Here is a 528,415-nt window from a genome sequence, read left to right on the forward strand (position 1 = left end):
CTGAATTTGCATGAGTAACGGATACCAATAACGATGTTCATCCCAATACGCCAAGGGGCGAGTCCTCCAGGCCTTAAAATTCGAAATGTTCCCATGAAATGTAAAAACGCACCATATGGCAATCTGTACGAATTATGAATAAAATATATACTGTATTGGCATTTTTGGCATTTTGATTTCTATCGGATAAAGGTTGCGCCGAAATGACAAAAGCAGCGCCGCGTGGCCTGCACGCAGGTATTTACGATGCTGCACTAGTGAGAACGTACCTAAGCTTTCTCTCATCAATATCCCCCTATCGGTGGGGGCGGTAGAATAATACCCACAGTATCCCCTGCCTGTCGTAAGAGGCGACTAAAAAGGGGCCACACGGGCTCTCAACCTGGGAACGTGGTTTGGCGACCACAGGGTCCTTAGCTGAGTCCTGTAATTGCTTCAACTTACTTGTGCCATGCTCCTCACTTTCATCTGTGCAATCCGACCTCCCTTGGTCAACTCTTGTTCTTTTCCGATCCCGGCGCTATTAGAGCATTCGAGGGCTAGAGTGTCTTTCATTTTCACGCCCTTCGCGGCCCTCGTCGTTTTTTGGCCGATATCTTCATTTTTCTAAGTGTCGGACTTCTTTCTTTTTCTCTGATTAGTGTTATATAGAGGATGGTTGCCTAGTTGTACTTCCTTATAAAACAATAATCACCACCACCACCACTCTCCTAAAAATATATACCATTACGCAACACACTTCTCTGACAACTAGATTTGCAACCCTCCCAGTCTGGCGGCGAGCAACTGCCACTGCAGAAAAGAATATTTTTTCAGGAAAATTGCTGTAAAAAGAAAATACATATTATGGAATTAAAACTTACTCTATTTTAATTGGACTAACAGTTCAAGCAGCAAATTTAATTTTTAAGTGTCCAGAAAGAATAATTCCTCCACTTTTTAAGTTGCCCGATTACCAGATAAGCTGCATACTTTATATATAGCCTATTTTTTTAGTTTATGAAATACTTCCTCATATGCAGTGGCTGCCTTGCGACAAAGTATACCTTTATATTCATTTTTACTGTAGAAGAGAAATAGATATACTTGAGAAATTTAGACGGTAACCCAATTGTAACAATGATTTCTTAGAATTATTAATGAACCCTTTAAGGCTATGATGGCAATTTCCCCCTAACGTTGTAACTGGCAGATACATCTGGAAATAAGCTTTTTAATCGTGAAAGAAGATCTAAAATACGTTGAGTGGTAAACACATAAAAACAAACTTTATCCTTTTCTTATAAGAGTAGACAAGACGGAATGTAGTATGAAATCAATTTTTAATTTTATTCCTACCTCACGAAATGCACGAGTAAATGAAAGGCAAATTATGTGACCCAATTTAATCTTTTTTTTTTTTGTTAGGGGCTTTACGTCGCACCGACACAGATAGGTCTTATGGCGACGATGGGATAGGAATGGCCTAGGAGTTGGAAGGAAGCGGCCGTGGCCTTAATTAAGGTACAGCCCCAGCATTTGCCTGGTGTGAAAATGGGAAACCACGGAAAACCATCTTCAGGGCTGCCGACAGTGGGATTCGAACCCCCTATCTCCCGGATGCAAGCTCACAGCCGCGCGCCTCTACGCGCACGGCCAACTCGCCCGGTAATTTAATCCTTAGCCAGTAAGTCGCTCTAGCTGGAACTAATTTAAAGCAGCAAATGAAATTACGGTATCGCCTTACATAGTCCCACACCTGAATACAGAATATTATTGTAACGTTCCCTGTAAGGTCAGAACAATACTAAAATACTGTACAATTCTGAACTGATTAAAGCATCTGCAAACTCGTGAAACAGACAACCTTCATCCCTTATTCAAAAGGCATATCTTAGAAAGTTATACATAAGTCGCAGAAGCTGATATCATTTGCGTCCTAAGAAAAAAGTGAAAAAATAAAATAAATGATCAGCGCCCGACATCTACTCGACTGGAGCGGAAAATTGAAGACTAGCTTGATTTTTATTTGAACGCTTCTGGCCCTAAAAATATCTCGCAGTTAATAAACGCAGGAATTACAATTTCAAACTGCGAGAGTCGCTAGGCCGCTAAATTGATACACAGTGTTATCCGGTAACTAGCTCCAGCCTATCGACCGTCAGAGGCTCAAAAATTACAGCATGGCTCACAGTTGAGTTTTAGAGACTTCATTCCCAAGGTAATTACGTGCATGTTTACGGCAAGTTACGCTGCGTGTTCCAAAAATTACAGTATACTACGGTAACCAGTCAAAGACCGCTCACACAAACTGCCAGTAAACAAAAGTCAGGAACATTCGAGCTGCAAACAAAACGATTTTTGTTCGTCGAATCTTGTTGAAGTCGATTCCATTTTTTTTTTTTTTTTTTATTTTTTTTTTTTTTACGGGACATCAGGTATGAAGATAAAATACCGCATAGAGAATGCTCGTAATGCTTTCATGAAATTCAAGGAAGTATTCACAGAACTGGATGTCACTCTTAGAGTAAGATTTGTAAAATGTTACATTTAGTCTATATTTCTGCATGGTGTTGAGGGATGGACGCTAAAAATGGCTACAGCGAATCAATAGAAATAGCCTTCGAAATGGGAACCTGTCACAGGATACTTAAAATACCGTGGAGAGCAAGAGTAACTAAGGAAGATGTCGTGAAATGTATGAATGGAAATTGAGAACTAGTAGTTATAGTTCAGAAAAGACTGCATACCCAGGACAGGAAAAAGGTGAGGAGGGATGTCCTGAAATACGATATTATTTATAAATGTTAGGTTTCTCAGTCTTCCAAAACTAATTTTGAATAAATACATTTACAAACTACCTGAAAAAGAAATGTAACAGAAATTATACCCGAAAATAAACAAAATTAAATTAATTCAGGTATAAGACTGTTACCATGTTTTCTTTTTCAGATAGTTTTCAAATCAGTTTCGGCAGACTAAAGTACCTTGAAAATCCACAGCCTGTTTCCAGTCATTTGACCGGTTCAGGAATGAAATGAATGAAGCCCCCTTCTAGCGGCGAGGATGGGAATTGTGCCGGCTGCCGAAGCCAGTCGCACTCCTCTGGGGCAATGATTAATGAATGGTTAATGAAATGAAATGATATTGGAGAGTGTTGCTGGAATGAAAGATGACAGGAAAAACCGGAGTACCCGGAGAAAAACCTGTCCCGCCTCCGCTTTGTCCAGCACAAATCTCACATGGAGTAACCGGGATTTGAACCATGGAACCCAGCGGTGAGAGGCTGGCGCGCTGCCGCCTGGGCCACGGAGGCTCTACTAAACTACCTTACAGTTATAAATTAACTGACTCGAAAGTGAAAAGAGATAGCTTCAGATATCACACAATATACACTATCCAGTAATGGATAGGGCTACTTACTGTCGAGAATCTTCTACACACAGCAAGTTTACGGGCAGAAATACAACAGGTGGTCGCTAACACCCATTATACGAATGATAATTGTACCGGGCGGTACACCTCCACTCCGCTAATTTAAAATGTGCGCCAGTTGAAACTCCTCTGCTGGAGGAAGTCTGAACTTTATCTACGCTATTAATTCTTTACCTTCTCAGAAGATGTCACCACGTGGAAAATTTTGAGTTTTTGAACTGTGTCATTTTTGATGGGTTTTTGTTTCGCTTGAAGTAAGAAGTGTGAACTTTCTCTTCTAGAGGACACTACTGAAGATCAACAATAGTGCACCCTAGTGCGGAGTCAAAGAACTATTTTGTTGGAGAAATTTTTATTTCAAATGTTTGTTTCTTGCTAAATTTCTTTCTGTTATTGTTTAAGTTGGCTGTATACCCCTCTTTTCCCCCTTGTTTTAGATTTATCCAATCCCGAAATTCTTTTAGTAATTTCCGACCAATCCAATGTATCTTCCCCCAACTCGGATATGTTTCTGTACCCTAGCCAATAAAGTAATTGTGGGAGGGTGTTTCCATTCCCCTAACGCCTAGAAACTTCCGCGAGAGTATTTAAACTGCTGATTTTAGGGTCTCCGGGCCACTTCTGTTCCATCTTTCAGTGTATAAAGTACATAGCAGGAGGCGGGAAGCGCCTCTTTCCTCGGCAGCGGTCATCAATAAGGTAATGGCCGATTAATAAATTCTTTCTTTGCTAGCTCAGCAGTTTAACTCTCGGGGCGGGTGCGAAGCGTTCCTCCATGTAACCTTTTCCTAAAATGTAACGATCTTTTCTTCTATTCTCTTTTAAGCTGCATATTGGGATAGAGAGTGCTTAACCCTCTCGAGCTCCCACTCACATTGTCTTGAGGTGAACTTATTTTCTCAACCTATTCTTCGTTAAGGTAAAACAAATTGCTCTTTTCTAAAGTCACCTCGGTAGTATGGGATTAGCCCTTGCATTAGTGGCCTAGAGCCAGATTAGGGTTTTAAAAACAAGTGTATTAGGAGTGCAAGATCGCCTCCTCTCAAATTGTTATTTTAGAGGTCATGTAATTGCCCATTTTTATTTAATAGACCTCAGTAGGTTGGGTATTTTACCCCTGTGTCTATGTCCAGTGAGGACAACTTGAAGGTGGAGTTTGGTGTGGCCTGGGAGAGGCTTAAATTTTGAGAGCGAGTGGCTCTTTTGAAAATTGAGTGTTGTATGCCTCGTGGAGGCTTTTCTGTGTAATTTGGAGCAAGGGCTCCTAGGTATGAATGGGGTTTTCTGCCCCTCTGTTAAAACTCGTGTTTGGGGTAAAACTGAGCTGATTGCCCAAGCAGTGTAAAATCAGGGCGCGAAGCCCAATTCCTGTAAATATTGTAACTACCCTTTTTGATTTGCTACTTTGTACCTGCCATGCTTGTTATTTCTTTGTTTTTGAAAAGAAAATATAACCTTGTTAAATTTTAAATTAATTTTGCTTTCGTAGCTGGAGACCTATTCACACCCGCACCTTCTTTCACCTCTACCTACCACGGAAAAACTCCGTAACAATAATAATAATAATAATAATAATAATAATAATAATAATAATAATAATAATAATACAGGAAAAATTAACTTCAGGTGGCCTTCCAACTAACAAAAGATACATAAAACAAAAAATCTCTTTCATGGGTTCCAAAATTAAACGTTATGAAACATTGATTAAACCAGAAGCACTACACGCAGCAGAAACACTAAACATGTAAGAAAGGAACATTTTAAGAAAGATCATAGGACCAAAATTTCAGGATAATAAAATAATATACATCAAGAATGAAACGCTTTACAAGAAAACTGAAAAACTCTCTCAGATACGATGCGGAAGAGAAGGATAAACATTTACGGTCATCTTCTCAGAATGAACTCTAATACAGTAGATCAACCAAACAAATCTCGGACTTCTTCCTCAACCGCAAAACAAAACGTAACTGCTTTACAGGAACTGAAAAAGACCTAGTAGAATTAAAAATTACAGAAAATTCACTATTCGATCGAACAGCTCAAGTAATAACTAAAGACGAAAATATAAGGTTCAAGACAAATCTACGTTGAAAGCCAAACCTATTATCTCGGAAGACGACAGGAAACGAAGATCAGAAAGAATGAAGAAATACTGGGCACTAACAAAAGAACAACATACAGAGAAATGATTGATTCAATGTATCCCAAAGAGGGTGAAACGAAATAATAATAATAATAATAATAATAATAATAATAATAATAATAATAAGTCTTTGGTCATCAGCGTTATAAACTTCAGAGCTTAGTAACAACCTCTAGGCCTCAGTTATTGCTGGCTCTGTGGAAGTTAAGTGTAAATGAAATTAAGACGTGACTTCAACATCATTGGCTTCTCACTAAGGTATCCACTGTTCAAAATTTTGAAATATAAACTTTCCTGTGGTTCAAATCCCATATTGAACTGGAGGTCCTGTGGCTATGATCTAGACAGCAGTAGTCGCATAAAACCGGAAGCTTGTTTATTTTTCTGTGGTCAGCCATCTCCGTACATGTCATGAAGGCCCTTGAAGGAGTGGAGGTAAAAGCTTCTACTATCCGTAAACTTGGCACTAAGTGGGATAGAGTGGTTAGCTCTATGAGGAATTAACCTGGTACTCATTTTCGGTGTAGGCTAGGTGAACCTCAGAGCCATGTGCCTATCCGGTTGTGCCGTTCCTAAATTTTTCGACTTCCTACCGGAAAATCGAACCAGTGTCCTTCCGGGTGAACCAAGCACATCTTTGATTTTCTGTAAGTGAAATTATTTGAATCTAGGCTGGTGAAAGACAATCCTAAACTTGAATAATGCTATTCTCCTAGCATTTTCCCAGAGTTAGGTGGTGGTGGTAGTAGTGGTAACTCTTTTAAGGGGAAAGTACAACAAGGCAACCGTTTTTTCTTTTAAGTAAAAAATAGGAATGGTCCGTTCCACTGAAAAAATAAAGGGAATGTACAAGAGGGGCGTAAAAATGAAAGACTCCCTAGGACACACATATCTAATACCGTCAAAGTCGGAAGAGAACAAGAGTTGAGCAAGGGATAACGAAAAGGAGGAGTCCGGCACAAGCTAGTAGAAGCAGCAGCATACTCGGCTAGAGGGCCCATGGTCGCTACCCCACGCTGCCAAATTGCTTATAAGGGGCTTGGGGCATCGCGGTCCAGGTTCTCATATGGAGTACCCGGTGTCTGCGTGTTAACGCTGCTTAAGGCCAAGAACATGTTGTGAGTTGTTCATCTCGCCGCGCACCTCGCCGTTCACCAGGAATCAAATCGGTTTGATATTTCAGGATGCAGGTGCCTGGAACTCGCGTTGTGATTGGTTGCCACAAAGTCACGTCATCGTCCCCCCTATGCGATGACGCATTGCTGTCATAGTAATGGTCATGCAGTGTCGTAACACTGTACCCGTGGGTCAGAGGCGATTAATACGCGATACTTTCCGCGAAAGTCACAATTCGTACCATAACAGATGCGTTCAAGGTAAATGTTGAAAAGAGATTGTAGCCAACTCTAGTGCCACAGGTAACAATGATGAATAGTTCTCAATGTTGGCTAGCATTTATTTCGTTCTGTTCACTCATGCACGCAATTAAGGAAAAAATGAAATTTAATGAAATTTAATTATCAGCTGTAACGGTATAACCTTACACCCTGTAATTTCTACAATAGATACATCAAGCTTTTCCAAAATAATAGAATAATTGATTATTAAGTATTTGGTCTCAGTGATAATGCCAAACACAGAAACATTTAACTGTCTGCGAAAGTACTGTGCATTAGAACTTCATGAAAATGGCACCAGATTATTATCGCTTTTACTAAACAGGAAAAAAAAAATTAATGAACTGAAACATTCGAACTCGGACATCACTCTGGAGGATGGGATCTGTGCAATATCATGTGTTTATTCTCTGTCAATTACTGTATTATGGAGACATAAAATATAACTTTTGCAGTTCCAGGTCGTTTCTGTTGCTTTGTGAAATATTCCAAAGTTGTATTCTACCTTTCTTCGCGCCACCGACAGTTTCTTATTAAATACCGTCACTTCCTTCTCTTCATCTAGGTGTTTGGGAGAATATGGTTTCAACAAATTCTCATATTCGAACACGGGAGCAATTCTTCAGCAGGAGTATTTAGTGCGAGGTTTTCCATTAATTTGTAAATTGCTGAGCTCCACAAAGTTCTACCAAAACTCTGTTTTGTATATGGTCCAATTCCCTATTTAGCTGTCTGACTAAATATTATTACTCAATGTATTAAGCGGCGGGAAGTGTGGCGAAGAGAAATGCTTCAGTATGCTGTGCATGAGGCGAGGTGTGAGGTGCGAGGTGCATGGCGAGATGAACAACTCCAACAGGTTTTTGGCCTAATGTCTGCGATTCTGTAGTGCAGTTATGACTAGCTCAAATGCCACCAGAATTCATACAGTGCAAGCGTGAAAGCGTGAAAGTACAAGACAGATGACACAACAATAATACGTTCAGTGGGTAGAGACAAAGCACATCAGTGCGGTAGTTACCGGTACGATGTATAGTCCTCTCCGTGTAAGGACGTACCCTAAGGGTGCAACCTTACCCTTTCTCCCCTGTAATATTAAGGTATCGATTTATAGTTACTTTTCTTGCTGTTGGGTATTTTGCAGGTCTTTTTCAGTGTCGGTAACCATACAGTTTAGGGACCCTACTTGCCGATACGACGTCTTACATTAACCGTGAATCTGGCACGTTGGCAACGTTCAATCACTGTTCTAGCATGAATTGCGTGTTGCCACCGCATCGCCGTTAAAGTCACTAGTGATACATTTGCGAGAATATTTAAAGCATATTTTCTTTTTCTGTGGGATTGTAAATCTATTTGGCTAATACCAAGTAAGTAGAATTGTGGCATGTTCGGATAATGCATTAACATTGTTTGCGTGAAATGATTCAAGTGCTCAAGTACGTCAGTCTCATGTCTACATCTACCGGTACACGAAATAACTCTTGCGGGACGAAATTTTGGCAGTAGAACTTATAACATTATTATTTTCAAATCCGCAGTGAACTTGAAACCTGACCTAATTTCCGTTCACGGAGCTTGGCACATTAGTATTCCTATATGTTTCCTGATAAGCTTGAAGATATAACCAGCCTGCAGGCTGAAAATATGCCCAATAATTTCTCTCCTTACTGGTTACCGGTGTTGAAGAGAGAAGGAAATGTTCGCGCAAAAGAAAGGGAAGTCATTGGATGTCTGGAACTTTCTAAAATCACACTGCAAAGACTTATTAAATAAACTGCATCGTTTAACACGCCCCTCTTGTCAAGAATATGGTTATAGTACGCCTAGTGTATATCAAAATAAAGACGGATAATTTGAGTGAGAAAGTGTGTTTATTTCCTTAATTCCTCATTGAGCGTGGAAATCGACGAGATATTTAATTATCTTCATTTATTTGATCTTATCTTTTATCATTTACTAGGGTAGGGAAACATTGATTATCGGTGTTTCCTACATTGAGGTTAGTTTGTTATGGTTATGTCTGGTGATTTTAGTATGTAACCAGGCAGGTTGGCAGCAGTGATCAGCCATTACAAAAAAGAGAAAAGAAGAGCATCGGGTGGCGATATTTACTTTCTGGGGTGTTTCCTTACGTGGAAATTACTATATGTTAGCGACCACATGTCCGAATGTGAAACTTTACTTCCTTCCAAATGCGATTATTCAATAAATGCAATCATAGGATAACGAGATAAAGAACAGAAGCCAGTATTTCACATAATTAAGCATACCGGTATACTAAATAATTATTTATTACGGTATACTATACTGAAATAATAATAATAATAATAATAATAATAATAATAATAAAAAGAAGAAAAAGAAGAAAATCGCATCCTCTGTTGCGCGTGAAAATGAAACACTGAAATAAATGTTATGTTATCTCTGTTTTATAATTACAATTATTATTATTATTATTATTATTATTATTATTATTATTCTTATTATTATTATTATTATTATTATTATTATACAAAGCAAATCACATTCTACGACATATCATATTGAAAGCATGGCTTCTAACCAATCCGTAAAAGAGCCAGACATTAGCACGTAGATAATGTCCGTTTTTTTATAAGATGTATTTAAACGCTCAGCAAAATATATTGCTACATTTTGAAAAACATAATACAAACGAATACAACTACATTTGGATATTGCTTGAGGGAGATCAGTCCCAGCGAATCCCTCATAGAGTAGATATCACTTCGAGTGCAATTTATAACGTATTATTGATTAGTATTAAGCCAAATTATTATTACTGATGTTTTCAGTTGCTAAGACACTAATAAAATCTTTGAGTATGTAAATTTACCATGTTTCCACTGATTTTCTTTATATATATAAAACAAAGCACTATAACGGCTTTTTTTAGATCGCCGTTGCACTGAAACTAAGGCAGAGGCATTGTTAACCCTTAATTCATCCTTGTTCATCCTCCGAATTAGTTGCCGGTAGACCGGGCGAGATGGCCGTGCGGTTAGAGGCGCGCGGCTGTGAGCTTGCATCCGGGAGATCCTATCCCACCGTCGCCATAAGACCTATCTGTGTCGGTGCGACGTAAAGCCCCTGGCAAAATAAAAAGTTGCTGGTAGAAGAGGTTTCAGTCGATGAATCTGACTGTTTCTAACATACCATGGAGCGTTCAAAGAAACACACAATACCTTATTCTGGAACAGCATGAGGTAGAGTTTGGATGGAGATGCTCCTCCCCAGATCTGGCAGGCTTACATGAGCAGTGGACGTAAAACTAAGGAATAGATTAGGAGAATGTGGTTCGTCGGTAGTTGAATTCCTGTGGATTATTGGATATCATTTCCTAAGTCTAGCATAAGTTTCGTTGACGTGTGTGTGTTCCACGTAAGTCTGCGATCAAAGTGTAATGCTAGGTACTTGACTGCATTGTCATGTGTAGCCATGTTTCTAGTGTTCCGAGTAGTCTTATGGAAGTAGGTTCCGTAGGTCGACGCACAGTAAAGATCTTCATCTGGCTCTTATAAAGGATGAATTCTGAATCCCAGGATAATTACTAAATAAATATATGTAGGGGAGAACAGATACTATCTGTATACAGAGTAATCTGTTTATCTTGACCACCCACAATAATTCCGTACCGAAGCTCCATGTGAAAAAAGATTCCATACAAAAGTTGTATAACTGAAAGAGGGTAATAATACTGTAAGGGGATCAGCCTTACAGCACTATTATTAATCAGGTATGAGTACTAACATTTTTAATAGTACTACGTATTTACATATTTACAGTGAAACTCGTAAGGACCTATTCAAAAATGTGTCAAAATGAATAAATTTCATAATATGAGAATAAATACGACAAAGATAGTGGGATCTCAACTGCCCATCTGTAGTACTATCCATATGGATACTGTGAGGGGCACAACGTTCACATTAGATGGTCAAAGTGGCGACCATTGGTAGCGATGCTCAAGTTCAGTCGCTGGATGAATGACAACACTGATTCTCCTAGCGTACAAGCACGCATAATACATTCCTGCTTGTTTTCTGGAGTTGTTGGAATATCTCGGTAAACACCGCCTTTCAGGTATCCCCACAGAAAGAAGTCTACAGTGTTAAGAAGCGAGCAGGCCACTTAACTGGTCCTCCACGACCAGTCCTTCCACCAGAATATTTTCGTTCCAGAACACGACGAGCACGTATGCTGGTTTAATCCACCACAGTTCCACCAACGGCTGTCATAGATAGCCTAGGCGTCACTGAAGAGGCATACTAGGGAAATGAGGAGTGAGATAGTTTCCTGTTGTTGTCCTTACTGAGCCAGAAGTTTCTATTACATACCAGTCTGCCAAGCCCACTGAAATGCATGCACCAATTGACCCTATGAGTGATATTTTCACACCATTCATAACAGGGACTGGCTGCAGAAGGAATGGTATTACTTGCATCACTCATACCTCGGTCACTTTCATATTGTCATTAACTTATGTGCCAGGCATTCATCCTGCTGGTACCACATTATCATTCTGTTTCTTGGAGGCATCTCTTCCAGAAGACTAGAAAACATTCTCTGTACGAAGGTGGAATACTCTCCCTACCGTTTCGGTTACCATTCACGAAATATGACCCTATAACCTTATTCCAATCATCTCACACAAGACGTTAACTCTCCATTGACGATGATGGTCCATTTGTCATAGCCATCGTGAATTCTCGACGGCCCAATAACGCATGTTTTTCGTATTCACTTGGTCTGAGTTTGAGAACGAAGATTCATCGGTAAAAATAACATCTGAAAGAAAGATCGGGATGGCGCCAATCTGATGCTGGTATGAAAATGGGAAACCACGGAAAATCATCTTCAGGGCTGCCGACAGAACTATAAACGATCCCAGAAATCATTCCCGTGTAAGTGTGCATGATAGGGATAGAATGTACGACGCTTAAAAATAAGCTGTGCACTCATTTCCGGAATGCCAATTAGGACTTCAAGTTGGCGCGTGCCGGGCTGAGTGGCTCAGATGGTTTTCGGAGACGCCGAGGTGCCGGAATTTAGCTCCGCAGGAGTTACTTCACGTGCCAGTAAATCTACCAACACGAGGCTGACGTATTTGAGCACCTGCAAATACCTCCGGACTGAGCCAGGATTGAACCTGCAAAGTTGGAATCAGAAGGCCAGCGTCTCAACCGTCTGAGCCATACACCCCGACAGACTTTTTTCATAAGTGAAAAGAAAATTATGAACTACGTACAGAAACACATTTGGCCTGTTAAACAGGGACTGATATACAGTACTTTGTATCTTGCCATCCAGTGATGTGTCAATAAGGAACATGGCCACCACGGACGTCCAGCAGGGCTGTTACTCCTCGTGGCATACCACAGCTCAAGTTGTCCAGGTCCTCTTGAGGCAGGCGATCCCATTCTTCGACGGTGGCCTCCATGATATCTTGGCGGGTTATGGGAGGGCGTGGACACTGAGCAATAGCACGCTTCAGCTTATGCCAGGCATGTTCGATACAGTTCATGTCCGGCGATATCGCATGCCATTCCATTCGTGCAATGGCGGACTCCTGGAGGAAGTTTTGTACCACCTCCGCTCGATGTGGTCTTGCATTGTCGTCCACAAGAATTTCTTCACGGAATGGACGCACAATTGGTCACAGCATCTCACGAATATAACGCTCTCCAGTCATTACACCGTCAACAGACATGAGCGGCGTCCGCCGTCCCAGCATGATCCCGGCCCAAAACATGACCGACCCTCCGCGCATTCGTGGACATGCTGAAGCCTGACACGAGATCCCTGACGCCTCCACATCCTTGTGCGATCCTAAGTTCGTCAGTGAAGGGCACAATACGCCACTCTGCACGCCCCCATTCACGGTGTGCTTGGGGCCACCTCCGACGGGTAGTTCCGTGGCGGTCAAGGAGCGGGACACGACGTAAGGGCTTCCTTTCGTGTAGGCCTCTCGCATGCAAACATTTTCTGATGGTCTGGGTTGAAACCTGTTCCCCTGAAGCCCGTCGCAAGTCAGAACGGAGCTCTGTGGTGTTAACCACCGGTCGGCTTGTAGTTCTTATCACAACAAAACTGTCTTGAGCGGCTATTGTGGAGCGAGGACGACATGTCCGCGGACGATTAGACAGGAAATGTGCCCGCTGATACCTTCTGCATACTCGCGACACGTCACTTTGGTTCACTCCAAGACGGTTTGCCACAGCTGTCTGAGTGAGGCCTTGTTGGATCAGTGCGACGATAGTGTCCAGCTGAACAGAGTGATGGATCTAGGCATATTGATATGACTAGCAAAATGCACTGAATGCGTACAGGCCGTGGCAAGAGCTGCCTACTCTTCATCTGTAGACAGCAGGAAGCGGGGCAAGCCATTGGTCTCGAAACAGCACGATCACGCGGATGTTTCAAAACGACACACTTTACAAGATCATGAATGCCATTGTAGAAGCCAACACATAAGGCTAAATGTTAATTTTCCATACTATTATGTATTAGGCAAAACTTTTTTTTCATGTGTATAATACGAAGACATTCATCAGCTAACTTACATTATCCATATGTGAGCAGCATTTCTACCTTCTCTTTTCATGGAGTACGTTTACGTTAAGACAACTCTCAGGTTGTGGTTTACTGTGCTATATCAGACTGCACACGGATGACTGAATAACCTTCACGTTCGTTTTGTCTAAGGCTTCGATCACATTGGAGGCACGCTTGTGCAAGTAATTTGGTGGCACGCGCGTGCGCAAGCGTGCACATATAAACAAAATCTGCAGGAAAGCGACCGAAACAAGTGGTGACTTGTCCATCGCTGCTCACACTGCCCGCCACAAGCAAGTGCACGCTTGCGCAAGCTTAATCCGACTCCACTTCGAAACAAAAATATTTGTTTTGTAGTTGCAAGCGTGCGTGATCTCAGTTGATTTCTGACCATCGAAGCTTCTCTACAGGTGATACACACTTTCGGAAATGAGATTGCTTCCTTATTCTAGGTGTGATTTTGTCCAGTGTATAGTAGAAAGTGTCCGGTATCATTCTGAAGTATTCAAAAAACTTATTAGGCTGTCTAAGCAAATCGTTGAATATTCGTGCATACTCTCCATCTTCCTCTCTGTCCAAAAAATACTCGTTCACCCACTCTTCCCTGATTTCCTGCTCATCCAAAAATAAAAACTTTAAAACATTTTCCAAAACAATGTCCTCAACGTCTGACATCTCCATTTCGACTGACCTGTTTATAATAATTAACTTGCACCTGCTTGCATTTAGTGTGAGCACATTGCTGTTCACGCCAGCTTGCGCACGCGCGCGCCACCAAATTACTTGCACAAGCGTGCCTCCAATGTGATCGAAGCCTAAGGGTAACCTGCGTGGAACAGGGCACTCAACTTCGGGTACCTACAATGTTTACATTACCTCTATATCAAATGCACAGCGTCAGCGCCATACCGTATTGTAACATGCAACGCAAACGTGCCGCAAAGTATCAAATAACGGACTCCATAAACAATTCTGAGTCCTGATTTCTGTATCAGTTTTTAACAATCTGTTTATTAGAATTTATTTTGTGATATATTTTTGAACAGGTCTTGAACTTGATTCGGTTCGCCCGGAAGGACGTGGGTTCGAACGACCGTCAGGAAGTGGTCAAATTTAAGATACAAGATTTCCACATCCAGAGGTGCACATGGCCCTGAGGTTCACTCAGGCTACACCAAAACTGAGCACCAGGTTAATTCCTGGGGCCAAAGGCGACCGGGCGTAAAGCTAACCACTCTACCCCATGAAGTGCCGAGGTTACGGATAATGGAAGCCTTTACCTTCCACCTCTCCAATGGCTTTCATGGCCTGTACGGAGATGACTTTGCTTTGCTTGAACTTGTTTGAACTTTTGACTATCAAATACACAGTTCGATGTTAGTACTCATACCTCATTAATAAATAACGCTGTAAGGCTTTCTCTTCAGGAATATTGTTACCCCATTTTAATAACGCCATAAGGCTTACTTCCAACGAATACTGTTTCCCCCTTTTGTATGAAACACTTGTTCATTTTGAACTCCGGGATGAAGTTAATGAGAGTGGTCAAGATGAAAGGGACACCCTACTTACCTTTAAAAAACTAATAGTAGGAAAGTTGGTGTACACCTAAGCAAGTGTTATGAATCTCGTCTGCGTCCAATATCAATAATTATTCTTGGACACTAACTAAATGACCTCTTGCAGTTACCCTCTGATTACTGACATATTATACAAGAAAACGGAATATCGAGAAGGTGCAGTTAGTGCATACAGACTAACGCGTGCTCACCTTGGAAAGAGAGTCGCAACACGCGACTGAATGAAGCCTTGACCTAAAGGGCATAACAGGTCAGTGGGTTTAAATTCATGCAACAGTAAGACAGATTTCACTCACAGATTACCACACCTCATGAAATGTTCACACCTACCAGGAACTCCTCTCGTACAGTTACATGTGGATTCAATGCACAACTTCCTGACCACTGATTCGACCGGACTTCTTATCAACTCAGAAACCCACAGAGCGAAAATATTTACTTTCAACGAATGACACTGATTTCATTAAATTACAGATGCCCTAATCCCTTGCTTTGTGAATGTGTGGGGGCAGGTATATTTTTAAGATCATATTTTAAAATCAAAGTAGATGTTGGCCTTTCGAATTCTGTCTTATTCGTCATCATCAGCAGTAGCAGCAGCACCACCATCACCATCATCACAAGTGTATATTCTTCACTGTTTCCGTGCCATTGTACCTCTTTACAACTTTTTTTTCCTTTACGTCGCACCGATACAGATAGGTCTTATGGCGACGATGGGATAGGAATGGCCTAAGACTGGGAAAGAAGCGCCCGTGACCTTAATTAAGGTACAGCCCCAGCATTTGCCTGGTGTGAAAATGGGAAACGTCGGGCTGAGTGGCTGAGACGGTTGAGGCGCTGGCCTTCTGAACTCCAACGTGGCAGGTTCGATCCTGGCTGAGTCCGGTGGTATTTGGAGGTGCTCAAATACGCTAGCCTCGTGTCGATAGATTTACTAGCACGCAAAAGAACTCCTATGGGACTAAAATCCGGCACCTCGGCGTCTCCGAAAACCGTAAAAGAGTAGTTAGTGGGACGTAAAGCAAATAGCATTATTATTATTATTATTATTATTATTATTATTATTATTATTATTATTAAAATGGGAAACAACGGAAAACCATCTTCAGGGCTGCCGACAGAGGGGTTCGAACTTTTACAATTTTTGACACTGTAGACTGGGGTATGTTTTTCTTTCGATTCACCTGATTTAATAAATCACACGCTTCTTGCTGAGTCGTCTGCCATAACCAACCACTGTTGAGATTCGCCATGATAACTAATATTTCACGCAAAAATGCATTGGAAGGAAAATAAATAAATCCGTTGTTGTCCAGGTGCTTAATCAACAGAATTCATGGCCTGTGTGTGATCTCCAAACAACTTACAATTTAATTTTCAAGTCCATTTACAATCTTTGACTAATATTATTCTCTTCAATAACATTTGAAAAATTTTACTGCACTCGGCTGAATAGGAAATAAACAAGTATTTGGATGTAAATACACAGAATTAAGAGCAGAATCCAAAAATTAAAAAATGATTACCAGTCGCCCATTTTACCCATTCAGACCCTCTGCCTTTTTTGTGAAGAAAATCTGGCCCATATTCGTCGATCGAAGTAGGACGTCGGTGGATGCAAAGTGGGTCTCGGCCCACAAGTAGCCACGGCTGGTCCGTGGTCCGATAGTTCTGCACTCCGACCAGCCAAACGAGCAGAGGAGGGGTGGTCACAGCTCTACCATGACTCTACACCTCTGTATTCGGGAGACGGAGAGGGGCTAGTCCCAACCGTCGGCTGTCCTGAGAATGCAAATCTTCTGGACTGAGAGACGGCGTCACCAGCTAGGAGGCCTGCCTCCCCCTTCAGGGGAGAATGAAACATTTAGTAGTAGTCGAAATAGTATTTTTCCTTATCTAACGCCTGACTCCACCCAGCCGTTACTGCTTATGCCTATGGCTGGCTTGAAGTAAATCCGGAAGAGTGGGCATTTAATGAAATTTGATACGACTGGAGAAAATATATTACTAGAGGTAGAGCTAGACCAATGTAATATGATTTAGAGACTCGACCATGTAGAGGGAAAGAAGAGTATTGATAAACACAGGTCGCCGCAACGACTCAAAAAAAAAAAAAAACTATCTTGTCTCGTAATTCGGGAATATCCCTAGGTGGATCATCTAACCGGAAAGCAGATTATTTTAGCATGCCTCATGCATGAACTATTGGGGGCTTGAGGTCCGGGAAGAGAGAAGGGTACGAGAATTCCGTTCCACAGGAATTTAAGCGACTTCCTAAGTGTTGTTGCAGTACAGCAAGTGACCCCCACCCAGGCGGTGTGGGCTGTAGTTCCATCTATTGCACACTAGTGTTGGCTACTGAATGCAAGATTCGAAGCAGTGTATCGATTCATTCAAGTGTCCGAGTGAATCGATTCACAGGAACGGCGAGCTCACGGCACACGATTCAGCTTACTCGCAGCGGACAGTGCTGAGTGGCGCACTCACTGGACGTTGACGGGGAGCCGAGCTTCCGCTGCAGCGAGACTGTGAATCATGGCACATCGAAAGAATCGTGAACGAGCGCGGCTCAGTGAGACACAAGATACACGGCTCCTTATCGGCTCACTGGACACGCGGAGAGCCGAGCTTCCGCTGCAGCGAGACATACAGTGAGCCATCGCACACCGAAAGAAACGTGAACGAGCATGGCTCAGTGAGACACAAGATACACGGCTCCTTATCGGCACACTGGACAGCTGGACACTGGCGGAGAGCCGAGCTTCCGCTGCAGCGAGACATACAGTGAACCATGGTACAGTACACTGAAAGAATCCTATGCTATAATGGATTCTCGAGCTCAGCTCATTTGAAAATAATACCCATTTGCATTCACTGTCCTCTTCTTACAGGGAGGTTTAAATAATGATGGTTTTATTTGCAGCGTTAAAAAGGTAGTCAAAACATAATTCTGAAGTAGCTAGTAAGTAGGTAGGCTATTAGGTTATACTATTTATTAGTTTAATGAATCTTAGTATTATAACCTAGTTGACATTCGACAATTAAACTCTACTCTAGCCTGCCCTATGACTATGAGTCATGCTAATGACCACTCAAAAGTATCTGTTTTATATTGGAAAGAACGGCTCAGTATTCTCTCAGTTCATATGTCACATCGTTACACAAGACTTCAATCATATGTGGACAGAAGCAATAACTTAACCAACAGTATGCTGAATCAGAAAACCAGCGGGCTACTATACATCTCGGGTAGCCTATACAAAATATGACGATTTAAAAAATCCTTAGCTGATAGAAAAATGCATATTTTCAAAAATGACTGAGCGAGTTGTCGTGCGGTTAGTATCGCGTAGCTATGCGCTTGCGTTCGGGGGATGGTGGGTTTGAATCCCACCGTCGGCAGCCGTTAAGATGGTTTTTCGTAGTTTCCCCATTTTCACACCAGGAAATGCTGGGACTGTACCTCAATTCAGGCCACGGCTGCTACCTTCCTAATCCTAACCTTTCCCACCCTGCGTCGCCGGAAACCTTCGATGTATTAGAGTGACAAGCATTTTATTCTAAGAAAGAAGTTCATAGTATGAAGACCAGATGGCAGCTGCGAGGACTGAATGGTGTTGCTGCTGTCTTACCAGCACATACTACGCAGATGCAGTAGGAGCGGTGACTAATGTGCCGTGAATCGGATCACTGTATCGATTCAGTAACGTGAATGGAATCAAACGAATCGATTCAGTAAAATGAATCGAATGTCCCATCACTATTGCACACAAAGTTTTCGATTTTTTGAGATAATTAATATCTTCAATGTCATAAAACACACCCTCATTTTAAACATTTCCTAAGATGAATATTTCGATCCGTGGGGAAAATACAGGCCTGAAATGGTTAAGGAAACTATGTTTTCTGTCACGCCCTGTACACGTGAAGGTATATTTCCCAAAATTGCGTGCATAATATCATGAAAAATATCCATAATAAGTTCTATATTTAGCATGTTAAAATACATCACATAGTTCAAAAATTATACGTGATATCGCGTACTTATTGTTCACCCTGTATTATCTATTCTGTCTACTGTAGAAATGACCATCGTACAGACGTATTTAAGGGGTGGCATTCATTGCAGGAGGGGAAAGAATGTGTCAAGTGTTTAAATCCACATTTCCTGTTGGTTTCTAATGAGAACGGATAGTGTACTCCTCGTTCGATTGCTAGTCCTAATTTGAAATAAGATCTGCCGCCTGGTCATATGATTGACTCAACTCACTGGAGTGAAATTTGAGTTGTGCTCGTTACCACTGATGGAGTGGCTGTCAAATTAGGCGACCTTCCTCCGTAATTTGGTTTGGACGTACTCCCGTGAGGAAAAGAGCTGCTGCGGCTGAAGCACTCTATCCACACCACTGACACGTTAACATGGAACACTGAATAAAACTGAATATTATTTTCCTTACTGTACATCAGATGTGTAATTATGTTTGATATCTCGAGGAAAAATAAAAAGAAGAGATAGCTTCTGAGAGGTACACACTAGCCCATTCGGCTGCGAATGAACTGAAACAGGCTCTCCTTGATAGGCGAATATCTTGCATAGCACTCTACAAAGAAAGCAGGTTGTTTTAATCTGAATATCACATTTTAAACAACAATGCACTAAAATCATTCATACAGATACTACAAAGTACGCTGTCAAAATAAACGTATTTACAATGGAGCGATGGCAACATTATTGAACATCTGTCGAAATCAAATAAGTTTCATACTGTACATTAACATTTCATGACCGCGCTCAGCTACCGGGCTGAAGCTGCAGGTTAACTCCGCTACCACGACTGCACATGGAAAGGTCATCATTCTATTATCAACGCACAACTATAGTTAATAATAATAATATTTTTACCAGGGGTACACCTTCCCCGGCTACTTGAACTGCACGCCTTCTCTATGGTCATCTACGTCAGTCAACACGAACTTTTAAAAACTTTCAAACCGGGCGAGTTGGCTGTGCGCGTAGAGGCGCGCGGCTGTGAGCTTGCATCCGGGAGATAGTAGGTTCGAATCCCACTATCGGCAGCCCTGAAGATGGTTTTCCGTGGTTTCCCATTTTCACACCAGGCAAATGCTGGGGTTGTACCTTAATTAAGGCCACGGCCGCTTCCTTCCAACTCCTAGCCCTTTCCTATCCCATCGTCGCCATAAGACCTATCTGTGTCGGTGCGACGTAAAGCCCCTAGCAAAAAAAAAACTTTCAAAAACCTTCTTCTCCGGCGGTTAGATGGCTCTTACATCTATTTTCTACCGACCCCTTATGGTTAAATATAAAGTAATTGCTAAAGATATTTTTCTTGTCGTAGTTGGTAAACTTATTTTCTGATGATTGTTTCTTTGTGTACGGAAATTGTCAACACTTCACCTGGTTTCTCCTCGAATGTAATCTGCCTATCATATGCGTGTGACTATATTCTCTAGCCAATCAAACCCGGGGGTGTATATTGAAATTTAGCCTATCAGTGCTTTGTATTTTAATTTAATCTGGAACCCTCTCCTATGTAATGTTATTAAGTGACAAATTTAATTATTGGAAATTAAACTCTCTCCTATAAAGTGTTGTATTCTAAATTATGTGTCACCGAGCTCGATAGCTGCAGTCGCTTAAGTGCGGCCAGTATCCAGTAATCGGGAGATAGCGGGTTCGAGCCCCACTGTCGGCAGCCCTGAAGATGGTTTTCCGTGGTTTCCCATTTTCACACCAGGCAAATGCCGGGGCTGTATCTTAATTAAGGCCACGGCCGCTTCCTTCCACTTCCTAGGCCTTTCCTATCCCATCGTCGCCATAAGACTTATCTGTGTCGGTGCGACGTTAAACAAATAGCAAAAAAAAAAAAAAAAAATATATGTGTCTGGGCGGCGCATATAAGTTGAATTTCCAAAAAAAGATTGAACATTGTCTACATTTTCTTCCGCTCATTAAAATATGACTACGCCTCTTCGTCACATGCTTAGTGTGAAAGAATTATTCGTAGCGGCATGTATCTCCTGTCGGGAATTGTTGTGGTCTCTGACGCCATTTGCCAATGAATTGACTTACTCGTCTCGTGTACGAACTACCCCGCCAGAGTGCACGTAAATTCGCCCGATGCAAACGCTCGCACGGTGGCTTACTGAAAGAGGGCGGTCTGCTATTGAACTTGTGTGCGAACGCATCAAGACATGTCTAAGCCATCTTCTAAGATGATACTCAAACCGACTGGGGTCGGATAGTGTCTTACATTTATATCCCTATAAGGGATACTGATCGTTACACATATCATACAGTGCTTTAACTATGTAAATTAATTTTTTCTGTCCATTTTGGCCGATGATTACTAGTGCATAGGTCAGCATGGGTAAGTCTCCATGGAATACCTCCCCACTCTTGTACGTACTTATTTTTACTACTTTATTGGGTCATGTAATTTGTCTTGTTATACGTCATTTAAAATTATTGTTCTGGAATTGTAGTGTGATTTTTGGGTTTTGAGTTCTCTTTTTATTACGCCGCTGGTGCACCATTTAGTTGATATTCTAAAACGACTTTTACATTGTTTGAGCCGGTAACTTCAAATTTATTCCGCTTATCCAATTTTTTTTATTTTCCCTCTCTTATTATTATTTCGGTTGGTTTATTGTGATTTCTTGTGTCATTTCGTGTGGTGCGTGTGTTATTTCTATTATTTTCCTTGTGTTTTGGTGGAGATGGTATTCCTAACCCTCTTTCTTTTGGGATTTTATTTTGTCCTTCCGTTGTGGTTTGTTAGTTAATTGTGTTATGTTTGATTCTGTAAATTGCCTCATGTTGACCTCATACGCTGCGTAAATCACCATTTCGTTCCTTTTTTCTTCTTAAGTTTTAATATTTATTATTATTAGTTAAATTGGTATAAACCCTTCACGTTTATTCAACCTAGCTATTTGTCCCATACTTAAATTTACAAATACGAGAAAGTTAAAAAACGAAACGGTTAAATTATATTGGTACAAACTTACTTATTGTTAATTTAGTAATTTATTTTAAACCAACTATATTTTATTGCTAAAGTATCATTATTTTACAGAAATATTCTTATATTTTCCCAAATTAATTGATTTATTTTTTCTTTGGGTGTAATCTGTTCCTAAGATTTCATTTAGAAATCATCCTTACATTATCCTGAGAATCCTATTCCTTTTTATGGGGTGAGTTTACAGCTTGCTTCCTTAAATGTCTGCTTGTTTCTGGGTAAGTTCTTTTCTGGATTTGATTCACGTTGGTAAATTCTTGCTTGTTCTTCCTTCCTTTCTCTCCGTCTCTCGTAACCCCTATGGCGTTTGTTGGGCGTAACGTCATTGCTGATTATCTTGGGGTTACGTTGCACTTACGGAGCTATTTAAGGAGAGCACTTCAGGGCCGTCTTGTCTGATTTGCTCCGGTTATTGAGAGTGCGACTTGACGAAGGTTAGAGAGGATAGGAGGCAGGGTGCGGCCAGATAAAGGAAGATCCAGCGCTATCAGGTAATGGCAGAATTTACCTAAACATGTAATTGTTCCTGTGAGTATTTCGAGAGAAAGGTTGCAGAAGATTTTTTAAATGTCTGATATGTAATATTTTCTTTTGGGTTGAAATTTAGGGCCTTCTACCAGTCTTCGGACTCTATATTCCCTACTGGGAAAATATTTAATGTAAGGGAGCACGAGTGGTGACCCTCGGATCTCTCCCCTTCAACTTTTAAGCTGGGTGACTAAAGCTTTCAACCTCTAAATTTTGGAAATCTTGTCTCGGTTATTAAATTTTCTCCCCTTTAGTCACCCTTTTTAGTATGGGATTAGCCTCGGCATCATGGGTCCTTAAACCCACTTAGGTTCTCGTCACTTCCGGAATGTTTGTTAGGGAGTGCTGGTGTTTTGCCTCCTTGCCTTTTTGTTTATGGCCTGTTTTCTGTAACCTTTCCTTTTTACTCTTAAGACCTTGTAGTATGGGTAATTATGCCCTTTTATATTCTTTATGGTTCTTCGGGTAACCGTGTCTACATTTAAGTTCCCTTTTGGAACAGTTCTTAAACTAATTGTGGAACTTTGTAATGGATAAGACCACCATGGTGTACAATCATATGAAAACTATGAAGTGGGATCACTCTAGAGGTTACCGAGTGTAACTGAGATTGTATTGAGGCTAGTCTGTCTTGAATCTTCGAGCTGAGACTCCTAAAATATAGTACCTGTTCGGGCAATTATGCTCTTTCACATGTAAGCTAACGATTGGGAGTTCTCCAAATTCATTTTGTACCTGATTAAGGACTTCTAAGTCCAATGCATTGTTGGAGTTGACGAGCTCTCTGTTAATGTAAATAGGCCCAAGTTATATTTCAACTGTTTTTTGTTATGTCGTAATACTCTCTGAATTTAAAAAAAGGAAAGAAATTAAATTTCCCATTTTTTCAAATGTAAATGGTTACTCTAAATAATCCCCTGTCCAGCCATTCAATCCAGGCGCTTCCTAGTCCTCTGCCAGCCATGGAATTGCGGTAATAATAATAATAATAATAATAATAATAATAATAATAATAATAATAATAATAATAATAATAATAATAATAATAATGGTGAAATGGATTGGCGAAATCAAAACCGATTTGAAACAAGCAGGAATTACACCATCAGATGTCCAAAACAGGGTAATCTTCAGATCAAAAATTCACAAATGGCAAGTCGACCAAGAGGAAAGACCAAAGAAGAAGACTGGAACAACCTGATCTGAGAACAGAAAGGAAGCCCACAGTATAGAAATGAAAGAAATATAGGCAAAAAGGAAGGCAAATGCACGCCTCTGAGTACTTTGCTTAGTCTTAATGGGCTTGATAATGAAATTCCACAGCCTGTTTCCAGTCATTCGACCGGGTCAGAAATGGAATGAATGAAGCCCCTATCTAGCGGCGAGGATAGGAATTGTGCCGGCTGCCGAAGCCTATCGCACTCCTCTGGGGCAATGATTAACGAATGACAGATGGAATGAAATTATATTGGAAAATGTTGCTGGAATGAAAGATGATAGGGAAAACCGGAGTACCCGGAGAAAATCCTGTCCCGCCTCCGCTTTGTCCAGCACAACTCTCACATGGAGTGACCGGGATTTGAACCACGGAACTCAGCGGTGAGAGGCCGGTGGGCTGCCGCATACATAGGGACTTATTCGCATACATACATACATATAAATAATGCTATTTATTTAAAGTTCCACGAACTACTTTTACAGTTTTCGGAGACCCCGAGGTTCCGGAATTTTGTCCCGCAGGAGTCTTTTTACGTGTCAGTAAATCTACCGACATGGGGTTGAAGTATTTGGGCACCTCCAAACACCACCGGACTGATCCAGGATCGAAACTGCCAAGTTTGGGTCAGAAGGCGCAACTATAGAATAAAGACCCTGTATATAACGTATTTCACTCTCTCAGGAGTCTAGAAATAGCTCCTCGGTGGATCAGAGTTGCATAAATAAACCTAGCGTGTCTTCTTCACAGCTAAAGATTATTTTCGATAAGGACAGAATAAAATGCTTAGAGAGTAGTAGTACTGGCCTGCATCAATGATGGGAATGGAATTATTGTCATGCTGTAATCAGGGAGTAGTTCATAAGTCTTAGCACCGGTTATATCGCTCACCGGGACTGAGTGTTTGAGACGAGAGATTCCAAGTTGGCGGATTCGATCCCGGCTGTCCCGTGGTATTTGAAGATGCTTAGATACGACAGCCTCATATCGATCGATGGATTTACCGGCACAATATTCCGGCACCTCGGTGTCTCCAAAATCGCATTTTTCTTTGGAATGTAAAATCAGTAGTAGAGAAATGATCAGAAACTTTTAGTATATTACTAATGGTAGTTAAGATTGTTCTTTTTCAGTTGAACATCTCAATAACACAGCTAGGTTTTGATGATCCTGGACAGGAAATGACAAGAATTGGAAAAATAGCGGCTTTGCGACGGTGGTCTTCGTAAGCATAGCCGCACTTCTCCTGTATGTAAATAAATAAGAAGACGGAAGACCATCTTGAAAGCTGCCGACGGTACGGCTCAAACCGACAATCTGCCTAAAGCATCCTTTTAGAAACACATCCCTACCGTGTAAAAAACTCGCTCGATAGTGATTGTGATTCTTCCCTTCGGGGTAAAACTAAGGGATCATAAGCTCCTCTTACCGTCAATCATACGAGAAAAAGGACGAGGTCTGGTCCTTCTACGAAGCGAAGTGTCGGCAGAAGAAAGGCAAGCACCATCAAAGGTAGGGCTCTCTAAAGACTAGGTATGCTCGCCCGCCATTTTGGTTCATTCCTGTACTACGTTGGTAAGTAAGTTGACCGCCCCAGCCTTGTATATCCCTATTTTTTACTGTTCTCCACGCTACAAAATAATGCTAAAGTAACATACCTGCTATAAAAATACTCACTCTCAGTATTACTCAAACGGTTATTCAACAAAAATATTAGTACATTTCGTATATCATTGTGTAATTTTTACTCGGGACGGTGATTGTAAAAGCAAGGTCGTTGATAATTTGCCTTTTAACAAACAAACAAACAAACAAACAAACAAGCTAGGCATGTACTCTCACTTCAGAAATGTTAGAAAAATTAGGTTACTAATACATCGGTTTATTATTATTATTATTATTATTATAAGTAGAATAGGATGTTCGTAAGCTATGCGCCGCGGTAGTGACAAATGAACTTAGGGACATTGTGGTATTGATATAGGCTAGTGTCATTCTTAAATCGTGGAATTTGACGTGGTAATAGGTCAGTGTCGAAGATATATAAATTGTGAAAGAAGATTTTGATACCATATGATCTCAGTCGGTATATCATACTTGCGTGAAATTGATTCAGCGCTATTTTCCATATTGTAAGAAAAATATTCTTCGAACAAAAATAACGCGCTAATGTGATGTACAAGGACGAACACACCCAGGTAACTGGGATTCTTTAAGTTTATATCTTTCTTCTAAAATGTAGTCCCTTTCCTTATTTACTAGTATTTAAAAAAAATACATTCTACGTGAAAAATAAACATAATTTTTGGTGAGTGCTATGAATCTCATCAGGCTATGCGGTTGTAATGAACAGATGGATTTAGTTTATTCAACCGAACATTCATGAAACAAATGTTGTTATAAATTACATTCAGGAAGAAAATAGGAATAGAGTAACTATATCCATAGCTGAATCTTCTCTCCCAACCTGAAGTACTGCACTGATAATCAGTTACCAGTCACTTGTAAGGGGAGTGAGCCACGAGCTGTAGAGAATATTGAAAATTTTTGACTTCGGTAAAGTCAACAGTACATTTTCCTTTTTTTTTTTTTATATATACAGAGATTCCTGTGGTTTGCGTAGAAGTAGTATGATTTCTCAACACGACTCACCTTCTTATACTTCAAATTGTTGCAACATTGGTCAACTTGCTCAGACAGCACATTTAAAAATATATTATTTTTAAGTAATATTTTACAAATGTACTCTCTCCTTTTACTACAGTATTTACAAAACAGTAACATTCCATTCCTTGTTTATATTTTGCTCTTATTTTTCGAAGCAGTCCCATACATTTTACCTTGTTTCCGTACATTCTTGTAAAAGTCCACAACAGCATAGGATCGAATTTTGAAGAAGTGTCTAAAAACTTTTTCTTTTAAATTACAGCACTTTGGATCATTTACTGATACATTTTTCATTCAAAATTTTCTCCATTACAAGATTTGCACCATTTTTCATTATATAATGCTTATAGTCCCTATAGAAGACTTCACAGTTAGAAATTAATTTCATAACTTCAAAATTTGGTTTCTTTGATCACCCAAATTTTAAAAAAACACGAATTTTTCAGAGCTTCAGTCAGAAAGCTCATAGTTTAAAACCTGTTTGCATATAGGCCTACCACGGGTCTTGATTTTCAATAAGGCATTTGCTGTACTACCACCAATGTTAAACAAATTATGTTTGTCATTGAAGTTAGTTTTGACAAATATTGTAACTGTGGAGTTTGGATATTGAACTCGTGTTGCTGAACTTTGGGGACAGAACTGAATACTGTATTGAATGATCAATGTGACTGAAGTAAGGGGTGCAGTAATGTCAGTGGGAGCTGGATGCAGTTTTAAATCAGCAGTTGAAATAGAAGGTGTAGCAGAGGCAGTGGAGGCATAATGCAGTTCAGAAGGGAATCTAAACCACTTGTATCCCGCAGTAGAGACTTTACTACAATTAGGCGCAGAACACCCACCATTATGTAATATATATCCACACAAATATAGCCATTGATATAATAAAGACGAATTACTTACTTACTTACTATTTTGTCCCTGCACGCGGTGATTAAAGCAATACGTTCAATGTGACGAAGCGAGCGCTGGTAGGAGAAACTAGAGTTTGATCACATTGCCCATTGCGCATGTATGAACCAAAATGGTGGCTAAGCATACCCATCTTATAGAGCCTTAATCAAAGGCATACGTGGGAAAGACTCCTTACACACCAAAAGCTAACAATGTTGGGATTAGAAGAAACCAAGAATTTATCAAGGGAGGCCCTTTCAAGGACAAGAAAGACGTTACTGTGGAGACTAAAAGTGCGCATAAAATAGAACTTACAGGACATTTTCGAGTTAAGAGCATCTGTAACTTAAGTTTCATTAATCATTCCAGAGTCCTTTCTCAGAGAAATGATTTTCTCTCATCGTTAAGTATTAAATCGACCACTTCATGAATGTCTTAGCAAATCAGAAGCTGAACAGGTATGAAATGAGTGGAGGAAGGGTATTCCACTACTAATTTCTAACCTGAGTGAAAGTAAGGACCAGTACACTGTATTCCGCTTATTGTCTTGGATGCATGGGGTATTGGTTGCCTAAACGCTCGAATTGCTTGTACATCATTGTTCGAGAGCAAATCCTTCTACCAGTTAGCCTGTTTCTACAAGTGTTAGAACGAGGTATCTTTCACAATCTAGACAGCAAATTTTTTACATGCTATTCAGTAGCCATAAGAAGGTAACTCTTGGGCCCGGTTTGAATATGCAGCACCAACTGGCGTTGTTAACTGATAAACAACTGACAAAACCAATGATTGGCAGATGCCTACTTTTACATGATGGGTGTACAAAAGAGTCATATAAAGATTAACATGTTTCCACAAATTTGGGAACGGAGGGATCAATTTTTTTAATTTGCCCATTATACCTCCATAAGCCTTTTTTAATAACTTATTTCATATTTTACCATTTTAAGACTGAAAGTAATTACCTGGTTTGCCAGTATGATATTTTATTTCAAATTTTTCAGATCATGTTGCTTTTGCTCACCTTGTCACAAAATGGCAATGATGGCCACCGTACGCACCACAACTATCTTTCCAGATATTGTAAATTTAATGTACGACTTTCTATGCTGCGTTCCATTATCACCTCGCGGACGCTCTCATTCCTTGCAGTATTACTCGGCTAAGAGCGGTACTGTGAACTGGCATCCTTCAAGGGTGAAAATCTCAGTAAGCCTCACAGAAACGAGAGGTATAATAAATAAATTATACTACAGTAATTGGTCTGAATTTCGTAACGTTATGCATTATTGAATGGAGGTCGCTTGTCAACACCCCTACTTCTTGTCAGTTTCTGTCTTAAAAATAGCCATTCCTTCAGAGGTTCTCGATTTTTCGCGCAAAATATTACAGTAGAGAGTAGTCATAACGAACCCATCATCTCTCGAATCCTAGACCACAGCTACGCGACCCAAACCGCGCAGGCAACTCACTCGGTGACAATATAAGTTCACAGAAAGACGGGAAAATTTACCATGTTGTGAAAAGTGATAACTTACATTGCTTCAATTAGAACACGCTCCCAAAACATCAGCTGATGTAAAACGATCTCCTGCAATGAAATCGAGTCTATATGATGGAAGGCAGAGTTGAAGCTATGAGAATTCGAGGAAACACCTCGCAGTGATGTTCAATAATCTAAACCGATACAAACCAAACCAAACCCCATGGCACTACAGCCCTTGAAGGGCCTTGGCCTGCCAAGCGACCGCTGCTCAGCGCGAAGGCCTGCAGATTACGAGGTGTCGTGTGGTCAGCACGACGAATCCTCTCGGCCGTTATTCTTGGCTTTCTAGACCGGGGCCGCTATCTCACCGTCAGATAGCTCCTCAATTCTAATCACGTAGGCTGAGTGGACCTCGAACCAGCCCTCAGGTCCAGGTAAAAATCCCTGACCTGGCCGGGAATCGAACCCGGGGCCTCCGGGTAAGAGGCAGGCACGCTACCCCTACACCGCGGGGCCGGCTTCTAAACCGATACAATCTATCAGAAAAGAGTAGGTATTTGAGAACTAATACTGTACTTTAAATAAACATTTCTTGGTAACGTCAAATGTGTATAAGTTTTATAAATGATATATTTTAAGTAGTCCTTTTCAATTTAGAACGCTTATTTTTCATGTCAGCCTTTTTGCCTGACCATTTTAACAATGTTTAAAAACTCCAGTTATCACTAATCGCTCTGGACGTCGTTAAGAATACCTTTTACCGGGCGAGTTGGCCGTGCGTGTAGAGGCGCGCGGCTGTGAGCTTGCATCCGGGAGATAGTAGGTTCGAATCCCACTATCGGCAGCCCTGAAAATGGTTTTCCGTGGTTTCCCATTTTCACACCAGGCAAATGCTGGGGCTGTACCTTAATTAAGGCCACGGCCGCTTCCTTCCAACTCCTAGGCCTTTCCTATCCCATCGTCGCCATAAGACCTATCTGTGTCGGTGCGACGTAAAGCCCCTAGAAAAAAAAACCCTTTTACTCACTTACTCAATTAAGTAAGCACGGACGAATAAAATACTGCAACTAACACAAATCTAGGCGGACATTTATAGCTCGTTAAGAGTCTTGGCTGTCAAAACTGCAGGCCAACAAGAAAGACTATGGGCCTAGATATTGGAGTGTCACGTGATCAGCGTGACAACCGCAAATAGTACTGCTTGGATTTCTTGACCAAAATTTACAGCCTTTAACACCGGACAGCTCTTCTGTTGTTCTGAAATTAAAATCCTTGAACGAGCCAGGAATCGAACCCAGACCGCATGGCTGGTCTCTCGTATAACAGGCTCTTTAATACCCATCACCACTTAACCTAACCGCAAGGCGCTACAGCCCTGACGTGCCTTGACTGGCTAAACGAACACTGCTCAGCCCAGAGGCATGCAGATTACAAGATGACATGTGACCAGCGCGCCGAATCCTCTCTACCGTTACTCCTGGCTTTCCAGACCGGGACCGCTATCTCTCAGTTAGATAGCTCCTCAATACTGTTCTCATGCAGGCTGTGTGGACCTCGAACCAGCCCTCTGATCATAATAAAAATCCCTAACATAGCCGGAAACCGAACCTGGGGCATACAGGTAAAAGAGAAAGAAATAGGTTCGCTATCCCTATACACGTACCGTATCACAAACTACACAAATAAAATCACAATTCTGACTATACACCAAATTTTTGTCTTGTATTTTGTTTTGATCTCAGACGAGGTATACAAAAGTCGAAAGCAGGTTCATTCACGAGTGTTTATTTGTTTGTTTGTTTGTTACGACATCATAGGAAAATAGCTAAACACAATTTCTCAAAACTTAATATTGAGTTAGGCGGGTTATGAATTCGGCTATTTATGATTTGATTATCACACAGTGGCGTACCAGTATCAGGGGACCCAAAACGGACAATGTTCCCGCTAATAGTAGCAATGCAAAATATAATTCAAAATATTTTATGTCTCATGCGTTTTTACCGTATGATTAATTATAAAAGGAGTATTCGCGATTATTGCATTTTTCACGAACTACCACATATCTCCGGAAATATTAGTTCTATCTGAAAAGCGCACACAAGAAAGTTGATAGAAAATCAAATTTCCAATATTTTATATCAGATTTTCTTTTTACAGCGCGAGAGCTATAATAATGGAGATATTCACTGATTCAGATTAGTTTTATGTTAAACATATCATTTGGGCACACAACAAGGGGTTTCTTATGAAAAGTGAATAATAATTTAGTTCCACCAATTGCGAATATTACAAGGGCTTTCTTGTCAACGGGGTGATGTCCGACTAGCTTCTCCTGGTAATTCTATGTCTGCGAGATTATTTTATGCTAAATATACCATTAGCGTACATGGCAATGGCTTTCTTATTAACAATTAAGTTCTCAAAAGTGAATCATAATTTAATTTCACTTATCGCAAATATTAGGCTCCTATACAAGGGCTTTCTTGTCAACAGAGTGGTGGTAGTGGTGGTGGTGATTATTGTTCTAGGAGAAAGTACAACTGGGCAACGATCCTCTATTAACACTAATAAGAAAAATGGAAGAGGTCCGACACTTCCAAAAATGAAGATATCCGCCAAACAAAAACAAGGGCCACGAAGGGCGTGGATGTGAAAGACTCCCTAGACCTCGGAACCTAATAGCGTCGGGGTCGGAAAAGAACAAGAGTTGGCCAAGGGAGGTCAGATAGGATAGATGAAAGCGAGAAGCCTGGCACAAGTGCATGCAATACGAAGACTCAGCTGAGGGCCCCGTGGTCGCCAAAACACGCTCCCAAGTTAAGGGCCCCTTTCAGTCGCTTCTTACGACAGGCAACGCATACCGTGCCCTATGTTTGTGAAATGTTCAATATCTGATCGGACTCGCTTCTCCTGGTAACTATGTTTGTGACATGTTCAGTATCCCATCATCGACAGGCAGTATTGCTAGTTACACATAGAAAACATTTTGAGAAATGGGGCATGGTGAAACATTTATCGTGAGAATTTCGCTTGCAAGACAAAATTACAATACACTGTTAACGAATGGTGGAAATTTCAAAAACTACGCTGCTAAATTCAATAGAACTCCTCGCTGTCCGGCAGACCTAAACGAAACGTCAACGAGTTCTGAATTTCAAGATTGTAAGAGGACCTTTACTTTGTCACGAAAGTTCCTATAAAATGTCTTCTTTACTACTAACAACGTTTCCACACTGATGTTAACTATGCGGAACAAATGAGCAGAGTGAAGTACACTATTACGAATAAGGACGCTCCTTAAAACGCTTTAACGAGTTCAAGACTGTTGATAATTACCATTAGCATACCATTAAGAAGAACAAGTCTCTGTCTTAAATCAGAAACACTGTCTCATTTAAAGCGTAGCGCGACAAACGAATATATTAATCTTCTCACAAATGGTCATCTTAACAGTTTTTGTTTAGCGCTAAATGGGTTTACGTGTCAGTGAGCTTCAAAATAATAATAATAATAATAACAATAATAATAATAATAATAATAATAATAATAATAATAATAATAATAATAATTGTACCGGGCGGTACACCTCCACGCCGCTAATTTAAAAGTTGCGCCAGTTGAAACTCCTCTGCTGGAGGAAGTCTGAACTTTATTGACGGTATTAATTTTCAAGTTTCTCAGAAGATGTCACTACCTGGAAATTTTAGAGTTTTTGAACTGTGTCATTTTCTACGTATTTTTGTTTTGCTTGTAGTAAGAAGTGTGAACTTTCTCTTCTAGAGGACACTACTGAAGATCAACAATAGTGCACCCTAGTGCGGAGTGAAAGAACTGTTTTTTTTTTTTTTGGAGAAATTTTTATTTCAAAAGTTTGTTTCTTGTTAAATTTCTTTCTGTTACTGTTTAAGTTGGCTGTATACCCCTCTCCTTCCCCTTGTTTTGTACTTAACCAATCCCGAATTTCTTTTATTAATTTCTGACCAATCCGAGGTATCTTCCCCCAACTTGAATATGTTGCTGTATCCTACCCAATAAAGAGTTTGTGGGAGGGTGTTTTCATTCCCCTAACGCCTCGAACCTTCCGCGAGAGGATATAAACTGCTGATTTTAGGGTCTCCGGGCCACTTCTGTTCCATCTTTCAGTGTGTAAAGTACATAGCAGGGGGCGGGAAGCGCCTCTTTCTTCGGCGACAGTCAACAACCAGGTAATGGCCGATTAATTACTTCTTTTCTTGCTTGCTCAGCAGTTTAACTCTCGGGGCGGGTCCGAAGTTTTTCCATTATGTAACCTTCCCTAAAATGTAAAGGAACTTGTATCTATTCCATCTTTTAAACTGCATATCGGGATAGAGAGTGCTTGACCCTCTCGAGTTCCCAATCATATTGTTTTGAGGTGAACTTATTTTTCTCAACCTATTCGTAGTTAACATAAGATAAATTGTTCTTTTCTAAAGTCACCTCTGTAGTATGGGATTAGCCCTTGCATTAGTGGCCTAGAGCCAGATTAGGTTTTAAAAACAAAGTGTATTAGGAGTGCAGATCGCCTCCTCTCAAATTGTTATTTTGGAGGTCATGTAATTACCCCTTTTCATTTAATAGACCTCAGTAGGTTGGGTATTTTACCCCTGTGTCTATGTCCAGTGAGGACAACTTGAAGGTGGAGTTTGGTGTGGCCTTTGAGAGGCTTAAAGTTGAGAGCGAGTGGCTCTTTTCCGGAAATTGAGTGTTGTATGCCTCGTGGAGGCTTTTCGGTGTAATTTGGAGCAAGTGCTCCTGAGCATGAATGGGGTTTTCTGCCCCTCTGTTAATACTTATTTTGAAGTAAGGTTGGGCTGTTTGCCCAAGCATTGTGAAATTGGGGCGCGAAGCCCAAATCTTGTAAATATTGTAACTACCTTTTTTTGACTCGCTACTCTGTACCCGCAATGCTTGTTTCTTCATTTTAAAAAGAAAATATAACCTTGCTAAATTTTACATTAACTTTGATTCCGTAGTTTGAGACCCATTCACGCCCGCACCTTCTTTCTCCTCTACCTACCACTAAAACGCGGTAGTAATAATAATAATAACTGTTACACGTTGCTTTACGTCGCACCGACACAGATAGGTCTTATGGCGACGATGGGATAGGAAAGGGCCTTTATTAAGGTACATCCCCAGGATTTGCCTGGTGTGAAAATGGGAAACCACGGAAAACCATCTTCAGGGCTGCCGACAGTGGGATTCGAACCTACTATCTCCCGGATGCAAACTCAAAGCCGCGCGCCCCTAACCGCACTGCCAACTCGCCCGGTACGTGTGTATAAAGGCCAGTTCTATGACTAAATGCCTTTCCTGACGCCAACCCTATGTGAAAGAATGCATTCATTATTGCGTGTTTCCTGTGTTGGTAATGTGAAGTACACTTCGACGGTTCAGAGAAATAATATCGTAACTAGCATTTTTCACATCTTATATTAAAGCAAATGAAATGAAATGGCGTGTGGCCTCCGGAGAGGCATGATGTAGGTCTTTTGATCTGACCCCCGTAGGCGATCTGCACGCATACACCCAGTCCCTGTGTCAGGTAGCAGACCTGTCTTGTTCATAGACGAGTACAGATTTCCCCTGACACAGCGTGATCGACGTCAACGTGTATGGAGACGCCGTGGTGAGCAGTACATGCCAATTATGGTTAAAATTCCCGACCCTGCCGGGAATCGAACCCGGGACCCCTGTGACCACAGGCCAGCATTCTAACCATTTAGCCATGGAGCCGGATATTAAACCAAATTAAAAAGTTCGTATGTACCAGAAACAATGTTGCCATGTGCTTCCGTGTGTCGTTGTGAGGTACACAGACTACTGCGGTCATTTCAGCACGTTGTACGTAAACCAGCACATCCCATGAGACATCTTAACGAGGTTCAAGTCGCAAGGGCCGTCACTTTGATCTAGGAAGGGTGGACTTTTCGTCGAGTTGCTGTGGAATCGCTAGAGTGAGACAGGCCAGTTCACAAAGAGGGTTGGACAAGGTCGTGGACATATGACAACCCCACAGGATGACCGATATCTGACCATCTGTGCGTTGCGGCGTCGTTCTGCAATTGCCAGAGAACTGCAACAAGACCTCAGGAGGGTCACTGGAGTCACGGTGTCTGACAAGACAGTAAGGAACAGGTTAAGAGAAGTGTCCTTACGACCCAGACATCCTGTTCGTGTGCTCCGTTTAACGCATCAACATCGCGCAGCTCGCCTTCTTTTTGCCCGTCAACTGGCAACTTCGCTAATGGAGACCTGTGGTGTTCATAGACGAGTCCAGATTTCCCCTGACAGCGTGATGGACGTCAACGTGTATGGAGACGCCGTGGTGAGCAGTACATGCCAAATGTTGTCCAGGAAGGTGACCGATTCGGACAAGGTTCTGTGATGGTGTGGGTTGGCATGAGTATTGATGGCCGTACGAATCTTGTCGTCGTCCGTGGTAATTCTACCGCTGCGGGGTACATCGAGAAGATAATGCCACAGCATGTGTTGGTTGCTGCATACGGTGTTGATCCTGAATTCGTACTCTTGCATGACAATGCCAGGGCTCATGTAGTGCATCACCAGAGCTGTCGTGCGAGAACTGGACATTCAAGAGATGGAATGGCCAGCAGTGAGTCCCGATCTTAATCCCATCGAGCATGCGTGGGATAGGCTAGACAGAAGTGTTTGTGGGCGTCCTGTTCCACCACGGACTCTCCAAGACCTTGAACAGGCTCTCATTGAAGAATGGGATCTGATACCGCAACGTGACCTCCGTCGACTTATACGGAGCATGCCACGTAGGTGCCAAGCTGTGATAAATGCTCGTGGAGGACATACACCATACTGAAGCTCCCCAACTGCGATAAAAATCTAACCTGGAGGACTGTTATCACTTCGTTTTCGCCCCTATTTGGACATTTCCGTTTGTGTTCTGAAAATGCACGCGAATCTTTTGTATACTTCACCGGCAAGGAATAAAGGTTTAGTTGATAATATAATAAACCCTGGAGATCATTCTCGTAGGCTTTACTGACAGAAATCACTCACCATCTTTCGCAGAGCAGATTGTTTCTTCATATTTATTCTGTCAATTCATCTGTTGAATTTCTCGCACTTAAATTCTGCTTTATTGTAATTGGAATTCACTTAATGGAGCTAGGAAGCTCCACACTCCCTTAGGAACTTCCTTGTTCATAAAAAGGACTTTATTAGTAGCCTACCAATGTAACAACGGACTAATATAACGAGCAAGTGTGGCAAGCACTTCTCGCCGGCACAGTTGGTTTATTCCATCGCACGCCACCCTGTCACTTGTGAGTCTCTCAAACTAGAGACGTCTCACCACTCCATTCTACAATTAATTATCACTAGGCCAGGGCTGTCTAAACGTTTTGTTGAAACATTACTAACACCTTGCACCCTACTACAAATAATTTCCAAGCAGAATAGACAAGAAAAAATTCAGCAGCTTAAATAATATACTACAGCTTTACCCAATCGAAGGAATTTAGTAACAGATGGTAACAACGTCGCTGGCTTCTCACCAGTCCGGACATGGTTCAAATACCAGCCAATGCATATATGATTTTTGGAATACCGGTCATCATCATATTCTAAAGGCTAAGCCTTGTCTATCTTGAGCCAGTCTTTTCAACTCAGCGTAGGTCTTACACTTCAGCCTCAGAAGCAGGTTCTTGAAATAAGATACTCTGGGTCGTCCTCATCCTCTTTTTCCAGCAATTCTTCCTTCAATGATGTTATAAAGGAACTCCTCATGCCGCAGAATGTGATCAATAAATTTTATTTTCCGTTTTTCAATTTCAGTTATCAGATTCCGTTCTTCTCCTATCTCTCTAAGGACTTCGGTATTGCTCTTCATTTCAGTCCAATTTATCCTCTGCAATCTTCTCCAGATCCGGTACAAAAATAAAATCCCAGTGCTTCGGATACCAAGTAAAGCCGGAGGTCCCGGGGCTACGAATACGATATCAACAGTCACATGTTTGTTTGTTTGGATGGTTGGTTGGTTGGTTGGTTGGTTGGTTGGTTGGTTGGTTGGTTGGTTGGTTGGTTGGTTGGTTGGTTGTTTTACTTGCTTCGATTCAGTATCTTCAAAGTAAAATTCTCATCATTACAGCCATACGTATTAAGATATAATATACTTGCAGAGTGCTACCTACAGAAGGATTTACAATTTTTGTAGAATTATTTGAAATTTCGGTGCTTTACCCACCAATAGAGTTGAGAAATTTACCAATAAGTGCACTGTGTTTTATGAACACTGGGTTTATCAGAATTGGTGGCACAAGCCGAAACAGTGGAACGTACACTGTTCGAGAATTAAAACCGTCACAGCGAACATGGGGTCGCATTCAATCAGTTGGCGAGGTAATGGCAGGCATATGTTGACATTCTGCCACTGACATGATTGCTTATACACATGGACACACCATGTGCCAAACACGTTTGTACACCTGGTGCCGGCGTCTTCATTAATACCAAATATCTGAAACATACCCGTGCACCTCGTTAACAATAATTTTTATTGAACACAATGTCTGCTCTGAAGCTTTGAACAAGGACTCTATTACAAGGTACAACATTCTGAGCATCTCCTGTAACAAATACAGGTGTACAAAACTAGATTCTACGATGCAAACATTACGAACAATCTTAATGGAGGTTTCACGGAAGAGATGGGTCTAAGTTTATTCACTTTTATAAATTCCACTCTGATTTGCCCTGCTACTCGTTGTAATCAACGTGCCAGGAGGTTACACTGACAAGAGAAGGAGAAAACACCCTAAGCGTACGCTTGGCAGGGGCCATGTATGAAGTTACATCCATCAAGGCTATTAGCACCTCATCTTCACTAGGGTTTAAAATGTTTACACCACTATTCACAAAATGAGCTATTGAGTGCTTTGTCAGTTTTAGTCAACTGATTGGTGCAGATTAAATGAGCACTGGAAGGAGCATCGGAATTAAACTTGCAGAAAAGAGCTATTTCAGACTGTTGAAATTCTACACAAGAAAGCATTAAAAGTACTTTTTAAGCTACTTTCATGGACGCCAATAGCTTATCTCTACAAACATTGTAATATGCTTCCACTTGAGGCTTTAGATCAGAAAGCTTCAGCTGTGATGGTCTATGAATTGGGATATAATTTGGTTCACTCCAATACTTTATGTACGAAAAATTCTGATGCTCATACAATACAAGAGGTATCATTAAAATTCACATTGAATTAATTAACTCAACAGAATATGGCAACAAATCTGTATGGTACTACTCTGCACATGTGTAACTTACTTCCTGAACATATTCGACACGCTGGTTCATTTTCTGTATTAAAGCACAAACTTGTAAAATATTTACATAAAATGCTATGAACATTCGAGTTATCTTAATAATGCAACTTGCATACGTTAAATGTATCACACCCACCTCTTTAATGAGTTTAACTCACTTTCTGTTTATCCTCATGTAAAACATCAGTTATCTCCAGATTCTGCTACGTGTACGAGTATATCAGATATGTATTGCAGCTGTATGAGCCACGGCTCAGGTGCCCTTTGCGGAAAAATAAAATAATAAAAAAATAAAAAAAACATTCAAGTCGGCTACATAATGTCCAAGGCTGTCAGCTGTTTCGCCGCCAGAGATCAATAAATAAGAATCCCCCAGATCTTCTTGATCCTGGACATAGCTCCTTCGTAGGCAGGTTCCGTAAGTCTTACGAAGCGACGGCTCGGATGATATTAACTAGCGGCAGTACTTTTGCAGAGAATTTCAAAAATGAGTGTAATGTAAATTTTAAAACGGAACGTTTGTTGCTATAACGGCACGACGTAAATCAACTTTAAATTCCCTATCTTACTAGGAGAAGCCACGGAAGTCTACATCAATAGCATCTACTTCATTGTACAAATATGTTTCCTGCCTACATTTGCTTCATGAGCAGCACCTCATGAACGTTGCATGAACTGGTTCTTTCTACCACCAGACACATGAAAAGAATAAATGTTTTAAATAACGGTACCGTATCTGCGAAATATTATCGTTTTAGAAATGTAATGTCATATTTTTGTCATATTCCATAGCATTCTTCTTACCGGTTCTTTAGTTTCTGCAGCAAACTTTGATATATCACAACTGCAACAGGCAAGTAGTTTCTTTCTGTGGAATCCATATTTCTCAGCTTCAGTCTATTTTAAATACGTAGCAGTAAAAACATGGACAAAGGAGGATCGGAAATTCCTAATGAGCTCAACCTTGACAGTGAAAAGCAGTATTTTCAATGAGTTAGCTTGGCTTGGGACGACTTAATCTCACTCTTATTTGAATTGTCACGTTGCCAGGATTTGTGTTTTCTGGGAAAGCGAGGGCAACTGAACTAACCCCCATCCACCAGTCCTTGGTTTGAGATCGCAACTTCAGACTTTTAGTGTGATTTCAACATGTCTAAAGGTAAGTATTTAGAGAGTGCGAAACTGAGGTAATTCGTTCAAGAATTTGGGAGACATATTTTTAGTAGTGATGGTGTTATTTTATAGTGTAAACTCTGTAAATCGGCTCAAAAGCGTTTTTATGTGCAACAACACTGTGATACCACTAAGTATCAAACAAAGGAGTTCAACAAAAATTCCCACCGCAGAGGACAGGCAGCGACTGCTTTTTTATTTATTTTTTTAAGGAAGATTCTTCAAATACGGTCCTGTCAGATAACATTTCGGAATTTTGTACTGCACGATTATGGTTACTTCCAATTTCCTTACTTAAAAAAGTACAGAAAGTAGTGCCAGCTTCAGATTCTTCTTGGACAATTACATCAGTCAGCCAATTCCTAATGAATCAACACCTTAAGCAAAACCCTCTTGCTATGAAGATGTGTTGAAGAAGATAAGATCTACAGTTCTCAACAATAAGATACGGAATGGGTTTCGTGGGCGAAACAATCGATGTAGATGGGAGATACGTAGATAGTGTTACTATTGGTGTAACCGGGCGAGTTGGCCGTGAGCGTAGAGGCGCGCGGCGGTGAGCTTGCATCCGGGAGATAGTAGGTTCGAATCCCACTATCGGCAGCCCTGAAGATGGTTTTCCGTGGTTTCCCATTTTCACACCAGGCAAATGCTGGGGCTGTACCTTAATTAAGGCCACGGCCGCTTCCTTCCAACTCCTAGGCCTTTCCCATCCCATCGTCGCCATAAGACCTATCTGTGTCGGTGCGACGTAAAGCCCCTAACAAAAAAAAAAACTATTGGTGTAATCGGTCTGGCGAAATGTTTTTTCCAACATGTGACGTTCTGGAGAAAGTAATCACTCCACCATTACGGTGCTGTTTGATGATGCTATGGTGTTAAGAGGGAAATCATTCTACTGTTTGTAACCGATGCCGCCCCCATGAAAGCTCCACTTTGATTACAGAATATGAAAGAAACAGCTCTTGCTCTACCTCAACCTATCGTTACTCGCTGGGGAGCATGGAGTGATGCTACTCAATATTATTGCAGGAATTATGATTCCTCTGAGAGGGTATTTCACGAGTTTTATCCTTCTGATTCGTCATGTATTAACATTGTGAAAGAGTTGATTTCTTCTAAGAGCTGGGTCAAAACTTGGCAAAAATAACATCAAATTTCGGCACAATACCAAGATTAATCACTCGTCTTGAAACTGCAGGGCCTCCACTTTGTGATGCACTGAAAATTGTAAAACGAACTGAGGATGATCTAAAGCGAACAAAAGGTGAAGTGGCTGATACAATTAGTGCAAAACTGGAAAGGGTGCAGTTATCTAACGTAGGTTATTCTACGCATCGCACGGTAAGCGACATTCTTTGTGGACACGAAACAAACTTTGAGTAATCTAAACCAGAATTTTCCCCGGATGAAATACCTTTATTCAAATTTGCTTCCATAACATCAAGTGATGTCGACGGGAGCTACTCCAGGTATACAACATCCTGACAACCAAAGAGGCTTCCAGTTTGCCAACTTAAAAATTCACGTGATTACCCAGTCCAATTTCAATGACAGTGGGAACTCAATGCAAGAGCGAATATTTTATTCTCATTTTATATGTAATTTTCTAATTAGACACTACCAAAGTGTCACCGATTGTTGTATATATTTTTATTTTTATTATGTTTTTACTTTGCAGGCATGTGACTTGCTATAGCTGAAGGCGAAGTGGAACAAAGAACTTGCTGACAGATGACAGAAATAATATATAGCCAGTAATGATTATGGGAAGTTGTTATTAATTATTTTACGCCCACATTGGAGCACTGTAATCAATTCATATACATTTAAGTCTTAAGAACATTAACTACAAATTTGGCTTATGTTTCTTCTCATGCTCCTAGAACTTTTTCATTCTTTCTGACCTGGCTGCCCTTTCTTCGTCAGTTACGGTGTACCATTTGCGTGTAAACGTTTTTAGTTTAAGTCTCAAGTCTCTGTTTCTCAGGATCCTCTTCTCTTCTCGGTCTTCAATTTGCTGCATTTTCAAGCCTAATACATCTAAATCATCCTGGACTTCTTTGAACCAATTTTTCTTGGTTTTACTTTTCCAAAAGTAGTTGAAAAGACATTTCAGTACCCTGGTTTCTTATAGTCTTGATATGTGGCAGAAAAATGCAACCCTCATTTTACGCATTGTATCTATTATTGACTCAGTTTCCTGGTATACAACTTCATTCGGTAATAATCGCCATTATCCATCTACTTGGTGTTTTTTGGTTATGATTGTTCTCAGGATTCTTCTTTCTGCCTTCTGTAATTTATCTGTTGTTCATTTAGGCCTAGTGTTCAAATTGAATAGTGTTTCACTACATATCTTTATTTCCAACCATAGTACACCACCATCGGTATCTGGCAATATAGAGATTGAGCAACTACTATCCCCCTAAATCTATAGCTAACTATCTACTACATCTACTTTGTAGCATCCCACACATGCGTGGATAGCCAGCACCACATGCAAGATGCTACCTCTACAACTATCTACACTAACCACTTCCTTATTCTAACTAAGTTTATAAAAAAACTGACTGGTCGCGGCATCCCCCTGGTAAGGAAACATGCCATCCAACCCGCTGATACCGCCACCAGCCCTGCCTCGTGAGGCCGGATACCGAACCTCACAGATCCCTTGCTGACGATGTGTTCCTCACGTAACAGGCCGCATGTGGCGGAAGACGGTCCAACACTCGGCCTGTCACACTCTTACCTCCTGACTAGCCGGATCTTCTCACACGGCCCGACTTCCCTGTCACATTGACAGCGAAATCCCACTCCACCCTCTCCACGTGCAGACGTACTTAACATTTCCTTGGGATCGGTCAGATCCACCCCACTCTCTCTCCTCTTACGTCATGCACTCAGCCATTTCGCTTATTGCAACCTGATCCTACTCACACTACAGAGATATAAACAACCCATTCTTCTACATAGTCTACCACTCCAGACACACAACAGTTCATCGTTCCAAACTCTCATTTAACACTATACCTTAATTCTCTTACTGTTTATTCACTATATTCTACATACTCTTACACTGCATCCCTAACAACAGTTCCTTATTCAATTCTCTAAACAATACATCAATCTACATCGCCTACCCCTACAGACATACAACAGTTTATCCTTCCAAACTCTACTTTGTTCATTTCTTCCCACAGTTCTTCTCACGCTGTATATCTCTCCATTACACTATACCTTAATCCTCTTACTACTAATTCACTATCTTCTACATAAACGTACACATCAGTCATACAAACAGTTCCTTCCTTATTCTTTCTTATGACATATTACAATCTATAATTTCCCAAACTCTCCTCTTAACACCTAAACATAATATATAGTGTATACAACCTCCTTATAACTACTTCCCTACTCAAAGTATTATAAAACATCTCGCTCAGGGCGGATTACCATTCCCATGCTTAAGATGTTACCCCTCATGTAATTAAACCACCTACTCAGGCCGGCACATCCAAATTACCCAACCTTCCTCATCCTGTCTAATACTGCTTATTAGAAACTCTCTTCACAATCACATCAGTTCTAGTATTACATGCTCGTCTCTTAATACATTTAATTTTACACAAACCTCCTCTTAATACATACACCTTAACATATAAAACAATACTCTTATACTACTTTTTTACACAACCCACTTAACAGCACCTTGCTCAGGGTGGATAACCATTCCTCTGGGCAGGATGCGCTCCCTCATTTACCAAAACCTTCCTTCACTACTGCCTTTATCTTAATCCTACTTCTTACAATATTTCGTTGTATTACACCGCTTTTGCCTATCTCTGTCCACTTTTAACTCCCTTCACTCTTCCTATTATTCCCTCAATTTCTTTAAAAATCTTGCTCTAGCTACATTTTAAAATTTCGATATATTTGCTCCTCTCTCCCACTCTCTAGACAGCTATGATATCATGTTACAACCTTTATCTAACTTTTCCAAATCATCCTTATTTAGCAATTTCCTTTTTATCTCATCCAAAGCTCTGCAGTGGTTGAATATATGCAAGTCTGACCAACCCTCCGCACACAAAGTACATCTATCCTTATCTTCTCTTCCTACCCACCCCCTATTTCTCGGAACGCCGAACACCCACCATTACAATCCTCTCTTAGCTCTTCTACCCTCAAACTCCGTTTTCGGGTTAGTTACTTTCGCCAATTTATTTAATACTGATAGAGAATCACTATCCTTACATTCCCTTATTAAATTCTGCTTTTCTATATATAATATTCTCCCCTTTATCATTTTCCATATCCGTTCTTTCCTCTCCCCCCACATAACACTCCCATACTCCCCCAGACCTATTTTTGAACTTCTTTTTACACTTATTTACCCAATATCCTTCATTCTCCATACTTTTCTGAAATCGGTACGCTTCCTGTAATAATTTTCCTCCCTTCTCTTCTTCCTGTCTTATCCAATACTTTATCACCCACTTCGCTATTTCAACCTCCATAGATTCTTTGTACACTAATCTAGCCCCCGAATTTGCAGTGGAGTTTGGTAGCCCATCATGATCTTGCTAAATTTCGCAACAACCTGGTTTAATTCTATCCTATCCTTTTTCAATCCCCATACATCCACTCCAAATAACATTTTGCTCTTAACCAGTGATTGAAACACCAGTTTCTGAGTTTTATATCTGGGAATTTATTTTCTAATACCCCTACTGCTGCAAGCGCTCCTCTTCTCTTTAAGTTAGCCCTTCTGCACTGTTCTTTCCACGTACCCTTATTACTGATTATTACTGCTAAACATTCTATTTTTTCCACTGGTAATAATTATCTCCTGATCTACCTTCCGGACTTTCTTTTTCTTCTTTACTCTCCTTTTTCTACCTATCATAATCTGTGTCTTCCTTACATTTACCCTGAGAAACCATCTCCTAGTATAATGAACTACCTCATCTAACCCTCTTTGCAACCCTCTTGCCTTCAATGTGAAAATCAATAGATCGTCTGCAAATAGCAGCCCCGGTACCTCACTCAACCCTACCCATGGACATTGCCATCTCTCTCCGCCATGTCTCTCTAAAATATTATTTGCAAATAATATAAATAATATCGGGGATAGCTTACATCCTTGCGTCACTCCACTCTTCGACTCCATACACTCATTCATCCCTCCACCCTGTAATTTAATCATCACAAATACCTTCTCATATATTATTTCAATTCCCCCCATTTTTCTTCAACAACCCTACCTCTCTTAATCTCGTGAATAACGCCTCCCTGCTCATCGTATCAAAAGCTTTTTCTAAATCAATTGCTGATAGATATAATTTGAGCCATATTATCTTCACATAGTTCGTAATCAAAGTGTCCAAAATTCACACATTATCAACCATGTTCCTTTCCTAAATCCATTCTGAAATTCCGATATCCTCCCATACGGCTCCACCCAATTCTTTATCCTATTCGCCAAGATCCCTGTCTACACCCTCGACAAAGCGCCTAGGAGTATTATCCCTCTATAATTATTTGGATCGCTTCTAGCCCCTTTATTCTTATAAACTGGGCATAATATCCCCTTCCTCCATTCACTCGGAAATTTCGCAGTTTCGAACAACCTGTTAAAGAATTTAACCACCCCCTCAACATCTGTTCATTGGCACCTAATTCCCTCCACACACTGTTAGTAATACTGTTCACACACACCCCCTACCTTGGGTCTTGCATTACTTAATACCCTAATTGCTTCCTGCCTTGTTATCTCTTTAGCTAGTATCTGATTCCCTACTTCTAATTTCCCACTATATGTCTTGTCCATTTCCGTATACCAGTTTTCTTCCCCTTCTAAAAGCCTTTTGAAGTATCCCACCCACTCATTTTCCCTTATTTTTGTCTCCTTCCCCATTGGTCTCACTCTCCTTGTCTTATAGAATCCCAAATCATCTATAATCTATTTTTTCTACTATATCCATTTATTCTTTCTGCTTCCGCCTCCTTCCACCCTCTTTTCTTCTCACTCAATACCCCCTTGTATTCTATTTTTAATTTACAATATTCCTTTCCTCTTCTCTTGTTCCCCCTCCCTTCCTAAACTGCGCTAGGGCTCTCATTACAAGCACTTCTTTCCCCCTACAGTCTTTATCAAACCACCTAGTCACTTTGTTTTTATTTTCACCTTCCCTTCTCTTCACTTTACTCCCCAAACTCCATATTGGGAGTTCTAAAATTCTAACATCCATGTCATTTCCTTCCAATGCCCTTTGAATTCCCACCCTTAATATTTCTCCCGTCTCCTTAAGCTCTAATGTCAGTTTTTCTCTCGTAAAATCATTCCACACATACGTCCACACCTCAGACTTATATCCCTCGCTTATTTTCCCCCACATCTCCCATCTCTTCCTCTCTCTCGCTTCTCAATTTTATCTTAACAGGGATATGTTCTGTTACCCCACACCTTAACACCTCAAAACTTATCATTCTATTTAAAAATATCTCCGAACGTATTCCTACATCCACTACGCTCCCTCCATTCGTTGTAATGTATGCCAGTTCTCCCTTACTATCTCCCTTCATCCACCCATTAAAAATATATACATTTTCTATTGACACTCTAACAGCCTTTCCCCATAACTATTTACCCACTTAACTTTACTCCGTCTTCGGTACCCCCTCACTTCTGTGCCCTCTCTCCCATAATCCGGTACTCTATTGCTCACTCGTGCATTCCAATCTCCCACTAAAGTCATTCCGTCTTCATACAACCCTTTAATCGTGTTCATTTCTTCAACCAATTCCTCAAAGAAATATTTATTTGCATATACTGAGTCTTTTGGATGATTATATAGTAGGGCTAGACAAATTGTCTCCTGCGACCCTATTCCCATCTTTATTCTAAACCATACTACCCCGTCTACCCCACTCTGTATCCTGTCCACTCTCCCGGCTACGTCATTTCTTATTAAAACTAATATTCCCCCTGGGTTTCTCCCCATCTTCCCTATTTTCTTCCTTATCACATTTACTACTCTATATCCGTCCCATTCAATTTCTACCCCTTTCCCCAACCACAACTCCACTAGGGCAATTATCTCAAAATCTTTTACTAATTCCATAATTTCTCTGTTCCCCAGCTTCCCCATCAACCCCTCAATATTCAACACTCCTATCGACATATCTAGTTATATATTTTCTCCCTTCCCCCTCTCTACTCATGTATTTCTCCGCTCCCACCCTTACTTCTCGTCATTCTTCCTTGTGAGCCCCCCCCCGATCTCTCTCCACTTCCTTATCTTTCTTATCACCCCTTCCTTCCCTTTCTCCGTGCCGGAACCTTTTCTCCCTCCCCATAAATCTTTCACACTTATCGATCTTCCCTTATTCAATGCCTGTCTCCTCTCCACATTCCTCTCTGTATTCCCCTTTCTCGCGGAGGCTGACTTCCCTGTCTCCTATTGTCTCTACTCTCCCCTTCACCTCCTGAACTCACTTCACTCTGGTCCACTAGTGTCTCGTTCATTTACACCTGCGCTGCTTTGACTCACCAAGGTCGCTGCATTGCCCACCAGCAGACTGCTGACACTGCTGCCACTTCACTCTTCATTCTCTCCACTGGTGACGTCTTGCGCTCGTATCCTGCAACTCGCTTCCTACTCACTTTTTTCCATCCTCAGCAGTTCCTCCGGGGTCCAAGATAGTGTCCATTTTCTGTCTGATGTGACCAAACACCTCCCTACTATCTTGGCTCGTAGTCCCTGCGCTCTTGCCCTCCACATGTGCCGCTTTAAAATTTCCATCTGCTTCCTCTCCTCTTCTTCTGTCCCTGCCTTCAAATATATGTTTGATTCTTTAAAATTCCCGGGACTTCTTAAAATTATATCTGCCATCAAGGTTGATATCAATCTCATTTTCACCGGCCTATTCCCATTGTTCCTTCCAACTCTGTTTGTCATCAATATCACTTCCGAGAAGTTCATTTTCATCTTATTTGAAATTATATCCACCATTTTCAGCACTAACTCCACTTTCGATTCTTTTCTATCCTCAGGTACTCCGTAAACAAACACATTCTTCCTTGATGATTCCTGTATTCCAACACCATCTTGTTCCATGCCAATACCCTATTCTTATCCTGTGTTGTTGCAGCGTTATTCCCATCAATCACTCGTTTCCGCTAACACGTCTGCACTGATGATTATGATGATGCTTATTGTTTTAAGGGGCCTAACATCGAAGGTCATCGGCCCCTAATGGTACGAAATGAAAGAACAAAAATTTCAAAGGCATCCACTGATCAAAATAAAAATAAAATATGTCATGAAGAATGAATGGATGGACAGGAACCCAACAAAACACAAAACAAACAAACAAAAACCAGTGGATCGAACTCAATAGAGATCGAAAATAACATTATTACCGACCGAGGAATCACTTATAAAGCACAATGATGCTTGGTGTCTAAAGGGGGTGCAAAATCCAAGTCTAAGGCCCCACAGAATGGTACATTTCGCGAGTAAAATAGAACCATAGTATATGTCATGTTGGGGTATTAATCAGAAGTAGCGAAGACTCACGGTGTTCCACAAAAGATGGCACTACTCACAAGTATTGTACTTCGTACAGGTAACGCAGACCTATGGTGTTTCGCACACAATGGCGCCACTTACAGCCAACGCAAACCGATGAGTTTCCTCACCTAGGTGTACTAGTCACGGGTGCCGGTCCCAAGGGCCCCGTGGTGTTCCTCACATAGTGAGTACTAATCACAGACAACGCAGACCCACGGTGTCGCTCATATAGTGGTACAACTCACAGGCTACGCCCAGACCCGCGGTGTTGCCCACATGGGTATAACGCACGGGTACTGGAATCCACCCGGCCAGGCTTTTTACTGCAACGAATCACAAACCTATTTCGTACTACTCGCAAGTACATGCAACCCATGGTGTTCCCCGCATGATGGTACGAATCAAGAGTAGTTTCATGGTTCTAATTCATTCATCCCTTGGTCGCCCCTTTCAGTCGCCTCTTACGACAGGCAGGGGATACCGTGGGTGAATTCTTCGTCTGCCTCCCCCACCCACAGGGGGTGTGTGTTTGGTCCGCGAGAGGTATTTTATTTCCCTCAAGTCCGCCGGCAAGTCGGTTAGGACCCCCCTATCCGCCACCTGGGACGCGCCACCTGGGAGAATCACCTCTCCCCCTGCTACGCCTGCGCAGCAGGTTCGTGGCACGTCTGCACTGTACGCTGCCTCGCACGCAACTGTTTCACCAGTGTAGGTAGCTTCAGGTTTAATAAAGGAGTTGTCGTGTTTGAATTTTGCATTTATCGAGAGATTTTTTCTTGTAGATTGGCCACATGATACTTTGTGCTTGTTTCAATTTAGTTGTTCTATTTTCTACTGATACTTTCTCGTTTAAGTTCCAAGTAATAAACTCCCCGAGATACTTGAATCTATTTACAATCTTAATTTGTTTGTTGTTATCCTGTGTGATAGTTGGTGTCTTTGTTTGTTGCCCGTCTTTTCAAACGAGATTTGTAGTCCGACTTTTACTACTTTTTCGAGTTCTTCAATTTGGTGTTTACCCTCTTCCACACTAACTGCGAGCAGCGCGAGGTCATCTGCGAATGCCAGGCAACTGAGTTTGATATTTTTGCCAATCTTGATGTTTGGTTGGCATTTTTTAGTCCACTCTCGCATGATTTCCTCCCGTGTGCAATTAAATAGTAATGGTGAGAGACCGTCACCCTGTCGAAGTCCAGTCCGGATTTCCAATGATTCAGACAACTCCCCCCTGAATTTAATTTTGATTTAGCGTTCTTAATGGTAATTCCACTAAGGTTGATAAGTTTCTGGAGTAATCCAAATTCCTAGAGGATTTTAAGTAATGACACACGATGAACGCTGTCATACGCTTTCTTGAAATCAACTAAAGTGATGAATAACTTTTGTTTCCCACTCTTTGATGTTTCATGATCCACTTAAGATTGATGATTTGATCTGGGCAACTTCTTCCAGGTCGAAATCCTCCCTGATATTCTCGAAGTTCTTGGTCAAGTTGTTCTTGAATTCGTGTTAAGTGTAACGAGCTCGTCACTTCACCGGCATCTACAGCAACGAAATTCCCCATGTACTTCTAATATGTACTCACCCTCATCTTGATAATACACCGTATTTACTCTGCAACTGGGACTCAAATACCTGTGAATATATGTATTTGGACATCACATACTTTGCACGGACTTCAGCTCTATCCATCTCTCCTATCCGCTATCAACTGACTACCTTCTTGCCTGCTGACGTCATACGACACTGTTTGGTTTGTTGCGCATGCTCCCGTAACATCTGGATTCTTCCAGACGTATTTCTAGTCATTATTTCCCCTCTACTCTACCGTATATAAACCTGGCCTTTCTCCGGATTATCTGAGATGGACTTTAGCTTGTGTGGAGGCTGGAACACCAAACGTCGTCTCCGTCCTTAGGGACTTGTGCCCATGAGTATCCATTTTGTGGCAGTACTACGAATATCAAGATGAGGTATGACAAACTATTAATTTATTTTTTGTAGAATTTCGAGCTTCACCAGAAACTATTTTCCTTTTAAATTTTAATAGGGAGCATGGTACTTCCAGACCAAGATTTCACCCTCTTTCAAACTATTTAATCTTTCCATTGAACAACTTAGTTGCAACTCTCTTTCGAGCTTTGCATGTGTGGTATCTGGAACTCCGCGAGTCCTATACGCGCTCATGCGTAAACAGTGCTTCGCCATTCATGTTTACAGTTGGTTAGCTTTGAATGTGACTGTCTTGGAACAGCTTTATCGAATAATATTGTGATTTCGGCCTGCATAATAAGTTGTGCGGTGACTGACTGGTAACTGATGGTAACTGATGCAGTTCTGATTTATATATTTGGACTTTACTTTACTTTGCTGTTGTATCCTGATTTTAAAATTGTGTATATCTTTTTTTTATATTTCTTGTAACTCTTGGTTTCTCAACAGATAGGCGTATTTTTCCTTTTTCCTGCTTGTTCCTTTCCGTTCCTGATTTGTTCTTCCTCATTTGCTCTCTTTCCTTTTGGTAGATTTTGTATAAAAATCCGAATTTTAGTATTACTGGTTGGGAAAGTACCACATTTGTACATTCTTCTTTTTGTGAAAATTTGTAAGACGTTTGGTTTGTTTGCTTCAATACATATGTCTTCAAAATTTATTATGCTTTCTTATCTATTCTTCACCCGTCATGCTCCTAATTTCACTCGACACTACCGGTTTTTTCTAATGCTCTTACGCACGGTTTCTACTGCGCTATTTGTTAGTTCGTCGTGAATACAATTATCTTGGTACTAGGAAATCACCATTATTACCACGGCCTCTATTTTTAATCTGGCATAACTGGATGGCGTGAATATCTTAACCTACCGATCCGGAAACTACTCGGTGTTGTCGATATATTGGGATCTTGCCTTAGCACAATTATTATTATTATCACTTCTTGTATGTGTGTATACCCTATTGGGTTACAGCATGGTAGCAGAGTACAAAATCGTAGCAAATATAAGAATTGTGTAGTCTATAACCACTCTAACTCTCCACCTTGTTATTGCCGTAGTTGCCCTATTTCTTTCTTGTGTGATTTAGTACTTCACCTCGCTAGACTTTGCTTTTTTCTTTGTCATCTCTTCCAACATGGCTTATTTTTCTGACAATTTTTCTCCCTACACTTCTGAGACTTCTGACATTTCGTCTGATCCTCATTTTAACTTTTCTGATCCAAGTCCTCTTACTAATATGTCTTACAATCCCTTTGTTACTTGTAATTATGATCTTACTTCTACATCCAGTACTCTTACTACTATTGTCTCTTCCAGTGCGCGCTCTGAACCTTTACCACTGTAACTGTTCCACCTCGTCAAAACACTTGGGGAGATGAAAGTTATTATCTTGGGACACATGAATATTAAATAAACTATTTGTGGCTTGCCCGCAAATTGCCACGCAAATAGAAACAATTAACATTCCATGGTTCCCCATTTCTCTATGTAATGTTTGGGCGCCATGGTTACAGTTTTAAACAAAACTGTAAACCAAAATTTATATTTACTAGCATAGAGACTTATACTTAGATCACAGGGGTAGGATTTTAAATAATTAACCATTAAGTATCGCTTAAGAAAGAAAATTAACGCAATATAAAATACAAATGAATTTATTATACAAACAAAATGAGATGAATCGGAAAAGTTTCCTTAAAGCGTGGAGGAATTTATAATTTACTGAATTCACTATTGCTTGCTTTATCTAATTGAAGCTCACCAATTGCAGCTTCCGTTGAAGTCATCTGGTTTCCGTGGTTACTCGTTCTCTTCTTCTCGATGTAGACTTTGCTCCATGGACATCCTTCCTTCCTTCTATGATATGGTACGGGCTATCTGGACTAACACTCCCTACATGCCTAGTCTTTAAATTTGACATTGGCCCTATACTTGTAAAAACTGATCAGCTTTGATCGTAAGAGGAGAAAATGCAGAGATATGAATTTTTCCATATTAGTAGAAATCTCAATCCAACTGAGCTATACTATTTATACGGTACAGACTTGTACCAAAATTCCGTAGACTTGAACTAAACATAGTTCTTCGTCCAGAATATTTACTGAAAATAACACAAGCCATAAGCTTGTTTCGTCTCACGCAGATCAGATAACATTACCGCAACTAAGTACTGTATCGAAACGATAACACATTGTACAAAAATAACTATGTCGCGGAGCGACCACACACTGTATCAAATATCAAATCACGTCGTTCAAAGTAGATGTTCACAGTAGAAGTAGTAGTGATGGAGTATCTCGTTAGGATGTTAGCTTCACAGCAGAAGTTGTACTTAGTTAGGAGCCGTTCTCGTGTTGAGAATCAGTATATATCCGGGCTCACCCCCACTCTTGGTAACAGTTCAATCTCAAAACTCATATACAACGAAGTATCTGATTCGATAGATCGAAGCATCAACTCCCCTTCTCTTCCTCGACAAGTCCAGAAGGCATGGCGAAGATATAGCTGACCAGCATGCAAGCCTCGCGCACGGGTCACTGTTTACTAGCCTTGGTCATAAAATAAACCCATGAGTAACGCAAAATCCCAAGCTTCAAGAATAACCCTCCGTATACACAAACATGAGATGAAATGAAAACAACTATGTCTCAACATATTGACCGTATTTACAACATAATGAATTCTTATCCTACATAATATAATAATTTAAATAATAAAACGATGTTATCATATATACAATATGATTCCAAAAAGCCTTGATTACAAATGATTGACGTTGAATAAATATGTTATTACAAATAATTGCCGACGGCGGATAAACTTGATATCAAATGATATCGCGTAAAATGATATTATATTAAATTAGTAGGGCTGAAGAAGCCTGGACGGTTACACCACCTCCACTTCAATCTAACACCCCTCTCTATCCCAATCTTTCTCTTATTACTGCTGAATCTAAACTTCCACTTAATCAGGCGCCTCCGCCTTCTGTCGATAAAACTCAATCAGCACAGCACTACACTCCCGATTTGCGAACTCCAGCACCATCAACTTCTCAGCAATATTTTTATGAATCCCCATTTCATCACAAACCTCCTTCACATCAACCACTTAATTTCCATATTCTAACTAAATGTCTCGACCAGGTACTTCTCATTCAGTCTACTGATCCTGATACTTTGACACAATGGTTCTTCTTGGTTCGCAAATTTCTACAGACTGATTTAGCTCCATTTTCCCAATTGCTTTCATTGCTTTATCCAAAAACATCTGGTCATCTTAGTAATTTTTGGCTCCATTATATGAAGTCTTCTCATGATTGGGCTCATTTTCGCTCAGTTTTACCTTATGACATTCGACAACAACTGAGTAACAAGTATATCAGACGTCACCAACGTCCGGATGAATCGGCTTATGATTATCTTGACTCCATTATCGGCTATTCTGACGTGTTGGCTATTGCTCAACATCCACAGAAAATTATTTCTCTTATTCGATTTTATGCTTCTCCAGCTTTCTGTCAAATAATGAATCCTTTACGCCACCCACCACTATCTCTCAGCTTTACAATATCGTTCAACTAGATATTCTAAATACCCACAGTAACCTTTCTTATTATTCCTCCACTCCACCTCCCCCGTTTAACACTTCAACAACTCACACCCCTCCTACCACTCGTTCAGCTTCTCATGGTAATATTTCTCGTCTCCGCTGTTATCGATGTCAGGCTACGGGGCACTTTGCACGAAATTGTACCAATTCTAATTTGGGAAACTTCAATTCCCGTCGTCAGTAGGCAGCTCACGACCTCATGGGCAAAATCTGCCTCATGCTTCATAAACACTCTATTCTGGTACTAAATCACAGTCATATACTCTTATACAGTTACATGACTCTCCTTCCCTAGCCTTATTATATTCAGGTTCTGTAATTTCTCTAATAACTTTCCCTTTTTTTCAACAACTTTTACAAACACAGTTACGTCCTTCTATCCATATCTATCCATATCTCAACACTCTCTTGAAATCGTGGGTCAACTAAACCTTAATGTTCAAATTTCCAAATTTTTTTGGCCATTTGAATTTCAGGGTGTTAATAATTGCTCACTTCCTGTCATATTGGGTTATGATTTTTTTGCTCACACTGGCCTTATTTATAATATTGTCATGGCCTCTCCTTTTTCTCAATCCACACGTTCAAATTCCTTTGGTAGATCCCCTAGATTTTCGAATGAACCACGTTTTCAGTCATCAGCATATTTATGCCACTGCTTCCCAACAAAATGCCACTGAGGTCTTGAAATCTGTATTTTCCGATGTTATCACAGATAAGCTAGGCTCTGCTGTTAATTATCAGGCTCACGTTGATTTACTTGATGAAACTCCTGTCCGTTCGCCTCCTTACCATCTTAGCCCTCCTCCGATGGCCAAAATGGATGACATTATTCAGAAAATGCTCAGGATGGTACCATAGTTCCGTCTTCTTCCAATTATGCATCCCCTGCATTTTTTGTCGACAAGTCTGATGGTTCTTCGCGCCTTGTCATTGACTATAGAAAATTGAACTCCAATATTCTCTCTGATTCTTACCCTATTCCTAAAATGCAAAATGCCTTTCACTTCTTTTCTAAAGCTAAATATTTTTCTCTCTTGGATCTAACCTCCGCTTACTGCTAAATCACCTTGGACGCTCTCAGAAGCAGGCTTACTGCCTTTATCACCCCAAATGGCCTTTTTTAGTTCACGAAAGTTCCTTTTGGATCGAATTTGGGGTCGCAAATTATGCAAAGATTGGTGGATTCTCTATGTTCAGATATTAAGTATAAATTTCTCTATCCTTACATAAATGATCTTTTAATATTCATCCCGGATTTTGAGTCTCATATGTCATACCTACACCAAGTTCTCTCTAGATTACGTTCAATTGGTCTTACTGTTAACCCTTCTAAAATCTCCATAGCTCAAACCTCTATAAGGTTCTTAGGTCACATCGTGTCATCTCATGGACTAGTTGTAGATCCCGAACGTACTTCTGGTATTTCTAACATCCCACCTCCCAAAAATCTTAAGCAAATGCGCACATTTTTAGGCATGGTTTCTTTCTATCACCGGTTCATTCCTAATTTTTCTCAAATTGCTGAGCCTATCAATTATCTGAAACGTAAAAATATTCCCTTTAACTGGACTCAATCTCAACAAGATGCCCTTCTTCAGCTTAAATCTCTTTTGATGCATGCCCGCCATTCTTCAATTTCCTGATATCTACCTACGTTTTGAAATACATACTGATGCTTCTAATCTTGCTGTTGCTGGTGTTCTAACTCAGGTTGTTAATGATGTTCCTCTACCTATCGCATATTTCAGTCGACTTCTTTCTACAACTGAGAGGAAATATTCAATCTTTGGGCGTGAAGCCCTGGCCTTATTAAATACTATTGAACACTTTGCTGAATATCTGGAGCATAAAGAATTCCTTGTAAAGACAGATAATCAGGTCCTTTCATGGTTGTTACACAATGCACCTAAGATTGGTAGAACTGGCCGATGACTTATGCGATTGTCCAGTGGAATTACCATTAAGGACGCTAAATCAAAAGTTAAATTCAGAGGGGAGTTGTCTGAGTCATTGAAAATCCGGACTGGATTTCGACAGGGTGACGGTATCTCACCATTACTATTTAATTGCACACTGGAGAAAATAATCTAGAGAAAATAGTTCTAGACAAGATCTTATATGTGACGTCCAGTAAAGAAATCCCCCGGTAATTATTTGGATCCAATGTATCGCCCTTTTCGTGTATTGGATTAATTATAGGTGTGTTCCATTCTTCAGGCAGTTGTTCAGAATTCCAGATGTCTATGAAGTGTTTGTGAAGGTATTGAAGTGTTTGTTTATTTGCATTCTTCTACAGCTCTGCAACCACTTGATTTTCTCCTGCTGCCTTGTAGTTCTTGCACCAACCAATCGCTTTGATTACCTCACTGAAATCTGATGGTATAACCTTTTCTACACTTGTTTTATATTTTGGATAAGGATCAAAGTCTAAGTATTCTTTTGGTTCCTCAACGTTTAGTAATTCTTTGAAGTGATCGGCTAGAATTTTGGTATTCTCTTCATTATTGTGTGCTAGCTTCCCTTGTTTATTTTTCATCATGAATGTTGGTGGAGTATACTTTGATTGGTATTGTATTGTATTGTATTTATTGAACTGAACATAACAGGCTTTCGCCAAGTTACAATGTTCCAATGCAATAGCTAAGCACTAACTACTTACTACTTAACTACCTCTAAATCTACTATGTAGCATCCTGCACATGAGCGGATCGCCAGCTCCACATGCAACACACCACCTCTACTTATAACTAAACTAACTACTTTACTACATTAAATATATACTAACTCTATCCTAAATCTGTCTGGCCGCGACATCGCCCCTGGTGAGGAACTCCTACCACCCTTCCCTGGGATGTCACGACCAGACATGTCTCATGAGGCTCGGAAACCGATACCTCATAGACCCCTTAAGTTGTCAATGTTATTTCCTCACCACTCCTTCATGTAACAGCCCACATGTGTGCGGATTGCCTAGCTCTACATGTAGGCTGTCACGCCTGTATTCCACTGCCGAGACGGAATCCATAACTCGGCTCATCTTTCACTGTCTCATTGACAACTTACTTCCTCTCACCTAACACTATTCACTACCATACTCTACACGTGCAGACGTACAGAATCAACACTTTAGCTTGAGATAGGTCAGGCCTATCTCCACCTCTTCGAACTCTACTGTGCGTCAGCAGCCAAAACAAACCAACTAACAAAACCAAAGTAAAATAAAACAGGCAGACAAACAACAAACAACCTCATTAGAAGTAATACAGTACGGCTTACATATCAATGAACTGAATCTACTAATTAGAAATATACAATACCTAAGGAACAAGGGAACAAAATTGAACAGATACAAAAACGAAAATAATACTAAACTTATAATTATTGTCGCCCTTACTTATTAGTGAGTTAAACTCTATAATGTTCCATATTTGTGAATCAAAGTTGTTTTATGAACATACATGGTTACAAAACTTCGTTATTATTAACCCATACAGAGATGATACTTCAGAGATAACTACTTTCCGTATGTTTTCTTCTACTGACTATAATCAATTTTAAACTTCTTATTCAGTGTACGGGTAACTGATCGATTTGGAGTCTCCCTCTTCCAACTTCGGTCGTCCGAGGTAGGAGAGCCGAGACTTGGTTCATCCTGAAATACTAGCATGCATTCCTGTATGTGTAGTTTAAGTGTCCCATAATATCCTTTTAACCATGTGTAGTCGTGCTGATTTCGCTGTTTCATTTTTTAGCAGCATGTGCCCCTTCCCTCATTCACCAATTTCACTTTTTTCTCCCACAACCTTTTTATAATTGTGAATAATTTTGATAGTTTCCCTGGCCTTCTCCATTCCCTGTTTATTAATTTGACAATATAATACTCAGATTCTCTTTCCATTTTATCTCTTCCGCTTCCAAGTATTTAACCCGTAATGCTCTTGTACTTTCACACTGTCTCAAGAAATGTGCATTTCCTAACTCCTTTTCACACAATAAACATGTATTTGCAACTTCTGTAAATGCCTTATTTTTATAAACTCCCATCAACCACCATATCATTCCCCTGTATTCACTTTTGGTTAATTTATCATGTATTATTTTCATACCTGGGTATACTTTGATTGGTATTGTCTAAATGTAGTGTAATAGTCCCTTGTCTTGTGTTATTTGAATGACTCATCTATGAAGTTCAGGTTTTCTTTTTGATGGCCTCGCTTGATTCTTCTAATTTCTTTGGCCGCTTGTCTTCTAGTAATGGTTAGTTCTTCTCGAGATCTTCGGTTTTCTTTTGTTGGTCATTTAGCCTTGCTTTGTGCCTTTTCTGCATTGCCATATCACATTTTCATTCCATCAGGCGTATTTCTTTCTCCTTCTAATAGGAGCAATTTCTTTGTCAATGTTTGTCAGTTTATCAATAATCGTTTCCAGTTTGTCGCTTGGATTTGTTTTGGATCTCTCTGAATACAATGCAGTATTTATTAAGTAGCTGGGGCCATATTTCCTCCTCCTAGACTCCTAGAGGATTTCGGTGGCTTGTATTTCTTTCTTGGGGTTAACTTGATTTTTATCTTTGAAATATAGGAGTCTGAATCGATGTCCACCCCACGAAGGATTTTGGTATTGAAGATTTCTTTGTGGTACTTTTTATCCATTGCTGCATGGCCTATATGAAACTCACCCATTCTAACATTAGGGCATTTCCAGGTCATTAACTCGTGCGGTTCTCTCTTAAATCTTGGGGTGTCAAGAATAAGCCCACGGTCTATGCGAAGTTCAATTAATCTTTGACCATTCTTGTTTGTCAGTTTATGAGCTGGCCATTTACCTACCACTGTGCGATACTTTCCTTCTTGTCAACATTCCCGTTGAAATCTCCAAGCATTATTTTAACATGGTTGTCAGGGATATTTGATATCAGTTGGTCAAGCTCTTCCCAAAATATTTCGGTTTCTTCTTTATTTTTCATGTTTTTGTCATTTGTTGGGGCATGGACATTCATCAATGCGTACATTTTGTTATCTACTTTAATCGTTAAGTCGCCGTTCTTGGGGAGTTTGATGAGAAGTCCTCCACTGAGTCTAATATGCTGGTATGGATCAGGAATCACATTCCAAATTGGAGGGCATTCTTCATTACTCTTTTTCCTAGAGGTGCATTGTACAGACGATATCCTCCAGATTCAAGTGGGATCTGATCTGTGTTCCGAAGTTCCTGAGGGCTGTTATTAGAATCCTGTGTTGATCCATTACATCCGTTAAGTGTTTCAACTTTCCAATTTGCATTATCGAGTTTATGTTTAATGTTGCAAAGAAAGAGAATTCCTCTGGTTTACTTAATTTAAGTCTGTGTCTGCAGTTAGTATGTTGGGCTTCCAGGCCCTCCAATTCGCCATGATCTTCTAAGCCACACCCCACCGTATCCGAGTGGTGTCCTTTCTTGAGCCTACGATATTGTATGTCCAAGCTGGTGGATTCTTTCATTAGAAGACTCTCCATGTTTGATTGATAGTCTGATCATTGATCAAAGTTCTGACCATGGTCAAGATTTATAATTCCAGATGTGATCTGGAAAGGTGATTAATGAACTATGGTATGATGATGAATGAAATTGCGGAGTGTGTTTGGTCCACGAGAGCTACTTTATTTCGCTCAAGTCCGCTGGTAAACCGGTGAGGACCCCCCTATCCGTCACCTGGGACACGCCACGTCGGAGTTAATCATATGTGAATTAATTAAACTGAAAGTTCACATATTTATACATAAATTAATGATCATTTTTGTCTTTTCTGGGTCATATTTGAATGCTTCTCTAGGTCATATTTGCTTGCATAGTTTTAGGTCATTAAAATCCACCCCCTAATACTAATACCCTTCGTTCCTTAGTCAGTAGACATAACTCAATATAACCAGTTATATTTCAGAAGATGCCATCTATCCCGCCGATACATCAATGTAAAGCAGGCGATGTTAAGCTTCATAAAATGATATTGTCGGATGATGCTTTTGCCCCATCCCGAGGTACCAACATTATTAGCCTATGAGACTTGCCCCCATTAAATATGCAATTAGTCAGCGACAGCGTCGTTTGGAAACTGGGGAACTCATAACGCACCGCGTGAACTACAGCTAGTGGATCATTATAAAGCAGCAATAAAAGGGGTATACTATTGCCCACAGAATTCATTAAGCACAAACTCATTACGAGTGGAACTTTCGTTAAAGTTTTTCATGAAACAGCAATGTGTTTCATAAACTTGAGTACAAATCTATACAAGAGCCTCAACTACCGACTGGCAAACGATCTGCTCTGTAGGCACGTGTCAACATGCACCACTTGGCACAGCAAAGAGCACGAACACCATTAAAATAAAATGTATTTATTTCTATCCTTTTCTTCTCTCGAATACGTCAACAAACGGACCTACTTCATGAATGACGACCTATTTCTCCACTTCAGTGTAATGAATCTACCTATATAGTTGTTTTAAGGGACCTAACATCGAGGACATCGGCCTCTATCTATACGAAACGTTTCAAAAGTCGTTTTACAATCTTGTTGATCAGGGGACTGTAGATAATGCTTTGAATAGAATTTACAGTACTGTATGTCCGGAAACACATCGAGCTACACGTGAAATAAAATCAAATGCTCATACCAATGAAAATGATTTCTCTACGGGGGCAAGGAGAGATGACATCTGTGTTTACAAAAGAGATGCGACAATTTTATTCGTATGCTAGACAGCCCACTCGGAAGCGGGATAGCAGATTTTACGGTATCGGTCAGAAGTTATATACAATAATTAATACTATAATTTCTAATAAATAAATAAATAAATAAATAAATAAATAAATAAATAAATAAATAAATAAATAAAGTGATCTCGTTAAGAAAGCACGACAATGGTTCAATCTTGGTGCGCTCTGGCCTTATTACTGACATCATTCTACTTGGTAAATTGTGTTATTAATACATAATATATTCATATTTTACTGTTTTGTTATCTCTCGATGAGACTCCATGAACCCGGCAATGATTGAGAATGGTCACCCAGTTGTACTTCTTCTTAAAACAATAATCACCATCACCAGCACTGATCTGACACAGTACTTTGACCACGTCCACCCTTTCACCCCAATTCCCCCAAAAGAACACACAACGAACTTATAGGCTATATTTCTTGTTATGTACTGTTGACAACCGACTAATCTCGAGGCCAAGTCCAATGCTACAGAAAACAGTTTTGTACTACCTTTAGGGTAAACTTAAAAGTACCTAGGAGTGGGAAGGAAGTGGCCGTGGCCTTAATTAAGGCACAGCCCCAGCATTTGCCTACAGGAACTCTTCACCAAAGCCCTGAAATAAAAATAAAAGCCCTAAGAAAAACCAGTAAAGCATTATTATTTTTCTTTCATAGAATACCTCATCTAATTCAATATCTAAGTAAATAGCATGGTGTCAATGCTTGCAACGACTTGCGGCATAAAATACCACATTACTTCTCTACAAGTGGCGATATTTTTGAGTGGTTTTCTATTATTCAGAATACGTGACCAAACTCGGCGAAATCCACGAAATATAAGCAATTACAGTAGATACACGTGTTCAGAGAAAAATTTACCGAGTATCTAGGGAAGAGGTTTAAGTTCTAGGCGACAATGCATAGTATTAGAAGTGTAATTCACTTACAATCGAGCCTGATTTGAATATGGATGAATATAGCGTTTGCAGTATGCTGATCTGATGTTAATTCACGTCGAAGTCACTATTACTGAAGCATAAACATATGCTTTGGATCGAAGCTAGTGTTCATCTCATTAGATCACAAGCATGCGTTTTCCACATGACGTACCATTCATTCACAAGTAGATCACCGCTGCTGGAAACGGATATATTCAGACAGTAGGGACAATTGGAGTACTCCAAAGAGGCATCGCACCCCCGACTTTGAAGCTGAAAAGGCCCCGTCGACGAATATCCGATCCACTGGACATGTCCGACTCGTTGGCTGAACGGTCAGCATACTGGCCTTTGATTCAGAGGGTCCCGGGTTCGATTCCCGGCCGGGTCGGGGATTTTAACCTTAATTGGTTAATTCCAATGGCACGGGGGCCGTGTGTGTGTGTGTTTTCTTCATCATCATTTCATCCTCATCACGACGCGCAGGTCGCCTATGGGCGTCAAATAGAACTGCACCTGGCGAGCCGAACCCGTCCTGGGATATCCCGGCACTAAAAGCCATACGACATTTCATTTTTCACTGGACATGTCACAGATGTGCTCACAACAATATGCTATTTTTTCGCTACTATATAAGTTTATAGCATGTATGCCTCTTCTTTACTTAGAAATGTATATATAGTTTAAAAATTCAGAACTTTTTTTTTCAATTTTACACTTCAACTATACATGTCTTCATACGGCGTACGTTGCTGATGTTGATGCTGTCATCTGAGACCTTCCTTACTCGCCGTCATTCTTTTAAAAGACATTAATCGGAATTAAAATGAAAAATATGAAAATTAATATTCATTAAATAAAATACTCAATCTTCGGACCTTGTACTCACATTTAGTTCTTACCTGATTACTTACACATGCGTTATTTGATGGGCGCCAGCTACAATTAAATGCAGCAATAAGAGAAATAAATTCTTGAATATCCCTAGGGTGGGGGAGCTTACTTTTGACAACATACCATATAGGTTCTGGGAAAATGAGATTGCCGTTTTGTTTCTCCATTAAATTTGAGGTTATCTAAGTCTACCATTGAAATAAAACGATAAATTAATTTGATAGAAAAAAATATATTCTTGAAATAATTTCAATAAAAATAGTAAGAACTGCTGCGATTAAACAGATGAGAATATAAAAGTATGGCATTACAACTGAAAGAACCTAGGCATTAATTTGAATTCCGCTTGAACGGACATTTAACAATTATGCACGAAATTTATCCCTCACTGATTCACTTGACTGTACCTTCAACACTTTGAGTGTAATTACGACGTATTCCTTTGAGGTGTGTTTGCTGTAGATGTATCAAGCCTAATTTGGTGATGTATTCTTTTTTTTTTACTGACGACTAAGTACCCATGTGACTGCTTCTTCTCCATCCAGATGACTGACTACTATCATCTCAGTACAACACCTCTTCGCAAGTGTCTCCATCCATATGACTTGTTGGCAAGTCTATTCTTCTATGACTTCATGGCAAGCCTTTTCGTCCGTATCTTCAACTAACTGACCGACTGAAGTCTCTCCTTCCAATTGACTCACTCACTGTTTACCATCCATCTGACTCACCGACCAACTGTGGCCTCACTCTCCCCATGACTAATGACTGACGCTACAATATACAGCCAGCTTATATAGACATTAGTTGACACACCTACGCAATATCCAGAAATAACTATGATATACTCCCACCCTGCTCCAAATGTTGCATACAATGGTGAAATTGCCTGGGGCACTCAGTAGGTATCTCCACAAAGTGAGCTCACCGCTAAATGCACACAATGACATAGCGATGACTCGACAGTTACGCTAGCAGAATGTCAAAACTTATTACAAAGTATATCCATATCTGATATACAGCAACTCTTACTGTAAATGCCTTTAGTGTTAAACTACACACACATATATATACGTAACAATTTGACTACAATCACGCAATGCCGGGCTGAGTGGCTCAGACGGTTGAGGCGCTGGCCTTCCGACCCCAACTTGGCAGCTTCGATCCTGGCTCAGTCCGGTGGTATTTGAAGGTGCTCAAATACGTCAGCCTCGTGTCGGTAGATTTACTGGCACGTAAAAGAACTCATGCGGGACAAAATTCCGGCACCTCGGCGTCTCCGAAAACCGTAAAAGTAGTTAGTGGGACGTTAAGCAATTATTATTATTATTATTATTATTATTATTATTATTATTATTATTATTATTATTATTATTATTATTACAATCACACAAGCGACAATCATTGCAGAATTGAATTGAACAATAATAGTAATCTTACAGATAAAATAATAATAATACGGACATAATAATAATAATAATAATAATAATAATTGTACCGGGCGGTACACCTTCACTCCGCTAATTTAAAATGTGCGCCTGTTGAAACTCCTCTGCTGGAGGAAGTCTGAACTTTATTGACAGTATTAATTTTCTACCTTCTCAGAAGATGTCACCACGTGGAAAATTTTGAGTTTTTGAACTGTGTCATTTTTGATGTGTTTTTGTTTCGCTTGAAGTAAGAAGTGTGAACCTTCTCTTCTAGAGGACACTACTGAAGATCTACAATAGTGCAACCTAGTGCGGAGTCAAAGAACTATTTTTTTTGGAGAAAATTTAATTTCAAGAGTTTGTTCTTTGTTAAATTTCTTTCTGTCATTGTTTAAGTTGGCAATATTTACCCCTTTCTTCCCCTTGTTATGAATGTATCCAATCCCGAATTTCTTCAATTAATTTCTATCCAATCAGATGTATCTTCCCCCAACTTGAATCTGTTGCGGGGTCCTATCCAATAAAGAGTTTGTGGGAGGGTGTTTTCTTTCCCCTAACGCCTAGAAACTTCCGCGAGAGTATTTAAACTGCTGATTTTTGGGTCTCTCGGCCACTTCTGTTCCATCTTTCAGTGTGTTAAGTACATAGCAGGGGGCGGGAAGCGCCTCTTTCTTCTCCAGCCGTTCAACACAAGGTAATGGCCGATTAATAACTTCTTTCTTTGCTAGCTCAGCAGTTTAACTTTCGGGGCGGGTTCTAAGCGTTCAGCCATGTAACCTTTTCCTAAAATGTAACTACTCCTTTCATATATTCTCTTTTAAAACGACATATTGGGATAGAGAGTGCTAACCCTCTCGAGCTCCCACTCACATTGTCTTGAGGTGAACTTATTTTCTCAACCTATTTTTCGTTAATGTAAAACAAATTGTTCTTTTCTTAAGTCACCTCTGTAGCATGGGATTAGCCCTTGTATTAACGGCCTAGTGCCAAGTAGGTCTTAATCAAAATGTATTAGGAGTGCAAGTTCGCCTCCTCTCAAATTGTTATTTTAGAGGTCATTTAATTAACCTGCTTTTCTTTTAATAGACCTCAGTAGATTGAGTATTTTACCCCTGTGTTTATGTCCGTTGAGGACAACTTGAAGGTGGAGTTTGGTGTGGCCTGGGAGAGGCTTAAATTTTGAGAGCGAGTGGCTCTTTTGAAAATTCTGGGTTGTATGCCTCATGGAGGTTTTTCAGTGTAATTTGGAGCAAGGGCTCCTAGGTATAAATGGGGTTTTCTCCCCCTCTGTTAAAACTTGTGTTTGAGGTAAAACTGAGCGGATTGCCCAAGCATTGTGAAGTCAGGGCGCGAAGCCCAAATTCTGTAAATATTGTAACTAACCCCTTTTGAATTGCTACTTTGTACCTGCCATGCTTGTTATTTCTTTGTTTTCGAAAAGAAAATATAACCTTGTTAACTTTTAAATTAATTTTACATTGCACTATAATTTCGTAGCTTGAAACCCATTCACACCCGCACCTTCTTTCACCTCTACCTACCACGGAAAAGTCCGTAACAATAATAATAATAATAATAATAATAATAATAATAATAATAATAATAATAATAATAATAATAATATCACAGATGAAATAATAATGATAATAAAAATACAGATATATCTTGTAACGAGATTTGAACCGTTACACATCGTCTTCGTCATATTTCCTAATATTTAACTTGCTGCATATTTCGCTCTAGACAGGATCTGGTCCAGAAATTTTGAGCAGGCTCAACCCGAGTAATGAATTTAAACTCAATTCCGGGTTGGATTCTTTCCTGATACGGCAAATTGTTGGGCATTCACAATCATTTCACTGTCTCTCATATCAGAAATAGTCAAATGTACTGACCAGACCGAGCGAATCTCATTACATGCTTCGCACCAAGATCAACAAATAAGGGCATTTTTTAAATCTATAATGAAAATAATGAAAAACTCCATGGAGTTAGTCAAAAATAACAGATTTTCTTGTATTTTCCACTTGTGTTTCATCAGGCTTACTTATTGATAATTTTCGCAGATTCCATCGGCACACCGTGGCATCAACGAAGAGGTATTCCGCCGTGCCAAGAAAACGTGAAATCCTAACCGTCGCAAAATGCAGGAAAGCAACCAATTTCGGCCATTTCTTCCGAAATGACAAATACAACTGATCATAAAAGGCAAGACAGAAAAGAAACGTCCGGCCCTTTGGCTAAACGGTCGACGTACTGGCCTTAGGTTCGGAAAGTCCCGTGTTCGATTTCCAGCCAAACCGAATATTTAATCGCGTCTGGTTGATTTCTAGCTCGGGGGTTGGGTTTTTGTGCTCGTCTTAATATACATCTCCAAATAGACACAACACATCACAGACAAACCACCACAGGAATACGCAATAGTGAATACATCCCTCCGCATAGTTCTAACGTCAAGAAAGGCATCCGGACGTAAAACTAGGCCCACATCCATTCAAGAGTCAACTCCACGTAACTGGAATAATAAGAAGAAAAGGGGACATATGGACGTGGGCTGAAGAGACTTTTCCATGCACGGAATCTCTAACAGTGGTTCAGCATCGACCATACGGCAACCCTGATACGGGAAGCACAATCTAGAAATAATGACTCCAAGATAGACGCCAACTTCTGTGAGGATAGGGCACTAGAAGAAGAAGACAGAAATTAGTTGTACAACAGGCAACGACTGGGATATCTATGTCAAAAATATATACTGCATTACTAGGTAAAGTAACCGCTCTCTGTTAAGTCATCAGCCCAGAGGCTGGTTGGATCCTCGAACAGCACCACCAAAAGGTATGTGCTTATAGGGAAACCACAAAAACAGAAAGCGCCGCTAAAATGAAGCGTACTAAGCAAGACTGACACTGAGGAAGTTTACATTGCTTTCCTCAAAGCAAGGATTAAAGCTGTTAAATTAAGGTGGCCCACAAATATATGTGCGTCTTACTACACACTATATTTACGACCTTCTCATTTGGGACCTAAATATATAGGTAATATCCACTCAACACTCGAATAATTAAACAACTTGAAGGAGAAAGAAAGAAGGTACGAATCTTTGAGAAATGAAGGTATCGATAAAGAAAAGGGAAGAGCCGTGAAAGGCGGGAACATGAAACCCCCTTTAGACCTGGAATATTCTCATACCGTAGGGGTCGGAAAAGGAAGAATCAGAGTGTGAAGTGGCGTATGGCTTTTAGTGCCGGGAGTGTCCGAGGACAAGTTCGGCTTGCCCGATGCAGGTCTTTTGAATTGACTCCCGAGGGCGACCTGCGCGTCGTAATGAGGATGAAATGATGATGAAGACGACAAATACAACCAGACCCCATGCCAGCGGAATTAACCAATTATGGCTAAAATTCCTGATCCTGCCGGAAATCGAACCCGATACCCCTGTGACCAAAAGCCAGCACGCTAACCATTTAGCCCTGGAGCCAAGCAGAATTACAGTAGGAGCCTGGCACAAGTATATGGCACCAATTCCGGACTCAACTCTGGGCCCGTGATCGTCACATTACGTCTCACAATAAAATGTTAGAAAAGATCAGACAATAAAAACGGGAGGCTGTAAAGAATATATATCTACACACGATGTAAAATCCCTATTCTGCCTTTCAAAGCGATACTGAGAAAAGGACACCGTTTCAGCAGCCGAAATTGGCACCAGATATACATTGTTACCTACCATTTACATTTAAAATACAATTTACCTGTCAGATGCAGATTTTTGTACATTTTAGAAGAAAAATAGGCCGGCGTTTCTTTCAGAAAATTGATTGTGTCATATTCTCCATGTTGACGCGCACAGTTCAATCCACCGGCATTAGTTCAAATTACGCCCAAATGTGAGTTCTTTATCTATGATAGAAAACGAAAGCGTCTGGAAGGCTGAAACTGGCACAGGGTATGTCCTACCTACATAAAATTGCCATCGTATTATATTTATATTCCATGTTTCTACCTTTTAATAATGTGTAGATTTAGGACTTATATTTAGTACGAGGAGATTTCACATTTCTTTCTGCGTAATCTTAGAATTCACATCTCTTATTCAGTCTCCCTTTACTTTCACTCCTATAAAATCCCCCACTAGTCGAAACTGTGAAATATATCAAAATCAAAAGTATCCTTAGAGTGATTCGGGATTACCAAAATTCAGCTCAATCAGTCCGGTAGTTTTCGAGCCCCTCCGGAACAGACAGACACCAACTCAGTTTCATTAACAATAGAGATAGAAGGTAAATAAACATATTGTAGCACGACTGAAGCATATCATTTTTAACCAGGTGCGCGGAGAGCAATTTCTTAATGTTACGATATGCTACAGGAAGAATCTAAGGTTAAAAATCCAGGGATAAGCAGTGTAACGGTTCAAATCGCGTTACAAGATCATATCTGTATTATTATTATTATTAAGTAATAGGGAAAACGACGAAACTCTATAACAACCAAAAAGGCATCATAAACATAAATGGTGAAGTATGGGAGGCTTATATAAAGAAAGGAGTACGACAGGGATGTAATTTGTCACTAGTGCTGTTCAACCTGTATATTGAGAAAGGCATTGAGGAATGTAAAGAGGATATGGAAGGGATAAAGATAAATGGAGTAGAAATAAAAATGATAAGATTTGCTGATGACATAGTTGTCATAAAAGAGAACGAAGAGAAACTACAAAGTGCATTAATAAGAATGAATAAGATATTGAGAGATAAGTATAACATGAAAATTAATACAAAAAAGACCGAAATTATGGTATGCAACCGGCAACATATTGCAGTCGACATCAGAATTAATGATATACAACTAAGGCAAGTAAATGTCTTTACCTACTTACGAAGTAAAATCACTCCAGATGGCAAAAGTTCACTCGACATAAAGAGGAGAATTTCCCGAGCAAAGATTGCTTTTTACAAGAAAAGGATACTACTTACATGAAGGAATTTAAATGTCGAGACCAAGAAGAGATTTATTAAGTGCTTTGCCCGGAGTGTGGCCTTGTATGGTTCAGAAACGTGGACTATTAGTGCAGGTGATAAGAAACGTCTGGAAGCATTTGAGATGTGGCGCTGGAGGAGGATGGAAAAGATCTCGTGGACAGCAAAACTCATAATGAAGAAGTTCTTAGACGAATAGGTGAAAAAAGATCCTTTTTAGCAACAATAAGAAAGAGAAGAGACCAATTATTGGCCACCTTTATAGGCACAATGGTTTCATAGTTAATGTCATGGAAGGAATGATTCAAGGTAAAAGAGGAAGAGGAAGACCTAAACTGCAATATTCAAGACAGATCAGAGATGACGTAGGAACAGGCTCATATGTGGAAATGAAGAGATTCGCGGATTACAGAGAAGAGTGGAGAAGACGAATTGCTGCCAACCAATCTTAGGATTGAGAATTGAGAAGAAGATTATTATTATTATTATTATTATTATTATTATTATTATTATTATTGTTGTTGTATCTGTATTATTAATTCAATTCTGTAATCTGATTTCGCTATGTAGTAAGTCACCATATGGAATTATGGATTAAATGTTCAGAGTGTGTTTCATATATCTGTTCGGTGGAGCTTTTGTGTAAGTGTGGTGACAGCTGAAGATTGAGTCGTCGTAATTCAGACTAACAGTTATCAGTGAATTACTTGTAAAGTTGATTGCCAAGTGTGAATCTAATTTCAAGCCATGCAATATCTCGTCAGTGAAACAAAAAGGATACATCACACAAATTAAGCTTGAGATACCTACAGATGACACCAACTCAAAGGAATACGTCGTAATTAAACTCGAAGTGTTGAAGGTACTGTTATGTGAACCAGTGAGGGATAAATTTCTTGTACAACTTTTAAATGTCCGGTCAAGAGGAATTCAAATTTAATGCCTAGTTTCTTTCAGTTGGAATGTCATAATTTTATATTCTCATCTGTTTTATCGTCTTACTATTTATTTAATGGGGAAACAAAACAACAATCTCATTTTCCTGGAACATACATGGTATGCTGTCTAAGTAAGCTTATTACCTCACACCCTAGAGATATTCAAGACTCTCATTCTATTATTGCTGCATTGAGTTGTGGCTGGCGCCCATCAAATATTGCATGTGTAAGTAATCAGTTAAGAACTAAGTGTGAGTACATAGTCCGACGATTGGGTATTTTATTTCATGACTATCTTAATATTTTTCATGATAATTAAATCTTAATATTTTTGTTAAATAGTATGTGGAGTAGTCGCAGCAGGGAATCAAACCCTCTGGCGTAGTAATAGGATGCAGAACAAGATATAAAAGACAGGAAGAAGATAACAAAACCTTCAATTAATGTTACACATATCACTCCTAGTTAATTCCCATACGGGATATATTACTAACAAACTTCTGTTCTGCCCCCAATTATTATTATTATTATTATTATTATTATTATTATTATTATTATTATTATTATTATTATTATTATTTATTATTATTATTATTATTATTAATTGGTCAGTGGTACAGTGTGGGCCTACAGATCCCGAGATCACGGGTTCAAATCAGCAAAAGTAGTCGGACTTTTGGAAGATTCTGCCACATGTCACCCATCAGGGTAACAATTTCTGTATCAACGGGTAAAGCATAATGGAAAGTCGAAACTGACACGCAGGTTGGCCAAACGGCGTTGAATAAAAATGCCAGCACACGGTAGTCGAGGCCGGCCATAAGTATCGAATCAATACAGCTCTTGTTTTCAGAAAGGCGTTCATGTTCTTACTGCTAGCGGCGTTCACTCTTGGGTGGCTGTTTTTATTTGCCACGGAGGGGTTCTTTTACGAGCCGATAAATGGACAAAAGCTGAGCTCTCGCATTCAAGTGCAGTTAAATGCCATAAAAAATGCCCACAGACTTACAAGGCAAGTGCCTAACCAACTCAGCCTCAGAGATGAACCATTAAACATGGGAGAAAAGACACCGATATAATGAAGTTTTTAAAATCCCACCCCAGAAAAAAACATCCGATGTATTTTAGAAAGTAGCCCGGGACCATACTGCTGTAATCTTCAGTCAATATTTCTGAATAAGATTCGTGTATAAACTGAAGCTTATTATGCAAAACATATGCGAGTTCGCCATAATCTGCGGATTCTGCCACGCACACTAGTTCGAATACCGTGAGTGAATGGCTCTTTAAACCACCTCTATAAACTGGAAAAAGAAATAAAACGAGCATGGTGTCTCATGTCATGCACAATCAGTGCAAGCGAAACACGAACGGAAGACGGGCAGTCTCTGTTCGAATTCTAGACATTCAAATTGATCGAAACAAGGGAATATTTAAATCACGCGGAAAGTTTGAAATAAATTATGTTTTAAAAGATGTTTTACGTCACACCGACACAGATACGTCTTATGGCCACGGTAGGACAGGAAAGGGCTAGGAGTGGGAAGGAAGCGGCCGTAGCCTTAATAAGGTACAGCCCCCAGCATTTGCTTGGTGTGAAAATGGGAAACCACGGAAACCCACCTTCAGGGCTGCCGACAGTGGGGTTCGAACCCACTATATTCCAAATGCAGGACGCACTTAAGCGACTGCAGCTATCGAGCTCGGTACTTACTTGAAAAGAAAGTACATAGTTTCAAAATATTCACCAGAAGCTATCTATGTTGATTTGTTTTCGTGCTATCCGTGGTGCAAGTTCTTTGATATTGTGGAAAGTGAACTGGACAGTGACACAAGTGAACTAAATGCGCAACCTGCCCATCCTACTGTAAGTGTTTATCTGCATGTAATAGTCTCTTAAAATGTTAATATTTCGGATACTGAGTAACACAGGACTGAACATTTCTGTGGTGACCAACAACGAACTGGGTTGTTAATATACCGTATGAATAAAAGTTACACGTTCCACGTTTTATGCCGCATTCGAATGGAATCAGAACAGGTATTGTACAGTAGTATTTCCTTACAAACAACAGTGAGTGCAGTTTAGCTCGGAGTTGTACTTTGTGACATCTATGGATTTGCGTACTCTTAGAAAAGCTGCATACAACTATCCAAAACACTGGAGTGGGGAGATTTATCTCAACTTCAATGTTTATGCTGGAGACATTTCATTGTGACAGAGATGGCTATATTTAGAGGAGATTGCCTCCATTTAAGAACAATGGTATACCCGCATTCACAGGTTCTAAATCTATTCTTCGTATAAAACACATTCTTCCTGAAGCGGAATTCGTCTGAACTTCTGCATTAATTATATTTTTGTCTACCTTCCGTAAATTCAATCTCGTTCCATTGCACAGACCATTCATTAACATTATGGAGTCAATGATAATGTACGTTCTTTGATCACCTATCAAACTATTCAGAACCTATCGGTTGATGATGTTAACCTAATCGTTTCTTAGACAAAATAATTGCTACTTTGGAAAATATTGTAGTCTGACTTGGACAAAAAGAAATACCAAGTGGATAGATAGATAGATAGATAGATAGATAGATAGATAGATAGATAGATAGATATGAGCACTGCGGAGGGGTCTGGAACTTAATTCAGGCTTTTCGAAGGCAATCTAGTGATTAGAAATTGTATACCACCACCTCCCTTGTATCACCACCTAACATTCTGATGGTAAATTTTTTCAACCAATGGAATTCGAACCGGACAACCACGGTGTCAGACCATGAATTTAACGCCATAACGACTGTTTGTAGTCGTGCTTATCGATGGAGATAATGTGTTTTCATGCCCCAGAATAGAAGAAGGTGATACATTTACTTTACTGAAAAATAAGCATTTTTCACTAAACAGTAGGAAGGTCAACATCGCATTATTCCTATAAGGCGTACCTGGTACCAGTTGGAAGGCAACAGAAGTTAGGATGTACGTAGTTCCAACTCATGCTTATAGATATAGCTTACGTCATCATGGCAATGAGACAAAACTTTGCTGACAGAAACAATTTTTTCTTTTAAAAAATACAAAAGTCTGGTCGTGAGAGGTTCATAGTATTTTTTTTTTTTTTTTTGTGTGTAAAGAAGACATAGAAGTCTATAACTGGTACCAATTTCAGTTGTTGAAACCTTCTCATTTTCTCAATATTGCTGTGAATGACAGACAGAATTAAGCATATTTAATATACTGTACATAGAAGATAGATGGCTAGCTGTTATCTGATAATAATTTGCGTTATGAAAATTACCGCCACAAAATGTGGCGGAAGTGTAACCTAGCAACCGTGCAGGCTATGTCTTATGACTCTTGGTCATCTGAAATTAACAGCCATTGATGGATGGCCATACAGGAGAGGACATAATTATGATCATTTGATTTTCGCAAAGGGAAAAGGGGTTTATTATTTTTCTTTCTCTACTCTGGTCTGGTGGTGTAATCTTGTGGACTCTGGTAGAAGTCCCATATTATCGAACGAGAGTTACCATCACAGCGAAGAGTTTGATGCGCTTGGCTAAAAGTGAAACAAATTACTGTCTTCTTGGGTATGAAGGAGTAAATTGGAATCCACTCATAAGTTAGATAAAGTTATTTTTCTAGTTTGATTTCTCATCAAGACAGCTACTTATCAAATTGTGATCAATGTTTGTGATCCCATTCAACGTAGCACTGGGGGTCTCTAATCAAGCTCCCTGTGGTTGGTGGCGGTAGAATAACACTCACTGCATCCCCTGCCTATCATAATAGTGTTGGCTACTGAATGCATGATTCGAAGCAGTGTATCAATTCATTCAAGTGTCCGAGTGAATCGATTCACAGGAACGGTGAGCTCACGGCACACCATTCAGGTTACTCCCAACGGACAGTGCTGAGTGGCGCATCACTGGACGTTGACGGGGAGCCGAGCTTCCACTGCAGCGAGACAGTGAATCATGGCATATCGAAAGAATCGTGAACGAGCGCGGCTCAGTGAGACACAAGATACACACGGCTCTTTATCGGCACACTGGACACTGGCGGAGAGCCGAGCTTCCGATGCAGCGAGACATACAGTGAGCCATAGCACACTGAAAGAAGCGTATGCTATAATGGACTCTCGGGCTCAGCTCATTTGAAAATAATACCCATTTGCATTCACTGTCCTCTTCTTACAGGGAGGTTTAAATAATAGATGGATTTATTTGCAGTGTTCAAAAGGTAGTCAAAACATAAGTAGGTAGGCTATTAGGTTAAAATATTTATTAGTTTAATGAATGTTAGTATTATATCTTAGTTGACATTTGACAATTAAACTCGACTCTAGCCTGCCCTATGACTGAGTCATGCTCATGACCGCTCAAAAGTACCTGTTTTATATTGGGAAGAACGGCTCAGTATTCTCTCAGTTCATATGTCACATCGTTGCACAAGACTTCAATCATATGTGAACAGTAAGTGAACCAACTGACGCAATAACTTAACCAACAGTATGTTGAATCAAAAAACCAGCGGGCTACTGTACATCTCGGGTAGTCTATACAAAATATGCCGATTTAAATCTTCAGCTGACAGAAAAATACATATTTTCAGAAATAACTGAGCGAGTTGGACGTGCGGTTAGTATCGCGTAGCTATGCACTTGCATTCGGGGGATGGTGGGTTCGAATCCCACCGCCGGCAGCCATTAAGATGGTTTTCCGTAGTTCCCCCATCTTCACACCAGGAAATGCTGGGACTGTACCTTAATTAAGGCCATGGCTGCTACCTTCCTAATCCTAGACCTTTCCCATTCTGCGTCGCCGGAAACGTTCGATGTATTAGAGTGACTAGCATTCTTTTCTAAGAGAGGAGTTCATAGTATGAAGACCAGATGACAGCTGCGAGCACTGAATGCTGCTGCTGTCTTACCAGTACATATTACACAGATGCCGTAGAAGCGGTGACTAATGTGCCGTGAATCGGATCACTGTATCGATTCAGTAACGTGAACGGAATCAAATGAATCGATTCAGTAAAATGAATCGAATGTCCCATCACTATATCGTAAGAGGCTGTTAAAGGGGGCCCCAGGGGCTCTTAATTAGGAAGCGTGTGTTGGCGATCACGGGGCCCTTAGCTGAGTCCTGGCATTGCTTCCACTCACTTGTGCCAGGCTCCTCACTTTCATCTGTCCTACTTGACCTCCCTTGGTCAATGCTTGATCTTTTCCGACCCCGAAACTATTAGGTTCCGAGGGCTAGGGAGTCTTCGATTTTCACGCCCTTTGGGATCCTTGTCTTTCTTTGGTTAATATCTTAATTTTTCGAAGTACCGGATCCCTTCCACTTTCTCTGATTAGTGCTAATAGAGGATGGTTGCCCAGCTGTACTTCCTCTTGAAAAAACTAATCACCACCACCACCACCACCACCACCACCACCACCACCACCACCTTTCATGATCAAGAAGTCAATAGTCACGAAAATCTACGTACAAAATTGCTTGAGTAAGCTACAGCAGTTCCAGGGTTACTCTAGGCCGCATTTTGGTTTCGTAAGAAGGCTTGCATACATAGGAGTATTAAGAGTCCTCAAATCATATTTATAGCAGCGCTGCTCACACAGTGCCAAAAGGTGTACCAATGAAGAATGTACATCTGTTTCAGAATGAAACAATATGATTATCTTTGTCACAGGGCTATTTGCAAGAACCTATGACAAAGAACTAAAATCCAAACAGACAAATATGTCACCATTCTTTCTTAAAATGAGGCAATAGTTAATTAACTCTTATAGAGGGGTAAACCGTCTTTCAGCTTCGGTTACCGTTTATAGTAGGAAGTAGCGGCTCGTGGCTCAAATGGCAGGTGGGGCTAATGTGGGTCTTATTATTATTATTAATGTAGTTTTTGTTTCTTCTGCTGTTGTATATACGCCCATAATAAACCTTGTCATTACATTCTTATTGGCAGTATCAGTACAGATAGGCAAATTAGTAATAAAATACTTTAAATGTGAGGGCCTACCTCATTTATAAAGGAACTGCGCTGGTCGATTCTTCTGCAGAGCAAACTATTCACTATTTTAAATGCACTGTTGAACAAAAAATATCCAGAACTTATGCTCTCCAATTCGCAACTACTAAAAGCGAACTGTAAACTACAATTCGAAACGTCGAAAGCTCCACTCTGTGAATGGTCACCAGAATATGTTACATGAGGTTAGAATAGGGCCTCTCGGAGTGCATGCAATGTGCACGGTGCAAAAGACGACTTCCCTTGGTTGACCAGAGTGCAGACCCCCACTCCTCGATTTGGAGCAATAGCGCTGTCTCTCTCTTTCCGCACGCCTGTCTCGCTCGCTCTGCCTGTCCTCCACTTCCTCACTTGCTCCGTAGCGCTCCACATCCGAGCCGAGTTGAGCCGAGCTTAGCCGAATAGCCCAGAGACGACGCGTTGGTCCGACCCGAGCCGAATGGCACCGGTGCACTGTGCACAGGAACTCTGCACCTCAATTTGCACGCGTGAGATTTTGGGCGTTTGAGAAGCCCTGGGTTAGAACAATATAAGTGAGTTTTCAATAACATCGCCGTAACACCCGCCGCTACAGCTTCGTCTATGTTGTTCTTTTTTATTGCGGACTTGTCAAAGCCAGCCCCTAACTTGGCATTTTAAAATGCATTGAAACTTTCACTCCCTCAAAGGTTCACTGACCTTCAAAACAATTACCAATACTCACTGTGATGGCTGAGAGCGAATTAGCCCCAGTGTCAGGATAAACGTAGAAAACATGTAACTATCATACTTTCATTTTCTCATATCATTAGTTACTTCAGAACAGTAGCACTCAGATATTAATTTGGTCTCATTAAATTAATTATCTAAAATATAAATAATATAACATTTCTAAACTCCTTATGCCCAAAAATCTGGTGGGGCTGAGCCCCTTTTAGCCCTTAATAACGCACCGCCCCTGCTAGGCATTTTAATACTTACCTTACAGCATTCCTGGTAACGCAACATTTTCTCTTGCTGTAACCATAATATATCGTGCCGAATCAGACATATCACTTTCAGGTTCCCACTCAGAGCATTTCCGGGATAGTCGACAATCTTCTGATATTATAAACGATGGCTATTCAGTGGCTGCAATAATTGGGCAATAAAGTTCAGTTCTCGTCTTCTTTTAATTATCCTTTTTTTTCTTTTTTGTATTATCCTTTCCATTTCTGTATATATATAAAATACATTTCAGTACAATTGCTTTTCTTTGATTGTTTATTCTGTATTGTACATGTACTTTACAGAATGTGTTATTTATTATGGCCTCTTCTTTTCGAAATATGTGCGCAGGTTAACATGTTCAATAACCTACATAAATAGCCATGAGTGCTGAGTATTTAGCGTGTATATCGTCAGGTTTATTACCCAATTTTCTAGGTACTAAGGATTAATAAGTAAATTACGTCCTCATATCATCAAGGTCAATGTCCAAGAACTGAACTTTACAGTTTATAGGAGGGTTCCGAACAAGTAATCCACGTAAAAAATAAATTTAACATACTCGGTTACGGTCCTATGTTATTCAGAAGTTCAGATATCGGCAACTCACTTCTGAATCCCAGGTTCATATCGATACTTTCATATGGAATCAACTCTAGAGATAAAGTATCAGGTTTTCTAGTTTTTAACGATCTCCAATTTACCACATAAGATTAATTCCAGTCCGGCTCTATATTAACCTAGAGTCAAAAGCACATTATAAATTTAACTGTATGATCGTAGGCTGTAATTAATCTTAACAAGTCCTTCATTAACCGATAAACACACAAGAACTAAACTAAATAAATTATTCTCTGCAAATACACTTGAAGTAATTGTAAATGATCAAATCGAAGTTATAAACAATTTTCTCTCTTTGAACAGAGAAAGGATGAATGAACTTCCTCTAGACGCTATTCTCAGCGCTAAAACAAGACAAGTTTTCTTTGAAGTTGGGTAGATTTCCAGAGGGAATAGAATCAAAGGAACAAATTCACGCCCAACCAACACAGCCTGATCATTAATTAGGCTATAAAAACTCCAATGAAGAACAAAGCACGGTAACAAGAAAAAGAAAGGAAATTTCTGTTGGGACAATACAATGACCAGTATCCAGCAAATCAGGCTGTCTCCCGTCATTCCCGGGATTCCAAAACACTAACTTAGAGAAGATTTTACTGGATACTCGCTATATTCAAGTTTTAAAGAAATTCATTTATAAGCACAAGATTACAAACATGAAGCTAATACAGAGGATTCCATATATGCAAGCTCACTCTGTAGTTTGTGGGTTCAAATCCGGCAGAGGCAGTCGGAATTATAAATTTTGTATATTTTAAATTGATATTCCTTCATGCACTTTAAATATATGTAAATTAAGTGCCTGTAGATTGTCTGTATGATTATTATTTACAATGGGAAGATAAGTTCCATGAACGTATGACTCTACTGTATTCTGTTCCAATGTATCATATATGATGCATGCTGTATCTGGTATCGATTTCGTTAAAACATTTAAAAAAAAAAATGAAATGGTGTTTCTTTGACTCTAAGTTGTCTCGTCCGTACCTAATATGTGAAAGTTGTTCATAATCTATGCTCAGGACCGAAGCGGTTACGGACGTAAGGAAGTCCAGTAAGCAGTCCGCATCGTATGATGTCTGCATGTTTGGTGTTTACCCGACAAAAATGAAACTCAACCAGAAGTCGCCCAGTGAACCCCAGTTTCTCTGTCATCAGGCAATAAAAGAGAACATAAGAAACCGGGCGAGTTGGCCGTGCGGGGGCGCGCAGCTGTGAGCTTACATCCGGGAGATATTGGGTTCGAACCCCACTGTCGGCAGCCCTGAAGATGGTTTTCCGTGGTTTCCCATTTTCACACCCGGCAAATGCTAGGCTGTACCTTAATTAAGGCCACGGCCGCATCTTCCCCACTCCTAGGCATTTTCTATCACATCATCGCCGTAAGACCTATCTGTGTCGGTGCGACGTAAAACGAATTGAAAAAAAAAAAACATCAAAACTGAACGCACTCACCCTATTTGGTATCAAAATGTCTGCAACACAGAAGGTGACGACATTGCCATGCCTTTCAGCGTTCAATCTGAAAATCTCTGTGAATGAACTCAGTGTCTCCACGAACCCCTATATGCGACTAGCAGCTTGATATTTTCTAGATCTAGACCCCGTCTCCGAAATCATTAAAAACCTAGTCTTAACCATCGTTACTGTTTAAGAGGAAGTTTAACGAGACAATCATTCTCTACTAACACTAACCAGAAGGAAAATGGAATAAGTCCAATCCTGCAAAAAATGAAGGAATCGGCGTGAAAGTGAATGACTCCCTAGGCCTCGTAAACTTAATATCGGCAGGGTCGGAAGAGAACACGAGTTGGCCAAGGAAGAACGGGAAGGAAATATTAAAGTGAGGAGACTGGCATACGTGGAAACAATGCCAGGCTCAGCTGGGACCCCGTGGTTGCCACCCACGCTCCCAAGTTGAGAGCTCTGGTTGTGGTGGTGGTGATTGCTTTAAGAGGAAGTGCAGACAGTTCTGGTGTCCCCTTCAGTGCCTCTTACGACAGGCAGAGGATACCGTGGGTGTATTTTACCCACGGGGTGGCCTCTGAAGAGACCTGTGCATGTCTTTCGAGTAGACGCCTTATAGGCAATCTGGCGTCAGTAAGGATGGGGTCCTACCGAATACTGAAGACGGTACCATCACGCAGCCTCCGAGCCATCTCAATTAAATGAAGGTTAAAATTCCCGATCCGGACGGCAATCAAATCCGAGACTCCCTGGAACAAACGCCAGCATGCTAACCATTTAGCCATGGAGCCGGACGACGAAGAGCTGAAAAATACGGTGATTCACGCAGCTTGTCTCTCGAGTGCGCTTGAAATATTGCACATCATCCAATCCTTGCAGGGGCTGTCCGAACCAGCTGATACAACTGATACTTCTTACCCTCCACTTTTCCGCATATTCTGATGTCAATTTCGGAAACTTTCAGTAAACATCCGCAGCTAATTGTTTAGTAAATGGCCATTTCATGTACGTAGATGATATCAGATAAGTTGCGATGTGATCTCACTGAAACTTCCATTGTTAAAACACTACCATCTTCGGAGAACATACGTCTTAAGAACTTGAAATGATCCACCTGTTCCAGTTTCATATTACCTATATAACTTACAATCACTTTTGAAGAACACGTATTATGTGAACTTTTACGATTAGTGCCATAACTTCATCTGTGTTTTCTGTTCATAGTGCAAGTTCAAGGTCTGCTCGGACCATTTTGTGAATTCTGAAGACAACCACTTAGTGAAACGTACCTCCTTTCTGCTGAAGATCATAGGGGCATTCATCTTCATGTAAAATAACTGAGAAGTGTAATGCCAGACTCAACCAGTTCACACACTGTAGTACAGACCCCTTGGGAGGTTCCTTCACAGGGAATGAAAAACAGCCTGCGTGTGGGATTAAATTATAGTCATCAAAGACCATCGATCTTTGACATAAATCAAGTGACTCACACATTCTAGATCATAACAAAAACGAAACACCACGACTGCACGAGCCAGCTGCGTGACACTCCGTTAAGGAGGATGAAAGTACAGAGAAATATAACGCGATGTCGAAGTCCGGCTCTCTGGCTGAACGGTCACTGTACCGGCTTTTGGTTCAGAGGAGCGCAGGTCTTAATCGGGTCCGATTAATAAATACAGCTCGTGAACTGGGTGTTTTGTGTGTGTCTTAATAAACATCTAAATGTACATACAACACATTACACTAAAAACCACCACTGAAGCACGACATAGGGTTGGCGTCTGAAAAGGTATCCGGCGTAAAACTTGACTTAATTTACATGTAATGTAATACCGACCCCAAGCAGAGGGGAAAAGGCCATGAAAAGGAATAAGAATAAGAATGTATATTATTTCAGTCTAACACCCTTTAATTACGGTTTTGGACACATCATCAAGATAACGGAATTTTGTCCTACAGTTCTCTTACGCGCCAGAAAATTTACAGACAGAAGCACAACCCTGAATTCATATCTCTCAGATCATAACTTTGGGTGAATCGACGTCGGGTCTCTACACCACGACAGCGGAGTTTGCAGCTTCCTCTCATGCTACGGTAACTAAAACGAACTGCTGTGCATGTCCGTCACTTTATGGACACCTTTTCCTACCCACATTCTCTAAACCCAATAGACAAGGTTCATTCTCTTAATTATTTCGCGTAGTATGCCTGTAACGGGGATTTTAACACTCGAACATCTGGTGAGAAGAAATTAGTTTAAATTGAAATTACTAAAGCCACCGTCAGAATACCTACCACCGCTGAAACATTCAACATCCAGCAGGATGTACATGCATACAACGTATACAATCTTCATTACAGAGTTATGCTTTTTAGCGTTCAGTCACAGGCTTTTCTGAATTAACTATGCGTCCCCACAACCCTCTATATTGGGCCTCATTGCCCATGCCCATACCCATTCCAAACCCCATGGCGCAACAGCCCCGAAGGGCCATGGCCTACCAAGCGACCGCTGCTCAGCCCGAAGGCGTGCAGATTACGAGGTTTCGGGTGGTCAGCACGACGGACCTCTCGGCTGTTATTCTTGGCTTTCATGACCGGGGCCGCCATCTCGCCGTCAGATAGCTCCTCAATTGTAATCAAGTAAGCTGAGTGGACCTCGAACCAGCCCTCAGATGCAGGTAAAAATCCCTAACCTGGCCGGGAATCGAATCAGGGGCCTCCGGGTAAGAGGCGGGCTCGCTCCCCCTACACCGCGAGGCCGGACCCACGCCCATTACGTTTAGGCAATTAAAACGTCCGTCTAACCGTCGTTGTCTTGGTCGTAATTTGCTCCTTATCCTTCACAGCCGAGTCCATTATTCTCCCAGGTATCGTACCCTTCTCCATTCGCCTCACAGGAACCCACCACCAAAGCCAGATTCCTTTTTAAAATCATCAGAATAAGGATTAATTAAAAAGCAATATTTATTTTACGAAAAAGAAATGTCCAAGTCTGAGAATGTTCTAGCACGGAGTTACAGAAAAGGGAAAGGAATAAAATATGCTCCAGAACTCCAGAGTTTTAACTCTGGGAGTGCTGACGAGGGATATATCGCTCCTAGATCTATATTCGTTAAAGTACCATGAGCGAACTGATGCAGTCCCATATTTACTTTACTTATTAGTTTTTTACAAGTTGCTTTACGTCGCACCGACACAGATAGGTCTTATGGCGACGATGGGACAGGAAAGGCCCAGGAGTGGAAAAGAAGCGGCCGTGGACTTAAAAACCCATCTTCAAGGCTACCGACAGTGGGGTTCGAACCCACTAACTTCCGAATACAGGACGCACTTAAGCGACTGCAGCTATCGAGCTCGGTACTTACTTACTTGAAAAGAAAGTACATAGTTTCAAAATATTAACCAGAAGCCATCTATGTTGATTTGTTTTCGTGCTATCCGTGGTGCAAGTTCTTTGATATTGTGGAAAGTGAACTGGATATCAAAATATGTAGAATTCAAGCGAGTGCACTCGGTATGATGTATAATTTTGAATAACGATATTATTATTTTCCGCCACTTTTACCACACCCTGATGGGCTAGCGGACACGAACTGCGTTGCAGACTTGACTCTGATTTACGGGAGAGTGCTCTTCCTGACCTGAAACCTATGTGGAGAGACGTATTAATTATCGGGTGTTTCTGCGGTGGTTAGTGATATGTGTGTTTTGTGTATATGTCCAGAAATGTATTAAGACAAACACAACACCCGGTTCCCGAGTCAGAGGAATCAACCAGACGCAGCTAAAAACCCTGACCCGGCCAGGAATCGAACCCGGAACCTTCTGAACCGAAGGCCTCAACGATGATCATCCAGCCAAGGAGTCTGACAGTGTATGGTAGAATTAATGTCTTAAAATTTGTAACTGGTCATGTTGTTCTTTCTTTACTTGTTACATAAAATAATGTTTTATTAACTGCCCACGAAATAGCTTAAAATCTGATAAAGTTGACCTTGTTTCTCTCGGGTTGATTTCTATTGGCATTTTTAGTACAAGCATAGAGTCAGATGCTGGCTCTACGAAGGTTAATCTAACAAGTGCTTAGAGAAATATTAGACTTGACGAAATTCTATTCTTCTTTATTTTTAATTAGCGCGATTCATTTATAAAACAAACTGAAACAGAGCAAGCAGTATTGGTCCAGATAGAGAAAAAAAAATAAAGAAAGAAAGAAACATAGGAGAGGTTGAAGAGTAGTAAAGAGGATGGTGTATCTCTCGATTTGAGTAACTTTGCAGCACAAGGCTGGAGCTGGTTTAACAAGAGACGGCGAGTCTAGAGCATAGGTCTTAAGAGCCTTGGCAGTGCAACTAGGAATATTAATATTAAATGTGTGAGATGCAGCAAGAAGTAAAGGAGCCGTAAGATGGTTAAGGGAAACGGTGAGAAAAAAGGACTGGTTGTTCTAAGGGAATTAACACAGAAGTGAACGGGTTTAAATTACTCGACAAGAGAGTCCATTTGCAAAATGTGAAATATCAGTGGTTCACTTGTTAACCTCCATACGGGATGACCTTGATTTCTTTCTCGAGTATGGTGATGGAGGTGGTTATTTGCAAGGAAAATTATCTCTAAACTCTGATCTTCGAACAATGAAGGGATCGTCGTGAGAAAAAAAAACCGGGCTACGGCAGACACGAAAATTAAAAACTCCAAAACATGGAACGAACTTGTTTAAGCGAATGCTGATACCATAATCATAACCACAAAACCTCCTGTTCTACTTGGAATCCGAAACATATGGACATGACTTTTCATGTCAAATATCCCACATGCATTGGCCGAGATTTCTGGTGATCTGGTTAATTCCTCTAAGTTGGAGAGTGGATGTTAGTATTTGTCTTAATTAACCTGTACATTTACAAAAAAAACACATTTCCGGTCACTGAAGAAATACATAATAATTAAATATATCATCATTTCATGTAGAATTGCCGTAAGGACGGACATATGGCCGCAAAATTAGGCTAAAGTCCACAAGCACTACTGACCCCAAATAATTGAGAGTGCCTGATTCAAAGGCAGAAACGAAAAAAAAAAATTATGTCCGATGAATTATGTTGTTGCATCAAAGATACTACACACTGAACTCGCATGATTTTGATGATTAGTTGGCTGACGGCACGAGAAATAGTCTTTGGCCGTACCATACTATAAGTGTGTCATTACGTTCTAAATTATTGTTATATAATGCAATAAATTAGGTTATTATCATGTATTTCCTTATTGTATTTTTGAAGAAAGGATTATATTTTCTGTCGGCATAACATATGCCTAACATACCTTGCCATGCAGTAGTGTTCCACAGTGTACTTTTTAAAAAAGGAAATTGGCAGTGTACATTATGACTTTCGTTTATCTCGGAAAAATGGGAAGCTACAGGACCGAAATGAACTTTGTAAAGTCAAGTAGGAAAGCTTGGAGAGTCTTGAATGGATTAACTGGGAAACATCACCCCAAAAATTCGTATCCTAAGCTGAGTCCTGATGTTATTGCCAACAGAATTGTAGACCTCACAAGTGCAAAGAGAGACAAGAACCATACCAGATATGTAAAACATAACCTCACTAAGCTCAAGTGCAATGCTTCGAGAAACGATTCACTGTCTAGACCCTTTTCTACTGGAGAAATATAAAATGCAATTAAGCAATTGAATATTGGTAAGGCAGCTGATCGTGATAAAATCTATAGTGAATTTATAAAGAATATGGGTCCATACTATATAAGCTGGCTAACCATGCTCTTCACTCACGTACTCAAAGAGAACAAAATGCATAAACAATTTAAACTGTCAAAAGTTATAAACATTCTCAAACCTGGCAAATCCGAAAACAGTCCTAATAGCATTGCTGAGTTGTATAGTCAAACTTCTGGAACGAGTCCTCCTAATTAGAATAGCTCCGTATATCGAGGCTGTCACCCCCTCTGAACAAGCTGGTTTTAGATATGGACGCAGTTGCACCGATCAAGTTCTTGCCCTAGCTACACATATTGAAGCAGGCTTTCAAGGCCATCTGAAATATACAGGCGTCTTTATCGACCTCACAGCTGTTTGGAGACGGGAGCTGATCTACAAACTGCTGCAAGTTATACCGAGCCGTGAAATTGTGGACCTAATATCTTACAACATGTTCAGTGAAAGACAACTTGAAGTGTTCTTGGACGATTCTAAAAGTCACAAAAGAAAATTAAGTGATTGAGTTCCACACGAATTTGTTTTAGCTCCACTCCTGTTCAATTTATACATCCATGACCTGCCTACCACAAAATCAACCAAGTACATCTATCGTGATGATATCGCACTGGTTGCACAAAGTAATAACTTCGAAGACTGTGAACGCATTCTGACGGAATATTTGGAGAAACTGTCAGCAGTTTTGAAGACCTGGAGATTAATCCCAAGCACAAAAAACTGAAGTCTCTTGTTTCCACTTAGAACATCGTGTTGCGAACTATAAACCAAGAATGTTACTTAACCCTCAAGCACACGCGCCAAATTTTAGGACGCAGACACACGCGTGGGGGTGCTTTCCACCCCACATATCACTGTATTGTAAAATATGAATTACTGTATTATTTGGAGATTTTAAGATAGATTATATAAGAATGACTCTGTCTGCGGTGATCCAGCCAGAAAGATATAAGAGCGGGGAGAGCACAGGAGAGTTATTTGTCCATTTCACTAGGAAATAAAATGACCTGGGGTGGATTCCACCCCATACGCGTGTGTTTCAGGGTTAACGGTCAAATGCTGAGATACAATCCTTACACAAAATATCTCGAAGTCGCTTAAAACAGAACCCTGAATTATAAAGAACACCAGTCTAACCTAGTCAGCGTTCGGGGACGGACGTATTGTGTGGAGGTGCCAGGAGAGTCAGCGTGGAATGTGAACGGTGTGTGGTATAGTAATTCGAGTGGGAAGAGGAAGATGATTGGAGTGGAGTAATATCGTGCAGCTATTGGGAGATGGCAGAGGAAAGAGGGAAAGGAGATAGCTAGAAATAAAGGAGGTATAATGGAAGCAAGAATGATGGACGAGATGATATTAGCGGCAGCGGTGATATTGGTACTACTAACTATGGGAGGTGTAGAGGTAAACCCTGGCCCGACTTCTAGTGGCAACATGAACTGGGAAGACGTGGAGGTCATAAAAAAGTGGTGAAAGAAGTGGTGGAAGAAGTATGCTCGTTTGAGCAGATTAAGAATATTATGAAGGAGCAAATGAAGGAATTTGAGCATATACGACGGTGGATACAGGGAAAAACAGACGAGATAATGAGCAAAGTGGAATCCAACGAGAGAGAGATTATAACACTCAAGACAAGAATAAGGGAGATGGAAGGAGAGGTGGTGAAGCTGCGATCGGAAATTGAAGACTGTAACCGAGAACGGAGGAAGAAACACCTATTTATATATGGAGTATCGGAAGATAAAGCAGAAGATAAAGTACTGACAACATACAAAGTAGTGGAGATTATCCAGAAAATGATGAGAATTAACTTTAGCGAAGTTGACATTGATGATGTGGAAAGGATAGGCAAAAAAAGGGGTGACAGACCGATAAAACTGAAGCTGTTTTCCACCTTGATGGCGGAAGCAGTGTTAAAAGGTGCAGACAACATACGTAGCACAAAAATTTGGATCAAAGAAGACATTGGCAGAGAAGGGGTAAAGAACATTAACACACTGAAGAAACATTTGGCCAGGGCTAAATTACAAGGGTTGAGAGCCTATATTAAGGGTCAAAAATTAGTTGTGACTAACGGTATATGGACCAGAGTGTGGACTGCGAAGAAATTACGAGAGATGGAAAATGACAGCAAAGACGAAATGGTAGTGGGGAAAAGTGTGGAAGTAAGACAGACCAGAGACAGTAAAGTGGGCGAAGACGGACATGGAGGTAAAGAAAGAACCAAGGACAATAAAGCACCGGATCCAAGCTCGCAGCAAGAAAGAAAGAAAGAAAGAAAGGGATGGATGCGATAGCTGAAGTATTCGAAGTAGCGAACAGGGAGGTATTAGCAGAGATGAGGAGGGAAATAAGGGAGACCAGGGCAATATTGAAGGAGTCCAGAACGGAGGCCAGTGGGAAAGAAGAAAGAAGAAAACAGGGAGCGATTGTGGGAGTAGAAACGCAGGATGTAACAAGAGCACGCAAACGAAGCGAAAATACGACTGGGAGTCAGGAAGAAGAAGCAAGAGGTGCCCTAGTGAAAGGGAGAAGTTTGAGCCTAAGAGAGATATGGGGCAAAAAGAACAGAGAAGACGAAGGCATAGTGACAAGAAGTAAAAAAGGTAATCTGTAGTTGGAAGTAAATTGCTGCGTTCTGGAGAATAGTGGAGTGTGTGCATGTTATACATAGCCATGACAAGAGCGGTTAAATGACAAGTGGGTCTGAAGAGGCATGATACCAGATGGTGAAGTGTGTAGTGAATGAGGAAGAGAGTGTGTGTAACTAGGACAGGTGCTAAGGAGAAAGTGAATATATGGAGATGGTTGGAATATGAGCTGGGGCTCTAGTAGCCTAGTGATATGTGAGTTAATATGGTTTCATCTTAGTTGACGAATTGCTTGGGCTTTAAAGGTAACTAATATAGTGAAATACTAGATGCTGAATTGTGATTACCAGTAGAGAATCTTAAGGTGTAGTAAATGGCACTCAGGCATTACAGTGGAGGTAACACGTAGTCAGGTGTGCAACATAAGTAGAATATAAGAAAGGTCAGTGTTCAAGAGAGAATGCGCTGAATGAGATCCCGGCCGGAAGCGATATACTCTGTGGCCTAAGTGCTGATTCAGCCCGACACAGCATTGTACTCTGCCCAGTTATATGTTGCCAGTTTTAGTTTCCCATTACTAGTATTGCCATATTGTCAAATAGATGGAATTACCTTATAGCAGTAGTTATATTAGTTTTCGTTTTATCCCTTTTTATCAATAGCAATATTGAGATCGTTGATATCTGAAAAGACATCAGTGAAGCATTGACATTTGATTATTATTATTTTCAATACTATCAGTTTTCGTTTTATCCCTGTTCTTAACAGCAATATTGAGATTTTTAGAGACACAGTTACTTATGACAATTGATTATTCAATTGCACATAACATTTCGACTTATTGACATTGATTATTATCATTTCAGTACTTTTCTTGTGTAGTTTTTTACTATACGAGCTTTATGATATGTGTACAGCAACTTAAGCAGACTAGGCTAGGCATTATTATTTTTCTTCCGTAAAGGATCAATAAGGCTTCATTGCTGTAGATCTGGTAGAAAAATAAAGATTACGATTACGATTATAAAGAACACCTCACCAAGCTCTATCATAAAATTGCAGCAAGAAAACAACATAGCCTACTGCATAAGCTCAGTAATATCACCTGGGGAGCCCCTGCTGACCGTCTACGTTTAACTGGCATTAATTTTGCATACTCGGCTGCCGAGTACTGTGCACCTGTTTGGTTAGAAATTATAAATGCACAGAAAATAGACAAAAAACTAAATGACACAATGCGTTGCATCACTGGGACTGTGAAATTAACTGCATGTCACTGGTTACCTGTGTTACGTCGCATCCCTCCACCACACCTAAGGCGGAAACAAACTCTTCTGAGGGAGGCTAAGAAAATCTCAGCATCGCCTTCGTTACCACTGCATCAGTAATTCTGCCATCCGCCACAGCAACGATTGCAATCAAGAAGACTACAAGTTTTATCGCATGGAAACTTATTTCGGATATATTTGATTTGAATGGTAGTTGGAAGAAAGAGAGGTCATTAAAAACATTGGGAACAAAAGCCCACCGTCTTGATCCAACTAAGAAGCCAAAAGGTTTCGACCTAACAAGGTACCTCTGGTGTCGTCTCAACAGACTAAGGACTGAACATGGCTGCTGTAACCACTTTCTGTAGAAATGGGGTTGGATCAGCTCACCAATGTGCGAGTGCAGTTTAGAAGAACAGACGATTGAACATCTCGTCCAACGCTGGATACTCTGGATTTCCTGATGACTAGTTCAGTCGTATGTCAATTGTATATAGTTTGTAATCACCATCCGACTAAATAAATCTCAGCGGTCACTTTTCAAATATCTGTGAAACTATGCGCAACATGGAAAAATAGTTTATTCAATAGCTGTTACGCCGTTTACGAGGAATAAAAACGGAACAAAAGTTACAAGTTTGCCTTAAATAAAATACCCACTGACTTTCAAATTACCTCTTCTAACAAAACATACAGAATTAACTTCGTTTTCCCCGTGCTGTCAATTGGTTTGTATTGAAACAATGTATTTCTCACACGCGTCGATACTTCGTATTATAGAATTAAATGTCTAGATTATTTGGTCAATTTTATACAGTATTTCTCCGTTGTAATGTGATAGACCTTGCAACATGTTTGTCCTATCCATGTACTATTTTGTTATAGTCGTTTGCTAACGTTTAGACTGTTTATACTACATAGAATTGAAGTTACTTTTACTAGTGCGCTTTCTAATATTTATATGTAGGCTATGCAAAAATTCTGTAATTGGAATCTCAGCTATGATGGAGATACAGTCGAATAAATAAAACAAAATAAAATAACATTTTGAAGAAAGTTTTGAGTTTAACATTTTTACACAGCTAGGTAGGCCTACCCAAGCCAGTACCTCCTAACCAACAATATGTTACTGTAACTACCAGAGCAAGGAAGTAGCAGTGAGCAGTAAATGGCAGGCCGGATTGTCCTAATGCCCCATGGCAGTCCAGATGTTGCTAGGCCGAACGACGGACATGACAAGCAATTGTCGGGCGAAATACAAATCACACCCGCCTAGGCAAGATTAATGGCTGCCTTTGACATCGTGATGATTATATTACACGTTCATCAATCCTCTACTGCTCTCGACAGTTATGAGAAAACATCCTAACATACAGCTCACAAAATAACAGGAAAAAACGCATTCGGTCCAAAATGAATTAGCACAGAGCATCACAAGACTTTCGTTAGTAAAAGGAATCTCATCCCTATCTCATCTCTTCACTGTAATCATTATGATGTTAAACATGCCTAAAATAATATACAGAGATTACACGGCATATACAGAAGATGAATTGCTATTGCTGGCTTACGATACAAATCAGTTTCATAATTACGGGTGAGAGATTTAAATAATTTTTTACAGATATGGAGGAAGCCAAAAACTGCCTCCGTAGAAAAATTGTATGGACCGTCCTTCGAGAGGAGAAAGTCCCTGAGATTTATGTGAAGTTCGTTCAGGACATGCATCATCGTCCGATGATGATGATTATGATGATGATGCTTGTTGTTTTAAGGGGCCTAACATCTAGGTCATCGGCCCCTAATGGTACGAAATGAGACGAGATGAAATGACAAATTAACAGCCCAAAAACACCCACTGACCACAATTCAAAACGTGAGGACGAAGAATGATGGATGGATATGAATTTAAAACGATCAGTGGAACCGACCCACAGTGCCTCACATGCACAGAAGCTGGCGTAGAACAATAGTATTACTGACCAAGGGACTGCTTCTATAGTACAATACTGAATCGATGATACTTGTAGTCGAAAGGGGTCCGAAACCCAAGTCAGCGGCCCCTCACAATGGTACTTATCGCTAGGAAAGTAGAACCATGTTATTTGTCATCTTGCGGTACTAATCAAGAGTAGCGTAGACTCGCGGTATTCCACACATTATGGTACTACTCCCAGGTAATGAAATTCGCACATGTATTACAGACCTACGCTGTTTCGCACATTGCGGCGCCATTTACAGGCAACGCAAACCTATGGTTTTCATAACATAAGGGTACTAACCACAGGGACTCGTACTATCCCGTGGTATTCCTCATATAGTGGGCACTAATCACAGACAAGCCAGAACCATGGGTTGGCTCATCCCATGGTATCGCTCATATAGTGCTACTATTCACAGGTACTGTAAAAGCCGTCGCGCTCTCGTTTGCTACTAATTACAAACCTATTTGGTACCCAACATAGTGGTACTATGCGCGAGTAAAAGCGACCCATGGTGTTCCCCGCGTGGTGGTACTAATCACAAGTAGTTTCATGATTCTAATTTGATCATTCCTTGGTCGCCCCTTTTAGTCACCTCTCACGACAGGCAGGGGATACCGTGGGTGAATTCTTCGTCTGTGTCCTCCACCCACAGGGGGTTGTGTGTTTGGTCCGCGCGAGGTATTTTATTTCCCTCAAGTCCGCCGGCAAGCCGGTTGCGACACCCCTATCCGCCACCTGGGACGCACCATGTGGGAGTATCACCTCGCCCCCTGCTACGCCAGCGTAGTACGTTCGTGGATCATCGTCAGCCCCCTGCTACGCCAGCGTAGTAGGTTCGTGGATCATCGTCCGAACTAGAGTTCGAAATTGACCTGGAACCTCAGAAAGCTTCCCTATTGAAATAGGTGTGCATCAGGGATCGGGGTTCAGCCCACTATTGTTCACATTCCTTCAACTGACATAGATTTTAAGAGAGCCCGAGTATCAGAATGTTGTTCCGTAGTAGCAATTTAACATGGAGTGGTCGGCTTTAAATACCCTCACATGCTACCGAGTTCATTGGAAAATCCGCTACCTTTGGAACATAGAGACGACGACAGACTTCCCCAATGGGGTCGGCTATAAATTATAAGAGATTTCTCGACAATGTCTACAATCACCTATACAGCCTACTATTTTGATTAAAACAATTACTCTTATGAAAATTGTAACGATTGCAAATATTACTAAACAATTTATGATAATGTTCGCCTCGGTGGATCCGAGATAGTCTGAACAGCCGTAATCTCAAAATCACTCGCTCCATCCCTGCCAAGGCTGTCGATATCTGAAGGGCAAACCAATTATCTTGGCAACGCACGTCATAACTGTTGGTATTTTAAAGACATCAGAGCCCACTCGATAAAACTGACTACCCAGCCTACAAGGCCTTCAAGCAAAGTTTCACTTATGCTAGATGTGACCGTAACGTCGACACTGGTGTGCAGGTCACTTTAAAGGTTCCAGCAACGAGTTGAACAGGCCTTGATATGTAGACATATCGCAGAATCCCACGGGTAGACCACGTCACCAATGCTGGATAAATCGTGCGAAGTCTTAACCCTCGCAAAATGCAGGAAAGCAGCCTCTTTTGGTAACATCTTCAGAAATGACAAATACCGCCTGATACAAATGACTATAGATGTCAAGATAAAAGAGAAACGTGGAAAATTATCTTGGGAGCGAAACCTCCGACAGAGATTCAAAATCCATGATACGAGATATGCAAAATAGGACATATTACTAATCACCAACCTTGTGTGAGGAACAACACCATAAGAAGAAGAAGAAGAAGAAGAAGAAGAAGAAGAAGAAGAAGAACTGAGTATTAGAGCTGAGTAATATACAGCACTTCTGGCTAATTTCTTTAAAGTAGCAGCCATTTAATACAAATACCTGAACACACTTTGAAGCATTCGTTTCAAGAACGTCGAGTTCGCAGTGGGAATAAAAATAAATAAAAAAAATAAATAAATACATAAAGTACGGTAATTGATTGTATTAAAATACAACATGATCCAGCTTCTCCGCTAAGTTGTCAGTGTTGTGCCCATCCGTTCAGAAGATGCCAGGTTCACGTTACTGGTCGGGTCAGCGACTTTAATCGCATCTGGCTAATTCCTCTGACTTGGGGTTTGGGTGTTTGTCTCAATACACATACTGTACACACCTCACGTAGTAGTTTAACTTTGCACTAACACACTGATAGTTTTCGGCGATGCTAGAATGGGAAAGGGCTAGGATTGCAAATATAGCGACCGTGACCTTAATTAAGGTAGAGTCCCAGCAATGGCTGGTGTGAAAACGGGAAACCATTTTCAGGTCTGCCGACGGTGGGATTCAAACTCATCACCTCCCGAGTGCAAGCTCGTAGCTACGCGACCCTAATCGCATGGCTAACTCGCTCTTCACAAAGCCTATATAAAACAAACCACCACAACCGGGCGGTTAGGGGCGCGCAGCTGTAAGCGTGCATCCGAGAGATAGTGGGCTCGAACCCCACTGTCGGCGGCCCTGAATATGGTTTTCCGTAGTTTCCCATTTTCACAACAGGCAAATGCTGAGGCTGTATCTTAAGTAAGGCTACGGCCGCTTTTTGCCAACTCCTAAGCCGTTCCATCCCATCGTTGCCGTAAGAACTATCTGTGTCGGTGCGACGTTAAAAAAAAAAAAAAAGACACCCAACAGTGAAACAAGCAAGATTTTAGCTTTACGTGACTTGTTATCGTGAGCATAGCAACGGGGCGCAATAGTGAATAAATCCCGCTATATAGGGTCGTGGTCACGTACGACAACCGGCAGTAAAACAGGGTCAAATTCACATGTGCAACACCGTTCGCAACCACGATCACACCAACGTGTGGGAAATGCGACGGAAGAAGATGATAGACAACATACGATTTCTATGTTATTACCCTGAATGACCAAAATTTAGCACCCAGAAGGGGAGGAGGAAACGAAATGAACTTCACGTGTTGAGAGGGTATGTGATGTTACTTCAATGATTACAAAATCGAGCCAAATTTACAAAGAACTTGGCAGTTTGAGCCCACTTATCAGTATAACGTTGCACCCCGTCTGGCCTGGATACATACACTGATTCTGTTGAGAAGGGTGCCACAAAGCCGTTGTATCTTGCCCTGTGACAAGCTGGTTCACTATTGTAACTGGCCCTTGATATCCTGTAAACTGGCAATGGGACGGAGTTGACATCCCAGCTGGTCCCATACACGTTCTATTGAGGACAGATGTGAGAATCTTGATGGCCACGGGAGTATCTCAACATAACGCAGGCGGTTCATAGACACACGTGCCGTGTGTGGATGAGCATTGTCCTGTTGAAAAACGGCATCACGACACTGTCGCATGAGAGGTAACACAGGAGGACGCAGGATGTTCATGACGTACCGTTGTACCGTCATATTTCTCTCAATAACTACCAACCGTGATCTGAAGTCATACCCGACGGCTCCCCCACGCCATGACCCCAGGAGTAACACCAATGTGCCTCTCCAAAACATTGGAAAAATGATATCTTTCCCCAGGTTGCCGCCATACTTGCAGACGATGGTTTCTGGGGAAGTGCAGAACCGCGATTCATCGTTAAACACAATGCGACGCCATTCAACAGCAGCCCATGCTTCCCGGCCACAGCATCACTCCAAAACGCAGCCGTTTATGTCGTGGAGTTAACGGCAGCCTACGCATGGGACGTTAATTCACGAGTCCAGCTGCTGCTAGTCTCCGACGAATGGTGCGGGATGACACAGAATGTTGCAGGAGGTTACTCGAATGGCAGGCGCAGATGTGAAGGTGTTACGATGTGCTTGATGCACAATACGGCTATCCTCCCTTGTGGTGGTCAGACGTGGTCGGCCAGAACCTTGACGACGAATATGAATGCCCTCACGTTCCCATGCAGTCCAACATCGGGCCACTGTCACATTCAAATACCCCACAAATCTGGATAATGCACGATTCGAGCAGCCGGCCAAATGGAGACCCACAACGAGGCCCTTTTAAACTCTTGTCAGATGCTGATAACGCTGTCTCACGAGTACGTGGTATCTCCATGTCCTTCACAGTGATCACTCAATATCGGACACTGTTCACGCCCCTTATATATAGAGCCCTGCACGGATGCGGATATCCGTGGATTTATCCGCAAATATCCGCGAAGTTAGTGTCCTGGCGGATAATTTTTCTAATAATTTTTAAATAATGACTTATTGATTTTCACTCAGTTATACTCTTGTTTTTACTTGTGCTTAAGCGACCTTTGACAATACGAACTCTTGAGACTATCAAGCATTCTGTGTCATCTGACCTAAGCCTAACTGGGTCCTGTCCGCAATTAATGCAAGGAAGGAACAAAGGTCAGTACGTTGGTAGTTGTCGCAAATGAAAATCCCTCATAAACCTGTGACTACAGGGGTTGTGGTGCCAGGTGTCAGGCCTATTGTATTATGTTAACAGATCTATCCGTTTCAATACCTTGGGCGTAATATACTGTAGTTACATATTTACAATATTCGCGGATAACCATTTTGCGGATGCGGAAAACCATTCGCGGATGCGGATGAAGGAAGTGCGGATGCGGATATTATTTTGGAAATCCTCGCAGGGTTCTACAGTAGGGTTGGGCACTATGTCCCTGTTTCGGCACAAGGTGCCGGTGCACAGTTATGTTCCGCTGATCCAGAACACCGAGTGTCAATTGTTCCGAAACATTCTCCAAGCGAGCCGGAGACACTGACTCGTTGTCCCATCAGAAGCGCCACTATGCACTGCCCTTCGCCTACTAGCTGAACTGTGCAGCGGGCGCACTGGACGCGGGACTGTAACTGCGCAGTGTAGATAGAACTTCGGGAGGCAACATTACATGCTCCGCACCAGTGGGAACTGGGAGTGTGCCTGTACGGAACGTGCTGTGTGGTGTGTGCCTGTGTGTAGATATGGCCATGGTCCAGCATAAAGTTGCAGGAAACGTGAACGAATAGTCGGAACACTGAAATTCGCGCCCAATAAACACGTTAAAGGCTGCTTTTAGGTTAAGATGTTTCCAGTCAATATAAAATACACATAACACGGTTACAGTGGCAGTGCACGTGTTTAAAAGTAACCAATTCAAGAATATTTTCACCAGTTGAATGTATTGGCCTGTATTGTGAGTAATTAGTGAGTAATTAATATCTCGAAAATTTCCCTCAACACTTTCTCGGGGATTGACGTTAAACATTAATTTGGACTTTAAGGAAACTTTTAAGCCCAAGAAAAATATGGGTCGTCGCTTTGGAATTAAAAATATAACTGGATGAATACATTGTTGTACTTTCGTGCTGTTAGGCCGGGCGCACATTGAGAAGCAGTTGGCCGCAGAGCAGAACAGCGCGAAGCTTACGAAATTGCGAAGTGGACGTGAGCGCACATTGCCACGCGGGGTCTCGTCGGTTTTCAGAAATAACATGTTTTCTTTAGACTCTGTGATACTGGGGCATCCAGTATAAAGAGGCTCTTTTTTTTTTCTTCAAACATTCGCAATTTTTCTCATTTTGTTAGTCATCTTCACAATTTCCCTTGTGCTGATGGCAACGCGGTTATTCAGCTTAAGACAATCGCAATAAAAACAACCACCTTCGCCAGTTTACAAGACTGAACAATATTTCTATGTTACCGATGTTCGGCGTTCATATGGACTAAGCAAAGAATTTAATTCATGATTATTTTTTATATTTTTTACGTCGCACCGACACAGATAGGTCTTATGGCAACGGTGGAATAGGAAAGGGATAAGAATGGGAAGGAAGCGAGCGAGGCCTTAATTAAGGTACAGCCCCCCAGCATTAGCCTGGTGTGAAAATGGGATACCACGGAAAACCATCTTCACGGTTGCCGACAGTGGGGTTCGAACCCCTTATCTCCCGAATGCAAGCTCATAGCAAGGCGATCCTAACCGCACGACCAACTTGCATGGTAAATTCATTAATAGGATCACAGTGGGGGAGAGGGAAAAATATGTATTTACAAATGTACTGCTAGATTTTCATCTAGTTGTCACAAGACACAAGATACCAAAATCAATCAACATTGACAATCTGTTGTGAACGCGTTTGCATTTATATTTGACAAGACATGATAAATGATTTTCCGTATTTATCTCTTCACATAAATGTGATGATGGATGACGGCGACGGAGTCGGCGATGATGCTCTCCATAATCAGCATTAGATCTTTGTCTTAAATTCTATATGTTGCGAGAACTTGGGTCACGGATTGTTTCATAGATATATGAGGATTACATTCTTTTGTTTGCTGTTTGTTTAACGTCGCACTAACATATCGAAGGTTTTCGGCGACGGAAGAAGGGTGGAAGATTGGGAAGGTAGCGGGCGTGGCCTTAATTAAGGTACAGCCCCAGCATTTGCCTAATGTGAAAATAGGAAACCACGGAAAACCATCTTCAGGGCTGCCGACAATGGGGTTCGAACCCACTATCTCCCGAATGCAAGCTCACAGAGGCGCGACCCTAACCGCACGGCCACTTGCTCGGTGGATTACATTTTAGGCCTTTCTCTAAACTACCCTGTTACGCAGCGTGAATAAAATGATTTATAGCCTAGACTGTAGTGCCTTATTCCCCGAATTTACATACCGATTTTCATTAAATTCTGTTCAGCAATTTTCTCACGAACATACATACATACATACATACATACATACATACATACATACATACATACTGCACTGCAGTCCACATGATTCACATAGTACCTACAAAACATGGTGAGACTGAATGGCTTTGGTAATTTTCTCCTCCATTCCTTAACTAACTGCGTGACACGTGCGCAGGAAACTGTATTTCGAAGACTGCGCGTGGTAGGCGGAAGTAGGTGCAGAACCGGCCTGCTCTGCTCTGTCCTGTCCTGCCCTGTCTGTCAACTTGCGATGGTGCAATGATTTGTGTGGATTACAAAAATCTGCTCTGCGCTGCACTGCTTTAGCTGCTGCTTCTACGTCCCAATGTGCGCCCCGCCTTATGCTCTCTGCACTTCGAATTCCTTCCCTCTCAACTTCCATTTACTTTCTTCAATATCTCGAAAATTTCCCTCAACACTTTCTCGGGGATTGACGTTAAAAATTAATTTGGACTTTAAGGAAACTTTTAAGCCTAAGAAAAATATGGGTCATCGCTTTGGAATTAAAAATATAACTGGATGAAAACATTGATGTACTTTGGTGCTGTTATGCTCTCTGCACTTCGAATTCCTTCCCTCTCAACTTCCATTTACTTTCTTCAATATCTCGAAAATTTCCCTCAACACTTTCTCGGGGATTGACGTTAAAAATTAATTTGGACTTTAAGGAAACTTTTAAGCCTAAGAAAAATATGGGTCGTCGCTTTGGAATTAAAAATATAACTGGATGAAAACATTGATGTACTTTGGTGCTGTTATGCTCTCTGCACTTCGAATTCCTTCCCTCTTAACTTCCATTTACTTTCTACAATATCTGGAAAATTTCCCTCAACACTTTCTCGGGGATTGATGTTAAAAATTAATTTGGGCTTTAAGGAAACTTTTAAGCCCAAGAAATATACGGGCCATCGCTTTGGAATTAAAGATATAACTGGATGAAAAAATGTTGACACTCCAACACAGGGCGGCACACAGCCGGTATCGACAGGCAGACAGCCAAGGCCAACTAATCTATCTAGTGCGGCCTTGGCACAGCACGTTCGGTTCAGGCACATTCCAGCTGAAGCGGAGCATGTCCTGTTGCCTCTCGAAGTTCTCTCTAGGACGCAGTTACAGTCCTGTGTCCCGTGTCCCGTGTCTCGGCACTCTGTACCGAAACACTCCGCCTCAAGTTCCTAATGTTGCGGAACAAGTGAATGTTCCGGTCTGCCCAACCCTGTATTTCGAAGACTGCGCGTGGTAGGCGGAAGTAGGTGCAGAAACGGCCTGCTCTGCTCTGTCCTGTCCTGTCCTGCCCTGTCTGTCAACTTGCGATGGTGCAATGATTTGTGTGGATTACAAAAATCTGCTCTGCGCTGCACTGCTTTAGCTGCTTCTTCTGCGTCCCAATGTGCGCCCCGCCTTATGCTCTCTGCACTTCGAATTCCTTCCCTCTCAACTTCCATTTACTTTCTTCAATATCTCGAAAATTTCCCTCAACACTTTCTCGGGGATTGACCTTAGTAGCACTTATATATCCTACAAGGCCTGGTAACAACACTAAACACCAACAACGCTAATGCACTCGAATGGCCCTTCTACCTGTCACAGTGAATTGCAACTCTAATCAAAGCATTTACAACCCGCCGATGGTGTATACGTGTGCGACGTTACATTGACATGTGACCATTTCTTGTGGGTGTTTCAATTTTTTGTCGGGCAGTGTAAATTATTCAATCATCACTCTCTCTCTTCTCTTTAAAAATGTTCGAGCCCTTATAAATGGGAACTGATATACCCTACCTCATATTATGTTACAATGTCCTTACATCTCTGAAATCTCCTCAGCTACAATTTGGAAATATTTAGATCTGTTTTACGCATCTGTTTAAGTTCACTGAACCAGAAAGAAGTAACTTAAGTTACATACAGCAATTTCATTTTAATTAAAGCGGTTTTTGAAAGCAACAAAGAGTACGTAAGAGTGGTTAATGCAGGCAGTGGTGAAGTCTTTGCTATGATTTTAGTTCAGTGGATTCCTTGAATAGTTTAAAAGACTTTGGTAGAAAATTTGAATAGTCACAGTTCTGTTGTTCGAGAAATATAGGTATGTATCATATTAAGATACCAAATGCTAAAAATTGCCACCAAGGTAATGGCAGGAATGAATGATAAACCAAGCACCTCATTGTAGGACGCCATATTTTTATGGCAACACTATCAATGTAAATAATGAAGCTGTTTCTAAAAACACTTGGAAACCAGAGCCTTCTCTGCTACTTTGCTTGGAAAAGTGGAGATGTCAGGAAAATTTTGGGAAAAATGGAGTCATTTTAACTGTAACACAACAAAAATGAAAACGTCCTTAATCAATGTTTTCCCTCTTTTGCTCACGCCACTTCCACAGCCTGGTGGGGCCACGGATGCGAGTTGGATAGTAAATTTAGACGAAGCTCTGTTTTACAGCCGGATGCCTTTCCTGACGCCAACCCTATGTAGATGCCCGCATTCACTATTGCATGTTTCTGTGGTGGTTCGCAGTATCGCGTACTGAGTATATGAGAAGGTGATTATTGTTATAAACACAAGCTGAAGTCCCCGAGACAGAGGAATTAACCAAATAGGCTAAAATTACCTTCCCGTCCGGGAATACAACCGGGATCCTTTGATATCCTCGACGTTGATCACTCAGTTAAGGAGCCGGACATTCTCTTAATAAACTATACCCCGATTTAATAAGGAAAATGCGCCTAGCTCATTGGTCTTCGGTTCTCGGGGCGCCGGATTCGATTCCCCGCCTAGTTGAAGGCCTTTAATCATAAACGGTTACTACAATTGGCTCGGCACTTGGTGTCTGTACTGACAGCAGCGTCCTGAAATTCACACAACACTATTCTCCACCACAAAAAACACACAGTTTCCTGTAAAAGGCAGATGATCTGCCTTACAAACGCTGCACCATGCTAGCAATAGCCACATGCAATCATCATCATCATTATTATTATTATTATTATTATTATTATTATTATTATTAATAATGTTACCGTGTTTTAGCGGTAGTTATGCGTAAAAGAAGGTGCGGGTGTGAATGGGTTTCAAGCTACGAAATTATAGTGCATGTAAAATTAATTTAAAATTTAACAAGGTTATATTTTCTTTTCAAAAAACAAAGCAATAACAGACATGGCAGGTACAATGTAGCAAAACAAGGGGAGTTACAATATTTACAGGTTTTGGGCTTCACGCCCTGACTTCAGCGATCAGCTCAGTTTTACCACAAACACAAGTTTTAACAGAGGGGCAGAAAACCCCATTCATCCCTAGGAGCCCCTGGCTCCGAATTACACAGAAAAGCCTCCACGAGGCATATGACACTCTATTTCAAAAGAGCGATCCGCTCTCAAAATTTAAGCCTCTCAAAGGCCACACCAAACTCTACCTTCAAGCTGTCCTCTAAGGACGTATTCACAGGGGTAAAATACCCAACCTACTGAGGTCTATTACATGAAAAGGAGGTTGATTACATGACCTCTAAGATAACAATTTGAGAGGAGGCTAACCGCACTCCTGATACACTTTGATTTTTTAAAACCTACTTTGGCACTAGGCCGTTATTACAAGGGCTAATCCCATAGTACAGAGGTGACTTAATAGCAATTTACATTACTGTTGTATGTCCGGCGCTCCCTTTCTCGCTCCGCCAGCCAGCTGCACGCGCGCCTGTGTATCATTCTGCTAGCTTCGACGCGCAGCCCTCAGTGCGCGTGCCTGACCATCGAGTGTACTATAAATAGGAGCTCCCTGCCTGCTCACTTGCCCACTTGCCCCGGTGTCCAGCTCCAGAATACACCCTACGTCGAGCACGGAGGCTACTCCTCTTGAAAATGTGCTTCGACCAGGTGGACTGAATTTCTGGCAGTACGAGGTTTCACCTCCGGTCACCGCTCCCTTACCTGTTTCCGCTGCCTATGTTCCGTAATTCTTTTACAAGCCATTTTCATTCCCTAAATTATGCAAGCTCCCTTAGTTTCGCTAGGTGGAATTTCTTCAATCAATTGAACTTGCTTTTTAGGAATTCAGGCACTTCAACAAACAAGGACTCTCATGAACATTTATGTTAGTGTGCCAGATAGTTCTCGACTATCAACGTGTCAATTCAGAAAGACTATCTTTTCAAGATAGAAGTGTATATAAAGACTGCAAACCTGTACATATTGTATAAAGACAGACTTTTCTCAAGATTCAATATTCCTTTTTGCTTCAAAATAAATTTCAGTTATTTGTGTAAATATCATAAAGTGAAGCAAATAAAGTTGTGTTCTGTAAACTTCAACCTTGGTTACAACACAACTCTATGGCGACGAGGTAAAAAAGCGACACTCCAATTCATCGGCCCCAGTCGCCAACTCTATGGCGACGAGGTAAACAAGCAACAAACTACAATTCTTCGGTCCCAGTTGCCAACTCTATAGCGACGAGGTACACACGAAGCCAACACTACAATTCAACGGGCCCAGTTGTCAACTCTACGGCGACGTGCTAAACTACAACGACACTCCCACCAGTTCTGACACACAGCTTACCTTACTCTTTCTTGCACGCATCTCGCAATGGCTACTGCGGAACAACTCGCTACGATCTTCCAAGCCTTACAGCAGCAACAACAGCAGTTTATGCAACAACAACAGGCAGCATTACTTCAGGCTATTCAAGCTATTTCTGTCTCTACACAGCCATCAGCTATTCCTCCGTTCTCTGCTTTTGATCCGGCTAAGGAAGAATGGTCAGTTTATTTAGCCCGCTTGCAACAGCATTTCATCTGCCATTCTGTCACAGATGATCAACGCCGCCGCGCACTATTTCTTAGTTCGGTTGGCAATGCTACGTGTGAATTACTACGTAAATTAAGTCCAGAAGAACACTTATCTGAGGTACCCTTCACGCAGCTCTTAGCCCGTCTCACGGAACACTATGCCAAAGCTCCTCACATAGTGGCTGCTCGCTATAAATTTTTTCAGAGCAGAAAGCAACCCCATCAGACACATACTGAATGGATAACTGAATTGCGTGGTCTAGCTAAACCCTGCCAGTTCATCTGCTCCAAGGACGGTTGTGGTTCACCCTACACTGATTCTCTCATTCGGGACATGATAATTTTACATACTCCTGAAGACAAAATACGTTTTGACGCTGTCAAGCAGAGTAACCCTTCTTTAGAAGACGTCCAGCGTATTGCTACGGTTTATGAGCTTACTACCAAGACTGCCGCAGCCATAGCTTCTCCACACGAAGTTGCACAAGTCTCTCCTCAGGCCCGCAAGTCCTCTGCTACAGTGAACCGTACGGATAAGGCGCTCTCCACCAAGCATTCTCGCCAGGTTCCCTCTCGTAATGCTACACGGAAGCCCAATTCTAAACACACCTCGAAACTCCTGCCTTCCTGCCGAGGTTGTTTCAAGCATCATGAACGTCGTGACTGTCGTTTTTTCAAAGCTACTTGTCAACGATGTAATAAACTTGGACACATTCAGACTGTCTGTCAAAGTTCGCTCCGCCCTGCTAAGACTACTGCAGCGCGCCGGAAGCATATACAGCCCCGCCAAGACATGGAAGTTGATCAGATCAATCTTATTCTTCCCACAAAGGATTCTCACAAAATCATCATTCCTCTCTCATTCTCTGATCGATCTGTCGATTTTCAATTAGACACTGGATCACCTGTCTCTATTATTAACCTGACTACCTACCACGACTTAGGTTCACCTTCATGCTCTCCAGCTGACATCCAGCTCGTGACATTTAACAAGAAGAAAATTGACATCAAAGGTCAAATTAAGCTTCAGGCTAGTTATAAAGGAATTCAGAAGGCCATTCCTCTTCTCGTAGTTAACAACTACACTGCATCAAACATTATGGGCATGGATCTATTTAACTTATTTGGTTTCCAGATACATGACAACATTAACGTCGTATCTACATTGCATCCTACTTCTGACGTTACCGCTCTCCTAGCGCAGTTTCCTGAAGTCTTCGACTCTCAGCTCGGAACAGCAAAAGATTATACAGCTCACATACAGCTGAAATCCGGAGCTAAGCCTCGCTTCCTCAAAGCACGGCCAGTACCCCTAGCACTTCAAGACCAGGTCACGAAAGAATTAGAAAGATGGATACAAACTGGAATTGTAGTACCAGTTACTTCTAGTCAATGGGCTACTCCACTCGTGGTAATCAAGAAACCTGATGGTAATGTTCGACTTTGTGGCGATTTTCGATCTACAGTCAACGCACAACTCGAAACCGATATCTTTCCTATTCCACGTCCAGAAGACTTATTCCGTCGTCTCTCTGGTGGACAATTCTTCTCTCGAGTTGATCTTAAAGAAGCATATCTCCAGCTACTTTTAGACGAAGAATCTAAGAAATTTCTCACACTCGACACTCCTCTCGGACTGCTCCAGCTCCAGCGGCTCCCATTCGGTGTTTCATCCTCAGCGGCTATTTTTCAGCGCTATTTGGCTCAACTCACCGCCTCAATTCCCGCTTGTGCTAACTACCTGGATGATATTATTGTTACTGGAAAAGATCATCAGGAACATCTAACCAATCTCCGCCTTCTTCTCCAGAAATTGAAAGACAATGGCCTACGAGCGAATCTCGCTAAATGTACCTTCTTTCAGCCTCAAGTTCACTACCTCGGACATATACTTGATAAGAATGGAATTCGTCCCAGTCTACAGAATGTCTCCGCGATAGTACACATGCCAGCACCTCAGAACCTCAAGCAGCTTCAGTCCTTCATAGGCAAAGCGAACTATTATAATAAGTTCATTCCACACTTCGCTACAATGGCAGCTCCATTAAACGCTCTACGTAAAAAAGGTGTTAAGTTTCAGTGGACTCCGCAATGCCAACAGGCATGGAAAACAATCAACAACGCCTTGATTCAAGCTATACAACTCACTCATTTTCAGCCCGACAAGATCATCACGCTAGCTACTGACGCTTCAGACTACGGTGTCGGTGCCGTTCTCTCCCAGAAGGATCGTCATGGACAAGAACGCCCCATCGCCTTCGCTTCGAAAACACTTAATGACCATCAACGTCGATACTCACAGATAGAGAAAGAAGCTTTAGCCATCATCTTTGGTATTCGCCGTTTCAATGAATATCTTTATGGCAACCATTTCCTGATCATTACCGATCATAAGCCTCTCGTACACTTATTCCATCCTGGTAATAAGATCCCAGAGAATTCCCTCAGAAAGCTTCAAAGATGGTCCATGTTCCTTTCTGATTATTCCTATCAGATTGTATATCGAGCCACATCCCAGCATTGTAATGCTGATGCCCTCTCCCGCTTACCCGTTGGTCCTGATACTGCCTTCGATTCTCAAGAATCTGAATGTCTTCAGTTGGACATCGAACTTGAAGATACTGTATCCAGTTTTCCTATTGATGCTACCTGCATAGCTAAAGCTACGGATAAGGACAGTACACTTGCTACTGTACGTACTTACATCCGCAACGGTTGGCCTCTTCAGAGCACACTTCCTGCCCACCTGGCACCTTATCATCGTATGCAGCATCGTCTCACGACTCGTGCCGGAGTTGTACTACTAGAAGCAGGCACCATCTTCCGAGTGGTTATCCCACTTAGCCTACAGAAACAAGTTCTCGAGTTATTACACCAAAGCCATTGGGGTATCTCCAGAACAAAGCAACTCGCCCGTCAACACTGCTACTGGCCCGGTATTGATGCCGCCATCGAAAAGCTAATACGTCATTGTGAGCAATGTCAAACGAATCAGAACGCCCCGTCTTCTGATCTTGCTTCATGGCCTCCTGCTACTACTCCATGGGAACGAGTTCACATCGATTTCGCAGGTCCTTTCCTCAATTCCATGTGGTTCATAGTCATCGATTCACTGTCAAACTTTCCATATGTAGTGGATATGCATTCGACTACTACAACCGAAGCTACCATTCGTGCTCTCCAGAAAATCTTTACTACAGAAGGTTTACCGCAAGTACTCATTTCGGACAACGGACCTCAATTTACAGCTACTGCTTTTCAGAACTTTTGTACACATAATGGCATTCGTCATATCCTAGCACCACCTTTTCACCCTCAATCTAATGGTGAAGCTGAACGCTTCGTACAAACATTTAAAAGAAGTATGAAGAAAGCTGTCTCTTCAGGCTTAACTAAAGACCAAGCCTTGCTCCAACTCTTAAACAACTACAGAACTCTACCCGGCGCTGATAATATCACTCCTGCACAGAAGCTCCATGGACGACCTCACAGAACTTTACTTTCTCTGTTACAGCCTCTTCCGGCCCAGCATAAGACCTCACCAACGAAGTTCTCCCTCAACGACAAGGTCTACACCAGGACATTCAAATCCAACCCACTCTGGATACCTGGAGTCATCTGCAGATCTTTGGGTCATCGTCTCTACGAGATACAGACTACGGAGAAACGTATCTGCCGCCATCAAGATCAGATACGTCTGCGCTACCGCCCCTGTCCAGCTATTGATGCTATTGCTAAACCTGATAAATCTATTGCTGACCGAGCCTTAGATCATTTAATAACAATGGGTTCCTTTCAGGACGAGACAGCGCCACTCCGCCCAGTTCCAGCTCCGGACAATACAACAGAGATATCAGCAGCTCCGCCCCAGCATCGCAGTCGCCGCCAGCGCCGCCGCCGTTTCACGCCGTACCGGCGCATTTAGGAGGGGAGGGTGTTGTATGTCCGGCGCTCCCTTTCTCGCTCCGCCAGCCAGCTGCACGCGCGCCTGTGTATCATTCTGCTAGCTTCGACGCGCAGCCCTCAGTGCGCGTGCCTGACCATCGAGTGTACTATAAATAGGAGCTCCCTGCCTGCTCACTTGCCCACTTGTTTCCGCTGTCTGAGGTGGGGCCACCGTCAAGTTAGCTGTGGACTCCAAGTGAAGTGCAACCGCTGTGGTGGTGATCACCACTACACGGCCTGCGCAACACTTAAGGAGGCGCCGGTGTGCGCCAATTGCGCGGGGGGCCACCCGGCCTCCCACCGCAGTTGCCCAGTCTACAGGGCCATGGCGCGGGCAGAGAGGAGGGAGGCCCGGCGCCATGACCCACCCCATTCCAGGAGGCCCCCGCCCCGGCGGGCTTGGCCTCATTCTCCGGGATCGGAGACTGGGTACGAGGTACCCCAAGGAGGTGGAGTCGTGCGACAGGCCCTAGTGGTACTTGACGCATGGCTCCGCAGCCGGCAAGGACCGTGCTAGTCCCAGCAGTGCCCAGACGGACTGATCCCCAGGCGCTGGAATGGCGAGGAATTGGTTTATGTTTTTGTGCATGTTACCTGTTCCTAACTAACACAACCTCTGGTCTTTTTCCAGCCCACATCCTTGCATGTGCTATCACAAGATGTCAGGTTTTACATGTAGGCTCTTTCTTCTTTCTGCCTATGTGGTTTTTCCCTGACCCTTCAATACCATACCTTAACACTATCCAACCAACACAAACTTTGCCGTGGTAGCGAGTCTGACTCGGAAACCGGCAGATACTCCTTGTATCACTTCCCACTCTTCCCTGCTATCTCTTTCTTCTTCTTAGAAATAATAGCATGTCGGAGGCCATGTAGATTGAGTCGTTGGTCACGCGGGGGGAGCGGGCTTCGGGGGCCCCCCCGAAGGGAAAAAAAAAAAAAAAAAAAATGCTCACTTGCCCACTTGCCCCGGTGTCCAGCTCCAGAATACACCCTACGTCGAGCACGGAGGCTACTCCTCTTGAAAATGTGCTTCGACCAGGTGGACTGAATTTCTGGCAGTACGAGGTTTCACCTCCGGTCACCGCTCCCTTACCTGTTTCCGCTGCCTATGTTCCGTAATTCTTTTACAAGCCATTTTCATTCCCTAAATTATGCAAGCTCCCTTAGTTTCGCTAGGTGGAATTTCTTCAATCAATTGAACTTGCTTTTTAGGAATTCAGGCACTTCAACAAACAAGGACTCTCATGAACATTTATGTTAGTGTGCCAGATAGTTCTCGACTATCAACGTGTCAATTCAGAAAGACTATCTTTTCAAGATAGAAGTGTATATAAAGACTGCAAACCTGTACATATTGTATAAAGACAGACTTTTCTCAAGATTCAATATTCCTTTTTGCTTCAAAATAAATTTCAGTTATTTGTGTAAATATCATAAAGTGAAGCAAATAAAGTTGTGTTCTGTAAACTTCAACCTTGGTTACAACAATTACATTACGGAAGAATTGGTTGAGAAAATAAGTTCACCTTAAGACGATGTGAGTGGGAGCTCGAGAGGGTTAAGCACTCTCTATCCCGATATGTCGTTTTTAAAATAGAATAGCTACCGGTTGTTTTACATTTTAGGAAAAGGTTACATGGTTGAACGCTTAGAACCCGCCCCGAAAGTTAAACTGCTGAGCAAGAAAAGAAAGAATTTATTAATCGGCCATTACCTTATTGTTGACCGCCGCCGAGGAAAGAGGCGCTCCCCACCTCCTGCTATGTACTTAATACACTGAAAGATGGAACAGAAGTGGCCCGGAGACCCCAAAATCAGCAGTTTATATCCTCTCACGGAAGATTCTAGGCGTTAGGGGAAAGAAAACACCCTCCCACAAAATTTTATTGGCTAGGGAAAAGAAACCCCTACATAGAGGAAGAAGAAACACATTATTGGTGGAAAATTAATTAAAGAAATTCGGGATTGGCTAGATCCAAAATAAGGGGAAAAAGAGGGGTATACAGCCAACTTAAACAATGACAGAAAGAAATTTAACCAAGAACAAACTCTTGAAATAAAAATTTCTCCAACAAAATAGTTCTTTGATTTCGCACTAGGTTGCACTATTGTAATTCTTCAGTAGTGTCCTCTAGAAGAGAAAGTTCACACTTCTTACTTCAAGCGAGACAAAAACACATCAAAAATGACACAGTTCACAAACTCAAAAATTTCCAGGTAGTGACATCTTCTGAGAAATTAGTAGATTAATAGTGTAGATAAAGTTCAGACTTCCTCCAGAAGAGGAGTTTCAACTGGCGCAACTTTTAAATAAACAGAGTAGAGGTGTACCGCCCGGTACAAATAATATAGGCAACAAATAGGAATTTTCTTTGCGAGATGAAAATCTAAACATTTCCAAATCGGCCATAATAATAATGTAAAACTGTCATCTAAACATTTCCAAATCAGCATAATAATAATAATAATGTAAAACTGTCATACTTCAAATTTGTTCGCCAAATGCCACAGCCAACAATGGACTATATGATAAACGGCCCTGCCTTATAAAAGCTGAGTTATATTCGGGAAGTTCCTCGCTACCGTGAACTCTTGCTTCTCGAGGTAGTAATCTTCAGCCATTAGACTTCGACTCGCTGTAATGAAAGAAGAAAAGCTTGTTTATTGAATGCGATGATTTATGTGGTGAAAACGACCTCCCTGGGGGTCCATTAATCTTTAGAGTGACCGAAGAACAGAACCAGATCAATATTTACTACGAAGCTTTATCCGTGGAGCAGCTTATTTTTCACTGGCATAAAGGAACCCAAGAGGATGATTTGACGAGGTAGAGAAGTTGGTAAATTACAGTTAAAATATGAAATTAGGTCATTCAATTACTTTCAATTTTTTTAATGCATCTATATCCTTAGTTCATGCCTTTGCTGACAAGATGTAGTTTTTACAGTGCGCTATGTCTTCTGGTATGGGCTAGAATAAAATTGTTACTTTCATTGACCTGTCTCAGTCTCATCCTTGACTTTGACAATATGAAAGTGGCTGAGGTATGAGTGACGCTAGTAATGCCATTCCTTATGCAGCCAGTCCCTGCTCTGAATGGTGTGAAAATGTCGCTCTTAGGGTCGGTTGGTGCAGGCATTTCAGTGGGCTTGGCAGACTGATGTGCAATAGCAACTTCTGGCTCAGTGAGGAAAGCAACGGTAAACTACCTCACTCCTCATTTCCCTAGTACGCCTCTTCAGTGACACCAAGGCCATCTACAGCTAATGGTGAACCTGTTGAGGATCCAACCAGCCTTCGGGCTGAATACCCAACATACACACATACATCCTTAGTTCATGCACCTAATTTAAAAACTCTTTTTAACCTAAAATTGGCTGAACGTAATACAGTCTAACATCCATATATAACAATATTTTCGAGCCATTGCTGATTAGTGATCATATTGTTGTATCAGTGTTATTGTTATATCCAGAGAATAAGAAAATGTATGCAGAATAGGCCTGGTATTATCTACAGGATAATTCAAGTAACATTCAACGAGGCTAAAAATAAATATGATACTTTAAAAATGTACTTTCATACTGTAGCTTTTACCAGGGGCGGTCGTACCGTATGTGCTGAAGTGCTGCAGCACGTTGCCTATTTGAAAAATAAATTACTTTTAAAATATTATCTACAATCAAATACAGTCCATTGAAAAAGACGTCAGCTAACGAATAGGAAATTATTCAACTCCCCTCACAACCAGGTAACTAGTCGTGCGCTCCACGCCGGGTGGCTGTGCGATCACAGCTCAGCGAAAATGTCTAAGCTTTTAGCCAGAAACCAGGAACTCTGCCCTTTGCGCATACGTGCCCAACTTTTCCGATAGGCTGTGATAACAACAGCCAAGATCGCCAAGACATCACTTCACAGCGATTCTTCGTTCGACCACAGAGAGGCAGCGCTAGTCACACTTGCATTACCAAGGTCTGACCTTGGCATTACGATCGATATGAGAAGGTGGCAGGTGGGCACCATCTTGACTCAGCGGTAGTATTTAAGAGGGGATCGCTCAAAGCAAACGGGAAAACAAAATACTGTAGAGCTGTTCCCGCCAGGTCTTTTAATACCAAAGAGGATAGAATACTACCTACTTGCTTATTCCATAGCCACATTTGTAAATCGATTAACTACAAAAATTGTATTTTATGTTGTCAAAATAAGGACATGATATTGTGATTTTTTTAAATTACAATGTCTAGTTTATAAATGTCACTATAAAATATAACATGCAATTTTGCATTACGACGTTGCTGGTTTTATTTCAATGATATTGGTAACATCGGGAAGTTCTGTTTTTGCTCGCTCACACCAAGTGTTTGAGTTCGTGAATATTTTGCCATTGCAGGTGTTACTGTGTGTTTAATTATACAGTTTTTTATGAGGAATGTGTATACGTATTGGGGATGTTTACGAGTTTGTTCAGTGTGGAAACCTCAGTGGAGAACCTCTTGAAAACCACATACCGGTACGTTTCTAAATATTTTTACTTTTTGGAGAGAGGATGGGTTACAGCACACAACTGATTTTCTGCACCAGCCGCCACTGGCTTTTACCTAATTCATTCAAACAGTAAAAATTTTTACACAATGGCATTACCGACATCATCTAAAACTGCCGGCTTTAATCCCTTTCACGCAGGGTGGAATTCTCCACTCCTAACATTTTCTTCTATACTGCCGGAAAAAAAAACATGCAACATCTTCAAGGACTGTGTTCAGTGGCACCGGGATATAATATGTGCATACTAAGGGATGGTTGTGTAAGTGATTCATTTGTCACGGACATCGGCGACCAAATGGCGCTCAGGAGGCCTATCCGTGCGCACTCTGCTTTGACTCTGAAGGCAGTAAGTGTGCTGAGGTTAGAGGTGAACAGTATTTGCAACAATCATTCTAGGGTAAAATCATGCACCGCCAATGAGTACGTGCTCCTGCTGAACAACTGCAGCCATTTGAACGGGGCGCACTGTAGGCCTGCGGGACGGATCGACGGATAGGTACACATGTTGGGCACAATGTATCAGTGGTGTGTCACTGCTTTCAGCAGTGGTCTGTGGAACATTCACACACCAGTAGACCAGGTTCCAGATCTCCGCGTAGTACAGACATGCGTCGAGATCGACGCATTGTGCGAGCTGCGGTGGCCTCTGGCCAGGCTACCACTAACACCACGACACCGCCAAGCACGGCTACTCTGGTGTCCTGAAAGAGTCGACTGGAGAGGGGAATGGCGCTCTGTTGTCTTCAGTGACGAGAGTAGGTTCTGTCTGTATACAAGTAATGGACGTACAAATGTAAGACATAGACCTGGTGAGCGGCCTATTCCACAGTGCATTCGCCCACGACACCCAGGTCCCACCCCAGGCTCCATGGTGCAGGAGGTGGGGGGCATCAGTTACAACTCGCAGTCGCAGTTGGTGTTTATGCAGGGTAACGTAACTAGTGTCCGCTACATTGCACAGGTTGTTGTCCCCGTGCTACTGCCATTTCTTCGACAGAAAGGCAATGCGCTTTTTCACCAGAACAATGCACGTCCACATGCAGCTGCTGCAATGCAACGTTCTGTACGTGGTGTACAACAACAGCCCTGGCCAGCAAGCTCACCGGATCTCTCGCCAACTGAACAAGTATGGGACATGATGAAGCGGGATCTTACGCGTTCTCCAGAGCCTGCAAGAAACATTGCTGAACTGCATCAAAAGGTGCAAGGTGCTTGGGACAATATATCGCAGGATGCCATTCGGCACCTCTATGATCATTTGCATGAGCGAATACACGCCTGCATTTCCGCCAGAGGGAGGGGGTTACACTGTGTATTAGTGTTGGCTACTGAATTCATGATTCGAAGCAGTGTATCGATTCATTCAAGTGTCCGAGTGAATCGATTCACAGGAACGGCGAGCTCACGGCACACGATTCAGCTTACTCCCAGCGGACAGTGCTGAGCGGCGCACTCACTGGACGCTGACGGGGAGCCGAGCTTCCGCTGCAGCGAGACAGTGAATCATGGCACATCGAAAGAATCGTGAACGAGCGCGGCTCAGTGAGACACAAGATACATACGGCTCCTTATCGGCTCACTGGACACGCGGAGAGCCGAGCTTCCGCTGCAGCGAGACATACAGCGAGCCATGGTTCACTGAAAGAATCGTGGACGATAATGGACTCTCAAGCTCGGCTCATTTAAAAAAATACCCATTTTCATTCACTGTCCTCTTCTTTAAATAAATAATAGATAGATTTATTTGCAGTGTTAAAAAGGTAGTCAAAACATAATTCTGAAGTAGCTAGTAAGTAGGTAGGCTTTTAGTTTATACTATTCATTAGTTTAATGAATCTTAGTATTATAACTTAGTTGACATTTGACAATTAAACTCAACTCTGGACCGCCCTATGACTATGAGTCATGCTCATGACCACTCAAAAGTACCTGTTTTATATTGGGAAGAACGGCTCAGTATTTTCTCAGTTCATATGTCACATCGTTGCACAAGACTTCAATCATATGTGGACAGACGCAATAACAGTATGTTGAATCAGGAAACCAGCGGGCTACTGTACATCGCGGGTAGCCTATACAAAATATGACGATTTAAAAAATCCTCAGCTGATAGAAAAATGCATATTTTCAAAAATGACTGAGCGAGTTGTCGTGCGGTTAGTATCGCGTAGCTGTGCGCTTGCATTCGGGGGATGGTGGGTTCGAATCCCACCGTTGGCAGCCGTTAAGATGGTTTTCCATAGTTTCCCCATTTTCACACCAAGAAATGTTGGGACTGTACCTTAATTCAGGCCATGGCTGCTACCTTCCTAATCCTAACCTTTCCCACCCTGCGTCGCCGGAAACCTTCGATGTATTAGAGTGACTAGCATTTTTTTCTAAGAAAGGATTTCATAGTATGAAGACCAGATGGCAGCTGCGAGCACTGAATGCTCTTGCTGCTGTCTTACCAGCACATACTACACAGATGCAGTAGGAGCGGTGACTAATGTGCCGTGAATCGGATCACTGTATCGATTCAGTAGCGTGAACGGAATCAAATGAATCGAATGTCCCATCACTACTGTGTATTGATGCGACTGTTTGGACACCCTTCACTGTAACATGTGTGGTTCATTTGGTCTGAATTTGTAAGAATCATATAATCTTGCAATAATCAACTACCTCTCACATCGCTTGTGAGTAAAATGACTTGTCCTTGAAGATGTTACATGTTTCCTTTCCGGCAGTGCATTTCTTTTTCTAAAAGATGTTGCAAACGTAAATGCAAAAATTCGTATTTCGTTACAACTGATGCCTGTTTCATTCCATCTTCCAAATCTTTAAACACTGTTAATTTTGTTTCGAAACTTTCTGACGTGTTGGTCAGTGTCCATACAATCTTTGATCCACGCCCTAGAAAATAACTGAGAAGACAGGCTTTTTTTTTTTTTTACAGGTTGTGTATTTCACGCTTCCATGAATTCACAGAAATTCCTATCCTCGGATCATTAGCCATACCTGCTTGGCTGAGTAACTTAGACGGTAGAGAGCTCGCCTTTTGAGCTGAAGTTGGCGGATTCGATCCAGGCTCAATCTGGCGGTATTTGAAGGTCCTCAAATACGTCAGCCAAATTTCGGTAGATTTACTAGCACGTAAAAGAACTCCTTTGGGACAAAAATCCGTAGTAACAAGAAACAGATGTGGTGCAGTATCAACTGGGAAATGGTTCAACACGTGCTTGCAACAAGAACTCTTAACACGTGCAATATCGTGTTGACATAGTCATCTTTCCCACAATAGAAGATACTGTGTTGTCCTTAATTCGACGTCGAAGTGTAAATGTGGAGTTTCAATGAAGTGATTAAAACACAGCGGAATGGAACAGTATGCACACTTAACGAGGGCAACATATAGACATACTACATTATTTACAATGTTCCCGCATTGCAATAGTCCAAACTCAAGTGCCACGGTGATCACATTATCAAACGAAGCAACAGGAACATCCACATCATAACCTGCTCTTAGCCATGCGTATGTTAACATATGTCTGTATCTCGGTGCACATAGTTGGTTGTAGATGACGGAGTAAAGACGGATGATGAAGTATCGATCATGTAACGTGGCCTGCGTGGTATCTATTTGCAAACGTACAAAATCAATAAGACGTCTGACATAGAGCTTGTATTGCCTAAAAAAATATACATCCAAAGGTTGGCAGTATTTGGTTGTCTTTGGTGGCAATATCTTTATTTGGAAAACATTCTTCAATGACGCTGTAGTCTTTGTGTCCTGACCAAGAATCGCAAGGTAATAGGCCTCTCTCACCAACATGTTCAGCGAGGACCGAATTAAAGAAATTCGTCGTATGTGCTTTAGTCATTTTTCCACTTTTACTCGCTTCAGCATGGATGTTCCGTGGACACGTTCCTGTCAGTTTCTTTGCAACCTGCGGACCAAAGCTTCCATCCTGAAGACAAATATAAAGCTTGTTCGCTTATTTGCCATTAATGGACACAGCCACATCAATTGTGTAACTATGCGTAGAACTATGCACAGACCGTAACAGAGCAACTGTTGATTTTCCCCTCTGTTTGAAAGTGTTGCAGAAGACGTTAGTTCATTAAAAAAATTGGCTCGGATCACTATTCCACATGCATTCCTTCATTATATTCCCGTCTTGAATAAACATGTTCACGTCTGCCACAAATGTTTCTGCTGTTTGTATAATAACATGCTCTTCTTCTATCTCTTTGAGAGCCATGAACATAATGATATGTCTGGACGAAATATTATATTCGTCTTTGAAGGCCCTGACAAAATGCAACGAAGCTTTAAAATTGTCCGGAGAAACTGCTCTAGCGGCCTCCAGAGTCCACATTTGAATGTGCCAGTAGTGGACCACTGATCCATTATCTCTAGCTCTGTCAAATTGTGCTTTTACAGACTCTTTTAAAGCCTTCAATTTTAATGTTTTGTCTCCCTTGAACAGACCTGGGTCTTGCCTTTTGCGCGTCACATAATCTAAAATTTCCTTGCAGTCTGATTTCGACCTAATGCGTCTATAACGCTTCATTAGTTTAATTGTAACCGCGATTATAATAATCCTCATAAATGTTGTCCAATGTTCGGTCATCAATACTCCGTATCACACTTGTTCGTACACGCTTTGGGGGTGAAGGAGCTAAATCACTGTCACGTGTACTTCATTCCGTTACTGGATTGTCGGTACGGTTGGAACCCTCATACTCATGTGCTGTTTCTTCTACGCCGTCCGCCTCACAGTCACCATTACTCTCCAATGTGTCGGTATGCAGTTCTGTTACAGATCCATTGTATTTCTGCGTTATGATATCATATAACATGCATGCAAATGGTCCATCCTCAACTCCACTTACATCTTCACTATCCAGTGTGTAGCGTCGGCGTACCTTTTCGCGCAGCAACTTCACAACATTCACAGGGTTGATTGGCTTCCACCTACTCATGTCGGACGTTTATGTGTGTGCACTATACCACGATACACTACAACTGACTAACAGGCATTTCGTGTACAGCTCCAATGCAGCGCGGCCTGTGCGCTGACTTTCAGATGGCGCTGGCGACCGAACACGTACTTTTACAGATGAATGGCCTTGATAGCTATTAACATAGGTATAACTGTATACTTTAAGCCCCACTATCTGTCAGTTTTAGCCGTTCGAGCCGGAGTACTTCCCTCGTAAGAAAAATGGGGCTAACAGGTAGTTGTGGTGGTGGTGATCACTGTGTTAAGGTAAAGTTTAACTTGGCAGCCATCCCCTTTTAACTATAATCAGAAGGACAAAAGTATAAGATAAGTGGTCAGACACTTCAAAGAAAAGAGCCTACGCCTGCTTGTTCTTGAGTCGGTTCCTCTGCGCATTGCCTGCATCATCGGGCCGAAAGTGGGTGTTACACGCTACTACCGTCGAACCTGGCCTCAGAAGGCCAGCAATATACCGTCTGAAATAATCAACACGGCAGTTAGGAAAGACGAAAAAGAGATACGTGGCAGAGATGACGGAATCAGCCGGAGTCCTGTGGTTGCAGTATCTGCAATTTGTGATCCGCTGGGGAAAGGGGAGTAAAAACAGCTTCCCTGCTCCCATAATGCACGAAATTACATACTTGGGGACAAAACATGACGGCCTCAGGTCCTAGAAGCGAGCTCGAAGACAGCCGTCAATCACACCCTGCTGAATTAACGAGTTCCAAGGCATCCTCGTTTGGTGTGGAGAGGTTGCCAAACCACTTTCTTGCACACTCTCTTCAGTCTTTACCCTTTCTTTGTGTCGAGTGCTGTAGACGATTTGGCAACTCCGGCTACAGTAAACGTAGTACATTTTATAAAAGCCGCTAATAGATACCGGGCTGCTGCTGGAGGGTTCTGGTGTGAGGTGAGGTAGTCATGTTTTGTCCCCAAGTATAGCAAAATTCCTTCTTTAGTTTATCCCATTTACTGCATTTCTGGCGTCGCCTGAACCTTCCCAAGTCATTTTGGATCTTACCAAGAGTTTAAGAACGAACATCCTTCCTGACGCCACGTGAATCTAGGAGAAAACTCCACTGCAGTGTAGAGAGCGATTCTTATTTTGGCTTTCCGAGTGGAACGCCAGCAGCTAAGCCATTATTTTACTCACGTTCCCCACCCTCAATAGATAATTACCTCGCATAGGTACACAATTTCGGAAGTGCGTGACGACGACAGGACTCCAGCTAAGTCTGGTATTGCTACCGCATACCTTTGTTAGACTACTCCTGTTATCTTTCCTGTCAAACCTCCCTAGTGAACTGTTGTTCTCCAATCACGAAGATATTTGCGAGACACATTTTATTTTCAGTTTTTTCATAGCCCCTTCTCTTTCTTCGGCTACCATTATTATCCGGATTTTTTATTATGGACACTCTAGTTTGGGCTTTGATTACAAACGAACCGATAGGCCTATTGCGAAGTGGGCTATACCAAATTTTTCCTTGTTTAAATCTGCATTAGAGTATATAAAACACACTGCTTTTGAACTTCATTAATTATTTTTTTGTTGCGGTTTAAATATTGTCCAGGTTTTGGCTTGTTCTTAGGAAGCACTCACTTAGGAATATATACAGGGAAAACTACTTGACTGATTGTAATGAAATTTTTATATGTTATAACCATTAGTGTTTGTAGTGTAATACTCAAGTTACAACTTCAACCTCCCCCCCTCCCCAAAAAGTTCTTATTTTTCTAAAGCAACTCTTTCTCAGCCCAGGATAAACGTACAGCAGGAAACTTGGGCTTGTTTTGAAGCACTCAGTCATGGTTATCAGAAACTATAACCAATGCAACCGTACAGTATCGTACTAAATTTATGTAGTAATATTGAAGGGAGGTTTTGTGTACGCCGGTCCGTGCGATTAACAACAGACGGGGTGGAGAAATCGGGCGCAGTGTTGCCGTGTACACTCGCCTCGAGCAGTTGTGAAACGGAATGCCCGTGACCTTGGTTTGCTTGCAAGCTATTTTCAGTCGTCCTATATTCTGCATGTTGGCCACGTCACTTCAAGATGCCTCCGATACCGCCGTTATCAGGGGGTGAACTTGCAATGATTTTGAGTACTATTTGTGTCTTTGAAAGTGATTTGGGGGGTGGGGGGAGAGTAGGGGACAAGAGGTTCCCTGTGTACCAGAAAGTGGCAGATTGTTTTGGATTATCGCTGTCGTCAGTGAAGAGAGTAGGAGCCCCTTCAAAGGAGAGTGATGGAACATCCAGGTCAAGAAACAAGCAGTGTGTGAGACCGGGGCGTCCGAAAACCCAACTCAATGGTTTTACTTTGAGCACAATACGAAGAAATATATATTATTTTTATATGGATAAGGTATTCTCCACAATTAAAAGCCTCCGCATGAAACTGTTAGAAAACATGGCGGATTTTCCTGATATGTCAATTTCTACGCTTTTGAAAGTAGTTAAAAACTTGGAATTCCGGTTCAAAAAACTAAACAGAAAACCAGTGCTAAGGGAATCTGTGACAGCTGCTGCATTCCAACATACCTACCTTAGACGAATTAGAGACTTAAGAGCATAGGGCTACGTCACCTTTACAGACGAGACCTGGTGCGGAGAGAACCATACGATGAAATATGGGTGGGAAGAAAACGTGGTTGATGCTTTAGAAAACAACTTTGACAACTATAAATAGTACAGAGGGTATATTCAGCAAATTTATGGATGGCGTGGGGGGGGGGGGGGTTCAAAACACCTTCTGGAGCTGGGAAACGCATCATAATTTTGCACATCGGAAGTGAACAATGATTTCTTGATGGTGCAGAATTTTGTTTTATTTACCAGAAAGGGAGCGGTGATTACCGCAATGAGATGAACTCGACTCATTATGAAGAATGGTTCACAAAAATCCTTGTGTTTATTGTCTCAAAGGTCGGCTGTCGTTACAGATGGTCGATCCTTCAACTAAAAACCCGAATATGTCAAGGCTGAAACCTGAAATTATATCTTGGATAACGTCAAAGAATATTTCATTACCGCCTGGAATTGACGATTATAACACATTAACTACATCAGAGCTGATTGTCCTTGCCAGGCATTGTTTTCAAACATCGGTAAAGAAGCTGGAAGTACTCACTGAACGACTTCGACCAGATGTACAGCTTGTTTGGTCACCAGCCAGTGGCCCACTGCGAACTTAATCCAATCCAGCTCATTTGGGCTTATGAAAAATGGATTTTTTTTAATGGTTAACACATTAGAAAATGGTAGAGGTATGGAAGCAATTAACGTTTATGCCGAAAAGCCTTACGTACCAGACCCTGAATTCGGAAAAAAAATGTATTAGACATGTTAAGAAAATTGAAGACCACTACTGCGAGAAAGATGGACTGTCTGAAAATGCCCCTTATTTCGAGTCACTCATAATTAACAGCAGCACCGATTCATCGGAACACTGATTTTTCAGACGAAGAAAATTGACAGAATTAAATATTGTAAATAATAAACGTAAATAACCCTTGTAAAAATTGTGCAGTGTGATATAACTGATATATCTAAATTAGGAAGCCAACCATTTTTAAACCTGCAATTGAAAGTCCAAAGCCCTTACGAGAAAAGTTGATGGGAAGTGGAATTTATAAGAGGGAATAAAATTAAAGGTCGAAAGTAAACGAAAAGCTGTGTTCGTTGCGTGCGATTGCTACTGAACGCGGCAACACTGCGCCCTATTTCATCACCACGCCTGCTGTTAATAGCACGGTCCGGCTTACACAAAAAATCGCCTTGAGTTGAGAGGTGAAGAGAAGGATTAGTAAGAAGGAAAAGAAGAAGAAGAAGATCTGTGAAAGGAAGAGGGAAATGATGATGAAGAGGCGGTAGGAGTAGGTGTTTTCAGGTCATAATTTGATGATTCATGTATGTTTACCTAGTATTTCGACACAGGCATGTTTAAAAGCTAAGCTGCTGGACATGCTTCTGACGTCCACTGGTAAGAGATTCCATTGTCGGGCTGCGGTAACGGTGAATGATTTCGTGTAGATTGCTGTTCTGTGTACAGGAAGGGATAAACACATGGTTCTGCAGGATCGGGTATTTTTGTTATGGTCTGTGGAGAGTAGCTTCATTCGATCACGGAGATAGGCTGGTTGAGAACTTTTAAGAATAGTATGCAAGAAGCAAAGAGTATGAAGTGTGCGTCGTTCTTGCAGGCGAAGCCACCCGAGCCGCGTGTACGACGGTGTGACGTGGTCAGCGTAACGAAGTCCACAGATAAATCTTACACCAGCGTTCTGAGCACATTGTAATTTCCTTCCCCAGTCTACTCCTAGGTTGTTGTAAACTATATCGCAATAATCAAAATGAGGTAGTGCGAGTGATTCAACAAGAATTTTCTGTAGTTTAAAAGGGAAAGTGAATTTGAATTTACTGAGACAGCGTAGCGTTCCGTATATTTTTCTACACACAGATATAGTTTGGGCAGACCAGGACAAATGTTCGTCAAATATTATACCAAGATTTCTTACATTTTGGCTATACTGTATCGGAGTACCACTTATGGACAACTGTGGTAACGCTGTTCGATTTAGTTTGCAAAGTAATTTCGGGTAACCAATAATTATTGCCTGGGATTTTCATGGGTTTAGTTTTAATCCGTGATTTCTGGCCCATATATCTATGGTCATCAAGTCTTCATTCAGGTGACGTGTTTCTGAGTGTAGGTTTTCGGGTTTGCTGTGTATATACTGTATATCTGTAGGTCATCAGCGTATAAGTGGTATTTACAGTGTTTTAATCCGGAAGATATGCCATTTATATACAAAGAGAAAAATAGGAGGCCCAGTACAGATCCTTGTTGTATTCCTACGTCGACCGTACGCCAATTTGAATATTCATTGTTGTTATTAAGTACACACTGCCGGCGACCGGTGAGATAGGATCTGATCCACTGGCGTGCACTCGCGGAGAAATTTAAACTATTTAATTTGGATATAAGTATGTCCCTGTCAACAGTGTCGGATTACCAAAGTCCAATAACGCTAGAACTGTCAGTTGTTTGTTGTCCATAGCTTGCCTTATGTCATCAGTCACATGTGTTAATGCACTGCAGGTGCTGTGTCTCGGTCTAAAGCCGGACTGGTGGATATCAAGAAGATTGTTTTGAGAGTCGGTAATCTGCTTGTGAACTATGAATTCTAAAGCTTTTGACAATATGCATAAGATGCTAATCGGCCGATAGTCACCAACGTCCTTCGCCAGTTTTATTTTCGGAAGCGGGCGAACTATGGCCATTTTCCATATTTCTGGATAAGTCCCTTGTTGCAGTGAGTAATTAAAAATATTCACCAATGGATAAATGATGTGGTGGAGAATTTTCATGAGCATTTCATGGCCTATATTATCTACGCCCCTAGCCCTGGTCTTGATGCGTTTTATTGAGTCAATCACTTCTTGCGGTGTGACGTGACTGAAGTAAAATTGATCTCTTTGCGGAGATGGCGTATAATCATATGTATTAATAGTTTTCTCCTTTATGACCGGATTAATTCCCGTTGGCGAAATGAAATGGTCGTTTAATTCATCTACGTTAACATTTAGTTCATCGTTAGATTTCTGGTTATTGATGCCAAAATATTTCATAGATTTCCACATCGTCACAGGGCGTACGTCAGGTCTAATCAAGTTGTGGGCGTAACGTAGTCTAGCGCTTCGAATTTTAGAGGTCGTTTTATTACGCAGTGTTTTATAAGTCTGGTGGTTCACTTCCGTTGGGTAGTGCTTGTATCGTCTATGAGCAGCGTCTCGTTTAGCCATTAAGTGGCGAATTTCGTCATCTATCCACGGTTTAGGAGCTCTGGAACCTTTTCCCATACGCACTGGAGCGTGCCGATCGTAGAGTTGCGTTACTAGGTTATTAAATGTTGAGACCATTTCCTGTAGATTATTGGCGCGATTTATCTCAATCCACGGCATGAAAAGAGCATCTTCTTCTAATTTATCTGCGTCAATTCGTCTGAGGTCCCTGAATGATAATACTTTCGACCTTGGTTTCGGAGTTTGTAATTGGTAGGACAGGTAGATTATGTCATGTCCAGATAGCCCCGGGGCTGATGTCGGTCCATGTTGCAGGACTTTCGCTGAATTGTTTGTTATTATTAGATCGAGAAGGGTGTGACTGCTATTAGTGTGGTGGGTTGGTCCGAGAGGTAAAATTGTCATGTTACATGCTTCGAAAATGTTACGAAACTGTCGAGTTGAAGCTGCAGTACTGTCTAACAAATTTGTGTTGAAGTCGCCCATTACAATAACATGTTCATTGTCTGGCAGAAGGTTTAGTATTTCAGTCTCAAGGTCGGTCAAATACCCTACTTTCGGAGGCTTGTAAACCACTCCTAGCAAGCATTTCGTTCTAGACAGTGTTATCTCTACGAACAAAAACTCTGGTTTACGTTCATACTGTGAAGGTGAATGGCTAATTACTTGAGGGTTAAAGTCTCTGGCAACATAAGCAGCCACCCCCCACCGCCTTTCCCCTCGCGGTAATTTCGTAGAAGGACGTACCCGTCTATGTCAACAGCTGAACTGGGGCATTTGCTGCTCAGCCACGTTTCAGACATAAGGATTGCATGGAACTGGCGCGAAGAAAACAGGTTATGCATTTCATCCATGCGCGTTTGGGAGAGCAGAGACTGCACATTACAGTGACAAACATTAAGAGCTCTTGGAAATTGTTCCACGGTTTCCTTCAAGATAGTAGCGGCTGAAATAGGACATGGGTTTGCTGTAGCACCCTATGAGTGAAGGGAGCGGTTAACGGAACAGGGGGGCAAGGGGATAGAATTACAGGAATGCACTTAGGCCTGCTGTCGTCAGAAGCATGTCCTTGTTGTGTTAAAAGGTATGCCAACTTCGGAACAGAAAATTAAAACTAAAACAGTACTAACGAGAGTACTACGGTTAAATACAGTTCAAGCAATACTGATTACTGGAGAAATAAAAAACAGTGCAAAGCTAATAACAATGACAGAACACACTACAAACAGATTATACAAGGTAAACACAAATGAATCTAATTTTAAATTAGAGGGTTCTAATTAGCGATGCTATACTTGGAAAACAGATACCTGAGTAAAAGATGTGATAGGAAGTGTGTTATGGGAGATTGAATGAATGGGAGGGAGGAAGGGGGAGAGAGAGAGAAAGAGAGAGAGAGGCGAAAGAGAAAGTAAAAGTTAACTGTAGTGAATTCCTACTATGAAAGCAAGGGAAGACAATATTTCGGTACTCACATTAAAAGCGAATGTAGTTCTGTATTGATGTGGTGATGTTTGCAGATTACAATCTAGGAATATCACACATGCGGTTGATACGACGCCTTGTACCATCTGCCAACTTAATTATGATATCCCCGTGATCAGTCCAAGTGTTCCTTAGCCCATGAACAGTGATGGCTGCCTTCAGAATTGCTAGACGAGTTGCAGTCAAGTCTTCTCGTATTGTGGTAGGTGTTCCTTTCAGTTGGCGCTTTCGTGTGAAAACCCCTTGCCTGGAGCGGAAGGATGTGAACTTCACAACGATGGGCCGAGGTTTTCCAGGTAACTTCCGTCCTACTCTGTGGCTCCTGTCAATGTCAGTTTTTGTTACCTTGGCGTCCAGTTTATTGCAGAGGCTCACAACAATGTCGTCTGTGTTCTCACCCTCACTTTCATCAATACCAAACAGACGTAAACTTGACCTCTGGTACTGTTCCAGGGAGTAGCACTTCGCCTCAACTTCTTCTTTGAGATGTTTTATTTCTCTTTCGCGGCACTCGAGTTTTTTTTGTTTAGGTCATTCACCAATTCGGCATTGAACTGGAGATTACGCTCAAGTTCTTTCACCACAATTTCCGTCACCTGTCTCGACACTGCACTTACAATAATTTCCACGAAGCGTTCGGAGAGCACGGCCTCGCCCAGTAAATTTGTCAGCGCCTGTTCGATTTCGTTGGCACTACTGCTGGCACTACCGCTGCTAGCTTTATTAGGATGACGACCCATTTTTAATATTATGCTGATATACACAACGATATCGATTAAAAACTGGTCTCAACTTGAACCCTGGCACAAGTTCCACAGATCTGCACTTTTCCACACCACACACTGCTTCTGTTCACCTACAAAATTCGCTTAAACGGAGAGCCGATTTACTTGCGTGCTTCCATGAGCAGGTTGCAGTCGGTAGTAGTAGTTGTTGCTTTAGAAAAATGAAAATAACTTTTTTGGGGGCGGTTAAAAAGTGTAACTTGAGTTCTAAATTTCTTAGAACTCAGAAATTTAGAACTCAAGTTACAAATGTTTATGTTACACTACAGATACATGTTGTTATAACATGTAAAAATTCCATTACCATCAGCCATGTAGTTTTCCCTATATATATATTCCTAAGTGAGCGTTTCCTGGAGAAGAAGTCAAAAACCCGGACAATATTTACTACAACAGCAAATAAAAAATCATTAATGAACTTCAAAAACTATATGAGTTTTATACACCCTAATGCCAAATTAAACAAGGAATATATTGGTAAAACTCACTTCGTAGTAGGCCTATGGTTCTTTTATAATTAAAGCCTAAACTAGAGTGTACATAATAAAAAATCCGACAGTAAGCAACCATACTCTATTAACATTAATCAGAGGGAAAATATGGAAAGAGTCCGCAAGGTAACGGCCAAAAAAAGACAAGGGTTACGAAGGGCGTGAAAATGAAAGAAACCCTAGACCTCGATACCTAATATCGTCGGAGTCGGAAAAGAAACAGCAACATTATTAAATACAAAATACTGTACTTACCTCGTACCATCAACCTTATTCGTCCTTAGAGCCACTTTCTCTATAAACAAAATGAGAATTTACATTTTTAAATTTCAGCTCATTTGCGTACTCCAAAAGGTTAATGTTTCCTGAGTCACTCATACGATGATACTTTGTAGAGGTCTTACACCCTAATTTATTTAGCACTTTCTATGCTGCAAGACATGAAGGGGTGAGTTCTACCTCATTTTTTTAAATGTTCACACGATTATCACTCAGGCATGCTTATTTTCAAATCGACAGTATTTCAATTTTCTGGTAATCATCAAGTAAAGAAACATAACTGGATGAAATGTGCATACATACGGTATCTTGAAAAGGTGAGAGGCCCCGGAACTCAAGACACAAATCCCTCTGTTGTGTACCAGGCGCGAGTAATTTTACTAAAAGATAGTGAATATTCGAGTTCGACACCTGAAGGCGTCTATATTTTAAACTCATTCCCGTATAGAAACCATTAGTTAAAGAGAGGCTACCCACGAAAGCCACCAGTCAGCGCTGCAATTACCTAGCCAAGTATATTTTGAATTGAAACTGTGGTTCGTAAGGCCAAGTTTATAACCAGCATTAAAAAAATATCTGAGTAAGAAGCTAAAGACTATAAGATATTCAGCGACTAAGACTGCAACGAGTCAATTTTCAACTAGATTTACAGGGTTTCCATAAAAGAACTCCGGGGTTTTAAAAATTCATATCTTAATAACTATAGAAGATAGCAAAATGTAGTTAATTTCTCTGAAACGAGTAGCTCATCAAGTTTTACTCATACCAATTGGGAATGTTTTCATCAACAGTTGGCAGCGCTGCGGAGCGTTGACCTTGAAACAACGTAGTGGCAGTCAGTGCTGTCTGGATTGCCGCGCTATGGCGACGCCGCAACAAAAGGCTCAATGTGTTATTTGGCTAACAGAAACTCATTCTGTTGTTACGATATAAAGAAACTTTCGACGTATTTATGGTGTTGTCCCGCCTACGGATAAAACCATTCGCGAATGATTAAGTGCTTTGAAACAAACAGGAAGTGTTTTAAAACAAAAGACGCCGGGTATGCCGCGTGTGTCACAAGAGAATGTGAACAGAATCCGAGCTTCATGCCTTCGAAGCCCTAAGAAATCATTGACAAGACGCAGTCCGGAGTTGGGGTTACAAAGATCAACAGTTCATACGGTAGTTCATAAAAGACTTCGTTTAACTGCTTACAAACTTCAACTGTTACACCACATTAAACCGACAGACAAGATTAAGAGATTTGACTTTTATGTTTCTATGCTAAACGAAATCGATGAAAATATCGATTTTTTAAAAATCGATATTTTTAGTGATGAAGCGACTTTTTGTGTGAACGGGTCTGTAAACAGACATAATTGCAGAATTTGGGGATCAGAGCCGTCCCGTGAGTTCGTAGAGTATGAACGTGACACGCCAAAAGTGAATGTTTGGTGTGGTCTTATGCATGATAGAGTAACAGGTCCCTTCATTTTTGTTGAAAGAAATATCAATGGTGATGTCTATTGTGACATGTTAGAGGAATAGGTTTTTCCTCGGTCAGATGACTTTGAGGCGGAGAAGGGTTTAGTCTACTTCTAACAAGATGGGGCACCGCCACACTTCAGTTTGCGTGTGCGTGAGGCTCACGACGCTCGACTCGGCAACAGATGGATTGCAAGGTAAGGACCTATTCCATGGCCTCCAAAGAGCCCTGATATGACTCCGTTGGACTTTTTCTTCTGCGGGCATATCAAGAATCTTGTGTATGCGGAGAAAATTCGTGATGTTGGTCATCTCAGGGAACGAATAATCAATTGTGTGGCAACCGTCTCCCCAGACATCCTGACCAGGACATGGGAAGAGGTGGATTACCGTTACGACGTGTGCCGTGCTACTAAAGCGGCTCATATTGAACTTTATTAAATTGTTTTTAAAAAAACTTGAAAATGCAACCTTTCCAACGTTGTATTAAACGTTAATATAAGTTTTTACTTCATTACAATATTTTGCCTCAAAACTACAATACTTTCCACTGAAATTATAACATGTACGGCATCGCATTATATATCTTCGCTCCTATTTTGGGGAATGATATGTTCATCTTATCGTTCTTGCATCATTCTCGTACAAGAAATTTTCTCGACTGTGTTTACCAAATACTAATACGGTCCGCAGCTGCTGTATTGTAGTTCTTTAGCATAAGGTTATGTAAATGTGTCATGAAATATGCATAAAGGAAAAGCAAGCATCTAACACCGAAAGCTATCAAGGGCATAATACATATACATCGATATCAGAGACTACTTATATTAATACCCACCACAGTTAACCTATGATGCAGGCATGAAAACAGAGTACTAGCCGAACTACCCTTGTCGATGTTCGTTAAGAATTAAATTTTGTGCAGCAAATACTGCGAAAATACCAGCAAATGGGCGCAGTACGAAGCATGATATACAAGACGAGTAACTTGTACCCATCTTATCTGACACTTTAGCTGAGTGTGTTGCGGCATGGCCAGTTTTGGTTGCTAGCTCTGAACTCGGGAGACAGGTAGGTTTGAATCCCCCGTCGGACATCATCGACATGGTTTTACATTTAAACGCCAGTCAAACGCCGGGAAAGTAGGGACCTTTATCAAGGCCACGACCGCTTCCTTCTCATTTCTAGATCGAATAATTACACCTAAACCCACAGACAACACCCTCACACAGCGGTGCATGTAGCTCACCCCAATGAGGCGTAGTGGCAAAAATAGCTACAGTACTGGCGAGCCGAATATGTCCTCGAGGAACTACAGGCACTTTTTTTTTTTTTTTTGCTACTTGCTTCACGTCGCAACAACACAGATAGGTCTTATGGCAACGTTGGGATAGGAAAGCCCTAGGAGTGGGAATGAAGCGGCCGTGGCCTGAATTAAGGTACAGCTCCAGCATTTGCCTGGTGTGAAAATGGAACACCACGGAAAACCATCTTCAAGGCTGCCGACAGCGGGGTTCGAACCCATTATCTCCCAGATGCAAGCTCATAGCTGCGCGCCCTCAACCGCACGGCCAACTCGCTCGCCCCGCCCGGTCTACTTGACGGGAACTTTCTGCACAAACAGCACGAGTAGCGGGTCTTTCTATCTCTACAGTATGCACAACGTTCTCTTTTATTTTCTGTGTTTTCACGTCCTGCTTCTTCCGTAACTCCAGATATCCTGCTTGCAGTATCGCGAATGCTTTTTGAAAGCTATCTTGAGACAGCTTTTTCTCTTATTTGTTCTTCAGTTAGAAGAAACAAGAGTTTCATTTTTTAAAATCTCCTGTTCCTTGCGTCTGGAGAGTTAGGGTTGTTGGCTCTGAATATTAAATATGTGTTAAAGCCTGCAATATTGAACAATGCATAGAAAACCACCATTGTCCAGCGTCTGTTTCGAGTCACGTCATAGAACACCGTTCTCTCATCTACGCAGTCTACACCACCCTTAGTTGAATGATAGAATGTGACTATTTCAGGCTTCCTCTTTTCTCCTGTACTTTCGTTAATTTTATAATCGTGTGCATCAACAACAGGAAAACAACAGTTCTTCCTTTCTTTGGAACATAGGAAACCAACGGAATGTCCTCTTGAGAGCCAAATAAACTGCTGTGAGGTTTTCGTTTTGCAGCTATAACAAAGCTTGTGGGCAACTCTTATTTTTTCGAACAGTACCGATCATGGTAATATTATGTTAATGTTTCATTTTTTTTAACAATAGGGTACGAGGTAAACCAGTTGTCAACTGTCAAATTACGTCCACTTCCAGACACAGGGATGCACATTCTCTCTACAACATCCGCAGGTCTGAAACTTATATCTTGATACGGGCTTTCAGATTGCTTACCACATTAAATTTCTAAATTGTGTGTATAAAACATCTTTGCATCAACTAGAGCGAATACTCTAATTCCGTATTTACCTGGTTTCGTGGGAATGTACATCCTAAAACTGCACCGTCCCCGGAAAGACCACAGCATCTCATCTAATGCCATGAATTCCCCAAGGTAGTAGGCTTTCTTACAGTTTCCAATGAATGTTTCCATCATTTCTCTTACAGCTACCAATTTATCACCTTCTCCTCTGTGCTACTTGGTCCCCACATCATCAAAGCGAATACATTTCAGAAGAAATCTGAAACATCTGAAAGCCAGTCGCTGGAAAGCGTTCAGTTCCCAAGCCATCAGTAGACCAGAAATCTTAAATATTAACTCTTCCACCGTGAAGGAAACCCATACCATACGGAAGTCCTATAAGTGCTGTAATTTCTGAAACTGTCGTAGGTTTACAATAGCTCGGATCTTCATATCTGGAAGAAATTTCCACAATGAAGATATTCGTTTACGCAACAATACTTTGGAACATACCATTGTGGAAAAACAAATTCGAGCATTCTGTAACTTCTTTTGCTCCTTGGAACTACTCCTACCACTACACTTACTATTAATTTCCTTTAAACAATATACTATAAATTGGTTGAGCGCAAGTTGCTGTAATAAACAACAAAATTTGGAGAGCATGCCTCTTATCTCAATTATTCTCGAGGCGTGAGGCGATAAACTCACACATCTGGCAATATACAGGAATATGGATCAGGACAATTGTAGATTACGGTTGCATTTCCACAATTGAGAATTGTACTTGGAAATATAATCAATTATTATTATTATTATTATTGAAATAAAACTGAATTTTGAATATAGTTTACGTCACAATGAACTAGCATTTTCGTACTTTAATTTAATACTATAAAAATTTGTTGTTACATGTTACAGAAAATGTGATCTAAATAAAGAAAGCTATTGGCATGATCTTAAACTGAACTATGAGATCGCCGCTGATTAAATTCTTCATGTTATTTATGCATAACAAGTCTGATGCTGTAATTACCTTATGTCTGCACACACCGCTGTGGAACTTGAAATTCCTGGAAAAACCATTGAGTTGAAGTCGGAAGCCGTCTTATCATCTTACGTAACAGGAAGTTGACCTACATTCCCGGTCAAAGTGTAGTAAGCTCCAATGCGGTTACGTCCACTCGATATTTGTAGTTAGAAATGGGAAAACTTTACTGAAACACCGGTAATATCCAGGCATACTATCTAGTTTCATACGCCTGATAGCAAATATAGAGATTGTTGAAATAAATACGACAGATGCATCTACGTTAGATTCAATTCTCGAACAAAGTTCGCGAATTACATAGTAGGACACAATAAAGAATTCGAAGTACCATGAAGACCGTTAACTTCATATATCGGTTAAATTCGATATATATACATTGACTTAGCAAATGTCATGGGAGAGTCACCTAATAGCGCGTGGAGCCTACTCTGGCCCTGCGAACTGCAGTGAGACGCCGCGGAAGTGAGTCGACAAGTCCCTGGTAGTCCTCTGGACGCAACTGACACCAAATCGTTTGCAGAGCGGCCACCAATACTGATCTGTTAGTGGGTGCAGATCCATGGCACGGAGTCTGCGATACAGGACATCCCAGATATGCTCGATAGGGTTCATATCGGGGCTCCTGCGTGGCCATGGCAGTCGTTGGACCTCCGCTGCATGCTCCTGGAACCATTCCCGGGCGACGTGGGAGCGATGTGACGGCGCGTTATCATCTTGAAACACCGCAGAACCGTCTGGACGCTGGAAGGCCAAAAATGGGTGGAGATGGTCTCCGAGCAGCTCAACATAGCGCGTACCATTCGAAGTCTCTTCCAGAACAACTAGGGGGCCCATTCCATACCAGGAAAACGCACCGCAGACCATAACAGACACCAGCGCCCTGGACCAGACCTTCGAGGCAGGCGGGATCCATCGCTACATGTGGTCTGCGCCATACACTGTGCCTCCCATCGGCATGGTGCAGTTGAAATAGTGATTCGTCCGACCATATCACGTCACGCCATTGTTCCAGTGTCCATCCATGGTGACTGGCGACAAATACGCGTCGTTGACCCGATGACGTTGGGTTAACAGTGGCACCCGTGTGCGGCGCCGGCTCCCATACCCCATAGAACCCATGTTCCTACGGATTGTCCACTGGGAGATGTGTCTAGCACGGCCTGTGTTGAAGTGAGCCGTGATTTGTTGCACGGTTTCCCGTCTGTCACCATTGTAAATCCGTCTCAGATGTCGCCGGTCACGGTCTTCGAGGGTGGCTGGACGGTCGGTCGTTCGTCTGTTGTGGACGGTGACATCCGAATTCAACCATTCACGATACACCCTGGACACGGTTGATCGTGTGAAAACGAATTCTTGCACCGCTTCCGAAATCGCACTTCCCATCCGTCGGGCAACGACCACCGTACCCCGGTCGAACGGTGTCAAGCTCACGGCGACGTTCCATGTTGCACCTGTCACATGCACAGCCACTGCTCACAAGGTCTCCTATACAACTGCCGCAGGCACAGGGGGCGTGTGGTGCGCAGACAACACACCTGCGCATCAGTGCTCCGCTATCCCATGACATTTGCTCAGTCAGTGTATATTTCATATACCTCTGTAGACCACGGCACTAAATCTATGGTGAATCTACTGAAATAAACTTACACTGCAAAGTTCTACCTCGCAATTAGATGCTGCATCTTCCCTATCAGCCCCGTACAAGTCACTACTCCGATCAGATCACTCCTGTTAGACTTCCTCGACGTGAACACCACTCTTAAGACCACCTGTTAGACAGCACAAATATCCTTGCAACAACTTATATAAACTCGTGATGACCACTCATCTCCCTACTATCTGGCCATCCCTTCCACATCGACACACAGTAGCTAGCGAATACAGATACTCGACCGAAACCACGTGGCCACGCACTTTACAAAAGTAGCCATGTGTCTTAATAGCTTCCCCACGGGTACTAACGATGTCTACTTAGGTGTGTAAGCGGAAAACTGACTTGCCTAATACAGCCTCGATTAAACAAAGCCTCGGTTGCAAAATATCATGCCAGCTAATCTGACCACAGTTTCAATTTAAAGGATGAGTATTTTAAATAAACAAATCGCACTTATTTATGTACAGAATAATTACAAACAAAATTCCCTTATCATATGATTAAATGACATAATATGCGTGATACCTACTTATATTACAGTCCAAATGATGAAAATCACAATATAAAATCTAATGAATCGGGTCAATTAATGATAATAATAAATGCTGAATGAAATCTGTAAGCCTGTTGTACGGTTGCATCCTTTAGCAGCCCCTATTACCCCGGGCAGTCTATGCACAATATTGTGCCTTCTTGTACGGACATTTGCGGTGGGTCTCATTTTCTTCCATTTTGTAGTTTGATCTCTACCCATGAAATGATTGTTGGATTCAGACTGGTTAATTCTTGAATCATTTCCTTCTACCTCTTGTTCTTCTTGTACGCCCGCGTCAGTCTCCAAGTCTGTATTATGGTCACTTGTAATGAAAAACTCAGGTTCTGCATCAGAATCAGCGATATCGGATATATCATCACCTGATAATGGTTCCTCTAATAATGCGGCAACTCATTCAATACCACGTGGATTGCTGACGTCGTAACACTCCTTTTTCTTAGACCTACGAAGAAACGAACTCATTAGCCCAGTTCAACCCATTTTCAGTCTCGCCTCTGAACTAAAAACCCAAGGGACTATGGTGAAAGACAGCCAGGCTAGCTAACCACTACACCACGGAATTGGACAAGACGCTACAATATAACCACAGTATAAACCAGGGCAATCCAAACAGCGCTCCCTGAGCGCTTCTGAGGGAAGGTAGTTGCGGTAGTGGTGGGAGGAGCTTGGCTGGCTGAACGAGCGGTCTGCCCGCTGCGCCCAAGCGAGCACCCGATCCATCAGTCGCTAGTCTAGTCCAACGCGCTTTGTTGAAAGCGTGTAACTACATCAGTTTCGCAGTTGTCATGACTGAACATCATACAAAAAAAAAGGAGTGGTGAAGCAGCAGCCTTTAAAGAAGAATGGGAAAATTTCATTTTTCGGTACAACTTATAAGGGACATGACAAATGTTTAGTGTGCACCGAGATTTAATGTGTTTAAAAAACACAATTTGGAACGGCACTACAAAGCACACCACAAGGATGATTACGGTGATTTGACAGACGCCAGTCGCCAATCGAAGTTGGAAGAATTATTGAAAGAAAATTTCTAGAAGCACTGTTCTGTATTATTGTTTTAATTCTAAAATGCTTGTTTACAAACGGGAATGAAGAAATGATTGTGGCTTGCCGTATTTTTGTCTGACAGGAGATTTAGGAGAGTGAGTTTGGTGGAGCCATTTTACGAGTAAGCTACAAATGTTCGCTGCGAACTTCCAAAGCTGCGAAACCCTTCACGGAAGGGAATTTAATCAAGGAGTGCCTAATGGACGCGGCGGCATGTATTTGTCCTATTGAGCTAGTTGAGAAATATGACAAAATCTCTCTTTCTCCTCAAACTGTGGCTAGCAGAATAGACTATATGGTCGTTGACATGGAACAGCAATTAATGGAGAAGGCAGCTAATTTTGTATACTTTTCCATCGCCCTCGACGAATCAACCGACATTGCAGACAAATCTCAGCTCGTTATTATTATTCGAGGGGTAGATGACGATCTTCGGGTCACCGAGGATTTCCTAGACTTGGTAGCTCTCAAAGACACCACTAACGGTTTAGATATTTTCCAAGCTGTGGAGGGTATTTCTGAGTCAATGGGATTAAAATGAGAGCGGTTGACGAGTGTAACGATGGATGGAGCTCCTGCTTTACGTGGTCTACGCACGGGGTTCCTCAGCTATGTAAAATTAAGAATGGCTGAGAGCGGTAGTACCCTAATGGCGGCGATCCATTGCTTGATACACCAGGAGGATTTGTGCAAAAGCCGCCAAGCTTAATGAAGTAATGGGAACAGTTGTGCGAATAGTAAATTTTCTTCGCTCCCGTGGACTCACGCACCGTCAATTCAAAGAGTTCTTGGATGACATCGAAGCGGAGCATCCGGATATTTCGTACCATGCAGAAGTAAGATGGCTAACCAAGGCGAAGGTGCTTCATCGTGTTTTACACTGTGCCTCCCATCGGCATGGTGCAGTTGAAATAGTGATTCGTCCGACCATATCACGTCACGCCATTGTTCCAGTGTCCATCCATGGTGACTGGCGACAAATACGCGTCGTTGACCCGATGACGTTGGGTTAACAGTGGCACCCGTGTGCGGCGCCGGCTCCCATACCCCATAGAACCCATGTTCCTACGGATTGTCCACTGGGAGATGTGTCTAGCACGGCCTGTGTTGAAGTGAGCCGTGATTTGTTGCACGGTTTCCCGTCTGTCACCATTGTAAATCCGTCTCAGATGTCGCCGGTCACGGTCTTCGAGGGTGGCTGGACGGTCGGTCGTTCGTCTGTTGTGGACGGTGACATCCGAATTCAACCATTCACGATACACCCTGGACACGGTTGATCGTGTGAAAACGAATTCTTGCACCGCTTCCGAAATCGCACTTCCCATCCGTCGGGCAACGACCACCGTACCCCGGTCGAACGGTGTCAAGCTCACGGCGACGTTCCATGTTGCACCTGTCACATGCACAGCCACTGCTCACAAGGTCTCCTATACAACTGCCGCAGGCACAGGGGGCGTGTGGTGCGCAGACAACACACCTGCGCATCAGTGCTCCGCTATCCCATGACATTTGCTCAGTCAGTGTATATTTCATATACCTCTGTAGACCACGGCACTAAATCTATGGTGAATCTACTGAAATAAACTTACACTGCAAAGTTCTACCTCGCAATTAGATGCTGCATCTTCCCTATCAGCCCCGTACAAGTCACTACTCCGATCAGATCACTCCTGTTAGACTTCCTCGACGTGAACACCACTCTTAAGACCACCTGTTAGACAGCACAAATATCCTTGCAACAACTTATATAAACTCGTGATGACCACTCATCTCCCTACTATCTGGCCATCCCTTCCACATCGACACACAGTAGCTAGCGAATACAGATACTCGACCGAAACCACGTGGCCACGCACTTTACAAAAGTAGCCATGTGTCTTAATAGCTTCCCCACGGGTACTAACGATGTCTACTTAGGTGTGTAAGCGGAAAACTGACTTGCCTAATACAGCCTCGATTAAACAAAGCCTCGGTTGCAAAATATCATGCCAGCTAATCTGACCACAGTTTCAATTTAAAGGATGAGTATTTTAAATAAACAAATCGCACTTATTTATGTACAGAATAATTACAAACAAAATTCCCTTATCATATGATTAAATGACATAATATGCGTGATACCTACTTATATTACAGTCCAAATGATGAAAATCACAATATAAAATCTAATGAATCGGGTCAATTAATGATAATAATAAATGCTGAATGAAATCTGTAAGCCTGTTGTACGGTTGCATCCTTTAGCAGCCCCTATTACCCCGGGCAGTCTATGCACAATATTGTGCCTTCTTGTACGGACATTTGCGGTGGGTCTCATTTTCTTCCATTTTGTAGTTTGATCTCTACCCATGAAATGATTGTTGGATTCAGACTGGTTAATTCTTGAATCATTTCCTTCTACCTCTTGTTCTTCTTGTACGCCCGCGTCAGTCTCCAAGTCTGTATTATGGTCACTTGTAATGAAAAACTCAGGTTCTGCATCAGAATCAGCGATATCGGATATATCATCACCTGATAATGGTTCCTCTAATAATGCGGCAACTCATTCAATACCACGTGGATTGCTGACGTCGTAACACTCCTTTTTCTTAGACCTACGAAGAAACGAACTCATTAGCCCAGTTCAACCCATTTTCAGTCTCGCCTCTGAACTAAAAACCCAAGGGACTATGGTGAAAGACAGCCAGGCTAGCTAACCACTACACCACGGAATTGGACAAGACGCTACAATATAACCACAGTATAAACCAGGGCAATCCAAACAGCGCTCCCTGAGCGCTTCTGAGGGAAGGTAGTTGCGGTAGTGGTGGGAGGAGCTTGGCTGGCTGAACGAGCGGTCTGCCCGCTGCGCCCAAGCGAGCACCCGATCCATCAGTCGCTAGTCTAGTCCAACGCGCTTTGTTGAAAGCGTGTAACTACATCAGTTTCGCAGTTGTCATGACTGAACATCATACAAAAAAAAGGAGTGGTGAAGCAGCAGCCTTTAAAGAAGAATGGGAAAATTTCATTTTTCGGTACAACTTATAAGGGACATGACAAATGTTTAGTGTGCACCGAGATTTAATGTGTTTAAAAAACACAATTTGGAACGGCACTACAAAGCACACCACAAGGATGATTACGGTGATTTGACAGACGCCAGTCGCCAATCGAAGTTGGAAGAATTATTGAAAGAAAATTTCTAGAAGCACTGTTCTGTATTATTGTTTTAATTCTAAAATGCTTGTTTACAAACGGGAATGAAGAAATGATTGTGGCTTGCCGTATTTTTGTCTGACAGGAGATTTAGGAGAGTGAGTTTGGTGGAGCCATTTTACGAGTAAGCTACAAATGTTCGCTGCGAACTTCCAAAGCTGCGAAACCCTTCACGGAAGGGAATTTAATCAAGGAGTGCCTAATGGACGCGGCGGCATGTATTTGTCCTATTGAGCTAGTTGAGAAATATGACAAAATCTCTCTTTCTCCTCAAACTGTGGCTAGCAGAATAGACTATATGGTCGTTGACATGGAACAGCAATTAATGGAGAAGGCAGCTAATTTTGTATACTTTTCCATCGCCCTCGACGAATCAACCGACATTGCAGACAAATCTCAGCTCGTTATTATTATTCGAGGGGTAGATGACGATCTTCGGGTCACCGAGGATTTCCTAGACTTGGTAGCTCTCAAAGACACCACTAACGGTTTAGATATTTTCCAAGCTGTGGAGGGTATTTCTGAGTCAATGGGATTAAAATGAGAGCGGTTGACGAGTGTAACGATGGATGGAGCTCCTGCTTTACGTGGTCTACGCACGGGGTTCCTCAGCTATGTAAAATTAAGAATGGCTGAGAGCGGTAGTACCCTAATGGCGGCGATCCATTGCTTGATACACCAGGAGGATTTGTGCAAAAGCCGCCAAGCTTAATGAAGTAATGGGAACAGTTGTGCGAATAGTAAATTTTCTTCGCTCCCGTGGACTCACGCACCGTCAATTCAAAGAGTTCTTGGATGACATCGAAGCGGAGCATCCGGATATTTCGTACCATGCAGAAGTAAGATGGCTAACCAAGGCGAAGGTGCTTCATCGTGTTTTTTGCTTGCGGAACGCAATATATACCTTTTGTAACATGAAAGGGCGGCACGAAGTTCTTTTGTGTGGGTGGCGGGCTTCGCATTATAAAGTGACATTACTGCCCGTCTGAATACGTTGAACAATTCGCTCCAGGACAAAGAGAACAATATCTGCGATTTGGTGAAAAAAATTCAAGCGTTCAAAAGAAAATTGATTTTGTGGGAAAACCAGATGTGTGCAAGGAACACGGGACATTTTCCATAGCTTGATACAGTGAAAGGTGGTGTCGACTTTGATGAGTACTTGCAGGTAATTCGTCAATTACAAGAAGAGTTTGAAAAGAGATTTTCAGAATTATCAGAACTCCAAGCGGTGTTAGATGTTGTAACTACTCCAACCACTACTCTTACAATTATTTTCCTTCACCCAATGTATTTTAAATTTGTTCTGCGTCAGTTGCTGTAAAAAGCAACAAAATTCGGAAAGCATGCATCTTATCTCAATTATCTGAAGGCGTGAGGTGATAAACTTACACATCTGGCAATATACAGGAATATGGATCAGGACAATATTAGATCACGGTTGCATTTCAACAATTCAGGAATGCACTTGGAAAAAGAATAAAGAAAACAGAATTTATGACTATACTTTACGTCACAATGAACTGGCACTGCCGTAATTTAATTTAACACAAAAAAATATATTCAGTGAGATTTGTTGTTACAGGTGCAGAAAATATGATCTAAATAAAGAAAGAAAGCTATTGGCATGAACTTGAAGTGAAATATGATATCGCCGCTGATTACATTCTTCTTCATGTTATTAATGCATAACATGCCTGATGCTGTAATCACCTGATGTCTGCACACGCCGCTGTGTAACTTGAAATTACTGGAAAAACCTTTGGAAGCCGTCTGCTGTTCTTATCTTCTTATGTAACATGGAGTTGACCTTAATTTCCTTTCCGAGTGTAGTGACCTCCAATGCGGTTACGTGCACTCAATAGATTGCAAGAAATTGGAAAATTTTATTGAAACACCTGTGATATTCAGGCATACTATCTAGTTTCACACGTCCTGATTTCTAATATAGAGCCTGTTGAAATAAATACAACAGTTCTATGCGATGTTCGATGTATCTACGTTAAATTCCATTATCGAACAAAGTTCGCGAATATTATAATAGAATTCAGTAAAGAATTCGAACTACCATGACGACAATTAACTGCACATATCGGTAAAATTCCATATATATATATATCCTATGCTTCTGCAAACCACGGCACTAAATCTATGACGAATTTACTTAAATAAACCTACATTGTGAAGTCCCTCCTCACAAGTAGATGATGTTTCACTATCAGCCCAGTACCAGTCTCTACTCAGATAAAACCACCACTCGTAGACCTCTTCGACGATTCTTAGACCTATTCAAACACCTCTTAGCTCTGACCACCACTCTTAGACAGGACAAATATTCTTACTTCTACTTTTATAAACTTGCAATGACCACTCATCTCCCTACTACCTGCTCATCCCTTCCACATAAACACACGGTAGCTAGCGAATACAGACACTCGGTCGAAACCACATGACCACGCACTTTACAGTCACGTGTCTTAAAGCTTGCTAACGCGTACATACGATGACTATATAGCATGTGCCAGCGGAAAATTTACTTGCCTAATACATCCTCGGTTGCACAATATTATGCCAGCTCACCTGGCCACAGTTATGAGTTACAGAATGACTATTTCAAACAAGCAAATCTCACTTATTAGTATACACAATAATTACAAACAAAATTCCCTTATCCAATGATTAAATGACATAATATGCATGATACCTAATTATATTACGGTCTAAATGATGAAAATCAGAATGTAAAATCTACTGAAACGGGCCTATTAATAATAACAATAATAATTGTTACGAAGTTATCCGTGAAAGGCAGAGGTGAAAGAAGGAGCGGAGCTGGAATGGGTCTAACTACAATTTCGAAAGATGAATTAAAATTTCATCAAAGATTATATTTTCAAAACTTAACAATGGTGACATAGAATTTGAAAACTTAACAAGTCAACAACAAGCCAAAATCAGACACAAAGAAATTACAAGTGTTAGGGGATTATTACAAGGTCTGGGCTTCGAGCCCCACAATCACAATCCTTGAGCTATAAGCCCAACTTTACCAAGGTACAAAATTGAACAAAGGGGCAGAAAACCCCATCATGCCAAGGAGCACTTGCTCCTAATTACAATGTTAAGCCTCCTAGAGGCACACAGACATCAAGTTTAGGAAAGAGCAGACCCGCTCTCAAAGTTCAAGCCTATCAGGAGGCCATAAGCAGACTTCACACTAACTGCCCTCAAGGCACACATATAATGGTACAACGGGTACCTCGTACCCAATCTACTGGGCCTTCTCAGGAAGGAAAACAAAACGAGTTAAATAAATGGCCCAAAATACAAAATTGAATGGAGGCGATTACTTGCACTCCTACACTAAAGTTTTTTTAAAACCTATGTGGCGCTACGCCGATAATACAGGGGCTAATCCCAAGCCAGGGAGGTGACTCGTATGAGAAAACTTTAATACATTAAGGAAGAGAAGAAACGGTTATGAAAACGTAGTCACCTCAATTTCAAAATGAAGGGGAGCTCGAGAGGGTAAAGCACTCTCTATCCCCGCTTTACAGTAAAAGATTTGTAGATTTTACATAGACAGAAAAGGAATTTACATTTTAAAAGGATGGGTTACATATTAAAGGATTCGAACCCTCCCCGAGAGTTAGACTGCTGAGCTAGCAGGAAATAAAGATGTTAAAAGGCCATTACCTTGTAGAAGAACTGCTGCTTGAAGAAAGAGGCGCTTCCCGCCCCCCTGCAACATATCCACACACTGAGTTACATGTTATACTAGTGGCCCGGAGACAAGAAAATCAGCAGTTTTTATACCCTCGTGGAAAATTCGAGACCTTTCAAGAATGAGTAGACACACCCCCTCAACTTTATTGTTTAGCTTAGAGCTACATATCCATATCGAAGAAGACATACATGATTGGCTGAGAATTAATTAAAGAAATTCGGGATTGGCTAAGCTGAAACCTGGCGGAAGGAAGAATTAATATTGCCAACCCAAAAATAAAATAACACAATTTAGTAAAGACAACAACTTTTGATTACAAAATTTCTTCAAGAAGGTTCATTCCTTTGCACCAGAGTGCATGATTATAATTTTTTGTAGAGACATCTGGTAGAGAACGTCCACACTTCTTGATCAATGACAAACACACACACACATCAAAATTCACACAGAGCCATCTTCGGAGAAACTGTTCATTTAATACAGTTTTTCAAGGTTCAGGCTTTCTCCTGTAGAGGAGTTTCAATTGGCGCAATGTTTGAAGAAGCCGCGTGGAGGTGTACCGCCCGGTATAATAATAATAATAATAATAATAATAATAATAATAATAATAATAATAATACATGCTGAATGAAATCTGTAACCCTGTTGTATGGTTACAATGTATGTGTTCGACCATTTTCGCTTAGTGCAGACAGTGCTCCACAGCTATTTCAATTAAGAGTTGATTGAACTGCAGTGCAATGTTCGTCTTAAAGGCCGCTTTCTAATGTTACGAAGTTTAGAAGAATTTTCCGCAAGAAAAATACCTCCTCTAGTATCAACATGCATGTAAAGTTCTGTCAATGTTCGGCTCAACGTACATTTGTGAGCGTTTCTTTTCGGTTCTTAAGCTTACCAAAAGTAAACATCTTGCAACGATGATCGATAGAAACTTTTGCAATTAAGAAAAGCCGTGTCCAGAAATACTGTACCAAATTTGGAGAAGATTATTTGCTCCAAAACTAAAAGCTCGTAAGAGCGACTGAGCAAAAGTCACTCAAGGTCTGTACTATCTGTTCATGCTTGTAAATGAATGAAAATCCACAGCCTGTTTCCAGTCATTCGAGCGGGTCAGGAATGGAATGAATGAAGCCCCTATCTAGCGGCAAGGATAGGAATTGTGCCGACTGCCGAAGCCTGTCGCACTCCTCCGGGGGAATGATTAATGAGTGACAGATGAAATGAAACGATATTGGAGAGTGTTGCTGGAATGATATATGAAAGGGAAACTCGGAGTACCCGGAAAAAACCTGTCCGCCTCCGCTTTGTCCAGCACAAATCTTGATTTGAACCACGGAACTGTGAGAGGCCGGCACGCTGCCGCCTAAGCCACGGAGGCTAGTCATATTTGTAAAATTTTGTTGAATTTTCCACTCAAATATGTTCAAATTTCAGTTTTGAATAAATCACATTATTCTTTACTTAACACTCTTTTCGTTTCCTGCATATTTCATAATCTGAGTACCTTTCGATTTATATATGCGGTATATTTGTTGTGCAAAACAGCTCCCTCAATATGATGTCAACAAACTCACAAAAGTCCTCCTCTAGTGTATTATTTACTAACTCTATGAATCCACGTTAAGAAAACAGTATTGCTCTTACGGACCTACAACGACTGAACACACCCCCTCTGAGACACCCATAATTCTTCGTGATTAAGAGATATTATACTGTACTTTGTAATGTATTATGAACGCTAGATAAAAAGGATGAGGCATTTTTGCCCGTGAGTTATGAAAATAACTATATAACATTTTATTTATCATAAATACATTCGTAGGGAGGATGTACAATGGCGGGAACAGCCATCGCTTCGTTACCTCGCTTCATTTGCCTTCTATGTTGCTCTGATACAAGCATCTGTGAACCGCGGGAGCTCACTTCAGTAGTGAAGTCACGTACAATGTTTCTTTATTGCATGTATGTTTTTAGGCTGTGAATCAGTACGTACTCGTCTTCTGTTATCATCTTCTGTTGAGTGAGACCATAAAGTTGTCTAATGGCAGATATTTTACTTTGGTTGTATATTGCATAGTATGTGTGTGCTGTATTATTTTCGTACTGTTCAGAAGTTGTTACTGAAAATTTTGATGCTGTGGTGTGCAGCGATAAGTCATGGTATAATTTGTACTGATACAAAAATTTGTTTGTGCTTGGTTTTGTTATTTAGCTGTACTTTCTTAAGCGTATTTTAATTACCGCTGTTTTCTTTAAGACCGCATTTAATATTTACTATTGTCTTTTGTAAAGCGATACGACAGCGCAGTAGTACTCCACGTTACCTGGTGAATAATAATAATAATAATAATAATAATAATAATTAGTTTTTCGTCCCATTAACTACTTTTACGGATTTGGGAGACGCCGAGGTGCCGGAATTTTGTCCCGCAGGAGTTTTTGCGTGCCAGTAAATCTACCGACACGAGGCTGAAGTATTTGAGCGCCTTTATATAGCACCGGACTGAGCCAGGATCGAACCTGCCAAGTTGGAGTCGGAAGGCCAGCGCATCAACAGTCTGAGCCCCTCAGCCCGTCTGGGGAAATTTATTATATGCATCTTTCACCCTTCGAGCTCATAAAAATATTATTTGTCTATTTTCTCCGTCGATTTACCATACACTTCAATGCTGAGGTTTTTCATGTGCCGTAGTTCACCTCTGATTCTGTACAAGCCAAAAATAGCCCCTGTAAACTCCCCGTCCCCTTTAGTTCATATAAATTATTTGCAGCTTAGTTTATTCCGCTTGTTATCTTGAAGTTAAATATTGAATTTCACTGATTTATGTGCCGCCGTTTCCCCGTGATTGTGTTGTGCAGAGCCGTTCGATATGGCAACCCTGTTGTCATAAGAGCAATACCGTTTTCTTAACGTGGAATGAACCATAGGCGATGTGCTAAGTCTCTTCGCTGCCACTTCTCTCCCCTGGACAGCATTACAGTAGCAATTACAAAACTACTCCATCAATATCGGGTCCACAGGAGCTAGTATTAGTGTAAATAAACATGTTTAGATTCACGACTGTGCATTAAATTGATAAAACAAGAGGACATGGGACCGTTTGTAGTACAATTTTCACATTCCATTCAAAGTGGAAATATATTTTGTTTAGTAGAGGTATAGTGATTGTGGTCAACAGAATAAAGTTCTGAGCGTAATAATTCTAAAGACACACGAGAACTTGATCATCTTTGAAACTGCATTCTATACTTTACCTACTGCAACACCAGACTAATGCTAGGATAGTATCTTTCTAAAAAATGGAATGATCAAAATAAAACATAAAAGGAATAAACAAAAAGAAAAAAGGAAAATTAAAATGAGAACTTACCTGCTGACAAAATATCCACTGGTTCACTTTCCAATTTACGAAGTTACCCTTACCTTCATCCTTCCGTTTACATACTTCTGGAGCTGTTCAGTTATGGAAATAGTTGTGAAAAATTATGGCCCTGCCGCGGAAAAGACAGGAAAGTGCTAACTTTTATTATTCCTCCAGCAGCGATGTGTTTCTTATAATTTAAAAATTGTGGAAACCACACAAAATCGTGTCATTCATGAGCATGGTGGAATTCTCTTGAAACAAGTACAGATCTGAGATAGCAATCTTTTCGAACGACTTCGAGTCTATAAAGCAGGTAACAAGTATTTACTAGTGATGGGACATTCGATTCATTTTACTGAATCGATTCATTTGATTCCGTTCACGTTACTGAATCGATACAGTGATCCGATTCACGGCTCATTGGTCACCGCTCCTACTGCATCTGTGTAGTATGTGCTGGTAAGACAGCAGCAACAGCATTCAGTGCTCGCAGCTGCCATCTGGTCTTCATACTATGAACTCCTTTCTTAGAAAAAAATGCTAGTTACTCTAACACATCGAAGGTTTCCGGCGACGCAGGGTGGGAAAGGTTAGGATTAGGAAGGTAGCAGCCATGACCTGAATTAAGGTACAGTCCCAGCATTTCCTGGTGTGAAAATGGGGAAACTACGGAAAAACCATCTTAACGGCTGCCGACGGTGGGATTCGAACCCACCATCCCCCGAATGCAAGCGCATAGCCACGCGATATTAACAGCACGACAACTCGCTCAGTCATTTAAAAAAGTATTTTTCTATCAGCTGAAGATTTTTTTAATAGTCATATTTTGTATAGGCTACCCGCGATGTACAGTAGCCCGCTGGTTTCCTGATTCAACATACTGTTATTGCGTCTGTCCACATATGATTGAAGTCTTGTGCAACGATGCGACATATGAACTGAGAGAATACTGAGCCGATCTTCCCAATATAAAACAGGTACTTTTGAGTGGTCATGAGCATGACTCATAGTCATAGGGCAGGCTAGAGTCGAGTTTAATTGTCAAATGTCAACTAAGTTATAATACTAAGATTCATTAAACTAATAAATAGTATAACCTAATAGCCTACCCACTTACCAGCTACTTCAGAATTATGTTGTGACTACCTTTTTAACATTGCAAATAAATCCATCCATTATTTAAACCTCCCTGTAAGAAGAGGACAGTGAATGCAAATGGGTATTATTTTCAAATGAGCTGAGCTCGAGAGTCCATTATAGCATACGATTATTTCAGTGTAGCATGGCTCACTGTATGTCTCGCTGCAGTGAGGAGCCGATAAGGAGCCGTGTGTATCTTGTGTCTCACTGAGCCGCGCTCGTTCACGATTCTTTCGATGTGCCATGGCTCACTGTATGTCTCGCTGCAGCGGAAGCTCGGCTCTCCGCGTGTCCAGTGAGCCGAAAAGGAGCCGTGTGTATCATGTGTCTCACTGAGCCGCGCTCGTTCACGATTCTTTCGATGTGCCATGATTCACTGTCTCGCTGCAGCGGAAGCTAGGCTCCCCGTCAACGTCCAGTGAGTGCGCCACTCAGCACTGTCCGCTGAGAGTAAGTTGAATCGTGTGCCGTGAGCTCGCCGTTCCTGTGAATCGATTCACTCGGACACTTGAATGAATCGATATACTGCTTCGAATCATACATTCAGTAGCCAACACTAGTATTTACAGCAGCAAAATAGAGTGCAGACATGATGAAAGAGGAAACACACGGTAGATAATGTTTTTTTAATCACAGCCTGTGAATCTTAATAGTCAGTGACTGTCGGCTGTAACTAGTGACGGTGGCTTTTACTAGGACTTGAAATGAAAGTTGAATACCTATCTTCTGTCTATATAAATAAAACAATGCCGTCGGTCTGTTCTTTTGATATTTTTTTGCGCCAAATTCACGCTTTTATGCGTTTCAGACCTTCTGAAATGTAATGTCTAAAATAATTGTTTCATGTCGGTATGTAGCCTATGTATGTATGTATGTATGTATGTATGTATGTATGTATGTATGTATGTATGTACGTACGTACGTACGTACGTACGTACGGAGTGTCCCATCCAACTCTGCGACCCCAAATATCTCCGAAATGAAACAAAATATGAAAATTCCAATTGGCCAGGAACGTACCCATGTCAGGGGCTCACACAATGAGAAGGCACGCACAATCCACAAAGGCAAACAAATAACACCCTCAACACCAAGTTGCGCTTTTTTAAATGCAACATGTATGTTTATTCTAGCAAAATGACAACTAGAGCTACAACTAGTGATAACACACTTGGTTCCGCTTTTCTGAACACATTTACTAGTGGCTTATAGCCCTCAGAAACTTCATTGTTGTGCAGTACATCTGGCATGGAAAATGCACCTACAAATCACCAGTAGCGTCTTGTGATGAAACCGTGTCACTCAAACAGATGTTTGAAGTGTCCACCGTTTGCATCAATACACTTTTGGAATATGGTAACAAGAGAGTGTTTCACGGATTGCAGTGTTTCTACAGATATTGCCGCACACGCCGCAGTAATACGATGTTGCATATCCTCTACTGTCGTTGGCGGTTCTTGATACACTTTATCTTTCACTGTGCCCCAGAGAAAGAAGTCCAATGGCGTCAAGTCTGGGGACCGAGGTGGCCATAGCAGAGGATCTCCCCGTCCTATCCCCCTATTTGAAAACATCGCATCCACAACGTCTCTGGAAACGCGTGCAGAATGTGCGGGACATCCATCATGCTGGAACCACATTAATAGACACGTTTCCAATCCCACATCCTCCATGAGGAGGGGTAGAGTGTGTTGCAGAAATGATGAATGTCGCTGTCCGTTTAATGTTCCCTGATAAAAATAGGGACCTAAAATACGGTTACCAATGATACCGCACCAAACATTGACACTCCACTGTCGTTGATGAGCAACATGGCGAATCCAGTGGGGATTTTGCTCGGACCAGTAGTGCATGTTCCGCAGATTCACATGACCATTATTTGTAAATGAAGCTTCGTCCGTAAACAACTTATTACGTAGGAATGCTGGAGTACCTTGCAACTGCTGAAGTGCAAAAGGACAGAATACAATGCGGGATTCAAAGTCCGTCCCGTACAGTTCCTGGTGCAGTGAGATATGGAACGGATGAAACCGATGCCTTTGCAAAACTCTGCTCACACTACTGCGGCTTATTCCAGAACGTCGTGCAATCTGTCGGACACTCACCTGAGGATTGTGCGCTACAACAGCTAGAACAGCTATTTCGTTTCCAGTGCCAGTCGCTGTCTTTGTACGTTGTCGCTTTGTGGGAGCCCAGCTTCCTGTTTGCATGAGTTTCGTGCAGATGTTGGCAATGGTACGAGGCGAAGGACACCATCGATCGGGGTAGCGTTCAGCGTACAATGCCACAGCTGCGGTTGCATTTTTGCGACATTCGCCGTAAATTAAAATAATATCCAGGTATTCTTCGTTACTGAAGGCCGGCATATCGATTAGATGACGGCAATTGTTACACGCCACACGAAAACACGGTTTAATGTGTCAATATGGAAAGCAATATCCGAAACGTACGTGAATTACGGAACAGTATGACAGCAGACCAGATCATTAGACACTAGTACACTGAAGCTAGAACGTGCCGAGCTGATTTCGGTTTGTTTACAGCAGGCTACAGGCCAGTGCAAGCAACTCCTGCTCTGCGCACTGAAGTACATGCGTTGCATTACGTCAGAAACGCTGGCGCCATTGCCATTCTCTAACAGCCACGAATTTCAGAACGTATGAGGTTTAGAAACGTGAAACCAAGTGTGTTATCACCAATTGCAGCTCTAGTTTTCATTTTGCTAGAACAAGCATACATGTCCCATTTAAAAAACAGCAACTTGGCGTTGGAAATGCTACTTGTTCATCTTTATGGATTGTGCACACCTTCTAATTGTGTGAGCCTCTGACATGGGTACGTTCCTGGCCAATTGGAATAACTGAAAATAAGTTACGGAAATTGTAAGAGGACATAGTGTTCTGAAACAAAAATCGATCTGTGGCGATTTTTATTTCCTCTTAGCGAAAGCTCACCAGAAAATCGACAAAGAAATCAATCGTGAGCAACTTCTGTGTCAGCCTATGCAGAGTGTAGCCGGCCAAGTTCTCTTGCTCGATAACGTTGGGCGGTGTGCTACCGTAGTATACTGACGTGCCGCTTGCTCACATGCAATCTTGCTAGTACTGGCGGTGTATCACTGAGCAACATCTTATCATCATACCCGGATAAGGCAGCGTCTTTATTCTCATTAGTATTATCATGAGCTAAGGCATCCTGAACCGACTGGCGTACAAAACTGGAATACTAGTAGTAAAACTCCTGCCAGTTTTGGGTGAGCACAGTGCACTGGTTTCATGAAGCATATCGGTAAACACAGTACATTTCGTGCATGTCAAAGTTCGCTACACTACAAAATAAATACTGAAATGACATACTCATGTAACATAACATATGTAAAAAAAAAAAAGTAAACATTTCAAGCACGTCCTGTGGTATTGGCAGGTATTAAAGGCTGTTTAGAACAGAGTATCCTAGGACATAAGCTAATAAAACTAAGTCCAAAGTGGTTCCGTACGTTATTATTGTGTTTCGATAGGTGTTGATCAGAAATGTTTACCACCATTAATGCCAAATAGCTTTTCGTTATTTAGATTACCTGACGTAACAGGCCAGGCCTTCGCAGCTCGACTTTTGAGTACTTAGGACATTGAGGAAATATGTTTAGTGATAATTGAATTATGTTAATTGTTTATGTATCGTACATACTGTGAACATTAATTCTTTATATTTCATTTTTGTAGTGCGTTCCACGCGGCGCAGGGCACAAAAACAAAAACTTGCAGGATATTATGCTTTAAATTTATCTTCCCCGATGCCCCGCTTGTTCACTCCCCTCCCCTACAATGGTTGAGTCACGCAACGCACATTATTGCATTGCTTACCAACTGCACAGCACACGTAAACAGCTGATATCGTGCGTTCCTTAGCCACGCACTCATGTCTGTACCCCGTTCGTTAAAACAGATTCTGATCATTTCTGCGTACTCCACTCTTGGGAATGTTGAATGTTAATATTAATACTCTTCACCGCTAACGTTTTGTTGCGAATTCAGTGCACTACGTCGCAGGACATACGAGATATGAACCAGTTACCTCACGATTAACTGAAGGGTTTAGGAAAACATGGATGACGGATCGTCTCTTATTATTGGGTTTATTATGCCCAAAAAATTTCCGTAACTTATTTTCAGACATCCTGTACATTGTGACCTTTCGTATGCGAGGAATGGTCAAGGTTGTCATTCAAAGCAAATCATAATTGGAGGAAAAGCATCGTGAGGCAGAGGCGAAGCAGATATAATATTCATTGGAGCTGAAGTAAACAAGAATACACCTATATAACATTAAACTCAAAGAATTTTGGCATGTGTGTAGGATAATTTGGAATTAAATAACACGCAAAATTTATGAAGTGAATTGCCGGTACTGGAAAGATACACGGGTCTAATTTCGAAATGAAATGGCGTATGGCTTTTAGTGCCGGGAGTGTCCGAGAACATGTAATGAGAATGAAATGATTATGACGACACAGCCAGCGAAATTAACCAACGATGGTTAAAATTCCAGACTCTGCCGGGAATCGAACCCGGGACCTCTGTGGCCAAAGGCCAGCAAGCTAACCATTTAGCCATGCAGCCGGGCATAATTTCGAAGATTAGTTATTAAGAAAGAGCTGAAAACCACTCGTGACGTGCTAATGGTAGACTGGCATTGTTTGAGACAAATTAAATCATTCCGAATATAATTTTAACGTTAATGAAGACCATCTTGAACAATTTCTGAATTATAACTAAGTATAGAGTGCACTAAATGTTTCTGTAATCCAGAAGTCAAGCAGCTGGAAGCTAATTATAATGATTCGCCGTGACGTAGAAGAGGGCATGCTGAGGATGGAGTACTTCTCAAATGTGAAACGGAGTGGAGCTCGTCTTGTGATGGTCAGGGCTAATGGTTTTATCGGCTGACAAGCTGATGTACCCGTGCTTCGCTACGGGATTTTCAGAAAGACTGACTTTGTGGTTTTCCTAACTGAAATCAACATAGGTCATTACAAAAACGTAAGTATGAATGTAGCGATTTAAAGCAATGCTATCATATAAAATACTCGATCAAATGGAAAGCCGCACGTTTTATCACTTTAAAAGAACAGTGCTGCGGTTAGATTGCGGTGCCAATCTAATAGTCCTAAGTTCCAGAGCTGGGATGACTCAGGCCGCAGATTGCCATGAATACTCATCTGTCATTATACCGCTAAATATGCACACTGTTCATTCCAATCAGTACCTCAGAGTAGGAATTGAATAGCCCGAATGCTATGATGATCCAGTGTGTTACGTACCAGTAGTATCAGAAAATTTATAAACCATGGGAATGGCATGCTAAAGAAGAAAGTTATCTAACTCACCAGCTACTTCCCATCAATATTCAGGCAGGCTGTTATACTCTGTCCGACTGGGCGAGTTGACCGTGTGGTTAGCGGTGCGCAGCTGTGAGCTTGCATCCGAGAGACAGTGGATTCGAACCCCATTGTCGGCAGCGCTGAAGATGGTATTCCGTGGTTTCCCACTTTCACACCAGTCAAATGTTGGGCCTGTACCTTAATTAAGGCCTAAGTCACTCCTAGCCCTTTCCTATCCCATCGTCGCTATAAAACCTATCTATGTCGGTGCGACGGAAATCAAATAAAAAATACTCTGTACGCAGCAGTAATCCCATCTACCGGAAATGAGGGGCAACAGAAGACACAAAGCACATCACGACAAACAATGGTCAATGTAATGTTATTGTTGATCAGTGTTATGAGCTTTCTATATTGTAGGCCTACACATTTACTTTTCTTTCGACTCTGTGATTTGTAAAATATTTTATACCATAAACTGTAGTTTCTTATTTTCCGACTCTACATACCGATTTTCATTAAATACTGTTTACCCATTTTCTCGTTACTCGGCGCTGATATGGACTTAGTAACAAAAATTCAAATTCATGAATATCTTGGTGATCATAGCCAGTACGGTAACAATGTATAAGACATGAATAATAGGAAATTTAATACTATATAACCTTAGTTATCTAGTATTCATCGACTAAACTTCTAATAAGAAATATTTGAGAATTACATTTTAGGCCTTCCCCTAAACTACCATTTCACTCAGCGTGAATAAAATAATTTACAGTCTAGACTATGGCGACTTATTTCCTGACTTTGCATACCGATTTTCGTCAAGATAGGACTACTAATAACAACAATATTTGAGAATTAAATTTGAGGCCTTCCCCTAAACTACCATTTCTCTCAGCGTGAATACAATTATTGACAGCCTAGATTGTAGAAATTTATTCCCCAACTTTGCATACCCATTTTCTTTAAAATACGATCACTAATAACACAAATAGTTGAGAATTCAATTTTTGGCCTTCCCCTAAACTACCATTTCACTCAGCGTGAATAAAATGATTTATAGCCTAGATTGTAGAGGCTCATCCCCCGACTTCACATACCGATTTTCATTAAATTCTCTTCAACCGTTTTCTCGTGATGCGTGTACATACATACATACATACATACATACATACATACATACATACATACATACATACATACATACATACATACAGACAGACAGACAGACAGACAGAAATTACGGAAAAGTAAAAAGTGCATTTTATTGTTACTATGGACATGACCGATACAGAAATACCATTATTTACAAATTCTGAGCAATGTACTGACAAAACTCTTATTTTATATACCGGTATATAGATGTCGCCGAGCTCATGAAACCAACAACAGGATTTATTGGAAGTTACATTTTGTATGACAACGCAGCGTACTTTCGTCGCTCAAATGCCAGACTCTAACTCTCGTGGGCCAAACTACGTATAGACTGTAGATAAGTGTTTGAATGAGTGGATCGTCAAAACTGTTCCGAGATAAGGTGATCTTAAAGTACTCACTCATCATAATAGGGGAGTGAATCTGTAATATAATTCAGCGCTAAAAAGTAGAGTTCAACGCCAAAGGCTGAAGACATGATGTGATTTAGATGGAATAATTATAGATACTCTATTAAATTGTGGGTTACTGTAGTCACGTCCTAGTTCGTGAACCATGGGCAACGGCTGAGTGGCCTAGTAAGTGTTCCTGAGAGTCGGGATACCAGTTGCTATGGAATGGGAGTGGGCATCTCGGACATATTCTGAGTCGTGGCCCTCCTTGTGCTCAGGCGGCTAGGACTATACAATTCACCGGTGGTCAATAACCCGTTAGAGGAGAGATCCCCACTTGGACTATGTGCAAGTAGGGAGCATCCTGCTTCATGAATTTACCGAGCTCAGAACACTTTAAGCAAGCCTCGGACCTATGGGAGTAATGCAGTCCCACTCCCATTTGACAGGCGAGGGACTCCTTGGAAACAACTTGGCGAACGAAATGGATTTCGATGGGGAGCTATCAATATTAATGGGGCTTATGGAAGAAAGAAGGTAGAACTGGCTGAGTCAGCAAAGAGGATGCATCTGGATGTGCCAGGAGTAAGTGATATTCGGGTAAGGGGAGATAATGAGGAAGAGATAAGAGATTATAAAGTGTACTTGACGGGTGTTAGAAAGGGAAGGGTAGAGTCTGGAGTAGGGCTCTTTATCAGGAATACCATTGCACGCAACATAGTTTCTGTTAGGCACGTAAATGAGCGAATGATGTGGGCAGATTTGTCAGTGGGACGAATTAGGACAAGAATTGTGTCCGTGTATTCACCATGTGAGGGTGCAGATGAGGATGAAGTTGACAAGTTTTATGAAGCATTGAGTGACATCGTGGTCAGGGTCAACAGCAAGGATAGAATAGTGCTAATGGGCGATTTCAATGCGAGAGTTGGGAATAGAACTGAAGGATACGAAAGGGTGATTGGTAAATGTGGGGAAGATATGGAAGCTAATGGGAATGGGAAGCGTTTGCTGGACTTCTGTGCTAGTATGGGTTTAGCTATTAAGAATACATTCTTCAAGCATAAGGCTGTTCACCGCTATACATGGGAGGCTAGGGGTACCAGATCCATAATAGACTATATCTTAACCGACTTTGAATTCAGGAAATTTGTTAGGAATGAACGAGTTTTTCGCGGATTTTTCGATGATACAGACCACTATCTGATCTGTAGTGAACTAAGTATCTCTAGGCCTAGGGTAGAGAAAGTTAAATCTGTCTTCAAACGAATAAGGCTAGAAAATCTCCAGGACGAGGAAATTAGACAGAAGTACATGGATATTATTAATGAGAAGTTTCGAACAGTAGACAGCAAGCAGGTTCAGGATATAGAAAGTGAATGGGTGGCATACAAGGATGCCGTAGTAGAAACAGCAAGGAAATGCCTAGGAACAACTGTGTGTAAAGATGGGAAAAGGCGAACATCTAGGTGGAATGATGAAGTGAGAGCAGCTTGTAAACTTAAAAAGAAAGCTTTTCAGAAATGGCTCCAAACAAGGGCTGGGGCAGATAGGGATTGGTACGTAGATGAAAGAAACAGAGCGAAACAATTAGTTGTTGAATCCAAAAAGAAGTCATGGGAAGATTTTGGTAATAACCTGGAAAGGCTAGGTCAAGCAGCAGGGAAACCTTTCTGGACAGTAATAAAGAATCTTAGGAAGGGAGGGAAAAAGGAAATGAACAGTGTTTTGAGTAATTCAGGTGAACTCATAATAGATCCCAAGGAATCACTGGAGAGGTGGAGGGAATATTTTGAACATCTTCACAATGTAAAAGGAAATCATCATGGTGGTGATGCAAACAGCCAAGCTCATGGGGAGGAGGAAAACGATGTTGGTGAAATTATGCTTGAGGAAGTGGAAAGGAAAGGAAATAAACTCCATTGTCATAAGGTAGCAGGAATAGATGAAATTAGACCTGAAATGGTGAAGTATAGTGGGAAGGCAGGGATGAAATGGCTTCATAGAGTAGTAAAATTAGCGTGGAGTGTTGGTAAGGTACCTTCTGATTGGACAAAAGCAGTAATTGCACCTATCTATAAGCAAGGGAACACGAAGAATTGCAACAACTATCGAGGTATCTCATTGTTTAGTATACCAGGCAAAGTAATGACTGGCATCTTGGAAGGGAGGGTGCGATCAGTCGTTGAGAGGAAGTTGGATGAAAACCAGTGTGGTTTCAGACCACAGAGAGGCTGTCAGGATCAGATTTTCAGTATGCGCCAGGTAACTGAAAAATGCTACGAGAGGAATAGGCAGTTGTGTTTATGTTTCGTAGATCTAGAGAAAGCATATGACAGGGTACCGAGGGAAAAGATGTTCGCCATACTGGGGGACTATGGAATTAAAGGTAGATTATTAAAATCAATCAAAGGCATTTATGTTGACAATTGGGCTTCAGGGAGAATTGATGGTAGAATGAGTTCTTGGTTCAGGGTACTTACAGAAGTTAGACAAGGCTGTAATCTTTTCACCTTTGCTGTTCGTAGTTTACATGGATCATCTGCTGAAAGGTATAAAATGGCAGGAAGGGATTCAGTTAGGTGGAAATGTAGTAAGCAGTTTGGCCTATGCTGACGACTTGGTCTTAATGGCAGACTGTGCCGAAAGCCTGCAGTCTAATATCTTGGAACTTGAAAATAGGTGCAATGAATATGGTATGAAAATTAGCCTCTCGAAGACTAAATTGATGTCAGTAGGTAAGAAATTCAACAGAACTGAATGTCAGATCGGTGATACAAAGCTAGAACAGGTCGATAATTTCAAGTATTTAGGTTGTGTGTTCTCCCAGGATGGTAATATAGTAAGTGAGATTGAATCAAAGTGTAGTAAAGCTAATGCAGTGAGCTCCCAGTTGCGATCAGCAGGATTCTGTAAGAAGGAAGTCAGCTCCCAGACGAAACTATCTTTACATCGGTCTGTTTTCAGACCAACTTTGCTTTATGGGAGCGAAAGCTGGATGGACTCAGGATATCTTATTCATAAGTTAGAAGTAACAGACATGAAAGTAGCAAGAATGATTGTTGGTACAAACATGTGGGAACAATGGCAGGAGGGTACTCGGAATGAGGAGATAAAGGCTAATTTAAGAATGAACTCGATGGATGAAGCTGTACGCATAAACCGGCTTCGGTGGTGGAGTCATGTGAGGCGAATGGAGGAGGATAGGTTACCTAGGAGAATACTGGACTCTGTTATGGAGGGTAAGAGAAGTAGAGGGAGACCAAGACGACGATGGTTAGACTCGGTTTCTAACGATTTAAAGATAAGAGGTATAGAACTAAATGAGGCCACAACACTAGTTGCAAAAGAGGATTGTGGCGACGTTTAGTAAATTCTCAGAGGCTTGCAGACTGAAAACAATCTATAATGATAATGTATGTATGTATGTATGTATGTATGTATGTATGTATGTATTAAAACAGTAAATGGTGGCGTGATCTTCATATCATGCAGGACGGTGATCCATAGATGTATACATGAAGGGGCAGCATTGAGAATAATATAAAATTCGGAACAATTCAGAGATTTGATTTATTCGACGATGATGGAGTCAGACTGTCAGATTTAGATGAGTAGGAATTCATGTCTAGATAGAATGTTGATGGACATAGAGAATAGCGGCTTCGACATGAAACTGCGAGTGATGTAAGAAGGCTTCGTAAAGGGTCAGTGGAAATATAAACTCATACGGAAACCTCTGAGTGAATGACGTGTTGTATCTTGAGTTAAATATATGTAGGAAACATCTGATGCACGCCGGTACAAGGTTTGTGCATCAGGAAATGTGTGTACGTCATATAATGTCTTCATAATACAACAGCGAAGTTCTGTGTAGAAACATTTCATCTACTGCAAGAGCACGTCATAGCGGAGGAATGTAGATCATTTGGAGCAATTAAATCAGTTCTGAAATCAAGTTTAACAGGTAATATGTAAGTTTAGGAAAGAATCTTCCAAAGTAATGCATGGTTGAAATGCATGTACCGTAGTTTGTCGTCATATGATTTGTAGCACTTCCCATGTCTTTATTTAGGAGTTGCCGAGATCCTATATATAAATGGTCAATTTTGTTGTTCTTATTTGGTGTCCAAGGGTTCAAGACAACGTTAATTTGTTTATATTTGTATGCGTCCATTGCTAATGTTTCGGAATCTGTTTACGTTTTCGGGTGAACTTTTCCCCACAAAAAGCATCACACTTATTTTGAAGTCTAAAAACAGGCTCGCGCTTCGCTTCACTCGTTTCTTTTCTCTTGCGGCCCACATAGCCGCCATTATATCTCATACACACGCAGCTACAGTCGATTTTTGACTGAACTACAGCTCGTCGAACGAGCCCTCACCGTATAAAAACGGTGCTAGGGTCACTGATAACGGAGAGCTTTCATGTCCGTACAAATACTTTTGACTCATGAGATTTCTGTAGTGTTGCTTGTTTATTTCGTTAGACTTCAGAGAGTTGTGAACAAATACAGAAAAACGAAACAGAGTAAGAAATGTACTGTCTTAAGACGTTTGTCCCTAATCTAATCTAATCTTGTCATTGATGCTTTCACGGCCCGTACTTATAGACATTATACTGTATAGGCTCTTGGGCTTATGCCGTGTCAAGAAAATAAGGTGAAATTCTTTACGTTTCACAGAGAATTGTGCTCTGCGTCATCAGAAGAAAATCTCGACTGTCCATGAGAAAGGTTTCTTAAACCTAAATATGAATTATCATGACTAACATATTCAGCTTATGAGACACGTGTTCTCATAAAAGAAATTCAACTCGGGCACTTTCTTTAAATTTTAGGATTTAATTGCTTGAGGAATTTCTTTGGTAGATTTCTTTATTGTAACGGTGAGCGATAGTTTATGAACACTTTTGTAAATTTAGAGTTATTGTTGTGTGTTTAATTTCAAGTTTTAGTTGAATTATAATTTAGCGTTAAATCATTTCCTTGCGGCAGCGCAGATTGTCAGAGAAGTAGCTGATCTGTTCAAACAAATAATAAAAGTAAGTTGTAACTGTATGATATAGATATGATGTACACTATTCCAACTCTCACTGGGACTATTGTTATCAGGCGAGTGACCCCGAAAACTGTGGGTTCAACACAAATACCGGTGATTTCGGACATCTTCTCTTTCACCCCTTCCCAAACTCCATGCCGACGGTGGATGAACTTGGACTTAATCGACATCCATTGTGTCACTATTCATCTCAGCGACCCCGAAAACTATGGACTACGCACTAATATTGGGAGTTTTCCATTATTTTTATATTTCACTCCTGACCCCCGCCCCTAAGGCTAGTGGTGGCTTACCCCAACAGTATTTTTCTTCAGATAGTGAGTCATCTGTGTACTACGTTTGGTTGCGAGGTATGCTGCAAAAAAAAAAAAAAAAAAAAAAAAAAAAAAAAAAAAAAAAAATCCATCCATCCATCCATCCATCCATCCATCCATCCATCCATCCATCATTTTGGATAGTCGCTTGCAACACTTCTCAACCTCCAATTCGACTGGGACAGAACTATGACTTAAAAAGCATTCAGAGTGTCACAGTTCATTTCAGCGGCCCCGAAAGCTATGGATTCGATACTGATATTGGTCGTTTTCGATTATTTTTATATTTCACTCCCTTCGTCACCGCTAGAGGTGTCTTACCCCCACAGAATGTTTCCATACAGTAAGCCATATGTGTTCTAAGTTTGGTTCAGAACTATGCTGGAACATACACACATTCATCCGGGGCTCCTGTGTGGCCACGGCAGTCTTGGACCTCCGCTGCATATTCCTGGAACCATTCCCGGGCGACGTGGGAGCGATGTGGCGGCCCGTTATCATCTTGAAACACCGCAGAACCGTCTGGGCGCTGGAAGGCCAAAAATGGGTGGAGATGGTCTCCGAGCAGCTCAACATACCGCATACCATTCAAAGTCTCTTCCAGAATAACTAGGGGGCCCATTCCATACCAGAAAAATGCACCCCAGACCATAACAGAGACACCAGCGCCCTGGACCACACCTTCGAGGCAGGCGGGATCCATTGCTTCCTGAGGTCTGCGCCATATACGGCGCCTCCCATCGGCATGGTGCAGTTGAAATAGTGATTCGTCCGACCATATCACGTCACGCCATTGTTCCAGTGTCCATCCCTGGTGATTGGCGACAAATGCGCGTCGTTTTGCTCGATGGCGTTGGGTTAACAGTGGCACCCGTGTGCGGTGCCGGCTCCCATACTCCATAGAACCCATGTTCCTACGGATTGTCCACTGGGAGACGTGTCTAGCACGACCTGTGTTGAATTGAGCCGTGATGTGTTGCACGGTTGCCCGTCTGTCACTATTGACAATCCGTTTCAGACGTCGCCGGTCACGGTCATCGAGGGTGGCTGGACGGCCGGTCGTTCGTCTGTTGTGGACGGTGACGCCCGCATTCAACCATTCACGATACACCCTGGACATGGTTGATCGTGTGAAGCCGAATTCCCGCACCACTTCCGAAATCGCACTTCCCATCTGTCGGACACCGACCACCATGCCCCGTTCGAACGGTGTCAGCTCACGACGACGTTCCATGTTACACCTGTCACATGCACAGCCACTGCTCACAAGGTCTCCTATACAACTGCCGCTGGCACAGGGGGCGTGTGGTGCTCAGACAACACACCTGCACATCAGTGCTCCGCTATCCCATGACATTTGCTCAGTCAGTGTACCGTTTTAATGATCACCAACGCGTGTTATATTTAAAAGCGTATTTGTTTGCCTAAACTGATTGTCAAAAGTGTTTGGTAATAAATTTCTAACAATAAAGAAGTCAATTTTGTATAGAGTAGATCGGGGGAAGATGCCCAACTTAGTGTTTTGAGGACAAAAATTTTCATGAAAATTGAGAGTTTGAGTTAGACATAAAACAAGTATATTTTGCTGAGTGTTTTCTCTATATAGACCAGTTAGCAATGCCAATCATTAGTCATTTTACGTTTTAGACATTTATTTCTAAAGACATATATTTGGTCATCTGGGTAAGATGACAATTATATCGAGATGAGTTTCGACTACCAGTTTTATGTCATTCAGGGGACAAATCATCTACATACAATTCATAAAGCATATTTATTATGATTATCAAAAAATAAACACATAAAATCTTATTGTAACCGCATGAAATCAGCTGTATGAATGACTCTAGTATCAGAGTTGTCTAGCACAGTTATTGCACATGTGTTCTAAATCTTTACAGGTTTCATGTAACCATTTATCACAAACGATGCACCGAATCCAGTCTACCTGTGGTCCATTTTTGTCGTAATAATTGAGGGCACACTCAGCACAAAAGTCACTGTCATTCTCTGACCTGTTTAGTTTAACAGATTGACTCGTAGTGGATTTCTTGATATTACTTTTCTCTCGTCGAGCTCTTGAATCGTCTATTCGATGCTTTTATGTGAGAACTGCAGCTGACTTCTTTCTGCGGTTAGGTAACGGATCCAAGATATGTATAGGAGAAATTGCTTCAAAGGATGTTCCTGGCTTTGTCTCATTTGCAATCGCTGATTCAGCTGGATCTTCAAGTCTGTTGTTGCCTTTCTCTGAGGGAGGAACACATACTCTGCTATCTGAATAATCTCTTTCATTCCTGTCATGGTTTGATTTCCTGATATATGTTCTTGGGGTGTTCCTACGAAAAGAAAATATATCTAAAGAATCAAATTCGGCACCTTACCCCGAAGAGAAAGTGGCACTTTACACCGACCCTTGGTAGAGATGCCACTTTCCGCAACGTGCAAACTACGGCAGCTTCCGAGCAAATGAATTTAACAACTTACACTGTAAAGTATACACCATACCCAACACATAATAATATTTGCATATACTACTTATTATATAGGCTGATAAGCACTTTAAAACAACTGTGCGTTTTTAAGAAGGCATCGCCTTAAATTCTTACCTTGCATTTCTTGATAACAGAGCAGGAAAACAGTTCACACAGCGTCATACGCATTGGACTCAATGGCCAACTGAGGCCAACAAGCACGAGACAAGTTGGCGTAACGATCTGGTGGTACCCGACAGAACTAAGAAAATATAGGCATCTCCCCCCGATCCACTCTAATCTATGTGTATGTGGAGTACTCAGCCCGAAAGCTGGCTGGATCCTCAACAGTTCTGCCATCAGCTGTCATAGATGGCCTAGGTTACACTGAAGAGATTTACCCATATCAATTGTAAAGTATTGGCCTGGATTGTTTCCCCCCCTCCCTTTTTTTATAGGTCTTCTTCAATATACTACATATCTATTAATAACTAGACTGCTAAGGATATCTGAAATAAAAAGTAACTCGCCACCAGTAAATAAATACCAATTTGGACTTTATGATCTTCATTCATTTTTCAGTGATGCATGCAAAAGTGATGAGCAGACTTCATATACAGACCAGGAATAGATAAGTTTCATATTAAAGTGAACATAATAGCATCAGATCTAGATCTGCAGAAAGAGTCTTGGACATGTTTCCAAAGTCAATACATATGCAACAAATGACCATGTACATATTATTCAATCATTCCCTAAAAAGAGAAAGAAGTTTTAATAGATCATCTCACAGTTTTTTGTTCTGATAATTTTCATAACTGTCTGGAAGAAAAGCTCTTAAGCTCCACTTAAGACTGGCAGCCCATCTCCTCCAAACAGTTGCCTGACATAGCTCAGCCTACATCTGACTTCATAATTTCTTCCGTTTACGGAACCCTCCAAGATCTTGGCCTGTAGACTTCCATGCCCGATTATGTGTCCAGTCCAGATGCTCCTTTTCCTCATGTACTGTGTCAAGAATTTCATCTCTCCTGTTCTCTTCAGTACTTCCTGGTTGCTAACTCTGTCCGTCCAGGATATCTTCAGCATCCTTCTGCAACACTATAACCCAAATGCTTCAAACTCTTCTTCTGTCAAGTCTAGTGTCCAGGTCTCACTTCCATAGAGGAACTGCAAGTAATCAACTGCATGATCCATATAGATGTGTAGCACAATTTAACAAATTATTGTTCCACCTTATTGATATAAAAAAAAAAAAAAAAAAAAAAAGTCCATATAGCAATACATTCCCCTCATATGTTTTAACCAGTTGTATTCTTAGTCTCAAGCTGATCTTGGTAGATGTGAAGAACTTTATTTTCTTATTGAAGGCTGTCTTTATTTTGTTAATTGTGCTAATCAGATCTCTATTACTGCTACTATCAGCTGTTATTTACCTTTCTAAGTATGTATGTCTTGTTTGCATTAATTTTCTTGTCCGACTCGTTGGCTGAATGGTCAGCGTACTGGCCTTCGGTACAGAGGGTCCCGGGGTCGATTCCCGGCCGGGTCGGAGATTTTAACCTTCATTGGTTAATTCCAATGGCCCGGGGGCTGGGTGTTTGTGCTGTCTCCAACATCCCTGCAACTCACACACCACACATAACACTATCCTCCACCACAATAACACGCAGTTACCTACACATGGCAGATGCCGCCCACCCTCGTCGGAGGGTCTGCCTTACAAGGGCTGCACTCGGCTAGAAATAGCCACACGAAATTATTATTATTAATTTTCATGTTGTACCCAGTTAGAAAGTTACTGTCCAGTATTTCCAAAATTGTCTTCACCTCCCATTCCCTTCTGAAACAAGAATTTCCTAATTCACAATTATATTAATTACAGAAATCAAATATCTATACTGTATTGTATACTAGCCCTGTGCTTACCCTTGTAAGTTAGTTAAATCAAGAAAGGAAACATTCTAGTCCTAAACATGATAATTTATCAGCTGATTTAGTGATCTTCTATATTATTTTCTTAAGTCTACGCTATAATGGTCCTGTTCAGAGAATTCTTTATGACAAAAATTTTCATACCTCAAACAATAACAATTTAGACTGTGTAGCTTACTTAAATGATCCATTCATCAATTGGAATAATTATTCGTTGTCTATACAACATCCAATAGAACTGAAGGAAATAAAAACTAAAATCTTCAATTTCCAAAGAAACAGAGTAAATAAATGATACCATTACCTAAGAATGCTCAGTGAGTTTATCATCTTAGGATACTCCTTATGAAGGTTCTTTTATAAGCATGCCACTTGTACTTAATTGTGTCATAATAAGCACCTACTATTGACCATTAAAGGTGATGGAGTGCTGAAATTTTGTCACAAAAAGTGTTTCATTAATGTACTGGTAGATCTGCTACATAGGTCTCTCTTAAATGAAAATCAATTGTTCTGGGATTGAACTTTATACCCTAATTATAGACAATATTATTACGTACTACTAAGCTCAGATTCATCTCTGATGAGTACACTTTATCTTTTGGTATGGGCTGTAAGTTAACAAGTTTGTTTTTACATTGATCTGTCTCAGTCTGATCTTTAGTTTTGATAATAAGAAGGGACTGATGTGTGAACAATGCTATTAGCTCCATTTCTTACACAAAATGCCCCTGCGATGCCTGGTGTGAAGGTGTTGCTGATAGGGTCAGCTAGTATACCTATGTAGTCAGTGGTGGATTGATCTGTAGCACCACCTTCTGGCTTGGTGGGAAACCACCTCATTATTTATTTCTCTATTATGTCTCACCAGTACTGCCTAGGCTGTTTGTGGAAACGAACATATGTATAGCTATTGGGGATCCAACCAGCCTATGGTATGAGGACTCGACATAATGTATAGTATACACCATTATTTACTATCATAGTTACTTCACGAACATTAATCGAGAACACAAGAAGATATGCCTGTTGCTTTTTCTTGTTGGATGCAGTATATTCCCATCTGTCCCTTAGCACAGGACAAAGTAAAATGTAGCTTCCACTGATGTCTGTCTCATTCACAGCTGTGACAGTTGAGAAGCAGCTAAGGTATAAGGGATGCAGAGTAATGACATTCAGAGCACGATCAGTGCGTCTGGATGCTGAAAAAGGTGTTATTCAAAGGATCAGTTGTGCTACAGCACACTTTCTGACTCAGTAAGGAAACAATGGCAAACTAGCTCACTTATCTGCCCAGTACATCTCATACCGCCATCAGTTTTTGTGATTTTCTTGTAATCACATAACCTCTCGGTTGTGTTAGTCGAGGATCTGACCAATCAGATATCCCCACAAGTGTACATGCAAGGTGAGTTTTGGATTTTTGGGCATCTTGTAATGACTATGACTGTTGACACAAAGAATATGGAGGGGTATATCAGATATGTTTCTTATAAAATTTTAAGTTTCAACATAAAGTACTAACTTTGCTTTTTCTCCATCTATGCCCCAGAAGCAATCTTCTGTCTCCACTACATTACACATTTGTATTTCATCATTAGGCCCTACTGATATCATTGTAAAATGAAAAGTTTCCAGGATCAAGATTTGTCCACTCTCAAGTTAGAGAAGACTATGCATTATAGTAAAATGTTATCTCCCTGACTGATTGGTGTATGGAGTGCTATATAGTCCATCATCTTCCAGCTCTTAAAATATAGCCTCTAAAGCAGTGAAGAAGGATGAATTTTAAGGGATAAAAGTAATAAATTAATTCTTTCACTTTGATTCATTTTGTTATTTATTAATATTTATTTCTGGCACTGTTCTGGTGTTTAAAATATAATGATTTAAAAATTTTTTTAAAATTTTAGGAATTGACAATACTGATACAGGATTAGACTTTATCCAGGTGTGTGTACGTATTAATGTATCACCATACACTCGACAAAAGAGGTTTTTGGTTTTTTTTTGCTTTACGTTGCACCGACACAGATAGGTCTTATGGCGACGATGGGATAGGAATGGCCTAGGAAATGGAAGGAAGAGGCCGTGGCCTTAATTAAGGTACAGCCCCAGCATTTGCCTGGTGTGAAAATGGGAAACCACGGAAAACCATCTTCAGGGCTGCCGGCAGTGGGGCTCGAGCCCACTATCTCCCGATTACTGGATACTGACCGTACTTAAGCGACTGCAGCTTTCGAGCTTGGTACAAAAGAGGTTAGACTTCCTTCAGATGGGTAGGTGGGTGGGTGGGTGTGAGCGCACGTGGGTGTGTCTGTGTGTGTCCATATTTAAATAACACTATTAGTCAAGAAAGGCAGCCAGTGGCACCTATCATATCAGAATTTCACCGAAAGTGATGAATAATCATAGTTAAGAAGTAACTGAGTAAAAGTAATCAAATTACTTACTTCTTTAGTAATTTTACATGTAATTGTTAATTTTTTTTTTTACAAAATTTAAAATGTACTGTACTTGTAATTTACTTTTTGAAATAAAATTGAGATCATTACATTCTATTAATCATTAGTTTTCAGTAATAGATATACATTGCATGGAAGCTGAAACAAGGAAAAAATTAAATAATCATGAAGATAGATTTTTCAGTTCTACTACAGCAGAACCAGTAGCTTCACCAGTACTGCTAGTGGCTTTACGTTGCACCGACACAGATAGGTCTTATGGCAGCTATGGTATAGGAAAGGCCTAGGAGTTGGAAGGAAGTGGCTGTGGCCTTAATTAAGCCTTAATTTGCCTGACACCGAGCTCGATAGCTGCAGTCGCTTAAGTGCGGCCAGTATCCAGTATTCGGGAGACAGTAGGTTCGAACCCCACTGTCGGCAGCCCTGAAGATGGTTTTCCGTGGTTTCCCATTTTCACACCAGGCAAATGCTGGGGCTGCACCTTAATTAAGGCCACGGCCGCTTCCTTCCCATTCCCAGCCCTTCCCTGTCCCATCATCGCCATAACACCTATCTGTGTCGGTGCGACGTAAAGCAAAAAAAAAAAAAAAAAAAGCCTGACGTGAAAATGGGAAACCACGGAAAACCATCTTCAGGGCTGCCGACAATGGGATTCGAACCCACTATTTCCCGGATGCAAGCTCACAGCCGCGCGCCCCTAACCGCACGACCAAGTAGCCCGGTACCAGTACTGCGTAAGGTATTTTCTTACCTCTCGAATACTTCCAGTAACATCATACTTATCCTACAATATCCATCACTGCTGGGGATGTTCTAAAATTAAACACAGACATTCCTTCAAGTGTCCCTATAGTGAGTATTTTCAGCAAATGCAAAGATGTACAGTACTTTGTATTTTTCAGTAGGCCTATGCCTACAGCATTTCACCAGCATTTATGGGTTGAAATATAAGATGGCCCATTAAAGTCATTTGGGTCTTTGCTGTTTAGGTACCCTAAATGTAGTTTAACTAACCTAAGCAGAATTTATACGATAGTTTCCTGCTGTTTATTACGTATATTCATTTCATGTACATCTATACGGCTGTAAACTCAAATACCGTCAAATCTGCATCACAGCACTGAAGGTCAAAAATTAATTTAAATTTAAGCTATGTTTCAGTCCTCATTCTACAGGGAATAAATAAACTACTAATTAAATTCCATGCTCTCAATCCAAACCAAACCCCATGACACAACAGCCCCGAAGGGCCATGGTCTACCAAGCAACCGCTGCTCATCCCAAAGGCCTGCAGATTATGAGGTGTTGTGTGGTGTGTGGTCAGCACAATGAATTCTAGGCATAGATATCAAGGATAATTTAATGTTTATATTGGTTAAAAAGGTCCCAAACCTTGACCTGAAGGTTGTTTACAGGCTGAAGATGCCCAAACTAATGGGTGAAACATGTACCTGACCTAAATAAGTCTACATAAAATCATGTAGATAATAACCACATTAAACGTGGAAAGTATTGAATAGGTGGATTTTATTAAATTATCCATGATATCTATGCCTAACATCATCTTCAATACGGAACAATAATGAGAGTTGTTACTTGTAACAATGAATTCTCTCGGCCATTATTCCTGGCTTTCTAGACCGGGCAGAGATATAAAAACAAAAGTTCTAAAACTGCACCACTTGTTTACACTTATTTATTCTATAATAGCTTCAAGCAAGGAAGAGCTTTCTTCAGAAAAGAAATTTGCTCACTTCGAACATTAATATAGGAATTAATATTTGAAGACTTACATCTGGTATGTGGAAGTGAAATTTGAATGATAACTAGCTTGGAAAGAAAGAGAATAGAAGCTTTTGAAATGTGGTGTTACAGAAGAATGCAGAAGGTAAGATGGATAGATCGAACCACGAATGAAGAGATACTGAATCAAATTGGTGAGAGGAGATCGATTTGGCTAAATTTGACGAGAAGTATAGAATGATAGGACACATCTTAAGACACCCAGGACTTGTTCAGTTGGTTCTTGAGGAAAGTGTACGCGGTAGAAACAGTAGGGGTAGACCAAGGTATGAATATGACTGTAAGCAGATTAGAGCAGATGTAGGATGCAGTCGTAAAGTAGAAATGAAGAGGTTAGCACAGAATAGGATGGCAAAGAGAGCTGCATCAAACTGGTCTATGGACTGATGACTCAAACAACAATAGCTTAAATTAGGAGAATACCATAATGTGTTAGGCCTACCAACAGAAGTGAGCTGATTCTGCGAAGTGTATTTTTCAGTATGCCTACAGCATTTCACCAGCTGCTGTTAATGGTACAAGAATTAAAAGTTCTGATGAAATTAAGCACATATTATTTTACCTTATTGTTCAATTGAGTTTTACTTAAAAATGAAATATAGTGCATGTTTACCACGAACTATCTACATTGATTTTAGTAGGCTACTCGTGTAGAACTGGGTAGATGATATGTGCAGAAATGTTTTTCTGTATGAAGCATGAATTATCAAAGAGATAGGGTTACTTTCAAAGATTTCCAAGTTAGCACAGTAATCTAGCAGATTTCAGAAATGCTTGATTAAAGCAGATTTATAATTTAATAATTAGGCTAAAGCAGGTAGTTGATAACAAAAACTCAAAAACTATATATATAGGCCTAGTACACAAGGCTGTGTATGAAGTGTGTGATTTAAAAAGACTGCATGAATTTTTTTTTGTTTATAACTCTTGAAACAGTTTACAACAGGCCTATCATATGACACACTCATGCTATACCATGAGGTAAAACAATCAAAAGGATTCACAGGGTCTGGATTCAATTATGAAAGGTAAATGATAGGAAATTAAATAAAATAGAAATTGTACACTTCTTTATGAAATACGATTAATACTGACGAAACAGCTTAAGAATATGTCAAACATGGAATGTCAACTGGCACAGTGGCAATCATGACAGAATGAGTCAAGCTTCTGTATTCGCAGTTGCGCACTTTCAAAAAATACGATTAATAGTATATATCTTCTTAATTTATTTTATGAGTTTTCAACCGACGTATAAAATAACAGTATAACGTAAGTTAAATGACTGGAAATTCAAAAATAATTCTTAAAAATTGTTAGGCTAGAACAAGCTTTGAAACCATTAGGCTACGTATCTTCCACACTTCTTAGATTTGAGGAAACGTTCCCAAAGTAAAAAACGGGTAACAAACATTAATACTGTCTGAAGAAATGAAGTGCATCAACCTACAGGGGGCATTTGTTTACAAACCGGCGTGCTGCACATGCGAGCAAAAAAAAAAAAAGAAACATTAAAAATTACGCTTGGATTCAATAACGTGATAGAAAACGAATACTAAGGCGAATAACATCACTTTACCAGCATGCCATCAGAATGTCTCAAAACAAAACACCGGTGACAGATGTTCAGGCACCTGACATGCCATCCTGGTTTTACTACTCACCAAGTAGAAAGACGTTTGACAGACGATCTGCCAGCGGATCCTTTCTTCACCTTCCTCGATGAAGTACGTTTGCTGCACTCCCGTACGGAATTATCTTCCCATTTCGAAACTGTATTTGAAGTTTTTGCGTTTACCCGTTCATCTCGATTTGTTCTTGCAGTTGAATCCGTATGTCGTGCACTTGTTTTTTCGCCTAACTTATTTTCGCGATGTATCCCGCACCGTATACACTTCGTCCGCTCGGTTGGATTAATCAAGGTGCACCGTTCACAGTGCCACTGCAGAACAGAAGCAATTGAGCCCATTCTTTCATAATCATGGCTATTTTCCGATTAAATTTCATTCGGCCTGCAAATAATTTCAGCCAGCTGATCCACCATATTGATGCATTTGTTACCGAATTAGTATTGTAAACAAATCTCGGATTGGTTGACGTTTCGATATCTAACCAATCATGATACAGCACTGAACAGACTATTCATATCCACATCATTGACTTATTATTTTTGAAATAGATGGCGTAGCTACTGTAGCCTAATGAATTTTGGTGCCGCCATCTAGTGATAGTATTACAAAATGAACTTACAGGCAGGTCCCTGCATACAAAACCAAGATAATATCCCTCTCGCATTTCTTTTCCACTTGAGTAAATTGTATACCTTGCAATATTTAAAATGTAGAGTTGAGTAAATATATATAACCTCCCTGTTATGCTAAATTTTTCTGCATATACTATATCCTAACGTTGAGAAGCCAATGAGTATTGATCAATGTGAATTTTGTATATTGGCAGCAATGTCCGCTCGTAAGAATTCGCACCTGCTCGGAACTATTCGTAGGCATTATCGGTCTTCATCTGTTATACCTCCTGTGCAGACAGCCATGTCCTCTAACGGGCACTCTACGAACTTCTAAGGAAAGTGGCTGGGTCGTACAATTTGTGTTAATGTTCTAACATTCATTATTCACAGGTTTAGTCATAAACTGGCAATGGCAACGTAGATGTCGAGTTACGTGTGTTTGTGTGTGATGCGATGACAGTGGTACTATTTCTTCAAGTCTGGCTCTTAGTTTTATGATTTTCGGACGGATATGTCAAATAACAGTTTAGAAATTGTTCATGAAGGCTGGCTGACAAAATCACCTCCATCAAAACCTATTTGGAGAGCAGTGAGTGTTGATGTTTTTAGACATTTGTTTAATTTTTTTCTGTTTGTACCATTTCTGATCTTATTATCTCATTTTTATTGAGGACATTCTATCTTTATGATCGAAGTGTTGTACAAATGTGTCATGGTCTACGTTTATCGTAAAATTATTGACGTTATTTATACACATCTGTGATGCGAGTGGAAGTAAGTCTATTTGTGGGATGTGCCTGAAGCTTGCATGTGTCAGATAAACATATTTAATGAAGGGTTCATTTTATGCAGTATACTATATTTTCTTCGAAAGGCAGTGTTAAGCAATTAGGTAAACAAACTTGTTTATCAACATTTTAATGGCACCCCGTGGTCAAAAGCCAAGTGTTTGATGTTGTTCATTTCCGTGAATGTTGGTTGCATGATTTCACTTAGTAATTTAGTTTAACATTGCTAATATAACCTCATTTGTGGTCAATGTGAGCAGGTCTTCATTATGTTGATTCGTTCTTGGTTTGTTCAGTCATTTACATCCATTACGTATTTCAATTAGGCTACATATAGAAATCAGTTCTTACTATTGAATTAAGTTGTAGTTTAAGACATGAGCAACATTTGCATCTTAAAATGAGGGGAGGCAGTGCTTCCTCGATGAATTTTTAGACTCCTTCCTGTCCCGATAAGAGGAGCCGTGTCTGTGAAGGATAGTGACCTTATTATTGCTGCTGTTAATAATCCATCTTACTCAGTCCTTATTCACAACGTAGAGATAAGCAGTATCAGGCAGTATTTTGTTGCAGTTATTTTCGCAAATATGATTAAATATTATCATCACATCATCAAGGTTATGGGTGCGTAACGGTACGGTAGTAGTGTTTTTCAAGGAGAGATTTATTTTTAAGAAATTAGCTATTGTGCGAATGATTCAAGACATTTTCTATTGTCATAATAATTAATTTAATTACTGGAGAGAACAGGCAATTGTGGTAGTGATGAATTGTAATATTGGTTCACACAGAACTTTCCTTCCAACTATCTGTAACAGCTTTTCCGCTTGCAATACCGTACTTCATAATGATCACCACGTTGTTCACTTGTTCGAGGAAGTAAACAAATTTCCCTTTCAGATACACCTTATTAGCTATCTTGTAAATGATTACGTTTCTACTAATTGGCTATGAGAACAAATTAATATGGTCTCTATTATGCTATTGAACAATGACGTTGTTTGTAGTATCGAAGGTTCATATGAATGACCTTCAAGTTGATCTACGAGCCTTCCCCAGCTGATTTGCGAAACACCAACCTTCCCAGGAGTGTCTCGGTTATTTCACATTCCTGGGAAGTCAGGTGGGAAGGTTGGCTGTTAACTTGGTGTATTCTAAATTATTTAGCTCGTCAGTCCTTAGAGTTCTGTGCGTTGTAACCGACCTTGCTCAGACAATACGACGAATCGATTCGCACGGTATAAACTTCAGTTGTATACTATCTTTAGGTCATTAATGCAAAGCAAAATTTCTCTACCAAGCGAGGCAATGGTACATGAGTCATCTACGTCTGTGTTGACGATTTCGTCTTTTTTGCTTTTTCTTCGTTCAACAGATGCGTCATTTATGAATGCAGAGAAGTCATTCAATCTGATCTGTCTCTCCTGTTTTTGAAAGATCTTTCACATTTTTGTTCAAGGTTCGAGTATTAATAGCTAATAGTAACCTGTCGTATATTGGTATTTTTATTCTTATATTATTATTATTATTATTATTATTATTATTATTATTATTATTATTATTATCATGCCATTGAATGGAAATTGTTTCACTGTTATAATTTCATATTTAGAACTAGCAGCAGTACTCGTCTCTGACGGGTTATTGGACAACTCACAATCTTCGGATAGCTAATTAGATACTGTACCACCACTATAAAGACAGTTCTTGCGGTATGGCCAAATAGTATATTTACGGTCATGGATAATGTTTGAAAAGACAAACTGCCTGGTATTTAAAAAAGCGACCGGGCTGGATAGCCTACAAGCCCATCAAAACCTATTTGGAAAGCAGTGAGTGTTGATGTTTTTAAAGACATTTGTTTAAATTTTTTCTGTTTGTTCCATTTCTGATCTGACATAACTTGTAATGCCGGCCGCGAAAGCCTCAGTTATACACCATACAAATCTAAATTCTTGAATATCTCCTACTTGGAAACTGGATTCACTACAACTACCGTATTATTTTTTTAAGCTAGAACTAGTATTTACATAGATGTGTGGAAGTTTGTGGGAAAACAAAGCAAGTTGGGCGTGCGGTTGCGGTCGCGCAACTGTGAGCTGACATTCCGTGGTTTCCCATTTTCACACCAGGCAAATGCTCAGACTGTAAAGGCCACGGCCTTTCCTATCCCATCGTTGCCATAAGACCTATCTGTATCGTTGCGACGTGAAACAAATTGTAAAAAAAAGTTTATGGGAATTGAATTAATCGTGAATATCTCCATTACTATCGGTCGCACGGGAAAACATCATAGATTGGGGAGGGGCTCCTAATTTTAATTATTTATAATATGTCAATACAACTAATATTCTGAAAACAATTCCTGTTTGTTTTTTCTTGTTTTTTAGTGCTTTAACTAATTCAGATAGTTTTTTGGTGACAGTGGGAGAGGAAAGAATAAATTCTATCAAACACTTTTCCGATGACGTTTTGTACGGACACACAAAACTAAACTGAACTATTTCCGACTTTCGTACATCTAATTCGAGATTGAAAATTATAATTATAATTGTATTATAGATGATTGAATTCTGTGGGATACCATCACCGTTCTAATTATTACGGGTCTCTCCAGGGATCCTGTAATACATGTTCAGTCCGTCAGCGATGCCGCTGGTGGGATCCTCAACAACTCTGCCGTCAGCTGTCATAGATGGCCTAGGCATCACTGAAGAGGCGTACTAGGGAAATGAGGAGTGAGGTAGTTTCCCGTTGCTTTCCTCACCGAGCCAGAGTTGCTATTACATATCAGTCTGCCAAGCCCACTGAAATGCATACACCAACCGACTCTATGAGCAACATTTTCACACCATTCATAGCAGGGACTGGCTGCATAAGGAATGGCGTTACTAGCATCGCTCATACCTCAGTCACTTTCATATTGTCAAAGCCAAGGACAAGACAGAGACAGATCTATGAAAGTAACAAAATTGCTCTAGCCTACACCAGAAGACATAGTGCACTGTAAACACTAGGTCCTGTCAGCAAAGGCATCTATAATGCATACGTATTGTATTGTTAGTAGGTATGTAGTCTGAACAAGGTCAGCATTTACTCTCTCATTGGTAATTGTTGTTGTGTTTGAATCATCAGTCCATAGACTGGTTTGATGCAGCTTCCCATGCCACCCTATACTGTGCTAACCTTTTCATTTCTACGTAACTACTGCATCCTACATCTGCTCTAATCTGCTTGTCATATTCATACCTTAGTCTATCCCTACCGTTCTTCCCACCTACACGTCCTCCAAAAACCAACTGAACATGTCCTGGGTGTCTTAAGATGTGTCCTATCATTCTATCTCTTCTATTATTATTATTATTATTATTATTATTATTTATCTCTTCTCGTCAAATTTAGCCAAATCGATCTCCTCTCACCAATTCGATTCAGTATCTCTTCATTCGTGATTCGATCTATCAATCTCACCTTCAGCATTCTTCTGTAACACCACATTTCAAAAGCTTTTATTCTCTTTCTTTCTGAGCTAGTTATCGTCTATGTTTCACTTCCATACAATGCCACGTTCCACACGAAAGTCTTCAAAAACATATTTCTAATTCCTATATCAGTGTTTGAAGTGAGCAAATTTCTTTTCTTAAGAAAGCTCTTCCTTGCTTGTGCTAGTCTGCGTTTTATGTCCTCCTTAATTCTGCCATCGTTTTAGTTATTTTACTACCCAAGTAACAATATTCATCTCCTTCTTTTAAGACTTCATTTCCTAATCCAATATTTCCTGCATCACCTGCCTTCGTTCGACTGCACTCTATTACTTTTGTTTTGGACTTATTTATTTTCATCTTGTACTTCTTACCCAAGACTTTGTCCATACCATTCAGCAACTTCTCGAGATCTTCTGCAGTCTGAGATAAAATAACAATATCATCGGCAAATCTCAAGGTTTACATTTCCTCTCCTTGGACTGTGATTCCCTTTCCAAATTCCTCTTTGATTTCCTTTACTGCCTGTTCTATGTAAACATTGAAAAGGAAGGGGGAAAGTGCAGCCTTGCCTTACTCCTTTATGTATTGCTGCTTCTTTTTCAAAGCCCTCGATTCTTATCACTGCAGACTGTTATACAGATTGTAGATAATTCTTCGTTCTCGGTATCTGATCCCTATCATCTTCAGAATCTTAAATAGCTTGGTCCTCTCAACATTATCGAATGCCTTTTCTAGATCTACGAATGCCATGTACGTGGGCTTGTCCTTCTTGATTCGATCCTCTAAGATCAGACGTAAAGTCAGGATTGCTTCACGTGTTCCTACATTTCTTCTGAAGCCAAATTGATCTTCTCCCAACTCAGCTTCAACTTGTTTTTCCATTCTTCTGTAAATAATGCGTGCTAAAATTTTGCAGGCATGAGATACTAAACTAATGGTGCGGTAGTTTTCACTCCTGTCAGGACCGGCTTTCTTGGGAATAGGTATAACAACATTCTGCCGAAAAGCGGATGGGTCTTCTCCTGTCTCATACATCTTACACACTAAATAGAATAACCTTGCTATGCTGGTTTCTCCTAAGGCAGTCAGTAATTCAGAGGGAATGTCATCAATTCCAGGTGCCTTGTTCCTATTTAGGTCATTCACAGCTCTGTCAAACTCCGACCCCAAAATTGGATCTCCCATTTCATCAGCATCAACAGCCTCTTCATGTTCCAGGACTAAATTATATACATCTTTACCTTGATACAACTGTCGGATATGTTCCTGCCATCTTTCTGCTTTGTCTTCTTTCCCTAGAAGTGGCTCTCCATCTGAGCTCTTAATATTCATACACCTAGATTTCCTTTCTCCAAAGGTTTCCTTGATTTTTCCTTTCTACCTGTCTACCTTTCCCAGGACCATACAACCGTCGACATCCTTGAACTTCTCCTTAAGCCATTCTTCCTTAGCTACATTGCACTTTCTATCCACTTGATTCTTTAATCGCCTGAATTATTTTCTGCCCTCTTCATTTCTAGCAGACGTGTATTTTCGTCGTTCATCAATCAGGTCTAGTATCTCCTGAGTTATCCACTGATTCTTAGCTGATCTTTTCCTCCTTCCTAGCATTTCTTCAGCAGCCCTACTGACTTCATTTTTCATGACTATCCACTCATCCTCTATTGTGTTTCCTCCAGTCTTTTCGTTTAGCCCTTGTGCAACATGTTCCGTGAAACAAACCCTCACTCTCTTTTCTTTCAACTTGTCTAGATCCCATCCTTTTGCATTCTTTCCTTTCTTCAGTTTCTTCAACTTCAGATAGCATTTCACGACCAACAAGTTGTGGTCAGAGTCCACGTCAGCTCCTGGGAAAGTTTTGCAGTCCAACACCTGGTTTCTGAATCTCTGCCCAATCATAATGAAGTCTATTTGATACATTCCAGTGTCTCCAGGTCTCGTCAACGTATACAGCCGTCGTTTGAGGTGTTTGAACCAAGTATTGGCAAGGACTAAATTATAATCAGTGCAGAATTCAACCAGCCGACTTCCTCTTTCATTCCTTTGTCCCAATCCAAATTCTCCTACTGTATTACCTTCTCTTCCTTGGCCTACCACTGCATTCCAGTCTCCCATTGGTAATTACGAAAGCTAAAAGTGTCTTAAACACTTCCGGGTGTCGTCTCATAACACTAGACTGATGATTGTTTATTACACTCGCAGGTATGGTACCTCTTTCCTGATGTCTTCATTTGTTCGATATTTTTCTGTACGTCCATCAGAGATGTATCGTGCCAAAATTGTACAAACGACTCTGACTACAACAGTATACTAAATGTATGTTTAAGATGATTGAGACACGAGAACTGGATAGGGCCTACCTGTTGCTAAGAAAGCAGGTACTGACAGCTGTCACAGATAGCTTAGGGCTCACTGATGACTAGACCTCGGATTTTAGGCAAATGCCTAATTTGTTCCTGAAGAGAGAACTTAAAATGAAGTAGTATTTACACAGTTCTTGTATTTATTAGGTTAAAAACGGTGGTCCTATAGTGCCTAAATTGATGTTAGAATCTATATTTGTCTATATTCGTATAATTCCTATTTTATTCCCTAAATCGATTTAAAATGCTTGTAATTTATTCCGAGGAACTAAAATATTTGCCGACTCTTTTCGGTATCTTGAACCACATTTCAAACGAAATCTTAAAAGCGGGAAACTCCCCGAAAGTCCCTAAGAACCTCCCGTGGTAAACACGCCCGTAATGTGTGTCACAAGGCGGAAGACAGTATCCATTGACCTGCGAGAAACAAAACTCTTCAGTTTCATTTTGAGAGAACATTTCAGTTGTCTGTCTGTTCAGTGTGTAGCCTACATTATGCTGAAAGTGTCCGCTTCCAAGTCTTCTTTAATTAAACAGTGGTTACGGGAGTTTCCTCATTTCATATCGAATTGTAAAATAATATTCTGTGACGTTTGCAGCAAAATAGGTGAATTTTTTTTAAATAAATATTTTCCCTGAAGAGTTATAGTCAGTTTAACAGAATAAAATGATATTTTAATTAATACATGCTTATTAAAATACGTAAAATAGAATCTGCGTAAGATATATTTTAGAACCTATTTTTTCATATTTAAAATTAAAATGTTAGCACTTAAAAATCTGAGGTTTACTGAAGAGCCGTACTAGAGATGTGAGGTGTGAGGTAGTTTCCCGCAGTCAGTTGCTATTATGCATCAGCGAGCAAACCTACTGAAATTCACACACCAACCGACCCTATTAGGACACTTCCAAATCATTAAGCACAGGGACTGGCTGCGTAAGGAAAGGCATTAGTAACGTTTTTATATACAGCATCGCTCATACCTCAGCCGAGGATGAAACTCAAGACAGGTCACTGAAAATAACAAATTTACGTATGTAAAATTCTAGCATAAATCACTTACAGAAGAATGGATAAATAAAGTCCAATTGAGAGAAGATCATTTTGACTTACGAATAAATATATATGAGTGACTCAGATGGCAGAGCGCTGGCTTTCTGAACTCAAGTTGGCGGGTTCGATCCCAGCTCAGTCCTGTGACGTTTGAAGATACGGCAATCTTGTGTCGGTAGGTTTACCGGTACGTAAGAAAAGTCCTGCGGAACAACATTTTCGGCGTCTCCAAAAACTGTAAATGTAGTTAGTGAGACGCTAAACCATAACATATGAATGTAATATGCAAGTTATAGTGATTCTATGCCTAATCGTAGAAAACCTAATAAAGAAGCGTAAGCTCACGTATCGTATTTAATAGTCAAAGCTGTTTGAAAATCTGATCACCATAATAATCAAGTAGAGAGGAAGAAGGTTTATCTACAATATATAAAGGAATATTAAATTGAAGTGATAAGAATCGAAAGTCCGACTCCATGGCTGAATGGTCAGCATACTAGCCTTCGGTTCAGAGGGCCCTGGGTTCGATTTCCAACCGGTTCGGGGATTTTAACTCCATATGGTTAATTCCTCTAGCTTGGAAATGGATGTTGGTATTCATCTAAATACACATGTTCACTTACACGCGACACATCACGCTACAAACCAGCACAGAAACACCTAATATTGATTGGATTCATCCAGATAGGGTTGGCGTCAGGAAGGGCATCGAGCTGTAAAATTGGCCCAAGTCTAAATATTTGTATCGACCTCAGACAATTGGAAAAAGGTCAGGAAGAAAAAGTTATAAGAATCGAAGGATGTGAACGAGAATCTACTATCCAGAAAGTAGTTGAGGGAAATCAAAGAGAAGAAAATCACAGTTCCAAGAGAAGATATCAAAACACGTTACTGAAAACAAATTTGCGGATGTTCCTGTCGCATCTGAGTCTTCATAGTTTCTGCAGAAATTGAATAATGGTACGGTCTTGAAAGAGAACAAGATGTCAATAACAGGGTGAAAAGGGTAATGGACGGAACTACTCCGTGGTCGGAATTACTCACATGACCCTAAATACAAACGGAAGCAATGGGATGCCTTCGAATGAAGTCAGGTATTGCAGAAAATATCAGATTAGGATTGAAGCCTTAAGAAAGCAGGTGAATATTGCTTCAGTATGTATTTTTCAAGCGATTTAACGTCGCTTTAGCTTATGTTTTCGAGACTGTAGTCTTCAGGGCTGCAGATGGTGAGGTTCGAACTCGTCACCTCCAGAATGTAAACTCACAGCTATACGGCCCGCACAACTCCGTCAGCTCGCTCGGTGCTATTTGGTTTGTAGAATTATGGCAGAAGTAGAGAGGACATAAAATACAAACTTCTACAAGCAGTGAAGGCTTCGCTTGAGAACAGGAATTATGCTCACCTCAAACATACACATGCATGTAAGAGATTTCTAAAGACGTGTATATGGAGCATGGCTTTATATACTTGTGGAACGTACTACTGTTCTAGAAAGAAACAAAGAAAGAGAGAGACACTTTTTAAATGTGGTGTTGTCGAGAATCACGTTAGAGAAAGGAAAGCAGCTTCAGAAATTTGACTAGAAGAGAATCATGGCACACATCTAGACACACCTGAGATTGTTCAGTTAGTTTTTGAAGGGAGTGTTGGGCATAAGAATGGTAGAATGGGTCTTCGTCTTAATATAGATGTTCATTTGACAAAAGCTCAAAATTTATTGTTAAAGTCCAGTGATGAACACTACTTTTGTATACTTGGGGGCAAAATGACCTCAGTTCCTGGAAGCTACTGGAAGTCAGCAATCAATCACACCCTGTACCCTGCAGAGTTACCGAGCTCTAAGACTCCATGACTAAATGGTTAGCGTGCTGGCCTTTGGTTCAAGGGGCCCCCGGGAAAACAAAGAAAGAATTACAAAAATAAGAAAAATATCAGTAAAAAAGTAATCCTTGTTTGGTGTGGAGAGGTTGCCAAACCACTTTCTTCCATACTCTCTTCAATCTTTACCCCTTCTTCTTGTCGAGTGCTGTAGAGGATTTGGCAACTCCCGCTGCAGCACACGTAGTAAATTGACACCGGCTGCCGCTGGAGGGTAGTGGTGTGAGGCGAGGTCGTCATGTATTGTCCCCAAGTATAACATGATGTACAGTATGATAAAAACTTCCCATTTTTCATATTATGGAGTCCGCTTTATCGAGAGGTTGAAAAAGGAGCCAAGAAAAGTAAACGGAAACAAGGGCCTAATCAATTAAAATTTGATCTGTCGAGACAATGGAGGTCTAGGTTACTAGATATAAAACTGTTGTAATCTTAGACCAAATGCCAATATTATAATGCGAATTGGTTATCCTTATCTTTGCGGATAAACGCTGACCGATGTTGTCACTATCCATTGATTCGGGAGACAAATAATGTCTTATTCCCGCAGTTACGCTTGTGTCGAAAATCGACCTTTTATGTATCAACTTCACATTGTAACTGTGTAAAAAAAGAAAAAAAAGGGCCGAGCTGAGTGGTTGAGGCGCAGGCCTTCTGTTCCTAACTTGGCAGGTTCGATCATGGCTTAGTCCGGTGGAACTGTATTTGAAGATGCTCAAATACATCAGCCGCGTGTGACCTAAACCAGTGACGGCCACATCCGTACTATTTTTATCAACTAAGAAGTGCTTCATTGGACCGACGAATGATATGACTAAAGAACTGGAATCACAGATAAGGCTATTTGCGGATGTTATACTGTATGGACTAGTAAAAAAAAAAAATACAGGATTTTGTGCGACTACAAAAAGACCTCGACTATATTGTGAGGATGTCATTTTTCTTTACTGAACTTGTTTTACTGGGAATCTGAAAAATAAGTGTGATTAATGGCTCTTTGACCCCGTTTAAAACAATATTAGTTGCTCGACTAAGCAGTATGTTCCGAACTGTCAGTGGAGAAATGGCGTGGAATGACATCAGTAGACGAATAAGCTTAAGTGGAGCTTTTAAAAGTAGGAAAGTTAATATGAAGATAAAGTTGGAATTCAAGATGACAAATTGAGGCAAATATTCACGTAAGGGACGAAGAATATGGGATAAATATATTATTAAGAGAAACTATTCGATTAATTTCAAAGTTCTTTGAAAACATTTACGAAGGAGCTAGGTAAACAATTGCCACCTAGGTGACATACCTAAATGCAGATGATTGATTGATTGATTGAATGTGTTCCCTTAAGAGAGTCGAGGTTCGGATAGTGTTTCTTAATATTTGTCAGTTTGACTGTACCTTTCTTCCTAGTTTTATACAATCTCTAATTTAAGTGGCAAGTACATTGCCTCTGCTACAGTGCTGGTGATTCATCGAAATTGAATGCTACTTCATCTGGACAATGAAGCCCTTCTTGTATCACGCCGATGGAAGATTCACAAATGTTTGATGACAGGAACATGGACTACCCATATCTAGCCAGAACTGGGCAATATTATTAGGTGGTGAAATATAAACCTTTCCTGTTCTCTCTCTCTCTCTCTCTCTCTCTCTTTGTGTGTGTGTGTGTGTGTGTGTGTGTGTGACGTGTATTTTAAAATAAAGAGCTTTGTGCAGTGGGGAGTCGCAAGCTTTTCAAGTATTGATTTCATACGTCTTATCCTATGCCGTCCTTAGAAATAAACAAGTTTGGCGTCAACGCTGTTAAAATGTATGCAGTAACTGAGCTCCCAGAATGACAGTCTAAGTTTACACTTACGAACTGAAAAAAGTACCACCATCAGAAGCTGTGTCTTTAATGCAAATATATTAGTACGTCTGTTCTTTAAATCACAAAACTGAATTCTTAATGATGCACTTCTCCATTGATTTGTTGCAAGAGACGAATTGGGCTCTCGATGATAATTAATTACATTTATATGTCCAACGAGCGCACTCACGGAGTAGAGAAAAGGCGGGATCACCAACTGTTCCAAGTTCCTGTTATCCCTATATGTTCCTAATTGCAGATTTGTAAAATGAAACGTGGGAACATCATTGCAAACGAAATAAAGAAAAACTTCCTCTTTCCTCTTCTAATAATTTTCGGGGGGGGGGGTAGGGGGTTGATCAAGGATTTTGAGGAGCTGTACACAGTGAGGATTCGCAAATAATTAAAAGAATATTGAAAAGAAATTGGACCTTACACAGAACAAGTGAAGCAGATATCGTATTATTCCAGCAAAGATGTTAATGGTAGTGGTAGTGATCATAATAATAATAATGCAATTTTTTGTACTCTTAAATTACTGTTGATTTTGTGAGTCTCTATGAGTCACAATATTTTGTCCTGTAAAGGAGCTTTTAAACACGGTGTCTAAATGCCAATCGACTGCGCTGCAACTCGGAGTAGTAGAAGCCTTTATCTTCCATTCCTCCAAGGACTTTCATGGCTTTAACACTTAGTCGCCTTGAAAACCTCTTTGTTGAATTTGGTTTAAATACATTTTTGAATGAGTACACGCTCTGGGAAAGAAAAAAATTGAAAATTATTATTTTTGCCTTTCGTTTCCTGGTAATAAATATCGTACTGATTAGATGTTTATTGAGAAAGTTTCCCCATTACTTGATACAAAAAAGGTATAGCCTAAATGGCTTGGAACTAATTTTTCGGGCAGGTAATATCAAATAATAATGCCAACAAATTATACTGCCGACAGTTTTTAAGATATTTGGAGCAATTTACTGTATATGAAAATTGTCAGATGTTCCATGTAATATTTTTCTAGCAGGTTATTTCTCAAAGATACGTCTTTGGGACATTTTAAAACAGAGTTGGTTTCCTTGGTCAGGCGCAGGTAGGCATCACGCTTTACACATCAAGTTTTTCTTTCTACTTTTACATCGACAAATTCTGACCCTTTCACCTGCTGGTTAACTACAGCAATAGGAACACACAATGCGAGACCAGCACAGTCATTGCAGTCTGGGCTGACGCATCAGAAGCGACTCGTTAGCATGTTAGACGTTTTAGAAACTATCCCGCTCGATCGTCCGGTTCAAATGAGAAACAAGTTAATAATTACGTCCCGTTCGTAAGAGACACAGAAATACCAGAATTTTACCCTAAAAGGGGGTTTCCAGACGTACAAGCTAATCTACAGACAAGATTATCTGGCATTTACAGTAGGTACTCATTGCCAAGCGACTTCGCACGTATTCACGGCTATACAGAGAGTGATCTTCCGCTGGATATTTCAATTCTCTGTAGGTAAAGTTAGTATTTTATTTCCAATCCCGTTGACATAAATAATTACAACATACACCTCTGTGGTTTTTTGTTGTTGTTTTCTTCCACCGATACAGGAGGTAGTATTATAAGGAAAGTGGCCGTGACCCTAAGTAAGGCCTGAAAATGGGGACACTACTGAAAACCAACAGTAGAATTGGAACCCACTATCTCAAGAATGAAAGCTAATAGCTACGTTACCGAAATCGCGTAGCCAACTCGCTCGGTATACAGTACACCACTGTTTTCAGAGGCTTCTTATGCTAAATTTATAAAAAGACTGATGGCTCCAGATATCTATTTTTAACCGAGCGAGTTGGCCGTGCGGTTAGGGATGCACAGCTGTGAGCTTGCATTCGGGAGATAGTGGGTTCGAACCATCCCACTGTTGGCAGCCCTTAAGATGGTTTTCCGTTTTCACACCAGGCAGATGCCGGGGCTGTACCTTAATTAAGGCCACGGCCGCTTCCTTCCGATTTTTAGTCCTTTCCTTTCCATCGTCGCCGTAAGACCTATAGACCTATCTGTTTTGGTGCGACGTAAAGCTAAATGAATGAATATTGGAGACTTCATCTGGATCGCTCCGAATGAAACGAGCATTTGAAGTAAAGTTTATACTTGATGATAGAAACATGATACAGAAAACGAAGGTATTATTATTATTATTATTATTATTATTATTATTATTATTATTATTATTATTATTATTATTATTATTCGTTAGACAGTGTATTATCTGATTGTAAGAACTGACCTTGTAAATTAGTTTTGATTATTGTGTCCGTTGGTGACAAAACTCTGGAAAATGAGTTGAGGAAAAAAATCTTGTCTCCTTACATACTATTGCCTGGTATATGGCGAGTGTGTCGTGTTAATGAGGTCATCTGGAAATGGGTTATGTAATACCGAGTTTACGGTATTCTACTGTTGCAACTCAATGTTTGTTTATTTGATGTCCTCGTGTACACGTCATCCTGGTATGCGAACTAAGACTAGGCAGTACGAATTAACGTTCCCAGAGTTCAAGGAAGCGGGTCATTGAAGAGACGAATGGTCAAGTGGTACAGTTTAAAAGACCGCTTAGCTGAAGCATGTGCAACGTAATTCACTTGGAAGTGTGACACTTCTTTTTCTTTGAGAAGCATTCTGTTGCGCTGGATATAATCACTTCACACCTGTGCTCGCATGAAGATACAGGCTTCAGCTCTTCGCTGGTGAGCAGGGATTATTTTAAAACTGAGAATCTTTTCAAGTTCAAGTTATGTTTGAAATGTATAAACCTTGATGTTTTATACTGTTATCGCTTTTATTTTGATTTCTGGTGTTAGCTGTGAAGTATTTGTCTTCAGCATGATGCCCATACTGTTTTATGTAATAATTGTTTTAACCTTCTGTTGATGTCTGTGGAAGCGTTACAAATAAGCCTACATGATTTCAGTCCACTTTTTAATTACATGGAACCCTCGAATTTCTTCAGATTATTTGCTCTATCCATGAGTGAGAGGTATCATCTTTCGTAGAAACACGTGCAAGAAAGTTCGGGAAAAAGTTCATAAGAATTCCTTTTATTTCAATCAGAGATTACAGTAAATGTCCGACAAGGAATTTCTTTTTAATATGCATGGATCAAGAAGAGAGATTGTACAAGAAGCAGTATAGCCTCGGTAAACAGAAGAGAAAGAAAATATGAAGATATGGGATGTATGTAATGTACTTTTGAGAATAAAATATAATTGATAAAAACAAACGGCACAATTTTTGCAAGATATCTTAGATATCTTCTCACTTAATACTTTGAGCCAACGGCCGTAGCCGTGTTGAAACACCGGATCCCGTGAGATCTCCGAAGTTAAGCAACATTGGGCGTGGTCAGGAGTTGGATGGGTTGCCACGCGCTGTTGGTGGGGGGTAAGGGAATGGAGGAGCGGAAAGGAACTGGCCACCCTACCGCACTTAAACTCCGGCTCAGGAACACCTCTGCGGAGGTTCGGACGTGCCTTCGGGCAGAATAACCCTTACCTTAATGATGAAATTTTATGTTATTTTTCAGATAACATACATTTTCAGTGTATGTCTATTTTACAACTTAAATATAAAGGCAGTTTTTAGGTAAATTGTGTCGGTCCGCGGGCGCCATAAATGGTGAACAAAATTAATGGAGTGCAAAGGGTTAATAGAGATCCGGACAGTGACGTGGAATCTATCACTGGTACCATCGTAAATTCAGTTTCCTTCCAGGTAATTCATAGAGCCATTTGACGGATGTGCTGTGACCTTTTGAGGAATCACATTAAAATATGTAAGATCAGTCGACTTTATTGGTAATAATAAAAACGATAATAATACAATGTCCCTAGCTACCGTGTGCAGACGTTTTTGATTTGACGTCATTTACGTTGTCTGCACACCATTATGGACGTTCCGTTTTACTCTACCAGATGACAGAGAAACGAATCGTTGTTGGGCGATCCATGGCTGAGTTTCAATTAATTTTGTCAGGTAAACACCAAATGTGTTACCAGATATATTTTACATGCCGACATTTTACGACGTGAGGTGCCGAATGGATTGTTTTCCCCCTTCAAAAATCCTACAACCACCGCTGAGTGTAAACTCAGTCTTGGGATGCGGAGGCCGACACTCTACCACTGATCCACAGAGGGGCCTACTTTGTTACTATAAGACAGAATAGTTGTAAAGGTAAATGCACATTCGATAATCTAATTCTAATATACCGTACAGTTTAATCATATAGGATTGAGAAACAGTTCTTCTTACTGACCTATTCCACTATTTATTGGTGTCGCCATCTCATGTGGCGTTGGCACGGTTTTACAGCTGGATGTCCTTCCCGTGTGGAGGGATGTGTTTTCTCTTGCGTGTTCCGGTGGTGTTTGGTAGTGTGGTATGGAGCAATGTAGATGAAGAAATGTACATTAAGACGAACACACATATCCCGTCCCCGAGCCAGAGGAATTAATCAGAAGCGGTTATTATCCCCTACCCGGCCAAGAATCGAACTGGAGTCCAATGGAGTTATTATTCCACTACGCTTATCATTCAGCCAAGGAGTCTGACACTTTGTTGAATGTTGTATATTTTATTTTACAATTCGCTTTACGTCGCGCCGATCGTTGTATTACGTACGACGGAGAAAGAAAAGTTGGTGGTGACGCAGCATTAAATATGAATGCAGTGGCACAAGTCAGGATCGAGAGATCTGAATTATCGACCAAATTTTCATACTAATAGTTCTTTGTTAGGAACATCAGCAAAATACATGGACAGATGATATGGCTATTGCTTGGAACTAAAATGTGTATTTTAATGTAACCAAGACTACCGATATGTGCACAAGAGTGTGGTCTCAAACAAAATATATAATATCCATGTAGGAAAAAAGAAAAGCAGGTAATGAAGCACGATATCCCTATCATTGTGAATTAAAGCGCACACTGCTAGAGCATTCTTCTTGGCCTTTTTCCTAGTTATCTGGGGTCGGAATGAGCATTAGCTAGGCGCAGTTTTACGGTCGGATGTCCTTTCTGACGCCAATCCTATGTGGAGAGATGTATTACCTATTGCGTGTTTCTTTGATTTTATTATTATTATTATTATTATTATTATTATTAATCATATAGGGCTACAGTCGTATCAGCACACTATTTTTTAATTCATAACCGTTTTTAGGACCCTAAGGTCCATCATCAGTGTTAGAATTTAAATATTTAATTCCACATAAGTGTGTCGTCAAAATTAGTTAAAATGTGTTTAAAAAAATTTAAAATGTAGCTCTGTTGACATCAACTGTAAAATAAGAAAAGGAAAAAACAAGCGTAAAAGTATGCCAAAAATAAATATAAACTTACAATGATCTAAAAGGTATGAACATACCATAGGAAGGACTGGCTTTATATATATTTTTTGCATACTTTTACACGTGTTTTTTCCTTTTATTTTACAGTAGATGTCAACAGGGTTACATTTTTAAAAATGTTAAAACTCATTTTAACTAGTTTTGACGACACACTTATGTGGAATTAAATATTTAAATTCTAACACTGATGATGGACCTTGGTGTCCGAAAACCGGTTATGAATTTAAAAAATAGTGTGCTGATACGACTGTATATGGTTAATAATAATAATAATAATAATAATAATAATAATAATAATAATAATAACTACATCAGCACTGTTACTAAGAAATGGCTTTGATATTTTATAACGATTAAGTTTCTTTGATGATTAATAGCGTAATGTATTGTATGTAAGTGCAGATGTGTGTTAAGACGGTCACAAACACCCAGTCCCCAAACCAGACGAATTAACCAGAAGATGCTAAAATAGCTTACCCGGCCGAGAGTCGAACTCGGGAACGAAGGAACCGAAGTCATTACGCCACAACGCTGACCATTCAGTGGAGGAGTCGGACACTGTGTAGAACATTGTACTGATTAAATATGAAACGCATGTAGTTTAAGCTTGGATTCTGCAATTTTTTTTTTTTTTTTTCAATACTATGAAAATACGTGTTGTGGGTGGGTAACGGCTTAGTGCCATAATAAGTGGTCCTGAAAGTTGGAATACCAGTTGCTAGGGAATAGAGTGGGCATCTCGGACATATTTTGAGTCATGGCCCTCCTTGTGCTCAGGCGGCTAGGACTATACGTTCATCGGTGATCCTTAACCCGCTAGAGAAAAGATTCTCGTTGAGACTGCGTGGACGAAGGATAGCATTCTGCTTCATAGAATTTTTCCCGAGCACGCTCAGAACGTTTTAAGCAAGCCTCGGACCTACAGACGTAATGGAATGCCACTTCCATTTGACAGGCGAAGGACTCCTTGAAACAACTTGGTGAACGAAATGGAATTCGATAGGGAGCTATCAGTATTAATGATGCTTATGGAAGAAATAAAGTAGAACTGGCTGAGTCAGCAAAGAGGGTGCGTCTAGATGTGTTAAGAGTTAGTGATATTCGGGTAAGAGAAGATAAAGAAGAGATAGGAGATTATAAAGCGTTCTAAACAGGTGTTAAAAAAGGGAAAGAACACAGTCTGGGGTAGGACTGTTCATCAGGAATACTATTGCACGCAACACAATTTTCGTTAGGCACGTAAATGAGCGAATGATGTGGGTAGATTTAAACGTTACAGGAATTAGGATGAGAGTGTATTTACGATATGAGGGTGCAGATGAGGATGAAGTTGGCAAGTTTTATGAAGCACTGAGTGATGTCATTGTCAGGGTTAACAGTAAAGATAGGATAGTGTTAATGGGCGATTTCAATACGAGAGCCATAAGTAGAACTGAAGGATACAAGTTGTTGGGTAAATGTGGCAAAGATACAGAAGATAATAGGAATGGGAATAATTTACTGGACTTCTGTACTAGTGTGGGATTGGCAGTTACGAATACATTCTTCAAGCATAAGGCTATTCACCGCTACACGTGGGAGGGTAGGGGCATCTGATCCGTATAATCTATACAGTATGAAATAAGAATTGTTTTCTGTACATTGCTCAGAATTTAAAAAGAATGGTATTTCTATATCGGTCGTGTCCACAGTAACAAAGAAATTCGCTTTTAATTTTCCGTCATGTGTGTGTGTGTTGTGTGTGTGTGTGTATGTGTATGTGTGTGTATGCGCATCACGAGAAATGACTGAAGAAAATTTAATGAAAATCGGTATCTAAAGTCGGGGAATGAGGCACAACAATTTAGGGCAAAAATAATTTTATTCACGATGAGTGAAATGGTAGTTTAGGGGAACGCCTGAAATTGAATTCTCAAATATCTGTTATTAATGGCTCTATCGATAAATACTTCACAACGAAAGTTACACAGAATTACATTTCCGATCATTTGTGTCTTATATATTTTTACCGTACCGGCTATGATAACAGAGATATTCATGAATTTCGAGTTTTGTTGCTAATTCCATATCAAAGCCGGACCTCGAAAAAATGGATGAACAGAATTTAATGGAAATCGGTATGTAAAGTCGGGAAATAAGGCACTACAGTCTAGGCTATAAATAATAATTTAATTTTTAAACACCTGTGTTACTGGTCCTGTCGAAAAGCACGGTACTAAAATTAAAAAATATAGATAATACAACTTGCGATTATTTATGCCTTATACAGTTTGACCGTAACCATGATAATAGAATTCATTAATTTAGACATATGTTGCGTTGTCCATATCATCGCTGAGCATTGCTAACATGGAAATATTATTCAATCGTGCTAACTGGCGATGGTTTTTGTCATGGTTTTCTTGAGGTGTAAACCGCGTGGTCATCGGTCTATATCGTATCGACGAGGAAACTTGTGAAGATGATTATAAAAAATGAGAAAAATGTCGTAAAGGAACGATCGCTTGAAGAACAAGACAAGAGGGAGTCATGAAGGAAAGGACGACTTCCTTTACATTAGATGCCCTAATGTCACAGTGTTGGAAGAAAACTAAATGTGAAGGCTTTGCGAGAGCTCATGTAACTTATCAACAATAACATTACATTGGCCATTGTTGTGATGTGATATATCTCTTCTATTGCCACACATCTCCGATAGATGCGTCCTGAGTAAAATAGCATGCCTGAATATTATCGGAAAGATAGTAGACTATATCATAACAGATGCATACGCAATTTAGTTCCAAGCAAAAGCTATATCTGTTCCACAGTAGATGTATTTTGCCCATATCCCTTCCAAAGAACAATTAGTACGGACATTTGGTTGATAACCATTCAAAAATATTGATAGCGGCTTTTGCCATTGCATTTAATGTTGCCTGGGTTCGAACCCCATTGTCGACAACCCTGAAGGTGATTTTCCGTGGTTTCCTATTTTCCTTCCTTTACGATATTTTTCTCATTTCTTATAACCATTTTCACAATTTTCCTCTTCGATATGGACCGATGACCACGTTGTTTTACATCTTAAGATAACCATGACATGGTCGCTTCCTTCCATCCTAGCCCGTTCCTATCCCATCGTCGTCATAAGACCTATCTGTGTCGATGCGACGTAAAGCAACGTATAAATAATAATACCCTTCCATTACTTCCAAAGTGTTTATCGTTGAATGAGAGAATTTATTTCTTAGCCAATTTTTCTTTTCCTAGTTTGGTTCGTAATTTCTAAGTAATCTCCACAAATTCTTGCCCTACCAATGCCTGAACTACGAAGCTATATACTGTATAATACTATATTTCAGATTTTCTGCTAAAAGTAGTTGAGAGCCGAAGACCTTCGATGTTAGGCCCCTCTAAACAACAAGCATCAAAAGCAGTTGATGTTAATAAACTTATTGCTCGTTGTTTGGCGGCAGTACAACTTACTGGAATTTATGGCGCGCGAGATAACCTAGCGACGTTTTCACTTCTTCCTCTGGTAAAGTGTTGGCAATTCCAATATCGATCGGTTCATTTCAGTTCTTGAAATGCTGACCGTCCTGGTAGTTCGGATTCTACATAATTTATTACTCCCGTGGCTCACGATCACAATCACGTCAGTCATCCTGAGGTTCTATTATAATAATAATGCTATTGCTTTTACGTCGCATTAACTACTTTTAAGGTTTTCGGATACGCCGAGGTGCTGGAATTTTTCCTCGTAGGAAGGAGTTCTTTTACGTGCCAGTAAATCTATCGATACGAGACTGGCGTATTTGAGCACGTTCCAATATCATCGGACTGAGCGAGGATTGAAAGGCACAGAAAGTGTCTTAACCGTGTAAGCCACTCAGCCTGGTAGATTCAATTTTAATTTGATGTTTCCGTCGCTAAGCTTGATTTTCATGTCTGTTTGGGTAACGTGCAGAGTGAGAGATTGGTTATCTCCAGCAAAATGTGAATAGCAGATGTTCTACATACTTTCATCTTTCATACCCCACCTTCCTTGTACAACTCTTGTTCTCTTCTTATTCTGACTGATTAGGTTTGGGTGGCCTTGGGAGTGTTTGATTCCCACGTCTTTAATTTCCCTCCTCTTTCTTGAGCAGATACCTTAATTCTTCGGGAATTCGAAATCCGGAACCCGAGAAAAGAACTAAATTGTAATTTAGCAGACCGTGGAAGCTTCATATCTTAAGACCCCCTACTACATCTTCGAACTGACCACATGTTTCAAACAGTTCCACGGAATCCTGATGCACTCCATTTCCGCAGAAGACGGGATGTTTACACATTCCAACTAACTTTCACTCGTTATTTCCACTAGCAGGTTATTAACAAAAAGGATTTTACCCTCTCTCGGTAATTCCTGTCCTCGTGCTTTGCTACCTGTCAGGCTAGTAAACACCAGTACCGTGTAACTTAAGTTACGTTATTTCAATATCAGTTATTGAATAATGAATACAAGCCTAGATATTTTATAGGATCTGCCTGGTGTCCGGACATTTCGTACCACGGACATTCCGTACCACTTGATTTTTGAGGACATTTCGTACCACCTCGGTCGTTATCTACCTGCCAACATTTTCCCCGTAATCCCCAAATATTTACGCCAGGACAATCCGTACCACTTGATGTTCAATTTGAATCCCACTTCCACGCCAGCTGGCGTAATGAGCCTTAGAGACACACTTTGGAAATCAGAAACAAAAATAATTAACAGCATTTGCTGAAGAAAACTTATACATTATTTTAATAATTGCATTTTAAACTATACGTATCACTTACGTTTACGTAAATATCATAAGGAAGTAGATTTTTTAAAGTATAAATCCTCAAACAACAACAATAGAAATATACATCGTGTTCGGGCGCAATGTGCCTGACGAGCATAAGGATGCATAATATTACTATTATCGTGAATAGTTATAAACTACTGCATTATTTCAGTATCAAGTAAGTAAAAAGAATATTCTGATGAAGTGGCCGATATGCGCTTGAAGGTAACGCGGAAACAGGAAATTACTGAAAGGTAGGTCCCCTACGAATGACGATTACGAGATAAAAATTAACACGTGTACCAGTCAAATCAGTTGCGCCCGACGGAAAGTTAACATCAGTAGTGGTCACTCCGTGCGAAGGCTTCTGCGCCACTAGTAGACAATGGATATACAAATGAATACATTCATTAGGGTATCATTTTTACTTCGCAATACTTCTCACTCTCTCAAGTGGTACGGAATGTCCTCTCCTAAATATTTGAAAGTCATTAACTGACGCTTCGCAGGTAATCAGCCGGTCAAGTGGTACGAAATGTCCGTGGTACGAAATATCCTAGAACCGATCTGCCTGGCCGAGGTGGTAATGGCGTGCTCGGTTCACCCGGAAGGGTTCGATTCCCCGTTAAGAAGTCGAAAAACGAGATTTCCAATTCCGGGGATGCACTTGGCCCTGAGTTTCACTGAGTCTATACTAAAAGTGAGTCCGTGGTTAATTCGTGGGGACAACGGCGTCCGGACGTAGAGCTAACTACTCGACCCCAGCAAGTGCCAAGGTTTCGGACAGTGGAAGCCTTTACCTTTCACCCCTCCAAGGGCCTTCTTGACCTGTACGGAGATGACTTTGCTTGTTTAAATATTATACACATAATATGCATGTTAATGACTGATATGGAATGTCCAGTCATCAGAACTGTCTCACTATGTTAACAGCTCAGATTCAGACTAGCGACTGATGCTTACGAGGTGCAGGCTGCTTGCTTGCAAGGTTAAGAGCATCCGCGTGCCTCCCATACTGCAGCTTACGTATCGGAGAGTAAAAACACCGCTTCGACGGTCTTAATTTATATGAGAGACAGTGTATTTCCCTTTTATCTCTATATGGCTCAACCACACTGCAAACGACAACTGAATTCTTTGCCCTAGGCAAATTCTTATATAGGTTTGACCAGACGTTTCAGAAAGTTATTGAATGTTTTGGAAGTTCTAGCGCATCCTAAAATATTTTTCCTGAAACCTTCAAGAATTTTTCTTATTTCGTTCGGAAGGTTATAGAGAATTCTTGAAAATTCATCATTGTTCCGGAGGTCCTGAAACGTTTTGGTTTATATACTTTTTTTAAAACTTTCTGAATAGCTCTAGATTATTCCAAAAAGGCGTAATGTTAAGTACGGAACAAAAAATGGCCAACCAGACACCAGTGGGATCCGAAACCACAACCTCCCGATTTCACATTGCTAAGTACAGTTACTAACAGTTGCTAAGTTACTTAACATCTCTTCAACACGTACTAAATGTAACACGACCTAATGGGTTGAAAGTCGATTTCGATTTCAATACTATTTACCAACAGCTCGTAATTCAAGTACATTTTAAAATGAATTATTCCGTGGGTACTGGTTGCAACTCTTAACTAGTATTCATAATTGTATCAAATATTTTCAGAGTGGAATGGAAAGAACCTGTATAACGCGTATGTACGTTACAATAAATTCATTATATTCATGAATAGTCTTGTACAAATACAATTATTACGACTATTTTTAGCCGAGCGCAGCCTTTGTAAGGCAGACCCTCCGACGAAGGTGGGCGACGTCTGCCATGTGTAGGTAACTGCGTGTTATTGTGGTGGAGGATAGTGTTATGTGTGGTGTGTGAATTGCAGGGATGCTGGGGACATCACAAACATTGAGTGTTTATTTTTAAAGGAAGTTCCAAATACCAATTTTTATGTCTGTAGCATCTTTAGTTTTTTTGTTTTTTTTTTAGATATTAGTATCCTCATACAAATAATTCAACTAATATTTTTCAATTCCTTCACCCCCTTAAGTGAATTTCCCGAAAACAAAAATACGTGTTTCTTCATTTATAAAGAACCAATTACCACGGCAGTAACATTTTTCATTTTTTGAGATAAGTTATATGAGTCCTCATAAAAAGAATTCAACTACTCCTCTCCCCCCTCCCCAAGTTGATTTTCCACCAAAAATGCCTGCTGTCTAAATTTCTTGTGTCCATTAATAATAACAATCGTAAATTTCCTTAACATGAACTTTTCCTTTATTCTTCTTTTTTTTTGCTAGGGGCTTTACGTCGCACCGACACAGATAGGTCTTATGGCGACGACGGGATAGGAAAGGCCTAGGAGTTGGATGGAAGCGGCCGTGGCCTTAATTAAGGTACAGCCCCAGCATATTTGCCTGGTGTGAAAATGGGAAACCACGGAAAACCATTTTCAGGGCTGCCGATAGTGGGATTCGAACCTACTATCTCCCGGATGCAAGCTCACAGCCGCGCGCCTCTACGCGCACGGCCAACTCGCCCGGTCCTTTATTCTTCTTTAAGTGATGTTGATTATGATGATGATATTTCAGTTGCTATAGATTGTAAGAGACAACGAGGTGTTGTTTTGTTCCACAATTCTTTAACGCGCTAGAAGCCAGCGACTTTCAAATGACACTGACCTCAGCCAGGATCGAACCTGCTATTCTGAAACATAAGGAAAACTACTGACGGCGTCAGAGATATGGTGTATCCGTGGTAGAAGGAAGAAGATACCATTGTACAGTTTCTCTTGGTTTGTCTAATATTATAAGAAATTCGGTAAAACATTGCTTAGAGATCTCTGCTTCCTTGAATTTAGGCTGTATATCATTAAACTATTGCACTAATAGATCATTCATCCTTATGCTATAATTCCTTGAATGCATTTATGAACATTATATACTGTTTTAAAATGAAGGAAAATGCTGTGTGGGTGGGGGATGCAGATGAAGAATATACCCACGGTATCCCCACTCTGCTGTAAGATGCGAATAAAAGGTGCGACCAAGCGATGATACTTTTGGAACCATGAAGCCATATGTGATTAGTACCATTACGCTATGAACACCATGGGTCGACGTTACTTGCCGTTAGTACTACTACATGTGTCTGCTCGTGTTCCCTCTTAGAGCAGTAATCACTACTACCTGAGGAACTGTTTCCAGCTTGGTCTGTGATTATCATCGGGGGAGGATCATTATGGGAGTAGTACCATTATATGAAGAACACCATGTGCCTGTGGTGCCATAATGTGTGATACACCGTGGGTCTACATTGCCTATGATTAGTACCACTATGTGAGCAACACCATAAGTATACGTAGCCTGTGATGAGTACCAGTAGGCGAGCAACACCATGAGTCTACGTGGCCTGTGATTAGTATCACTCTATGAGGAACACCACGGATCTAGCCGGCGCCCGTGATTAGTACCTCTATGTGAGGAACATCATGGGTCTACGTTGCTTGTGAGTAGTGCCGTTATGTGTGATATATCCTGGTTCTACATTACCTGTGATTAGCCCTAACATACTACAGGAGAAACATCATGGTTCTTCTTTACCAGTGATTAGTACTATCATCCCTGAAAATAAGGTTTTGTGAATCGGATCCACTGTTTTTTTTTTTTTTTTGATTCATGGCAATTTATTCATCATCATTCGTTTTAGATTCTAGTCAGTGGATACATTTTCAAGTTTTAATGATAGTTTCATTTCGTTGCACCTTGTACCATCGGGGCCGATGACCGAGCTGTTAGGCCACTTTAAACAACATCATCATACAAATGAAGAAAAAATTGAGCCATAATTAGACCCCTATTATGCAGTGGCCTACGTAAAATTTCGTCAAGGTGTGGTGCATCCTTTGCAGTTATTTAGCAGCTGGTCTAAGCAAGGACTACACGTTTATTGTGTAATATACAGGGTTATTCACTTAAGATATTACACGGAAATAACTGTTAAACCGTTAAGGATATCGGCATTCTGTTTTCGTATTCGTAAATGTTACCCAGGAGCTTGTAAAATAATGTGCTACGTATTCTCATGGGGTGATTAATAACCAAGATATTGATAATAACTTCATATTTTTAAATAGAACGGCACAAATTCATACAGCTGGTCTAAAAGTTCAACTGCGTACAAGTTCATATATGTAAGTATTTTCAAAATCGGACTGTTAGTTTTTGAGATATCAATAAGAACAGAATGCGCTGTTTTGCATGCCGCATCAGACAGCGTGAAGTCGGGCAAGGACATATTGACGTGCAAGCAGGTTCTTGGGTGTGATTCCAGCCACAGAATGGATACCAGGAATGTAAGCATATCGTACACATGTGATGGGTTTTGAAAAGTGTGTATGACAGGAGAACTCATGACAGGACAGGGAGGTGTGCTGTTTTTAACCCTGACAATTACACCATACGATTTTCTGACGTGTTGTGCGAATGAATGCCATCTAGTCCTCATAAGGAGGGGAGAGGTATTCCCTCCACCACCTCTATTCCTTGGTCATTCCGTCTGGTAACTTTAACGTAACTTCGAGACGTGTGGTGTAACTAAAGCGATATTTATAGACGTGCTACTGTCAGGGTTAAAAGGAATAAAATAATTACTTTGACTTCAACGGAACATAACGAAAGCTATAATTGTCACTGGTTTGAGTGTACAGTACATACTACTGTATGAATTACGAAATAAACATAATAGAGGACACCGGAAGAGCTCCTTCTAGAAAAGAGAAATGAATAATGTCCGAATAATCTCCCTTCCCCGTTGTGTGTTCGCCAGTCGTACAATAACGTTACACACCCATGGTATGTTAGGGTTCATCACATTATGTGTACGATAGTTTACAGTACATGCCTGGTATCCGTTCTATGGCTGGAATCAATGTCAGGAAAGAGCTTGAGTGCCAATACGTCCTTGGCCGACCATACGCTGACTGATGCGGCACGCAAAAGTCCAAATGCGTTCTTACTGATATCTCGAAAAGTAACTGTCCGATTTTGAAAATACTTAGATAGTTGAATTTGTACGCAGTTGAACTTTTAGGCCAGATGTATGCAATCCTGCCGTTCCATTTAAGAATATGGAGTTAGTATCAATATCTCGGTTATTCATCACCCTATGAGAGAAGAAGTAGCACGTTATTTTACAAGTCCCTGGGTACCGTTTACGAATATGAAAACATAATGCCGATATCTTTAATGGTTTAGGAGTTATTTCCGTGTAACATCTTAGGTGAATAACCCTGTATATAAACCCAATACAGGTTCGATAAAACATTTACAACAAGTCGGATTTATACTTTCAGCATTCATAGACAGTGTGTTTGGAATGTTGAATTTTATTTATTAGTTAAAAAAAATAGGTTGTTGTTATCTTTGTTCGCAGGTGTAACCTTGAATGTGAGGAAATGAGAGATTCAATTAATAATATTTATTATATCGCTTTTGGGGTATAGTAGTGGCACAACTCAAAAAGAAAGTTCTGAGATAAATGTTTTTAACTTTTCTTGACCTCAGACAATACCGTAATTAAGTTCTTACCGAGCTCGATAGCTGCTGTCGCTTAAGTGCGGCCAGTATCCAGTAATCGGGAGATAGTGGGTTCGAGCCCCACTGCCGGCAGCCCTGAATATGGTTTTCCTTCGTTTCCCATTTTTACACCAGGCCGGGACTGTACCTTAATTAAGGCCACGGCCGCTTCCTTCCAATTCCTAGGCCTTTCATATCCCATCGTTGCCATAAGACGTATCTGTCTCGGTGCGACGTAAACCAAATAGCAAAAAAAAAAAAAAAAAAAAAAAAATTATAATAAAATAAAGTTCTTCTGCAACACTGGCACATTTTACAATGGTTCACTATTGATGAATAGAATGAATTACGCGACTGCCGAGCTTCTGGTGCAAACTGAGAAGTGTCTGTGTTGCAGCCAATTTAAACAACAAAGCAGAGAATGCAACAGCTGCACTTTTGCCATTTAACTGCAAGATATGCCGGTGTTACTACCGGAAAGTAGACTAATATGCAATGCTGGAGAGTGTATTATTATTATTATTATTATTATTATTATTATTATTATTATTATTATTATTATTATTATTATTTTCTCTCTCCACTGTCGCAGCTCACGAGCGATAAATTGTTTTCTGTTTCAATTTTTTTTTAAGGAGTAGTTCCAACTTTCACTGGAAGGAGGGGGGGGGGGTTTAAACCCGGGACCTTCCACCCCACCTCCACCCGTAACCCCTTCGTGTACACCACTGTGTATTTGCATTTTTCTTTTCTGCAGTTCCACTTTCTTCATCGATTTCTCTCCATGCACGTTTAATCAAATACATTCGTTTACATCTCCCGTAGTATAACGGGTACTCGAGTACTTGCTCATACGAGGAATGGTTTTGTGCTGCGCGCTTAGTCAATGGAAGGCTTGGGAAGCAGAGTACTGGAGTTGAGCGAACGGGATGAATGGTGCTGCGTAGCGTGAGAGGTTGGTTGATGATGCACTTTTTTGTTGGGACAACTTGAGCAAGCGAGCTAGCAGCAAACAAGCTCGTAAGTAAGCAGCTGACTCGTGGTCTGACCTTGAGCGGAGCGACTGACCCAATCTTACCGTACCACCCTCCTCTACATCCCATTGACAAAGCTGGGCTCCGCGCTGGACCAATCATCGACTCCGCAACTGTGATGGCCGTATACTTCGGATGCATCAGCTTAGCGCTTTTCGTCTGGTTGCCGACTTGTGTGTGCGAAAAATAATACTCCAGTCTAGTTCAATTCTAGGTATTTTATCTGTAAACTAGGACTCCTGAACTGAAATATGTGGCGATACAGAAATACAACCTGCTCCGCTTTCTAGAGATAGCTAACTTATCTCTTACGCTGAGACCCCTGGTTCGATTGAGATTTCTTCGCTAGTGTCCGGCTCCATGTCTAAGTGGTTAGCGTACTGGCCGTTGGCCACAGGGGTCCCGGGTTCGATTCCCGGCAGGGTCGGGAATTTTAACCTTCGTTGGTTAATTTCGCTGGCACGGGGGCTGGGTGTATGTGCCGTCTTCATCATCATTTCATCCTCATCACGACGCGCAGGTCGCCTACGGGCTTCAAATCAAAAGACCTGCACCCGGCGAGCCGAACCTGTCCTCGGACACTCCCGGCACTAAAAGCCATACGCCATTTCTTATTTCGCTAGAGTGGTGGTGGATACTGTTTTAAGAGAAAGTACAATTAGGCAACCATCCTCTATATAATACTAATCAGAGAGAAAAAATGGAAGGGATCAGACACTTCGAAAAATGAAGGTAACGGCCAAAGAAAGACAAGGGCCACGAAGGGCGTGAAAATGAAAGACTCCCTAGCCCTCGGAAACCTAATAGCGTCGGAGTCGGAAAAGAACAAGAGTTGACCACGGAAGGTCGGATAGGATAGATGCAAGTGAGGAGCCTGGCACAAGTGGAAGCAATGCCAGGACTCAGCTAAGGTCCTCGTGGTCGCTAACTCACGCTCCCAAGTTAAGAGCCCCTGGGGCCCTTTTAGTCGCCTCTTACGACAGGCAGGGGGTACCGTGAGTGTTATTCTACCGCCCCCATCCACAGGGGTCTTCGCTAGTCATATACAGATATTTATCTACATTTTGCCATTACAGGGGCACACTTGTATGCTTTTCCCATTTTAATAATAATAATAATAATAATAATAATAATAATAATAATAATATTTGCTTTACGTCCCACTAACTACTCTTTTACGGTTTTCGGAGACGTCGAGGTGCCGGAATTTTGTCCCGCAGGAGTTATTTTACGTGCCAGTAAATCTACCGACACGAGGCTGACGTATTTGAGCACCTTCAAATACTACCGGACTGAGCCAGGATCGAACCTGCCAAGTTGGGGTCAGAAGGCCAGCGCCTCAACCGTCTGAGCCACTCAGCCCGGCTTTTTTCCCATTTGCACACCAGGCATATACTAGGGCTCTACCTTAAGGCCACCGTTATTTATTTCCCATTTCTAGTCCTGTCGTCTTCATGAGATCTGTCTTTGTCGAAGCGACGTAAAACAAATTGCAAATAACAAGTATGGTTTTAAAACGAGAACATTCGTAACATATCGCCCTAAATGCTGCTCGCAATCTTTCAAACATGGAACACTACGCAAAGTGTGTATTGGACAAATAGGCCTATTCAAATAAATACATGTATACAGTATGTATATACGCAGCCAACTTGCTCGGTCGCTCGGTGTTTTAATGGCGCACTAGATTTTCGACGACAGGTCTTAAGGCGACGCTAGTATAGGACTGGAAAGGAAGCGTCCGTGGCCTTAATTAAGGTACAGTTTGCCTGGTGTGAAAATTGGGAACTCACGAAAATAAATTTTCCCTTTTTCCAAGTGTGTGTGTTTACCAGTAGCTTTCTTTTTCCCCCCATGAAGATAATTATTTAGTCTAAACATTTAATGTATCGAAGATCTACCTAAAAGCCTCATTAGTCGCGCATGTGGTTGTACTTTTTTTTATAGACAGTTAATCCCCGTGTTGTCGGTGGCATTTTCGGGTATCTAAATGCTATAACTCCAAATTGTTGACTTCCGGATCATGAAAAGCTCGTGCGGGACAAAATTCACTCTCCGGCGTTGTTAACATGTGTAGCGATTGAAGAGAAGCTAAGGAACCTGAAAAAAAAAAAAAAAAAAAAAAACGAAATCTAAAATTGGAGTTATACAGTAGGCTTCGAGTTACACGGAAGGCCTATGTGCAAGCCTCTAAATCCAGCCTTCTCTAACACAATCAGCAAGCCACAGGGATACACTTTACGTATATTCATTTCGGTGTTTAGCCATGAACAACTATGTAGCTTTCTCAAGAGTTCCCTTATCGATACAGTAGACGCCAAAGAACAGTTCCCATTCAGTATGCTCAATGTGGTTCTTAAGGTAATTTAATAATACATATCATGATCGTGTACAATTGAGATGTATGTAAATGGAAAGTATATATTTTATTTACCCTTAAGATGCAAATTTTAATATTCCATTTACAATTTAGCCTACATATTAATTTTGACAAGGGTTCGAACCCACTCTCTCCCGGATGCAAGCTCACAGCTGTGCGCACCTAACCACATGGCCAACTCGCCCGGTAATATTCTTAGCAAAATGGAACACACCATTGTAGTAGTGGTAGTAGTAAAATCTGTAAAGATGTTGGTTTTCTCATTGCAAATTTATCATTACACGAACAGTTCTAAATACAGCGGTGTATTCAGTACCTATGGCATTTTATTAGCTTGTATTGCTTCGAGAGAACGCTAGGAGTTGACTGGTAAGTCACATCTGCATTCCGAGTGTTCTATCGCACGCGAGCGTATTGATTATGTTACAAGGAGTCGTGTTTTCTACTTAATTACTATTAAGTATATGCAAAAGTTTCGTGTTCCATGGCCATTCTCCACTAAAAATATCCTCCTGTGTTTTAAACTTAAGAGGTTTTGATGTAAGATAACAAGGCATATTTACGTATTATTTTCTGAATTAGTATGCCCTTAAACACGGTTATTCATGGCGTAATTAACGTTATGTTTATCCTCTGTATTATTGAGACAGAGAATGTCTTATGATGAAATATGGCGGAATTTTCAAATTTAGTGTTATTGTGTTAAGGAGCGGATCTAGTGATTCAAGTTTGATGCGAAGAAACTCTAGTTTGGTATTTGATCTTCTATTAATAAAACTATGTGCATTTAGAATCTTCGGCTAATACCTCGTGTTTTATTTTAACACGGGACGTGGTATATGATGATCGTTCTACCTTCAGTTGCCTTCTTGTCTCTCTGTCCAAGTATCTACTGAAGTGGTTGGCACGAAAGTTGGTAGTTGAACAAAAGGCATCCTGGAAACTTCTAAATGAAACTAGACTGCAAATCATGGCCTTAGAAAGAAAACGTATTCAGTCCAAAGATCACATTTTTAAAATTATGACGTTGTTGACGACATTAATAATAATAATAATAATAATAATAATAATAATAATAATAATAATAATAATAATAATATGGCCTTAGCTACCGTGTGTAGACATTTGAGTAAGACACTATTTAGGCTACCTGCGCGTCAAGTTCGTCGTTTTGTATTATTCTACCAGATTGCAGAGTTAACCAGACCTCTGTTAGGCGAATGAGGCTGTGTTTTAGTTAATTTTGTCGAGTAAAGACCAAATGTGTCACTTAAGATCTTTTATATGCTGACACCATACGGCATGCAGTGTCGAATGTACTTTAAGCCGCCCTTCAAAAATCCGTAGGGATCCGGAGTTCGAGACACTGCCACTGATCCCCACAGGGAACTTGTATTGAGATAATTCAGCTTAAAAGTATGAATGCTTATCAAAATTCATGTTTTGTATTGGAACACTCCCAACCTCTATGTATCCTAAATAATAGATCTACCGGGCGAATTGCGGTTAGGGGCGCGGAGCCGTGGGCTTGCATCAGAGAGATAGTGGGTTCGAACCCCACTGTCGGCAGCCCAGAAGATGGTTTTCCGTGGTTTCCCATTTTCACGTCATGCAAATGCTGGGACTGTACCTTAAGGTCACGGCTGCTTCCTTCCCACTCCTAGGTCTTGCCCATCCCATTGTCACGATAAGACCTTTCTGTGTCGATGTGACGTATAACTATATAGCTTTTCAGGAATAATCCTCGGTCGACAGAATGTTAGATCATTATTCCTCTCCAAGCATTGGAATATACTCATGTCGTTATCGGTTTATTTATTTATTTATTTATTTATTTATTTATTTATTTATTTATTTATCGTATGTCTTCTAGTGCTTGGAGTGTGCGATGACATGTAGATATTCCATCTTCCCCAGGAAAATTCTGGATTAGTACTTAATTTCAAGTCCCGGGCAGCTACCCACATCGTAGCCCTAATAATTACTGTCACACTACACACTGCTCGCCTGGTGATCTTTCCATTTGACGCCAACGGGCGACCTGCGCGTCTGGTCGTGGGATTATAATGATGAGACTGGGAGAGGATGAAACACCTGCACATAGCCTACTCCTTTCGCGTCTGCTTTAAGGCTTAATATCGCCATCTGATGGACAAAACGGCATCATAAATTCTGTACTGAACTGTATTTAAATTTAAATATTTTACAATGAAAAATTTACTAGCTTCCTATGGGTTATTTTTGAATCATCTCTTGCAGTACCCTCCATAGCAGGTTCTGATTGTTGTGATAAATTATCCGGGTAAGAGGCAGGCTCGGAATTTCTATATACCTTTCCTTGGTAAACCCACGTTCCAAGAACAATAGACTTCATGCCTTTCAAGTTGGAAATTGTTTCAAAACACATTACACTTTAGATTAGTACAAGTATGGATAGTAAAATATCCCAACGATAAGGGTCAACACCGAGCATAATAATATTTGTTTAACGTCACTTCAGTTGCTGTAGATTTGAAGAATTTTGTCCTGCAGGATTTCTTTAATGAGATGTAAGCATTTAAACCGTCTTGAAAAGCTATCGTCTTTCGCAGAGATCGATTCCATTATCGAATACTTAACACGTCTGCAGCCCTCTGACCTTGTCTTGGTGTTGGAGCAACACCCTAAGACTTGTCGTGTTACGAGATTGGCTCTCTTATAATCAATCAGTCTCCTATGGTTTTAAGAGGATCACTAACGCCATAGAGGCACTTTCTAAGTTTTGACGACTGTTTTTAGTAGAAAACTCTTTAAGGTTATTACATAAAGATTTTGTTTCCATCATTACAGTATTCGTGCGCTTAGGAACGTCTGTTGCAAAATGGTCGTACCAGTCCGGTGCAGGTCATTAAAGCCAAAGCCAGCATAGAAAATTAGGCCAGCTTGGCTACATCCGTGAACTTGGGTGGTGGGCGAGTTATATGACTTGTATTCCTCAAGTTGTTCTATGTGATTTCAATATTGAAAATGTTGTAGTGGCTTCTTTCCCACTGGCTACAGCCGTTTATTTCTCAATACATAAACCTTCTTCGAGTGCCTTCTCCATTACTGAAGGTTGGCTACGACCACAGCGAAGTCTGCACGATGTTCGTCTGTCCTCATCATTCGATCCGAATCTAGTCCTGTCCAATCCCTTAAGTTCATCAGCCAAGAGCGTTTCCTTCGACCACTACGTCCATCAGTTTTATCCTGCATGATGTCCGCCTCCGTAGCGTAACGGTTAGTGTTATTAGCTGCCGTCCTCGGAGGCCCGGGTTCGATTCCTGGTACTGCCAGAAATTTAAGAATGGCAGGAGGGCTGGTATGTGGTTGAAATGGTACATGCCGCTCACCTCCAATGGAGGTATGCCTGAAAAGAGCTGCACCACATCGGGATGAGGACACGAGTTTACTTATCCTGCATGATTAATGTTGTGGGTCACTGTAGTCACGTCCTAGTTCGTGAACCATGGGAAACGGCTGAGTGGCCTAGTAAGTGGTCCTGAGAATCGGGATACCAGTCGCTATGGAATGGGAATGGGCATCTCGGACATATTCTGAGTCATGGCCCTCCTTGTGCTCAGGCGACTAGAACTATACAATTCACGGGTGGTCCATAACCCGTTAGAGGAGAGATCCTCACTTGGACTATGTGCAAGTAGGGTAGCATCCTGCTTCATGAATTCAGAACATTTTAAGCAAGCCTCGGACCTATGGGAGTAACGAAGTCCCACTCCCATTTGATAGGCGAGGAACTCCTTGGAAACAACTTGCCGAACGAAATGGAATTCGATGGGGAGCTATCAATATTAATGGGACTTATGGAAGAAAGAAAGTAGAACTGGCTGAGTCAGCAAAGAGAATGCATCTGGATGTGCTAGGAGTAAGTGATATTCGGGTAAGGGGAGATAACGAGGAAGAGATAGGAGATTATAAAGTGTACTTGACGGGTGTTAAAAAGGGAACGGCAGAGTCTGGGGTAGGGCTCTTTATCAGGAATACCATTGCACGCAACATAGTTTCTGTTAGGCACGTAAATGAGCGAATGATGTGGGTAGATTTGTCAGTTGGAGGAATTAAGACTAGATTTGTCTCCGTATATTCACCATGTGAGGGTGCAGATGAGGATGAAGTTGGCAAGTTTTATGAAGCATTGAGTGACATCGTGGTCAGCGTCAACAGCAAGGATAGAATAGTGCTAATGGGCGATTTCAATGCGAGAGTTGGGAATAGAACGGAAGGATACGAAAGGGTGATTGGTAAATGTGGGGAAGATATGGAAGCTAATGGGAATGGGAAGCGTTTGCTGGACTTCTTTGCTAGTATGCGTTTAGCTGTTACGAATACATTCTTCAAGCATAAGGCTGTTCACCGCTATACATGGGAGGCTAGGGATACCAGATCCATAATAGACTATATCTTAACTGACTTCGAATTCAGGAAATCTGTTAGGAATGTACGATTTTTTCGATGATACAGACCACTATCTGATCTGTTGTGAACTAAGTATCTCTAGGCCTAGGGTAGAGAAAGTGATATGTCTGAAAAAGAATAAGGGTAGAAAATCTCCAGGACAAGGAAATTAGAGAGAAGTACATGGATATTATTAGTGAGAAGTTTCGAACAGTAGACAGTAAGCAGGTTCAGGATATAGAATGCGAATGGGTGGCATACAGGGATGCTGTAGTAGAAACAGCAAGGGAATGTCTAGGAACAACTGTGCGTAAAGATGGGAAAAGGCGAACATCTTGGTGGAATGATGAAGTGAGAGCAGCTTGTAAACTTAAAAAGAAAGCTTATCAGAAATGGCTCCAAACAAGGGCCGAGGCAGATAGGGATTTGTACGTAGATGAAAGAAACAGAGCGAAACAAATAGTTGTTGAATCAAAAAAGAAGTCATGGGAAGATTTTGGTAATAACCTGGAAAGGCTAGGTCAAACAACAGGGGAAACCTTTCTGGACAGTAATAAAGAATCTTAGGAAGGGAGGGAAAAAGGAAATGAACAGTGTTTTGAATAATTCAGGTGAACTCATAATAGATCCCAGGAAATCACTGGAGAGGTGGAGGGAATATTTTGAACATCTTCTCAATGTAAAAGGAAATCATCATGGTGGTGTTGGGAACAGCTAAGCTCATGGGGAGGAGGAAAATGATGTTGGTGAAATTATGCTTGAGGAAGTGGAAAGGATAGTAAATAAACTCCATTGTCATAAGGCAGCAGGAATAGATGAAATTAGACCTGAAATGGTGAAGTATAGTGGGAAGGCAGGGATGAAATGGCTTCATAGAGTAGTAAAATTAGCATGGAGTGTTGGTAAGGTACCTTCAGTCAGATTAGACAAAAGCAGTAAGTTCACCTATCTATGAGCAAGGGAACAGGAAGAATTGCAACAACTATCGAGGTATCTCATTGATTAGTATACCAGGCAAAGTATTCACTGGCATCTTGGAAGGGAGGGTGCGATCAGTCGTTGAGAGGAAGTTGTATGAAAACGAGTGGGGTTTCAGACCACAGAGAGGCTGTCAGGATCAGATTTTCAGTATGCGCCAGGTAATTGAAAAAATGCTACGAGAGGAATAGGCAGTTGTGTTCATGTTTCGTACATCTAGAGAAAGCATATGACAGGGTACCGAGGGTAAAGATGTTCTCTATACTGGGGGACTATGGAAGTAAAGGTAGATTATTAAAATCAAACAAAGGCATTTATGTTGACAATTGGGCTTCAGTGAGAATTGATGGTAGAATGAGTTCTTGGTTCAGGGTACTTACAGGGGTTAGACAAGGCTGTAATCTTTCACCTTTGCTGTTCGTAGTTTACATGGATCATCTGCTGAAAGGTATAAAATGGCAGGGAGGAATTCAGTTAGGTGGAAATGTAGTAAGCAGTCTGGCCTATGCTGACGATTTCGTCTTAATGGCGGACTGTGCCGAAAACCTGCAGTGTAATATCTTGGAACCTGGAAAATAGGTGCAATGAGTATGGTATGAAAATGAGCCTCTCGAAGACTAAATTGATGTCAGTAGGTAAGAAATTCAACAGAATTGAATGTCAGATTGGTGATACAAAGCTTAGGAGAGGTCGATAATTTCAAGTATGTAGGTTGTGTGTTCTCCCAGGATAGTAATATAGTGAGAGAGATTGAATCAAGGTGTCGTAAAGCTAATGCCGTGAGCTCGCTGGTGCGATCAACCGTATTCTGTAAGAAGGAAGTCAGCTCCCAGACGAAACTATCTTTACATCGGTCTGATTTCAGACCAACTTTGCTTTACGGGAGCGAAAGCTGGGTGGATTCAGGATATCTTATTCATAAGTCAGAAGTAACAGACATGAAAGTAGCAAGAACGATTGCTGGTACAAACAAGTGGGAACAATGGCAGGAGGGTACTCGGAATGAGGAGATAAAGGCTAATTTAGGAATGAACTCGATGGATGAAGCTATATGCATAAGCCGGCTTCGGTTGTGGGGTCATGTAAGGCGAATAGAGGAGGATAGGTTACCTAGGAGAATAATGGACTCTACTATGGAGGGTAAGAGAAGTAGAGGTAGACCAAGACGACGATGGTTAGACTCGGTTTCTAACGCTTTAAAGATAAGAGGTATAGAACTAAATAAGGCCACAACTATAGTTGCAAATCGAGGATTGTGGCGACGTTTAGTAAATTCACAGAGGCAGGCAGGTGGCAGAGATTATAGTACATCTACGTCTTATCTCAGTGTTCTGCCTATGTTACTTTCAGGTTGTCGCACCGTAATTCTCTCGGGTATTATATAGGCACTAGTGTGTAAGCCTGTCTTCGACAGTCCAAGGGAGAAACCAACCCTGGAGGGTAAACGGATTAAGAAAGAATTGTGAGGATGTAGGTCATATACACTAGAAATAATTTTTTAAAGAATTATCTCTAGCAATGTTAAATTATTCTGTTGTTTTATCATGATCAGATTAAGAGATTCTGAAGTTCATTTTACACTAATTTTATGCTAATTTTTGCCATTTACATTGGGTTACTTAAAGTCGTCTATTTCTCACATTTTAAAACTCAAATCCATAAACTTTGAACAAAAACAGGAGCCTTGTGGGTGATGGGAAGATGGAGGGGGGGATTGACAAAGAATAGTAAAGGAAACGGCCGTGGCCTTAAGTTAGTGGGAAACCACAGAAAACCACTTTGACCTCCCGAGGCTGAGTGGACCCCGTTCCAGCCCTCTCACCACTTTTCAAATGTCGTGGTAGACCCGGGAATCGAACCCGAACCTCCGGGGGTGGCAGCTAATCACACTGACGTCTACACAACAGAGGGTTCTTATAGTTGCTGGATATTCTCTTTCTCTCTCTCTCTCTCTCTCTCTCTCTCTCTCTCTCCGGTGAATTGGAAACGGCCAGGAAGATAGTTACTCGTCAGTTCGTTGTAAGTCATCGATCACTACAGTGAGCTACGGTGAGTGAATCATTCCATGTGTAATATCTAGTTGTTACTAAGTCGAGTTAAGTAGCATGCTCGATGACTTAAAACGAACTGACGAGTAACTACCTCAGCAGTAACTGTGAGAACGTTTAGGCCTATATTAATTTCATGTAGAAAATAAAATGTACTGCAGTTTGCGTAATGTTTTTGTTCGCATTTTTATCTTTACGTTTGCTCAAATAATACATTATTTTGTACAAGAATGTAGCTGCAATGAGACTTGAACTCACGCCGTCGGGGTTCGCCTACAAGTACGGTGACCACTCGGCCACCGCTCCGGCTGATTGCGTTGTAACTCTCCAAATGTATATGCGATGCTTTGGAATCAGGGATTAATCATTTTTTCGGAAATTATTAGGTTGCGGATCTAACATGTTATACGTCGCACCGACACTGATAGATCTTATTGCGACGATGGGATAGGAAAGTCCTAGGAATAGGAAGAAAGCGGTCGTGACCTTATGTAAGGTACAGTCTGGTACTTGATGAAACCCGTGAAGTTGGGATCAAGAGTAAACAATCTGCTTCTAATCCACCAAAGCTGCTAGCTAGACCAGTAAGAAAGTGATTTGATACATCAGTTTCTTTACGAGAAGTCCACATAAATAAGTAAATATCAATTTTTAAAAAACGTGAGAATATCTCGTTCAGAGGCCACGTCGTCGGAGATAAAGATAGAGATACAAGGTATCAAGGATACAAGAATGCGAACAGAATAACAGTGGAGATTTTAGCAAGATCTCTATTGGGTCCTCAGAGAGCAAGGTGGTAAATTATGTGAGGCAACGACGCACACCTCATAAAGGATACCGGTATTCACCTGGTATAGAAAGACTAACCAATTATCTTATGTCGGGTTTTAGTCTTATGCAAATGCAACATTATGTAATGTTCGCAGACTTACCTGTAGGCCGATACTGAAGGCAAATAAGAGAATTGTGTATTATGATTTGAGGTGTTGAAATGAGTTCCAAAAAAGAGGGCATGCACTCAGGAAAGAAAATAAGAAATTTACATACAAACGAAAGGAAATTGGAAACGACAATTACATTAGCTGCAAATGTTTTGAACCTTCTTCAAATGACTTCAAATGTCAATGCCAGCAAAATTTTATATCCTCGCTGTTTCCGGCAGATTGACCGAGGTAAAACTATACAAACTTATTGTTCATGCACAAATTCTGTCGAGTGTCCCCCAAAAGGTACATTGAAGCCCGCACAAATTGGTTGGACGCAGGGTCTGGTCTCTTCTTGCTAGTCTCGTGGACTGCTCTTCACGCCCAGTCGATTTTACTACGCGAAAGGGTAGGAGGGTTGTGTGAGGTGGAGGAGAGTACCGCATTGTTCGCAGAATGACGTGGCACGTGGCTTGCGCCTCAGTCGGGAATCGATCTTGTCCGCTGTGGGAAGTTAGTCTGTACCTACGTATGTTTTGTATTATTAAGCTTATCCTCGAGCTTTTTATAATGACATATTGTGCGCGTAACTCTCGGCCAAGTGACGAATGAGATAACGCAGAACAAGCAGGCAGGTGGCAGAGATTATAGTACATCTACGTCTTATCTCAGGGTTCTGCCTATGTTACTTTCAGGTTGTCGCACCGTAATTCTCTCGGGTATTATATAGGCACCAGTGTGTAAGCCTGTCTTCGACAGTCACAATTAGAATGTAAAATGTAATTGGAAATTTAAAATGAACATGTTATTATTTGTATCTTACGGGAAAAAGTACACATTCCATGTTGCATACACGTCAATTCTACAGAATCATAACAGGTACCGGTATTATAAAATTGGCTTCTTTTTATAGTATGTACAGTATCTCATAGAGACGTCCGATCACACGTGCAGATGATCTCGTGTATTCAAAAGACAAAACAAAATACTTGTTTCCATCCTATTCTTGGAATAAAACACGTTCTTCCTGAAGTTGAGTCCATCAGAATTTATGCATGAACAATAAGTTTGTATAGTTTTACCTCGGTCAATCTGTCGGAAACAGCGAGGATATAAAATTTTGCTGGCATTGACATTTGAAGTCATTTGAAGAATGTTCAAAACGTTTGCAGCTAATGAAATTGCCGTTTTCAATTTCCTTTCGTTTGTATGTAAATTTCTTACTTTCTTTCCTGAGTGCATGCCCTCTTTTTTGAAACTCATTTCAACACCTCAAATCATAATACACAATTCTCTTATTTGCCTTCAATATCGGCCTACAGGTAAGTCTGCGAACATTACATAATGTTGCATTTGCATAAGAATAAAACCCGACATAAGACAATTGGTTAGTCTTCTATACCAGGTGAATACCGGTATCCTTTATGAGGTGTGCGTCGTAGCCTCACATAATTTATTACCTTGCTCTCTGAAGACCCAATAGAGATCTTGCTAAAATCTCCACTGTTATTCTGTTCGCATTCTTGTATCTTTGATACCTTGTATCTCTATCTCCGACGACGTGGCCTCTGAACGAGATATTCTCACGTTTTTTTTAAATTGACAATTGAGATTATAGGCGGTAAACTGTAAATTTATTTAGGAGAATTGTTCTCCCCTACCAGGCCTTATAGTCAATAATGACATTAGACTGCAATTCTAAAGGAGTAGGTAAACTATTAAGGTTTAAAGATTTCTGTCTTTATTTATAGCTTTGAAGGCTATTAGTTTCGTTAACTTAAAGATTGATTGATTGATTGATTGATTGATTGATTGATTGATTGATTGATTTATGTATTTATTTATTTATTTATTTATTTATTTATTTATTTATTTATTTATTTATTTATTTATTTATCTCGTAAAGAAACTGATGTATCAAATCTACTTTCTTACTGGTCTAGCTAGAAGTTTTGGTGGATTAGAGGCAGATTGTTTACTCTTGATCCCAACTTTGCGGGTCTCACATCGGTCGTGGTAGTCTATTTGGAAGGGCGAGCTAAAATCAAGTACTTTCGTGGCACACTCAGTATCCAGCCAGCTAACTCAGTTTTAGGAAGCGTCCAATACGGGGTTGCTACTTCAGCCACTGTGTGACTAGATCTGGCCATTTCGAGTATAAAGTTAGCCACATATTTTCGAAAAAGCCGCTAGTGGCATTTTCGTCGCTCTATTTTCCTTGGCTATTTCTAGCTATATTTACTTTGGACGTTTTTATTGTTATTTTCAGTGTAGTTAATATTGCTGGTTTGGACATTTTGTGAAATAATATAGGATACTTTTTTTTTTGCTAGTGGCTTTACGTCGCAGCGACACGAATAGGTCTTATGGCGACGATGGGATAGGAAAGGACTAAGAGTTGGAAGAATGCGGCCGTGGCCTTAATTAAGGTACAACCCCCGCATTTGCCTGGTATGAAAATGGGAAACCACGAAAAACCGTCTTCAGGGTTGCCGACGGTGGGATTCGAACCCACTATCTCCCGAATGCAAGCTCACAGCTGCGCGCCCCTAACCACACGGCCCGGTAAGGATAAGTTAATGAAATGAATTGAATCATTCCTATTTCATAAATAATCACCAAAAATTCCGATTCGACTTTTCTTACATGTTCGTCTTCCTCTTCTTGGTTAAATGAAAAATTCTAGTTTGTCACATGGCACAGAGGGAAATTTAAAAGAGAGTTGTGTAAATTTTACCAAAGAAAGTTATGGGCTTTCAACATCGGCTGCCCCGAAAATATCACTACTGTGTCTTAAAAACATTTATGGAGCCTATCACATACAGGTATTTAGTTTTAGAATTTGAAAGAAGTACAGTATTGACAAAACTGAAAATCAATGGAGAAATATAAGTTTTCAGAAGTGGGTAAATAGGTCCTACACAAATGAATTCTGGTTAGAATTTCTTTCTTTCCTTATCCGTTTACCTTTCAGGGTTGGCTTTTCCCTCGGACTGAGCGAGGGATCCCACCTCTACCGCCTCAAGGGCAGTGTCCTGGAGCGTGAGACTTCGGGTCGGGGGATACAACTGGGAAGGATGACCAGTACCTATCCCAGGCGGCCTCACCTGCTATACTGAACAGGGGCTTGGTGGGGCATGGGAAGATTGGAAGGCATAGACAAGGAAGAGGAAGGGAAGCGGCCGTGGCCTTAAGTTAGGTACCATCCCGGCTTTTGCCTGGGGAGAAGTGGGAAGTCACGGAAAACCATTTCGTGGATGGCTGAGGTGAGAATCGAACACCCTCTACTCATTTGACCTCCTGCTAATTGGTATTTCTTCTTGTATTCGATCTTTACTGGGTAAGTGGTCGAGCTGCCGTTCTCTTTCACTTATCGTCATACAACCACCATCAGCTGCGCAATCGGGGAAGAATCGTTGTCGATCCAGGACAGTCAACCACTTTTCAAATTTCGTGGCAGAGCCGGGCCTCCTGGGGGTGGCAGCTAATCACACTAACCACTACACCTCAGAGGTGGACCCTGGCTAGAATTTAATCAGAATAAAAATGGTGCAGTAGAAAATCCCTATTTTATTGTTTACTCTTTCGGCCCTAACTGCGTCATTCAATTACTGAAGCCGATCGTGTGTTAAGTTAGATCGTTAAAAAGCAACTAAGAGACGAACTGAAAACAACCACCTTGTCAGCTGTGTTGAGCGTAATGTTGAACGTGTTGTTGTCAGGAAGCTCTTCTTCAAGAGCAAGTGAATATGTTTGTTCTCAGATTAGTTTGATATGTCACTCTCTGGAGAAATCATCGCACACTGTCCATATACACTGACTGACAGAGCAAATGCAACACCAAGAAGGAGTGGTCAGAACTTTATGCCAATTGCAGGATAGACTGACGTCACTGAGGTATGCTCATGATGTGAAATGCGCCGCTGTGCTGCGCACGTAGCGAACGATAAATGGGACACGGCGTTGGCGAATGGCCCACTTCGTACCGTGATTTCTCAGCCGACAGTCATTGTAGAACGTGTTGTCGTGTGCCACAGGACACGTGTATAGCTAAGAATGCCAGGCCGCCGTCAACGGAGGCATTTCCAGCAGACAGACGACTTTACGAGGGGTATGGTGATCGGGCTGAGAAGGGCAGGTTGGTCGCTTCGTCAAATCGCAGCCGATACCCATAGCGATGTGTCAACGGTGCAGCGCCTGTGGCGAAGATGGTTGGCGCAGGGACATGTGGCACGTGCGAGGGGTCCAGGCGCAGCCCGAGTGACGTCAGCACGCGAGGATCGGCGCATCCGCCGCCAAGCGGTGGCAGCCCCGCACGCCACGTCAACCGCCATTCTTCAGCATGTGCAAGACACCCTGGCTGTTCCAATATCAACCAGAACAATTTCCCGTCGATTGGTTGAAGGAGGCCTGCACTCCCGGCGTCCGCTCAGAAGACTACCATTGACTCCACAGCATAGACGTGCACGCCTGGCATGGTGCCGAGATAGAGCGACTTGGATGAGGGAATGGCGGAACGTCGTGTTCTCCGATGAGTCACGCTTCTGTTCTGTCAGTGATAGTCACCGCAGACGAGTGTGACGTCGGCGTGGAGAAAGGTCAAATCCGGCAGTAACTGTGGAGCGCCCTACCGCTAGACAACGCGGCATCATGGTTTGGGGCGCTATTGCGTATGATTCCACGTCACCTCTAGTGCGTATTCAAGGCACGTTAAATGCCCACCGCTACGTGTAGCATGTGCTGCGGCCGGTGGCACTCCCGTACTTTCAGGGGCTGCCCAATGATCTGTTTCAGCAGGATAATGCCCGCCCACACACTGCTCGCATCTCCCAACAGGCTATACGAGGTGTACAGATGCTTCCGTGGCCAGCGTACTCTCCGGATCTCTCACCAATCGAACACGTGTGGGACGCCGTTTGCAAACTCTGCCCCAGCCTCGTACGGACGACCAACTGTGGCAAATGGTTGACAGAGAATGGAGAACCATCCCTCAGGACACCATCCGCACTCTTATTGACTCTGTACCTCGACGTGTTTTTGCGTGCATCGCCGCTCGCGGTGGTCCTACATCCTACTGAGTCGATGCCGTGCGCATTGTGTAACCTGCATATCGGTTTGAAATAAACATCAATTATTCGTCCGTGCCGACTCTGTTTTTTCCCCAACTTTCATCCCTTTCGAACCACTCCTCCTTGGTGTTGCATTTGCTCTGTCAGTCAGTGTATATATGCACCTATTGTATATTTTTCGACCATTTAACTGCTAATTGGTATTTCTTCTTGTATTCGATCTTTACTGGGTAAGTGTGGTCGAGCTGCCCTTCTCTTTCACTTATCGTCATACAACCACCATCAGCTGCGCAATCGGGGAAGAATCGTTGTCGATCCAGGACAGTTAAGCTATAAGAAATAAAAGTGCGATCTATTAAATTCCGTGTGTTTACTGAACATTCGACTTATACCAATGGTGAAATTAAATGGCGTATGACTTTTAGTGCCGGGATGTGTCCAAGGACTTCGGCTCGCCAGGTGCAGGTCTTTTGATTTGACTCCCGTAGGCTACCTGATGAGGATGAAATGATGATGAAGGCGACACATACACCCAGTCCCCGTGCCAAGGGAATTAACCAATTATGATTAAAATTCGCGACCCTGCCGCGAACCCGGGACCCCTGTGACCAAAGGCCAGCACGCTAACCATGTAGCCATGTAGCCGGACTATACCAGTGGTGTCGAAATAAGATACTGTGATGTTCTTGAAAAAGATATTATTTTATCAGATATGTGTGTGTGGGCAGTGGCAGACTTACTTCCTGTAATTCCTAGGTGGAACATAGGCCCTCGACGAAATTTCTCCAGCTTGTTATATCTGCTGCTAATGCGCCATGTCTTGTTGACTCCAGCTATCTCCCTCTCAGTGGTTCTCTTCCATGCAGTCCTCGGTCTGCCTTGCCTGCGACTAAATTGCGGATTCCAGCTCAGTGCCTGCCTTGTGATACTATCATGTGGTCTTCTCAGGGTGTGGCCGATTCAACTCAATTTCCTTCTCATTATATGTTGCTGTTGTTTCCCGGCGGCCCCGGGTTCGATTCCCGGCCGGGTCAGGGGTTTTTAATTGCACATGATTAATATCCCTGGCCTGGGGACTGGGTGTTTGTGTCGTCCTTAATGCTCCTTTCCTCACATTCAACACTTTACACTTCCGAAATTTCCAAATACATGCAGGTTATAACATATGGTGCAAAGTAGGGGCAAAAGATCTTAGGTCGACGCCCCGAATAAATAGCATTTTTAAAGGAAAAAAATCTGTTGCTGTACGGGACTTTGACTTGTGGCCTCCCAAAGGTCCTTGTTTGAGGTGGTGACATATTCTCATAATGTACCTCAAGTGACTATTTATAAAAGTCTGTACATTGTGGTAATGTTTTTTTTGTCAGCTTTCCGGGTTTCACTTCTAATACAGTAAAACAGATTTAACATTTCAGTTTGATATTCTTAGCTTATGTTAAGTAATTTAACAATAATACGACCTTCTTTATGTTGCGAGGAGTACAGTGCATAAGTCTTGTTTGTACACCAACTTATTGCAACGAAATAACGGTTACATTTTGTATACAATTATTGTGTTGTATGTTATTGCCCATATCGTAATATATGCACTAATAAACACTATAAAAAATTAAAAAAATATCTGTGATCTTAGAGTTTAACACCAATACAAGCAATGTACCAAAACCGGGTGTTTCATCGTGCAGCAATCTTGTTTGTACACTTAGAGAAAAATTGAAAAATTCACTCAAAAACACTTCTTATCTTGGATTTAATACCCCGATCAGTATCCTCTGGCCTTGAGAACTGCCTTGCACTGTCGTTGCATGGAATGAACCAGTTTCTCACATCTTTTTGGGTCGGTTTTACCCCATTGTTCGTTGACTATATAGCTTCGGTACGTTCAATATCAGCCACTGCTTTGCAAATATCAGCTGTGTGCTTGGGGTCATTGTTTTGCTCAAAGATGTAGCAAGACCGCAACCCCATTTTCACTGCACTCTGTTTGACATTGTTCTTTAAAATGTTTAAATAACCCCATGTGTCCAATTTGACGATTTCGATATTTCCCACTCCACAAGACGACATGCACCCCCAAAATCATAATTGATCCACCTCCATGTTTTGCGGTGGATAGCGTATTTGCAGGCTTATTGGCTGTATTTAGTTTTCTCCATACATAACTGTTTTCATCCGAACCGTATAGAGATATTTTGGTCTCATATGGTCAGGTAACTTTGTTCCAGAACGTACAATCCTTGTTTTCATACTCTCTGCAAAATTTCATTCTGACTTGTCGATTTTTGCTATTAACAAGCGGCCTTTCCCGTAGTCGTCTACAGTGATATTCATATTTTCACAATACCCTACGAATTGTCTGACTTGACATTTTCTTCTTCGTACTTCATTCCAGCATTACGCGGATCTTAGGCGCACTTAATTTGGATTTTGTTTTTCTTGTTTCACAATATAACGTTCATCTCGCCTATTCAGTATATTTTCTTTTGTTTTTCTTGGCAAATACTTTGTGGTTCCTCTATATCTGAATTTGTTCAACACATAGTGTTTTGTAGAATGCGGTTTATTTACTTTGCGTCCAGTTTCACGCAGATAATAAATACCTTTGCAATCGGAGAGATACAATTCTGCTACTTGCTTTACGTCGCACCGACACAGATACGTCTTATGGCGACGATGGGATAGGGAAGGGCTAGGAGTGGGAAGGAAGAGGCCGTGGCCTTAATTAAGGTACAGCCCCAGAATTTGCCTGGTGTGAAAATGGGAAACCACGGAAAACCATCTTTAGGGCTGCCGACAGTGGGATTATTACCTACTATCTCCCGAATACTGGATACTGGCCGCACTTAAGCGACTGCAGCTATCGAGCTCGGTAGAGATACAATTACATTTCTAGTTCGTCCCTTAACTCTTTTCTTTTACCCATTATGTAACACACAACCTGTTGCAGTAATTACGAAACTATACACACTAGCACAGCACAGATACACACCAGCTAACTGGGAGTGTTCCTGAACGAATGCGAGGTAGTGAACGTATACAAAGAAGACTGTTGCAAGCAAATAGCCCACTACACAACATATTTCACTTTTATTATTTTAAAATGATGCACCGAGACTGTTGATCGCTAACATCAAGGTCTCAAACACCTTGTGCAATAACTTATCCAAGTCTTGTGCATTGGTTATGTGCTATTTAGAAATTATAAAGACATTACATCTGCTAAGTGGGGTGTACAAACAAGACTGTTATCTACTGTATATAGCAGGAATGGCGAACGTGTGACACGCGTGCCATTATGTGACACGCGACAACGCCTTCTTTGACACGTCAGACAACTTACTATCTGCGCACTTTTTAGCGATAGATTTGTGTACGGGTTTGAGCAGTAAAGAGGGAGCACTTCCGGTTCCGTTAGTACTGTCAACTGAATGGAAATGAAATCTGAATTGAATCGATAATATGATCGATCGATATGAATTTTCTAAACCTTTGTTATTTTAAGCCAACAACTGTGTCACACACACATTATATAACATTTATGGATGCGAATCTTATTCCTAGAGTGAATTCTATAGTTTGGCTTTGCTGTGTAAATAACAACAGTACTAGTACGTAAAGTGTACGCCAGACGTCGCACAGCGATGCACAAGCGATTCATAGTTTGTGTTTCAAAGATTGCCAGTACGAATCTCGAAGATTGCCGAGGTCGACCGCTTCAGCACTAGGGTGTAAATCTATCGCTAAAAAGTGCGCAGATAGTACTAACATGTTTTAATAAATAGTTCGAAAATCTACCAACATTTCAACATTTCGCTTTAATAAAGATGTAGGCTATGTCTCTATTAATTGGCCGTATTTTTTACAAATTATTATTATTATTATTATTATTATTATTATTACCGTGTGGCAAGGAAATTATATACGTAATCTACAATATATACACAATAACAAAAACATTGATTCACTTCAGGCATTAGTGTTATCTCTTATATCTGAATGTCCAACTTTTCAATCCACTATAGTGCTTCCGCTGTTGGAGATAGAAAGTCTTCCAAACTACCTGGATAAGCCCGCAGTTGACACTCGCTTACAATGTGGGGAATAGTCTGCCGAGGGGCTCCACAGTCACATTCTGGAAATGGTACAAAGTTCCACTTGTAGAGAAAACCCCAGCACCTTCCATGACCTGTCCTGATCCTGTTCAGTCTGGACCAAGTTGCACGTGGTAGTTGGGATCCATATGCAATATTTCCCCCTCTGAAGATGTTATGCAGGGGCACGTTGGGAGAGTTATTCCAGCGGCCTTTCCACTCCTCCAAAGCATTGAAGTTGGTGGACGTCTTCAGAGCAGCATCACAAAGGGGTGGATGTCTTGATTTCAGTCTTTTGAAACTAAGAGCTGGTATGTCATTTAGAACAGGCAGCAGAGGATTCTTCCAGATCTTGTTGTACTCTCGAGCAAGAGCTCTGGACCTTCGTAAGTCAGGTGGCATTATTCCTGACAACAGAGGGAGCCAGTGAACTGGAGTTGATCTGATGGTGCCAGATATAAGACGCATGCTGGTATTCAATTGTGGGTCAATATACTTTGTATACGGACTATTATCCACACTGGAGCACAGTAGTCAGCAGCAGAGAAAACCAGTGCTAAGGCTGAAGAGAGTAGGATGTTTGCAGTAGATCCCCAAGTGGTACCAGTTAGCTTCTGAATAATATTGTTTCGGGTTTTCAATTTCTTCGACAAGTTCAAAAGATGTTGTTTGATTGATAATGTCCGGTCCAAGGTAACATCGAGATATTTTGGATACCTATTGTGATTAAGTACTCGATTGGAGAAGGTAATATTTAGTTTGAAGTTAGCAAGCCGGTTATTCAAATGGAAGCAAGAAACCTCCGTTTTGGCTGTACTGGGTCTGAGTCTCCATTTCCTGAAATATTCTGCCAATGTGGATAAGTCCTGAGTCAAAATGTCTTCAGTTTTCTCAAAGATCTTGTGTTGTGTGGCCAGGGTCAAGTCATCAGCGTAGCAGAACTTCCTGGATATTGTTTTTGGAAGATCAGAGATGTACAGATTAAACAGTAGTGGCGATAAAACTGATCCTTGGGGCAAACCATTATGCAGTTTTCTCACTGAGCTTTTCTTTTCACCTAACCAGACCTGGAATTTCCTGTCGCTGATCATGTTGTTGATAAGCTGTGCAATCGTTCTGCAGGGTATAGCTCTGAGTAATTTATAAATCAATCCTTCCTTCCAAACGGTATAAAAGGCAGCAGTGAGATCAACAAAGACAGCAGATGTTTCAAGTTTTTGCTGGTATCCGGCCTCAATGTAAGATGTTAATGAAAGTACTTGATCACAGCAGTTTCGGTTAGGTCTGAAGCCTGCCTGATCCACAGGAATGAGTTCTAAAATGGTTGATCCAATTCTGTTGTAGATAAGCCTTTCAAAGAGTTTGTAGCAACGGCTAAAGAGGGCTATTGGTCTGTAACTTTCAGGCCTGTTTTCAGGTTTTCCAGTCTTCAATATGGAAATAATTTTAGCTTTCTTGAAGTCAGGTGGGATTTTTCCAGTCTGAAGAATATCCGTGTAGAACTGTGCCATCCATCTCTTTGCATTGTCTCCCATATGTATGAGGAATTCTGGATGAATTCCATCGAATCCAGGTGCCTTACCAGGTTTTAGTTCTTTAAGAGCCTCTTGAACATCAAGGGCTGTAAAGGGACGTGAATAGCTAGAAATGCGAGGTACTGATGATTTCAGAGCACGAAGCTGGCATCTAACATACTTTGTATGCTTCTTATCAGCTGGAGCTCAGGCAGTTGTTACAATATGGGAAGCTATTTGGTCAGGTGTCACCTGAGGTTGACCCTTCACTACTGCTGCACCTTCTCCTAGTCTTCCAAGAAGGCTCCAGGCCTTTCTGCTAGAATAAGTAAAATCTAAGCTTTCGACAGTTTCAACCGACTTTTGTCTTCGGCGATCATCCAAGCTAACCAGAAGTTTGTCAGCAGTTTCTGCATCTCTGTTTTGTTGGAAATTCTTAAATAATTCCTCATTCTGGGCATTCCAGTCAGGAACATATTCTTTCCGATAACCTCTGGGCATACATTTCTTAGCAGTAAATATAACTGCGCCAACAAGACGTTGATAACTTTCGTGATTTGGGGGAATCCAACGAATGCATTTATCTAGTTCTACAGAGAATGCCGACCAATCGACTTTCTGGAAATTCCATCGGGGACGTGGCGTTGAACGTATAATGGGAATTGTGACACCAAACTCGAGTATTACTGGTCTATGCTGGCTATGAGGGAAATCTCCCAACACTTTGCGTGTAGTGTGCGAGGGATTTCCATTTATATTGGAGCTGACAAAGCATAAATCTGGATTTGAATCTCTTCCCCATGCAGCTGATCGAAAAGTTCGTCGATCTTTAGTATCAAATACTAGATGGAGGTTATTACTTCCGCACCAGTCCATTAATTTACGTCTACAATCATCTGTTGTAGAATACTTCCAGGGTTCATGATGGCTGTTGAAATCTCCCAAATAAATCGCAGGTTGTTCTGCAGTTGGTACAACATACTGAGGCCATAAGATGCATGATGGTTTGTAGATGTTGATGATCGAGACATTATTCAGTCGGACGACAACATGATGGACATTTTCTTCTGTGCTTTGAGATAGTAGCTCAGCTTCTTTGATGTCAGTACGGACGTATGTGGCCACTCCGTATGCTTCATGGTAAGTTGCTTCTAGTGCCGTGTACCCAGCAATACGACCTCTAGTACGGAGTTTTTCTTCATTAGCAACATGCGTCTCTTGAAGGACAACATCTATGTTGTTCTCTCTGAGTACTTTTGAGAGATAATCACACTTTGCTCTGCTGATACTTTCTATATTGAGTTGGAAAATACGAATAGTAGGACCAATGTTTCTTGTTAAAGAGCTCTGAGAAGAGCTGTTTCCAGTGGTGTCTTTGACATAATTTGATAGCTAGGAGATCCTAGGATAGACTGGGTGCCTATTGCTGTTGCTCGCTTAGCACCACCCGGGGAACACGTGCAGGGCAATGAGGAGGTAAATCCTGCGTACAAATTCTATTCTATTTTCTTTATTGGTCCTCAGCTAATGGTTCGGACTCAGCTTCTACTTTCAGTTTATACCCATTATGCGATGATATTGTTACCTTATTCGTATTGGTACGTAGGGTATTTATAGATGATAATGGTAATAGTCGTATGGCCTTACCCTGTGCAGGCATAGGCCCTTGGCCCTTTTAAATTTTCTGCTTGTCATTTTCGCACATTTCAGTTTTCTCTCTTGGATAATAGAGAAAACAGAAATCTATTAGGTTAAAGCAAAAATATACCCTATTCTTAAAATGTATCTGTTTTTAAAAATGTAATTTTCAGTGATGTTTGCAAAATAAAATCATGAAACATTCAGTCGAATGGATTTATATGTAATGCAAGCTAATAAAATGAAGTCGAATGAGGGGTTTCATGATGATTTTCGAGGAAAATAACCGATGGCACACTAGTCAGTAAACACTAATAAACACGACGTTAATTGACACGCTAGTTGGTAAAGGTTTGCTATCCCTGTTATATAGAGTGGTATCTTGAATGGTGAAGACTTCCACACTTCCCGTAGGTGGCTGGCTGGTTGTGACAAGTCTGTTCATTGCCCCTTGATAGCCTCTCAAATAGCCTTGCCAGCTGACGCTTGGAGAAAGGGTTGACGGAATATTGCGCATCTCAGTTGAGGCGAATCACTTTTAGTTGCAAGTGTGTGTGCATGAAGGGGCATTCCACATTCACAGTACTTCCTCTGTCTAAAAATACAGCTGGTCGAGTATTTCCTCCTGGTATTGACATTTTTTTTAATGGTTGTTAGATGAGGGTTCATTTTGGATTCCTTAGTTATGGAGTCTTTATTTTACTTACACAAATTCATTCTATTCCTATTAGCTTTCCCACTAGCATCTTTAAGGCAGGTTTTCTAACGACGTTGGGATAGCCCTTTGTCTAGGACTGGGAAGGCAGCGTGCGACCTTTGAATTAAGGTATAGTTCCGGCTTTTGTCTGGTGTGAAAATGGGAAACCACGGAAAACCATCGAAGTGCTATCGACGATGTTGTTTTGACATGTAACTACATGAACTGCATCGCGCACTCATTCCATTGTAAACTGCGTGGGATAATAGGATACATTAGCCCCGCTATTTGATTAAATTGTACTGTGAACAGGGAACTTACTCCACTCATTATTTAGATTTTCTTTATTGGTCCTCAGCTAATGGTTCGGATTCAGCTTCTACTTTCAGTTTATACCCATTATGCGGTGATATTGTTACCTTATTCGTATTGGTACGTACGGTATTTATAGATGATAATGATAATAGTCGTATGGACTTACCCTATGCAGGTATAGGCCCTTGGCCCTTTTACATTTTCTGCTTGTCATTTTCGGACATTTCAGTTTTCTCTCTTGGATAATAGAGAAAACAGAAATCTATTGGGCGACGTATTGTTGAATTTTTATTTAATAATATACCGACTGGACTTTTTCGGCCCTTAAAAATCCATTTGTATACGCGGTCTTAGGATCCGGGGGCCAACACTCGACCACTAATCGACAGACGGACAAATGTATGGACCACCCATATAAATATCTAAGGGTTTTCACGGCGTGCAGTAATCTGCTGGTCTGAATTAGGAGGGGAAAAGAGTCCTATTCACATTTATTCACCGATCGCAGCGCACAGTCAATTAGTTGTTGGTCTTTATTTTTCCTGATAGAGAGTTCGAGCCTGACTGAGGTCACTGTCATTTACAAATGTTTACATGTAATAACTCCGTGCCGTTGGCGTGTAGCATGCAAAGACATCTGCGAGACGAAAATTCCGACATACCGGCCCTCTTATAGGATACGAACACGTCGAGTGGATTACTCCTCACTCAGTGGTCATAGCAGTGCACTTGACTCATCACTCATCGTTCAAAGGCGCACATACCGAATGGGAGGAGGCCCTTACTCTTTCTTCATTAAAGAGGAAACGTTTTTTGCTCCAGTTATAATTGTGCAGCATTCACTAGAAGATCGCGTTGTGTTCTTTAAATTTAATTTTGTTGTTATGCAAATGTTCGTAGTTATGTCTGTACATAATGGTTAAATACAGTTAATAAGAGAAGGTAGAAATTCGGTGAATTCCACCTTTTACACCAGGAAGTGAAGAAAGACCCATAGACATTTTATGACTATTTAAAAATGTCAATGCAGACTTCGGTTCAGAGGTTCCCGGGCTCGATTCTCGACCGGGTCGGGGATATTAATCGAGTGTGATTAATTCTTCTGGCTCGAGTACTGGTTGTTTGTGTTTGTCCCAACACTCTCCTCTTCATATTCAGACAACACACTACACTACCACCACCACCTATAAATTTATTATTCTTATATTTATTTTCCTGAACAGACCATGTGAGGAGCGCAAATGCGCACCGGTACTGGTACCTAATTAAGGTCGCCCTCACTGATTTATTTGGTTTTGGCATCTCTCAGCTTCCTGTGTGAAGAGAAAAGAGTGATGAGCGCTGAGCGAGGAGTAATCCACCCGGCATGTTCGTACCCGTAGAATATATTTCGTTTGAAGGATGCTAAACAGACATTAATAATAATAATAATAATAATAATAATAATAATAATAATAATAATAATAATAATAATACTTGCCAGCCCTCTCGTAACTCCCTTCGGTATTTCCTGGAAGGGATGGATAAGCCAGGCCGGGTCCTCCCAGCCGGCCCGAGGACATGCCGCGGTCAAGCGTCTGGTTACACCACGCATCTTCTGGAATACGAAACAAGAATGTTCCGTCTCTAGCCGAACCCTGAATATTCTAATAACCAATCATCGAGATATCAATACAAGGCCGCGGAGAATAAGTTGTAGTGGAATGTCGAGTGTGTGGTGGGTGTTCGACCAGTCACAGTTGGAGTTCGTTAGTCGGATTGGGATGACAGTAGTGTTGGCTGTCGCCAGTGTTGTCCCTCCGGTGTCAGAGTATATGAGTGTGTACTGACTTGGAGTATTGACTGGAGTGTTGTACGTTTGCTAACGTGGAGTGAGTGATTGGAGTTTGACGGTAGCAGTGTTGGTTGTCGTCTGTGCCCCGTTGGAGTCAGAGCGTCATCGTGTACTGAGTAGAGTACTGGCTGCTACTGCCTTGGAGTACTTTGTGTGTACTATACCGTGGACTGAGGACAGTCGTGGAGTCAGCGTGTGGAGAAGCTCTCGCGAGTGCCATTGGAATCGTGTTAATGGTCGTTGTGAAGAGTATTGTCCTGCTGGTGTGGTGAGAGGGCTATAAGGTAATCGCCCACTACACCGCGCCGCGCAGCGCAGCGCAGCCGAGAAGAAATTTCCGTGGTCTGCTTCTTGTGAAATGAAATGGCTTAACGCCCACTGCAGGGAGCCGCGCCGCGCCGCGCGGAACAAGCTTGTGGAATTTCCGCACCAGAAGCCCCCAGGTTTCTGGAACGGAACATTTTCCTTTCGCCGCGCTTGTATGGGCGAGGGTAGAAGGAAGGAATAACGGAAAGAATGTGGTTTCGTGGCGTTTCGGCAGTCTTCGTGAGTCCTCGACTAGTGCCAGCACGCTCGTACCTTCATGCGGTTAGTAGTATTGTGCACTGTACACCTTTCTCGGCGAAAGGTGATATTATTTTCTCGCTCTACACACGGCTTTTTTATTTGCTACTTGCTTCACGTCGCACCGACACAGATAGGTCTTATGGCGACGATAGGACAGGAAAGGGCTAGGAGTGGGAAGGAAGCGGCCGTGGCCTTAATTAAGGTACAGCCCCAGCATTTGCCTGGTGTGAAAATGGGAAACCACGGAAAACCATTTTCAGGGCTGCCGACAGTGGGGTTCGAACCTACTATCTCCCGAACACTAGATACTGGCCGCACTTAAGCGACTGCAGGTATCGAACTCGGTACATACGGCTTAACTAGGTTCAATAGTTCATAGAATTTTTCTTGGGACATACGAAAGCAGTGGGAAAATTTACTTCGGTCCTTTAGTAGATCAGGAAATAAATGGTGAAACTCTCCGTACGTTTCCCTTTTCTCATAAATGTTGTGGACCCAAACTTTTCTTTCGCGTTTTTCTTCTTCCTCATTTGCAAATATCGCAACCGCAAATAATAAGTCCTCCTCGGAACTGGAACTCATATTTCTGTGTGAGCTGCACTTCCCCAACTGGAGAGAGGCGGCGCGGTGAGGTGTGCTGTATGGGCGAAGTCTCGGAAAATGACCCGTGGAATGTTCCACAAGCTTGTTCCGCGCGGCGCGGCGCGGTTCCCTGCAGTGGGCGATTACCTTAAGCCTGCGAGCTCTGGACACAGGCAGAATGAATGCGAAAGCCACCAGAGGCCGTTTTCGACAATGCTGCTTTACTCACGGGAGAAAATAGCCTGCATTGATCCAACTGTACTGTACTATTCTCTCCTCGGCGAGCTGGAGACTCAACATAAACACAGGCAAACCATGTGCGTGTAGAGCTACTGACTTTTGCGATCTACCTCTCACTGCACTACACTACATTTTACAATATTGCTTTGAAAAATAAGCCTAACAGGAATGTAACATTTAACACTACTACCTTTTATTAGTTTCACGGAGACTCCAATAACGCACATGCACACAAACTGAACAGTCACAACTGAGCCACTCGCGAGGAATATAATATTGTGAGCAAGGACAGTACTTTGTTCGGCTCTTCAGCTGAATGGACAACGTAGTGTTCTTTGGTTCAGAGTGCCTTGGGTTAGATTTCCGGCCAGGCAGGGGATTTTAACTATGTTTTGTTAATTCTTCTAGCTCGGATCTGGATGTTTGTGTTTGTCTTCATACCCATCTTCATTTACATACAACACACGACAAACCGCCACAGAAACACACAAAAGTGAATCCATCCCTCCTAGATATATGGTTGGCGTCAGGAAAGTCAAAAGGCGGTAAAACTGGGCTAAATCAATACAAAGTGCTGACCCCAGGTAATTGGGGAAAAAGAAAAGCTGCAACAGTAGCATTAAGGGTGCGGAGGTTGTTCTAACACGTTAATAGCGCCTCTGTCTTCTGGAATTTCGTAGTTACTGTTACTGTAACGAAATTCTTTATGGCACGAATTTCTTTAAATAAATATGATGCAGTCATTATCAATAAAAGCCTCATTACTAACTGCGTTAAAATAAAACTAATATGGGCATTTTCTGACTTGAGGAGGTATGTATTTCAGTTGCAAACAACCCTCTCTCCCTGGCCCTCAGTATTTCTTTCTTACTTCACCATGTCTCAGGATCTCTAGGATACAGAGCAAACTCTGTTTAGGTATACCACGGAATGCTGCCCAATCTGAATACATACAAATCACTAATTTTTGTTTTTAAACGAATTGCGATATGAGACCACAATAAAAACTTTTAACCATAAGTGAGCAGTATTAAATTTCCATTTTGTTTCGGTTTCACGCATCAAAGTACATGTGCCTGTTTTGTAGTAATAATAATAATAATAATAATAATAATCGAGGAAAGCAACAGGAAGTTATCCCACTCCTCATTTTCTAGTATGTCAATTCACGTTGAGTCCTGGGCCACCTATGGCAGCTGATGTTGGATCTGTTCAGGTTCCAGCCAGCAGAAACGTTAATTATTTTTGTTTTGATTTCGCGTGATAAAGAGAGATTGATTTGCATTTTATTACTGCTGTAATAGTCTTCTTCCTGACCCTTTTTCCAATTTATTTTGATCGTTTTACGGCCATCCCTTCCTGATGCCAACCCTATCATGAGGGATTTATTTCATATTTCGTGATGTAGAGAAGTGTATTAAGAAGAATCCAAACATCCAGTCCCCAGACCAGAGGAATAAGCATACGCAGTGAAAATCCTCGGTCCGACCGGAAATCGAACCCGGGGCCTCTGAACCGAACCAAAACTCTGACCATTCAGTGAAGGAGCTAGACATTATTGCTGTTTTAGTATTAACATAGACCTACATTCTCCTTATAAAACAGAGAATAATTGTCTTAATGTTTCAGTTCACGTACAAGAATATGTGATTTATAAGACTTGAACACGCAATTACATTTAGTGCGAAAAAATATAATTAACTCAAGGGAGTCAACATTGAAGGGAATTCAGATTTCGAACTGAACTTGATGGGCCACATAAATGCACTTCGAGAGTATACGTGATTTGAGCGTGCTACGGATCGGAGCAAACAGCACATCTGAATTTGGTTGTACACATTCCTGCAATGTACTCCATTGGCAGTGGAACTATAGCACTGATTGCAATACAGATTGACGAGTATAACTTGGAAACAATATTCTCTAACCCATGGGTAAATAATGGAAATGTCGAGTATTACCATTATTATTATTATTATTATTATTATTATTATTATTATTATTATTATTATTATTATTATTATTATTATTATTATTATTATTATTATTATTATTATTATTGGTGAAGTGTGGCTATGAAGTTGTTTTGTTTACATCTATTATTATTTATGTAGCCTAGTTATGTCCGGACTATATTTGGTATAAATCATGATTGTGTTATTTGTGGGGTTATGCCATGAAATATTTGCTGTAGCCTATGTATATTAATATGAGTTTATGTAATGTAAGAACACGTAATTGATAGTATATAATTTATTACCTGTATATAAGATGTATAAATCCTCTGCAGTGTTGTGCAACACACTGTAACAGTCCAGAAGAACGCATTTTGCCACTGGAATTGTGTACAAAAATCCTCTCATTGTAAATAGACTATAGGAGACTCTCGAAATTACGTGAAAACATGTGTCATATTCTTCTAGAAGCCTGGCCAGGCATTGTATATATAAAGAGGCAGTCTTGAGGGTTGAGTGTTGTTGTTTAATAAGAGTTTTGAGTGCAAGTCTTTAATCGAGTATGTGAATTCATGTTTTGATTGGTAGTACTTTGACATGCTATTGTGGCAGTCTTCTTCTTCTTCTTCTACTTCTTCGTAGTAGTATTTTGTTTCAAGAAGGCACTTTATTAGTGCGCGTGTGTGTGTAATATGTATATATAATTTGTAAATAAAATCGTGTACACAATTTACAGCATTTCGTGTGTGCGTCTTTGCGGTAACAAAAAGATAACGCCCAATAGTAATGCGTGGTGGCCAATCAGAGCTATACGTGTATTGCACCAAGGTCCAATCCCATGCTACTGTTGTAACTATTTGATGATAATAATAAATAAAATCATGAATAAAAATATATAAATAAAATTACTCAAAACTTAATAAAATTAATAAGCATAATTAACCGAAATGTCCGTAGTATGGGCGCCAGAGTTCACCAGAATGGATCCTTCGAATTTAGATAAGAGCATGATAGACTTTATATCCCAGGGCGTGTACATAATGCTGCGTACTGGTACATCTGCTGCAGGCCTTACCTAACCTCCTGAAAACGACTAATTAGGTAGGAACTGCACCTAGGTTTATCAATAACACTGATTCTAAAATAGCCAACTATATTCTGAACAAATTCCGTGCATGAGCACCTCATCAACATACAACATTATACATATAATACACACATAAAATATTGCTGGAAGACTCCATATTTACAACAACAACAATAATGAAAACCGTGGGAAAACGAAAGCGAGAACTAAGCTACCATTTGTAGATGGTCCGATGAACAATGTACATGAATGAAAAACACCCTTCACTGTCTCTATATCAATTCGATTTACCGATTCTCATAATCGGCAGTTATCACATCACACAGATACTGTACCTTGTACTACTGTGTTCACATATTTTAACACTTTTAAAGATATATACACACGTCTGTCGATCCTCAACATATAAATTTATGGAAAGTCTGAGATAGCTTTCACCAACATATAATGCTAGGCCGCCACAAGTGCTACAATACTTAATGCGCAAGCACTCTCCACAATCAGCCACTTTCCACAAACATAACAAGACTACGCTCCACGAACGTTTGAAGTCCAGTCCATTGCAGCCGTGTCACTCCAGTACCGTGTATCAGCACCACTTCCTTCCCGTACAGTGTGCCAGTTGTCGTTCCTTCATACAGTGTCACTGGTTGTAGTTATCTTCCTTCTCGTTCCTTTACGATCACCTCTTACAATCTCCCTTACAATGTTTTCTTACAATCTCCTAGGTTGCCGCCGTATGATCCACCTTTATAGACATCAACATCCTCCTCCTCTCAGATGATACGTCTGGATTGGTGCTTGCCAGCCAATCATGGGTGGTCCTCTTCTCAAGCCCAAGCCCTGAACTACTTCTTCCTCCCAAGACAATAACAAACTCTGGGGAGTTTTACATGAATCATCGAATTTCCCTGGTACAACAACAAGCTCATCTCATCAGGCTGGGATATATACATGACTAATGGAATTTCCTGACACAAGTACATCACAACACACACTGGGGTAGCCAGATGACTCATTCAAATTACCAGAGTTATTAAAGCAATGTTTTCCCACTCGTGCGAAACAAATTACTCATACCTACATATGTGGATATCTTCCAGCTTACCAATATAACTGGCAAAATATACAAATGAAATACTGATAATAATAATGATGATGATAATAATAATAATAATAAATCGAATACTGACAATAATATCTCTAACTTCTACATATAATTCGGGGGTGTGATATATGTACTATCACACTGTTACTTTCCGTGGAAAGACATAACCTAATGATTAGCCTTCGCAGCCATACAGGAGCAGATAACACCCTTGAAGTTTTGGTGTATCCCTATGATTTCGTCTCATTTTTTTTTTTTTTTTTCGAGACTTCTCGAATATAGGCCTATGTTGTAGTAAGACCTGCCGGTTTAAGCTATACTGCTCACGGCCGTCAGTTTGTCAGAATAATATCAGAAGAATTGATATATTGGGGGCACAATCAGCATGGACTTTTCCGAACATAGAGCCGACAGTAGTTGACATTTCTTACTTTCCAGACAGCTGTATAAATGCAGTAGAGGAATATAAGTTACCATTTAATGTTTTGCTTAATATTTGAGTATAATATAACTTATGAGTTTTTTTCAGTCTGCCGAAACACGAAATATAACACTATAACATACCTGTAAATATATATAATTCTTTATTTAGGAAACTGACCCTCCGCGTGTTTGTCATGAAACTCAGTAATGTAAACATTTTATGTCTTGCAATATAAATGGTTCCTTGAAAGAAGCACGGACCCACGTACAGCCGCCTCGGCAATCGTGGCTAGGTAGCTTTCCTTGAGGGCGGACTTCTTCCATAACTCGGCCATCATCCCCGGTGTGGTACCTCTTGCACCCACTAACAATCCGTAAACGGTGACGGAGTTAAGACTACATTATATTTCTCCATGAAGCAATAATATAATAATACTTTACTTATAATGGTTCATTTTTACAGGTTCTGTATTTCGTGTGTCGACAGACTTAAAATTTTAATTTATATTAACTGAGTCGACACTTCTTAACAAACTGAGCTCTATAGCTGCAGTCGCTTAAATGCGGTCAGTATCCGGTATTCGGGAGATAGTGAGTTCGAACCCCACTTTCGGTAGCCCTGAAGATGGTTTTCCGTTGTTTCCCATTTTCACATCAGGCAAATGCTGGAGATGTGCCCTAATTAAGACCACGGCCGCTTCCTTCTCACTTCTAGCCCCTTCTTGTCCATCGTCGCCGTAAGACCTGTCTGTGTCGGTGCGACGTAAAAAAAAAAAAAAAAAAAAAAAACAACTTAGCGAATAACATAATATTTGAGTCCCGCTCCATTATATCCTAAGCTACCTTCATTTTGTGTTTGTCGCTTAGGTAGTGGAAGATAGTAAATATTTAAAATGATAACTACAGTTGTCTTTCGGCTTAGCCCTGCCTGGTAGCTTTCGATATGGCACAGTCTCGTTGACAAATTACGGTTTGTCAGTAACTCATCTGAATGCATGCCCAGTCCTCAGCCCTAAGGCTGGTTGCATTCTCCACAGCTCCGCCATCAGCTGTCATATATGGCCTAGGCATCACTGAAGAGGCGTACTAGGGAAATGAGGAGTGGGGGTAGTTGCTTTTCTCACCGAGCCAGAAGTTGCTATTACATATCAGTCTGCCAAGCCCAATGAAATGCGTGCACCAACCGACCCTATGAGCAATATTTTCACAAAATTCATAGCAGGGACTGGCTGCATAAGGAATGGCATTACTCGCATCGCTCACACCTCAGTCACTTTCATATTGTCATAGCCAAGGATAAGACAGAAACAGATCAATGAAAGTAACATGTAATTGCTGCAGCGTATACCAGAAGATATAGTGCACTGTAAACACTGAGTGACTCAACTAGGATTGAATATTGAACAAGCCTAAAGAAGGCCCATTCACTGCTGTAGCAGAGATGAGTGGAAGCAGAAGAGACTGAGCACTACTCAGCTTTTTTTGTTGATAAGTTTTGAGAGCTGAGTCGTCCATCATACTGTTGTTTTCTTCCAGTTCGCGATATTAGAGCATTTGAGGCCTAGGCTTTCAACCTCTACCTGCATTATACCATTCTTCCTTATATAGTGTCCGTCACGTTTTTCTTCTCATTTCGATAGTCACCGTAATTATCTCTCTGATCTTATTTTTCATGGCGTTATCCCACTATGTATGGATTAAGGCCTGTTTTATGGCCGGATGTCTTTCCTGACGCCAACCCTATGTAGAGAGATTTACTCGGTATTGCATGTTTCTGAGGGATAATCTTGTATGTAACTTATATGAAAATGTCTATTAAGACGAGCACAAACACCCAGTCCTCGGGGTTAAAATATTTAGCTCAGCCGGGAGTCGAACCCAGGCCCTCTGAACCAACGGCTACTACACTGACTCTTCAGCCAAGTAGTAGGACTCATTATCTTCCTGATCAATAAGGGATAATGCTCTCGTGGGCTTGCAGCTCATAAAAATAGTCAGGACGACAACCACCACCATTCCCAGTTAGTTCGTTATCCCAACGACTGAACGATATTTCCACATCAGCGACACTGGCTGTTGATGGAATTAGCGCTAAAAAATTCGTGAACATCTCCATTATTATAGTTCTTGTGGTAAAACTGTATCAGATATAAAGATTAGATTTAAAAAAAATGTTTGTTGTCTATATCTTTTATACACAACTGTTATTTCGGGAGATATTTGAACGTTCATCAGAATATAATCGTGAGTATATCCGTTATTATTCCTTATACGGTAACAATGCATTGAACCGAAAAGATTGGAAGTTGTATTTTAGACAACTTGTATTTACACGTTTTCGATACAGCTAATATTAACGGAGAAATTTGACATTGACAGTTTTGACCCTCTTAATCTACGGTAGGGTATACTAATAAAATAGCACGCAATTTCGAGAAACTATGTGCATGTGTTATCGATACAAACGAACAGTACTGCCCGATTGGCAGGCAAAAATTGAACAGATCCTACCTTCGCCTTTTGTACACACAATCCGGGCTAAATAGGAAGTATTATGAGGCAAACATTATAATGAGTACATTAAAACTGTATCAGATGTAAAGATGCTAAATAGGAAGTATTATGAGGCAAACATTATAATGAGTACGTTAAAACTGTATCAGATGAACGATATTTCCACATCAGCGACACTAGCTGTTGATGGACTTAGCGCTAAAAAATAAATTCGTGAACATCTCCATTATTATAGTTCTTGTGGTAAAACTGTCTCACATATAAAGATTAGATTTAAAAAAAAAATTGTTGTCTATATCGTTTTTAAATTTAAAAAAATTATAATTTTATTTGTGTAGATTGTAGCATGTTTGAAAAATAAATGGCTGTATCTTTAATATTGAAGTAGGCTACTGTATCTTGGTTTTGTTTTTTCTTCTCTGGTGAATAGGTGAGGGGACTTCTCCCGAGTCGATAAAACGTTATCATGTGATTGATCCAGTTTGAACAATTGAATTATTAATGTTGGTGTCGATTATCATTTTAAGGAAACTTAGAAACATTATAATCATCCATTCTTGTCAGAATAGAAAATAAAATGAAAATTATCTAGACTTCCCAACTCTAATCCCGTCGGATCGGACGAAGACAAAAGTTGACCGAGGGAAATCAGATATGAAAGATGAAAGGGAGGAACTTGGCACAATTATGTGGAAGCATTTATAATCTTTGATTGTCAGCCCACGCTTCCAAGTTGAGAGCCCCTGGGGAGTTTGAATAATTGCGGACAAATTTCTTTCCCATGCTGTTATACGCTATATCAGTGTTTCTCAATCGTCGAGTCGGCGGCATCAGTTATACCGGGATTTTTTTAAACTTTTCTAAACATATTTTAGCCTACGAATGAATATTGGATATTGGGTATATTCTTCGTAATTATTATCAGAATTGAGAGAATCATACATTTTCATATATGAAACTACAAGCATCACATATACAAATATTTGGCGTATGTACGAGGGCTGCAAATAGTGTAAATATTGACAGAACGCAGTGGTTAATGAATTAAACAAGTATAATTGCACTACATTCCTTCAGTGTAGTCACCTGCAAAGTCTATTACATTTTGCCAAATGTCGGGAAGCCGTTAGGGACCGTTGGCAAGGCGTTCTCTGTTGATGATAGCGACGGAGCGCCCTACTGCGCGGAGTACAGATGCCACGTCAGAAAATCGGCGGTCTCGGAGGGGTTTCTTCAACTTCGGAAACAGGTCGAAGTCACAAGGACTCATGTATGGTAAGTACGGAGGGTGTCCAAGACCTCCCAATGTCACCGTTACAATAAGAGCTTGACATTGTTTGCGACATGACAGCGTTCGTCGATCGTTTCGCAATAAACGAGGACTTTTGCGCCGCATAGCCGGACGCAGATGTCGCTCCAGAAATCGGTAATAGCAGTCACTGTTCAAGGTTTCTCCTTCAGACACAGCATGCGTAAGAATAACACCCTCGTAGTCGTATGCCACAACCCGACTGGGTTCTTGTCGAAATCTTTGTGGACGTGGCGAATCTGGGTGACGCCATTCATTCGTTTGACGTTTTAATTCAGGCTCGTAGTCTCGTGCCCTCGTCTCATAAATCGCGACAATCCTTTGCAGAAATGCGTCTCCTTCGTTGCGGTATCTGTCCAGGTGTACGTCGGTGAATTGATTTGGAACCCAACGGAACGCAATTTTCCTCATATTAAGACATTTTGTCAGTATGTGTCACACCGTTTGATGACTGAGACCAACCTCTATGGATAATTCCCGGACAGTCCATCGATGGTTTACAGAAACGAGACCACTCACGATGTTAGTATGATCTTGAAGAATGGACAGTCGACCTGCGCGGTGCAAATTCGCAGTCTCATTCCGACTCGCACGAAACGCATTGAGCCATCGTGCAACCGTCCTATATGATAATGCATTCTCGCCACAGGCCTCATGTAGTTGCATTTTTGCCACGGGCAACCTCAATTTTAATCCACGAACGCTGATCACCTTTGGAAAACATGCTTTAGAGCTGTGAAATACACTCTTCACTTCAACGCCACATAACACCACCACTTCCAACTGGATGCCAATCAAATTCATACTACGCATCGACAACAGCGCCACCCGACCGCTCCCATATTCATCAATCAATCAATCAATCAATCAATCAATCAATCAATCACTACTGATCTGCATTTAGGGCAGTCGCCCAGGTGGAAGATTCCCTATCTGTTGTTTTCCTAGCCTTTTCTTAAATGATCGCAATGGAATTGGGAAATGATTGAACATTTCCCTTGGTAAGTTTTTCCTTTCCCTTATTCCCCTTCCTATAAACGAATATTTGCCCCAATTTGTCCTCTTGGATTCCAACTTTATCTTCATATTGTGATCTTTCCTACTTTTAAAGACACCACTCAAACTTATTCGTCTACTGATGTCCTCCCACGCCATCTCTCCCCTGACAGCTCGGAACATACCACTTAATCGAGCAGCTCGTCTCCTTTCTCCCAAGTCTTCCCAGCCCAAACTTTGCAACATTTTTGTAACGCTACTCTTTTGTCGGAAATCACCCAGAACAAATCGAGCTGCTTTTCTTTGGATTTTTTTCAGTTCTTGAATCAAGTAACCCTGATGAGGGTCCCATACACTGGAACCATACTCTAGTTGGGGTCTTACCACATACTTATATGCCCTCTCCTTTACATCCTTACTACAACCCCTAAATACCCTCAAAACAATGTGCAGAGATCTGTACCCTTTATTAACAATCATATTCATGTGATTACCCCAATGAAGGTCTTTTCTTATATTAACACCTAGGTACTTACAATGATCCCCAAAAGGAACTTTCACCCCATCAACACAGTAATTAAAACTGAGAGGACTTTTCCTATTTTCGAAACTCACAACCTGACTTTTAACCCCGTTTATCATCATACCATTGCCCACCGTCCATCTCACAACACTATCGAGGTCACCCTGCAGCCTCTCACAATCTTGTAACTTATTTATTACTTTGTACAAAATAACATCATCTGCACACAGCATTATCTCTGATTCCACTTCTGAATTCCCCTCTTAATTATTACAGGGCCAGATAAAGCTTCGCCTACTCTAATTCTCTGAGTTCTATTTTCTAGAAATATAGCCACCCATTCACTCTTTTTTCTAGTTATTTGCGCATGCCCGATCTCCTGCGAGTGTCTGGACTACATTGCCACTACTTTATTTACAGCCCTCGTATATGTGTCAAAAATTTCGCCGTTAAGTTGACATCCTTCAGCTACTAATTCCGCTCGACTGACTTCTGTGGTGAAGTACAGTGCATAATAATTTTCCCCAGTAATATTCCCTTTTCAAACTAACATAATGTAATCATGCAATGATCAGCGGTAAAAAATTTGCAACTTTTAGGATAATATGTCGGTGAAAATTAGCATAAATTAATACTGTAATTAATTAATTGTCTACAGGTCACAGGGTATTCATAGTGTTCATTATAAGATCACCAAAAGCGAACCCCCATGGCGCAGGAGCCATAAAGGGCCTTGGTCTACCAAGCCCGCTGCTCAGCCCGAAGGCCTGCAGATTACGAGATATCGTGTGGTCGGCACGACGGATCCTTTCAGTCATTCCTGGCTATCTAGACCGGGCATTATAAGATCATGAAATAATTAGTGATTAATACTTATGTTAGTTACGTGTATGAACATTAAAGAAATTGGAAACGTATTTACGAGTAAATTTGTGGTGACCCGACCCTCATCGTATAGAAAAGAGATTTACCGCGCCGCGGTCTCTCGTAGATTGAGAATCGCTGCGTTACAGAAGTTAGTTTCCTTATTTGACTTCCTGGAGAATCATTATTCTACCTTACAGGAAATTGTTGGTGTTTAACTCGCTACCGAGAAACGTCAGTGTTTTGGCTGTAAACTTCACAGAGATTAGAAGTACAACAGCAAATCTTCGCCGGATATTGCTGGTGTAAACACAGCCAGGAAATGGAGCATAGTCTTCTTCGATCGTGATTAGTTGAACATCATTTTGCTCTGTGGGGTTAGTACGCTGGAATACACATCCTCCTGTGGACTGCCTCGTGGACCTTCCTGCGAGGTACACCGTCGTAGAGAAATACATTAAGTCGTAAAGTTCCTATCATGTTACTAATTCTTTTTGTTGTTCTTCTTTTTTTTTTTGGGAACAGTTGTTGCTGTTCTGGGATTTTTAGAGCATTGAACTCGAGGAGGAATTTAAATACTTTAGATAAATGGGCTTATACAGAGCAACTCGGGAGCTGGAATTTCTGAAAAGAAACAATTCGTGCAAACGAAGGATGAGTGAAATTTATTGTTTTTGCTTTTTCAGTGGGGAGGGGGAGAGGCATCATTCTGTTAGACTGGTTTAATGCAAAGTGCCACGTTGTTTTGTACTAGCCTTTTCATTTCCATGTAGCTGCTGCGTTCTACATATACTCTAATACGTTAGACATAGTCATGCCTTGGCCTTCGCCTACCCTTCTTATCCTCTAAACTTCTTCAAAAACTGAACTAGTTCTTGGTATCTCAAGATATGTCTTATCACTCTGTCTCTTCTGGTGATTAAATTTCACCAAATTGTTCTCCTCTCACCAACTCGACTCAGTATCTCTTAATTTGTGATATACCCATCTCATTTTCAGTATTCTTCTGTAACACCGCATTTCAGAAGGCATTTTAGAAGCGACCGTGTTCTTTCTTTCTTTCTTTCTTTCTTTCTTTCTTTCTTTCTGCGTTGGTCACGGTGTATTTTTCACTTCTATACAATGCCACACTCCACATAAGTCTTCAAAAACATATTTCTTTGTTTGAAGTGAGCAGATTTCTTTTCGTAAGAAAATCCTTCCTTTCTTGTGCTAGCCTGCATTTTGTCATTCAGTAATTTATCCAGTTCTGCAGATTCTGATAAAAATAACAAATATCATGAGAAAATCTCAAGAGTTTTGATTTCCCCTGTTTAAACTGTGGTTCCATTCCCAAATTTGTCTTTGGTTTCCTTTACTGTTTGTACTATAGGAAAAAGTACAATAACTGTCATGTTCGAGAGGGGAAGACCAGATGTATAAGAAGTAGATGTCCTTCGTATCTAAGCATTTTTCCACAATATGAATACAGTGCTGTAGTGGGAATATATTAGCCCTCTTAGCTGTGTGTATTCGACTACGCTCCGCTGTGTTATTACTTCATAAATGCATGAGACATCTTAGTCAGTATTCCCAGTTATTTAATAGTGCATGTGAAGTTCTCTGATCACTTTACCTGCGATATGTGTATCGGTGTGTGCATTTGTTAATGGTTAGGATTTGGATGGAAGTAGTTGTGGGGTATATGGTAGGTAATATCCCGGCATTCACCTGGAGTTACAGTTCGAGGAAACTATGAAAAATTATAAGCTTTTAACTCATCTTTTCCTACCAGTTGTGTTTCCGAAGTTGAATGCGCTCTGTTCCAGAACCTTAAACTAGTCAAAAAATGGGTTAAAGACGGGAATCGAATACGGGCTAACTGGGCGGGAAGCCTTTATCCCAGCTACTAGATCACGTGGGTAACCCGCTCAACGATATGGTTCTGAAGCTGCACTGTTCGTAGATTAGGTTAGAAATCTGGCACTAGATCATCTTATTTCATTTTGTCGACACGGTTCAAGGGGCGATCTAAAACGGAAAGCCAGACATGACCAGGTTGGCAAAGAGTATGAGTTGTGCCAGGATGGTTGGACAAGAAGAATACCCGTTCCAAGAGTGAGCAAGTGTGGGATGATGTTTGTTCTGGCTGTTTTTGGTAGGTTTTTCTATACTTAATCCAGGAAAACTGGAGAGTTATTAGAATCTGCAATTATGTCCATTATGTCAAGTCTCGACAATCATTCCTATCGGAAGCCCAATCATCTCTAGCCCCTTCCCGTGACACTCTCTCACTACCAAAAAAATTGCTTAACTTTTCGGGGACGGAGGATCAGTTAGACCTACATGAAAACAATCATTAATGACATTTTGGGTTATGTTCCACGTAAATAATAATAATAATAATAATAATAATAATAATAATAATAATAATAATAATAATAATAATGGTGGTGGTGGTGGTAAAATGAAATGGCGTATGGCTTTTAGTGCCGGGAGATCCCAGGACGGGTTCGGCTCGCCAGGTGCAGATCTTTTAATGACCCCCGTAAGCGACCTGCGCGTCGTGATGAGGATGAAATGATGATGAAGACAACACATACACCCAGCCCCTGTGCCAGGGAAATTAACCAATGATGGTTAAAATTCCCGACCCTGTCGGAAATCGAACCCGGGACCCCTGTGACCAAAGGCCAACACGCTAACCATTTAGCCATGGAGCCGGACCAAAAATCCGACTACCTCTGCCGGGTTTGAACCCGCTACCTTGGGATGCGGAGGCCGACTCTCCACTGATCCACAGAGGCAGCTATAATGGTGGTGATGAACTACTACACTCTGGTCCAAAAATATATCCCCACATGCATGTTTTAAGGAAAAACCTATTTTAAGAGAGTATTGAGAAAGAATTTGAATGTTTTATTTCAGAATAGCAATATACAGGATTTCTACAATATATGTGACATGCTCCAGTACTTTGTGTGACCACCTTTAGCCTTTTGGAGGGCTTATACTCTTTGTGGCATTGACTGAACAAGTTTTTCATAAGTAGCAGACTCAATTTCATGATACCACACTTCAACAATTTTTTCAATTAATTCTTTTCTGGTAGTGTAACAATGTTTCCTGAGTTTTGCAGACATAATAGCCCATAAATTCCCAATGGGGTTCATATCGGGTGAATTTGGGGCTCACCATAATCGCTGAATGCCGGGATCTGAGACACATTGCTGAACAACCCTGGATCGGTGACACCTGGCATTGTCGTCTTGGAAAATGAACGGTCCTAGGTTTGGACCACTAAAATGGTCCCTAGCAGTATTCAAAACTTCCTTCTTAATGATATCACAGTATGCCGTTCCATTTATTGAACCCGCGCAAACTTTAATTCTTCCCACCCCTTTGAAAGTTATTCCTCCCCACAGCATAACACTTCCACTAAATTTCTTACTTTCCACAACACATTCCTTCTTTAACTTCTCTCCGGGCTCCATCCCCAGTTCTACACCACCATCATTACCGAACACGTTACATTTTTTTTTCGTCTGAAAAAATCACCCTACACCAATCCTCAGTTGTCCAATTTTCATACATCTCAACAAATCTTTTTCTGTCTTAGATATGCTTTTTTGTCAGGAGTGGCTTCTTTGCAGGCTTTTTCTTTTTAATGTTCATATCTGAAAGACGTCTTAACACTGTTTGGTGTGAAACGGAATGACCTAGATTATGTTGCAACTTGCACGAAAGTTGCCTGGAACTCAATATTCGCCCTTGTTTCGCCATTGATTTCAGCGCCCTGCAAAATCTTGGGCTGGCATTCTTCTTGCGACCACATTTATGCCTCAAACTTGTCATCTCTGTCTTCTTTTGTTTCTTGAAAACATTACCAACGAGCTAGAATAACATAAAGAGGCGGAAGCGCTGCCTGGGTGAAGCTAATAGAATGTACGTCCGCCATGTTTCCTGTGGTCACACAAGCAAGGGGCCGTTGTTCTTGAATGACGAAAAGCGTAGAAAATACACATTTTAAAATCACTGGGGCAGAATTAAAGAGCGTTAGCTGATAGCTTAAACCATTAACAATCACAGACAGCGAATACTGCCACTTCGTCATGTTGCGGCACGAAGCCTACATCACGATCAGCTGATTGTAGGGTAGTTCGAAATCGTCGAACTGTACCATACGAATAGGCGTCGAAACCGGACCAAGAGCGTTACCCTGCTTGGCTATTGTGGTTAAGCGTGAATTACGAGTACAATAAAAACCGTGGATATAAATATTTATGAGAGAAATCCTTAAAATGATAGGGACCTACAATAGGTTACAACCTCATTCTGATCATATTTTAAAAAGTATTGCATGCCCCATGAGTATCGTATCTCTACAGTATAATTGTTAATGTAATTATTTATTATAATATAGGGGACATATAATGTTTCCCATTACTAGTTGAAAGGTAACCTTGAAAGTTATCCATTATGATGTGTAGCTAATTGTAAATACCAATGCAATTGACATCTAAAATAAGGGCTGCATATATTTCACAAACAGCAGTACAGTATAATACTGTGTTTACCATGCTTGGTGTAGGTTTGACCGACATAGGCCTACTTCAGACCAGTGAACAAGCACAAGAAGAGAGTAACACATAGCCTTCAGGACCACAATGGAAGGGGGCGGAGGAGAAAGGACCTGAATATCAAACCTCAGTGATATACACCACCAATGGCATATGGTAACAAAAATGAACTTTCAAGGTCAAAAGATAAACAGATCCAAAGAAATCATCACTTATCATAAGTCTGTAAAAAGAGAACATTATCACGCACCATACATACTCAACAACTTGGTGACAAAATAATAATAATCGTTAACCACTATGTCCAATGCCATATATATGGAATATTGTAACAAAAAATCTGTTTAAAAATGCGAAGTCTGTGTCAAATTTTAAGCTTTGTCCTATCCCTTGCAAGGATAGATTTAAGATGGTTAATGCTCGTATGTTCCCAGAAACCAGGAGGGGATCACATAATTAATGATAGAGCTCAAATAAATGTCAGATGGATTGAAGCCCATAGTTATCGGCATACTGTGAGGCTCGTTGAGGGTATACGAGGGAGGAAAAATTGTCTGCATTGTCTGCCTCAGGGTACACGCCTTACTTTATGTAGGTCGGAGGTGAACAAGCTTTATGTGCTGCCCACGTCGATTCATTTGGCGACATTATTTCACACATTCTAGTTCTCGGGTCTGGGTTTAAGCTTAGGTCCTGTAGATTCGCTATCGGTAGTGACCCATCCTTTATCATATTATTCTTCTTCTCCTTCTTCTTCCTCTTCTTAGCATCATCATCATCATCATCATCTGAGACTAACGATGTGCACTGAGCCTGAGGCACCAAAGTTCAGACTATAAATAAATAAATGCATATTTAAATAAATAAAAAATATTTAAGTAAATAATAACAGAATAATGTTAAAAGTCTCTCGGGTTCCACAAGTAAGCGACAAACAGGTTTTACAACGCTCACACAGAGAACTAGTGGTTATCAATGGCTGTTACTTATTTCTTTACAGAAAACCTACCTGTAGTGGCGAAAAATACATGGTTCTGCAACGTATTTAGAAGGTCAAAGAGGAAGCGGAAGAATACTAATATCTTGCCTTAGCAATAGCCTATCAAAGACTAGTCTGGTATACGGAATATTGATCTACTGTGTCGTGTTGCAAAGAACTATAGAAGCATTAGGTGAGGTGATAGCCAACGTCTGGGTGACTGAGCATGGCATGGCACTACTCTTCGGAGGCAGCACTGCCCTGGGAGTGGAGTCCCTGCCTGCATGAGTCCCAGAGCACCCTGACCCGGTGTGTAGTATTTGATTATTATTATTATTATTATTATTATTATTATTATTATTATTATTATTATTATAGCATAAATTCGTGAAGAGACCTAAAAAGAAAACTGGTAGAAAGTGATCCACACCACGCAAGATGCAACACAGTGCATTTATGAATAAATTTTGGGAGGATAAGAAGGCGAAAAACCAACGAACAATTTCAAACGCGCTCTTTCAATGGGCATAGCGAAGAAAGAAGAATAGTAATAGTTTTACGTTCCCACTAATTTACAGTTCTCGGAGATGCCGAGGTGCCTAAATGTCGCGCAGGAGTTCTGTTACGTACCGGTAAATCTACTGACGTCTGGCGTATTTGATTACTTTCAAATACCACTAGACTGAGCTAAGATAGAACCTGCCTACTGGGGCTCAGAAAGCCAGCGCTCTACCGTCTGAGCCACTCATCCCGGAAAAAAAAAAGAGAAAATGTGGGTTCAGTCGCAAACTTGACCACCCTAGTGGTTTCACATTTCAATCCCTGGTAAAAATGCTGGAATGGAACCTTGCATTTAGACCATAGCATTTTCCCTATCTTTGGTGTTTGCGTAGGGAGTAGGTAGACTATTCTGCCAGCCTCACAGTTGACGCTATTAAGATTTTTTGGTGATTTTATGAGGAAGAAAACAATATTATCTTGTTACAGATTACTGTTGGAGATACATCGACAAATTGGCCGGAAATGAGACGTCAGACCCGTGCTGTCTTGCCCTTTCATTCACCGCAAGAGGTGAACTGGAGTGGTAACTAATACCGCCCCAAACCAAAACCTTTACGTGACCGGCTGGTGTACACAGTTGGTTGTAGGATTGATTGAAGCTATTGCTGTTGGTTGCCACTTAAGAGGGTTTTCAGGACAATGTTCCGACGCCCTATAGTATCTTAAAACCTATAGCAGTTTAAGGAATCCTTAACACACATCATGTATAAAAGGGTGCACGAAAATTATCATCTCAGGCCGCAATGAAAATGGATCAGGATAAGTAAAATGCGATGAGAACCTGTAGTGGCGAAAAATACATGGTTCTGCAACGTATTTAGAAGGTCAAAGAGGAAGCGGAAGAATACTAATATCTTGCCTTAGCAATATCAAAGACTAGACTGGTATGCGGAATATTGATCTACTGTATTGTGTTGCAAAGAACTATAGAAGCATTTAGAAGCACTTTTCCTGCAGAGTCAACCAACATAATTCCGTTTCGCTCTCTAGCTTTTTCACCTTCAAAATAGGTCCTCATGTGAACAAAGTGCAAAATGTAATCCTCCGCCTTCTCGCTCTGATTGGAGGAATGGTGGCGCTACTTCCCTAACCGCGTAGTGCTGTGAACTGTCAAAGCCCGCATTCGCCTTCGCTAAACTCTTTGCACTATAGACGTTTTAGAAATAGTCTGCTATTTACATGAGAAATACGAGTAATTACGAAAATACAGTAAAACGTGTAGGCCTATAACTTTCTCACCGCTCGTTAAAGGTTTAGTAATGTTTAACATACTGCACGCGCTCAGTCATGATGCTTTACTTTTTCTTTGTTTCTTCTTTTTTTTACAGTTGGCTTTACGTCGCACCGACGCAGAGATAGGTATTACGGCGACACCAGGCAAATGCTTGCGCTCTTGCGCTGTACCTTAATTAAGACCACGGCTGCTACCTTCCCACTGCTAGCCCTTTGCCACCCTGCGTCGCTAAAAACCTTCTATATGTTAGACAAACTATGTTTTTTCTTTGTATGTTTATCACATTTCCTGGATTGCACAGAATACAGTCACATGATGTGACTAAACAGGCGTGTTTTTAGTGAAAAGAAAAAGCTCTCGAAATTTGCTACGGGCTATACAGAGTGAAGCGAAATTCGCGCACTCGGACGTCGCAGCGTGATTCCAAACATACGTCTCAAACCAGGATCGACCCCCTCGACCTCCTGCATAGCAACCCAAAACTCTATCCACTGCACCAACTGTACAGCACGAATAACACCCGCTGATAGAGGTAGTTGCCCTACATATAGTTACAGTGTTGCCAGATTGCCACTCTTCAACGCCCTTTTTCTCCTGGATATACTCGCAGGACGAACTCTTGTGAGAGACATTTTGTTATTGCTGGCATGTGAGGAGTCACGCTGCGACGCCCGAGTGCGCGAATTTCGCTTCACTCTGTATATTTGTTGCATATTATTGTCCCTCATGGTCTACACATAGAACTACAGTTCAATTATTGAGGTATGATGCGGTGAAGTTCAGAGCGCTATTTGAATGGATGCACGCTTTACAATAAATTATAAGTTTTAAATATAAGTTTAATAATAATAAAGCACATTATAAATTATTCCCAAATATAATTATATTAGGAAAGTAATAGTTGACTACATTCCTTTGGGCCTGTCCACTATCCTACGGCAGTGGTGTTATTCCTTCCATAAATTTCTCCGTGTCTTTTGATGATCCAGGTTCAACCGAATCGGAACCAGTTGGCGATGTATCGACATGCAGCGTTGGGCGGAAGTGCGATGACTTAACGAATGATATTTGATACCGAGCTCTGGTTTGTTTTAAAACTATATCAGATATTTATAAACATTTCTTCTCACTTAGTCACAAACGTACAGTTCGTAACAAAATAAGTTACTGGCTACCTAGTTTTTCTGAGTTACCATCGAAGAATTTCAAAGCAGTATTTTTTTAAAAAATACAGCATTCGTATCAAATATTTACTGTCCATGAAACGATAGTATTTTCTATCAGTCTCAGGCAGTTCAAAAAATCATCTGTGTTGATCATTGTTTTTATATGTCACGTGGTTATTTAGCTGCAAAAATATAATTCCGCGCCAAAATAATGTAGGCCTAATTGTAAAAAAACAGGCCCTGTATTAATTATTTAGAACTTTACATTTGACATCATCCGAAAGAACGGAAAATTCTCTCTATAAGAGCACGCAATCATTCTATTAGATTTATCAGTTTGAATAATCGGGAAATAGGCAACATCGCCAGGTTAGAAAAGGATGAAGCTAATTGCAGCACATGTGTGTGAGTGAGAGGCAAATATTACATCTAACTCCATACTCCCTGTTAAGGTAGAGACACGGATTCTGATCTGGAATAACGAGACTGTCAGCAAAGGAGAAATCCTCATCTTAATCAAAAAAAGTTGTTTCTGCATTTCCTAGAAGCAAGATAGCGATGCAGACACTCTCTCTGGTTCCTGGAACTTGGACCTGTTCCGGATATGCGGTAGTTTGGTTTTAGCACTGCAGCACCTCTGCAGCTCAAAGCGCGGCTGTCCCGAGGATGAAACCACGTGGGTAAGATGCCGTGCGATGTTACGTAGCTGCCGACTGTTATGTTCTCGCAGATAGTAACATCTCCTACAGTAGCTTTCACTCTGGTAAAACCCACGCAGAAATGTAAGTTTCCGAGCACAACCTTAATAACGGCTATAATAATCTGTTTTTAACAGTTTTGACAACACCCAATGGTAGATGAATTTAACTTCTGGTATTTAGATTATCGGAATTGCTCATGCAATATCCTGTTTTCGTTGAGCTCACTGGCGACTACTACTACTACTAATAATAATAAATAATAATGTTATTTGTTTTACGTCCCACTAACTACTCTTTTAAGGTTTTCGGAGACGCCGAGGTGCCGGAATTTAGTCGCGCAGGAGTTCTTTTACGTGCCAGTAAATCTACCGACACGAGGCTGACGTATTTGAACACCCTCAAATACCACCGGACTGAGTCAGGATCGAACCTGCCAAGTTGGGGTCAGAAGGCCAGCGCCTTAACCTTCTGAGCCACTCAGCCCGGTACTACTACTACTACTACTACTACTACTACTACTACTACTACTACTACTACATATCCGACATGTCCTTCGATTCCCTAGATACTGTTCGATCCCGGCTACGGTCGGTGGCATTTGAGGGTGTTGCAGTGTGAGAGTTTCCGGCTCTTAATGTGTTGAATGTGCTACGGGATTAATGTCATTCAAGAATGCCAGGGGGGGGGGGGAGTGAAAGGTTTTGCAAACTCTAATACCGATTGGTAAGGAACAAATCACAAACTGAAGTAACGCCGGAGTTACGGTTTCATGAGATACGCCAGCACGTATCTCAAACCTGTGCTTGGGAACGGAACCATTCTTACGGAATATTTCATAATCTGATTGTCAGAATAGTTTCTAGAATGCAAGATTGGGCTGTCTTTTTATCACGAACTCTAGTTCTTAAGCTGTAAATTGGTCCGTAAAGAGACTCCGAGTTAAATACATCGCTTGCTAAGTGAACACGACCCGACCGCTACTAAAAGAACGAAAGGCCGCAGACACGCATGCACTATGACCTTGGTAATAGAGAACTAGTGGGCCAATACGCCTGGGAAATGAAACCCAATCTACTCTTGAAGGAGACTCACCCAGATACTATAATCAGTAGCTATCATTTGAAGAGACGCTTAAGTATTGAAGTGAGTAATTCCAAAAAATCTACAGAACTTAAGTCCAGTAAACTTTCACCAATTTTACTGAAGGCATTCAATCCAACGAACACGTGAAAGTTCACTAGTAGGAATGACGAGAATTGCCATCCCAAGAGTTTTTTAGTTACGCCCGTTCTAGTGGATTTTTTCCGATAGTTTGGAGATGGACCTTCTAATTTGGTTGGTTGTACTGATTGTCATATTAATTTCATTCCCAAGCCATAAACCAGTCCTTGCTGGCAGAAATAAGTAACGCATCTATCCCAAGAATGAAAAAATCATAAGAGGCCGAAAAGGCTAATTTCGTCATTAGCTTTCCTTTTTTTAAAATCCAGGCTGATACTGTTTGAATCTCGGTTGTTACATATGAGATATTCAGGATTGAAAAGGAACCCTAATGGTTGGCTTTCCTTGTAATAGTGTACAATCGGTGTCTTACGAACTTATATAAAAGTAGATATAGGAGCAGTGGTAGTAATCGTGATAGTTGTCTGAGAAAAATAATGATGTAATCAGCCTGTCTTAAAATTAGTTGAGCAGTTTGTCCTTCGAAAACTGCGGGTGCAGGGTAAAGGCAATGATTATTGCCAATGGTTACCGAGCAACACATTATTATTTTTAACTGTAACAATGTTTTTAAGGAAGGCCCTGTTCCTGACTGTGACTTAAGCAGTCTCTGAAGCGCGTTGTGAAATAAATTATTTAATAAAAGTTGTGACTGTTGACAGTTTATAGCGTGTGGTATCTGGTATTTAAAAAGTTCACTAAAACAGCTTTGTCCAGTTCGTCCGTCCGTTCTGCTGGACCGATTTGCTTCATTTGTTTTAATTCTCTCCGGAATTACCTGCCGGTGAATCATCAGGCATTGATAAGTCTAAGTTCAGTCGACATCGAGTAATACTAAAATCGAATCACTAAATGACCACGCCAATAATTGCAGGTGAAGGCTTGCCCTAGCCCGCAAAACATCCTGTATTTGGAGGGCTGTACACAGTTACGGCGCAATATCATTATGTAAAGATATCGGTGAAACTAAATTATAGGAGACCTGCAATTTCAACCGAACTGGGTATACATATGAGTTAATACTATCTGGAGAGAAATACTATTCGGGGTAAGACACCCATAACGCACCTAGGGTTGGAGTGGGGAAGGAGTGAGTAGAACTAATCGAAAACGACCTATATTAGTGTTGAATCTATAGTTTTCGGGTTCGGCGAGATTAGCTGTGACCCTCCGGATTGCATTTAAGTCAAAGTTCAGCCACCATCAGCATTGGGGATGAGAAGGGCTGAAAAAGAAAATGTCCAAAATAACTAAGATTATGGATGTACATTAGAATCCCGTTTATCTGAAATAAAGGGGGCGAAGCCACTTCGCTTGACGCGTTTTTTCGGATGACACATGGTCAATATTTTCGGAAGTTAAATGTTGAAATAAAAATGCATATACTCTGTTGTTAAGAAGAGGTGCATATGTCGCGTCACCGTTTAATCATCAATACATCAGCTGGCTTAGATTAATGGCTTTGTCCTACAAAGCGCAAAGCAATCTGAAATAATGAAACAATTTATTTTGCAATGGGGTAAGAAAAGCATTGGAACTGCAGTATAAAACCAAATACAGTAGAGACAATACGCGACACTTCCGGATTTAGCCTTGTTAAAATGGGAGACAATTCGCATGTGGCGTTCCTAGTTTCGTGACCTGAAAATTCGCGCTAAATTCAAATATAAATGGAAATGTATATACGGAAATTGATAGGTAAATTACGTCTAGAAAGAAAGTGTTGCTAAAATATTAACTTCAAAGTTGCTAAAGCAATTCTGGATACATGAATGAAGAATTATGTAACAGGTTATTATTTAAAGACTGAAATTAGACATACAATCAAGATGTGAAATGGACTGCTGTGAAAGGGCTTGATCTTTCATTTATGCATTACTTTTTTTAGCTTTAGCAAACCTGCCCGAACTTTCACGACTAGATTTGTCTTTTTTTTTCATTTTTTTCATTTAAAGGCATTGTACATCACATTAGGACATTTGTCAATAAAAATGTCGGCACATTCCGTACACACATGATTCAATGAATTGACATTTAAGAGCAGGACAATTTTTCTTTTAACTTGAAGTCTACTAACAGAAAGAAAATCTATAAATTTAGCTGCAAAACATTCAAAATTTCCCTATAAGCGGCACTTGCCATTACATTAGTATAAAGCAAATTGCATCATCATCATCATCACATTTTTTAAATCGCCCATATTTTCTTCAGTGCTTGACAACGCATTACGGCATTCCAAATGGGGTAACTTGGAACATAACCAGCCACACACATATGCATATGCATTTTCCTGAATTAAATCAAAACCCACAGATCACACCTACAACAGCACATCGGTAGGTTTTGAAGGTTAACTGCTTATTATATATTAAGCCACTTAAAATATGGGTCGTGCTGGTCAGAAGTTTAGGAAGTAGGCCTTCTATAAATATATCTTTTTAACTGGAAGAATATATATGCAAACATAGTATTTACTTACATTTTCTTGTCACGAGGGAAACGGAAGAAAGACCGCGAATCGTTCTGCACTTCATAGTTATTGCAGCCAAACGCTGCACATATCTTTCCACTCATATTGACAGGAGATATAAAGGAACGACACACGTTACTATTTACTTATATCAACTTGATGCAAACGCATAAATCAACTCAAAAACTTCACAAACAAATACACGTGCTCTTATTACAGAATCAGTAACACTCATGTCATTCCGCTAGACAGAGCTCTAATCGCTGTCCCTCTATATCTCGCAGAGTGTCGCGTATTGTCTCTACTGTATTTGATAAAACCGCAAGGCCAGTGGTACGACCTTGGGTGAAAGAAAAAATATGAATGAAGAAGGGTCGCTGGACTTCCGTGGTTTCCTAACAGAAGCTATAGTATAGTCCGAGCAGTAAACAAGATGAAACTCCCGCGACTGAAGCAACGTTAACCACAGTCTACATAATCTACATGACGAATAATACAGTAATAATAATAGTAATAATTCGAGCTTGTTCAAGAAAAAATGTATCATGGAACGAACTGGATGGTAAGAAACTGTTTTGTTTTTTGCTACACGTGCATTTGGTATAAGTCATGACATAAAAATAGGGTTTGCCTAGTAGCTCTCAGCACATATAGCAAGAGAGTTAATAATATCGACGACTAAGAACGAGAGGGTAAAAACAAAATATTAAAATACGATGTTGCCAGAGCATTTCGGTTAAGCCGGGTTTCGAGCGAAGTTCGGTTAAGCGGGGTTCTACTGTATGTATGTTCCAGCGTAGCTGTCAACCAAAGTTGGTACACATATCACTTACTGATTGGAGGAAAATACTGTGGGCGTAAGACAGCCCTAGCACCCCTACGGTTGGAGGGTTGGAAAGGAGTGACATGTAAAAATCATGGAAAACGACCAATATCAGTGTCGAATGCATATTTTTCGGGGTTGCCGAGATTAATTTTGACACTCTAGGTGTCATATAAGTCCAAGTTCAACAGCTCCGTCGGCATGGGGGTCAGAAGCGTTGAAAAAGAAACTATCCAAAATGACTGAGATTAGTGTTGAATCCACAGTTTTCTGGTTCGCTAGGTTATTTGGTGACAGTTCTAATGACAGTTGGAATAGTGTACATCATAGAATTAGCGCGACGCATAAATACATACAATTATCACTTATTATTTATTTGAAAGGATCGCATCCTTTCCAGACAATATGTGCTGCAACAGGGACAAACTTCCACGCGAAAGGAAATAAGCTACAATTTTAAATAAAACACACGACAATAATTCTAGAACTTGAAAATAGATCGTAAAACATTAGGGCCATGTTACACTAGGCCGCCAGGTGGCGTAGCTCGTCATTGGGCATTGATTGTTATGGAGCGTATTAGATTAGGGCAGCCGGTGACGTCGCCACAAACTGGCTGCTGTCTGGTTGCCATGCCCTGCGACCGCGTTGGCAGCCACGGGAGGCGGAGAGTCGTGGCGGGGTATTGTATCATACCGAACCTATTACACTCGGTTTGACCACCACGTGGTCAGTTTACTGTGCAATAGTGATGAGAGAACATGTCGGGCAACACGTATACGTTTATTCTCCTCTTTGTACTTTTGAAGAAGAAGAAGAGAAGGCGAAGGGAGAGAAAGATGCATGTACACCCTATGTTATCGTTAAGGGAATCTAAAGGGTTGTACTATACTGTTTTTGATTAATTGTGTTCAGACGACAATACGTTTTTTAATTACTTAAGAATGTCTAAATCGTCTTTCTTTGAATTATTGTCGTTGATAAAGGTTGATATTACCGGGGAAGATACCAAAATGAGAAAGTGCATCACACCAGAAGAAAAGCTCGTAGTCACTTTGAGGTAAGTAAAACGATAAATTGTATTTTCAGTTATTAACTTTATTGTATTTTCAGTTATTAACTTTATTGCATTACGAAATATTAACTAGTTTGGAAACGGTAAAAATTAACAGAATAACATTTTAGTTCAATATTTCTCATTGAAGATTTACTTCTATTCCTCTTTTAATCATATTACTGAATGCAATTATGTATATTAATACTAAACTTATCCTATTCTGTTGAAAAGATATGGATTCAAAGTAATAACATTTATTTCCAAAATGTAATAAAAAAGACCAATTGTTTTACATATTTATGTTGAGTGTTTATATACAGTATACAGTAAATAAATTTCGTGTGGCTATTTCTAGCCGAGTGCAGCCCTTGTAAGGCAGACCCTCCGCTGAGGCTGGGCAGCATCTGCCATGTGTAGGTAACTGCGTGTTATTTTGGTGGAGGATAGTGTTGTGTGTGGTGTGTGAGTTGCAGGAATGTTGGTGACAGCACAAACACCCAGCCCCTGGGCCACTGGAATTAACCAATTAAGGTTAAAATCCCCGACCCGGCCGGGAATCGAACCCGGGACCCTCTGAACCGAAGGCCAGTACGCTGACCATTCAGCCAACGAGTCGGACATATGTACAGTAAGTTTTATATACTGCACATTGAACAGCAAAGGTTCAATCATTTGAGTATCAGAATCTTCATTTGATGTGATTGAAGGGTCTGCAGATCAAGGAGATTTTAAGGGCGTGTTGGCATCTTGGCGTTGTTGAAATTGAGTCTGGAAGAAATGAATTTGCGGATGTTGATTCACTCGTCCTGGCGAAGGCGTTGATTGCTATTGCATAGGATGCTGTTCCATCGAACTTCGTTGCATAAACGGATGTTACATACGCTGTATTTGCATAGGATACTGAACCATTGATGGTGAAGGCATAGGACTGGAGAGGCTAGTACAACCCACTTGCTACCATCCTTGCAGTACAGGTCTTTGGGCAGCAGCTACGAGAGAAATCATATCTGCCCGGAGTTGTAATTTTCTTTCAGCAGGCACTTTATGAATCTCGGTTAACATAGAGAGGAGAAGCAACGTATCCTCATCTGTTTCTTCGAAAGTGCGAGATTTCTCTTCTGATGCGATCTGTTTCTTGAGAACTTCAATTAGGTCATCGTCGTTGTTGGTTCTTCTTTTAGATTTACTCTGAGAGTTACTAGATGCAGGCCCGCTATAAAACGAAATTTAAGTTTCATTTTTTCTTCATTCAAGATGTCTTCTTCCTCCACGTTTGTAATAGCTTTTTCACTGCAGTTTCTCAAAAACGTAGCTGTTCAAAATATGTGTACTGTTTTTTCCTGGTTGCAGCTGAACCACTTTTGACATCCCCTAACGGAAGACGTTCTCTTGTGTAGTATGAACGGATGGTTTTCCACTTCCTCTGAATCAGTATCACTGAAAAAGAAGAGCACAACAGAATTTTTTATCACACCATATAAATAGTTAACCCTAAAGTGGTAACGTGAGAAAATCTCCTGTCATCGGTAACGTTTAAGTCTGTTAGACCAATTTTAATTTTCTGCTTTTATTATAGAAGAAGGAATTATGACTGGTTTTCAATTTTTCAGATATCTGGCAACGGGAACTTCGATGCAAGATCTTCATTACCAATACAGAATAAGCCAACCTACAATCTCAATGATTATAAGACAGGTTTTAGATGTAATCTGGAAAAAACGTTAGACATGAATGCTTTCCAGACCTCGCTACAGATTTATGGCTTAATACGGCTACTGAGTTTTACGACACAACGAACTTCCCACACTGCAATGGAGCCATTGACGGAAAACACATACGAGTAATGAAGTCAACTGGAAATGATTCATTGTATTATAATTACAAAAACTTTTTCTCAATATTGCTACTTGCTATGTATGATGCCACCTACAAGTTCATTTTCGTGGATGTGGGTGCATATGATAAGTCTGCCGATTCCAGGGTATTTAAGGACAGTGTCTTTAAGAGAAGACTTGATGAGGGCTCATTAAATATTGCTGAAGCTCAATCTTTTTTTTCCAGGGCTTCGATGAGCCTATACCCTTTGTGATTGTTAGGGATGAAGGTTTCGGTTTACCAACTAAACTACTTAGACCTTATGCAGGTAAATGTTTGAGCGTAAAGAAACGTGTATACAAATACAACTACCTACTCAGCAGAGTACGCAGGAATATTGTGTACGTTTGGAATCTTGGCCAATAAATGGAGAATTTTCCATCGACCATTGAATGTTGACTTTCCTTTGTGCAAGTCCATAATAAGTGTTGCTGTGTTTTACATAACTCTGCAAGAGAACGTGACGGTTTCAAAATTGAAGACACCTTGTCAGTCGAAGGTTTCTATGAATTGAGTGAAGACTGTCAACCACCAACAAGAAAAGCAACACAGTTCAGAGACAAGTTCTGTGATTATTTTGTCAGTGAAGCAGGAGCTGTGCCTTGGCAAATGGACAGAGTCTAAATAAATGACCTCAACAGCACAGCGACCGTTGAAGTGAAAACATGTACTATTTATCATAAATAAAGTTTAGTGGGTATAATGTGGTTGGTGTTTTAATTTTGTTTCTACACCTAAAACCAGGTGAATTGTTGTAAAAAGGAAAAATTAACGGCCGCTATTTTAAAAACTGATACCTGTTTTTTTACTTTTTTTTACCAACTACTAACTTGTTAACAGAATCATACATAAATTTGATTTCTGTAGTTGAGACAGATGGAGAAAAGCCTTCACAAGAATGACACAGTTTCAGTTAGAGCTTGACGTATAAAGAAACTTTCTGTTTAGCGACATTACTTAAGAATAATATAAAGTTGAATTACTTACTGACGTTATTCTTATTAGCCAAGGACTGCTGCTCGAAATCATTAGTACCTTCCTACCTGATTCATTCCAAGCATTCAGTTTTACTTGCTTATTACTATAAGCTTCAGAACTGGCGTCCCAAATGGCGGGTTGTTGTTCAACAGCACAAATGAAATCTTCTGTATTCACTTTGTTGTCCAATAACCTCTGGCACTCTTACAGGGCTTCTTCTTCTCCTTCTTCCTGCTTCTTGTTTTTCCCCTTTGTCTTCTCTACAGTCTCGCTTCCACTCATTTCCACAGTGACAATCTGCAGTTCACTACTCGCTTAAGTGCGAGAGAAACGAAGACCAGACTTCTCTGCCTGCGAGAACTACCGAACTATCGTAGGACCGAAAAACGAGTTATTGGCGACGCCACCGGCTGTCCTGCAAGTGTAGCCAAATGAGTCACCGGTGGCGCCGCCTGGCGGCCTAGTGTAATAGGAGCCTTAACGTCGCAATAAATAAATCGACAAAATTTCGCTTAACACACACTTAACCGGTAATATAAATCCTAAACGTAATCATTCGAAAATGTACCCGGGGAACGATTGGAGCAATTTCATATTAAGACATGTTATCTTACCTATTTATAACGAATGTTGTCAAGCAGCACGGGTCTTCTCGCATGTTTATTAAAATTCATTTTGTTTGATCATGGCGTTATTTATTTCAGAATCGCTCGTAAGACATTTATTTGCCTTACGTGTCCAAGGTTGTGCGATAGAATCTCAGCACATTGAATTCACATTTGAGAATATTTCATGCTCATATAATACACTACCTTAAAAAAATGTGTAACACTTGATATTATAAACACAATCTTAGTTTAAGGTAGCAAAATTTATTTTCATTTTCAAAACATCGTTACACAATAAAATACATAATCTGCCCATACTTATTCTTAAGACAATACTCAAAACATCTCGATACCATTACCGTTTTGTAATGAAGCGGTATATGACAGATTTTCTGATTACGGACATGTTTGATTTAAATGATGTATTCTATACTAGAAACTTGTTGGATGTTGATTACGTGATCAATAGGAGGTATTACCACCCCTGGTTGCAATTGCCGCTGCAAGTCTTCTGGGCATGCTCCTGATCAAGCTCTGAACGCCTGGCTGGCTGTTGACCTCGCGAAGAAACTCCGTGGACACACAGAACAGTATGCAGTCTTGCACTGTCGTGCATAAACACGAAAGTTTCGTCGAAAGCGAATGCATATGGTATTACGTGATTAATGGGAATCTCCTCAGCGTACCTGTGTACCGTGCGAGAGCTGTTCCCACTAGTGCAAGATCGGTACGGGTATCGGAAGTTACGCCACCCCACACTATCATCGTGCCTTTGCTGGCGAGATGTAGTGTTTACAGTGCACTATGTCTTCTGGTATGGGCTATATAAAATTTGTTACTTTCATTGACCTGTCTCAGTCTCATCCTTGGCTTTGACAATATGAAAGTGACTGAGGTATGAGTGATGCTAGTAATACCATTGCTTATGCAGCCAGTCCCCGTTATGAATGGTGTGAAAATATCGCTCATAGGGTCGGTTGGTGCATGCATTTCAGTGGGCTTGGCCGACTGATATGTAACAGCAATGGCTGGCTCGGTGAGAAAAGCAACGGGAAACTACCTCACTCCTCATTTCCCTAGTACGCCTCTTCAGTGACGCCTAGGCTATTTATGACATCTGTTGGCGGAACTGCAGAGGATCAAACCAGCCTTCGGGCTGAATACCCAACAACACTATCATGGAACCTCCTCCAAACGGTATAATCTCGGCGATCTTCTTACTTGATAACACTTGATATTATAAACACAATCTTAGTTTAAGGTAGCAAAATTTATTTTCATTTTCAAAACATCGTTACACAATAAAATAAATAATCTGCCCATACTCAATACCGGTACCGTTTTTTTTAATGAAGCGGTATATGACAGATTTTCTGATTACGGACATGTTTGATTTCAATTATGACCTCAGTTTATATCTGGACTCGTCACTGAAGAGTACGTGTCCCCACTGTGCCTCAGTCCATTTTCATGCACCTGCGCGAAATCAAGACTCTCTCTCCGATGTTGTGGTAGAAGTGCTTGTCATCTGGTTGTTTTTCTAGAGCAGGGTCAGCCAACTGCGTGTACGTGTGATGTCAGGTAACACGTCACACACTCTGCTCGGGCAGTGAAACGAAGTACTTATACTGTAACTGAGAAGTCAAGGCTAGAGGGGCGAGGGGAAACGCAACTTCATTCGTAGAGGGAGGCCCAAGGGCTGCAGGTAGTACAATGCGGTATGTGTAGTACATATTTCTCTCCACATAATTTATTATAACGTAACTTTGTTATGAATTAACATATACGTTATAAAGCAACTTTATTTCTACATATACAAACTAAACTAGCTTTTTCTGGTGAATCTTCGGAACTGATATTGAACACAAAATTGCTGTGTTTTACAATATCACCCACTGTAAAAATAGTGCTAATAGTAACAAACAGCACAGTTTTACAACGCAAATAGTACAGAGAGTAATCTGTAAACTCAAAACATACGTTTTATCTCATGATGTCGATACTCGGTTGCCACTCGTGGGTTTCTTTGACCTTTGTAGTCTTGTTTCGTTTACTAGTTTTGCAATAATTGGAGTTATTGTTTGAGGAAACAGTAAGTTTAAGAGCACACTTCAAATCGTGATCTGACAACTGGCTTCAATGTTTTGGTTTTGTAGATTTAAAATAGAAAAGATTCGTTCTCAGGCATACGTGGAACCGAAAATACTCAACACTCTCGCTGCAAACGTATGCAATCGGGGAAACCTTTTTTTTTAAAATATTATGAGCCCAACTACTCCAGAATTGCGCCCTACCATAGAAGGTGCACCATCTGTTGCTATTGAAACTAGTTTGTTCCATGGCAAAGAAGAATTTTCAACAACACTTACAATGAAGTTGAAAATGTCGATGCCTTTCGTGGTATTCTTCATAGGCACTAAATCTAGTATTTCCTCCCGAATTGTAAAGTTTTTGTCAACCCCTCGTATGAAAACGGCTAGCTGGGCCGTGCCAGAAATATATGTGCCCTCGTCAATTGCTAAGGAGTATGCCCGGAAGCTTTTTGTCAGTTCTAATAATTGTAGGTGGACATCATCAGATAGGTCTTGAATTTTTGTCGGTACTGTGTGCGCGGACAAGCTGGTAGCTTCGAACTCATGAATGATATTTAGACAAAACTCCTCACCTGCTAGAATTAAACATTCTTTACGAATTCACCACCACTGAACGATTTAAGTTTCTTTGCAATTAAATATGAAATTTTATAACTCAGTCGAACTGCTGACTCACTGATCGAATGCTCGACATGGTTATTTAATTTACCTTTTAATTTACACGTACCGTTTCCTCGCCTTGATACTGATCGTAATCTGCAGCGTGATACAAACTGTAGTGGCGTTGTAAATTATATATTTTTACATACTGTAGCTCTTTTCTACAAACTAAACATTTAGCTGTAGCAATCCTATCATTTTCAACAAATAAATATAGATCTTCCCGTAAAGATAAAAAGATCGGAGGCGTAGATAGCTTCTCGCACCTTGATGTGCCCGGTTCGTCCATACTTATGTACTGTACTGTACCATTAACATCATACGGCTGAGGATATTAATAGGTATGTCAAAATCATAAAAAAAACCTTTATTCGGAATTTAATCCTAGATTTAACACTTTGGAGTGTCTGGAAACTTATATTCAACTTTTAACCACGCCATTTCCAGTTGTTGCAAATAACGTTGATCTAGAGTTATTAGATTTACAGTGTGATAGAGAACTAAGAGAGAAATTTTTAAATAAGGATTTGTATGGCTTTTTGTGAAAAGTGTCTATAAAAGCCGTAGCCACCAGCATGTACAACACTTCACGTGTTTACTACAAAGCGAGGCTGTCTCTTCGTCTCCAGTCTACGACAGCGGCTCCCCACCTTCTGCGCTCTTACGTCACATGGTCTCTCCGACGTCACGTGGTCTCTCTTACATCACACACCAGCCAGTTGGCCGACCCTGTTCTAGAGGCTAAATTTGCCTCATGGAGCTCTCCTGACTGTTTCTTTCGCTCACAGCTACGTTGTGGACCTGCATCATACTTCTTCCATCCTCAACCGCTGTAAGATGTCGGTTGCTCAACACTTGTAGCCTCAAAAAACTATCTTGCAAGGCAGAAATGAAATGGCGTATGGCGCTTTTAGTGCCGGGAGTGTCCGAGGGCAAGTTCAGTTCGGCTCGCCTGATGCAGGTCTTTTGAGTTGACACCCATAGGCGACCTGCGCGTCATGATGATGATGATGATGAAGACGACACACACACCCAGCCCCCGTGCCAGCGAAATTAACCAATTATGGTTAAAATTCCCGACCCTGCCGGGAGTCGAACCTGGGGCCCGTGTGACCAAAGGCCAGCACGCTAACCATTTAGCCATGGAGCCGTACTGCAAGGCAGAAGTGCACCTAAGACGGCTTGAATCAGGTTCGCTGGGAGTTAAATCTACTAATTGCATGTTGCATGTACAGTAACATTTGCTTCACCGTTTGCTTAAAAGTTTCCTCCGGTATTTAATCATTACCTACGATTAGCATTGAAACAAACGTTATTAAGAGATCTTAAAAAACATTTTCCATAAGCTTTTCTCATGGTTGCTTTGAACCTCCAATGGCAGCTTTAAAATATTTTCCTTTTGTTTTTTAGTGCTTTTTTATTTTCGTATATATTAGTAAGTTTTATTTGCGTATATCTAACTATTTACAATATATACATTGGTTTGAGTCAACTTACAGTTCATCACTAGAGATATCGTGATCAATTTCTAATTCGTGCCAGTCACTTTCAGAATCAGAACGTTCAAGACTGACTACAACTGACTGGTCTTAAATCTCTTCAGGAAGGTGATCTTTTTCTCAGTATTCTTTTTTTCATTTTCTATGACTTGTTTTACATATTTTTCCAGGGCTCAGGGGTATGGGACGTAAGGTTGCTTAGCATAGGTCTCTTGTCGCAACAAATCACTAAAGAATTAAGACAAGGTGTTGAACTTATCTGGCTGCCAGTAACTCTTTATGAAATAAACGCTACAGAACTGATTTGGCCTTTGTGAAGAACATTTTTTTTTTTAAAAAAAAAGGACTTCCCTGCACCAGGCAGCTACTCTTCCGTATCATTCTACCCAATACAAATACAAACTGATGTAAAACAGTGAATTAATTTACGTATTTCACAGTCATACAGCTTAACCATTGGATATATATATATATAACGATCTCAACGCGACCAAGAACGCAATTCTCCACCCACCCGCTTGCCGAGAAAAAGGCACCTTACAAAGCTGAGAAAACCTTTTTCTTGGAAGCACAAAATTGTGAAAAGTATAAACAGTGTAGTCTGTATTGTGTTAACATTTGGATTTGATCGGATGACTGGTTTTTGAGAAGCAGTGTCTTAAAGTTGACTCATGGTTGAAACACGTTTTACATTGGGCACTTTTTGCGTTCCACCTGCGATAAAAAAAAAATTAAAAATTAGAAACCTGCATGAACTAACATCAAATGAAACGAGGGAAATTGTGATATTGGATTTTCTGTGGGTCCACTGTTTATTTCATAAACAACCTCCAAACTCGAGTACACAATAATTCCTTCCTCATAGTTCCTCATTGTTGACAGTCACATTAGATCCTGGCAGGCGTTATTTCATAAACTCTGTCGGCTAACATTGAAAAAATGGGTTTATTCTGTTACGAAAAATTGTAACAATAATAGCGAACTGAAATGTTATGAAATTAAGGAATGAAACGCATACCTCTATCATAATATAACTCCTAAGCTTTTCAGTCTGTTGAACACAAATAAAACACTCAGAGCACTATAAAATACCTGTAAAAATGAACGAACAGTCTCAAAGTTACTCAGGTGCCAACTAAAAGGCTTCTTTATTAATAATGCATCTCATTTTGTTTCACAATATCACCAGTTCACGATCAATGACAAGTTCATGCAACGTAAACAGTTTCGTACATAATATAATAATACGTAATAATGCATGATTAAAACACATTTGTTACAATCTGAGGATATTCTTGTAGAACAGAAGATGTAATTCCAATTATTATTATTATTATTATTATTATTATTATTATTATTATTATTATTCATTTTTACAGTTTTTTTATAGTGTTCTAAGTATTACATCCGTGTTCGACATACTGAAAAGTGATATTAACTGAGTCGATACCGAAAAAGAATTACTTCATTCTTAACAAACCTATCATAATGATAAATGAATATTGTTGAGCCCAAGAATAAGCCGGACAAGGTTCTGAAATAGGAACGGAAACACCTTTTATTAGCCATGACGTATCGTCGAGGTCAGCACTTCAGGGCGTATTATAAAATAAAACAAAGGCAATCTAATGCAGCTAACATCCTATCCGTTCCTTTCCTGTATGTCTGTCCACTTTTTGTCAGTTTACTCTGGAATATCAATTAATAGTTTTAGGAAATGTATCACATTTGTTTCTATGGAACATATTATATTCATTGTTGGTTGTAGTTCTGTAACCTTTAAAATAGCCCGCCTGGTGGCCATGATCGTTAAGGCGTCAAGTCTGTGATCTGACACCGTGGTAAGCCGGTTCGAGTTCCGGTGGTTGGAAACTTTTTCACCATCAGAATGTTGGCCGGCAGAGTAGAAGAGGTGGTGGTACATAATTTCTAATCACTACATAGCGTGCCTAAATCCTGGATTCCCGTTCGAAACCTACCTGCAATGTTCATATGGATTGAGGGCATCTGATGCTGTTGGTGATGTTTCGTCCGTAGGATGGAGACGTTGCAGCAAATCCCTTGATGTTATTCGACGGGAGTAGCTTATGTACTGACACCAAGTTTCATTCTCTCTCTCTACCACATCATTAGCAACGTCTCACAACCAGACGCGCAGGTCGCTCATGGGTGTCATATAAAAAGACGTGCACCGGGCGAGCTGAAACACATCCTCGGACACTACCGGCACTAAAAGCCATACCCTAAATAAATAAATAAATAAATAAATAAATAAATAAATAACGGCGGTCATGTTTTTTAAAGCACTCAGACGATAGAGTGCTGGCTTTCTGTGTCTAAGTTGGCGGGTTCTATCCCGGCTCGGTCCACGGTGGTATTGAAGGTTCTTAAATACGCGTGCCTTTACCGACACGCTGAAGAACTTCTGCGGGACAAAATTCCAGCACCTCGGCGTTAGTCGGATGTGAAACCAACATCATTTTTTATTATTAATACTTGAAGAGGTGGAGCAATGTCTTTGTGAAACGTGAAGTTTTTCTGCCGTTTGTCTTGTTTCACATGGCAGAATACGCAAAATAATGTATTTATTATTATTATTATTATTATTATTATTATTATTATTATTATTATTATTATTATTATTATTATCTGAGTCCCCTTCCGCTGATGGGACATTCACTTAGCTTGAAAATGTAGTGATATTATAAACACAGAGAACCTAATTCGCTGTCCGGGCCTTCCTATCTTGCCGCCTTACCATTCCCACGGATTGCAAAATTCCGAAAATATCAGGTTAATATTCAGAAAGTACAGACACGTGTACAAAGCCTTTGAACGTTGCCAGAATGGTCTCTACAGCAGCTCTCCATAGTATAAGTTATCGAACTTAAATTTTCATACGACCGCCCTTACTTTTCACTCCGGAAAATGCTATAGGGAAACAATTTTTGAATTTCTAGATAAAGTTATCATGAGCTATTTTCCTGCAAAAACAAACCGTTAGACACAGAGGGCCTACATCGATGATAGGTTTTAGTATCCCTTTGAAGTCCCCTCCTCCCCTCTTTGCCATTTTGCTAAACATATAGCTAACTATTTAGGTTATATGTAATTAGTATAAGTGAAGTACGTTGGCAGGATGAGAAGGATTTTTGGTCAAGAGACTACAGAATTATCAACACAAAATAAAACAGAGGAAGAGCAGGAGTTGGTTTAATAAGGAATAAGAAAATAGGGTAGCGGGTAAGCTACTACGACCAACAGTGAAAAGATTATTGTTGTTAAGATAAACACCAAACCAGTGCTCACCACAATAGTACAGGTCTATATGCCTACTTGTTCAGCAGATGATAAAGAAATCGAAAGAATGTATGAAGATATAGTAGAAGATTTAACACAATATGTAAAAGGTGACGAGAATCTAATTGTGATGGGAGATTGGAATGCATTGGTAGGCCAAGGATTAGGTTATATGTAGGTTGGGACAAAGGAATGAGAGGAAGTCGGCTGGTTGAATTCTGCACCGATCATAATTTAGTCCTTGCTAAAATACTTAGTTCAGACATCACAGACGACGGCTGTATACGTGGACGAGACCTTGAGACACTGGAAGGTATCAAGTAGACTTCATTATGATTAGGTATAGATTCAGAAACCAGGTCTTGAATTGCAAAACTTTCCCAGGAGCAGACGTGTACTCTGACCACAACTTGTTGGTCAGGAAATGCCGTCTGAAGTTGAAGAAATTGAAGAAAAGGAGGAGTGCAAGTAGTAGATGGGATTTAGACACGTTGAAAGAAAAGAGTGTGAGGGACTGTTTCGAGGAACATGTTGCACGAGGAGTAAATGAAAAGGTTGAAGGAAACAAAATGGAGGAAGAATAGACAGTCGTGAAGATTGAGGACTCTAGGGATGCTGAAGAAATGTTAGGAAGACAGGAAAGATCAGCTAAGAATCAGTGCATAACTCAGGAGATATTAGACCTGATTGATGAACGACGAAACTACAAGACTGCAAAAAATGAAGAGGGCAGGAAGGAATACAGGTGATTAAAGAATGAAATGGATAGAAAGTGCAGAACAGGTGAAGTGCAAGGATGTTGAAGGTCATATGGTCCTAGGGAAGGTACAGTAGATGCTGCATACAGGAAAGTGAAGGAAACTTGTGGAGAAAGGAAAAACTAGGTGTATGAATAATAAGAGATCAGATGGACAACCACTTCTAGGGAAAGAAGACAAGGCAGATAGATGGCAGGAACATATCCAATAGTTGTGTCAAGATAAAGTCGTAGATGATATGGTTATGGAACAAGAAGAGCTGTTGTTGCTGATGAAATGGGAGACCAAATTTTGAGGTCAGAATTTGACAAGAGTTTTGAGAGACCTAAATAGGTACAAGGCACTTGGAATTGATAACATTCCCTCTGAAGTACTGACTGCATTAGGAGAAACGAGCATGACGAAGGTATTCCATCTGGTGTGTAAGATGTATGAGACAGGAGAAGTGCCATCCGATTTTCGGCAGAATGTTGTTACGCCTATTCCCAAGAAAGCCGGTGCTGACAGGTGTGAAAACTACCATGCCATTAGTTTAGTATCTCACGCCTGCAAAATTTTAACGCATATTATTTACAGAATAATGGAAAGACAGTTTGAAACTGAGTTGGGTGAAGATCAATTTGGCTTCAGAAGAAATGTTGGAACACGTGACGCAATCCTGACTTACCGTCTGATCTTACAGGATCGAATTAAGAAGGACAAGCCCACATACATGGCGTTCGTAATCTTGAAAAGACGTTTGATAATGTTCATTGGACCAAGCTACTTGAGATTCTGAAGGTGATAGGGATCAGGTACCGAGAACGAAGAATTATCTACAATCTGTATAAAAAAATCAGTCTGCAGTGATAAGAATAGAGGGCTTGGGAAAAGAGGCAGCAATCCCGAAAGGAGTGAGGCAAGCAGTTTGTCTTCCCTCGTTTTCAATGTTTATATAGAACAGGCAGTAAAGGAAATCAAAGAGGAATTTGGGAAAGGAATCGCAATCCAAGGAGAGGAAATCAAAACCCTGAGACATGCCGATGATATTGTTATTTTATATGAAACTGCAGAAGATCTGGAGAGATCGCTGAATGGTATGAAGAGAGTCTTGGGTAAGGAGTAAAAGAGGAAAATAAGTAAGTCCAAAACAAAAGTAATGAAGTGCAATCGAACGAAGTCAGGTGATGCAGGGAATATTAGATTAGGAAATGAGGTCTTAAACGCAGTAGATGAATATTGTTACTTGGGTAGTAAAATAAATAATGACGGCAGATGTAAGGAGGACATGAAATTCATACTAGCTCAAGCAGAGAAGTCATTTCTTAAGAAAGGAAACTTGCTCACCTCCAACATTGATATAGGAATTAGATGTTCTTGACGACTTTCGTCTGGAGCTTGGCATTTTATGGAAGTGAAGCGTGGACGATACCACTAGCTCAGAGAGAAAGTGAATAGAAGCTTTTGAAATGTGGTGATGCAGAAGAATGCTGAAGGTGAAATGGATAGATCGATTCACGAATGAAGAGATACTGATTCAAATTGGTGAGAGAAGAACGATTTGGCTAAATTTGACGAGAAGAAGAGATAGAATGTTGGGACACATCATAAGACACCGAGGACTTGTACAGTTTATTTTTGATAGCAGTGTAAGCGGTAAGAACGGCAGGGATAGACCAAGGTAAGAATATGACAAGCAGATTAAAGCAGATGTAGGATGCAGCAATCACGCAGATAGACCAAGGTATGAATATGACAAGCAGATCAGAGCAGATGTAGGATGTAGAAATGAAAAGTTTAGCACAGGATAGGATGACATGGAACCAGTCTGTGGACTGATGACTCATACAGCAACATAGCTAAGATCCTACTTGCCCTTATCCTAAACTTCGAATCCACCTATCCGTTTTTCTGTGATGCAGTCACAAACGGACAGGTTAATATTTATAATAATTATTATTACCGAGCAAGTTGGCCGCGTGTTTTGGATCAGGTAGCTGTGAGTTTGCATTCGGGGCATGGTGACTTGAACACCACTGTAGACAGCCTTAAACATGGTTTTCCGAAGTTTCCCGTTTTCACATCAGGCAGTTAAGACCACGGTCGCTTTCTTGCCAGTTCTAGCCCTTTCATATCCCCCATTGTCGCCATAAGACCTGTCTATGCGACATAAAACAAAGTGCAACATTATTATTATTATTATTATTATTATTATTATTAATATTGTTATTATTGTTATTTGTAGTATTTATAAAAACGCTTTCGCTTTCACTATCATCAGAGTTGCTGAGTTATATTCCTTACAAATTCAGCGTTTTCGCTTCCTTCTGCATTAGACTTCTCCAAAATATTTCTCTAATCCTGCAGCGGTGGGTTACATTTTACAGTTCAAATTACTTCTAAGTGAGAAATTCACAACGCACCACGAATTCTGTATATCAGTAAGAACGTAAGGGTATCAGAAAACTATGTAGAACATTTGGAGACAGTCCATGCAGTCACTATGAGTCGACGTCGACTTGATGGCACCCGATCATCAACATATTCTTACGTAAAAACTGGAAATAAATATACGCAAATGTGTGTGAGGTCATAATCCTCTAAGCCTTCGCAGTGGAAAAAAATAAAATAATACTGAGTTAGTGCAACACGGAAACAGCAAGCTAGGCATGACCTTGACTCTTAAGAGACAGCAGTATGTTTACTTGTTGCTGATCGCTAAAGACAATTATCATTACAATAAAACAGCAGCGCTGGTGAAAGGACTGTTATCTTGTATCTTTCCATTGGAATTCGCTCCTGAGCGTGCACACCACGACCTAGGAAAAACATTGCTGGCACTAGTTTCTGAACATTCTTATTTCAGTACGTTCAGCAACATGCGTTCAAAAGCTTTCGTATGGTCTGCTTTGTTTAAAGGTCAGTACTGGAAGTACTGCTCAGTTCACACTGCAGTTTGTGGATGTAGATAGCGAGATGGGATTTGATTGATTGATTGATTGATTGATTGATTGATTGATTGATTGATTGATTGATTGATTGATTGATTGATTGTCAAACGACAATATTAGAGTTCGAATTCGTCGTCACGTGGTCACGATGCGTTGCAGATTCCTTTTGTGCGTATTTCCTTCTCGTTCGTTATCTCAGGTACTACAGTAGTTTCATAAACAATATTCTGAAATATTTAATTAAAAAAAAGTGTTTTATCCGGAGAAAAGTGTTCAAAACAAATACCTTTTTTACCGACAACGTTGTAGATAGCTCTTAAACGTTTTTTGCAGAAATCAGATTACAGACTCAAAATCTGATAATTCTGGAGATACATTCATAACGAAGTAAAAAATATATACATCTTCATTACAGACCGTTTACCTTTCAGCGTTCAGTCTGCAAGCCTCTATCAATTTACTGAACGCCGCCACAATCCTCTATCTGTAACTAGTTCTGTGGCCTCGTTTAGTTCTACACCTCTTATCTTTAAATCGTTAGAAACTGAGACTAACCGTCGTCGTCTTGGTCCTCCCTTTACTTCTCTTACCCGCCATAAGAGTCCATTATTCTCCTTGGTAACCTATCCTCCTTCATTCGCCGGTTTATGTGTACAGCTTCATCCATTGAGTTCATTGTAACTTAGCTTTTATCTCCTCATTCCGAGTACCCTCCTGCCATTCTTCTACCCGTTTGTACGAGCAATCATTTTCGCTAACTTCATGTCAGTTGCTTCTAACTTACGATAAGATATCCTGGGACCACTCACCTTTCACTTCCGTAAAGCAAAGTTTCACTGAAAACAGACCGTTATAAAAATGGTTTCGAACGGGAGCTGACTTCGTTCCTACAGAATACCGTTGATCGCAACTGTGAGCTCGCTGCATTAGCTTTATTGCACATTGATTCAATCTCACTATACTACCATTCTGGGAGAACGCACATCCTAAATCAAATTATCTACCTGTTCCAGCTTTCTATCTCCAATCTGACTTGGATTTAGTTCTCTTGGATTTCTTACCTAGCGACATCGGTTTAGTCTTAGAAAGGCTAATTTTCATACCATACTCATTGCAACTATTTTCAAGTTCCTATATATTAGACTGCAGGTTTTCGTTACAGTCTTTCATTAAGACCAAGTCGTCAGCATAAGCCAAATTGCCTACTACATTTTCCCCTTACTGAATCCCTCCGTGCCTCTTAATACCTTTTAGCAGATGACCCATGTAAACTATGAACAACAAAGGTGAAAGATTGCAGCCTTGTCTAACCCTTCTAAGTGCCTTGAACCAAGAACTCATTGTACCATCAATTCTCACTGCAGCTCAGTTGTCAACATGAATTCCTTTGATTGATTTAAATAATCTACCCTCAATTGCATAGTTCTACAGTAAGGCGAACATTTTTTTCCCTCGGTACTCCGTTCTTTGCTTTCTCTAGATCTACGAAACATAAACATAACGGTCTGTTCCTCTCGTGGCATTTCTCAGTTACCTAGCGCATACTGAAAATTTGATTCTGACAGCTCCTCTGTGCTCTAAAACTACAATGCTTTTCATCCAACTTATTCTCAATCACTGATCGCACCCTCCCTTCCAAAATGGCAGTGAACACTTCGCCTGGTATACTGATCAATGAGATACCTCGATAGTTGTTGCAATCCGTCCTGTTCCCTTGCTTAGAAATACGTGCAGTTACTGTTTTTACCCAATCAGAAGGTACCTTACCAACACTCCATGCTAATCTTATTACTCTATGAAGCCATTTCCTCCCTGCCTTCCCCACTGTATACCATTTCAGGTCTAATTTCATCTATTCCTGCTGCTTTATGCAATGGAATTTATTTACTATCCTTTCCATTTCATCAAGCGTAATTTCACCACCATCATTGTTCTCTTCCACATGAGCTCGGTTGTTCGCGCCGTCACCAGGAGGATTTCCTTTTACACTGAGAAGATTTGCAAAATATTCCATCCACCTGTCCAATGATCTGTTAGTTCATCTGAATTACCCAAAATACTATTAATTTCCTTTTCCCTCCCTTCCTAAGATTATTTAGTACTGTACAGAAAGGTTTCCCTGCTGCTTGACCAAGCCTTTCCAGGTTATTACCAAACTCTTCCTACGACTTCTTTTTGGATTTAACAGCTATTTGTTTCGCTCTGTTTCTTTCATCTCCATACAATTCCCTGTCTGCATCATCACTTATATGGAGCCATTTCTGGTACGCCTTCTTTGTACGTTTACAAACTGCTCTCACTTCATCATTCCACCAAAATGTTATCTTGTTCCCATCTTTACACACAGTTGTTCCTAGACATTCCCTTGCTGTTTCTACTACAGCATCCATGTATGCCACCCCTTCTCCTTCTGTATCCTGAACCGCCTACTGTCCACTCTTTGGAACTTTTCACTGATCATATCCATGTACATCTGTATAATTTTCTCGTCCTGGAGATTTTTTACCGTTATTCGTCTGTGGACAGATTTTTATTTCTCTTTCCTAGGCCTAGAGATACTTAGTTCACCACAGATAGCGGTCTGTATCATCGAGAAATCCCCGGAAAACCAGCACATTCCCATCAGATTTCCTGCATTCAGTCTGTTAAGATATAGTCTATTATGGATCTGGTGCCCCTAGCCTCCCAGGTGTAGCGATGAATAGCCCTATGCTTGAAGAATCTATTCGGAACTGCTAAACCCATACTAGCACAAAAGTCCAGCAAACTCTTCCCATTCCTATTAGCTTCCATATCTTTCCGACATTTACCAATCACTCTTTCGTATCCTTCATTTCTATTTCCAACTCTCGCATTGAAATCCCCCATTAGCACTGCATTATCCTTGCTGTATATCCTAACTACGATGTCACTTAATGCGTCATAAAACTTATCAACTTCATCCTTATCTTGCACCCTCACATGTTGAATACACTGAGACACTTCTCGTCCTAATTATTCCAACTACCTAATCTACCCACATCATTCGCTTGTTTATGCGCCTAACAAAAACTATATTGCGTGCTATAGTATTCCTGATGAACTGCCCTACTCCACACTCTGCCCTTCCCTTTTCAACACCTGTCAAGCACACATTATGATCTCTCTCTTCCTCGTTATCTCCCCTTACCCGAATATAATTTACTCCCAGCATATCCATATGCATCCTCTTTGCTGGCCCAGCCAGTTCTACTTTATTTCTTCCATAAGCCCCTTTAATGTTGATAGCTCCCCATCGAATTCCATTTCGTTCGCTGCCAAGTTGTTTCCAAGGACTCCCTCGCCTGTCAAATGAAAGTGGGACTCCGTTACTCGCATATTCCAAGGCTTGCTTGAAACGTTCTGAGCGTGCTCGGTGAAAATTCTGTGAAGCAGGATGCTACCCTTACTTACACATACAGATACTGCTGTAAGTATTCGTACCCCTGTGCTGACGGTGTATAGCATTGAGTCAGCTGCTATACGATACTTGTTGGGGCTAGAGTAATAGGGCTGATGGTATTACAAAACAATACACTCCTTTATTTTTATACATCTAGGATTTGCACAAAATGTGTATACAATCTCTACTGTTAAAGAAATAATGTCAAAAAACACATACAGCTATCGTGTCAAATGTATTCTTTCACGTACTATGTTGTGAACGAACTGAATGCAGTTCCTCTCCAGGTTTTCAGTACCTTGTTGAGTTTCCCTTCACTTTAATGGCAGCATGAAGACGCCGTGACATTGATTTGGAGAGCTATTTCGTTACCTTATTGGAAAGAGTCCCATTCTTCCTGCATAGCCGTTACCATGGTAGCCTTGCACTTAATTTGCCTTTTCCGTATCTTGGTCTCCAAAATGCTCAGTTGGATCAATATCCAGGGGTTGAGAAAGCGTATGAAGCTGCTTTGGAACATTATACAACATCCACAGTCTTATGTTACGGGCGGTATGCTTTGAATCATTGTCTTGTTGGAACACGAAGTCATTTTGGAGGTTCATTTGTTCGATACTAGCAGCCAGATTCGTTTTCAAAATGTCACTATACATTCTGTGATCCATTATACCGTCTGTAACATGAAGCTTCCGTACTCCGGCAGCACTCGTGCATCCCCAAACTAGCACATTTCCACCTCCGTGTCTTACTGTGGGACACAGGTTTTTGGGCGCTAGCTCGGTATTCTTTTTCCGCCATACCCTTTGTCGTCCATCGGACCCAAATAAATCAAGTTTACTTTCTTCGGAGAAACCACGGGTGGTGCATCGACGTATTGTTTTGCGAAAGCAAGGCGTTTCTTCCGATTCGCTTCAGAAACATAAAACTTCTTGCGACCTGTGTGCAGGCATTTTGATCTGATGCCATGTAGGCTACCTACACATCAGTTTCGCCGTTCCATTTTACTCTACCAGGTGGCAGCGTAACCCCGATCTCTCGTGGGTGATCTATGGCTGAATTTTAATTAATTTTGTCGAGTAAACATCAGATGCGTCACTAGATTTGGCAGGCTATTTGGCTATTTGCTTTACGTCGCACCGACACATATGTCTTATGGCGACGATGGGATAGGAAACGCCTAGGAATTGGAAGGAAGCGGGTGCAAATGGGAAACCACGGAAAACCATCTTCAGGGCTGTCGACAGTGAGGCTCGAACCCACTATCTCCCGATTACTGGATACTGGCCGCACTTAAGCGACTGCAGCTATCGATCTCGGTCATTAGATTTAATTTATTTTATATGCCATCATCATACGACATAGTACGCTGAATGGACATTCTTGCGTGCCATTCAAAAATCCGAATTCCTCTGCCGGTTTTGAACCCACAATTTTTGGATTCACAGGCAGACACTCGGTTATTGATCCACAGTGGGAGCTATTTATTCACAAAACGTGCTCTTCATAATTCCTTTGTCAACTCACGCTCTTGGTGATATCTGTATTTACGATGAATACATTTCGTGCCATGCTAGATAGTGCACTTTGACTCTGCATATGCAGGTCGGCTCAACCAGAGACGCGAGTTTCAACCCTCTGGCCCCAATTGAATTCAGTATTGCTTCCATTTACTTATCTGGAGCATCGCTGTCAACTTATCTATCTGACACCTCTTGGTTACCTCTTGTAGGATTACAAGACCCAGGGAGACTTCCTTCCCCTCTCCCACCAGCTGAACGTGTTGGTTTTTAAAACTACGATTTTGTAGTTTTAATCAGTATTCGTTTTCACGCAATAGTAAAAAATCGCACAGTTACATCCGTCCAGATTAATCAAGCTATGACAGTTTAAGCATTTGTACGTTTGGTCGGATGGAGATGAGACGGTGAAAAAAGTGACGTATACGATCACGACTCAAATCTGAATCTGGAATACGCGTGTATTTATTATAATTTAACACGTCTTTGCCCAAGCGTATACGACTCTCGGGTTGGGTACATAAGCACTAAGCCAAGGACAGATCTCCTTTGAGCTGACGGATTGATATCTCGTTTCCACATGGAGCTGGTCAGCGTCATGTAACAAGGTTTTATACCCAACTTTTTGCTTCTTTTATGATTTTCAGAGACGCTGACACGTCGGAGTTTTGTTTTTCAGGAGTTCTTTTACATACAGTAAATCAGCCGACATGAGTCTGCAGTATCTGAACACCTTCAACTACATTTGGACTGAGCTGTAACAGAACCCTGCCAAATTTGGCTCAGAAGGCCAGCGTTCGACCATCTGAACCATTCAACCTGACTGATGTTTATATATTTCTGCAAGCGTGTCATTTACATGGGGGTTGCCTGGCCGAGGCGGTAAAGGCTTACTCGGTTCGCCCGGAAGGACGTGGGTTCGAATCCCCGTCAGGAAGTCGTAAAATTTAAGAAATGAGATTTCCACTTCCGGAGGTGCATATGGCCCTGAGGTTCACTCAGCCTACACAAGAAATGAGTACCAGGTTAATTCCTGGGGACGTAGACCTAATCACTCTACCCCATCAAGTGCCGAGGTTACAGATAGTGGAAGCCTTTACCTTCCAATACTCCCAGGGCCTGCATGGCCTGTACGGAGATTACTTCGCTTTGCTTTGTCATTTACATAGTTATGTAGGGTACTGAGTAGTAGTTTTAAATATAAACTAAGTAGTGTAATCAAGGGCTCATTGATCCAGGCTCTACACTTTTATTTCTTATGCTGTATCCGACCTCCCTTTGTCAACTCATTGTGCTCTTCCAACTTCTTTTATTTCTAATACTGTATCCGACCTCCCTTTGTCAACTCAGTGTTCTCTTCCAACCTCAACGATATTAAATGTAAAGGTAGGATTTCTTCTTCTTTATCCTACGATTATAATTAAGGTGTGATATTTTCGTGTTTCTCTCTAAAACAACCACCACTACCAGCGTATCAGTAGTAATAATAATAATAATAATAATAATAATAATAATAATAATAATAATAATAATAATAATAATAATAACTCTGTACGATTTGTAAAATAAAACAGAACATTTTTAAAGAAACTAGAAAACATGCAAATATGATTTGAACCAAAAATAGACAAACGACAACCATGAAAAAGGTATTTACAGATGTGAAACGACAGAAAAGAGCAGAAAGAATGAAAAGCTACTGGGCAATGCGGAAAAAATACTTATCGAAGAAGATCGCCAGAAAATGATTGACTTAAGTTGTCCAATGAGGTCGCAAAAGCAGAAGAATATTGGTTTTACGTCTCCGATTCGGAACACTCTGGCGTGTCGTGAACTGTCACGTTACATGTGTTGCTTTACGGTGTCGAAGGATAGGCACTAAAGGCTTCTTCACCGAGCGAGTTGGCTGTGCGCTTAGGGGTGCGCTTGCATTCGGGAGATAGTGGGTTCGAAGCCGACTGTCGGCAGCCCCAAAAATGATTTTCTGTGGTTTCCCATGTTCACGCAGGAAAATGTTGGGGCAGTATCTTGATTAAGGCCACAGCCACTTCCTGCCCACTCTTAGCCCTTTCCTATCCCATTGTCGCCATCTGTGTCGTGACGTAAGGTCAATTGTAAAAAAATCTAAAGGCTTCGCCAGCGAACCAGTGCAAGTCTCACAGATGTATCGCAGAATGTACAAGATCCTGTCCATCGCCCGCCACGCCAAGTCGTGCCAGGTAATCACGCAAAGCTTTTACTCTCGCAAAACTCAGGAAAGCAGCCTGTTTTGTTCACGTATCCCGAAATGTCATGTGCAGCCTGTTACAACTGATCATCGAAGGCAACATAGAAGGGAAACGTGGACGTAGGCGGAGAAGATTATCGTGCACGCGGAACTTCCGACATTCACGACATGGTAACTGATACGAGAAACACAAAACAATATAACATATATAACGATGGTCTTCAAACTTCTGTGCGCAGAAAACATCAGAGGAGGAATACTAGGAATAATGGTTACAGTACGTATTCGTATTATTATTATTATTATTATTATTATTATTATTATTATTATTATTATTATTATTATTATTATTATTATTATTCAACCTTTTTCACTGTCTGGTGGGGGTCGCGGATGTGATATGAGTAGCACATATGAATTTGTCCCAGTTTTACGGCCCTTCCTGATGCAAATCCTATGTGGAGTGATATATATGTTTTTTTTTTGTTTTTGTTTTTTTTTTTGTGGCGAGTACAGTTTATCGCGTCTGAATGAAGAGAATTGTATTAAGATTAAAACAAACCCTCAGTCCCCGAGCCAGATTGATGAACCAAACGAGGTTAAAATCCACCACCCGGCTGGGAATCGAGCCCGGGACACTCTGAACTGAAGGCCTCGATCCTGTCCATTCAACCAAGGAGCGGATATTATTATTATTATTATTGTTATTATTATTATTATTATTATTATTATTATTATTATTATTATTATTATTATTATTATTTATTCCGGGTGCTGAAATTGCGGTGTCTCAGTTTCAGTGGAGCTTGTGTTGATATTAGTTCAAAATAATTTGTTATCTACAGATACAACATAATAACACGTACTGTCTATGATATTCATGTTCACTTAAGTAGATATACGGAATTGATGACAGCAAGTCACGGGCTCGTTACTCCTAGACAACAATAAGATCTACAGATTGTTAATATGGTAGTACTTGCTGAAGTTAAGGACGTCGTAAATTGTTATTCTTCAGTGTAAATGTCTTGTAACTACACACACATCCGCTAACCTTTACTTGAGCAACAACACCTTTCTCTTGAGTGAGAGGTAGAGTGAGTGAGTCACTTGTCCACGGTACCAAGACAGTACTGTTTGGGATTGGTTATGCAGTTCTTCCTGTTTGTTGACCTGAACTAACGCCATCAGATTAGGCAAATTACCTACTTCTATTTGAATGAAAATTATCTTTTTGAGATACTGCCTGTAAATCTGGTGATTTTATATTGTATATCGTGTATATCTTTCTTTTACCTGGGGTCAACACTTTGAATGGATTTAACCTAGCTTTACGGCATTTTATTTATTTATTTATTTAATTAATTAATTTATTTATTTATTCATGGAATTTCTGCGCTGATAACGGCTATCCCTAACGTGTTTTTTAAGTGTTATCATCACTACAATCTAATAGGAGCACGATATCCGCATGATATCGTTTCTGCCTTCTCACTAAGACAGCCGTGGGGTGAAGCACGTGGAATTATAAAAATAAAACCTCGTCCTTGTCGTTCCGATTCCGCGTAAAAATCAGTTGTGGTTATGTTCACGATATTCCATAAGACTACAAGTTTTATATATTTCATTAAATTCTTGGTACGCCTATCTTAATGCTAACCACATAATAATGGTTGCACCGGGCTAGTTGGCCGTGCGGTTAGGGGTGTGCGGCTGTGAGCTTGCATCCGGGAGATAGTGGGTTCAAATCCCACTGTCGGCAGCCCTGAAGATGGTATTCCGTGGTTTCCCATTTTCACACCAGCCAAATGCTGGGGCTGTACCTTAATTAAGGCCACGGCCGCTTCCTTCCCACTCTTAGGCCTTTCCTATCCCATCGTCGTCATAAAACCTATCTGTGTCGGTGCGACGTAAAGTAACTAGCAAAATAATAATAATAATAATAATAATAATAATAATAATAATAATAATAATTGCAATGCCACTGACCTGGAATAATTCTGATTAGCAGAAAGCTTCAGCACACAAAGTGTGAGGGGCTGATTTTATAATAATAGAAGATAGAGCGAATGTGTAAAGAGTTTTGTCTCCGAGCGAGTTGGCCGTGCGTCGCGTAGCTTTGAGCTTGCGTTCGGGAGGAGGTTGGTTCGAATTCCACCGTCGGCAACCCTGAAGATAGGTTCCGTGGTTTCTCATTTTCACACCAGGCAAATGCTGAGACCGTAGTTAAATGAAGCCTCGACCGCTACCTTTCCAATCCTAGTACTTTCCCACCCTGGCGTCGCCGAAAACTTTCGATGTGTTTGTGCGACGTTAAACCACTAACAAAAGAAAGGAAAAAGAAGAGTTTACTTCGAGCATTCTCAGAATTAAAAAAAGAATAGTATTTCTGTATGTGTCGTGTTCATAATAAGAATGAAAAGCAATTTATTATTTTTCGTCGTGTACGTATGTATGTATGTATGTACGTACGCTCATCATGTGAAAATGGCTAAACAGAATGTAATGACAATCGGTTTGTAAAGTCGGAGGATAAGGCATTACAATGCAGTCTGTAAGTAATTTTATTCTCGCGGAGTGAAATGGTAGTTCAGGCGGTTAGGTTAGGTTAGGTCTTAGATATCTATGTTATTAGTGGTCCTATCGGTAAATACTCAATTAGATAAATTATACAGAATACAATTTACTATTATGTATGTCTTATACAGATTTACCGTACCGACTACGATAACAGAGGTATTAATGAATTTAGACTTTTCATTGCCTAATCCGTATGAACGCCGAGCATCGCTAACATGGAAATATTGTTCGATCATATTAACTGGCGATGGTGGTGGTTTTTGTCGTAATTGCCTTCAGGTGCTAAAGAAAGTAGGTAATGAAAATGTTGTCAACCCCTCATATTCCCCAGATACTGAAACACGTAAGTGGTCATCCCTCAACTTGTCAGCGGCTCGAAGATGGTTTTCCGTAGTTTCTCATTTTCGTACCAGGCAATGCTGGGATTGTACGTAAATGAATGATTTCTAAAGTTTTGTTTGAGTATTTGTGAAACAAATCGTGGACAAAATATGCAGGTACTGTCGGTCATTTATGTTAATTAGTTTTGAATAAAGAATCTTGCTGAACTTGTCTTTGTCTCCGACAGGTTTGGAATTTGTCTCTTTGAAGGTGTGGTTGCCCACACTGCTGCTCCTACCACCTTGTGCATTGGCATTCGGTTCAATCTTACTGATCTGTAAAGAATTTAGAGTTCCGGTGGTTGAATATGTACGATTTTTTTTTAAGGTCTATACCTACACCAAGATTTCTATTTATTATTTCTATCGATGTCGTAGAATTGTTTTCCTTTTTCTTTAATGAAGAATTAACGGATGAAACAATGTAATTTCCCCTTTTCTCGTACCGGTAACTACCATACGTATCTGGTATCAAGTTTTTTTTTTTTTTTTTTTACAAGTTGCTTTACATCGCACCTACACAGATAGGTCTTATGGCGACGATCGGCTATGAAAGAACTGGGAGTGGGAAGGAAGCGGCCGTGGCCTTAATTACGATACAGCCCCAGCATTTGTCTGGTGTGAAAATGGAAAACCACGGAAAACCATCTTCAGGATTGCTTACAGTGGGGAACTATCTCCCGAATACTGGCCACTCTTAAGCTATTGCAGCTATCGAGCTCGGTCGTATCTGGTATCAGATAATATTTGAAGTCTCTTGACGGTGTCAGGAGATTTCGTACCAGGAATATTCCGTACCACTTAATGTCAAATTGGAATTCCATTTCCTCGCCAGCGGGTGTAATTAGCCTGACAGACACACTGCAGAAATCAGAAACAAAAATAATTTACAACATTTACTAATGAAAACTTATATATTATTTTCTTACTTGCGTTTTAACTATACGTATCACTTATCTTTACATAAATATTATCATAATAAAGTCAGTTTTTGACGTATAAATTCTGATACAAAATAATACGGTAGAAATACACATCGTGTTCGAGCGCAATATGCCGGACGAGCATAAGGATGGGTAATACATCATTACTATTATTGTACATATTTATAAACAACTACTGTACATTAATTCATTATCAAGTAAGTAAAATAAAATATTCTGATGAATTGGCAGATATGGGCTTGATGGTCACGCGGAAACAAACTGCTGAAAGGTGGAAGTAGCTAGGTCCCCGCGAACGACGAATACCAGATAAGAATTAACACGCGTGCCAACAGAAGATTAACATCAGTAATGGTTTTACGCCTGTAGTGGACAATGTATAGGCTATACAAATGAATACATTCGTTAGGATATTGTTTTTACTTCGCAATACTTCCCAATCTTTCAAGTGGTACGGAATGTCCTCTCCTAAATATTTTAAAGTCATTAGTCTGGACAAGATATAGTAGTCAGAATGTAGATTCTCACATGCAGTGGATATTTTGATCTCATTGGATAGTTTAAAGATTAAAAGCTTTTCACTGTAATTACCGCATTAGCTGGAAATTGATTACTTGTGCAGAACGGCGCAGAATTATTGGAAAGTTGGCGCGTTAATACTCGCTGTGGTCTGCTGTAAAAACGAAGGTGATTAATTGAAACTGATAGCCGAATGATGGTTCTCTCTTTTTATCGGGCAAGTTCGCGGTAATACCTAAATTGCTTGCCTAGTCGGGAATTTATTTACGGTTCACTTTATGGTGTGTCGATCCAATTTCCACGTATTGTCAAGTCGTTATCATTGGCTAGCGATGATAGGTGTGCTCACTTTTAACGACGCCGCTCGTCGTGCCAATGTGCTGGACAGCTGACTGACGTCAAACAAACCATAGCAACAGTTGTGTATGCCTTATAGTGTCTTACAGCTTTCCAGGAAAGGCCTACTTTTGAATAGACGAGCTCTGCGGACCAGAACCAGTTCTCTTCTCAAGGTTTGTTTAGACGCTTTATAAGGAAAATGCATATGTTTATAACCAATTGCAATTGTACATTGTGAGCTTTATGTATGTTTTAGATTAGAAGTAGCAATAATAATATAATTGAAATAGCGTGGTCCATACAAGATCGAAACGAGAATAATAATAATAATAATAATAATAATAATAATAATACATTTCGTGTAGCTATTAGTAGTCCGGTGCTACCGATGAGGGTGGGCGGGTGTCTACCTTGTATGGGAAGCTGCGTGTTGTAGTGGTGGAGAATAGTGTCATGTGTGGTGTGCGAGTTGCAGGAATATCAAATTCAAATCCCTCGACCCGATCGGAAACTGAATCCGAAGAGCGAAGGATAAGACGCTGACCACTCAGTAATGAATCCGGACAGAAGTGATCATGAGCGCTTTCCGCCAGGTCGTACCTTCCAGTCTTTCCCATTTCGTACGTCTCCGTAAGCATGTATGTGTTAGTGCTATGTTAAAACCATCGGCATTTACGAATTGCTTGCGGAGATAAAAAATACGTCAGAGTTGCATTCCAAGATTTTCTAATGTGTATCCGAATCGCATGCCGTTATATAGGTACGAATTTCTTTAATGTGTATCCTATTCGCAACATCTAAAACTTCCATTGCAAAACGTGTCACATTTCCCCTTCCATATTCCATGGTTAGCATTGTTAGCATAGCTTCATGAAGAAGCTGAGATCGGTGTAGTTTAAAATGTTACATGCTTTATTTTTTGCCGTTTGGGGGATAATATTTTATCATACTTTGAGCAGACACTGATAAGATACTTCGTTAGTGGCCTGAAATTGTTATTTTATTGGTCTGTAATTCCATTATTGCATTAAATAGCAATGTAATGGCTGGTACAGAACACATTTTTGTATGCACTTCTGCTTCAATGCCTTTTACGACGTCCAGCAAAAGATGTGAAGAGTAGGAGAAACTGTTTAAGTAAGCATGAAAAGATTCACATGCGTTTCTTATACGCATGGAAGAAGAGGAAAAATCTGCCTATAAGTTGGGAGGAAATTGGCTACCGTGCATGATGTCATTTTCTAGAACAAACTTCATGCACTCATCTGTCATCGAATTGGTATAGCCATTATGTCGTTGGTAAAGCGATCCTGTACTTGGTTGGGATTAAAAAACGAATGTACGAAGAACAGCTTCAGAAAATTACCTAACTGTCCTTTTGTTTATACGTTGTACGGAGACCAATATTCTGAAGCTTTCTCCACCAACTTTGTCCGAGGTGAAATCTATATCCCCGAAAGTTTGCTTTGGTAACGTTTTACAAATAGCCATGTGCAAGGCTTTTTCGAAGTCTACATATGTTGTACTTGGAGAATAGATTAAATTCTACTTTCACGTTTCTACACATCGGACAGGTAATAGGAAAAATACTAATGGTATGTATCTCAAAATGTTCTACCCCATGTGTAATAAATATTCGGGAAAATAATTTTGGGCAGCTTTTGAATGTATCATCCGTGTAGATAACGCCACAGTCTCGTAACATTTTACGTTTGTAGCTGTTTCAACAGAAACATTGTCTTACTATTGGTAATTTACAATAAAAATGATACAGTTCTATTTGTTTTAATATTGAAATCGTTTAAATCAGACTGTAACTCTTCCAAATATTTTTGCACTTTCGGTCTAATGGCAACACCAACATGATGCATGTGGTTTCGAATTCTAGTTATTTCTTTAGTCGTTGAGGAATCAACGTCTCCGTTGGTAATTCAGCAAGAAGCATTGTAGCCGTTCTCTCAGAAGGGCTTTCAGCAGCTTTTCGTTTCAAAATGTTGCTTAATCTTTGTTCATTAACCCGCCCTTGTCCTTTTCAGGACTGTAGTTCAATACTCGCTCTAATACAATGCACTTTTCATTTTTTTTAACTTGCTTTACAAACTCTAGGTACTTTAATTGAATCAATTAAATTGAAAACTACCTTTTTCTTTTACAGTTTGCTTTACGTCGAACCGACGTAGGCCTACATAGGTCGTATGGCGGTGATCGGATAAGAGAGGGCTAGGAGTGAGAAGGAAGCGGCCGTGGCCTTAATTAAGGTACAGCCCTAGCATTTTCCGGATTTGAAAATGTGAAACCACAGAAAACCATCCTCAGGGCTGCCGACAGTGGGGTTCGAACCCACTGTCTCCCGAATGCAAGCTCACACCTGCGCGGCCCTAACCGCACGGCCACTTGCTCGGTAAATAAGAGAAAATCTCCTGTAAATAGTAGGTTGTTTTCCTTAACCCTTTTCTGTTGCAAGATTGAAGAAATCACTGGGAGCAGCGTAGGCGACTTGCCTATGAATGTACAGAATGTGATTCATAGCCTGCTTCAGACGCGACTGTTATGAGACGTCTGGCTCGCTGCATGCAATCGATGTTTACTTTCAAAAATCCCAACATGCAATACCAAACAAACCAAAACCCATGGCGCAAGAGTCCCGAAGGACCATGGCCTACCAAGCGACCGCTGTTCCGCCCGAAGGCCTACAGATTATCAGGTGTCATGTGGTCAGGATGATGAATCCTCTCGGCCGTTATTCTTGGCTTTCTAGACCGGGGTCTTTATCTCGCCGTCAGATAGCTCCTCAATTTTAATCACGTAGGCTGAGTGGACCTCGAACCAGCCCTCAGATGCTGGTAAAAATCTCTGACCTGGCCGGGAATCGAACTCGGGGCCTCCCGGTAAGAGGCAGGCACGCTACCCCGACACCGCGGAGCCGGCCAGCGTGCAATACAGTGTTTACTTTTTCTGCTTGCACTGACCCCCTGAAGAAAGTTTTTTTTTTTTTGGATATCTCTCTCTCTCCTTGAATATTTCTGGCCCAGTTAGCGGATTCGATCCTGACTCTAGGATGTAAAAGAACTTCGGCGGGACGAACTTCGGACACCTTGGCGTCTCCGAAAACCGTGAAAGTAATTAGTGGGACGTAAAGCCAATATATTATTATTGTTTACTCGTCTGTTAAGTCATCATCCTAGAGGATGGTTGGATCCTCAAATGACACCACCAGAGGTTATGTGGTTGTAAGGAAACCACAGAAACCGATGACGTTGCCGTAATGAAATTCTTTCAGAAGGAAATGTGAAGTTTAATACTGAGTTTGTGATATTCCTACTAACTGCAAATCCGGGGCCGAATGATAATGGTTTGTTAGGAAGTAGGATTGCTGGTTTGCCTCTAAATGTTCTCTAACTACCTGCTTCCAAATTTTTCTCATCAGTATACATGGTTTCTTGGAGTGCTAAAATGTGAATGTTGGGTTCGTCTAATATGTCAGTTAGGTGCTTTAGCTTACCAATCTTGAAAAATGTATTGATGTTTAAAGTGCCAGTAAAATAATTGGGGAGCTCCGATATATCCCGCATGATGTAGTAAATCTGCTATTGCCTGGGGCAGTTTGCTTTGTTAGCTGTTGTTGCCATCGTGCTAATAAGTTGGAGAGAATGGGGAGATCATCGACATTAGTGTTACAATGAAGATATGACTCTTAGAAGTTGCCTCAAGATGTTTTCTGGCTGCGCCTGTTTCTGGTCCGCGAGAGGTGTTTCATTTCCCTCGGACCCTCCTGACAAGTCCGGCGAGTCCCGCTATCCGCCACATGGGTCGAACACGGAAGGAAAACAGGTAAACTTCCGTGGGAATGTGTTATTCTTGGTGGTATTGTTAAATTATTGTTGATTAAGAAAATAGTCTAAATGCCAAACTTCCGTTTTGGAAGATACATACAATGAAACCATATTTCCGTCTCTTCTTCTGACACTAATTGAATTGAAACATTGGTTCGGAATCTGCGTGTGTGTTCCAGAACACAAGTGTCCACAATTGCTTGGATGTTTTCTCGTTAGCTATTAGGAGCTACTTCGAGCGGGGTAAAGAAACGTGAAGTTGTTGTTTACTTGTGTTTTGAGTGGGAGTGTGCGGTCCAGTGAGCCCAGCCGTCTCGTCTCCATGTGACGTCACCAGCCGCCTAAGTGACAAGAGCTCACTCAAACGATTAGTTGCCGGCCAGTTGGTAATAGTGGAGCTGTTTAACGGAGATCAAGGATTAAGCTGTGTTATCAACTGAATTCACTTATCGTCGATAGCGTGCTTGTCTGGTCTCGCTAGTTAGTGTGACTGTTTCTCGGCTGCTGAGCGGAACTTCCTTGTGGGGTTCTCAGTTCTCACCTATTACTGATTAACAAACATCGTTACAGCTGCACCATTTCTGGAACAGGCAAGTGCACCATCATCGGAGTTAATATCCTTCACGACAGTTCTATTTCGAAACTTAGTGACTAAATCAAAGAAATGAAATATAAACCATGAATAATTATAAATTACCGAGCAGTGAGTGCTGATAACATGTATGCTTATGGCGAGGTTTAGTTTTATTATTATTAATATTATTATTATTATTATTATTATTATTATTATTATTATTATTATTATTATTATTATTATTATTATTATTATTATTATTATTATTATTATTATTATTATTATTGTGTTTTTCCCATTTTCACTTCCAGGCCAATGCCGGAACAGTTCCTATTCATAGGCCACAGCCGATTCATTCCACTTCCTTCCCCACTTTCATTCATCCTCGTTCATTTAATCTTCATTGGCTCCTCAACTGTGGTTGGCGTCAGAAATGGCATCTGGCTGTAAAAAACATAGCATCAAGAATTTCATGTCACCTTACCTCCGACCCCTATTATTATTATTATTATTATTATTATTATTATTATTATTATTATTATTATTATTATTATTATTATTATTATTATTATTATTATTATTATTATTATTCAAGGGAGTGATAGCAATGTGACACTGTCACTGACTTTTCACAAAGGTGACCACGGTTCGAATCCTTGCCAATATATGTGGGATTTTTGAAATGGGTCGTCAGTTCCCTTTGGTTTGGATTCCTAGTAAAATTGGAGGTCCCATGGCTATGATTACGATATCATCAGCTACGTACAATTTTGTTTTATTATTTATTTTTCATCATCTTTGGAGGGCAGAATAACGAACCGTGTGTGCGTGTGTGTGTGTAAGAGAAAGAGAATTGACAAATGAAACACATTCAATATGGTTCATGAGGTAGTTGTATTCTGCAATACTTTTTTTTTTTCTTTTTCTTCCAAGTTACTTCATTATACTGAGTTCACGCCTGCTATTAAAAGTAAACCCGTGAGGTGGTGCAGTTCTTTTCAGGCACACTCCAATGGAAATGAGCTGAATGTATCATTTTAACAACATACCAGCCCTCCTGCCATTCTTAAATTTCTAACAGTAGGCCTACCGGAAATCGAACCCACGCCCTCGAGGACCGCAGCTGATAGACGGATCAAATGAGGCATTTTCCTGTTTGTAATAAATCGTGATCTATTATACAACTATTATTTCTTCTGTTGTAAAAAAATATTTACAGTATAATTTTCGTTGAATTCTTTACCGAGATCCATCATAGGTATTTGTCAGCAAATGTTAAGTGCTGGGCATGTTAGATAATTTTGCTTATTTTATTTAGCCCATAAAGTTTCTTTGCTTTCATAATTCCCTTGGCCTAGAAGTTGATTTTACCAGGTACATGCTTTTGTTTTGCTATAGTTTTTTTCTTTCATTCGGTGTTCATTGACCGGATTGTCGATCCTGCTGATTCTGCCAGAGACAAATGATCCTTCCAGTTGATCATCTCGTTTCTTTGCATTTGTAGTGTATTTTGGAAAGTAGGCAGCATCCTCAGTGTTTATGGTTGAAGGTATAGTTTACTCCCGTCTTCTTCTTCTTCTTCTTCTTCGTGCAATAATAATAATAATAATAATAATAATAATAATAATAACACATATTTGAATATAAAATGTTTATCTCTGTTGATTATTTTTGAGGCATAAGAAGATTATCCCCATATTTAGCTTTTTGTGCGGAGTCTGTGTTAGGTTCAGATTTTTTGAGATGTGGTTAGTCCATAGGTAAGAACACTCTGTAAATGTAGCAAGTTAAAACGTTTTTATAAGGTATTTTATTACGATGTTGGACGTTAGGTATTATCAGTCAACGGCTAAAGAGCAGGGGGTTACATATTAAACTGCACCCTATCTTCAATAAATAAAACGAGGAGGTGTGATAGCCGAGTCACTGGTTCCTCTCCAAGTTGGTCGCGGTTCGAATCTCGGCCAGTGACGTGGGATTTTTGAATTGGGAATTCTCGTCCCTATGGTTCGAATTCCACTTAAAATTGGTGGTCCCATGGCTATGATCTCATTAACTACAGTCACGTAAAACTACAAGCTTGCTTGCCTTTTAATGGGAAATGACGACACGTACACAAAGACCTGTAGGTCGAAATGAAACAAGATTTCCATGTCTTTAGTAGCATATATCACGCGTATCTTTCGCTCGGCCTTTCAAACTCTTTGTTCTTCATTGGATGATCTTTTGTTTTTATGATATTATAACGTTCAAAATAATTTCTTGTAAGGTACACTCTCACTTAGGAAAGTCGCATAACCTGTGATAGCTCTGCTCACAAATACTGCCTAACCTGAGTAGCCTCTTAGAAATTTGTGCAATGTTATATTAGCGGCTTGCTTGTTGCTAACTGTCGAAGTACTGGGATTTGCTCTTTTTCTAAATCTCTACTTACATAAAACTCAACGTCGGGATTTGTTTGTCGGGTCTTATGGCGTCGATGAGGTAGGACAGGGACTGGCAAGAAAGCGACCGTGCAGACGCACCTTATATCCGATGTGAAATTGGAAAACCACGGAAAACCTTCTTCAGAGCTGCCGGCAGTGAGTTTTGAAACCACATTTGCTCGAATGCAATCTCACATTTACGTGACCCGAACCGCGTAACCACGCTTGGTGTATGTGTGTTTGGTTATAACTCGAGAACCGTTTGACTGGTTTTTATGTGGTTTTCGTTGTTACCTAGAGAATCTCCGCTTATTGAACATTGAGCTATAATGAAATAAAGCCGAACAATAATTGTTTCTGTGAAACATTTCTAAGATAATACCTCTACCATAAAACGTTCTACAAAATAGATCATGGAACCCCATACCTATCTTTAAAAGATCATTCGTTAACAGTAGATGCTCTACTTTACATGTGAGAAGAGCATTCCTGCGGCTCGGCTTAACACTGTGAAGTGGAGACGTAGACACAAGCTTGTGTTAATAAACGGCAACTAATGCAGCTCCACTGCTGTATTTTCGGAAATATAGTAAAACAAATAAACAAGCATTAGATGCCTTTGCTGGCAAGATGTGGTGTTTACACTGCACTATGTCTTCTGGTATGGGCTAGAATAAATTTGTTACTTCATTCTTGGCTTTGACAATATGTAAGTGACCGAGGTATGTGTGATGCTAGTAATGCAGTTTCTTATGCAGTCAGTCCCTGTTATGAGTGGTGTGTGAAAATGTCACTCATAGGGTCGGTTGGTGCATGCTTTTCAGTGGGCTTGGCAGACTGATGTGCAATAGCAACTTCTGTTTGGTGAGGAAAGCAACGCGAAACTACCTCACTCATTTCCCTAGTATGCCTTTTCAGTGACGTCTAGGCTATCAATGACAGCTGTTGGCAGAACTGTGGAGGATCAAACCAGCCTTCGGGCTGAATACCCAACATACACAATATACAAACAAAATAGCTCTCTATTTTAAACATTAGTCAGCATTGGAAGTTTTACCTTCCGGAAGTTTTCATTAACCTCTGACGATCAAAATGTATCCAAGGTTTATCCAAATCTATTTCACTGCAGTAGCTAAAACCTATACACCTTTGTGTTCTGTTTAGTAATTTTTATCACTAAACTCTAAGGACACAATCGCTTGGTTTTGCAAAACCTGGTCAACGTGGTCAAAGCCGTAGGTAAAGGCTAATACAGGATAAAAGGTTACATTTAATTATGTATTTATTCCAGGATCAATGTGTTCCTATATCTTGTCAAGAAATCAATAAATTAGCCTCTATGTTTCATGATGCCCTGTAGACTAATTGCGCGAAGTATTGTTCGCTGCCCGTCGAGAGCCATTGACATCTGACATGATCGTGTACGTGCGTAACTGTTTATCAGTGAGAAGGAGCCAAGTTAAGAGTCACGTCCAGAGACTGGTTAAACATGGATAACATTCTCTCTTGATGATCACGCATTGTATAGTCTGTATACTCGTTAAGGAACGAAATCCTTCACGGACCCGGAACTGCCTCGTGTCTCTAGCCTGTGTACGTAGTTACAGCTGTTCGCATGCTTATGCTGTACAGTCAAAACATTTAACTATCCTTTTACGTATACACCCGAGTATCAAGCCTTTCTGACTCTATATCATACTACTTCAGGCAGAGGTTAACATAGCACTATCTGTTAAAATGAAGCTTCGGGCTTATCAGGTCTTGGGTATAAAATAATGCTCTGTCATACCAGGTACCCAGAATTAATATATTTTTTAAAATGTAGCCTATTATACAGGTTGGCCGCTGGGGCTTGTTATAATGATGATCGTGTGGCCTCAGCTATCAAGTTGCAAACATTCTGAAATGGTACCATCTTGGGCGACCTACCTGCCAAATTACATTCCGATTGTGCTGTTGTCTAGCAGCGAAGGAGGAGTTCTACTGGGCGGTTCCTCTGGTTGAGATAATTTTGTTTGGTGACACTAAGTACGCCACCAGAGATACTTAACATGCCAACAACAGTGACATGAAGTGCCAAGATTTTTGACTTCCTTCAAAAATCTTTTACCTCAGCCAGAGACTCGCATACCGGTACCGTTAGAGGACTACGAAATAAAAGCAGTGATTCGAATCCGAGGTACAGTGACTTTCGATATTCTTTAAAGATGTTTTGAGAGAATTTGGGAATATTATACCGCCTGATGTTTAGAAAAGAAATTCAGCCCTGCAAAGTATGATGATACTGTTGGTGACTAGAATAACATCAAGCTCATTAACTCATTCTTATTTCCATACTTTCTTGGAAAACATACTGCTGGTCATCAGATGCGTAGTTGACTAGGCGCTTACTTTCTGTGTTCAAGGTTGTGAGGTAGAATCTTGGCGCTATCAACTGGTGTAAATAAATGCGAGATATTCGTGTCTGTAGATTTACTGACACTTTGAATGACCTTTCAGAATAAAATAAAAGCCGTTAACAATATGTGGCATTAAATACATATTATTATTATTATTATTATTATTATTATTATTATTATTATTATTATTATTGTTCATTTGATAAGGCCATCTCAGGACCACATGAAACAGTTTTCTTCTTCTTGTGTTCCCAAAAATTCTTCATCCTTTCCCGGTGGTGTTGTTTTCTTTCTTCCGTCCATTTACTGCCTGATTTTTTCTTGGCTTTCACTGGAAATTTACCATCAAATATTGCTTTCTAAAATTATTTTCTGTTTGCAATTTGTTCCTTTTTTATTTGGAATAATTCCACATTATCTTCGGCTTCTTTGACAAATGCTGTCTTCGTTTTTTATTTGCGCAGTGTTCAGATTTTGTTGTTTTGTTAATCTGCTTTTATCCATACTGCACAGGTGAACCAAATAATCGTACCGGTAATCTTCTTTTTCTGAAAGCATGACGTATTTTTCTGATGTTTTGTATAAATCTTGTTCTGGTCTTAATTTTATTTGTATATGCCATTCTCCCAAATAGATCTCATAATTTTCCTTAGGATTCTCTTTTCTGTTTTACTTTACATAGGAAGGTATTCAAGCACTCTGTTGCATATGAAGTTGTTGGGAGAATTACAGTTTCGTTGTCTCAATTTAGCATCCCTGGATACCGACTTTTTGTTGTATATATTCATCAATGCGTGATAAACGTTTTCCATTTTGTGAATTTGTGCTTTCATGCTCTCCACCTCTACTGCTGTTCCTATTGTTACTTCACCTATTCATTTGAATTTATTGACTCTTTTAGTACTTTTGTTTTTGGATATTATTATTATTATTATTATTATTATTATTATTATTATTATTATTATTATTATTATTGTTATTATTACCACCGTATTACTTCTTTGCGTGGGGGTTGTAGTTTCCTTTTTACGACGTTCGTGGTCTTCCCTTGTTTTTGCCGTAGACCATTAGGATCATCTCGAATGCGTACTGTGAACTCGGTAGAAGACGTACGATTTCAAATACCTCAGACTATTGCTGAAGGTAGCAAAATTGTTAATTAGTTTCCATTTTAAACTCATATGTGCAATTTTGAAGATATTGTTTCCAAGTATTTTAGCTTATTAAATTCGAATGAGTTCAATTTCGACCTGATAATGTTATTGGTTTTACATCCCACTAACTACTTTTATAAAGGAGACGTTGAGTTGCCGGAATTCTGTCCCGCAGAAAATCTACCGACGTAGGGCTGGTTTATTTAAGCACCTTCAAGTACCACCGAACTGAGCCGGCATCGAGCCGCCAACTTCAGCTCAGACCGTCCGACCTACTCAGCCCGGCAAATTTGATTTGATTTCGTGGCTATTGTTTAATAATTTCGTGTGGCTATTTCTAGCCGAGTGCAGCCCTTGTAAGGCAGACCCTCCGATGAGGATGGGCGGCGTCTGCCATGTGTAGGTGACTGCGTGTTATTGTGGTGGAGGATAGTGTTATGTGTGGTGTGTGAGTTGCAGGGATGTGGGGACAGCACAAACACTCAGCCCCCGAGCCATTGGAATTAACCAAAGAAGGTTAAAATCCCCGACCCGGTTGGGAATCGAACCCGGGACCCTCTGAACCGAAGGCCAGTTCGCTGACCATTCAGCCACCGAGTCGGACGTGGCTATTGATAAGAACTGAGTAACTGAATGAGCCCAGTAACAAAACAGATTACGCATGTCTTGAGGATTGAGTTCTGCTCGTCGGATCCTTCTTTGTTGTACAAAATGTCTATATTAGTTTTTATTCAGAGCACAAGTAAGTAGTGCGTTTTGCTACCTTGATTTACTCATGCAGGTAAATTTCCCTTCAGTTTCACAATTTATCAAAACAATTTGGTGAGGGATAGTGATGAAGTAATATAGTAGGACGTTGAAATGACGAATCGCGTTTCTTCGAAACTAGCCTTTCTAATGTAGAAAGGCAGTGGATAAAAATATTACGATAGATTGGTATACTCCTTTCCGTCTGTTACTTTTTCTTGATGGATGCAGTATTGTTGCGACTCTTTTGGCATAGGCTAGAGAAAACTGTGGTTTTCAAGGAAGTCAGTCTCACTTTTATTTGTGGTTGTGACATAATGGAAGTTACTCAGGTGTGCGCGCTGCTGAATGACTTTCTCAGAGTACGACTAAGAAGTGCGTCTGGATGTTGTGACAGGTGATATTCATAGTCACTCGTGTCTGCCTTTGCGAGGAAAGCAAATGGCTAATTACCTCACTCCTCATCTTGCCAAGTACGTCTCATTGTGGCACCGCCATTGGTTCTTGCATTAACTTCGCTAATGCTATTTGAGGATCCAACCAGCCTCCGGGCTCCTGAATTTACGAACAGAAGGTTCCCTACTTTCGATAGCTTAAAGTAATGTTAAGGATTTAAAATATTCATCGAGAATGCAATACATCCATTATAGCCTACTATACGTTAGACCACGTGTATTAAACCGCAAGACTGAATTCAAAATTTGTTCACATTCGCCAATCAGAATCAATAAGTTAACAATAGTTGAAAAAAGTATGATATTTTCATAAGTTTCCGGAGTTAAATAAGATGCTATGACACCGTTTTAGCCAGCACTCATGCAGAGAGTTCAGTTAATATAAATATGGTGATTTTAGCTTCTAAATAACTTTCTTCAACTTATCCAAGGTAATTCTGGGGTCGCTGACGTGACGTCATTTATCAGGTGAAAATTCCAACCCGAGATCGATCGGGATTTGAACTTCAGCCTTCCGAGTGGGAAGCTAGCAGCTGAGTCACAGCGCTGATCACGCCCGTCCCCCAGTTTTAGCTTCTAAATGATTCGTTCAAATAATATTAGAAATTATGAAGTGTTTTTTGGTATTATCGTGATCATAGAAAATCCGTGTACCTAGGTCCTAATTTCGATTCATTTTGTAACGAAATTTTATTAGGATGCTTAGTAAATATTATAAAGTTGTATAATAATAATAATAATAATAATAATAATAATAATAATAATAATAATAATAATTGCAGTAGTTGACAATTTGTGACTCGCGTACAAAATTAATGCGCCTGATTGATTGTAATGTTGAAGCACGAGAATCCGATATCAGAGATGATTTTCTCAAATCAGGGAACACAGGTTATAGGTACAAAAATTCTAGAGATATCCCATAAAGCAAAGGTTTGTAGAAATAGATGAAATAGTTGTTTGGAAACACTGGCATAACTGGAATGATCATGTGTACCAGACTGGTGCGTTGCATGTCCGAAATTGCAGGGTTCGAATCCCAGGCCTGGTTGCAGTCTTTCTTCATTTCATTGTGCGATATTCGTTTCAACGCCATCTGCATTAGTTATATATTCACATGGGAACCGTCACATTAGATGTAATACGAAATTGGGTACGGTATACACATAATATCTTACTCTTCAGGATTCGGAATCAAGGTTTCAATCACAGACCTGAATAAGATGGAAAGTCACCTTCACAGTGGACATTTAGCATGTAAAATATATTGTCTGACACACGCGCTGCGAGAAACAAATGGGATAAACAACCCAGAAAGAAGGCATGTGCATATGTAGTGTCCTGTCAGAACTTGATGGAAAAGGTGGATCTAAATGGAGCTCGGCAGTGAAGAGCTTATATAACGTGGATATCAAGAACACAGATAATGAGTAGAGAGGAGGATGACTGTGCTAACTTAAAGGAATGTGGGTCACTGGAATAGCATCATGTTCAATATTTAACAGGTAATCAAAACGTATTGATTTGCAAATCGCGTAAACATTGAGAGCACAGTGAAATTGTTAAAATAACCAATAATAAATTTGTATACGTTAACCTGAACATCACTACTGAAAATTCAGACAGTAGGCGGGGCATCGGCCCAAAATTAGCTCACTGGAGCATTTATGTCTTTTGCAATGGTATTCCTATTTTTCAGCTTCAGTCAGAAGCAGAGAATCGCATAACTTTGAGGGTCGTGGATAGCGACGAATAGGCTACGAGCCGAACGTGCCTTTGCTTATTAAGAGATGCCCGAATACAGCACTTTCTTCCTGAAAATAGGCTTTTCAACGTGCCATCAAATCCACTGATGTTCTCTCGTGTGTAATCAGAATTACTTTCAAATGTCAAGCGACTTGTGCTCCCATTCGATCTCGCAACTTTGAACACCTTCGTAAATTGTCTTATGAAAACGTTATCATTGTTCTTTTCTCTGTTTTATAGTACATAATCAGTGTTTCCGTTCCGAGGATGGTTGCCCAGTTGTACTTCCTCTTAAAGCAGTAACCGCTACCACCACTATCTACATTCCTTAGTCAGTGGTATTGCAGTACTCTGATCTACTTTCTTTTTCGGACGAAGAAAGGTATGCGCCAATTGTAATTGAGATGCGCAATTCTAAAAAGGTTGCCTCAGGCAGTAACATTTAAGTTGGGATTTTTTTTGTACTTAACCTTCAGAATGGACAAATCTACCGAGCTCGATAGCTGCAGTCGCTTAAGTGCGGTCAGTGTCCAGTATTCGGGAGATAGTACGTTCGAACCCCACTGTCGACAGCCCTGAAAATGGTGTTCCGTGGTTTACCATTTTCACACCAGGCTGTACCTTAATTAAGGCCACGGCCGCTTCCTTCCCACTCCTAGCCCTTCCCTGTCCCTGTGTCGGTGCGACGTAAAACAACTAACAAAAAAAAATGGACAAATCAGTCATCGGTGGTGGTGGTTGCGGTTTTGAAAGGAAGTACAGCATTGCAGCCATCCTCTTGTAACAGCAGTCAGGGGGAGGAAATGGCACAGGTCGCCTCTAATGACAGACAGGGGATACCGTGGTTGTATTCTACAGGCCCCTGTCCATAGTGGAAGCCATCTTTAATGGCCGAGTGGTAACTAAATTAATTTCTCATGTCAAGGACTCCTATTGATCCTGGTTTAAGTTGGTGGAAGTGAGGTTGAAGATAGAAAAATCCATAGCTCGTCATGAAATAAATGTATGTTGATTGTGAAAGAACTTATCTCTCTTGGCGTTCTAATTCATCTGATTTGCTGCTGGGGCCGAGGGATAGTGATTACTGATTAGCCTACTTAGAGGTGGTGGACCGCCGAAATTGGTGTACAATTCGCCCTTGTGGTGTTTAGTGGAGGACATTTACCTCTAGCATTAACAATACGGATTGTAACTGGCTACAACGAACATGGTACGGTTCTTAAAATTTAGTGTAGCGAAAATATTGGTAACATCGGGCAAGGAAGGGCAACATAATCGTCAGATTGTGTGCTGACAGAAGACTGATACAGGAATTCTAGGATTATGTTGTACAGAGGATTATCTTTCAGAAACGTAAGCTAGTGCACAATATATACTAATCAGGACTACTAAATCCCTGGCAGGAATAGGCATCATAATTATGATTTATATTTAATTCATTGCTAGGAAAGGAATGTATGTGTCGTTATCTGTCGTTAGACTTAAGGGAATAAATTGCATATTGTCGATTGTACTCAGTACGTATATGCCGAGTTGCTAGAGAAAGCTTCTTAGACATTTATTTGGAAAACTGAAGTATTTGAACTGAACACGTTAAAACAGTTTTATGATAGCGAACTACGATTTTGGTATTTTTACTCTCGATTTCAACTGGCAAGCCTCACCATTGTTATGCGCATCTTTGTCCCGAAGTTGCACAATGTTTTTATATTAACTTCAACTCATGTCTGTTATAAGCTGCGTCACACATCATACAAAAATCATAAACTGAATAAAGAAGGTACAAAATGAATGCAGTTATCGGTAACAATCCAGTCTAGTCTAAAACCACGTGGTTTCCTATGTTCACTACAGGCAAGTGCTGGGCCGTCTCCTTCCCAGTCCTATCACTTTCTTATCCCATCGTTGCCGAAAATATATCTGAATTAGTGTGACATTTAAAAATAAATAAATAAATACATAAACGAACAAACTCAAAGCATTTAGGGTAACGTTTCCATACCAGAAATACACTAGTTAGAGCATGCACACTGACGCCTATATGAAGGTTTCTCGCACGAAAAGAAATTAGCTGAATTTGGTAAATCCTCGAGTACAAGCATGACTGAAAGGAAGAAGCATATTATCTGATAGATTTTTGTTGGCTTTTTAATGTTCGGAGATATATCGACACTTCTGTACCTTTTAGAACGAGTTAAAACTGTCTTCTTCTTCTTCTTCTTCTTCTTCTTCTTCTTCTTCTTACGCTGCTTTTTCCTTACCCGAGTAGGATCTCGGGTGCGAACTGTGGTACAAATGTGGATTTGACCCTGTTTTACGGCCGGACTCTCTTTCTGACGTTAACCCAATCTGGAGGAATGTATTCACATTTTTTTCCCTGTTGGTTGGTAGTGTGGTATGGTGTGGTTTGTTGTATTGGATGAAGAGCTGTGTACGTAGACAAACACGAACACTCAGTCCCCAAGTGACCGGGCGAGTTGGCCGTGCATTTAGGGCCGCACAGCTGTGAGTTTGCATCCGGGAGATAGTGGGTTTCGAACCCCACTATCGGCAGCTCTGAAGATGGTTTTCCGTGGTTTCCCATTTTCAAACCAAGCAAATGCTAGGGTTGTACCTTAATTACGGCCACGGCCGCTTCCTTCCTACTCGTAGCCCTTATCTATCCCATTGTGTGTCGGTGCGACGTAAAGCAAATGGTAAAAGTCGCCAAGTGAGAGGAATTAACAAGGCGCGCCTAAATCTCCCAGCCCCGCCGGCAATCGAACCAGGAGCCCTCTGAACCGAAGGCAACGAAGCTGATCAGCTAAGAAGACGAACAGCGATTTTAAATGATAACATTCGGTACATATTGTAACTTTCGGTGTCCGGACATTTCGTACGGGTGCGTGCTCAAGGCGTACAGACGATTTTCGTGCTTGAGGCGTAGGGCCTAGGGTAAGAACACGACGGACCGTGCTTGAGGCGTACAGTGTTTTTCAAGTTCAGACAGGGAACAGATAACAGGAGAAACCAGAAGCAGTATTTCCCAAGGAGGCAATTACAGAGTATTTAGAGAACGATCCTTTAGCATCAATATTAAATGAAGCTATCTAGTACAGTAGTATAAACGTCAGATAAAGTACAGTTATATTAATATCATCTGGAGGGGCTGATGACCTAGATCATAATTTTAAACAACAATCATCATCATTATCAATAATTGAAGAGACGCAAAAATATAATAGTGTTATTCCTATATAATAATAATAATAATAATAATAATAATAATAATAATAATAATAATATAATTATTATTATTAATTAATATAATAATATAATTAATTAATATAATAATAATAATAATAATTATTATTATTATTATTATTATTATTATTATTATTATTATTATTATTATTATTATTATTTCAGACTTTGAGTGGTGAAATCTAGACGACTTGTGAATGTACAATATATAGACCTCTTGTTTTTAATTATAATTTTCTTTACATCGCCCCTAACAGATAGGTTTTATGGCGACAGTGGGATAGGAGAGGGGTTGGAGTTGGAAGGAAGCGACCATGGCCTTAATTATGGTACAGCCGCAGGATTTGCCTGGTGTGAAAATGGGAAACCACGGAAAACCATCCCCAGAGCTGCCGACGGTGGGCTTCGACCCGAATGCAAGCTGACAGCTACGTGACCCAAACCGACCAACCACTCGTAGTCAGGATATAGGCTTAAGGTGCAAGGGTTGATATGGAAAAAAATGAGTGTTTTCTCAAAACAACTTTTCTTCACACTTTGCCCAGGCTTAAGTACTGGCTATGTCTCTTAAAACATAGGTGTGTTTAAAAGTTGCGAAGGACAGTTACAAATATAACAATCAGATTTTTGTTTTTGGTATATCAACGAAACAATCTAGTTATTTTCACTAGGAGTCTTCTAATCATTTTAAAAAAATCGTAATATTTAGAAAGTGCAAAGGAAACTCCTTGTCAATACAGCTACAACATTTATAAATACAACCAATCAGCTTATTCAAATCTCTGAATGTAGGCCAATGTTCTCAAACATATCTTGGGGTCACAGGTTTTTTTCAGTTTTTGCAGCACTTTTTTCAGCCTTTCAGCATACCTTTTGTACATCTTTTTGCTGTTGTTGCCAGGCTCTCCTATCTCGTTCCGTTTAATTAAGAAACTTGTGCGAACTGCTTCATCATTCAGACATTTAATTAAGAATTAAGAATTTAATTCAGAAAGCTACTGCCATGAGGAACAATTAATAGTTTGTTGGAAAAGACTATTTCAGAGCTGTTTCTTGGATTCTGATCGGCACGTAGTGCGATTCTCTTTTTTGTACAGTGCCAATCAATTTTACTGTTTCATAACGAGGAAACTCGGCAACAAATTCATATCCTCTGTTCTGCAGTTCCTGGAAATGAAATACATAATTATATAGTTTATTCTCATGTCAGTGCAGCGCAACGCTTATAAAGTACACACTAGAATGGAGGGCATTTATAAATATAATATTCTTCTTCCTCTCCCGCTTTTTCCCACACCTGTGGGGTCGCTGGTGCGAATTGTTTCGCACATGTGGATTTGGCCCTGTTTTACATCTGGATGCCCTTCCTCACGCCAACCCTATATGCAGGGATGTAATCACTATTTCGTGTTCCTGTGGTGGTTGGTAGTGCGGTGTGTTGTCTGAATATGAAGAGGAAGGTGTTGGGATACACACAAACACCCAGTCCCCGAGCCAGAAGAATTAATCAAACGCGATTAAAATCTCCGACCAGGTCGGTAATGAAACCCGGGGCCCTCTGAACCGAAGGCCTCAACCCTGACCATTCAGCCAGGGAGTCGGAGATCATAAATACAAACCTGAAACTCCTGCCGAAACACCTGATGAACAGGAACTGATACGTCCTCCCTCGTGCGCTTTCTGCATACCTCCATTCTTTTCCTTATTTCCATATCTGCAACATTCGAAACACAAGTATGTTCCCTGTAGCTTCCTTCGATGACATGATCTCCAGTGGTTTTTAACGCTCCAGAACAGCGGAACTTCTTCTGTTGTACACAGAGCCATGAAATAAGTCCTCCCTTTTTCTTGTGTGTCCTGTATCGACATCCGTTTAACACCAAGGATGGTTGTTTCATTTGCGTCTTAATCATTTCTACCCCGCTGTCGCTCATTTTATTCTGAACTGATTGCCAAGACAGACGAACGAAGAATGCAGTTTACGAAATGTGAACACCTACGTGGAATGAATCTGAATATCCTCTTTACACTGAGAGGAGTTCGAATTTCCCAATTAGCTGACTTCGACCCAGAGAAGTTGTTATCAAAGTTATCCATCCGTACGCCTCGAGCACGGATCCTTTCGCACCACTAGGTTGTTATCTGCCTGCAAACGGTATTCCCGTAATCCCAAAATATTTACGGCAGGACGATCCGTACCATTTGATGTCAAATCGGAATTCCATTTCCTCGCCAGCGGGTGTAATGAGTCTGACAGACACGCTAGAAATCAGAAACGAAAATAATTTGCAAAATTTGCTAATGAAATCTTCTATATTATTTTAATAATTGCCTTTTAAACTATACTTATCACTTATCTTTACTTAAATATTATCATAAGAAAGTCTGTTTTTGAAGTATAAATTCTGATACAAAATAATACATTAGAAATACAGCCTGTGACAATAAAGTTCGGTGAATAGTCCTGTACTATCAACATAGATGAACAATGCACGACAGTGACCTTACTGTCCTTCGAAATAGTCCCCTCCCATAACTATGCACTGCTGAGATCGGCGATACATGTCCTGAAAACTTTGCAAGAAGGCTTCCTTTGTGATGGTGTTCAAAAGCCTCGTGACGTTTCGTTGGATGTCAGGAATATCGTCAAATCTCTTTCCTTTCAAAGCGAGTTTGAGTCGTGGGAATAGGAAGAAGTCCAGAGAATTGAGATCTGGCGAGTGTGGTGGATGTTCAAGTTGCACCAACCCCTTTCTTTTGCCGTGAACTGTTTGACGATATTGGCTGTGTGTGGGCGAGCGTTGTCATGGACAAAACACCATGAACCTTGTTGTGCGTACTGGGGTCATACCCTGCGTAGACGTTTCATGAAACGGGTCAAAATTTCAATGTACCCTGCAGTTTTCAGAGTCGTTCCCTCAGGTAGAAATTCCTTGTGGATAATGCCTGGACTATAAAAAAAGGTGATGAGCATCGTTTTGATGCGTGACTTTTCGGATCTGACTTTCTCCGACGGGGGGATCCCGGAGACACCAGGTTTCATCCTCAGTGACAGTACAGTTCAAGAAATTTGGTGTCGCATCCGCCGTTTCGACAAAATCCTGTGAAGCCTCTAAACGTGCCTGCTTCTGATCGTCAGTCAAGTGATGTGGCACAAGACGAGAACACGTTTTCGTCTTCCCTAACTTCTGTATAACGATTTGTCGCTCGGATTCACGGTTAATCTGCAGTTAATCTCCGATCGTTCGTGATTAATGTCTTTACCTTCTCAATGTTTTCGTCACTGACGGTCGCCTGTCTTCCGCTACGGGGTTTGTCAGAAACACTTTCCCGGCCTCCTCGAAAATGGGCGAACCACTCGTATACACGCTTCAAGGACAGTGCTTGATCTTCATAAACACGTACCAGCATAGTATGCGTTTCTTTCGGTGTCTTTTGGTCGTTCATATTCCTGTTCGCTGTTGAGAACCAACGCACTAAACACACACTGTGTCAAACAGGTCTTACACGGCACACAGACGATGCTCAACTGAACAACGTTGGGAGCAGGTGGTCAAAACCTGCTGCTACGCAGGTGCAGCTATGTGTGTCGCCAGTGTTGCCGGATTGACCGTTCTGACTTCATTCACCGAACTTAATTGTCACAGATTGTATATACTATGTTCGGGCACAATGTGCCTGACGAGCATAGGGATGGAAAATATTACTATTATTGTGAATATTTATAAACAAATGCAATATTTCATTATCAGGTAAGTAAAATAAAAGAACCTGATGAACTGACAGATATGGGCTTGAAGGTCACGCGGAAATAAGGAACTGCTCAAAGGTGGAAGTAGCTAGGTCCCCGCGAATGACGAATACGAGATACGAATTAACACGCGTGCCAGTCAGATCAGTTGGGCCCGACGGAAGATTTACATCAGTAGTGGTCATACCGTGCGGAGGCTTGTATGCCAGTAGTGGACAATGGATAGGCTATACAAATGAACACATTCATTAGGATATGGTTTTCCTTCGGAATACTTCCCACTCTTTTAAGTGGTGCGGAATGCCCTCTCCTAAATATTTAAAAGTTAAAGCTGACGCTTCGCAGGTAATCAGCCGGTCAAGTTATGAAATGTCCGTGGTAATATGGTATGAAAATGGTACGGAATGTCCTAGAACCGTAATGTTCATAACGTAATAAAACTACGCAAGTTTTAAGGCAGGAAATAGCAGGTATACAACGTTTGACACTGATTCAATCAGCACAAGATTCCTCCGAGTGTGTGTGTCAGTGTACCAGGACGTCAACTGTCAGTCATCCGTCGCTCGGGAACAGTAGTGAACATTTCCACTTAATGTTGTATATACTCGTCGCACAGCTCCGTTAGAAATTGTCATGAAACGTAACTCTAGAGTACTGGTATGTGACGAACTTAAATGAACGTCAGCAAATGATGTAAAATATTTTTAAGAAATAATATGTTGTTACTCGTATGTGCACTGAATATTATCAGGCAATCTCACTTTATTTAGTAGTCTACTGTCGATGTGAATAACATCCTAATATTGTCTGTACATTTAAAATGTGTCTCATACTTCGTTTCCATCTCCAGTTAGATATATAAACGTCATACGTAGGTCCAGTTTAATTTTTGTCCATTGGCAACGACATCGTGGAAACACGGCTAAGCAGAATTTCTGGAAACTCAGTACTTAATTTCAGGGATAACTAGGTTGTGCAGTAGGCTATATATTGAGTAGTATAAGACGATTTAGCGATATTAGGGTAGCCAAACCGGGTGAGTTGGTCGTGCGGTTAGGGACGCACAGCCGTGAGCTTGCATCCGAGAGATGGTGGGTTCGAACCCCACTATCGGCAGCCCTGATATCTCTTTTCCGTGGTTTTCTATTTTCACACCAGACTGTACCTTAAATAAGGCCACGACCGCTTCCTTCCCACTCCTAGCCCTTTCCTGTCCCCTAGTAGAAGATAGAAGACTACTACTGGGAAGACGGCAAGTAAGGTTGGAAAAGGAAAGGTTGGAGAGGCATTAATGGTAGCGGCGATGATAGCAGTGCTGCTGGTGATCGGGGGTGGGGAGGTGGGGGTGGGGAGGTGGGGGTGGGGGTGGAATTAGCCTGTCCCCTAGTCGCCATACGATCTGTCTGGGTCGGTGCGACGTACAGCCAATTAAAAAAAGAAGAAAAGGAAAAGGGAATCCAAAACAGTAAATGTTAAATTTCTCCGTCAATATTAGCTCTATCGTAACATTGCACATACTAGAAGTTGTGCAAAAAATTGTTTCCAATCTTTTATGATCGATGTATGCTTACAGTACGGGGAATAAATAATAACGGAGATATTGGCAATTATTACATTTTTCACAAACTTCCAAATATCTTCGGAAATATTAGTTACATCTAAGAAGTGTAACGAAACTGGAGATATACACTAATTTACGTTTTAGATTTTTATTTCCTAGTCCGTTAGCGAATATCACTGAAAAATGTCATGATTACGATTTAACTGGTGATGGAGATACAATTAAACAACATACTTCGAAAATTTTAGAAAACATTATGACTTATTTCGTATGTTATTACTTGACTTAAAATATACTATTTAAGCATATGACAAAGGCTTTGATGTGATGGACTTTTAGATAACCACAGATATAAGAATTTGACCTTGTGCTCATCGCATTGTTGCCAGTGTTTTGTTAGTTCTCCCCCTCTCCTCCCGGAAGAGAGATTCAGTGTGGTGTTATGACAGTACTTGAAGAATGTGGACGATTTAGATTTCATTTCTTATATGTACTTTGCGCTGACCATTTATATTTTTGTATGTGTGCTGTGAGTGCTCCTTGTACATGGAGGATGACCAAATGTTGATTCAACAAAGGTCAGATAATTTTTTTTAAAGGCTTTGATATCAACATAGTGGTGTCTAAGAATTAACTTCTGCCAACTCTGTAGTTGAGAGTTATTCAATAACCCGTCACTAACGAATAGTATAACTAATTCCTCATGAGTTGAGATAGAGGGTAGAAAGTTTGATACCAACTCGGTGAGATTGGAACTCAAGGTGTTTAAATGGGACGGTCCGAAACAAAGTTCAAACACTCCGCTGTCTTTTGAATATTATTAAGAGTAAATTGAATAGTACACCACCTGTCATTAGACCCATATATATTTTTATTTCTGGAAGGGAAAGTTCGAGGGCAAGGATTTGTGACATGTTGCGGTGCCGTCAAAACCGTGGTGCCGTGTTACTCTCAAATATTAATAGACTGCTGTAATGGCGCGCTTTGTCACTGCTACTGTCTGTCTCCTCGTTACAGACGGCTGACTGCTCTGGGTGGGAAAGCGTCCACGAGTAGAACGTGGAACGGAATGTAGTTCTGTACCAGCCAGTGACGTAAGGGAAACTGTGAGTGCTTGGAACAGGGACTCCACCTGCTCAGTTGAAATGTTATATCACGTCGTATTGACTCGGCGAAGCAGGCCTTGTTGGCCATTCACTAAGTGACGCATGCACGAGCCGTCGTCATTTCTCAAAGGCCCTATAGTTAGACGCTCGCCTCCTGTGCTCAAGATTGTGGAATCGAATCCTGATACTATCTTCTGGTTTAGAAGGTATTATTATTATTATTATTATTATTATTATTATTATTATTATTATTATTATTGCTTACCGGTATGCATTTTTCTTTCTAGACTCTTTGTTTACGTCTTTTAACATACGTTTTTTATACCTTGCAGTTGGTTACTATGGTTTTTAAAAGAATTATAAAATTTTCAAATGAAATGGCGTACGGCTTTTAGTGCCGGGAGTGCCCGAGGACATGTTCGGCTCGCCAGGTGCAGGTCTTTAGATTTGATGCCCGTAGTTGACATGCGCGTCATGATGAGGATGAAATTATGATGAAGACGACACATACACCCAGCCCCCATGCCAGAGAAATTAACCAATGACGGGGCCCTTGTGACCAAAGGCGCTCACGCTAACCATTTAGCCATGGAACCGGACAAAGTCTCAAACAATGTGTCTGGTTTAGTGTAAAAGAGCCCTTACTTCGCTAGTTTATGAAGGCATAAATGAATAATACCTAAATTACCTTTTAGTACCTGATTTGTAAGCCTTTTTTATTAACTAACCTTCTCCGTAATCCTCAATTTGCAACGAACACTCCCAAGATCGCGGGCTCAGACCCGGCAGAGGTAGTCAGATTTTTAAAGGCGTCACATTGAGATACCTGCACACGGTAGTTGAGGCCATACGATTATTATTATTATTATTATTATTATTATTATTATTATTATTATTATTATTATTAAGCTACCAGTGAGGGCGGTAGCGTACATCCACAGTATCCTCTGGCTGTCGGTACACTAGTTAACTAGCATCGTGGCACAATCAAAGCTCTAGGACTGTCGTTTCGTAAAAAAAAAAGACGTGAAAAGGATCCGGGCGATATCTGTGTGTTTGTTGTTGTTGTTGTTGTTGTTGTTAGGAGAAAACACGATGAAATACAGACGGGCACTCCGCCCGCTACGTCACGGTCGCTTCACATCATAGTTTGAAGGTAGTGAATCCAACCGGGTCATGCCTGTCTGAGGATATAATTATCGTCTTTTTAAGTGTATTAATGGTAACTCCTGCTAGTTGCGTAATTATTTAGACCTAGAATTGATATAAATGCCCCTGGACATAGTTTAAATGCTATACTATCATGTTTTAGAGTGATGCTATACTAGCAAAGTGAGCGTGGAAAAACGGGGAAAGCACTCTTACAGTAGCCACTTAATACAGAACCCGAACTTTGTATTCTCAAATATACGTTTTCAGTCCTCTCAGAGGTGATTAAATGTAACTTACGTGTTTCAGAGCTATCCGTTGAGACTTGTAGAGTATCTCTTTAGGTGGTACACTTGTACCCAATTGTTTATATGGATTACGGCACATGCGGCCTCGACTTTCATGCTCCGTTTAGCATTGTATAAGTGGCCTTCATTTCGGGACGTCTGCTGTCGTCTGAAAAGGAATACGGCCGTCTTTCGCGAGTTCTGTTCAATTTTCCTTCTGGTTCCCCATGACACAAGCGCCTGAACACTAGTATTCCCTGTCAATAATTCACACCAGGTAAATGCTGGGGCTGTACTTTAATTTAGGCCACGACCGCTTCCTTCCCTCTCTTAAGCCTTTCCTATCCCATCGTCGCCATAAGACCTATCTGTGCCGGTGCGACGTAAATCTACTTGTTTTTATCAATAATAATAATAATAATAATAATAATAATAATAATAATAATAATTGTATGGCCGTAGCTACCTTGTACAGACATTTTAATTTGATGCCATTTAAGCTGCCTGTGCGTCAGTTTCGACATTCTGTTTTACTGTCATATGGCAGAGCAAACCGGATCTCTCTCAGGCGATCTATGGCTGTGCTTTTAATTTGTTTTGGGTAAACAACAAATGTGCTCCCACAGATCTTTTACACACCGACATCGTACTATATGCGGTGTATCTTCGATTTTCTTCCGGCTTTCAAAAGCCAGATATGAACACGCGATCTTGGAATCCGGAGGCCGACATTCTTCCACTGATCCACAGAGGGAATTTTCTCCTCATTTTGATTCTGATGATTTAAAAAAGAACATACATTTATTGCAGGTTTCTCCATTCTAATCACAACAGTTCTTTTACTTGTTTCTGAATTTCCCCCCCAATTTATTGGGACTGGCATAGGAAACTTCTACTGATGGTGGGTGTCTTTCCTTGCTCCAGGCATAAGTAGAAGGATGCCTTCACTGTTGCATGTTTCTGTTTCGGTTGGTAGTGTGGTACGTTGTGTGTACGTGAAGAGATATGTATTAAGACAAACACCCAGTCCCCGGCCAGACTTGAATCGAATCCGGGACCCTCTGAACCGATGTCCATTACACTACAATAATGTTATTGTTTTTACGTACCACTACTTTTACCGTTTTCGGAGATGCCGAGGTGCCGGGATTTTGCAGGAGTTCTTTTACGTTCCAGTAAATCTACCGACATGAGGCTCTTGCATTTGAGCACCTTCAATTACCACTGGACTGAGCCAGGATGGAACTTGCCAAGTTGGGGTCAGAAGGCCAGCGCTCGGATGTCCACTACATTGATCATTCAGCCAAGGAGCCATGCATTCTAAGCATTACACGAAATACATAAAATAGTAAAAGGCCGGCAATGAGCAGCAAGTGCTGAAGCTGGAAGCTTGCGGCCGCAGTCATCTTACGTCACTACACTGTTTCAATGCATTAATGTAAAATAATAGCCGAAATACGAATACTGGACGGGAATTAATGAAAAACACATCCAAACAATAATAATAATAATAATAATAATAATAATTTTATGGCTTTACATCCCACCAACTACCTTTTCGGTTTTCGGAGACGCCGAGGTGCCGAGAAATTTTCCCGCTGGAGATTACAAGCGAGCAATACGAACAGGCGACCAGACGTATCTTTCTCCTGGTCAAGATACAATATTAATGACCCGGCGAGTTGGCCGTGCATTTAGGGGCGCGCAGCTGTGAGCTTGCATCCGGGAGATAGGGTTCGAACCCCACTGTCGGCAGTCCTGAAGATGGTTTTCCATGGTTTCCCATTTTCACACCAGGCAAATGCTGGGGCTGTGCCTTAATTAAGGCCATGACCGGTTCCTTTCCACTCCTACGCCTTTCCTATCCCATCGTCGCCTTAAGACCTGTCTGTGTCGGTGCGACGTAAAGCAAATTTAAAAAAAATATTAATTAACATGGCTTCATCATCCAAAGGTCTTTTTCAGGGCTACACTACTACTAGAAGATTGGCACCTACCGCCTGTATTTGTCAACTCAATATTCGTAGAAGTCATTAGCCGATCCAAAAGTGAATAACTGTCTAAAGTGCTTAGAGAGAACAAGAGAAGAGTTTGCCTTGCGACATCAGATGAGAAAGATAAAAGTGAATAGCTTGTTACAAGTAAGTGGATACAATGTCAGATTCAGATAGAGGCTCTGTGGTCGCCAACCTAAGCTCATCAAGCTGCGAGGCCCAAGGGACCTCCTTTTAGTCACCGCTTACGACAGATGGGGATGAATTATATGCATTGCTTACATAAACAGTCAAAATGAAACATTACAAGAAACAACCATTTAAAGGACAGAGGGTGATTTTACTATGGTAGATGCAAAGGTCTTCAATGCAACAGAGACAGCATCGACAATGAGATGCTACATTTGCAAGGCTACCGCAAAAGACTTCAATGACTTGTCAAAAACCAAAGTAATAAATACAGAAGCTCTTCAGTTCGAACTGCCTGTATCCCATGCCCGAATAAGACTTCTCGAATTTCTGTTGCATTTGTCCTATAAAATAAGCATCAAGAAGTGGCAAATCCGTTCAAAGAACATTGTTCAAGAGAGAAAAAGAGTCAGACAAGAACAATTTCGAAATCGATTGGGATTAATTGTAGATGTTCCCAAGCCAGGCTGTGGAAACAGCAATGATGGAAATGCCAGTAGGAGATTTTTTGCAGACCCTGAAACATCAGCAGAAATAACAGGTGTAGATCTGCAACTCGTCTATCGCTTCAGGGTTATTCTAGAAGCTATTTCCAGTGGACATCAGATATACATACACATTTTCTGCTTATACTGTTGAAACTGCACGACTTATATCCATGGCATCCTATGTCTCCCACTGTACACAAGATTTTAGTGCATGGCCCAACTGTCATTGAACATGCCCTCTTACCCATAGGCAGTTTATCAGAAGAAGCAGCTGGGGCTCGCAATAAGCACTTTTGTTTGTACAGACAAAGTTTTGCCAGGAAATTCTCACGCAAAAACATACAATTTGGACATAATTAACAGGCTACTACTGATATCTGATCTATTAACTACAGGTATGAGACAGAAGCCGAAGAAAAACAGCAAACCTTTCTTAAAAGAAACATTACATTTACTCCTCTCAAGCGCAGCATACATTAGGAAGATCCCTCAAGCTGAAAATGAAGAAGAAGAGGAGTCCGCAATAGAAACAGACTGCTTCGATGAACAAGACTGGAAAGCATCATCTGAATAATACATAGTATTGTCGCTAAGAAATGTCCGACTCATTGGCAGAATGGTCATCGTTGAGGCCATCGGTTCAGAGGGTCTCGGGTTCGATTCCCGGCCGGGTCGGGGATTTTAATCGTCTTTGATTAATTCTTCTGGCTCGGGGACTGGGTGTTCGTGTTTGTCCCAACACTTTCTTCTTCATATTCAGACAACACACTACACTACCACAGAAACACGCAATAGTGATTACATCCTTCCATATAAGGTTGGCGTCAGTAAGGGCATCCGGTCTTAGGCCTAAAAGAGGGTCAAATCCACATGTGCGACACAGTTCGCATCCGCGACCCCACAGGTGTGGGAAAAGCGGTAGAAGAAAGAGAAGAAGATTGTAGCTAAGAAATAAAGTAATAATGAATCCCATAATAATCCCATTATGTTGTTTTATTCATTGTATAATGTATGTAACTACCTTACTATCGTAACACTAGGTTCTCTGCGGTCTCGCAGTACAGGAAAGATCATAAACTAATTTCGGCCCCTATGTGCAGCCTCAGCGTCAATCGACAAAACGTAAAATCAACTGTCATAGGAACAGGCGCTGGACAGCAGCATATTTGGAATATGGAAAATAGTAATGAGGCTGTCTGTATGGCACCACTTCAGATCTATAACTGGGTGTAATAGCTGAGGCCGTACAATTATTATTATTATTATTATTATTATTATTATTATTATTATTATTATTATTGATGGGGGTAGCAGCCTTTCGCAGTTGCAAGGGCGGCAGTCTAGATGATTGACTGATATGGCCTTGTAATAACACTCAACATGGCTTAGCTGTGTTGATACTGCTACACGGCTGAAAGCAACGGGAAACTACAGCCGTAACTAACTCCCGAGGACATTCAGCTCTCTCTCTATGAATGATGTGCTGATGATGGCTTCCTCCCGGGAAAAATATTCCGGAGATAAACTAGTCCCCCATTCAGATCTCCGGGTGGGGACTACACGAGAGGGGGCGATCATCAGAAAGATGGATACTGACATTCTGCGAGTCGGAGCGTGGAATGTTAGAAGTTTGAATCGTTGTGTCAGGTTAGAGAATCTGAAAAGAGAGGTGGATAGACTAAAGTTAAATGTAGTTGGTATAAGTGAAGTACGTTGGCAGGAAGAACAAGTTTTTTGGTCAGGCGACTACCGAATTATCAACACAACAAATCAAACAGGGGTAATGCAGGAGTTGGTTTAATAATGAATAAGAAAATAGGGCAGCGGGTAAGCTACTACGACCAGCATCGTGAAAGAATTATTGTCGTCAAAGTAGACACCAAACCAATGCCCATCACAATAGTGCAGGTCTATATGCCTACTAGTTCAGCGGATGATGAGGAAATCGAAAGAACGTATGAAGAGATAGAAGATTTAATACAATATGTGAAAGGTGACGAGAATCTAATTGTGATGGGAGACTGGAATGCAGTGGTAGGCCAAGGAAGAGAAGGTAATACAGTAGAAGAATTCGGATTGGGACAAAGGAACGAAAGAGGAAGTCGGCTGGTTGAATTCTGCACCGATCATAATTTAGTCCTTGCCAATACTTGGTTCAAACACCACAAACGACGGCTGTATACGTGGACGAGATCTGGAGACACGGGAAGGTATCAAATAGACTTCATTATGATTAGGCAGAGATTCAGAAACCAGGTGTTGGATTGCAAAACTTTCCCAGGAGCAGACGTGGACTCTAACCACAACTTGTTGGTCATGAAATGGCATCTGAAGTTGAAGAAATTGAAGAAAGGAAAGAATGCAAAAAGATGCGATCTAGACAAGTTGAAAGAAAAGAGTGTGAGGGATTGTTTCAAGGAACATGTTGCACAAGGGCTAAATGAAAAGGCTGAAGGAAACACAATAGAGGAAGAGTGGATAGTCATGAAAAATGCAGTAGGGCTGCTGAAGAAATGTTAGGAAGGAAGAAAAGATCAGCTAAGAATCAGTGGATAACTCAGGGGATACTAGACCTGATTGATGAACGACGAAAATACACGTGTGCTAGAAATGAAGAGGGCAGAAAAGAATACAGGCGATTAAAGAATCAAGTGGATAGAAAGTGCAATGTAGCTAAGGAAGAATGGCTGAAGGAGAAGTGCAAGGATGTCGAAGGTTGTATGGTCCTGGGAAAGGTAGATGCTGCATACAGGAAAATCAAGGAAACATTTGGAGAAAGGAAATCTAGGTGTATGAATATTAAGAGTTCAGATGGAAAGCCACTTCTAGGGAAAGAAGACAAAGCAGAAAGATGGCAGGAACATATCCGACAGTTGTATCAAGGTAAAGATGTAGATAATTTGGTTCTGGAACAAGAAGAGGCTGTAGATGCTGATGAAATGGGAGACCCAATTTTGAGGTCAGAGTTTGACTGAGCTGCGAGTGACCTAAATAGGAACAAGGCACCTGGAATTGATGACATTCCCTCTGAATTACTGACTGCCTTAGGAGAAACCAGCATGGCAATGTTATTCCATTTAGTGTGTACGATGTACGAGACAGCAGAAGTCCCATCCGATTTTCAGCAGAATGTCAAGAAAGGCGGTGCTGACAGGTGTGAAAACTACTGCACCATTAGTTTAGTATCTCATGCCTGCAAAATTTTAACACGTATTATTTACAGAAGAATGGAAAAACAAGTTAAAGCTGCGTTGGGAGAAGATCAATTTGGCTTCAGAAGAAATGTAGGAACACATGAAGCAATCGTGACTTTACGTCTGATCTTAGAGGATCGAATCAAGAAAGACAAGCCCACGTACATGGCATTCGTAGATCTAGTAAAGGCATTCGATAATGTTGACTGGACCAAACTATTTAAGATTCTGAAGGTGATTGGGATCAGATACTGAGAACGAAGAATTATCTACAATCTGTATAAAAATCAGTCTGCAGTGATAAGAATCGAGGGCTTTGAAAAAGAAGCAGCAGTCCAGAAAGGAGTGAGGCAAGGCTGCAGTTTGTCCCCCTCCTTTTCAATGTTTACATAGAACAGGCAGTAAAGGAAATCAAAGAGGAATTTGGAAAGGGCATCACAGTCCAAGGAGAGGAAATCAAAACCTTGAGATTTACCGATATTGTTATTTTATCTGAGACTGCAGAAGATCTCGAGAAGCTGCTGAATGGTATGGATGAAGTCTTGGGTTAAGGAGTACAAGATGAAAATAAATCCAAAACAAAAATAATGGAGTGCAGTCGAACGAAGGCAGGTGATGCAGGAAATATTAATTAGGAAATGAAGTTTTAAAGGAAGTGGATGAATATTGTTACTTGGGTAGTAAAATAACGAACGATGGTAGAAGTAAGGAGGACATAAAATGCAGACTAGCACAAGCAAGGAAGAGCTTTCTTAAGAAAAGAAATTTGCTCACTTCAAACACTGATATAGGAATTAGAAAGATGTTTTTGAAGACTTTCGTGTGGAGCGTGGCATTGTATGGATGTGAAACATGGACGATAACTAGCTCAGAAAGAAAAAGAATAGAAGCTTTTGAAATGTGGTGTTACAGAAGAATGCTGAAGGTGAGATGGATAGTTCGAATCACGAATGAAGAGATATTGAATCGAATTGGTGAGAAGAGATCGATTTGGCTAAATTTGACGAGATGAAGAGATAGAATGATAGGACACATCTTAAGACACCCAGGACTTGTTCAGTTGGTTTTTGAAGGAAGTGTAGGTGGTAAGAACGGTAGGGGCAGGCCAAGATATGAATATGACAAGCAGATTAGAGCAGATGTAGGATGCAATAGCTACGCAGAAATGAAAAGTTTAGAACAGGATAGGGTGGCAATGAGGGCTGCATCAAACCAGTCTTTGGACTGATGACTCAAACAACAACATTATTATTATTATTATTATTATTATTATTATTATTATTATTATTATTATTATTATTATTATTATTATTATTATTACAAACATGAGTTTCATGTACGAAGTAAGGGCATTTTGCCGCCAATTTTTGCATGTAACAGAAACAGAAACATAGATTATATCTAAGATTGTCTTCAGTCCTTAATTTCTCCCTGCTCCTGAATAGTTCCTCAGACGTTCGTATAACTACATAGTAATCGTTCGTAATGATGCCTGCAATTATTCTTCACAAAGTACTTACGGCAAAGAACAGAGCATGTGATGGGTCGTTGACTCTCTGAATAGGGTGTGTCTGTTATTATGGTCAAATAGAAAGTAATTATACCTTTCTGTTGTAATTATTGTTACATTCAGTATGTTTGCTTACCACAGATCATAGGTCGTACAGAAAGACCTTTCGTGTGTTGTTGATGGGTCGTTGTCCTTCGTAAATGTTCTGTCCCAGCCTTGCCAGAGGCAGGGAAGGAAAATCACCTACATTTGTAGCTTGTTAACTCAGGCGCACAGTATGATGTAATGGTCTGAAGTCCGAAGTTCGAATCTGGCGCCGACGGGTATCGATTGCTACAACACTCGTTATGCTTCCTGCACGAAACATAAACGTATCACTACAACACTCGCAAGACCGTTCCGTACAACACTACCCTTCTTCTGCCCTGGCTTCCACAAGTGTTCGAATTTGCGGGAAAAGAAAAACACACAGCTAATTATACAGCGCAACCGTCACTAAAAGAATTAATAACACTATTTTTTTAGCCAGCTAGATATGTTCTCCCTAGAAGCACTGACTTGTCCAAGTAACTTCCCCTGATAATCGCTTACACTAACCTCACTACGGCAACTTTACTAGTTGAACTATTTGCATGACTTGAATCTATATAATTTAAAGTTGTTTTACGTCGCACCAACGATAAGTCTTATGGCGACGATGGGATAGGAAAGGCCTAGGAATTGGAAGGAATCGGCCGTGGGCTTAATTAAGGTACAGCCCCGGCATTTGCCTGGTGTGAAAATGGGAAACCATGGAAAACCATCTTCAGGGCTGCCGACAGTGGGGCTCGAACCCACTATCTCCCGATTACTGGATACTGGCCGCACTTAAGCGACTGCAGCTATCGAGCTCGGTGGTTTCTTTTTATTGCGTGTTTGCTTTTATTGCAATTTGTATGCGTATCATGGATGTATGAACCAAAAAAAAAGCGACCAAATTTCTTTTTTAGCAGTTGTTTGCACATATAAAATTATTTTTAAATATACAGGCCTCATTTCTTAATACAAAGAGAAAAGTCAATACGTTAAGAAACCATGCAATGGTTTCGGTTATTTGGTACCAACTAGGTCGACAGTAACTGATTTACAAACACGTAAAGCACACTATATGACCATGTTTACTAACAACCACGTTAGTGAAATAGCATCATATCAAGATACGCCTGCGATTATCTCGCGAACGGTTCGATTGTCCGATTGTTCACTGAGGCGTTTTCGCTTCTCTTATCGTGTACGCTCTACTGTTTCAGCATGTGCCTTCACTTCTGAAACATTCTGTATATTGCTATATTACTCAACGCAACACTTACGACAGATTGTCAAAAACTTTTGACAAGATTCAATGTGAATCAACCGCTCTAGAAACAATGAGGAAGAAGCTGCTAGGACAGGGCACAGCATGACACTCGGTGCTCGGTGGTATCAAATTCACTGAGGCAGACAACTTATCTTGTTTCATACCCAAGTGTAAATAACTGCTTGTGTGTGCTTGTCTCCATCTCTATTGTTTGTTGTATATTGTGTTACTTTGTCAGCACAGCGAGATTCACATTGTCTATAATTGAGGGATCTCATGCTTTTCATGTGCTCAGTGCTTGAGGGACTGTTAGCTACTTTTGCAGTGAAAGAGAGGGACGGGGAACTTCGGACACCACTGCTTAGCTCGTAAGCGAAAGTAGATCATCTAGAGATAATCCTGTGTACGTTGCAGCAATATCAAATACAGGTTCAAAGGAATTAGACTTTTGCAATCAAAATATTATTTAGTTCTGAACCAAAATTGCCGCTGTCCTTCTCTGGTTTGTTTCATGCCTGTACAAGTTGCTGAAGCCATACATTTTTCAGGTTATCTCAGTAGTTTACTGGGGTCGTTGGAGCCACCCGGGCTCCATATAATAATAATAATAATAATAATAATAATAATAATAATAATAATAATAATAATAATAATAATAATAATAATAATAATAATAATAATAATAATAATCCCCTAAGTGTGTAGTAGTCTATGTGCAGGTTAGGAATTCTTAAAACTGCTAGTTCTAAAATTAGTAAATTTGTTTCGAGGTGGTCATATGATCAAGTTACGTCTTGGGGAGAAGTTAGTGGCTGTTACTCAGCTACCTCATCTCTAGAGAAATATCATTTAGGGTGATGTATTGTTGATCTAGGGAGAACATATCTGGCAGGCTAAGTGAACTTGAATTCCACAGAGGATAGGTTCGAACCCCACCATCGGTAGCCCTGAAGATGGTTTTCTGTGGTTTCCCATTTTCACACGAGACAAATTGTTGGACCGGGCGAGTTGGCCGTGCGGTTAGAGGCGCGCGGCTGTGAGCTTGCATCCGGAAGATAGTGGGTTCGAAGTCCACTGTCGGCAGCCCTGAAGATGGTTTTCCGTGGTTTTCTATTTTCACACCAGGCAAGTGCTGGGGCTGTACCTTAATTAAGGCCACGGCCGCTTCCTTCTAACTCCTAGGCTTTTCCTATCCCATCGTCGCCATAAGACCTATCTGTGTCGGTGCGACGTAAAGCCACTAGCAAAAATAAAATAAAATTGTGGGATTGTACCTTGGTTAATGCCTGTTCTTCACCCGGGGGTTTTGTTGGTGAAACCCATAAAGGGAACAATTTGCTGCCCTCCATGTTTACGAGTTGTAGCGTGCATTTTAGGTCTAAATTTCTCAGCTAAGTAGACGGTCTTGCTGTGATAGGAATCACCAGTCATTGGCATAGAATAAGGCCTGAATCTACACCGGTTTGGAAAGATAGTACGTAGTTAACTGCACTCTTCTAACCGCTTGGCTACTCTTGTCTGTACCGTATATTAAATAAGAAAGAAAAAATACAATACCGCCTCCCCTGATAAATAAATAAATAAATAAACAAGTAAATACGTATTCCACACGCATATTTAAATAATTCATAGAATCCTTAACTTTCAGAGAACGAATAAGTGGAGGAGTTGCCAACTGTTCCATCTTAAAATGTGATCTGCCTGCCACAACACAGAGAAAGCTACGACCGAGTGAATTGGCCGTGTGAACTTGCATTCCACAGAGGATAGGTTCGAACCCCAACATTGGAAGCCCTGAAGATGGTTTTCTGTGGTTTCCCACTTTCACACGCGACAAATTGTGGGGTTGTACCTTAATTATTGCCACGGCCACCACCGTCCCAATCCTAACCCTTTCCCATCCTTGCATCGCTGAAAACCTGCAATATGTTAGTGTGACGTTAAGCCACTAGTGAAAAATGAAATCTATGGCAAGCGATGTGAATTAACGCAAATTCCTACCATGTATAAAAGAAAATATGCTGCAAATTGTAAGTAATGCAACAACAACAAAAAGGCAGTTATTGTAGGAGCTCTCGACCTATCAGCTCTACCAAGTGGCATAAAAATTAACTGTTACAGCAGCCCGCGACATATCACTTGCCCATTTGTTAATATTTTAACCCCCTTATGTTCCTCCCTTAAGGATTTTTTTTATTTTTTTTTATTTTTAAGGTTTCTCAGAAATTACTTATGACCTAGGAGGAACCTCTGTATCAAACTTCACTCTAATCGGGTTGATTGTTCTGAGATATCGTGGTGAGTGATAGAGAGGTATTTCGCGTTTATAAATGAAGAGGGAATATGTTTCTTGTGACCAAATAATGTTGACTGATTTAACTTTTTGTTCGTATTTCGCATCGTGCATGTTCATTATTTGCCCAGTAAAGTAACATAAATCCTTACCACCCGTACAGAAATCGTACTGTAAAACCTAAGTAACGTATTTTTAATTACAAGTGATTACTCTCATTATTAGACCGTATTGGAATTCAATATATTACATTTTTTACATTAATTTATTGGAAACCACCTATTCAATACTTTAAAGTATTTAAGACTATGATATAATCATTCTATTAAGGTTGTAATGGTACATGTTTCACCTGTCATCGCAGGCTTCATCAGCCATGAATTCGAACCCGGGGCCTCCGGGTGAGAGGCAGGCACGCTACCCCTACACCACGGGGCCGGCATGCCCCGAACAAATAGCATTTTTAAAAAGTTAAAGGAGGAGCGTAGTTTCGCGCAATAATAGCGACAAGTTATAAATTCCTGTGAAAATGCTCGTTCATTCCTCCCGTATGAAGTTCACACTACGCGCTTGTCATCCAATGTTTGTACCTAAGAATGCTATCTGTAATATCGTCCAATAATAAAGGTATAAACTGAGGGGCCTAGTTTCTCACGATAATAGTGACAAGTTATAAATTCCTGTGAAAATACTCGTTCGTTTCTCCCGTACCAAGTTCACACTACGCGCTTGACATTCACTCGGTGGTTCTGATACATAATTACGTTTGTACGTAAGAATGCTATCTGTAATATCGCCAAATAACTAAAGTATTAACGGAGGGGCGTAGTTTCTCACATTAATAGCGACAAGTTATAAATTCCTGTACAAATGCTCGTTCATTTCTCCCGTACCAACTTCACACTACGCGCTTGTAATTCAGTCGGAGATTCTGTTACATAATTATTATGTTTGTACGTAAGAATGCTATCTGTAAAGTTTAAACTACGCACTACCGATTGAAAGCGCCCGGAGCCTCCGCTCCGTAGGCCTAAACAACCGCTCCGTTAACAGCACTACTTCTAAACACTTAACCCATGGCAACGTTGCTTGTGTATGGTGGTCTGACGGTTACTTTATCTCTACTCCTCGTATTGTAGGGGTGTGATGGGGGAAGAGGGATGGGTGGGGCGTTAATATCGTTGTTGGTGCGCGTAGGGGAAGGGGTGTGGAATAATAATGCGTTTTTCTCTTGGGGATGGGGGAATGCAGGTAGGCGGAATTTTTCTTTTGAGAACGGCATAATATAATGGACATTTCGTGCCGAAATCAAATATCGTATTATTCCGCGAGTGCTAACAGTAATGGATCATTATTCATTACATAAGTAAAATATTTACGCATTTCTACCGTACAATATATTTCATACGAAATCTCGCTAAACCTTGTATTAAAAAATATTGCATATTCCCGCTAATTCCCCTGCAAATCCAGCCATCTACGCCCCACCTTCACTTTCCTGGGCTATCTTGTCACGAACCGACCTGAGATTTTGGCTGGATTCCAGAGGCAGGTTCTGGGAAAGGAAGACCAACGCTGTGTTGATCTCTCATTTCCCCTGCTAGGAGTTGGAATCTCCCACACGCTGAGATATCCGTATTGTGTTCCTTTGAGATATGGACTTACCATTTTATCCTCCATTTCCTGGAAATAATGTTTCGGTACAGTAGTCTCCTACTAATTTGGGATTGCTCCGTCTAGCCAAACGTAGAATGTGTAAACTAAGAATGGGATGTTTCATGTGCAAAGGAATTGTATGTATAAAAACGATCTACTTATCTATTTCTTGAACGAACCGTTTAATGAGCAGTGTTATGTTTTTTGTCTCCCAGGTAGTATTTGTATGGTTTTCGAAGACGTTAAAGAGCCTGAAATTTGTAACTTATGTGCCAGTAAATCTACCAACACGTGATTGGCTTATTTGAACACCTTCAAATTTCACCAGACTTGAGCCAGCATCGAATCCACGAGCTTGGGTTCATTGCCGCATAGTTGCCCGTTCCTATGTCTTTCACAGTTTGTTTGATAAAGTTGTATCTCGGTTGTCCACAGCGTGTCTTTCCTTCATTGAAATATGTTGCCACTATTAGTGTAAATTCCGAATGGCGTATCGCAAGTCCCGCCAGTACAAACGCCCCTTGCATATGAAGTGTGCTTAAGTTCTCCGGTTTGCCATCTCATCCTTCCACGAAAATTTCACCATCCTACGGAAGCACCGCATTTCAGGCCTGCTCCTTGGCTGAATGGTTAGTGTAGTGGCCTTCGGCTCAGAGGGCCCCGTGTTCGGTTCCTGGCCGGGTCGGCTTAAATTGTTGATTCCCTTGGCTCGAGGACTGGTTGCTTTTGCCGTCCCCGACATCCCTTGGAATTTATACACTGAACTCAATACTATCCTCCACCACAGTAACACGTAATCTTTCATATAAGACAGATAGCTCCCTCCCGCCTCGGAGGGTCTGCCTTACGACGGTTGCAGCAGGCTAGCAATAGCCACATGAAATTATTATTATTATTATTATTATTATTATTATTATTATTATTATTATTATTATTATTATTATTATTATTGTAATATTTCAAACGCTTCGAGACGGTCGATTTCTGTCTTGTGTGGTAGTGTCCAGATTTTCTGAGGAATGCAACAGTAAACCATTTAAATACTGTGATATCCAGCTGTAATTTGACTTGGGGAGCATTTTGGTATGTATGCAAGGCTCTCCCTGTTTCACTAGACATGTTCTCGTCTTCTACTGGAAGTTTCTTTACCTATCCAAAGAACTGTGCTGGAGTGGGTTAGATGATCTCACGAAATCCTTGAAATCAATGTAGGCCTATTAACTTGAAATTGGAAATAGGCTTGTGTATCTATTATTTACCTGCATTTCCTAAAATAATAACCGCGGTATTTCATAATTTGCGTATTCCACATTCCAAGGTATATTTTATGAGCATGCTATTGCTGTTGTGAACAGCATGCTCCAGTCCACATTGTATGCATTTAGTTCTCTCTCTCTCTCTTTTGTTATTCGTTGTATATCGCACCGACACAGACAGGTCATGGTGACGATGGGATAGAACTAGAACAGGACTAGGAACGCGAAGGAAGCAACGGTGTCCTTCATGTACAACCCAGTAGCGTAGCCAGGATCGACTGATTGGGGAGGGGGAGGGGAGTGGGAGTTGTTTTAGGTACAACATTATTATAGAACATAATGAAGGTGCTTATGATTGTGTGGTGTGCGCATGCACGAGTGTCTTTATAACGACACTGGTACAAGTGAATTATGTTCACTGTCGGCAGCCCTGAAAATGGTTTTCCGTGGTTTCCCATTTTCACACCAGGCAAATGCTGGGGCTGTACCTTAATTAATGCCACGGCCGCTTCCTTCCCACTCCTAGCCCTTTCCCATCCCATCGTCGCCATAAGACCTATCTACGTCGGTGCGACGTAAAGCAAAAAAAAAAAAAAAAAATTGTGATATTCAGATTGCAGTCCACTACAAAATCTTACATTAAAATACAGGACGAGAACAATATGATCAAGGTAAATAGTTTTACAGCGAACGGTATGTTCAGATTACAATCTAAAATCCACCTTTCGAGTCTTCTGAGAAAATAGATTCACGAGATCTGTTGGTTTTACAATTATGTCTTTGTAAATGTTCAAAGGAGCCAACACATTGAGTCAACTTTCACTTGTTTATTGCCGGTTTCTGTTATTTTCTTGTGTAAAACTTCCATTGGGGGGGGGGGGGGAGGTCTAAATCCCCGTAACCTCCCTTACCTGTGTCCCTGGTACAATCCCATCATTAGTCTGCTGTGACCGGGTGAGTTGGCCGTGCGGTTAGGGGCGGACAGCTGTGAGCTTGCATCCGGGAGATAGTGGGTTCGAACCCCACTGTCGGCAGCTCTGAAGATGGTTTTTCCGTGGTTTCCCATTTTAATTAAGGCCACGGCAGCTTCCTTTCCGCTCCTAATCCTGTCCTATCCCATCGTCGCCATAAGACCTATCTGTGTTGTGCGAAGTAAAGTAAATTATATATTTAAAAAAAAAAAAGTCTGGTGTGAAGCACGGGAAGCCATCTTCAGAGATACAAGGACTTGCCCTTTGTAATTTCAAATGCATGGATTATTTGTATTTCGTTAACCAGTGTCAAAGGAATCGCTTTCAATATCCACCTTGTTACTTTAACTGTATCTGGCCGATTGGTGCATGTGTACGGACAAACAGTCGTGTACAGTAGTGTGAGGAACTGCAGCTCTGCATTCGGCGGCTAAGCGAGGACTGACTGCAAATGAACGGCAGCAGTCAACGTCCCGATCTTCTATTCAGATGGTCCCGGGTTCGATTCCCGGCTGGGCGAAGGATTTTTACTATGCGAGATTAATTTCTCTGACTCGGGGTCTGGCTGGTTATGTTTTGGCATTCAGTCTGTTAGATCCCGCAGCAAGCTATGTACGTTTTTTTTAAATATTGTACTGTATATATTTGTTGTGAAACGACGTGATGACATGAATAAAAAAATAACCTTGGACAGCAAAAAGCGTTCGGTGTGCGGTGATTAATGCAATTATATTGGCATCGTCAGAACGCTGAGACGCAACTGCAAGTTGACTGCTTATTTAGACTCCAATATTGCGTCCGTGATTCCTAGCACATGTATACATGTCAGCCACAAAGCCTCGCCACTTCACCTCCATTTGGAAGCACCACCTTCAAGGTTTAGGTCAAACTTGTAAGATTATAACATGCATACTAATTGCATGCGTACGTTAAATTTGCATGGGATCAATTTAGATTAATAATACTGCATTAATTAATTTAAATCCACCCCTTTCTCTGGACATCTTTCAGAAGAATACCATGTCGAGATGTTGCAGATGTTGGTATTCGTGGTTATTGAGGTCAATTCAGATATATTTTTAATATATTGTGCTATGTAAAGATGATTAATTAATGGTTCGTTCCTTTCTCTTTTTCAGGTGAGTATCGGAGCTGCATGGCTGATGATTAAAGGAGATTATCTGTCGTCTGTGAGTTATCATAAGTTCCAGTTTAGATAATTTATTATTTATGTGGTTCCTTCTTTGTTGCAATTCTGTCTTCATAATATTCTATAGCTTCTTGAAATGTTGGATTCTGACATTTGAAACTAACCGTAGGCGTATATTGCATATTGTAATTTATATTAGCTTTTTAAAGTAGAGATGCAACTGAGCGTGATAGAACGTGATAAAACATTAAATACCTGGTTCCGATGGATGATTGTTTAATTTCACCCCCTGTGGGTGGGGGACGCAGACGGTATCCCCTGCCTGTCGTAAAAGGCGACTAAAAGGGGCGACCAAGGGCTTTTTATATTACGTAAATAGCTATTCGCTTAGCTGCCAATATAATTGCAGGTCATCTCCTTTTAACTCTTCTAGGAAATACTGGGCCTTCCTTAATTCTTTCTACACTATCCATTCTACTTATCGCCCAAATACTTTTAATAATGTTGGAATCAGCCGTAGCCATCATTCAATCATATGTTTTTGCTACATTGGCCACCCCTACCGCAACAATGACTTTTTTCAACTAATCATAAGGATATTGGAACATTATACTTCATTAGTAACTATAGTGGTATTGGCTGCTATAACTAAGAGAGCTCAAATTCCATTTTCTTCTTGATTACCAGCGGCTATGGCAGCCCCGACACCTGTATCAGCCTTGGTACATTCATCAACATTAATATTAAAATAATAGAGAAAAGTAGTGCAGCGGATGCTAAGGCTTGCACTAAAATACTCAAAATGAGTTCATTATATTATATATTAATATTTATGTGATATTATGTTATAATTGGCAATGTAATTATGACCCATTGTTTAATAATGAATTTAGAAAGTTTCTGCGATCCTGCAGGTGGGGGGGATCCTATTCTCTATCAACACCTATTTTGTTTTTTTGGTCACCCCGAAGTCTATATTTTAATTCTCCCAGGATTTGGTATGGTCTCTCATATTATTAGTCAAGAAAGAGGGAAATTTAGAGTATTACAATGTTAAAATTTATATTTATGAGAATAGGAAGGAAACTCATGGTAATGATTTTTTTCAAACATTTAGAGTATTACAATGTTAAAATTTATATTTATGATCATATTTTTAATCCCCCTATGTTTTTTAATTGATTATTGATGGGTGGTTCAGTCTTTGATATATTTTATAACTTTTATGTTTTTTGTGGGTTGCACCCTATCAGGTGATTTTGGTAATTTGGTAATTGTTACTAATCTTTATCAACTAAATCTATTTTAATTATTTTTTCACTAACCCTAAAATTTCCAAAAATTCTTGATTACCAAAAATGCAAAAAATTGCGCACTTTCCAAAAAAATTATTCAAAAAGAAATCGCCCCCCTCCTTAAATAGTTATTTTAACACTAATAACCACCTTGCACCAATTCTTACTATTCATACGTTAAAGTTTTAGTAATGAAGTGCCTGATAAAAAGGATTACTGTGATAGAGTTCCTCGAACGCAAACAAATATAAAAGCTAAAAAGGTTAACCAGTATTTCCTAGAAGAGTTACAAGGAGATGACCTGCAATTATATTGGCAGCTAAGCGAATAGCTAATGTGCCTGGGCGAATTAGAACCATGAGCCTACTTGTAATTAGTACCATCACGTAGGGAACACCATGGGTCACTTTTACTTGCGCGTAGTACCACTATGTTAGGTACAAAATAGGTTTGTGATTAGTAGCGACAGTGTGTGGCTCAGGATGCATTTTACAGTACCTGTGATTCGTACTCCTATATGAGCGACACCATGGTTCTGCCTTGCCTATGCTTAGTACCCACTATGTGAGGAACACCACGGAATAGTGCGAGTCCCTGTGTTTAGCCCACTTATGTGAGGAACGCCATGGGTTTGTGTTGCCTGTATAGGTTTGCGTCACCGGGCGAGTTGGCCGTGCGGTTAGGGGCGCGCAGCTGTGAGCTCGCATCCGGTCGATAGTGGGTTCGAACCCCACTGTCGGTGGCCATGAAGATTGTTTTCCATGGTTTCCCAGTTTCACACCAGGCAAATGCTGGGGCTGTACCTTAATTAAGGCCACGGACGCTTCCTTCCCATTCCTAGGCCTTTCCTCTCCCATCGTCGCCATAAGACCTATCTGTGTTGGTGCGGCATTAAGCAGATAGCAAAAAAAAAAAAAGTTTGCGATGCCTGTACATAGCGCCGCAGTGTGCGAAACGCCATAGGTCTGTGTTACATGTACGCATTACATTACCTGTGAATAGTACCATAATGTGTGGAATACCGCGAGTTTACGCTACTTTTGATTAGTACCGCAACATGACAAATAGCATGGTTCTACTTTCCTAGCGATAAGTACAATTATGAGGGGCCGTTGACCTGGATTTTGGACCCGTTTCGACTACAAGCATCATCGATTCAGTATTGTGCTTTAGAAGCAGTCCCTTGGTCAGTAATACTATTGTTTAACGCTAATTTCTGGGAATGTGGGGCATTCCGAGTCGAATTCACTGATTGTTTTAACTTTATATTCATCCATTCATTCATCGTCCTCACGTTTTTGAATTCTGGCCAGTGGAGGATTATGAATTTTTAAATTGTCATAACATTTTGTCTAATTTTGTACCAGTAGGGACCGATGACCTAGATGTTAGGCCCCTTTAAACAACGAGCATCATCATGTTTAATTTGAGATAAGCTATTATGAAAATATGGAAGAATTACTGTATGCCATTTGTGTTTTATACACAGAAATGCACTGGTTCTTGTTGTTCCATGGCCTGTTTAATTTAATTTAATTGAAATTAGAGAAAACAATAGAAAACCGTATTGGAGTAGATACGAATACGAATTGTCATCAGGGGAGCACTTCAGTTGCTTTAGCTGTCTCTGCCATATTAAAAGTAATTATCAATTCCTAAGCCTCCGTAGCTCAGGCGGCAGCGCGCCGGCCTCTCACCGCTGGGTTCCATGGTTCAGATACCGGTCACTCTATGTGAGATTTGTGCTGGACAAAGCGGAGGCGGGACAGGTTTTTCTCCAGATATTCCGGTTTTCCCTGTCATCTTTCATTCCAGCAGCACTCTCCAATATCATTTCATTTCACCCGTCAATATATTAATCATTGCTCCAAAGGGGTGAGACAGGCTTCGGCAGCCGGTACCGTTCCTGTCCTCGCCGTTAGATGGGACTTCATTAATTCTATTCCCGATCCGGTCGATGTCTGGAAACAGGCTGTGGATTTTCATTTTCAGTCATCAGTTCCTAGGTTTTAAAGACGCTCCATTTTTCATTCTTAATACATACATATCGCCCCTGTTTATGCAAAATATAATCTAACGTAATTTGATTCTTAAAATGCAAATTAGTATGAATCGTGGTAGAACACGCATGGCAGCTATTGCTACTCGTATGAGCCTTTGATCCGAACGTAAGTGAAAATTGGATTTTCACTTTTTCGGTGGTTTGTTTTAGATTTTTCTCTTCGGTGTACCGGATGAACTCTTCTAGCATCTATTCTATCTCTTTTTGTCTTACCTTTGGCGAATAATACAATATCGTTTGCATATTCCAGCAAGTAAATAATGCTCTCTCCGTATGGTTATACCTCCCTTGTGGGCTTTGTGCAGGATTTCTTCAGGTCTGCTATTGGTATAGCGAACAGTGATGGGATGGGTGGGCTTCCGTGTGTGACCCCTTTTTCGATCCAGAAATCTTCCGACTTGTTATCATGTGCTTTTATTACACATGACGTTTCTTGGTAGATTTTTGTGATTACATGTTATGATTCTCATATTTTGGTCCGTATTGAAATGTACAATAAAGTCAAATAAATATGAAAGTTTATTTGTTCCATCTTTTCAATACATAAAAAGAATAAAAAAAATAATTAAAACTGTAGGGGCATGTGTGATCCTGTGTAGAAGATGTTCGTTAATGCCACAACCGCTACTTTTTCAATCCTATCCCTTTCCTATCGTTTTGTCGCCGGAAACATTCGGTGTGTTAGTGCGACGTTAAACCAGTTTAAAAAATCCAAAGTACCTCTGTCGACTGTGTCGAAGGCTGCTTTAAAGTCTGCGAAAAAGGCTTACAGTTTGCACCTTCCTTGCTTAGATATTTCGCTTCCTGCTACATAATTGTGTATGTTGTCGCTTGTGTTCTTTCCTTTCCTAAATCCTGATAGTGTTCCAGGTAAAGCTTTCTTGTCTTATATTTCTTTCCTCATTTTCTCTTCCAGAACCATCGCATAAATCTTGTAATGCGGTATTCAGAAAAAGTATAACACCTCTGTAATTATCCGTGTGTCCTTCTCATCCTTTTCTGTAGGTGCGATGATTCCTTTCCTTCATGCGCTAGGAGAGCCTTTTCCTTGCCAAGCTCCTCTTATTATACCCCTCAGCTCTTGCTTCACGTTCTCTGTAGCGCATAGCCGAGGTTCGTTTTTGATATCATCATCTGTTAATCTTTCATTTTCTTCAGTTGATTTTCTGTCTCTTCTTCTTACACCTCCGGCATCTTGTCTGAGGTGCGTTCTTGTACCCCGAATTCTTTGGTTGTCTTGATCTGCTTTCTTTCTAATCTCTCTATAAAGAACTGTTTTCACGTGTCCATAGTTACGTTGCTGCTGGTTCTTGTTTTCTGTTTCCTTTCTCTCTTAATACTTCCCGATTCTGAAGTTACGTGCATTATCTTTTCTTAATATTATTTTGTTTTTGTTTTTTCTTCCCTTTTGCATAAACATTTGCATTCTTTCATCAGAGTTTTATATTCGTGAAGCTTCGTTGAGCCCTTCCGTGTTTCTCGCAGCGTTTCCTTCACTCGTTTCTTCGGGTCCCAGAACACTTCATCCCACCATATATTTTTGTGCTAAACCTTCTCTTCGTTCTTGGTACATAGGTCTACTGCACGGTTTATTGCATCAGTTAGTGTCTTCGTGTTTTACTCTGGATTACCGATTTCTAATTGTATGTTTCAAGTTCCTCCGGATCCCGCATTTCATAATCGATCCACTGCTGTCCTTTCTGGTGTTGTTCACTTTCTTTGTTCTCATGCTGAGTAGACCCTACCGCTCTTTGAGGCGGATGGTCTGCCCCCTTTTCCTCTACTCTAAACTCGATTCTTTCATCCAGTGTTGGTTTGTCCAATAGAATGTAGTCTGTTACAGACTCTCCTCTCTCTCATACATTTGTACTTTTGAGCCAACGATTTCCCACTCTTAGGAGTGAAAGTTACTGTTTGCCGCCGTATTTATCGCTAATCACTTCCTGGGCAACTTCGGTTAAAGCTATTGGTATTTTGTTACTGTTTTCTACATCAGAACGAGTTCAGCTACTTTCCAGCAGTTCTTGTCTCCCACTTTAGTGGGTGGGGGATAGAATAAATTTACCTTACCCTTTGCCTGTCGTAAGAGCGTCTAAAAGGTGTTATCCTCAAGCGCTCTCAGCAGGGGAGCGTCATTTTCCCTCTTTTAGAGTTTGTATGCAATGAAAAGTGTATTCAGATCTTCTTTACATTAATTTGGCTCCATTTTTATAATAACAGCTGTCCATATTTTGCTCCATAGTGAGCCCTTCCCGCGTCCAGGTACGACACAGCCATAATATCCCGACAGTCAGATGTAATCTCAGGGTATCTCTTCACATAAGAAAAATATTTAATTTTTCTTCTAGGCTAGGCTTTGCGTGAATTCAGAGAAAAAGGTAGGGACCGCACGCGATAATCACCGATGACGTCTCCATCCTATCGCATACAAGTGCAAATTCATCACTTACCGCATAATTCTAACGCAAATCGCATGATGATCACCTTTAAAACTAAGTCAATCTACTCACAACTACCACAAATTATCACTCACTGTATTAAAAAATAATGAGAAAACATATTTATTAAACTAAGGAAAAATAAGAAAGAATTGAGAACTCGTGGCATAATGAACTTTCACAATCGTTGATTAAAATCATTAATAATTCCTAAAATTCCACATTTAAGTCAGCGCTGCTTTACTAACAAAATAATATGATATAATGAATTCACTATTTCTGAAATGAACTCGAGTTCTAATATTCATAATCATATTTGAAAAATTAAATCAATCATTCACATCTATCACTGTATCACAATTACGTCGTAGTTAAAAAAATAGAATTCCTCCTTATAATCTATAAAGTCTGAAATCATGGAATCTGAATTCGTTAATGTACTATATCATTGGCGAAGAAATGTATTATGATGACTGACGTGCTAAGGTTTCCATCCCTTTTGCCTCTTAAATCACGGCTCCTAATTTACTATCTTCTCATTTAAAATTATAACATGAATTATAAATCAACACTCAAAATATAAAATAATTCTTAATTTACTGCTATAGGCTCAATATGCATCCATTCGTTAAACTTATCTTTAATATATCATATGTGCAAGTAATTCAATAAGTATCTACGTTATGATATCTCGGTACTATCTATATGCGTCGCTTCTAATATCTATATTGGCTTAACACACCTTTCACTTCACATATGCTACTAGAATACATCATAAGATACCTGTGTCTTAATATTAACAGCTGTACTTGACGTTACACCACCTCTCAAATCTCAACTATGTGTAAATATTCACCATTCATACCTTATTTTATGTCACTCCCACGGCGTATCTCTTTCCCATTGTGCTTGCATCGTCTAACTGATCCAATATATTCATATCTAGCATCTACCATCTAAATATACGTCTCATAATCACCATAACGCACATTATCGTACTCAGATCAATTCATATATCTTCTTTCTTCATTATAAAACCTTCAATTAATTCCATTTTATCTTTCTCAATACCATTTCTCATCATTCATAACCTCCTTCATAATAAATGCAATTACTGAGACGTAACATTCTTCTTTACGTAAATAAGTAAACTCGTGTCCTCATCCCGAGTTGGTGCAGCTCTTTTCAGGCACACCCCCATTGGAGGTGAGCTGCGTGTACCATTTGAACCACATACCAGCCCTCCTGCCATTCTTAAATTTCTGGCAGTACCGGGAATTTTACGTAAATACTCCTTTAAATAGATCAATTTTCTTCCAAAATTACCTTAAATATTGCGTTCGTGCCTTTAATAACATTACTTTACAAGGAATAACTCGACTATATCTTTCACTTCCTCTCATGCGATCCACCTGTGACGTAATCGTTGACCGAATGGTTTCGCCAGATCCGTAGATATTATTCACCATTACGATAATCTTTACACTCAGCTGTTAGATAACTTTTCTTCCTACTCGTATTCTCAATTACCTTAGTAATTCACTTATGTCATGCATAGCCTACACAAACTTAATATAGCATTAGCAGCTTAAATGTAACGCACTTCACTTCACTGTTTCACTTGCACTCTTAAATATTTCACACTTAGAATACTCTATTCTAATGCATATGCCTAGCTAAATTAAGAATTATAATACTTATGGCAAACACATAGGGTAATTCCGGGAGAGTTGCCGCACTTTTTATGCCTTTTGTTATATCTCGGTATATTTACTTTAAAAATTGTTGCAAATTCATCGAGCATAATTTGAAAACATGTACATTTGATCAGGGATGAACAAAATATTGGCAATTGAAAGTAAATGGGAGAAAGGAGGGAACAAAGGAATTGTTGCATCTGCGGCGTCTCTCCCTGGATCCCGGTATAGATACCGACTTTGCTCGGGAGAGATGCCGCAAGTAAAATAATTAATGACAAAATCAAATTTAAGCCAATTTCTTCAACTTTAATATAACCGAACACTAGAACGTACTACAAGACAATTATATCCACATAATATAATCATTCAATGGTAAAAGAATCTATCTGAAAATTTACAACATTAAATTAATCATGAATTTCGATTTACTATGAATGTGCATGTGCAATGGATTCTTCACTGTGTTATATAAAAAATCCCACGGCACTTAAGGCCCTTGAAAGGGCTCAGGCCTGCCCAGCGACCGCTGCTCAGCCCGAAGGCCTGCAGATTACGAGGAGCGTGTGGTCAGCACGACGCATCCTCTCGGCCGTTATTCTGGGCTTTCGAGACCGGGGCCGCCATCTCACCGTCAGATAACTCAATTCTAATCACGTAGACTGGGTGGACCTCGAACCAGCCCTCAGGTCAAGAGAAAATTCCCTTACCTGGCCGGAAATCGAACCCGGGACCTCCGGGTGAGAGGCAGGCACGCTATCCCTACACCACGGGGCCGTCGTGTTATATAAAGGAAACATCAAAATCATAATGAATATAATTCTGTCCTGACACAGTAATTTGAAAACATGTCTAAGGCAGGATTCTTAAATCAAAAACTGATGTTTATCCTCGTACAAGTTTTTACAGATTGTTTCTTAAAACTTTGTTCTCTAGCAATCTTGCTGCAACAGTCGTTATATGTGGAGCAAGATTCATGCAGCCACTGTTTGTAACTCAAACACTAGATACAGTCATCCTTTTTTGAATATCAGTTTAACTTCGGTGATTATTGAAGTAGCTGTACCTGCTGGACCCAGAGAGCCTTTTCCCAGATTTCCTGACTGCATTCTAAGTTTCATTGTTCGTTCCGTCATTATTCTGTAGTATGATTCTGCCTCCCTGATCAGTATTTCCTTGGCTTTCAGTCTTCTAACAGCCTCTCTTAAATTTTCCTCTGTCTATTGAGGTCTTTTAACAGTGCCCTTACTTTTATACTGAGCAGGCATGTCGCAAATTTTTATTTCTGAAAATAATATAATTTTATATAATAAAATAATGTTACCAATGAAATCAGTAAAATAGATTATGTATATTAAAAATTGTGAGACGATAAAATATTCGAATAAAATACCAGTACACTCTGAATAGTATTGAATGTTTCCAGATCGCTTGTAGAATCTGATAGCAATGAGGCATCTCACCCGGATTGTTGTGCGGCAACTCTCCCAACTATCAGGGAGCGACGCCGCACCCTCCTGTTGTCATACCTCAAGGCTATCATGGCCCAAAATTAGCTTACTCTCAACTACAGTTATGCTTCTGACGTCTACTGTACTAAAAACGTCTGATTTAAGCATTTGAAGCCAACTTAATATACAATAAATTAACACACGGAAAAACTTTGTCAGGAGGAAACGTGTACTCGCCTCAAGATATCGGCTATAATTAGCGTAATATACGAGCAAATTTCGTCACACTCGCAGACAGTAGTTCTTCCTTAGAAACTGAAAAACCACACATATTGCCATCTAGCTGTAACGATGGGAACCTTTAGCTACAGTGTATGCGGCATCTCTACCGGAGCGGCATCTGTCCCGGATTTACCTTAGCTCGTCTTTTATCATACCAGCTGTCAGTTGCTCTCCTCCTGCTGCTCGTCACATTGCTGGTTCATTGGCCATGGTTCGAGGTTCGGTTGGATTCCTCGTCTCATCTTAGGTAGGTTCAGCTGGTTGGATGATATCTCCCTCCAGGTTGGTCCATCTGGATGCTTAGCAAGTCATCTTCTTCTCGGAATAACTGCCAATATAATTAAATAATGTCGACAAGTAAATGTTCATTTTAAGTTTTTCTTAGAGTAATATTTCTTTTTAAATTATTCTATTAATCTTCTCTTGTGTTGTAGTTAACCAATTCTCTAAATCTGCGTAAGATCTTCCGTCGTATCTTACGAAAATCTTCAATTTTAAATTTGTTTTCTAAAAATATTATTCCTTCCTTGATTTTTCTTCTGACGGAGTAATTCTCTCCAATCCTTTTCTTCTTTTACGACTTCCAATTAATGATTTCCGATGTATCGCTGATCTTGCGCCTCGGGTCTATCAGTGTACGTATTTAAATAAATTCTCGTATATCCCGCTGTATCTATATTTTCCAGAGTGTTTCTGCAGGTATTTTGCCGTCTTCTCATAAATTATAATAGTTATTCTTCAAAAAACTTCTGCCGTAATTTTTACAATTTCCTTTCTTCGACGCAGCAACAGCAATTTGCTTCCTCTCTTCTCGAGTTCAGTTTTTCAAGTAAGTTTTTCAATAATCTCTATTATTTTACTTGTTTTTTTTTTTTTTTGAAACACTTCCCCTGACATTGCTCTGTTCTGCACCGCCTTTGAAAAGTAGTCGTTCCAAGTTAATCATGGCCTTTAAAGTATGAAGGCTTTCACGGCCGGTGTCAATATCGCTGGCGACTGCGGGATACAGGAGAGCGTATCTACACGACGCCACAGATGATGACTACCGCAGCAGTAGTCGAAACGTCTGGGAGAAGCGAGAGGAGTGGACCACGGCATAACAGCCCGGAAGAATTTTATGATAATCATGGCCTCCTATTGTATTCAGATGTCAAGACTTTCTTGTATACTCTCTTGGGTCTGAGTGGCGCCATTTTGGAACACGTCCGAAAATGCAACGGGCTCAATATTTTGAGAATGTTTAGCCATATGAATGTACATATTTGGTTCATTTTATTACATATACTGTAAATCATAGCCCTCAATAACGAACCCCTCCTGACTCTAAAAGAGGATAAAGGAAGAAGTTTGACCGTTCGATATTTTTATACTTATAAAAGGAGTACAATTAGGGGGTTGAAATTAACTCAGTGGCTTAGCTGCTGGTATTCCGCCCAGAAGGCTGAGGTTCGAATCCCAGTCGCGACAATTTCATCTCAAGAATCACGTGGCGTCAGGAAGGGCATCCGTTCTTTGACCCCCGGCCAAAGCCAATATGAGCTTGGATGGCTCCAAGGACCTCATAAATAGTTGGGATAAGCCAAAGAAAGTTTAAGTTACGTTTTTTAAAAGAGACCTACAGTTAACTTAAATAGTTATTGCACACCTTTGGTATGGGTTTCAGAGGGTTGAGTGACGAGGCTAAAGCCTGCAAGAAATATGCATAGAGCAGAACGTGTTTCCACATTTCTTAGAAACACCAAAATCTAGCTTTTTAATTATTGTTGCCAGTAAAATTAAATGATTCTTTGACATACAATATGAAGCATATTTTTAAAAAAATAATTAAATTATGTAATGATATGCAAGTTTTCCTCACATATATAAAATACGTAGACAGCCAAAAGTAATCTCTTCAAAAGGCACTAGACGTGTAGCTAAAATTACGTCCACAGACAGGGGCAGAAATATCACTCTAGTTTGCGCCATGAGTGCCAGTGGACAGTATGTCCCACCATTTTTGATTTTTCCAAGAAAAAGGATGAAACCAGAGCTACTGAGTGGTCTTCCTCCTGTATCAGTTGGACATGCAAATGAAACAGGATGGATGAATAGTGATCTGTTTGTTGTTTATTAACAACATTTTGTGAATCATATAAAGCCCAGTAAAAGTGATCCTGTTTTACTGATTGTGGACAACCATAGTTCACACATTTCTTTACAGGCAGTCAATTTTTGTCGGGAAAAAGGAATCGTCATGATTGGATTGCCACCATATACGTCCCACAGGCTGCAGCTACTTGATGTGTCGTTCTTTGGACCCCTGAAGACGGCTTACTCGCAGGCTTGTGACAATTATCTGGTGTCTCATCCTGGACATCAGATAAATGATCGAAACATTGCAAGAGTTTTTTCTGGAGCCTACACAAAAACAGCGACTGTAAACAATTCCATAAAAGGTTTCGAAGCAACTGGAATAGAGCCATTCAACCCACAAGTATTTGATGAAGGCGACTATGCTCCCGCAGCTACGATAGAGAGAGATTTACCAGAAGAACCAGTGCCTTCCACAGAATCTGATCCATCCATCCACTCACTCGCCAGATCTTACAATCTCAACAGAAAATGACAACTCAAAGCAAGAAGCAGCATTGCCTACACCGCAACCAGGACCTTCTTCTCGGCAGGACGAAGAAAATCAATTGAAGTCCTCTAAGAGCACTTCCATCTATGACCTAATGCCTTTGCCAAAAGCTCAGAGATCAACGACCAGGAAAAGGCAAGCTGGATCAGCATCAGTCATAACAAGTACCCCTACATAAGACATATTATTACGAAGAGAAGAAGAAAAGAGAAGCAAAGAAACTAAGGAAATGGAAAGAAAGAAGAAGAAACTGGCAGCAAAGGGCCCTCTTTTCTCATCTACATTGTTTCCTAAGGACAGGAACAGATTTGAGTGCCCTGTGTGCAGTGTAACTTATGTAGATCCCCCGGAAGAAGACTGGATTCAGTGTAGTAGATGTAGTGAATGGTGGCATGAGAATTGTTCTAGTTATGGAGGAGTTTTTGTGTGTGATTACTGTTAAATTCTCTATAATCAAAGGAGATCTTAAAACTTTGATATTGAAGTGCCGAACTATAGAAATATATAACCATGAAAGTGATGTTTATAGTGACATTGTCCATATGTGTATACTAAATACCATTTCAAGCTATATTACAGTTTGGTGTAGTTTAGAATAGGTTTGGATTTTTCGTTATCCTCCCCGACAGGTTCGTCAACTTGCCCCGCCACTGGGGCAAGATGGAGAATTTGCTGAAGTTATGAATTTTATTTAATTACTTTGGAACATCGTTCAAGAGTGTAATTATAAGGTCATAATATAACAGAGTATAGTGCAATGTATGCATTAAGTGTGAATAAAAATGATTTTGAATAATCGTGTTTAACATACGACCTCCCAAAGCTTAGCATCGTCAACTTGCCCCGGTCGCCCCTACTTTACCTGGAAATATGGGATATTACTCCAGATATGACAAAATGTTAATTGTAGCTAATGAAAAAAAGTATTTATGTAGAAATTCAAGTCCTGGTTATTATACTCATATTTATTATATTGTTGGTTTTACGCGCACTTAGTTACTTTTGCGGTTTTCGGAGACGCCAAGGTGGCAGAGTGTTGACACTCAAGAGTTCTTTATTTGCTGGTAAATCTGCTGACACGAGAGTGGTGGCGTATTTGTATACTGCCTTAAAACAGTAAGCACGTTCTCCTGTCACATCCTTGCCTGTTTCTATTGAATGGCCTAGTGTTGTGTGTTAGTGGGAACTATAGAATCGTATTTTCCACTGTCGACATGGTCACGCAGCTGCTCATTAAACCTATATCGGTATTAATTTATTCTGCTGTATTGGGCGCATCGAAATAATATCACTGGTCACTGGCACTCGGATGGATAGCCTGTTAGTTATTCTAGTATATCTTTTATTCATTCTTTGCTCGTATTATATGTGAGCGATCATAAATTCAAAGAGCTTTCGTTGTCATATAGAATATGGGGCTTTCATTAAAGGTTCGTCCCCATTTGATTTGTATATATCAGACGCGAACGGTGTGTTCAGTCCAATGTGAGGTCTACTCGTATGTGCTTGCGTCGCCATATACTGTACGTTCTACTGGCCGCTAAATCAAGCGACAACGAGAGTAAGTGAAAGTTTCTCGTACTGTATATGATTTTCTGTCTGCTCTCATCAGCTGTTCCTTGTCGGAAGTGGAACGTTTAAAAAAAATGCTATTTGTTCAGGGCGTCGACCTATAGAGATCTTTTGCCTCTAAGTGGAACGTTAATTTCTTCCTTATGAATTCTAGGAAGGAAATACTCCATAGACTGCATAAATATATATATACTCGTAGCAGTATCATATAGCTACTCAAGCTCTTAAGACTGTCCAAATGCGGAATTTTGCTGGTCCATTTGCCACAATGCTTCGCGATAACAGTATATTGAGTGAAAAACGGCTTCCATTTTATCGATTATGTTAAACATTCCACCTTGATCGCCGAGTTGCCATGTCCCGTATTTTAAGGGATAACCTTATATTTAAGGAAGATGTGCCGCGTCCCTGTTAAACCTTTCACGGAAGCCAATTTTCCCATATTTTCTAGACTGGATTAAAAATTCTATTTTACCACAAATTTTGTAAGAAAAAGAATCGTGAATTTTGTCATTATGTACACGCGTGAAGGATTCGATGATTTTTTTTTTTTTTCAAGAGGAAAGGGCTGGGATTGGGAAGGAAGCGGCCGTGGCCTTAATTAAGGTACAGCATTTGCATGGTGTGAAAATGGGAAAACACAGAAAACCATCTTCAGGGCTGCCGACAGTGGGGTTCCCAGATACTGGATACTGGCCGCATTTAAGCGACTGCAACTATTGAGCTCGGAGAGAAATAATTATTGTGTTGTGTAACAACATGCATTGTTGCGACTTTGCGAGTCGAGATCATGACCAGTCAACGAGAAAAACTTTGAGTACTTCAGTTAGCATTACATTTTTACAACAGTGGAAATAAGTGATTGTTCGAAATGTTTAAATAGGATTTGTACACATTTGCAATATCCACATTTGCAGAAAATTACAATTTATTTTTATGATGTAAAATACTAATTAAAATATATCTTAAATTTGTGAGTGCTTTATGAGTACAGTAGACTTTCTTAAACGATTTGTTATTCATGCGTAGAAAACCCATACAAGTTTGTGTTCTCATTGAAATGTGAAATGTCGTATGGCTTTTAGTGCCGGGATATCCCAGGACGGGTTCGGCTCGCCAGTTGCAGGTCTTTCTATTTGACCCCCGTAGGCGACCTGCACGTCGTGATGAGGATGAAATGATGATGAAGACAACACATACACCCAGCCCCCGAGCCGTAGGAATTAACCAATTAAGGTTAAAATCCCCGACCCGGCCGGGAATCGAACCCGGGACCCTCTGAACCGAAGGCCAGTATGCTGACCGTTCAGCCAACGAGTCGGACTATGTTCTCATTAAGATATGGCGAGGCGCTGGCCTTCTGATCCCAACTTGGTAGGCTCAGTCCGATGGTATTTGAAGGAGCTCACATACGTCAGTCCCGTGTCGGTAGATTTACTGGCACGTAAAAGAATTCCTGCTGGACTAAATTCCGGCATCTCGGCGTCTCCGAAAACCGTAAAAGTAGTTAGTAGGACGTAAAGCCAGTAAACATTGGAAACCGGAAACCTACAACCTGTGTTCCAGTCATTGACCGGGTCAGGAATGGAATGAATGAAGCAGATATAGGCTATTAGTACGATGGGGTCGCCACTCCCAAAGTGATTTAGTAATGACTGATAGATGCTATGAAATGAGAATGGAGAGTGTTGCTGGAATGAAAGATGACAGGGAAAACCAGAGTACCCGGAGAAAAACCTGTCGCGCCTCCGCTTTGTCCAGCACAAATCTCACATGGAGTGACCGGGATTTGAGCCACGGTATCCAGTGGTGAGAGGCCGACGCGCTGCCGTCTGAGCTACGGAGGCTCACCCAGTAAACATTATTCAATAAAATTATTATTATTATTATTATTATTATTATTGTACCGGGAGGTACACCCCAACGCCGCGCATTGAAATTCAGCGCCTAAATGAACTCCTCTATTGGTAAAACAGCGAAACTGAAACTACACCAACTTGGAACTTTAATCTGAAGATGTCACCACTAAAATATTGGGTAATTTTGTTATTAAGTAATAATAATAATAATAACTTAAATGTTTCCACCTTTTCAATACAATATATTCACAAAATTACAAAATTATACGGTACTAGTTTCGACCCATCTAGGGGTCATCATCAGCCGTATTGGATCAAAGATCATTTGTGGCGAAATCCTAAGACAATATTATTTTAAAGAATAACAAGTGAAATGAGATGTTATGGTAATAGTTAATAATACAAGGAATCTTTTCTTTTTTTTTTTTTTTTTTTTTTTTTTTTTTATGTGTTGGCCGATGGCTGAAAACTTGTTGTATTTTATTGCGTTAGTGTGCTCGTGGTATCTGATAATGAAGTTTCTCCCGGTTTGCCCGATGTAGGTTTTTTTACAGGTGGTACATTTGATCCTATAAACTCCTGATTTTAAAAAACTGCTGGTCTTGTTGATGTGTGAAGTATTGTATAAAACATTCATGTTCTTATTGTTGGTTTTGAAAGCTATTTTAACGCCTTGTTTCTTAAAGATGTTGGTTAACTTGTAGATATCATTGTTGAACGTGAAGGTGGAAAATGTTAGAGGTTTGGTTATTTCTTTTTTGAGGGTAGTTTTTGGGCGATGTTTGTGTTTATTGATTATCCTTTCTATAAAATGATTGCTGAAGCCGTTGAATTTTGCGATTCCGCGGATTGTGTTGAGTTCGTTTTTTAGATCTTTATTGGACATAGGTATGCTGAAGGCTCGGTGAACTAGGCTGTTGTATGTGGCTCGTTTGTGGGACTGGGGGTGCACTGAATCTTGGCGAATGGTGGAGGCTGTTTGAGTGGGTTTTCTGAAAATTTTATAACTGAAAGAATCTGAGTTTCTAGTGATGGTTAAATCTAGAAAGTTGATTTTTTGATTTGATTCGGATTCTAGTGTGAATTTGATATGAGGATCAATATTGTTGAGTCTTAAGAGGGTGGTGGGTGCGTTAATTGATTTCTCATTCATGATTACAAAGACATCGTCGACATATCTGGCCCAAAAGAGAATGTTTTCGAATTCGTTGTCAATTTTGGTGTATTCGAGGAAGTCCAGGTATATTTCTGCTAAGATACCTGAGGCCGGTGACCCCATTGCCAAACCATTTTGTTGATATATGACATTGTCAAAAGTGAAGAAGTTATTGTCGATGATAAGTTTTAATATTGTGATAAAGTCTTGTATCTCTAGTTTGCTTAAGTGGCTGTTTTTGTTTAAATTGTTTATAATTATCGGAATTAATTTTGATACTTGTATGCTTGGGTACATGTTTACAATATCGAAAGAGTGGATGGAGTGATCCGGTTGCAAATTGAACTTGTTTAGTTTTTCTACTAGCTCAGATGTGTTTTTAATAGACTTTTTGGATAAGAATTGATAATTTTTTCTTAAGAAACATTGGATGAATTGTGATATTCTGTATAAGGGGCTCGGTCTATAGTTGATAATTGGCCGGATGGGAATTCCGGTTTTGTGAATTTTGGGAAGAGCTTTAGCAGTGGGGAGTCCTGGGTTCATATGTATGAGTTTGGATTTTTCCTGTTCGGTAAATAAAAATGAAGTGTTTTTAAGAGTTTGTTTAAGTAGTTTTTGAATTTTTTGGGTGGGGTCTTTTTTGATTATGGAAAATGAGCTGTCTGTGAAAAAGTTTTTTGTTTTTTCAATATATACTTTTTTATCCATGATAACTGTTGCATTGCCTTTGTCAGCTTGTATTATTAACTATTACCATAACATCTCATTTCACTTGTTATTCTTTAAAATAATATTGTCTTAGGATTTCGCCACAAATGATCTTTGATCCAATACGGCTGATGATGACCCCTAGATGGGTCGAAACTAGTACCGTATAATTTTGTAATTTTGTGAATATATTGTATTGAAAAGGTGGAAACATTTAAGTTATTATTATTATTATTACTTATATATTGTTCAATACGGACCAAAAACATGAAATTCATAACCATCAATAATTTTGTTATTGCCAAGTTTCATAAAATGGCTGAATTTCTCCTAGTTTTGTTTGCTATACATCAAGAAGTTTGGACATTTCTCCACAGATGACACTACCAAAAAACTATCATCATGCACCCTGGTGCAAAGTGAAAGAAGTTATAATTTAAATGTCTTGTATTTCTAGGTTTTTGTAACTGATTGATGTTCATTTATTTTTGGGTTGGCAGTATTTCCTTTTCCTTTCCGCCAGTTTTGAATCTGGCCAATGAAAATTTTCTATGATTCATTTTCAACCTTTCACAGGCTTCTTGTTCGATTTTGAGTGTTACTTCTCAACTAAACCAATACAGTTGAGAGGGTGTGGCTAGTTTAGTCTTGAATGATCTCGAACCTTCCCTGAGGGTTTATAAACTGCGGCTTTTCACGTTTCTTGGCCATTTGATCGACGTCTATCTGTGTGTGTGTGTGTGTGTGTGTGTGTGTGTGTGTGTGTGTGTGTGTGTGTGTAAGCAGGAGGCGGGCGGCCTGTTTCGTCGGCAGCTAGAACATCTACAAGGTAATGGCCACATAACTTTAGTCTTTCTTGCTACCTCCGCAGTTTAATCCGAGGGAATGGTCCGAATCGTTAACTATATAAACTACTTTTCTAAAATTTAAACCATCTTTCGGCTAATGTAAAAACTTCGTAAACCCTTTAATTGTAAATCGGGGATAGAGAGTGAATTACCCTCTCGAGCTCACCCTCATCTTGGTTTGAGGTGACTACGTTTTGAGCCATGAAGGGCGAGAAAATAAGACTCTCTAGCCCTTGAATCTTCTTAATAGCCTCGGGGTCGGAAAAGGACAAGAGTTGACCATCGGAGGTCAGACATGTGATTAAAATTAGCCTGACACAAGTGGAAGCAATGCCAGGACTCAGCTAAGGGCCCCGTGGTTGCCAACCCATGCACCCAAATTGAGAGCTCCTGGAGCCTCTTTCAGTCGCCTCTTACGAAACGCAGGGGATACCGTGGGTGTTGTTCTACTACCCCCAACTCCACAGGAACAATTACGACAGGCAGGGGATACCGTGGGCCTTATTCTATCCTCACCCATAGGGGGATATATATTTTAGAGGTGGTGGTAGTGATTATTGTTTAAGAGGAAGTACAACTGCGCAACACTCATCTAATAACTCTAATTAGGAGGAAAAATGGTTTCTCAAAAACTGAAGATGTTACAGACGTGAAATTTGGTATTTGGAACCTCATTTAAAAATAAAGAAATACGTATTTTTTGTTTTACGACGTAATATGCAGTAAAACCTCAATAATAATAATAATAATAATTGTTACGGAGATATCTGTGGTAGTTATGCGTGAAAGAAGGTGCGGGCGTGAACGGGTCTCAAACTACGGAATCAAAGTTAATGTAAAATTTAACAAGGTTATATTTTCTTTTCAAAAACAAAGAAATAACAAGCATGGCAGGTACAAAGTAGCAAATCAAAAGGGTAGTTACAATATTTACAGAATTTGGGCTTCGCGCCCTGACTTAACACTGCTTGGGCAATCAGCTCAGTTTTACCCCAAACACAAGTTTCAACAGAGGGGCAGAAAACCCCATTCATGCCTAGGAGCCCTTGCTCCAAATTACACTGAAAAGCCTCCACGAGGCGTACAACACTCAATTTACAAAAGAGCCACTCGCTCTCAAATTTAAGCCTCTCCCAGGCCACACCAAACTCCACCTTCAAGTTGTCCTCAACGGACATAAACACAGGGGTAAAATACCCAATCTACTGAGGTCTATTAAATGAAAAGCAGGTTAATTAAATGACCTCTAAAATAACAATTTGAGAGGAGGCGAACTTGCACTCCTAATACACTTTGATTAAGACCTACTTGGCACTAGGCCGTTAATACAAGGGCTAATCCCATACTAAAGAGATGACTTAAGAAGAGAACAATTTGTTTTACGTTATCGAAGAATAGGTTGAGAAAAATAAGTTCACCTCAAAACAATATGAGTGGGAGCTCGAGAGGGTTAGCACTCTCTATCCCAGTATGTAGCTTTAAAAGAGAATAAATGAAAAGAGTAGTTACATTTAGGAAACGGTTACATGGTGGAAAGCTTAGAACCCGCCCCGAGAGTTAAACTGCTGAGCTAGCAAAGAAAGAAGTTATTAATCGGCCATTACCTTGTTGTTGACCGCTGCCGAGGAAAGAGGCGCTTCCCGCCTCCTGCTATGTACTTAATACACTGAAAGATGGAACAGAAGTGGCCCGGAGACCCTAAAATCAGCAGTTTATATCCTCTCGCAGAAGTTTCTAGGCGTTAGGGGAATGAAAACACCCTCCCGCACATTCTTTATTGGCTAGGGTACAGAAACATATCCAAGTAGGGGGAAGATACATCGGATTGGTCGAGAAAAAACTCAAAGAAATTCGGGATTGGATAAATCTAAAACAAGGGGAAAAAGAGGGGTATACAGCCAACTTAAACAATAACAGAAAGAAATTTAGCAAAGAACAAACATTTGAAATAAAAATTTCTCCAACAAAATAGTTCTTTGACTTCGCACTAGGTTGCACTATTGTTGATCTTCAGTAGTGTCCTCTAGAAGAGAAAGTTCACACTTCTTACTTCAAGCGAAACAAAAACACATCACAAATGACACAGTTCAAAAACTCAAAGTTTTCCATGTGGTGACATCTTCAGAGAAAGTAGAGAATTAATAGCGTAGATAAAGTTCAGACTTCCTCCAACAGAGGAGTTTCAACTGGCGCACATTTTGAATTAGCGGTGTGGAGGTGTACCGCCCGGTACAATAATAATAATAATAATAATAATAATAATAATAATAATAATAATAATAATAATAATAATAATAATAATCATCATCATCATCATCGTATGGCCTCAGCTACCGTTTGCAGACATTTCGATTTGACGCCATCTGGCTGTCTGCTCGTCAATTTCGACGTTCCGGTTTACTCTGTCTGCCATCTAGCGGACCTAGAGTAAACCGGATCTCTCTTGGGAGTCTATGGCTGAGATTTAATTAATTTTGTCGGGTAAATACCAAATGTATCACCAGAGTTCTTTTACATGCCGACATCGTACGACATGGAGTGTCGAATGGACTTTTTTCCGCTCTTCAAAAATCCGACTACCTCTGCCGGGTTTGAACCCGCTATCTTGGGATCAGGAGGCCGACACTCTACCACGGATCCACAGAGGCAGCTGTAAAACCTCAATAAGATTATCCTATTTATTACGCTATCCCGGGTATAAAGTGCTTTGTTCGGCCAGTTTAGGATTTCTTGGAACAAGTTATTACAATGTAGATATCATGGATGAGGAAGTGAGAGAAGAAACTTTCTTATTACATCCCTTACTGGTTTACCTGGACAGTTCTGTCTTTCAGTTGTGTTGAGTGTATTGAAACTTGCCTGCGATTATGAGTTATAAGACCTATCTGTGTCGGTGCGACGTAAAGCAGCAAAATAGCGATTATGAGTGTGAAATGAAAAGCGTTTTCCTTATCGGATAAATGAGACATTTTGCGAAAGCACGATGAAAACGGTAATCTTAACCAGAAACAGCTCACTGATTCGTTGGAAATTCCATCTCCGACGTTAAGAATGATATTAAAAAATTGTGATTCAATCACCGCAGCCGTGACATCAGGTAGATGTAATACTGTATCTACAATATGGGGTGGTTGTGGTGGTGATTACTACTGGGTACTTCTGGGCAACCGTACTCTATTAACACTAATCAGAAGCAACATGGAAGAGGTCTGATACTTACAAGAATGAAAATATCGGCAAAAGAAAAGAAAGGGCCACAGAGGGCGTGAAAATGAAAGACTCCCTGGGCCTCGCAAACCTAATACCGTCGGGGTCGGAAAAGAGTAAGAATTGACCAAAGGAGGTCGGATAGGAAAGATGAAGACGAGAACCGGACACAGGTAAGCAGAAACAATTCCAGACTCAACTACGGGGAGCCGTGGTCGCCAACCCATGCTCCTATGATGAAAGCCTTTGGGCCCCCTTTTAGTCATACTGTATTTCAATAAAAAGATGCGTCAGTATGTAGACTCCTTTATAATTAGGAACATGTACATTACGTAATTGTGTTACTTGATTTCTCCCTCCTTAATATTTTAGAGGATGGTTGCCAGTTGTACTACCTCTCAAAACAATAATCACCACTACCACCACTCCCTGCTTAATACGCGGTATTTTGTGCGGTCCCTTGGACAGAGTTTTGTCCAGGTTTTACTGTAATAAAAAATACTGTCGTTTGCTTGCTGTTATTGGCACAATACCGGCATATTGCTTGAGTAGTATAGATCTGTTACGTTTAAGAATAAATGTGTGTGCGAATGGGATACCAAGTCGCAGAAATAGTACAGTTCGAGCTAATATGCGTTAAGCGTGGCTATTTCTGTGAAGTATTAAGTACTATCTGTGTTTTGTGTACAGACTGATATCGATAATGCTCGTAAGCATGCTATCTGTTTTGTTTTCTTAGAAGGAATGGGAGTTTCTTATCTTTAAGATAATGAATATTTAATCTGTAATGACGGCATTTCATCTTATCGCATTTTGCGTAAATTGACACGATGGTACTGTATCTTATTCTCTCAATATTTATTTTACTGTTTCTTTGTTTTAACTACTCTTATTAGACTTTGAAGTGGATAGCATGTCATTTTAGGAATAACATAAAATAGTACTGATACGTAGATTGGTACAGTTCGAGTATTAGTCACCAGATTGTGTGTTAATGACTATCTTGGTAAAGTCGCCTAGAAATAACTCGGCATTTACTTTTTCTTTTCTTATAATTGATACCAATCGTAGGAATCGTAGGAGTTAGATGTGCTGCCATGACTCATACTTGGAAATCAAAGTACTCAGACACCCGATGTTCGATTTCCACTGCAGACATCGGCTATCCTGAGTGTGATTTTTGCCGAGTTTTCCCACAATTTAAAGAACATTCCTGGTGCATAACTTCAGTTCCCTCTCTGTCCACACACATTACTACGGACACAATCACACGGATTATCAAAGTAAATCCTCATGGAGTACGTGAGATTGATGGCATCTTCGACTCAATCCACCATATACAAGCGATTAATTGCTTAAGACTTACGAACTACACGGTCACTAGTTCATGGCATTATAGATTGTTGGACCTTACGAGACCTTGTACACGAAGTACTTTAGAACATTTAACCGCAGTGTATGCAATGGAATAGTCCTAGGTATTGTACTCTTGGAATGATGGCCATCAGCGTTAAGTTTTGAACATCAAGCAAGCTCGGACTTCCGGGAACTGCTACTCCAGCAATCAGGTGCACGATTTAGGCCTACCTTTTATTGTTAGCGTCCTTATAGATTTGATAGTCAGGCTGATTATTTTATTATTTGTTGTATGGCTTTTTAGTGTCGGGAGTGCCCGAGGATATGTTCGGTTCGCCTAGTGAAGGTGTTTCTATTTGACGTCCATGGGTGGATCTGCACGTCTGGATGTGGGATGACGATGATAATGATGACATAGGAAGAGGGTGAAACCCGTTGTCGGCATATGGATCACTCCTGTCGAATAACAGTGTCATATGCCGTCACTCCATGTGAAAACTGCGGAGAGGTTTTTTTTGGTCTTAACGACCGTTTAGCCAGCTACAGTTTTGTATGTTTCTGATTACGGTATTAATTATGAAATGACAATTTTTGTATGTTTCTGATTATTAATTATGAATCGACTTTGATAAATTGAACCTATACATTTAAGACAAACACAAAAAAAAAAAAAAAAAAAACAGATCCCGAACCGGAGAAATTAACCAGACGAAGTTAAAATCCCGGACCCGGATGGGAATCAAACCTCGGACCCCAGATACCAAAGGCCAGCACGCTAACCCTTTAGCCATGGAGCCGAACGTGGAGAGGCTTAGAATTGAATCCAGGCTTTTGGCACGCAGTCAAGTGATTATAAATTGTATACCACCGCCTCTCCTGCCCGGCCGGCCAACATTCTGACGAACATTTTTTCTACCAACGGGACTCGAACTGGTTAACCACGGTGTCAGACCATACAGACTTAGCGCCTTAACAATCATGCCGCCAGGCTGATGATTCCAACGTCATGGGTTCAATTTGTCGTTAAGGTAGCTGGATTCTGTAAGACGGTTGTGCATGCCGGCTTGTAGAGGTTTAAGTGAGACATTGCGAAAGGATGAGTCTGTGAGTGAATAGGTGGGTGGGATATATAATTAATTAATGTCTACTTTTTCTTGTCGTTTTTGTGGTCAGGGAGGACGCTTCGAACAAATTCCAGTTGTTTTCGTCGATGGACCGGTGTTAGCGTGGGTGCTGTCACCCTCCTTCTACTCCGGAGCCCCATTCGCAAAGGGTTTCGCTGAACTGTTATGGTAGAAACGTGTCTGGATGCCCCTGGTTCATTTGGACAGTGAACTGTTCCTCTGTAGCCTGTCGGTTGGCCTCCACACACTGTGGTATCGACGTTCACCTCGTACATCGTGAGTCTTCGCAGTTTCCATGACGGTTATTCTCAGTGGTGCTGTTCGTTCACTCACGATACATCTTTACCACTGATGCACGTGAACAGCTCACAAATGTCGCTATTTCCGAAATGCTTCCCCTGTTGGGCCCGAGCCGATGATCATCCCGTTTTGCAACTCTATTAAACCGCTTCTCTCACCTGAAACTGGGGAGAATATAATAATTTATTGCAATCCAATTTTTGTATGTATGCTTGATTTTCCTTATTACAATTAGTTTACCTATTACTACATTAAACATATTTATAATCAAGCCTAATAACTATTCACACCCAATCCCCAATCCAATTTTTAAATGTATTTATTAACTTTTGTTCTAGATGTTAACAGTGTTGCATAGTCTAGGACAACGTGTACCTTACCCTTCATAAGTTGAAGTAGCGCTTACTCAACTTTTCCTTTATTCTCTTTTGTTACACATTGTTTACTTTACCAAAAATGTTGCTGTTCTGTTCGGTGTGATCCATTCTTTGTTTAATAATTTTATAATTGTTTGAAATTCTTTCACTATTTCTATTTTTGCTTTGAAATCACTACCCATGAACTTGATCTTAAGTAAGTCTCTCTCCCTACATACTCTCAACAGATGTGCTTCTTTCATTATTTCTCCACATAACAAACAAACAATAGTTCTTTTCATTTTTATCTCTCGGACCCATTCCTATATATACCCATTAGCCACCACGCCATACCTCGTGCTTCTCAATTCGTACGTCTTTCTTTTTTTATTTCTTGTCAAGTTTTTGCTAATTTCACAGAATCCCAGTAATGTTCGTATGTCGTAAGTTCTGACACAATCTGTTTCTCAATATCTTTCACTCTCATAGTTTCTTGCTCAATTTATTTTCTTCTTTCTGAATCTCTTTATCCAAGTAGCCTCCCATTCCTATTCTAAGATTCTTTCCACCGTGGTTACCCAGTAATCATCGTGTAGATGTTTTATTTAATGTTTGATGTTGGTATGCTAAATTTAATATTTCCCTCTAATTTCCCATAACCTCTGTTGTACGTACAGTACTGTAGGTACAATGAATACCTTCAAAATACCTGCATAGAGCAGGATTTGAACTTCTGTGTGGGCAGTGACTTTATCCTCCTGTAAGTAGACATATTGCTTTTCTTCATCAGATAACATTTGAAAAATGGCTACAGTATGTTTTGCACATAACGGTCCTATTTAACTGTATTATAAAAGGAAATAGGGACAGATATTCTGCGTACAGTAATGCCACACCAAACACCTACTTTCTGACCGGGAATAGGAAATACCCGTTGTCCAGTACGATTCGTCACCATACTGATAGCTAACACAAATACAATGTTCAACAAGTGTTGGAATTCAACGCTAATAACGTTCGCTCAGCTAGAACTCCACCTGTAATCTAAACTCATTCCGTCCGTTTACTACTTACCATACACTTATGTCTCGGAAACACAGTGTGTGGAGCCAGTCGGAACGTTTCGGCTCTCTTTGGTTCCACGAACTACACACTGCGTACGTCAGTTGTCGCTGCTTTGACTGACTGTGCAATCTATTGCCGCCATTGGGGAACAAAGCAAGCATTTCCCTAGTCCAAGACCAACTACAATATCTCAGACCTTAACTGACCTATCGAAACTGTCCATAATGGCGGCAGCTGGAGTGCTAGCATGCGTTTGTTTTGATTTGTGTAAGCCGTGTTGTTACCAAATATTTACGGAAATTTGAATATTATTAATCGTACGTTATATTTATTTATAGTCTTAAGAAGGTTACAGATCATCTTTCAGTGCCGTAAGAAGCTATTTGTTCTCAAAGAGCTTATTTATTGATGATGATAAGGTTAATGTTGTTGATTCTCGTGTTCTTCTCTGAAAGATTTTTTCTTCATTTTTAGTTACCGTACCTATGCAATATGTTTATAGTTTAATGTGCTGTGTGCCTGGATGAGTAAGAGCTTCAGTGTTTCCATTTCCAAAAGACCTAGTATTAAGACAAAATTGGGTTAAGAGCATTCATAAGGAAAACTTCGAACCGAATCATAGGGCTAATAATGTTGTGTGGATTAATCATTTTATCATTTTTGAAATCAAATGTATTGTCAGGGAAGACATTATATAGCCATAGAAGTGGTGATCTAATTCGAGTGCCGCGCAAACTTCCGAAGTTTAAACTAATGATGCCTATCCTAGCATTTGCCTTATCAGCCAACGTACCTTACTACAAAGAACATTAAATCAGTCCCAAAAATCATTACTAAAATTTATGATTTAGAGACTAAATTATTCTTAAACGGTGGTGCAAGAATGATGTCATTAATTTTCAACGTTATACAATGAACATGCGTAAACTAAACCTAACCCAATTTCCCGTGGAGTGAACATGAGGATTATGTTATATATATAATTATACCATCAATTCTGGTGAGTTTTGAGCTGACGAGTGCTTTAGATGATCAAGTGTATCATACAAATATCGCTTGTACCTACTCAACAATACTGGTGGATTTTGGAGGGTTGAAATTTTGTTAGAGAAATTTGTTTGCGTGTTTTACATAATGGGCTGTGGTTAATGGTGGTGTTACATAGTATTTCATGTAAGGTTAATAATGTTCTTTGTTGACATCTATATATCGTATTTGCTGACCGAAGATTCATATGTGAAATAATTTTATACTCTGTGTCTGTTTCATCCTGACGTTGATACAATAATTCTCCCTTCGTTATTTTCCCCTCTGAAATTTAATTTAGACTTACAATACGCTATAACGCTACTTTTGGTCTTTAATTATTCATATTTTGAGTTAGTGAGTTGCATTTCATGACGTTCGACTTGTGATATTTTCTGTCGCTGACTCGAAATAAACATGCATAACCTTTCCCTCAACCTCTCATATCGAACACCGATGTCCGCCATGTTTATTCTGGATTACGGTCTGATGTAATTGTAGTTGGTCTTGCCTAGTCCACCTGCGCGGCAGCACCGGCTAAAGTGCTAGTAACTTTTCGCTGTCTCTCCTTGTACTGGCCAGAGAAAAGGCGTCACCTTCTAGTTGGGAATGTAAAACTTCACTAGATCCTATATATATATATGGTGTTTCAGTGAAATCATGCAAAAATTAAACCGAAAATAGGGGATGTTTATGGAACATTTCGAGGTGAGGAACATACAACTAGGATCTGAGAAACCAGTTTACGGATATATGGGCTTAAACCTGTCTGTCATTATTATTATTATTTTCTGGATTGTTGGCAAGTAATTTTTAAATGCATGTATTTACGTTTAGTACGCCCCGTCAGTGACGCCTGCACTACCTATGACGCTAATTGTGGATCTGTAGAGGACCCCATCAGCCTTCAGGCTGAGAATTTAAAAACATACAGACAATATATGCAGCCCAGAGTTGGGAAGTAACTTGGTAAAAATTAATCGAATTACTTGTAATTTTTTGTAATTTTTTCCGTAATTGTTACCAGGTGTGATTTTTACTCGTGATTTATTTCTTGCTATGAATTTGTAATCGTTACATTCTAGTAATCGATGTACTTACATGTATATTTTGCACAGTATTTTGTAAGCCATGTAAATATTGCAAATAGTATTTATAATTTTAGGAGTAGATCTGAGAAATATTTTATATGTACAGTACACTCGACCGCATCAAATTTGGCCGTTGCAGACGATGACTGCCTTTCAAAATCCTCTTGTTTGTAAGATGATGAACATAGTGTGCAGGTGGTAGGATTTCAAGTATCTCTTGTACACACAAGCTGTCATTTTTAAGTCACTACTAACGAAAATAGTTTTGCTAACATCTCCGTGAATTAGGTTTCAAAGGCCTCTTTGTACGTTGTATTAGTGGTCTATCCACCTGAGGCAAGAACCCAGCAAAACAGCTCTCGGCCAGCTGTTGTTCTGGAACGTGTGCTTTGGCATGAAAAGCGTAATTTCCTGAACCATTACAATTTTACAATGTGTTTTTATTACATCGCACCGACACAGATAGGTCATATGGCGACAATGGGATAGGGAAGGGCTAGGATTGGGAAGGTTCTGTAAAATTTGCGCCGTGGAGATTCTCCGCCGGGATTAGAAGTGGTTTGACAGCTGTCTTAACTAACTGCTACCTGCGCTGCACCGCAGGGGCTTATATCCAGCGAATGGTGTGAATATCCTGTAGTACTGAGATTTTGAAATTAATATATATATATAATGTTATTCACTCTATCAGTGTTGGTTTCTTGCACATTTAGAAGACCTGCATCGTATTTATATCAGTGTGTGAAATGTGTATAACTACGTAGTTTGACTTTATTTACAAACCAAGTGTTGAAACATGGAATCAGCCTTTCAGTCTTAAGAAGAATATCCACAGCCTGTTTGTAGCTAACTGACAGTGTCAGGAATAGAATGAAATACCGCTAAAGGAAGAAAATGATGCCGAATGCGTGGTCTGACGTGCTTTTCCGGACAAAGATTAATGGATGGCCAATGAAATGAAATGAAATGAAATGATAGCGAATTTGTTGAATAAAGAATGACCAGTGAAAACAGAAAAAAAAACTGTCTCACCCTATGTTTCCCCCGACATACACCCCTTATGAAGTGATAGGGGTCAAGAATGAACCGTAGCTAGTGCCAAGGAAGGGAGGATTTACACAAGTAGTACAAGAACTGACTCGTCTCAATAACTTGCTAGATGTATTCTTGGTTAAACCATGGGAAATTGTTGATAAAACTGAGGCAATTGAAGGAATAGGTGACCATAAGGCTGTAATAATGGATGTAGGACTCGTACCAAAAATGCTTAATAAGAGGGTCACACAAGGCAAGAAATTATACAGAAAAACTAAAGTTGATGAATTTGGGACTTACCCTAAATCACAATTCAGTTGTTGGATAAGTGAAGGGAGTAATGTAGATACACTTTGGGGTAAATTTAAAGGAATCATTTGGGAAGGAGAGAAGAGATTTGTACCTGTTAAGAAGGGTAAAATGACCTCAGACCCTGTTTTTTATACAAGGGAAATAAGAAAATTAAAAAGAAAATGTAGAATAGTAAACAGGAAAATCAAAGAGGGTAGAGAGAATAGAGGAACTAGAAAACAGCTAATGAGGGAACTGAATAGAGTGAAAAAGGAAGCAAAAGAGAAATATATGAATAGCATACTCCAAGAGGGTAATGACCATAAAGGGTAAATGGAAAAAGCTGTATTCATATATCAGGAATCAAAAAGGAATCCAAATTCCTACAGTGGTGGGAGAAGGGGGTGAACACTATTTAACAGATACTGAGAAAGCAAATCTATTTATTAGGGAATTCAGAGATTCAGTAGAAGATTGTCAGGAGTTGGAAACAGTAACAGAATATAGAGAGGGAGAGACACATAGGGAAACAAGAAGCTTCTCATTCACAAATGAAGATATTTTCAGAGAAATCCAATTGCTTCAGCAAGGAAAAGCAGCAGGAAGTGATCAAATTACTGGGGAGGTGATAAAGACAATGGGGTGGTATATAGTGCCTTATTTGAAATTTATCTTTGACCATGTCATAAATAATAGTGTAGTACAAAAGAATGGAAGGAATCTATAATAATACCAATTTATAAAGGAAAAGGCGATAAAAGGAAACCAGAGAACTACAGATCAATCAGCCTGACCAATATAGTTTGTAAAATACTGGAGAGTTTAATAACAAAGTACATCAGAGGGATATGTGATGATAAAAATTGGTTCATGAGGAGCCAGTATGGATTTAGAAAGAAATTTTCTTGTGAGGCACAACTGGTGGGATTTCAGCAGGACATATCAGATCAGTTGGATTCAGGAGGCCAGTTAGATTGCATAGTCATAGATCTTTCCAAAGCCTTTGATGGAGTGGAACATGGAATATTATTAAAGAAATTGGAGGGAATAGGATTGGACGTAAGGGTTATACGTTGGATAAGAACATTTCTAAATTCAAGGGTTCAGAAAGTCAAAGTAGGAAATAATATATCACAGGAAGAGAAAGTTCGGAAGGGAATTGCACAGGGTAGTACAATCGGTCCGTTACTTTTCTTAATATACACAAATGATTTAGGGAACAATATAACATCAAAAATAAGATTGTATGCAGATGATATAATTGTTTGTAGGGAAATAAATAACATTCAGGATTGTTCAGAATTACAAAGGGACCTTGAGAGTATCCAACAATGGGTTGAAGAAAATAATATGAAGGTTAATGGAGGCAAATCAACTGTTACAACATTTACAAACAGAAGCTTTAAAACTGAATTTGAATATACTTTGGATGAAGTAGTTATCCCAAAAGATGGCAAGTGCAAATACTTAGGTGTGAGATTTGAAAGTAATTTGCACTGGAAAGGTCATGTTGATGACATTGTTGGGAAAGCATACAGATCGTTACATGTCATAATGAGGCTACTTAAAGGATGCAACAAAGAATTAAAAGAAAAAAGTTACTTAAGTATGGTTCGTCCATTATTGGAATATGCAAACAGTGTACGGGATCCTCACCAAGAATACGTAATAAAAGAAATAGTGTGCAGAGGAAAGCAGCAAGATTTGTAACAGGGGATTTCATGAGAAAGAGTAGTGTATCAGAAATGTTAGAGGAACTTGGGTGGGAAACTTTAAGTAAGAGAAGGGAGAAAACTAGACTTATAGGAAGGATTATATAGAGCCTATACAGGAGAAGAAGCATGGGGAGAAATCCGTGAGAGGCTTCAGTTGGAAAATAATTAAATCGGCAGAACTGACCACAAGTATAAAATTAGAAGGAATTTTAGCAGAAGTGATTGGGGTAAATTTTCATTCATTGGGAAGGGCGTGAAGGAGTGGAACAGTTTACCAGGGGTAGTGTTTGATCCTTTTCCAAAATCTGTACAGATATTCAAGAAGAGAATAAACAGCAACAGGGAAAATAAATGAAATGTTAGAGGGCATTCGACCAGTGCAGGCTATTGTAAATAAAAAAAATGTGTGTGAAAAAATTAATTCCGTCCCCTGGTCTAAGGAGTTTGGACAGTCAAAGTAGGGGACTGCCTGTAGGGTTGAACTTCGAGGGCCCTGGGACCGCTACGGAAGCTGTGAAGGCCCTTCAGGAATTCTGAAAAGTGGTGGCAAAAGGGGCTCTGGTTAAGACGCAGCAGGTCGTTATGCTACTTAGGTTCCAAAATGGGTAAAAAAAAAAAAAGTAAACAAAATGCAATGTAAATTTTAATCTTATACCAGTTGCATAGTATTATTTGAAGTAATTCCACATACTGTATATGAGTTGACTATGTTTGTAAGTATAGGAGATATTATAAGTAGAATTTTGAAACAATATAAATTTATTAAGGATGATCTGTCTGTTTAATAGAAAAAAATTGTTAGCGTAAATTGCATATTATTGTATTCTAGAAAAATTTCCTTCTTCTCTTGTTAATTTAAAATTTAGTGCTTTACAATAATGTATTTTAGTGTACCATTTGCCACCGAGGTAGACACCTCATTTGCAAATAAAGAGATTTTGATTTGAAATTGTGTGCCCTGGCGAGGCCTGTCGCATTCCCCGGGGTGTAAAAGATTAATAAATGACAAATGAAATTGTTTCAAACAGTGATGCTGATATAAAGATGAAGAAACCAGAAATAATATTTTGGACGCCAAGCCTTGTCCAGCATAAACGCTACCTAAAGTGATCGGACATTGAACCCCCGGAGCAGTGATGACAGGCCTACGTTCCACCATTAGCATCATGAAGAAGCTTTTTTAATCTTAACAATAACTGAAATTTACAAAAGTATTGTAAACATTCGTAACATCGCCAAAAAGTTTTCAAAATATTAAATTTAACATGTATTACATTGAAATTTAAAGAATTCCGTCGCAAATGTTCATTCGATCAGCGTTGTTTCATTATGTCTTATTGAGACGGTCTCCGTTGAATTTGAAACAGCCGCTTAAGTATTACTTGAATGATTTGACATTATTTAACAAACCAAGTCTAGCAAGTGGTTGGAAAACACTGATACGGGGTAAATAGGCAGTGGACACTGTTACATTCTGAAACACGAAACTTCCCTGTGGAATTCCCAGACAAACAAGACCTCTCGCTAATGAGATCAGTCAATCAATCAATCAATCAATCAATACTGATCTGCATTTAGGGCAGTCGCCCAGGTGGCAGATTCCCTATCTGTAGTTTTCCTAGCCTTTTCCTAAATGATTTCAAAGAAATTGGAAATTTATTGAGCATCTCCCTTGGTAAGTTATTCCAATCCCTAACTCCCCTTCCTATAAATGAATATTTGCCCCAGTTTGTCCTCTTGAATTCCAACTTTATCTTCATATTGTGATCTTTCCTACTTTCATAAACGCCACTCAAACGTATTCGTCTACTAATGTCATTCCACGCCATCTGTCCGCTGACAGCTCGGAACATACCACTTAGTCGAGCAGCTCTCCTTCTTTCTCTCATTTCTACCCAGCCCAAACCTTGCAACATTTTTGTAACGCTACTCTTTTGTCGGAAATCACCCAGAACAAATCGAGCTGCTTTTCTTTGGATTTTTTCCAGTTCTTGAATCAGGTAATCCTGGTGACGGTCCCATACACTGGAACCATACTCTAGTTGGGGTCTTACCAGAGACATATGCCCTCTCCTTTACATCCTTACTACAACCCCTAAACACCCTCATAACCATGTGCAGAGATCTGTACCCTTTATTTACAATCCCATTTACGTGATTACCCCAATGAAGATCTTTCCTTATATTAACACCTGGATACTTACAATGTTCCCCGAGAGGAACTTTCACCCCATCAACGCAGTAATTAAAACTGAGAGGACTTTTCCTATTTGTGAAACTCACAACCTGACTTTTAGCCCCGTTTATCAACATACCATTGTCTGCTGTCCATCTCACAATATTTTCGAGGTCACGTTGCAGTTGCTCACAATCTTGTAACTTATTTATCACTCTATAGAGAATAACATCATCCGCAAAAAGCCTTACATCCGATTCCACTCCTTTACTCATATCATTTATATATATAAGAAAACATAAAGGTCCGATAACACTGCCCTGAGGAACTCCCCTCTTAATTATTACAGGGTCAGATAAAGCTTCACCTACTCTAATTCTCTGAGATCTATTTTCTAGAAATGTAGCAACCCATTCAGTCGCTCTTTTGTCTAGTCCAATTGCACTCATTTTTGCCAGTAGTCTCCCATGCCAGTAGTCCGGCATTCTTGTGTCGAACAATCAGAAGTATGTATATTTCGAAGAAAATTGTTTCTCTGCTTTAGCTTTCTATTCTTTAAATCCATGTAGTCGAAAATAACAGAAGGGCTTAATGATTTACTTTCTTACTTATTATATAATGTATGTCTTAACCTTACTGGATTTGGTATCTGTATTTTCATTTTTTTTAAAGTTTCATGTTTAGTTTAATACTTTAATATTATAAAAATATAGTTACTGTGTACATAAATCTGTATTGTATTTTAAGAAGACGCTACATAAAGGGGCTTTTCAGCCTCAATGGCATGTAAATCACGATCAATAAATTCAATTCATTTCAATTCAGTGATCCACCCTATCAAATGCTTTAGACAGGTCAATCGCGATACAGTCCATTTGACCTGAATCCAAGATATCTGCTATATCTTGCTGGAATCCTACAAGTTGAGCTTCAGTGGAATAACCTTTCCTAAAACCGAACTGCCTTCTATCGAACCTGTTATTAATTTCACAAACATGTCTAATATAATCAAAAAGAATGCCTTCCCAAAGCTTACATACAATGAATGTCAAACTTACTGGCCTGTAATTTTCAGCTTTATGTCTATCACCCTTTCCTTTATACACAGGGGCTACTAGGAACTCTCCATTCATCTGGTGTAGCTCCTCCGACCAAACAATCAAATAAGTACTTCAGATATGGTATTATATCCCAACCCATTGTCTTTGGTATATCCCCAGAAATCTTATCAATTCCAGCCGCTTTTCTAGTTTTACATTTGTATCTTATTGTAAATCTCATTGTTATCATATGTAAATTTGAATACTTCTTTAGCCTTAGTCTCCTCCTCTATCTGGACATTATCCTTGTAACCAACAATCTTTACATACTGCTGACTGAATACTTCTGCCTTTTGAAGATCCTCGCATACATACTCCACTTGTTCATTAATTATTCCTGGAATGTCCTTCTTGGAACCTGTTTCTGCCTTAAAATACCTATACGTACCCTTCCATTTTTCACTAAAATTTGTATGACTGCCAATTATGCTTGCCATCATGTTATCCTTAGCTGCCTTCTTTGCTAGATTCAATTTCCTAGTAAGTTCCTTCAATTTCTCCTTACTTCCACAGCCATTTCTAACTTTATTTCTTTCCAGTCTGCACCTCCTTCTTAGTCTCTTTATTTCTCTATTATAATAAGGTGGGTCTTTACCATTCCTTACCTCTCTTAAAGGTACAAACCTGTTTTCGCATTCCTCAACAATTTCTTTAAACCAATCCCAGAGTCTGTTTACATTTTTATTTACCGCTTTCCACCGACCATAGTTACTTTTTAGAAACTGCCTCATGCCTGCTTTATCAGCCATATGGTACTGCCTACTAGTCCTATTTTTAAGACCTTCCTTTCCATCACATTTATTTTTAACTACGACAAAAACAGCTTCATGATCACTAATACCATCTGTTACTTCAGTTTCTCTATAGAGCTCATCTGGTTTTATCAGCACCACATCCAGGATATTTTTCCCTCTGGTTGGTTCCATCACTTTCTGAATCAGGTGTCCATCCCATATTTATTTGCCATTTGTTGGTCATGCTTCCTGTCACTCGTATTTCTTTCCCAATTGACATGTGGTAAATTCAGATCTCCCGCTACAATCACATTTCTTTCGTTGTCGTTTCCTACATAGCTTATTACCTTATCAAATAATTCTGAATCCGTGTCAGTGCTACCCTTTCCGGTCTGTACACTCCAAATATATCAAGTTGCCTATTATTTTTAGAAATGAGCCTTACACCTAGAATTTCATGTATCTCTTTAACTTTTTCGTAGCTTACAAATTCTTCTTTCACCAGAATGAATACTCCCCCTCCCACCATTCCTATCCTATCTCTACGATACACACTCCAGTTCCGTGAGAATATTTCTGCATCCATTATATCATTTCTCAGCCGTGATTCAACTCCTATTACAATATCTGATAAATATATATCTATTAAATTACTCAATTCTATTCCTTTCTTTTCAATACTTCTACAGTTCAACACTAACAATTTTATGTCATCCCTACTTGATTTCCAGTTCCCTGTTCCCTTATCACAGTTCCCTAGGCCACCCCGTTTTCCTGAATGTACCTCCCTATTACCCTTCCAAACCAATTTCCTAACTTATACGCAGGTACCACTGCGGTTTAAGATCCTAGAATGATTAATGACCACGGCGCAAGTTTTACTGATTTTAACTCGACGCAAGTTTTACGACACCATTGGGAAGGAAGTGGCCGTGGCATTACTTAAGGCACAGCCCCAGCATTTGCCTGATGTGGAAATGTAAAACAACGAAAAACTATCTTCAGGGCTGCCGACAATGGGGTTCGAACCCACTATCTCCCGGATGCAAGCTTACAGCTGCGCGACCCTAACCACATGGCTACTTCCTCGGTACTATACTATATCCTATACGGCTAGATTTAGTTTCATATTAAGTACTGCCTTATTAAAACTGTTGCTCTGTGACTATTTTGAATAAATGCCATCACTCTTTAATCCTGTAATCAACAGTTATAATCAGCATCAACGAGATGATAAACTTGTCGTTAATCTTGTGCTTCTGACATTATCCGTATACCGTTTACTGGGTGCACTGTTTGTTGTGTTCCGTGTATCTCGGGGCATTTCTGTTTTACAAGCAGTTCCAGCACTGGAGGTACTGTTGTGTTCCGTGTATCTCGGGGCTTTCCTGTCTTACAAGCAGTTCAAGCCCACTTTAAGGTGGAACAGCCTGAGGTAAGGTTATCATGGTAATAATATATACCGAGAAGGACGGGAACAAGGCGAGATTGCTTTATCACACGTCTTCCGTTAGTACAGTAGAAATGGTGTTGCGTCGAGTTCTCGCGGGCAGCGATTACCAATATTGAGCACACGTCTGTATCTGATAAGAAAATTTTAGTGACGATATTTACAACCTCTATATATAATATGCACTGGTATTTACGGAAATAAAATTATGCTTGTTCTTAGTATAATATACTGTACTTCCGTGTTTGAGATGGGTTCTTAGTAGTCAGAGTAACGGGTAATACCATAGTGTTAAGTGGACGAGAACATGTTTTCAGACCTGTGTGTTATGTATCAGGACATTGATTATTGAATTATTGAAGTCCCAAAAGTGACCTATTATGTACTGTAGATTGTGACACTGAAAACTAAATCACAACAAGGTAAAAAAGTCTGGTAGAAATTATACACTCAACGACCTCTTCATTTTATGTTTTATTTTAATGTCATTTGTTCGGCGTCGCTTCAATTGATATAGATTTAAGGGGATCCCAAGGTCGCGGATTCAAACCTGGCCTTGGTAGTCGGATTTTTGAAGGCTGAAAAAATGTCCATTCCACATTCGATGTCGGCGTGAAAACGATATCTGGTGACACGCTCGATGTTTACCCTCAAAATTAACCTAAACTTTGCCATAGGTCGCCCAATAGAATTCCGGTTTCGCTGCCATCCGGTAGAGTAAACCGGAACGTAAAAATTGACGCAAAACGTAAATCGCATCAAAGAAAATAATCCTAAAGAACAGATGATGGTTATTATTATTATTATTATTATTATTATTATTATTATTATTATTATTATTATCTTTCCTATACTCACCGCTAGATAAGGGCTTAATTCATTCCATTCCTGACCCAGTCGAATAACTGGAAACAGGCTGTGGATTTTCATTTTCATATCATTATTATCTCATGACCAACTTATGTTCTCTTCGTGCCCTGACGGTGTCAGATTTGGGAGTCTTTCACGTTTCCAGCCATTCTTGGTCCTTCCCTTTCTTGAGGATGGTTGCCTAGTTGTACTTCCTCTTAAAACTATAATCACCACCATCATCACCATCCTTCCCTTTCTTTGGCCGATACTTTCTGTAATTCTACGAAGGGTCCAAACACTTCCTCTTTCTTCTAATGTTAAGAAGGGTTTCCGAACCCACCGAATACAGCTTTTATGTGTATCTACAGTTTATTCTTGTGCTGTTTTTAAATTATTTTATTTAAATCTATTCGGTTGAAAAAAAAGGGAAATCTGTTAGGAAGCCTGATAATGTTATACCAAAGCAAATAAACTATTAAATAACGTAATTTATTTATTAATTCATGTGAAAACAAAACAGCGGGATGCTGAATGATACACTTCCGCAGTGAGATATATATTTATGAGTACAATGTATTGCACAATGTAAACTTAAAAAATGAAAGAGAAACGAAGAAAGACTCTCAACTAATGACGAAAGTAGTGGAAGAAAATTAAAAATCGAACATAATAAATGTAGAAAAACAACAATTAACAATAAAAATAATGGTAATGAAAAGAATTAGGGTAATTAAGATTGAAAGTAAAACGAAGAGAAAACTTACAGCTACGCAAAGTGAGAAAAATACTGCTATGATATGAAACTGTACAGCAGGTCTACATTCATTCATAGTGTATCAGCCATGTGGCTGGTTTGCTCCTCTAATAACAATCTCCAGTTCTCACAGCAGTGGGCCTTCTCTTTTACTTGCCCCAAAAGTGCGATCTTCGACTTCTTGTTTCAGTTGGTCAGTGAAAGTGTGCTGTGATCTTCCTCTTTGTTTCTTGCTCTCCAGTCTTCCTTCCATTATGTCTTACAGTAAGCCTCCGTGTTGCAGTCTGTGCCCAATCCAGACGAGTAGTCTTTCACGAAGTTGCCCAAGCAGGTCTCTTCTTTCACCAACTCGATTGAGTTCCTCCGCTTTTTGACTCGATCTGTCCAAGGAATCTTAAGCAGACACCTCCAACATCACGTTTAAAAAAGCCTGAATACTAGTCAAGCTGGCATTCAGCGTCCAAACAAATATCTGAACAAATTGTTTCTTGAGCTCTAGCCTCAAAACATTGCTAGTCAGTATTTTATGGTATTTGTAGAAATCTGCTCTTCCCATGTCCGGCTCCATGGCTAAATGGGTTAGTGTGCTGGCCTTTGGTCACAAGGATACCGGGTTCAATTCCCGGCAGAGTCAGGAATTTTAACCATCATTGGTTAATTTCGCTGGCACGGGGGCTGGGTGTATGTGTTGTCTTCATCATCATTTCATCCTCATCACGACTCGCAGGTCGTCTACGGGTGTCAAATCAAAAGACCTGCACCTGGCGAGCCGAACATGTCCTCGGACACTCCCGGCACTAAAAGCCATACGCCGTTTCATTTTTTGCTCTTCCCATTCCAAGCCGCACCTTGATATCTTGGTGACAGTAGCCCCCTCACATATTATTCTTCCCAAGTATTTAAAGGAAGATACCTGTTCAAGTGCCACACCCTGAATGGAAATGTTGACATCTTTCCTTGATTTACTTACTGACATAACTTCAGTCTATATTATATTGATTTTCATCCCATATTTTTCAGACACTTGGCATACTCGTATCATCCGTTTGAAACTTATAGGGCCACATTTGCTATATAGTATTGCCTGATCATCTGCAAATTTCAGTGTGACGCTGACAACACCTATACACTCGCTCACCTTCCCCCCCCCCCCCCCCCCTTCGAACCCTGGACCATCCACTCATGTACATTCTGCCCAGCCAAGTCAAGATAACCCTTCACTTCTCAACCTACTCCTCATCAAACTACTCACGACCCTTATGCCCACCAGATAGCTGTTAATCAACTAACCCCACCACGCGTCACAGCAACTCCCCGCCCTGAATCACTCCTCCCCCAGCCAACTGCACCAAGTAACACCTTTCTAAGTTCTCCCTACCTTGTCCGAACCATCGTAATTCTAAACGTAGGCATTCACGACAGTTAAGCAACATTGGGCGTGGTCACCACTTGGATGCTTAAGGAAACAGTCCTTGCAGTGGTGTGCGTGGCCGCTACCCCATTCTTTGCTCGACTCCAATTCTTCAGAATTCCTTGGACGCACTCACCTGGGCTCCAAGGACTCTTCGAGTATCCGTCCCTAAGGGCGCAGGGCATATTCTGTCCAGTCGTGAATGAAGATTGAACACTGGCCACCAAAACAAAAACGTTATCGCCTGGAAAGAAGACAGCATCTCCGGAAATGGCACTCAAAGCCCTTAAATGGAGCTGACGGGCTAAAATCCTCACGGTGCAGGCGGGCACCAATGAGACGGCTGCTACTACTATTTCAGTGTGCGCACAACTCGACCTGCAACCTTTAGGGCCATGCTTGTCCCTCCTAGGCTCCATTGAGGATTGCGACAGCAGAAATAGTAAGCATCCTTGGCGAACTCGCTTACATATTCTTGCCGGTTCTGAAGAGGTACTACCAATTCTGATTACTTCTGTTTGTCTTCTGCAACCAAGCTTCTCCAATAACGGAAACAATTAATCTCACGCTACTCGGTCAGACGCTTTCTCATAATCGATAAAGCAAGCGTACAAAGTTCGGTTGAAATTAATTAGTCGTTCTGCTAGGATCTGAAACCAACTGCATCTCTGCTTGACTTTTGCTTCCGGAATCCAAACTGGGAATCGTCCAGATAATGATGTAACGATCTTTGTAACCGAAGTTTCAGAATGTCCAACAGTATTTTGAATGCATGTGTGATGAGGCTTATTGTACGGTTTCTTGCACACTAGCGTATTGGCTTTCTTCAGTACAGGGGTTATAAAATAATGATAGCATATGGCCTCTGGAGAGGCATACGAAGAAAGAATGTCAAGTTATTTTCAGAAGATAGAGTTAAGGAGGGTTGGAATGCGAATAAATAAAGTTCTTTGAAGAAGAGACAGGCGGAAATACGGAATATGAAGGGGTGGATTTATCCTGGTTTTGCGATTTGGGGCAAGTAGCGAAATTAAGCATATAGGTTCAGGATAACGAAATGAACAGTTTACTAAGGGACGTAATGTCGGCTACTTTCCTGCAAGTACAGTAAATAGTGACCGAAATTTTAATGTTTCCAGGCTGCTTCCGATTGCTGCTTGAGTTTCGACAATCATATCCTCTTGCTGTTAACAGTGGCACAGAAGAATGACTGTACGTGGTCACTGTCACTAAGATTAGTGGCTGAAGAGGTAGATCAAATGGGAGAGCGAATTAAATAATAGGTAGTATGTAAGATACACAGTAAGACGCCATGTAGAGCACCATTCAGAGAGAGAATTAAGCCTATTCCATAAGGAGACGTCTGTTAAAGAACAGTTTGTTTGAATATTTTACAATCATCTGCTAATAGTAGAATTTCACAAGAATAGGAGGATATAGTATCGGTGAGATCGTCAATGAGTACATAGGAAAAAGACCAGGTACACCGCCTGTGGGACGCCAGAGTGCACCATAACGGGTCGAACTGAATCCGCCAAGAACCACGCGCTGAGTTCTGGTACTGTTCTCTGTAGGAGAGTTCAAAACGTAAGTAAAATTCTAAGGTAAATAGTATTTGTTCTCGCCTTGATCTTCTTCTGTTGTGTACTGCGCTACTCCGAACCTAACTAGATAAATATTTCGGAGCACAGTATATGATTTGTGAGTACTCTACTGGTTTTGTTTGGGGCATCAGTTGGGCCCCTCATTCTTTACACCGAACCAGGATTCTTCAAGAGTATGCTGTCGACATTTTATGTCCATTTGTAGATATTCTGATAGTTGCGTAAAGTCAAAACTGGGGTATTTCACCTCGCACAGTCTGGTGCTGTCGTCTCTCCTCGCAGGTCTGGCGACCATCAGTACTTTCTTTTTTCTATTTTATGTTTACCGTATCGTGGATGTCGCTCACTGTCAGAAGTTCCGCACCCAGGATAATTGTCTCCTCCCACGTCCACATTTCCCATGTGCTTACCTTTTATGACCAGTTGTATCAGGCTGTATTTGTTGGTCCGGAGATATTTGCAAAATAGGTTGTTTTCCTGCACTTCGCGAGGGTTAAGACTTCGCACGATTTCCTGACATATCGGACTACCTCCTTGTTAGTGACGGTATCTACCCATGGAATCTTGAGCATTCTGGGATGCATTCAGTAGCTTCATTGATAAAGCTTTTAGTGTCCATCCTTTGACGCCGTAGAGCAGCACGGGGAACACATAACCTTTTACGACACGCCAGCGAGTTTCGAATCGGTTGCACACAAGATGTTTTAATATTGCAGTGCCGATTCCGGTTTTGATTTCTACATCCGTGTCTCATTCTTGTGTTAGCCAGCATCCTAGGTACATGTAATGTGACTCCTCTTGGTGTTTCCGTCTAGGGTTATAACAGAGAATGTTGGTAATTGTTAAAAGAGAAATGCTTAATTTCTTTGAGAACAGTCGATCACAAGTTACATACTGCGATCCGAAGTACACGCGCATAGAATTCGTGAAGATTTTGACAAATATACAGCAGAGTGTAATTTATGAAGTTCATTGATATGGTAAGGACCGTGAAGTTTCAATGGTGACACGTAGCGTCTTCCTTTGAACCGACCATAAGGAAGCAATCAGAGAAGAGGAACGGCAGCTGTCTACAGCAAGCGAGGTACCAGAACCTAGACCTTCTTTCATTGAGATTGAAGACGACGCTGCTGAGGATTACCATCCTGGATGCTTTTTTTTTTTTTTTTTTTTTTTTTTTTTTTAGGTGTCTGTATTGACGTTTTGAGAGGGCTCCCGACTTCCTGTTTATAAACTTTCCCCTCATACTCAGACCCCAACTAGCCAGAATAGAATGTCGTGTTCGAATATTGGAATTCGATTTTAGTCTTTGGAATCCGGTGTAAAAGTGAAGCAGCATACATCCCTGCCCCTGTTACCCTGCTGACCAACGTTCTAGTGGTTTACTTTCAGGATATTAACCGGCTATTCTTAGCTTCAACACGTCTTCAAGAGTGTCTGCTTAAAATAATGCAAAAGCCTTCAGCGCTCGTACAATGAGTGGACAGTAGATTAGGAATTCCTAAGGTTTTGTCATTTTTATTTTAAAATGTATTTCTAAATCTCATCTTTACGTCAGACAAATGCAGGGGATGTACCGTAATTAAGGCCATAGGCGCCAATGCCACATACATTATCGTCCAGTTGGAAAAATTATTTCCTGTACGAACGATTGGGAACAATATAGGAAAAGGTATTCATAATGAAATCGCAATTTTGTCATTCTGTGTCAAGTCAAACAGTGCTGCCCATCTTGTCTCCAATGATAATGATTTTGTTTTGAGTAGGAAACAGTTAAACAACATTATCCATATTATTGACCTTGCAACGTATTTTATTGGCGAGAGAAAATAAACTAGATCCGTGAAATTGAATGATGAATAACAGAGTTAAGAAAATAATATTAATTTTCCTATTGCAAAACATCTGAGTCATGAAGTTTGCTACAGAATTGCAGGTAGTGGCGATTATTGTTTTAATAGGAAGTACAGCTGAGCAATCATCTCTTAACACAAACCGCAGGGGGAAAATGGAAGATCTCGGACACTTCTAAGGATGAAGGTGTCGGCAAAAGAAAGAGAAGCGCCACGAAAGGCCAGAAGAGAACAGTAGTTAACCAAGAAGGGTTGTATAGTAAAGACGCAAGTGAGGAGTCTGGCCAAGTAAGTGGAAACAATGATAGACTCAGCTAGGGGTCCCGTGGTCGTCAGCCCACACTCCCAAGTTGCGAGCCTCTGGGATACCGTGGATGTATTCTACCTCCCCCATTCACAGCTGGATACTGAAGTAATTTATTGCTACCGGTACGAGTAATGGTAAACATGGCATTTTCCTTCATTTATTAATATTTCCCTATTGGACCTTAATTAAGGCCATGGCCTCTACCTTCCCAATCCCAGCTCTTTCCCATCCTTGGGTCGTCGGAACACTTTCGATGTGTTAATGTGACGTTATAAAACACAAAAACACAATATTTCTCTAATATTTGCAGGTACGTAAAGGGTGATCTAAACATGCATGTGGCACTGGAGAGTATAAACATGACTTCATGGAAAAATATACTTTTTGGTAGACTTTTATTCCTTGTAGAATTAGGGTACCTGTTTCAGTCTTTTCTAGTGGTTTTAACGTGGCACTGACACACTGAAGGTCTTCGGTGACGCAAGGATGGGAAAGGGCTAGGATTGGGAAGGTAGCGGCCGTGCCTTAATTAAGCTACAGCCCCAGCATTTCCTGGTGGGAAAATGCCGAAAACAATCTTCAGGGCTGCCGACGGTAGGATTCGAACCCACCATCTCCCGAATGCAAACTTACAGCTACGTGACCCTAACTAGAGGGCCAACTCGCTTGGTGAGTTCATTTCTTTCACCTACTTCAAAATAATCCTTTTTAATTGTTTTATATTCATCTGTTACTTATAGTATAATTTCACAGTTTATCACAGAAACAGCGCCACACGCTGAAGTTTTTCTTGAAGTTAAATGATCAGAATGGCATATTTGCATAGAGAGTTTTGAATAGTGAAATATTTATATATTGATGTCTTTATAAAAGTAAATGCAATATCTTTGCCAAATTGCATGATCCTATTTAAGAAAATAAGTTACAAAATGTAACTAATTGATTTTTCTTTAAAGTTAACTTCCTTGCGTCATATAGCCTACAAGGATCTATTGCTATTATTGACCAATATTTGTCATTGGTGTTACTTTACAAGTATTTATATCCAAGAAAAATATATTTCCAGTTTGGAGATGGTGTGGTAGAAAGTATGTCGTAATTTGTTTGAATTGATGTGGAATGCTGGCCCTACCGTACTACAAAACTGGGTTGAAAAGGGATGGTATTGAAATGAGGAGTGTTGAAGTTTCCTGGTATCTACTTTATTCACCAAGCTGGAGGGTTCTATCACATACTAGTCTTCCATACTCTCTGAAGTGTACAAATCAACTGATCCTACGAGCGAATCTACAGTATATATAATAACATGTCCTGACTGAGTAGGCCTCCTTGGCTCAGGTGGCAGCGCACCGGCCTCTCACCGCTGGGTTCCGTGGATTCAAATCCCGGTCACTCCATGTGAGATTTGTGCTGGACAAAGCGGAGGCGGGACAGGTTTTTCTCCAGGTACTCCGGTTTTCCCTGTCATTTTTCATTCCAGCATCACTCTCCAATATCATTTCATTTCATCTGTCATTCACTAATCATTGCCCCAGAGGAGTGCGACAGGCTTCGGCAGCCGGCACAATTCCTATCTCCGCCGCTAGATGGAGGCTTCATTCATGCCATTTCTGACCCGGTCGAATGACTGGAAACAGGCTGTGGATTTTCATGTATTGACTGACTGAATGACTGACTGACTGATTCATCATCGCCGAGCCAAACCTACTGGACATAAATAAATCTAATTTTGTGAATACATTTATATTACAATGTAGGTACTCACTACGGGAGGATTTTTGGATATTCCGTCGCCAAGGGAGTAAAATGGGGGTAAATTTTCAAAATGAATGTATCTATATCTGAAAAACTTAATAGTTTAAAGACGTGAAAATTGGTATGTGGTATCTTCTTTAAAAATAAGGAAACGCGTATATTTTGTTTTCGGAAAATCCTCTTAAAAGGGGGAGGGGTGAAAAAAGGTGAAAAATGAGTTGAATACCTTTCATGAGGATACTTATATCTCAGAAACTGAACTTACAGTCGTGAAATTTGATATTTGGAATCTCCTTTAAAAGGAAAGTAACACTTATTTTTTGTTTTCGGAAATTACGTAAGAGGGGGGTAAACAGGATTACCAAAGGGGATAGATTTTTAAAATGAGTAATTCTATAATATATCTCAAAAACGTATCATGTTACAAGCGTGAAAATTGGTATTTGGAATCTCCTGTAAAAGTAAAGGAACACATAATTTGTTTTCTGAAAATCCACTTAAAGAGAAGTGTTATAAAGAGGATGAATCTTTAAAATGAGCATATGTACAGTACAGTAGATTTCAAAAACTTAACATATTAACTTTATGGACGTGGAAATTGGTATTTTTAATCTCTTTTAAAAATAAAATGACACCTATTTGTTTGTTTTCGGAAAAACAGTAGTTGGGGGGGGGGGGGGGTAAATGACTGAAAAAGGGGGTTGAATTATTTTTATTGGGATACTGGTATCTCCAAAACTCAAGATATTACAGACTTGAACATTGGTATTTGGAACCTCCTTTCAAAATAAAGACACGCGTGTATTTTTTTGTTTCCGGAAAATTCACTTAAAAGGGTTGTACAAAGGACTGAAAAAGGGGTTGAATTATTTTTGACGATACTTATATCTCAAAAACTTAACATATTACAGACGTGACAGTTGGTATTGTCAATCTCTTAAAAATAAAGTAACACGTATGTTATGTTTCGGAAACAACGCTTAAGGGGTGGGGGTTGTAAAAAGAACAGAAAAAGGGTTGAATTCTTTTTCTGAGGGTACTTACATCTCAAAAACTGAACATGTTACGGACATGCAAATTTGTATTTGGAATTTTTTTAAAAATACAGAAACACGTATTCTTTTGTTTTAGGAAAATCCAATTAAGGAGGCCGGATAAATGAATTGAAAATGAGTTTAATTATTTGTTTGAGGATACTTACATCTCGAAAACGAAGGATGTTACGGACGAGGAAATTGGTATTTGGAATCTTCTTTAAAAGTAAAGACACAAGTATTTTGTGGCCTTGGAGGGGGGAAGTGGAATAAACTTAAGGTGTGTAAGGGAGTGTAAAATGAGTTTAATTCTTTTTATGAGGATACAAATAAGAAGTGGATTTTAAACAATACACCCCTAAGGGAGTTTGACTGGGGAGTGGGTGAAAAATGATGAAAATATATGCATTTATATGAAACCGTTTGAATTATGAAGTTAAAATTTCAAATGATATCCTAGATGTTAAATAACAGGGGGATTGAAACAAATTTAACCGCTCAGAGAGTTAAAAGGGGGGTTAAGATCAGAAAACAAATGCATTCATTCCTTCCTCGTAAACGGTTTAACGTACGAAGACAAAATTCCAAATAGCGGTATATATTTTAAATCCTAGGTGTGAAATAGGAAATATGTTTTAACGTTCAACCACAAAAGTGTTAAATGAGGTTAGCTCCGTAAACAAAATTATTCATCCCCCCAAACCGTTTGATGTACAAAATTGTAATTTTACAAGAAGGTTCTTCTTTTATGACCTAGGTGTACAGTATCGTATACTTCAAATTATTTCTCCCCTAAAGATTTTAGATGATGGTTGACTCTCAAAAACATAAGACCCATTCTTCCGAAACCTTTTCAGGCACAAACTTATTTTTGTTAATGAAAGGTGGTCTTCTATGTCTTAGATGTTAATAAATATTTTAAAACAATCATCCCTTAAAGAAGTATTCATTCCTCCATTACTGATCGACGTACACAGGTTGGTCGCTTTTAAATCCTGATGTTAAATAAGATAGGGTATAAAACATTCAAATGCTTCCGTATGGGTGTTAGATCAGAAAATAAATAATCATTTCCCCAAAAACGTTTGACGTACGAACTGAGGGCTGACAGTGGACTCTCCAAAATATAAAATTTTGAGTAATAACTTTCAGTTTAAAACCGTAGCGAAGCACGGGTATCTTTTTAGTCTTCCATATTTGTCAAAGCCAAAGATGAGCATGTAACAGGTCTTCGGAAGCAACAAACTTGTTCTAGCCCATACCAGAAAATACAGTACACTGTAAACACTTTATCTTACTAGAGTTGGACCAGAGCTGGTGACGGAAATGAATAAGGATAAATTGACAGGTGTTGAACTGACTTTTAGAAGGTAAAGGTTCAGCTATTAACACGATTTCGAAGTAAAAAGTGTAGCATTCGATACTAGCGCTTGAAGAATAGCGTGTAGGCAATTTTTTCATTCGCACAGGCTTGCAGACTGAACATTTATCAGTATGATTTTGTATTTAAGAAGGTTTGGAGAAATTTATGGACGTTAGAACAATAATTTTTCCTTCACTGGGCATATGCCGTGTATCGCAATGTCTCGTATAACATTTGTAGATTTCAGGGACTAGGTCAGGGCGCCAATAACAGTTAAACCAATCACAAAAGCATTTCTCTACCAGAGAGATAACTGCTGAATGATGAAACTGTTATAAACATTGCAACGCCAATTTGCGTCATAGATGTAGCTTATTTCATCTTCAAAGTCTCAAAGGTTGAATTATATAAAACAACCTTCGTGAATCATACATTGTTAGAAAACATTTTACGATATTAAAAGAAAGATACCGCCTTCAAGGCAGTCGCCGGTCTTTCTGGTATCATTGGATTCATTTTAAGGATAATTGATTTTGTTAATGTTCGGAATTCATTAACTCAGAGTCATGTGTCAAGGTTACAGTACATTGTAGACCAAAGTAATGCATTTGGTCGTATGAACTATCAGACTGAGGTCTTTGAGCACAATTTTAATGCAGTCCCCTGACTTGGTCTAAGGATTAATCTAGCAGCTTCCCGCATGCTTGGTTTTCATTCGAATCAAGCTGTGTTAGAGGTTTAAGACTGTTGTGAAGGACTCAGCACTCCGCTAGTATAATAATTGACGAAGAAGATAAGTAGTTTAGAATCCTCCACGAAGTGGTTTACTGTGAATTCCCTCTTTAATTCAAAGCGCATGACATATAGACCAAGCTTTTTTTTTCTCCAACTTTAGCCCTGATTATTATAAAAACACCAGTTCAGACACCATTTGATACAGATAATTCCTCAAAACACTAAATATATAACGTTAATGATTACGATATTTCAGGTCTCGAAATCGGGAAGCAGCAAATTTTACTGTGATATAGTCCCTGAAACCCATTTAAAAGATGAAGTACTTACCTATGTAAGTGAAAATACAATTTTGTTCGTGCACATTTTTTGCCTCATACTTAATTTTTATCTCGGACTGTGTATACTAAAGCCGAAAGTGGGTTCAGTTCATTTTTTTTGGTTGGTCGGTCGGTCGGTTGAAAATCACGGGAAAACGGTGGAAGATAATTCCTTAAAACTCGATATTTAAGTTCAGGGATAACCGAAGAGTGCACTACTAGACTAAGTATCATTATATACAGTACATTGATGTAGCAGTATTAAGAGGGTTAAAACAGGAAATGTCAAATTTCTGTGTTAATATTATCTATATCGAAAACCTGTACATTATAAAAGTACAGTAGAGTTAAAAATAATTTCCGATATTTTATGCTCTGTACTCTATTACCTTACGTATAATAACGGAGGTATTCACGATTATTACATTTTTTACAAACATTCAAGTATCTCCGGAAATATTGATTTTCTCTTTAAAAAATGTAAAATACCTAAGCAAGTTGCTTCAGCCATATATAGGACGTACTGAATCGTACGTTACGGACTCTCTGTATTTCGTCAGTAAGTTATCAACCATAACCCCTCAACCCATTGCACCTCTGGTGAGTTTCGATGTGTAATCCTTGTTCACTAAAGTGCCGATTGACTCGGTCATGTCCCTCATTGAGCATCTGTTCCCTGAGGACATCACTAAGCTATTTCACCACTGCATGACTTCGAACTATTTCTTGTAGGGTGGGCAATTTTACGAACAGACTGATGGGGCGGCTATGGGAAGTCCACTTCCGCCGGTAGTGGCTAATTTCTTTATGGAGCATTTTGAGAGGGAGGCTATTGCTTCGGCGTCCGTCAAACCTATGATTTGGTGGAGGTATATAGATGACACATTTGTGGCATAGACAGACGGTCCTGAGATACTTCATGTATTTTTAAACCACATAAATCAGCAGCATCCTTCATTTAAATTCACTATGGAGATGGAGTTCGAGGGATGTCTTCTTTCCTTGGATGTTCTAGTAAGAAAGAAAACCGGACGGCTTCTTAGGACATACCGTCTATCGTAAGCCTACTCACACAAATCGCTACCTCCATGCAGATTCTCACCACCATCCAGCACAAAATCAGGACATTCTCACGACACTCACCACGAGAGCTACACTAATTTGTGAGCCATCAAATATCCAGGAGGAGATACACACACACACAAAGTCACGTTCCAAGGTTAATGGTTACAACGATGTACAGATTCATAGAGCCCTGCTTCCCAGGGGGACAACTAACCAAAGCTCACAGAAAGAAGTGAAGAGAGTTGCCTACCTACCGTATGTCCACAAACTAGAATTGCCAAGGCACTTCGCAAGCATGAGACGTGCCAGCTCTCCCGATTTAAGCGGGAAACTCCCTATTTTTGATCCTTCCTCCTTCTCTCCTGATCGCAGAGACTTATCTCCCGATTTTGAGAACAGATTTAGTATTCCTGTATATTTTTGAAAATCCCAGGTTTTCCCTCGTTCTTGAAGTAGGCCTACCTGGAGAGAACTAATGTTCAGTGAGCACTGGCAAGACGGATGCAATTAGCGGGTAATGTTCTTTAATATGACAGAATCTCTAAAGTAATGCTTTTTATTTTATCATTTCCATATAGCATTTCCAAACGTGACACTATGTTTAGCATATTTACACGGACAAAAACTCAGTTCAGATCAAAGCTTCCCGAAAAAGAATTCTGGAAAAAAATAAACCGTAAAAACCGTTCAACGAGACCAGTGCTTTGAGTATAAATCTAGTTGAGAAATTTATGAAGAGGCCTAAGGCAGTTACAATGAAGAGTAATGTGTTCTAAAACTCGAACATTGAGTATTTATAAATCAATGAATTAATTATTAGTAAGAGTAATTGCATAATTGAGTAGTATAATGTATTAAATATTCTTCAAAGTTACGTTATTGATGATGTGTCGTAACATAACGGAATATGCCGCAAAAACCTCCGGACTTTTTACTTTTGAAAGTTGGCACGTCTGATAATATAAAAACCTTGTTTGGCACCGTTACCAAAATTGCTCATAGTTTAGGTAAAAGCAAGGACAAATTATTCCCACTATTACACCCTGGGGTGTACAAAATTTCATGTACTTGCGGCAAGGTATATATTGGCCAAACTTGCCGGTCCATTGGGACTCGCATCAAGGAACACCAAATAAATGTCCGTCTCAACCAGCCAGACAAGTCCGCACTATCGTCGGGTCATGATGTCGTGTTCCAAGATGTTCGAGCTCTTACTAAACACTATAGGTCTAGGATTGTACGAGAAGCTGTAAAATACGTAAAAATCCTTACGATTTCAACAGGGACACTGGCTATCAATTACGTAATACTTGGTTGCCAGCCATTAAGAATTTACGTAGGTAGTTCTCTTCCCTGTCCTTTCTATATTGTTATTTCGTTTCGGTGTTTTCCAAATTCGTACGTTCGTCATCACCAGTTGTTTCATTCCAAGCTTTGTGTTGTATAAATGTCATACACTCATACGTGTGTAACATCTCATTTGGAGCTTAATGTTGTCGTCAGCTCCCGCTTGAGCGCTGTGCCAGCATACAGCGATCCACCTGGTGATGAACGAGCGTACCACTACAATTATCCAATAGTAAAATATTCTTAAATTCAAACCATCATTATTGTAGAAGATTTCCTCGTGAACAGCCGAGATTTTCTTCTGAAGACGCGGAGCAAAGTTCTCTGCGAAACGTGAAGAGTTTATCTTGTTTTCTTGACACCGCATAAGCCGGAAAGCCCGTATCATGTTTACAAGTACGGGCCTTGAAAGCATCAATGTTAACAGTAATAGAAAATCTATTATTCAGTACTTTTTTCTGATACAGTTTTGCCGTACGAGCCATAGTGAAGGTATACACGACTTTAGATTTTTAGTGCTAGGTCCATCAACGGCGAACATCGCTGACGTGGAAATTTTGTTTTGTCGTCATAGTAACGAATTAAATGGCGATGGTGGTCTGTGTTGTGATTGTTTTTATAAGGTACTAGCTAAAGTATCCGTTCTTCGTACGAATTTATGAACAAGGTTTAAGTGGTTAAATTAAAATGGCTCTCAAGTATATGTGTGTCTTACATCACGCTCTTGTAGACTATATTTACGACCTCATCGGGTATATAAATACAATCATGTTCATAAAAACCGGAACATATTCACAGGACATGTGCATTAGTATGTTCTGAAGAAATGATTAGCATTTGAACCATATCGGCCCTCCGGTTCAAGGTCCACATCGATATCTCGGCGCACCACCACCGACTGGTAAAATGTGCCTGCGGCTCTCGTTGTCGCTATTAACCGAAGGTAATGGATCAGTGTGACTTGAGCAGACATGCAGGATGCCTTGCAGACGTATGCGAGAACCGTACCGTCAAATGAGTGGAGTTTGAAAGAGGGCACATTATTGGCCTGAGAGAACGTGATGCATTCATCCGGGAAGTTGCTGCTCGCGTGGGACGAAGTGTGCCGGCAGTGCAACGGGTGTGTACAGAATGGCTCACAAAAGGCCGTAGAACACGACGAGATGATCTGGTCGTACCACCCAGCCACCCAGACCCCCCCCCCCCCGAGAAGATCGACACACCGACACCTTATCCGAATGTCATTACAGGACAGATCTGCGTCTTCCTCGGCGCTGGCGCAACAGCGGAACAGTGTAACACATCGTACACCATCAGAAGTGACAGTCCGTCGCCGTTTATTACGGTCTGGGTTACCGGCGCGTCGTCCACTTCTTCGCCTACGCTTGACTAATGTGCATACACATGCTAGACTGCAATGGTGTATGGAACGACCGTCACTGGGGACAAGAATGGCAGCAGATAGTGTTTTCGGACGAATCCAGGTTCTGTTTGTTTGAAAATGATGGCCGCATTTTTGTTCGCCGCAGACAGGGGGATAGGCATCACATTGACTGCATTCGCACAAGACATACAGCGCCAACTCAAGGCCTTATGGTGTAGGGTGCTATTGGGTACAACCACAAATCACAGTTGGTGCGTATCCAGGGCAGGGCACTGTGACCAATTTGACCTACGTGAATGACATCCTGCGACCCGTAACCATACCCTTTCTGCACATCACCCCAGACGCTATATTTCATTAGGACAATGTGCGACCACATATTGCTGCACAAACACGTGCCTTCTTGTTGTCACAGGATGTCAGACTATTGCCCTGGCCCGCCCGATCACCGGACTTGTCCCCAATCGAAAATGTGTGGGATGTGGGGAAACGACGGGTGCGGCGCTGTGACCCAATGCCAACCACCAAAGATGAACTACCGAACCAGGTGAATCCAACATGGATGGCTATACCCCAGAACGCCATTCGCGCCTTAAACGCGTCGATGCCATCACGCATGGAACAAGTTATCAGTGCCCATGGAGGACCCAGTGCCTACTAGGCAACAGAGCACCTGCTTAACCTAGGTGACAGAATTGCTAATCGTTTCTGCAGAACATACTAATGAAGATGTCCTGTGAATATGAAGTTCCTATCTCTAGTTTTTCAAAGTGTTTTGTTTTTTTATGAACATGAGTGTATATAGGTTATGCTCACTCGATACTCCAGAACACGCCACGTAAAGCTGGCATGACTGAATTACTGGTTCTCTTGATGCACTGGTTTTCATCCAACTTCCTCTCAACCACTGATCGCACCCTCCCTTCCAAGATGCCAGTGTATATTTTGCCTGGTATAGTAATCAATTATATACCTCGATAGTTGTTGCAATCCTTCCTCTTCCCTTGTTTATAGATACGTGCAACTACTGCTTTTTGTCCAATCTGAAAGTATCTTACCAACACTCCATGCTAATCTTACTACTCTATGAAGCCATTTCATCCCTGTCCTCCCACAATACTTCGCCATTTCAGGTCTAATTTCATCTATTCCTGCTGCTTTATGACAATGGAGTTTATTTACCACCGTTTCCACTTCCTCGAGCGTAATTTCACCAACATCATTTTCTTCCTCCCCATGAGCTTGGTTTTTTGAGACACCTCCAGGAAGATTTCCTTTTACGTTGAGAAGATTTTCGAAATATTCCCTCCACATGTTCAGTGATTCCCTGGGATCTATCATGAGTTCACCAGAATTACCCAAAACACTGTTCATTTCCTTTTTCGTTCCCTTCCTAAGATTATTTGTTACTGTCTAGAAAGGTTTCCCTGCTGCTTGACTTAGCCTTTCCAGGTTAATACCAATATCTTCCCACGACTTCTTTTTGGATTCAATAACTATTTGTTCCGCTCTGTTTATTTCATCTACATACATTTCCCTGCCTGCATCGGCCCTTGTTTGGAGCCATTTCTGATAAGTCTTCTTTTTACGTTTACAAGCTGCTCTCACTTCATCATTCCACCAAGATGTTCGCATTTTTCCCATCTTTCCACACAGTCGTTCCTAGGCATTCCCTTGCTGTTTCCACTACAGCTTCCCTGTATGCCACTCATTCTCTTTCTATATCATGAACTTGTTTACTTTCCACTGTTCGAAACTTCTCACTAATCATATCCCTGTCTAATTTCCTCGTCCTGGAGATTTCCTACCCTTATTCGTTTGCATAAGGATTTCACTTTCTCTATCCTAGGCCTATATATCAGATAGTGATCTGTATCAACGGATCAGATAGTGATCTGTATCATCGAAAAATCCCTGAAAAACCCGTACATTCCTAACAGACTTCCTGAACTCGAAGTCGGTTAAGGCATAGTCTGTTATGGATCTGGTACCCCTAGCCTCCCATGTGTGGCGGTGAATAGCCTTATGCTTGAAGAATGTATTCGTAACTGCTAGCACAGAAGTCCAGCAAATGCTTCCCATTAGCTTCCATATCTTCCCCACATTTACCAATCACCCTTTCGAATCCTTCAGTTCTATTTGCAACTCTCGCATTGAAATCACCCATTAGCACCTATCCTATCCTATCCTATCCTTGCTGATGACCCTGACTACGATGTCACTCAATGCTCCATAAAACTTATCAACTTCATCCTCATCTGCACTTTCACATGGTTAATACACTAAGACAGTTCTCCTAATTCCTCCAAATGCCAAATCTACGCACATCATTAGCTCATTTACGTGCCTAACAGAAACTATGTTGCGTGCAATAGTATTCCTGATACACAGTCCTACCCCATATTCTGCCCTTCCCTGTTTAACACCCGTCAAGTAGCCTACACTTTATAATCTCATATCTCCTCCTCGTAATCTCCCCTTACCCGAATATCACTTACTCCTAGCACATCCAGATACATCCGCTGTGCTGACTCAGCCAGTTCTACTTTCTTTCTTCCATAAGCCCCATTAATATTGATAGCTCCCCCATTGAATTCATTTCGTTCGCCAAGTTGTTTCCAAAGCATCCCTCGCCTGTCAAATGAGGGTGGGATTCCGTTCCTTCCATAGGTCCGAGGCTTGCTTTAAATGTTCTGAGCTCGGTAAATTCATGACGCAGGATGCTACCCTACTTTACATAGTCCAAGTGAGTATCTCTCCTCTTAACAGGTTATGGACCACCGGTGGATTGTATAGTCTTAGCCGCGTGAGCACAAGGAGGCCCATTATTCAGAATATGTCCGAGATGCCTACTCCCATTCCATAGCAACTGGTATCCCGACTCTCAGGACCACTTAGACCACTCGGCCGTTACCCGTGTTTCACGAAACATGACGTGACTACAGTAACCCACACCATGAACCATTTCTATTTATTTATTTTTATTTTATTTATTTTCATTCGAAGTTTATACTGTACAGAGTGTCTGATAAAAGATGATCCAAAGGAATGAATTGTGAACATACGAACATCTAGTGAAGGAAATTGTTCTATGTCTGCAAGTGCCCTTCTCTGGTAACCTTTCTCTTCAACTATTATTTTTCCATCATTTTCTCTTTTTAAGCGTATGTCAAGTTACTTTATTTTATGCAAGGTTTAGTATTTTGCTGGTTGTATGGCTTGTATGACCGAAAGCCAAGGTGGAGGGATGTATTCCTTATAGTGTGTTTCTGTTGTGGTTTGTAGTAGTCTCACTCTCTCTCTCTCTCTCTCTCTCTCTGTGTGTGTGTGTGTGTGTGTGTGTGGAGGGAGAGAGAGAGAGTTGACATAAACACAGACTTACAGTCCCCGAATTAGAATTAGGCAGACGCGAATCAAATCTCCAACTCGACCGGGAATCAAACCCGGGACCCTCTGAACTGATGACGTCGACGCTTACCAATCAGCCAAGGAGCCGGACAGAAAAGCGAGCTTAGAACGTCCTCAATGCAAATACTATCCTAGCTGCACAATATTTCATCAGTTGATGTGCATTACTGGAGTCTCGGTGAAACTAAGAAAAGCTAGTGTTATATAGTATATTTTCGTAGGTTTCTTTTCAGAGTTGTCCTGTAAAATATAGCTTTATAGTGTAGTACAGTGTGAGATAGCGGAAGTTTTCGTGGAAGTCAGTAGCACTATTCGCACGTGGTTAGGCTGTTTTATGTTGAGTCTGAAGCTGTTTGAGACTGAGAGTAGACTGGCATTGATGTGTATACCGGTACTATTATAGAATTGTAATTATAATCATTGTAAGACTGCAGTGTATGACAATAGTACTTACATAAAATCGTTTATATGTTTATGTGGCCAGGTGACCTCATAACAGTACTTCACCTCTGGATCACAATGTTAATGTCATTAAAATCTCATGTGTATCCAGTCTCGAAAATCTAATGAAGTAACATATGACGAAGTTTGCTATAGTCGTAATTCAAAGTATAAATCCTTTGTGTTATTAGCAGCATTGTAGAGTATATCATTTACAGTATTCTCCACCTCCTGCCTTAAGACCGCGTGTCGTAATTGTCTGCTTCACCTAAGCTCCTAACGCAAGAAGTACTCTTTAAGGGCGGAAAGTTTTTGTATTCACAAAGTTGTGTTGTGGAAAGTACCACATGTCTCGCTTTTCATGGATACCAGACACTGCCTTCATAATACTCTTTGTCGTGGTCTTCGACCGTTGCTCCTTTCTCAATTTTTCCGGGTAAGTGCATACCGGTATTAAGATGTCTCTGACAAGTGTCCGGCTCCATGGCTAAATGGTTAGCGTGCGGGCCTTTGGTCACGGGGGTCCCGGGTTTGATTCCCGGCAGGGTCGGGAATTGTAACCATCATTTGTTAATTTCGCTCGCACGGGGGCTGGGTGCATGTGTCGTTTTCATCGTCATTTCATCTTCATCACGACGCGCAGGTCACCTACGGGTGCCAAATCAAAATACCTGCATCCGGCGAGCCGAACATGTCATCGGACACTCCCAGCACTAAAAGCCATACGCCATGCCATTTCATTTCACTCTGCCATGTCCTAGTTTCTGGGAACAATTGCGAAACGTTCTCCATCTGCTAGTGGGTATAGCGGAAGACAAATATCGAAAATTATCGAGATCGCTGGGTCTATTAGAATTTTGATTAGATTACTGCCTTATAGCTTTGCCCATTGCTTGCTCAAGGGTATAGTGTGTGAATTCATCAGCGTTGTCGATATCTGTATGGAAAATAAACAGCTTTGGTTTTTAGTTGTCATAGTTCTGTCAGTAATAATCATAATGTTGTGCATTTAACTTCTCTACAATTGATATAGGCCAGAGTTTTGACCTTTTTAACGTACCAGTTAATCTACTGATAGAAATCCCTAAGAGTTTAGCACTCTAAATTGCCCTTTGACTGTACTGGAATTCGGTACAATAAGCAATGCTTATCCTGCCAGTAAAGTAAGCACTGTATTTCTGTGTATAGATTATTTCTGTGCCGTCTCCTCACTGAAGCTTGACGATCGTAATAGAGTTATCCTTCCTATTTTGCGTTTCTCGTATCAGGGTTGCCATATCGTGGATGTTGAACCACTGTCGGAGGTTTCGCGCCCACGTCCACGTTTCCCTATTAGATTGCCTTCGATAATCAGTTGTTTCAGGTTGCGTTTGTCCTTTCGGAAGATGTGACCGAAATAGGCAGGTTTCCTGCGTTTTGCGTGATTTTAGGCGGAACGGAGTCCGTCGTCGTTGGTGACGCGGTCTAGGTAACTGGCTGGCATTTCACATTTTTAAGGCCTGAAGTCAGTTCATTGACGAAGCCCTTAGTGTCCATCCTTCGATACCGTAAAGCAGTACCGTAGCGAAAGCACGTATAGTCTTCACGGCACGCCTACTAGTTGAGTCGGAGGTCACAGTTGGACCCTAGATGTTCTAATTTCAGAAATACACTTCTTGCAATGTCGATTCTGATATCCATGTCCTCGAGTGATAATAATAGTTGAATAATAAAAATAGACAGAGCATTGAACAACCATGTTGCAGAAGACCGAAAAGCATTAGCTGTGGTTATCGCCAACGTCCGGGGGACTGGGCATGGCACGAAGAAGAAGAATGCAGACTTCAAGAAACCGCTTCAGCAATCCTGCACTGGAGTTAACATGCGCTCATATGGTGAGGCACTGGGTAGCCCATTTCCTATTCTTCGCATTAAGGTAATGTTACGGTTTCTTTCGGTTAACTTTTTTTGGAAATCGAGTCTTTGGACCTAATTGAGTTTCACTTTGCTGGTAAGCAGCAGCAAATCGGAACCTGTTGTTGATATTATTGTTGTTTTAAGGGGAAGTGCAACCAAATACACTATTTGTTACAAACACGAAACCATCTTCTGTTAACAGTCATCTGAAGATGAATCGGAAAGGTGAAATTGGTACGCAAACCATCTAGATCAGGGGTCCTTCATTTTTTTTTGTGTCACGGACCACTTTGAAAATCCGGTGACGCACACTACCTCTGATTTACCAATTTCCGTCATTTCTTCCTATACCAAATCTGCATTTTTTTTCATTCCATACAGTATATAAAGCCACTTAAGAACAACTTTGCAGGCGGTGAATATGCTTTTATTTTATTGAAAATTGATTGCCTCATAAAATTTGACATAAAGTATTAATAACCATCTTCACCATTTTTTTGTTTTTTTGTTTTTCAGCCTTCATCTTGCGGAAGTTAATGCCCATTACATACACAAATGAAATACGATCGACAAGTACAAATTGAACGAAACAAAATAAATATTTAATTTAGCGTTTACATTCATTTCAATGAGTTTGTATTTGTTATTGTTGTTTGGTATGAAAAAAAGATGAAACTGTGGTATGGTCTTTGACAAAACACGCATGCCATTTTTCACGTCCAACGATTTCGACATTATTTTTATTTTGATATATGTTTACCGTTTAACTCCTTAGCTGAATGGTCTGTTTACTGGCTCTCATTTCAGAGGGTTCTGGGTTCGATTCCCGGCTGGGGCGAGGATTTTAACTGCGTATGGTTAATTCCTCTGGTTTGGAGATGGGTTGTTTGTGTTAGTCTTAATACACTTCTCTTCATATACGTGCAACATACCATGTTAGTAACCACTACAGAAACACGCAATAGTGAAAACATCTTTCTTCATAGGCTTGGTGCCAGAAAGGGGATCCGGCTGTAAAACTGCACCTAATCCATATCAGGTGCAGACCCCAATAAATTGAGAAAAAAGTCAAAAGAAAAGAAGAAGAGAAGAAGAATTTGTTTACTGTTTAACTACGATACTTGATAATATTGCTATGCATTGTCAAAAACTAAATTTCTCAGATACTCTTCTGCCGTTTACGGTAAAGTTATAGTAAATACCCATCCCATTCTCATGGCGCTATGGCTCCAATGGGCCTTGGCCCACCAAACGACCACTGCTCAGCTTGAAGGGTTGCAGATTGCGCGTGGTCAGAGTGATGAACCTCTTGGTTATTATTCTTGGATTTGTAGACCGAAATTATGGTGAACATAAATGTTAAATTATTATTTGACTTTCACGGACCCCTTGAATCCCATTCTCGGACCCGTGAGTTGTCCATGGACCTCAGGTTCAGAACCCCTAAATTAGATGACCCCACTTCAAAAGGTCTGGAACCCCGGTAGTTGAGGCTGTACGATAATAGTTATTTCCGTTGCAAGCCGAAAGTGAGGTTTTACGAATGAGTTGAGGACGACTCGTACTACGTTGAATTTCTTTATTTTTATTCAAATAATACAGTATTGGTCCGCCTCTGTGGTGTAGTGGTTAGTGTGATTAGCTGCCACCCCCGGAGACCCGGGTTGGATTCCCGGCTCTACCACGAAATTTGAAAAGTGGTACGAGGGCTGGAATGGTGTTCACTCAGCCTCGGGAGGTCAACTGAGTAGAGGTGGGTTCGATTCCCACTTCAGCCATCCTGGAAGTGGTTTTCCGTGGTTTCCCACTCCTCCTCCAGGCAAATGCCGGGATGGTACCTAACTTAAGGCCACGGCCGCTTCCTTCCCTCTTCCTTGCCTATCCCCTCCAATCTTCCCATCCCTCGCCAAGGCCCCTGTTCAGCATAGCAGGTGAGGCAGCCTAGGCGAGGTACTGGTCATCCTCCCCAGTTGTATCCCCCTACCCAGAGTCTGAAGCTCCACGACACTGCCGTTGAGGCGGTAGAGGTAGGATCCCTCGCTGAGTCCGAAGGAAAAATCAACCCTGGAGGGTAAGCAGATTAAGAAAGAAAGGTAATACAGCATTAAATGATGCGTAATTCAAGGTCCACCATTCAAACAGTTGACTTGATTTGGCCAAGATGCATTCCATCTGGCAAGTCTCTACGTAACTGTTTTAAATAAATTTATAAAGATTTGTGATGGTATGTTTTATGTTGGTTCTATTCTATTTTGTTCTGTTCTGTTCTGTTCTATTCTATTCTAAAGAAGTTGAGTGCCATAAAGAACTACAGGATCGCAAAGTTCCACTTTCCACATTATTTTGAAGAACGTAAATATATGATATCCGACAGAGTATGAAATGAAAAACCAAACCCGAAGGGTATACTTTCGTACAGAGTTTTTATATTGGTTTGGAGTGTACTGTTTTACCCCGATTACTTCCCACATGTTTGGTAACACCATGAATGTATATGGGTGTGTATGATTTTAAGGTAAAATGACAATTTAAAGATGTTCTGATTTCTTGATTAGGTAGGTCAAGTTTGGATGAACTTGGTACAATATTGAATGTACATTATCTATGTATTATTATTCGAAATATGTTTTCCATTTATTTGTTTGGATAATATAAGGCCGTGGAGGCATGAACCAACAAGATTACATATTGTCATTTTTCTTGTGAAGAGAGACAAAGTGAGTTTGCGAATCGCAGCTATCACATATTGAAGTATCAATGTTGTGGAAAGCTCCTACAATATTCTACAGAAAGTTTCCCTTGAGAATAATGAAACGCGTGCTTGGCTAATTAAGTTTTAATAACGCGTTATTTCCTGTTTAATTAACATGTAAATCATTTGCCTTGAGAACACGGGGAAACCATTACGATAAAAAGCAAGCCAAATATGCAGTGTTCTGTCAAGGTTCGTAGCACTGGACGTGTGGTGATACGCCTTTATAGATAGGTATTAAAATGTTGGGAGTCCCTATGCTGAAGTAACGATAGACTAGTATTGGCTAAAAATTGAAATCTCTTGTGCAAAGGTGAGCGAAGGTTGCAAAATGGCAATCCAAGAAGAAATGAGAACATAGGAAAAAATTCGAAAGGCCTCCATATAAATGGAGTTCCGGAAGATGATGTTTTTGTATTTTTGCTAGTTGTTTTACGTCGCACCGACACAGACAGGTCTTACGGCGACGATGGGACAGGAAAGGGCTAGGAGTGGGAAGGAAGCGGCCGTACAGCCCCAGCATTTGCCTGGTGTGGAAATGGGAAACCACGGAAAACCATCTTCAGCGCTGCCGACAATGGGGTTCGAACCCACTATCTCCCGGATGCAAGCTCACAGCTGCGCGCCCCTAACCGCGCGGCCAACTCGCCCGGTGAAGATGTTTCTGTGTGAAAGCTATATAACAGAGGAACATTAATTCGTGGTTAACTTCAATAGCTATTCGTTTGAAGCCAGCCCTAGACTCCCTCTAGTTCAGCTACCTCGGGACCAGACCCTAGGCCGGAAAAAAAATTAAAAATGCCTGGACTAACCGACACTATGCTATAAATACCCATATTAAGTGAAATACAGTATGAACATCCACAGTCTGTTCCCAGTCATCAGGAAAAAAAAAAAAAAAAGTATTAATGTGTCTTTACCAAGTGTACTCACCCGAAATGAGTTGATCTCGTCTTCATGATATCTCCCTATACTGTTGACATTTCTCTTCCGATGAGAGATAGATAAACACTCATTGTGGAAAATTAAATGCAGACAAAATATTACCAAAGAAACGGGATTTAATTTGTAAAGGTACCGTAACACTTCGAATAAAAATCATATACTGTCGTAAACATAAGGAACTCAAATTACAATGCAGTACTGTGACATAAACTCTGCAGAATTAAAAAATAACCGATTTCCTTTACCATTTTATGTTCCTGTTCTTTTTTTGTGTGTGTCAGTTGCTTTTAGAAGCAAAATCACGCCATTTATTACAGCTAAGGAGCCAGACTAGTCATTCACTCTTACTAAACGTACAACTTCCGTTGTTTCAACGTAAGTCTGCTGCTTGAAAATGAATAATTCTGCGAGTCCGCCTCTGTGGTCTATTGGTTAGTGTGATTAGTTGCCACCCCCAGAGGCCCGGATTCGATTCCCGACTCTGCCACGACATTTGAAAAGTGAATACGAGGGCTGGAACATGGTCCACCCAACCTCGGGTGATCAACTGAGTATAGGGGGCTCGATTCCCGCCTCAGCCATCCTCGAAGTGGTTTCCCGCGGTTTTCCACTTCTCCAGGCAAATGCCGGGATGGTATCTAACTTAAGGCCACGGCCGCTTCCTTCTTCTTCCTTGTCTATCCCTTCCAATCTTCCCATCCCCCTACAAGGCCCCTGTTCAGCATAGCAGGTGAGGCCGCCTGGGTAAGGTACTGGCCCTCCTCTCTAGTTGTATCCCCGGACCCAAAGTCTCACGCTCCAGGACACTGCCCTTGCGGTAGAGGTGGGATCCCTTGCTAAGTCCAAGGGAAAAACGAAACCTGGACGTTAAACGGATTAAAAAAAAGAAAGAAAAAAGGAAAGAAAGAAAGAAAGAAAGAAAATAATCCTACGAAAATAATTGTATTGGGTGTAATTTCAGAAAGAAATGGGTTGACAAATGAGTTCATTGTTGAAGGTGTAATGAGGAACGAATCGTATGCATGTATAATTCCTCAACTAAAGGCACGATATCCCACGTTACAAAGCAAAGCTTGTACTGCCGAACGAGTCAGCTTCAGCAAAATGTAGTGAAACTGTTATACTGGACATTAACAGCCCAGACCTTAATCCTGTTGAGAATATTTATCGAACCTCTTGGAACTCCCTATGGGTGGGCGACGCAGAAGAAGAATACACCCACGGTATCCCCTGCCTGTCGTAAGAGGCGGCTAAACTTGGGAGCGTGGGTTGGCGACCATGGAGCCCTTAGCGGAGGCCTGGCATTGCTTCAACTTACTTTGCCAGGCTCCTCACTTTCACATATCCCGTCCGACCTCCCTTGGTCAACTCTTGTACTTTCCAACCCCGCCTGTATTAGAGCATTCGATGCATAGGGAGTTTTTCATTTTCACGCCCTTCATGGCTCTTGTCTTTCTTTATTCAGTACTTCATTTTTCAAAGTGTTGGATCCCTTCCATTTTTCTCTCTGACCTCCTGTGGGTGGGGGACGCAAATGAAGAATACACGCACGGTCATAAGAGGCGACTGAAAGGTGCGACCAAGGGATAATACTTTTGGCACCATGAGACAATCTGTGATTAGTACCATTAGCGATGAACACCATGGATCGACTTTACTTGCGATTAGTACTACTGCATGTGCCTGGTTGTGCTCCCTCTTAGAGCAATAATCACTACTATCTGAAGAACACGTACCGCTACTGCCTCCAGCTGGGTCTGTGATTAGTATCATCGGGGGAGAATTACTATGGGAGTAGTCCATTTTTTGAAGAACCCCTTGGATCTGTGTTGCCTTTGGGTGGTGCCATAATGTCTGATACACCGTAGGTCCACATTGCCTATGATTAGTACCACTATGCGAGCAACACCGTGAGTATACTTAGCCTGAGTTTAGTACCACTATATGAGGAACATTGCGCATGTAGCCGGCGCCAGTAACTACCCCTCTGTGGGGAACAACATGGGTCTACGTTGATTGTGAGGAGCCTCGTGGGTCTGCGTTCCTTATGAGTAGTACCCTTATGTGAGGAACACCATGGGTCTGTGTTGCTTATGAGTAGTGCCGTTATGCGTGACATACTCTGGGTCTACATTATCTGTGATTAGTACCACCATGTGAGGAACACCATCATTCTTCATTACCTATGATTAGTACTAGTCTCCGTAGCGTAATTATTAGTGTTACGTCCTCGGTGGCCCGGGATCGATTCCCGGTACTGCCAGAAATTTAAGAATGGCGGGAGGGCTGGTAGGTGGTTAAAATGGCACATGAAGCTCACCTTCATTGGGGGTGTGCTTGAAAAGAGCTGCACCACCTCGGGATAAGGGCACGAGTTTACTTACTAGTACTACTATAGGAGAAACATCATAATTCTGCTTTACCAGCGAGGGGCCGGTGACCTGGAATTTGGACACCCTTTGGACAACAAGCATCATCCCAGAAAATAAGGCATTGTGAATCGGATCCACTGATTGTTTTGGATTCGTGGTCACTTTTTTCATCATTCGTTTTAGATTCCACTCAGTGGATACATTTTGAAGTTTTACTTATCGTTTCATTTCGTTGCACCTTGTATCATTAGGGGCGGATGACCTAGCTGTTAGACCCCTTTAAACAACAAACATCAACATCATCATCGAACCTCTTGGAAGACGGAATCAGTGAAACTAAGCGTATATCCAAATATTAAAACAGTTCACCAGTGTGTTGCATCAAAGGAAAAGAAAAAAAAGAAAAACTGCCATTCAGGAAACAATTACAATTGTCTCAGCGCCTTTCTAAATGTAATCAAGGCTGAAGGCATTGAGTAGACGTAAAGGTGGTTTGCGGTTAAAATGTTGTAAAAATACCCTAACACTTCTAATAAAAATAACATACTGTTGTAAATGAAAGGAACCCAAATTACAGTATAGTACTGCGATATGAACTCTGCAGACTTCAAAAATGAAATATAGAGAGCTAGTAAGGAGGTGGACCCCCTGCGGGTGGGGGACACACATGTAGAATACACCCGCGGTATCCCCTGCCTGTCGTAAGAGGCGACTAAAAGGGGCGACCAAGGGCTGACTGAATTAGAACCATGAAACTAATTTTGAATCGTACCATCACGCGGGGAACACCATAGGTTGCCTGTACTTGCGAGTAGTACCACTAAATTCGGTACGAAATAGGTTTGTGATTAGTAGCAGTAAAAGCCTGGCCTGGTGGATTCCAGTACCCGTGTGTCGTACCCATGTGTGCAACACCGCGGGTCTGGGCGTAGCCTGTGAGTTGTACCACTATATGAGCAGCACCGTGGGTCTGCGTTGCCTGTGATTAGTACCCACTATGTGAGGAACACCACGGGAATACCGGCGCCCGTAGTTAGTACACCTAGGTGGGGAACCTTCTCGGTTTGCGTTGACTCTGAGTTGGGCCATTGTGTGAGACACACCATAGGTCTGCGTTACTTGTACGTATTGCAATACTTGTGAGTAATACCATCTTTTGTGGAACACCGTGAGTCTTCGCTACTTCTGATTAATACCCCAACATGACACATACCATGGTTCTATTTTACTCGCGACATGTACCATTCTGTGGGGCCTTAGACGTGGATTTTGCACCCCCTTTAGACACCAAGCATCATTGTGCTTTATAAGTGGTTCCTTGGTCGGTAATAATGTTATTTTCGATCTGTATTGAGTCCGATCCACTGGTTTTTGTTCGTTTGTTTTGTGTTTTGTTGAGTTCCTATCCATCCATTCATTCTTCATGCCATATTTTATTTTTATTTTGGTCAGTGGATGCCTTTGCAATTTTTGTTCTTTCATTTCGTACCATTAGGGGCCGATGACCTTCGATGTTAGGCCCCTTCAAACAACAAGCATCATCATCATCACCAGTAAGGAGGTGGGAGAGGGGGGGGGGGGGAGAGAGAGAGAGAGAGAATATTTTCTTGTTGAGGGTAAAATACAGCTAGTATGAAAATTGTAAACGTCCAAATGTGGACATAGGCGTCCCAGCTAAGTCAGGGGTCGATGATGATGATGATGATGATGATGATGGCGTTTGGCCTTCGAAGAGGCCTGGTGCAGGTCATTCGAGTTGACGCCCGCGACCTGCGCGTCTGTGAGGATGTGGCCTTATCTAAGATGAAATCTAATACTGAAGACGTCACAAACACCTAGTCCATAACAGTTAAAATCCCTTTACCTTCCGGGAATCGAACTCGGGACTCCTTGAACCAAAGGCCAGCATGCTAACTATTTAGCCATGTAGCCGTACACTGATCACTGACCAGATATCAAAATATTCGACTTAATACCACACATTTTGCCTTGGGGTTTCATTGTCTCTTCCCCCTGTGGGTGGGGGCGGTAGAATAACACCCACGGTATCCTCTGCCTGTCGTAAGAGGCGACTAAAAGAGGCCCCAGGGGCTCTGAACTTTGGAGCGTGGGTTGGCGACCACGGGGCCCTTAGCTGAGTCCTGGCATTGCTTCCACTTACTTGTGTCAGGCTCCTCACTTTCATCTATCCTATCCGACCTCTCTTGGTCAACTCTTGTTCTTTTCCGACCCCGACGCTGTTAGGTTTGCGAGGGCTAGGGAGTCTTTCATTTTCACGCCCTTCATGGCCCTTGCCTTCCTTTGGCCGATATCTTCATTTTTCGAAGTGTCGGACCCCTTCCATTTTTCCCTCTGATTAGTGTTATATAGAGGATGGTTGCCTAGTTGTACTTCCTCTTAAAACAATAATCACCACCACCACCACCTTTCATTGTCTCTCGTACAATGTATCGTTGGTGCCCGTACGAAGATTTTAAAAGAACCGAAATAGCTGCTAAAAGTTTAGGACACTGGGTACCAGCCCATTGCGCTCTAATGGTAATTTAGTTTCGGAAATTAAATTAAGATTATTATTTTCTCGCCGGAAGTGTAGAGGTTTCTTTATAGGTAGCAACACGTGGAGTAAGTAAGACCAGGCAGGTCAACGTCTCTGGGAGTCAGTTTTCATCGACATCAGATCACGCGCGCACTTGATGAAGCGTAAGTAGACACGATCATTGAGTTAAGTTGGCATGTTTCGCAGCTTCGTTTGCAATAAACCTCTTTGTTCTTCAATGAGAATATAGTGTTAAAAGCTAAGGACGGCGACATGAACTACAGGGTGTTACGTAAGTAGGTTGTTTATCCAACTGCTAAAATTAATATCATACGAAAATGCAGATAACAGCATGAGTATCATGTTTTACATCTGCAGGGGACACTTCGTTGGTGCTAGATGTGTAGAAGGACTCAAACCTTTCAGTAAAGAATGTTTGTCTTTGTCAGCATTTCTGTTGCATATTCATTTAGGGACTAGAGGTTTTGTCATCGTCGGCGTTATTGTTGCTTCTTCATTTAGGAACTTGAAATAAGTTTGTTATCATATATTGGTACTTGTTGTGTGCGTAAATTCCATTTCATAAAACTGTATTTCTGTGAGATCTGTTTTAGTTTGTGTTTTTGTAATTCCACTAACTGAGATTAGAGTTGGGAAGAAAGCAGCCATTGCCTTGTAAAAAATGCCGTGTTTGTCCGCAATGGAATAGGTTACCAAGAAAACTGTTTCCGGGAAAGTCGACCGTCTGATTCGAAGCCCACCTCTTGCTTAGGCTGTGGATTTTCATCATTCTGTCCAGAGCTTTTAATGCGCTAACCGAACGAGTTGGCCGTGTGGTTAGGGGCGCGCAGCTGTGAGCTTGCATTCGGGAGATAGTGATTTCGAACCCCACTGTCGGAAGCCCTGGAGATGGCTTCCCGTGATTTCCAATTTTCACACCAGGCAAATGCTGGGGCTCTGTCTTAATTAAGACCACGGCTGCTTCCTTCCCACTCCTAGCCTTTTCCTGTCCCATCGTTGCCATAAGACCTCCCTGTGTTGTTGCAACGTAAAGCCAGTTGTAAAGAAAATAATGCGCTAAGCTGTCCTGTTGAGTGTACGGAATGTATTTTCGTTCTTTTTTTACTATCTCCGAAAAATGGAACCATGGACAGCTATTTTCAGGGATAAAAGGTTACGTGGAGCGCCTGAGAAAGCTTTATGTTCACTCTCTTCGTCAGTAGGCTATTGTTTGCAAGTTTGGCCTTCAGGGGACGATTTTAAATTGTGATATATACAGTGAATGATAATTGTATCTTCGTCTTTTCTTTGAACTTGAGATCAATTAAGTTATCTGGAGTTAAGTCTTTATTTCATCAGTTAGTCTTGTATTCACTCTCCTCTACACACCCAAAGGTACTAAGTGTGGCCATCTAAACTTAGACTATTCTTTTAACACAATTTTAGAATACTTTACGATCATTATATTTTTAGTGTGTGAGTTAAAGAGGGTGTATATACAATTTCTGAATTTTCAGTAGTTAAGTAGAAGCAGCCTCGGTGAAGTGTAGATCTTTCTCCGAATTCAGTACTGGACAAAGCTGAGGTAATAGTAATTTTTCTTCGTAAGTTCCGATTTAGCCCTGGTAGCGTGCCACAGTTTTACACAACACATTATACTACCAACCACCACAGAACACACACAATAGTGGATACAACCCTTCACACACGGTTGGCGACAGGAAGGGATTCGGCCGAAAACACAGGGCCAAGTCCACATGTGCCGTACACGTCGCACCCATGATCCCACAAATAAGGAGAAAAGTGCCACGATTTTCGTGTGTTGGAATTGCAGTATGTCTTCTAACTAGTTGATTCGCATTACACTGGCTACTCAGATTGCGAACTCAGGTTTAGCACTGTAGATTCTTAATAGTGACATAAAATACAAACGGCTGATTCCTGGCTGGAGAATAATGAATGGCAGCTCCATAAACAGTATTACTAGAGGCACGACTTTTTCGCATTAACTATAAACGCGACGAAAAATATTTTGAAGCGATTTTGAAATATTTTAGCGAATCATATGGTTCTGGTTAAGAAATTAGTGATTTTTGTTTCGCGAATTAAAGCGACAAGGTCAGTTTAAAACGAAATTGACTTATTTTGCGATAATTGCGAAAATGCAACGAAATTCATGGAAAATAACGATCTTGAAATTGTATTCCAATATCAGACAGAATAAGGATTTCTCGTTTCGACAGAAGTATTTCTTCGTATTAATATTCTATAAAATTCCTTAATGGTATGGCCATATAGATGAAAGCAAATACAGTAGAGACCAAAGGCTTTAATAATACTTATCTAGACTCACAGAGCGCGCTGGTGCTATGCGGGAAATTGAATATCTTCGCGCATCGCCATGTTGCGGGCACTTCAGTTTTGAATGAATGGTTAACACGTGGTGATGTTTACAGTTTCTTGTGTGCTTTTCATGGTGATTCCTATCGGTTAGCGGATCTGTGATTGTGTTATGTGGTAAAGTGATAATTTATAGTATTGGCAACTATTTTTAGTGATAAGTGCGAACTTACATTGATTGGCGATATTAAAGGAGAGTAGGACTAAGTTAAGCCGTAAGTGCTGAGTGGAGAACTATTCACGATGGTAACCTCTTGTGCAGCTTTCAGTTGCACAAATCGGTATCAGAAAGGAACTGGGATTTCTTTTCACAAGTGAGTAGAAATTTAAATGTTATAAAATTACCATAATCGAGAATGGGCTACAGAGTGGGGGATTCAGGGATGTATGGACGTGGCATTCTCAATGTTTAGGCTTCTTCTTCTTGGCGATTTTCATTTCATTAGGGACAATTCTTAAGAATTTAACAGCCATTCTGAAAAAGAACACATTTTGTTCTTACAGACTGCGTACCTGTATTAAAATTTCGATCAACACGGACCTAGAATCCGAAAAATATGATTGATAAAGCTTGGTAAACCCATCTATTTTTTAGGTCAAATGATGGCTTCAGATTATTAACAATTATCAGGAAAATGATTTATTGATACCATTATCCATGTTTTCACATCGCCTTTATAATAAAAGAATAGTTAAATATGCTGTTCTAGAGAAATTTTACTAGGCACTAGAAAACACAAACAAAAATATCTGTTTAACTATTATATTCATATATGCTTAATATTCAAGCCCCTTTGCCTTTTCCTTATGTGAATCATAATATTCCTGTAATAGAAAAGTTAGAACACATTTTCAATTTTAATTTGTGCTCAGAAAATCTCCTTTCAGTTCGAGTTTATAAAATCAGTAGGCCTAATATTGGTATTTAAGATGAGAATAGTGTGAAAGGGAATTTTGCATCCTAAATGATATATTTTTCCTCCCTTAAATTTAACCAACTGGTAAAAATATATTTAATTCAGAGAAACTTAAACTAAGCTAGGTATTCTTTTCATTGTTAGATACATTTAGAATTATGAGGTAGAGAAGCACTAGTGTAATGAGTTTTTTCAGAAAGAATATTTTCAAAATGTAGAATAATGTAGTGAAATGTGAATGATTGCTGGCTCAACCACTCTGTTCTGAAATATATCACATGAGGTTCTATTTATGTAGCAGAAGAATAGTTTGTGATAAATCACTGGGAGAATGTTCTGTCATTGTACCAGGAATGGTTGAGAAAAAAAAAGGAGGAGATAGAAATATATTCATTTCTTTGATATCTAATACATGGCTAATATTTTTAGACATATTGCTTACAGGTTTCCGTTGAATAAACCTGAACTTCTGTCGAAGTGGCTTGCTGCCTTTAAAGAGACAAGTTTGTTCCAACTTATTCCCACAGACTATGTTCAATTCACTTCAGAGAAGCAAGTTTTTGGCAATCTGAAGGGAACAAATTTCTGAAAGATGATGCAGTGCTAACACTGTTTGACTTTCCAGATCATCTAAACAAAGGTACTTGTAGGTCAAGTAAATTGGATAAGATATTGTATTACTTCATTTTATTTTTATTTTTTATCAATGATAAGGTTTTGCTTATGGTAGACCCAATAGGCCTATATTTTTTTTCAGACTGAAAAGGCTCCTTGTAGGATTTTTAAAATGAAGTTAGATTTTGGAGGGGCAAATCAACAGAATAACACCATAGATCCCAGTCCATATAGCAGTTCAGTAAGTACTGTTACACAGTGCATTTCATCTGACCACAATTATTTAGTGCAGAAAGGCCCACAAAACATAGGTCTATAAAAATCTCATATCTCAGTAGATTTTAGATAGCTATTTTCCAAACTGTATAGAAATCATAATTGAAGGTATGCACATCCTGATATACTATTTCATATACTGGAAATAATAAAAAGGAGAAATTTCATTCAGATGGGAATTAGTAAAGTAAGTAAAGTTACTTGTGGTGAACACTGGGCATAGCATTATTTTTTTTTTACAGATTTCTGCAGTCATGTACCTTTTCAACAATCTGTTCATAGTACTGAATAATACCTGCTGTGATCACTCATCAGAAAGAAAGTATCTGCCTTGTAACTTTCATAGAAATCATTCTATTTCACAGGTTTTCTTTTTGCCATTATTACAGATTCTTGCTTTTGATACAACTGTTTGTAAATACTGTAAATATCGAAAGAATTGATGGATATATTTATTGAACGAATCAACGACTTCCCGCAATTACGGTTTGTCACAATGGACAAAGTAAAGCATGTCAGGATAGAGAATGTTTTTATCACATAGAAATATAGCGATGATACGGATTTTTTTTTAAATTATGGAGGTCCGAACAGGTGAGTTTTCAAAATGTGTACAGATCCACGTATGGTGGTGGTAACTATTCTTTCAGTGCTGTTCATAGGCAGCTCGAACTTCTTCCAGAATTCTACGAACAAGGCAGGTATTGTGCCACGAGCACCAATCATTAGGCAGATAATCTCTACTTCATTCAGCTGGTATTTATTTTTGTAGAACGGAATGGTGGGCGCGTAAATGTTCTGCTTTTCAAGATGAATTTCAGTAGACTGGCCGACATGGTGCTCGAATCGGATGGTCGGATCGATAATGAAGCCTTTCTTGTCGTTATCTTTAAAAGCAATTAATGTTCTTCAGTCTCCTAAGTCACAGGTAAAATATTGTTTTTCTTCTCGTGATCTGTAAATCATACTGAAGTTGTAAACTGCTGTGATTTGAAAATGACTTGGTATTTTCATGAAAGCTTAACTGCCGAGTCTAGGATTTAATTGCATGTGTCTATTCCAAATATGCAAACAAATCAGTTACAAACATGATCATTATAGTTCGCCTAATGTGAGCTACTTATTCTTTCTTGAAGATTATTAATTTAATGTTCTGGTATACAATGTTTTTCTCTTTTTGGAGAGTGTTCTCTAAATTCAAGACATTTGTTTATCTACGTAGGTATATATTTACTATCAATAGTAGTGTATTTTGAAGTTTTCAGTTTTCTAAATGTTGTTTTATTACGTCTGTGGGGATTTGTTCAATGAAAATGCAAATGTGTTCAGTTTCTATGGATAAGTATCATTTTCGTGTTATTTCCGTCTTGATTCTTGTATTCTTGTATATTTATTGCGTGTATTCACGTTAGTCGGTGTAGGCTGTGCTATTTATTATTAATGAATTAGGACCTGCGAATAGCTTAGTTTCTCTGTTGCTTGGAATGAAATATTTCCGTACGGATCTTCTGTTTTCTAAAGCGGCACCTTTTTAACATTTTATTTTGGATGTATCTAATGAACATCTTTTCTTACGGTGTTATCCTGTATCGCAGGAATAAAAGTAACCTGTCGACAGGCGTTTTCATTCGTGCGTAATTGAAGTTAATGCATGAATTCCATACTACGATAAACTCGGCGAGCTGTGGAGTGCCCGCAACATGGCGATACGCGCATGGACAGCTCTTCCCCAGTCACACGCTACTGCGCAGCAAGCGGTGTAGGGCCTTGGTAGAGACAATACGCGACACTTCCGGATTTAGCCGTGTTAAAATGGGAGACAATTCGCAAGTGGCGCTCCTAGTGGCGTGACCTGAAAATTCGCGCTAAATACAAATATCAATGGAAATGGATAAATAAATTACGTCTAGAAAGAAAGTGTTGCTAAAATATTAATTTCAAAGTTGCTAAAGCAATTCTGGATAAAAGAATAAAGACTTATTTAACAGGTTATTATTTAAAGACTGAAATTACAGTAGACATATAATCAAGATGTGAAATGGACTGCTGTAAAAAGGCTTGATCTTCCATTTATGCATTACTTTTTTAGCTTTAGCATACTTGTCTGAACTTTCACGGCTAGATTTTTTTTCCTCATTTAAAAGCATTGTGCATCACATTAGGACACTTGTCAATAAAAATATCGGCACATTCCTTACACACATGATTTCATTGAATTTACATTTAAGAGCTGGACGATTTTCCTTTTCACTTGAAGCCTACTAACAGAAAGAAAATCTATAAATTTAGCCGCAAAAACAATCAAATTTTCCCTATAAGCAATACTTGCCAATACATTAAGGTAAAGCAAATTTGAATCATCATCATCACATTTCTTAAATCACCCATATTTTCTTCAGTGCTTGACAATGCATTACGGCATTCCAAATGGGGTAACTTGGAGCACAACCAGCCACACCACACATATGCATGTGCATTTTTCTGAATTAAATCAAAACTCACAGATTACACTAACAACAACATATCGGTATTGAAGGTTAACTACTGCACTAATACAATAAAATAAGCTTATTATATTCTGAGCCAGTGCAAATATGGGTCGCACAGGTCAGAAGTTTAGGAAGTAGGCCTTCTATAAATATATCTTTTGTAACTGGAAGAATATATATGCAAACACAGTATTTACTTACATTTTCTTGCCACGAGGGAAACGGAACAAAGACCGCTAATCCTTCTGCACTTCATAGTTATTGCAGCCAAATGCAGCATATATCTTTCCACTCATATTGGCAGGAGATATAAAGGAATGACACATGTTACTATTTACTTATGTCACCTTAATGCAAACGCATGAATAACCCCAGAAACTTCACAAACAAAAACTTGCTCTTATGACAGGATCAGTAACTCTCAGGTTACTCCGCTAGATAGAGATCTAATCGCCGTCCCTCGATATCTCGCAGAGTGTCGCGTATTGTCTCTACTGTATTTGGTGAACGCTATGGCCATGTAGGGTGAAATGGTAATTTGTTATGTAATCTTGATTAGGGCTATATTATAGTTCTAATCAAGATTACATAAGGAATAATGAATGATTATTATCAATATTGCTTGTCTATATTTATGTACCTTTAACATAAATAATTCACAAATCTCACCAATTAAAACTTTTTATGAATACTTTAGGAAAGGATTAAAGCGAAATTACAGCGATGGGGTCAGTCCTATTTCGCGAAATAACGCGAAAAATTATTTCCTTCTCGCGAAACCGAACATAAATTAATACGAAAAAACCATGCCTCTAAGTATTACTTTATAAAACACCGTGCAACACGGTTTTTGTGTCGGGTTAATGGCTACTGTGTAATGTGTTCCCGAATGAAAAGTAAAACTGAATCTCGTACTAAGTTTTGTTTAATGATTGTTTCCAGTCATCTTGGCATAGAACAAACTGACTCTTCAGTGTTCTGGATTTGTATTTCTTCATTTTCATATTAGTCTTCTTTCCAGTCCATTCTCGCCCGCTTATTTAATTCACTCTACACGTTCTCAGATTTGAGATCAGGTAGAATTTCAGGCATCTTTGAACTTTTGAGCAGTAGCCACATTCTGCTACTTCAAGCTTAATCATTGAGTTCATTATCTTGGCTGATGTTGTATGTATTCCTGATCCCGAAAATTTGTGCTCTGCCACAGGACGGTTAGGTTTTGTTTATGATACGCATTGTGTCCATCAAGCGGCATGCCGCCTACATTATCAAAAGAAAAGCACGCCGGGAACATCACTTCCATTAGATGGATATCTCTAATTTTTTTGAATCGCATATTTCGGACTTTTTTTTTTGCGCCAAGCCATTTTTCTGTCAGACTCATACATTTTAAATTGACTGTTATACGGATATGTAGTACTTTTTATCACAACACGCTATAAAAATATCCAAATTGGCGTTATTCGAAAGTAGTCTTCTAACTTTACGGCTCATTTAATGCAGATGTATTTGATTATGTATTTGAACATATATAATTTGATATTGTCTGCTTATTAGCCGTTTAACATATGTATTGTATATATTTAGTATTAAGGATTGTATATATCATACTTTTATCTTTCCATTTCTGTTTATTTTGCTGTTTATGTATTGAATTTTATTAGATAAATTGTATATTTTGTATAAACTACAACCCTAACATACCTTATGGTAAAATAGGGTTCACAGCATTTTGGAGATTAAATAGTAATAATACAGATGTATTTTAGGGTGTCTTTGACAGTCGCTGGTCATGGTGCAGTAAATTATTAGAAACACAGTGCCTGGATGTTAAAGTACTATAGTAATGTACGATTTTCTCATCTGTATTTCACTCATCTCGGTTACAAACCAGATAAGTCATTTTTTCGTTCTTTTAATTTTTGCAGTAACCTACTAACGCCAGTGCTCTTTATCCTTTGACACTAACAAGATTATTCATTTCGTTATAATATTGAAGAAATAGCCAAATTTTACGTCCAGGTTGTTCAAGAATACAAAGCAGTTGTCGGTAAGAACCAGATAACTTGAGTTATTTTGTTAATATTCTGAATATTGTTAATATAAGGGGCTTCAACCAGATACGTCAGTTTATCTAATGTGGACGTGGACATTATCATCCTGTAAATTAATTATTGACAGTGAATTTGCACAGCTGCTTATGTTAAAGAGAACTATTAAACTTACTACTAACAATACACAAATGTGACATACACGCTTTGGTTTTTACTGGTTAATATAAGGAAATAATACCTAGTCAATATAAGGTAAGTTTGTTTCACTCTCGATCCAAAGCGGACACTTCGTTCATTTTTTAATCAAACAAAATCAAGCAAAAACTATTATTGAAAAATCTATTTCATATAACGCAGACTGGTTTGACAACATTTGATGAATCAGTGATTTCGTATTGTTTAAAAACAAAAACATGCTTCCCCTGAGAACTTATAATTTTGACGTATATTGTTATTCCCTGGGATGAGTGAATTGATCTAGGCACTGTTCATATTTCTACACTCATAGTCATAAAACCCCGAACATCTTGAAAGACTAGAGGTCGGAAGTTCATATTCTCAGGACATGTGTATTAGTATATTCTGAAAACTAGATTAACATTTGAACCATGTCGGCCTTCAGGTTCAAGGTCCACATCGATATCTCAGTGCACCACCACCGACTGGTAAAATTTGCCTGCGACTCTCGTTGTCTCCATAAACCGAAGGTAATGGATCAGTGTGACTTAAGCAGACGTGCAGGATGCCTCGCAGACGTATGCGAGAAGTGTACCGTCAAATGGGTGAGTTTGAAAGAGGGCGTATTAGTGGCATGAGAGAACGTGATGCATCCATCCGGGAAATTACTGCTCGTATGGGACGAAGTGTGTCGACAGTGCAGAATGATTCACAGAAGGCCGTAGAATACGACGAGATGGGTCTGGCTGCATCACCCAAACCCACCCCCCGGGAAGATTGACACCTTATCCGAATGGCATTGCAGGATAGATTTGCGTCCTCCTCGGCTCTGGCGCAACAGTGGAACAGCGTAACACATCGTACACTATCAGGAGTGACAGTCCATCGCTGTTTATTATGGTCTGGGTTACCGGCGCATTGTCCACTTCTCCGCCTACCTTTGGCTAATGTGCATACACATGCCAGACTGCAATGGTGTATGGAACGATGTCACTGGGGACAGGAATGGCAGCAGATAGTTTTCGGACGAATCCAGGTTCTGTTTGTTTGAAAATGATGGTTGCATTTTGGTTCGCCGCAGACAAGGGGGATATGCATCACATTGACTGCATTCGCACAAGACATACATCACCAATTCAAGGTCTTATGGTGTGGGTTGCTAGAGGGTATCGCCACAAAACACAGTTGGTGCATGTCCATGGGGGGCACTGTGACCAATTTGGCCTACGTGAATTACATCCTGCGACCCGTAACCATACCCTTTCTGCGCGACACCCCAGACGTCATATGTCCGCAGGACAATGCGCGACCGCATGATGCTGCACGAACACGTGCATTCTTGTTGTCACAGGATGTCAGACTATTGCCCTGGCCCGCCCGATCTCCGAACTTGTCGCCAATCGAAAATGTGTGAGATATGGTGAAACGACGGGTGCGGCGCTGTGACCCAATGCCAACCACCAAAGATGAACTGCGGAACCAGGTGAATGCAGCATGGATGGCTATACCCCAGGACACCATTCACGTCTTATACGCGTCGATGCCATCACGCATGGAACAAGTTATCAGTGCCCATTGCCTACTAGCCAACATGACTTCCGCAGAACGTACAAATGAACATGTCCCGTGAATATCAACTTCCTATCTCTAGTCTTTCAATGTGCTCATTTTTTATGAACATTTGTGTACCTTTCGCCATCAACTGTATTGATAGATTAATTAATGGGGCTAACCAGCTTAGGTGGCAAGGGCGGTGTTTTGTTCACCCGGAAGGACATGGGCTCGATTTCCCATAAATGAAGTCGAAAATCTAGAAATAAGATTGTGGAGAGTCACTTAGCCCTGATTTTCACTCAGCTTATACCAAATATGGATGTATGAGTCTGACAGAAAAAAAAAATATAGAAAACACACGAAAATAGCACTAATGTATCCGGCGTGCTTTTCTTTCGGTAATTTAGACGACATACCGCTTGATGGACAAAGGAGGTTGGACATAGAACTATCCATCATATCCCACTTACAGCCGAGTTTCAAATGGTAGAATCCTTTACCTTCCACCAACGGCGTAACGTTAGAGCCTGCAAGGCCTACAGTGCAGGTGGACCCGGGGCTTAAGGGGCCCACAGACTTCCTCAGAAACACTAAATAAATGAATAAATAACTTTACCCGAATGTCACTCTAAACCAGAAAGGTGACATCGTCATGTGTTTGTAGAATGGGCCATAAAAAAGTAAGTGTTTACAGTGCGTATGTAGAGTACATATCGGATGGTTGCATCTGTTTACAAATTATTGTACCAGGCGAGTTGGCCGAGCGGTTAGGAACGCGAAGCTGTGAGCTTGCATCCGAGAGATAGTGGGTTTGAACCCCATTGTCGGCAGCCCTGAAGATGGTTTTCCGTGATTTCCCATTTTCACACCAGGCAAATCTGGGGCTTACCTTAATTAAGGCCACGGCAGCTTCCTCCCTATTCCGAGGCCTTTCCTATCCCAACGTCGCCATAAGACCTATTTGTGTCGGTGCGACGTAAAGCAAATAGCAAATATATCTATATATATATATAAAATAACTTGTCCTGACTGACTGACTGACTGATTCATCATCGCAGAGCCAAAACTACTGGACGTAACGAAATGAAAATTTGGGGATATATTCATATTAAGATGTAGGTGCTCGCTAAGAGAGGATTTTTGGATATTCCTTCGCTAAGGGGGTGAAAAGAGGGGTGAAATTTTAAAATGAGTGTGTCTATATCTCGAAAGTTTAAAAGTTTACAGATGTAAAAATTGGTATTTAGAATCTTCTTTAAAAATAAGGAAACACATATTTTATTGTTTTCAGAAAATCCCAATAGGAGGGGTGAAAAGGGGTGAAAATGGGGAAAATGGGTTGAATGCCCTTAATCAGTATACCAGTACTTATATCTCAGAAACTGAAGATATTACAGACCTGAAAATTGGTACTTTTGATCTCTTTTAAAAATAAAGAAACACGTATTTTTTTGTTTTTGGAAAATCCAATTAATGGGGGGGTGAAAAGGGGGTGATTTTTTAAAATGAGTGTATCTATATCTCAAAACTGTTACAGTTTATAGATGTAAAAATTGGTATTTAGAATCTCCTTTAAAAATAAAGAACACGTATTTTTTTTTGTTTCGGAAAATCGCAATAGGAGTGGTGAAAAGGGGTGAAAAAGGGGTTGAATGCCTTTGATGAGGCTACATATATTTCAGAAACTGAAGATATTACAGACCTGAAAATTGGTGTTTGGGATCTCCTTTAAAAATAAAGAAACACGGATTTTTTTGTTTTTGGAAAATCTAATAAATGGGGGGGTGTGAAAAGGGGGTGATTTTTAAAATGAGTGTATCTATATCTCAAAACTGTTACAGTTTATAGATGTAAAAATTGGTATTTAGAATCTCCTTTAAAAATAAAGAAACACGTATTCTTTTGTTTTCGGAAAATCTCAATAGGAAGGGTGTAAAAGGTTGAATAATGGGTTGAATGCCTTTAATGAGGCTACTTATATTTCAGAATCTGAAGATATTACAGACCTGAAAATTGGTATTTGGGATCTACTTTAAATGTAAAGAAACACGTATTTTTTCGTTTTTGGAAAATCCAAATATTGAGGGGTGAAAAGCGGGGTGAATTTTTTAAAATGAATGTGTCTGCATCTTAAAACATTAAAATTTACAGATGTTAAAATTGGTAGTTAGAATCTCCTCTAAAAATAAAGGAACAGAACTGAAAATTTGTATATGGGATCTCCTTTAAAAATAAAGAAACACGTATTTTTTTAGTTTTTGGAAAATCCTATTAATGGCGGTTAAACAGAAGTGACAAATTGGGGTGAATTTTTTGAAAGATTATCTTGGAAACGTAAAATGTTACAGACGTAAAAAGTGGGTGTTTGGAATCTCCTGTAAATGTAAAGAAACATAGGTGATTTGTTTTTGGAAACTCCACTTAAGGGGAACCCAAAAGGGGTGAAATTTTAAAATGAGAATTTTTACAGTATATCTAAAAAAACTTAACATGTTACAGAAGTGAAAAATTGTATTTTTATCTCTATTAAACATAAAGAAACGTGTATTTTTAATTTTCGGAAATACCACTTGGGTGGAGGGGGGGGGGTGAAAGTGACTGAAAATGGTGTTGAATTCTTTTAATTAGGCTACTGATATCTTAAAAATGAAGATGTTACAGACGTGAAATTTGATATTTGCAATCTGCTTTAAAAGTAAAGAAACACGTATTCTCGGAAAATCCAATGAAGCGGGGGGGGGGAGGGGGGTGAAAGAATTGAAAAATTAATTGACTTTAATTGTATGAGAATATATACATCTAATAAAAACTAAAGTTGTAACAGACGTGAAAATTCGAATTTGGATCTCCTTTAAAAACAAAGAAAAACGCGTTTTGGGGGGGAAACCATCTTGGGGGGCGGGAGTGTAAAGGAGTTGAATTCCTTTCATGAGGACACATAAATCTAAAAGTGAAGAAGTTAGAGTCGTGATAATTGGTATTTAGAAGATCCTTCACTATTAAAGAAACAAGTATTTTTTGCGGGAAAATTCACTTGGGGGGGGGGGGAGTAGTTTGAAATGAAGTGACAAAAGTAAGTTATATTTATGGGGATACTTATATCTCAAAACTGAAGGTAATAGACGTGAACATTGGTGTTTGGAATCTCTCTTAAACATAAAGAAACACGCCTTCTTTTAATTTTTTTGGGGGGGGGGGCGGTTGGCAGTAAAAACTAACGGCGATGGGGTGTAAAAGGAGGTGAGGCCAATTGATTTTACTGTTCTTAATGTACTTATAAGGATCCTCCGTTGCTCAGGCGGCAGCGCGCCGGCTTCTCACAGCTGGGTTCCGTGGTTCAAATCCCGGTCACTCCATGTGACATTCGTGCTGGACAAAACGGAGGCGGGACAGGTTTTTCTCCGGATACTCCGGTTTTCCCTGTCATCATTCATCCCAGCAACACATAATAGAAAGAATAAGAATAACATTAATAATAATAATAATAATAATGTTCCGGACCGTCGTCAAATATGCGGACCGTGCTGGAAACGGCTCCTGGACGGGTAATGACTAAGAATGCAGTCCGGCCGCGGGTTCATTGCCGCCAAGGCGCCCAATATGACACTACGCCGGATCTCCTGAAGGATTTTATCCAGATTAAAAATGATTATAGGAAAATACGGTATGGCAAAGATTTACGGACCCAACTGACCGGGAAGAATGCCTGAGCCTAGCCCGGGAAGTACGAAATCGATTGCTGGAAAGGAAGATTGAAAAATGGGAGGAAACCAGCCGTAATCTAATAGAAAACGAGTCAAATCGGGAATTTTGGTGGATTCTCGCTGAAAACGTGTCAAATCGCGAATTTCGGCGGATTATATATCTAAAACAATAAGCATTCAATTATAAATTTCAGTATAATACCGTAGCGAAGCACGGGTACCTTGCTAGTATATATATATAGTACCGGAAAATGATTGTGGGGCTAGAGCATGGGAAGGATCTCAGGTAGTGTTCGGTTGATTTTGGAGCAGGTACAGAGACGGATAGTATCGCAGGGCGAATAATAGATGGTAAATCTTTTTGATAATGTTTATTAACAATATCCACAGAAATATCACCCTGCAATTGGAATTGCAAACTCAAATTTCTAGCTAATATTTGCCGAAAAGTGCAAAATAAAAGATTTATGTTACGATCTTCTGTGACGTCTATTTGCTTGAGAATGTCCAAAATAATGATTACTCTTTCATAGATCATGTACAATCTAATTTAAATGCAAACACAAAATAACACTCAGCACCTTGAATATTATCCAGTACTTCACTTATGGTGCTGACCTACAGTCTTTCTAATTTTTAGAGCATAAAATGAACACAAACTATCGTGAAAAATTTGATAAATTAAATAAAATATTTGATCACTTGCTGTATGTCTCTACAGTTCGTTTGAATTGAAAAATGAAATTAATAGAGCACTTGTAAATCCTTAAGTTCATCTAGGTAAAGTGAATTCAACTATTTAATGACTTTGAAAAGAACTTACTAGTTTAAAAGCAAAATACGAATTTCTTTTAAATGACGATATGTTACGAGTTGATATTCGCAACGAAGCACTTGTTGAGCACTGTAATGAACTAAGTGCATGGTAAAAAGTCAGTCAGTTGTGATTACTCACTCAGAATACGAGAAGATCTGCTTACAAGTGTTGGAGTTGTGCTGTAACGCGACTTGGTGTCTGGAACATTCCGCAGAGTGCGGCCAAGGCTCGAACTCAGCACCGGCGGCGTTCAGTGAAGATACCACGTCAATCTCCCTCGTCGACGTCCCTCGACGGGTACCATAACTGAAGAAACCATGTAAATCCCTCTTTGGAAGCGGCGTTCGATGTAGCAGGATCTCGTAGCACTTTGCCAAGATTTCCGTTGTTCTTGGAGGTAATGTCGGAACACGGAAAGTTCAAATGGCAGCATTGAATTCACAAATATCACGGATATTAATACTACACACCGACATAAGTTGTAATGCACAGTTCTATTCTTATTAATTTTACGGTGTTGAATTGGAATTCACAGTTCATAATTGTCACTAATTATATCTGAGATTCGACTGTAAAGTAATGAACACAGTCCATAAGCACTTGAAAAATGTGATTTATAACAGTCTCTACCACAGTCTCTGAAATAATATTATTCACAGATTAAGGCGATTTTATGGCTGAATTTACACCACACTAGTCTGTACTACTTAATATAGTCATAAAAGGTCCTTTATGTTCCCTGGGTTTCTCACAGTGGTGATCGAAAGATCGAGAAAGTGCACAAGGAAAATAGTCAATTCTAGCCCTGTTATGGGACGAATGTCGAGTGAAATAATGTCTTATACAGTTCACTGTTATACTATCGTAAGAGAAATATGTCTTAGATTGATTGAAATGGTCTTAAATTAGGGTTTCAGTTCACCATACGCAGTGACTTAGATTATTATCACAGTTCAGAGTTACTTGAAACTGGTGAAGTTTGCGATGTCGTATACTGATCAGTAAAATATTGGACACTTAAGTTCTCACTTTCAATTATAGCTTCACTCAATTAATAAAATTACAAGTATCATATTATGACAATTCAGTCGGAGAAATATCTAGAATATTTCCGTCGTCGCGGCGCGGCAGAAACTTTACGTACGACGTTGCTGTATTATTTTAACAGCGTTCGAGTGTGGCCACGACTATGTCCTCGCGCCGGAGCATACTGTCCTTACGGCACACTTACTGCACACACTGTACTCTCTGCACACTGTAGTATGGCCTTGGCCCAGTGACCTATTTATACAAGTCTTGCGAGTAGCGCTCGGAATCAGGTGATGAAGGGGCGAGAATTCCTTTAAAATTTAAAATTATTATATTTCGGGAACCACTGGACGGATTGACTTGAAATTTGCAGGGTTTTACTTCCAGAATATTAGCTACTATTCAGCGTTGGTCTCGTGTTGATCGGTCCAGGCGTTAAAAAGTTCATAAAAATAATCGAGAAAGTTCCGAAGGGGAGGTAAGCTACAGGCAGCGGTGACGTCACTTGACCTCGCTCGACTTGCGTTCCCCCTTCGTGCAGCGCAGTGAGACGAGAACATTCTCTCACACAGCTGTTCATGCATCGAAACTTAATTGTATGCTCAAAAATAAAATTTATAACTCGTATGTGCCAGGGCCTATGCCTTCCTGGTACAATATATTGTTATTGTGTTGAGTCTAAGATAGATGTCCCTCGTAATAAAAGCGCCACGCTCTCCCACAAATATCTGCACCAAGTTTTTATTAAATAAAATCGGGGCTCCAAAATATACAATTTTAGACCTAATTATTCCTATCGCTGTTTCCTCCGCAAAACAATCATTTTCGAAAGTAAAACTTATAAAGAACTACCTACGGAATTTTATGACCCAAGACAGACTCTGTGAACTCAGCCTCCTCAGCATGAATGTGTCATCTATGGATATCGTTGAAATCGTCAATGCTTTTGCGTCCCAGAAAGTACGGTGCATGGTCCAATTTCTTTGGAATCGATTTTGAGTACAGTAAAGTTTTAAAAAGGGAAAGACAAAAAGATAGACATATATAGTTATTTACGTTGTATTTCAATCCCCACAAAATACAGCACATTCAAAATTAAATTAGTGTTGTAATCTTATAGTAAGTTCTTTACCATAAATTAGATGTAAGTATCTGCTGTAGTTAAATGTATATGCATTATTGATAGGTTTTATTCAATTTCTTTTAGGGGGGCCCAATTTTGTGTCCCGTATAATGTTCGTTACGCCTTTGCCTTCCATCCCTCCGCGGGTCTTCATGACCTGTACGGAATTTGACTAACTATATTTTGAACACAAATATTTATTCACCCTAAATACCTATCAAATTGACGTCAACAGTAGAAATTAATTGTTGTAGAGGTGATTTCGAAGAGTGAACACCGAGACCTTTAATACTGTGTTGCCATCAGTTGTGAACTGTTTTCAAAATCAGCACTTCAGTCCAAACTCTATGACGAGCAATTGCTAATATTGTGTGCACTGTAGGTGCAGCGACCTGATGCCCTACATAACATTAAATAAAATACTATTTTTAAGTTCCATGGAGAGAACATGGCACTTTTCTTTTACAAGGAGCAGGTATCCTTTGCGAGAGCCACTCTAGCCTTTATTTAAAAAATAATATCTAGGTGGCGCGCAGATTTTTTTTCGACATGAACATGGGTTGCCCATTATAAGATTCATTACACATCGTCGGATCAATAATTGACACAGTAGAGGTATCACAATAAGTGGCGATCATGTTTCTTGCTGGCATCTTTGGTAATAATTGTTACAGTTCTTGTTGTATTTTCCGCCTAATTCAATACATAAAAATGTGTATTGTCTCTAGAAGGACATTTTATTACAATACAACACTAACAGGAACATGTTTCGCACGTTATATCGAGCAGCTGTAGCCTCATTTGAACAAATTTCTCAAGGTTACATTGAACTTTCATATAGACATTTTGACCATTAAAATTATTTTACACCATACCACTAGTTAACAATAATTTAAAAAAATAATAAATTAAAATATGGCTGTGGTGGACTAGACATTGATCACAATTTACTGATGTCCAAGTCATAGCAAAGTTCTTAACATCTGTAAGATTTGGCTAAATATCTCGTTAGTTTACTAACATTATTTAGTGCTAACTTATTTTTGTAATTTTAAATGTCTTATTTGAAATTAATGGTGTTAGAGGATTAAACTTGCAATGTTTTTCTCCTTCGTTGTACTTTCAGTTTAGTTGAGGAACCAGAAAATAGTCTTATGCAATCTTTGATAATTCCACATAGTTGTTTAAATGCGTATTTTAATATATACAAGTGGACCCTTGCTACTCCGCAGCATTCCTTATAAATAGGTGAGATAACTCGTCTTGATATTCCTGTCAGTCATATTGTTTTGTTGCCCTGTTCCATAATTTTATGGACATTTAACACAGCTACGTAATAACCATTTCACTGACTCATTTGCTGTATGGTCAGCGTTGAGGCCTTCGGTTCAAAGGGTCCCGGGTTCGATTCCTGGCCGTGTCGGGGATTTTAATCGCCTCTGATTAATTCTTCTGGCCCGGGGACTGGGTGTTTGTGTTTGTCCCTATACTTTCCTCTTCATATTCAGACAACACACTACACTACCAACCACCACAGAAACACGCAATAGTGATTACATCCCTCCATATAGGGTTCGCGTCAGGAAGGGTAACCGGCCATAAACATGGCCAAATGCATATGTGCGACACAGTTTGCACCCGCGACCCCACAGATGTGGAGAAAAAGCGGTAGAAAAAGATTAGGAAAGAAGAATAACAGATTCATTCGAAATTTAATTTATAACACTTCTTTCCATTCAGTGTGCTTCGACCATTCGGCCGTATCCGGATCTTAACATTTTCAAACGATCTTGTCCGAGATGGTGCAACATACTATTGGCCGTGGCTGAATACTGGTTCGGGATAAGTAAACTATTCACTTTTTCAAGAGTTCGTCACCACGCTTCATTATGGTCATACAGACGGCTAATCGATTTGATACCTTCCCGTCTATACGTTCGTAAACTGTTTTCTCTTAGCAGCATGTAAGTTATTAGGTATGTTCTGCCATCTGTTGAGTATATTCAGAAGCTGGAGAAGGTCAGAGAATGGAGTAACTATCAGAGAATAGTATTCTTCCATCATCAGAGGAAGTGTATACTCTCTGGCTTCACAGCAACCACCATAGAAACACGGAATAGTGATTATATCTCTCCATATAGGCTTGACGTCAGGAAGGGCATCCGGCCATAAAACATGGCCAAATCCATATGTGCTACAGTGTTCGCCACAGACATGGCTGCTTGCAATGACATCACTAAGGATGAAAATCACATCTGTTTAAAAAAAAACGTTAACAGATGGCCATGATGGAAACCTTCCGAATCCAAGTGGGTGGCATTAGTGGTTTAACAAGCTGAATTGTGTTTATTTATAGGCTGATTCATGTCCTTTGTGGCGTATTGAGGTGTATAGTGCCCCAGTTGATGTTATCTATCATACCTGTGCTCCCATTAGAGAAAATTTTCACTAAATAAGGGAGTTGAAGTTTTGCCAAGACGACAGCCATTTTGATTTATATTGTTCAGCGTTGATTTATATGTCCAGTAGCTTTAGGTTTATACAGAGAAGCTAAAGATAAACCAACGCCATCTAGGCGGTAATTCCAACAAATTACCAAGGTAGCCGCTTGTTATCATATAAGTGTTCTCTGTCCATTAATTATTCAACGTCTGAATTAGGCTATGTTCTCAATATTTTTGTTTCTCTTTTCTTGCCATCTTTAACTCTATATATCCTACTATGATACCTTCAATTCATTGTTTGCATTTACAAGACGAAGTATTTTACACATCACTACTTTCTGATATATTCTACGGTTTCATAGTAATAGTAAGTAAGTAAGTAAGTAAGTAAGTAAGTAATATGTTTTATTTATCCTGGCAAAGTTAGGGATGTACTCCCTTACTCACACTTAACCAGTCTTAACCTAAAACACTTAATAAGTGTCTATAGGCCTAATAAATTATCATCATTGACAAATATAATCTGTAACTATATTATCGAGGTTATACATCCTGAACTATGGCTACAAATGACACCAATAAGAGTACCACTGATAACTAAACGCAATGTCAATTTTGCGGGCAAATGTATAAAGGTCTTAAAATATATATTAGTAAATCACACCCAGAGCAATACAGAGCCTGCTTGTTGAATCCATCTATGACCACACCTAGCCAGTCTAAGATTCCACCTTCAGATCCTATTCCTATTTCTAGTGAAAATGGTCGGTCAACGAAGTTGAAAATAACCTCTGATCAAAGAGAGAGAGAGAGAGAGAGAGAGAAAAAATAAACCTTACCATGACGAACTGAGTAAATGGTTAGATATTTTAGCATGAACTGAATGATGCTGAATTCAATGAACAAGTCACTAATTTTGTAAACTTCCTTGCCACAGCTACAGACCTACTGTCAGGTCCAAAGAGTCCAGTTACTAGATAAATCGAAGCTCGTAAACGTGGCACTTACAAAAATAACAACCGACAATATAAAACCTCCAGTAACCCACAGAAATCCTCTAAGAATGATCGTGAACGTCGGAAGGCTAAATTCGAGTATGAACTGACTCAATATGAATATTTTTACCAAAGGAGGAAATCAATTTCAAATTTTTTGAAGTGACAAAAGAACTAATAATTTGAAACTTGAGAAAGATGTTGTTGAAGGGTATTTTAGGAACAGATTTGAAACCCCTAATGACTGCATGAGAGACTCCTATATTGATTATACGAATGATATCTTAGATGATACAGTTTCAATATCTCAAAAGTTAGTTTTCTCCATTATCAAGAGCATAGCAATTGACACTAGCCCTGGTCCGGATAAAGTTTTATTGAAATCTGTTTATAATCCACTTGCTACTAATATTTTAGCCCATATCATCAGAAGAATATTTGAAAGTGGATTCATTCCTGAGGTTCTCAAGGCAGCGAGAACTGTTATTATACATAAAGGCGGTGAAGAGAATGATCTGTCCAAATGGAGACCGATTAGTATTTGCTCCATTATTCGGCGCATATTAAGTACAGTAAGATCCTTGATAAAATTGTAAGGGAATACATCCCTTTGAACCAGTTCCAAAGAGGTTTTGTCATGAACCCTGGCTCTTTCATTAACGTAAATATTGTTGATGACATTTTACGAACAGCTGTAATGAAAAAGATTTCAGGCTGCGTTGCATTCCTCGACATCAGCAAAGCGTTCGATAACATTGGACACAATCACTTAAAGGCGACAATAGAGAACTCTACACCACCCAGATCAATTAAGAAGTTACTAGTCAACCTTATCACAGAAAACACAACACAAGTTCAAACTGCTCGTGGTCATACAGATAAGATAAACATCAAATGTGGAGTGATGCAAAGAGATCCCATTTCACCTTTCTTATTTAACTGGGGTATAAACCACATCCTTGATGAACTCTCAGACGTCAAAGTATCAGAAATGTATGGTTTTCAATTGAGTCCTAACACTGTACCTTTAACATCCCTATGCTTTGCCGACGATCTGGTGATCATAGCTAAAGACCAAGCAGCAGCTTCAACCCTAGTCTCTTCTGTCATAAATCTGCTTCAAGAAATAGGTTTGCATATAAATGCAGAAAAATCAAATGCCATCATTATAAAAAATGGTAAACTTCATTCTGATGATATCGTGACGGTCTCTGGAAACATTACAAGTATAAATGATAGTGAAGAACTAACCGCATCAAAAACTGACTGTATTCAGTTTATTGGCCCTACACTGATATACCCCTTCCAGACTGTTTCGGTTGAGAAAATTCCCAAATCAAGTCTGTTAAAAGCCGACAACATGATCAGAAGCGCACTTAAAGAAATTCTACAACTTCCGAACGACACGCCGACAAGTATGATCTATTCGAGCCACAAATATAAAGGGTTAGCATTAATGCGCGCTACTTGGGAAGCGTACCTTCAACAGCTGAACATCAATCTTAAGCTAGAAGCTGTGAATGATTTGCACGTAAATTATGTTCGAAATTTCACAGCAATAAAAACTCGCTGCCTATCTGAACTTCCAACTCAGTGAAGAGACATCAACGAAATCTGTTAGACAACTGCGCGATATACTTGGAACACGCGAATTTGAAGCTTGGTGTGCATATCCACAGAAAGGAAGAGGTGTTGAGTTATTTGCTCAAGTTCCTGCTACTAATTCTTGGGTTACCAGAAGGGATGGTTTAACTTATTCGGAATGGAGGGATATGTTGAAGATGACCGCGTTGGTTGCACCAGTACGTACTCTGCCGGGACGTTCTACCAGCACAGGCCACTGCAGACATTGCAGTGACTATGAAACCTTACCACATGTGCTGGGGAGTTGCCCTCAAGGAGAACTGCTTAGGATCAAACGCCATAACATCATCAGAAACCTGATTGTTAATGCTCTTCGTCTTAAAAATCTAGAAGTGTACGAAGAAGTCCACTGCATCGCCGTTGGAGACAGCACTCTCAGGATTGATATTATAGCGATTGGCAGACGGAGGAACGAAGCAGAAATTATTGATCCTACAGTACGCTTTGAATCTTCAGCCTCTCAGCCGACTGACGTAGACAATGAGAAAAAGGATATCTGTAATCCAACCATCCCTTTCTTTCTTCAGTCGTATAACCTTAAAAAAAAAATTATTGTGACTGGACTTTTCTTTGGTGCGAGGGGAACAGTTCCCAAATCTTGCGAAAGATGGCGACAAAAATATAAACTAGCGATAAGTCCACAAGAGGAGATAGTCGTCTCACTCTCAAATACTCCGTTTCGATTCTTCGACACCATTTATATGGAGTTCATGCCGTTTAATATGGTTAATTGTATCCTATCATTTTTTAAAACATTAATCTTCTTTATCTTCCCTCAAAATTGTTATTGTGTATTATTCTGTGACTTATGGCAAATCTAGGGTGTCCTGGATCAGATTTATCTGATAAGTACACTATGTATTGCGGGTTAGGGTAAGCTTCGCCTGCAATTATTGGAGTGATCATTTAATGATTTGATTTTATGACTTCTCAATGTTGGCTGAACTTAGAGACCTATCAATGTCTCATGATTCACAGACTGGTAATTCCGTAGATAATAAAACAGAAATTAAGCAAATCGGTCCAGCAGAACGGACGGACGGATTTGTACAATTATATTCTTCCAGAATATTAAAGAGACCCACTGGATAAAACATAGAGGCTGTCTTTGCTTACCGTCTCTTAAACTCTATAACAATTACTCTTATTTTTTATTTATTGACTGCGCTGTAAATGTACCGAGCTAATGCCTAGGTACCGTTGAATGAAATAATATTTAAGTTCCATGGTGCGAAAGTGGACACTTTTTTTTTTTTTTTTTTTTTACAAGGAGTAGGTCTCCTTTGCTAGAGCAACTCTGCGATTATCTCATATGCCAGCAAACAAGTGAGCAGTATGTTGGTCGACTTGTTACGCGATGTAAGACGGCTGTTTTTATGTCGAACTTCCATGTCAGGAAGATGCCTTGTCCCTCTCGATCAGCTCACTTCGCGAAAAATTTGCGTAAAGGTGATAGATATTTTTCTGTTCGATGAGCAGTCTACGAATAGCATGAAAAGCGAAAAGGTACACCAGAACCGAGTAGCTGCTTCCGTTCTGTTGATAAGAACATGGAGCGGGATGTAGTACAGCGCGTCTCCACGTGCTGCTTCCTGGCAAAGTCTGCTCTCTCCAAGGCTTGCAGCTGACTGCGAGACGTCCCGACCTAGCCCACATTTTTCCAGTTACTTTGGAATAGACCCTTCTCCGCTTTCTTTGTCCATGTTTCCATCATATTCTGAAAGCTGGTCTCTCTCTCTCTCTCTCTCTCTCTCGCCGGGCTGAGTGGCTCAGTCCGGCGGTATTTGAAGGTGCTCAAATACCGCAGAACTCCTGCGGGACAAAATTCCGGCACCTCAGCGTCTCTGAAAACCGAAAAAGTAATTAGTGGGACGTAAAGCTAATAACATTTATTATTATTATTATTATTATTATTATTATTATTATTATTATTTTCACTGGCGGCCTTAAGTTACAGAGGTTCCCGCCTGTGATTCTCGCTCGGGTCAGGGAAATGAGCCGCGTCTGGTTAATACCAGTGCTTCGAAGACTGGGTGTTTTTGTTCGTCTTAGTAAACACCTCTTCATATAACTACACCGCACTATGGTGGCGGTAAGAGCATCCGGCCGTAAAACTGGACCAAATGCACATGTAGTGCCGACCCGAGGTAATTGATAAAAGGAAACCCAAAAAAGAAGAATCATCATGAAAGGGAAGATAGTGAACATTTTCTTAAAAATACGTTTTTCTTAAGGAACTGAACGTCAAGACATGGAGTTTTCCATGTTCAAATTGAACTAAAGGGGCCCTTGCCTATCTTTAATCCCTTGCGTCTGTATGTGGTGAAGAAGGTGAATCATACCAAAGTCAAGTGGCAAAGTTAATTAACAGATATTCGCCCTTAAAGTAGAAAACATTGGGATTACCTCATTTGCTCATCATGTTCAGTGATGTTCGTAAGTTCTTGTTCATTTATTCCTCTATTTGCCGGACTGAGTGGCTCAGACGGTTGAGGTGCCGGCCTTCTGATCCGAACATGGCAGGTTCGATCGTGGCTCAGTCCGGTGGTACTAGGAAGTACTCAAATACGTCAGCCTCTTGTCGGTAGATTTACTGGCACGTAAAGGACCTCCTGCGGGACAAAATTCCGGCACCTCGGCGTATCCGAAAACCTTCAGAAATAGTTAGCGGGACGTAAAAAAATATTATTATTCCCTTATTTTCAACAAGAGCTGATAGATGACACTGGATTACTAAAAGCAGAAGTAGAAAAGTTTATAAAGACGTAAAATCATATTTATAAGCGGTGATGAAACATTCAAAGAAATACAAAAAGGCCTAGTATATTTTAATAGACATGGAGTTTGAGCGAGTTAATGTGGATTCAGCTCATATTTTGCCACTCTCACTCCAGCAAAATGTTGCGATAGTACCGTATCGAAAGTTCTACGCCAATGCGTTCTTGGAGAATGGTTAAAAGTTTTACGATTCAGATTTATCTGATCCACGCTCTTTGGAGTTTTGAGAACGACTCTTACACTTGTTCGAACGGGGCCATTTTTCTTACAGCTGATTCCTTTTAGGTTAAATCAGAGTTCATCGTCCTGCTCGGGAACCTAATAGTTCTAGCACAAACAAATAATAAAAAGGTGACAGCAATACCTAACTCAGCCGTGGAGATTTGTACTTATTTTCAGAGTCTCTGGATTTAAGGTCTCGTCTTTAAAACCTTCACTTTAAAAAACAATGGTATTGAAATGTACCTTTTTCACGTATACTTTTAAGTCTTTAAGCAATCAGTTTGATTGTAAAGACAGGCGCTTTAATTTGATTCCCCATCTATAGTTTCTAGTGCAGGCAGACCTCGTACCCATTGAGCATACGAGGATGTTGACCACAATAGACAGGTTTCATAGCGTTCATGTCTACTTAGAAGCAGTGAATTTTATGAACACATTTCTTAGAAGCTGAACGCATCAAACAACTGTGTTGTGCTTGTTTGTGAGATCGTACTCGTGAAGTCATTTTGCTGCAATTATTCGGCTCTTAATTTAGGAAGCCTATTTATGAACTGTAATTGGCAAAGTTTCTTCCTCCATACCAGAAGGAAGCTTGCTCTTTTATTAAATGAGTTCAATTCGTAATGCGGGAAAGACACGAGCTACAGTGGTGATTGGTTATGCTGTGTCGCGTCTGTAATCTCCGCCAGTTCTGTCTTGCTCAAAGCTCGTTTATGTGTCTGCAACTCAGTCATGGGATCACGAACGTGAACCATGGCTGAGCCACTCTTATAACATATTCAGAAAATGTGGTATAATGTTTATTCTAAATTAAGGTCAGATAGTTATTGTTTGGGTCTTCAGACTAAACACGATCTGTTATTGTACTATACTATACTATACTATACTATACTATACTATACTATACTATACTATACTATACTTCACACACATATGTTTGTAACATACACTTTCTTTCTTTCTTTCTTTCTTTCTTTCTTTCTTATCGGATATACTTATGCCAAAACTAGATGGGGTTCTGGCTGTCTCAATATGTCTTCATGTCAAATTTCGTCTAAATGTAACAACAACTTTTCAGTCTGTCAAACACACAGCAATTACAATATAAATTAAACACTATACACATACCTGTAAAATATACACTATTATACAAAGAATGACATATTTCATCCTACAAGAACATCCTCAGATTCTATCAAATCACTGAACACATACTTATGTATGTACAGTATTGTTTACGTTGTGTAAACTTGTCAATGATGTCGAGTTTAGTGATAACGTGAACCAGTAATGTCAAAAAAAATGTACAAGTATTAATATAATGAAAAACTCGCGTACTTATGTAGACTGCCGATGCTAAGACCGTTGTCACCAAACACCATTTCAGGACAAAATGAAAAGTGACAGTCTTATCGTCACGAAAACGGATAAAGGTAACACAACAGTCATAATGAAGAAAGACCGGTACATAGAAAAGACAATAGAATTTATCAACAACAACGGTATTCAAGAATTACAACGCGACCCTACAAATAAATTTCAAAACGAAATAAAACAAGCTATCAAGGAAACTCCCCACACTAAGAGCCCTCCCCAAAATACACAAACAGTCGTGTCCTATTAGACCAATAGTAAATTTTAAAGATGCGCCAACTTACAATTTAAGCAAACAACTCAACTTAACTCTAAAAGAGAAAATTTCACTTAAAGAAGATAGATCAATTAAAAACAGCATAGAAGTAACTAAAGAACTAAGTAAACTTAAAATAACAGAGAGCACACGTATGATATCCTTTGATATCACTAACATGTACACCAACATACCAATAGATGAATCCATTAAAATTATCGAAAATCTTCTTAAAGAAAACACTTCCCTACAAGAAACCAAAGAAATTATTTGCATTTTAGAACAACACTACACCAAAACTGCTTTGCATTCAACGACAAAATCTATTGCCAAAAAGAATGTTTGGCCGTGGGCTCACCATTATCAGGTATAATAGCAAACGTTTTTCTGAATAACTTCGAAAATGTCTTCTTAATGGGCTAGCATTCAAAAGGAATCTTACACTGGAGCAGATACGTGGATGACTTCATATGCATTAATGCCATCACTAATGCACACCAGTTATTAAACACACTAAATTATTTACACAAGTCCACCAGTTTTACAATGGAGCCAGAAACTAACTAGTTAGACATCACAATCAACAGGAATAATAACAACCTATCTTAAAAAGTATACAAAAAGCCCGCTCAGACGTCGCACACTATTGACAACGAGTCGAACCACCCACACACACACAAAATAGCAGGACTAAATATAATGATACACAGAGCTATTTACATACCAATGAGCACAACGGATTTCAATGAAGAGATACAAATCATTAAACACATTGCGAAAGAGAACAACCACCCTCCAGGCACAGTAGATAAACTATTAAATAAACATAAAAAAAATCGCCGGGAAACCACCACACATGACAAAGAAAAATACGTGGTTCTCAACTACGTTAACAATAACACATACAAAGTAGCTAATATTTTCAAGAAACAAGGTTTAAAAGTAGCCTTTAGAACGAACAACACACTACAGACACACATCAGCAAGTGCAACCTAAACAAAAACGACCCTTTCTCAAAGTCAGGAGAGTATATGAACTCAAGTGCCAAGAACTTAACTGCAATGCCACATACTGTATATAGGTCAGGCGAAACGTAATTTCCACACAAGATACAAAGAACACAAAAACGCGATCAGATATAATCGGCATTCAGCTTTCGGGGAGTACATATACGACTGTTCACATCATTTCACAGACAAAACACAGATCTAAATGTTTTACACTTCGAAAATAAAAGTAAATCTTTGAATATAACGGAAGCAATAGAAATTTGCATCGCAAAACATGCTAATGTAACTAACCTAAATGACCATACACACTTAAATTACTCCCCCTTCGCTCTCCTCACATAACATCTAGGGAATACTTACTCATTAAATTAGCTTTTATCATAATAATAATAATAATAATAATAATAATAATAAACGTCCTTAGATACTGTTTGGTAACAACGGACTTAGCATCGGCAGTCTAGATAATTACGTAAGTTTTTCATTATTAGTAAATTTCCATGTCATCCATGACCATGTTAGTTGGCCCATTGTGTAGTATAGTCCAATTCTAGACTGACTTACGGGGCGCGCTATAGAAGCGCTTTCCAGACAAAAATGATGTGTACGAGATTGAAGGCATTTGAAGGGGCGTTAAGCGTCGTCGTCGTCTTCTTCTTCTTCTTCTTCTTCTTCTTCTTCTTGTTATTATTGTTATTATTCTCTGCATACTGTTATACATTTTCTCTTTTGTACTATTCAGAGTATTTTACTATGGCACCTTACGTAATCCCTACAACATTTGTTACATTAATTTAGTATATAATTATCTGTCCGTATAGGAATCTGTAGAATATGTACGGGAAGATTGATAAAGAAAATAACTCTGTATCAAGATAAAGTAATACATCAATACAACAAAGTAATACAACGACCTCCTGACAGCTTCAACAACGGTTATTCAGTGGTTGCGACAACTGGACATCTTGCTAGTAGTTTAGTTTTCATTTGTTAATGAATGTATTTACTAATATTTTACATCAGTTCTGTATTTTTTGTATTTTCTTTCTATTTTTCTGTATTGTACACAACTCTCTCGATTTCTACTTTGTTTTACATTAACTTTGTATATTTATTCTGTTTTGTAAATTATTTTTTGCTTTTACAACGCTAATCAATTTATGTACGGTTTGACTTGTACCATAAGCTAAATAATCACTTTTACAACTGGCTTACGTCGCACCGACACAGAAAGGTCTTATGGTGACGACGGGAGAGGAAAGGGCTAGGAGTGGAAAAGAAGCGGCCGTGGCCTTAAATAAGGTACAGCCCCAGCATTTGCCTGGTGTGAAAATGGGAAACCACGCAAAGCCATCTTCAAGGCTGTCGACAGTGGAGTTCGAACCCACTATCTCCCGAATGCAACCCCCCAATCGCACGGTCAACTCGCTCGGTCTAAATAAATAAATGAAACAAATGACGGTCCCTATGGTAATTAATGTAATTGATAATCTAACTGAAAATCTGGCAGGTTCATGGGCCATTTTTTTAGCTGCTGCTCTTTCGCATCCCTCGACTCGTACTATTACGGTTTGATTCTTGTGGATGTAGTTGATAACCCTCATTTCTTTGTGTCGGGCTGAATGTCCCAGAAGTAAGAACGCAGGCTTCCTGAATTCAAGTTGGCGGATTCGATCCCGTCTTGGTCCGGTGGTATTTGAAGGAGATCAGATACGTCGGTAGATTTTCTAGCACGTAAAAGACTCGCGGGAGACATCATTCTGGCACCTCGGCGTCTCCGCAGACCGCAAAACTAATTAGTGGTACATAAGACTAATAACATTAGTTTTCATTTCTTTGTTTTATATCCCAGGCCATCTTTACTCTAAAAAAACTTCATCCCGTGAATGTTACAAATACCCTAAATGCGAGCCGGTGCTGTACGTTGATTCATGTCTACTATTAAACGTTTGGTAGCCTATGCAATATATTCTCTGAAATGCTTACTGTAAGTAATTGTGATTCTGTCAGAAACGCTCATTGGAATAAATAATAATCAATAAGTCAATTTTTCTAATAGTTTACGTCCTTACAGAACAGCGAAATTTTCATTAGCTTGCTGACAGAGAATATTCATGACCTTTTTGCATTAACGAACTGAAGTATTACAGTGTGTTCCAAATACTGTGAATTAGTATATTCGTATAGATACAGTAGTACATGAATTTACAAAACTACATTCGCGCATATATTGGGGATTGTTTTTGTCTCATAAAGATGTTCGCGTGTTACCCGTTTTTGTTCTACCTAAATTGCAAACTAAGCAAGAATCTTGTCTTTGACCCATTAGCTCAACAATTTTTCTGCGTCTGTTAATTCCTCGTAATTTTGTTTATATGCATTACGTGATGATTCGTCGAGGAGTCATCAGTTAAATTATGCTTTGTTTGCTATAGCAGTTTCCTTGTTGTATGTGTTTGACCTGTTAACTAAGCATTTAGTCAACAGAAATGTGAGATCTTTATAAGAGGACAAGGGGTAGGATTTTAATCTCATTGAAATTTTGTTCTGGCTTATTGACTATTTTACTCCACTCGCTGATCTTTTATAAACAGATCTCATTGTGGAGGACCCGTGTTTGTATATTTATCAGGCCAGAATTCCGGTACAATGACGTCCCTTTCAACTAGTTGAAGTTGAAGTGATGTTGAACTCTTGGTATCATCGTAATCATCATCTCAGTAAAGTCTCCTTTTTATTGCCTCACACTCGGCCTAATAACCCATTCTGTTGCTATGGTTTTTTGATCTGCGGCCGTGAAAGCCGTAATTGGCATGCTAATTTCTACTACACTTACTCTCTACCTATCTGTTCATGAGTTGGAGCTGTCGGGGAGTACCCGAAAATATTAATCTTTCGGAATGTTCGGATCAATTTAAGCATCATAATCGGTTCTGGTACCCGTTCTTGCTTATTATACCTACGTGTGTTTGCCCTGATTCTACTGGAGAAAACGTTAGAACATGCCTTTTTAAAAGTTAGCAAACATAGTGGTCTATTGACTTTTGGATGTCGAATTTTGCAAGTGGAGGTTGTAACTAAATTATATTATGGATCACCGGGTTTCCTAATTTCCATACGCACTTACAGTATTTCATACGCTTCGCTGTCTCCAGCTCGTCTCTTCTTCTTCTTCTTCTTCTTCTTCTTCTTCTTCTTCTTCTTCTTCTTCTGCCGCTTTTCCCATATCCTGGCGAGGTCGCGGGTGCGAACTGTGTTGCCCAGTTTTACGTTCGGATACCCTTCCTGACGCCAATCCTGTGGAGGGATGTATTCACTATAACATGTTTATGTCGTTGTTGGTAGTGTAATGTGAAAATGAAAATCCACAGCCTGTTGCCAGTCATTCGACCGGGTCAGGAATTGGAATGAATGAATGAATGAATGAATGAATGAATGAACCCCATCTAGGGGCGAGGATAGGAATTGTGCCGGCTGCCGAAGCCTGTTGCACTCCTCTGCGCGATTATTAATGATTGTTATACGAAACGAAACGATATTGGAGAGTGTTGCTGGAATGAAAGGTGCCAAGGAAAAACCTGTCCCACCTCCTGTTTGTCCAGCACAAATCTCAGTGACTGGGATTTGAACCACGGAACGCAGCGGTGAGAGGCCGGCGCGCTGCCGCCTGAGCCACGGAAGCTAGGCAGTTTAGTGTGTTTCGTGTATATGAAGAGGAGAGTATTGGAACAAACACAGATACCCAGTCCTCGAGCCAGAGGTATTAACCAGATGCGATTAAAATTCCCGACTCTGGTGGGAATTGAATCCGGGACCCTTTGAACCGAAGGCTTCGACGCTGACCATTCAGTCAAAGAGCTGAACAGTCTTCAGACCGTCTCTCTCTATAATATTTTATCAATCATTAACACTGCAAGTGAATTTCAGAATGTCCCTCGAAACAAAACATACAATAAAAAGCAAAGTTATCTAAATACAGGCCATGAAGGTCTTTACATTATCCATTACTTCGTCATAACGCCTGCATGCACTTTTAACACCAACACCTTGCAGTTTTTTTTTCCTGGCTGTCGATATCGTGATCATAACCACATGACCTCCAATTTTACAAGAAATCCGAATCACTAGGACGTGACTTTTTCAGTAACGAATTATTCTGTTACTTTTCAAGGGCTGGAGCAACAACAGCTACAACAGCTCCTTGATAATTGATGCTACAACCACGTTCATCTACTAGGGATGTAACTCACGCTCCACGATGAAATTGGAACGCGACGTCATTCGGATATCCGGGTTTGTAGTTCGCTGTTGACAGCGGCTGTTGTAAGTGTGGGTTATCCCCGTTTTTCATGCTGCAGGAAAATGCTGAGTAATCAAGTCCCGGAGTGCCTGTTTCAAAATTAGAGTAAGTAATTACTAGGGAACGGATTTTTCGATACTAAACAACTCAAAAATATGTATTATACAATAAAAAAGTTGAAGATATGTATAAACGTTATTTTCAAGTATTCATAATTAAAAAATTCAATTCTCAGTTGAGGTGACACTGTGCTGGGTTAAAATAACTTACTGTTGCAGTGGTTTACGAAGACTTACTCTAAGTTTTCCATTACAAACAACCGATGCTGGTTGACTTGGAACAATTCGAATAGGACTTACGTACCGAGCTCGATAGCTGCAGTCGCTTAAGTGCGGCCAGTATCCAGTATTCGGGAGATAGTAGGTTCGAACCCCACTGTCGGCAGCCCTGAAAATGGTTTTCCGTGGTTTCCCATTTTCACACCAGGCAAATGCTGGGGCTGTACCTTAATTAAGGCCACGGCCGCTTCCTTCCCACTCTTAGCCCTTCCCTGTCCCATAGTCGCCACAAGACCTATCTGTGTCGGTGCGACGTAAAGCAAAAAAAAAAAGACTTACGTAAGAATATTTCGGACCATTCAGTTGTGAATCAGTCAGGCGTCATCTGAATGCGTTTTTGTTGTTGTTTGTTTTTGTTTTGTTTTAATTCTTGAAAAGGTACAATAATCCAGATAGCCGTTTGGCGGCCTTCTGTATTTTCGTCGTATTCTACATCTCCCCAATGTGAGACAGGTGTGGGAGTGATAACTGCACGAGTTGTCACGTGCTGTTGATCATGTAAACTCATACATGTGGCGGAAGTTGCAGTCAGTGGTTGCTGATTGGTTCACTGCTCCCTGCTACGAGACAGCCTGCAGATGCTTGGATAGTAGAAAGCTGAGAGTGAATAAAATGCAGTGCACCATCTAGACCAGCGATTCTCAAAGTATTATGAGATTGTATCCCTCACTCTTGGTTCGAAGTTTAACAAAAAACATCCCTAAATGATAGTTTTAAAAATATGAGTACCTGACTAATTATTAAGGCATTTTAATTGATTAAAGCCCGACTCGTTGGCTGAATGGCCTCCGGTTTAGAGGGTCCCCGGTTCGATTCCCGGCCGGGTCGGGGATTTTAACCTTAATTAGTTGATTCCAATGGCTCGCGGGCTGGGTGTGTATGGTGTAATAATAATAATAATAATAATAATAATAATATGTTTTATTTATTCTGGCAAAAGTTTAGAAAACTAATACATTTCTACAGTACACCAAAATATCGCCTTCAATTGAGAGGTGAAGAGAAGGATTAGTACGAAGAAGATCTGTGAAAGGAAGCGGGAAGTAATGATGAAGAGGCGGTAGGAAGAGGTGTTTGCAGGTCATAATTTGATGACTTGTGCATGTTCACCTAGTATTTCGACACAGCCATGTGTAAAAGCTGAGCTGTTGGACATGCTTCTGACGTCCACTGGTAAGGGATTCCATTGTCGGGCTGCGGTAACGGTAAATGGTTTCGTGTAGATTGCTGTTCTGTTTACAGGAAGGGATAAACGCATGGTGCTGCAGGATCGGGTATTTTTGTCATGGTCTGTGTAGAGGGTGGAGCCTCCGTGGCTCAGACGGCAGCGCGTCGGCCTCTCACCGCTGGATACCGTGGTTCAAATCCCGGTCACTCCATGTGAGATTTGTGCTGGACATAGCGGAGGCGGGACAGGTTTTTCTCGGGGTACTCCGGTTTTCCCTGTCATCTTTCATTCCAGCAACACTCTCCATTATCATTTCATAGCATTTATCACTCATTAATAAATCACCTTGGGAGTGGCGACCCCATTGTAATAACAGCCTATATATGTTTCATTCATTCCATCCCTGACCCGGTCAATGACTGGAAAATAGGTTGTAGGTTTTCATTTCTGTGTAGAAGAGCTTGATGCGATCACGGAGATAGGCTGGTTGAGAAGTTTTAAGAATATTATGCAAAAAGCAAAGAGTATGAAGTGTGCGTCCTTCTCGCAGGCGAAGCCACCCGAGCCGTGTGTAAGACGGTGTGACATCGTCAGCGTAACGAAATCTACAGATAAATCTTACACAAGCATTCTGAGCACACTGTAATTTCCTTCCCCAGTCTACCCCTAGGTTGTTGTTAACTATATCGCAATAATCAAAATGAGGTAATGCGAGTGATTCAACAAGAATTTTGTTTAGTTTAAAAGGGAAAGTGAATTTGAATTTACTGACACAGTGTAGCGTTTCGTATATTTTTCTACACACATATAGTTTGGGCAGACCAAGACAGATGTTCGTCAAATATTATGCCAAGATTTCTTACATTTTGGCTATACTGTATGGGAGTGAGCATTAGAAATCATCCTAGGTAGGACCCTCATCTTCACAGACATGCAGGTCCCCTAATAGGCCGTCTACGAGAAAAAGGCCCGCACCAGACCCCTCTCCGGAGGCCATACGCCATTAATTAATTGATTAAAAACCATTCTTTTAAATACACATCGTGAATAAGACAAGACTCTGAAATTAAATAATTTTTATGATCACAAGAAATTCAAGAGTTTGTGCCTTTATTAAGTATAATACAATGATAATAAAGTAACACAGGATACCCTGTTTGTACGAAAGTTTCACCAAACTCTAGATTTTAGCCTCGACATCAAATTAATAAATAAGGATGAAACATATTTTATCTCAATGCTCAAATTCAGACATTGCAAACCATCAATATTTCAATGGGATAGGTGTGCCTGCATGGCGTGACAGTGTTCTCATGTGTCGTAGTCCAGAGAAACTTTCAGGCGTAGCGTGGCTCCATATATACATATGTAACATTCTTCTTATTTATTTTCATATTTCAGTTTTTATTCATTTTTTCACTTAAGGTCTCGCGTACACCACTAAAAGTCTCAGGCGTACCCCTAGGGGTACCACAGTTTGAGAACCACTGATCCAGACCATAGCATTGAGAGTATTGGGAAAGGGATGCAGTAGACGTGTACACGTTGGGCATTTAGTCTGGTATTTCGAGTTTCTGTCAGAATTCAGGTCAGTGAAATGTCTGTTACATGGGTTTCTCTCCTATGCTTCACCCCAAGACTTAACAACTGCTGAGACTTGCTTAGCAAGTATGGAGCTTCGTACTAGGTCTGTTATTACCTTCGTCTTCTTTCATATATCTTATCGGGTTTCAGTGGTTAAGGTTTGTTTTCGATCCACTCGGACAATACTGTATTGTGTTATCTGAGGGGTAGGCGTATTTCGTTTTATCGCCATTTATGGCCTTTTACTCTGCCATTCATAATTCGAGTTTTTGGAACTCATCCCTTCTAGATTAGGGGTTTGAATTCACGCAGGATACGTCTTTCCTATCGTTAAGATGCTGCTCATGGGACCGCTTCGTTTCAGAGTACCCCGGCTTCATCCACTGAAGCTGGCTGGGAAGGACTCGTGTCTATTTCATATTTACTAATCTCGGCTCTACTAGTCGGCACGTGTTGAGTTACTCATCCATCGAGGTTTAATATAATTTATTCTTGTATTATTTTTCTCAGACTCATCTCCATCTTAGTCACAACGATGTAACTATCACAATATTAGTCCATGTACCTTAAAGTAAGTCATTTTTATTATATCCAGCTTAGCCCGAAGGAAGCAACTGTTTAAAAATCGGAGATCCATTCTACTGTAATATTGTTTGTGCTTGGAATTTATCCTTTTACTAAGAGAACCTGGTCCCTGATAATCTTGAACCTTGTACCCAACATTAAGAACGTTTTTTTTAAAAATTTTGATAAAGAAGTGCTGTTCACCTCAGATAATTTTAAGTTTGAGACTGATAAGTGTTATATAAATGCTCCAGAATTCTTCCAATCTGAGTCTGTAATCGTTAATTCTCCATCTTCTCGATTTTTCGCATTATCTCGGTTGAATTGTAGTTGTAGTTGTGATGTATAGATTCCTTAACGAATGCAAACGTCAAAACGAATAAAACTTCAGTTGTAAGTAAAAGCAGTACACACCGAGCTCGATAGCTGCAGTCGCTTAAGTGCGGACAGTATCCAGTATTCGGGAGATAGTAGGTTCGAACCCCACTGTCGGCAGCTCTGAAAATGGTTTTCCGTGGTTTCCCATTTTCACACCAGGCTGTACCTCAATTAAGGCCACGGCCACTTCCTTCCCACTCCCAGCCCTTCCCTGTCACATCGTCGCCATAAGACCTATCTGTGTCGGCGCGACGTAAAGCAAAAAAAAAAAAAAGCAGTACAGCAATCAGAACGATGATCAGAATATTGACAGTACCACAATTGAACAAACTAAACGTTCCTGCTATAAGGGGAGCGTGATCACAGAGGTTAACAGATGTGTGGTATTATAGAAATGAAGAGAATAACTACTTTGGCGAAACATGCTTTTTTAAGAAACAAATCCTTCTAGCATGTAAGCGTTTCAGTCTGGAGACAAAAAAGCTTTCGCAAAACCATTCGTGTGGAGCACTCGACTATTTGGAAATGAAACGTGGATGCTAAGACAAGCAGAGCTGAATCTTCTCGAAGCGGCAGAATAGAATGTAGATATGGAGGAAGATGGCGAGAACCAACTGGACAGAAAGGAAAACGAATGAACAAGTAGTACAAGAAGTTAATGTCCGGCTCTGTGGCTAAATGGTTAGCGTGCTGGCCTTTGATCACAGGGGTCCCGGGTTCTATACCCGGCAGGGTCGATAATTGTAACCATAATTGGTTAATTCCGTTGGCACGAGGGCTGGGTGTACTTATGTCTCGTCTTCACCATAATTTCATCATCACGACGCGCAGGTCGTCTACGGGAGTCAAATCAAAAGACCTGCATCTGGCAAGCCGAACTTGCCTTCGGACACTCTCGGCACTAAAAGCCATACGCCATCTCATCAGTCAGTCAACAATCAATCAGTCAATCAATACTGATCTGCATTCAGGGCAGTCGCCCAGGTAGCAGATTCCCTATCTTGTTTTGCTTGCCTTTTCTTAAATGATTTCAAAGAAATGGAATTTTTATGAAGATTTCCCTTGGTAAGTTATTCCAATCCCTAACTCCCCTTCCTATAAACGAATATTTGCCTCAATTTGTCCCCTTGAATTTCAACTTTATCTTCATATTGTGATCTTAGAAGTGATCATATTGTGATCTTTCCTACTTTTAAAGACAGCGCTCAAACTTACTCGTCTTCTAATGCCATTCCACGCCATCTCTCCGCTGACAGCTCGGAACGTACCACTTAGTCGAGCAGCTCATCTTCTTTCTCCCAAGTCTTCCCAGCACAAACTTTGCTGCTCTTTTTTTTCTTTTCTTTTTCCAGTTCTTGAATCAAATAATCCTGATGAGGGCCCCATACACTGGAACCATACTCCAGATGAGGTCTTACGAGAGACATATATGCTCTCTCCTTTACATCTTTACTACAACCCCTAAACACCCCCATAACCATGTGCAGAGATCTGTTCCCTTCATTTACTATCCCATTTATGAGTTTGCCCCAATGAAGATCTTTCCTCATATTAAAATCTATGTACTTACAATGATTCCCATAAGGAACTTTCACCCCATCAATGCAGTAATTAAAACTGAGAGGACTTTTCCTATTTGTGAAACTCACAACCTGACTTTTAAAACCGTTTATCATCATACCGTTGCCTGCTGTCCATCTCACAACATTATCGAGGTCATTTTCCAGTTGCTCACAACCTTGTAACTTATTTATTACTCTATACAGAATAACATCATCTGCAAAAAGCCTTATCTCTGATTCCACTTCTGTACTCATATCATTGATATGTATATAAGAAAAGATAAAGGTCCAATAAAGCTGCCTTGAGGAATTCCCCTCTGAATTATTACAGGGTCAGATGAAGCTTGGCCTACTCTAATTCTCTGAGATCTATTTTCTAGAAATATAGCAACCCATTCAGTCACTCTTTTGTCTAGTCCAATTGCACTCAGTTTTGCCTATAGTCTCCCAAGATCCTCCCTATCAAATGCTTTAGACAGGTCAATCGCGACACAGTCCATTCGACCTCCTGAATCTTGCTGGAATCCTACAAGTTGAGCTTCAGTGGAATGATATTTCCTAAACCCGAAATGCCTTCTATCGAACCAGTTATTAATTTTGCAAGCATATCTAATATAATCAGAAAGATTGCTTTCCCAAAGCCTACATGCAACGCATGTCAAACTGACTGGCCTGTAATTTTCAGCTTTATGTCTATCACTCTTTTTTTATATACATAAGGGCTACTATAGCAACTCTCCATTCATTTAGTATTGCTCCTTCATGCAAACAATAATCAAATAGGTACTTAGGATATGGTACTATATCTCAACCCAATGTCTTGAGTATATCCCCAGAACTCTTATCAATTCCAGCCGTTTTTCTAGTTTTCAACATTTGTATCTTATTGCAATTGTCATTGTTATCATATTTAAATTTTAATACTTCTTTAGTATTAGTCACCTCCTCTATCTGGACATTATCCTTGTAACCAGCAAGCTTTACATACTGCTGACTGAATACTTCTGCCTTTTGAAGATCCTCACATACATACTCCCCTAGTTAATTATTGATTCCTGTTATGCCCTTCTTGGAACCTGTTTCTGTCTTAAAGTACCTATACATACCCTTCCATTTTTCACTAAAATTAGTATGACCGCCTTTTATTCACCGTTTTCCACCGATCGTAGTTACGTTTTAAAAACTCTCTCATGCCTGCTTTATCAGCCATATGGTACTGCCTAATAGTCGTACTTTTATGACCTTCCTTTCTGTCACATTTATTTTTACTGCGACGAAAACAGCTTCATGATCACTAATACCATCTATTACTTCGGTTTCTCTTTAGAGCTTATCTGGTTTTACCAGCACCACGTCCAGGATATTCTTCCTTCTTGTTGGTTCCATCACGTTCTGAATCAGCTGTTCTTCTCATATTAACTTATTTGTCATTTGTTCGTCATGCTTCCTGTCGTTCGCATTACCTTCCCAATTGACATTTGGTAAATTGAGATCTCCCGCTACAATCACATTCCTTTCCATGTCGTTTCCCACATAGCTAATTCTTATCAAATAATTCTGAATCAGCGCCAGAACTACCCTTTCCCAGTCTGTACACTCCAAAGACATCAAGTTGCCCATTACCTTTAGAAATGAGCCTTGCACGTAGAATTTCATGTTAGTCATCTTGAACTTTTTCGTAGCTTACAAGAATGAATACTTCCCCTCCCATTCCTATCCTATCTCTACGATACACACTGCAGTTCCGAGAGAAAATTTCTGCATCCATTATATTATTTCTCAGCCATGATTCAACTCCTATTACAATGTCTGGTAAGTATGTATCAATTAAAGTACTTAATTCTATTCCTTTCTTTACAATACTTCTACAGTTCAGCACTAACATCTTTGTCATCCTTACTTGACTTCCAGATCTCTGTACCCTTATCACCGCTCCCTAGACCACCCCGTTTCCCTGAATGTACCTCCCTATAACCCTTCCAAACATATTCCCTTACTACCTACCACTGCGGTTTAAGTGAAGGCCATCTGAGCGCAGATCTCTATCTCCTACCCACCCATTAGGATCTAAAAATCTCACTCCCAGTTTCCCACATACCCACTCTATTGTCTCATTTAAATCCCCAATCACCCTCCAGTCAGTATCCCTCCTACACAGTATTCAACTGATAATTATCTCCGCTTCTTTAAACGTCACCCGTGCTGCATTTACCAGGTCCCACACATCCCCAACTCTGTTGGTACTTATACCTGCTTGCCTTACGTTGTTGGTACCAACGTGAAACACTACCACCTTTTCCTTCCTCTCCTCCTCCTACTTTCCTCAACATCTGCCTCAGCCTAATTCCTGGATAACACTCTGGCTTAGTTTCCTTTCCTCCACACACTTTCCCCACATGTCTAACAGTGGAATCCCCCATAGCCAGAGCCTCAACCCTACCCACCTAATTTGATCCCCTCTCCTCCTGGTCAGCCCTCTCTTTGCTGACAGGTGCAGAAGCTACTTCCTCCTCCCTTTTCTCCCTCCCATGACCCTGGTCCACCTGTCTTTTCCTATCCTCTACATTCTCCTTTCCTACCTGTTCCCTTCCTCCTACTTCCACATTTCTCAGCAACAGATCCCTGTTCCTCATCTTCTCTCTGTTGCTCTACCTGCAGTAACTCGTACCGATTTCTCAGACACCTGTGCTAAATTCTGATCCTGAATAGAGCCCTTAGCCTGCAATCTCCTTCCCCTTAGAACATTAGACGACCTGTCTTCTTCAATTTCCCCTTTTCCTTCCCATCCCTCTTTTACATCTACTGTATCCTGTACATTGTTTGAGGAGGCCTACCTTCCTTCCTGTCTTCTGAGAGAATCCTAATTATCTCCCTCAAACTCTCCAACTCCTCCGTCATACTCCTTAATGCCTGGCCACACCCATAGTTCCTACACTTGCACTCCTTAGTCAGTCATTTCACAGGAAGTTAAGAAGATAATAAAAGAAATGGAAGTGAGAACAATTAAATTTTGTAAGAAATCCCGAGACTCAACACTATGATTAAGAATATCTTAGGGGGTAAGAAAAGGAATCGACAGACCTCGGAAATCCTACCTGACTGATATACAAAGAGGACAGCTGGTGATAAATAGGAACGGTGTATCGACAAGCCGTGGCCTTCTCAGCCGATTACATAGTTAAGATCGTTCCTTCAGGGCGCGGAGTGTCGTTCAGAAAAATATGAATGTAAAGAAAGGAGAAGAAAGGAGTGTCAAACTGAGCGTTTACTCTGCTGGCGTGGTTTAAGATTTCTTTACTATTTTTTAATGTTAAAAGCAAAAATCTACTGTGGCCTAATTAGGTAAACTAACCTTAATTTGTTCATAAAAAAACATTCATTATTTGTAGATACCGTATATCCTCTAACGGCTATTGCGTAATATTTACTTTCTGAATCTATTTGGTGTAATAGTAAATTTCGCAAAAGTACTTGAGGGCGCAATTCAGCGTGTCATAATGTGCTACTGTAAGTGGGTGGAGTCTCGTTTAAATTTTCTGTTTGACGAATATAAAGGCAGTCGTTGGGTATTATTTATCCCTCTCCCATTAGAGGATTGAATATCAGGTCGAGATTACAAAACTGGAACAGGTGGATCGTTTCAAGTGTATAGGTTGTGATATCTCCGATCCAAGTGTAGTAAAGCTAGTGCAGGAGCTTTCAGTTGCAATCAACATTATTCTGTAAGAAAGAAGTTAACTCTCAGAAGAAACTGTATTTACATCGATCTGTTTTTCAGAACCATTAACCATTAGTGAAAGCTGGGTAGACTCAGGATATTTTATTCATGAGAGTAGCGAGAATGATTGCTGGTACGAACACGTGGTAACGTGGCAGGAAAGTTTTCGGAATGGGGTGATATAAAGTCTAAGTTAGGAATAAATAAACTCTCCAGATGAAGCTGTGCGTATAAACCGGCTTCGATGGTGGGGGTCATGTGAAACGAATGGAGGAGGATAGGTTACCCAGGAGAATAACGGACTTGGCCTCGGAGGGTAAGAGAATTATACAATTTGCAGAAGGAGACCAAGGGAGCGATTGTTCGACTCAGTTTTAATGGTTCAATAAGATGTGTGGAACTTTACTATAGAGCTAGTTGTAAATAAAGGATTGTGGTTGATTGACAGTGGCTTGTCGACTGAACGCTGAAAGGCGTAGCTATTTTAAAATAAAGATTATTTTTTACGTATTTGACGAACTCTTTTTATACATAAGTTGATTGTATTTTGCTGTTTGAAGTGGTTGCATAAAGGTACCGAACCTTGAAATAGATTGATTGGCATATTGAAGTCCAGGCGATATTTGAGAATGTTAATGGTTCACAATACCTTACGAAGGACAGGAACATAAAGATAACCACAAAGGAGGCGCACTGTCCAATTTCTTGGAAATCATTTAGGAAAAGACTAAGAAAACAACAGATAGGGACTCTGCCACCTGGGCGACTGCCCTAAATGCCGATCAGTATTGATTGATTGATTGATTGACGACAACAACAACAACAACACTGTGCGGATATCTGGATGTCCTTGATTTTCTCGTACGTTTGCCACTGCATGGGTTGTGGTGCCAAAGCTCACAAGACAGTTTACTACATAGTGCAGTGTCTACCTCCCTCCCTATGCTGCCACGTTATTTTTAAACTTCTTCGTGGAGGGATCGAAAGCGCTACTCGACCTCCCCTACAGCGAATCGTGGCGCGCGGTGAAAGTCTGCCATAAACTAGCTCATCTCGGAGGCGCCGTATGTTCCATTCTGGGAGGCTGAACTATTTCAATTCGATCAGTTAATAAAATTGTTGAAGCTCCCCGTTCTGAATAATAATTGGCCTTTGAGCTTTAAATTGTTCAGCAGTGTGACTTGACTGCGTTGAGAGGGCGATACATATTCCTTCACTGAGGTACTGTTGTGAGTCCCGTGTCCCCGTGTACATGTTGTGTGTGTGGATCGTGTCGTATGAATTACGTTTCGTATTAACATCGGTCTGTGATGTGTGCATAAGCAAATGCGTGTGTTCTTCTCTCATAGAAGTCTGTCTGTTAAATCTTCAGCCCGGAGGCTGGTTGGATTCTCAAGTAATAATAATAATAATAATAATAATAATAATAATAATAATAATAATAATAATAATAATAATAATAATAATAATAATAATAATAATATACAGTTTCTGAAGACGGTAATGGTAGGCTGGAATACCTCATTTCATGTTTCTCTGAGAAACAGCAATGTCACAACAAAACCCATACCAATAAGACGATATATCTTCCAAGGGGACTCACTGAGTCCATTATGGTTCTGCATGGCATTAAATCCACTATCCTACCTATTGAACTCAAGTGGATATCGATTTAACATTAAGAACACCGGGCGAGTTGGCCGTGCGCGTAGAGGCGCGCGGCTGTGAGCTTGCATCCGGGAGATAGTAGGTTCGAATCACACTATCGGCAGCCCTGAAGATGGTTTTCCGTGGTTTCCCATTTTCACACCAGGCAAATGCTGGTGCTGTACCTTAATTAAGGCCACGGCCGCTTCCTTCCAACTCCTAGGCCTTTCCTATCCCATCGTCGCCATAAGACCTATCTGTGTCGGTGCGACGTAAAGCCCGTAGCAAAAAAAAAAAAAACACATTAAGAACAATAAATTAAGAGCAATACAAAATCAGCCACTTAGGCCTACTCTATATGGGTGCCTCTGCCGAACCCCCATCTCCATCATTTTATCTCATTTACCAAGACCTTTTCTTCTGATATACGCATGCGGTTTCGATTGGACAAATGCAGAACCCAAACTTTCATCAGAGGATCCTACTCAGCACAAAGGGCATCTTTTAGTTTAAGCGACGAACACATACAACAGCTAGAGGAAGAAGAAATGCACAAATATTTCGGATTTCATCAGAGCACTCGTATGGAACATGCCGACATCAACACAAATGTCACACAGCAATACATAGCAAGCCTTAACATTAAAGCAACAACCTTTTCACGGGAAATGCCCCCATGAACCGGATCGGCCTCGTATAGTGAAGTCTGCGTCGCACGATTGGCTGACGTACTCTGGTCTTTTCCTAGAAACAGAAGGAAACAGAAGGATTTATTTAGGCCATCCAAGATCAAGTAATTGCTACAATACAAGGAACCACCATAGATTTTTTTTTTTTGCTAGGGGCTTTACGTCGCACCGACGCAGATAGGTCTTATGGCGACGATGGGATAGGAAAGGCCTAGGAGTTGGAAGGAAGCGGCCGTGGCCTTAATTAAGGTACAGCCCCAGCATTTGCCTGGTGTGAAAATGGGAAACCACGGAAAACCATCTTCAGGGCCATAGATTTATCCCGAATGATCCAACAATTTTCACAGACAACTGCCATCGCTCTTCCAGAAATGAGAGAGCATACAGCACGTCATCTCTGGCTGCCCACACTTGGCCTACACTATTAAGTACCGACATGATCAGGTAGCTAAAATCATTCACTAAAATCTTTCTGCATAATGTGGATTTCTTTAGTCATCAACCGCATATTGGTTTTGTTCCTGTGTCATTTACTACTTGTTTGATAAAATTCGGTTGTCCCCATGATGTCTTTCCTTCAATGGAACATGCTGCTCTCTGTGTATGTATGTTGGGTAATCAGCCCGAAGGCTGGTTTGATCCTCTGCAGCTTCGCCAACAGCTGTCATAAATAGCCTAGGCGTCACTGAAGAGGCGTACTAGGGAAACGAGGAGTGAGGTAGTTTCCCGTTGCTTTCCTCACCGAGCCAGCAGTTGCTCTTACATATCAGTCTGCCAAGCCCACTGAAATGTATGCACCAACTGACCCTATGAGCGATATTTTCACACCATTCATAACAGGGACTGGCTGCACTGCTCTCTGTATAAATTCTAAATGACTCATTGCATGCCCCCACTCTTCAAATTAGATAAGTTAATTGTTGAAGCTTCCAGTTCTGAATAGTCGGCCTTTGAGATAGTGGTGATTACTGTTTTAAGAGGAAGTACAACTGGGCAACTAAGCAGAGGGAAAATGGAAAAGGCCCTACAAATCGAAAGAATGACGATATCGCAGAAGAAAGGGCCTGAAAATGGAACACTCACTATGGCCTCGCAAACCTAATACCGGGATCGGAAGAGAACAAGAGTTGACCTGGGGAGAACGGATAGGAAAAATAAAAGTGAAGAGCCTGATATAAGTAAGTGAAAACAGTGTCAGATTCAGCCAGGGTAACCCTGATCGCCAACCACCGCTCCCAAGTTAATAGCTTCAAATCCTCCTTTTAGTCGCCTTCGGTCTATTCTACTGTTCCCACTCGCAGGTGGATCGGCCTATGAGTTTTGAATTGTTCAGCTGTTTGAATTGGCTGGGATGACAGGTTAACCCCAAATGTTATGCATCTACTTATAGGGAAACCGAAGGCAGTGCGATAATGAGTTAAACAAGACACGACGAGGAGTGAGTAGTTTGCCATTGCTTTCCTCACTGTTCCAAAAAGTGCTATCGCAGTACGACTGGCCTTATGAATAGTACCTTTACATGACATCCAGACGCACTATGCATGCTCCGAATGTCATTATTTAGCACTACCCATATCTCAGCACATTCCATACTGTCACAGCCATGAATGAGACTGAGACTTTGGTGGAAGCTACATTTTGTTCTGGGTTGTGCCAGGAGACAGGCGCAAAAATACTGCTTCCATCAAGAAATAGCAACATACTTTTTTTGTTGCTTTTACAATCTGCTTTACGTAGCACCGACGCAGATAGTTTTTATGACGACGATGGGATAGGGAAGGGTTAGGAGTGGGAAGGAAGCGGTCGTAGCCTTAATTAAGGTATAGCCCCAGCATTCGCCTGGTGTAAAAATTGGAAACCACGGAAAACCATCTTCAGGGCTGCCGACAGGGGGGTTTGAACCTCCTATCTCCCGAATGCATGCTCACAGCTGAGATAGATAGATAGATAGATAGATAGATAACAAGACTGCAAGCATCATGCTTGAAGAAGAAATAATGAGTATTTCGACAACTCGAAGAAAGGTGTCTGGAAGATTATAAGAAGGTTCTCCAATCTACAAAAAACCTGAAACAGTCTGGGTTGAAAAACGTCAAGGGGTGACCAAGCAACGTTGCATAGGTAAAACGTATAGGAGGGCTCCATGGTAGCAGGTCAATATCCTCGACATACAGACTGGAAACCTGCGAGTCCTTGCGTTCCATGGTTGCCATCAGATTGTGAGACATATTTCGGACAACCAACTGTGGAATATGTTATGTCTTTTCAAGTTATACCTACTTCGCCGGTGGAGTTCGCTAAGCTGTACGGGGCATGGCAGCTTCAAGTTTGCATTCGGGAGGTAATGGGTTCGACCTCTACCGTTGACAACCCTCGAAATAATTCTCATGGTTTCCCGTTTTCACATCAGGCAAATGCCGGACCACAATCGCTGTCTTTCCAATCCTACCCACTTCCTATCTCAGCGTTGCCGAAATCCTATTTTTAGTGATAAATTACATATATGTACGTACGGGTTAGCAGAAAGTTAAAATTAATTGCCATGTTGGATGGATGTTGGAATTACTTTTCGTGATGAGTAATGCACGGGCCGTAGTAACGAGCTAGTCATCTGCCAAGCCAAAGTGTTGGGCCTTCACCCATCACTCTTGTCTTTGCCTGTCACCCGACATTCGTCACAGCTTAACAAACAGAGTTTTATGACCCAGCTAGTAAAATTACTTTCACCTTATTGAATTCATTAAACAGTTTATTACATGCGTCAACCAGGGATTGCTAGAATTTCTATGATGAACAGGTTCAGCGAGTAGATACGTATACAAAGCATAGCAGAGCGAACCACATGGCCATGTCTAAGTGTAAAACTTTTACTCTATTCCAAATGTATTTATTCAATAAATGCAATCACAAGATAACGAAATAAAGGGCGAAGGCTAGTATTTTATATATTTAAATGCTTGGTGTATTTAAATATAATAATAATAATAATAATAATAACAATAATAATAATAATAATAATAATAATAATAATAATAATAATAATAATAATAATAATAATAATAAACAACGTAAACCACTTCCTCCGTTGTGTGTGAAACTGCAACACAAAAATAAATGTTATCACCTCTGCATTATACAGTACTTACAGTTATTATTACTGCTATTACGTCCGTCTCTGCAGCGTAAGAGGTTAGCGCTACTAGCTGCCGTCCTCAGGGGTTCGGGTTCGATTCCCGGTACTGCCAGAGATTTAAGAATAGCAGGAGGGCTGGTATGTGGTTAAAATGGTACATGGCGGCTCACCTCCATTTGGGGTGTGTCTGAAAAAGACTGCGTCACCTTGAGATGAGGACATGAGTTTAATTTTATTATTATTATTATTATATTATTATTATTATTATTACGGAGTTTTGTGGATTTGCAGAGGAGAAAGAAGGTGCTGGTTGAAATAGGTCTCAACTACTGAAGCATGAAAGATGAATTAAAATTTTAACAAGGTTATATTTTCAAAACTTAACAATAGTAGTATAGAATTTTGACAGCAAATAACAAGAAGTTACATCAGGTACACAATTTACTGGGCTACGGCCCGAATTCATTAACTCTCGAGCTTTCAGCTCACAATCACAGATCTACAGGGCAGAAAACCCCTAAGTACAAGGAGCACTTGCTCCTAATTACAATGTTAAAGAAAAGAGCAGAACCGCTCTCAATATTACAAGCCTATCAAAGGCTACAACAACCTTCACTTCAGACTGCCCTCAAGGCACACCAAAAAACAGGGGTATTTAATACCCAACCTACAGGGCCTTTACATGAGAAAAACAAAATGTCGGGTTAATTAAATGGCCCAGAAAACCAAATTGACTGGAGGCGTAGCTTGCACTCCTACATGAAATTGCCAAAAACCTAGGTGGCACTCGGCCAGTTATACAGGGGCTAATCCCATACTAGGGAGGTGACACGTATGAGAAAATTTTACCACATAAAAAAGAGAAGAACAGTTATGAAAACGTAGTTACCTCCTTTTTACAAAATGAAGGGGAGTTCGAGAGGGAGAAGCACTCTCTATCCCCGCTTTACAGATTTGTACTTTATAGATAGACAGAAAAGAATTTACATTTTAAAAGGTCGGTTACATATTAAAGGTTTCGAACCTTCCCCCGCGGGTTAAAACTGCTGAGCTAGCAAGAAAAGATGATGTTAACAGGCCATTACCTTGTAGATGAACCGCTGCTTGGAGAAAGAGGCGCTTCCCGCCCCCTGCTATATATGTTCACAAACAAAGATGTTACTGAAGTGGCCCCGACCCCAGAAAATCAGCAGTTTATATACCCTCGTGGAACATTCAAGACCTTTCATGAATAATAACACCCGCCCACAAGCATTTATTGGTCAGCCAAAGATTAGATGTCAAAACTGAAGAAGAAAACTAGGATTGATGGAAAATTAATTTAGAAAATACATGATTGGTTACATTCAAAACGGGCGGAAAGAACTGATTTATATTGCCAACCCCCAAACCACAGAACAAAATTTAGTAAAAATAAAACTTAGGAATACACCTTTTTTTCAAGAAGGTTCATTCCATAGCACCAGAGTGCACAGGTATAGTTTTTATGTAGTGGCATCTAGAAGAGAATGTCCACACTTCTTGCTACAGAGCAAACAAAAACACCTCGAAACTCACATAGAGCCATCTACGGAGAAACAGTAGAATTAATAAAGTTTTTCAAAGTTCGGGCTTTCTCCTGTAGAGTAGATTAAATTGGCGCAATATTTGAACTAGCGGCATGGAAGTGTACCGCCCGGTACAATTATTATTATTATTATTATTATTATTATTATTATTATTATTATTATTATTATTATTATTATTATTATTATTATTATTATTATTACATCCATTTGGGAAGGCTCGGCTTTTGCCGGTAACATGATGCACTGACTCGGACCAAGCAAGGAGTCACTCTCTTGATTTTAAACTATACAGATATCTACAAATATTTACAACAGAAATAATTACAACATACAAATGTGCACAAATGATGTCCCTAAACACTTTCTTCATCTACCCTTTTTTGGGAATGTATCCTTCAGTATCACCGGAACTGCGACCTGAATCTTCATGCTGTTTGGTGTAAGATAACTCAGAGGAGAAGTCGTTGCTAGAAACTTTCTCACAAGGTGGCAGGTGCTCAGCAGGGTGACTTTCGGCAGCAGTTCAACGTACGTGTGGTGATGCAGGTTTAATGCGGCCAGAGAACTTTGCAAGCTTTTCGGAATAACACCAGTACATATTATTATTATTATTATTATTATTATTGCAGTTATAATAAACAGCAAAGTATATTCTCTTTAGTGCGTGAAACGGAAACACGCAACTTTTATTTACACAATCTCAACCTCTTATCACTGTAGTCTTGCAACTGGCGTGGCTAGAGGACTGACCTACGAGCTAGGCGCACGAGAAGCTATGGGCAGAGACTCGTGGCGAGGACGAAAGCCACCATTGGCTGTGTTTAACAACGTTGACCTAACTACACTGAGCAGTTGGTCCAGTGTTCTTGGTCAACAACACTGTGTACTTAATTTTTAATGAAATCTAGTCCCCTGTGGGTGAGGATGATACATCCTCGGTAACACCTGTTGTTTTTCGTAAGGAACTACTAAAATGTTTTTCTCTTAACCCGGGAGTGTGGGTTGGTGACCATGAAACCCTAGCTAAATTTGGCATTATTTTCACTTGTGCCAGATTCCTAGCTTTTAACTTCCTGTTCAACCTTCTTTTGTCAACCCTTATTCTCTTCCCACTCCGACTGTATGCTAGCGAGGCCTAGCGAGTCTTTCATTTTTACGCCCATCGATATCCTGCTTTTTTTTTTTGCCGAGACCTTCATTCTTTGTAAGATTAGACCTCTTCCACATGTTATTTCTGATTGTGTAAGGAGAGGATGGCTGCCCAGTTGTACTTTTCCTTAAAACAGTACTCACCACCGGTACCACCACCTCCACCAGTGAAATATAGTGAGAATCAAAAGTATTCGGACACTTCAGCATTTTCAACATAAAAGGTAAATACTTCCGCTCCTATGACTATGAAGTGAACGACATGTCAGGTGTAGTACTAGTGAGTTTACTTCTGAAAACAAGCGGGATTTGTTTACCAGTCCCTTTGATGTCTCTTATATTAAACACCAATTGGAGAAAGTGGCTTGTTCCTCTCTTCAAAAGTATTCGGACACGTAATGAAAGAGAGAAACAAATGAGTGTTGTGCCGTCACTTCCGTGTTTCAGAACCATATCGAGCCGTAGTAGTAGTAGTAGTAGTAGTAGTAGTAGTAGTAGTAGTAGTAGTAGTAGTAGTTTTTTTTTGTTATGGCAGGGGAAAATCTTTTAAAGACACCACTCTGTGTGGGAGTTGGATTTCCACCAACTAAAAACCCCTGCCCTCTTCACTCAGCCCATTCTGGAACTGCTTGTCGGCATGACATCAGAATGGAGTGATGTATGTTACTAAGTTCTTCCTTTCTCTTCTTTCTCCTTCATCCCCATAATGCTTGTCGCCATTGCCTTTACTGTGTTCCACGCAAACGGGCTCTCTAACATAATCTGAACCAGATTCCCTGGCGTGAGTTGTCGGCCAAGTTGTTGGCAGGCTTTTCTTCGTTCTTCTTCCCATTGAACACAGTAGAAAAAGGTGTGTTCTACTGTATCCCTTTCAGAACAGTACCAACAACCATCTCCCTGCGTCTTTCCCATCTTCATGGCGTATACGCCGAATCTTCCATGTCCTGTCAGGATCTGCGACAGATAGTAATCTACCTGCCGATGTCTACATTTAAGCCAGTCTCCTATGTTGGGTATTAGCTTTTTTGTCCATTGGCCAACATCGGTTGTGCCATCCCATCGGTCTTGCCAGTCTAGTAAGAGTTGGTTCCTCGAGGCTTTTTTTTCCTCAGCAGATATAGTTGCACCCCTGTCATGCCAAAGTTTTCTCTCTACAACGAGGAGGTCAATGGGAATACTGGCAGCTACAACTTGTAAAGCTGCTGTCGAAACAGTTCGATATGCACAGGTAACTCTGAGCAGCATTTTCCTCTGTACTCTTTCCATAGCCCTTCGGTGAATCTTCCTCCTGAGTGCATTGTGCCAGATAGGTGCAGCATAAAGTAAAATGGAATATACTGCAGAGCACATAATCTGTCTCTTAACTGTTCTTGGTCCCCCGATGTTAGGCATAAGTCTGGCTAATGCCGATGCCTTCTTCTCTGCCTTTTGGGTTACTGCCTTCACATGTGCACCAAATGTGCAATTCCTGTCAATAAGAACCCCAAGGTATCGTACAGACTTTCCTGGGATAATTACTGTATCATTTAATAAGAAACGGACATTTTTCCAATTCCTGGAACCTTTCAAAATTACAGCCTCAGTCTTATGTGGAGCCAATCTCAACTTATTATTTACCATCCAAAGGTTAACTCGTCTCAGTGATTCATTTACTCGGAAGGTCAGTTCTTCTACATTCTCTGCTATTACCACTATTGCAAGGTCATCTGCATAACCAATAGATGTTGTCCCTTTTGTCAGCTGCAGGCGTAAGACACCATCATATAGAATGTTCCACAAGGTGGGTCCTAGGACAGATCCCTGTGGAACGCCAGCACTCATTTCAAGATCTTCTAAATCATAAAATCGTATTCTTCGTCCTTTGAAGTACTTAACGATTATTTGTTGTAGATACTGAGAAATGTTCATCCTACGAAGTTCTCTCAAAATAATGCTCCAAGAAGCAGTGTTAAAAGCATTTTTGACATCTAGCGTTATCAAGGCAGCCCATTTCTCACTGCTTTCTGCCTGTATTTGAATCACCCTCTCAATAGCTTGGGTTGTGGTTCTACCCTTTCTAAATCCAAACTGGTTCGAAGAAAGTCCTCCCTGTTGTTCAAGTTCTTTCTCCAGTCTAGTTTTAATCAATCCTTCGTAAAGTTTGCTCAAGGTGTTTAATAAGCACAGTGGCCTGTATGCTGATGGATCTAATGATAGTTTCCCTGCCTTCAATAACAGCACTAGCTTGGCTGCTTTCCACTCATCGGGGAATTCACGCTTTTTTAATACATCATTGAAGACTGATAAGATCCAACCAGGTGCCACCTCAACTGCATACTTGATGGCTTCTGGTGGGATTCCATCTACACCTGGTGCCTTACCAGTCTTCATATTGCGTGCTACCTCCTGTAACTCAACCACAGTGAACGGTTCTGCAACACAAAAATCTGATTCCGTTTCAAGTCTGTCATTAGTACAAGGGAACAACTCCATTGCTATGGCTTTCCTTCTATCAGCTGGGAGCTGAACTGGTACCCTGTTGATTATTCGACCGGTCACTATCTTATATCCCGCTCCCCAGATATCACTGTCTAGATCTTCGCATAGCTTTTGCCAGAGATTTCTCTTAGAATCCTTTATTAGCTTCATTAGTTGCCTCTTTGATGCCTTATAGTCAGCTTCTAATGGTATTAAGTTGGCCTGGCTGATTTTTTTCCTAGATCTTGTAAGAATTCGTCTCTTGCGATTGCAGTCTTTCCTTTGCATGTCTATTTCATTGTTCCACCAGTAAGGGACTCGTGTTTTATATTTTGTTGATCCCCTCAATCGGCTGGTCCTACAAGCATCTTTAAGAGCAGCAGTTACATCTTTTAGAGTATGTTGCACTGTATCTACAGTTTGTGACATCCACTCGATTGCAATTTTAAAGGTTTCCCAATTATAGTTCCACACCGTTTTCGTGATATCATTAAGCTTCTTCGATCCCTTAACTTGAAAGTAAATAAAACGATGGTCGCTGAGAGATTCATCTTCCATAACTTCCCAGTCAACAATGAATGATGCTATACCCTGCGTTGAGCAGGTGACGTCTATGAAAGACTCTGAGTTCCCTCTGGAAAAAGTAGTAGTAGTAGTAGTAGTAGTAGTAGTAGTAGTAGTAGTAGTAGTAGTAGTAGTAGTAGTAGTAGTAGTAGTAGTAGTAGTAGTAGTAGTAGTAGTAGTAGTAGTAGTAGTAGTAGTAGTAGTAGTAGTAGTAGTAGTAGTAGTAGTAGTAGTAGTAGTAGTAGTAGTAGTAGTAGTAGTAGTAGTAGTAGTAGTAGTAGTAGTAGTAGTAGTAGTAGTAGTAGTAGTAGTAGTAGTAGTAGTAGTAGTAGTAGTAGTAGTAGTAGTAGTAGTAGTAGTAGTAGTAGTAGTAGTAGTAGTAGTAGTAGTAGTAGTAGTAGTAGTAGTAGTAGTAGTAGTAGTAGTAGTAGTAGTAGTAGTAGTAGTAGTAGTAGTAGTAGTAGTAGTAGTAGTAGTAGTAGTAGTAGTAGTAGTAGTAGTAGTAGTAGTAGTAGTAGTAGTAGTAGTAGTAGTAGTAGTAGTAGTAGTAGTAGTAGTAGTAGTAGTAGTAGTACAAAGGTAAAGAGACGGCACAGGATGAAAGAACATTGTTTATAAGGTTACATAATCAATTTAAATCGTTGAATGCGGTAAGCTGGATTGTTAATAGATCTCGTTCAGCTGTTTACGATGTAATAGACAAATTTGGCGGGAACAAATCTGTCCAAAACAGACCAAGAACGGAACGACTCCAAATCCTCATACCATACGATAAGCGTGTTATTCATCGATCTATTAAGGAAGACCCTTGTCTCAATGCTCTAAGATTGCAGCTGAACTATAGAACACATGTGTCACAGTTTCTGCGAGTACAGTGCGGCGTGTTGATAATCCTGAAGGGTACTATGGTCGAGTCGGTCGGAAGAAGTTCTGGGTGAATAAAGCGAACAGGAAAAAGCGACTGGAATTTGCTTTGAAATATCAGGATGACTAAGAAATGTTGAAAAGAGGTGATATGTACTGGTGAGAGAGTAAATTCAACGTGTTTGGTCAGATGGAAAGCCAAAGGCATGGAGGAAAGCGGACGATGAACTGGAGCCTCAGAACATTTTTCCAACTGTTAAACATGGAGATAGCACTGTATGTGAGTGGGGCTGCTTAAGTGCACTCGGTGTGGGGAAGCTGAACATTAATGCAAATTTAAGGACCACAGAATGTACCTGAACATCCTTAAACGAAAACTACCAGCCAGCGTAGAAAAAATGAGGATGACTGGCACTGGATCTATGCAAGACAATTACCCCAAGCATACCGCTCATAATCCCAAACACCTATACACTCCACCCCAAAGAACTGGTCATTCTCTCTACAGATCTGGTTGACCAACGTAGTTTTTTTCTATATAAGACAAACTGCAGTAGATTATAGGTCTGTATTCTCCAGTCGAGTATATATGATTTCTCAAACAGTCGTTAAACACACATACTGTCTGAATGATTAGAGGCGAGCGTACTCATTCATGGCAACTCTTTATAAAACACTAGCAGTTTCCATGGCTCCGCTCACATTAATTTTTTGTTGTTGTTTAACGTCACACTAACACATCGGGGGTTTTTCGGATCGACGTAAGGATGGGAAAGGGCTAGTACGGCGGGGTACTGCGAGAATTATAAAGGAAACGTATATGCACTTTCTGTAGGAAATATATTCTAACTCTACTTGTTGGGGCCCATTTTAAATTGGACTAACAGTTCAGGCAGTGTATTCACATTATTATAGATTTCGGACGCATAATTTTTCCCATTTTTACTTTTTCTTTAAACTGTCTACTTCCCAGATAAGCTGCCATCATTACATATGGCCTATAATAATCACAGAGATAGGCTTTCTAATGGTGAAAGAATTGCTAACATTGGTTTTGTGGTTCCTGAGTTCCATTAAATCCAGCTTTTTTTCCATTTTCTCGGAAGACAGGATGTTTACACATTCAAGCCACCCTTTACTCGTTATTTCCACCAGCAGGCTATTAACAAAAGGGATTGCACTTACTCAGCACTTCCTACCCTTGTCCTTCCCAACCTACCAACCTACCAAACACCACTATATACGTATACATTTCTCCTATCAATTATTTACAATCCTAAATATTATATACTAGTTGTACCCGGCGTTGCCCGGATTGTTTCTGAATGTTTACCTTCAAGATTTGTATACCAATTAGTTACGTGTGAACTGATTTTTTATAGAATTCATTTTTGAGATATTGATTGATATTTTACGATCTCTTATGTAAGTTTGGAGTTATTTTCATGTGTCTGATTTCAAGTCTTACATAATTTAATTTTCGAGTAGAACTCTGCCCTTGTGGAAGCTCGAATCGTCTGGGAAGTATTTGATTCTTTTAAACAAATACGTAAGCAAGTTAATTAGCATATGCAATTTTTCTCTAATTGTCTTTAGATTGGCTCTATGGCGTTGTGTGTTCACCAGCACACCGTTGTCTACATATGGTAACTTTCAGCGTTATCAGATCAGTAGCCTACAGATTGCATGTTGCGACGTAAAGATGGGTGCGCCACTCTCTGTTTGCATCAAGGAAGAACAGCATTCCGTAATCCGTTTTTCATGGTCTGAGGGTGTACCAGAAGCGGAAATTCATATAAGACTTTCAGCACAATACGGGGACAATGTTTTGCCACAGCGAAGTGTTTACCAGTGGATTGAACAGTTCAAAAAGGGGTCTCACGAGGATGAAGGATGAGGAAAGTTCCGGGCGTCCATCAGCAGCCATAACTGATGCCAATATTGAAAAAGTGCGTGATATGATCCTGAATAACAGACCAAAGACTATTGATGACGTGGCAAACCATATGCACATTAGCCAGTCAAAAAGAAATTCAAGAGTCAAATCTTCGGTGTTTTGGAACTCTCGAGGGCCAATCCTGGAACATTACCAGGGAAAGGGGAAAACAGTAAACGGTGAACGTTAGATTGATATTGTGGTAAACAAGCTGAAACCTGCAGAGGTCGATTGTCGGAAGGAGTTCTTTTGTTGCGTAACATACTGCCGCCCACACCGCTCAAACTCTTCAGATGCTGCGTCTCGAGCTGTTGAGCATCCTGCATACAGTCCTGATCTCGCCCTGGCGGATTACTATCTGTTTGGTCCAATTAAAAATAATCTAAGCGGCCGTCTATTCAGCTCCGATCAACAGGTGAAGGAAGCAGTGCATACGTCGCTTGCTGCGCAACCAAAAACCTTTTTTGCAGAGGGTATCAGAAAGCTTGTGAAACGGTGAACCACGTGCATTGAAAAGCAGGGTGATTATTTTGAAAAATGATATCAATAAAAAGTATGTACTCTTGTAGTAATAAATTCTAAAAATTGATTGCAGTTACTTACTGACTTGCCCTCGTAATAACTACACGTATTTACCCGTCGTTCTATAGATATGATGTACACGATTTCAACTGTCATTGAGAATGTCCCCAATCAGCCTTGCGACCCCAAAAGCAGTGGATTCAACACTAATTCATGTAATTTTAGACTATTTACTTTTAAGCTGGACTATTTACTTTTAAGCCCATCACAGCTCCAGATAGTCATATGTGTACCAAGTTTGGTTGAGAGGTATGCTAGAATATACACACATAGGTACTCGATCATTTTGGATATTCTCTTTTCTTCACCCCTGCCGATTGGGACTAAACTTTGACTTAAACGGCTTCCAGAATGTCACAATTCATCTCAGCTACCCTGAAAAGTATGGATTCGACACAAATATCGGTCTTTTTCGATAATGTTTACATTTCACCGTTACCGTAGGGGGCTCATACCCCCACAAATTTTTTCCAGATAGTTTGGTTGAGAGCTATGCTGAAAAGACCCCCACACACACACACACATTATCTCGGTCATTTTGGACATTTTCTTTTTCACCTTTTTTCGCCTCCTATACGAAAAAAGGTTGAACTTGGACTTCAAAAAATCCGGAGTGTCGCTATTCATCGCAGCGACCCTTTATACTAAGGGTTCGACACTATTTTCGGTTATTTTATACCTCACCCTCTCCCACCACCTTCGGGGCGCTAGGGTTGTCTCACCTCCACGCAGATTGTCTCCTGATAGTAAGTCATAAGTGTACTAAGTTCGGTTGAAGTCATAAGTGTACTAAGTTTGGTTGAAATAGCTCCAGTAGTCCCGAAAACTGTGGGTTGATACTATTTTCGGTTATTTTCATATCTCACTCCGCCCTCCCCTTGTCTCCCACGACAAGGGGGGGGGTGCTGAACTTTGAATTTTTAAAAATCCGGAGTGTCACTATTCATATCAGCGACCCCTAAAATTATGGATTCGACACTGTTTTCGATTATTTTTATAGTACAACCCCAGCATTTGCCTGGTGTGAAAATGGGGTTCGAACCCACTATCTCCACCTGCGCGTCCCTACACGACCAACTCGCTCGGTTTGCAAATTTTAAATGGATAGCCTGGAAAAAGCTTTTGACAATGTTCGGTGGAAAAGACTGTTAAAAATTCTGAAGGATATTCATTTGGACTGGAAAGACAGAAAAGCAATACTAAACCTCTACATCAATCAAAGAATAAACATCGAAAGTAATGAAAAAGTATGCAAGGTGAGGATCAGGAAAGGAGTAAGACAGGGGTGTTCCTTATCGCCATTTCTATTTCATTTGTACATTGAAGAGGCCATGAAAATGTTTAAATCAAAGACACCTGGCATTAAAATAAATGGAACAGCTGTACACTGTATTAGATTTGCCAACGGTATTGCACTTCTGGCTGACAATGAGAAAACATGCAGATCATGCCCAACAAATTAACATCCATCTTAAAAGATTTCCAACTTAACATTAATGTAAGTAAAGTTATGGTTGTAAGCAAATCTAAAATGAAGCCAGAGGCACATCTCAGAATTGGAAATATTTTAATAAAACAGGTTCACAAGTTCTGCTACTTAGGACCAGTTATTACCGATGACAACAGATGCACTGTGGAAATAAAAAGAAGAATTTTCCTGTGTAAGAAAGCCTTTGTGGAGAAGAAGCAGCTCTTAGTTAATAAATCCTTAGATAATGAACAAAAGAAATTGTTTATCAAAACATTCATTTGGAGTGTGCTGCTATATGGCTGTGAAGGATGGACTCTCTTGAAAGAGGACGTGAAACGACTAGAGGCAGTGGAAATGTGGCTATGGAGGAAGATGACCAGAACTAGCTGGATTGAGAAGAAAACTAATGAAGCAGTGCTTAGAGAAATAAACACCCAGAGACATTTAATAACAACGATAAAAAGGAGAAAAGCGTCAGTTTTTGGTCACATTCTCCGGCATAATGACTTCATAAATAACTTGTTCGAAGGCAAGGTGATGGGAAAGAAAGGCAGAGGGAAACCACGGAAGAAGATCATTGAAGAGGTAGTTGAGATGTGGGATGCCAAGGTTATGGAGAGATGAAAAGGATCGCAGAGGGAAGAGATCAATGGTTGCAGCGACAAGGCAAAGCCTTTAGATAATGATGAGCCTACATAAATAGAAATTGGTGATCAAGACAATAATGTAACTTCCATTATGAAGTAATCGGTAGCTATTTGATTAATTCTTTTTTTGTTGATTACACTATTAAGCGTTAATATTATTGGTGATATTTTACCATTATTCTCTTTCACTTCGCCCAAGCCCACTTTGTGCCAGATTGGTTTACGAATGATTGACTAAATAAATAAAGAAATTAAATAAATAAATAAATAAATAAATAAATAAATAAATAAATATGTGTTTAGGGATTGGTAGGTGATATAACTTTCGAATTGGTATTGGCACACATTCGTTTGTCTTTTGTTGTGTATTGTTTTCTGTTTCTTACCGTCTAAATCCTGTGCTTTTTTTCTTCATCAATATTATGTGATGGACAAAACAAAACACATGTGTATTCATTAATGGATGTGTTCGTTTTTGCAGAGGTGGAGACGGAGGTGGTTTGTTTTGCGGCATTCTGGCGAACTGCCTGAACAATATTTCCTGGAGTACTACACAGACCGCAACTGTCGTAAACTAAAGGGCAAGATAGATCTGGACCAATGTGAACAGGTAATATAATATTCTTTACTACTAAAGAAACGTGCTTCAGCTATAGGTCTAACACATATTGATGGTCTTGATAACCAAAAGAAAAAGAATGAATGAATGATCTTCTCTCCCAGTCGCGGATGATCAGCCACTGGGGAAAGAGTATTTATTTGTTGTAGTCATTACTAAATTAGACAGACTTGGACTTTCGAGGCATTTCTTAGACTCTAAATACAGTAAGTTATGGAGTTTAGTTTACCTCCTCATGTGTATCCTTACTACTACTACTACTGTTGATCTCTTCCATTATGTGATTAATAACTAACAGGAGTGTGACGTTCAAGTTATTTTTCAATTAATCAAGGGTATATAAATAGCAAGTGTACTGTTACTCAGGGAACGCACATTCCCTTTTGATTCATTAGTAATTTTTCGGCCTAATTCAATAATTTTTGTTTTATTTTGTACTGCGTTTCCAAATTCATTCGTTGAATAATTCTTTTTTTTCCACTAATTTGTTCAGAGAGGATGATTAGCTAGTTACACTTCCTCTTGAAACGAAAATCACCACCATCACCTGGAGTGTGGAGCGTAAGGTGCTGTAGAATGTCTGAATAATGCCGAGTGCTACGTACTGTTTATTATCAGAGAGTTCAGTAATATTTACGGTACAGCCTCAAAGTAGTCCCCTAGATCGTCCACAACACGTTGCGAACGATGCGGGAGACGTCGGATACCAATCGCTTCACCATGTGTGAATTTGGCAGTCTTTTGTTTCACTACGTTGGCAATGTCCTCTCGTGTCCCAAACCGTCTCCCACTCTGGGGACGAGGTCAAAATTACACGGAGACAGGTCTGGTGAGTGTGGCGGGTGTTCCAGTACTTCCCATCCCCCAGTGCTGAAGGTGCCTCCGCACAGCCTCTCTTGCATGCAGTCTGGCGTTGTCATGGAGAAGGATGACATTGTTGAGTAGTGTCTATCTTCTGGGGAATTATCATACACATCAGTCCGAACACTAACAAGTCTTCCAGGCCGTTGCACGTCGCTACTTGTTTCACATCCTTGCTGAAAGTACGAAAGGGCATCATTCTCCACAGCTTCCTCTCGCTCTCTCTGACATTCTTTGGCATTGCGACCCCGGGGAATGACCAGTTTCCTGGTACGCACGCTGTTCTTTCCTTGTCACATTCATTCTGTACGAAGAGTGTCGGCCTCCGGATCCCAAGATAGCGGGTTCAAACCCGGCAGAGGTAGTCGGATTTTTGAAGGGCGGAAAAATATCCATTCGACACTCCATGTCGTACGATGTCGGCATGTAAAAGATCTCTGGTGACACATTTGGTGTTTACCCGACAAAATTCATTAAAATCTCAGCCATAGACGCCCAAGAGAGATCCGGTTTACTCGGTCTGCCATCTAGCGGACCTAGAGTAAAACGGAACGTCGAAATTGACGAGCAGACAGCCAGATGGCGTCAAATCGAAATGTCTGCACACGGTAGCTGAGGCTATACGATTGTTATTATTATTATTATTATTATTATTATTATTATTATTATTATTATTATTATTATTATTATTATTATTGTACGAAGCATGACTCACTACTGCCGTACCATCGCCCTGTGCATGGTACCTGACCGACGCACCGCCATCTCGTGCTGTGCCCATGTACTATGAGTGTCATTCTTTTCAGGACATATGACCATTGTATGGCAATATCATGAAAATGTGAGGAAAAAATTAGTGACCATGACTTACGCCCCAATTCTATTATTATTATTATTATTATTATTATTATTATTATTATTATTATTATTATTATTATTATCAATATTATTATATAGTATGTAAAATGCATTCGTCTTGTTCTTCTTCCTCCTGCCTTTTTTCCCAGTTACCGAGGGTCGGCCTTTATGTGTTTAGTCCAGTTTTATGACCAGATGCCTTTCCTTACTCCAACGCTATCCGGAGGGATGAACTGTGTTTGCTCTTGCGTGTTTGTTTGGTGGTTTCGCATTGTATGTAAATGAAGATGTATATTAAGACGAACACGTACGCCGAGCCTCCGAGCTAGAGGAATCAACCCGACAGAGTTAAAATTTGTTGCGGTGGGAGCCATTATTTTTCACTGTCGACTCAGTTAAAATAACCTTTAAAGTATCATTCTGTCGATTTATAACACTGTAATATACCATACTTGTAAAATACACACTTAGAACACTGTAGCATACCAAAAAAAAAAAAAAAGCACTGGCGGGAAAGGGTAACATTACATCATTAGATCTGCAGCCAGTTGAATTCAACTTTTCGGCATTGTTAAAATGGTCGGTCGTGATTCACTTCTGAAGAAGTAGAACAAATTCTTAGTGGAAGGTAAATTTTCGCAGCAGTTTGTCTCATTCACTTGGTTTAAATCCAAACCCAAACGAATATCATGTGATTTATGCTAGGCCGTGAGAGCGTTAGTCTAAACATTGAGGTTCTTAAATGAGGCTACTATAACAGTTACACTATTGCGCTCAAACACAAAATAAAATAAACTTTCTATAAACAATTTTAAAACATTTAAGTCTGTACGTAAGTTACAATAAAATACAACACACACACACTTTCTCTCTCTCTCTCTCTCTCTCTCTCTCTCTCTCTCTCTCTCTCTCTCAAAACACTGTTAGTTAACTTTGCACAGCAGAAAGAGCTATATGTAGTCGTCGCTCTGTGATGCAAGTCCCTTTCCATAAACATACTGTTATAATACATGTACCGCGTAACACAATCTAGCTGATAGGTTGTGCGAAATGATCTGTAGTGGTGAAACCTAAATGAATGCTGTAAAACACCAATTTAGTGATATGACGTGGAAATTAAATGTCGAGGTGAAATGGGCAGGCATTAGTAGTGCGCCTCGAGTGCGTTGTCGTTGTGGACGAATCAGTCAGGTATTTGAGAAAGAAAGAAAGAAAGAAAGAAAGAAAGAAAGAAATATGCCAACAAAAAGCTTGTTCATTCACTCGTGTAGTGGAAGTGAGCAAAATTCTCTTTACTAATCTACACTCGCAACTGTTGTTACTTTGTTATTTTTTAGCGTATGGATTTTTTTTTTTTACAATTTACTTAACGTCGCACGGACACAGATAAGTCTTATGGCGACGGTGGGATAGGAAAGGCCTAGGAGTGGGAAGTAATCGGCCGTTGCCTTAATTAAGGTACAGCGCCAGTATTTTCCTGGAGTGAAAATGGGAAAACCGCGGAAAACCATCTTCAGGGCTTCCGGCAGTGGGGTTCGAACCTACTATCTCCCGGATGCAAGCTTACAGCTGCACGCCCTAACCACACATCCAACTCGCCCGGTCGTATGGATTTTAGTGCCGAGGTTGTCTGAGGACATGTTCCGTAGTTTTGTATGTACTTTTCCTAGTACACGTGAGAGTGCTGTCTGTGGGTGTAGGTATAATTGTACGGGTTGGAAATGGGAAGGATGTCCTTGAGAAAGATACCACCCGGGATTTGCCTGGATTTGAAATGGGAAGCCACGGAAAATCACTTCGAGGGATGCTCGACAGGGGGATTCGAACACATCTGTCTCCCGAATGCAGAGCTAGCAGACATAACGCATTGAGCTAAACTGTTCAGGTACTCATGTGTGGATGGTACATGGCAGAAGTCGCAACATCTGCATCACAAGCGCTTTCCTGGGAGAAGAAAACCAACCTTGAACAACGCTTGTCTGCAAGTAGGGCACTTGAAAGGCTACTTCCTGTTAAATATGCTTTATAAAAAAAGGTCTAGTCATCATGAAGATTGAAAGGATTATTTTAGACATTCCTCATATGTGATTCGTTGCGCGGAAAAGAGACCCAAAGTCAGTTACGCAAATTTTAGAACAGAGCTGGAAAAGTGTCTGTGGTTTAAAAATTGCATTTCTATGGTTTTACTTCTTGCGTCTTCTTTACAAACTGGGTTACTCAGCAGTTTGAGTCATCGCCACTCGATGTCTTGAAAACTTTGTACCGTTAGTAATAAAATTAGCGAAAGCTGCAAATGCGAATTTCAATAATTAATATCTTCTGAAGTATTGCACCTAGGTCTTTTTTTTTATTTTTAGTTGCTTAATATCTTATGCGAATTTTAGGATCACAAAAATTCCTACTTTTGGTCATATATATATAGTACACAGACCAACGTTAGCTGGTCATGTGTTTATGCGAGTATCAGATAACAATACATTTCATTCGCACCATTTATAATTGCATCAGAAGTTCCACAATCTGACTTCAACGCTTCGCGAATATTTTATGAATGGTTATAACATCAAAGTGGGCAATGGCGCAGCCTTTTTATTTTAATCAATATTATTATTTTCAGATGAAGCACAATTTCACAACAATGATGCTACTTAACGATGAAGTTGCGTGCTTTTGCCTCCTTAGCTAGGACGAAACCTAGCCAAGAGGAGGTGGTTCGCCATCTATGTTATACCTGTTCATAGGCTTCTTGTTACAGCGTGTTACCCAGCCGCGATCGTTTTGATATTCAATACCTTTTTTTATCACTGAATTGACAAGTTTGCTAACGATTCCGTCTGTAATAATCATGTATATGAACAGGGACTGCTATTTTTAGGTCGTCTATAAACTATGGGTTGCATAAAACTACGGTTTAAGTGGATGGTGGATCAGTGTGTTTTGTTGCAATTAAATGATGGTCGTTTGGAGTGATTGTTTTAATATTTATTCGATCGCTTTATCTTCGTTACTTGCCAACAGGGTGTTCCGACCTGCTGTTCATTCGTTGAACAGTTCTTTTCTGCTCCAAAAGAAATATTACGTTAAATCCATCTCCAAAAATGTCTTAACAAATTAACAATGCATTTGTTGTTATGAAACGTGAGCTATTAATAAATTTAATATTGACCATTTGCCACGAACCTACTACGCTGGCGTAGCAAGGAGAGAGGTGATACTCTCACGTGGCGCGTCCCAGGTGGCGGATAGGAGGGTCCTAACCGGCTTGCCGGCGGACTTGAGCGAAATAAAATAGCTCTCGCGGACCAAACACACATCCCCCTGTGGGTGGGGGACGCAGGCGAAGAATACACCCACGGTATCCCCTGCCTGTCGTAAGAGGCGACCAAGGGATGATCGAATTAGAACCATGAGACTACTTGTAATTAGTTCCACCACGCGGAGAACACCACGAGTCGCTTTTACTTGGCGCGTAGAACCACCATGTTAGTTACACAACAGGTTTGTGATTAGTAGCGACAGTGTGTGAATCAGGGTGAGTTTTACAGTACCTGTGATTAGTACCACTTTATGAGCGACACCATGGGTCTGCCTATGATAGTATCCACTATGTGAGGAACACTACGGGATAGTACGAGTCTCTGTGATTAGTACACCTATGTGAGGAGCACCATAGGTTTGCGTTGCCTGTAAATGGCGCTGCAATGTGAGAAACACCATAGGTCTGTGTTACATGTGCGCAATACATTACCTGTGAGTAGTACCATAATGTGTGGAATACCGCGAGTCTACGCTACTTTTGATTAGCACCGCAACATGTCAAATACCATGATTCTACTTTCCTAGTGATAAGTACCATTATGAGGGGCCGATGATCTGGATTTTGGACCCCTTTAGACTACAAGCATCGTCGATTCAGGATTGTGCTTTAGAAGCAGTTCCTTAGTCAGCAATACTATTGTTCAACGCTAGTTTCTGGGAATGTGGGGCATTACGGGCTGGATCCACTGATGGTTTTAAATTCATATCCATTCATTCATTCTTCGTCGTCATGTTTTGAATGCTGTTCAGTGGATGATTTTTGGACTTTTAAATTGTCGTTCCATTTGGTCTCATTTCGTACCATTAGGGGCCGATGATATAGATGTTAGGCCCTTTAAACAACAAGCATCATCATGATCATCATCATTATTAACCATTTGTGGTTGTGTCAAAGGCCAGGTACTGTGTCACCCTCGTTTATTCCTTATGTACGGACAAGATATAATACGAGTTCTGTGAAGTTCAGTTCGATGTAGCAGGCAGTTTTGTCTTTTCACTTGTCTGACTCAGGATGATTCTGAACGAACAATGTACTATTGTTGTTGAATCTCACAGAAAGAGGCAGATTATAGAACACGTTGCTATCTATTCTAATGAGTTGCTGTGACGATTTGAAAATGGTTCAGTATAATCTACTAACGCTGGAAACGTTTGTACTCTTACTTCAGTCTTTTACTTGATACTGACGTATCATGATTATGATTTACTCATGTGTCTTTTATAGTCTCTTCCACTGTATATTGCGTCAGCGTATACGATAAACTTCCTAATGGTTGGTTGTTGAGGTTTTGTCGAATTTTGTAAGACTCTCGCAGTAAAACCGCATACGGAAAATGACATGTTGTTATCATGATACGTATAATATTCCTGCGGTAACTAATTGTACGAGAATTGGGTCTGGATACTGAGAAGTGTAATAGGCTCGACCCGTAGCAGTGTTAATTATCCACTGTCCTTTTACCTAGTGATAGTGTTATCAAGAGGCCCGATTCTCTGATTCTCTGATTATTCGCAGGATTACCTGTTTTTGTAGACGTGTTAATGAATAGGATGATAATAATAATAATAATAATAATAATAATAATAATAATAATAATAATAATAATAATAATCGTATGACCTCAGCTACCGTGTGCAGACATTTCAATTTGACGCCACCTGGCTGTCTGCTCATCAATTTCGACGTTCCGTTTTACTCTAGGCCCCCACTAGATGGCACACCGAGTAAACCGAAACTCTCTTGGACGTCTATGGCTGAGATTTAATGAATTTTGTCGGGTAAACACCAAATGTGTCACCAGAGATCTTTTACATGCCGACATCGTACGACATGGAGTGTCGAATGGATATTTTTCCGCCCTTCAAAAATCCGACTACCTCTGCCGGGTTTGAACCCGCTATCTTGGGATCCGGAGGCCGACACTCTACCGCTGATCTACAAAGATAGTGAAATATGTCGTAAATAATAATAATGTACTCGTAGTAGTTTGTAAGGTTTGACTGCCGAAATATTAAATTGACGCCATCCCCAATAGGTCACACCATCAAAGTTTACTTGCAGTCATAGTCAGCTCTTGTGGTAGTGAAACAAAGAACTCAATAGACGGACTAATAATAATAATAATAATAATAATAATAATAATAATAATAATAATAATAATAATAATAATAATAATAATAATAATAATAATAATAAATGAGGTTGAAGACGGTACATACACCGAGTCCCCGTGCCAGGGGAATTAACCAGTTATGGTGAAAATTCCCGACCCTGCCGGGAATCGAACTCGGGACCCCTGAGACCAAAGGCCAGCACGCTAACAAAACCATGGAGCCGGACGATAGACGGACTAAAATACCTAGATAATTTTGTCGGATTAATGTCCAGGGTGTTCATACCGGGATCTTTTACTAGCCGTCATGAATGACATAGCGTGTTACGGTTTTTCCTGTCTTCAAATCCTGTCGGCGGGAATTGAACTCCTAATCTTCGTACAAATATTAATCGACTAGCTGATGTACCCGCGCTTCGCTACGGGATTCTCAGAAAGACTGACTTTGTGGTTTTCCGAACTGAAATTCCATAGGTTATTACAAAAACGTAAGTATGAATGTAGGGATTAAAAGCAATGCTATCATATAAAATACTCGATCAAATGGAAAGCCGCACGTTTTATCACTTTTAACGAACAGTGCTGCGGTTAGATTGCGGTGCCAATCTAATAGTCCAAAGTTCCAGAGCTGGGATGACCAGACCACAGATTGCCATGAACACTCATCTGCCATTATTCCGCTAAATATACACACTGTTCATTCCAATCAGTGCCTCAGAGTAGGGATTGAATAGCCCGAATGCTATGATGATCCAGTGTGTTACGTACCAGTAGTATCAGAAAATTTATAAACCAGGGGAATGGCATGCTAAAGAAGAAAGTTACCTAACTCCCCAGCTACTTCCCATCAATATTCAGGCAGGCTGTTACACTGTGTACGACTGGGCGAGTTGACCGTGTGGTTAGCGGTACGCAGCTGTGAGCTTGCATCCGAGAGATAGTGGATTCGAACCCCATTGTCGGCAGCGCTGAAGATGGTATTCCGTGGTTTCCCACTTTCACACCAGTCAAATGCTGGGCCTGTACCTTAATTAAGGCCTAAGGCACTCCTAGCCCTTTCCTATCCCATCGTCGCCATAAAACCTATCTATGTCGGTGCGACGTAAATCAAATAAAAAATACTCTGTACGCAGCAGTTAATCCTATCTACCGGAGATGAGGGGCAACAGAAGACACAAAGCACATCACGACAAACAATGGTCAATGTAATGTTATTGTTGATCAATGTTATGAGCTTTCTATATTGTAGGCCTTCACATTTAGTTTTCTTTCGACTCTGTGATTTGTAAAATGCTTTATTCCGTAAACTGTAGTTTCTTATTCTCCGACTTTACATATCGATTTTCATTAAATACTGGTTACCCATTTTCTCTTAACTCGGCGCTGATATGGACTTAGTAACAAAAATCCAAATTGATGAATATCTTTGTGATCATAGCCAGTACGGTAACAATGTATAAGACATGAATAATAGGAAATTTAATACTATATAACCTTAGTTATGTAGCATTCATCGATCACAGCTCTAATTAGAAATATTTGAGAATTCAATTTTAGGCTTTCCCCTAAACTACCATTTCACTCAGCGCGAGTAAAATGATTTATAGCCTAGATTGTAGAGGCTCATCCCCCGACTTCACATACCGATTTTCATTAGACCACTAACAACATAAATAGTTGAGAATTCAATTTTAGGCCTTCCCCTAAACTACCATTTCACTCAGGTGAGTAAAATGATTTATAGCCTAGATTGTAGAGGCTCATCCCCCGACTTCACATACCGATTTTCAATAAATTCTCTTCAACCGTTTTCTCGTGATGCGTGTACATACAGACAGACAGACATACAGAAATTACGGAAAAGTAAAAAGTGCATTTTCTTGTTTCTATGGACATGACCGATACAGAAATATCATTATTTTCAGATTCTGAGCAATGTACAGACACAACTCTTATTATATATATATATATATATATTGAACCCTTTGGTCCATATTGAGGGATACCTACCTTTCTTACCTATCAGCAAAGTTCATGAGATCTGTATCTTGGGTCGTATCGGGTTCTTCGTCACTTGCTGAGGTAAAGGTAGGGTTCAGTAATTCTAATCTATCTACTGGAATGAAAGGTCTGTTTAAAAGATTCCTATTTATTCAGGAAAATTCTGAAGCAATCTGATATGTCAACGGTATCATAGAAGTCAATTGTGTCCACTGGACACCACAATCATTTTTACATAAACGTCAGAACACTGGTGTGAGACTTTAACGTAACTGCCTGACGGGCATTCATTACTAGAAACCATTGTCTCAATTATTAATCATTTAAGAAAGGAAAGTCTGGAAATCCTTAAATTCGGCTTCCATGTGAGACCACATGCACCATCATAGTGATTCGTTATGGTCCAGCCCTCGTAACACGAACTCTGGACTCTGGGTATAATTAAGGCCGTCCAATCGGTGTGTGCCACACAGTGGTTCTACGGCATGGACCCTTAATTGAATCGATGTGACCTGCGTCTATGTCATGGACCGACATCTAATCTTCTAAGTTACTATAAAGTCATTGTGGATGATGACCGCAAGGAAATGATGCTACAATGGCATATGGCCCTAATCCAAGTCGCTGAGGTTGATGACCCCCTGACCATCCAAGTTTCTAGGCTGAAGGCTAAACACAATTAAGTTACATCGGTTGATGACCAAAGTTTCCACTTTACTATCCCCAGCACATTCACTGCTCAATCAATCAAAGTTCATTAATTACAACAATAGCAATGCTCACAAACTTTGTGGCAGTAAAATCCATTTCCTTCGGATATGTCCCCTTAATCGTTACTTTATATTTAAATATTCCCCCAGAAAAACAAACTAAAATTTCCAGAATGCATCTCCAAGTTATTCGCTTGATTAAAGTTATTTCAAATGCGGTTTCACTGAATTTAATAATTAAATAAATTTAAATGATTTAGCGAAATGTTAAAGAACAGTAAATTTTATCTCCGCGGACTCGGGTTTCTTCACAAATTTCTAAGCAGCTATGACGTGAATTCAATCTCGTGATATTTATCTGGCTGGAAAAGAATTGTTACATAATTCATGTCCAGTTATATATCTTGTCTCCTGATCTCACACTTTTAAAATCTAATCTAGTCCTAACCGTTATTAACACTTGGATATCCTAAGAATCTACGTACAAACCAAACAACTCGCCATATAATTACGATGTCATATCTCGTCATACCATTTATGAATTTTGCACACCCCTCACAGACAAACCAATCATCACGACCATCGCTCTATATTTTGGACAACCCTGAATTTGGTTACTCTGTTCCTTATACTCAAAGTTCGTGATTTCAAATGTTCAATACGTCCCCAATTAAACAAATTTTACAGTATTTCACAATACTCAGATCATTACCGGCTATGAATTTCAACTAAATCCAGCATTTTAACGTTTTCCCCGGCCGAGAATACAGTACAGTCTCAATTCCACGCCTGTCCCGTTATCACAGCTGAGGCCTCTCGTCCCCAAGTTCGCTTGGCAGTAACGTGAAACACCTGGTTTATTCCAGTCGACTGGCTTCTCAAAATGCTCTCTTTAAACTCTGCCGACAAAATTAAACAAATACGATATTCTAACCAACAAAATGCACAGATTAAGCTTCAAGATGCCCACACTAATTATACGCGTCGCCAATTAATACTGCTATGGATTTCTATGTATTTCTATGTATTTCTTTCCATTCCCAACATTATAAAATATTTCTCGGGCTATCACGTCCCGGCTTCAATGACAGGACTCTAACCTGATTCGCACATCTCATCTCAGCTCATATAAAACATTCCTCGGGCTTCTATGTCCCGGCTTCAATGACAGGTCCAACCTGATTCACAAATCTCATACCAACAAAACTAACCTCTGTTTCCCAGCTCCACAATTATCATCGACAAAGAACTGGAATAAAATCCTCACTAGAAATCTCGACGTCTAATATTGCACAATGCATTAATCATGAATAACTTCGCATAAATGATATCGTATTTAATAACTTGATTTTTACGAGAAATGACTGAAACATTCTACTAGATCTTTTTATTGTCAGTCAGACACAGTTTAAAATGGGCCTAGAAAAACGTTTCTCTCCGTGACCAAATTCATCACCCTAGGTTCTCAACCGACAGCGCGCTTCCACTCGATTGAAAATGAGTAACCATGGATTCCTAAATTATTAACGTCAAATTGCAGACAGGAAAGATTTACGTCGAATGAACATCTTAATTTGACATCACAAAATATAGGCAGTACACTCACACGGATGACGATCTACATTGGACGTGATATCACTTCGAAACCCTATTCAATAACTTTTTACAACATTATACGGCACTCGCAAGACTTCAAAATTTTATCCAAGTGGAAAATGAAACAAATGACTCTTTTAGTCGTATTCTCAACATTTACAAAACTTAGTAGGGGTGACCACTGCGTCGTATATCCCCATTCAAATACACTTTTAGGGATCATGAGACAAGATATAAGAGGTAGTAAGATGGAAAGTCACCTACCTCATGTAGTCACACCATTGTTCGTCATAGGGCTCACCTGCGACCCTGGCATTTTATTTAGCCATTTTTACATTCATGGCTTCACAGTTCATTATTAATTTTCTTAAGGTTTCCTGGAATAAAGCATTAAAAAAAAGAAAATACCCTTCACTTGTTTGCTGAGCGCACACGATGGACTATAATTATTTCCGCACACGAATTACTTAATCACATTAGAATTTATTCAGCACTTTGACCGTCCTATCTGGTACAATTATTTCACTCAAGAAAACTATCTCCTCATGGAGACAAGACCTAGCCACAATGGCTGAAATCTGCAGTTGAACTCAGTCTACTTTTGCTGTTTGATTTCGCAGAGCAGCTCAACAATTTTTTTTCGTCCGCTTTGTATCACAAATGCCGGAGAAGAAAATTTCTATAAATTTTCTGACTTAACTGAACTGTAATTTCAAGAGTTTTGAAAGTGACTACATGCTTGCTACATTTCTGGCGGTAGTGTTCATGGACATTTAAAATGTGTACGGGTTCGATTTGTGAGATGATTGACCTCCTTTGATAGGCACTATATTTTTTTGACTTGGCTTGGATCACGCCATGTACACGCGCTTTGAAATAGTTCACAAAAATGACTTGAGATTCTTCCGCCGTCGACACGTGTGGCTGACGTCACGTACCCCAGAGCGTGGGACCGAAGGTAATCACCCCCTCGTCACGTGTCAAATCCATGCTATCGAGAATCCAACTTTTAATTTCAGTGTTAATTTATGCATAATGTTCTTAGGGCACAAAGGTCATGGGTTCAATATATAGATAAACACTCGGTTACTACGCCAGGAAATGCCAAATAAAAAAAATAAAAATATTGTATGTGTGCAGTGCTCTTTAGTAGTCTATCTACAAGCATCTGTGTAGATTTTGTGTGCCTCCTTAATTGCTCCTAGTTTTGTGACCTCTCATGCGCCCATTTTTCTCATTTTGAAATCTCTGCGTATGGAGTCTTATCGTGGCCTATATATCTCTCTCTGCTTCTATTGCCCACTACACCTGAATCCACTAGTTGAGTAGATAAATGACAATGGTGATGATCATTGTTTTAAAGTGTAGGGCAAAGCTCCACCAGCCTTTTGGAGTCTCCTTCGTAATCTAACATCCCATTCCCCTCACATGCCCGCAGCCAGCATCTTTGTACAGAACAAGTTGTTACGAAAGGCACAGTTTTTTGTCATGTTATTTCGTCCCTTACTCTTTACAAGGATAGGCGTGGTTCAAATCTTGGTTAGAAGTGATATTTTCGAAATGGATCATCACGTCTGAGTGGTTCAGTGTTTAGCTAAAACTATAGGTATTGTGGTCTATAATTTTAGATTAATAGTCGCGTAAAACACAAAGCGTGCCTGCTCGCATTTGTTGGTGTAGATTCCAAGAGTTTGCAACGAAAGAAAAAAAAGCTTTTGGTAAATTAACTTTTATTTATTAACCCGTGAAACTAACCCTCGTTTGATGTTGCTACTTTTCACGAGAATGGACCTTTATCCCCGTACTTTCGCATGACAAAGACGTATTCCACTCCTCAAATTCAATTCGGAAATTAACTACATTATGTTATAGTTATTTTAATATGTGAGATCTCTTAGAGAATACTAACAAGTAATTGTTAACCGATAGTATTCTAAATCTTTAGAGATTCAGTAATTCCTCTGGAGCCTTCTCCTCATGGGAGATTGGCGACCAACGTATCAGAGTTGCCTTATAGTGGATGTTCCGCATCCAGGATCATCTTCTCCGCCCACATCCACGCCTACCTCCTGTTCTGTCTTCTAAAATCAGTTGCAACAGTCATTTCGGAAGATGTGACTGAAATAGTTCGCTTTTCTGCGTTTTGCGAGGATTAAGACTTCACATAATTTCCCAGATACGACGGAGTTTCTCCTCGTTGGTGACCGTGACGTGCTCAACCCTTGTGATCTTCTTGTGATATTCTGCGATACATCCACATTTTGAACGTCTGCAGTCGGTTCGGTGACAACCTTTCCTTCGGCATCGTAAAGGCAGCTCCTATAACACACAACACTTCACTATTGACCGACGGATTTCGAATCAGAGGTCACGGTTGCACACAAGATATGTTAATTTCACAAACACACTTCTTGCAAGGCTGATTCTAGTTTTAAACTCTACATGTAGATCCCATTTTTGTGATAGCCAGTATCCCAACGACTTGGAAGTGTGATACCCGTTCAAAAGTGTTTCCATTCAGGGTGATTTTCTGCTTGCAGATTACCGGTACTGTATCTGTTAAGTCTTCAGTCTGGAGTCTGGTTGGGTATTCAAATAACACCGCTAAATGTTATTCGGTTATAGGAAAACCGACAATGGCTCCACAACGAGGCTTGCAAGGCATGGTGAGAATTGAAGATAGTTCGCCATTGCTTTTCTCACTGGGCCAGAAAGTGCTGTTTGAGTGTGACCGGCCCTGTAAATTGCGTGTTTCATAACATCCAAACTTAATAGTCGTGTTCCGAATTTCATTACAAAAAAAAAAAAAAAAAAAAAAAAAAAAACGAACCACTCATACTTCAGCAGCTTCCATATCATTACTGCTGTGAAACTAGGACTTCCGTGAAAGCCACATTTTGCTTTGGCCTGTGCTGAGAGGCTGATGCAACTTCTACATCAATAAGAAAAGAGCCATAGGCGGAGATTGCCATGCAATGTTTCCAAACGTGTATTAGTCAATATGCAAAATTGCGCCTATGTCAAGAAAGCTCTATTAGAATATACATTAGTCTTTTATATCAGTCCAAGGCTATCAGATAAGTTCATTTCTCGTTGACTTTGGACGTCTTTGCTAACTTTACAATTAAACTAATTATTCTGTTAGAAGCACTCAATATTACCTTTATTGTATTTGTCGCTTTTCAAGCACAATTATCTCAGAGTCGGAAAGATAACTATATGGTCACTATTAATCCATGTATTTGGTACACACCGGTATTAAATGTTATGTTTTACTTATAAATCGACATCTAAAATTTTGTAATAATGTATTGGAACTAACGTAAACTATATTAAAGTTGAACACATTTTTTAAAAGTTCTTTTGAGGTTCTGAAAGATATTTAATATCGAAATAATACCTAAAAATACGACACCTTGTTTACGGAGACAACAAATCCTTCGTCGCCTTCCCCACTCACTCCTCATACAGATGGTACCCACGGCACGTGCCATGCGTCAGATACGACGCTGAATGCTCCCTAGAACCACCTGGGCCACCTTACCTTCTCAACCGAGCGGAAACAAAATACGTTAGCAGCCTTTTCAATTTATCTCTTCAAGATCTCTGATGACAACATGCTATTATAGTTACTCTTGTAGTATTAGGTAAATAAAACGTCCCCAAATTATTCTATTATATAAAAATAAATAATGTCAAAATTAGTAATAATATTTAAATATAGGAGAAGATCTATATCGTTGGCGTCTATTAAATCCGTTAGATCCAATAGGAGGGTGTGTTTTTTTGTTTTTTTATTTGCTTTACGTCGCACCGACACAGGTAGGTCTTACGGCGACGATGGGACAGGAAAGGCCTATGAATGGGAAGGAAGCGGCCGTGTCCTTAATTAAGGTACATCCCCAGCATTTGCCTAGTGTGAAACTGGGAAACCACGAAAAACCATCTTCAGGGCTGCCGACAGTGGGGTTCGAACCCACTATCTCCCGGATGCGAGCTCACAGCTGCGCGCTCCTAACCGTACGGCCAACTTCCCCGGTCCATTAGGAGTTGGAATGGACGCTGAAGAAAAAGAAAATCTAATATCACATCCTAATTTCACAAGTAATAATTAATTCATTATAATGTAGCGTCATTTTAATCGGGATAGTTCAGAGCCTGACATAGTGTTCGTCCTTATCTATTGCTTGTTGAAAACAGAAACGAAGTAAAAGTAAGCTAACTGGCGCAAATTTAGCCCAGTTATCAAGGGGTTTGAATTTCTTCCATTCTTCTTCATACTACTGAACTCCTCCACGGGCTCCCATTTTTGCTTTTCAAAGCACTCCCTTTCTTGAGCTGATACACATCTTCACCATTCGCCTTTAATAATAATAATAATAATAATAATAATAATAATAATAATAATAATAATAATGGCGTGTGGCCTCAGGTGAGGCCTGGTGCAGGTCTTTTGAGCTGATGCCGTATAGGCGACCTGCATGTCTATGAGGATAGGACCCTATCTGTGATGAATTCTAATGATGAAGACTACCCAAACACCCAGCCTCCGAGCCATCGGAATTAACCATTTATGGTTAAAATCCCTGACCCAGTCGGGAATCAAGCCCAGGACCCTCTGAGCTAAAGGTCAGCACTATGAAGAAGTGTGGGCACGTACTGTAAGTGGGTACGGCCACAGGGCATGTTAGTATAAAGAAAACTACCACATTGTTCCACACCAAGCATTAATTGCAAACCGAGCTAGTGTCTACGCTGTTTAGGTCACTTAGCTGTAGAACTTACGTTCGGGAGACAGTGATTTTGAACCGCACTGGCGGCAACCTGGAAGATGGTTTCCCCATTTTCATACCAGGTAAATGCTGGGTGTGTACCTTGATTAAGATCACAACCATCCTCTTGATCTTCTGTAAATTCAGCCTCAAGCCCAAGGCGTTGCTGGCTGCAGTGACATTAAATAGTTCCTCTATATCCTGGAGATGGGTTACAAGCAGGACAGTGTCATCGGCTTACCTGATGTTACTTATGATAACTCCGTTAACCACAACTCCTAGAGTCTTTCCGCAAAAAGCAAGCAATTTTCTGAATAGATATTGAAAAGCACTTCTGTGCTCGATAAGATATCACCATTCTTGTTAAGGAAAACTCCACCACCCTTGTTGTTGTGTGTACCGGTTACTTGTTTCACTCCCTTGTACATGGTGAAAAAAAAATCATGTTTTGAATTCAGTAATTTTGTTTCATTGCATTCCTTACTTTTTGTCATATTAACTTCTGAAAATTTTTGTAATTTACAGGATCTTTGTTCTTAAAAGACCTCCTCTGGTCCATCAGCTACAGAATTTCTTGTGTCATCCAGGGCTTGTTTTTTTTTTTTACCAGTATCTTTTAATTTTACTTCACTTTCATCATTAGATTTGATGTGATTCCAGGTGCCTTCAACATCATTTAGATTCACACTGTTTTGAACTTCAAGTTTTACATGTAGGGCTGTCTGAACTTCATCATTCAGTGCTCAATGTTGTTTTTGAATCTTAATCCAACTAAAACTCCTATTTAAAAGGCATTTCTGCAGCCTGAAATTCATAGAAGCAAACAGCAGGTTATGGTCTGAGTTGATATCAGCACCAGGGTATGTTTTCACACATATGATATTTTCTGAACTGCATATTAATTGTGATGTAATCAACCTGGTTCCAAATGCTGCTATCAGCATTTAAGGTCCACGTATAGAGGCGTGCGGAGATAGCTGGAAATGTGTGTTTGCTATAATAAGCTCCTTCTCCTGCCACATCTGGACCAATCAATCACCTCTGGGATTGCTTACTCCTAATCCATCATCACCAACTACATCAGCCTGCCAGCCACGGCCGACTTTAGCATTGAAATCACCCATCACAATGTTTATCTCAGATGGTTTGGTGTATGACAGGCTGTTTCAATTTTGGTGAGGTCAACACATTTCACCAATTCAACGAACGTCAATCTTGAGTCTTTCCATCTCTCTGATGGTGTTACGAGTCTTTCCACTTTGAAACAAGCTACAAACATTCCATGTTGCTATCTTTCTCATGACTAGCCTGGAGATTCTTAGCACCCCCTCCCCGCAAATGGCTGCTGGGGTCCAGGGGCCTTGGCTTTGAGTTTTCCAGTCATGTTAAAGATTTCCCTTTCTGCCACATAATACACTGGGCACCTTCCTCGTTTACTCTTCTTGTGAATTGTATCCGGCTCTTTATTTCTTCTTCCAGTCCACCATCTTATTGGATAAATGAGCCAAGATATCTAAATTTGTTAGCTGTTGGGATTTCTATTCTAGTCATCTTCATACCTGATTCCTTCTTTCTCAGGCTCATAGATTCAGTCTTGGTACAACTTTTCCTCATTCCTCCACTTTCCAGTGCTTCTCTCCATTCTTCCAACCATTTCTCCATTTCCTTCATTTTCTTTACACAGAGACCACATCAACAGTGAAAGTCATTGACCATTGTCTTTTTCCTTACACCCTCGCATCTTGGTCAGCACATCCATAAAAATAGTAAACAGTAACAGACTGATAATAGAACCTTCATGGACTTCTACTTCAATGGGAAATGCAGTAGTAATTTCAGCTGCACATCTAATAACCGTTTGACTAATCTTGTACATATCTTGTATTAGGCAAACATACTTCTCTGGCACCAGCTTTTGCCATAGGAATCTTCACATTTCTGGTTTTAGCATGCTGCTATACACCTTCTCAAACTTGATAAATATAGACAAATCCTTATTGTCTTTTATGTACATTTCTGCCTGTTGTCTTGGAGAAAACATAGCAACTGTGGTTTTTCTGCCATATATGAAATCAAACTGCTGCTCACTAATTTCCCTTTCCTGTCTCAGATGGTGTCACTGAAGAGGTCTGTGAGTCAAGCCACTCTTCTTCGTCCAAAGGGCTTTCCTTACTTCAACTGGTATAATTATTATCTGGCCCCACATTGTTATTACCGTACCCTTCATTTTCTTAAGTGCCTTACGTACTTTTTTTAAAAAAAATCAAGGGTACCATACTTATACAGAGCTCACTGGGGATAGAAATAATAAAAAAAAAAAAAATTTCTGACAGCAATATTTTAGTAATTAGAGTATGTTGTTGATATACAGTAAGTCTTGAAATGATTGCACCAAATGATTCATGCAAATTTGATTATAAATGACAGGTAATTACTAAACATTTTAAAAACCTGAACATTATTTCATGAATAATAATGATTGCATACTAAACAAGCAAAATGATGTTTTGGATTTATAGTGCTGAGCTACAAAAATTTGAACTTTATTACATTTAAGCAGAGAAAGATGTAACCCCACCCCCTTAACTTTTGTTGTCAGCAGTATTGTTAATCTAAAATGTACAGTACTTCCAGATATTAAAATTATGGCAATTTGCAGGTGGATGCTGGTCTGAGATTTGAGAATCGCAAGCAGAAGTACCAACACATGTTTGATGTGAAGACCCCAAAAAGGATCTACTACCTAGCTGCAGAGTCGGAAGAGGAAATGAACAAATGGGTTGAATATGTTTGTCATGTGTGTGGCCTGAAAGCTGACAAGGACGAAGAAGACGGTAGGTGTAGTAAGATGTATTCTGAAGAGCTAATCTGTTCACTTTCTTGTAAATTTCCTTGAAATTCATAAAATAGTAATTGCCATTCCGGTTAATATTTGAGAGACAAAACTCACATTAAAAAACTGCTATGCTATGAAGGACAGTGCAAATTAGATTTAAGGTCAGCAGATGTGTGTTCAAGGTGGCCAAGATATCTGAGAATTTATTCTCAAGACCTACAGTCATCTCAAGAAATGACAATGGTTTACTAATGTTCTGCAATATGGTACCTTCTGTGTCTGGAACCTTGGTTGAGTGTGGTGCTTGCTGCGATAAGTTTAATGTGACAGAAGCAGACGAGTGTAAGCTGATGTTATTTCGCAGAGATGTACAAATGCTTCTTGAATTTTAATTCAGTATACAGTATATCACATACAGTATATCAGATATTTAAATAAAAATAGTGTGAGCTTTTCTTTGACAGGTGTTCCGGCCTAGCTATGGCTAGACCACCTAGTTACTCGCTACCACTTTAGGACAGATAGCAGCACCCTTCAGCACCCAGCCGGAAGTGGTGTGGATGGAAGGGGATGAGAGACTGTTAAGCTTGGGTGCCTCGTGCGTGAGGAGACGGGAACATGTGACTGACTATTACCGAGGGCATCAGCCCATTAGTACTCAGTATTATGTATTAATAATGTGTTATAAGTGTCGTAAATGTAATAAATGTTGTTATTTAATCAAGTGAGTGAATTACGTTCAAAACATGGTCCAATTACCGGGCCGGATTATCTACACCACGAGGACCTCGTGAAAGCAGCGTGGCGTGTAGTATGGACGACTAGTTTCTACAGTAACATGGAAATACTTGGAAGTTCACTTCAATGACATCATCTGGCAGTCCCAGGTTCGATGTTCCAGCACCAGAGGTAAACTAAACTGAGAAGGCAGGTCAGTACTATTCATTTAAGGCTTTCTCCTTTTCTCCTTGTTATTGTCTTACCCCCTCCATCATGGAATCCTCAACAAGGCAAAGGCTTCTTAAGCAGAGGTCGCGATTTAAAGCGCAACTTACTCGCTTGGAAACTTTCGTTGAGAATTTCATCGCTCAACAACATTCGAATTCGCATGAAATTAAACTGCGATACGAAGATATGAGTGCATTAATGTCGAAGTTTGATGACGTGCAGTCAGAATTAGAATTAGGAGACGTTGAAAACGAGCAAGCTCATGATCACGCGCGTGCCGAATTCGAAACCAAATACTACAAGGTAAAGGGCGAAATGAGTAAAATAATAGCGAACCTTGAAGAGTCATCACGCGACACGGTAGATTCAGGAAGAACTCAGGTCAGCAGTGTCGTGAGTTTAAAGTTACCGGCTATTAACATTCCACATTTCGATGGAAAATACGAAAACTGGCTCTCATTCGCAGACAGTTTTCAAGTTATGATTCATAACAATAATCTGCCAAGTGTCCAGAAATTTCACTACTTAGCATCTGTTCTCAAGGGCCCAGCCAGCCAATTAATTCAAAATTTACCCATCACAGAGGCAAATTATGAGGTAGCGTGGAAAATGTTGAAGGACAGATTTGAGAACAAGAAACTAATAGCAGCTACTCATGTTAAGGCACTCTTAACTTTAAAATCAGTCTCCAGTGAAACAGCCACAGAACTGTTAAGGTACTCTAACACTTTTAATAGTCATTTGAATGCACTCAAGGCCCTAGAACTTAACATTCCATTGCATGAAGTTATTTTGACTCAACTGTATGCTCAAGGACTTGATGCTTGTACTAGACGAGACTGGGAATTATCACAAGCAGACACTCGGGTTCCATCACTTGATGACTTGCTGTCATTTGTTGAGCATAAACGGCAAGCTCTGGAGAACTTCCCTAGCTCACAGCACACTGCACCATCGCACAGACAACAAGCTGACAGAAATAAGCCTAAACCTCAAGGGGATACTCAACCACGTTACACTTACACCACTACCAGTCTCATAAAGCGTCCCTGCTGTCATGGTAATCACCCGATATTTAAATGTGAAGAGTTTGCAGCTCTCAGTCTGGAAGATAGACAAAGAAGGGTTAAGGAAATGGACTTATGTTTTAACTGTTTGCGTACACAGCATTCTGCCAAACAGTGCAAATCACGTGGCTGTAAATTATGTAGTAGGAAGCATCACACCTCATTACATAATCCATCAGGTAGAGAGGGAGGTACAGCCCATCAAACTGCATCCAACTCCTCTCACACATACTGCAATACAAGAGATCCTGTAGGGGTTCTGCTGTCCACTTCCATGGTCAAGGTACTAGATTCTAGGGGGCAAATGCAGGTCTGCCGGGCACTTCTTGACAGTGGCAGCCAGGTTAATCTTTGCACTGAAAGTCTAGCACAGCGATTAGGCCTTAAGAAAATGAAGAATCCCATACCAATCAGCGGCATAAATGATTCCATTTCTCAATCAAGGTACAGTGTTCAGTTAGAATTGCAATCCACTGTAAGTAACTTCACTGTGAGTATGACTTGCTCTGTCTTTCCACGTATCACAGGTAACATGCCCAGTAGTTACATTCAGCATGAGCATTGGAACTTGCCCACTGATTTGAAGCTCGCTGACCCCAAGTTCTTCCAGCCAGGTGACATTGAATTGTTAATAGGCGCAGAACATTTCTTTTCATTACTGAAACCTCGGCGCAGAACTCGATCACCAGATTATTCTATCCTTCAAGACACTGAACTAGGATGGATTATTGCTGGACACTACCATCGTAGGGAAGAGAAAAATCCTACTCTAACTACATGTTTCTTGAAGTCAGAGGACAGGTTAGACACCCAACTACAACGGTTCTGGGAAATAGAAGAGCTTACGTCACGAGTCATGACAAGAGAAGAGAGAGCCACCGAAAAACACTTTACAGAGAATACTACTAGGGATGCTACAGGTAGATTCATAGTTCGCTTACCCCTCAAGCAGAAACCTGAGGTTCTGGGAAACTCCTTCAATCATGCCATGTTAAGACTAACTCAATTAGAACGGCGTTTCAGCAGGCAGCCCTCACTTAAGCATGAGTACTCTAATTTTCTTCACGAGTATGAGGCGATGGGGCATATGGTTAAGGTGGATACATCTACTCAGTCAGGGAATGAAGGTGGAAGCTATTATCTACCCCATCATCCAGTTTTTAAGCTTAGTAGCTCGACTACCAAAACTAGGGTTGTATTTGATGCATCTTCTAAAACTTCTAACAATATTTCATTGAATGATATATTAATGGTTGGAATGACAATACAACAGGATCTTTACTCTATCATTCTAAGATTCAGAATGCATACCTTTGCCTTCACCGCAGATATTGCTAAAATGTATCGGCAAGTCATGGTTCATGCAGATGATAGGAAACTTCAGCGGATTATCTGGAGGGAATCGCCTAGGGACCCACCCTCTCACTATGAACTGACAACTGTAACATATGGTACAGCATCAGCACCCTTCCTAGCTACCAGATGCCTGCAGCAACTTGCTGAAGATGAAGAATCGAAGTTCCCCAGAGCAGCACAAGTTGTTCGCAGAGATTTTTATGTTGACGATTTATTAAGCGGCTGTGACGATATCCAGGATGCTCTTCAATTCAAGAATACACTCACAAGGCAGAATGGAGACATGTTCCTACCAGTTTCAATCCAGCAGATTTAATATCCAGAGGTGTTGCTCCAGGACAACTACGAGGTATGAACCTGTGGTGGCACGGACCATCCTGGTTAACTGAGCCCATTGAATCATGGCCAAACACAATCTCAACCCATGCAGAAGAGGAACTACCTGAGTCACGAAGCACACTTCCTGTAGTCATGTTGATAGGTACAAACTGGGATGAACTTATGCTGAAGTACTCGTCACTGTCCCGACTGACTCGAGTTACTGCATATTGTTGGTGATTTATTCACAATAGTGCCAATCCTCAAGACAAGAGGTTAGGGATATTAAGTGCACAAGAGCTGCAGATGGCCTTGCACTCCGGTATCAAAATTGCACAACAAGTGTGTTATGCTCAAGAGATAGCCAGTCTCAACTCTAAATGCTGCATTTCAAGGAAGAGTAAAATTGCAGATTAACATCCTTTCTTAGATGATAAGGGAATGCTAAGGGTAGGAGGAAGACTAGTAAATTCAAAACTACCTTATGACAATAAGCACCAGCTTATCCTTCCTCCCCAGTATGCTCTCACAAACCTTGTTGTGATGGCAGAACACATTAGGCTTTTACATGCAGGTGCTCAATTAGTAATTGCATCATTAAGAGAAAGATTCTGGATTCCCACGGCTAGGGCAGTTGTTCGAAGAGTCATCCACAAGTGCCTGACCTGTTTTAGATTCAAGGCGTCAACAGCTGAACAGCTGATGGGACAGCTCCCAGTTACCATAGTGCAACAGAGTCGCCCATTTCTTTATGTAGGAACTGATTATGTTGGTCCTTTCTTCGTCAAGAGGGGAAATGTGAGAAGCAAACAGACAATGAAGAGCTACATTGCATTGTTCATCTGTCTGGCTACCAAGGCTCTTCACTTGGAGGTGGTGAGTGACCTCTCTACTGATGCCTTTATGGCAGCCCTGAGGAGATTCATAGCTCGACGTGGGAAATGCTCCATCATCTATAATAATGGGACTAACTTCACTGGTGCCAATAGAAGAATGCAGGATCTCCAAAAACTATTCCTTTCAACCAGCTTTTGTGAAGAGATAAAGAATTCATTAGCGATGGAAGGCATCACGTGGCACTTTATACCTCCCAGCTCTCCGCACTTTGGCGGACTGTGGGAAGCAGCTGTCAAGTCCATGAAGTACCACTTGAGAAGAGTTGCGGGTAATGCGCTATTGACATTTGAGGAGCTATGTACCCTTACTGCACAGATAGAAGCCTGTCTTAATTCTCGCCCCCTATCTGCCTTATCTAATGACCCCAGTGACCTTAATTATTTATCACCTGCTCACTTCCTAATTGGTGCCCCCCTTACAACCATCCCTGAGCCTGACATTACTGACCTGCCCATCAACAGATTGTCTCGATGGCAGCATATCCAGTCAATGCAGCAGCAGTTGTGGAAGAGGTGGTCTGCCGATTACCTGAACTCACTGCAGCAGAGGAAAAAATGGACCTGTCCCAAGGAGAACCTAGCTACTGGTACAGTTGTTCTTCTGAAGGAGGACAATCTTCTTCCTCTCTGTTGGAAGTTGGCTGTGGTGGAGACTGTTCACCCTGGGAAGGATGGACTTGCACGAGTGGCTACCATCAGAACAACCAGTGGTCTTTTTAAACGACCTGTTAACAAATTAATTCCATTACCTATTGAGAACTAAACAGGATCGTTGTGGCTAAAACATAATGTGTTTCATGTGAATATTTTTTCTTGTTCATTTCAGAGTGTAATTATGGTGTTGTGTGTGTGATTTGAACTGAGAACTTATAGTGTGCTTAATTCATACTGCATAATAATGGATGAGGACACAGTGAACCTACTTAGTACCTTCTGTTAACAGTGTGTAAATATTTTGTTGCTTATGTTTCTGTTTTGCCTATGTTTATATGTATATTTTGTTGAATGATCAACTCATTTTGATTACTGTACATGAACTCTGTATGTCAGTGCCTGTGTGATATTTGAGCTGAACTCTCATGAGGGGATATCAGGCAATTTAATTCGGTTGAATCATGGTGATTCAACGGTGGGGAGCATGTTCCGGCCTAGCTATGGCTAGACCACCTAGTTTCTCGCTACCACTTTAGGACAGATAGCAGCACCCAGCCGGAAGTGGTGTGGATGGAAGGGGATGAGAGACTGTTAAGCTTGGGTGCCTCGTGCGTGAGGAGACGGGAACATGTGACTGACTATTACCGAGGGCATCAGCCCATTAGTACTCAGTATTATGTATTAATAATGTGTTATAAGTGTCGTAAATGTAATAAATGTTGTTATTTAATCGAGTGAGTGAATTACGTTCAAAACAACAGGTAAATGTTCCAAATACTTACATATTTTTTATTCACCATCATCCATTCCCCTCATCCAGCTCCCACTGGGTTGGGATATTTGTCACCTTTCCATCTTGCTGTATCCAACCACCATTGGTCCTCCTTAACTGTCTTACCATCCAGGTTTCTTCTAATTATAAATAATATTCTCAATCGTTTTTAACCGCTTAGTCTGGGTCTCCCTCTTGCCCTCCCTCCCTCTCTCTATCTATCTGGGTCTCCATCATCTGCTTCAGCATCCTTTCCACCTCCATCGTCTTAAAATGTCCAAATCGTCTAAGTTTATCCCTCTCCATTCTGTCCGAAAGCTTTTCCACTTCAGTTTACTTCCTGATGTCCTCATTTACTCTTCTTGTTTTTCTTATCATCATACTTAAAAATTTAATTTCACTGGCCTGGATTTTATTCTCCTGTCTTTTTGTCAGTGACTAGATCTCCACTGCATATGTCACTTCTATATCACCTCTTTACACTTCCTTAGTTCTTTCTTCCTCTACACCAGGTTTCTCATACTCTGGTAGAATGCATTTCCCTGTTGAATTCTTTTAACCCTCTCCATGTCCAGCCCTGCATCTGCATCAGTTTGCTTCCCAAGTATAGCACTTAAAGCTCTCCATAATTGAAAGGTTTTGTCCATTTACTTTTATAAGGAATTTTCCTTTCCTTTCCCTTTTGCCTCTAGTAATCACCATTGTCTTACTCTTTTCCACACTGATTTTCATTCCATAATTTTCCATAATCTCACTCAGTACGTATATCTGCCCTTGTAATTCCTTTCTGTTTGCTCCCCTTACCTCAGTATCATCTGCAAACCTTCAGCTCCCTGTCCCCATTTTTTACCTTTGTCTCCTTCACAATTTCATCCATAACCATTATGAATAACACTGGTGACAGCACACTTCCTTGTCGCAATCCAGTTTCATTTCCTTGTAGTCCAGTTTCATTCTAAAACCACTCTGTCCTCCCCGCATGTGTCCAGACACTGCTGCTACAATTTTGTACATTGCTTCCACATATTCTTTCATTTGTTTTCCAAAACCTTTCTCTTGCATTACTTTCTGTACCTTTGCTCTGAGTACACCAATGTAAGCCAAGGAATGTCATCTCCATATCTCTTCTGTATTCCCTATGTTTTCTTCATTATCTGCTTCATACTGGAGATAGGGTCTAGTGTTGATTTTCCATTTCAAAAGCCATTTTACTCTTCTTATAATTGCCCTTCCACCTTTCTTCTCATTCTCTTTTCTATTACCTACTCTTTCAAATATGTATATTTTTCATTACATTTTTCAAATTATTTCAGCTGTAATCACTTCCCTTAACTGCTGCTGAAATTTGAAGATCACTGTTATTTTATCGATTATGCACCACTCAAAGGGCACTTTTAAGTTGTGATGTTTATTGTACATTATCCTCTTCTTATTAATATAAATGAATAACCATTATAATAATTTTCTCACTCCAGTTTTCTGGGGGTGGTTTAATCAGCACATTTTATTTCAGTCTCTCCATGTACCATGCTTTTCTTTGGAATGTATCCCAGCTGACCCATCTAGATGTTACACCTTCTTTCACTTTGTCCAACCATCTCTTCCTAAGTATTCCAGCAGATCTCCTTCCATTAAACTCATCATAAAACCATTGTTTTACAACTCTTCCTCCTTCCATGCCTTGGGGCATGTCCATATCCTCACAAACCTTCTGTTGTATATTCTTACAGTTTTTAAGGATTTCTCATTCTCAGTTTTTTAAACCATATTTCTCAGAAAAATTTCTGCAGCTTGAAATTTCCTGCTCTCTCTCTCTCTCTCTTGTTGGTTGTGCGTGTTTCTAATCCAGGACTGGGTTAAAAAAAAAAATCTAATTTGTTTCAGAGAAGGTATTGATTTTGGTGATAGAATTGAGCTGATTGCATATAAAATACTTCAACTGTTCCCCTTTCCCCATATGTACACCTTCCAGCTTCATATTTCTTTTTCTGTTGAAATGTCGTATGGCTTTTAGTGCCAGGATATCCTAGGACGGGTTCGGCTCGCCAGGTGCAGGTCTTTCTATTTGATTTCCATAGGTGATTTGCGCGTCGTGATGAGGATGAAATGATGATAAAGACAACACATACACCCAGCCCCCATGCCATTTGAATTAACCAATTAAGGTTAAAATCCCCGACCCGGCCGGGAATCGAACCCGGAACCCTCAGAACCGAAGGCCAGTACGCTGACCGTTCAGCCAACGAGTCGGACTCTTTTTCTGTTAATTGCATTATAATCATTTTGAATTTGCTTATTAGAGATGATCATTCTAGATGTTTGCCTTTATTGGACCTTTCTATCAGAATTTAAGGTTCTGTTTTTCATCTGTTTAACTTCATCCATATCACCATCATCGGTTTGCCCTTCCAGCGAGCCGGGAAGGGTGTTTGAAAACGAGCGTCTTCCAAAGTTACCTGTTCAAAAAGATTTTGTTGTCCATGACAGATTCCGAATTCCATCATCTCTCCACGTCTTCCCTCAGTTGGTCCATCCATCTTCTTCTTGGTCTTCCAGCTGGTCTTCTACCTGTTATTCTCTTTTCCAAATAAGCACATGGTAACCTTGTGCTATTCATTCGTTTAACATGCCCAAACCATTTAAGTCCAGATGACCTAAGTCTTTCCTCCATCGATTCATTTAGACCTAGGCTAGATCGGATCTCATAATTTTTCACGTGATCAAGTCATGTCTTTTGGAGGGCAGTTCTAAGAAATTTCAGCTTCATATTTCTTTTTCTGTTAATTGTGTTATAATAATTTTGAATTTGCTTATTAGAGATGATGTTAGTATGCAAGTTTCCAGAGAATATGTAAGGATGGGAATGAAATATGACTTGTACAGGGTCATTTTTGTGCTTTGTAGGACCTCATCCCATAGTAGGAGTCTAATGATGCTGTACAAGTTAGAGCCTTTGGTTACTCTGTTTGTTATTTCTACCTCAGTTCTATAAAATGGTGATGATATCTGGAACTATTCAGAATGTTCACTTATCTGCACAAAAAATTGGCCTTTGTAGATTAATTTCTTTCAAAATCCTTTTGTTTGAAATAGGATAAATGTATTGTGCAGGTGGTAAGATTCCAATTATCATCTCTTCGGCCACCGGCTGTCCATGATATACAAATATCCTCGCGTTCTGAGAATGTATAAAGTTAAATATTTCTTTGCTGGCCAATTTTTGTGTGGTTGAGAATACATTTTCTGTTTGTTCACAGTTTTACTTGAGATACTAACAAATACTTCTTCACTATCTAGAATGAGAAACAATGAGTTGCAACCCTTCTCCCAAAGGTTTTTGTTTTTACATTAAAAAAATGATCTGTTATGGAACCATTTATTCTAAATCCATTCTAAATCATGTGCAGTTCTATTAATTTTTTAAACCTTTTCTCAAGTATTCTCAAATATTTTCAAACTCTGAGGCGTTGTGGAAGATCATTTATAGAAATATATTTACTCGTTGAAAGTCTGTTCTTCATGATATTTTCTTCATGTCTGTTGCAACACTCAAGGCATGTTTTTTAAGTAAGTACCGGTACTGTTTTGATGTAGAAAAAAAGTAATGCAATTTTTTAAACAATTATTCTTTTTTACACGTAAACCTGTACCTTAAACTACTCTTCAACATAAGTTCCAAGCATATTAAGGCATTTGTCATGTTGTAAAACTAGCTTCTGAAGTCCATTCGCATAGAAATCCGTCGCCTGAGACAGTCGCTGCAGCTTGGTCATTTTAGGTAGTCATTGTCATGACGCTGACCTCCTAAAAGTTTTTTCAAGTACAGGATCAAGTGATAGTCACCAAGTCTTCTCATTGTGACATTAGTACGGCCTTCTTTAAATGCTCCAACCCATTTTCTTACCATTCCTTCGCTCATAGTGTGTTCTCCATACACTTCACTAATAAATATCCCAATGAATTTAAACAGCCTTCACGTCTTTTGCATTTAGAAAACTATTCACAGTGCGTACTTCACACTTGATGGGACCGTTCATTGTCAGAGGCATTTTCAATACGCACAAATAAACGTAAAGAAGGGTGAATGCTTTCATAATAGTTACAGATGTACGTACTGAGTGCGCATGCTTTGAATGACGACTGAAGTTCTGCAGTGGCCATATTTAAAAAGGTACTTACTTAAAAAGCATGCTTCATATTTAAACATGGAAAAGTGTGCCAGAAAGACACCATTTAAAGAACTGTTTTAAGTTGTGATGTGATTGTACATTATCCTTTTCTATGTAAGATGAAGAAATCATTTGTAGATTCAAATCTGTGCTGTATGTTATATTCCATTAATAAATGTCCATTCTAACACTGCCAGTAAATATTTCTCATGCTACTTTGTGCTTATTTATTTGTTGTATATTCTGTCTTGAATTTTCTACCCTATACCTTAACATTTTTTAATGTTTTCAGGAGAGGAGGATGAGGAAGAGGAGAATGCCGTTGTGCAGCAGCCAGAACTGGAGCCAGCATTGAGTGTGAGCACCGATTCTCCTCCAGTGTCGCCAACTAGCAGTACGATCTCTGGGCCTTATATCCCTATCAGCGAATGCATCTCTGGCAAGCCCCTGTCCAGTCCTAATGGATTGGAGGACTTTAATAACCTAGTGCGACATGGAATCACAGCAACGTCACAGTGGCGAGCCATCCAGGAACAGCCTGAAGCTACCACTTTGCTCCCACTAAAATCGGCAAGAACTGCAAAGAGACCTCCTCGGACAGCTTATGAATCGGTGCCCTCTAGAGACGCTCAGACTAGTGAATTCTATGACTCTCCGCGGAAACTGCATCCTCCTAATTTGGAACTTCGTCAAGGTGGCAGTAACACACCCCCTTTACAGAGCCCGACTACTGATGCCGAAAGTGTCTTTACCGATGATGAGTGGGCTGTTCCTGTATACCCTCCACCGTCGGTCAATTGGGAAACATTTCCAAGCGTGGATGGGGATAATATACGACAGACTAGGCCATCGGATAGTTCTGCTGAAGTTGAATTAAGTGGAGATATAGGTTCGTGGAGTGTGGTGCATCGAGACGGCAAGTATACAGTGGTGGACAATGTTAGTACAGTCTCAACTCGGATCCTGAGACAGTATACCTTACCACAACCAGTTGCTCCTCCCAGACCGCCAAAACCTTCTCATCTTGTGGAAGGCCCAAGTCACAGTTATCTCAATCTTGAAAATATTATATCGAAGCGTGTTCCAAAGGCAGTTAAAAGTAGTGTAACTCTCCCATCCTCTGACTGTACAAGTGCCTCGGACTGTGCGGAAGAACCTCCATCTCCTGTGTCTCCGCCTGCAACGGAGGTGATAGTGACGGGAGTGAGTGATGAAATGTACGACTTTCCTCGGTCTCACAACTATGCAAACTCGGCGAGTGTGATTGAGTCGGAGGGAAGTAACAGTGCTGTGGGAAAGAAGTTTTCTTCACTGTCTCGTCATTGTTATAGCAATGCTGCACCTGGACAAGTTAATGGTGAAGTGTTTCGCTATGACTTCCAACCTGACTCGCAGCTTCTGGTCGCGTCTGAGGGTCAGGCTGGTGAAGAACCCACGTCTCCACACTCTGAGGGGTCCAGTTCTCTAGCTTCATCCACAACTGCTGCCATTTACTCCAACCTGCCAAGTCCATTGTCAGGGCAGAGTGCTGGAGCAGTTGTTGATGGTGTTCAGGGAAGTATACCCACACCTCCAGCAGTGAATCGTGGTCTTAAACCTGGAAGGAAGTTGTCGGATTCAGCATCAATTGCCTCCAATGAGCCATCTCCTGGAAGCCCATTCACTCTTCCAGCCAGTGTTCCATACCCACCAAGTGTTGATCGCAACCTTAAACCACAAAGGAAGTTTGATTCTTCTCAGCCTGAACAAGGTTGGTGAGGATAGTACAGTCTTGCTTATTAGTTATGTTAAAAATGTGGAGGAATTCATGGTTTAGATATTGCCAATCTACATCTTCCCTCAGTATTACAATGTTTTTACTTCTAGTCCTGTTGCTTGTTATTTCTTTTCTTTCTTTTGCACGTTTTCATTCCCCACCCTGAAGGGGTGGGGTGAGCTACCTGAAGGGTAACGCCCTCCCTCTGGCCGGGAGCTTGGGAGGGGTTAAGGAGATTTGGTAGAAGAAGGAGATGGGAAAGGATATGTGGAATATTAAGGAGTGTTGAGCTTTTTTTTTTTTTCAAATTATTATTATTATTTATTATTATTATTGTTTTTTTAATTTATTACAAAAGAGAGATGAGTCTTTATTGAGTTGACTTGTTATTTATTGAGAGTTCTTACTTAATTTTCATTAGTTTGTATAGGGTGGGTGAGTGAGTGAGTGATAACAATATCATTTTACACATTAGTGAAGGACCACATGAATCCTGAATTCCAGTAAAAAGTGAAAACTGAATATTTAATGTAACAAGATTTTATACTTGTATGAATTGAATCTGAATCTGGTGTAAAATGCTGAGCAAATCTGTTTAAATGCCCTCAGAGATAATGTCCATTATACCAAGTAGGATTCCTATATTTCCTAGGAACTTCCATGTGTATTCTGTTATATTTCACCTGCCACTGAAGAAAAAGCCCATGACAGATCATCTTTCTCCAGGAATGTTGGAACGCTCACTCATACACAGCTTCTTTAATACTTCTCTTGCTTGTACCCACCACGTTGGCCTAGAAAGTGTCCCTTATAAGTGCACTTAAGATCTGACACCACAGCTGTATGTGTCTAGTGTTGAATGTCTATAATATCTGCTCCTCTGATTCATGATTTTATCTCTAAATTTATCAAAACATTTTTATTAGTCATCCAAAAAGTTTTTCAATTATTCATTGGATTTTTAAAATGTACCAACCCTGTAGTTTAGTGGTAATGTGTTTACCTCTTACCCGTAGATCCCAGGTTCGATTCCCAGTCAATCCAAGGATTTTAATTCTGGAGCGAGAGGTTGAACGGGGTTTACTAAGCTTCATGAACTCAGTTGAGGAGAGCTATACGATGTGAGAGGCACTAGACTCAATTACAGAAGCCAAGCAACATGGCTGAGGATGTCGTGCTGATCATGTGATACTCCATTACCTGGCTTATATGCACCATAAGGTTTTGGGATAATTTTGATTTGTAAAATACCAGGCGAGTTGGCCGTGCAGTCAGGGGCATGCAGCTGTGTGCTTGCATCTGGGAGATAGTGGGTTTGAATCCCACTATTGGTAGCCCCGAATATGGTTTTCTGTGGTTTCCCATTTTTGCACCAGGCTGTACCTTATTTAAGGCCATGGCCGCTTCCTTCCAACTCCTAGACCTTTCCTATTCCATCATCGCCATAAGACCTATCTGTGTCTGTGCGACATAAAGCCACTAGCAAAAAAAAAAGTAAAATGTTTTGAAATTACTATGCTGTTCTCTCATGTAATAAATTTAGCTCACTTCTAAAGCTAAATATGATAACTTGTATGCTGTGAACTTTTATGGAACGATAATGTTCATACACCACAGAATTCCAGTAATTTATTTAGCGTAATATGCAAACTAGATGAAAAAGGGCATGTTTAATACTTATTTGCATTTAAGAACCCTTTACTAGTGTCCATGTTTTGCTTTTCTGATCTTATAGTAGCTTCCTGATTCAGAACAACCAAGAATAGATCTGCCCCCCTCCTCAGGGAACTTTCTACCAGTTTGGTGAGGCAAAATACCTTTGTGATAAAACTTCATGATTTTATCTTCCCTTGGGAAATTGTGTCTGATACAGCCATTCCATTGTGAATCAGGAAGATGAGTTTTGGCTGTTCTCATGAAAGATAATAATTTACATCTAGAAATTTAGTCATGGTAGTTGATGTATATGTAACATTTTCTTGTGACTTGCTGTTCAGTAAAGTTTGCTAGATATAGGCTCTTTTCTGTTGAGGACAAGTAGTTTTGTTTTTTTTCAACCAAGATCTCCACGTTTTACTTTGTACCTATTTTATTTAGATAGTGTGTAAGTACTGGTAGTGCATTAGGTACATTGTTTAACACATTGAGGTCTTACTCACCTTTATACATTTTAATCCTCTGGACTGGCCATTTTTTATTAATTTTGGATTTTAAAATTAAATACTAGTTTTGAACTTGGGTAATTTTTTTTCACTGCATTTGGGTTCATACTTTCTACTTCATATGTGTAAAAACTGTGATACTATTGAAAGATCCCTTATAATGGAAATAGTGGATTTAAAAAAATTCAAATTGACAAAATATGGCTGATATGGAGTTTATTTGGTTTTTAGGCCATTTGTACAAGAGATACATTTGCATAACAATTAGTATATAAAATCAATATCTGATCCTGAATCTCCATATAACACATCCAATAAATCACTGTCGTTCAGTTTGTTTGCTCACGGCCGCCATTATGTGCACACTGCTGTCGAGTCGACACAACTCTGACACAATTTGAAAGGAAGAAGATGATGTGTAGAGCTGTACTTTGCTGCCATCTATATATACTTTTTAAAACTATATAAACAAAAATCTTATACTGCTGTGCCTATCAATGCACACAGTACGTTTGTTTCATAGTAACAAGGATGAAAAAGAGAGAACGTGCGCTGTGCAGGCTTCGTTCTCTGCAATAAATGGCACAGCGTATAGCCTTCAACCTCATTGTGTTAAAATCTGGTACTAGGAGCAGAACCTTATTTTACAGAAGTTTATTCTTTAAGTTTTAATACATTATTCAAAATAAATGCTTGATGGATGCTCTGTAATAAACTTTCAACAGGTCCAATCAAGTTGGCCTCCCCACCAGCTTGCCGAATAGGATCAGATGGCAACCGCAGCCTCAGGAAAACAACCCGTGCTGCCCCTAGTCCAACTCCTCCATCGACTACCCCAACTGCTTTACGCAATGGTCAAAGGCAGCGTTCCGAGTATAATTCTAGTTCAGATGATGACTACAGAAACTCTCAAGAGGAGGAACAGGTGAGTTAACTGCCATTGACATTTACCGCAACATCTTGATTTAAGAAACTATATTATTCTGTTAATGTTAAATTTATTAATAGTAATATTCATACATCCAGATATTAAGGTGGTGCTTGTCAGAGTACACTGAAATATGTTATTTTAGCTGACCTGAATATTTGTTTAAAAACTTAATGATTTTTTTTGGTATATAAACCTTATCTTCCCTCAGAAATGCATGTTGTTTCCATTTCTTGCTGACGTACATTAATTTGTAACAACTAGTGTTGATTTATTTTAATTCATTTCATTAGTGACAAATTACGATTTTGATATTTGTTCAGTGCTTTGACTGAGTGTTCAGCTTACTGTCCTTCAGTTCAGAGGGCCTCAGGTTTGATTCCCACCTGGGCCAGGGATTTCAATTGTGTCTGGTTAATTCCTTGCAAACAATAAACTTCATGCTAGTTCAGTATTGACTTACAAATTATAAATAATAACTCTTGGTTAATTCCTCTTGCTTTGGGTTGGGTGTTTGTATTTGTCTTAATGGCCATATCATCAAATACGTACATCACATGGTAAACTACCATAGAAAAATGCAATAGTGAACACATCCTTATGTAGAGGGTTGTCATCCGGAAAGGCATCCAGCCATCAAACTAGGCTAATCCATTCAAAGTGCTGACCCAAGGTAAATGGGAAAAGGCCAGAAATAATATTTATTTTTTTACATGTTGCACCGTCACAGATAGGTCTTATGCTGACTATAGGACAGGAAGAGAGTGGCAATGGGAAGGAAGTGGCGGTAGCCTTAATAAGACACAGCCCCAGCATTTGCCTGGTATGAAAATGGGAAACTACGGAAAACCATCTCCAGGGCTGCTGACAGTGGGGTTTCAACCCACTATCTCCCGAATACTGGATACTGACAGCACTTAAGCGACTGCAGCTATCGAGCTCGGTAATAATTCTTACAATCGTAGCAATAGTAATAATAATAATAATAATAATAATAATAATAATAATATTAATATTTGTTTAATGTACAGTCTAACCTTGACCAAGCAGAGTGGCCGCACATGTAAACGCTACGGCTATGGAGCCAAGTTCTGCATTCGCGAGACACATGGGTTCGAACCCCATTGTCGGCTGTCTTGAGAATGTTTTTCTGTAGTTACCCCATTTTCACTTCCAGAAATCTGCCAGGACAGTTCATATTCATAGGCCACAGCCAATTCCTTGTACCTTCCTACCCAGTTTCATCATTTATTTAGTCTTCATTAGCTCCTCAACTGAGGTTGGCATCAGGAAGGGCATGTGGCTGTAGAAACATACCATAAATTCATCTTACCTCATCTACAACCCCTTATCCAGAAATGGGACTAACGGGTAGATCAGTGACGTTCGGTGATTCGAAAGATTACCCAAGCAGCCAGGTAGTCAAGTTTCCTCCTTAGATCTATCTTTTGATTCAGATACTTACCTGTTACTAATTTATACAGATGTGGTAGGAATACTTTCACAGAAACCAAAAGACTACTGAAAGCTACAACTACTATCTGAAATAGAAAATACTACACAAGAGTTTTAAAAAGCCTACTAAAATAGTTCATCATCCAAGTTTCTTCGAAGGGACTGTTTGGGACTTGCGGTCCTCCCAGTACCTTTCTATATGTTCCGATCTTTGTGCCCTTATGATAGTCCTGTCTTAACAGTCTACTGTTTCCAGAATGAAATCAAATTCATTTAACATATCTTTCTATTTATAAGTGAATTACATTCATCAATCATTTGTAGCAAAATGTTCAAATACAGAATTTAAAAATATCTCTCTTTCAGAGTATTTAGTAGTTCACTTTCAGTTGATATCAATGCAAGATGCAAAAGCCACTTTTGTCCTGTTCTGTTTTGTGCCTAAGTTATTCATTTTTAACACAGAAAATGATCTCTCAACTGTTGCATTGGTCACTGGGTATAACACTTATAAGTGAAGCCAGATAAAGCTGCGGTGTTGATTTTCGCAGTGCTGAAGACTTATCATCTTCAGTAGCTGTAAAGGCAACTTGTTGCCAAATTCGTTTGAATTCTACACTATGATTAACTTGTTTTTCAAATGTTCTTCGTTGAAGTAGTGACCATAAATTTCAAGCAAGCTCTTAAAATCATCTGTTGGGAAGGTGTGAACATTAAAACTATACTTTGATGATTCTAATGAGCATAAAAGTAAGATGTCTGATATTATCAAAAATTTCAAAATATAATCTTCTGTAGGTCTATTTGGTTATAATGTCTACAGAGAAATTTCTGTTTTGTTTGTTGGGGATCCAACATCAGAAACTGTTTCATCATAGCACTTGAAAACAGCTTCTAAGATATTTCACAGTATTTTGTGTTTCTGATATCTTTCTTCTTCAGTAAACCATATAACCATGTCTAATGAAGCATTCTGAAGAACATTGAACAAGACATTAATTACAGAAAATATATCATGAAAAGTTGCAAGTAAAAAGCAAAATTCATGCATGTGTATGTTCAGTCCTCAGCCCAAAGGCTGGTTGGTCCTCAACAGCTCCATCATTAGCTGTCATAGATGGCCTAGGCATCACTGAAGAGGCATACTAGGGAAATCAGGAGTCATGTAGTTTCCTGTTACTTTCCTTACTGAGCCAGAAGTTGCCATTACATATCAGTCTGCCAAGCCCACTGAAATGCATGCACCAACCCTATGAGCAACATTTTCGCACCATTCATAGCAGGGACTGGCTGGGTAAGGAATGGCATTACTAGCATCACTCATACCGCAGTCATTTTCATATTGTCAAAGCCAAGGATATGATTGAGACACATCAATGAAAGTAACATTGCTCTAGCCCATACCAGAAGAGTACTGTAAACACTATGTCTTGCCAGCAAAGGCATGCGAAATTCATCTGTTTCTAAACTTCTAAACTTTTTTTCTTTGCTCGTGGCTTTATATCGCACTGACACAGATAGGTCTTATGGCAACGAAGAGATAGGAAAGGGCTAGGAGTTGGAAGGAAGCAACCGTGGCCTTAATTAAGGTACAGCCCCAGAATTTGCCAGGTGTGAAAATGGGGAACCACGGAAAACCATCTTCAGGGCTGCCGACAGTGGGATTCAAACCCACTATCTCCCGGACGCAAGCTCACAGTTGCACAGGCAAGTCGCCCGATATAAACTGTTTCATCATATACCTCTTGAAAACAGTTTCTAAGAGATTTCACAGTATTTTGTGTTTCTGATGTCTTTCTTCTTCAGTAAACAATATTGAATGAAACATTCTGAAGAACACTGAACAAAACATTAGCAAGGGAAAATATTGTGTGCAAAGTTGCAAGTAGAAAGCAAAATTCATATATTTTAAATTTGATAAATGTCCTTGAATAACAGAAAGAGTATAATTTTCTTCTTCTGACTGATGTTCTAACATGATACTAAAATCTAAGTGAAGCTCATCCTTTCTTCTGATAAAAGGAATTGACAAGTCGTGACAAGTGGCAGTTAAAAATTAAATAATTGAAAGAGGTTCAACCTATTCAATACATAGGAAAGAAATGTAGTGATTACATTTTTATTTAATAGTAAAAATAAATGGGACCGGTTTCGACCCTAGTCCAGGTCATCGTCAGCCGTAAAAACATGTAAAACAATGCATATGAAAAAGAAAAAGAAAAAGATTAATTAAACTCTGGATCGGTATAAGATGAAACAGTACGTAATATTAAGAATGGTAGTATGGCACATGCAATGATAGGCGAAGTCTCACAATGTTTATGAATATTGGAGAACAGTCAAAAGGGTCAGTTTCCACACTCTGTCAGGCACAAAGTCACAACACTATCAAATAATATATGAAGATCATAAATAACTTGAAGTTGCAGACGAATAGATTTGTAGAAGCAAACCGCCAGCTCCTGGTGATCAGCGCGGCACATTCAAGGTCATGCGCTGCGGTCTCGAACGCCAAAGTAGAATGGAGAATATCCTGAAGGTCCAGTATTTGTCTCGGTTGCGGGAAGTTAAGTACGTGTATAAAGGAATATACAGCGTACTTTGGCGTTGGAGACCGCAGCGCATGACCTTGAATGTGCCGCGCTGATCACCGGGAGCTGGCGGTTTGCTTCTACAAATCTATTCGTCTGCGACTTCAAGTTATTTATGATCTTCATATATTATTTGATAGTGTTGTGACTTTGTGCCTGACAGAGTGTGGAAACTGACCCTTTTGACTGTTCTCCAATATTCATAAACATTGTGAGACTTCGCCTATCATTGCGTGTGCCATACTACCATTCTTAATATTACGTACTGTTTCATCATATACCGATCCAGAGTTTAATTAATCTTTTTCTTTTTCTTTTTCATATGCATTGTTTTACATGTTTTTACGGCTGACGATGACCTGGACTAGGGTCGAAACCGGTCCCATTTATTTTTACTATTAAATAAAAATGTAATCACTACATTTCTTTCCTATGTATTGAATAGGTTGAACCTCTTTCAATTATTTAATTTTTAACGTTAAGACTTTCAATACGGAACAATGAAATTTTTATCTTTAAATACAAGTGGCAGTGACGGTGATGAGGGAGGCCGAGCATGTGCTGCAATGAAGGGTAGCAGGGGTATATCTTTGTTAAGGTCATGCACGCATTCGTCAATCTGGCAGTCTCACTCAGTCAGTTTTGTCTTTGCAGTTCTATTTAGTGTCTGTTACTCAGAGTTTAGCCAAATACTAAATAATTTTTTAATTGGTATAATCATGCTGTACTTCTATTTACTTATAATACCTGTGTAATTATTATTCCTTAGGTGAAAGTTTTATTGTATAGTACTATTATTACCACGCTGAAGTCGGTAGACTATTAACCTTTATGTCTGTATCAAAATTTGCTTAGAGAGCATTAAGAACTGACCATTTTGTAGCTAATTTTTTCAACTGTGCTGTCTTAACTTTTTGTTGTCTATAAATGTTTGTGCCCCCCTCCCCCACCATAAAACTAAATCGCAAGGGGCTGGTGAACCACCCATAGATTGAGCATGATTTTCTGCTGGGATTTCTTTGCTCCAGGACTAATGGTAAGCTAGTGATAGACTTTTTCCAGAACTCTGTATGCAATTACAGTAGAGGATAAAACCCACATGTTCAGACAATATTATGCAGTTTCTTTTTTTCAAATGGCAGTATATTTAGTCTTTTAGTACAAATTGAATAAACTTCACACACCACTTTTACCTTTTTTAATCCTGGAAACTTTTTTATTTTTAGAAACCATTAGCTGTAACACGATGTTTCTAGGTTGCTTTTTTTATTGAATGTTCATCTTAAACTTAGCGTACGACAATTATACAAACTTCAAGATATAATTTTATAACCTATTTTGATGTTGATGATGGATGATGATGATGCATGTTGTTTAAAGGGGTATAACATCCAGGTCATTGGTTGCTATATTTTTCTTTTCCCCTTCTTTCTTTCTTTCTTTCTTTCTTTCTTTCTTTCTTTCTTACAGCATATTTTGGGTTTATTCCATTAATCTTCTAGCATCCAATGTTGAGCTGTTAATGGGTGTAGTCTAATATGAGGAGATGATTCTTGTTCATTGTAGAATTGTTTTGTTTGCAGTTAGCAGGTGAAGACTAATATCAGGAGACGGTCCTTATCCATTGTAGAATTCCTCTGTTTGCATACTTTGCAAGAACTGCTATTAAAAATTTCTATTCAATGAACATATGCCATTTGACAGTGGGATTGATGAGGAGAGAGCCGATCTATTCAAAGATGGCAGTGTATGAAGATGTTGAGATCATCCTTGTCTGCTTTTCTATTACTCCCTCTTCCAATGATATCATCTTATCTTCTTCTTCTTCTTCTTCTTCTTGCGTTACGGCCTCTGTAGGACCACGGACAGCTCCTTCACGGATTGCATTTTCTTCTTCTCCTCCCAGAACCTCTTCATCCTTTCTCTTCTTCTCTCCCGCTCTTCTTCTGAGATATTCAGTATCCTCTTCTCTTGTCTACTCCACTGGTGACTCTCAATCCTTTTCCTGTATCCATCCCTATCATTGATCTCTGGCATATTAGTCGGTATGTACTTGCTTTTCCAATTTTCCTTTTCTTCCACCTTGATCCCCAATTCTGACCAATCTTTCCGGAGTTCAACTACCCACTTGGTTCCTGTCTTTCCTCGTGTCCTCGCTGTTGTTTCCCATACTCTTTTCGTCATTCTATCCATATTCATCCTGATTACATGTCCCGCAAACCGTGCTCTTTTCAGTCTGATTTCTTCTGAGATTGTCCTCATGTTCCGGTATAGTTCTTCCCTGGGTCTCCTCATCCATCTCTTACCTCCTCTCTTAGGGCCTAGTATTTTCCTCAATATTTTTCTCTCTTCTTTCTCTAGTTGTTCCGCACCATTTCTTCCTAGTGCTATTGTCTCAGCAGCATATAATACAGCATTTCTCACCGTTGCCTTGTAATGTCTGATCTTTGCGTCTGTAGATATATTCTTTTTATTGTATATATCTCTGGTCATACAGAAGGCTGATCGCATCTTCTTTATCCTCTCTGTTATTCCCTCATTACTCCTATTCCTTCCTGTTATAAATTCTCCTAGGTACTTGAATTTGTCCACCTTTTGCACGGTGCCTTCCGGTGTTGTCCAATCCTCAGTGGTATTCAATGTCTTTGTCTTGTTGTAGGCGATCCTCAGTCCTACCCTTCCGGCTATATTGCTTAAGTTGTTGAGTTGTGTCTTTGCATCTTCTTCTGTCTCACTTACTATAGCTATGTCGTCCGCAAAGGCTAGACAATCTACTTGGGCCCTATTGTCCTTTTTGTCCCCAACATGCGTCTTTGGTATTCCCATTGTCTCATTCATTGTTCTCCACTGTCTGATGACTTCATCCAGAGCTATGTTGAACAACATTGGTGATAATCCATCTCCTTGTTTGACACCAGTGTTGATATCAAATTCTTCAGAGAGTACTCCTCTGAATCTCACCCTTGCCTTTGTGTCTGATAGAATTTCCATTATGAGTTCATGTGTAGTGCCATCTAATCCTCTGTTCTTCAGGATTCTTCCAAGAGTTTGTCTGTCGATGGAGTCATATGCCTTAGTGAAATCTACAAAGGTTACCACCGTTTTTTTGTTCTTTAAGGCCCTATGTTCTATCAGTTGTTTCAGTATAAATATCTGTTCTATGCATCCTCTTCCCTTCCTAAATCCTGCTTGGTAGTCTCCAATTGTACTTTCTAACTGTTCTTCCAGTCTATTGAGCAGGACTTTCGACAACACCTTATAGCCAATCTCTAGTAGCGAAATTCCTCTATAGTTGTTTGCATCCCTCTTGTCCCCCTTCTTATGTATTGGTATTATGATCGCATTCTTCCATCCTTCTGGTAACTTCTTTGTTCTCCAAATCTGGCCGATGATGTTGGTCATGTTGTCTACTGCCTTGTCACCTCCCCACTTAATCATCTCAGCTGATATTCCATCTTCTCCGGTGCTTTGTTATTCTTTAGATCGCTTATGGCCTGTGCGACCTCATCTCTAGTTGGAGGACATGACTCTCTCTCTTCTGTGTTTGTCCCCAGCTCCAGCTCTTCTTCAGGTGGTTCACAGTTTAACAGGTCATGAAAGTATTCTGCAAGTATCCTACAGTTCTCCTTCGCACTAACTGCCAGATCCCCATTCTTATCTCTTATAAAGAGTTCTCTGCCTTTATATCCACTCAGGCTCTTTTTGAATTTCCCAAAAAAGTCTCTACTATTGTTTTTCCTGAAGTTGTTTTCAATTTCATCCAATTCCTGCTTCATCCTCTGTCTTTTGGTCCATCTTATGGTTCTGGCTGTTTCCTTCCTTACTCGTAGGAAAACTTCCCATTTTTCCAGGTTCTTCTTAATGCTCCAGTCTCTCCAGGCTTTCCTGCGATTCTCAACCGCTTCCTCACAGTCCGTATTCCACCACCAGTGTTTCTTTTTCTTTTCTTCCTTTCCCCATATTTCAGCCTGTTTCCTCATATTCAGCTTCATGTCATCCCATCCATTGCCAGTTTCTATTCCTTCCTCGTATTTGGATCGATTGTGCCGTAATTTGTCTCTGTCTATATTTATTTTTCCAGTTGGTCTACTTGTCTGTGGCAGTCTACCCCTGTGCGGAATCCAAAGGCACTTGATTTCTGTAAGATAGTGATCTGATTCTATTCTTGTGTTCTTTCTGACCTTTGTGTTCATAATCTCTTTAGTGTTTGTCCGATTGATTGCCACATGGTCAATCTGGAATTCCCCAATGTGGGTGCATGGGCTTGCCCATGTCTTTTTCTTATTCGGTTTGGCCCTGAAGTGAGTTGTCATAAGTCTCATTCTGTGTTCTCGACATAGTTCAATTAACCTTTCTCCGTTTTTGTTCGTCCTCTTGTGTGCTGGGTACTCGCCTACTATCCCCTTATGTTGCTTCTCCCTCCCTACATGTGCATTATAATCACCTACAAGTATCTTTACTTGTCTGTGTGGTATGCTTTTCAGTGTATCATCCAGTTCTTCCCAGAAACTGTCTACAGCTTTCTTGTCTTTTCTGTTCTTGTCATTGGTAGCCGCATGTCCATTTACTATGGTATATTTTTTGTTCCCTGCTCGAATTGATAACGTGGAAATCCTTTCAGACCTACTCTTCATTTCAATTATGCCATCCTCATACCTCTTGTCTATTATGAATCCTGTACCAAAGCATGTAGGTGTGTGTCTTCCTTTTCCCACTCTGATTCCTGGTTTCCCTTTCAGCACTATGAAGCCTTCTGACTCCACTGTGTCTTCATCACTATATCTTGTTTCTTGCATGGCTAGTATCCCAATGTTTCTTTCTCTCATCTCATCTATTACCTGTTTAAGTTTACCAGTCTTTGTCATTGTCTGTACATTTATGGTCCCCATCCTGAAAATCTTTTTCGTTTTGATCCTTTTGGAGGTTCTTGGGAGCTCCGACTCTTCCCATTCGCACATTCTGGCAGGTCCCCCAGAATCCGAATGCCTGCTTGCGTCAACTTTGGTTGACGGGGGATTGTCCCCCTGGGGTAATCTCAATTCTACAGTGCGATCCATTCCATGAGCTAAAAGGAATGTTTGTTGGGACAGCTCGGGACTGTCCAATTATACGACTGAGGTTGTTAGCCCCAGAAGATGAAATAAGAGCTTGATGTTCAGCTCAGGCTGGCATTTCCTCCAAACCTCACGCTTCGGTTTTCCCGCCGGTACTCGGGTGGCTGACTGCAGTGGTTTCCCACTGGGCGATGGGTGCGCCACGTACTAAGAATTTTTTTTTGTATGTTTCAGATTTATTACTACCCCCAAGACAATCACCGCTTCATACCAGCAACACATGGCAAGCGTCTTCAAGAGATCCAGTATCTGGATTTAGACTTGGAGTCAGATGCTGGTGGTTCAGTGGCTCCTACTCAAACACCCAAATCACCAGAACGAGTTTCTACCACTGGAACAGTGTATAAGACAGTAGATTTTGTTAAAACAGAGGCTTTCAACCGCACAAGACAACGAGTGGAGGAAGAACGGAAACAGTGCTCGGGTGATCTGTGACCCATTCTCAAAGTTAGCAATATGAAACAGTAAGAATATTTGTAGCCCATGACAAACATTTGAGGATATATTAGATGATATTTTGCAATAAATGATTTTTTGAGACATGGTAATGTTCTGTTACCAAGCTGATAGAATGTAATTCAGTTCAAGAAGTCCTGTCCTATCTGTACAGTAATAAGATGACGCACAAATGTAATGTTATTCTCTTGTGAGAGCAGTATATATTCGATTTTTGAAAACTAGAATTCATTAGAAATGTTTCAAGTTATTTTGGTAGAACTTCAGATCAATTAATTTGAATTATAAAGTTCTTTCAGTGCTTACCTGTGGTCCTTCCTTTCTGAGCAAATATAATTAACAGTTTTGAAGGAAGTAACAGAGAGTATGATAATCATCTAAATATCATGAGCACAGTTAAGGTTTCCTAAATTAGTGCATTTTATTGGTTACTTAGTAAAAATATTAATTCCATTCCAAAATAGATCTTCTGAATGGTTTGGCTGTAATGGTTGTGAATATTTGGAATTTCCTACAAAGCAAGATTCATAGTTCTATTCTAGAATGGTCTCTTCTGTGCTTTTGTAGATAGAAAATAATGTGCCTTGATATTTGCAATATTTATGATAATCAACATAATTAAATTGCTCCTTCCCCTTCAAAACAGTTCATAAATGTAATTATATCACCTTTTGTAACTCCACAGGCTTTGTCTGTTGTTATAGAATAGTCACTGCTGCTTTCCAGAAATAAGTTATGCACCTCCTTTTTAAACAATTTCTTACTGCTTTAGCGTTAGTTTTGTCATAAAATGATATTCCATTTTACTCTTTTGGGAAGTTTCTTTTGGATTGCTTACTGTACCTTATGATGGTTGTTTTAAGCAGAGTCATGTGTTGATTGTATAAAAGGAGAGATAGCTCTCGCAGGATTGTTTCACTCTAGCTGAGAACATAACCTATTTGGCCATAACATTTGATCATGTGACTAAGTCGCTTCCTTCCCAGTCCAACCTGTGTGTGTCAGTATGACATAAAAAACACACACACACACACACACACACACACACACACACACACACACACACACACACACACACACACACACACACACACACACACACACACACACACACACACACACACACACACACACACACACACACACACACACACACACACACACACACACACACACACACACACACACACACACACACACACACACACACACACACACACACACACACACACACACACACACACACACACACACACACACACACACACACACACACACACACACACACACACACACACACACACACACACACACACACACACACACACACACACACACACACACACACACACACACACACACACACACACACACACACACACACACACACACACACACACACACACACACACACACACACACACACACACACACACACACACACACACACACACACACACACACACACACACACACACACACACACACACACACACACACACACACACACACACACACACACACACACACACACACACACACACACACACACACACACACACACACACACACACACACACACACACACACACACACACACACACACCAGTATTTAAATCCCTCCCTCAAGTTGGAATGAAATATTAAACATAATATGATTTAAATTATTATATTATCTAGGATAAGTATTGAAACATTATGTATGTTTATATGCTTATCCATTCTCAGTTGAAAACAAAAGGAAAGAGCAACTTATTTGACCAAGGATGGAAAAGACACTCCCATAGGAGAGTTCATTTCGGTTGTTTTTATTATTATTATTATTATTATTATTATTATTATTATTATTATTATTATTATTTTACAGTGTGCCTCTGTGGTGTAGTGATTAGTGTGATTAGCTGCCACTCCCGGAGGCCCGGGTTCGATTCCCGGCTCTGCCACGAAATTTGAAAAGTGGTACGAGGGCTGGAATGGAACCCATTCAGCCTTGGGAGGTCAAATGAGTAGAGGTGGGTTTGATTCCTACCTCAGCCATCCTATAAGTAGTTTTCCGTGGTTTCCTACTTCTCCTCCAGGCAAATGGCAGGATGGTACCTGATTTAAGGCCACGGCTGATTGCTTCCCGCTTCCTTGTCTATCCCTTCCAATCTTCCCATCCCCCTATAAGGCCCCTGTTCAGCATAGCAGGTGAGGCCGCCTGGGCGAGGTACTGGTCATTCTCCCTATTTGTATCCAGCCACATGTCTCACGCTCCAGGTGGGATACCTTGCTGAGCCCGAGGGAAAACGAACCCTGGAGGGTAAACAGATTAAGAAGGTTATTTTACAATTGACTTTACGTTGCACTGACACAGGTAGGTCTCATGACAATGATGGGATAGGAAAGGGCTAGGAGAGGGAAGGAAGCGGCTATAGCCTTAATTCAGGTACAGTCCCAGCATTCGCCTGGTGTGAAAATGGGAAACCATGGAAAACCATCTTCAGAACTGCCAACAGTGGGGCTCGAACTCGCTATCTCCCGAATACTGGATACTGAATGTAGGATGCTAAAAGGTTTGTTTTGTCACCTATTCAATACATATAAATTTTACAATTTAGGAATTTATTGTTGATTCCACTTGAGACATGTTTCGCCCTTCATTGAGGGCATCATCAGTCATATCATCTCCTCAAGGCAAAAATCAGGTACCAGGTTAGTAGTTGACATACACAAATTAATACATATTATTAATACACATTACAAAAATTAAGTATGAGAAACAGTTGGACAAAAGTGATGGTTGAACATAGGTTTATAGAATAAGAAGTCAGCACCAATGCGTAAAATTAAAATAGAGTTCGGCAGTGGTGCTCTGGAGAACAGTTAACGCAATCATAGGAAAATATAAAGTTTTTAAAATATTTACATTATAACAATCAAGGGAGAAAGGGTGTAGTGCTCGGCGTTAATGTTTGTAACCAAAAATTAATGTCAATGATTGGTAACTATACAGTATTTACATTGTCCAATAGGACAGTTGAGAATAAGGTTTTTAAACATATTTGCATTATAACAATCAGGGGAGAAAGGGTGTAGTGCTCGGCGTGAATGTTTGTAACCAGAAATTAATGTCAATGGTTGGTAACTATACAGTATTTACATTTCCATTGAACAGTTGAGAATTTTATAATTTATATACATATTTACACAAACGCAGCTTGGTGAGCAAGGATAATTTTTTTTTTTTTTTTTTTTAAGTACCAAGTGTGTCTAGTTGTTTAAAAGGTTGGAAGAAGAATGTAGCATTGACATTTCAGAATGCGCAGAGTGGTTTATCTTAGTTAAAATCACTGGGGCTAGGGAAATATTCCATAGCCAAATGAGGTTTTATAGGACTCAAGCTGAAAGTTGTCTGGTTGCAGCATCGAGATCGGTACGGAGACTGGTCAGTGTGGATGGAGACTCATGGGTATTCAGTGCGTTTGAATGGCAACAATGATGACAGTTATTTTAGGTAATTGCTTATTAGGAATATGCTGCGGGTTGAAACTTTCGCTTATTCTTTTAGTTGACTTCTGTAGCTTCGAATGTTATGTGAAGACATCGGTGTGAGAAATGCCGGTGAGACTAAATTGACATTATTCCGTGCAAAAAGTGTGACGGACCTCGGGATGAAGTTATTGTTTTTTGTGCTGGTCTGGTGAAATAGAATAGAGTTGCTTGTGTTGTGATCTGCGGTGGAGAGATTAGAATGTATACAGTAACTGCAGAGTCAGAGCGTTGTAGCTGGGATGAGGCATCTTCTCATTCTGACTGCGAAGAGGAGCCGTAGTGGCACGCCATTTTCGTGCCGATGTGCGCTGGGTTCTGGCGTGTTGTTGAAAGTTTTATTGTATGAAGTGGAAGTTATCTGATGTGTCACTGAGAGGTAATTGTTGATGAGTATTGGTGCACTATGAAGGAGGCTCAGTCAATTGAATCAGTGAAGAGCAGCATATGACTAAATTTCGAGTGGGACAAGATCGTGGAAGAGGAATGGTGGAAGGAAAGAGGAAGATGGAGAAGTGCCATAAATACCCCGACCCGGCAGGAGATGGATAAGGGGAAATGATGATGATGATGATGATGATGATGATCTGTCATGTTGGATCACTACTTTTTAATTCCTTAATTTAGTGAAATTGTCCCTATTTGTTCAAATGTGGGAGGGATGGTATGAAACTGTTTATTAACAAAGCCTTGATAAAGTACACATATTTCTGTTATTACAAAATAAGTGAGAGCATATGGAACTAGACATAAATAAAATTGATACAAGTTTGGAAAATCTCAAGCATTTATCAAAACTTGTGCTTTAGCTCACTGAACTAAGCTGAACATTCCATTCCTAATGTTCAGCTGTATTATCAGGAGTTACATTAATTAATGAACGTAAGAGAAGCCATAGAGATAGAGCTGCGCCCAAATAACATCAACAGGGAAGACGGCTTCAAGTTATCAAATACATGGAGACCTGTACTGCAGAAATACATGCATACCATGGAACAGTGGGACGCGCTCACAAAACCGTCGACAGAGAATGATGAATTACAGCATGATGATCCTTGAGACCTATTAGTGGGGTAGGCCGTGGATAGTACAGCCATCACTTCCACGTTTCTTTGAATTTCTTTGCTCACTGTCGGAAGCAGAATTTAACTTGCCCTGATGAAGGCCAATGCAATTTGGCTGAAAGCTCGGCTTCATTAAATAAACATAGTGGCTTTAATCCAGTAATCATTTATTTATTTACGTTAGTTACATTAATTCTTGAAAAGCTAAAGTATAGATCTCTATGAAAGCTAAAAATGTTGTGCATTTATAGTTTTCTGAATGTAAACCCAGAAGGGTTAAGAGTATTTTGGAAAAAAAAGTCTCTGTCAGAGACTTTAAGAACGATCTTGAAGTCTTCTAGATGTCAGTGACATTATTCAGTGCAGGGAAAGTATGATATTTGCCTGGGGAGGAAAGGAATTAGGAACGTGATAGCTGAGTGGCAGACTTGGTGGCTTCTCTTGCCAATATGTCTCCTGTTCAGATCCCTGCTAATACACGTGGGATTTTTGAAATGAAAAGTCCCATCTGTGTGACTTCATCTCCATGTAAATTTGGAGGTCCTGTGGCTGAGGCCACAATATCAACAGTCACATAAATTACAAGTTTGTTTTTTTTTGGGAAAGGAATTCCTCATTTTATCACAAGTGGGATCTCTGGAGTGAAGCTCTAAACTAGCTTTTGGTTAATTGGTACACTTCATTGCAAATGAAGAAATCTTGAGATTCTAAGCTGTAAAATTTTACCGTATAGAGCCTTCTTGGTTCATTTGACATATATTCATTAGAAACTTCTCATTAGATGTTCAATTGTGGGTTACTTGTTATCAAGAGAACCCCATTGTCCTGACTCAGCATTTCTACTCTGTGCTTTTATACTTATCAGTTTCAGACTACTATTTTCATGAGCATTAGCATTTTCTATCATTATGTAAGAAATAACTTCATATTATATTCTTATAGAAAATCGTACAATTAATGTGAATATTCAGATTTGCCAATTCTGAATTTGAAATACCTGATTTTCAGAAGATTTTATTAGTTGCTAAATATTCCTAGTATATCTGGATGATACCATCACAACAGAGAGTTAACATGGTCATAGCTGTTTATTGTGATGGACCTGTAACTATCCAGAGAGTTATGTTTGTGAAACAAGAGTTTATTATGTGTAGTTACCTCTAAGGAAATGAGAACTGACTCTATATAGTGCCATCAAGTGCCATAATTGCTACAGTTATTACAAGTGCGTTGTTTCTGTAGTGTTAGGCACAAGCATTACATAGAAAGTATTGGTATATATATATATATGTGCTATATTTTGTACAAATCAATTTTAAGTTTGCCAATTTTTATGTAATTGTTTACCTCACAAGATAAAATTTTTATTGCAATTGAATGTTGGTATTTTATTGTTAAACCTATCCAAATCCCAGCAGGCTGCATGGTTAGCAAGTTAGCTTCATGTGTCTATCCAGCACCCCATATGCAAGCCTATCTGTAGATTTTTTAATAACAAGAAATTCTCACCATTCCATATTATATTTAAGACAAAATTCTAAAAGAATTCAGTTATATTACGTCCACATATTCAGTACATTTCTGCCATTTATTAACTGGTCTTTTTGAAAGTTAAACTACTATGTAACTTTCAAATACCGTAGACCATTTAATAAAGTGAAACTACTATGTACTACTTGGGAGTACACATTACGTGTTCACCCAACAAAATTTCTTCTCTTGTATCCTCATTGGTCTATTCACAACGGAACTGTTTGGGTTTGGCAAGACCAATTCGAATGAAACTTGGCAGGATGATCAATGAAAACCTCATAAACTTAATAGTGAAAGTCATTCTGCTGTACAATAATATTTACATACTTGCAGCTGCAGTTTTTCAAATGGACCATGGTGTATCAAAGGCATCGGTTGCAATGAAACTTGGAGGATGATCGGTTAAGACATCAGAACATCGCTGCACACCTGCTGTTGTTAAATAGACCTTTCTGTCTATAGTAGACATTGGTATAGTTGCGGCATTATTTTCAACGATAGCATATTTGGAAACACATTTCAGTGAATTGAGTAGCTTTTCTTTTTTTCTTTTCCAGAGAATGACCTGCCACTCTTTTCAGTCACAGACTGCTTGTGACAGAGTCCCTTTCATTACAGGATGCTTTTTCTCCACGAAACATAGCCCACAGCAACGCATTGGGGTAATCACATAAATAGGATTGTAAATAAAAGATACAGATCTCTGTACATGGTTATGAGGGTGTTTAGGGGTTGTAGCAAGGATGTAAAGGAGAGGGCTTATAAGTCTCTAGTAAGACCCCAACTAGAGTATGGTTCCAGTGTATGGCACCCTCACCAGGATGAATTGATTCAAGAACTGGAAAAAATCCTAAGAAAAACGGCTCAATATGTTCTGGGTGATTTCCGACAAAAGAGAAGCGTTACAAAAATGTTGCAAAGTTTGGGCTGGGAAGAACTGGGAGAAAGGAGACTAGCTGCTCAACTGAGTGGTATGTCTGACACAAATTCTTATAATTTGGTCAAATACCACCTATTCAATACAATAATAACATAATAAAAACTTGCATATTTTATTAGGGTTTTAATACTTCATTATCTTTTATAATGGAAGCTAAAATATGAACTGTAGCAGTGGCGCCTCGCCCATAAGGTCACCGAGTCACGTGCCTTCCCAATAACCAGTAATATTTTAATTTTTAATTTTCAATACATCTTACATGGACACAGGTTTTAAGTTCATAATGAAGATTACTAATATGTTAAACTGCAAAATCTGGTTTCAGGTTAAAGTGTAAAATACGTATAAGCTCCCGGTCACAACCGTCATGTGACTGTGGAACAGACATTTAAAGTACATGTTAATCAGTCAATCAATCAATCAATCAATCAATCAATCAATCAATCAATCAAAACTGATCTACATTTAGGGTAGTCGCCCAGGTGGCAGATTCCCTATCTGTTGTTTTCCTAGACTTTTCTTAAATGATTTCAATGACATTGGAAATTTATTGAACATCTCCCTTGGTAAGTTACTTCAATCCCTAACTCCCCTTCCTAAAAATGAATATTTGCCCCAATTTGTCCTCTAGTATTCCAACTTTATCTTCGTATTGTGATCTTTCCTACTTTTAAAGAAGTCACTCAAACTTATTCGTCTACTAATGTCATTCCACGCCATTTCTCCACTGACAGCTCGGAACATACAACTCATTGCAGGTTATAAATTTCATTTTTTTAAATCTGTATTGAAGATCTACTTCTGATACAAATTCTCATAATTTGGCTAAATACCACCTATTCAATACAATATATATTTATCAAGTTGTTAATATGGTACATGTTTCGCTCCTTTTTCTTTCGTGAGCATCATCAGCCAATTATCATTTACTTAAGGTTATATAACATCGTGAATCTATTCTATTGGATTAAATGATGCTTGTAAACCTGATTGACAAATCAATATTTTACAAGTCATATAACAATAAAATTATGTCTTTAAGTTGAAACATATTTGTCTAAAATCTATCTAAGTCTAACATTTTATTGACGAAACTCATCTGGTGAACATTCTTTAAAATTATTATTTTTAAACCTTTTGAGATCTGGCTAATTGTGTTGATTCAATGTTGCTTGACTTGTATGATTGTCGTTCAAACTTTGTTAACTATATTAACAATTTTCTACAGTTGATAATTGCCTATGTTATGAACATTTAACTTGTGCTCGATGTTGCTGGAGTAACATTTGTACCAAATGTATTGGCATTAATCTTATGTTGTCAATACAAGAGTATTGTTTATGAACAAACTTGTTGGTGAATAAAAACTTTCAAATGTGAGGTAGAATTTGAATGGTTCTCGTATGTTCCAAATTGGGCTTGTTGGTATATCTCTAATGAAAGAGAAAAAAATGTATGTTTATGGTTTTGATTATAATTCTGTATAAAGTTCTTATCGAAAGAATTGTCACTCCCTTTTCTTTCTGCTGGGTAATTGTCTAGTGTTACTCCTAGCCTCTTGAGAACTACTTGTTGTTCTGTTTGCACTCCTTGTGTTATATGAGTGAGTGTGGATGAGTTTACGTTTTGGCGGGGAGTTGGAAGGGGAAGTGGAGGTAGGCGGTGCATTGACAGCTGCAGTAGATTCTGGAGGGGACTGCCTAGGAGAAGTAAGGGGAGGAGTTTAGTTTGTTTGCGTCAATAAGCCATTAACTTTTGTCGGATTAAAATGTTTATAAAATTTATTTATATCAGATTTAAGCATTTGTATTAATTCCGGTAATTGTACTAAGATGGGGTTCTTTATTTCATCATTTAAGTTTTTATTTTTGTTGTATTGCTGATCTAAATGAATGTATATGTTTTCCAGTTCCATCATTTCTTTTCCTTTTTCTACTCTTCTTAAAATTTTTAAATCTTTCAATAGTTGTAAAACTGTGTCCAGTTTCTTGCATGTGTGCTCCCATTACAGAATGTTTCCTGCGTTTCGCTGCATTTACATGTTCGAGATATCTCATCATAAAGCTCCGACCAGTTTGGCCAACATATGAAAAATTGCACTCTGCACACACAAGCCTATATATTCCAGATCCTTGGTATTGATTACTATTTATATTATCTTTATTGTGATTGAAGAAAATATTTCGGTTCATGTTTTGGGTTTTGAAGGCAATGTTAATATCTTGTTTTTTGATGGTATTAATGACTTGGTATTTTTTTTTTAGTTGCTTTACGTCGCACCGACACAGATAGGTCTTCTGGCGACGATGGGACAAGGAAGGGCTAGGAGTGGGAAAGAAGCGGCCGTGGCCTTAATTAAGGTACAGCCCCAGCATTTGCCTGGTGTGAAAATGGGAAACCACGGAAAACCATTTTCAGGGCTGCCGATAGTGGGGTTCGAACCTACTATCTCCTGAATACTGGATACTGGCCGCACTTAAGCAACTGCAGCTATCGAACTCGGTAAACTTGGTATATAGCTGGCTTAGTAAATGTAAAAGTTGCAAATTTGGATTTCTTTTTTTTATCTGCTATGAGATTTGTGGCCAATTTTATTTTCACCTTATTAATGATCTTGTTAACCATTTCAATTTTATAACCGTTATTGAGTGCCAGGTCCTTTATGAAATTAAGTTCTTTCTTTAAACTCTTACTTGTTAGTGGAATTTTTAGGGCTCTGTGAACCAAACTCAAAAATGCTGCCTGTTTGTGAGAATTGGGGTGGAGTGACTCATTTTTAATCATTATTGGAGTAAACATTGGTTTTCTATAAATCTGGAAATCAAATTTATTTCCTGCTCTCTTTTCATTTATATCTAGAAAAGTAGCGAATTGTTACTTTCATCTTCTTTAGTGAATTTTATGTTACTGACTAATTTATTTAAAAAATCTAAAATATGATCACTATTATTCAGTTTACTGTCTATTATAACAAACGTGTCATCCACGTATCTCAGCCAAAGGTTTAGTCCTTCTATGTTATTCAAAATTTTAACATGTTCTAAATGATCCATATAAATGTTAGCTAGTATACCTGATGCAGGGTCACCCATTCCCAAGCACATTTGACGATATATCTTTTGATTAAATGTGAAGTAATTATTATTTAAAACGAATCACAATACATTTATGAATTCTTCTATTTCACACCTACTTAATTTGCTGTGACTGAATAAATTGAGTTTGATTATATTACTGGTTTCATTAATCAGTATGCAAGGGTACATGATAGTTATATCATATGAACACATTTTATTACGTGGTTGTAGTTTGAATTTATTAAGCTTATCACAGAATTCTACTGAGTTATTGAATGTAGAGTTATTGTAAAATTTATAGTGCTTTTTAAAAAATGATGTATAAATTTAGAAGTCTTATACGTTGGGCTATTTGTGCAATTGATTATAGGTCGCATAGGTATATTAACTTTGTGGGCTTTGGGCATGGCTCTGGCTGTTGGATCTTGGGATTCATATTTATCGGCTTCTAACACACTAGTTCATTAAAAAGGAAAGACGAATTTAATCAATTTCTTTAGATTCCGTTGAATTTTGACTGTAGGATCTTTCTGTATATCGACAAGTTTCTCATTAGTAAAATGTTGTACTGATTAAAATCTGTACAAAGATGAAACTTATCTATATCAAATTTAGTAGATGCTCAAAATAAAGTAAATGAAAAAAAAAAAAACACATTACAGAAGAAAGTTATTTTTAAACTTACAACTTTCTCATACACACTTAGAAATTTCTGAGCTTTTAACCCCGTTAGAATGACAATCGGTACAATTTTTTACTAATGAGAAACTTGTTGATATACTACAAAGGAAACAAATAACTCTAGAACACAAAATATCACATTTAAGAGAGAACAAAACAAAATCCGAAAAACATAATACAAGAGTAAAACAACTAATTCAGACCTTAAAAACATCCCAACCATTGTAAATTTGTCAGATATCACCTTTACGGATAGTGAAATGAGCTTACTGAATAAAGGAGCAAAATTTAATTGGCCTAACCATCATCAAATAGAAGATGTAAATGTATTGAGATTCGTTTTAAATAATAATTACTTCACATTTAATCAAAAGATATATCATCAAATGTGCTTGGGAATGGGTGACCCTGCATCAGGTATACTAGCTAACATTTATATGGATCATTCAGAACATGTTAAAATTTTGAATAACATAGAAGGACTAAACCTTTGGCTGAGATACGTGGATGACACGTTTGTTATAATAAACAGTAAACTGAATAATAGTGATCATATTTTAGATTTTTTAAATAAATTAGACAGTAATATAAAATTCACTAAAGAAGATGAAAGTAACAATTCGCTAAGTTTTCTAGACATAAATGTAAAGAGAGCAGGAAATAAATTTGATTTCCATATTTATAGAAAACTGATGTTTACTCCAATAATGATTAAAAACGAGTCACTCCACCCCAATTCTCACAAACAGGCGGCATTTTTGAGTTTGGTTTACAGAGCCCTAAAAATTTCCACTAACAAGTAAGAGTTTAAAGGAAGAATTTAATTTCATAAAGGAACTGGCACTCAATAACAGTTATAAAATAGAGATGGTTAACAAGATCATTAATAAGGTGAAAATAAAATTGGCCGCAAATCTCATACCAGATAAAAATAAGAAATCCAAATTTGCAACTTTTACATTCACTAACCCAGCTATATACCAAGTCACTAATACCATCAAAAAACAAGATATTAGAATTGCCTTCAAAACCCAAAACACGAACCAAAATATTTTCTTCAATCACAATAAAGTTAATATAAATAGTAATCAATACTAAGGATCTGGAATATATAGGCTTGTGTGTGCAGAGTGCAATTTTTCGTATGTTGGCCAAACTGGCTGGAGCTTTATGATAAGATATCTCGAACATGTAAATGCAGCGAAACACAGGAAACATTCTGCAATGGGAGCACACATGCAAGAAACTGGACACCGTTTCACAACTATTGAAAGAGATTTAAAAATTTTAAGAAGAGTAGAAAAAGGAAAAGAAATGACGGAATTGGAAAATATATACATTCATTTAGATCAGCAATACAACAAAAATAAAAACTTAAATGATGAAATTGAAATAAAGAAACCCATCTTAGTACAATTACTGGAATTATTACAAATGCTTAAATCTGATATAAATAAATTTTATAAACATTTTAATCCGACAAAAGTTAATGGCTTATTGACGCAAACAAACTAAACTCCTCCCCTTACTTCTCCTTGGCAGTCCCCTCCACAATCTACTGCAGCTGTCAATGCACCACCTACCTCCACTTCCCCTTCCAACTCCCCGCCAAAACGTAAACTCATCCACACTCGCTCATATAACACAAGGAGTGCAAACAGAACAACAAGTAGTTCTCAAGAGGCTAGGAGTAACACTAGACAATTACGCAGCAGAAAGAAAAGGGAGTGACAATTCTTTTGATAACAAGTTTATACAGAATTATAATTAAAACCATAAACATATATTTTTTTCTCTTTCATTACAGATATACCAACAAGCTCAATTTAGAACATACGAAAACCATTCAAATTCTACCTCACATTTGAAAGTTTTTATTCACCAACAAGTTTGTTCATAAACAATACTCTTGTATTGACAACATAAGATTAATGCCAATACATTTGGTACAAATGTTACTCCAGCAACATCGAGCACAAGTTAAATGTTCATAACATAGGCAATTATCAACTGTAGAAAATTGTTAATATAGTTAACAAAGTTTCAACGACAATCATACAAGTCAAGCAACATTGAATCAACACAATTAGCCAGATCTCAAAAGCTTTAAAAAAAAAAAAAAAATTTAAAGAATGTTCACCAGATGAGTTTCGTCAATAAAATGTTAGATAGATTTTAGACAAATATGTTTTAACTTAAGGACATAATTTTATTGTTATATGACTTGTAAAATATTATAAGATTTGTCAACCAGGTTTACATGCATAATTTAATCCAATAGAATAGATTCGTGATCTTGTTGTTGTTGTTTGAGTCATCAGTCCATAGACTGGTTTGATGCAGCTCTCCATGCCACTCTATCCTGTACTAACCTTTTCATTTCTACGTAACTATTGCATCCTACATCTGCTCTAATCTGCTTGTCATATTCATACCTTGGTCTACCCCTACCGTTCTTACCACCTACACTTCCTTCAAAAACCAACTGAACAAGTCCTGGGTGTCTTTAGATGTGTCCTATCATTCTATCTCTTCTTTTCATCAAATTTAGCCAAATCGATCTCCTCTCACCAATTAGATTCAGTATCTCTTCGTTCGTGATTCGATCTATCCATCTCACCTTCAGCATTCTTCTGTAACACCACATTTCAAAAGCTTCAATTCTCTTTCTTTCTGAGCTAGTTATCGTCCATGTTTCACTTCCATACAATGCCACGCTCCACACGAAAGTCTTCAAAAACATCTTTCTAATTCCGATATCAATGTTTGAAGTAAGCAAATTTCTTTTCTTAAGAAAGCTCTTCCTTGCTTGTGCTAGTCTGCATTTTATGTCCTCCTTACTTCTGCCATCGTTAGTTATTTTACTACCCAAGTAACAATATTCACCTACTTCCTTTAAGACTTCATTTCCTAATCTAATATTTCCTACATCACCTGCCTTCCTTCAACTGCACTCCATTACTTTTGTTTTGGACTTATTTATTTTCATCTTGTACTCCTTACCCAAGACTTCATCCATACCATTCAGCAACTTCTCGAGATCTTCTGCAGTCTCAGATAAAATAACAATATCATCGGCAAATCTCAAGGTTTTGATTTCCTCTCCTTGGATTGTGATTCCCTTTCCAAATTTCTCTTTGATTTCCTTTACTGCCTGTTCTATGTAAACATTGAAAAGGAGAGGGGACAAACTGCAGCCTTGCCTCACTCCTTTCTGGATTGCTGCTTCTTTTTCAAAGCCCTCGATTCTTATCACTGCAGACTGATTTTTATACAGACTGTAGATAATTCTTCGTTCTCAGTATCTGATCCCTATCATCTTGGTCCAATCAACATTATCGAATGCCTTTTCTAGATCTACGAATGGCATGTACGTGGGCTTGTCCTTCTTGATTCGATCCTCTAAGATCATACGTAAAGTCAGTATTGCTTCACGTGTGCCTATATTTCTTCTGAAGCCAAATTGATCTTCTCCCAACTCAGCTTCAACTTGTTTTTCCATTCTTCTGTAAATAATACGTGTTAAAATTTTGCAGGCATGAGATACTAAACTAATGGTGCAGTAGTTTTCACACCTGTCAGCACCGGCTTTCTTGGGAATAGGTATAACAACATTCTTCCGAAAATCGGATGGGACTTCTCCTGTCTCATACATCTTGCACACTAAATGAAATAACCTTGCCATGCTGGTTTCTCCTAAGGCAGTCAGTAATTCAGAGGGAATGTCATCAATTCCAGGTGTCTTGTTGCTGTTGAGGTCACTCACAGCTCTGTCAAACTCTGACCTCGAAATTGGGTCTCCCATCTGATCAGCATCAACAGTCTCTTCATGTTCTAGAACCAAATTATTTACGTCTTTACCTTGATACAACTGTTGGATATGCTCCTGCCATCTTTCTGCTTTGTCTTCTTTCCCTAGAAGTGGCTTTCCATCTGAGCTCTTAATATTCATACACCTAGATTTCCTTTCTCCAAAGGTTTCCTTGATTTTCCTGTATGCAGCATCTACCTTACCCAGGACCATACAGCCTTCGACATCCTTGAACTTCTCCTTCAGCCATTCTTCCTTAGCTACCTTGCACTTTCTATCCACTTGATTTTTTCATCATCTGTATTCTTTTCTGCCCTCTTCATTTCTAGCATTCTTGTATTTTCGTCGTTCATAAATCAGGTTTAGTATCTCCTGAGTTATCCACTGATTCTTAGTTGAACTTTTCTTCCTTCCTAACATTTCTTCAGCAGCCCTACTGACTTCATTTTTCATGACTCTCCACTCTTCCTCTATAGTGTTTCCTTCAGCCTTTTCATTTAGTCCTTGTGCAACATGTTCCTTGAAACAATCCCTTACACTCTTTTCTTTCAACTTGTCTAGACCCCATCTTTTTGTATTCTTTCCTTTCTTCAATTTCTTCAACTTCAGATGGCATTTCATGACCAACAAGTTATGGTCAGAGTCCACGTCTGCTCCTGGGAAAGTTTTGCAATCCAACACCTGGTTTCTGAATCTCTGCCTAATCATAATGAAGTCTATTTGATACCTTCCAGTGTCTCCAGGTCTCATCCACGTATACAGCCGTCGTTTGTGGTGTTTGAACCAAGTATTGGCAAGGACTAAATTATGATCAGTCCAGAATTCAACCAGCCGACTTCCTCTTTCGTTCCTTTGTCCCAATCCAAATTCTCCTACTGTATTACCTTCTCTTCTTTGGCCTACCACTGCATTCCAGTCTCCCATCACAATTAGATTCTCGTCACCTTTTACATATTGTATTAAATCTTCTATCTCCTCATATATTCTTTCGATTTCTTCATCATCTGCCTAACTAGTAGGCATATAGACCTGCACTATTGTGGTGGGCATTTGTTTGGTGTCTATCTTGACGACAATAATTCTTTCACTATGCTGGTCGTAGTAGCTTACCCGCTGCCCTATTTCCTTATTCATTATTAAACCAACTCCTGCATTTCCCTGTTTGATTTTGTGTTGATAATTCGGTAGTCGCCTGACCAAAAAACTTGTTCTTCCTGCCAACGTACTTCACTTATACCAACTACATCTAACTTTAGCCTATCCATCTCCCTTTTCAGGTTCTCTAACCTACCACAACGATTCAAACTTCTAACATTTCATGCTCCGACTCGCAGAATGTCAGTATCCATCTTCCTGATGATCGCCCCTTCTCGTGTAGTCCCCACCCGGAGATCCGAATGGGGGACTAGTTTACCTCCGGAATATTTTACCCGGGAGGAAGCCATCATCAGTACATCATTCATACAGAGAGAGCTGCATGTCCTCGGGAGTTAGTTACGGCTGTAGTTTCCCGTTGCTTTCAGCCGTGTAGCAGTATCAACACAGCTAAGCCATGTTGAGTATTATTACAAGGCTGTATCAGTCAATCATCTAGACTGCCGCCCGAGCAGCTATCGAAAGGCTGCTACCCTCCTTTCGATGAACCATTCGTTAGTCTGGTCTCTCAACAGATACCCATCCGATATGGTTGCACCTGCGGCTCAGCTATCTGCATCATTGGGACACGCAAGCCTCCCCACTGCGGCAAGGTCACATGGTTCGCAGAGGAGGTTCGTGGTCTTATATAACCTTAAGTAAATGATAATTGGCTGATGATGCTCATGAAAAAAAAGAAAGGAGCGAAACATGTACCATATTAACAACTTGATAAATATGAAAGTTTTTATTACGTTATTATTGTATTGAATAGGTGGTATTTAACCAAATTATAAGAATTTGTATCAGAAGTAGATCTTCAATACAGACAAAAAATGAAATTTATAACCTGCAATGAGTGGTATGTTCCGAGCTGTCAGCGGAGAAATGGCGTGGAATGACATTAGTAGACGAATAAGTTTGAGTGACTTCTTTAAAAGTAGGAAAGATCACAATTGGAATACTAGAGGACAAATTGGGGCAAATATTCATTTTTAGGAAGGGGAGTTAGGGATTGAAGTAACTTACCAAGGGATATGTTCAATAAATTTCCAATGTCATTGAAATAATTTAAGAAAAGGCTAGGAAAACAACAGATAGGGAATCTGCCACCTGGGCGACTACCCTAAATGTAGATCAGTATTGATTGATTGATTGATTGATTGATTGATTGATTGATTGATTGATTGATTGATTGATTGTCATGTACTTTAAATGTCTGTTCCACAGTCACATGACGGTTGTGACCGGGAGCTTATACATATTTCACACTTTATCCTGAAACCAGATTTTGAAGTTTAATATATTAGTAATCTTCATTATGAACTTAAAACCTGTGTCCATGTATGATGTATTAAAAATTAAAATATTACTGGTTATTAGGAAGGCACGTGACTCGGTGACCTTATGGGCGAGGCGCCACTGCTACAGTTCATATTTGAGCTTCCATTATAAAAGATATTGAAGTATTAAAACCCTAATATTTTGATATATTCATATATTGTACATGTCATTAAAATAGGTTTGTAGAAAATGAAATTCTGTTCATGTAGTCAGAACCTCATTTTTGGTATAAAACATTTTATGTAACTTAGAGATGGAACTATCAATATATTTCCACAATGTATATGCAAGGTTATTCTACATTATCATCATCATCTAACTGCTCTGAGCAATTTTACAGCAATTGATTATAATATTACCATCAATTTTACAGCAAAATGATTACTACCATTAAATTTCTTTCCCTCTACGTGCCATCAAATTGATGCCAACTCAGGGCAACTGCCTCTAGGTGTGTGTGTGTGTGTATGTGTGTGTTTTCAACTAGACATTTCATATCCTTCAGTGATGACTCGTTTGCTTCTTTGATGGAATCTATCCACCTTAATGCTGGCTGTCCTTGTCTTCTGTGTTCCTTCCACTTTTCCAAGCTTAAACATTTCCTTGATAAAATCAAGCTTCCTTATTATATGCCCAAAGTAACTCAACTTTATATATATATATATTTTTTTTTGTTAATATGGAAGCCATACTTTCCAGTATTGACTCAGTTAAATGTAACTTAAAAGCTTTTTCTGTCCAACACAAAAATATTACATTATAACATACCTGTAAAAAAAAGAAAACCAAACAACACATTATTAAAGAAGGAATTTAAAAAAAATACCAGTATAATAGTAGACCATTAAGTGCTCACTAAGAACCCTTGCATAGTTAAAAAAAAAAAAAGAATTTTAATATGGGAAATAACAAAACCAACCTGAATGACCATACATTAAAAACATTCCAACCTATTCACTCTACATAATTAACATCTAGACAACATTCAAACTTTTTGCATTAGCACGCAAGAATCCCACAGGAGGTAATCTCTGACTTAGAGGTCTGGAATGTCTGTTAGGATATTCTTATCTGTACAGCCTCTGCCACTCGAGACTATCTTTTAGATTATCTTTTTATCATTAAAAATAACATCTAACAAGAACTCTCTAATAAAAGTAAATCTCTGAATATTAGAGAAGCAATTGAAATTTACATTGCAAAAAAACAGATAATGAAACCAACATGAATGACCATACTTTATTTTTAAACTCCCCCACCTATTTGCCCTACTTAATTAACATCTGGACAACATTTACACTTTTTGCAATAGTGCATAATGAATTCCATAGAATGTAATCTCTGACTTACAGGTCTGGAATGTGGGTTAGGATATTTTTATCCATAGAACACTCCCCGTTTTCACCACTCGAGGCAATCTTTTAGATGGTCATTTATCAATAAAAATAACATTTTATAAGAACTCTCTAATTAAAAAGTAATTACCAGTGTAATAGGCAGACCATTTAATGCTCATTAAGAACCTTTGCATAGATTTTAAAAGAATTGTAATATGAGAAATAATAATAATGATAGCAACAACAATGATAATACTAAGCGAATACTAGGAGTAAAGCACCTGAAGGGGTAGTGCAGGGGGGGGGGGGGGGGGGGGGGCGTGACTTAATTGGAGGGTCAACAGATAGGCAGCTGGTTTGGATACAAGCCAATGAAAGAGTAACTTTTTTTAAATGCCTCTCATTGTATGCTGGAGTGGAAACAATAAGTTTCAAATTCCTAGGTGTTAAGACAGGGGAAAAAAAAAATCCAGATATTGAGTGTGACTTGATAGAATAAGAGGCCTTCTTCAAACTGGAAAACTTTCTATTGCACAAAATGAGCTCAGTAGCTACAATATTTCCATTACAGGCCTCTTTGAAACCCATTGGAAGGGAAGCAATCACCTTACGACAGATGATGCTGCCATTTAATCTCCAGTACTGAGATTGGTGGTTCTTAAGGCATAGCTATGATTGAAAGATCTGTGCTTCCTCAGTAGCATAATGACTGCCTTCGAACCTGAGGGTCCCATTTTCTGACACAATTTCATTCATTTAATTTATTTCCTCCATGCAGTTTTCTTGGTAAAAATACAGAAGTGGTTTTCCATTGCTTTCTCCGGCGCATTCGAAGATAGGCAGGCAATAAGCATATGTTATTCAGCCACAGAGACATGATTACATCACAGGCCGGGCAAAGGTCTGCCAGTCACTCGATCACTGCAGTGATACCTGAATTTGAAATAGAGGAAAAAATAATGAAAGAAAGAAGGCCTCACCAAATCTGACTGCAGAGAGCCCGTGGGAATTTTTTTTTTGTGTAATCAAGAGACCCTGCAAAATGCTTACTATGTGGCCAGTCTGTTATATTAAAGAAGTACAATGTAGAACAGCACTACAAAAATGAAACATGCTCATTTGCATGGACTGTTGAAGGTAATGATTGAATTTAAATGGTTGAAAATCTGAAGAAACATTTGAACGACATACAATACATAATAATAGGTAAGAATACATATTACTAAAGTTACAGAAATAATATGAATCATGTTTTCACACTGGTAGCAAGTAATAAAATGGAATTATACACTTTATTTCTCTTTAGAGGATGGATAAGACTTGTCAAATAGTGGAGCATCTTTGAGGGCCAGCAACAGAATCACATACTTAATTGCACAGCAGTTGAAACCTTGTACTACTGGGCCATTCGAGAAAGAATTAATCGACATAGCTGTGGAAAGTGTATGGCCAACTGAAAGAAACAAATTCAGTCAAATTAACCTGCCTCGAGCAACTACTGCTCTTCAGTTCTTTTATAAGATTTGATGTTTCCACCTAATCAATACTATTTGTAGTAGTAATTAATTATACACACATTTTTAAAACATTACAAGACTAGTTTTGATCTGAGATAGATTATCTTCACCGGTATATCACAATCTTTGTAACTAAAATAGCATTCACGTTGATTAAAATGTTGCTCTTCTCGTTTGTTTGTTATTACAAATCAAAGTCATGATAAAATGGGTATGTTATAGCCGTTTGCATCATTCAAACACTTGTGAAATACACTAATGCTTAATTCTGTTTTACAATTAGCGGACAGAAATCCAGGTTATTTACAATATAACCTTTAAGAAATAAGTTATTTCTGTTCATTGCAGGTTATGTATATTGACTAAATACAATAAAGAGTTACAACCTCAAATATTTTTGTGCTGTATGCAATGAATTGCAATTTTCACTATTATATTAAGAAATGCTTTGGAAACATTTCTAATAATTATAATATACAGAGTTTAGGTGGATAAGCTGTGGCATGTGGTTGCTAGAGTTTAAATTCTCTGATAAAGTTGCCAACAATTCAATCATGTATGTATGTATGTTCAGTCCGTCAGCGATTCCGCTGGTGGGATCCCCAACAGCTCTGCCATCAGCTGTCATAGATGGCCTAGGCATCACTGAAGAGGTGTACTAGGCAAATGAGGGGTGAGGTAGTTTCCCGTTGCTTTCCTCACCGAGCCAGAGTTGCTATTACATATCAGTCTGCCAAGACCACTGAAATGCATACACCAACTGACCCTATGAGCAACATTTTCACACCATTCATAGCAGGGACTGGCTGCATAAGGATTGGCATTACTAGCATTGCTCATACCTCAGTCACTTTCATATTGTCAAAGCCAAGGATAAGACAGAGACAGATCTATGAAAGTAACAAAATTGCTCTAGCCCATACCAGAAGACATAGTGCACTGTAAACACTAGGTCCTGCCAGCAAAGGCATAATTCAGTCATGCTTACTGGGAATAACATCACTCAGGTTTGTTCTTTCTTTCTTTCTTTCTTTCTTTCTTTCTTTCTTTCTTTCTTTCTTTATTTATTTATTTTCACACCAGGTAAATGCTGGAGCTGCACCTTAATTAAGACCATGGCCACTACCTTCCTACTCTTAGGCCTTTCCTATCCCATCATCACCATAAGACCTATTTGTGTCAGTGCAACGTAAAAAAAAAAGTTTATTGAATTGGTTATTTATTTCGAAGTATAATGTTTACCTATTTGGTAGGTGCATTTACATTATTATTGTTGTACTTTAATCTTGGATAGTAAATATCTGTCTCTCCACTCATGATGAAACTTGCTGTCCATTCTATCTATCTAGGTATTCTGCCTTATGGCAGGTCTTGTCATGGGATGAACCTCTTCCACTGTTGCCTGTCCTGCGCCAAGTTTTTCATGTCTGAATATTTATTTCCTTGGATATTGTCCAACATTTGATATTTTTTCCTTCCTCTTCCTCGTTTGCCTTTCACCATTCCTTCTATTCCTTCTTTCAGTAAACAGTCCCTCCTCAAACAATGTCCGATCCAGTTCATTTTTCTCCTTCTAATGGTTTGTAACATACTTCGTTCTTCTCCAACTCTTCGTAATACCTCCTCATTCCTTACCCGGTCTTCCCATTTCACTCGTTCTATTCTCCTCCATACCCACATCTCTAGTGCCTCCAATCTTCTCTCATCTTTCTTTCTCAATGTCCAAGTCTCTGCGCCATACAGTGCTATGCTCCAAATGTAACACTTAGCAAGTCTTTTCCTCAAATCTTTGTTTAGTGGTCCACAAAATAATTTTGATTTTTTCCTAAAGCCTTCTTTTGCTATGGCAATTCTTTTCTTAATTTCTGTTGTGCAATACCTATCATCTCTGATCATACTTCCCAAATACTTGAAGTTACTGACTTGCTCTATTTCTTCTCCTCCTATACTAATATGACAACTTCTACCTTTTCCTCCAATTATCATACTTTTGGTCTTCTTCTTATTAATTCTCATTCCATATTCTTCTAGTTTCATGTTGAGTTAATCTAACATTTGTATCATTTCACGTTCGCTTTCTCCCATCACAACCATATCATCTGCAAATCTTATACATTCTACTCTCCTACCTCCAACACAAACTCCACTATTTCCATTAAAACTTTCATTGATTATTTCTTCGCGATAGATGTTGAACAGTGTCGGTGATAAAGAGCAGCCCTGTCTTACACCTCTTCCTAATTCAATTTCTTCACTCAACTCATCTCCTATTCTCACTCTTGCTCTCTGGTTTATATACAAATTCTTTATTCCATTCAGTGTTAGCTATAATCATCAGATGCCTGATAAGTTTTAAATACTATTTTCAGAAACTCGCTGAACAGGGGAAAACACATAACACGACTACATTGTGCAAAATAAAACATTAAACTTGTTGAATTATTTAAATATACAGTGAGTATATTTTAAGAGTACCGAGGCTTACGAGTGCAGAGAAGTGATGACAGCGAGCGCAGTGTCCACAATTGCGATTGGATGTAGTTTTCTCAGAGGCATGTGATTTCACGTATTGAAACTAAACGTAACTGAACTCGCCAGCTATATACTGTCCACGCTCAGAACAAATAAATAAATAAATAAATAAATAAATAAATAAATAAATAAATAAATAAATAAATAAATAAAGTAGTAAATGAAACTGAACTCACTGATATTTCAAATTATGTTGAAAGTGATCTCCCTGAGCTGTGATGCAAGCTTCACATCTTTTAATGAGATTTCAAAACACACTTTGCAGTTCATGGACACTAATGGAAGGCACAGTGTTCCTAATTTTGATTTTTAATTCTATGTTTAGGATGCTGCACCTTGAAAAGGGCTAACTCATTGATTTTCATCGACGTGAGGTCGACAAGGTCAATACGGTGGCATCTAGTCTCTGTTGCTTGCTTAGCACCACCCAGCGGTCACGTGTGGGGCAATTTAAGGTTAAACCTACGGATGTGAGCAACTGTGTCTGTCTTCCTTGATCTCTCAGCGGCCTATGACACTGAAGAGAGGGGCTCCTCCTGAAGCTCATCAAGATTGTACCTTGTCTTACGGTGATTACTCTCATCAATAATGTATTGAGTAATCTATTATTCCAGGTATTCTCTGAAAATTCCAGGAGTAGATTTCACAAATTGAATAACGGCTTACTGCAAGGTTCAGTCTTAGCCCTTATACTGTTCAATTTGTACATCCACGATATTCCAGAAACTACAGCAAGGAAATTCATTCATGCCGATGATATAAACCTAACAGTACAGAGATCTACTTTCAAGGAGGCAGAGGATGTACTATCTGAGGATCTACAGGTGATGGATGAATACTTTAGAAAATGGAGACTTCAACCAAGTCCTTCGAAGACAGAAGTAGCAGCATTCCATCTCAACAACTTACGAGGCTAATTATCAACCTAGGATATGGTTCAGGAATCAACTTTTGAAATACAATAGTACTCCAAAACACATAGGTGTAACATTAAGGCCAGTCTCTACTGATTAACTAATAAGTTAGTGTTTCGGTGATGGAAGAATCAGCCGCTGAGGATTCCTCAACGTTGCCCAGGGTACGCCCGATTGTCTTTACAATCTCTCTTAGGGCTTTCATCTATGCAGATGACATAGCTCTTTCTGCTCAAGGAGTGACATTTGAAGAAGTAGAATTAAAACTGACATCTGCTCTTGAAGAACTAGCTGTCTACTATGATGAGAACCACCTGAAACCCAATCCGGAGAAAACTCGGGTATGTGCATTCCATCTGCGCAACAAGGAAGCAAGAAAGGAGTTGAATGTAATCTGGAAAGGACACAAATTAAACCATTGTGATCAACCCAAATATCTAGGGGTAAAGTTGGACCGTGCCCTAACTTACAAACAGCACTGTATAGATACCCAACAGAAGGTATGCAGCAGGAATAATCTCATTCTCAAACTCACACACACAACATGGAGAGCACAGCCTAATGTCCTCCATACATCTGTCCTTGCCCTGTGTTTCTCTGCTGCAGAGTATGCTGCTCCAGTCTGGAGGAATTCCACTCATACAAATCAAGTGGATGTTGTCCTCCATGAGTCAGGTCGCATTGTTACAGGCTGCTTACAACCAACTCCTGTTAATAAGATCTTTCCACTTATGGGAGTAGCACCTCCAGATGTTAGGAGACAAGTTGCAGCAGAGATTGAGAAGAAGAAGCAAGAAACAGATCCAAGACATCCAATGTTTGGACTTCACGCCCACCCATCAAGACTGAAATCGAGGAAGAGCTTCCTACAAACAACAACGTCAATCCCATCATCAGCCGAATCTCGGCGAAAGGAACTCTGGAGAAGGAAGTCGCATGTAGGATTATGGGACGTGAAAGAGAAGCCAGCTGCAGGACATCATCTTCAGTATGGACATTGGAAGACACTTAACAGATTAAGATCTGGAGTGACACGTAAAACCAACCTGAAAAGGTGGGGGGGTATGGTGATCAAGATTTGTGTGAGTGTGGTGAAAAGCAAGATCATGGACACCTTCTCATCTGTAGAAATCTGCCTAAACCATGTAGTATGAAGGATTTGATGGAAGCCAATGAATGTGCCATCTCGACAGTTGAATACTGGAAAAACAAAGTGTAAATAGAGTAGTTGTAAATATATTGTAGTGATTTCGGACACGGATAGATAAATAAATAAATAACTGATTAACATTTAACAACAACATGTTAAATGTTTTTTTTTTTTTTTTTTTTTAATGCTAGGGGCTTAACGTCGCACCGACACAGATAGGTCTTATGGCGACGATGGGATAGGAAAGGTCTAGGAGTTGGAAGGAAGCGGCCGTGGCCTTAATTAAGGTACAGCCCCAGCATTTGTCTGGTGTGAAAATGGGAAACCACGGAAAACCATCTTCAGGGCTGCCGATAGTGGGATTCAAACCTACTATCTCCCGGATGCAAGCTTACAGCCGCGCGCCTCTACGCGCACGGCCAACTTGCCCGGTAAGTTAAATGTTTAAAGTGTTAAATGTTGACACTATCAACATGTTAAATGTTAAATACCGAATCATTTAACATTCTATCCACACTTAATTAACATGTTAAACTTGACTTCCTTTGTTTATATACAGGTTCTTCATCATATCAATTTGTGGTAATACATTTAGGTGGTGTCTGGTATTTTCAAACAAGGACAATGGACTCAGATAAAGAGGATTTGGTCTTTGTTATTGCCACTTTTGCTTCTTGTTATGATATAGAAATGCAGTTTTATTAGTCACATTTCCTCCCCTCATCCTGCCCATTGCTTCAAAAAAGCAAACCATTTTGAAGTATAAACTTCGCCCGCTCCCGACTTCCAACTTTTCTGAATTTTTTGCAATTCTCGACTGTACTGGGAGCGGAGGGATGCTAGTTTTTTTTTTTCGATGCACTCTCGGGAACAATTGTAGATAATTTCGAGTTCCTGGAAACTGTTGGCTTTCTTCGCTTTATCTCTTGTAATCATTTGATGAGACATCCCACAAACAAGGCCTTTCAACGTTATCATTCATTGAGTCTAGAGTAATCTCCTTGCTTCTAGTCTGGCCCCGCGGTCTAGCGGGAAACACGTCCGCCTGTCACCCGACGGCCCCGGGTTCAAGTCCCGGCCAGATCAGGGGTTTTTAATTGTAAATGATTAATATCCTTGGCCTGGGGACTGGGTATTTGTGTCGTTCTTAACGTTCCTTTCCTCACATTCAACACTTTACACTTCCGCCATTTACAAAATACATGCAGGTTCCTCACATATGGTGCAAGTAGGGGCAAAAGATCTTTCTAGGTCGACGTCCCGAACAAATAACATTTAAAAAAATAAAAAAAAATAAAATCTCCTTGCTCCACTCCATTTCTGACTAGAAATTTTAGTATAGTGCAGAGAGAACGACACATGCGTGCGTGTGTGCCCGTACTGTATTTGTAGCTGATAACAAAGAGGATGAGTGTTGCGGAGTGTTGTAACTATAATCCTACTTCACGAGAAGCACGTCGTTTGTGTCGTTTAGGCTATCTGTTGGCATGGAAACAGCACAGAAGTTGCCAAAGCTGTGCCTACATCTCCAAACAACGAATTGGCTTGACATGATTTCCACTTGGAGCGGAAAACACGCCAACATGTTAAAAGTGTTAACAAATACAGGTGTTAACCTCAACGTTCTGAGTTAACATGCAAAGTCAATTGGAAGACACAATCACAATATACATGTCAATTGGATGGTGTTATGCATCACTTGACCAAGTGCCAAAAGTAGATTTTGAGATATTGACACAAACGCAAAATCCTTTGTATTAATTCATATTTCCTGTTAAATGTGAGGTATTATATACCAAAATGAAGATAAAAACATAAATTTTCTTTGTAATATATTCAATTTAGGGATATTTGAAGTATATCATCATAATCTGAGATAATGGTGCTTGGTCACTTGATGCTTTATTGCGGTTACATTAGTTTTTGTTTTGCATCACTTGACCAATGAATGAAATTGTCCTTTAGTGATCGATTTGACTTTTAAAAATTCAGTGCAGTGTAAAATATGGTACTTGTTAACTAATTTTATTGCTTATTTAAGTACAGGATTAAAATATACATAACAGCATACAACATGACAGAAAAAACATGAATTTTAGAATATACAGTAGTATAGATATTACACTGCTAGGTCATACTATTAAGGCATCATAAACACACAGTTTCTCCAAATGTAATATAATGCAGGATTTTAAGAATTTTTGAGTTCAAAATCCATATTTCCACAATCAAATCCATCTATATCATCTATTCCAGGATCACTAAACAAGCCTTTATAGAAAGGCTTATCATCATTGGGAATTAGCTCCATGAGAGAGCGCAGGTCGTTCAGTTTCGCTTCTGAAACTTGTTTTCCATTTGGCCATAACAGAGTGAGCAGACCATGTAGAGCTGATCCATTTTCATTCTGAAGCCGCGACCAACTGAAGATTTCTTAATGTTCACTTCAACAGTGTGTTCTGCATCAAAATGCATTTTGAAGAAAATGCTAAAAGTTTTATATTTCTTCAACTCTATTTCTCTCACATGCAGCTGGTTTACCTTCTCACTATTTGTGCCTGCTTCCTGTTTACAATGTGATTTTCCAGAGGAACTGTACTATGAAAATACGGTCCGGTCATTCTGTCCACAACAAGCAGGTTCTTCTTTTGGCACATCTTCATTACATTTATGTAGTCTTCGGTGGTATAGAGGCGCTGCTGAAATTTGAAAGCACGTTCTACGTTCTATATCTCCAAAGTCACTGTCGTTAGGGAGGAAGCTATGGCCTGGAAATAAAAATATTTGTGTAATCTTTTCAATGGTAGGGTTGTTCCAAAACTGTTTACAGAAGTAGAACAAAAATAAGTAGAAAAAGTAATCCGTCTCTTATCTGTGGTGAAGATAATCAAACGATACTTAACCTATTACGAGAGGGTAATCTTAATGAGGCTGCATTATATCTAGAAGTGCTGTTCCAGAATGCTACGCTACCAACAATACCTGTGGTCAGGAAATCTCAACCCTGGTTCACCAATGAATGCTATAACTGTCGTAGAGATGTGCTGGAAGCATTACATACAGCCCGAAGAGAGAAAACAAAAGAATTCCTTGAAATATATGCCAGTCAAAGGAGAGCATACAAACTACTACTAAAAGAAGCCAAAAATAATTATAGAGAGGAAGAAGAAAAGAAACTTATAGAACGTGCCAGTCTAGATCCTTACCTGGCTCTGAAGCCTAGACAACCGAAGTTCTCCAGGAACTTATCAATGGAAGTTTGGGAAAAGCACTTGAGTGCAGTGCTTCAAGAGAGAGACACACGACCTACTAATTATTTCGTGCCAGTTTTTCAAATAATCCCTGAAATTGACGAATTTTCAATTAATGAGGTTGTATCAACTATTACAGCATCTAAAGATAACAAGGCATGTGGCCCAGATCACATTTTTAATGAACATCTTAAAGCTGCTCTCCCAAAATTGGGTGAATCCATCACTCGCCTAATGAATGAATGCTTGCGGCAAGGTAGGATACCAGACAACTGGAGAAAATCTACTATTAAAATGCTATATAAAGGCAAAGGTGATACCGCAGATCCCAACTCATATAGAGGAATAGCGCTAGAGTGTACTCTACTAAAGACTTTAACTTCATTAGTGGGTAAACGTCTCATTAAACTGGTGGAAAATAACCTACCGGAGTCGCAATTCGGATTTAGAAAAGGGAAATCAACGACTTTAGCTATCCGCTGTCTCCAGAATGACATAGAAGAAGCCTTAAAGAAACCAGGGGGTAAATTGCATGCCATCTTTATAGATTATTCGAAAGCTTTTGACACCATAAGCAGAATCATACTGTTAGAAAAATTGGAGAGTTTCATTGGTAGTACGAACTACCTTATACCGCTGATTAGGAACTTACTGCTCAACAATTCAATAGAAGTAGATGATGGCATTACCAAATCTATTATTTTGGAACAAACAACCGAGGTATTACAGGGAGACCCGTTAAGTCCATTATTATTCATCATTGCGACAGCAGACATAGTAGATTTGGTAAACCAGGAAAGCGTCAAACTATTAATGTACGCTGACGATATGGTCTTAACATCAACGTCAGAGAAGGAACTCCAGGAATCATTCAACCAAATAATAGGCTGGATAAAGAAAAATGAGCTCAAACTGAATGTAGAAAAAACAGTGTCCATGACGTTTAGAAGAGGGGGACCTCATGGAATCTTCTATTGTGAAGACCAAGAACTTAAGTCCGTAAAGCATTTTAAATACTTGGGCGTAATTTTTCAAACCCAAGGTAATGTTTTCACCCTCCATCTCGTAGACCGTCTAAATGCATCTATGAAAGCAATATCTGACATTAAGCACCTGAGAAACTTGTCTTTAGAAACGGCCATAAAACTCTTTCATCTAAAAATCAGCCCTATAGCAACATATGGCTTGGAAAACATTTGGGAACATTTGAGTATGAAACAGTTAGATAAAATCGAGAAGTTGAAGGCAATCTACTTGAAACGGGCTCTGTGCCTCTCCAAATATTCTCCTTCCCGGCTCGTGTATGAGCTATCCCGAGAGGGATTTTATGTGGAAGAGCTAAGGTTACAGTTGTTACTTCCAGCAACAACACCCTATATACATCTGCTTCGAGACCTACGATCGAAGAAGGCTGACATCTGGGAAGATTTCTACTCTACCGATGCCATGCTAAATCGCGAGTGGGTTCAAGGTGGATATGAACTGCGACACCTGCTGACAAGGTTCTCCGTTCATGGGTTCCATTATAAACTGTGTAATATTAAGCGTTATCATGAACCAGGTTTGAACTGTGTATGTTTAAGATGTGGTGCACACTGTACTAGGTACCATGTTTTAAATTGTAAACAGCGATCAGAGTCACTGGTGAAATTTTGCAACGAAGACTAATGTTCTATATAGTAATTCTTTGCACATTGTGCGCGTTAAATAAATTATTAGAAGTAGAACCATCTTTATATTACGATTCTGGCCTCCGCAAGAATCTGACCACAGTATGACTTCTTTGGCATTGTGCATGTTTTCCATGAGTTGCTTGTACAAGCAGGATCCAACCTCCCGAGCCCCTCGTCCTGCTTTTCCTTCCAACCAGACATAACAATGACCTTTATTATCTTTCCCACTATGAATCCCTAAGTTATATAACCACAACTGGCGCTTGTAAAAAACCACATTTGTGCGAATACAGGAAAATGGCAGTGTTTTTTCAAGGTCAAAACAAAACGTTTCCAGTTTTTCATCCAACTTCGATTTTTCCATATCGGAGGATTTTAGGTTCTGGGCATATGCCGCAGGGAAGAAAACCTGTGCGGGAATCTTCTACGCGGGAATCTACATTTAGCATCACACGACCAAACGACTGCAAGCTTGTCGTGTGGTCATTTGATGCGTAATTCAGACTCAGAAATGGTGGTTGGTCACTTGATACAAAACTTCAATTTAATGATTGAGAGGTTGGCGTTTGGTCAAAATTAATTTCCCGTGCAATCATATTGAGAATAAAAGTCTGAACAATAACTTATGTAAAGTTTACACATTTAGCTACCAGATGGTGCAATAATCTAAAAAAATCCATTTTGGCGCTTGGTCATTTGATGCACACAACACCATCCAATTGTAACATATTAAATTTAACATGTTGGTGTTAAATGTTTATCAGTGGAGACCGGCCTTTAGACAGATCAATGACATATCGAAGGCGCATAGAAAAAACAGCTGCCAAACTTAACCTTTACTGTAAACTGTTGCCGTCAGGCAACATATAACTTTTCAACTGTATAAATGGATACAGATGGGACAGAGGTAGTTTTACAGCACACCTTCAACTTTACAGTCAAATAAAGACATATACTAGTGATGCCTTGTTTTTTAAAATTATTATATTATTATTATTATAATACATATGACAAAACAGCCCTACCCAAAGGTACTCCTTCCACCCCGTCAACATCCACGCGTACCAACCACTGTTTATTTTTTTCGTGATCTTCTCTATCTTAAAGTATACTTCTTGTCTGGATTTTCTAATGTAGATGCCATTTTTGTAGTTTGGGCCAAGTATGGTGTGTAGGATCTTTCTTTCCTCTCTAAATCCGCAAGCAAACATTTCTTGATAGGATAAGCCATTCAGATGCATACAGCGATACTGGTTTGATGACAGTTTTGTAGTGACGAATTTTTGTGTTCAGGGAAAAGCACTTTTTGTTGTATATGTTGCGGGTAGTTTGGAAAGTGACTTCTATTTTCTTGATTCTTGCTGCTATGGCCTCTTTGTCAAGTCTATTTTGCTAAATCCATTCCCCAAGGTATTTAAATTTACTAACATGGTTTGTCGTTCCATATTTGGTGTTTAGTTGTGCTGTATCATCTTTGATATTTGACATTACTTCTGTAAACCTGTTTGTTCTGCTACTTCCTTCATCACATTGATCTGTTCTGTTGCACTTTCGAAATTTTCTGTCATAAGGGCTATATCATCAGCGAACGCTAAGCAATCTATTTCCACTCCGGTTTTCTTTGTCCCAATCCTTACGGGTTTGTAAAGGTCTCTTTCTTTTAACGTCTTTCGCCACTCCTGTATTACCTTCTCAAGTACGCAGTTGAACAAAAGATGTGACAGCCCATCTCTCTGTCGAACACCTGTCTTGATCTCAAAGGGTTCAGAGAGAAATCCTTGGAATTTTACTTTGGATTTGGTATTAGTTAGTGTTGCCCTTATTATCGCCAGCAGTTTCTCATCGACTCCCATTTCTGCAAGGATGTTAAGCAACACATCACGCTCGATGGAGTCGTATGCTTTCCTGAAGTCTACAAATGTAGATACATAGGCTCGACCTCTCAGCATATGGTATCTTATTATGGTTTTTAGGTCAAGTATTTGTTCTGCACTTGATTCGGCCTTATCGGAAACCTGCTTGGTATTCCCCGAGTTTTTGTTCAACTTCCACTTCAACTTCAACTTCAAATTCCACAGTAATTGTTCACATCTCTTATATTTCCTTTCTTGTGTAAAGGATGGATCAAGGCTGGCTTCCAGTCCTCTGGTAGTTGTTCTTTTTCCCATATATCTACAATGGTTTGGTGTAGGATGTCAGTTGCTTCTTCCGGGGCATGTTTCCACAGTTCCGCAATCATGGAGTCTTCACCAGGAGCCTTGTTATTTTTCAGTCTCTTTATGTGGCATTTGATTTCATCGTGATTTGGTGGAGAAGATGGCAGGTTTTGGCTCACTGGTTTGTTTGTTTTGAGGGGATTGGCTGGTTTTTCACAGTTTAGAAGGTCATTAAAATACTTAGCTAAGATTTTACAGTTTTCTTCATTTGATGTTGCAAGAGTTCCATCTTTCCTTAGAAATCAATGGGAAGGTGCCTTGTATCCTTGTACCTTCTTTTTAAAATTTCTGAAGTATTCACGGGTCTCACCTCTATGAAAGTCTTGCTCTTTCTTGTCCAGTAGTTCCTTTTCATACTTGCATTTCTCACTGCGTGTTATTTTTGCTGTTTGTGTTTGTTGTGTTTTGTACATCATCCAATCTTCTTCTTTTTTCGATGTGTAATACTTTTTCCAGGCATTCAGACGATCCCCTAAGGTCTTCTCGCAGTTATCGTTCCACCACGTGTGCTTCTTCCTCTTCTTGATTTCAGCCACTTGCAGCTTTTATCATCTGCTTTCTCGTGCTATTGAAGTCTTTTTCCACTGGTTGGGCAAGTTCCTTGAATTCATTCTCTCTTTCTCTGAGCTTTTTTGTGTCAAAGCAAATTATGGTAGGTTCGTTCTTATTTTTGTTGGAGGGATTGGCCGAAACTTGATTACTGATACGCAGTGATCTGAGTCTATGTTCATTCCCTTAGCATGATGTTGCATCCCCCCAGAATCCGAACGGGATGCATGCGTCGCTTGTCGGCGACGGTGGATTTCTTTGAAAAGTTGCCACCTGGGGTATTAACTTCATGTCTTTGTTTTACCATCATGCTTGAGAAGCTTTAGCTTAACTTGGAGCAAATTGCTCATTCTGAATACAACCAAGGTTGTTAGCCCTGGAGGGCCTCAAGATGTTCTCCGGCTGTGGGCAGGCATTTCTTCCTTACCCGAATAGTTATGGTTTTCCCGCCAATACTCGGGTGGCTTATTGCAGTGGTTTCTCACTGGGTGATGGGTTCGCCACATCCCTATGCCACTACTACTAATAATAATAATAATAATTTTTAATTTTTCTGCAGTTCGAGGATTATTCCTGTAAACTTTTTCTTTGAGATTTTCCCATAGATAATAGTTGCAGGTGCTTAAATCAGGTGAACGAGGGGGCTGTAAGCCTTGACTGATGATCTGATCATCATCGAACACTTGCTGCAACCATCGCAAAGAGCTACACGCCGTATGATCCGTCGCACCATCCTGCTGGAAATAGCCGTACCTTTGTTCTGTGAATTGACATATCCACTGAAATGAAACCACGCTTCGTCACTCATAGAAAGAAAGTTTGGATCCATGATAGCATTGTGGACACTATTCATTAGCCAATTGCAAAATCTTATTCTTGCATTGAAATCTGTAGGCTGTATGTTATGGACTGAATGAGTCCAGTAAGATCATAAATGTAATAATTTTGTTGCATCACATACTGATGAATGTGAAATACCCATTTCCTGAGCTAATCTCCAAAGCGACTTACATGGACCGACTTACAGTCTTGCCTCTATATCTTCTAACCTCTCTTGCGAGAGAGCTGTTCTTCTTTGCTATTTTTCTCATTAGTTATAGAACCATTACTACCCCATTTTGAACAAGTGGATGCATATAATGTTTTGATGGTACTGTAGAACCGAGAAACTGTCTACAGAATTTTTGAGTGCACCTTTTAACTAGTTTCTTCTTGTTGTGCAAATAACACTCTATCAAAAATATTCTCGCTGTACTGTACTTAACCATCGCAATAAAAACCTTCCAACACACCTTAAAAGTCCAATCGTTACTAGAAAACTGAGCGACAGAGCTAAACATCTTGCTGCCTGAGCTGTCAACACTTCTTATCACGTCAGGCTTGACACAAGTCATATGGCACCCACCTGGGCATTCCCATAGCCTGTGAACAGAAATAGGAAATCTTAAAATACATTCCATGTATTACAGTTTATGAATAACAGGAAATTTACTTTTCTTAGTGAAAATTCTGTCATTTCCATCCAAGGAATTGTAAATCATAGCTTGCATGCTTTGCAACTTGTAACTTGTAAAACAAAAAAAATTGTAACATATCAGTTTTCTTTGAATGTGTAAGTATAATAAGAAAATAAAATTATGTCTGTTTGAATATGTTAAAAGTTCCATTTTTCTTGCAATTATAGTGTCTTCTTTTTAAATACTGTACTTCAATCAACATTTTGCTGAATGATGCGAGGAGAGCTTCATAGTCACAATCAAACGTAACTGCTGCTGTCCCCTACTAAGTGTGTTCACTCTCTCGCTTGCCTGTAACGTACACTTGGTACGCAAGCTGCCCGCATTTATGTCAAACCAGCCCGGCTGCAGTGGACTAGTTTATAGTTATGAATTTCATTGGGTTCCGTATTGAAGTGGGATTACAGTAAATTAAAAATTCTTTCAAGGTCCACCTATTCAATACAATGACAATACAAGATTTCATTCAGCTTCTAAAACTGGTCATCAACAATAACTTCTTTGTTTTCGACAAAATTATATATCAACAGAATGGACTGGCGATGGGATCACCTTCTTCAGGAATTTTGACTAATATCTATTTAGATAACTTAGAACACACAAAAATCAACAATAACAACTTTCCAAATATTCTCATATGGGCTAGATATGTGGACGACACATTCATCATTATGGATGAATCAATCAGGAACGCGGACTCCACTCTTCAAGACTTTAATAGTATTGACCCATACATTAAATTCACACTAGGGTCAGAAATCAATAAAACAATCAATTTTCTAAATATAATCATTATCAGAAATATCTCTGGTCTGTCTTACAAAATCTACAGGAAACATACACAAACTGCTAACATGATCCACAAAGATTCCATACATCCCCTAATGCACAAACGTGCAGCATATAATAGCATGGTCTGGCGAGCTTTTGCCATACCCATGACAAAGAAATATCTTAGTAATGAACTTACCACTATAAGGGCAATTGCCAAGTTCAATGGGTACAACAGGCCGTTTATAGAACAAATAATCAACAAATATAGGCATCAGCCTAAAACCAAAATTATAAAAGAAAAAGCTTCTATTTCAACCACCTTCACTTACAATAATGATGTCCACAAAATCGCCAACCTTTTCCGGAAACACAATGTAAGAATTTTATTCAAAACTAACAATAGAACCTCCAAAATTTTACACAACTCTGCATCAATCAATATCCCCAATATTTACTCCAAATCTGGAATATAGAGACTAAAATGTAATGAATGCAGCAGCTCTTATGTGGGTCAAACAGGACATAACTTTATGATTAGATATTCAGAACATGTCAACGCGATGAGGCACAATAAGTTTTCCGCCATGGGTCAAAATATGCATTACACTAATCACAAACTTACCGATGTCAAACAAGATATGGAAGTTCTTCAAACAGCAAATAAGGGACCCATCATGAATATTATTGAAAGTTGTTACATTAACTGTGATCAATACTTCAACCCCAATTATAATTTAAACAAAATTTATGAGAAACCTAGTGTCCTTTTCGATCTTTTAATCAACTGGCTTAAAAATATCAAACTATCGAAAAACAGTTCAATTTTCAAAGTAATCCGTAATACACACTCCCGTCAACTACCCCCACTATGCCTTAGTTTCATTCACCCACAGATGCCCCGCCTCCTTCCTTCCCCTCACCTTCTTTACTGCTGCCTACCTTAGCTATCACACACATCGTCCAGCTCCGTCTGTGTAACAAACACGTTCAACATGCTGTGCAAGGTGAGTCAATCATCATTTCTGATTCTAATGATTCTAGTAACTTCCATACATTGCTTCCAACCTCTAACTTGGCTAATTTCTTCTTCAGGTTTAAATTGAAGTAGGAATTCATCTCTATTTATATCACGATCTTACATGATCAAATTAAACTTCCCTGGAACCACCTAGTATCAAGTGAACAAGTGTCACCCATATAAACAGCAAAAAACAGCACAAATTCACTTATCCCAGATGTACACAGACTGGACTATATAATGAATTGCCGGAATTTTAAGAATGCTATATTACAGCAATCAATTTCTTGCACATGTTACATAGATGCTGAAACTAGTACCATTTGACATGTGATTCAATCACAATAAAATGTCATTGTATTGAATACGTGGACCTTGAAAGAATTTTTAATTTACTGCAGTGGACTAGCTTCGACATGTTTCCAGCTAAACAGTTTTGCTTTAGGGAGTCGAGTTATTTTCCACTGCTCGATAACTGGTGTATGGCTGGCTGTACGATCTACCCATCATCATCACCTGGCCAGACAGTAATCATTAAATTTAGGATATTTTAATTGATCATTCACCCAAGTTTCATAGAAATCTGTACAATCTATCCCAAATAATTCCCTTGTTCTTCTTCTTGCTAGGGGCTTTACGTCGCACCGACACAGATAGGTCTTATGGCGACGATAGTTCCCTTGTTAACTTTCTTACCAACCTTGAAGGTCAATGAAAAAATTATGGGTGAGAAACAGGAGTGCATGTGTTGAAAAATTCAAGAACAACTAGATATCTTGCAGAGGAGAAGCATTTTATGAGTCTCTTGAGAAGACTACATGTTTCTTAAACTATACATACAGCTTAAGAAACAATATTTCCATTTCTGGAGGTTCACTCAGCCTACACCAAGAACGAGTATAGATAATACAGTCAAAGGGCCTCCACTGGTGAGCAAAGGCGACAGCGTGCAACTGAACTCCCGGCCCGTTGCAAGTGTTATTATATGTGGACAATGGGTTTTACAATGGACGTTTCCACTCCCTACGAGAAATCCTCATACCTAAGTTGCCTATACACCACTTATTATTAGAATAGACATCAGTGTCTTTTTCAGTACTGACCATTCATAGTGTTTAGTTCAATGTTTGAAAAATCTTGTAATATTAACTTTATTAATGAATATTTTTGAAGTCTATTGCTTTTCAGTTAGCTTCATGCAATAATGTGGAGGCCTTGAGAATCAAACCTGAAAATTAATCCACCAAAACATCCTGAATTAAATCTACCTGTGCACTCAAATGGTCCTCAATATTACCAACTTAAATTCAGGAAATAATTTTTGTGAGGTTCCACATATTCTGTTCTTTTAATATCTACTGTTCACAATAGTCATGCTTAAACTGGAACACGTGCACAGAAATGATGTCCCGATATAAACAAAGCATGGCGTCTCCCACCTCTTTGCTTAACGCATTGCTGCAGGTAGACAGCTGGCTACAAGACTGTTGTGAGTGAAATGGGCACAGTAGTGGATGTATAGCAATACACACACTGTGGCTTCAGCACTACCCGTTCACTCCTCTCCCCTCCTTTTTGGTACTGCAGTGGCCTTCAACAGTACCCCTTCACTCCTTCCTCTCCTTTCCAGCACTGGAGTGGTGCAGTGTAGATTGTTTATGTTGGGACGCCATTTGTATGCTTCCGTGTACATGTTTTGGCCTCTTTATGGCCATCTTCAGCTAGGTTCAAAAAATTTTTAATCACAAGGTGGTGACATGTTAAATGTACTGTAGAATGAATGTACACATTAAAAACCATTGGAATGAGTTAAATGGGTAAGCGCATTGTTCTATAAAAGTTGTATAAAAAGCTTATGTGTTTAAAATGTGTTCTTGGATTGAACTTTGTTGAAAATTATTATGTACACTTATAGTGAAATGATGTTATGCTGAATACCAGTCAAAAGGCTCTATAAGAGGCATTCTCTGTTGCTGTACTGTTGATCTTATCTATTACAAAGTATTAGTTTTGATATCAATATGGAAATGCTATTTTAATATAGTACTTTATAAAAGTCATCGTCAGCTGCAACTCGTATCTGAGTAAAGATATTCTTCAACAGTTTACATATTCACACCCACAATGCATTGTGAATGTATTTCATATGACTTAGTAGCTCAGTCTTGGCATGAAACATACATCCATACAGATCACATAGAATGGCTGGGGGAGTACGGGGCTGAGCTTGACAGAGCTTCCGTGCTTGTCGTTTTTATCTCTTCACGTCGTCATCATTTCTCTTCAAACAATGTAACTGATGTAGAAACAGTGTGGCGCTAAAGTGTACGATTCTCAGCAAGCGTATCCCAGGATAGAGTATTAATTCCCTAAGAAATTGATTGCCCTTGTGAAAGCTACCATGGAAAATACTCAGAATCAAATTAAGATCCAGAATATGTTATCAAGTTCTGTAATGACCAAGAATGGAGTTAGGCAAGGAGATTCATTATCATGCCTTTTGTTCAATATAGCTTTGGAGAAAGTTGTTAGAGATGCAAGTATCAACACAAGGGGAACCATCTTATATAAATCAGTTCAAATTTTGGCATATGCAGATGATATTGATTTAATCCCAAGAACACCAAGAGCATTGAAAGAAGCTTTCACAAGCCTCAAAAAAGCAGCAAGAAAGATGAATTTACAGATTAATCAAGGAAAAACTAAGTACATGCCTGTAACCAAGAAAGACTACCCTAGTGGGTCTACATTCATAGAAATTGGCTTGTATAAGTTTGATGTTGTGCATAGCTTTACCTACCTTGGATCAGAAGTTAATTCCAAGAACAATGTTAGTTCTGAAATCCAAAAACGTATACTGTCTGTTAACAAGTGCTATCATGGCCTCAGAAAACATCTGAAGTCTAAGCTACTGTTCTGGAAAACTGAAGCCTGTATTAACATACGGTGCTGAGACCAGGACACTCTCAAAATCTGATGAAAGACAGCTCAGTATATTTGAAAGAAGGATTTTAGGGCAAATTTTTGGGCCACTGGAAGAAAATGGTGTCTGGAGAAGAAAATATAATCATGAATTGTATAATTTATATAACGAACCAAACATTGTTAACTGTATAAAGATCAGAAGGTTGGAGTGGGCAGGACATGTGCTGCGTGCTAATGACAGAATGATAAAGAAGATATTTAATGCAGTGCCAGAAAGAATCAGGAAAGTTGGCAGACCAAAGTTAAGGTGGGAAGAAGGGATGAGGGAGGATATAAAGATAATTGGAGTCAAGAATTGGAGGAGCCCTGCACTTAACAGGAAAGAATGGGGAAAACTTCTTCAGAAGGCCAAGGCCCACAAAGGGCTGTCGCGCCAGTGATGATGATGATGATGATCTTTATAACAAATAAAACCAACATACTTTTTAACAAATTAATAAACATGAATACCTATTTACTAACAAATAGTTCAGCTCCAGTAGGTTTAATAACTCTTCTTCAAAATGATGTTAGATCTAGAAAGAAAAAAAACAGAAGTTGAAAAAGTGGACAGCTGAGGTGAAAGAATTGGGTAAGAGAACGAAAACAAAGACTCACGTTCTATCTTCCAGCCCATGTGTTGACATTTTCAAATGAAATGGTGGTCTGAGTGAGTTCAAGCTTGCGCTATTGCTGATAAGGGGAAGCTGTGATGAAGGGGAAACTGAGGCAATGGAAAGGGAGGAAGTAGCTTGTTTTGTGTGTGTTGGGGGGAGTTTATTTGTTAGTAAATAGGTATTCATGTTTATTAATTTGTTAAATAATATGTTGGTTTTAGCTATTATTTCATTGAGGTTGTAAATAGGATTGTATCTTTGGTCTACATGCACGTGTAAGCGTTAGAGAATGTTAAGGAATGTCCCCTTATTGGCTGGATGATTTCCATGTCTTGATTAATAATGGAAAATGTATGGTTATTTTTATTCATATACTGTATGTTTATTCACCTTTTATGTCTACTCGATTTACATGTTCTTTGTAATGTATACTAAAATTCCTACCAGTCTGTCCTATGTAGACACATGCAATGTGGCATTTTACAAGTTGAAATGAGTCCAATGTCCAGTGGAGACAGATGTTTTCATAGCCAATAAAAGGAAGTTATCGAAAAATGTTTCTTTTTGTGAACTTGTAGCCCTGATTAACACGTCATCACACGCTCCCGCGGCAGTTTGCCGCGTTTGAACAATAATCCTAATATCTTCCTTTGTTGTCTCCAAGAATGGGTGGGCAGTCAGGTATTCCTCCCCCCACATCTATGTATAACGTCCGTAGCCTAATCCAGTTCGTCGCTGTCTCCTCTCTACGTCAGTTCACATTTGTGTTGGTGGTGTCACGTTGTGTGAGCAGATTGCTAACGTGCGTGCTATCGCGTACAAACATTAGTGAGCATATTGCTAACGGGCGAGTTCTCGCGTATATTTAATATGATACAGTTGCAATATTTCTGTTTTATTGTTTGCGCCATTACCTGGAAATGGATCCGTACGACGTACAACAAGCTACAGTGAGAGATTTAGTGGACAGTGTTCCAGAATGTCACTCAAGTGAATTAGGTGAACATACTTCTGATTATAGTGACGTTGATGAAACAGATATTTTAGAGCATGTTAATAGTGACTCAGAAGAGAGTGTTGCAGAAGAAATAATACAACCGTGTGAGGTTGGTAACGAACAACACACCCCACCGCCCAACGAAGAGGCACTGAACCATTCAGTAGGCGCTCAGCAAGAACCTGAACGTCGTGAGCCTGTTCTTAAAGTGAGACAGTAACAACCACATGAGAGGCCCCTGCAACCAGGTCAATATGCTATCTGTGGTATCTGCCCTAGAAGGAAAAATAGCAGAACAATGGTTATTTGTTGCGCATGTGATATTCCCATCTGCCGAGAACATACAGTGCCAACGTGTTCGAGATGCTCAACCCAACAGGAGGATCCAGCTGAAAATGACTAGACTGGCTGATTGTTGGACAGAAGTAATATGCTTACGATGTTTCTTAAATCAATCATATTTGTTTATATTTCATATTTTACTAATTCAACTGGACTTGTGTTAATGCAACTTATGTGAAAATGCCTAAAATATAGTATGCGGCAATTTGCTAACGGGGCGTGCTTTGATGTCAGGTCACAGCCTTGGAAATGCGGCAGTTTGCTAACATAGCGTGTTCTCCTGTTGTAAAATATTTTAAATTACTAATAATGATTTACAATACTAAATATGATGTTTTGGTAACTAAATTCTCTTTCTTACAATGTTGTTAACGTTTGAGGATTGGTTTCTTCGTTTCAAAATCAGAGCAACAACATATAACATGCGTGAGCAAATTGCCGTGGGGCGTGCTGTCATGTAAAAATAAGGGGGCGTGTGATGACGTGTTAAAAAGAAGTGTACAGAATTGAATATATTGATTAATTTTTCTAGTAAAATCCAGTTTCAAACAATCTGATAAGTGTTTGTCAGAACAATATTGTTGAGTGCATCATGCAATATTTATTGCTGTAGTTTAAAATTAAAATCTGTATAACAGTGATTTTTCAGCTTATTTTTAAGTGTCCTACATTTTGAAGCCACCTGACTCCCTTTCTGGAAATTCCATCTACAGTAGTCATCCTATAAGTGATGCATGAGGGACTGCAAGCCAAATAGTGTTTAGTTCAATTGGCAGGTTAATTTGCCGATATTCCAGGATGAATGCATGTGATATACCACTGAGTTCTGAAAGTGCTTACTAAGAGAAAAATAGAACTATGTCACTGGGCAAGGAAAAGTGTCAACAATATAGCTGCTGGAATCCATCTTGAAATAATGAGGCAGAAAGGACTACACAAGAGATTCAGAATTTGTGTCATGCTGTAATTCCATGAGAGAACCATTGATGATTATTGTCAGACACGTCTAGCATTGAGTAGTGATGGTGTTGATCATTGTTTTAAGAGTAAGTACAACTAGGCAACCATCCTCCATATAGCACAAATCAGAGAGAAAAAATGGATGGGATCCGACAGTTCGAAAAATGAAGATATCGTCCAAAGAAAGACAGGGCCATGAAGGGCATGAAAATGAAAGACTCCCCAGGCCTCGAATGCTCTAATACCATCGGGATCTGAAAGGAACAAGAGCTTACCACGGGAGGTCGGACAGGATAGATGAAAGCAAGGAGCCTGGCACAAGTAAGTGGAACCAATGCCAGGAAAGGGCCCCAGTCTCACCAACCTATGCTCCCAAGTTGAAATCCCCTGGGGGCCCTTTTACTCACCTCTTATGACAGGCAGGGTATACTGTGGGTGTTATTCTACTGCCCCCACCTGCTGGGTGATGTTTCCCATTGAGATTCCCAAGATGTGAAGCATGTGTCATTCAACTGTAATAATAATAATAATAATAATAATAATAACAACATTATATCTGAGAATAATAATGGTGAAATTAAATTAAAATATAAAATAGATGATGATTGTTACGAAAATGATGATCTCCACTAATACTAACAATGTATCATAAAACTAATAATTTATTTGTGCAGATTAATTACGAGGAAACATGACCCTTCATTTGAAACGTTTACGAATGTTAGCATATAATAATCCTGGATGATACATGATAATAATCAAAATGAATGATGATAATCAAAATAATAATGATAATTATAATAATAGGAGAACGATAATAATAGAGACAGTCGTCATGTGTCGGATTGGTCGGTACCATAATTGGTACTCCACCTGGGAGATTATCGGCAGTATGTGCGAAATAACCCACGGACGGCACGTCATAATTATGCGAGCATAATAAATAACCTGCCCGTACGTTATTGTCGTATTGACAAATGCAAATATTGAGTTAAGCTTTGAGTTGACGAGGTATTTCTGGCATGTTCATAAATCTGGTTATGTAGACTACGGTTCGTCCGTCCAATTAGTTCCCGTTTTAGATATGATAACATTTCCATGGTGGGAATCCAGCCTACCTGAATGTAAATACCCAGAGGTGACTTATCACAAGGAACATGGAGGTGATGGTAAATCAAGTTTAATCTCATGCCCACGTCTCCGAAATAGGATATTCAATGGTGAAATGTCCACTCATAACCGGCGTGAATTTGATCCCCAGGGATCAGCGGGTCAAATTCACCAAATGTTATCCACACTACCAGAGTAGTGATGTGAAACCAAATTTACGTATTCTTTTTCAGGATGGAATTTATAAAGGGTAATAATTTTGTCATTACATAAAAATTTGCGAATTGAAGTTAATAAATTGCTCCTTATTGCAAATTCAACAGGATACAGTTTTCATATCTTTTTATTGTAGTTAGTCTAGTATGCCCATGGAATTTAAGTTGTCACTTCCCAGTCCTATTGTGGAGTCCTTTAACTTGTGTCTACGAATGAGCCTTCCCCTACCTTAATTTAAATGCCCCGTTCATCTTTAATACTAAAATATTCAATGGCAATCAATGAAGTAACAACAAAATAAATTCATGACTATACCCTCTGGAACATGAATAAATTCTAGAATACATTATACCATGTTGACTATAAGCATATAAATATAGCGTATACACCGCTGAAGGGTTATTTGATCCTGTTTGATGGAGAAATAAGAGGTGAATTATAACCATTATCGCTACAATAAATGGTAGAACAAAGTGGAATGTAAAGAGTTTGGTAAGAGTGGCATTATCAACAGCGAATCCTCCTCAAACTCTGTGTGTTCATTTGTGCACCTATATTTTTATTGATTCATTTTTTACATCTATTAAGAACCGGACACCCCTGAGATAAATGCTGGCCTGGGACTCAGAGGGTTAGCAGGTGCAATATATGTGTGTCATAATTAAATGTCATAAATGAGCGCTAAACTACATTATTCTATTTACAATCCTCTTAAAATGTCTTTGTCTTGTGTATTACCTACAAATATAATCAATTTATTAAAATTAGCATCTCTTAAAATAGTATTATGCCTTTGCTGGCAGGACCTAGTGTTTACAGTGCACTATGTCTTCTGGTACAGGCTAGAGCAATTTTGTTACTTTCATAGATCTGTCTATGTCTTATCCTTGGCTTTGACAATATGAAAGTGACTGAGGTATGAGCGATGCTAGTAATGCCAATCCTTATGCAGCCAGTCCCTGCTATGAATGGTGTGAAAATTTTGCTCATAGGGTCAGTTGGTGTATGCATTTCAGTGGTCTTGGCAGACTGATATGTAATAGCAACTCTGGCTCGGTGAGGAAAGCAACGGGAAACTACCTCACTCCTCATTTCCCTAGTACGCCTCTTCAGTGATGTCTAGGCCATCTATGACAGCTGATGGCAGAGCTGTTGACGATCCCACCAGCGGAATCGCTGACGGACTGAACATACATACATAAAATAATATTGCTAAAATCTCTCAATCCAGAGATTATGTCAGTTAAATGTTGCGGCTACTTCAATCTCTCCTCAAACACTCTCTAGAATGGTAGCTCCTCACTCCACACTAAGCTATAAGAAAGAAAAGCCTGTTTAAAAATCCATTCCTAATTTACTCAGAGATTTACAGTTGACTTACTGAATCTACTGTTGTCCATGGTATAAACATAACTGGCCTTAACCTTAGCATTGGGCAACATGCCTGTCAGTAGAACACTGATGAAATGAAAATCCACAGCCTCTTTCCAGTCATTGGACTGGGTCAGGAATGGAATGAAGCCCCAATCTAGCGGCGAGGATAGGAACTGTGCCGACTGCCGAAGCCTGTCCCACTCCTCTGGGGCAATGATTAATGAATGACAGATGAAATGAGATTGGAGTGTGTTGCCGGAATGAAATATGACAGGAAAAACCGGAGTACCCGGGGAAAAACCTGTCCCGCCTCCACTTTGTCTAGCACAAATCTCACATGGAGTGACCAGGATTTGAACCAAGGAACCCAGCGGCGAGAGGCCAGTGCGCTGCCACCTGAGCCACGGAGGGTCCAGTAGAACACTGATATCAGGACCATTTTTTAAAATATATATCGAGTTGAGCCTCTATGGACTGCGTGGTAACAACCAACT

General features: G+C 40.1%; 1 protein-coding gene across 2 annotated transcripts; it reads left to right on the forward strand.

Annotated features, from left to right (window-relative positions):
* The first annotated feature begins 167,279 nt into the window (after nucleotides 1–167,279).
* On the forward strand, nucleotides 167,280–484,789 carry dos (daughter of sevenless). 2 transcript variants are annotated; one of them, XM_067142689.2, is made up of 7 exons: nucleotides 167,280–167,512; nucleotides 315,089–315,139; nucleotides 439,933–440,061; nucleotides 458,960–459,134; nucleotides 469,609–471,066; nucleotides 473,960–474,159; nucleotides 483,497–484,789. In XM_067142689.2, the coding sequence occupies exons 1-7, from the start codon at nucleotides 167,435–167,437 to the stop codon at nucleotides 483,755–483,757; spliced, it is 2,352 nt and encodes a 783-aa protein (XP_066998790.1). In that variant the 5' UTR covers nucleotides 167,280–167,434; the 3' UTR covers nucleotides 483,758–484,789. The 2 variants fall into 2 exon arrangements, with proteins under 2 accessions (XP_066998790.1, XP_066998791.1); XM_067142690.2 differs by lacking the exon at nucleotides 315,089–315,139.
* Nucleotides 484,790–528,415: the final 43,626 nt, after the last annotated feature.

The sequence above is a fragment of the Anabrus simplex genome, chromosome 3 (genome assembly GCF_040414725.1).
Source record: "Anabrus simplex isolate iqAnaSimp1 chromosome 3, ASM4041472v1, whole genome shotgun sequence".
Classification (NCBI taxonomy): Eukaryota; Metazoa; Arthropoda; class Insecta; order Orthoptera; family Tettigoniidae; genus Anabrus; species Anabrus simplex.

Coding starts and splice junctions, on each gene's coding strand:
- dos (XM_067142689.2), top strand. CDS start 167,435: ATGTCAAATAACAGTTTAGAAATTGTTCATGAAGGCTGGCTGACAAAA. Junction 459,135..469,608: donor TGACAAGGACGAAGAAGACG/GTAGGTGTAGTA, acceptor TAATGTTTTCAG/GAGAGGAGGATGAGGAAGAG. Junction 471,067..473,959: donor TTCTTCTCAGCCTGAACAAG/GTTGGTGAGGAT, acceptor AACTTTCAACAG/GTCCAATCAAGTTGGCCTCC.